This window comes from Desmodus rotundus, chromosome 7 (assembly GCF_022682495.2).
Source record: "Desmodus rotundus isolate HL8 chromosome 7, HLdesRot8A.1, whole genome shotgun sequence".
Classification (NCBI taxonomy): Eukaryota; Metazoa; Chordata; class Mammalia; order Chiroptera; family Phyllostomidae; genus Desmodus; species Desmodus rotundus.
The window spans coordinates 46,581,587-47,158,302 of record NC_071393.1 but is presented as its reverse complement, the minus strand read 5'-3'; the positions used below and the strand labels follow the sequence as shown (position 1 = coordinate 47,158,302).

The window sequence follows — 576,716 nt, the reverse complement described above, 5'->3', positions numbered from 1 at the left end:
TTCAGGTGAATCACTGATACTTTCAACAAATTTTAAACATTTTATTCTGTTTGTTTCTGGAAACTTTTATTATTTCAATTTTTCATTCCAAATTGGGTGAGACAATAAATTCCAAGGTAGAAACCTTAGATGGATTGAAGAAGAAACCAACTGTACCTTGGAAGGTAGAACACCTTTGTCAGAAAGTTTTTTTCTTGGTGATAGTTCTGAAATAAACCGCCCTAGAGAAAGAGGGCGCAGCAATGTTTCCTGGGGGTGTGGCCACAAAGAAGTACTAAGAAGAGTTTAAGGCTCATTTGATCACAAATAGCATCCGAAGTAGCATCCTGAAGATACAACAGACGGTCCCCATTCAGTATACCTGGACCATTTGTACTGCCATTAATCCAGCATCTATCCAAGAGTGATCCCATAGCTAGAGAAGACAACACCAAGCTAGTTGCAGTGGATTCCATTTTGGGCAGTTCTGAAACTTCGGGTATTCACCTGTGCTCCCATAAATAGACTCGTGTTCGACTATTTCTTATTTCAACAAATAACAATAAACAAATTCACTGTACAAAAGCATTTTATTTTATGACAATTAGAACACAGTGAACAAAGCATTTAAATAACTTTAAGATTTTTATTTAAATCGAAGCTCACTTATTGTTTCTCAGAATAATTTTCTTGCCTAATATAAATGTCCAAACTTGAAAGCGAAGAGCAGACAACATTCATTATCCTTGTAACCTGGCATCTGTGGTAAAGTCATTTGCCAGAAATTTTTCAAGGGTGTGCACTGGATATTGTCACATGGAACCGCATTGTAACGGCCACAGTGTTTGTCATAATTAAAAAGATTGGTCGCAGGTGTAAGTTGGAGGACACAAGCGAAACAGTGAAACCAGGATTTCAGTCCGTGAAGCAGCTGCATGAAGGATGGGTCTGGGGAGGGCTTGCATTGCCGAGGAAAAACACCCGCACACCTGCGTCACCCTTGGAGCCTCCTACGTACGTTTCATGCTCAATTAAATCACTCTAATTATAATTTAGGATGTCTCTCTCTAGAAAGAATATCTGAACTCTAATTATCTGTCCAGGAGTTACTACTCTGTTTTGCTTACCTATGAGCAATCATGTTTAATCATAACTCAACACACCGAATTTTAAAACTGCCTTGAAGACATTTTCTACAATAAACAAAACAGCCATGCGTGCATGTAATTTTCATCTACCTTTATTTTGTATGGGAAGCTCTCACCGTGACACATAGATACTAGTAAAACTCTCGTATCCGAGGTAAATGATGAATAGAAAAGGTGACTCACCGTTGTGGAAGTTTACATTTCACAAAAGAAAGAATTTAAACAGTGTGTTCATAAAGTTTTTTGCTATTACTTTTACATTTCGTTTGAAGCTATGAGTGATTTGCAACTTTTTAAACATTTCTTTCTAAATTGTTTTATTGTTCTAGTGCTTCAACACATGATAGTTATATAACTGTGGCTCAGTTCTTGAACTGCTGTGTCCTTGGTTTCTCTTTAATGAAATGGACATCTATTTACCAGCATAATTTAAAGGAGTAGATTAATTAATGCATGTGAATTTTCTAGAGGAATGCTTAACACACAGTAAGAGATCAATAAATGTGGCTACAGTTTTGAAGATAAAACCAAGTAATGGAAAGACTAAAATATTTATCCAAGGTACATACCAGAACACACAATTAAAAGCAATATTCAAACTAAAGTTTAAAATTTATAGATTGATTATGCTAAAACTAATTACATGGTGTTGGGTTTTTGTTTCTTAAGCATTTCCTAAATGTTTTTCTTTAAATCAGTAATTCACAAAGAGCTTCTATTAAAAAATAGATAATTTTAACTAATATAGAAAACAGACTAACATTAAAAAAGTGAAAAGTCTCATGTTACTTTTAGTTATTTGACTTGTCACTTATAGGGCTTTGGGCATTGTAATCACAGAGATTATGAAGGAGGACATTTAGGTCCAGGAAAATAAGGCACAGGAAGTCTTCCTGATAGTGCAAACTTGGATCTAGATACATATTTCTGATGTCAATCACTGTGTTTTTTTTTCAGTTAGCTACAGACTTCTCTGTTAACCTATATCTCACCCTACTAATGTCCCAACAGAAGGGTACACAGCATACAACACATGCACACACACACATACACGTGCACACACAGCACTCCCCACACACAAACCAATGTATTCTTGCATTCACACTGTTGGATTTCTATATGCATAGGTCCTGAACTACCTACTATTTCCCTTTTTTGCTAACGATGTACCCAAATTGGTGACCAAAGCAGCACCTAAATAGACTCCTCACTGTTTATCAAAATGCACTTTTAAAGTTTCTGCGTATAGTCTTCTTCCCATAAGGGAGATTAAATAAACTTCAAAGAAAAGACCTCATTTCAGGTGACAAAGACAAGTCACCTGAAGATTTATTCTGTATTCAAAATGAAAGTTCTTTTGTCACTCCAAATATTTAATTCTGTGCATCGGAGATCCTTTTTAATTTTACGCTAACTTTAAATCATGTCTTTTAAAAGACAACATCAAATCAAATTTTCCTCAATCAGATTATTTAACTTTCTCCACCATAAAATGTTGTTCCTGCTATTATGTATATCTGCTTATACCAAAGTCCTCATACTTCATTATGCTGATTTGGTCAGACATTTGTCTCCCATTCCCAGACAGCGATGTCCTTTTGTGGACTGTCTGGCTTGGTGTGTCCAGCATGCAGTCTAGAGTGTGGTACGTAAAAATATGTTTTTGAATGAAGGAATAAATTAATGAAAATGTAAGTATGATGTTAAAGAAACTACCTGATATTAAAAATTATGTTATCAAGAAATCTTTTCTGAATATGTCACATACCTATTTAACTATTTATATAACTATATGTAAAAAGATAATAGTAGTAATAGAAGTCACATATAATAGTTTCATAGAACAAAATAAATGTGTGTTTTAAAACTTTGGTAAAACGAACATTATAAAAACTAGGTTATTTTTACATCTACTTTCTATTAACCTTTTGATGGAGAGTTACTTCTAAAATACAGCTTTAATGAATTCCACTTCTTTTTGATTTCCACCAAACCCACCCTAGTCCAACTTGTTACTAACTCTAATGATTGAGTGTAAGAAGTCAGTCACAGACTATCACATTCTATTTTAGTTAAGTTGTGAATATCAGAAATTTTGGATACATAGTTCTTTCTCACTAAAAAAATACTTTTAGTCTTGTTTAGCTTCCAATCTATTCCCTCTTTTGGTGCCACTTCATATGAGTCTACAGTTAGTATTTATCAAGTAAATCAGTTTCATAACATCAAGCTGAGTTTTCTTAATCTCTTTTATAAAGTCCCCGATGTAGTCAAAAACTGGGTAATCTCTGTGTGTGTTTCCTTGGAAGATGAGTGATTAATTTATCTACCCCACTTTCTTCATTTGTACCCCTCCCCAGGGGTGAGCTTTCCTACACCCTCCAGGAAAGTTTTATACTTTGGAAGCCCTGGAGCATGCTCCCTGATGCCTGACATTGAAGACCCTTGAAAAAAATCTTCTAAGGGGAGATGAAGAATGATTTATGTAACAATATGCTCTCCATTCTGAAACCCCCAGGAATATCTAAAATACTGTAATATTGTCTCACTAAATGGATTAATTAAATTTGAAAGACTTGATTTGGTAATGATAATATTTGAATAATGCTGCTTCTATCACCTTATCTCAGGTGTTCACAAAGAATACATCACAGCTTATTCTGAGATATTTAGCAGCAATGGGGCAAATCAAAATAATTCATGCCCTTTATTTAATATTTTAAACTATGATTTTTATTTTAAAGAAAAATAGTCTTAAAACATTTAACTTAAATTATATGTATGCATACAGCCCTGGCTAGTGGGGCTCGGTGGACTGAGTGCTGGCCTGTGAACCAAAGGGTTGCCATTTGAATCCCAGTCATAGCACATGCCTGGATTTCCGGCCGAGTCCCAGGTTGGGGGTAAGTGAGAGGCAACCACACATTAATGTTTCTCTCCCTCTCTTTCTCCCTCCCTTCCCCTTTCTCTAAAAGTAAATAAATAAAATGAATTCTATGCACATATACACTATATGGTGGAATTTCTAAAAATAGATATAACTTCATTGGGCATTAATTAGCTAATTTATTGTAAGTATTTGTAATTGCTCATTAAACAAGAATGACAAATATTCAAGAACTTAACAATAAACTATTTTTTTAATATGCAGTTCTATTTGGGAAATAGATCAAATGAAACGCTTAAGGAGGTGGTTAGTGAAATTCATCTGTAGAAAAACTGACTCAGGATTTCAAGCTTCTTTATGTACACTGAAACACTTCTCTCAGTATGGGGGGAGAAAATAGTACCTGTACCTCGAGTTCATATTTCAAAAAGTACAAGATCCTCAGAGAAGAGTGGAATGTTTTAGATCATCTTTGTTTCATAATAACAAATAACAAATGAAATAACAAAATAAAAGATGAAATTTTATACTGAAAGATTAACTTCTGTTTAAAATCTTCTGAATTGGTCAATATCTTTAAGTCAAATGAGAATGGATCTCACATAAAGTGTCATAGTTTTTGTATTTTTAAAAAATATCAATATAGCAAATCTCTATGTTACTACTAAGTATGAATGAACTCTGGATAAATCTAAATTTACAGTTGAACCTAGCCCTAATTATATTTCAGCAACTCAAAATTATATTTTAAATTAACTATTTGTTAATTCGTAAGTCAAAATACAAGATTTTAATATTTCATCACTGTATGTAACACCAGCTGCTAAAAGTGAGCAAAATACAGACATAGCTATCTCATCATTTCTATTTAGTTAAGGTTATTCAAAAGGTGACATGACTACATTAAAAACTAAATCCTAAAACCTTGCTCTCTTTGCCGTTGAAAGCCCAGTAGCAATTTCTTTTGTTTTCCTTTTAGGCTTATAAAAACTTATCCTTTATCCTTTTACCTGCTTCCCTTTACACAGCCCCAACACATGCAAGCACGCAGTCACCTTCGAATCATGCCTAAATGTTCCGGACTTGTTCAATAAGGTTCAGTCATCACAATATGCATGAAATCATAATAATAAAATTTCAATGATAATAAACTAACATAACATATAAGATAATAAATGTTAAGCTCCAGGTACTATGCAAACTGCTATATTATCATCACAATTTTAATACTCATAACATCCCTATGAGCTAAATATTTGTACCCGTATTTTACAAATAAGAAGATAAGACTCAGAGAATTTGAGTAACTTACTCAAGATCACAAAACTAGTAATTGACAGATTTGGTATTCACAGCTGGTTCTGTCTTAAGATTATGCTATATTGCCTCTTTGTATGATTTGGGAGCGAAGCGCATTGCTAAACTGGAACTATAAGAACTTAGATCTTATCTGCCCACTTCATCATTGTATTTCCTGTACCCTAGAACACTTTCATGCTCAATGAACATTTGTTGAATAAATGAGAGTGTTCATCACATTGAGTCTCAAATTGTCAATCAGATGAAAAGCCGAGGTCACCATGTCCAATATAGACAAAAGTAGAAATCACGGTGTTGTGGTGTCAGTCTTTTAATTTTTTTTCATCCCCTTTAACCAATCTTAGTCCAATATAACGTGATCTCCCAAGACTTCTCCTGCCTGCATTGTCCTTTGTTCCACCTTCGAGCCGATCTGCATTGGTACATGATTCCTAAATAGCCACTCTGACCTCATTCTCTGGCATTCTATTCACAACCGGGCATCTGTAATCTTTGGCAAGTTAGTTACCACTTAGCAAGTAAAACAATATATCTCCATATTTGTAAAACATTGCGTTCACCTGAAGCAATATGGCAGTCTCTTTATTCACTGGAGAATGGATCATCAAAGTCCGTCAGCATCCACTGTCCGCAACTGAAGAACCCCGCCTGAACTCCCTCACAGGCAGGGAGAAGTAGTAAAGAAGTACTGCAGGGAACACAGCATTGTCCAACGTGGCGAGCATGCTGTGGTGGAATACAGGGATTTCGAGCACCAGTATCCTTTATAAGCATCAGAGACCTTTTCCTGAAAGTTCATTTATTTTTTATTGTTTTATTTTCTTTTCTTTCTCCTGTATGAGTAGCATTTCTTTAGCACACACATACAAAGTAAATCCATGGTAGGGAATAAAAACTTTTTTTTTCATCAAAATTCAAATATTTTCACAGTTCACTAAATGACTAAAATTCATTTAGGTTTATTTGTTAAATAACATTTAATGAAATATATCTGCCTACTGGTCAATTACATTAGTTCTATAACAATGTTCAAAATTATGTCCCAGAAGTTAACAATGATTCCTTTACCCTAGCCTCTTAATTGACTCTCCTCTCCTTTCCAAAGTACCAACTCCCACTGTGAATTCTGCTGAGTCATTTTTCCAGTCCCACCAATATTTACAACTTTACGACTTTGAGGGAAAAACCTTCACAGGTTGGACTCACTGTCTTTTGGTGCTATTGGGAAGAACAGTGCGAGTGCTGTGCAAATTCTTACCAGAATCTGTAATTTTAGAGGAAGCCTGAGCAGCACATTAAGACATCAGGCATGTGCTCGAGGCAAGACAATATCAGAACTCAGTGAGCTGAAGCCAACCCAAACTCTCTGCCCCATCTCTGGTGGAATTAGGGTGGTAATCACAGGATGGAAGGCAGGGTACCAGAAGTGCCTGATACATTTATAACAGGATTTTTAGTAAACATGCTATATGAAGTAAATTTCCTTTCTATCCTGGTTAGCCAAGAGTGATTTTCTTTATTTAAAAAATAATGATGATTTTTTGGAAAAAAGTTTTTGAAATTTTGTCTACTGATGTGGTGCATTACAAACATAGATTTTCCCATGGCATACTATGCTTGCTTTCCTAGACTAAACCAATATGTTTATGATTCACACACATAAACACAAAGTTGGACAAGGATTAATAAAATTTTAAATTTTAAAAGTTGTTTGTACACCACTATTCCAAAATTAGGTTGTGGTGGGTGAAATAATGCCCTCCCTCCCCTGAAAGATGTCCACATTCTAATCCCTAGAGAATACATTATCTCATATCAGAGGACTTTGATTAACCTAGACTGTAGAGGTGAGCTTAATCTAGTCAAACAGGTCCCGAAAAGTGGAAAAACTTTCCCAGCTCTTGTCAGAAGGAAATGGGACTATGGAGTATGGTCAGAAAGAAGCTATACGCTGGCTTTGTAAATGAAGGGGGTAGATAGGAGCCAAAATACATGGGTGACCTCTAGAAGCATGAAAAGGCAAAACGAAGGCCCAGTCTTCCCAGCAGAAGTCTCCTGGGTCGCCATGCTTAAAGAATGTGCAATAAAGTCACAGCAAGATCCAGACCATGTTTACTGTGTTGTTTGATTGGGAAGGTGTTTTCCATCAAGAATACACCCCTCCAGGACAAACAATTAGTGGAGTACTACTTCAATGTTCTTGGTTGGTTGAGAGACGCAACATGACGAAAACGGCCGCAGCTATGGGTAACTGGAAATTGGCAGCTCAACCATGACAACATGCCTCCTCATGTATCATGTCTGTGAGGAGTTTTTTGGTGAAATACTAAATCACCCAGGTGACTCAGCCCCCTTATAGCCCAGGTTTGGTGCCCTGAGACTTCTGGCTTTTCCCAAAACTAAAATCACCTTTGAAAGGGGAGAAATTTTAGACTGTCCATAAGATTCAGGGAACTATGAAGGGGCAGCTGATGGTGATTCCAGTAAAGAATTTTGCAGAGTGTTTTGAACAGTGGAAGAGATGCTGGGAGAACTGTGTGAGGTTCCAAGGTGCCTACTTTGAAGGGGACCAAGGTGTCATTGTCTTATGTACAATGTTTTTTGTATCTTCTATCTTCTTCAATAAATGTCTCTGTTTTTCATATTATGTGGTTGGATACTTTCTAGACAGACCTCATCATATATCCTACTATTTCTCAGTACAATGATAAGTACTTATGTGAGAAATTACCTACTATAATATTTCATTGATTAAAAGCAAATTAAATATCTCAGAGTTAATAGTGAAAAGGCACTCTCTGTAAAAGGTGGCCTAATATGGCAATGAAAAAATATCTTGGACATATTAGGAATAGTTTTTCCCACTCTTTTTCTTTAATGTCTCCTTTCACATCAGAAGATATAGTGTAAGTAGATGATACATTGTAAATGGCCTTCACAAATCTGGAATAATGGCTGCCTAGTACGAATTATGGCATTACGTATTACCCAATGAATAATGATCCATTTTCATGAACAGGCAGAACAAAGCTTATTTGACCCCGCCACTTCTATATGTCCTTCCAAAGGGTCACAGCACTATCTCAGTTCATTCACTCCCCATAGCTTCGTGGTCTCTGACTTACACGTCTATATCTGCAAAGCAAATAGTATATGGGAATTTCAATCCCAGTTAATAAAATTAAGTTAAATGGTAAGGCAAAGCACTAACATTTCAGTGATATTGTTTAAATTAGAACCTGATTTATCTGTATTACCAGCTACTGATGGAAAGCAAGAGTATTATCTATGTATTATCTTAACAATAACAACAAAACATGTTAAAGAAGCAAATCCATCTTAAAGTGACCACTTTCCCTAGAAGCATTTTTAAAAGTGCAAGGTAATGAGACAGACACTGAAACATTGAAACAAAATTTAATCTGTTTGAAAGACACATTATTTGTAGGATTAAATAATTAATGGACATTTGACTGTTCAACTAACTAAAACATATTTGAATGAATTGACTATAGATGGCAATTGTGGGGCCATGTAGGATTCACCATAGTCAACAATATTAATAAACTTTAAAATCATAGCAATAACGCCGTTACTTAAAAACTAGTAAAACAAGATCTGCATGTATCACATTACTTTTTATACCGTGTCCTAAATGTTAACAAACTGTATCAGCCAAATTCCATCTACATGATTTGCCTCCATAAAGTGCTAAAGGAGACTGAGGCTAACTTTACTCTCTGAAAGCAGTTAAGTTGTTTTTTTTTTTCATTTTTGCCACAATAAAGATGGATTCGTATTTCAGCTTTAACTGTCACATTGCCAATACCCAATTTTTATTGTCTCCTCTCCTATGAAGCACGTCCCCTTCTTGTCAAGCTCGAAGGGGTCCTGCGGTGCACCCTGCACTGCGCTGGCTCACGAGCATTTTCCTGCTAACGCCTATCACAATACCAGGAGAAGGTCTTCCCTCCAGTTCCCCTAATGAGGATTATTAGATGGTCATCACTTACTAGGCCCAACAGCACTGCTTAAAACTGTAATTATCAGGATATATTGGTCAAGTAATTATTTTCTAAAAGAATCCCACTTTGAAAAGCAAATCTGATGAATCTCTAAAAGTGTCAAAAAACGTGGAGGGTAAAACAAATGTGGTCAACGGCAAACCTGAAGCTAAATGTAGCTTTGTAGTTTCATAAAGCCAGTGGGATTTTGTGTCTCCAGAGGAAGCTGATTCTCTGAGTCATTTAATGGGAAAATTGATGGAGAAAAATGAAAAAAAAGGTTATGAACTAAAAATAGACCAGATGAATGAACTCCATCTGGTGGAACTATTAAAAGATACACTGTAAGGAAAATGAATGACTGGCCTACGAAACATAGTCGACTTGCCAAATGAATTCTTACGGTAAAGATATGGAAAAGTGGGTTGTGCTTTCTCCACCTCTTTTCTTTGGTGACTTGAAAATGTTCATTTTCAAAATTGGACTGACCTGGGCTCAATTTTGTGTTCTGCTGCTTCCTTACTATGTGACAATGTGACTATAATTTAGGTTACTTGTCCTTTAGTTTAATCATTCTTTAAATGATGCAAGCTTTGGTGGGTGGATTAGAGCTATTTTTACAAAGTACATAAAATCACTCCTGGTGATTTTTAATTTATTAGTGTGATAAAAATGGGCATGAAGATATTTTAAATAATATTATTAATAAGGGTGGTTTAGCAATTCCAGCCTGACTCAGAGAACCTTCTTGGATCTTAAAAGCATATCAAAACATAAACAACCATTTAGGGACACACTGTGAGGTTATCCTGGGGAAGAACTACCTAACCGAGCTACTTCCTAAATGGAAACTATTCCATCAAAGTTAGATAAAAACACCTCTTACTTTCATGCAGAAACGAATTTTTCTTTTCATGTTTATGTAGAGGTTGTGTTTTCCACATAAAAGTGAGAGCAATTTCAGCCTCCCAAAGCAAAGAGACCAATGATAACTAATAAAGAAATAATTCCCACTAAAGAAACAGGAGTTGATTTTGTCTTAAGCAACTAAAACCCAACTGAAGTAACTTTGAAATTCACTATTTCAAAATAGCCTACAGTCAGCTACCACTAAAAAGGGAGGCATGCACACTGCAGAGCCTCCTTTTTTGTTTTTGTTTGTGATCCAGTTTGTCAACCTCATATTTTAAGTTTGGACTTCTCCATAGAATTAGACCCATGCTTTCAATCAGCCCTGGGATCCATTTCTAGCAATATTTCACAGGAGAAACACCCATTTCCAGTATTAAACTCCTAGGACAGTGTCTAAAAGCCTTAAGTTAGTTGATTTGCCAACCCTGGTGCAATTATTAAAACTAGATATTTGAAACACTGGAGATGTCCTAGGCTTGAGTCATTTTACTGTGAGTGATTAGAAATCTGTGCTTTTCACCATCTAGTATAAGAAAACTTTGACCTGAAAGAGTCTCAGCTCCCAGGATGTAAAGTACTAGTACCAATGAGCAGGAGAGAATATATACTGTAACGGGAACATAAAACAGATATTATGTATACATTAGAATATATTAATATAAATATATATAATGTATATATATATCCTCTATCCTCTCTGGTTACTGTCAGTTTGTTCTTTATTTCAATGTCTCTGGTCGTATTTTGCTTGCTTGTTTGTTTTGTTGATTCGGTTCCACTTATAGTTAAGATCATATGGTATTTCTCTTTCACGTCCCATAAATGACCCCGAATAGCTGTGGAAATTTTGAGAACAAACTAGAAGGGACCACAATACCTGATATCAAACTATATTACAAGGCCATTGTAATCAAAACAGTCTGCTACTGGCATAAGAACAGACACATAGATCAATGGAATAGAATACAGAGCTCAGAAATAAACTCAAGTCTTTATGGTCAATTAATATTTGACAAAGGGGACAGGAGCATAAAATGGAGCAAAAATAGCCTCTTCAACAAATGGTGTTGGGAGATCTGGAAAGCTATATGAAAGAAAATGGAACTCGATTACCAACTTATACCATACACAAAAATAAATTCAAGGTGAATAAAATACTTGAATATAAGTTGTGACACCATAAAATTCCTACAGGAGAACATAGGCAGGAAAATCTCAGATATTCCACCCAGCAATATTTTCACCAATATATCACCTAGAGCAAGGGACATGAAAGAATAAACAAATGGGACCTCATCAAAATAAAATGCTTCTGCATGGCTAAAGAAAACAGCATTAAAATGAAAAAAGAACCAACTGTGTGGGAACACATTTGCAAATAATACCTTGGACAAGGGTTCCATCTCCAAAACATATAAAGAACTCACACAACTCCACTCCAGGAAGACAAAAGAACCAATTAAAAAATGGGCAAAGGACTTGAACAGACACTTCTCCAGGGAGGATGTACAGAGGGCCCAGAGACAAATGAAAGGGTGCTCAGCAACACTAGCCATCAGAGAGATGTAAATTAAAACCACCATGAGATACCACTTCACACCGGTGAGATATACTGTCTTTTAAATTCAAAGTGGACCTCTTTTCTAACAACTACTTTTATCTCTGCACCTTTATGTATGTATATAGTTTATAGATTATCTATATTACTTTTTCAATATATCTATATATATTACCATTAAATAAAATTTAATTCATTTGTTCCTAAAGGAAAATTTTGATATTCTTTTATTTTATTTTTAATATAATCTTTGTTATATTTTCCCATTACCATTTAGTCCCCTTTTTAAGTACCTTCTATTGATTATGCTACTACAGTTGTCCCAAGTTTTTTCCTCCCCTTTAGCTCCCTCCTCCTTGCACCCCCTCACTCTCCATCATCACCCCCACTTAGTTCATGTTCTTGGGTTATACATATAAGTTCTTTGGCTTCTCCATTACCTATGCAATTCTTAACCTTCCCTGATCTATTTTGTGCTTATCTATTATGCTTCTTATTCCCTGTACCTTTTCCCCATTCTTCTCCCCACTGATAACCCTCCAAGTGTTCTCTATTTCTGTGATTCTGTTCCTGTTCTAGTTGTTTGCTTAGTTTCTTTTTGTTTTTGTAGGTTCAGTTGTTGATAGTTGTGAGTTTGTTGTCATTTGACTGTTCATAGTTTTTAATCTATTTCTTAGATAAGTCCCTTTAACATTTCATATAATAAGGGCTTGGTGTTGATGAACTCCTTTAACTTGACCTTTCTGGGAAGTACTTTTTCTGTCCTTCCATTCTAAATGTTAGCTTTGCTGGATAGAGTAATCTTGGATGTAGCTCTTTGACTTTCATGACTTTGAATACTTCTTTCCAGCCTCTTCTTGCCTGTAAGGTTTTTTTTTTTTTTTTGAGAAATCAGCTGATAGTCTTATGGGAACTCCTTTGTAGGTAACTCTCTCCTTTCCTCTTGCTGCTTTTAAGATTTTCTCTTTATCTTTAATCTTGGGTAACTTAATTATGATGTGCTTTGGTATGTTCTTCCTTGGGTCCAATTTCTTTGGGACTCTCTGGGCTTCTGAGACTTGCTGGAAGTCTATTTCCTTTGCCAGATTGAGGAAGTTTTCCTTCATTATTTGTTCAAATAAGTTTTCAATTTCTTGCTCTTCCTCTTCTTCTGGCCTCCTTATGATTTGGATGTTGGCACTTTTGAAGTTGCCCCAGAGGTTCCTAAGCCTCTGCTCATTTTTTTGAACTCTTGTTCCTTCATTCTGTTCCAGTTGGATGTTTATTTCTTTCTTTTATTCCAAATAATTGATTTGAGTCCCAGTTTCCTTCCCTTTACTGTTGCTTCCCTGTATGTTTTCCTTTATTTCATTTTGTGTAGACTTCGTTTTTTCCTTCATTTTGCAACCAAGTTCAATCAATTCTGTGAGCATCCTGATTACCAGTGTTTTGAACTTGTCAGAAATAAGTTGTCTGTCTCCTCCTGGTTTCGTTCTTTTTCTGGAGTTTTGCTCTGTTCTTTCATTTGGGCCAAATTTCTTTGTCTCCGCACACCTGTTACATTGCAAGGGGTGGAGCCTTATGTATTCGCCGGGGTGGGGCAACGTTCTTGGCTGCATTGTGACGCTATCTGTGGGAGAGGGGTTAGAGGGGAAACAATGCCACTTGCTTGGCTCTCGTCTCACTTTCCATCACTTCCCTTGTTTCCCACAAGTGGACTGTGCCCTTTAATGTGCTGACTCACAGGTGAGTGTGTTTAGAACCCTATGGCTCTCTCCACTGAACTCTCCTGTGAGTCTAGGAGTTTCCCCCACCACAGAAACCCCCACAGATTTTTTTAAAGCCAGGGTTTTTGAGGCTTTAGTTTCTGGTGCTGAAACCCTGGGTTTCGAGGTCTGTCTTGCTCCCCTGTTTTTCCTTCTGGCTTCTCTTCGCACGAATGTGGGACCACCCGCAGGGTGCACTGCCTTGCCTCACATCCTCTTCACCCCAGCTGCCCACCTCTGCCCCTCCTACCAGTCTGGATGAATGTTTCTTTAACTCCTTGGTTATTGGAGTTCTATTCAAATTATTTTCCAGCAGTTCGGTTTGTTGTTTGTTTTTGAATTGGTTGTTATCCTTCTTCTGATTGTGCAAGGAAGCGAATTGTTTCTGCCTACCCCTTCATCTTGGCCAGAACAACATTCAGTCCCCTTATATTCCCTCCCCCAGCAATCACCACACTGTTGTCCATGTCCATGAGTACTTTTTCCTTTTTATTTTAAATAATGATTCCGTGTACAAGGGGCAGGCTCTTTGTATTACAGGCTTCCCCAGCTAGGTGAGTGTTCTAGGAACCCATCTGCATCAGTGTCCCAGCTGCCATGGTTGTGAGAGGCTGTGTTAAACTTCAGTGAATTTTTTTTGATGACTCTTTCCACACATTTGCCCACTTCATGATGGGCGATTTGCAGAGCACCCGCCCACACCTCATTGAGCATTCAGCAGTTTTTGACCAAAATCCGCATGACCCCCATGCCCCACCCTCCCTATCCACCTGATCTTACACTGAGTGACTTTCGTTTTGTTTGTTTCCCTTATGGAAAAAGTCTTCAAAGGAAAAGATTTTGCTGATGTGGAAGAGGTGAAACAAAAAGTGGCAGACACACCAAAAAGGCATCAAAATCAACAAGTTCAAGAACTTTTTTGAGCAGTGGAAAATAATATCTTGATAGGTGTATTGCATCAAATGGAGAATGATTGAAATTTAAACATGTAGGAATAAATATACAATTTTTAATAAATGAGTTCTGGACTTTTGTGGGGCCTCCCTCTTATATGCTTATTCTGAGAAGGTAAAGGATGCATTACCTAGTCCCATGCTACACTAGTAAACATTATTAATTAGTGTGTGTCCCATCACAGGGAACAGAAAACATTACAAACAGCAGCTTAGAAAAAAGGCAGCTGGTTTGTCTTATACAACACAAAGGCCGTGGGTAGATCATCCACATTGGCACAGAAGCTCACCCATGTCACCAGGCACCTGTTCCAACTTCTGTGTCCCACACACTCACCTTTGGCTTGTGAGTTTCATTCTAATGTTCACAGGATGACAGTCACACTTCTAGGTGTCCTGCTTTCATCTCAAAAAACAGAAAAAAGGATGAAGACAGAAAAAAGGAAAAGGATAAAGAGTACATGAGGAGGGAGTGAACACATTGTATCTCCTTTCATAAAAACTTTCCTGGAAGTATGACTCTAAGAATTCTTGATGTTCATTGGTCAAAACAACATCATAATTTCAGGCCACATAATTTTCTGTGGCCTGAAATTAATTTTAGATGAGAATATTTTGATGAGAATATTTCACTCAAGGAAAATTAGAGTTCTTATTAGTAGGGAGGAGAAAATGTCAATTAGAAGCTAATTATATTAAGAGTTTTCATTACATAAATATATCATTGATAATTTACACCCTGCACAGGCATTATTTACTTCTGGTGTTATAGGTCAAAACAATAATCATAGGTCATGTTCTCTACATGCATAAAAATAAGTTGCCAGTTACCATATCCAACAGAAAGCTGGTATCTAAAGAAGTTTTCAATTTGCTATGCATTCCATATGTCTTTTTTAAAATTCCATGTAACTAATTGATTATGTAAGCCCATTTCTTTTTATAGATTACAAAGCCAATCTTTATTTAATTGAAGCAATTTTCCCAAATCCCTGTTAGAAAACATCAGGGTCAAGAATTTAACCCAGAAAATGCATTTCTCTTTTTTCTCCACCATGCTTTCCTTTCCATTCATAACTTTGTGTATATTATGTGCCCTCGGTTGGCTCTGACTCCTGGCACCTCTGTGAATGAGTGACACCCACAATGTCCTGTTCTGAACAGCCCCGCTCAGCTCCTGTATGATCATGCCCATGGCTGCTGTTATAGAGTCAATCGTCTCATATTTGGTCTTCCTCTTTCCCTCCTGTCTTCTATTGTCCCCAGCATTACTGTATTTTCCAAAGACCCCCACCTTTTATGATATATCCTAAGTAAGACAGCTTCAGTTTTGTCACTTTTTGCTGCCAGTAATGTTTCAGGATTAATTTGCTCTAGAACGCACTTGGTCCTCTTTCTGGCAGTGCAGGATATTCATAGAGCTCTCCTCCAACACCATATTTCAAATGAAACAAATACTTTTCATATTAGGCTTTTTCACTCTCCAACATAGTACATAGTAATTAGGAAGATGAGGGTGTGGGTGATCTTAGCCTAGTTTCTAATAGAACACATGTTTTTGATGATTTTTCCTAATTCTCCATTCCTTCTCTCTTGAGACTCATCCTTCTCTTGATTTCATTGCTCTATCCTTCCTTTGAACTGGTGACTGAATTAAGGTAAGCAAAATCTTTGACAGTGTCAGTGTCTTCATCGTCTATGTTAAAATTGTTTATTTCTTCTGTACTCATGGTTTTTGTCCTGATGTTCAAATAGAGCTCTGCTTTGGCACTTCCTTCTTTGACTTTCCTTAGTAGTTTCAAATCATTCATTCCTTTAGGATGGAGTACTTTGTTTCCTGTTTCTCTCTCAGGTGTAGGTAGATGCTCATTTCCACTAAACCCAGACTTTTAAAGAAGTAATACAGCTTAAGAGGTCGTTAATTGTTTAGTTGATTTTAGGCTTGAAATCTTGGTAAACAAACCTGGAGGATCTTTAGCATATTGACTGTTGCTAAAAATAAGTATAAAAATAAATAATTAAATAGATTATTGATTAATTAATTAATGGGATATGTCTCTAGTGATCTAAGTGTAACATAAAAAACCCAAAAAACCTTTTTAACCATACCAACACAGGTATACCTTTAGCAATTAACTTTTTTTGAAATAGTGTTTACTACAGTGATAGAGCTACAAACATACATAACGGTCTTTGGTTAATCCTGAACAACAACAACAACAAGTGCTTCTGAATGAGAATGAAATCTTTGAAGAAGTTCTTGAAGGAAAACACAAAAGTTACTAAAGTTAATTAAAATTCAATTTTACTAAAGTTTCTAAATGTGGTTACAACTATGGAAGTTCTATAGAAATTTAAAATTGTTAATAGAATGTTTTCCATCAAAGAAATAACAAGCCAGGTCTTTTCATGACATTGCAAAATAATTAGAAAATGTTATATTTTAAAAGGAAAACAAGAAAACAGTCACTGTATTTTATTTAGCATTCACTATAATCCCTTCCTTTGCTGGGTAGTTTATAAGCAAATTATGGATGAATAATATTATTTGTACATTGTTGTCACCGACATGTACATGCATATTGTGTTTGATCCTCCCCACTGATGGGGTTGAGCAGAAATTAGTTACCAGATCAATGGCAATATATCAAGAACTGGAAGTTTGGAGATTTATCTGCTCTGCCAAAGAAATTCAGTTCAACATAGCCGCTGTACTGGGGATGTTGCCTGGTTATGTTTATTGTTGTCCTTCCTTTTTCAAGACCCATCTAGTATCTCTTGTCAAACTAAGTAATGGAAAAAAGGATAATAGGAACCACCTCTCCTACATCGTTGTGCATTTTATGGTAGCACTAATGCCTGTGTCCCTTTCTACTTTCAATGCTGTTTCTAATTACTATGTTGGCTGGGGTGGGAAAGGCCAGTCTCTAGATTCTCTTATTGACACACCCTATCTTACTTTTTTCTTCTTCCTTCCCATCGGTGTCAGAGAAACATGCCACACTACATTTTTAGTCTCATGCACCCAACTGTTTCTATCTTGGATCTTGGAAACATGCATTTAGTCTTCTGTGTAACTCTGCCAGCTTCACAATGATACCTCTGATCCTAGTTTTTGACACAGTTTGCCTTTCAAATATTTCACTGTGGCCCACAACTTTTGTAAGCTCTTAGTGCTTTGGCTGTACTGGACCCACCTTTTTATTTTTCCAAAACATCCAGGATTTACAGCAGCAGCCATTCTGATTCATAGTGTTATGATTATCAGCGCTCCGATACCTTCAGTTACCACGTCCATAGCATTCAACACTTCAGCTTCAGCCTTGCACTTGGAAACTGTCCCAACTAACTGTAAGTTAAAGCCTTGGTTACTTGATGCAACTCTATGCCAGGTATTACCACCACCTCACTTGTCACCAGAAAAAAGGTCCCACTTGCCATACTAGTAAAAAATCTGGCTCTAAATCTTATCCACGGGGGCTGCTTTCTAGGTCTAGGGTCATTCTGGTTCCGATCGTCTTTGCCTTAGTTTTCATGTCAGGAGCACACAACGTAGATTTTTCTGCTCCTACTCTATTAGGACTTGCAGTCTCAAAGAACAGAAATGAGGAAAAAAGGAAGCAAAGCAGAAAAGAGACAATATTATCGAGTTTTAGCAAGCTGGATACTGTTCAGTATCGGGTGCAACTAGTTGTTGAAATATCAAGACCGTCACCCCTTAGACGATATAAATGCTTGCTTTCCTAGACAGTCTGTTGGAGGAAGGGGTGAACAACTCTTTACCAGCTTTCATTTCCCACTGATCAATGGTTTGTTTCATAGAACAAACGTTTTCTGTTACTATGAAACTGGTAAGTTTCATCGCATCCCAGCACTTAAAATCAGTAGGAGGGCCTGGAGTAGGAGCAGGAAGTGTGTCGTAGATATGAGATGAACTGTTATTTTATTGTGCCTTCACGTAGTTATTTGGAGCACATGCAGATTTTATTACTGCAGTATTACCCAGGGATAGAACGTGTGGACCTAATGTCCTGGAAAGAGGTAAAAATCAAAAGTAGCTGAAATTGAGCATAATGATGAGTTGTGTAACACCTGGGAGGTTGTGTTGAAGCAATCAGCCAAACGAAGATGACGGCTACCTTTCAGCTTCTAGCCTTGCTTTCTTTTCACAAAGTTAATATCGACTTGTAAATTATTTTACAAAATATTAAAGAAAGAAATTTATCCTAGTAAAGTGTGAGATATTGTGATAAAGAAAATAATATGATCTATTGGACAAACACAAACTTCAAAGCCAATCAAATGATCAAATTTATAATTTTAAGCTAAAACATACTGCTCTTAACATCATTCCACATAATCTGTGATTTTTTATATATAATCTGTTTGTAAAATTTTAAGAAAGGATTAGTTGATTATTTTTTAATAAAGTGGACTTCTCCAAGAGATGTGTTACAACACTGAAGTTATTCCATAAACTACTAAGTACAGTCAGCCCTCCATATCCGCAGCTCTGCTTCCTTGTAGTCAACTAACTGTGGTGAAAGAAAAGATTTTTAAAATGTTACATTGTTGCTAACACATATTAGTTGTATCAGTAACGGATTGAATGGATTTTTTATCCTGTTTACTACACAATACAGTATAACAACTATGTACATACCCTTATATTGTAGTATATATTATAAGTAATCTACAGATGATTTAAAGTATATGGGATGATGTGGATGGGTTATATGCAAAAACTACATAGTTTCACATAAAGGGCTTAAGCATCTTTAGATTTTGTTATCCAAGAGGGTCTTGGAGCCAATCCCCTGGGGATACTGAGGGTGACTGTAATTTTATTTTAGTCATGTTCGCTTTCATATGTTGATCTTACCCTATTTGTATTTGTGTGTGTGTACATGTGCATATGCTGTTGGTCAGCCAGATCTTGTTCTTCATGGTTACATTTAAATGATACAATTTGTATCTTTATTGATTTCTTTAATGTTGCTATTACCTGCATGCATTTAATTCTCCTGTCCTTCCTCCTCCTCCTCTTCCTTCTTCTTCTTCTTTGCTTCTATTCTTTTTTTAAATTTTATTTTTATTTTTGTAACTTTTTAAAAATGTTTGTTCAAGTACAGTTGTCTCCACTTTCCCCCCACCACTCCCTCCACCCCAGCCATCCTCACTTCCCACCCTATCCTAACCCCCTTTGGTTTTGTCCATGCGCCCTTTAAACATGTTCCTGAAAACCCTTTGCACTTTTCCCCCATTATGCCCTCGCATATCCCCTCTGGTTACTGACCGTTTGTTCTTAATATCAGTGTCTCTGGTTATATTTTGTTTTTTGATTAGGTTCCACTTTAAGGTGAGATCATATGGAATTTGTCTTTTATAGCCTGGCTTATTTCACTTTGCTTCTATTCTTCATTTGATTTATCCATCTCTTTTTTCCCTCCCAGGTTTTAGATAAGCTCCTAAAGCTAGCACCATTACATGCTGTGCTAGTAATTTTCATTTTAGCTATGTTTTTATTTTTTCAGAATAATATACCATGATACATATGTTTGATAATATAATCTGTAGTAATTCTGTATGTTGATGCTCTAAAATATCCAAATTAAAGGTAAGTATGTTGTTCTTAGAGTCTTTAGCAGAAATTTTAGTTTGTTACACATCTTTAAAGAAAGTAATTAATGCTCAATAGGTAAAGATTCTGTTTATTTATTTAAACATGTGTTTCCTGTCACAACTAACAATTGAGAGTGACTAGACTATTTGTATATGCATCTGTATAGTAAAACATGAAATACATTTATTTCTCTGTCTTTACTAATCCTAACTTGGTCCTTTAAATACATTTAGATAAAGTGTGATTCAGATCATCAATATACATTTCCACAGATCTTTCAATCCCACTGTACTGCCCTTTTTTGAACCCAATTTTGCAAGTACTATTACATAATAAATAATAGTGCAAATAATTTTTATAAGATTCCATAGTATAATCACACTGCCTGATATGGGAATATGTTTTATTTTTTACATTCTTTAATATTCTTTTCTAAGGGACAATAGGGAATGGTTTTTATGTCAAGAAAAAATTCTTAATTTTCCTTGGTTGCCTCTGATGTGCCCCAACCAGGTATCAAACCCACACCCTAGGTATGTGCCTGACTGGGGATTGAACCTACAACGTTTTTGGTCTATGGGACAATGCTCCAACCAGCTGAGCCACTTACTTAGGGCTCATTCACTTAGTTTTAAAGTATTAATTGAATATAACTATGTAACTGATATTAGTTACATGGCAACTGTGCAATAACACTCCCTGAGATATGCCTTCTGACATCATCTTCTACTTCCAAGAGCCTCTGTTTGTGTTTGAATATAAAGATCACCCCGATACATCTTTGTTGCAGTAGAATGTGTTCACAGGTTTCATATCTACTTAAGCTATAATTTATTTCAAGTGAATTTGTTAATGTATGCATCTATTTATAAGCAATTCTAAAAGTGTAGAGCTGATTTTAGCTAAAGATGATAAATAATTCTGCCCTGGTAATGACAGAAACAGACTCTTTTGATGGAAAATAGTCACCCAAATTTAAATGCTTAATGATGGAGTTCACAAAGAAATAGAAAATACTTGTCAATTTCCAACAAATGGCAACATTGAAAATGATTATTTAAAAAATACTAAGATCTGATTGGCAAGTAGGGGTCTTTTTACATACAATAACTACAGCTATTTACCATCTATTACTTTGTAGAGATTTTGTGTTCTTGCTAATGAAGGATATAACTATTGACTCTTCCTTTGTGTTTGCTTTTATTTTAGGACAAAAAAAGTAAGGTTGAAGATAAAGTAACAATGAAATGAATGAACATTTTAATCCTTCCCTTCCCAAATACACCTAGCCTATTAGTTTTGTATCTCTAAAGTAGAAAACTTGGAAGAAAACATCTGAAAAACTTTGCTGAGCTGCCAGGTATCAAGGTGGTTAATTAAGACAATTAGCACAGCCCTAAGCCTTTAAGAACTTACAGTGACGGTGTGGTAAGAGGCAAAGAAAAAGAAAAGTACCACTTTTCCCACAGAACAGCCCGGGTGTGGGTCAGTTGGATGCCATGCTGTGCAGGCGTGGAGAGGTCTCACTGCGGAAGAGCCCTGAACTGAAGGTTGCTGCTGTTCTGTGGACCTGGAGAGGCTGGGGAGATCGCAAGGGAGAGGCCTAGGTGTAGACAAGTACTAAATCGGTGGATTAAATGTCTTAAGGCCTCCTAGCAAGGCGGGATTGCTGAAAAGTGCCTCGGTGAAGACCGCTAGGTAAAGAATGATTTTGAAATGAAAAGCTTGAGGTGGAAATGCATACTATGTAATAGCGTGTCTGGCCGCTGGCAGGGCGTTAGCCTGAACCCTCGGGGCAGCTCCCTTCAGAGACTGCGGTGCCTTTGCTGGGCACCAAGTCCTCTGTGGGGAGAACAGCTTTCCCTCAGGAGGCCTGTCAGGGAAGGCTTTGTAATTGCCTGAGGTCAGGTCCAAAAGAGCATAGAGAGGGCTTTGGCCTGGAGTCAGACGTGAATGTTCTGGTCATCAGATGTTATGTCATGCCCTGGGAACAATAGTTACTACACTTCAGGTTCCAGGAGACAAGTCAATCACAGACATGAAACTCATTTTTTCACCCCCTACAATCTGGCAAACTATAAAATGTAGATGGCCATAAAACTAACACCCAGAGGAACTTTATTCTTATCAAGGGCCCAAGAAAGGTGGTGCGGTGCTGCAGATTCTCATAGGAAGCCCCCCAAAGAGCAGCTAAAGAATGTGAGTGAAAATGTTCTGCATACAGGTGAGACTCTGGGAACACTTTAAAATAAATTTGGAAAAAACCCCACGTTTGTATAGTTATGTTGAGTCCAAGCATGTAGGACTCAAGAAAATGGTTTGAGTAAATAGCTCTCTATGAATTGAAGGAGCTGTTTCCAGTAACAGCTACAACACAATCCCACAAGCCACTTGGTTATGGTACATCCCTGATGGATAATTGGGGGATATGGACCCTTTTCACTTCCTACTACTTAGGCTATAAATCTATAGTTACATTTAAGCCAGTCGGTATGGAAAAGTGACCAAAGTCACTTCCTTTTAGGTCTCTTCCAGTTTAATTTATAAAAGTTTGGACCATATGGCATCAACCTTGACAAATTTATTGTTCTGATTTGGGGCTGGCAGATATTGTGGCATCTGATCTCAAAATCCCTGCCAGAACCAATGACATCAGGGTGCTTGATAAACCCAGGACAAAAGATGAGATAAACAGATTGATGAATCTTACTATGAAGATTTACGGATGGACAGAAGTTGCGGATTCTACCCTCAAGGATTCCCACCTCATCATATGCAGTTAGATAAAAGCAGAACAGATACCAAAGATTATAAAACTCTAGACACGCTCGGAAGTCCTGGGAAAGGCCTGTAATTTCTGCTGGGTGAGATGGGGGATTTGGAACACTTATGAGTCAGGATAAGCTACAAAGTATGCTGAGATAGTAAATAAAGAACCCCCAAATCCTAGTGAATTAATACAATTAATGTTTATTTTCAGTTTATGCCAAGTTGGTTGAGGAGCCGAGCAACCTTCTAGAGGAACCATTTTGTTTACAGCAACTCAGCAATGCAGGCTAAGGAAGCCCCTGCCACTCTCTAGGCTGCTCCATCTGGAACAGTTTCCCAGTCTATGTGGAAGAGAAAGGCTCCCTCTGGCAATTAAAGGTATTGGCCCTTGAATGACACATTATTTCCATTCACAAAGCCTTTGCTGATTCTAGTCACGTGATACTATCTAACTGCAATGAAAAGTCTCGGGTGAGTAGGGGAAGTCTCTGATGCACAGTATCAAGCTGTGATATTCTGTAAATAGGAGCTAATTTGTACTCAGGGTGGTAGAGCTCGGAAATAGTAACAGTAGCTGCGTCCTCAACGTTAGAAGGACTGGAGGTGGGTAGGGAAGATTCAACTACTCTCAGGCTTCTTTCTCCACCAAATAGTTTTTTTCCTCTTGTTCACATATATTAATATTTCTTACAATTTAAAATTATGCCACTAATGATTCTAATACATTATCCACTACCCTAGGAGTCATTATTCAAGCAGAAATAAAAATGTATTTTGTCTACAGCAAAGCTCTGATGGCATCTTTGACAAAAATCAGAATTAGATCCTGAATGTTAAGTCTCCCCAACCAATATAAAAATTTCTTGTGAAGTTTAGAAGATTTTTAAGTTTTAATAACTATCACTTTAACATCTAGTAAGCCAATAATCATTTTATATCTAAAATTCTTTCTATTACTCAGCTTTTTAAATTGATTTTTATTAGTACAGGGAAGGAAATCTGAACAGTAAGAGCGGCAACCAATTATGATCAGCTTAGACATGCCTGTGTCAAGAGTTTTACAGAAGGTGTATTTAATAATCGAAATGTGTCTCCTCCTAATTAGTTTCTGATATACCGTCACGTTTTCCTTTTCTGAAGGGGAAACTTCTACGAAAGTTGCTGCCGCACAGCCGTTTTGTCATCTTGCTAATATTTAGCTCCTTGTGGAATTCAATCTGTTGTTACTTTAAGCCTAGCTTTTTCACTAAGTCAGCTGCTAAATGTACTATCTAACTTACTTGTTCTGTTTTTTAAAAACTGTGAAAATACATTCCATTTGATATCAGCACAATTTATTTTTATTTTTAATGATTTTTATTTACCTGTCTTCTACCTCCCTGGAACTTCTACTCTCAGGGTGTAATAGAGTCGTTTTGTACTCTGAGGAGTTGTATTTATTTTGTGCTTGGTAATATTAAATTTCTTCCTATACCTCAGCTCTTTGTTCTTGTGTTTTAATATAGTGTGCAAACTGTATGGTAGGGAACACCCGACATGGGAGAGGGGCGGCAGGGCAGAGCAGCATAGAGTGAGTACAGCGCATCCAGGCAAAAATGGCTTGGGACATGCCTAGGCATTAAGAGGTAGACAAGCATCATCCCATCAGGCAGGAGGAAAAGAAATAACATGCTGTTTATGTTTCATCTGTATCTTCAATAGTTCAATCTTCCTCTGATTGTAATTCTTTTCTCTCTCTATAGAATATGTGTATACACACTAATGCAACATGACTAGACCCATACACACCATTCACAACCATATACATCAAACACACCCCACCAAACACACAGACACACACACACACAAAACCCACAACCACAGCATACCACACACCCACCTATCACACACACACACACACACTCACACAAACCATGCTCACATACATACTGCCTATCCCATCCTCACACACACCACTCACATTCAGAATCCTAAAATCCACAAAGTTTTACATGACCAGCACAAATATGTATAAGGCATCATGGTTTTCTAACATTCTTTTTTGTTCCACATTTGTGTTAAAAAGAAAATTTTGTTGTTTTCTAATAAAACCTATAAAATAATTTAATTTATATGTTACATGTAGTTATGCATATCTATTTTAAAAACAATTTGTCTATAGACTCTTTGCATATCCCAACAATACAATATTTGTTTATAAGATTTTATAAAGAATATTTTTTCAATAGTTTTTATTTCTCTAAAATGCAATTAATTATTTGTAATGCTAAAAGTGTTACAATGAAATAATGAAATCACTGAATCAGTTCTAAGCCTCATAAATGACTTTTACCATAATACACTTTAGTATTAAGAATAATTGCAGCAGAGAGAAAGAAGGAGATTATACCCTTTATGACAGCATGGATGGAACTGGAGAGCATTATGCTAAGTGAAATAAGCCTGGTGGTGAGGGACAAATACCATACTATCTCACCTTTAACTGGAACATAATCAACAAAAGAAAAAAGCAAACAAAATATAACCAGAGACATTGAAGTTAAGAACAATCTAACAATAACCAGAGGGGAGTGGGGAGGGGATAGTGGGGAGAGAGGTTTTCAGGAACTACTATAAAGGACACAGGGACAAAACCAAGGGGGAGGGTGGAGGCAGGGGAGAAAGGTGGGTTTGGCTGGGGTGGGGAGAAAATGCAGACAACTGTAATTGAACAACAATAAAAAAAAGAATAATTGCAAAAATAATAGTTCAGTCTTTGGAGGTTTACTGGGGAATATTACACTAGCTGGAAAGTCAACTTATAACATCTGTGCACTGGACAGATTTCTGAACTTTGCAATAGATGAGGAGAACTCAGAAAAATACAGACTAGGATCAAATTAAACCAATTTAAATACGTTTTCTTGTAATATAAGTGCAAGAAAATCAAATACAAATCACTCAGATCAGATTGTGGACTGAGCAACACTTCTCAAGCATCACACCTACAGAGTTCATTACGTCTCTCACAACTGGAACAAGGATGGAACAGCACAATTGCAGGGCCAGTAGAGCCAATTCCTCTTCTAGCTGAAATCTCTATGCAGGTTCCCAATCCACTACCAGCATTATAGGAAAAGTGGAGGAAAGAAACTGCCTTTATCTTGAATACTGAACTGAGACTGTGGGCAAAAAACAAGTGCCTATTAATTAAGCTACTGAAATATTGAAATGTATTATTTTTGTTAGTCTTAACCTCTCCTAACTACTACCTGCCATTTCACTGGGGACTTGAGGAAGGGGAATTTTTTATAGGGGTACAAGTATCTGATATAGAGAAGGTTACTGTAATTTTGTGATTTTGGTACATTTCCAGGAGCCCCATGTATTAAATATATCTCTGTATTAATCCCAGAATAAATAAATAAATATAAGCCTCATCTTTTCTTATGGCTGAAGATAAAACTTCCACATACAAAGATCGTGCAATCGAACTCAATAGGTAGAAAGGCAATGAAACAGGTAAATACAATATATTGAGGAAAGGGCTATAACAGGAAAAGTAAACCTCAGGGTAGAGATAAATTGGATATAAGGGGAAGGTGATATCAAAGATGAATCTGAAAGTGTTGTATGGAAAGGTCAATCCAGACAGTGGGTGGGACAAAAAATAAAAAAGCAAGATATTTCCTAGACACTGAAAGTAATTAAAGAACCTGAAGAATGGTATGTACTGAGGTCAGGGAGAGATCCATTAGGGTTATTATGTAAGCCAGGGACTTCATAACATGACTCAGAGTTAATATTTTTTATCTTGATGGCTGTCAGGGAAGTTGGAGAATTTTAAGCAAAGAAGTGATGTCGCTGCATTTTCTGTATAAGAAAGATCACTGGTGCCCATGAAGAAGGGAGATTAGAGGAGGAGAGATAAGATTGATGACAGGAAATGCCAATTAGGAGGTTGATGCATTAATTCAGATAAGACATAATGAGGCCTGAACTGTGCCACAGCAGCGGATGTGGGAGAGCAGCACAGTTTGGAAGGTTGTTGAGTTACTTCCAGTAATTAGATTCACCGGGTTTGAACCCCAGCAGCTTACTTTTTGTATGCTAGCTTACGTACCTGCCATCACAATCTTCCCTGAGTCATTCCTGGAGGAAAAAAACATACATGAGATGTGATATCATTTGTTGCTTAAACCCATTTCTTCTGGTTTTCAACACTAGATGATGATAAATAATTGGTTTTATTATTTTACTATGTTAGTGACCTAAAAGAAAGTTGTAGCTGGTGTTTCTAAGATACCATGTTGCCTTCAAAGAAATACAAAATAACGAAAGTGAGATTGCTCTCACAGTTAAAATATAGAATTCATTATCATAAAGTGGTAAGACAAATCAAGACTCACCAGAAGACAGAAGTGTCTCAAGCCACTATGATTTGATTGAAACCTGTTTTGTTCTGCAGCCTTCCAGGTAACAAAGAATTGTGTTTTGATTTTAAAATAAGTTGCGTGAGGCTGCTACGTCCGAATTTACTTCTGAACAGTTAATCCATTCTCAGCTGAACAGTTTGAGATAGCTTCTCTGTGGCTGCACCCAGGGTTACTTTGGGAACTGTTGCTTGTGTTCTTTGTTTAGTCTTCAAAATTGTCCACTCCTGTCATTCCAAATAAACTTAAAATCTAGGTGGATTTGGTGTTTTTGCCGTGCAAACCTCAGGTTAAAGGTAAACTCTATAGACTCCACCGTCCCCCAGAGATTGCTCCGTTAGAGTCCTTACAGCATAGCCCTGTTTCTTCTGTCAGCAACACTAACAGCCAGAATCCCTCCCTTGGGAACTTCAGTAAGATAATGACACAGCTGAGGCTCTTTAGGACACAGCCAGCTTGTCCTTCCTGTTGGTTACCATTTTCATTTGTAACCTTTTTCCCCCCACTTCTGGAATTTATTATAGTACATTTTTTATTGTTGTTCAATTACAGTTGTCTGTATTTACCCCCCACCACCACTTTCCCCACAACCCCAGACGTGCCCAACTCCTTTCCCTGCTTCCACCCTGCCTTGGTTTTCTCTATGGGACCTTTATCGTTCCTGAAAACCCTCTTCAAATGTCTACATAAGTTAATAAAAGTGAGTACTTGTTAATTCATATATTGGGAGTGTTTTATGCCTACTCCTTTCTTCCCCCTTTCACACAGGAGAGGAAGCTGGAGCAGGGAAGAGCACTGGCAGAGAACAGAGTGGTTGCTACTGCGACCCGCCCCCCCCACCATGTGTTCTTCCCACGGTGTTCCTGACATTCTGAAAAACAGGCAATACGGGGAAGTAAATTTATCTAGAGCAGGGACACCAAACTTCTGGGACACTGATTCCAGGCTCCTGAGGGAGCAATGGCTCTGCTTTAGTAAAAATGTGGAACAGAAAGAGCACTTCAATAATCCTGATTCTCATCAAGTTAGCCTTATTAGTGCTAAACACTGAACAGTGAGTTGATTTTCTTAAAATATACCTTGACTTATCAAATATAAAACAGGAAATAATGAAGAACAAACACAGCTCAAAATCTGACTGATACGAAGTTTGTAATTTTTAAAACAGCAAAGCCTATGTTATATGTAAGTCAACATCTCACTGAATGAAATAACAACAAAATAGTTCTCACTGAATAGTTCTACCAAGAAGACTGCATTAGGTTCTTATGGATGCAGTAAAAATTACCATAAATTAGTGACTTAAAACAACACAAATTGATTACCATGTGTTCTGGGGCACAGGTCTCTCCCTAGGCTAAAAGCAAACTCAGCAGGGCTATGTTCCTTGTGGAAACTCTAGGAGAAAATTAGTTTCCTCACCTTTTCCAGCTTCTCGATGCTGCCAACTTCACTTGGTTCAAGACCCCTTTTCGGCCATAACTGCATCGCTACAAACTTGGCCTCCATCACCAAATCCCTCTCTCTCATTCTCCTGCTTCTTTTCCCCATTGGAACTCTAGAAATTAGATTGGGCTCACCTAGATATTCCTGGATAAACTCCCCATCTCAAGACAATTAATACAATCATATCTGATTAGTCCCTTTGTCACACAGAGTAACATTCATAGGTGTCAGAGATAAAGACCTGGACATTTTGGGGAGGAACTTATTCAGCCTACCACAAAGAATATAAAAGTGCCCAACTACTAGAGAGTAAGAAATGGACTTTTTGTTGTTATTGTTACTATTAGATATAAAGAAATATTATTGTTTATTGTTCTGACTTCAATCACAAATGAAGGCATTTTCTATAACTATTATTATTTGTTTATATGCTTTTTTATTGTTATTAAATTGCAGCTGTCCTCATTTTTTCCACCATTACTCTCCCCTGCCTTATCCACCCCCTACCTCCCACATTTCATCCTCCCCACCCCCCACTTTGTCTTGGTACATGGGACCTTTATACGACCCTTCCCCTTCTCTCTCCCATAATCCCCCTCCTCCTTCCCCTCTGGTTATTGTCAGTTTGTTCTTTATTTCCATGTCTCTGGTTATATTTTTCTTGCTTGTTTTGTTGATTAGGTTCCACTTAGAGGTGAGATCATATGGTATCTCTCTTTCACCACCTAGTTTATTTCACTTAGCATAAAACTCTCCAGTTCCATCCACGCTGTCATGAAGGGCAGGAGTTCCTTCTTTATCTCTGCTGCTATGTAGTATTTCACTGTGTAAACCTACCACATTTCCATGATCCACTTATTTACTGATGGGTACTTAGACTATTTCCAGCACTTGGCTATTGTGAATAATGCTTCTATGAACATTGGGGTGCACAGGTTCTTTTGAACTGGTGTTTCGAGATTCTTAGGCTATAATCCCAGCAGTGGAATTAGAGGGTCAAAAGGCAGTTCCATTTTTTGGTTTCTGAGGAAATTCCATACTGTTTTCCACAGTGGCTGCACAAATCTGCATTCCCACCTACAGTGCACTAGGGTTCCCTTTTCTCCACATCCTCACCAGCACTTCTTTTTTGTTGATTTTTTTATGATGGCCATTCTGACTGGTGTGAAGTGGTATCTGATTGTGGTTTTAATTTGCATCTCTCTGTTGGCTAGTGATGCTGAGCTTCCTTTCATATGTGTATGGGCCCTGTGTATGTCCTTTTTGGAGAAGTGTCTGTTCAGGTCCCTTGCCCATTTTTTAATTGGGTTGTTTATCTCCCTGATGTGGAGTCCTGTGAGTTCTATACATTTTGAAGATTAAGCCCTTGCCTGAGGTATCATTGGCAAATATATTTTACCATATAGTTAGTTCCATTTTATTTTGCTGATGTTTTCTTTAGCTATTCAGAATCTTTTTAATTTGATGTAGTCCCATTTTTAATTATTTCCTTTATATCCCTTACTCTAGGGGTCATATTGGTGAATATATTGCTGCATGAAATATATATTTTCCTGCCTATGTTCTTCTCTAGGATTTTTATGTTTTCATAACTTATATTTAAGTCCTCTATCCATCTTTAGTTTATATTTTCTGTATGGTGTAATTTGGAGGTTGAGTTTCATTTTTTTGCATGTACCTGAACAGATCTCGCAATATCATTGTTGAAGAGCCCACTTTTACTCCATTTTATGCATCTGCCCTCTTTGCCAAATATTAATTGATCATAGAAACATGGGTTTATTTCTGGGTTCTCTATTTTGCTCCATTGATCTGTCTGTTCTTATGCCAGCACCAGACCATTTTGATTACTGTGGCCTTGTAATACAGTTTGATGTCAGTTATTGTGATCCCTCCTACTTCGTTCTTTTTTCTCAGAATTGCTGTAGCTAGTTGGGGTTGTTTATGATTCCACATAAACTTTGGAAATGTTTGTTCTATATCTGTGAAATACGTCATTGGTACTTTAATAGGGATTGCGTTGAATCTACAAATTGCTTTGGGTAGTATGGACATTTTGATGATGTTGACTCTTCCAATCCATGAGCATGGTACATGCTTCCATTTGTTTGTGTCTTCCTTAATTTCTTTCTTCAGTGTTGTGTAGTTTTCTGAGTACAGATTTTTTACCTCTTTGGTTAAGTTTATTCCAAGGTGCTTTATTTTTCTTGTTGCTATAGCAAATGGGATTTTTTCCTGCTTTCTGTTTCTGATATTTCATTGTTAGTGTACAAAAATGCCTTCAATTTCTGAATTGATGTTGTATCCCATTGTTTTGTCAAATTCACTTATTAGGTTGAATAGTTTTTTTGTGGAATCTTTGGGTTTTCTGTGTATGCGATCATGTCACCTATAAACAATGGCAGTTTTACTTCCTCCTTTTCACTTTGGATCCCTTCTATTTCTTTTTATTTTCTGCTCACTGAGGCTAGAACTTCCATTACTGTGTTGAATAAGAGTGGTGAAAGCAGAAACCCTTGCTTTGTTCCGGATGTTATAGGAAAACCTTTTAGTTTTTGCCCATTGTCATGATGTTGGCTGTAGGTTTCTCATATATGGCCTTTATTATGTTGAAATATGCTTCCTCTCTTCCCAATTTTCTGGGTATTTTTATCATACATAGGTGCTGGATTTTGTCAAATGTGTTTTCAGCATCTACTGATGTGACCACGTGATTTTTGTCTTTCCTTTTGTGTATCTGATGTATTACGTTTATTGATTTTCAAGTGTTATACCATCCTGGCATCCCTGGGATGAATCCCATTATTATGGTGTATGACCTGTTTAATATATTTCTGGATCTGGATTGCCAATATTTTGCTGAGGATTTTAGCATCTATGTTTAAGATATATTGCCCTGTAATTTTCATTCTTTGTTGTGTCTTTACCTGGTTTTGGAATTAAGGTAATTCTGGTGTTGTAAAAAGAGTTTAGGAGTCTTCCATCTTCTTGAATTTTTAAAAAGATTTTATTTTTATTTTTAGAGAGGGGGAAGGGAGGAAAAAAGAGAGGGAGAGAAACATCAATGTGTGATTGTCTCTCACCACCACCGGGGACCTGGCCCACAACCCAGGCATGTGCCCTGACTGGGAATCAAACTGGCAACCCTTTGGTTCGCAGCCCACACTCAATCCACTGCGCTACACCAGCCAGGGCTTTTTGAAATAGAGAGAAATAGTTAGAGAGAAATATTTCTTATTTGAATGGTTGGTAAAATTTGGCTGTGAAGCCATTCATTCCAGGGCTTTTGAGCCAGGAGATTTTTGTTTACCCCTTCAGTTTCGCTAGTTGTTATTGGTCTATTCCGGCTTTCTGCTTTTTCTTGGTTCAGTTTTGGAAGATCGTACGTTTCCAGAAACTGGTCTATTTCTCCCAAATTTTCCAATTTCTTGGCATATAATTGTTCATAGTAGTTTCTTACAATCCTTTGTATTTTGGTGGTATCAGTTGTAACTTCTCCTGTTTCATTTTTTATTTTATTTATTTGGGCCCTCTCCCTTTTTTTCTTGATGAGTCTGATTAAAAACTTGACAATTTTGTTTATCTTTTCAAAGACCAAGCTCCTTGACTTATTGATCCTTGGAATTGTTCTATTAGTCTCTATGTCCTTTAATTCTACTTTGATCTTGATTATTTCCTTCCTTCTATTCACTCTGGGCTTTGTTTGTTGTTGTTCTTCCAGTTCTTGTAGATGTACTATTATGTTGTTGATTTGAAATGTTTTTATCTTTTTTTGGTAGGTCTGTATTGCTATGAACTTCCCTCTCAGTACTGTCTTCACTGTGTCCCACAGGTTTTGGGCTATTGTGTTCTTTTTCATTTGTTTCCAGAAACTTTATGATTTGTTCCTTATCTCATTATGGACCAGTCCATTGTTTAATAGCATGCTATTCAGGCTCCAATTTGTTGAGGCCTGTTTTGTGTCCTATCATGTGGTCTAACTTTGAAAATGTTTCCTGTGCATTTGAAAGGAGTGTGTATTTTGCTTATTTGGGGTGAAAGTTTCTGTATATATCACTTAAAGTGCATTTGATCTGTTGTATTGTTCAGTCCCACAACATCCTTGTTGATATTTTTTTGTAAGATCTACCCATTGTTGACAGTCAGGTGTTAAAATCCCCTAGTATAAGTGTGTTGCTCTCTGTATCTTTCTTGAATTCCTCCAAGATTTTCCTGATATATTTGGGTGCTCCTAGTTTGGGTGCATATATGTTTACAATATTTATATCTTCTTCATGGATTCTTTCCATGAGTATTATGAAGTGTCCTGTGTCTCTTTTTATGGTCTTTGTTTGAAGTCTATTTTGTCTGATAAAATTATTGCTACCCCAGCTTTTTTTTTTTTCCTATCCAGTTGTTAGGAATATTTTTTTCCAACACCTTCTCTTTCAGTGTGTGTGGGTCTTTTGTTCTGAGGTGGATCTCTTGGAGGCAGCATATGTGCAGGTCATATTTTCTTATCTATTAAGCTACCCTGTGACTTTTGATTAGAGTATTTAATCCATTTACATTTAAGGTTATTATTGATAGATACTTATTCATTGCTCTTTTCCCCTTTGTACCTGTGTTCCCCTCTCTCTCACTTCTTTTCTTTATCTTCTTAAAGCAGTTCCTTTACCCTGCTTACAATGCTAGTTTGGTGAAGGTGTATTCTTTAAGCCTTCATTTGTCTGTGACACTCCTTATTTCACATTTCATTTTACGTGAGAGCCTGGCTGGGTAGAGCAGTCTTGGTTGCAGGCCTTTCTTTTCACTACTTGGAATATTTCTTGCCTTTCCCTTCTGGCTTGGAGTGTTTCCATTGAGAAGTCAGCTGCTAGCGTTATCAGAGTCCCTTGTATGTTATTTCCTATTTCTCTCTCACTGCCTTTAAGATTCTCTCTTTGTCTCAGAATTTTGCTATTTTAATTATGATTTGTCTTGGAGCAGAGCTCTTTGGGTTCCTCTTGATTGGGACTCTCTGTGCTTCCTGGACTTGTGTGACTTTTTCTCTTATCAAATTTAGAAAGTTTTCTATCGTTACTTTTTCAAACAGGTTTTCTATCCCTTGCTCTTCTTCTCCTTCTGGTATCCCTATTATACAGATATTATTGTGTTTCATGCTGTCCCACAGTTCCCTTAAGCCCTCTTCATTCTTTTTGGAGTCTTTTTTCCTTTTTTTGCTCTTTCTGGGAATTTTTTTCTACCTTGACCTCTCGCTCGCTGATTCAATCCCCTGCTTCATGTAGCCTGTTTTTGATTCCTTCTGCTGTGTTCTTCAATTCACAAATTGTATTCTCCATTTCCTCCTGGCTCTTGTTGATAGTTTGATAGTTCTGTCTTTTTTCATGCTGATGTAGTTTACAGTAAGTTCTTTGTAACTTCCTGAAGTTTCTGGTAATTCTCACTGAGCTCATTGAGCTTTTTTATAACCAGCGTTTTGAACTCAGTGTTTGATAGTTCACTTGCCTCTTTCTTGGGATTCCTCCTTTCCTTTCCATTGGTTGTTTCTTTATCTTCTCATTTTGGGGAGGCTCTTCTTTTTTGCTTCTGCTTTTTAAATTGATCTGGGTTGACTCTCTGTCTTTGTGGTGTGAACTTCTATGGTAGGAGACCTGTGGGATTCAGTGGTGCAGTCTCCTTGATCTCCTGAACTTGATGCTCTTGGGATGCCCTTTATGCCATTTATGTTGGCACTCTGGATATAATTGGGTTTTGATTGCTGTTGAGCTGTTTTTTGGTGGGTCTTTCCCTCTCTCTGGTTGAGTGAGGGTCACTCCACCCACCGTGTCTGTATGCTGTTATTCAGGTGCTGCCCAAACAAAACCACAAAGCCCAAGAAACAAACCCACACTCTCAAAAGTGACTCCCCTCAATCCCACTATCAACAGCAAATGAAACACTACTAATAAAAGTGTAAGGAGATTAACACTATTATAATAAAGAAGAGCAAATATGAAATGACCTACTGAAAGAAAAATGATGTTGAGAGAGTAGGAAGAGGAGCATTAATAAGCACAGGGAATTGGAACAATGGGAAGACAGAAAGTAAAATTTACATTATAAATAAGAAAGGGAATGAATAAAGCAGAATGCAGTATGAGAAGGGATGCATATAGAATATATTAAGTTTAAACAGAAATTAAAATAAGAAAGTGTGAGAGAGAAAGAAAGAAAAAGGGAAAAATGTAAATAAATACTAAAAATTAGGAATGAAATTGGACAGAAAGATCCACCACAGCACTATCAACAAGAATTGAGCTAAAATTAATACAGATGTGATGGGAATAAGAGGGAATAAAGAAAGAAACGTTTAAGGGATGTCTAGAGGAAAAGGAAATGATTTTGTGAAGATAGAGGGAGAGGGAATACCAAGAGTAAGGAACAAAAACCAGACTAAAATAGGGGAAAATTAAATTTGGACAAAAAAGAAAAACAGGGGAAAAAAAGCAGGATGGAAGGGGAAAAAAGGAAAACAAAAACAGGCTAAGAAAGGGCAAAATTAAAATTTGAGATGAAATAAAGGGTAGGAGACGGTAACAGTAAAATTTGAGATTTGAAATACATAATTAATGAAGATCTAGAGATAAAATTGAAAAAATGCAACAACAACTATCTAATCCACAACCATCAAGCAAAGATTGCTAAAGGCAGAGAGAGAACATGGGCACTTTAAGAGCGGAAAAAGACTGTGTGCTGACCATTGCCAAGGAACTTGGTTTTGAGAAGCTGGATGGGGGAGAAATAGTAAGTGTGTGGAATGGAAACAAGGTGTAGCAAGAGAGAAAACAAAATCTGACATGAAAGTAATGCGAGGAAAGAAGAAGGTAAAATGGGGTAAGAGAAGGGAGGATCAAAATATGTGAATTACAATACACTATAGTATAAAATCTAGTGACTTAATATGTATGAACTTGCTGGACAAGAAATGAATGTTAAAAAGCTATGCAAGGAAGAAAATATCACAAATCATGGAAAAGACCATGGCGGATTTCATATCAGTAGCATCTAATATTTACCAGTTTTTTCTTTCTGGATCCACCTCTGGTGATGTCAGATGATGATCCTGTCTGACCTTAGGCAGCCTGTTTGAGACAGTGATTTTTTGTTCTTACTTACAGGGACCTTATAGAGAATTGGCCTTGTTACTAACCTGTATCAGGAGGAATCATGTAAGAGCTTTCACTCAAGCTAAAATTATCATTTTTGGTACATGTTTTCCAAAATTTCATTGACTTATAATCAGCAAGTCTACAGAGTTAGCAAACTCATATGGGTTTCCAGTGAGTAAATATCATATTTTTGAGGGGTGAGAGATGAGTTTACTAAGGATATATTAAATATTTAGTTGGAATATCATTGGTGGTATTTTTATGACTGTGTAGAAATTGGATTTACCTGTTCTAATATATATATAATGTAATTATACTTGTCTCCATAAGGTATATTTAGCTTACAAGTAAAGATCATTCCGTAACTCCAGATTTCTTTTAAAAAGCGCTTCAGAAAAACACTACTAAGGAATTAAATGTTGGTTTTATGCCCTTCTTCATAAGGAAAAATAACAGAAGTGTTATACTCACTTTTTTTTTCATATAGGTATATATTTAAAAATACTTTCTGCTATGTTAATAATTGTTTATGAGATCATACCACCGTCAATGTACACCTGTTTTCAAGCTACTATTCTAGAAGCCTTAGTGTTCCCAGCATACTGACTCCACCCACACAAATTATGATCAACATTTAACTAACATGTATTGAAATATCACTGTATGGTAGTGAGTGTGCTAGCATTTTACCTGCATTATTATTGCACCTAATACCAGGTGTCACACACCTAACAAAGCTGTGACTGAGACACAAATCCCACTGCAATATCTCAGGCTCTTAACCAATTTTTGTGTTAATGTTTTTATTGTCAACTAAAATGTGCAGTAATGGGTTATATATAAATTCCTACATGAATGATTCTTTTCCTTTTTTGTGGAATAGGTTTTTCAAATAACAAAAATATTTTCTCATGGAAAACACCTGGACCACGCATTTCAAACTGTTGACATTTCAAAGACCAAACTAACGGGTGCTAGCTTCATGTGGACGTTGTTTAGATGTATTGCTTAGAGGGTATTCACTCTATACTAATATACGGAGTCAGGATTTCCAGGACCTCTTTTTTTTTTAATTATTATTTTTTAAAGTTTGTATTGTTGTTCAGTTACAGTTGTTACCATTTTTCCCCAATTACTTTCCCCTGCCCACCCACTCCAACTCCCTCAAATTCAATCCTTCCCCTACTGTCCTTGTCCAGGGGTCCTTTATACATGTTCCTTGACTTGCCCTTTCCCCTTTTCCCCACTTTATCACCCTCCCCACCCGCTTTGGTCACTGTCAGTTTGTTCTTTATTTCAGTGTCTCTGGTTCTGTTTTTCTTGCTTGTTTGTTTTATTGGTTAGGTTCCACTTAGAGGTGAGATCATATGGTATTTGTCTTTCACGACCTGGTTTATTTCACTTAGCATAATAGTTTCCAGTTCCATCCATGCTGTCATTAAGGGCAAGAGTTCCTTGCTTCTTTCTATGTAAAACTGATACATTGTGTAAATGTATCAGTTTTCTGTTCCACTCATTTACTGATGGGCACTTAGGCTGTTTCCAGCACTTCGCTATTGTAAGTAATGCTGCTATTAACATTGGGGTGCATAGGTTCTTTTGAATTGGTGTTTCAGGATTCTTAGGGTATAATCCCAGCAGTGGAATTTCTGGGTCAAAAGGAAGTTCCATTTTTTGTTTTTGAGGAAATCCCATACTGTTTCCACAGTGGCTGCACCAGTCTGCATTCCCACCAGCAGTGCACTAGGGTTCCCTTTTCTCCACATCCTCGCCAGCACTTGTTGTTTGTTGATTTGTTTGTGATGGCCATTCTGACTGGCGTGAAGTGGTATCTGACTGTGGTTTTAATTTGCATCTCTCTGATGGCTAGTGATGCTGAGCATCCTTTCATATGTGTATGGGCCCTCTGTATGTCCTCCTTGCAGAAGTGTCTGTTCAGGTCCCTTGCCCATTTTTTAATTGGGTTGTTTGTCTTCCTGGAGTGGAGTCATGTGAGTTCTTTATATATATTGGAGATCAAACCCTTGTCCGAGGTATCATTGGCAAAAATATTTTCCCATATGGTTGTTCCCGTTTTGTTTTGCTGATATTTTCTTTAGCCATAAGAAGTTTAAAAAAAAAAATCAAGTAACAGAGTGTTTCATGAGATTGCTAGCCAAAGATCAAGTGGAACATAGTAAATTCATAGGACTGAATAAACTGATGAGGAAAATTTTATTGGAGTGATATTTTTGAAATATACTGATGTGTTCTTAGTGCTTTTTTTTTAAACTAGATTTGTAAGAGAACCCTTTCTGTTTTTTTCTGAAACTATTATTTTCTGTAGATTCTTAGATTATAAGAATGTATACTTATTTTGCAGGTATTTGTAATTATTTTTGGAATTTCTTACTCCCGGTATATATTTCTGTTCTTTAGATTGTCCTCTGTACCATCTGTATGTAAAATATTACCAGTTCCCTTATTAATAAATATGGACATATCATCTGTGACTCTAAAGTTTGAAATCGATAAAGGTTCAGAAAATAACTGCTAAACAAGAAAGGTTATTTTTCATGTGGGCAACATTCATTGGTGAACATGAAATAACAATGGTGTTGCCTCAACATACTTTGTAGTAAATTTTTAGTTTTAAGAATTTAAAAAAAAATCTATGAAGAACCAGAGCAGCAAAAACAAAAACAAGAAAGCAATTTGTCGTTATTCTTTTCGATAAGTATAAAAGCCACAATAAAGAAGAGTGTATAATAAAAGTAACCTTCATAATAAACCTCTGGCTCTGTTATCTTTGAGAACTACCGCTACTTAACGATAGGGCATGTTTTTCAAAGTTATAGTTTGTGAACAGCAGAGCCACGATTAGCGCTTGTGTATTTCCAAAGTCTGGATAATTGACTAGTAGCTCTACAGAGTTTATGTGTGAAAATACTGAGACTCAGAAAGCCTATTGTCAGCAAATTTTTCTTTCTATTCAAGAATAAGAGATGATATCTACATATATATATATTTTAGAAAATAAACATTCCATGAAGACTTGCACAAGAAAAAAATGCTTAAGAAGTATACTTCTTTTAATCAGATACCAAATTCAACAATAGAGAAATCAGGGTACAAAAACAATGGTGATTAACAAAATGTATATTTTTATAAATCATAAGACATAGATTCAATCTAAAGTAATCATTGTTAAATTTAATATAAAATTAAAGCAACCTTTAAGAAAAATTACAGTAAAATTTTAAAAATTATTCTGCATCTAAAAATTGAGATTATATTTTAATAGGAATATAAAAGAAAAGAAGAAAAGAAGAAACTGCTAAATTTTTATGTAAAAATAATTTTATCTTTATATAGGTAGTTAGAAAATGATAGGTCTAAATATATATTTTCATTCTTAAATGTAAGTAATTATTAATAGATTAAAATAGGATGTTCCTGCAGAAGTAAAATGAGTTTGAAAGTATTCACCTCTCCATCTTCAGAAATGTAGTAGTACAAGCTCTTGGCAATCAGGGAAAACCATCGTCTCTGTGCAGTTTCTATTGAGTCCCCTCATCTCTCCTAACCTGCTTCTGTACTCAAAGACCTTTTTCTTTTTCTTTTGATTCAGAGCCCTATCAGCACTGGTTTAACTTAAATTACTATATGTCTTTTCTCCTGCAAGATGTATTTACCTTGTTTAGACACATATATGGCTTATTTTATGAAAATGTAAAATACATTAATCTAAGTACCCCATAGCAAAACTAAATACTTTTGTTATTTATTCAAAGACCAATTGTAGTTATTGATAAATTGAAAGTTTGCTTGGCAAACTTTCAAAGAGAAATATATTCATCCAACGTAAACATATTGAAGAAACTTGCTTAGAAATAGAACCTGGTAGTATTGATTATTGGCATGATTATAAGTCACTTTTTGTTTTTTTGCTTTTTATATTTTCTTCTTTTTTTTCATTTATTTTATTTTAGTGTTGTTCAAGTATAGTTGTCTTCTTTTCCTGCCCCCACCCCAGACCCTAGCCATCCCCACCTCTCTCCCCTGATTCTACCCATCTTGGTTTTGTCCACGTGTCCTTTATAGTTGTTCCTGAAAACCCTTCACACTTTTCCCCGTATTATGCTGCCCCATTTCCCCCCTGGTCACTGTCTGTTTGCTCTTAATTTCAATGTCTCTGGTTATATTTTGATTGCTTGTTTGTTTTGTTGATTAGGTTCCACTTAAAAATGAGATCATATGGTATTGTCTTACACTGCCTGGCTTATTTCACTTCGCATAATGCTCTCCAGTTCCATCCATGCTGTCACAAAGGGTAGCAGCTCCTTTTGCTGTCTAGTATTCTATTGTTTAAATGTACCAAGTTTTTTTGATCCATTCATTTACTGATGGGCACTTAGGTTGCTTCCAGCACTTGGCTATTGTAAATTGTGCTACTATGAACATTGGGGTGCATAGGTTCTTTTGGATTGGTGTTTCAGGGTTCTTAGGCTATAAATCCAAGCAGTGGAATTGCTGGGTCAAAAGGCAGTTCCGTTTTTAGTTTTCTGAGGAAATTCCATACTGTTTTCCACAGTGGCCGGACCAGTCTGCATTCCCATCAGCAATATACTAGGGTTCCTTTTTCTCTGCATCCTCTCCAACATTTGTTTGTTGATTTGTTTATGTTGGCCACTCTGACGATGGTACCTCATTGTGGTTTTAATTTGCATCTCTCTGATGGCTAGTGATACTGAGCATCTTTTCAAATGTCTCTGAGCCCTCTGTTTGTCCTTCTTGGAGAAGTGTCTGTTCAAGTCTTTTGCCCATTTTTTTAGTTGGATTGTTTGTCTTCCCAGAGTGGAGTTGTGTGAGTTCTTTACATATGTTGGAGATCAGGCCCTTGTCCAAGGTATCACTGGCAAATATGTTTTCCTGTATAGTTGGTTCTCTTTTCATTTTAATGTTGTTTTCTTTAGCCATGCAGAAACTTTTTAATTTGATGAGGTTCCATTTGTTTATTCTTTCTTTTATGTCCCTTGCTCTAGGGGCATATCAGTGAAAATATTGCTGTATCAAATGTCTGAGATTTTCCAGCTATGTTCTCCTGAAAGACTGTAAAGTCACTTTTCAATCCAAACTAGGGCCAATACCGTAAATTACCAAACGCATTGATCACCTACCATCCTCTCATTATCAGTAGGCACTGATCATTCTTAAAGTCAGTGCTCTGGATCTGACAGAAACTTATTGCTTTTCGTACTTACCCCAAGAATATATTCCACAGTGCAGGACTGATCAGGAGAATATGTAGAATTGTGAAAGTTAACCTGCACTGAAGTACATTTATACTCTGTTATTACCTGACGACCACTAAGCACCCTAATGCAGCAGTCTTCCTGGACATGCCCCTCATTAACCACAGGTCAAGAATAACTTAATGCCAGTAGTAGCTGTGAAATTTCATAGAAAATATATTCTCCACTTGTTTGGTTTTAGAAGATCAGTTATTAAAAAAACAGTAAATTTAGTGAGGTGTTACAAAAGTTACATGTGATAAACTCTTATCTACAAATCATAAAACTGTGGTTCTGTTAGTGATGATTAGGATAATATTAAATCCCTCACATGGAAATGCTGGGAAAGATGTATATGTAATGGGTGTGTGCATGTATATTATTGAAACCCATAATAAAGAACATGTCCTGGTGTGCCAAACCAATAGACCAATAGAACAAACCAATAGACCAATAGAGTAGGAGATTACCAGAAGAGGATCCAGTGGATGACCTGAGCACCAAAAATACTTCTTCCGGGCTTCATTATGAGATGGCATCTTACGTTTACTAAAGACCGGTCAATTATTTCTGACAGTGTAATAACTCCTTCCTGTGTCTTGATGGTTTGTTGCCACAGATGTTCTGTGTGAAACAGATGGAAGCTAAGACTTTAAGTTTAGTGGGATTCTTATTTCCACTCCTTGCCCTGGGGAATAATCACCCCTTTGGGACCCAGCACCGCTAGAACCAGAAGTATAAATATCAGAGACAGGAGTACAAGTCACCTATGCTGATTTTTGGAAGTGATGGTGAGTTGGAAAAATTTTACTTCCACCATCTTGTTTTTAGACCTTGTATCCTTCTTAGGGATGCACATAATGACAAAAAGTGATCATTGTTTAAGATATACACTGCATCCTGAAGGATAATGATCCATTTTCACAGGGTAAAATCTGCAAGCTGGCACATCAGGTACCTAAAAGAGGTTTGATGGTGGTTCCAGAATGGCACAGTATATGATGGAACAAGTGTCTTCCACCGCCAGAAGCCCCCTGCCACTATAGAGGAAAGCACCAGTTTCAGCTTGGATTTTTCTATTATTTCAGTACTTACTCTACTATTTGAAGAACAAATGTAAAGTCCATGCCAAGTACTAAGTATGTTCATTAATTAGTATATGTTCATTATACTATTGTGACTTGGAGAAATGACAACGGGTATGCCAAAGATAGAATGGGCCCTTTGAGATGGAGTTCTGGTAGAACTGCAAATATTATTTCACCTCCAAATATCCCAAGCCTAACTGGGGGCTATGATTATACTAGTTAAAATTGTGTCAGTATTAGCTCAGACCTTGCATCCAAATAACCTTCAAAAATCTAGGTGTTTTCTTTTCCATCTTTTCCACTTGTTCTTGATCTTTTCTGTACATATAAAGCAAACGTAGAATAAATATGCAGAACATACACATATATATTCTGTATGTACAGAAAAGATCAAGAATGGATGAGCTGAAGGCTGATGTTAGCTTTCCCTGTGTGTGTGTATATATCCATATATGTGTAATATAAAAGATCAAGCGCATATGGGTGTACATATGAATGTATTACATATATATGTATGATACTGATAGATAATATAGAGAGTTATAGAAAGATACAGGTAAGTAGAGAGGGAGATATGGATACAACTAGTTAGATTTGGTACAGATATACTGATAGGTATATACAGATATGCATACAGATAGATATAGAGAGAGACAGAGACAGAGGTAGAGATAAATATCTTTGCTGGGTGCCTGAATATCTTTTTTTTAATCCTCACCTGAGGATATTTTTTCATCGCTTTTTAGAGAGAAAGGAAGAGAGGGAGAGGGAGAGAGAGAAGCACCTATGTGAAGGTGAAAGATCAGTTGTCTGCCTTCTCATATACACCTTGATGGGGAATCAAACCTGGGACCTAGGTATGTGCCCTGACTGGGAATCAAACCTGCAACTTTTTGATCTAAAAGACAATGCTCCAACCAACTGAGCCACATTGGCCGGAGCTGCCTGTATGTCTTGCCACTATAAATACCTGATACTCTTAACCATCACAAACGATCACCTTGCTGCCTTTTTGTCCCTTGCTTCCATTCAGCCTTGCTACTTATTAAGGTTATTACACCCACATTGCTTCTAACAGTTCAGTGTTTCCACTCAGCCCCACACTTCTGGAGTACTATTACCCCTATTGTGCCTAGAAGCCAGATTTCTTAGCAGCATTTCCTACCGTCACCTTGGCCTACAGAGGATAACACATGAGTTTCTCAATAATACTCATGCCTGTCTGATCAAGGCATTCTCTACAGGAAGTGGAATATCCTCTAGCCCTTCTATGGAATATAATCAACTGCAGAGTTTTGGGTCCTATGGGGTATAACCACTCTAGCATGCTCACACTGATCCCTTTTACCTCTTTCTCTAAAGTCTACCCCTGCATTTCCAATATCATTTAATGCATGGTGTCACTTTTATAAAGCTTCCAAGATTCTTCCAAGCAATGCATGGTATTAGATGTAGATATCCACATATCTATATCTGTATACAGACTATCCTGGGTCTTTGCGGGATATAAATCCTATGTCACAGGGAAGAGCCCCATCTAAACAAACTCACAGCTTGGGAAAAAATAATATCTGGGCTTATGAACAAACTCTAGCTATCTAGTTTTTGTTTTGTTTTTTTTTTTCTATTTGATCCAGGCATCAGGCATCTCAAGACCCATTCTCAGATACTCAGGAAGCACATTCTCAGTTCCTGCCAATAGTATTAGCTAGATCCCACAGCTTCTTTAGCACATAAATCCTTTCTGCTGTTGATAGGCCCCCAAACACTCCGTTTGAATCCTGCAGAGATTTTCCCCAATTATGGGAATCTGAGGGTTCAAGGTTCTTAATTGCGTATATCTGGGATCCCTTTCCCAAATCTCACATCTGACCACTTTTCTTCTTAGGTGCCTGACTTGCCTGGGTTAATTAATAAGCCTTCTTTGAAAATCTGCCAGTCGCTAAAATTAATATTCAGCTCTGTCTGTTATCCAGATGCTGGAGAGAAGTCTCTTGCAATTCTGCCAAGGAGGCCCTCTCGTTCTCATACTTTGCATAAATATGTACAACTAAAATAATGTGGTATCATCTGATAGAATATAAGTGTACACTAAATTACTTGTAACATTTATTATTGGCACAGATGTAGGCAAAATGAGCTCATATGTATTGCTATTATAAATTATATATTGAGAATGTGAGTTGGCATATTTACATTCACTGAATAAAAACATGGGGCTAACTAATCTGATAGATTAGATTATTGCTCAGCATATATTTACTCCCCCTTCCCCTCCAACCTCCAGAGAAGGAATGTGTTCCACCCTACTTTGACATTGGGTTTGGCCAGCGATTTGCGGTAATCAATGAAAAGTTAGCAAATGTGACATGAGCAGCGGCTTCAGTTACGTTCGCCCTCTTGTAGCTGCTGCTTCAAAGAAGAGAAAAGAAATGTGGGGTGAATTTTGACTCAACCCTTAGTTTATAGTAAAGCCTGGCCAGTACAGCCTAGATGAGATGAAGAGCAACCAGCTGGTACACACATAAGTGAAAAATGAATGTCTTCTGCCATATGTCGCTGAATTCTGCAATGACTTGTTACCCATCATTATTGTGGAAATGAGTGATTAATATTATTTCTTAAATGGAAGCTGCACGTAGTCTATGACCTGAGAAGTCCATTTATATCTCTCCTAGACACACTCACACACAAGTGCATAAGGAGATATCTAAAATGATGTTGAAGGCAGCGCTGTTTGTTCTGCAGAACACGCCTCATCCACAAGTCTAACATTTTAAAAATGCTGCGTCATCTTTCGAAACACAGGAGCCAGCCAGCACTAGCTGAGGACGGTTTATCATTTTCCTAATCTTAGGTAATGTACTTGGAAATTTCTCTCACTTTCAGTCTCACAACCAGGCTCTCCACTGTACCTTTTTAAAAATTGTTTGCCATCTCATGGATTCATAAACTTAGCCACATGTCAATCTTTTCCAGGCAACTCATAATATTAGTGCCTCTGTGCAAGTCAATCAGTTACCAGGAGTATTGACTTTGATATTAGAAGTAAATTTTAGTGAGTAGGCAAATTTTCAAATACATGCTCCATAAAGAATGAAGATCAACTGAATTTAGTTTTAGTAAAATGCAGAAATATGCATAGGAATAATATTACCAAACCTTAGGATAGCGCTTATGTCTGGTTAGGGAGGAGGTAAAAAGAGTGCCTATGTGGGTCTTAGTTTCATCTTTAATATTTTGTTTTTAATAGAAAAATTATATATTTTAAACAAATATTGCACAATTTAAAATCTACATAAATTACCCCCAAGTTTTGAAATATTTGAAATGTTTCTAACTTTATATATAAAATTTTAAGTATATTTACAAATTCTCTTTGAAAAAAAACCTTCATGGGAATTGGGAATTGGGAACTGGAGCTAAGCTATCAGCCTTGGAACAGAGGGTTGATGCTTTGATATCAGCTGGTTAAGCACAAATCTGGTCAATGAAGCCATGGAGGTGCAATTCTCTACTGATTCTTGAAAGGGTCTCATACCATACATTTAGAAACCATTCAATTGCAGTAGTTTCCAAAGAATATTTTGATTGTGGACTGCTAATATCCTCAGTGTACACTGTACTCAAAAACTTAAATCTGTAGAAGCATCCTGAGAAGGCATGCAAGCAAGCTCCAATTACTGATACCATGCTTTTCACACATATCTCCCACCATCTGGACCAACTCCGAGACAGTGACCCTCTACTCCTCACAAAACACTGGCTTCTTTCCTTCCTGGATGTTCCATCCAAATAGAATGCCAGCTATTTTCCTGCTCAGGGGCACCCCAATTAGTGGTTCAATACTCTGAACGAGGAACGGGATCCCTGTAGTTACTGCTTTTCCACATAGATTACTATTATACCTTACTGTGAACACTTGCCAGAGCAACAGCTTATTTTTGATCTTTTATTCTGACCCTCCCAAACTTTGGTCACTGTGCCTAGAAATGACATTTATAGTCCAACCTGCACAAGCTCGAAACAGACGGTGGTTACTGTTAGCACTCAGAAACTGCATCGTGTTACTGCAGTGCTGAATCCGATTTTGTAGGAACGTTGCTTAGCTGGAACAGGTAGAAATGTCAAAAGGTACAAAACAGATTCTTATTTTCCTCATTTCTTCAAAGTTACATATTTACCACCTATTGCCCGACTTGTATAAACCTGTCCTGTAATAGGTTATAGATCAATAGTAATTTATGTGCAGGTCATTATGAATAAATGATTGCATAGCAAGGAATTGGCCTCAGGGGGAATCAGACCTTTTCCTGACTCTTGGAAGGTAACCTCTAAAACCTTGAGATTTCTCTAGTGATAGAAGTGTCTTTTTTCTTCATGGTGGGCCCCTCAGACCACAGCTGATGCTTTATTAATCTAGTTAGATGACTGAAGATAGGGTTGGCCACTTCTGACAGTCTCAGCATGGAGGCTGGTCATGCCAGGGTGACCCAGCATACTATTCAGGGTGGGGGCTCTGGATTTTGGGATATCACCTCACTTCTGGAGGGTGAGAGGGCTATTGATAGAGTACAATATGGGAAATTAATTGATCAATTATGCCTCGGGAATGACGCCTCAATTAAAAAGAAATTTGGACACTGAAGCTCAGTGAGCTTCCTGGGTTGACAGTGCTCTGTGTGACATCACTGAATATACAGGCACTGCATCCTGAGTCTTCACAACGCTTAGCGATTTGAGTATTCCTATACTTGGCTTTATGCATCTGTCCTTTACCTGATTTCAGCATATAGTCTTTTCTGCAATTAACACGACTGTGAGTATAATTATTTTGGGCAACTTTTGTGAATCTTTCTAGTGAATGATCAAAACTGCAGGTGGTTTTAGAAAACCCTCAGACATCTGTTTTAGGCAGAATTGGCACTCTACGGGACTGCATCCTTAGCCTCAAAGTCTGGTTAAATGGGAGAAATAATAAAAGATTATTTTCTACAAATAGATGTAATCTGAAAAGAAAACCAATAATTTGTTTTTCTAACAATTGGCAGATGAGGGCACTAGATCAGCTATTCCAAAACCAAATATATTTACATATTTTGTTACATGTTTAAAAACATTTTATAGGTCTATAAATACCACATTCTTTGGTGTACTCATATATTTCCCCAAATACATCCAGAATTGTTGTTTGAAAATAATAATGTCCCAAGTGACACACTCTCTAGATAGTTAGGCATCTTTTTTAAGGCATCATTGAGAAGACATAACTACAGGTTGACTTACTAACTGGATCCGGACAATCACAGTCCCCTCACGCCATCCCTGTCCTTGGAATATACATTCCACCCACCATTCCCACACTAGGAGATGTTTCAAGGACATAACTTTGAGGGAGTGAGATGTTGCGACCATCTGGACTGAGTACATGACTAAATCCAGTTAAAGTATCTATGTAGACTTTAAGATTCCAGGGAGCAGATAAGGAGAGCTACACCTCTTACATCTGCCCAAGACAAACCTAGTGTGTAAGTTCTCTTGCTTATTAAGCTTGCCACCTATCAACCTGAAGTAGTCTGTCCCTTTTTGCATCTCTCCTTGGCCTCTGTGGGTGTGGGGTAGCTTCAGATGTCACCCAAGGAGCCCCCAAGGTAGCAAACTAATGATAATTTATGCAGATTTTGTTTATGCTCAGATGATAGTGGATTACTTCTGACTTAAAAATCTTTCTAAGTAAAACCATTGCAAGAACTTTAGAATATCAATTGCCCATTCTTTTACAAACTGGAACAGAGTCAAAACAATTACTAAATAGAATCAAGGTCCCTTTTGTGACTGCACTAATCTCATATAAAACTAAAATAATTTCTACATTATTAACTACTTAATGTGCTGCCTTGTCTTTCTTTACAGCACGAAACAAAACAAATACTATGACAGTAACCTACTTCCACCTTGATTATTTATTCAAGTACCATTATAAAAATATAGAGCAACTCTCTCCAAGCATCTTTTAGTGAGTGTGGTTTGAGCTCAGTGACAATCAAATAAAATCTCAGTTAATGGAAACGATATTCATACCCTATGAAATGGGTCACATCTGTCTTTTGGGTATTCTAAAATATATCCTAAATTAAGCCACACCCATGAAAAATAGAACGCTATTACAAAAGCCACCCATCCTCTACTAATTATTCTTAGTAATAATTACCAAATAATTACCTAATCACCAAAAAAACAAAAGAAACACCACCAGTACCACCAAAAAAATCTTAATTTTAGCAGGATACATCATAGCCAGAAGAAATACTGCATTTTCTATCCTTTTGCCTGTAGGTGTGGCTATGTGATAGAGGTTTTCTTAGTGGTAGTCATGGAAGAATAAAACAGTTACCTTGACTTGCAGGGACTTAAGCTTGCAGTCAAAAATGGAAATAACATGGTGCCATCACACCCAAGCCTTTTTAAAAAACTTTATTTGTATTGTTCACACTGTTACAGATGCCCCCACTCCCCCTCCTTTGCTCTCTTCCACCCAGCCTTGCCCTCTTCTTCCCTCTGTCTTTCACCAAACAGCTGTCTGTGTCTATGGGTTATGCATATATGATTTTTGCTAATCCCTTCACCTTCTTTTATGCAATCCTCCCTTCCCCTCTCCCTGGGCAGCTGCCAGTCTGTTCCATGTATCCATGTGTGTGGGGGGCTCTACCCGCAGGACCCCCCGGCCACCATGGATGAGAATAAGTCTACCAAGACATGATCTGCTTGGGGAGGAAAGGTGGCTGATCTCTCAAAGGTGAAGAAGGGCCAGCAACCTGTTCCTCAATGGGCTTTTATTGGGTTTATTTGCATAAGAATAAGGGTGTGTACTTAAAGCTCATCAATCATTATCAGGCAGAAATGATCAAATAATAGATAACATTCAAAGAACTCAGGGCTTATTCTGAGTCAGGGTCAGATAGTTAAAGGTCCATAATATTTTGGGGAACAAACTCATTCCATACTTGGATCCTTATCAGACAATTGAGGGCATTCTTAGCAAAGCAGGTTTCACAGGATTTTATGCATTCTTTCTTAGGCCTAATCACCCTGGGGAACCCGCCCTTTCCAGCACAGGTACGCACCCACCTCCAGCATTGTTTCAGGCTTAAGTCAGTCAGGGGAAGTAAGGCAGCCAAGAGATTAGGAGACTTCTTGCAGACAGAATGAGGACTCAGGCTATGTCAAAGCCAAGGGGTGAGGGCCCATCACCCCCTTTTTCTATAGCCCCCCAAGTCCTTCCCTGAAGGCCTCTTCATAACCATGCCTGTCTTAGGTCGTCCCTCCCTTGAGGAATCTTACCTGTCATTGGCTAATCGGTCATGAACTGGGGGGCCAAGCAGCATGAAGTAAAGTGGGCAGAGGTGGTGCCCCTGCCAGGGAGAAAAGCTTTGTCTCCTTAGTGGCTTATGGTCCCAAGGTCTCTCACTCAGCCTTAGCCATGGGGGTTTACAGCTTCTGAAACCAGGCAGGGTGGTTCCCAACATCCATGCCCTTGTTCTGTTTTGTTCATCCGTTTATTGTGTCCATTAGATTCCACAGGTAGGTGAGATCATATGGCGTTTGTCTTTCTCTGGACAGCTTATTCCCCTTAGCATAATAACCTCCAGGTCTATCCACGCTGTCACAAAAGGTAAGAGTTCCCAAGCCTTTATCATCAGATGACTCCAGATATCTGCATTGTTTTGGTGAAGAGGAAGGACTGGGATGGAGAAATAGATAAAACACATTTAATAAGAAAAGATCATTTATTCAGACTCAAGCTTTACATCTGGGCAAGATCTTTAGCTTTGATCATGTACATGTAGTCATTAAGCTAAGTTTTCAAACAATTCCTTTGAGAGAACTAATCGTGGGCTGTAACAGACAGTAATTGTTATATCCTAGAGGTACTAAGAGTAGCAGTTGTCCTCCTATCCCCGTTCCCAGATCCCCACACATGTACTAACTTCTGGCTACAAAAGTTGTGCAGTCCTCTGCCCTGACTGCTGTAGTTCAGCTGGTTGGGAATTGTTCTACAAAATGAAGAGCCACTGGTTTGATATCTGGCCAGGGCGTATTCCTGGGTTGCAGGTTTGGTGCCTGGCTGGAGCATATAGGAGAGGCAATGGATGGATGTTTGTTTCTCTCAATCATCGATGTGTCTCTCCCTTTTTTTCTCCCTCCCTTACCCTCTCTCTGAAAATAAATAATTCATTTTTTAAAAAGTTGAGCAGTTCTCAAAAAAGATGTTCTTAACAATGTTCATTTAAGTGATGACCAAGAAAGAAATTAGTTAAAGAACTTCCCAAAGAGCTCTCTGGATAACCAAGTAGACTACACAAAGAACTTGTACTTTATTATTCATGTAAGATTTGATCATTGCTATGGACCTATAATGACTGTGTGTTTCTCAGGCTCTCTTCCCTAGCATGTGAATCTCATTGTTATTTTGTGGATAGACTAGGGTGGCAGAACTGTAGCCCACATGCCAAATCTGATTTGCTGCCTATTTTTTTAAATTATATTTTATTGATTATGCTATTACATTTGCCCTGTTTTTTCCCCCTTTGCTCCCTTCCACCAGCATCCCCCACTCCCTCAGGCAATCTCCCCACCCTTGTTCATGTCCACAGGTCATGCATGTAAGTTCTTTGGGTACTCCATTTCCTATACTGTACTTTACATCCCATGGCTATTCTGTAACTACCTATTTGTATTTCTTAATCCCCTCACCTCTCTCCCATTCTCCCACACCCTCTCCCCCCATCTCTTTATCTTTAACTTTTGACATTTTAATTATGATATGTCTTGGGGTGGGCCTCTTTGTGCCCATCTTGTTTAAGATTCTCTGTACTTCCTGGACTTGCATGTCTATTTCCTTCACTAAATTAGAGAAGGTTTTTTTCATTATTTTTTCAAATAAATTTCCAATTTCTTGCTCTTTCTCTTCTCCTTCTGGCACCCCTATGAAGCAAATGTTGGCTTGCTTAAAGTTGTTCCACAGGCTGCTTACACTATCTTTATTTTTTTGGATTTTCTTTTCTTCTTGTTGTTCTGATTGGTTGTTTTTCACTTCCTTATATTCCAAATCATTTATTTGATTCTCAGCTTCCAGAATCCTCCTATTGTTTCCCTATAAATTCTACTCTCCTGTTGTTTCCCTGTAAGCTGTTCTTTATTTCAATTAGTGCATCCTTCATCTCTGACTGGATCTTTTTATGCTGTTAAGTTCTTCATTAAGTTTTTGGAGCATCCATATAACCAGTGTTTTGAACTCTGCATCTGGTAGATTGCTTATCTCCATTTCCTGTAGCTGTTTTTCTGGTATTTTGATCTGTCCTTCCATTTGGGCCATGTTTCTTTGTCTTCTCATTTTGGCAGCCTCCCTGTGTTTGTTTCTATGTATTAGGTAGAGCTGCTTTGACTCTGTGTCTTGGTAGTGTGGCCTAGTGTAGTAGGTGTCCTGTAGGGTCCAGAGGCACAGCCACCACTTTGACCCAAGCCGGGTACTCGAGGTGCGCCCTTCATGTGAGTTGAGTACACCCCCCTCTTGTAGTTGAGCCTTGGTTGCTGCTGGCAGATCAATGGGAGGGATTTATCCAGGCCAGTCAGCTGCAAGGACTGTCTGTGACCACCGACCACCAACCTCCACCCTCCGTGGAGAAGGACTCAGCTGTGCAGGTTCAGGATGGTGGTGCTCCAACGTGGTCTGTAGCTGTCCACTGGTGCTCTGGCCCTGGGGTTTCCCCAGGTGGTTCAGGACAAGATCAGCCGCTATTGGTGTTTTTCAGGGGCCACCCTGCCTGAGCTATAAAGCAATTTGACTAAAAGCCTTCCATTTAGAAGCCAAGTGATGGCCACACATATTGAGAAAAACAATCAGAATGGTAGGTCAGAGTCTCCTAACTGGGCAAGTCAAGACTCCAGCTTCTACTGAAGAATTATAAAGAAAAGATGAAAAACAATAAAGGAAAGATGAAATAATAAAACTGTTATATAAAGGGTGATGTACATTTTAGAAACAATATATTGAGTATAAGTTTTAGAGAATTTCAATAAATTGCTTATTTCAAAAAAAAAAAATTCTGTGACCCCAGACAACCTCTGACTTGTTTTCTGGCACTTACGGATTACATTTGTCTTTTCTAAAGTTTCATGAGAATGTAATCATACAGTTTGTATAAGACTCTTTTTGTAGGCTTCTTTTGCTAAGCATAATGTTTTGAGCTTTATCTGTTTTGTTGCACATATCAGTAGTTTATTAGTGTTTATTGCTGAATAGTTTTGCAATGTATTGATACACCACAGTTTGTTTACATCACCACAACTGTTGATGGGCATTTAGGTTGTTTCTAGTTTTTGTCTATTATAAATAAAGTCATTATAAACATAAAAAAAAAAAAAAGAAATTTGAGAAGGCTGCTACATGTGCTGGGCTTGGAGATTACCAGGGGAAGCCAGTCTGTGAGTGTAGGCTGCTAGTTCCAGGCCTGGGGCTCACTGAGGTCAGCTGCTGCTTGTTTGAGAGCATTTAAGAAATTGTGTAGTAAGAGCCAAGTCCAGCCATCAATATGGAAAAGCAACTTGGGTGGGCCTAAAAGTTGGGTGGGGTGGAGTCTCTGGGAATCTCAAAGGCGGGTCGAACAGTGTTAGCCAGGTTATGGAGGCTCAGATAAGGCACCAGTCTGTGGGCTCTGTGGGGGAAGGGCCCAGAAAAGGGACAATGACCTCTGCTTACCTTGATGCCAAACACCTCATCCTCCCCCTGCATGCCACTAGTGCCCCTGAAGCCTCCTCCCTAGTGCTGGAGCTCAGAGGGAGTGAGTCTGAGTAGATGAGTCAGTGTGTGGGGGCTCTTTAAGAGGACTTGCTTGAAGCTCCAACAGTTTCTTCCACCCACTCAATCCCCTCTGGATTTGCAGCCAGAAGTTGTGAGGACTTATCTTACTCACACTGGAACCCTGGGCTGGGGAGTCTGGAACTCCTCACTCCCACAATATCCCTCCTGAATTTTTATCCATCACACATGGGTGAGTAGGATGTGCACGGAGAGTAGGGTAATAGACTGTGTCAGAGAAAACATCATTTTTCCTAGGGAAAGCAGAAACTTATACAAATATCAAAATAGCATGTTTTTTGGCCTCCTGAAAAATAGTTTTCTTTAATAACATGTTTATATTGAATATTCTTGTAAGAAATAGTTTTATGAGGTTTTTTAATTAAAAATACTTTTTAAATTAAATTTATTGAGGCCACATTGGTTAACCAAATTATATAGGTTTCAAGTGTACAATTCTATAATACATGGTTTGTTTATTGCACTGTGTGTCCACCACCCTAAGTCAAATCTCCTTCTGTCAACATGTATTTGACCCCCTTTACTCTTTACTGTCCCCATGCCCCTCTTTTCCTCTGGTAGCCACCATACTGTTGTTTGTGCCTATGAATTTTTGTTTGTTTTTCTGGTTTGTTCATTTGTTGCTGGGGAAATCATATGGTTCTTGCTTTTTTCCGTCCGACTCATTTTGCTTAGCATGATATTCTCAAGGTCCATCCATGATGCAAATGGCAATATTTCATGTCTTCCGATGGCTGAGTAGTATTCCACAGTACATATGTATCATGTCTTCTTTATCCACTGAGGGATGCTTCAGGTGCTTTCATGTCTAGGCTACCATGAATAATGCTGTAATGAACGTAAGGATGCATATATCTTTGCAAGTAAACGTTTTCAATTTGGGGGGGTAGGTACCTAGAAGAGGGGTTGCTGGGTCATATGGTAACTCTATTCTTAATTTTTTGAGAAACCTCCATACTGTTTTGCATAGTGGCTGTTCCAGTTTACATTCCCACCAGCCGTGAACGAGGGTTTCTTTTTCTCCACAGCCTCTCCAACACTTGCTATTTTGTTGTTGACAATAATTCTTCTAATAGGGGTGAGGTGGTATCCCATTGTAGTTTTATGATATTTTTAATTGAGTTTATTATAAAGATTATGTTGAGGTTGTTTATGCATTATGTCATTACTTTACTATGCAATCATTTCTCCTAACAGAAATGACCATGGCAACCTAGCGATGATACATCTAAAAAAATAAATTTGTTTTTTTCTCATGAATGAAATATATTGTGAAAATAATAAAGTTTCTCTTTTTTAAATTGATTTCTACAAATTGTGACTAATGTATGCTTTACTTATAGACTATATATCATTTTTATAAGTATCTTAATTTATTTCTAGTTTTGTTTGACTATAAACTTATTTTACTTTCTTCTTTCACTTAAGTTGTTATTTTAGGTTCCTTATGTAGCATTATAAGCACCTGAAATCTTTCAAAGCCTAGAAGACAGAAACATATGCAATGAATTAATCAAATAATAAAGCACTATCTATTTAGTTCTAAATGTAATACTTTAATTATTTACATTTTTCAAGGAAAAATACAAATTAAATAACTTGCAAAGACAACCAAAGGAAAGAATGTAGAATTTAAACATACACCTAAGTGTAAAAATCACACTTTCCCCCCTCTTTATCATGCTGTTTCACTTTGGAATAAGGGTAGTAACAGAGCAATATTATTCTGAAATCTAGATCAAATAAACTTTGAAGCCAGCTAAGGATAATTCTAAAACATTGAATTTAAAGAGTCTTTTTTTTTTTTTATGACTGATAGTGTTGAAGAGATAACATTATATGTATTGGTGTCTCTAAAAACCTTTGAGGAAACTGTGACTTTGGTAAAGAATTGATGAATTTTGAAAACTGCAAACTACTCCAAAAGCCCATGACATCTAATAATTTTTAATATTGCTGAAACTGCTGAAATATATGTCATTAGGCTGATATGAGAGATAGAGGCCCATAGCGCAATAGGAAATCAGGTCTACCATCGAGTATCCAGCTTTTAATCTTGTTTCCTTGCTCTTATATTTATATAAGCTGTAATTTGTGAAAATAAAAACTATTTTTATATGGTAAAACAGATGGAGAGAGGATGACAGCTAGTGGGGGCAGATTAGGGGGTGAAGGGATTGAGCAAAAAGGAAAAAGGACTCATGGACATGGACAACAGTATGGTGATTGGTGGAGGTAGGAGGGTATAAGGGGCTAAATGGTAATGGAAAAAAAATGCAATACAGTTTAAATTTAAAAAAAACAATGTTTTGGATATAAGTTTAAGAGAACTAAACTACTTCTTATCCAGAAAAAGAATGTTTTGAATAAAAAAGTAGAATGACAAATTCTCAAAGATTTAAGTCTGTAATTCAAAATTATTACTATATATATATATATATACACACACACTCACTCAATAAAAACAATTTCGTTTTTGAAATATATATATATTTCACCAATAAAAACAATTTTAGAGTTTTACCACCACAAATGTTACTCAGTAACAGAGGGGGGACTTCAGTGACGTTGGAGAAGTAGAGAAGTCAGGTACTTTGTCCTTTGAAATTATATAGTCCCAAGAATCATGAGACAGTTTCCAGTAATTCTTTCCAACTGTGAAAGTACAAGAGAGAAGAAAGACAGCATTAGTGTTTGTTCCTGAGGGGCGAGGGTCGGGGGGGACTCAGAAAGGGAGGGTTGTAAGCAGGAAGAGGAGTTCAATGCTGATGAAATTCACCTAGCTTTATGACAAAATGTCTATGAAAGGGGAGCAGCACCGTTAAATACAGTAAAGCACATACTTCTTCTCATATGTGATAATGTGGAATGTCTGAGCAAGGCCCACTCCACAATCATGCTAATCTCAATTCACAACACAAAAAAAGAAAGAAAAAGAAAAAAATCTCACTCTTCTGTTCAGACAGTCTATTAAAACATTTGCTTCATGACGCAATTTATTTTAACATGATTTTACATTTATATTGTACTTAAGTGGTAATTCACAAATGTGAGGTCTTTAAAAAGATTATAAGCAATTTTCCTTATGAATGTCATGATTCTACTCAGTTTTTTTTTTTTTTTTTTTTTGGCAAAGCCACTGAAATTGAAATGATCCCTAGCTACTGCCACCCTCTCCACTACCAGTCTTCAAACTGTTTCATTTAAAAAATCTAACTGAAATCCACCTGGCTCAGACTCAATTATGATAAAAATCCAAATTGTTGCTAAGTGACTAGAGAACAGAATTTGAAATTCTGACAAAGATATTTCCGCACCCTTGATTGAGGGGAGCAGAGCACAGATGGTCAAATCTAAGGATATTCTTGGGCCCTTCAAGGATTAATTTCTTCTCAAGTTTTATACAGAAATAGTGCTCTATTGACAATAAATCTCATTTGTAATATCTGATTTAAAGTGTCCATTGGTAACTCCTGTTATAATTTAGATTTTTAACTGATGCATTCACCTGTCCTCTAGTTTAGACCACGGTGTGTACCTTCGATTCTACTACAAGCGAAAATTTCTGCGGCAATTATTGTTCTTCCAGAAGACAAGAGAACTGAGCTTACGCCAGTCACACCAGTACCCCCTGCTCTGTACTGATACCGATTAAATTCTGAAAATAAAGGTTTTGGTCCTTAGCCCAAGGGCAGAAAACCCAACACAATGTAGCAATTTCAGAAACTTTATCAGGTCCAATATCACATTACTCACAGCAACTATTTGCAACAAACAGTCTGGACTATTGATCCTAAAACTGAAATGGGTGTGATTGTAGGTCAAAATACACCTTTAAAATCAATGAAATTGTGAAAATCAGTTTGAAAACTTCTATCAGTGTATTAGAGCATGTTCAAAGAACTTGGTAGCAATTTAGCAGGTTCATTCTTTCATTTATTTATCAAAACATCCTTCTTCAAGCCACAGCTTTGCTCGGGTCTGTCTCCCATTTTCAACAAGTTATTTCAGTTTTTTGAAGCCCTTTCTTCCATTAATGAATCCTTACTTCTCCACATCCTTATCTAATACTTGACTAGAAAATCATAAAATCAAGAACACCCTCTATTTCTGTCCTCCTATTCCACCCAATCTTTATGAATATAAACGAAGTGTCTGCCAATATTCACATTTGCAAATAACCACCCATTTAAAATAGTTTAAGCAATAAAGCTATTATCAGAGATATTGACTCAATTTTCTCTCCCCATCTCTGTTTCTCTCTTTTCCCTCTGTTTTCACCAAGAGAAGATGAAAACAAAACTATATAGCCATAATTGTCACTTGCAGCATATTCAAACTGAAACGAAAATAAGAATGGCAAACAAGCAGACAGAAAGAATCTTTAAGCAATCTTTAAAAGATGGCCACCTGGATCTCTGAGTGATTAGTCTGGGCAGTAGGTATCCACCTTTACTCCATATGCATCAGCCCAAGCTGATCCCACAGTGGACTTTGATAAACTATAAACAATATCTTGAGACGTTACTAGCAAAAGTATGCTGGGGCATCTCTTGGAAAGTTTTTCTTATTCTTCAACAAAGACAAAAGTGTAGGAAAGAGTGATTAATGCTTTTATCAGTGAGAATACAGTTGGAGAAAGAGAATCACACCTCTCCTTAATTTTAGAAAATCATTTCACACTGTATACAAATAGCATTGTTATATACCTGAAACTAATAAAATGTTATGCCAGTTTTGCATCAATAAAATATTTTGATGTAGTGATAGAATACCAAAAAGTGTCAAAACATTGCCCTCCTCTCAGTCTCAAAAATAAATGAACAAAGAAAAATGGACTAGCATAATTATTTTAAATCATATGCTGACTTAAAATTGGATTAGTAATAAGGTAATAGTTTACAGTGTCATCGACAAAGGACAGGTTTACAAAAACAATGACAAACCAACCCGTATCAGATTCTTCTGTAATTAGCCATTTTTATCACCCATACCAATCTCATAATGCATGAATACTAATGACCTGCTTTGTTAAGTAATCTGGAAAGGTGTACTTTTGTAGACGGTATGGTGGAAAAAGGAACATGAAAATGATATATCAAAGGCTGTTTCAGGGATACCATTAATTCTCTAAAATATGCCTATAGTAACTCATCATAAATAACATATAGTCTCAGTGAAGAGAAAACAAGATGATGATCAGAGAAACCTCCTTGCCTTTTTGTTAAGTTCCATGGACACTTATCAGTTACTTATATTGAAAATACATTTGAAAGTTCCTTTGGTATTCCCTGAGATCACAAAGTACAGTAAATATATCTGTATAAACCTATATCAAACACAGTGCCAGATAGTGCCACTTAACTTTTCCAGGGTGCAGATTATGTGGTTGTGTTTTCACTTTATCTTAGAATCTCTGATGTGTTTTAAGAATAAATGAGCAATGAAAAATAATGCTGCAAAAGTCTTTTCTTCCTTCTGTTTTCCTCCTGACACGAGGGAATGCTATGCTGAAACCTAATGTGGTGTATAAGGGATGTTAAAATAATATCCTGATTTCTGAATTCATATTATCCTCTCACCAGGGAGCCATCAGCCTCATAGATTAAATACAAATAAATAAGAGAAAGAGCTCAATCTTGTGGTTGCCAGCTGGAAATAAATTAAAAGCTGCTTCCTTTTTAACTATGGTCAATTGTCCTTCCCCGTAGGGACCATGCCTTGGAAATATAAAAGAATATATTTAGTTCTTGATGAAAGAATAATAATTTAGGAACATCTCTTAGAAATAAAGCATTAAAGCTATAGTTACACAAAATCACCTTTCTGTCCATGAATTTTTCAAATTTAAGACTCTAAAATGCTTTGGAAAAACATTATCTCAACATTCCAGTGGCACAATGTTTTAAATTTCTCGTTTAGAAGAAGGAACCAGAAAAATCTAAAGTATACATAGGCTAACAGGCTTTTCTGATCTCCAAGAAGTCAGCAGTAGAATTATGTAGGTGATCTTCCCAGCAAAACATCTTTTTCAATCAGAAATAATTTGAGGAGAGTTGAATTTATATATTCAAAAGCATAAAAAACTTTATAATTAAAATAATAAATTGGATGATCAATTTTTGTTCTCATTAAACTATATGAACTATTCTGAATTGTTTTACTATTATTAAATGTTTGTTTTAAAATAAACAAACAGGGATTTGACACATTGTTGACCCCATAAAGAGTTTCTGGTGATAAAATAAAAGAAAGGTGTGGAGGAAGCAAGTCTTATTTCTAAAAGTACTGAAGCCAAACTGTTATGTAAGTCCAGCTTTATAACTTGTATAGCCAAAATTTGTATTAAAAATTTAAATTACTTTCAGTGTAGCATTCTCTTTCTAAAACTATTGGAAAAAAGATATAGGTAGTCATCACAATATCTTTATGTAGGAACAAGGTCATCCTGTGTTCCTAAACAATGTTTCTAGATTTTGCATGGAGCCAGCCTAGGTGTTTTTTTTTCCTTTTATAAGTATTCATTTGCACTCTACAATTCCTGCATTATAAGTCTTCACATTTAATTTCAAAGCTTAAATGTTTTCATATACACCTACAATTCAGAGTGTAGCCATAGATTTGGTACAGTGCAGAGTTCATATCCATGGACTAGTTCCTTATTTTCAGCTTGAACATGGAGTTGGACAATTTTGCTTGTATTAGCAAATAAAATTACATGATCTGTTACTCAGACCTTACGTACATTCAGAAGAGGCTCACAAGCCTTCCTAAGGAATATAAACTGACCGCAGACCCCACTTTTCCCAACTCTATGGATGAACACTCATGCAGTTTGTTAAAAGGGCTATCCCTGCCATCCCCTTCACTACTGTACTGCTTACTACTTCGAAAACTTAGAGAACAAGATAGCGTACTCATCACATACACTGTAATAAACACTATTAATTAGAACTTGTTACACACTCTACATACTTAATTTCAAAGCATGACAATGACTCTGAACTGTAGGTATCATTATCTTCATTTAGAAAAATAAAAGTAAAGCTCAGAGAGTTAAAGTGGATCGACCAATGTTAAGTACCTTCTAAACAGTACATAAGGATGATGATCTAACAGTACATGCAAATGAGTTGCATGTTATTGTAAATTAATAGCTGGCTTCAATTGAAGTCAATTTTCTGATTTTCCTCTGAAAATTCCCTCTCCTCTGATGTGTCTAAATCGAAATTGCTCTACAAAGCCCTCCTCACAAAACTACCTGTGTCAACATCAAATCCATGGTGCCCTTGGATTCCAGTATAGACAATAACATATACCTAAGCTGGCTATTTTGATTTAGTAGTTTTAATGTTTCCAGTATATGTGATCCTTTAAGAAAACCTTATCAAATTCCAGATTATTTCATGTGACCACCCTACAGTTCAGAAATTAGAAATAAAAGCATTGCCAAAAAAGGTTTGCACAAAATCATTCTTATCAGCTGTCTTGGTAATGTGCACAAACTGGAACTGACCCAAGAGTCTATAAAGAGGAGAATGATTGAACAAGGGCTTTATCACCACACAATAGGATGACACTTCACATATAGAAAGAGTTGCTGATGCAGCAACAACGTGGATAAATCTCATAAAATCATGTTCAGAAGAATAACTCAGAGTATGCAGTATGACTTCCGTTATATGCCATTTAAGAAAATCCACGGTCTCCCTGACAACGATGGCTGGGGTCCTAGGAGGCGGTGCTAACTGAAACAGAGCAGGAGGGAACATCAGGGTAAGAGAAATGACTTATATCTTGAGCTTTGGATGAGGGTTACTTAAGTGTATGCATTTGCTTGAAGTTGATTAACTATGCATTTAAAATGGATGAATCTAACTATATGTTAAATATAACAATAAAAATTTCCACTTTATTTTAATAAGTAATACGCTCACATCATGGCCCTACCACTGGTCTCATCTCTAATATTTTTTGTAAATTAAAAAAGTAAAAATTCTTACTGGGTTTGAGGATTCAATTATCCCTATGACTTGTTAATAAAATAAGCCAAGAATTTTATAATTGTTAGAATAATCAGATAATGGTACTGATAAAAAATTCAAAGTGGCAAAAAATGGTATCAAGACTTCCTAAGCTTCACAATCAATTTGAGGCAGCTATGCTCATCCCCAGACCTGCCTTTGCTACTAACTTTTTGGAGTGAATGAATAGCCTGAAAACTATGGGAGCAGATTATAGAGTTCATTGATCCATGGCTCAGTTCTGAGAGGCAAATCAGAAAGCCCTCTTACAGGAGGGCAAATAATTTGACAACAATACTTACCAAATGCATTCTGATGCATCCTAGCTTAAAATCTGTGGATTGCTATGTTTCCAAGTGAAAACAAAATCACGCAGCAGAAACCTTTCCAGAGAAATAGGATCACAAAAATTATTTTTCAGAGATTGTTGACAGTTTTCAACAGGGAAAGTCAACATGGAATGAATATTTCACTAGATTATTTACATACATAGATTAAACAAAAACTAATACATGACTGTAAACAGGATTACCTGCTCTTAACAACCCACCAAAACCACATTTCGTTTGTCTATAGCTTGTAAAACATTTTATTGTATATAAATAGATAGAGAAATAGAGTGTTTTTATTACACCTCCACAATGCCATCTTGAAAAGACTGGCTAAATTTAATAAGATTTGCTGTAAAACACTTCAGTATCAAGGATTTTGTTTTTCTTTCCTACAAGAAATTGAATGAGACTGAGTAATGTGTTTCTCTTTGTTAGTTGATTACGTTAGCAAAAACTGGACATGACAACTATTAAAATTTATAAGATTGTCAGGAGTGACACAGCTGTTATTGAATTGCTTTTCACGGAATTTTGCTCCTAGCATATTTTGTTTTCTTATTGTTTCATGCTAATAGGGTTTTTGTAGCTATAGCTGGAGTTTTAAAAATTATATGATGTATACACTCACACAGACACACACACATCATAGGGAAATAAAGAATAAAGGAATCTCCCCATGCAGTCATTATGCAGATATTTAAAAAATTGAGAATGCTCCAATAAATAAGCACGCTCCAGGACATCTTATTTATTAAAGCTTTCATACCCTGCAGGTGTTAACTAATTTAATCTGACACTCTGACCGGGATATAAAAAACTGTAAAGACGATAGCAAACAACTGAATAAGAATAAAAAATAGGCATATGTGAGAAATAATTTGTCATACATCAAATTCCATGCAATTGTTATTAAAACAATTATTATTTTATATTTATTCTGCTTTTAATAATTATATTTCACCTATTTCTAAAAAAGATTTTAGTCAACTTAAAATGAAACACAGAAATAAAATTGAATTGTACACTTTAAGAGTTTATTTCATGCTTATACTTTAATTTCTCACGTTGAATCATAATTTTAGAGCAGAAAAGGATTTAAAGATCATCTGCCTTGCGATTATGCTTGTCTGTACGCAGAACAGTTAAATGTCTTGCCAGAGATTCTACAATTACTAGTAGAGCCAAGACTGGATCCCAGTTAGAAACTGTTAGTTGTGAAGATGAAGTTTGGCTTCTTTTATAAGACAGCCAGTACTTACATGTACTATAATTACAAGCTTGTTTCTCTACAAACAACTCAAAAGAATACAGCTTTAGGGTGCAGTGGTCAAGTACAATGCAAGACATTATACAGAAACGAAACCAGGAAAAATATGAGCAACAGACTTACAGCCCAGATGAGGAAACAAAGAAAGAGAAATCCCTAAGACCCTGAAATAGGACAACTGGTTTAACACAGGCATACGCTGGAAATATTATGGGTTTGATTCCAGACCCCTGCAATACAGCAAATATCACAATAAAGGGAGTCACATGAAGTTTTTCTTTCCTCGTGCATATGAAAGTTATGTGTATGCTAGTCTGTATTCAATTAAATGAGAACCAACATGTCTAAAACAGCAATGTATACACCTTAACTTAAAACTTCTTTATTGCTAACAATTGCTACTCATTGCTTCAGTCTTCTGCGAGTCAGAGCCTTTTTGCTGGAGGAGAGCCTCGCCTTGATGTTGATGAAAACACACCATCCGTCAAGCGTGATAAAGGGAAGTGCAATAAAATGAGGAATGCCTGTACTCGTTCCGCGAAGAGTAACTCTGAGCCACATGAAAAGGCAACACAAAGTGTTCTATAGAGCCATAAATAAGTTCAAAGAAGAGAGCTGACTGTGGATATCAATCCCCAGTGTCACTGGTAGTCGGTGACTTTGTTCAGAAGTACGAAGCCAGCCATGCGTATACTCGACACCCATCTGTTGCAAATACGGTTTTGCTGATGTATGTTTCAAAGAAGTAATGGAAAACCTTCTGAGACTCATAAAAACTGTGATACCATTTCTGTTGATCTACTTGGCAACAAATGACCAGAGACAAAATAGCCACAGTATGCCTTTCAAATGACTATAATTTCATATAGTAAACTGAAATTTACCCTACAAGTTCATTTTTCCTTGCAGTTGAGTATCATAAGTGGAAGGTAAATAGCAGGTTATATGAAGGTATAAAATAATCAAATTTGATTTTCTAGACAAGGGATTCTAGCAAGAAAATAAAGTGAATTATTAGAGAAAAAAATCTAGGGGAAAACATAAAATGTCCAGATAAAACTGCTTATGCAGAAAAACAAGGTCAACATAGAAAGAACTATTATAGCGACTATATGCAATTATTTTCAATATAATTTCTGTGTGCAAAGAAGTCCTGAGACAAAAAGTTAGAATTCACTGCTTTAAAAGTAATAGCAGAAAGAGAAAAGCATGATTAGCATGATAATTTTCTATTTTTCCTTTTTTTATTGCTGAAATACATACAATAAATGAAGTTCACATGTAAGACAACCCCAAAGGCATATCTTAATCATAAGCAATTTCTAACATAATTCAATATTTTATATACTTAAACACATACACATCAAAATCGATAAAAATAATACTATAATCTTGAACCCATTCATATTTATGAAAGAAGTAAACATGGCCCATTCTGCCATGTTGACCTTGATGTTTTCCAAACACTCCAAATTTTTGCCCATTTCAGGGCTTTCGAACCTCTTTCCTTTGCCTGTAACTTTACTCTCTTCCTTCATCTTTTAGGTATCTGCTTAGATATCGTTGCTTCAGATAGGCTTGCATTTTCCACCTCCATAAATCTGATAAAGCTTATTATTCTTTATAGCAGATCCTATTTGTTTTCTCTAATGTGCTTGACACAATTTGCAGTAACTGTAATTAATATTTTTTCATTATTGTCTCATTAATCTAAGAGATTCTGATTTCCATGTTAGAACTATCTCTGTCTTGATAAATATTTACCCTATAGAACATATAACTACATGCATTTGATATATAGTTTACTATGTTTAATCTTATCCATAATTATGGTATTGTTTACCTTATGACTTCTGTGTTTTTAAAATTCCTTAAATAAATGTCAACAGTAATTTGGCTATTTTAATATAATCACTATAGCACTCCTTAAGGTTACTTATTAAATTTTTATGCTATAATACTTTTTAGAATTCATTTATTTTTACCTACATCAATTTACCTGTTTCCTGTTTCATTTTATATATTTGTCTTACACTTCAACTGAATCTTCATATAAAAATTTTTACATTTGTTGTTCTTTGTTGCTATCCAATTCTTCTAATAAAAATATTACCTCTTTATTAAGAAAATTGCCTTATTTCTGTCATCTTGATTTATCTGTTATTATATACTTCCCTCCTGTTTACTTCTTTTCTTGTGTTTGGACATTTGGTTATTTAATGTCTATATAGTCAGTGCTCAGGGTTTGTTACAGATACACCAGGAGTTTAATGTTACTCTTTGCAAAAACATCGTTTAATATGCATTGTTATAAATACCATTACTCAGGGTAAAATGGTTTAATATCCTCTAAACCCCCACACACTTTACTTTATAATCTAATGTTATTTATATTCTCCTTTTCACTGAGCAGCTGTTTCAAAAATAATTTTGGAATTTGCAGGATGAAATACATGATTAATAAGCTGTTTACTAATACACAGTACAAATCTGATATACATGTGTTTTATACATAGCATTGTTTGTGTTTACCTGGCCTTCTAGCTGAAAGTCTCATAACTTCTCTTTGAAATTTTGGGCATATGATATTAAGAGACCTACTAGATGCAATGGAAATTAAACCTGTTTGTAAACATCAAGCTGAGAGAGTAACTTGGAGTCCATTCTTATCCTATGTGCTCGTGATTGTCCTTCTTCTGACATATGGTACCATATGGCCACCTCAGATCTACAGACCCATAGTATAGCAGCTCATCTTGGTCCCTTCCTACTCGGGTCGCAGCAGTGCCCCGCACCATAGTTGCTAAGTTTAAAACTGTTTTTAGTTCACATATGCCTAAGAGATGGAACTGAGATTGTAACCAAGCTCTCTGACTCTGGAAACCATGTGCTTAACCAATAGACAAAATAACCATCCAAATAAAAATCAGTCTACACTTTGTTCCAGATCTCTATAAACAAGAGAAATCATCTCTGAGTGGACTCCAGAGAGCAAAGGGTTTACTTATCCAGAGCCATACTTGGACAACTGAGAGGGCCTCAGGAGTTATCTTGGCGAGATGATAAAGGTTTACTCAAAGTCAACCTTCCCCACTTGCCTACAGAAAAATTAGTAGCACTTTTCACAGGGAACATAACAATGAAATGAGTTAAGCTGGAGTCAATGCACTTAAGTGTCCTGACTTAAAGATAAGTGTCCTTATCTGAAACTTGTTTTGCTTTATCTTTCAGGTAACTAGAAATTATGAATTTAGATTTGTAACTATGTTTCAATAGTATTAATAAAAGCAGAATAATCTTGTGACATATATTTAATGCACAGACAGACTCATGCACCCTTACAAGCTCTTGTGAAATGTTCCTTCTCCACAAGCAGAGAAAGAGGCATTTAGAAGGCATTGACATTCCAATGAGGACAGAGGATGGTAGATAGGATAGACAGATGATAGGTGATAGACACACGATGATGATAGATGGACGATAGACAGATAGATCTCAAGTGAATTCAAGGTTTCATTTTAGCCCAAATCAATACAAATCATGACTACAAATCCCCTCTTTAATGGATCTGTGTTAGACACAGCAATCTATCCATCACAAATGCCTATCCCTATAAGATTACAAGGCTATACACTTGAAAGAGTCTTATCCCTGAATCATCATGACATAGTGAAAAGCCACACACGGACAAAAAGTTCCAACACTGAACTGTTTCCTGGGACGAGATCAAATTCCATTACTTTAAAGTAAATATTTATATGGATATATTGTTATATTAGCTAGTGTAGCCTAATCGTCTTCAACTAAAATAATGCTTTATTTGTTTGCTAAATCTTTTAAGACTTTAATCTTAATAAAGAGACATGCAAATTATGTTTGTTATAGAGAGCTATATATGTTTACTAGGCTACAAAATATATTTATTATAAGAAATTAAATTTGATCCATTAAGCTGTAATTAAAACAAGCAGTCTGCTAATAATTACTACCAGAGAAGTATATGTGTGCATGTGATGTAAAGAACATTTTGGCAACTCTCTGCTACTATAGACAAATTAAAATCACCTATGACAGACCAGTTCCAACAATGCTAGGTTTGATTTTTCCCACAGTTCAGAAGGCCTTTTGAAATATTTTCCACAAGAATATTTTTCATGTTTTACAGTTTTTCAGAGTCTATATACCTAGTACTTTAAATTTGTTTATGGTGTTTTTAATCTTCAGTAGTTGTCATATATTCCATATTATTTCTTCTATATAATTTCCATGTGTTCTTAGTAAAACCTTTGCTAACCATAATTATACAAAATCGTGTGCACGTGTAAGTACAAATAGACATACAAAATTGAACATGAATATTTAATTTTAAATTTTAATTAAGTTTAAATTTGGTTTGGTATAAGGTACAAATCTACTTGGTTATATTTTTCCCCAGAGGGGAAATTTGATGTTACCATAAACAAATGAATACATCTCTCTATCTATCTGTCTGTCTGTTATGGACACCACTTTGCTGATCCAGTTGGTCTCACCTCTTTTCTCAGCTGGAATCTTGGAAGGCCTGTAAACACGCGTCCAGCATCACAAACAGCAAACTTTATTAGGGGGTGATTTGGTGAGTTAACCAGTGGATGAACATCCCAGCACAAGGAGTTTTGTTTTAAGCACTCGCAGCCATGTAGCAACTTAAAGAACGTATTACAAAGTGCTGAGACTAGCACATGAGACTAGTCATGAGACTAGCACATGACGCATACTAATTTCTCATGAATATTAGATACAATTGTTAAATCTAATTCTTACCTCATAGAAATTTGAAGGTAAACTGGAGTCTGGACTTCCTCCTTTTCCACTGCCTAGAACACAAACGTGGCAACAACCAACCTCCAAAGAGCCAAAGACAACAGCTGAGAAGTGAAGTCAGCTGCAAAATAAAAGAAGTTTGGTCTCTAGCATTTGGGAGGAGGGGAAATCTGTGCTGTAATGGTAGATGTCACAATGTGAGGACAGTATTTTAGGGTCGCTGTTACAACAGATAGTAAAAAACTTGGAGGAGGGTAATAAGAATAATAAGGCACTTTATCATAAACTTTTCTTAATGACCAAAGAAAAGAGGATGTTGAGCAGGACAGTGTAAAAATGTTCAAATATTTTAGGGAATATAATGTAGAAAAATATTATGCTTTTATTTTTTCCAAGTATCTGTAGACAGTGATGCATTATGTGCCTATAAATATACTATATTATAGAACAATTTTGTAGTAAATATTCAGTATTCAGGATTAGGTAGTTTTAATTTTGAAATAACAAAGACAGAGAAAATAATATAAAATATAGATATTCAAATTAAAAATTATTATAAAATGAGAACCTGTGTAACCACAATTCAAGTCAAGAAATAGAATATTATTCACTACCCTAGAATCCCCCTGCAAATGTCTTTATATAATGTCTTTTATATTTTAACAAAAATATTAATCTTCAAATCTGGATAACTATTACCTTTTGTCAATAAACTTACAAGACTGTGAATCATCAGATTTGAAAACCAGGCTTGCCTCCACATACAGGAAATGAAGGAAGAGACTAGACTAGTTATTTTCAAGGTTATGAAGAGCAAAAGAGATTGTTTGGTTTTTCCCCTATATGATTCATAATTGTTTTTGGTTTGTTACAGACATCAGATCAGAACGAACGACAATGATATAGGACAGAAATAACAGCTGCAGAGCATTAGTCCCGGACAAAATGTCCCTCTGCTATGACCGTAGCTGAACATATTATTGTCAAAAGCTTAACCATATCCTATACCCAGTCGAAATCTTCTGTAACTATTTCAACTAGGAGATAAATATGATCCTTTGTTCAATGAAATCTTACTCTGTTTATTTACTTCGTAAATACTAATTCAATTTCTCCCACATTCTAGTTCCAAGCACTGAGGATACAGAGGTGATTGAGATTCCTGCTCTCCTCAAGTTTACATTCAAGTGTCCACAGCAGACTGTGAGCAAACAAACAAACACATAAGCTATTTATGACTCATAACAAATGCTAGGTAGGAAATAAATTAAGATGAAAGGATAGAGAGGACAAGGAGAGAACTTTCACTTGGTAGTCAAGAAAAGCCTGTCGTAAGAGATGACATTCACAGAGAGACTGGAACTCTGAGAGAGTAAACCATACAAAGACCCAGAGAAGGAGCATTTTGGGCAGAGGAAATAGGTGATGTGAAGGCTCCAAATGAGAACAAGCTTTAAAAATGGTCAAAGGCTTCTGTGACTGAAACAAAAAGGACAACAGGGGATCTGGACACAGTGAAACTAAGGAAATAGGCAGGAGTCATATAAAGTTTTGCAAACCATATGTAGGATTTATATTTTATTTTAACTGTAATGGGAAGCAACTGGAGGGCTTTCGTAAAGTAGGGTTATAATCCGGTCATGATTTCCATAAATTCCCTCTAGCCGCTGTGTGAAGAATAAACAGGTATTGGCAAGATTTGAAGCAGAGAAAGACAGATTCTGCAGGTCCTTCTGATCAATTGTTTTTTTTTACATCAATGCATCTGTTAACATGAAATGACTTAGCAGAGAAAACAAAAGTAAGACTTTTCTACCATCAATCTAAATCAAAATGTTTTTTTTAATATTATTTCTATCATTGCCTAATTTCCTTCAGCTTTGGAGATTACTATTTGAGAACAATGTTTTTGACATTTTGGGTGATTTTAGATTCTTTTTTCCGGAAAATGCACATGCACATAAAATTTTGCAGAGTTTCAAAGGCTTCGCAAAGTGCCTAGATTACTTTTATGAAAGACCAATCGACATCGAATAAGAAACATTGCTATGAATATCTGTCATAATCCTTTGCCACACTTATCTGTCTTCCATTAGTTAAAAAATAATATTCAACTGAGTAAAATTTAAAGATTTTATTGGATTTTTTCAGCCAATAAGATTAATTAGGCAGCATCCAATCTAGAAAATAGAAAAAAAGCTGCAAAAAGCTATACGAAAAAATTGGGGGTTTTTTTAGGCAAAAAGGGAAAGGAACAAAAAGCTATATATGACAAAAATAGATTGGTTATTGCAAGGTGACTTTCCTTTTGGTGATGGTAGGTGGTTATCAGGCAGATCACCTAACTAATGCTTATTAGGTGATTCTGAATGACTAATTTCAATTCCCATATCTTGGAAAGCGAAAATTGTAATTAAGATGTTCCACTTCGTTGAGGTGAAGCTTAGCAAAAGCAACTCGATTTGAGGCCTGTTGTCTTTAAAACATTGAAGCAGCTAAAGAGTTATCTTTAACTCAATGAAAGAGTTATTCATTGAGAAGATGATAAACTGAAGAATGTGTAAATGCCTGCCAAAATAACATGATATAAAATCCAATAACAAATAATATGGTATAGTTACAAAGAAAAATGGTCTAGTTTGGAACCAGTAGTTTTTATGTTATCATCCAAATAATATAATGTGTATCTTCATATCAGAGTATTTTAAAGGAGTAATAGAATTGAGTTAAATGAATGAAAATCAAATTCTCCTCTTATACTGAAGTAATGCTGGAGCAGCTGCTATAACTGACTAATAGCCATATTTTGCTGAAGACATTTTGAGACAGGAAATAACATAATATAATCCCAATTTCTGATTTTGATGATGACCTTAGAAATAAAACACAGGTATTTATGAGCAACTCTGGAGATGAGACCATTCATGTATCACATGTTAGTATTTCCTCTAGATTTCATAAATGCCATAATGTAACTATATTGTCAAGGTTTTGTTAACAAATTATAAAATTGAACTGCCCTGAAAGGCAACATAGAAAAATTAACACTAGAAGAAAAAGAACACTCCATCTGACCATATTAGGAAATGAGCCATTATTTCTTTTTTAATATAAAAAACCCTCATTTTAAATTTTCAAGTAGATTCATTTGCATGTACTTATGTTTAATGATCATCTAGTTAAGAAAGCACCTTTTAAAAACAAGAAAAATTGATATACTTGATAGAATACAAAGAAAAGATTCAATTCAATACACACCATCGAGCAGACCTCAATCTCTCCGAGAAAAATTGAAAATTGAAAGTTCATGAACCGTAGTTATTAGGCTCTCGTGAACCCTGTAAGTGCCGTTATTGGACTGTTCTGGCATTTCTATAATATTACCAATATTGTAATTCAAAAAATAAAAGACAGATAACCCTACCCATTCCTCCTCAATATTATGTAAAGTAAAATCTAAGATTTTTCTTTGCCAAAATTCATCCATTAAAGGTTATGGTGAAATTAAAGGTCAGTAAATGGTGAAAAATATATTCATATTAACAGGTGAAAAGATCTGCTAAAAATTCACAAATAAGACTAAATTATTTCATCTTTGTACACAAAATGTGCTTTTTATACATCAAGTTTGAAAAATCAGGCACATAATTTTAGATGCATTGTAAGAGATGGCTTTATAAAATAATGCCATTGCAAATAAGCCCGTTCTCATAGCAAACTCTCTGAACCTGCCTGCTCCCACTTATAGTTTATGTCCATTCTAAGCGTAGAATATGTTTTAAAGGAAACCGAAATGACAGCACTTGCAAGACAGCAAAGGCATGACTATTCGCTCCGGCAAAAGAACTTCATAGAATTCCTTAAACCAAGAAATATTTGTTAGAAAATATTTTATTTCCAACTTTTTAAGAGTATATACTTTCTGACAAACAAAGCACATTTTATAAAACTTGAAAGTAGAACTAATTTTTTATTTCATAACATTTAGGAAATGTTTTCTTTATGTGTGACCATTAGGAACTGCTTTCGAGAGTCTCATGTTTAAGAAATTAAACTCCATGTCCAAGGGGAATTCCCCCTTGTTAAAACCCAAAGAGCTGGGACACCAGTTTTTAGCACACTTACTTAGAAACTGTAAAAATCTGCAAGCAGGCAAACTTTTTCTAAGCTTGTTTGTTGACTTGGGAACTTAGCTTGGTATCTGTCAGGGTGCAGGCTTCAAAATATAGCCAGACAGGCATGTAGTTTACAACCCATCAGCTCTAGGTATGACTGTACAGAAATGTGGGTTCCGCTCCATTTGTGGTGAGGGGCTACCAAACTGTCATTTCTGGGAGAGACTCCTCATTTTAAGAAGCTGGTAAAAGTTTCATCCCCTTGACGCCATGGAATACTTCTATACTGTCAGAAATAGTTACTGTTTGTCCTGGCTGAAACCTAACAAAATATTTTAAAAGGATTTAAAAACTCTATGATCAAAAATTTGGGAAAATTGGAAGCTGATATTCAAGATCCGATAGGAAAATGCATGCGCTGGAAAGACTCCCTTTCCTAAACAGAACCCACCATTTATTTGTCAAAATGAAATACAGATCTTTAAGTCTTCTCCAGAAACAGTAAAGGGTTAGCTGTCTGAGTGGATAAACTTATCATAACTGTTATTTGTAAACCAGTGAGTTTTGCATTATTGTACCTGCCTCATGGTTGAAATTTTAAGGCAAAGTTATTAGGTTTCTGGTTATATCTGTATATATGTTTTTATATACTCATATGTCTATATACTTTTATGTACATCTATATATGTATTATAGAACTATGGTATTTTTCTATTTCCAAGGGTATTATTAAAATTGTTTTGTAAAGACCTCTGTTTAATTGGCATAAAGGAATAAAGCATTTATATAAATTAACAAATACAATGAAAACTAACCCAAATATTTTTCAGGTGCTGGAAAAATATTTGGTTTCAAAGCTAATTTAAGATGTTGGTTTAATTTTAAAATGCATGTTTTTAATTTATCAACATTTAAAAATAGTTTTATTTTATCTAGGTTTATTCAAATAAGTTCATGTTCTCTCTGTTACAAAATTTCTCAGCAGGAAAAATAGCTTGGGATGATAATTGATTTTGATGTTGCATGAAGTTTTCATGAGTAATGTAAACATAGTTCTTTAGAACTAATCAGTTATTCATTGTTCCAGAGTCAGGTATGAGTTCTGTGGTAGGAGGAACCTTGTGAAGGACACAGACTGAAGACCCCTGTTCCACTGAGGACTGGCAAGATTTCCTGGAGAACGTAATGTTCATACTAAGTCCTGAAAAATGAATTGGCATGAACCAGGAGAAAACAGGCATTCCAGATAGAGGAAAGAAGTAGCATGTGCTAAGGCAGAAAGGAAGGAGCTGTCTGCAGAGGGCATGCAGAGAACTACGGTAAGTCATAACTTAGAAAACTTTATTATTGCACAGCAAAGGAAAACATCGACAAAATAAAAAGACAGCCCACACAATGGGAGGACATATTCATCGATACATCTGATAAGGGGTTAATATCCAAAATTTATATGTAATGTACAAAACTCAACACCAAAAAAACAAACAACCCAATTAAAAAACGGGCAAAGTATCTGAATACACACTTCTCCGAAGAAGACATATGGATGACCAACAGACATATGAAAAGATGCTCAATGTCACTAATCATCAGGGAAATGCAAATTAAAACTACAATGAGATTTCATCTCACAACTGTCAGAATGGCTGTCATCAATAACTCAACAAAAAGTGCTGGCCAGGATGTGGAGAAAGGGGAACCCGTTTGCACTGCAGGTGGAGGTGGTACTGGCAGTGCCCTTGGGTCTTTAAATGAACCACTACTGGACCCTGTGCTGGTGGAAAGCCGGCAGGGCAGTGCAGCGGGGACCAGCCGAGCCTGAAGGAAGACAGCCGCAGACTGTGGATCACAGGTAGTCCTGAACAGGCGTCCTGAAATGACAGCCTGAAGTCCGTCTAGAACACCATCTGATATCACCAGTGGCGGACCCAGAAAGAAAAGATGGGGTCAAATGCTAGACTCTGCTGAAATGAGCTCCACTTTGGTCGTCTTCATTATTTGTCTTATTTTTTCACCTGTGTCACTTTTTAACATTCATTTGTGTTTCTTCAAGTTTGTTCCCATTATTTCACTAGTTTCTTTAGTTTATTGCAAATCTCATATTTTACTCCTTCCTTCTCATACTCCATTTTGCCTTCTTTCTTCCAAATATTTGTATTTTTAATTTTACTTTTTTACTTGCTATGACTTGTTTCTCTTTTGCACACTTGCTAGTCACCCACCCCAGTCTCTCAAAACCATTTTTCTTGTCGTTAGTCATCTCACATTATTCTTCCCATTCCAAAATACCTTTATTTTCTCTCCACCTTTATTAATCTTTGCTTGCTGATTGTTGATATGGTGGTTGTTGTTGCATTTCTTCAATTTTATTTCTAGATCTTCAATATTTTTGTGTTTCAAATCTCATATTTTACTATTTCCCTCTCCTACACCATTTTGATTTCCTCCTTCACTTTATTTTTTTTTGTTTGTTTTAAATTTCACTTTTTCCCTCTCAGCCTGGTTTTTATTCCTCACTCTTACTATTTCTTCTCTATCTATCCTCTTAAAATGAGTTTTCTTTCCTTTAGACCTCTCATAAGCTATTTTTCCTTTCTTTTTTTTCCCACTTATTCCCTTTCCACCTATATTAATCTTTGCTCATTTGTCATTGATACTGTGGTGGTAGACAGTTTTCTTCAATTTGGTTCGGATTTTTTTCACCATATTTTAAATTTTTTTAAACTTCATACTATACTTTTTCCTTTTCTTACTCCATGTTGCCTTCTTCCCCTCCATTTTTATTTATGATGTAAATATTATTTTTTCTTCCCCCACCTTATTTCTATTCTCTATTCTTATTATTTCACCTCCTGCTACCCTCTCAAAATTATTTTTCTTTCAGTTACTCATCTCATTTTCATTTTTCCTTTCTTATAATAGTCTTAATCTCTTTATACCTTTATTAACAGTTTCTCATTTGTTGTTGATAGTGTAGTCGTGGGGAGGGGTTGTATTTGTGGGTGTGGGTTTGTCTCCCGGGTTGGTTTGCTTTGTTCTGGCAGCACCTATACAACAGCACACAAGACGTGCTGGGAGGTGTGACTCTCAGTCAGCCAGCTGGAGGGAAGAACCCAGCAAATATGGACCCAAAAACAACCCAAACCCAATTACAGTGAGAAAGCCTACATAAATGGCATAAGGGACACCCCAAAAGCATCCATCTTGGGCGATCAATGACACTGCATTACGGACTCCCACAAGTGTCCTACAAGTACTCTATTTGAGTTGGGCTGACAAAGATAAAGAAAATCAGATATAAGAGTGGGAATTAGTTAAGTAAAAATTAGAGAAAATGAACATATATTTTATTATTCAAAATAGAAAACTTTTGCTAGTGAAAAGAGAGTTAGACATAACTCGGGTTATTTTAGATATAGCTATAGATATAGATGACATAGATTAGGTATAGATAGATATGTATATGGATATGCATATAGATGTAGGTGATGTATAGATTAGATATAGACATGAAATTATGTATATCTCTATATATGCAATTATATATAGATATACATATAAGGAATATAGATAAGGAAACTGATATAGACAGGAAGACTCTCAAATAGTAAAGGAAACCAGAGGGGTTTAGAAAAGTCCCAGATGTTAGGAGAGACCTATACACATTTCACAGATACTCCAACTTCCATGACATAAATTCCATTGGCTTTAATAAAAACATGCTCATCTCCTGGGATTCAGGGTTAAGTAATAAGCCAACCCATGAAACAAACATGGCTGAGTGCTACAGATTTACTTTTTACATTAAGAAATTATTGACAATGAATATAACTAGGCAAACAGTTTGCTCATTTCAGGAAATGCTCTCCTTCTAATAAAACAATTTCCTCATTAAGATTCACCTCAAGAACTTTTCTTCATATGTCTTCCAATCTCAAACTATTTTATGGGGCCTCTACCAAGTCCTAATCATTTCCCTACTTTAAGAAACTCACCATAATTTTTTGAGCCTAAAATTCTAAAAAAATTAATTTGCCTAACTTCTCCTCTCTGTTGAGATACTATAGTCAAAGTGGTATTCTCCTTTGCTGCAATAAATTTACTAAAGTGTTCTTTTTTCTTTCAAATCCAGTTTTTCTTTCTTTTTGTAAAAATATGGAACACTGCATAAATTTGTGTGCCATCTTTGAGCAGGGGGCATGCTAATCTCCTGCATATCGTTCCAGTTTTAGTGAATGTCCCGCTGAAGTGAGCACTAAAGTTACTTTTTCTTGACCAACAGAGTTTTCTGGGGGCAGACTACAATAGCATCTATTTCAGCGACTCTCAACTGAGATACTTGGGAATGTCTAGAGACATTTTTTTGTTGTCACAACATGGGGAGGGTGCTGTCAGCACCTATTGGATCCAGGGGGTAGAAGCCTTGAATGTTATGAAATATCTTAACGCACCAGAGGGCCCCCTCCCCAAACCTGACACAGAATTATCTTCTCAAAACGTCAATAGTGCTGAGGATGGGAAACCCTAATCAACCCCATTAGATTGCACTGATTAAATGAGATAAAACTTTTAAAGTTTTGGCATACATCAACATTAAATATAATTTAGTCATTATTATGATGAGTATGTTTATCAGAGCATTTAAGAAGATTCTTTATAGACATCTGTTGTCTATACACATAAAATCTTTTTTTACTTCGGTAGCATAATGCTACACAAGTTCTTGTTACTGGAAACGACCAGGGTCCCAGTGGAAAGACGTGCTGTTTCCAAGACGGCAATGGCACAAACGCCCACTGTGTAGTTTCTCAGTCTGAAATGGGAACTTTCAAAATGCATGCAGCTTTGTCTGTAAAAACTGTAGAAATCCAAAAGTTTATTTTTTCCACAGATATTTAAGCATTTTCAATATGATATATATTAAGTATCATTAAATTTGGCGATGTTATTGTTCTATAGAGGCCTTCAAAACTACTTTTAATTTTCTTTTATCATACAGTTTTTCCCAAACTGGCAAAAATCAGTTTACAATTAATCACTGCATTATTTCCGAAGGGCAGCTTACTCCCTTCCATGTAGGATAGTGCTCTTTTCCAGAGTTGGGGGTATTTTTGGTTGGATTAGATCCAATGCTTGATATGTTTTGGAGAGGCTTTGGAAACCAGAATCCAAAAGTGCATTCTAATTAATTGACCATATCATCCAGAGAACAGAAGTAATGTAATGAGATCAGGAGCCCACTGATCATACCTCTATTTTCTTTCGGGCTCAATTCATCCTGAGCTACTGCCCTGCAATCACAGGGTGTTCTGGTGGAGCTGCCACCCACTGTGCCTGCAAACAAGCCTGGCAAATTCTCTCCCTCCCTAGAATTGGAAGCTCAAGCCTCATTGCAAAAGGACAGGAAGCCATTCAACATTTGTCTTTCCAAACTCAATGTGAAGGAGACTAGACATCAGATCCTGATTCTCAATCTGAGTTATCCTCATCACTACTCATCAATGGAGAGGTTTCTTAGACTATTTAAAAAAAAAGATCATTTATGATTTCTAGCCTTGATAATAAATTTATTTTAATTTAGCCTGTCGTATTCTTTTACAACCAGAGGCTTTCCACTGATACATTATTAGCATGTGTGCACCGACATATGCTCATTTCAAAAGGCTTCTATGTTCTGAATTAATTTCTGGAAAAAAAATGGGGAACACTTCCAAGCTGCATCAGCCTTAGTGAGTTGTAGCAGCAGCTGCAGACCGAAGGGTTCTCTTTAACATTCTAACTACATAGAAGCATCTGCTACAAAAGGCTTAGGGTTTTCTGCCCTACCCCGAAACCTGAAATGATAATACCAGTCACAGTATCATCGTTCAATATGAAAGGGACAATGTATTTCATTATTAATGTATTTCTCACATTTTTGCTTAATGAAAGTCTAGGACTGGAAATTTTTGTCAAAGTAAACCTCAACCTGATCAACTCCTCACCCTCTAAAGCTGCAAGCTACAATAAAATGACTGAGAATAGCTGAATCTCATCTGTGTATTCATACCACCAAGGCTATAAATATTAATTCCAGAGGTGACTACAAGGAAACTTGGCTGAAGAGAAAAAAAAAAATCTGACTAGCAACGGAGAGAAAAGAGTGTGTCTGGGAAACTGGTTAAAGAGGCTAACTACTTAATTTCTTTATTGACATGAGAAAGCACTAACAATAAAGGTTAAAGGTTTAGGCTAGTTATTCAGTAAAGATTAATATGTTTAATTCTCTTGCAGCCACTACCATCCCTAACTACTTCTATGCATAATAATGACCAGAATGTTAGCCCACACAGTTAATGTCAGTGGAAGGTGTGAGGATAAATCAGTGCTGTGGTTCACTCTATACTGCTTCCGGCTCCACAGCCTTGTGCTTTTTAAGTCCGGCCTAACTTTTTTGAAAACTTGGGGCCTCAGAGACTATACCAATTTACATAAGGATCTGGAGAAGAAACACTTCATAAAATTTCCATGTATAAATTGAAAGATTTCTGTGAAATGCACTAGTTAAAATCAGTGATAAATTCCTGTTACCAGCCATCTGGTTTAATTCTGCTGAATGGAATTTGGTGTCCGTAACGAAAAGGAATAGAAAGTACCAGAGGGGATTTTTTTTAAACTTGGAAAATATAAAAAGTTGACAGATTTTTCAGAGTTTCCTATAAAAGATCCCTTGATTTTTTTCCCTAACTGATTTGTTTATGTCAAAGTACATAAGTAATTAAATACATGAGTAAGTAACAAAATACTCAGAGATGTTATAGCTAATCTGGCTTTAATGGATAGCTGTTTCTTTAATCAGATTTGAAACGATGAATTTAGTTCTTTTTTCCCCATTTGAAAATTATTAATGAATATTATATGAAAAAAATTAAGAATAATGATATCTACCTTGCCAATGCTTAAAAAATTATAACTCATTTTTGTGTTTTCAGCATTTGACAGGCAAGTAAATGGATTATTAAATGTATATTCTCTGAATTCAAACAGAAGAATAATAAAAACTACTGAGAGCTTAAAGTCTGTGAACAAACATACAAAACAGAAAATTGTTGAGTCTTCACTATGGTAATTCACGTTAAATATCTACCTAGCAAATAAGGGTACAAGCACTTTCATCGGGAAGTGAAACCTAATCCTCCTCCCATGAGACGTAGGCTACCTTTAGTGATTCAACTTCCAAAGAAAAGAAGTCGCAGTAATGATACTGTGTAACTTCTGTGACCAGATCATAAAAGGGATTTTGACTTCTTCCTTGTCCTCTTTCTCTCGGACAATTCTTTGAGGGGAAGTCAGCTACCACTCATGGAAGAAATTCAAGAAGCTCTATGCAGTGTATGTGGCAAGGAACTGAGGCCTCCTGCCAACAGCCACGTAAATGGATTCTCCAGCCCCAGTCCAGCCTTCAGATGAACGAAACCCTTTCTGGCATATTTACTGCAACCTCACGAAAAACCCTGAAACCAGAACCACCCAGATAAGCTGCTCCTAAATTCCTGATTCTGACAAATTATGAGTTATTAAATATGCATTGTTTTAAGATGCTATATGTTGGAATAGCTTTTTATGTAGCAAAAGACAATTAATATACCATACACACACACACACATATATATCAAGCATCATCTCTTCTTTTTTATATATGTAGCAAAAGAGAATATACCATATATGTGTATGCATGTATATCTATATGTCTATATACGTGTATATGTATGCATATATGTAGCTAGATAGACAGATAGATATCAAGTATCATCTCTCTTTTACGAATTTCATGGTCAATTTGACATTACCACAAATCCCAATAGGTCAAAATAGTTTATTAATTATCAGTTCCTTTTGCTTACTTTGTTAGTGGTGCCTCCATCTAATACTACCCCTTTGGGTCTCCGTTCTATTAAGATCAGGAAATCTACCAGTGGAGTCTGGCTTCCCACAACAGCTACCGCAGAACTCACCAAAGCCCCTTCGTGATTGCATTTTATAATATCTTGGCAAAGAGTCTACATCCCGGGCCTTACCGAAGACTGAGCTGAGGGAGTACTTCGCTCATAATTCATTCCAAAATTGTCGTCTTCCTAAGTACTCACACTCCTTTGACAGCATGCCAGTGAAAGTTTGGCATTTCATGCTCATTAACTAAGTATAAAGCCACCAATAAGTCCAGGCACTAAACAATTTAGTGGATTGTTCTTAAACCGCTCCCAAATTCTCCAAATACCATGTTAATTCCTGAATCCTAGATGAATGCACCCATGAATTTGACTCCATCTTACCTGCTAATTAATTTCCTTCTTCTAATGAATCAACCATAATACCGACTTCATGTATACTGCTTGTATTAGTTTCCTAGGCTGCTGTAACAAAGTACACAAAACCGGGTGACTTAAGCTAACAGCAATATATTGTCCCACAGTTCTGGAGACTAAAGCCCCACACTGAGGTTTTCAGCAGAGTCATGCTCTCCCATAGCTTTAAAGGATGGTTTCCCTGGTCTTTCTTAGCTTCTGGCATTTGCCTGCAATTCTCCGTGTTCCGTGTCATCCTATCACCTCTCCTCTGCACACGTCTGTTTCTGTGTTCAAATTTCCTCTTTTTGAAAGGATGCCAGTCATATTTGATTAGGATCTACCCCGATGAGCCCATTTTAACTGAATTACCTCCATATAAACTCTATTTCTAAACAAGATCATAAACTGAGATACTGGGGGTGAGGATTTCAAGATATCTCTTTTTGGAGACACAAGTCAACCCATAATTCCTACCAGCCTCCTACCAACAAATACTAATTTTTAAAATCCCACACTTCACTTAGTATAGTGTTTTTGACCTGCAGCTGGGAAACTGCTTGTGTGAGGGCTAACTAGTTATATGCAGATTTTTTATTGCAAGGGCAGTCCATGCCCCTGACATTGGCCTTGTTCAGGGTCAACTGTATAGGTTATATTTTCCCTGCAATTATGGGCCTTTGTCTATGAGGAGATTTAACTCTCGTAGACCTGGAGTAGATGAAGATGGGTTTGAGGAAAATCAGCATCCACTTGTGAGACAACGACCATAGTTAAAATCTTTAAGGGAGCAACAGGGGCATGTTGCTGCTTCAAAGAGCAAGGAAGACTCAAGGGGACTTGGGATTTCAAAATTCTCAGCCTGTTCTGTGACTATATGCTTTCCCTCCCACATACTATGGACATTTACTCTCCCATCAGCAACACGTGAGAGTTCCTGTGGCTCCATTTGCTCACTAAAACTAAGCATTGTCCTTTTAAATGTGAAACAGTTCGGTAGGTTTATAGTGTTTTTACACTGTTTCAATTTTCATTTCCTCGACTGCTAATGAGGTTTACTGGCTTTTCTTATATTTATTGATCACTTGGATATCCGCTTTTATGCCTGTTTAAAGTTCTTGTCAACAATTTCTTTTGTAATTTTTTGCTTTCTGTTATCAATTTTAGAAGTTCTTAATAGGTGTTTTAATGTAATTTCCCATACTGTAGCTTAAATTTTTAATTTCTAAATGGTATCTTCTGGGATACAATCATTGGTTTTTCGATCCTAGTCCTATTTTATAGAACTTCTTATGATTAGTCCTTCTTATAAACTGCTATATAAGTTTTTACCTGTGTCAAGGTTATTAGGTATATCCTATATCATATTATAGGAAATTTTTGGGTTTTTTTTCCCTTGAAAACAACTTGTTAGGAAGATGGTGTGATGTAGGGTAGGGTTTTAATTTTTTCCACATGCCCATTGTCCCAACATCATTTAATTTCTTTATTGCCCTGCACTAGTACAAGCTTCATGAGTCAAGGGTCCAGATATACATGAGTATTTTCCAAGGCTCAGTCTTATATTCCATTCCATTAGTCTGTCTTTGCGTAAATACTGCATTGCTTACATACCAGAATTTTATAATAATGTATGTTAGCCAATAATTAAAGTTTTCCCACTTTCTTTTACTTTTTCAAAATTGCTTTGGTTCTCTGGAAAATTTCATTTTAGAGGATGCTTGCCAACACTGAAACTTCATCACAGGTTTATCTGGGATGACTATGAACATAAAGACCATTTACAGGAGAAATCACGTATTTATTTGTAACGATTGAGTCATACAAATCATGAGCATCCTATACCTATTATCAGGTCTACGTTAATATCTCTCAATTCTTTTCTGAGTTTTCTACTTAGAGAATTTCTCACAAAATTTCTTAAGTTCATTCTCACTTTTTTGCTAATGACATTGGCTGTTTGAAATACCTTATTTTTGTAAAACTTTCAGTTTCTATGTATGTTCATTTTATACGGACTTGTATTTGACCGTGTACACAAACCCGTATGCCGCAGATTTGCTGAACTCACCTTTTATGATCCCTGTTTCTGTCAGATTTATTAGAAAGCATTAGAAGGTAAGAGGAATGAGGATTTTAAGGTATTTTTAAAACTGGAAAATCCAAATTAGCCAAATATATAAATTGTAATGTGTGTTTGTATTGTTAACCACCATATATTAAACTAATTTCTTAACCAGTTTGACTACAATCTTTTTTTATTCAAGTAATATCTTAAATCATATAATTATTTTCCAATATATATTTGAAATGAAACCTGGGAGTTTGATAAAATGTATGGATACTAATATTTTTTCTCTAAAATATAATATCAGAGGCCCATCTAACCACATCTGAATGAAAATATCCTAAAATGTTATCTCTTCTTTCTGATGAACTATATTTTAAATAGCTTCTAATATATTAGAAACTTTGGAAAATAAAATTATACATTATTATACATATACAGATTTTCATATGTATATGTATAAAATTTTATAATCAGGACAATTTCTAAAAGTCAATCTCACTTACCATATTCAAAGAACTGTACAGCATATCACAATGCAGGAACAACTATTACTGCTTTGGCCATACTAAATGAGGAGCCCACTATATTTACCATGAGTGCGTCTATATTTAGGGTGAACTTACTTATTAACTCTAATACTATGTTACATCTGAATATTTTTTTACATACTTTCTATGTACATAACCATAAAACAATTAGCAGTTACACTTGTCTTGATTCTGACCTCTAAATTTTAAAACTTGAGTAACGATAATGTGTACTCTATGATTTTTGCAAATACCTTTTATATGCTGTATAAAGATACCATCTATTCCTAATTTGCAAAGAGCTGTTTTCATTAATGAATTTAAAATTGTATCGAACACTTTTTTTAACATATTGAGAAAAACATAATTTTATCTTTTATTCTGTTAATGCTTTAAAATATATTGATTTTTAAGCCTGTCTTATTTTTTTTAATTTGTTGTTCAAGTACAGTTTTCTGCCTTTTCCCATCACCCCACCCCACCATCTCAGTCCTCCCCACCTCCCTCCCCTGTTTCTGGTGAGAATGGCCATCATAACCAAAGCAACAAACAAGTGCTGGAGAGGATGCGGAGAAAAGGGAACCCTACTGCACTGTTGGTGGGAATGCAGACTGGTGCGGCCACTGTGGAAAACAGTATGGAATTTCCTCAGACAACTAAAAATGGAACTGCCTTTTGACCCAGCAATTCCACTGCTAGGATTATATCCTAAGAACCCTGAAACACCAATCCAAAGGAACTTATGCACCCCTATGTTCATAGCAGCACAATTTACAATGGCCAAGTGCTGGAAGCAACCTAAGTGCCCATCAATAAATGAGTGGATCAAAGAACTATGGTACATTTTCACAGTGGAATTCTATTTTTCTCCTTTTTAAAGGTATTGCTAGACTAACCTCATTGTTCATGTACTCAATTTTTACTTACTTATGTACTTATTATCTCAGTTACTAAGAGTGGTCTGTTAAAAATCTTTCTCATGATTATGGATTTTTCTATTTCTCTTTCTAGTCTTGTTAATTTTCACTTTATAAAATTTGAGCCTATATTATTAGCCAAACACATATTTAGAATTTTTTGTTTCCTGATAATTTGATTGTTGCAAGTGGAACAATCAGGTCTTGAGGGAAGGCGATGGGGGGTTAAGAAATAAAAAGGCAGAGTCAAAGCAGGGTCAGGTGGAGTCCCTTCTCTGGGATGCACAGGAGGAAACTGTTTATTGGTAAAGTCAGTCCGTATTCATTGAGCAAGGTTTGAAGCAGAGCGTGAGAAAGACAAAACCGCAAGGCTAGGTACATTTTATTTTTCTAAGAACTTTGCCTGCTCCTTCTTGGTACAGTGATCTAGCAAGCGGCCAAGTCATTCTTTTCTTGCAACACTCTTCTGTGGCCGAGGGCAGCTGTGCTGAACCTGAGGCCTGCATTCCAACTCCCTTGGCGCGCATTATCCTTCTTGGCTCTCCACGTTTGATTCTATTGTTATTGTGAAGCATCCTTATTGTGACTCAAAATCTACTTTGACATATAGTTATTTATTCCAGCTCTCCTTTCTTAGCTGCTTACATGGTACTTTTTTTTCACCCTTGCTTTAAAATTTTCTATACATTTGTGTTAGATGTGTCTCATGTAAGTAGCATATATCTGGGATTTTTAAAAACTCAGTCTGATAATATTTGTTTTATGTGGCCTTCTTAACCAATTTCTGTGCAATATAATCACATACAAATTTCAGTTTAAATCCAAATCTTTCTTATTTGCTTTCTTTTTGTTTCCCCTGTCTTAAGTTTCTCTCTTTTGTTGCCATATTTTGTATTAATTTTTCCTATTCCATTTTTTCCCTGTTAGCTTGGTATGTACTTTTTATGGTTTATTTTAATAATTACTTTTATATTGCCACCTCTATCCTTGACTTATCAAAATTTGATGCTAATTAATACTTTATTCTCTTCCTAGCTAATGCAAGAAACATTAAAACATGCTAATTCAATTTGTCTCCTTTTGAATTATTTGACATTATTTCCATGTGTTTATATTCTGTGACTGTTTAAACCCTTAAACTATTTTATTATTATTTATCCAATGTTCATTCAATTTTATCTGTTTTATTTCATCCCTTTCTGAACTTCTGGACTTTTATTTATGGTTATGTCCCTTCTGTCTAAAGAAAACTAATGTGTGGGTTTTTTTTGTAATATATGTCTGATGTCAACAAATATTCGACATTTTTACTAGTCTGAAATTACCTTTATACTTCAATTGCTTTCCCAGGGCTATTTTTACATTGAATAGAATTCTAGTTTGAGCTGTTTTTTTGAAGGTAGTTTGATTTTTTCCCTTTTTGGCTGTTCATACATAATTTCTCTTTGTCTTTTAAAATTTTTCTTCAACAGTTTTAGTGTGTCTGACAAGCAGAATCCTAAAATGAACCCCCATGATTCCTGGCACCTGATGTGCACATACTTCTCCCAGTCACTCAGTTAAGCACTAAAGTAGATACTCCTGTGAGGGATTGTGCAGATATAATTAAGGTCTTACAAATTAATCTCCAGGTAGGGAGTTCATCCAGATGAGCCTGATAATCACATGAACCCTTTAAAAGCAGAGAACGATCTCCAGCTAGTAGCAGAACAGGAAGCCAGGGATTGAAGTACCAGCAGGGTTGACTCGCCATTGCTTGCTTGAAAATGGAGGGGTTCACGCAGGAAGAAGTGCAGGTAGCCTCTAGAGGCAACCCCAATTTGAAATAGCAAGGAAGCAAAATCCTCAGTCTTACAAACACAACCACACACACTCACACAGACACGAGCTTGGAGGGATACCTCTTCCAGAACCCTCAAATAAAAATCCAGCCCAACTGATGCCTTCATTCCAATTGTGGATGCCCTGAGAAGTGTGGGACTTCAGACCTCCAGAACTGTGAGTCAGCAAATGGATGCTATTTAAAGCTGTTAACTTTGTGGTGATATATGTCACAAAAGAAAGTTAATACTGTGTGATGTTCCTAGGTTCAATTTCCTTCAGTTTTACTTCTTGGGTGCCGTGGAGGTTTCTGAATCTGAGATACAATGTCTTTCAATGGTTTAGGAAAATGGTGAGACATTAATTTTTTACATGTTGTGTCTCTTGTACGTTTCTCTCTTTTTCTCTTTCTCGTACCTTGAATAACATATATTAGACTTTTCCTGGCTTTGCCTATGCCTCTAATGTTTTTCCATGTAATTTTTATATTCCCCCTGCTTCTTTAAGTATGTTTTCTTCTGACTTATTTCCTTTCCATTTATTCAGTCTTTTGTTTAATCAGCTAAATTTGATTCTGGATTTCATTATGGAATTTTTCAAGTCTAGTCTTTCTATTTATTTTTGACATTTTCCAGTTTTCAGCTTCAATTCTCATTCTTGGCTTTTATTTCATTGAACATAGTAAATACCGTTGTTTTAAGTGTCTGTTAAGTGGTAGCCAATATATCTTCCCTATATAAGTCTGTTTCAATTGTTAATCATTTTCTATTTAATTTCAACTATTTTCAGACATCGGTTTTATATTGTTCCTTTTCTTCTTGATTTTTTACCTGCCCTTTGTTCTCTTTGTTGGTCTGGTAACTTGTGTATGTGAGTCCAACATTTAGTGTAAAATAGTTGTAAAAGTAAGTTTGAGAACCACAGTAGTATTTTCTTCTGTGAAGGATTTTGGTGTTCTTCCTCCAGGTTCTTATTGTCATCTATAATCTAGAATAATCTTTAAATAACTTCATAGACTTACATGTTCAAATACGAGCTGCAAGCTATGAAAAACCTACTCTGGTTAACCTTTACTCTTAAATTGCAGCTCTTTATGTTCCCAGCCTAAAGCAAGGAGGGTTCATCGGGGGGTTATCTCTGCCTGGACATCAATTTCTGTTACTTTCGTTTTTCAGTATCTTCAAAAGCTCCTCTCAGCCTCTTGCCCTCTCAATTACTCCTTTTAGTAACATCAAGAAACCCCAAATCTGGGTTATACTGTCTGGTTCTCCCTCCTTTACCCAAACCTGATCCAGTAATTCTTCACTACTTACTAGTCCTCCATTAATATCAAATGGATGACTTTACCAATTGTATTAATCGGAATTATTCAGACAACAGTAGAAGGCATATCATATTTATCAATCTATGGAAACTGCCTATTGCTTCTCCCTTATTTCATATCACTCTTGGTCCCAAGGGACATCACCCTGAAGCTCATCTTTTTATTTTTTTCAGTCTTCTTTAAGGTCTTAGATTTATCACATATATTTTAAACTATTTTATTTAATATTATGTTTCTAGTGTTCCTCCATACCGTTGCATGTATTTGATTTATTTTGTTTGCCATATATTTTCTGATACTGTTGATAAAGTACAGATAATTTATCGAGCCTCTTGTCAATGAAGATTTTACTCACACTGTCATTTTATTTTAAATATTACAGAGGTGTTACCATAATCCTCATACACATCTCTTATTATAGAACTTGCTGTATGCAGGATATTTTCTATGAGGAGTTAATGGCAAGAAGTGAATATGCTGCCCTGGCTGGTGTGGCTCAGTGGTGTGAACACCAGCCTGCAAACCAAAGGGTCACTGTTTCAATGCCCAGACAGGGCACGTGCCCGGCTTGTGGGCCAGGTTCCTAGTAGGGGGTACATGAGAGGCTACCACACATTGATGTTTCTCTCCCTCTCTTTCTCCCTCCCTTACGCTCTCTCTAAAAATAAATAAATAAAATCTTTTAAAAAAAGGAGTGAATTTGCTGAGCCTTAGTATGTATCAGTGTTTAACTTTAGGTAATGACTAATTGTTTTCAGAATGTTATTGACCTAATTCAACTCACACATAAACCAGATGAGTTCTCATTAGTTTATATCATTATCAACACCCTACCTTCAGACATTTAAGTTTTTGCCAATCTGGACCATGAAAATAGGAACCTGTTGTATTAATTTACATTGATCTAACTGCTAATAATATAAATATATTTTCATATATTCCCTAAACAGTTAATTTCTCTTCTGTGAAATCTCTTTTCATGTCTTTTGCTGATTTTTTTCTAAAGATTTATATAAATAATTTCACACTTATGAGTTATTTATAGATTCTAATGCCAAATATGTATCAATTTTACACATTGTAGATATTTTTTCCTGCTTTGTAAATCATGTTTTTTGCATCTTTGTGGTGCCCTGTGGAGAACAGCACTTTTAATTTTTTTCATATTTTACTTTATTTTATTTTTTATTTTTTAAATTATTTTACTGTTGTTCAAGTACAGTTGTCTGCATTTACCCTCCCCACTCCCCCCCTACCCCAGCCATCCCCACCTCCCTCCCTTGCTTCCACCCCACCTTAGTTTTGTACGTGTCCTTTATAGTTGTTCCAGAAAACAGTTTTCCCCCATTATCCACTCCCACCTCCCCTCCAGTTGCTATCAGATTGTTAATTTCAATGTCTCTGGTTATATTTTGATTGCTTGTTTGTTTTGCCAATTAGGTTCCACCTAAAGGTGAAATTATATGGTATTTGTCTTTCACCACCTGACTTATTTCACTTAGTTTAATGCTCTCCAGTTCCATCCATGTTGTCACAAAGGGTAGAAGCTCCTTCTTTCTTTCTGCTGCCTAATATTTCATTATGTAAATGTACTATAGTTTTTTGATCCATTCATTAACCGATGGACACTTAGGTTGCTTCCAGTACTTGGCTATTGTAAATTGTGCTGCTGTGAACACTGGGGTGCATAGGTTCCTTTGGATTGGTGTTTCAGGGTTCTTAGGATATAATCCTAGCAGTGGAATTGCTGGATCAAAAGGCAGTTCCATTTTTAGTTTTCTGAGGAAATTCTATACTGTTTTCCATAGTGGCTGCAACAATCTGCATTCCCACCAACAGTGCACTAAGGTTCCCTTTTCTCCGCATCCTCTCCAACACTTATTATATGTTGATTTGTTTATGTTGGCCATTCTGACCAGTGTGAGGTGGTATCTCATTGTGGTTTTAATTTGCATCTCTCTGATGGTTAGTGATGCTGAGCATGTTTTCATATGTCCCTGGGCCCTCTGTATGTCCTCCTTGGAGAAGTGTCCGTTCAAGTCTTTTGCCCATTTTTTAATTGGGTTTTTTGTCTTCCTGGAGTGGAGTCATGTGTGTTCTTTATATATTTTGGAGATCAACCTTGTCTGAGGTATCATTGGCAATTATGTTTTCCCATACAGTTGGTTCTCTTTTCATTTTAATGTTGTTTTCTTTAGCCATGCAGAAGCTTTTTAATTTGATGAGGTCCCATTTATTCTTTCCTTTATGTTCCTTGTTCTAACACTTTTAATTTTTAATGTGTTCTAATTTAACCACCATTGTTTTTTTTAGTAAGCACCATTTGTAATTAATGAGGTCACAAAATTATTCTTTATTGTTTTTTTCTCTTTGTTTTAATTTCCCTTTATCTCTAAGCCTTTAATAAATCTATACAAGATGTGCACTTGCATTTTTAATTAAGAAACAAATTCAGCCCTGGACAAGTGGCTCAGTTGGTTGGTGCATCATCCTGTGTACCAAAAGGTTGTGGGATTGATGCCAGGTCAGGGCACATATGGGAGGCAAGTGATTGATAATTCTCTCTCACATTGATGCCTCTGTCTCTCTCTCTCTCTCTCTCTCTGTCTCTCCCTCCCTCCCTCTTCCTCTCCCTCTCCCTCTTTCTCTTCCTCCATTTTAAAAACCAATGGACATATCCTCGGGTGAAGATTTTTTTTAAAAAAATACTCATTAAAAGTTTTAATTTTTTGATGTTTGGCTATTTTCTCAGCATCATATAAGAAACAGACTTTCCTTTCCTCAGTCACCTCCTATATCAAGATTCTCCATATGCATGGGTGCTTTGACGTCTCCATTTTGCCCAATTTGTGTTAATTGTTAATGGCTTTTATTGTAGGTTTTAATGGGTATTAACATCTGGTGATATTTGATAAAATATAGCAAATTTCTCACCTTACTCTTCTTCAGGAGTATTTTGGTTCTTCTTTGACCTTTGCTTTTCATGTGAATATTTAACGCCGGCTAATTAGGACCACTAAAGTCTTTGTGGAATATTGATCTGAAATTATAGCAGATATAGTATGTGTGCTAAATATATAGTCCATATACTTCCATTTTGGCTCTCCACAGTGGTTTGAGAGACAGCATTGGTTGATATTTCTGGGATGAAGCATTAGGAATGGAGTGATTTCTGCACATTTTCTCTCCCCTGACTTGGTGACAAGATCATGTGCAGAAGATGGAAGAGAGTCTGAATCCTTAAGGATAAGATGAGGAGAATGATTTTACTGTGTTGAAGGATAATTGTCCATTGGTCTCATGTTTCTGTGCACTGTACAAGCAGAGACACTGTCTTTATCTGGACTACCTCTAAGTGGTGACTGTATAGCAAACAACATTGGAGGACAGAGGGAGCCTCATGTTGCAAAGGGCAGACATGCTTACTCTTTAGTAGAGAATATTCAGGTTCTCCAAGCTCAGCTTTATCTCCTACAATGCAGTCTACTGAGTGTTCTAGGTAAACCGGTGCTCTTTGAATTGTCTTGTGGGAACTGGGCCGTAGGAACAAAGCCACTAGGATGTGTATGCTGCTTTGCTGCCTTGACTAATGAAGTCAATTCTCTCTGATACATCAGGCTAATTCATAGCTTGCAAGGAGGGCAAAATATTGGAGCTTTCACAGCTCTTGATTTACTGAATCCAATATTTTATAATTGAGACATAAACACTTTTTGAGTTAAGCCCCATGGATTTTGGCGTTCTTTAGTTACCTTGAAAAGCATAGGCCAATCTGATACAAAATAGCATTTAATCCTATTTTTCTTCTTTCCAATTCTTGTGGAATTTAATTTTTTTCTTGTCCTCCTATACTGGTTAGAGACTCCAGTGTGGTACTTTAAAAAGGGGGGGGGGGACAATGGGCACCCTTTGGAGAAGAGACTAGACAAAGAACATGTATAAGTGACCCATAGACATGGACAACAATGTGGGGGTTGACTGTGGGAGCACGGAGTGAGATGGACGTAGGAGGGCAAAGGGGGAAAAATTGAGACAACTGTAATAGGATAACAATAACAATGATTAAAAAATGCTTCTAAAATTTCCCCAGTAAAATGATATCTGCTTTCCAGAGTGGCTGCACCAATCTGTATTCCCACCAACATTGCATGAGGGTCCCTTTTTCTCTACATCCATGCTGACACTTGTTGTTTGTTGATTTACTGATGAAGCCAGTGGACAGGTGATATCTCATTGTGGTTTTAATTTGCATTTCTCTGATGATTTGTGATATGGAGCATCTTTCCATATGTCTATTGGTGATCTGTATGTCCTCTTTGGAGAAGGGTCTTTTCAGGTCCTTTACCCATTTTTTAATTGGATTGATTTTTTTTTGCTGTTGAGTTTTATAAATTCTTGATAAATTATGGATATTAACCCCTTATCAGATGTATCAGTGGCAAATGTATTCTCCCAGTTAGTGGGTTGTCTCTTCATGTCATTGGTGGTTTCCTTTGCTGTGCCTAAACTTTTTAGTTTAGTGTACACATTTTTTAATTTTTTTCTTTTTTTCTCTTACCTGAGGTAATATCAGAAAATAATGTTGCTATGAAAAATGTCTGAGATTTTAATGCATATGTTTTCTTCTAGGATTTTTATGGTTTCAAGTCTAACATTTAAGTCTTTAATCCATTTTGAATTTATCCTTATGTATGGTTTAACGAGTTGATCTAGTTTCATTTCTTCTGTACATATCTGTCCAATTTTCCTGACACTATTTATTGAATAGACCATCTTTACACCATTGTATATTTTTACCTTCTTTGTCAAATATTAATTGACTATAAAGGCATGGGTTTATTTCTGGGCTCTCTATTCTGTTCCATTTATCTGTAGGTCTGTTCTTATGCCAGTACCATGCTGTTTTGATTACTATAGCATTGTAGTATAGTGTGATATCAAGTAGTGTGATTCCTCCAACTTTGTTCTTCTTTCTCAATATTGTTGTTGCTATTCAAAGTCTTTTGTGGTTCCACATAAATTTTTGTGGAATATTTGCTTACTTCTGTGAAATACACCATTGGTATTTTGATAGGAATTGCACTGAATCTATAGCCTTCTTTGGGTAGTATGTACATTTTAATGATGTTACTTCTTCCCATCCATGAACATGGTATATGCCTCAAAAAAGTAAAAATGGAACTGCTTTATGACCCAGTGATTCTACATCAGGGAATATATCAGAAGAAACCTGAAGTACTAATTTGAGAGAATATATGCACCCCTGGCCAGTTTGGCTTAGTTGGTTGGAGTTCTTGGTTTCAATTTCCAATCAGGGTACATACTCGGGTTGTGGGTTTGATCCTCAATCAGGGCACATATGAGAAGGCAGTCAACTGATGTTTCTCTCTCACAACAATATTCTCTCTCTCTAAAAGCAATGAAAAAATGCCCTCAGATGAAGATAAAAAGAAAAGGATATATTCACCCCTGTTTATTGCAGCATTATTTATAATAGCCATGATTTGGAAGCAGCCCAAGTACCCATTAATAGTTGAGTGGTTTAAAAAGCTGTGATGCATTTACACAATGGAAGTACTATTCAGCCATAAAAAAGGATATCTTACCATTTTTTACAGAATGGATGGACCTGGAGAATATCATGCTATGTAATATAAGCCAGTCAGAAAAAACAAGTACCAAATGATTTCATTCATATGTGGATTCAATGAACTAAATAAACTAAACAAAAACAAAATAGAAACAGACTCATGTATAGAGATAGAGAACAGACTGACAGCTGTCAGAGGGGAGGGAGATCATGTGACTGGGTAAAAAAAAGTGAAGGAATTAAGAAAAAAAAAATCTTCATAGACACAGACAACTGTATGGTGATTACCAGAGGGAAACTGAGGTTGGGGGAAGCAGAAGAGGGTAAAGGGTAAATGGTGATGGAAGGGGATTTGACTCGTGGTGGTGAACACACAATACAATATACAGATGATGTATTGTAGAATTGTACACATGAAACCTATGTAATTTCATTAACTAGTGTCATCCCAATTAATTCAATTAAAATTAAATTTAGGTTTAATTCCACTGATGTAAAAAATGATATATGCTATAAGTTTTGATATATATTTCTTAGCAAGGGAATATATTTTGTTTTATTTTAATCATTAAAAGCATTGCATCTATCAAAAACTCTTTTAAACTCCCATTGAAATAATTATGCATGTTTTCACTTTTAATACATTATATATTTTCTAATGTTAACTGACCTTTGAATTACTAGCACAAAACCTACTAGGTCAAGATGTGCTATTGTTTTTGTACATCAGTGGATTTGTTTTGCTAATAATTTGTCTGAATTGTTTCATAAATATTCATGCGCAAAATTTGCTTGCACATAATTGTTTATTTGTCAATCTCTTGCAGAATAATTATGGCTTCTGAAGCAAAGGCCATATCTTTTTCATTTTTATATGTTCAATACTTAGTAAAATGTTTGGCATATGTGCTATGCTAATACATGTGTTTGAATAAATGCCCAATGGATTAATCATATTCTAAGAAAGAAATGAATTTATAGGTACATTTTAAGTATTTTTGACCTTAAATGTAATAACACATATTCCTCAAATTTTTGTAGTGACTTTTTCTACTGTCTCATCACTTAACCATAGATATGAAAGAGAGCTTTGACACTCACCATCACCAGACCCTGTAAATTCTACCCTAAAATGTCATTCTAATTTCTGTGTTTTGTCAGTTTTCATTCCTGCTGACATAGAACCTCTCATTATCACCACCTGGTTGGGCTATTGTTTTGTCTGCTGATTGTCTACCCTATCTTCAGCCCCCTCCCTAATCCACCTCTAATCCATTTAGCATATAGAAGTGAGAGTAAGCCACCCCCATGCTTATATCCTGCCAATTGCCTCCCATCATAGTTGGAATAACATTTTAAATACCTGCAATAGCTCCCAAGGTACTACGTATCTGGATAACCTTTTGCTTGCCTCTTCCCACACCTCTGTTGCCTAGTTCACTACCATACAGCCACATTGACCCAGTTCAACTAAAATGCACTCCAAACTTTTGCTGTAGCATTATCATACATTTTACTCTAGTCACTTCACTCTGGAGATGACATACCAAGTAAGAAACAAAATAATATAGATAGTACTACTTATAAAGATAGAATCTGTTACTAACACTCAAAAATATAGAAATATGTATGCAATCAATGCTATCTGAAATACCTGATAAATATTGCGGTCATGGGAACTACATTAAAGGACACAATGTGTTCCTACTATAATATAAATGTGGCAAATGTCTCTCTTATGAATTAAGTTTATTTGCAGCTTAATCCAGACCTTTTTGGGAATAACTAGTGCAGACCCAACATAAATTACTTAAGACTCCTGGAGAGGGAACTCAGTCTAAAAATAGAAAAAAATTATTCAGATGAACTTGACTTGATATCAAACTTTCAATCATAAGGAGGATACTGTGATTTTGAAGACGACATGGTCCTTGTTATTCAGATTCACCTCCTGGTCTCAGACACTTAAACTGATATATCAGCCCCACACTGTAATACTTGAAAATTTAAAGGGCATTTTAATTAAAAATCCAGTGTTTCTATTTAAATACTGATTTGGTTATCCTTTTGTAGAATGTACGAACAAATGAGCAATCAGTCCAGGAGAAATTAGACTGGTAGGCAGGGAGATGAGAAAGACGAGGGAAATGAAGTAGGTGGACAGGGCAGCAGAGTGAGCGCAGAATGCCCAGCAGGATTAACGGCTCTTCATTCAGGGTGGAGGCTTCGTTGTGGCTCAGACTCCCAGAGACAGGACAGTTGCATAGTTCCAGCAGAGTTAAATGGACGCACTTTTCAAGCTTTAACTTAGCACATCAAAACACTGCCTCCTACCAGCAATTTTTATGAATCGCAACTACTTAAGTACAACCTCTTTTCTGACTGCAGTTCCCATTCCCAAAATCTCTGACTTGACCAGTCGTCATTGTATCTCCAACTTTTCCCAAATTGGCAGCCGGCCACACCTCAGTGGTTCACGGACGATGTCCTCCTTTTACATGATGAAGTCACAGGTTGTTTATAACCGGATTTCGTCCAACTCAGTCACGTAAACTACACGAGAGACACACAAAAGCCACAACTGCCAGTAGAGTTATGTCACGTGCCTGTTTATTGCAGTCCCATGAAAGGAGAAGGAGGCATTCTCCTCTACTTGACAGATTTGTCTCTGGAGACCCTGAAGGTGGGAGACACAGAGCCTACTTGAAAATTTTAGTGCTGTGTGGGAAATAGTGGACCCCGACACTGTACCAGTGAGCAAGCAGGAGCCGGTGAGACAGCAATGGAGTCAGTGGTGCCCAGGGGCCATGATGACACCTGTATGTCAACGCAAAGGAGGCTGAGGAATAGGATGGAAATAAAACCCGGGTTGCCACATCATTACTGAGGAAAATTGAGCATATGTAAAACGGCCTTCAGAGAGCTCTGAAAGTTTGAGGGCTGAATGAGAGAAGCAAAATGGAAATCATAGGTTTACAGTTGTGAGCAGATGCAATATAGTTTATTTGTATTATTACTTATTCTTGTATTATATATTATTTTATTTTATTTATTATGTTTTTGTTTTGGGTGGTATAGACATTTTAATAATGTTAATTCTTCCTACTTATTCTCGTATTATATATTATCCATATGAACAACTATAAACCTACTCTTCCTCATCCATATATTTATATATACATATATAATTTTATACACATATATAAACTTACATCAACCAAAGTTATAACTGAGTGATTTAATTAGCTATAGTTTCATATAAAGTGGCTTTTATGAGGTTATGTGTATTTATTTAAATTTAATCTGCTTATATTTAATTATGTTTTAATTTCATTTATGTAGTAAGAAGTGGTTAAAACATATTGTAAATCCCCTATTACACAATTTTGAGTGAATATTTCCCCACTTTGAAGATAACAGGGAAAGCTTGTCACTGCTATTGGAAAATGAGTTAATCTGAGAGAAATATCTAAACAGCTGAGGCTACAGAGGGACTTTTTCTCAGGTGAAAGCATTGTTACTGAAAATGAGTAATAGTCTAGTGACGAGCCTGAAGGAATATTAGGAGACTGACAGTAGGTACTAGAGATGAAATATTAATGAGCCGGCCACACCGGGTTCAATCAGATAACGCATGTCTCCAAACTGGTTGCATTAAATGGAGGCTTTATCTAAAGTGAGACACAAGGGTTTGTTATAGAGGGAAAGGAACAAAGGACCGTGGCACATTTCCTATGAACAGAGTGACTGAATAAAACTTTATGAAAGTATTATGATATCCTGTCAATACCTTTACCAAATTGATCAGATTTTGTAGAGAAATATTTCAATAGTCAGAGATTACTTATTAAATTTGATAATGTTGTTCCTAACAATTTAGCAAAATAAGCACTAATTTTTATAAATTATTGTTAAAAATAAATGAAAATGATTGTATTTTGCTCCCACTACCACCTTGTTGTGCATAATTACTTAACCAGACCTCCTAATCCACGGGTTTATACTCGGACCTAATTATTGTAGCGTGGCAGTGAGCTGGAAACAGAAACAGTGCCAGAAAATGTTCACAACCCTCAGAAGTGTTTGGGACCCTATCACTAACTCCCAACAGAATTTTTTACAGAATTAATTCACTGTAATAGTATTCCATTAATAATTGAGAGAATGAGCCTTTAACTTGAAGTTCTGCCCTGAGAAGTAGTCATGGATCATAGGCTGTGTTGTGTTATCTTCCTTTCACCTGTTCCATGTATGTAACACATTTGCATAAATCATGTCAAGCCTGCCCTTTCTCCCTTTCAACACTTGCTTAAACATATGTATACGCCAAGTATAAATAGAGGTGTGTTTGATTTTTTTCAGTATTGAGAGAAGTAAACTATTTCTTTAAGATCTCCTGGTAATAAACGGTGAGAGGAAGCAGACAAGAAATATGGATAAAGATAGAAGTGTTGATAAGTCTATAAAAATGTTTCAGATAGAAATGAAATGTAGGGCTATATAAAATGCAAGGTAGAATGTATTTCTATGCCAGATCCATGTAACACATGGCAGAGTAACATGTATCTAAACTAAAATTTAGAAGTCCCAGCCAAATTTTATTTAATTAACAAATAAAATCTCCCTGTTTTAGGTAAATACAGACAGAAACAAGGACCCAAGGATGCAGTGCACATGGAAAAAGGCTTCTTTTTGTGCCCATCAGTACCGATATTCCTAAAAGATAACAAGAAAGCCTTTTCCTGAATCCTAAAATAGTATTCCTCAATTTGGGGGAGTGGCACTCCTTGAAGCTCATGCAAAACTGATCCGAAATGGTTGGGGTGCTAGCGGCACATTCACCTTACACCTCAGTTAGTGTGAGTCGGTACAAGCTCCATCCACCCAATAACCTAAACCGGAGACATTTATCAAGATATCGCTTAATCCTGCATCACTCTGTTAACAGGCATTAGGTTTCCCTAGATAGACCTTGAGCAGAGATCCCAGAAAAATTTCCGGACAGATTTAATTAAGCGTATGCTTGAACACAAGGGAGCCAGCACAGAGGAACAGTCCTCTGAGCTGGGTGGGGGGGATGGCTGTGCTGGCTATTCTTACAAGCTGAGAACAAAGTGGGCTTACACTAAAGATGGGACCTTTAATGAAAAAGATGGGCTTGCAGAATGTTCCCCATGGGGCCCGGAGAAGTAAGTGGTTGGAAGAGAGATAAAATTCTCCTTTTTTTTTTTTTTGAGCAGGGAGTGGAGAGGTTGAGGAGACATTTTCACATCAGCTTATCCGATGGGCTTATCCTGCTGGCCACTTGGTGTCCTTGGGATCAGGTGAAGGGTGAGGGGAAGGCACCAGCTCTGAGATTTTTCTTATCATTTGTCCTTGAGATCCCCGGGCCCATGTCCCTATGCTGCCTCAGCTCTTAGGGTGTTTTATAGCCTATTTTTAAGGAAATGTATGGACACAATAAAGAAGCTGTACCAGCAGGAATCTTCTAAGTACTCCATAAGGAATCTGACTAAAAAACCCTCTTCTGAAAAATGACAAGATAATACTTAATACTTTAAGCACAGCCTGCTAAATTTCCTTCCATAATTTAAAATCATTTCTTTAAAAATGTGTCTAGATGATCCATGAAATTCATTTCATGGATAATATTTTGTCTTTTTCTTTTTAATGTCACCCACTTTGCAAGCTTTGGTAAGAACACGGACTAGCCACATTGAAAAGGGTACGCATGAGACACCCCCATTTCAAATTATCTGATGCATTATAGTAAGCACTTTATGATCGTGATCTCAATTTGGTTTTCCCAAAACCACCTCTGCCCCTCAGGTTACTCAGTGTTTAAACCCCTCCCCTCGTAAAGATGGCACCATTGTTTGTGTGTGTATGCGTGTGCCCTACATACTTTATGCGGTCAGGAGCCCATAAAATAAAAATAGAATTTTAAATGTTAAGACTAAAAATAGTTATGTTAGACTTTTATCAATTAATATTTAAATTAGAGCCCTGGCTGGTGTGGCCAGTGGATTGGAGCATGTCCAGTGCACTGAAAGTTCGCAGGTTCGATTCTCCGGCAGGGCACAAACCTAGATTGAGGGTTCAGTCCCCAGTTGTGGTGCATGCAAGAGGCAACTAATCGATGTTTTTCTCCCACATTGATGTTTCTCTCCTTCTCTCTCCCTCCCTTCTCCTCTTTCTAAAATCATGGTCCAGTTGGCTAAGTGGTGTCCTGCAAGGCAAAGGGTCACTGGTTGGGCTCCTGGTCAGGGGATTACCGTATTTGCCATGTATAATGTGCACCCACACTTTTGTGTGCATTATACATGAGATTATAATACACATTACTATACCCATGGTATGTAATCATACCCATGTATAATACTCGTCCTTATTTTTCCCCTCAAAAATTTGGGCAAAAAATTGTGCATTATACATAGCAAAATACGGTATGTGGCAATGTAAAAAAAAAAAAAAATGTTCACAAGCCATTTAGAATTTGTCTGGTGTGATATTTAAACAGCAAGAAATCCTTTTCCAACATAGGTAAAGTATAAATAATAAATAAATCCATTAATAAATAATGTTCTATAACAACATATAAAAGACAGGTTCCATGTGAAAGGATTTCCTGAGGCCAAAGGAACACATAGTATCCATCATAGATAAAGGCCTTTTATGAGAAACTCATTGTTGGGATGCAGCTTCTATCTTGGCTTTGTAATCTGTTCCCACCACCTCAATACCAGAGAGAAACTTCCTGAGGAAATAAGAGGGAATAAACTCTGCAGGGAATTTCTTTACACTACAGGCCAATAATTAATGCCCACCAGTCTGAAGTTTGAACGAATCCTGAAATAAGACAGGAAGTAAGGCAGAAGGGAACCAAATAGCCTTTTTGTTACTGATAAAGAATGTGACTTTTATTTGAAGGTAATTGAGTTTCCAAATACAAATACAAAACAACAACAACAACAACAACAACAACAACAACAAAACCCAAACCAGAATTAGATTAACTTTCCCCCAAACTTGGCAGGACAGACCAGAGGTAGAGATGGTTTCCTTGCGTAGGGCCCTGCCCTGGCCATGGTTTCGAACATGAGGAAACATGCCTCGCACAGGCAGCTCATTCCGACCGAAAGGGAAGAGATTAAGTCATTCTTCCTCCCCGAGGAGGAATTAGTGAGGGGTGAGAGAGGCCAAGAGTGATAGTCTGCAGGAAGTAAATTTGGGAAGAAGTAGTCCCTTCTTAAAAACCCAGGTGGAGTTTGTGGTACAAATTCAGATGAACCACTCATGCCCCCCAAATGGGAAAGAACAGAAGGGAGCATATAGTTCATAGAGGGACCATGTAGATCTTTCCTTTCATTTTTATTAAATTGGCCTCTGAGCGCTAAACTATAAAATTAATAGGCAATTGGTCATATAAAGTACTCAATTAGCCTGAATAGGACAAAGTATGTCCCAAGAAAAGTTTCCAATGAAAAGATGTGCCATTCGCAAAGGGCTAGTCACTGATGAAACATGAAACACTGAGGAAGCAAACACTGACAAACCCCGTTCCCAAACAGCCTGGGGGTGCCTGACACTGCTTTGCTTACGGATTTAATTCCAGGACAGGTGTAACCCAACTACAAGTGAGATAAATCAGGTTATTATTGCTTAATGCAATGAAATCTTCAAATCTTCCATCTCATTTTCCTTATTCTAAACCATAATAAGCAAAGCCACATGTTGTTATTAAAGTTCGCCTTTCTAGAAATACTATGAAAAGAGAATGCTGTGATCACACTGACATGAACGCATTTGTCCTGCTCCAAATGCAGTTCTATTTCACATCGCAATTCATCAGTTTTCTGTTTCCTTCGGTGCCTCATTTCCTCATGAAATTGGTTAGTAGGCACGAGAAGGCGCATGGTGACCCTTACATCCTGGTATCACTGCCCTTGCGTAGCGACCTTCCCCTATTGACACAGAGCTGGACAAGGTGGCCAATAGAATACAGTGCAAATGAGAGCATATGGCTTCCAACACTAGGTCATAAAACATAATACATCTTTGAACCTGGACTTTTGGATTCCTGTTGCTGGGAAAAGCCAGCCTCTATGTTGTGTGGATACTCAAGCAGCACCAAAGAGAGACCTATATGGAGAGAATCTGTACCTATATGGAGTCAGCACCAACCTTCCAGTCAAGTGTATGAGTCACACTGGAAACAGACCCTTCCTTCAGCTCTATTCCCGCCTCGGGCAAGAGTAGCATCGGTTGCCACCGGCCTGGGATCTCACAAGACCCTCCAAGCCAGAATCTCTCAGTGCAGCCATTCTCAAGTTCCACAGGAACCAAGAGAAATAATAAATCAGTTTTGTTTTAAGCCATTAAATTGTAGAATAATTTTTAATGCAGCATTAGATAAGTAATATGGTGAATACACTGTCTTCTGGTATGAATCCCTCTTAGATGCAGTCAGCTATTACTTACTGCCGCTATTTAAATAGTACTATCTCTGTATAGGAAAAGTTCTACAATGTTTCAGATATATATATATACACACACATACATATATGAGTTTATATATATAAATTAGTTTATACTCATTTCATGAGTATGAACTCATTTTATATAAACTCGTTTTATATATATATATATATATAAACTCATTTAGTCCTCAAAACAAACCTAGTATGTCTGTTTTATTAATGCAGAATATGGGACACAGAAAGTAACCTGGAAAAGGTTACACAGCGAGAAATATCAGAAATCTGTATTGAAAATGTTTTCTTAACCATTAAACTGTCCTTCTCTGCCCACAAAAAGGAAGAAAGAAATCGAATTTCTGAGCCTCCTGTACAATGGAGAACTAAGTCACCATGCCGAATGCCCCCTTTCTACTATCATTGTATTTAGCTAGTTGGGCTTGCCTAGCAACGACAAGAGCATCCTGCAAATGCACATAAATTTTGATGGGACAGGACTGCAGAGGAGATACACAGTGGAGAGAGAATACTAATTATTTCTAATTATACCAGATGACTGCTGGGAGATGGACGGAAAAGGTGGAGACAAACTTTTCCTTCAGAATGTGGCAATGTGTTCTTGACACATGAAAGAGAAGGTTGTGGTACTGACTTTTATTATATCTAATTTCTGACTTTATGACTTCTATATACTTGGTCACCCAGTGCTTCAGCAAAAGATGGGCTTCTTGACATGGCTGGTTAATCCTTTCAAGCTGTATATTTTTGCATCCCATTAACAGATCTGGCATACAACCTATTAATAGTCACAACCCAGAAAACAGAGAATCTTGATTTAGTTATTTTGTAATGTTATCAGGCATAGTTGGCTACTTCGACAAAAATAAAACCTATGTTAAATAAGCAAACTGTGAAAAGAACTATGATATCAACCACTTATTGTTTTCTAAACATCTTCTTTAATGTCACATGAAACGTGAAAATGTAATTTCTTCCAAAGCAGAAAAAAAAAGTAAATGATTTTTTAAAGAAAACCAACATTAGAATTTATAATTAAAATAGGCATGTCCCCTGTGAAAGTTGAAATTCCAACTTGGTTCATTTCATTATAAGATATGAGTCAAGAACAAATAATGCACATGTTTTATGCTCTTATTTTATGCTATAAAATAAACTATCTTTGAAAGGTAATATGACTATGAAGTTTGTAAACCTAGGTTAAAAGTCCATTCTGTTACTTATTACTGTGAATTAAGTACCATGTGTAGGTATGATTGTTCACAACCAGTTGTTTTCCAGCTGTGAAAGGATTATGTTCTTAGTAGCTGCAGTGCCTGGTGTGGGAGAAGCATCAGTCAGCACCCACGGATATTAGACTTGGCCTTGTGATTTCCTTTGGTCAATGGAACATGAGAAGATATCACATTTGCAAGTCCAAATAGAAGTTTTAAAAGTCATTATGTTTCACAAGCTAACTTGCTCTTTCTCCTCTGAAATTAGAATTGTGTGTTCCAAATAGGGGCTGCTCACACCCATGATCCTGTCATCTGAAGAGAAAAATAGTTCTTACCGTAATTCACTGAGATTAGGTATTAAAACACATACAGAGATGAACTAAGAAATACATACTGCCTTATCCATCAGATATAAATAATTTAGCCTTAGAGCATCATTTCGAGTATCAAATACATGTTTAGGAAATGGTAGATTATCCACCTGAAACTTTGCATATGACCTTCAGAGAAAATATTATACTTCAAGTAAGTATAATAATATAATAATTTAAGTAAAGAATCATTCATTTGATATGAGACTATTTTTCTTTTGAAAGATAGCTTGACTTTAAAGAATTGTAACTCCGGCTCTGCCACTAAACTGTGTCATTGACCCTCTTTGTGCCTCATTGTCCCACTGATGTCGGTGAATGGCGTCAGTGAGAGGGCAGATGAGGGACTTCTGTGAGCAGTTCTGATACAGAGGAGAGGCAGGTACCTAAACAACAGTCCCCGTGAGTGTGAGTCTTGATTGCACTTTATACCGCAGTGTGAAAATAAGTACCTTACAGCATTGATGAGTCTGTTCTTCTTTTAAAGTTAACACAGAACTGATGTACCATTCGAGTGAGATATGGGATTGAGTACATATATGTGATCAAGTATACTTATCAGCTACATAACACTCCCTTCTAGCTCCTTAAAGAAAATGTTTTTGTCCTAAGGTACTCTCAGGTTACATGAGAGAGTAAGAAGGGAAAATCATTGGTTTAAAAAATATAATCCGACCCAACTCTGCCACTTTTAGTTACATGGTTTTGGAGTGTTTCTAACACTTGCGGTACATTAGATTGTCATCTGCAAATTTAGGTTAAGATAATAATATCATATAGTGCTGTTTTCATAAAAAACTCATGTATTTAAGTGCTTGGCATCTAGGGGTGCTCCTGCATTCTATAAACATAGCATCACAGAGTGGGAATCCAAGTTTGATGAAACACTTGTCCTAAGTTCAGAGGAGTACCATGTTGATAAAAATCAGAATTTAGTACTGACAGGGTATTTCTCTGATCCATCTTAAATATTATCTGCTTTCAAACCTCATTTCTATGTATTTAACATAATTTTAACTTGTATTGTTTTATCTTCCTATTCAAAAAATAAAGATGAGAGAGCAGATTAATAATACAGATTAACCTCGAAACAATGCATCGAACAAATAAAGAAGAGACATCTTTTCCAAAATTAGGCATGTCAGTAGACAATAGAGAAAGTAGTAGTCTGATTTAATTCTTGCAATGTCGATAATATGGACGTCAGTCACCCGGTACTTGTCTGCATATTGGATGCTGAGTTGTGTGTCACTGAAGTAATTATATAATTAATGCAAGCTCTGAAAAAGTCTTACTTACACTTTTGACTTATTGTCATTAAAAACATCAAAACAGCATGAGAGAATGGGACCTGATAGTCCTTATAAGCAGGAAGTTACTCTCAATATTTTTTTGCTATTTTTTACTTAGGTTAATTAGTAAAAGTGATGATATAAAAGTTAATTATAATTTATATGGACTTTTTTTTTAAAACACAATTTTGGAATAATATCCTATGTAGCTCTGAAATGAACACAAAAATAAAAAGATACACCGATCTACATATATACATGTACACACATGTATGTATGTATATGCACATATATATGCATGCATATATGTATAAATATGTAGACACGGGTATCTACATATGTGTGTGTATATACATTTATATATGTCTAATTTAAAAACATGAAGCTTTTCATTAAATACTCAGAGTTTAAAGAAAGATAAATGAGAAAAAAGGGGGACAGTATACAAACATTTATGATATTATTTACTATATTAGGATAGCTACTGAAACAAATTTATATCTTTTCAATTAATTAAGAGTATATGTCTACTAACCCTTCAATGTGTAGAGACAGTTGATTTAAAGCGATTGTATTCCACTAAGTGATCTTAGTTATAGAAAAAGTCAATAAGGGAGAAGAAGAAGAAGGAAGCCAGGGTGTTTCAAAGATACCCTAAGTCTTGCTACTTTTTTCAGTTACTGCAATTGTAGTGTACAGATAATTCTCTTCAATGAGAGCCTGATGACAAAAAATAAAAATAAAAAGGGTAACTGCTCATTCAGATTGTCAAGGTGCTTTGAACCTTATTAATATCATTATTATTTTAAAATAAAAATTTCTCTAATGTGAAACTTAAGAACATAAAACTTAAAAAAATAAAAATAAAACTTGAAAGCACCCAAATAATGTTACTTATCCATCTTATTTTAAAGTAAGTCCAGAAAATTATATAATACAGATCTACATAGTCAACAACAATTAAAAATTGGTAACATTTTGTCAGATGTGATACTTTATTAAGAAATAATGAAATAACAGGCCTTTCATGGATCCTCTCTTTGATTCTTTTGGTAAACATCTTGGTCATTGATAAATGCCAAATTGGGAATACACTGAATACAGTATTCTGCCTTTTCTAAACTAAAATGTTTCTGCAAGGGTGAAGCGGCTGTGAAAACCAGCAGCTTTGCTGACAGACAGAGCTTACTAGATCTGGCACAGAAGATGACAATCTACCCGTTGTCAGTGAGTGATCTTGGTGGGGAGCAAATGGGGAAGACTAGACAGTTAAAGGGAAACCCTGAATACGAAAGATCAGTGGAAAAGATTGGTAATCTCTCCATATACTTCCCCATTCACCTTGAGGCTACATACATTCCAAGGGATATTAAAGAGGCTCCAAACTTTCTATGGATGTCTGACTGAGCAGGAGGCTGCACCTGTGTGCAGAGGAAACACAGGAGCATCCAGCTGATAATGAAAAGCAAAGTAGATTCTGAAGGTGCATGAACTTGAAAATGTGTTCTCAACCCACTAAGGTCTATTGGTAGCGTAAAAGTCTCCAGTTTGAGGCGTTTGAAGACAACGTATGTGTATTTACCTGGTGATTACTAAGCTATGCGGAGACAAAGGCAACCCCTTAGAGGTGAAGCAACAACGATTAAAATCAGTTCATGCAAAAAAGATTGAGCATAAATGTCAGTAGCTGCAGACCAGAGGAGACACAGATTCTTTTAGTCCAAACAAGTTATTAAAACAAATTAAGCAACCATCAAATAAAAAATAAAAATGAAACCCTGGTGAAAAACTGATCCAGAATTGATACAATATATTCTCAGAAACGTGCAGATTATAAAATGTTACAAGACGTACAAGTTGATCCGGAAGGTGCCCCGCACAGTTCCCGTGCACCCAGGAGAGCTGTAGAACAAGAGTTTCTGGAGGTAGTCACCTAGAAGGAAGGGGGAGCAGTAGAGTAAGCTCAGATCTGTGAAATGCAAATACAAATTGGTACCCAAGCTTTTCTGCAATGCGAGCCATGATGTTGTTATTTTACACAGGAAGTTAAGTGGAGATTGTTGAATTAAGCAAAGACAGTACTTCCTCAAACTGGAAGAACTCACGCCCCAGGTGTCCTGCTCCCAAGCACTTCACACAGATCCTATTGCTTATGACTTCGGGTCAAACTTATTTGTGTCTTACTTGCTGAAATATAAACCTTAATAAAGCAAGGGCATTATCTTAATAATTTTTCTATTCTTGCCAGTAGTAGTGTTCAATAAATGGCAGTTATAAGAAATAACCAAAAAGCGCCCATCACAGTTCAGCCCTACTGCAGTAACCTCCACCCTGGCTCGAAAGTCGCCACTTAACAGAGGGCAGCTTGCCCCCTTAGCCCTGTGCTCTCTTCCAGAATGACTTTTTCACTCTGTTGATTTTGTTTGTAATAAAAATTAGGATTGTGTATTGAGAGGGTACATGATGATTTGACCTACGTACACACGATGAAATTATTACTACAGTTGAACTAGTTAACATAGCTCCTCCTCGCATAGTTAACATTTTGTCTTGTGACAAGAACACAAAACAAACTTTCAGTGTTCAGTACAGTAGCACTAAATGTAGTTATCATGCTATGCAAATAATCTAAAGTGGGAAGAAAACTGGCTTCCTCAATCTACAAGAAGTAAAGCTTACATGTTCCTAAAACTGGAAAACAGTATTCCTTCCAGTTCTCTATGAATCCAGCACCAAATATTTTGGGCTTAGTTCCAGCAAAATTAGCTGCTACTGACTTGGTATAATACGACAGTATATTAGATTGCTTAGGGAGTAGAAGATACTTCCAGCTTAGATGGTTAAGGAAGAGACTGCTGAATTCAGATATTCACACCCAATCTACATTCATTTCTGCCTCCCTCCCAGTCCCGTTTTAGTGCTCTTGAACCAGAAAACATCACAAATTTTGTATATTCTAAATTATAACAGAGATCAACTCCTAATTTATCTATTGTCAAATATTTTGCCTCATAATAAATTCATATAACCTATTATAGAAGTTCTCAAATCCACTTTGGCTTAATGTGCTTATAAATAATGCATTTGTATAATGAGCAATATTTATAAAAGCCAATTACCACTAACACAGACGATCTTTTGGCATCAAGTCAGCTAATAATCTTTAAAAGGTGGACTAAATTACAGAACGCTAAAACAAAACATAAGTGTAATAGAAACAATATCCCCTTGTATAAATAAAAATACACTTTTAACCCTGCAGAGGTTACAGGTGATCTTAGAGATACAAAGTCTTTTCTTAAATATTGGTGCATACATCAGGTACATAGGTTCAAGGTCATGACTAACTGCACGTTTGTATGCGACTAATGTTAAGCCATAAAGTTTAAGCCATCAGTTTGGTTATAACACATGTTTCATAAGGGTGTGTCATATTCGATAGTAAATTGTGTGTGAGAGATACCACGAACTCTGAACTCAGTGTTGGTGTAGATTTTTCTAATTTTTGTGTGTGTGTATGTGTGAACATCGAAGTCAGTGTTGTGGAGTTTTTTGTTTGTTTGTTTGTTTTTTTCATTTATCTTTGAAAATGGCTCCTTCAACAAGCAGAAAAAGAAAAAGATGTGTTAGGTGCTATGCATCCAAAAAGAGTCGCTTAGCAAAATATTTTTGCAAGTGTTCTGAAAAGTATTTATACCTTCAGCATAGCAATATGTTTGTGATGGCTGCTACACACATTTTGTAATGCCAACTATTGAAGATTCTAATTACTTAATGTTAAAACACTTTTCATTGTATTTTTTAACAATATGCATGCTTCTGTTATTTGAAAAGAAAAAAAATATTCTTTATACTTTTACATTTCTTTCTTTAATAATTTCTAGATTATAACTAAAAATAAATGAAAGTCATGTATTTTAATATATAAATATAAGTGCAAATTTGCAGTGTTTTTAAATATTTATATATACACATATGTGTGTATATACATATATATATATATATATATTGCATTTAAGCACATACTAGTAATGAATGTATCTCTCAGATACATGTGACCTGTGCTGTAATTTTTTGACCACGACCTCCTTAAAGATGTGTTAATTGGATATGTGATTTGAATTAAAAATTTCTTTTATTTCTTTTATTTTTGACTCATTCCTTGGTTTTATTTTTAAATATATATTGTTGATTATGCTGTTACAGTTGTCCCAGTTTTTCCACCTTTTTCCCCTCCAACCAGCACCCCCCATTATCTCTGGCAACCCCCCTCCCCTTAGTTCATGTCCATGGGTCATGCATATAAGTTCTTTGGCTACTCCATTTCCTATACTATTCTTAACATCTTCCTTTCTGTTTTGTACCTAATAATTTATATCTCTTAATCCCTGCACCCCATTCTCCCCCTTCCCCCTTCCAATTGATAACCCTCCAAATGATCTCCATATGGCTCTTCTGGGAACGATGTCGTTAGGTATTCACAATGGTCCAGCGTTTGACATACTGTTGGAGGCTGCCCTACAATACAGCCTCTAACAAAACTAGGCTGTTCTGAACCCCCGGCAATAGAATTGTTTACCTTTATACCAAAAAGGTCGGGAAAGCACCCAAATCTGCGTGTGACATGTGCCCAGGCTGACTTTGTGGAGTTCGTGCTGTGAGACCTAAAGTTCTAATGAGGTCGTCTAAAATGAAAAAACATGTGGGCAGGGCCTATGGTGGATCCTTGTGTACTAAACATGTCTGGGACAGGACCAAGCGTGCTTTCCTGACTGAGGAGCAGAAAATTGTTGTCAACGTATTGAAGGCACTAGCACAGAGTTAGAAAGCTAAATTAAAAAAAAAATAAGCCTCTTTTGAGTAATGAAAATAATTAAAAGGCAAATGAAAATGATCTCCATATCTATGATTTTATTCCTGTTCTGGTTGTTTACTTAATTGGTTCTTTTAGATTCAGTCTTTGATAGTTGTGAATTTATTGCGATTTTCATGTTCATAAGTTTGATCTTCTTTTTCTTAAATAAGTCCTTTTAGCATTTCATAAAATAATAGCTTAGTGATGATGAACTCCTTTAACTTTACCTTGGCTGGGAAGCACTTTATCTCTCCTTCAATTCTAAATGATAGCTTTGTTGAATAGAGTAGTCTAGGTTGTAGGTCCTTGCTTGACATCACTTTGAATACTTCTCGCAAGTTCCTTCTTGCCTACAAAGTTTCTTTTGAGAAATCAGCTGAGAGTCTTATGGGAACTCCTTTGAGGGTAACTTTGTTTCTCTTGCCGCTTTCAAGATTCTCTCTTTATCTTCAACCTTGGCATTTTAATTATGATGTGTCTTGGTGTGGTCCTCTTTGGGTCAATCTTTTTTGGGACTCTCTGTGCTTCCTGCACTTGGATGTTTATTTCCTTCACCAAGTTAGGGAAGTTTTCTTTCATTCCTTTTTTCAAATAAGTTTTCAATTTCTTGCTCTTACTCTTCTTCTGGCACCCCTATGATTTAATGTTGGTATGTTTGAAGTTGTCCCAGATGCTACTTAGCTTATCCTCATTTCTTTTTATTCTTTTATCTTCTTGCTGTTCTGATTGAATGTTTTTTCTTCCTTATATTTCAAATCATTGATTTGATTCTTGGCTTTATCCACTCCACTGTTGTTTCTCTGTAAGTATTTCTTGATTTCACTTAGGGTAACCTTCATTTCTGCCTGGGTCTTTTTTATGCTGTTGGAGTACCCAACAAGTTTCTTAAGCATCCTTATAAACAGTATTTTGAACTCTACATCTAATAGATTACTTGTCTTTATTTTGTTTAGTGCTTTTTCTGGAGTTTTTTTTTCTGTTCTTTCATTTGAGTGTTATTTCTTTGTCTCTTCATTTTGGTAGCCTCCCTGTGTACATTTCTATGTATTAGGTAGAGCTGCTTTTACTCCCTATCTTAGTAGCATGGTCTATAAAAAGTATATCAATAAGTTGGATGGGGTGGAGCCTTAGGTAATCACCAGGGTGGGGCAACTCATGTGAACAATGTTGATGGAGTCTCCAATATAATGTCTCCACTCCGTGGCCCTGTCTGGTGAGGGCTCAGAAAGAGGACAATGTCCCTGCTGGCCTCTGGAGTTTTTTCCAGGAAGAAGCTGTCCCTCAGTATGCACCCTGATGCTAGACCCTTCACTTTCTTCCTGTATGCCATGGGTACCCTTCCAGCTGCTGCCCCAATGCTGGAGCCCAGAGGTATTGAGTCTGTGTAAGTCCTAAGTCTGTTGAGGGACCTTTAAGAGGAGACATCTGAGAATCCTGCTGTTTCTTGTGCTGCCCCGACCCACACTAGTTTTTACAGCCAGGAGTTAGAAAGGGTCTTATCTTCTGGCACTGGAACCCTGTGTTGGGTGATCTGGTGTGTGGCTAGGACCCCTTGCTCCCAAGGTATCCCTCCCAGTTTTTATCTACCACACATTGCTGTGGGACTGCCTGTTCTGTGTCTCTGCACTGCCACATGTCTCTGAGTCTCTGCTGCTCCTACTCATCTAGATGAGTGTGACTTCTTTAATTCCTTGGTTGTTAGACTTCCATACAGTTTGATTTTCTGATTATTCTGGGTGACATCTGTTTTGTATTCTAGTTGTAATTTTTGCTGTGGTTGTGTGAGGATGCAAGCCATGTCTACCTACACCTCTATCTTGACCAGAAGTCTCAACATAGATTGTTTAAAGTAAAAGTTCCAAATTCATATCAAAAGGAATAAAGTAAAAGGGTATATCTATGACCTTTCCAGATAATTGGCACTGGGCCCTGGGTGACACCACTTTCCACTTACATTTCCAAGAAGATATTTTTTACTGTACTCCCTACTTGGCATCATTTGCTTTTGATTTAAGGTCCAGGGAAAGCGGTCCGATTGAGCCTAGGTCACAATATATGGCAATGCATGCTGCAGAACTAGCTGAAGTAACCAAGGTGAGACTGACTACTTTCTACTTTGCAAATCTTAGACTGGTGGCTTTGTGGTAGAAACATATCTTATAAAAGGGAGTCTAGAAACTGTCTTAAACTTTCCAGTCTCAAACTAAAAAGTAAAGTACATTACACAGGGATAGAAATGAAGTGAAGCTTTTGCAACCAGTGTGCAACATCTGTCACAGACAGTCAACAAGGTACATGGAATCTCTAGCTTCAGTGATATTTAAGTGAAGAGCTTTTGTCTTTGCAGCAGATTTCTCTCTTCCTTGGGAGTGTTCAGCTACAGTTTACAAGCTGCATGCTGATTCTTTGGCCAACAGCAGTCCACATGTACGACATTGGTCCCAGAAGAGTATAATGGAGCAGCTGAAAAATTATTGTTGCCTAATGACAAATGTCGCATTTTAAATAGAGAACATCAAAAAGGAATGCAGGAGCCTCCTTTTTATGAAATAACTTTAAATGAAATAGAATTAACTTTAACATTAAATATAATAATTCCAACATTTTTTAATATTAGCTTGCTAAAGGTCATACACAGCTTATATCCACAGCCAGCTACAATACTTTGTGGGTTTTGTTGTTTTATATGTACTTAATATTAATAATAATGATTAATAAGGTTCAATTTTTACATATCTTTTAAAATGACCATTATACAGTGTCTTCATATATTTAATTCACTGTTTTTCATATGCTATAAAACCTATTTTACCTAATGATTGTGGAACTACAGTTAACTTCATTTAAGGCACTTTCACTTCTGTATATTGCATTATAAATTGTTTATTTACAATTTCATACGATCTAATGTGGCAGCCTACCCATGATATAATAGTAGAATGGAAACACAGAACTGCTCATGTATTGTAGCAGTCAGTACTAATGCAAAACATGCTGGAATCTGATTTTTACTCCACTACTGTATTCACATCTACTGGAGTTATTCAAGAATCAAAGTTCAGTTTTCCAAAACACACATAAAAAGTTCATTTACATACCAAATCATTAATTTTCAGCATCAATGACATTACCACAGGTTTACTTTTTCCTCTCCAGTCTAACCCCAGTAAAATTCCCAAAATAAAGTTGCTAATTTTAAGTAATCCATCCCCTGAGGGATTTTTTCCCTTTATCTTTTCCTCTTTGTGATCTTCCACCCAAGTGACCAGGGCTTTCACAATTACACAGGCTCACCCCTGGCATGGGGCAGTACCTGCTATTATTTCCTCCCCTATTCATATTTCTTCTTTGTAATTTTCATTTGCTCCTAGAAAAATAACATATCTAATTTTCTCCATACTTCATTTTGTTAACAAACACTTAATGTGGCAAATTTATTGCAATAATTTAATTTTTAAAACTATGGCTATGTGCTGGCCCACTGGACGATACCTAGATGAGTTGAAATTTGATTGTCTCAAATTGATGATGGTGATGGTGAAGTTAGGCCCATCTGTTCTTGATTTAGTGATAACCATGCTCAAAAATTTTGATGTGACAATGGGTACTTTTAAAAATGATTTTAATCTGAGTCATCTGGAGAGCTCTCATAAATAAATTATCATTTATTCTTTACTCTGAAGAAGACTAAGATTTCTACAAAAAAAAGTGTAAAATAAAAAATTTCAGAATATGGTAGGAAAGTTACTTGAAAGTAACAACTAATAAAATGACAAAGAATTTTCTGATAAAATGATGAAGTATCTACATTGGAAAATAGTAAGTCCCACAAGTAAGATCAAAACTGCTCTGGACATTGAAGCCTGCACGTGTGGCTCAGACAGGGCTTACGGAGCCCATAAACGGCAAGACGACCTTATTAACAATTGCTGCTGTAAGCAGATAATATTGGTGGACATAATACTTGATAAACTCATGTAATAACCATGACCCAGTCAACTGGAAGAGGAAGGCAGAGCATGACAGTTAGTGACACACATTTGCATATACCATATGCATATATGATGACCTGGGTCTTGAGTGTTAAAGGTAGATTTTAATTTTGTCATAAGCACAGTACCTTGCCAGGAGGGATAGGGGTTTTTAGAAGAGAATTATAAAAGGGAAAAAAAATTGGGGAAGACATGCTGTCAGGCCAGTAATTAATTATTCAGATAAACAGGATTTCTTAACAGTTCTAAGTAGTGTGACATGTAAGACATCTGTGTAGTATCATACCTAATCCCTTTTTAGATTAATCTCAGCATCCTGACTTTGTAGCAAAGCACTGTTCTTATTGTCAAAAAATATTTGAAGAATATGCTGAAGAATATACTTTCTAAATTGAATCCCATATTTTGTCATGAAGAATGTGCACCCAAGTTTTCGTGGGGGTTATGCGAGGGATTATAATGCCCAATATTATACTCATGGCATGTAATCATTATACCCATGTATAATGTGCATCCTTATTTTTCCCTCAAAAATTTGGATGAAAAAGTTCACATTATACACGGCAAAATACAGCAGTAGGTGAAGATGATAGTAATTTTATTCACAAGAAACATTTATTTTTTGCTCATTTCTCAATTGTGTAACTTTTTAGATTGCTTTCTCAACTTTTTAAGCTTGAGGTCAGTAGGCTCAAAGGCTGCAGAGACAGCTAGTGTGTGACTCAAAGCCTGAAGACTATATCGTACTGTTTCAGATGGGATCAAACATCTTTAAAAACTTGCTGAGGGGAAAAAATGGGTCAAATTTTTGTTTGTGCTGTTTACAGTAAAAAAAAAACCTTCTCTATTATCTTAAACCTCTGAACATCAGTTAGTTAGCAATTCAACAAGGGTCGCTCCATAATTAAAAGCAAAACATAAGGATTATCCCACACAAAGGGAACTTTATGCATTGGTGTTAGTGAAAGCTCATAGCTAGTATGACATTAGGTTCTAAAGGCCACGCACACACCGTACCGCAAACCCCCCATAGTCCTCAAGCTCTGTCCTCATCCCTTAAAGCTCCCTCTCACCTGTACCAACACACAAAGTCTTTTTCTATATTTTTATTATGTTTAAAATTTTTATTGAAATATAACAATTTAGAAAATTTACAAGTAAACTTATCAGTAAAACACTCAATCAATTTTCACAAACTGAACACACTCTTGGAACAATATCTGGATAAAGAACAAGATATTCCAACATTCCGGGAAAGGAAAGAAAAAGACCATGCAGAGAGAGAAAAAAAAAACATTCTCCAACCTTGCTTTCATGGGTAATAAAAGTGATATTTTTGAATCTGTTACCTACTTACTATTTTTTTCCCAATTTGTTCAGATATTAGACTAGAAAGAAAGATGATTTGAGTTTGGTGGTGGGCACAAAATGCAATATACAGATCATGTTCATAGAATTGTACACTTGAAACCCATACAATTTTATTAACCAATGTCACCCCAATACATTTAATAAAAAAGGCCAATGTTCTATTTTGAGCCCCCTCAGAGACTGACATCTGCATGCAGGAAGCTCCTCAGATGCATGTGATTTCCTGCCTAGCTTGGAACTCGAGAACATGCATAACAGAGGAAACCTTAATAAACTCTGGATTGTACCAATGTCAGTTTTCTGGTATTAATATTATACTGTATTAATATTATACTGGATAAAGTATATATGGGACTTCCCAGTATATTATTTTGCAACTTCTTATAATTATTTCAAAAGAAAAATAATAACTTCAAATTCATCAATGTTATTTTTAATATGTTTTATTGATTATGCTACTACAGTTGTCCCAATTTTTCCCACTTTGCCCCCCTCCACCCTCCATCCCCCATTCTCTCTGGCATTCCCTCCCCCTTAGTTCATGTCCATGGGTCATGAGTTCATGCATGCACCATGCATATCAGTTCTCGGGCTTCTCCATTTCCTATACTGTTCTTAACATCCCCCTCTCTATTTTTTATCTACAATTTGTACTTCTTAGTCATTGCAACTTTTCCACCACTCTCCCACTTACCTTCCCAACCAATAACCCCCCAAATGATCTCCATACCTATGATTCTGTTTCTGTTCTACTTATTTGCTTACTTTGTTTTTTAGATTCAGTGACTGATAGTTGTGAATTTATTGCCAAAATAATGTTAATGAGACTGTTGGTTACTGCCTGATCATAATGACAATCCTAATGATATTTAAATAATAATAGCAGATAACAGTTGCTATGTTTACTATATACTACATATTATGCTGAGAGCTCTCCATAGATGATTTTATTTGATTCACAAACAACCCTTTAATTTGTGTCATTACAGAACTGAGATAAAGAGAAGTCGAGTAGCATCCCCAAGATTACAAACTAATCAATTGCAAAGCCTCCATTTAAACTCTTTTAGACAAACAAAGCACCATCATGTTTTAGGTAACATTTATCCCAATCACAGCTTTTTTATTTATTTTTTATTTTTTTATTTTTTTGAGCCACATCAGAGAAACAACTCTGTAGACAGGCAATGACCTCCAAAAACATTGTGGCTTCTGGATCATAGTTTTCATCTTACCCAAAGGACGGCACCTGCTGATCATAACTTAAATCTTGGTTGTAGCTTCACATGGCAGTTAATACCTATTAACATTTTAATCCTGATCTCTGTCGAGGCTTATAGCACTTTTTTCCTATTATCTCTGCTTGCAGAGAAAAATTTAAAAAGTGTAAAAAATATAGGATGGGATTAGATGAAAAACAAACTTGAGGCAACAAAATTGTGAAACAGCCCTGATCGGTGTGCAAGGTCACTGGTTCAATTTCTAGTCAAGGCACATGCCCAGTGCGAGTTTGGTCCCTGTTCAGGGCACATAAGAGTGGCAACCACTCAATGTTTTGCTCTCACGTCAATGTTTCTCTTCCTCTTTGTCCCTCCTTCCCCATCCTCTGATAAAAAAATCTTAAAAAGAAATTCTGAAGCATAAGAATACAGTAATACTAATGTTAATTTATGTGTTATTTAAAAATGCAAGCAGTGGCCCTGGCCAGTGTGGCGCAGTTGGAGCTTAGTCCCATAAACTGAAAGGTCATGTGTTTAATTCCCAGCTGGGGCACATGCCAAGGTTACAGGTTGGCTCCTGGTTGGGTGCATAGGACAGGCAACTAATTGGTTTCCCATCCCATCTCTCTCCTTCCCATCTCCCCCCTCTAAAAAAAGTCAGCCCTGGCAGGTATGGCTCAGTTGGTTGGGCATCATCCCACAGACCAAAAGTTCTCAGGTTTGACTTCACATCAGGGCACACACCTGGGATGCAGGTTTGGTCTCTGGATGGGGAGTTAGCAAGATGCAACCAATCGATGTTTCTCTCTGACATTGATGTTTTTCTGCCTCACTTTCTCCCTCCCTTACCTTCTCTTTGGAATCAATAAAAGAAAAAATATATATATCTTTTTAAAAAATCAATCAACATGTCCTCAGGTGAGGATAAAAAGAATAACAATAAAAATATAAGCAATAAATACATTTCAAAAGTATTGAATTTTCCTATAAAATCTGGTTACTCTGTATTATTCAAAATAGTCTTATTCTTTTTTAACTTGGCAGTTGTATAGACACTAATTGCAGTCATTGTTCCTGGAAGTTTATGGTAATGTAGCAAGTAATTTTTAATCTGTTAACCAAAAGTTTTTAAATGCTAAAAAATACATTGAACTGTTACATATTCAAATACATATATTTTTATTATGGGGAAAATCAAAAGTATAGTGTTCCTATCAAATTGTGTATTTTACAGAATTGAAAGATTACCAGTGATTACTATTGTATGTCTATATGTGTGTGTGTGTCTGTGCACACACTTGTGTGTGTGTATGTGTAATTTTAGAATCATGAAAATCTTGGAACACATAATTGTGTTCAGAATTTTGACCTAGCATAGTACAGGTGATGCTCAAGTACTAGGTGTTCAATAAAGATTTGAATAAAAACATGAATTACAGAAAAACAAATTGTAATAATTTGGGTCACCAGAGGAGATAAGGAACTACTATAATTTTATACCCAGTGAAAGGAACAATGTTATAAAATAAGTTTTGTTTTAAATGACTGGAGAAATAGTAACATTATAAACTTCAGGATAAAACTTGAACTACTAATTCCATTACAAGTTATATATCAGTATATTTTTCCAAAAATCACTTTACTTAGATTGCAACCGTCTTCCAGGAGTCTGAAATTCCAATTACAAATTCAATATTAGCAATTTTGGTTTATATAAAACATCCAACTAACTCATGAAATCCAGTATTTAGTTAACTCTTTCTTTCTTAAAGCAATATAATCAGTCTAAGTACCCAGTAAAGGCCACTCTTTAGAGAAGGCAATTTTGTAAAACTAATATCCAGTTTAGTGATCTAGCAATTATTTTTAAAAGATTATTTCATGAAGTGTGAATTTATATGCTGACATATAAATAAATAAATAGGTGAATAAATAAATAAATAAAGTGTCAATTATTGGGGGATGCACACATTTGTACAGTCAATATTAGAGAAAAAGCTTTACTGGCAAGCATAGACATGCAGATTACACAATGATCCAATGTGCTTTCAGTTTCACTTAAAATTTTTCTATTGATATTGCCAGTCAAGTTCTATTGTTTCTACTAATTTAAGACCCACTATTAATGCTATTTCTACCCTTTCCACAAATAATTCTTAAGACTGCTCCTCTATAGTCTATATTCTGCTTCTTTCAAATCAACCCCTTTAGTTTTTTCCATATTATTTCCATTGCACTGTTTTGGCCAAAACATTCACCCCACTGAGGATAAGTTTCTTTCTTCTTTACCCCAGAAAAATGCAGCCGAAAAGTTGGTTCATAGGTATGACGACTTATGTGCAAAGAAATGTGCCAAACAGTTATCCAAATTACTACTTACAACATTCAAATGTGGTGGGTACAGTTATTAATCTCTTTAGAAATGAGGAAATTTGGCAAGGTTAAGTAGCATGCCCGAACCTCACCAGTTCGGTGTTGTGGGGCTGGACCAAGTAAGAATTTCGTCAGCTATGAAGTCTATGTGGAGAAGCCTGAGGCCACATGGAAGAGGAGAGAAGTCCAGACATCCTCACCAAAGCAGCAGACATGTGAATAAGACCAACTTGGTTTTCTGAGACCAGAGCAGCAGCTCACCAAATCAATAAGTAACCACAGTCAATGTCGGGTGGGGATGCGTAATTTTCTAGCTGAGCCCTCCCCAAACTCCTGACTAAAAAAATTATGAGATTGAAGAAAATATAAACCCTGTAAGTTTCAATGTCAAGCCAGTTATCTAAACTAATATGCTAGACATTAGTCAGACTCAAGGCCCGTGTTCTTTATTCTGTACTTTACTCATTCAACAAGTACAACAAATGCCAGAACTGCCCGAGAGGCTAAGGATACAACAAAGGGTAGACAGAAAGTTCTGCCCCCATAGACCTTTTATTTGGGGGAACAGGGAGTGGAGTGAGAATTATATAATTAAAAATAAACCTAAGTAACAAATGGTCTTATATTTCAGTAAAATATTTCAGTATGCTGAATTATGTCTTTCTATAATTTATTCTTGGTGTGTTCTAGAGTACACAACTCTATATTTAAAATTTCAATCCGTTCTTCTTAAATGGTTTCATAACTAAGAGTACAATCTCTTTTGTCGCTATCCCTAAAAAGCACTTTGAAAATAATCTGCATTCTTTCATACTTTGAGTATCAGCACTGTATTAACTTCACTAGAGGATTCTATTATACATGGTGCTAGTCACACCACTAAAGACGTGTACGCATTAGGTGCGAACTCCCATAGCAAAATTCCTATTTAGAAGGTAAATCTCAAAAGCCACAGAAGTTTCTGGCTCCACAGACCCTCAAACTTGCACATAGTTTATTTTTTTCATTGTCTCATTACATTTATTTTCATCTTCCTTCTCCCTCAAGAAAATCTCTTATTACCCAGTTTTTTTTTTTTTTTTTAATGGTAGCTTCTCTAATTAGTGTACATAATGGTCTTAAACAGAAAACCAGAAATGATTGCTCAGCAGGAAAAGAGCAATGACAGGCATAGCACCAAGTCCTATGTACAAAGCACACAGGTGATTTCAGGGACAAAAAGAGTAACTGGAGCGTATGCAGAGATGACAGGCCGATGCCCATTTACCTTTATTTATGCCCATCACAGAACCTGAAGTAACGCTTTATGGAGTTGACTTTTTTAATTCCTGAAAAAGCATTCAAGCACCAATAATTTCCAAGTAAAATTTAATTTTTTCTGTTAATAAAAGTATTTAATTTCCTTGAACCCATTTGATATGAAGGGAAAGCTTTTCAGTTGAGAGATAGTGTTAAATAGGCTTAAGACATGGGGGTTGGAAGTTTTCTATTGATAGAACTTCCTTATCCACTAGGAGTATTAATTAATCTCCTGTTTTAGGCAATTGAAAAAATAACCATGCACATATCAATAGTTACTTATTATTCTAAATTAAAGATTAAAGAGGGTTATCTAAAACATTATTAGAGATAAGACTGACTGACAGCTAAGAGATGGACTTTGAAATCCGAATGGCTTCTGTTTTAATCCCAGCTTTGTTACTCATAGTCTATAACTTTGAACCTCAGTTTTCTCTTTGATGTCCAAATGATAACATAAAAATAGGAATCGCCATTCGTTTATTTCCACAAATATTTATCTACTAAGCACTAATTAAGTGCTAGACATTATCCTATGTGTTGCAGATACCGTAGTGAACACAGCAGACAAAACACATGGAATTTACATTCTTGTAGGGGAGACAAACAATATATACAAGGCAAGAAGTGCTATGGAGAAAAATAATCAGAGACAAAAATTTAGAGGCTTCTGGGAGTAGAGAGTATATATTGAAATTTGTGAGCACATTTAGGAAAGTCCATATTGAGAATACAACATTTGAACAATGTCTGGAGAGAGGTGAGAAAGTTTCTATTAAAAAAAATAATAATAATAAAAAATGCCACTGCATTCTAGCTGGAAAGAAGAGTAAGTATAAAAATCCAAAAGTAGGATGTGTGAGCAATTTATTGCCGAGCATGGGCATCAGGTGTATGGTTAGTAGATAAGAGGAAGACCCATGTACACTTTAGTTGTCAAGCAGGGTCCCACAGATTCATTTTATTAAAATAAATATGTCAGAGGTGCAGGGAGTTGAGGATCTAGATAAAAGAAGGTGAAGGGATTAAATACATATGTATATACATGCGCACATACACACACAGACACAGACAACAGGGCACTGATGGCCAGATGGAAAAGGGCTGGCAGTAGGGAGACGCGGGCAAGGCAGGGGAAGATGGGGTGGAAAGAGACGGCATGGGTGATGGGTGATGGTGTGGTGTACAGATGGTGTTTTATTGACTTGTACACTTGAAACCTGTACGGTTTTGTGAACCAATGTCATTTCAATAGATTCAATAATAAAAATAAATAATTGAATAAGAATAAATGATACATGGGTCTTACAAATAAATTTGGAAAAAATCGGGAATAATATCCTAAAGTTTCAGAGGAATAATATATTGTATTTTATTTCTTATACATACAATCTTAATATATTTTGGCATGTCTAAAATTGAGATTCAGGGAATAACATGTTAGGAAGTTTTCTTTAATAATTGTATTGACTTTTTAATTTTTAGTTGTATAAAAACAATTATACATCTTATAGTTGATGACTGAAGATTCTATAAAATATGATAGCTATGTAAATTACTTAATAGTGATGATAAAAATGTTAGAAAATGTTTACATTCTTAGTAGAAGGCAACAGTGCTCAATATCTAGGAACAAACAAAACAGGTAAAAGGATATAGTGGTCAGATTTAAAAAGATAATAGGATTACACATACCAAGATGAAAAGAGCGGTGAAATAGAGCAAAATGATCCCACACAAACCACATTTCTCCTCATGAATTAATGCTCCCTTGGAGATTGTAAGAATTGAATGCCTATGAAGCAGTATGAGGAAGATAAGCTTAAGAAATTTCCATTTTCCTGGAACATAGCAAAAAAAAAGAGCAAAGGGATAAGATTGACAAGTGAAAAAATGATAGGTGTGATGAGACAAAATGGATGCCTCATAATGGGAATTCCTGAGGAAAAAGCTGAGAGCAAAAGCAGTATCCAGAGATAAAACAAAATATTCTTGACCTAAAAATGCTGTAAATATATGGAACAAAATAATTTACCCTTTCTCCAGTACATACAACAAGATTTTTTTTGGAGACAACGAAAACAAAAACAACCTAAGCAAATAAGTAGAACAGGAACAGATTCACAGAACTAGAGATCGCATAGAAGGTTATCAATGGGGAGGACGAGTGGGAAGAACAGGGGAAAAGGAACAGGGAATAAGAAGCATAAATGGTAGGTACAAAATAGACCGGAGGAGGTTAAGAGTAGTATGGGAAATGGAGAAGCCAAAGAACTTATATGTATGACCTATGGACATGAACTAAGGTGGGGGGAATGCTAGAAGGAGGGGGTGTGCAGGGCAGAGGGGAAAAAGGGGGAGAAAATAATGAGACAACTATAATAGCATAATCAATAAAATATAGTTAAAATAAAAAATAAAGGGTTTTTGGAGACAAAGAGCTTTATTTAGTGGAAAAAAAAGGAAACATGGTAAAATCATATTACTGACAAATGAACACAAACCAGGACAAATTCTGTCTTTCTTTTGCATCAACAAATGCTTGAAATTAAAGCAACAGTAAATACAAAATTTGAGGAAAAACATGTTCTCCTAAGAATTTCATATTCAGCCAAATGATGTTTCCAGTGTGAAACGTATAAAACCCCTCCATTCCAGTAAGGTTATATTTGCAGTGAGCTCTCTTTCCACAAGGAAAGTCAGTCCTAGCCTCAGTGGAATAGCTACATTTGAAGACTTCCTCAGAATATAGCCAGAAACTTGCTCCTACTCAAGAAATTTCAAAAACTTTGACTATGGGAAACAAAATTTATGGAGGACTTTCTACAGGATATACTGCCATCTAATTTTGTAGACAAGTATTCTTCAAGTTGTATTCATGTGAACATAAAATATTCCCAGAATTATTACCAGAGAAATACAAAGAAAAATTTCTGTGATAAAATTTGTCAGGATCCCGATGAACTATGTTAAACAGAATTCTCTACTAAAATACTCCTCAGAGCCTGTAAGAAACTATCGTGCTTTGTAAATCTTCAAGAGTAATAGGAAGTGAAGAATATTCCAATGTATTCATTTCCACTGCATCCCCAAAACACACAGAAATCACATCATTATGTCACATTAATACTTATATCTCACTGACAATACTTTGGGAAATGTCATGTGAAATACTTTAAAAATTTATTCCTGTAAAATCAAATTTATTTTGATCTATACAGCCTGCATTAAGAGGTGTTATAAGATATTTCCATGTGAAACTTTTTTTAACTTTATTTTTACTGTGTACAGTATTACAGTTGTCTCCATTTTCCCCCCTTGGCCTTCCTCCACCCAGTCCTCACCACTCCTCCCTTCTGGCCGTCCCCACACTGTTGCCAGTTTCCATGGGTTATGCTTATATGTCCTTTGGCTCATCCTTTGCACTCTTTCATCCACACCCCTTTTCCCCCTCCCCTGTGACAGCTGTCATCCTTTCCACGTATCCCTGTCTGCATTTCTATTTTGTTCATTGGCTTATTTTGTTCATTAGATTCCACATGTAAGTGAGATCATATAATATTTTTCTTTCACTGACTGGTTTATTTCACTGAATGCTCTCATCCACACCGTCACAAACGATATGGTTGTCTTTTTTTCTACCGCTGCAGAGTATTCCATTGTGTGAATGTAGCAGAGCTTGTCTGTCTTCTCATCTACTCTTGGGCACTTGGGCTGTTTCCAGAGCTTGGCTACTGTAAATAATGCTGCTGTGAACATAGGGGTGCATATTTTCTTTTGAATAGGCATTTCGAGAGTCTTGGGATGTATTCCAAGAAGTAGGATTGCTGGGACAAAAGGCAGTTCCATTTTTAATTCTTTGAGGAAACTGCATATTATTTTCCACAGTGGCTGCACCAGTCTGCATTCCTACCAACCTCGATCATAACGACTGTGAAGCTTGATCATAACGACTACATTGCATAGCAGTGGTGTCTTTATATGAACCAAGAGAAGAAATATTTCACTGGTCTTAATACTAAGACTGGTTGTGATTCTCCTAAGAAACAATTTTTTTTTGTTTGTTACTGTGAATCTCACACTTCACTGATTTTTTTTTTTTTTTTACATTGACTGCTAACAAAATTACAGGAAAAAAATGTGGTCAATTACTCTGGAGAAATGCAAACATGAGAGGAATAGCAGCACAATTATAGGACATGGCAGCGTCTGTCCTGCCATTCAGATCTAGCCTTAACACTGAACTTCAGCCTGTAAGTCCTTCGGGAGTGTGAGCAAAAGCTTTAGAAACTGTTTTCCAAGACAGACATTGTGAGACTCTGACACAAGCAATACTACTTTGGATACAAATAAATGAATATGTAGCAGGAAACAGCATATCTCTTCCCATTTGTGCTTTCACAAACTAAAGTAGGACCTAGTTACCATTTTAGCTCTGTGGGAGTTGGGCAGTTAGAGGGACGCTGGGCATGATGCTAGGGAAAGACGCGTTCCTCCCAGAGGGGCGGTGGCAGCTAGCACAGGAGAGCATAGGTGAAGACAGCCAAGCATGAAAGCAGCCGGATAAATGAGCACCTTTTGTCAGGTATGTCCATCCTGAACAATGAGACACGTGGAACTTGTAGCAAGGCTCGAGAAGAAATTTTCAGAGAGGCGAATCTCTGCACCTCTAAGGGTGAGGACTAATTTATACCTAATGTTTGGAATTTAGGTACAAATGCTAGTGTTAGTGCATTTGTGCCCTTATGGTGGTGGGCATGGAGATTATTCAGAATTTTTATTTATTAGTTTTAATACCATCTTCAATCTCCTACTCTTCTTTTTAACCTTACTTTTTTACATTGAAAAGTTTTATATTATGATATTATATACCTCCTCTTAAGGCACTTTGAATAATTTCTTAGCCTAAGTCATTATTATGATAGAAGAAACTCAAATGGTCAATCGACACGTGATGCAAACAGGAGCTTGTGGCAGACAGAATGATGATCTCTCAAAGCCGTCCGCCACCCAACTGACAATACCTGTGCATATGTTATTTCACTTGGCAAGTGGTACTTGGCTGATGTGATTAAGTTAAGGATCTTAACATAGAAAGAGGAGTCCTTGCTGGTGTGGCTCAGTGGATTGAGTGCCGGCCTTCAAACCAAAGGGTCACCAGTTTGATTCCCAGTCAGGGCACATGCCTGGGTTGCAGGCCAGGTCCCCAGTTGAGGGTGCGCGGGAGGCAACCACACATTGATGTTTCTCTCCCTCTCTTTCTCTCTTCCTTCTCCCCTCTAAAAATAAATAAAATCTTGAAAAAAATAAAAATAAAATAGAGAGGCAATCCTGGATTAACCAGTGGGGCCCAATACAATCACAAGAGTTCTAAAAAAGTGGAAGGTGGAAGCAGACAAGTTAGAAGAAGTTGCGGAAATGCAAGCTGAGGTCAGAGTCGTGCAGGCACAAGTCGAGCAAAGTGGGTGCTAGAAAGGCAAGGGGCAGGTTCTCTCCTAAGGCCTCCAAAAAGCATAGAATTTTCGAGTTCTGACCCCCAGAACTGTGAGATAAAGATGTATGTTGTTAAGAGCTACTAAGTTTGTGGTGCTCTGTCACAGCAGCAGTGGAAAACTAATAGAAGGCTTCAGTGAGACACACTTTATGTCTACTAAATTGCCTTTTTTGATAATAACACTGAACTTGTATGAGTTTAGTAATTATTGAATTCTTATACACCACTGGTAGCATATAAATTTGGTACATATCCAGAAGGTAAGCTTTGTGGATCAATGTCGTAATCCTTTATAAAATTAACAATTTCTTTTCATTAACAGTTTTCATTTGTTTATTTTTTCTTATACAGTGGCATCAGGTGTTCAACATAGTGATTAGACATTTGTGTACCTTATGAAGTGCTCACCCAGATATGTCTAGTATCCATCTGACACCATACGTAGTGTTACAATATCATTGACTATATTCATGATGCTGTACTTTGCATCCCCATGAGGTTTTTGTAACTGGTAAATTGTACATCTTAATCCCATTCACCTTTTTCACCCATCTCGCTACCATTCCCCCATCTGATGACCATCAATTTGGTCTCTGTGTCTGTGACTTTGTTTCAGTTTTGGTTGTCCATTTGTTTGTTAGATTCCACACATAAGTGAAATCATATGGTATTTGTCTTTCTCTGGTTGACTTTTTTCACTTAGTGTAATGTCTTCTGGTCCATACATGTTGTCACAAGTAGCAAGATTCCATTCTTTATATGGCTGAATAATATTCCATTGTATATATGTATCACACGCCTTTGTCTATTGGTCTTTTGATGGATACTTAGGTTGGTTCCACACCTTGGCAAATGTACGTAATGCTGCAATGAACAAAGGGTTGCATATATCTTTTTGAACTAGTGGTTTGCATTTCTTTGGATAAATACCCGGTAGTGGAATTGCTGGGTTATACTGTAGTTCTATTTTCTATTTATTCATTTATTAGTAAACTTTATTTTTATTGTTGACTCTATTACAGATGTCCTCATCCCCCACTTTGCCCACCTTCCCCAGCCCCTCCTCCCCCATCCCTCTGGCCATCACCAGGCTGTTTTCTGTGTTTAGGTGTTATGTGTACATGTTCTTTGGCTAATCCCTGCACCTTCTTTCATTCAGTCCTCCTCTTACTCCTCCCCCTCCCCCTGTCAGTCTGTTCCCTGTGTTCATGCCTCTGTTTCTATTTTGTTCATCAGTTTATTTTGTTCATTAGATTCTGCACATAAATGAAATCATATAGTATTAGTCTTTCACTGCCTGGCTTATTTCAGTTAGCATAATAATCTCTAAGTCCATCCATGCTCTCACAAAAGGTAAGAGTACCTCCTTTTCTTTACAGCTGCATAGTATTCAATTCTTTTTAAGGAAACTTCACACTATTTTCCATAAGGGTTGCACCAAATTATGCAATGTGTATTAAAATACCAATAGCTTGTTTTTTTTTCAGAACTAGAGAAAATAATCTTAAAATTTATATGGAACCACAAAAGACCCTGAATAGCTAAAAAAAATCTTGAGCTTGACAAGGAAGAACAAAGGTGGGGGTATCATGATACCTGATATCAAACTATACTATGAAGTCTGTAGTAGTCAAAACAGCAGGTATTAAAATGAAAACAGACATATAGATTAATTGAACAGAATAGAGAGCCCAGAAATAAATCCATGCCTGTATGGTCAATTAATCTATGAAAAACAAGGCAAGGATACACAATGGGGTACAGACAGTCTTTTCAATAAACAGTGTTTTTAAAACACTAGATAGATACATGCAAACATGAAATTAGACCACTTTCTCATACCATAAGAAAACATCAAAACAATTTACTTGGATGGGGAGAAAAGGCATACAACTGTAATTGAATAACAATAAAAATTAAAAAACAAAACAATACAATTTACTTAAATGTAAGACCTGAAACCATAAAACTGCTAGAAGAAATCATAGCCAATAAACTCTTTGCCATTGGTCTTAGGACCTGGAGAGCATTATGCTAAGTGAAATAAGCCAGTCAGAGAAAGACAAATACCAAATGATCTCACTCATGTGTGCAATCTAATGAACAAACTGAACTAACAAGCAAAATAGAGACAGACTCATATAAAGAGACAGGACAACAGCAAAGTTGGGAGAAGGGTAGAGTGTTGGGAACCTCTTGCCTGGTTTCAGAAGCTGTAAACTCCCCATGGCTAAGGCTGAATCAGAGACCTTGGGACCATAAACCATTAAGGAGACAAAGCTTATCTCCCTGGCAGGGGAGCTGCCCCTGCCCACTTTACTTTACCCTGCCTGGCCCTGAGCCTGACCAGTTAGCCAATGACAGGTAAGATTCTTCAAGGGAGGGACGACCTAAGACAGTCGTGGTCACAAACAGGCCCTCAGGGAAGGACTTGGGGGCTATAGAAAAAGGCACTGATGGACCCTCACCCCTTGGCTTTGACATAGCCTGAGTCCTCATTCTGTCTGCAAGAAGTGTCCTAATCTCTTGGCTGCCTGACTTCCCCTGACTGACTTAAGCCTGAAACAATGCTGCAGGTGGGTAGGCCCTGTGCTGGAAAGGGCGGGTTCCCCAGGGTGATTAGGCCTAAGAAAGAATGCATAAAATCCTGTGAAACCTGCTTTGCTAATACCCTCCATTTAAATGATAAGGGTCCAAGCCTGAAATGAGTTTGTTTCCCAAAATCTTATAGCCCTTTAGCTAACTGACCCTGACTCAGAATAAGCCCTCAGAGTTCTTTCTGTGTTATCTATTGTTTGATCCTTACTGCCTGACAGTGATTGATGAGCTTTACCTGTATTCCTGTACAAGATGAACCCAATAAAAGCCCATTGAGGAAAAGGCTCTTGGCCCTTCTCCTTTGAGAGATCGGCCGCCTTTCCTCCCCAAGCAGATCATGTTTTGGTAGACTTATTCTCATCTGTGGCTGCGGAGGGTGGGGGTGGGGCCAGGGCCCTGTGGGCGGAGCGCCCCCACAGTAGAGGGTGGAGGGATTGAGCAAAAAGGAAAAAGGACTTATGGACATGGACAACAGTGTGGTGATTGCAGGGGGTAAAGAGGGCATAAGGGGACTAAATGGTAATAGAAAAAATACAACAAAGAAATATTTTTTGGATATATCTCCTATGGCAAAGACAACAAAGTAAAAATAAAAAAATGGGACTCATTAAAGTAAAATTCTTTGCACTGAAAAAGAAACCATCAACAAAATAAATAGGCAACCTAATGAATGAGAGAATATATTTTCAAATGATATATTTGATAGGGGATTAACATCCAAAATACATAAAGAACTCATACAGCTCAACATCCAAAAAATAATCTGCCCTGAGTAGTGTGGCTTGGTTGGGCATTGGCCTATAAAGTGAAAGGTCACTGGTTCAATTCCGGGTCAGAGTACGCGCCTGGGCTGTGGGTTTTGTTCCTGGTCAGGGTGTGTACGAGAGGCAACTGATAGATGTTTCTCTCTCACATCAATATTTCTCTCCCTTTCTTTCTCCCTCCCTTCCCTCTTTCTAAAAATAAATAAATAAAATCTTTAAAAAATAATCTGATTAAAAAAATGAGCAGTGGACATAAATAGACTTTTCTCCAAAGAGGATATACAGATGGCCAACAGACATATGAAAAGATGTTCAACATCAATCAAAACCATGATGAGATAACACCTCACACCTGTCAGAATGGCTATTATCAATATATCCATATGCAGGGGTTGGCCAGGATGTGAAGAAAATAATTTTAACATTTTGACCCAGTAACTAAACTGGAGGAGTGGATAATGAGGAAATAATCCTATAGTATGTGGAAATATTTTTTCACAGTAATGTGCATTCAAATATTATATATGCCAAAACCAATCCCACTAATATCTAATAATATGAAAATAATTTAGATAACTTTACTATATCCATAAAAATTATACAGTCATCAACTTCATACAATGTCAAGGGAAAGAAGCAAACACCAAAATTTATGTAAATTACAACCCATATTGTAAAATGTGGACACAAGTAAATATATATGCAGGGAAAAGATTAATAGTAAATATACCAAAATAACTGATTATTTTTGAATTATGAGATTTTGTGTGATTTGCATTTCTGCTTTTATACAGTCCTGAATTTTTAAATTAATTTCTCTGCTAAGTTAATGCATTACTTTTTAAAATCATAAAAATTACATATGAAATATATACTTAATATTTTATTAAGGGGAAACTCAAAAAACAAAACATACCATCACTGCTATGCCTGGTATGGAAGTGGATGTGGCAAGTCCACAGTTCTTGTTTTGGGGCCACTGTCCTGCTACTCTCTCCTTCTACCCTCTCTGTGGGACTTCCAGAGATCTCTGTTTTTTCAGAAACATGGTATCAAAATCACTGATCTAGTCCAACCCACGCACTTTGGTGGAATCCAGGAAACCTAAGTGAAAAACAGGTATGAAGCTGGAGCTAGAAGAATGGATCTGTAGCTCCTAAAGCAGTGTCCTTTTGCTTACACAAAAAATGCATTTTACAAAGTATGTGTGTCCCTTTCTCTACTGGGACATCTCAGTTAAAAAAAAAAAAAAAAGGAGGGGGCGCAATCCTGCTCATGCTTGTAAGAGGAATAAGCACTCCTCCAATAAGAGGAAAGCTTGTTCCACAAGCTCATCTGGAATCCTGAAATTCTTGGTATTTTCTCTGGGCTCTGTAATCCTTCATGGGAGAAAACAGGTAAAGTTTGTTTATCTTGAAACAGTATATCTCTTTGTTTATTTTTTAATGAGCCTCAAATACTGTAACGTTGCTCCTTTCCTCTATGTCTGTTTTGGCATTGTTGAGCTTTGTCCTAAATCGCTGTCCAGAGAAAGTGGCCAAAGCGTGTTGTCCTTGGTGCATGGTCACCTCAGTTCCTCTCAGAGTAGAATCACAATTGTCTGTGTGTCTGTGGTATGTGGGTCCCAGCCTCGTGACATCGATGCTCCTGAGGCACTCACCTGGCCGGTGTCCCCCAACAGACATTTCTCCCAACGTGGCCAGTGTCGTGACTGGGTCTGCCCTTGTGGTTCTTACTATGATTTCAGGCTGCACTTCAGCACCTTGAGGAAGCAGAGTTATTCCTCCCAAGTCCTGGAGTTTGTACAGCTTGCCCAAAGGCCACACAGCAAGGCTCGGGAGAGCAAGAGAGAGAGAGAGAGAAGAGGGAACCTGTTTTGATTAGATTCTCAGAGTGACGTGTTTAGGGTTTCCCTTGGGTTTGTTCTTTAGCGGCTAATGTAAAGCAAAAAAGAAGGAATGCAGGAATTCCTTCTGCTTGGAAAAGCAGAAGAATCAGTCAAGGGGTTAGTTGTCTAGGTTATCCAGGGTTTTCTAAAAGACGGAGCTTCAAGGATGAGTGCAACTACTCCCTTATCTGTTTCGTTTTGTTTTTTGTTTTTTTAATGGGTGCCTTGGCAACCGAACACTTAAATGTCAGCCACTTACAGTACAGTCTGATTTGTCACATCCAATCTGTGTGTCCCCAGTCCTACTCTTATTAGGGAATTTCATAGTCCTTATAACTGCTCTTCTTTCTCTATTTTTCCCCAGTCATGACAAATAAAATCAACATTTTTTCTTTTATTTTATTTTACTTATATATTTGTATATTTTATTTGTCCATTGTAGATATAGCTTTGTTACTAATTTGGTGGACATTTTTATTAATAAAATAATTTTTAATTTAAATGTATTCACAGCAAATTTTCACCTTCTTCACCAGTTCAGTATTTCTAAATGTGATGGAAGTTCACGTTTCATTGTAAAAACATTATACAGGCATCCCCTCAACTATGTTTTAAGTTATTCCAAATTTTGCACTTGGAATATCATCCATACCAGTTATTCTTTGCTCTGTAACAAACCACCTAATCTTCATGGATTAAAAAAAATTCATCTTCATGTTTATGTGGGTTGGTAATTTGTACTAAATTTAGCCAAGCAGTTCTTCTTGTCTTTCCTGGGTTCACATATGTGGCTGCAATCAGCTGGCGGCTCTGCTGGAGCCAGTCAGGATAGAGCGTCACTCTTACAACTGGCATTGGTTAGGCTATTAGATGGGTTGTCTTGCTTCTCTTCGAGGAACTTCTCTAACAAGCCAACCTGGGCTTGCTCAGCAATGATCTAGAACAAGAGCAAAAGCTACAGGCCTCTTGGAGCTCAGGCAGAAAATCACCTTTGCCATATTTTATTAATCAGAGAAAGCCACAATGCCACCACAGATTCAAGTCACAATACCACCACATAATTGTAAATGGGTCAATCCAACAAGATAATATAACAATTATAAATATCTACATACCTAACATAGGAGCACCTAAATATATAAAGCAATTCTTAATGAACATAAAGGAGAAATCTATAGTAATACAGTAATAGTAGTGGACATTAATACTTCATTCACATAGTGGAAAAATTATTCAGACAGAAAATTAATAGGAAAATAATGGCCTAAACTGTCATATTGGAAAAATCAAATTAATAGGCAATTATATAACATTTCATCCCAAATGGAATATTACCTAGGTTAGATCACATACTAGGCCATAAAACAAGCCTCAATAAATTCAAGAAGATTGAAATAATATCAAGTGTTTTGTTTTCTGACCATAATGGCAAGAAGACAACTGGAAAAAACCAAATATTAGAGACTAAACAACATTCTACTAAACAACCAATGGATCACAGAGGAAATCAAACAAAAAATCAAAAATTATCTTGAAACAAATATAAATGAAAACATGACTTTTAAAAATGTATGGGATGCAGCTAACACATTTTTAAGAGAGAAGTTCATAGCTCTACAAGCCTAACTCTAGTGAAAACATCAACGAAAACCCTGAATAAAAAATCTAACTCTATAGCTAAAGGAACTAGAAAAAGAACAAACAAAACACAAAGTTAACAGAACTAAGGAAATAGTTAAGATCAGAGTGAAAATAAACAATAGAAATGTAAATAAAACTAAGAGCTGGTTCTTTGAAAAGACTAAGTAAAATAGAAAAGTCTCTAGACAAGCTCATCAAGAAAAAAGAGAAAGAGCCCAAATTAAAAAATAATAATAATGAATGAAGGAGGAGTTAAGCCACAGAAATCCAAAGAATCATTAAAGAATACTATGAACAATTGTTTGCCAACAAATATAACAATATAAAAGAAATGGTTAAATTTCTAGGAGTATATAATCTTCCAAGACTGAACCAGGAAGAAATGCAAAATCTAAACAGACCAATTACTAGCAATGAAATTGAAGCAGGAATAAAAAAATCTGCCAATAAATAAAAGTCCTGGACCAGATGCCTTCACTGGTGAATTCTACCAACCATTCAAAGAATGACTCATACCTAACCTTCTTAAACTATTTCAAAAATTGAAGTGGTGGGAATGCTTCCAAACTCATCTTACCAAGTTACACACATACACGCAAATTACAGAACAATATCCTTGATGGCATTACAGTGGTAATTCTCTAGAAATAAAGTCAAATACAGCCGAGTAAATAACCTGAAACCACAGAATTCAGGTGAGTTAAACATAAGGGATTCTTCATATTTCTATAAAATTTTTATTTAAAACTGGATATCCCATGTGTCAGACACAGGGTTGTGCTATCCTGATCTCCCTTCAAGAGAACACATGCTGTGCGGAGTGTAATTACCTAAATGCCTCCAGTGCAGGCCTCACTGACATTTGCTGGTGCACTCAATGCCAATGCCATTTGCCTGAGGAAGGTGCCAGCCAATAACTGAGCCTATGGGGGTACTATGGCCGTTTTGGTCCAATGCAAGACTCCTCTTTGCACAATCTTTGCACCAAAACCTGTTTGGATGGCTTCACATTTCTCATAACTATTCTGTATCAGAAGCTCTTACTCCCCAATCCTTCTTCCTCCCTCCAGTTCTTTCACAGATGCCTGATCAACATCATAATCTAAAGTCTTTCTATGCTATTCCAGTACCTCTTTTTCTTTTTTTAGCATTCCCTCCAATTCATTTATTGTATCCACCTTGGTATTTGCTCTCTAGAGGTTCCAAACTGATTCACCTATCTTAGCAAAAGGTCTTCACAATTCAGGGTAAATTTAATTATGCCACAGTATTCTCACCACCATCATATCTAGAAGGGGCCTTTTAGGTTTCAGTGAGCTTGGGAAGCATTAGGACATAGAGGACTGGAAGGGGATTTGTGAAACAGCCCGTCCCTAGCTGTCATCAAATTGCCTCCTGCATATGCCGAGATGTCAAGTATCATCTGGTCTTTGAACGGAGTCCACCCTGCATGCCCGAAGGGGGGATGGAATGTTTCTTTACACTCTCTCAACTATTACTTTCTCTGCTTTGTGCTGCAGAGTCACTTCCTCATGACCGTGAGACAACTTCATATTTAGCAGTTCTTTTATAACTAATACCTGTACCTGCTAAGAGCACAGAAAATGACCACTTCACAAGTGCGTGTGGTACACATCTCGGTATGCAAGATTTGCATCTCTCATGATGTCAGAAAGGAGTCAGAAACATCTCTTTGATTATTAAAATAGTCGTACCTAAGGGCCGATGTGAGGGGGAGAATAGGCAGGACAGAAGGTCTTTTCTTATTACTCAACCCACACCAGCATCTAAATCTTTCACTGTTTGTACTACTTGCTCTTGCTGCCATAAAACTACCTCAGACAGGGTGGCTTCCATAGGAGAAGTTTATTTTCTTGGAATTCTGTCTGAGATCAAGGTGCCGATAGCATTGGTTTCTTTTGGAGGCTGGGTAGCTAAGAGCTGTCTGCTGCCAGTTCCTTCGTACAGTCTCTCGGGGCCTTTGTGCTCATCCCTTCTTATTAGGACACCAGTTAGATTAGATTAAGGCCCATCAATATGACCTCATTTTGCCTTGATTAACTTCTTTAAAGTTCTTACTATAAATACAGTCACATTCTGAGGTACTGGGGTAGGACTTCAGCATATGAATATTGGGGGTGTATGATTCAACCCATAACACTTCCCCACAGGATTGTTCTCACCCCCTCTAGCATGTGGGATCTTGTTTTAGCTAGGGAAAAGCATTTTCGTAATCATATATTTTTCTATAATTGTTCAGGCAGTAATTATAGAAAATTATAAAAAACAGAGTCTGTTTTCAAAATCAAAAGCTGAGCATTTTCTCTCTTCTCACACATGTGTTCTCTGCCACACCATTCTTTATCAGAGAACTGTCTGTTTGTTGGTGCCTTCCCTTAGTTTTTCTTTTTGAGAGAAGAGAGTTTGAAGAGTAGGAAGAAGTGATAGAAAGAAAAATCACATTAGTTAATACCTCATAATAATACCCCAATGCTGCCTTACAATATCTTAGCCATTATATATTTAAAATTTGATTGTTTTAATATGTGAATGACAATGTCAAAAATATCATAATCCAAAACTTTATCAGAATCAACATATTATTAGCCTGTTACTTACCCTTTTTGATAAAAATCATGTCTGATGGAAGCTTTTTCCAAAATTGTGTGTCTTTGTTGCTCCATGTTATAATTTGCCTTTATACTTAGTGTAGTTAGAAAGCTAGTTAACATTTCTTTAATGAACAACACCTTGTTCAGTTTTAGTATGTGTTCATCGCTATTTTTTCCTTACCATCATAATTTCTACTTTCCTAGGTGTGTACTCACAGCTATAGTGGGTAGATCTGTAATAACTCACTAGTTCCTGAAGGACCCAAAATATTCCTGGGTAGTACAAGAAGCACAGGGTCGGAAAGCAAGGAACAATCTACCAGAAGTTTTTGCAGAGGTCCTAAGGAGACTGCTAAGTATGCTTGAATGCAAGCCATACATAACTATGAATATTATTGTCATTCTGCTTTCCTTAATATGAAAAATCTCCTTTATTTAAAATGTAAACTAAGTTATCATTGTTATATACTTTAAAGGATTGAGTTAGGTGTCAAGGCTTGTGAATCATCACCTCAAGCTTGCCAGTATTTAATTGTTCGACCTTGAATTCTTTCACATAACTTTTCATGATTTCATTGTTTTTTTCATTTAGAAAGGTGTTCAACTAGATAACCCTTTCATTAGTTTATGGTTCTCAAGTGTGACTCTTGTTGATACCTAAAATATTCATGCCACTCACCCCTTCTAAATGAAGCTGCTGTTGCTATAATGTTCTTGCCTAAATCTTAAAATATTTCCCACAAATTACCCTGATCATATTGTTTTCAATTTTTTATCAGTGATGGCATGTCCTCATGTAGATTAGATAACAGTTCTTTTATTGCTTATATTCTCGAAGTCATTCGCATTCATCCTGTAACAGTCAACTATGTGCCCAGTGATATGTGGGGAATATTTTGAAATGTATAAAATTCTTTGCATTTATGTAGGTTACAATGTACTAGTTGGGGAAATTAATGTAGAAACCTCTCAATTGGAAGGTATGTTAAGCCAGTAGGTAAAATAAAACTATAAAACTATCTACCTGTTGTCAATTATATAATTACAAACAAATATAAAATTAAGTCCTATAAAATCCCTTGAATAACCATATTTTCTATCAAAATACCTGAGCCAATTTTTTAACTCTTTTCAGAATGAAAAACTGTTATGTGATATGAGACTAGCTGTCTGTAGTTTTCTTGAATTATTTAAAACTAACTGAACTAAAGAATGTACAGAGGTTATAAAGAACATCCTCAAAATCAAGTCAGAAAAATACTATTCTCATAAAAAAATGTTACTTTGATTGTAGATATCTGTTTATAGTATATTGAACAGACACTTAAACTATAATAAAAACAAAACCTTCTTCCCCACCCCAAACAAATTCATAGAGTGGTCTACACATACATACTTGAAATAGTTTTGTAGAAGGTCACAAAGAGAATACACATAAGAAAAAGTATTAAAAAATAACAAAAAATATGTGCTTGATGTTATGAGATTTTATTATAATCTCACAAAAGTATTAAATATATTAATTCTCTTTGATTACCATTATTAATCTTTGCAGAAAATTTGACATATAATAAATAAAAGGTACATAGGAGAACATTCACCTAAAATTGCTGCAAAGTTTTATATCATTGCGATCGTAACTCTAGGCTATTACATTTTTCATAGAAAGTCAACTTTCAATGAAATCTAGCAGAGAAAATATGTCTGCCCAGGGAGGAGAATATTTTTTCACTTTTACAGGCATGGAAATTGAATCTGTTTTACTCACAATCTATTGTTCATAGCTGCTGTAATAAATTTTAAAGGTTCAAGAATTCACTTTTCAAATGAAATAATAAACATTCTTCTACTGAAATTTCTCAATATATCCCCAAAGAAAACACTGCATTCTACATTTTCTACAATCATTTATGTATATACTTTTCTAGATATGTGAAACAGAGACTCTTTACCAGAGATAAATATTGCATTACTTTTTAAAGATTGAGTAGACTTTGGCTTTTCAGGGCACTGCAACATAAGAGATACAGTTTATGCCTTCAAATACAAAATAGTTGTGTGATGCTTTTAAATGCAAAGGAAGGGGAGCAAAAATTTGGACAGCAGGATATTTTACCAGAAGAAAACAAAGAATTCTCATAAAATGATGAAGCATTAAATCAGGTTTCTTTTTTATTATTGTTATCTTATTACAGGGCATCTATTTTTTCCCTTTTGTATTCCTCCACCCAGGCTGACCCATGATCCCACAGTCCATGTCCATGGGTCATGCATATCTGTTTTTTGACTAATACCTTCTCTTTTAACCATTATCTCCTTCTTCCCTTCCCTATGGCCTCTTTTTAGTCTGTTTCATGTTCCCATGTCTCTCGCTCTATTTTGATCATTAGTTTATTTTGTTTATTAGATTCCTCTCATAAGTAAGATCACATGGTATTTGTCCCTCACTGACTGGCTTATTTCACTTAGCATAATGCTCTCCAGTTCCATCCATGCTGTCACAAAAGGTAGAAGTTCCTTCTTTCTGCTGGGTAGTATTTCACTGTGTAAATGTACCACAGTTTCTCATCCACTCATCTGCTGATGGGCACTTAGGCTGTTTCCAGCCCTTGACTATTATAAATAGCACCACTATGAAAATAGGGGAGCATAAGTTCTTTTGAATTGGTGATTTGTAATTCTGAGGGTATATTCCCAGCAATGGAAATACTGGATCAAAAGGCAGTTCCATTATTAATTTTTGAGGAAGTTCCAGTTTTCTACAGTGGCTGCACCAGTCTGCATTCCCACTAACAGTGCACTAGGGTCCCCTTTTCTCCATTGCCAGCACTTATTGTTGATTTATTAATGGTGGGCAATTCGACAGGTGTGAGGTAATATCTCATTGTGTTTTTAGTTTGCTTCTCTCTGATGGCTAGTGATGTTGAGCATCTTTTCATATGTCAATGGGCCATCTGTCTGTCCTCCTTGGAGAGGTGTCTAATCAGGTCCTTTACCCATTTTTTAATTGGATTGTTTTTCCTCCTGGTATTGAATGGTATGAGTTCTTTGTATATTTTAGAGATTAAACCCTTGTCCGATGTATCATTGGCAAATGTGTTCTCCCATATAGTTTACTTTTCGTTTTAATGATGGTGTCATTAGCCATGCAGAGGCTTTTCAATGTGTTATAGTCCCATTTATTCATTTTTTCCTTTATTTCCATTGCCCTAAGAGATATATTGGCAAAATATTGTTAAGTGGGATATCTGAAATTTTACTGCCTATGTTTTCTGCTAGGACTTTTATGACATCACAACTTATATTTAAGTCTTTTATCCACCTTGCATTTATTTTCATGTATGGTGCAAGTTGGTGATTGAGTTTCATTTTTTTTGGCATGTAGCTGTCCAGATCTCCAACACCATTTGTTGAAGATATTATTTTTACTCCATTTTACACTTCTGCCTCATTTGTCAAATATTAATTGACCATAGAGACTTGGGTTTACTACTGGGCTCTCTGTTCTGTTCCATTGGTCTATGTGCCTGTTTTTATGCCAGTACCAGACTGCTTTGATGACAGTGTCATTGTAATACACTTTGATATCAGGTATTGTGATCCCTCCTAATTTGTTCTTCTTTCTCAAAACTGCTGCACCATTTGGGGTGATTTATGGTTCCATAAAAATTTTTGACATGTTTGTTCTATATCTCTGAAATATGTCATTGGTACATTAATAGGGATTGCATTGAATCTATAAAATGCTTTGTGTAGTATGGACATTTTGATAATGTTAATTCTTCCAATCCATGAACATGGTACATGTTTCCATTTGTTTGTGTCTTCCTTAATTTCTTTCTTCAGTTTGTGTAGTTTTCTGAGTATAGGTCCTTTACCTCCTTGGTTAGGTTTATTCCCAGGACTTTATTTTCCTTGTTGCTATATCGAATGGGATATTTTTCCTATTTCTGTTTCTGATATTCCATTGTTGGTATACAAAAATGCCACTGATTTCTGAATATTGACTTTGTATCCTGCTGTTTTGCCAAGTTCACTTATTAGGTCTAGTTTTTTGGTGGAGTCTATAGAGTTTTCTATGTACACTATCATTTCATCTGCAAACAGTGATAGTTTTGCTTCCTCCTTTCCAATTTGGATGCCTTTTCTTTTTGTTTTCCTTTATTTACTATTTTTTTGTCTTGTTGCTGTGGTTAGGACTTCTAGTACTATGTTGAATAGCAATGGTAAAAGCAGACATCCTTGTATTGTTCCTGATCTTTGTGGGAAATAACCTATGCACCCCAATGTTCATAGCAGCGCCATTTACAATAGCCAAGTGCTGGAAGCAACCTAAGTGCCCATCAGGAAATGAATGGAACAAGAAACTGTGATACATTTACATGATGGAATACTACACAGAAGAAAGAAAGAAGGAGCTCCTACCCTTGAGACGGCATGGATGGAACTGAAGAGAATTATACTAAGTGAAATAAGCCCAGGTGGTGAAAGACAAATATCATATGATCTCACCTATAAGTGGAACCTAATCAACAAAACAAACAAGTAAGCAAAATATAACCAGAGACATTGAAATTAAGAACAAACTGACAGTAGCCAGAGGGGAGATGGGAGGGTATAATAGGGGGAAAAGCTGGAGTGGTTGTCAGGAATATGTATAAGGGACACATGGACAAAACCAAAGGAAGGTAGGATAGAGGGTGGGAAGTGTGGATGGCTGGGGGGAGTGGAGGTATGGGGGAGGGAAAGGAGACAAGTGTACCTGAGCAACAATAAAAAATGTGGGAAAAAAACAAGTAAAAATTTACAATTATAAAAATGGTCACAAGGGTATAAAATCAGCATAATAAATATAGTCAAAAATACTATAATAACAATGTCAGAGGGTACTTTCAGGTGATCATTTCATAAAGCATGGAATGTTTAATTATTAAGTTTACACCTGAAACTGATATAGTATGGTATATCAACTGTAAGTGGAAAATAAATTAACATTTTAATGGTAGTAAACAAACAAACAAACAAACAAACAAACTGTTTTTATATACAAAAAACAAAAGAAAATGAGGACACAACAACCCAAAATCTGTGGAGCACAAGGAAAGCAGTCCTAAGAGAGAAATTCATAGCATTACAAGTGCATCTCAAAAAATCAGGAAAAGCTCAGATAAACAATCCAACTTTACACTTTAAGGTACTTGAGAAAGAACAACAAACGAAGCCTAAAGTGAATAAAAGGGAGGGAATAATAGCGATTGGAGCAGAAATAAATGAAATAAATTCTAAAACAATAAATACAAAAGATTAAGGAATCTAAGAGCTGGTCCTTTGAAAAGTTAAACAAGATTGACAAACATTTAACCAGACTCATCAAGGAAATGAAGAGAAATGACCCAAATAAATATAACCAGAAATGAAAGATGAGAAATAACAACTGACACTAAAGAAATACAAAGATTTTAAGAAAATATTGAGAAAAATTATATGTCAACAAACTGGATAAATGCCAACAAAATATATAAATTCCTAGAAACATTCAGTCTTCCAAAAATAATAAGGAAAAATCAGAGAATCTGAATAGACAGATTACACCTAATGAAATTGAAGCAATTATAAAAAGTCCCAACAAACAAAAGCCCTGGACCAGATGACTTCACAGGTGAATTTTACCAAACATTCCAATAACTAACACCTCTGCTTCTCAAACTGTTTCATAAAATTCAAGAGGTGGGGAGGTGCCCAAACTCATTTTATGAGGCCAGCATTATCCTAATTCCAAAACCAGATAAAGACACTACGATAAAAGAAAATTACAGGCCAATATCCCTGATAAGCATTGATGCTGAAATCCTCAACAAAATATTAATAAACTGAATACAGTAATGCATCACAAAGATCACACACCATGATCAAGTGGGATTTATTCCAAGAATGCAAAGTTGGTACAGCTTTTGAAAAATCAATAAATATGATTTATCACATAAACAAAATGAAGGATGAAAACCACATGATCAAATAAATCGATGCAGAAAAAGCTTTTGACAAAATCCAGCACCATTTATTGTAAAATCTCTCAGCAAAGTAGGAATAGAGGGAGCATACCTTAACATAATAAAAGCCATAAATGACAAACCCACTGCCAGCATCACACTCAACAGGATAAAACCACAAGCATTCTCCTTAACATCAGGAAAAAGACAGGGATGTCCTCTTCCTCCTCTCTTATTCAACATAGTACTGGAAGTCCTAGCCACACCAATCATACAAGAAGAAGAAATAAAAGGCATCCAAATTGGAAAGGAAGAAGTCAAATTGTCTTTATTTGCAGATGACATGATGCTGTGCACAGCAAACCCCAAAGATTCCACCAAGAAACTACTGGAAGTGATAAATGAATTCAGCAACATAGAAGGATACAAACTTAATACCCAGAAATCAGTTTCATTTTTATATGCTAATAACAAACTAACCGAAAGGGAAATTAAGAAAACAATCTCCTTCACAATTGATTCAAAAAGAAGAAAATACCTTGAATAAACCTAACCAAGGATGTAAAAGGACCATAAAATTATACTCATAAAATTATAAGACACTGAAAAAAGAAATTGAAGAGGATACAAATAAATGGAAACTCATATTATGTTCATGGATAAGAAAAACTAACATCATTAAACTCTCCATAGACCCAAAGCAATCTATAGAGTCAATGCGATTTCCATCAATTCCAATGAAGTATTTCACAGAGCTAGAAGAAATATTTCAAAAATTTATATGGAAGCACAAAAGGACCTACATAACAACAACAGCAGTCCTGAGAAAGAAAAACCAAGTTGGAGGAATCATGCTGCCTAATATCAAACTATACTACAAAGCCATAATAATCAAAACAGCATGGTACTGGCATAAAAAGAGACCCGTGTATCAATGTAACAGAATAGAAAGCCCAGTAATAAACCAACACCTTTATAGTCAATTCATATTCAGTAGAGAAAGAAAGCACATATAATGGGCTAAAAACAGTTTATTCAATAAAAGGTGTCAGATTAACTGGACAGATACTTGCAAAAAAATGAAACTAGACCACCTTCTTGCACCACACACAAGAATAAATTAAAAATGGATCGAAGACTTAAATGTTACACCCCAAACCACAAAAATCCTAGAAGAAAGCATAGGCAGCAAAATCTTGGACATTGTTCATAGCAGTTTTTTATCGGATATATCTCCCCAGGAATGGGAATGAAAGAAAAACAAAGAAATAAACAAATGGGACTGCATTAAACTAAAAAGTTTTTGCACAGCAAAGGAAATCATCAACAAAATAAAAGGATAACCCACAGAATGGGAGAACATACTTGCCAATACATCCGATAAGGGGTTAATATCCAATATTTACCAAGTACTTACAAAACTCAACACCAAAAATATCAAAACAATTTAAAAAATGGGTAAAGGCCTTGAATAGACACTTCTCCAAAGAGGACATACAAATGACCAATAGACATATGAAAAGTGCTTAATGTCACTAATCATCAGAGAGATGCAAATTATACCCACATGAGATACCATCTCACAGCTGTCAGAATGGCTATCATCAATAATTCAACGAACTTCAAGTGCTGGTAAGGATGTGGAGAAAGGGGAACACTTGTGCTGTTGGTGGGAATGCAGATTGCTGCTGCCACTGTGTGAAGCAGTATGGAGCTACCTCAAAAATTAAAAATGGATCTGTCTTTTAACCCAATGACCCCACTTCTAGGAATGTATCCAAAGGAACCGGAAACACTAATTCAAAAGAACATAAACACCCCCATGTCCATTGAACTCTTATTTACATCGCCAAGATATGGAAGCTGCCTGTGTTCATCAGTAGATGATAAAAGTTCACAAAGGGCTCCTTTGGAGATTCCCTTTCTTTCCTCTGAAGATATGCTCCTAGCAGGGTGTGCTTGAGCCTGGCCTTACTGTTCTGTGGAGCTTGCAATCCTGCAAGTGGGGGATGGGTACACTTTCTTCTTCCCAGAGGTTTGTATTCTGGTTTAGATGGCTCTACCTGGCTGCCAGGAATATCAGCTCTAGTGATATTGCTCGAGGTGTTCAGCTCTAGCCTGTCTATCTCCTGGCTCACTGCTCTTGCAGGTGTCTAGTCAATCTCTTATTTTAAGCTCTACTTCCCTTTTGAACTTGCTTTTATTTCCCTACCCTACCAGCACCAATTCCAATCTCTACTGAAAAGCTTTCCAATAATTATCTTTCAAATCATATTTGTCCATATCAGGACTGTTCAATAAGCTAGTTCCTCCACCCACCAATATGAAATCTTTAGTTAGGTTTTACATTTTTTAGTACATATTTCATCCAAATTCATTTCTCACAACTTTTCAGCATAGATATTCCATTCCAACAAAGCTTCCTTCATTGTTCCTTACCCATTTGTAGGCATTTCATTGACACTTGCAACTTGCATCTTTGTTCAGTTTTTTTCCTCAGAAGCATGTCTCCTAATTCTTCGGAATGTCTGTCTTCGTCCTTTGTACATAATCAAGTAGCACTTATCATTTAAGGCCTAAGTAACGTTCATTACACAATCTTGTAATACAATATTTCCTGGAATTGTAAATACCTCTTACATATTGACTTCCACAAAATTCAGTACATCATTATTTTCTGCTTTGATAAGTATACAACATCATAAGGCATTCTATTATGTTTGAAGTACATACACATGAAAACTCATCCAAAATATGCATGCATTACTTTTTATAAGATATTCACCCACACAAACTCATGAGATGTACTTATAGATAGTACAGGTTCTGACAGTCATAATGAAGTCAAGGTCCCCCCTCCACCTGTCCTTCTCATGTCACCCCAGTTTCGGTACTCCATGTTCACCTAACCCGTGTGTCTCAACTCTTCGTGAACCACCCTTCTGCACATTATCTTTTCTCCAACACTTTGTATGCTATTTTTAAAAATAAAAATGCAATTTCTCTTAAATGTAAGGACCAACAACAATGTTTTATATCTTAAAAATGCAACTTTGATATTTTTTATCTTTAGAACTCAACAAATTTGTAATTGGTACACTATCACAGGTGTGATGCTTAGAAATTATGTTTCTTAGAACCCATTTGCATTTTTTGTAATTGTGTCCTCCCTTTATAATAGGAGTAGCTCAAGTTTAGCTTGCATAAATTTAGTGGATGAATTCTTTATGTGAGCAAAAGAATATAGAAATTCACAAATCTGGAAAGAGTCCAGAGAATACAACCTAGAAAAAGTGTATCTTGAATATTCTAGACCACTAAACAGTTTTCAGAATAGGTATCTATCTATCTTTCGTTTCTTCATTACCCAAAAAACATAAAATAAATTCTACACAAGTGAGATAACTAATTTGGGTCAGCCTGGCAAATATTGAAGTCTAGTTGTCCATGTCTCCCATGCTTCATATCTAAATTTCTCTGTTTTGGTACTGATTATTTTCTACTCTCTGCATATCACTCTAGTTTGAGTGGCTAAGATAGAAACCAGTAGTGCACTGTAAGAGCTGCTTTCAACTTTCAGATGGACACTTCTCCGCCTGGGACTTACCGCAAGTCACTCTCCCTGAGGAACCAGCTCTCACTGTTTTGTGAAAGGTCTTCTTTCCGATAGGCCATTCACCCGAACTCTAAGGTTTCCAACACATTATTTTTTTATGCTGTACCTTGATGGCTATTGCAAAGCCTCTGAATCTTTGACAAATGCCAGCTAGACAAGGTTCTATGTGATAAATTAAAAAAAAATTAGAAAGCAGAAAAGAACACCTGTTAAAAATCCCTTTGCCTCTGTTAAGACTGATAAAGCCATATAATTGATGAATTGCTCTTGACATAAAAGAATACCACATTATCTGTTAAACTACTGCATAGAATTTTATTTTTAAGCAGAAAGTTATTTATTTTTTGATAAAGATTTACTTTTCTGCAAAATAGAGGAAAGCCCTAAATCAAAATATATAGAGAGGTTATGCCACTCAGTTAACTAATTTCCAGCTCTTTATTGAGAGTAAAATGTTGAACAGTGATGCGCTAGGTTTCTTAAACATCCAACCAATAACTCAACTGAAAAGTGTGAGATGGCAGGTTTATTTCTTATAATTTCTCTGTATTCAGTTTAATAAAGAAGAAAAATATATTCTCTGGCAATGGCATCATTTAGAAATGAAAAGCATGAAACAACTTTTATTGAGGAGTACAAAAAGCTCGTGCCTATATTTGTCTCTATCCTAATATTACACATTAATACATGACTTAAATTTCTACCAATATGAGGGGCTGTGAGACCTTATTAGCTAGACAAATTTACTCCAGTTGCTCCTTATAAAGGAAGGATTAAGGAAGATCATAAAGTAAGGGCTATATTCAGTGAAATTCATTTATCCTGCAACAAAAATGTATGGGTAGAATTTGGAATTTGTTGAATGTATAAATTAATTTTTAATTAACTATTATCTATGCCTTCTTTTCCTTCCAATGACATAATTTTTTCATGCTAAAAATCAAAATCTCTAACAAGCAGAATGTGATGTTTCTATTATGCTAGATTTTTCATGAATTATATTTTCTGAGGAAGGAATGAGGTGTTTGGATGAAGGGTAGTGTAATATCATTACTTACGATTTCTGGCAGTAGTTGGGAATAAATTTGGTAAACATATGTGTAAGTTTGAATATTGTGGTATTATTTATTTATTATATCCTATTGTTTTTCTAAAGAATATGAGAAGTGTGGCATAAAAACAGACAGATAATAAATTAATCCAAACAATTTTTAGAAATGACACAGAACAAGCGTTAAGTCACAAAACAGAAAGGACAAAATAACATGGGTCTGTGTATGTGTACCATACATATAAGCCTGTGTGAAAATACTCTCGAAAATAAAATTGTATCCTGTCAAGAGTAATATTTTCATCTTTTTTAGATGAATAAAAATCTCTTATTTCTTCTCATACTTAAAGACTACTAACTTGTGCACTAGACAGTTTGCAACAATATATGAAATGCTATTTCATGTTATCATGTGCACACTTTTAATGTAATCTTCAAATTAACCAATGGCATATAATGTTAAATCACAGCCCCAAGGAAATACCTATGGAACCTTAAAAAATAGACTCTATGTGTGGAGATTTCTGGTGGTCTGATTTGCCACAGTGGCACAAATTAGAGACTAAAGTAGTGAGTCTCAAAGTGTAATCTCTAGGTCGGCAGCATTAGTATTATGGGGAATGGGGTTAGGGTGAACTGTCAGGTCCTACTCAGTTCTATTGAATTTGAAATTCCAAAGCCATGGCAGAAAATACGCATTTCACCAAAGCCCATTAGGTGATTATGGTGCACTTTAAAGGTTGAGAACAACCGATCTGGAAGAGACATTTCTCAAAATGTATTATGTGAAACATTAGTTCTGAGAGTGACAAATAGAATTCCAAGGGCAGAGCAGAGGGAGAAAAGGGGGAGGGGATCATTGTTCTGGGAAACAAAACAAACAAACAAAAAAACCTTTAAATGAAAGTTAAACAGGTTCTTTACTATAGGATTGTCTCAGGCTAATGTGATAAACTTCCTTAATAACCAAAAATTGGTTTTACATATAATAGCTTTAGTATCACTGTTGAGCTTATTAGAAATGCATTTATCAAATTATATCTTCAACCTACTGAATTTGAATCTGCATTTTACCCAGGTAAAGTTCAAGGAACACTGTGCCAAAGTGTGTACTAGGGGATATGGCCTCATGCAGATGTGATATGTGGTCTGTTAAAAGAGACATTGGAGCCAGTTAATGGGACAACCTGGTCTGGAGATGAATGTCTAACATGTGGTTAGAAATCATTCATGTCTTGATGACCTGGATTGCAAAATCATTTCCTTATACATCATTCCTTTTCACAGTACGAGGTGGGGGGACTGGAGCTAGGCGTAGAGGAAGAGTATGACTTGCAAATAGCAGGAATACTTGTTTTCAAATATTACGTGTCTTTATCAAGATCCTGTTAGCAGTGAAACAGCAGGTACAAATCTCAATCTATGAAGATAAGAAAAAGAGAGATGTGTAAAGATAGTTTTTTATTTCCATTGGATTTAACAGAGTATGTTTAAAAATCTTTTTATTAAATGAATTGACTTTAAATGTCAAACCTTACAGTAGTTCACACTAACAGGATGGTTCCAAAGAAGGATTAAGATAGCCTAGAAATTAATTAAAATGTGAAGGGCCATCTTATAATAACATGCTCATATCCAAATGTTTCATTCATAAGACCACATAATATTTTCCTCAAGTTTCTGAGAAGGCATCAGCTGGATGATTGAAAATTATCACCATCTGTAAGTAGTTAAGGTAGTAATGCTAACATTAAGAAATCAGTGGTAAGATATAATAATGTTTTATGTTACACATATATTCACTCTAGTAATGTACAATTGAGATATAATAAATTTAGAAGCCAAAATATAAAGAAATATGGTTGATCTTATTTTTGTAAAACATCCATATGAACCCTGGCTGGTGTGGCTCAGTGGATTGAGTGCCGGACTGAGAATCAAAGGGTCTCCCGGTCGATTCCCAGTCTAGGGCACATACCTGGGTTGGGGGCCAGGTCCCCAGTAGGGGGCACACGAGAGGCAATCACACATAGATGTTTCTCTCCCTTTCTTTCTCCCTCCCCTCTCTAAAAATAAATTAATACAATCTTTTAAAAAAATGTCCATATGAGATTAAAAGTAATTGTATTTTCAAAGTTTTGCCTGCTAGGGTAAAAAAATTAGCTATAATTGCACTATAGTAAAAGTGATTCATAACTGTGAACCAAATAAAATGAAATTTTATTGAGTTATTAATTTAAGAGATAATAATTTTCTGAAAAACAAATACCTAGAGAGTGATCATTCCTTGTACTATATTAGAACATAACGATGTTGCTATCTCATACTGTAGTGTTGATATACTAAATAGTTTCAAATAGGATATTACAATAAATACATCTAATTTCTTTAATAGAAAATATTTTTCTTCTTACTGTGTTATGAAAATTAAAGCACCTAATTTTCATATATTAACTGTGTATTTAATTAAAGCTATATCAACTAATCAGAGAAAAATATAACCAATACTAGATTTGTAATACCTGGGTCCAGATAACAAATAAAAGAGAAATACTACTTTGGAAGCCAGTAAAAATTACCATCATGCTGAAATTTATTCTACATAGAAGAGCCACTTAAGAGTTACACTTTTACCATTATAAATGAATATTTATTAAACTCTTACCTTATAAAAAAAGGTATTGAAGGAAAAAACTGACATGGAAAGTTGGTGACAAGAGAAAACAGAAGTTTTGACACATGCCTGTTCTTTGCTCCCCACTTTTGGTTTGAGAATCTCTCTTATATATTCAAAGACAAAAGTTTATTTCAGCCCACTTCCAAGAATATCACTTATTTGGACCCCTACTGCCATGAGGTCCAAAAAACATCATAAACCATTGAAGATGTTTTTTTTTTTTATTCACTGAAAATCCATTTTTCTGAGATGCTTTTTTAAAAATGAATTTGGAAACTTCTAAACAATCATGGAGGGATTGTGAGGAGATTCTATATTATATATATTTATGTATTTATATTTATATATGTAATGATTTTTTAATCCCATGTGTAAACTTTTGACATGAGGGCGAGACTTGTGACTTTTTATACCCTCAGCACCTACCATGCCCCTCAGTACGAGGCCCTAATGAATGTGTTGAATGCATGAAATCCAGGTGACTACACCAGAGTGGCAAAGCAGATGGACCCTCTGCTTTATGCAACCAGAGGTACTAGAAAGTTATTTCCTCTAGTGGGATTCATGAGTCTAAATGCAATCAGTTATCTATTTAAAAGAATTATTGAACTCAGATCACTTAGTACCACAATTTCTCATTTTGGGGTCTGTGGGATATTCAGTTTAGCAGCTCTAGTATTGGAAGTATCTACATTATATTTTATGTTTCAAACAGCCTAAACATATGCACAGACTAAGTAAAATTCAAAGATTCTTTCCTTTAGCTAACTGTATAGCAAGTACGGTGCTTTTGTGGAGGCGAGTATATATGACATTAATTTTTAGTATTAATTTTAGTAGAATTTAATTTGTATATGTGTATAGAACATAAATAAAGAAAAATGAAAAGTTCTGTAAAAAAATTCAGGAATCATTTCACCAGTATTAAATGACTTGTCTAATTGATATCGCTAGTTGGTATGAAAGCAAAAATACATATTTGACTTTATAATTTAGTATGCATTTCCTGGCATAATGGGAAATTTTACTTCACTACAAAATAGGAACTACATTGAAGGAGAAAAATAACATTATCTTTCAAATTTAATAAAATAACAAAAGGGGAAATCATAAATTTATATTCCCTAAATAGTAACTAGGTTACAGAAATATGCAAGGCAATTATCTCTAATTGCTTTAGAGAAAATGAATTTATAATGAAAGAGTAGGTATAGGCCTAAGGTAAATAATTAATTCCTTTAAAAAATGACTATTTTTATTTTAGAATAATTGTAGATTTACGGAAAAATTGTGAAGATAGTTTCCATGCAGCTGCACGTCCTTCGTCATTAACAATGTGTAGTGTGATGTCACATTTGTTATGCTTAACTAGTTAACAGGTTATCATTAATTAAAATTCCACACTTTATTCAGATTTCCTTTATTTTTATACAATGTCCTTTTAATTGCTCTAGATCCCACCCATGACTCCTTTGGCCCCTCTTAGCTCTGATAACTTCTCAGACTACCTTTTGTGGAGGATTTTGACAGTTTTGAGAAGTATTGATGATGAATTCTGTAGTACGTCCCTCAATTAAGGTTTCTTATCATGATATTGTTGTTTTTATTATGATTAGACTAAGGTTATGTGTTTTGGAGGAAAAAAACTACAGAGTAAGTGCCATTTTCATCACATCATATGAAGGGTATATAGTATCAACTTTTATCGCCAGGCTAAGAGAATGTTCATCGTGTATCTCCACCTTTAAGACAGGCTTTTCCTTCCTTTCCATGCTGTACGATTTGGAATGAAGTCACTGCAAGTAACAACTAAAGCAGTGAGAAGTTATGGTCAACCTCCTTGAGGAAGGAATACATATGTAACTACATATATATAACGTTAAGCATGAATTCATGCTTTCCCCAACATTACCCCTTGGATCTTTCTAGTCCCCTCCCATTGCCTCAGAATGTGACCTTATTTGGAAACAGGGTTGTTGCAGTTAAATGCTAGTCATATTAGTATCCGTGTGCCCTAATACAATATGACTGGGATGCATATGAAAGGGGGGCATTGGACACAGATAAGCACACAAGAACATTGTTAGTTTGAAACCTCAAAAGCTTCAAACTGGAACTGGCTGCCATATACAGAGGATAAGTAGAGACCATGGAAAAAGACAGGACACTCCAGATTAGCAGGTTTAATAAGCAAGGGAACTTACATATGAGCTTTGTCTTGGGTGGTGACAAGAATGTAGATGTCCCCATCCATTCAATAGACTCTTAAAAGTTTAGGTAGCGTTCTTAACTGGGTTCAGTTATGTATGTCATTCAGATGGTTTCAACCACACCTTACTCTCTCAAGGCCGTGTCTATAAAAACTGGTTCCACTATGAGACCAGGGATGAGAATGCATATTTCAAGGACAGAGATGAAAGTGAAGAGTCTCCCATTGTCAGGAGTCAATTGGAGGTCACATACTTTTGATGTTCTCTTCCAAAAAACATTGTGTTAACACTGGAGTAAATATCCCCCTGCTATATGCCAAGGAAATACCACAATGTAAGAGACAGACCTGGAGCGCAAACTTTGCTACAGCCTTCAGAAAGAGCACAGCCCTAAATACACCTTTATCTCTGATTTTTGGTCTTCAGAACTGGAAGACAATAAGTTTCTATTGGTTCAGCTACCCAGTTTGTGCTACTTGGCATGGCGAGCCATAGAAATAAAATAAACTGTATCATAATTGTTAATCTGTACCCTAGTGGAAGATAAGTTTATCAATTAAAGGCAATGTTGTTGTAAAGTTTCTCTTGAATTTAGCGTTTCAGAATCCACTCGCTTCCAAAGTTATTAGGTCAGCAGCCTATTCTCCACCCCCTTCACTAAAGTTGCTTCGGGTGATTATTTCATCTAATTAGATTGTTTTGTCACATTCTATCATTTTATCATTCAACTTTCTAAATATGTTTTAATTTGAATAAAGTGAGGTCCACATATTGTGTTATAAAATACAAAAGGGTTTGACAAATGCATAGTGTTTTTTATTTAACATTACATTATTACACAGAAGAGTTTCATTATCTGAAATAATCTTTTGTTGTCCACCTGTTCAAACTACCCTACCCTTCCACCAGTTTAAGTCCTAGCAAATACTAATATGTCTCTTTACATTTATTTTCTCTATATTTGCCTATTAGTGAAAGTCATAGAATTGGAATCATACATTAAGTACGCTGTTCATACTGGCTTCTTTCACTAACCAATATGCATTTAAGATTCATCTGTCTGGTTGTAGGATGATAACACATTTTTTTGTCACTGAACAATATTGCATTATACAATTTAATGTATGACAGTTTGGTAATCCAGGTACCTGCTAAGACATCTTTAATTCCTTCCAGTTTTAGGAATTTTTGAATATCTCTAATATTCAAACATTTGTGTACAGGTGTTTTGTACAAAATAAGTTCTCACGTAATTTGGGTAAATACCTATATATGCGATTGCTAGATGATAACACTATTTAGCTTTGTAAGAAAGTGCTGAGCTGTCTTCCAAAGTGTCTGTACTATTTTGTATGCCCATCAGAAGTGACAGAAACGAATGAGCATTATTATTGTTCCACATACTTGCCAGCAGATAGTATTGGTTGGGGTTGGTATTTTAGTCATTCTCAAGTATACAATAGTAGCAGATTGTTATTTAAATGTTCAGTTATCTCATGATGAATGATATTGAGCAAATTTTCACATGCTCATTTTCCACCTACATATTTTTCTACATTGAGTTAATTGTTAAGATTTTTAGTCATTTTTATCAGTATTCTTATTGTTGAATTTGAAGGGTTCTTTGTATATTTTGAATATAAGTTCTTTATAAGATATGTGATTTGAATGTATTTACTTTCAACATTTGGCTTATCTTTTCATTCCCTTAACAGAAGTTCTCAATTTTAATAAAGTTCATTTTGTTAATTTTTCCTTCACATGTAATAGATTTAATATCCAAAGTATACAAAGAACACATAAAACTAAATAACAAAAAACAAACAATCCCATTAAAAATGGGCAGAGGATCAAAGCAGACTTTTTTCCAAAGAGATACAAATGGACAATAGGTCCATGAAGCTCAGTATCACTAACCATCAAGCAAATGCAAATGAAAACCATAGTGTAATATCAACTCACACACGTTAGAATGGCTGACATCTAAAGGGACAAAAGATAACAAGCACTGGAAAACACTATACAGGTTTCTCAAAAAATTAGAAATAGATTTACCATATAGTCCAGGAATGTCACTTCTAGGGGATATATTTTTGAAAAAAAATAGGGAGAGACCCAAAATTGTGGAGAAGTAAGTGGAAACTACACTAACCTCCTCCCAGGAAAAAATTAAAATTAGAACTAAATTATAGTAAAATCATCCTGAATAACCAACTGAACACTAGCTGGCGGGAAGCCTTAAAATCACGGACAGATGGAAGAAGCCACATCACCACAACGAGACTGGTAGGGAGTGAGCGGGAGACACAAGAGAGCTGGCTGGGCTCCTATGGGTGGTGCTAAAGTCCTGAAGGGATATTTCAGTGGCGATGGGGCTCCCCCTGAGAAGTGTGGGGTCTAAACCCCAAGCTGGGCTCCCCAGTCTGCAGCACCAGAGTGAGAAAGGAACCCAAATAACATACAGCTGTAAAAAGCAGTGGGGTTCCTGTCCACCAAGAAGAGATGGCAGGAGCTGCAGAGAGACTCCTATAAAGCCAGTGCACAAAATTCCATTTGCAGCCGCTTACCCTAGCCTCTGGCAAGGGAGGACAGTGGACTAGAGACATGTGAGGAGAGTCTGGGGCTGGCAGCTCTGGGGAAAGAACTGAAGGAATAGCCACCAAGATTCCTGTGCTGAGCCATCCCCAGTACTGGAGAAGCCATCTTTCCCAGGCAGAGCAATCCCCTCCAAGTTGCATCATCCTGAGGGGATGAAATAGCCCTGCCCACATGAATTACTGTGCCTCGCCCCATGGTGCTGGAGCCCTGGCGATGAGGACTACACCTGGAAGACTTTTACTCTTTAAGCCTAGTAGAATGAGTGCAGGCAGAGGCAGATCTCTGGGAGGGCTGAGACTGTAGCTGAACATCCCCCAGGCCCTGTGCTGGTAAAAGCCAGCCTTGGGGTGCAGCCTGGTTCTTTCTTCACACAAACAGGGCAAGCAGAGGAAGCCACAAGCTGTGGATGGCTGATAGCTCCAAACAGGTTGCCCATGACCAGTCATGGGCAGGGTTTGACTGGGTGTACACCAGCGTCTTGCAGATCTACCTATTACATAGAAGCAAACACCAAGAGGCGGCCAAAATGGGAAAACAATGAAACAGACCTCAAATGAAAGAACAAGAGAATTCTCCAGAAAAACAAGATGAAATGAAGACAAGCAATATTAGATAGAGATCTTAAAGCAATGATTATAAGGACAATCAACAGCATGGAAAAAAATAGAAACTCTGAGCAAAATGGTAATAGAGGGAACATACCAAACATAATAAAGGCCATAGGTAGAAAACCCTCTGCCAACATCATACGGAATGGGCAAAAACTGCAAACATATCCCTTAAACCAGAAACAAGACAGGGATGTCTGCTTTTCCCTGTCTTACTCAACATAGTACCAGAAGCTCTAGCCACAGTAATCAGAGAAAAAGTAGAAATAAAAAGCATTCAAATTGGAAAGGAAGAAGTAAAACTGTCTTTATTTGCAGATGACATGATACTGTACATAGAGAACCCAAAAGATTCCACCAAGAGACTACTGGAACTGATAAATGAATGCAGCAGTATAGAAGTATACAAACTTAATTTGCAGATAGCAGTTGCATTTTTATACGCCGTTGCAGTTGCAGTTGCAGTTGCAGTTTTATAACAAACTAACATAAAGGGAAATTTAGGAAACAACCCCATTCACAATTGCTTCAAAAAGAATAAAATACCTAGGAATAAATCTAACCATGGATGTAAAAGACCTGTACTCAGAAAATTATAAGATATTGAAGAAGACAAGTAAGTGGAAGCACATACCATGTTCATGGACAGGAAGAATTAACATCATTAAAATGTCCATACTACCCAAAGCAATCTATAGAGTCAATGCAATTCCTATCAAGATCCCAATGATGTATTTCACAGAACTAGAACAATATTTCAAAAATTTATATGGAAGCACAAAATGGCCTACATAACAATAGCAGTCCTGAGAAAGAAAAACAAAGTTGGAGGAATCATGCTACCTAATATCAAACTATACTACAAAGCCATAATAATCAAAACAGCATGGTACTGTGATGTGGATCCCGGCTAGTGGGATCTGTGTGTTGTGGCAGCAATAGACAAATTCACATGGACTACAGAAGTCCTGTGGAGAAAAAGGGACGACATGGCTAATCTCTAAGTGAGAGAGGGCATGAGGGCCAGAGAGAGCCCCAGAGAGCCCAAACTCTGCCTGGACAGGCTTTTATTGCTTTTCTGGGCATATTACAGTGAGGATGGTCCTCATTTACTATGCACAGGTTCACCGTAGGTGATTACCTTTTACAGACAGAAAAGGACAGAATGCTGCTAATTACTTCAAAGAGAAGGATGTTACAGATCAAGGGGGGAAGTGGTTGAACTGGTTACACTCCATACTTGGGAGGTTTAGCACAGACTTTAGGAAGTTAAAGATACTCAGTAAACATTTGCTGCCTCAATCCAGGGTGAAGGAGTTTTAGCAAAAGCAAGTCTCGTAGCAGCCTAGGTACAATGCAGGCCTCATTCCCCATGGGAGAACCTGTCCATGGGCGTGGGTCCTGCCTGCTGGACCTCGCACCCACTGGCTTTTCTGAGTGGGAAGCTGGGCTACATTTCCCACGCGTGGAACAGTTTCCTATAGTACTGACATAAAAACAGACCCGTATATCAATGAAACAGAGTAGAGAGCCCAGTAATAAATCCACACCTTTATAGTCAATTCATATTCAGTAGAGAAAGAAAGCACATATAATGGGCTAAAGACAGTTTATTCAATAAATGGTTTCAGATTAACAGGACAGATACTTGCAAAAAAATGAAACTAGACCACCTTCTTGCACCACACACAAGAATAAATTAAAAATGGATCGAAGACTTAAATGTTACACCCCAAAACCATAAAATCTAGAAGAAAGCATAGGCAGCAAAATCTTGGACATTGTTCATAGCAATTTTTTTATCGGATATATCTCCCCAGGAAAGGGAATGGAAAAAAAAATAAATAAACAAATGGGACTGCATTAAACTAAAAAGTTTTTGCACAGCAAAGGAAATCATCAACAAAATAGAAGGATAACCCACAGAATGGGAGAACATACTTGCCAATACATCTGAGAAGGGGTAAATATCCAATATTTACAAAACACAAAATTCAACACTGAGAAAAAAATGAATGTACTAAAAATGGACAAAAGACCTGAATAGACATTTCTGCAAAGAGGGCATAGAGATGGCCACTAGACATACAAAAAGAAGCTCAATGTCATTAATCAATGTCACAATGAGAATTGCACATTAAAGCCACAATAAGCACAATCTCACACCTGTCAGAATGACCACCATCAATAAATCAACAAACAAAAAGTGCTGGCAAGGATGTGGAGAAAGGGGAACTCTTTGGACTGTCGGTGGGAATGCAGACTGGTGCAGCCACTGTGGAAAACAGTATGGAGATAACTCAACAAATTAAAAATGGATCTGCCTTTTGACCCAGGAATTTCACTACTGGGGATATATCTGAAGGAACATAAAATACTATTTCAAAAGAACATAAGCACCCCTATGTTCATTGCAGTGTTATTTATAATTACCAGGATATGGAAGCAGCCCAAGTGTCCATCAGTAGATGAGTGGATAAATCAACTATAGGACATTTACACAATGGAATACTACTCAGCAGTAGAAAAGAAGAAATGTTACCCTTTGTGGTTGCATGGATGGACCTGGAGAACATTATGCTAAGTGGAATAAGCCAGTCTGAGAAAGGAAAACACTTGAACAAACTGATAACAAGGAAAATAGACACAGACTCATAGATAGAGAGCAGGATGACAGCTAATGAGGGGGAGGTAGGCAGAGGGTGGAGGGATTGAGCAAAAAAGAAAAAGGACTCATGGACATGGACAATAGTGTGGTGATTGTGGTGAGGGGGGCATATCAGGGGACTAAACAGTAATGGAATAATGCAATTTTAAGAAAGAAGAAAACAGAAAACCAGCTCTTGAAGAGATATTTGTACTCTCATCATTCTTACAGCGCTATTCACAATGGCCAATAGATCGAAACAATCCAAACATTCACCGATAGATAAATGGATAAATAAGATGTGGTATACATGGGCTGTCCAGAAAGATTCCAGCCATTGTTCATATAATGAGAACACTTTGCATGCCATCAATGTAACCTGGCAGTCATGAATGTGGACCAGAATGTGCAGGCGTGAATAAGGGTGACTCCACTGTACTAATCAGTGGTAGACACCATTGAGTGAGCATGTGTACTGTGTGGCTGTCGCATTCAAAATGACTAAGCCAGTAGAGCAATGAATCCACATCAAATTTGGGGTTAAACTTGAGCATTCCTCCACAGAAACTATTCAGGTGATTCAGAAGGCCACAGCCATGGGGTGATTGTTAGCTTCATCAGACAACCTGCCCACTCATGCATTGTGTCTGATGCACCTTTCTTGAGAAACATCAAATCAACCAGGTGACTCAGTGCCCCTTCAGCCCAGATTTGGTGCCCTGTGACTTCTGGCTTTTCCCAAAGCTAAAATCACCTTTGAAAGGGAAGAAATTTCAGACCATTGATGAGATTCAGGAAAATACAATAGGGTAGCTGCTGGCGGTTGGGAAAACCATGTGAGGTCCCAAGGTGCCTACTTTGAAGGGGACTGAAATGTCATTGTCCTACGTACAATATTCCTTGTATCTTGTATCTTCTTCTATAAATGTTTCTGTTTTTCACAGTACATGGCTGGATACTTTCTGGGCAAACCTTGTACACATACAATAAAATATTATTCAGCCTTAAAAATAGCTGATTACTATTTGTGACACTATTTGTATCCATTATTTGTGGGTATACCTGGAAGACATTATACTAAGAGAGTAAGTCAGTCGCAGAGAGACAAATACTATATGATTCTACTTATATGAGGTGTCTTAAATAGCCAAACGTATAGGAGCAGAAAATACAGTAGTGGGTGACCATGGTTGAGGGAGAAGGTAATGGGGGTTGTTGTTCAGTGGGTATATAGTTATTATCTAAGATGAATAAATTCTAGAGCTCTGCTTTATAACATAGTATCTGTAGCTAACAATGCAGTATTATACCCATAAAAACTTGTTAGGAGAGAAGATCTCATGTTACATGTTTCTACTACAAACAAACAACATAAAAGAGCAACCAAAATGATTCAAGGAAACTTTTGGAGGCCATAGCTACCTTTATAGCTTTGATTGTGGTGATGGTGTCACAGGAGTATGCATAAGTCCATAGGTATCAATTGATATACATTAAATATGTGAAAGTTTAAAATGTTAATTATACTTCAATAAAGGTGTTAAAAACATAAAGACATTCACAATTCCGTAACAAAAAAAGAGTCACGAATCAGGTGAATTTAAGATGGGGAGATTATCCTGTATTATTGGGATGCACCTAATGTTATTACAAGTTCTTTACAAGTGAAAGAGGGAGACTGCGGTGTCAGGTACATGCAGTGACTTAGCCACAAATTAGTGGCATTGAAAAAGGAACGAGCCATAATCCAAGAATGCAGGAGTTCTCTAGAAGCTGGAAAAGGCTGGGAAATGAATTCTGCCCTGGAGCCTTCAAAAGGAACGCATCTCTGTGGACACTTCAATCTTAGCCCAGCAAGACTCATTTGGGACTACTAATTTGCAGTACTCTAAGACAATGTACATTGTTTTTAGCCACCCAATTGTGTTAATTTCTTAAAGCAGCAAGAGAAAACTAATACAGGTAGTATGAGTCATCCAAATTTGCTCCTCTTTAGTATTGTGCTAGCTACTCTACGTATATATATATGTTTTAAGATTTTATTTATTTATTTTTAGAGAGAAGGGAAGGAAGGGACAGAGGGAGAGAAACATCAATGTGTGGTTGCATCTTGCACAGCCCCTACTGGCGACCTGCAGCCCAGGCATGTGCTCTAGACTGGGAATTGAAGCTGCTACCCTTTGGCTCACAGGCTGGCGCTCAATCCACTGAGCCCCATCAGCCAGGCCTGATCTAATAATTTCTGAAAGAGGGTTGTTGAAGCATCCAACTAGAACAGTAGCATTGGCTATTTTTCCTTTCAGATTTGTCAGCTTTTGCTTTGTGTATTCTGTCACTCTCTAGTGAGGAACGTTCATATTTAGCATTGTTTTGTATGTAGTGCCTCTATTTCTGATCAATTTTCTTGTTCTCAATTATGCTGTGTCCAAAATTAATGTTGTTTCTTCTGCTTTCTACAGTTTATTTTTAGCATGGTTTATATCTCTTTCTCTCCTTTTACTTTTTAACCTGTCAAAGTGTGACTTAAAGTAGGTTTCTTATATATAGCATATAACTGAATTTTGTTTTATTACAGATTTTGATAATATCTGTTGTTTAACTGGTATATTTAGACAACTCACATTTTAAGTGTTTATCGACAGAACAATTAATATCTACAACTTATTACTGTTTTCTATTCATTACATTGCTTCTTTGTCTCTTCCCCTACCACTTATGTTTTTGCCTTCTCTGGTTTCAATTCAGCATTTTATATAATTTCATTTATTGCATCTATTATTACATTAATTACATTTTAAAGAATCTCATAGTTGTTTCTCTAGAGTTTCCAATATATCTTTCAACTAATCTAAGTCTACCTTCAGATAATGCTAGAGTACTTCACATATAGTGCAGATAACATAACAGAATGTTCCCAATCCCTCACTCCCATCCTTTTTGACATTGCTGTCTTTCATTTCCCTTATCCAGATGTATAACCACCCAATACGTGGTTACTATTATGATTTTGAACAAAGAGATATCAATTAGATTGCTTGAAATAGAAAATAAACAATTTTATTTTGCTTTCATATATTCTTTCTTTGACATTCTTTCTTTCTTTATGTAGAAAAAAAATTCTGACCTTTGTCATTTCTCCCTGAAGAATTTTTCTTGAATGTTTCTTATAGGACTGGTCTGTTGTTAGATCCTGCAGTTTTTATTTCTTTGTCTCTTTTCTCCTTTATTGTTGAAGGACTATTTAAGTGGATATATGATCCTGTGTTGGGGAGAGGTTTTTCTTTCAATACTTCAGATATTTCACCCCGCTTTGTTCTTGCTTGCATGGCTTCTCATTATAAGTCTGCTGTAATTCTTATTGTTTCTATATTGAGAAGATGTTATATATCTCTGGCTTTTTTTAGAGATTTCCTCTTTATGTGTTTTTGCATGTAATATGTGTACATGCAGATGTTTTTTGGTATTTATTCTGCTAAGTGTTCACTTTTGGCCATTAATATCTTCATATGACTATTCTACTTCATTGTCTCTTTCTTCCATCTATCACATAGTTCTTGTGTACTATATTCTGGGTGTTTCTTAATGCTTTTATCTCTTTGTATATCAATATGGAAAGTTTCTTTTGACCCACCTGCAAGGTCACGGTTTCTTTCCTTAGTCACATCCAGCCTGATGAATCCATGTTTCTGAAATCTAGCATTTTCTTTTGATTATTTCATAGAGTTTACTTCTTCTGCTTACATTACCCATGATTTATTTCATAGCATCTGGTTTTTCCATCACATCTCTTAACCTATTAATTTTAGTTATTTTAAGTTTCCTGTCTCACAATTCAACATCTATATCATATCTCAGTCTAATTTTGATGCTTTGTCTCTTCAAATTGTGTATTTTGGTTTCCTGCCTTGTAAGACCTTCCTTTGGCATGCCCTGTAATTTTGTTGTTGCTGGAACAAAGATGCATTGGGTTATAGGGACTAAAGTAAGTAGACCATTAATATAAGGATTTATATTAACCTGGCTAGAGGTTACACTGTGTTTAATGTTTGATGTAGCTCTAGGGGCCAGAGACTTTAAATTCTGCAGTGCTCTGGTTTTTGTCTCCATTCCTGACTTTGTGCTTCTCTGTGGGTTCATTCTCAGAGAAAGTCTTTGTCTTGCAACTTTCATCTGTAATCCACCCTTTTACTGGTGCTCTGCTGATCTGGTGGGGTTATAGTGTGTGGAAGGGGAAGCTTACTATACCCTTGTGATTAGATCTCATCTTTTCATGAGTCTATATGTCTTAGCTTTGACCTTCACAGGTATTTTTCTCATGGTGTAGATTGATTTTCCCTTAGGTGAAGCAGGAAGCCTAAAGAAAGCTGAAGTGGGTGGGGAATCCTTTCTGCAGGTGAGATGAGGCCCTGGTAAAGTTTTATTTTCCCTGGAGAGTAGGCCATTATTCTATAGAACATCTTGGGTATTTTTCAACACATTTTCCCTGCCAGAGCCAAGAAGGTATCTTGGTCAGATCCTTACCGTGAGAACATTGCAGAATTTCTGAAGGCGAAGCCAATGAAAATGCGAGAGACCGTGTGTGATTGGCAGGAGATTCTCATTACTGTGCTAGTTCACACTCAGCTTCCAGCAATATGTCAAAATTACCCTTTAAGTGCTTCTACCTGTTTCTTTTTTCTCTAGGCGAGTGTATGTTGATTGTGACACTGCATATTCACCTATCTGCCCAGATACAGACAAAAGTTTGTCCTGAAACCTCAGTGCTCTGCTGGAGCCAAGAAGAGTTACTCACTTCCAGTTAGTACAGATGTTTCTCGTGGAAAGGATTAGCATGTTGGAGCTGAAAGTATGTCGCATTCCTTCTGAGTTACTCAAAAAGCTGCATCTTCATATTGCTGTTAAAACCCCTGTTCTTATTTTGATAAACTTCACCTTCACAAGGCTATTTTTTTTTTAATTTGGAAAACCCTATAATATTTCCTATTACGGTTTAGGAAAAGTCTGAGAAAAACAGCACCAATTTTAAGACCATAGTATAGACTTGAATTTACCTGATGTGACTAAACATTTATATTGTCTTTTATGCCAGTAAACATAGTACTCGTTTTATGAGAAAGTATATATTTTTTCCATTAGAAAAAGCAACTTTCATCTTAAACTCACTATGTCCTAGATTTCTTCCCTGATGCAGCAGGCAATGGTACATTCTGCTCTGCTGTCAGCAAAGTCCTCTTGCTTCAACTACTGATTTTCTTTGAATCAAACCATCCCACCAAGACACCTGTAGTCAAAAGCCAATAACCTGACCCTTGTTTTCTTTGCCTATTTCAAGAATAAACCAGGCTAAGATGGTTGTTCCTGGTTTGACTACCTAAAGCACTGGAATTCTGAATGCAGTTACAGTTATCACCATTTGTCATGGTTATATTTTACCCCTGTAAGGTCCAGTTCAGTGCCAAAAATAAAAACAAAAATGTCATTTGTTCTGTGTTTCAGTCTTCCCCACTGCCTTTCCTTCCTCCAAAACAAACTTGGGCTAATTTCTTAGCTGGTGTCTTCTTTTTATTCATGCATGACTGCTGTGATTCTCCCTGACGGATGAGCCTCTTGGAAGGTTTGCATGCCTCTCCAAGAATTCAAACCCCACTGTTGCAGCAAGGGTTTGGCTCCCAAGCTCCGTGTGTAGATGCTGTGATCCGAGAGCTTCCAGAAGGAGCCCTGTCATTATGCTACAGGAAACAGCACGTGGGTTTACCACAGTTACACTGTGCTGACGGTTAGTCTTGCCCCATTTTAATCTTAGCAATTTACCACTGAGCCTGATACAAACAGCTCTAATGCTGGGTGCTGAACGTGTCGGTGGGAGGGATCAGCCCCTCACTTAAGCCCCTTTCATTATCCACTTTGAGGAGCAGAAAGTGTTTTAAGCAATGAAGCCGTTCTGCCCAGACCACCAGGACAATCCATTTCCTACAGTACGGCAATGCTTCCTTGGTTTTGGTTGGAGATGTTGTGAACTATTAAGTGAAGAAGTCAAATACCTCTCCTGTCGAACACTGACCCACTTCAAGGTTGCTGCTTACTGTCCTGTGAACAGCTCCTATTTTTAGGACTATTCAGCCACATTCCACTCCTTCAAGTATCTTCAATTATTCAATATAAGTCTTGTTTTTCCATGGAAGTTTTTGTTATATTTCTTTGTAGGATAAAAAGAAATCTAGATAATGCCTGAGTTCTCTTCATGTTCTAAGATTTTTATAATTAATATAAATGCCTTCATAAGAATGCAGTTCCAGAGAATCTGCTCATCATCTCTCATCTTATGTAATTTTCTTATAACTCTTACATTTAACATAAATTTTCTAATTAGCGCCATACATAGAATACACTTACTTTTGTTAAGTTCTATCACCAAGAGAACTGGGATACAAGGAACTAAGGTTCTTACCATACTCCTTCTACATAGGAATTTAGTGCCATACAAAAAAATGAAGTATTGTTACATGGAAAATAAAAGCCACACAATGACATTTTTTCAGTCTTTGGATGTTAGCGCTCACACAGTCTAAGAAATATGCCGTAACTTCTTACGCATCTCCCAAGTTCAATGTTCAGTACCTCCAAAGATTGCAACAGCACTCTGGCTTTATTCATTTCTCTTTATTGTTTCTTTTATCCATTTGCACAGAAAGTAATTACTTAGGCCCTGAAGAGAAGACAGTCCCTCTCCTCATGGAGGGGATCAACAAGTGAGCAAGTGTAATTCAGTGTGTCGTGCTCTGTTAGGAAAAAGCAGACGGGGTGTATATAAAGAACATCTAAATATCCTTTGGGAGGTGTGGGCCATCAGGAAAGGCTTCTTAGAGGAAATAGATGAGCATAATACTGAAGGAGAAGTAGGAGTTGGCAATTGAACAAAAGCTTAAAAAGAAAGGATATCCCAGTAAAAAGAAGCAGCATGTACCCAGGCCTCGAGGACATATAAAGTAGAATCTGAGGAAACAAATTCTATAATCAGAACACTCATAACATAGAATAAAAAAGAATTGAGATAATATGATAGGTGTGGACAGGGGGTGTGGGGAAGCAAGAGCGTAAGTGAGAGCAATAACTAGAGCCTTCTCCTGCCCCTCTTTCTCCTGCTCTCTTTTCTAGGCAAGAAATCTAAGTCCCCTTTCCCAGAGTCTTCCAGCTTTAATGTTTTTCTACGGTAGTCTTGGTAAAGCATTTTATATTTTTATTTCAAAATCTTTTTATATTGCATTCAATTTTTTAAAATCTGGCAGTCGGGTAAATCTTCAAAGAAATAAAATGAATGAAATTATTGATCTGAAAGGAGCAAGTGAAGCTAGAGGTTGTCTCGTACGATGGAAACTACAAGATGAGACATAAAGTCCAACAGGTTACAGAAAAGAACATTACAAGGTTTTTTTTTTCTTAAATATAGGTCACTATAATATAAAATGGTGTGATTTTTTTCCCCTTCATTTTCATTCTTTGGCTTACTCTTAAGCTGTCAAGAAAGTGGGAGAGCAGGAAAAAAGCTGAGAATTTATAGTGCTAATTCCTGATACGTCCTATTTAAATGTAGATGATGATGGTAATTAAAATTTATAACATAAGAAACCCTAAACAAAACGTTGCCATTTAGCAAAACTCTTCAGATGTCTCAAATTAGATAAACTCTTATATGAATAGAAATATGGTAGCGATCACATATGGGCATATGCCAAAGCCCTTGGCACTATTAACATTTTGTGGCCAGATAAGTTTTTTGTTGTGGCAGCTGCACTGTGCAATGTACAATGTTTAGCAGCGCCACCAGCCTCTACTCTCCAGATGCCATCTCGTCCCCCATCCCCTACCAAGTCATAGTAAACAAACATGTCACCAGACATTCGTAGAAGACCCCTGTGGGGAAGCAAAATCACCTCACATTTAGAATCGCTGTGCTAGATTTTCGTAGACATTGAAATGCATAAGAAGTCACTCTTCCCCTCAAGGATCATACTCTCTTGTGGGCAAGAAAGACTTGCTAAAAGTTCACCTACTTCAAACCAGATTGTGATTATATAAGAAGAGAAATTTCAAGCGATTTTATTGGAATACACAGTAAAATAATCCAGGGGAAAAGGAAGTAGGAAGCAAATTCAGTAACTATTCTATACAGAAGTAAATGTGAGCATGCACAGAAAGACAGAAATGAAGCACAGGAGGCTGCAAAAACCAATGACACGTACAAGTGCTTGAAAACATGTAAGTAAAAAAATTGAGAATTTGTGAAAATCCATTATAGTCAGTCAATTTTAGAGTAAGTCATGGGCTAGGGGAATGAAAGATAGACTGGGGACATGTTTTGAAAGATCTTTAATGCGAAATGGGGTGCTTTTATCCATCAAACGCTAAAGAACTCATTTTTTCAGTTAGAGCACATTGGCATAATCTTTGTCGTGAACATAATTTTAATCTTTATGTTTAAATATTTTAAAAAATATATTATAAAACAATAGCTAACTGTCTATTACTTAGGTCATAAAACTAAAAGGAAGCCTAGATTTTGAAACTTCAAAGCCCTATGCTGGATTAGTGATGGTTTGTTTATCAAATTATAAGTCACACATCTCCAATGAAGTGAATAGCTTCATAAATGTTAGTGTCAGAAACGATCTACTTCCCAAACATGATTTCTACACCTCTGTTTTGCTAAAGAAAATATGACAATGTTAAACAACAAAGGCTGAAAATTAAGAGATGCTTATAACAGGTAACAAGCAAGCCAAATATAAATATACATTAAAATAAAACCTTTGATTGCACTAGACTATGTAGGAATGTTTTGGGGGTGATGGACATAGCCAACAACTAAATTCGAGTTGGCTTTTGTCCATTAACGGAGTGGAGAGTCACTTGGATCCTCCCAGCATTAAGTTCTGAACTAGCACAGGCAATATTTTGGCTGTGTGCTCTGTGCTTGAGTTTGGACAATATTTTGATAATCAATCAATAAGAAGATTTTATTCAGCACCACTCTGTTATCAGTTTTTAAAAATGCAAGGAAAACATCTTTGATAATGAATCATTATTGTTCACAAATGAGCCCAAATAAGCCACACAGCATCCAGTTGCCTCAATATTTGTGGAAGTGGTATACAAACAAAACAATGTATGCTTAAATTTAAAAAGTTGTGATAGATACAGTTATTTTTATCTGTGTTATTTATATACCTGCTTTAAAAATAACATATTTATTCTCCCTTTCTCTCTATTATATATTGTGGCCACAAAAGTTTAGATATTCTAATGAGTGGCTGTATAAAATAACCAAATTAACAACTAAATGTAGAGCATGTCCATTAGTGATAAATTGTATAAAGCAAACCAAAGAAGGGTTAAAGTTGTAGAGTGTCCTCCTCTAGGGTGGGAAGGAAGAAATGAGATGAGAAGTACTAACTGCAGCGGACACCTGAGGAGGGAAAGGAGGCTTCCAAGTAAATATATGGTGGAAGAGTGTTCCAGGAAGGACTAACGTATGCAAAGTTCATGACAATGTGTATATTAGGATTGAGGAAAAGCAAGAAGGCCAACAGAAGTGGTTTACTTCTTTGTACATAGTATCTTGAAAGTGCTGACCTCACTGTAGGAGCTCAATAAATACTGGTTGATTCTATCCAGCATTTTAGAGCATAGGGAGTGAGGGGGAGATCATAGGAAATAGAGTAGGTAAGCTCCAGAAGGTTCTCTTAAGAGAAATGGAAAGTTATCAGGAGACTTGGAGAAGGAAAGTGACATTATCTGACATATATCTTAATAGGACCCTCTGGTGTACTTTTATAGACCTAAGACAAAAAGAGAAAAAGCAATGAGAGAAATGATAGAATTTCAGCCAAGGTAGTCATTGTGGATGTTGTAGAAATGGTCAGGTTCTATAAATGTTCTGAAGATGTAAACTGTAGGATTTGTCCACAGATTTATGAGTGTGATTAAAAAAAAAAAAAAAAAAGGAAACATCAAGAAGAACCCAAGGTTGTTACCTGAGCATCAGTAAGTATTTATAAAGAGCTATACCCGCTGAATCGAAGAAGACGTTGGGAAGAAAAGATGGGGAAGAATTGTGGAATGAAGAGTTTGTTTGAGAATATTTTGAATTTGAAATGTGTATTAGACATCTGCGTGGTGTTGCGTGGACACCTGGAAATGCGATGCTGAAGTTCAGACTAGAGGTTTGCACTTAGAAGCATTGATGATACTGAAAGCCATGTGATGAGATCATCAGGAGAGCGAGGGTGTAAAGCAAGCATCAGCAGCTGAACTCCGAGACACACCGACACCCAGAAGACAGGGAAAAGAGAAAGAACCAATCAATGAGACTGAGAAGGAATGGCCAGTGAAATAGGAACAGAATAAAGAGAGAATCCTGGCACGATCATGTATTAAGAAGAAAGTGATGAAGTTAGTAGATCAATAAGATGAGACTCGTAGGACAAATAATTTGAAAACAGAAATTACCTGATAGTCATTGATGATTTTGCAAAGCAGATATGCAAAATAATGGTGGGAAGAAAAGCTTAATTGGGGAAATTTCAATACAGAATAAGAGGAGAGGAATTATAAATAGCAAATATAGACAAATCCTGGAAATTTGCTTTAAAATTAACAGAGAGTGTGTGATATCTCAAGGGATATATGTGCTGAAGGTTTTTGTTTGTTTTAACAAGGATTATATTCCATTATATGTGTATGATTGTAAGGATGACTAAGCAGAGTGGAAAACTTGATGATGCAGGGGAGAAAGGGTCACATCACTCATGCTGTTCTTGCATGGATGACACGGCATGACCAAATGAAGGGGAGTTCTTAAGGATGAATGGGCAATTATCCATAATAACACAATGAAAGGCAGAGAGAGAATATGGGTAGATTGGTAATGTGTATAAATCATTTCCTTTCTTCCCTTTTCTCAGTGAAACAGATAGGAAGATTACCTACGGGGAGTGAGAAGGAGAAAGGAGGTAATAGAGGATGAGAGGAGGCAACAATAGAAGAGGAAATGAGGAAATTACTAGATTCACCAGGCCATACTAAGGGCTCATGTGGGTTAGTGGTCATTGATTTAAAATGAGACCAGCTGACACGGTAATTTCTTTTTCCCCAGCCATGTTCAGCTCCCTGGTATGGACATGGAGAAGGTGGAGAAGTGGGTATAACCAGGACTGGTAGTAAGGATTAGTCACAAGTAAACAATATATGCCATATGATATACAGGCACATAGGAATTACTTCAAACTGGAAAAAAAAAAAAAACAGGTGCATGCACATCTGTGTAAAAAGTAACATGATCCTGCTTTGTCTACTAATCCTAATCTTAAATTTAAAAACAAATTAAATTGTCCACTTTTGTTTGGGCTACATAATCAGAAATAATCATATTTAAAATAGTATATACTTTATATCCTTATAGACACTGATATTTAAATTATTGAACTTTTAGCACAAGTATTAACTACCCCTGCCTCTCTCTCTCCTCACCTCTCTTCTCCACCACCCACGTACAAGCACTTTAATTTGTTTATCTGGGATGGAGAAATAAAGGGTGCTGAGACTCTGGTCAGGCATCGCTGTAACTGCAGCTTGAGAGAAACCCTCACATCTTCATATCTGAGAATCACAATGCTTCCTGGTGGAAGTGAGTTGTTTACTTTACCTAGAGAGCAATAAAAATAATGTACTTTTCCTTTAATGGGGGCATGGTTGCTGTTTATACAGCATTTAACATAATGTTTTTCCTAATCACATTCCATAAAAATGGCCTTTTTCACAATTGGTTCTCACTGACTGGTGGAAAAGCAATTGCATAAAGGTTTTCACTGGTTCATTTACAGTTATGTGAGCATAGTAGGAACCTTGCAAAACTCTTCTCATTTGGAATAATAATGTCTTCGAAAGAAAAACAAAATTTGCTGTTAGAAACATATTTTTGAAAGGAAATTTTAAATAGAAGGTTTTTCAAATGTACTGGAGGCAATTTGGATATTTGTGAATAGAATTCTCCATTATTATTCTCATCACAAACATCATTATAAAACAAAAAATTCAGCAATGAGCTGTGTGAAATTTTAAGTGATGTACGTAGTTCAAGTTTATGCTTTTTTTAGTACCAATCATGATTCAGGATCTACCTATATCACAAACTGATTTGAGCAATTTCAGAGAAAGAAGTATTTTATAAAAAAATGAGTCAAATAATTTATATTTCTACAACCTACATTAAAAAATGGAATTTCAAGTTTTCTTAGAGAATCAGTCAAGAAAGTTGAGATATTGTTTCAGCTTACCATTAACTGACAGTGCAAAAGAGAGAAATAAAGTGTCTGTGTCTTCACTTCACCTGAAAAATAAGAGATGCAGTCCAATGGATCTGTAGAGGAAGGGGAAAAGAAATTACATATATAAGTACTTCCCCCTCTTTTTAATAAAAATACATGTAAACCTGGATCCCTTTGTGCATTCATATCTGAATATTCATTCAGCTCTTGTACTGTAAATTATTAGGAACCCAACAGTATAACTCTCTGATTCTATAAATGGGAATAATAAACCTAGTCTGTTGATATCAATGGATTACTGCTAGAAATAAATAACACCATATACAAAAACATCTTTTGAACTATAAGGAATGACCTAAATGTGAAGTATCAATATTAATCTTTAGGACTTCTTGAATAGATAGTCTACATACAGCAAGCTTGATAAGATGGTGAAAATATTTGGGGAAATTCTTTGGGAAATAATCAGAAAAATATTTAAAATGAAAATTATACTAAACTAGCATTCTCTTGCGATTTCTGTTAATTTGAGATTATAAAATAAACCTTGGAGAAGTCATGTTGATTAGATTTAAAAATTTTTTTTATTACTTATCTATTATAGTTGTCCTAATTTTCATCCCTTTGCCCACCTCTGCCCAGCCTACCCCCTGCTTCCACAGTCAATCCCGACACCATCGTCCATGTCCATGACTGAAGGGCTATTTACTGAAGGGCTATTTTTACTCCATATATGTTCTTTGACTAGTCCCTTGTCCTTCTTTCCCCTTTATCCCTTTCTCCTTCCCTTCAGGCTTCTGTCAGTCTGTTCCATGTTTCTATGCCTCATTTTGCTCATTTTTCCTATTTTGCTCATTAGTTTATTTTGTTCATTAGATTCCTCTTATAGGAGAGATCATATGGTATTTGTTTTTCACCACCTGACTTCTTTCACTTAGCATAATATTTTCCAGTTCCATCCATGCTGTTGCAAAAGAAGGAGTTCCTTTTTTCCTGCTGCATAATATTCCATTCTGTAAATGTACCACTATTTTTTGACCACTCATTTACTGATGGGCACTTAGGCTGTTTCCAGCACTTGGCTAATGTACATAGCACTACTATGAACATAGGGTGCATGTGTCCTTTTGCATTGGTGATTTGGGATTCTTAGGATATGTTCCCAGCAATGGAATTGCTGGATCAACAGCAGTTCCATTTTTAATTTTTTGAGGAAATTTCATACTCTTTTCCAAAGTGTCTGCATCAGTCTGCATTACCACCAACAGTGCACTAGGGTTCCTTTTTTTCATCCTCTCTAGCTCTTGTTTGTTGATTTGTTAATGATGGCCATTCCAACAAGTGTGAGGTGCTATCTCATTGTGGTTTTAATTTGCATCTCACTGACCACTAGTAATGTCCAGCACCTTTTCATATGTCTATGGGCCACTTGTATGTCCTCCTTGGAGAAGCATTTATTCAGGTCCTTTACCCATTTTTTAATTGGATTGTTTGTCTTCCTGGTATTAAGTGGTATGAGTTCATTATGTATTTTGGAGGATAAACCCTTGTCTGATGTTTCACTGACAATTATGTTCTGCCATATGGTCAGTTCTCTTTTCATTTTGATGATGCTTTCTTTAGCCCTGCAGAAGCTATTTGATTTAATGTGGTCTCATTTGTTTATTTTTTCCTTTAGTTCTCTTGCCCTAGGAGATATATCAGCAAAATATTGCTACATGGGGTATCCGACATGTTACTGCCCTTGTTTTCCTCTAGAGGTTTTATGGTATCCCAACTTATGTTTAAGTCTCTTATCAATTTTGAGTTTATTCTGGTCTATGGTGTAGCTGGAGGTCTAGTTTCATTTTTTTCATGTACCAGTGCAGTTCTCCCAGTACCATGTACTAAAGGGCTATTTTTACTCCATCGTATACTCATGACCCCTTTATCAAACAGTAATTGACCATAGAGACATGGGTTTATCTCTGGTCTCTTTATTCTGTTCCATTGCTCTGTGTGTCTGTTATTTCGCCAGTACCAGACTGTTTTGATTACAATGAACTTGTAATATAGTTTTATATCATGTATTATGATCCCTCAAACTTTATTCTTCTTTCTCAACATTGTTGAGGCTCTTTGGGGTCATTTTTGGTTCCCTATAAATTTTTGGAATATTTGTTCTAGTTCTGTGAAATATACCATTGATATTTTAATAAGGATTGCATTGAATCTATAGATTGCTTTGGTAGTATGGACATTGAATGATGTTAATCCTTCCAATCTATGAACAGAGCATATGCCTCCATTTATTTGTATCTTTCTCAGTTCTTTTCTTCAGTGTTCTGTACTTCTCTAGATATAGGTCTTTTACCTCCTTGGTTAAATTTATTTCTAGGTATTTTATTTTTCTTGTTGCTACAATAAATGGGATTTTTCCCTAGTTTCTTTTTCTGATAATTCACTGTTGGTGTACAAATGCCATTGATTTCTGAATATTGACTTTCTATCCCAGTAGTTTCCCAAATTTACTTATGAGGGCAAGTAGTTTTTTATTGATTATTGGGCTTCTCGTGTACACTATCATGTTATCTGTGAATAGTAAAATTTTACTTCCTCTTTTCCAATTTGGATGCCTTTTATTTCTTTTTTTCTTGTCTGATGGCTGTGGCTAGAACTTCCAATATTATGTTGAATAAGTGGTGAAAGTGGACATCCTTTTCTTGTTCCTGATCTCAAAAGAAAAGATTTTAGTTTTTGCCCATTAAGTATGATGTTAGTAGTAGGTTTCTCATATATGGCCTTTATTATGTTGAGGTATGTTCCCTCTATTCCCACTTTGCTGAGTGTTTTATTTTTAAATGGGTACTGGATTTTAACAAATGCTTTTTCAGCATCTATTGATATTATCATGTGATTTTTGTCCTTCATTTTGTTTATGTGTTTGTTTATTGATTTGCAAATATTGTACCTTCCTTGCATCCCTGGGATGAACCCACTTAATGCTGTTGTATGATGTTCCTAATGTATTGTTGGACCTGGATTGCCAATATTTTGTCAAGGATTTTAGCATCTCTGATCATCAGAGATACTGGCCTATAGTTTTCTTTCTTTGTTGAGCCTTTACCTGATTTTGGAATTAGGATAATACCGGTTTCATTAAAAGAGTGTGGGAGCCTGTCATCTTGAATTTTTTAGATTATTTTGAGAAGGATAGGAGTTAGTGTTTCTTTGAATGTTTGGTAAAAATCACCGTGAAGCCATTCATTCCAGGGCTTCTGTGTGCCAGGAGCTGTTTTGATTAGTGCTTCAGTTTCACTAGTTGTTATCAGTCTACTCAGGCTTTTTGCTTCTTCTTGATTCAGCTTTGTAAGATTCTCTGTTCCTAGAAATGTATCCATTTCACCCAGGTTGTCTACTTTCCTGGCATATAGTTGTTTATAGTAACTTTTTACAATCCTTTGTATTTCTGTGGCATCAGTTGTTGCATCTCCTCTTTCACTTCTGATTTTATTTATTTGGGTCCTCCCTCTTTTTTTCTTAATGAGTCTAGTTAAAAATATGTCAATTTTGTTTGCCTTTCTAAAGATCCAGCTCGTGGATTCATTAATCCATTGAATTGTTTTTTTAGTCTCTATGTCATTTAATTTTGCTCTGATCTTAGTTATTTCCTTCCTTCTACTGTCTCTGAGCTTTGTTGGTTTGTTGTTGATGAGACTTGTTTTGCATCCTACCATGTGGTCTGTCATTGCAAATGTTCCATGTGTGTTTTTAAAGAATGTATATTTTGCTTTGGGGGAGTGAAATGTTCTGTAAATATCAATTAAGTATAAATTATCACAATATCCTTTTTGATTCTTTGTTTGGAAAATCTCTCCATTGTTGACAATAGGGTGTTAAAATCCACTACAATGACTGTATTGTTGTCAATCTCTTTCTTGAGGCCTGCAAAGATTTTTCTTAAATATTTAGTTGTCCCTATGTTGGGTGCATATATATTTACAAGGGTTATATCCTCTTGTTAGACTACTCTGTTAAGTATTATATATTGACCTTTTTTGTCTCAGGTCATGGCCTTTGTATTGAAGGCTATTTTGTCTTCATATAAGTATTGCTACCCCAGCTTTTCTTTTTTAAGTCCATTTGATTGGGATATTTTCCCATCCTTTCACTTTCAGCCTATGTAGACTTTTGTCTGAGGTAGTTCTCTAAGAGACAACATATATGCAGGTTGTATTTTCCGATCATTCAGCTATCCTATGTCTTTTGATTGGAACATTCAATCCATTTACATTTAAGTTTATTGCTGATAGGTACTTATTCATTGACATTTTTTTCGTTTTGTACCAGTGTTCTTTCTCAATCTTTCTCTCTCTCTCTCTCTCTCTCTCTCTCTCTCTCTCTCTCTCTCTCTCTCTCTCTATCTATCTCTAAAGCCATCCCTTTCACATCTCTTACAATCCTGGTTTGATGGAGATGGACTCTTTTGGCCTTTTATTTTTCAGTTGAGAAGCTCTTTATTTCACCTTCCACTTAAAATGAGAGACTTGCTGGATAGAGTAATCTTGGTTTCCAGTCTTTCTTTTTCATATTTGGAATATTTCATACTATTCGCTTATGGCTTTGGTGTTTCTGTTGAAAAATCAGCTGATAGCCTTATTGGAACTTTGTAGTATGTTACTAGCTATTTCTTCCTTTCTGTCTTCAAGATTCTCTCTTTGCCTTTAAATTTTGCCTTTTTAATTATGGTGTGTCTTGAAGTGGGCCTCTTTGGTTTCATCTTGATTCAGGACCTCTGTGCTTCCTGGAATTGTGTGACTTTTTCCCTCACCAAGTTTGAGAAATTTTCTGTCATTACTTTTTCAAACAGGTTTTCTATTCCTTGCTCTTTTCTTCACCTTCTATTATTCCTTTGATGTGAATATTCTTATGTTTCATGTTGTCCTGTAGCTTCCCTAAGATATCTTTGTTCTTTCTGAGTCTTTTTTAACTTTGTTGCTCTGACTGGGTATTTTTTCTACCTTATCTTCCCACTCAGTTATTTAATTATCTCTTCATCTAGCCTGCTTTTAATTCCTATCAGTGTATTATTCATTTAAGATATTGTATTCTTTATTTCCTCCTGGATCTTATTCATAGTTCCTATGACCTTTTTGATGCTTACGTAGTTCCCACTAAGTTCCCACCTTTTTGATGTTTACATAGTTCACACTAAGTTCCTTACAGCTCCCATAAGTGTTCCTTGCAGTTCTCACTGAGTTCCTTGAGCATCCTTATGACCATGATTTTGAACTCGGTGTGATAGATTGCTTGTCTTTATTTCATTTAGCACTCTTTCTGAAGTTTCATCCTTTCCTTTTGATTGGTGGCTGTCTCTTTTTCTCCCCATTTTAGGAAACTCTTTTTGTTCATTTCTGCATATTAGATTGATCTGTTTTCATCCCTGTCTTTGTTGGGGTGGCCTTCTGTGGTAGGAGTCCTGTGGGACTCAGTGGTGCAGCCTCCTTGATCTCCTGAACTTGATGCTCTTGGGATGCCCTTTATGCCATTTATGTAGGCTGTCTTGTTGTAATTGGGTTTTGGTTGTTGTTGGATCATTCTTTGTTGTGTTCTTCTGTCTGGCTGGCTCACCGAGAGTCACAACCCTATGTCATGTATGCTGTTGTACAGGTGCTGCCAGCACAAAACTAAACAACCCAGGAAACAAAAAATGACGCCAACTACAACCACCCTATAAAAAACACATGAGCAAATGTTAATAAATGTGGAGATTAAGACTATTATAACAAAGGAAAAATGCATACAAGACAACTAACCAAAAGAAAAATGATTTTGACAGGGTAGAAGAGGAGAAATAATAACAGTAGGTGACAGAAACAAATAAAGAAAAGAAAATTTACATCATAGATAAAAAAGGGAAGAAAGAAGACAAAATGGAGTAAGAAAGGGGGAGAGTATAATATGAGGTTTAAAAATTTTTTTTAGCCCTGGCTGGTGTAACTCAGTGGATTGAGTGCAGGACTGTGAACCAAAGGGTCACTGGTTCAATTCCCAGTCAGGGCACAGGCCTGGGTTGCGGGCCAGGTCCCCAGGTGTGGGAGTGTGAGAGGCAACCACACATTGATGTTTCTCTCCCTCTCATTCTCCTTCCCTTCCCCTCTCTCTTAAAATAAATAAATAAAATCTTTTAAAAATTTTTAATAGTGAAAAATAAGAACAAAATTTAAAAACAACCACCACAGCAATATCAATGACAAATAAGCCAAGATTAACAGAGGTGGAAAGAGAATAAGAAGGAAAAAATAAAGAAAAAAAGATTATGACATGTCTAAAGGAAAGAAATGTGATATTGCGAGGATAGAGGGAGAAGGAATAATAAGAATACTGAATAAAAACCAGGCTAAGAAAGGAAAAATAAAATTTCAAATGAATTAAAAAGCTGGGAAGAGGGTAAAATGGAGTAAGGGAGAAGAACAATAAAATTTGAGACTTGAAATACAAAAATAGTGAACATTTAGGAGTAAAGTTGAAGAAATGCAATAACAACCACCAGATCAACAAACAAGCAGAGATTAGTAAAGGAGGGAGAATAAGGATATTATAAGAAAGAAAAAAGGAATGTGAGATGACTAATGGCAAGAAAAATGGTTTTGTAGGCTGGAAAGAGGAGAAATAGTGAGAATGTTGAATAAAAACAAAACATGGAAAGGGAGAAAAATTTTTTAAAAAATGAGAAGAGGAAGGAAGGAGGCAAATGGAGTAAGAGAAGGGAGGGGTAAAATATATTTGAAATAAAACTAAAATAAAAAATCTAGTGAAATAATAGGAACAAACTTGAAGAAACTAATGTCAAAAAGCTACGCATGTGAAAAAATAATGGAAATGATGAAGAAGGCCATGGTGGAATTCATCTCAGCAGAGTCTAGTGTTTGCCACTGTCTTCTCTTTCTGGATCCACCCCTGACAATGTCAGATGGTGTCCTAGTATAGCCCTGGGCAGCCTGTTCCAGGCTACAAGCATTCCACAGTTGGTGGCTGTCTCCTGCATGCTTGACTAATCCCCACTCTTCTGCCCTGCTAGCTTTCTATCAGCACAAGGCCCAAGACTGGTTCATCTAACATCTAACAGCACTGCCAGTACCACCCCCACCTGCCTCCAGAGGGGGTCTCTGGTGTGACTGGGAGGGTAGAATCCCTGGTCATCCCTGGTAGGTGCTGTTCAATCTTCAGAAAAGATAGTGGGAGTGTTTCCCTGCCTCCCTTGCCCACCCACCACATGTCTTTGTCTCTTCCAGATTATTTCCAATAATACGTAGTTTCTAATGAATTAGCTATCCATTTCCTGTGAGGGGCCAATCTGTGTAAAATGGTCAGGTCTTTCCTACTTGGTGCTCATGGCAGCTCTGTAAAAGAGCCATGGCTGGGCAGGGCCCTGAATACCTCTTGTTGCAACTGTCTTTAATCTCTCTGCTCTGCTGTTTGCAGTGGATCAAGGCCTGAGGGACCAGCATAGCTCGTAGAATCTGATAGAAGTTCAGAAAGTGCCCTTTCTGAGCTTCTCCTTCTTTCCCCTGCAGATAAGCACCAAGCAGTGGGCTCCTGAGCCTGGTCCCAGTGATCTGCAGAGCCTGCAATCCCACAAGACAGGGTTGGGCACGCCTTCCTGTGCATAGACCTGCCTGGATGTAACAATTCTCAGACATTCAGCTCCTGGTCATCCAGTCCCAGGTCTGTCACTCTTGCCGGAGACTCAGACTCAATCTGTTCACTCTGTGCAGCCCTCTGCTCACCAGCGCCAGGGGGGGTCAGGCCCCACGGTCCCTTCAGTGTGACACTTTCTGTTCTTCCTGCGCAGCCAGACTCAGTGGGACCGAATTGGGCTTTCACTCTGGTTTCTTTGTTGTCAGGGCCACAGCACACATGAGCACAGGGCTCCTGCCCAGCCCCGCCTCAGCTCTCCTTTAAAAAAATTTGCTAGGTGGCACCCACACTGCAGCAAAAAGCAAAAAGCCTCTCTCAATCAGGGTTGCCCACAGCCTGCCAGTTCAACAGTTTTAGAAGAGAGGATTTCTCTCTGGAACTCTCCTACTTGGTGTTGCAGCTACGGACATGCTGCTCACTGTGTGTGCTGCCTAAATCTCCCAGACTTTGTAAATCCTTCCACGTCTCTCTCAATTGGGGTTGGGGGTTTCCCTTAGCAGGACAAGGGCCCCCATTCTGGGAGAGGAGGGAGCAACTTAGCTGCGTTTTTTGTTTGATCTCTCCTCTGCTGCAGGCACCTCACACAGGGCATTCCCCCCTGAAATCACAAAATCTCTTACTGGATAGAGCAAAGCATCCTCTGTACTCCTTGGCTTCAAAAATTCCTATCAGCCGAGATTCTGTTGATTGTACTGGTCACTTGTTGGAAAATCAGCCAGAAATCCATGCTGGGAGCACAAGCAAGTGGGCTCAGCTTCTACCTACTTGGCTGCCATCTTCTCCCCTTATTTGTTTTTAATGATAAACAATTTCTGAAAGGACTGTTAAAGTAAATGGGAAAATTTTAAAAATTTAGAAATAAAATTGAGTTTTTCTAAATGTCTTTTTTTGTTTGCTTGTTGTGTTTTAGATTTCTATTTTTTCATTTTTATTTTTTTTATCCATTAGGTACAAGAGCAGGTTTATTAGTCCCTCTGTGCTTTGGTGGATGGTTTCAATTATCTTTGTCAGATGTTATTGATCACTTATCCTCTGTCTTACATTATTTTATTAATTCTGCCTTATCCTTTCTACCTTGTAGAGCTACTGTATCATTTATTCATCTTAGAAGGAGTCCAGAGACCACACACACACACACACAGACACACACACACACGCACAGGGTCCAGCAGATGGAATATCTGCTTGAGTGTGGTCGGTAGGGTAATAATATTGACATAATAATTTATAGTTTTAATTAGAACATTTCACCTAAAATGTCATATCGTATGCTTGAGTGAGATATTGTTATGTTACAGAATTATATGCTTATGATTTTATCATAAAAGATTTTGTAATAAAAAGGGGTGTCATTTGTGCTGGAATATGTGTGTATGTGTATATATATTCCTATATAAAATATATTAAAAATATCAGAATGAAATGAACTTGGTGATCCTCATCAGGAAACCAATGCGATAAAATAAACCAAATGAAATTCGTATATTGCTTAAGTGATGGAGTGACAAGAAGCAAAGAGGGTTAGGGAGAAGTTTTTAAGTAGATAAATGGTAAAGTGAATCTCTGAAGACTGAAGGATGGACAAACAGTCTGAGGACCCACAGAACCAGCTCTGTGATCTGAGCTCAGCAATAGTGGTAATGATTATATGAGGGTTTATCATATTATACAATATTGTTCTGTTATATGGTAAATTATAGACAGGAAACAATGAGAATGTCCATAACTTCAAAGAGGCAGATTGGTCAGTGTTAGTAGGACTAACCTGCTTGTCTTACACAACAGAGTCCTTTTATTTTAATTTTATACAATAAAAAGATTTCTTTTTAAAATTTTATACAGTGAAAAGACAAATTTCTTTTTTTAAATTTTTCCTATAAAAAGACACCAACTCCGTGCATCATCTGGTAGTCAGTACAGTTACATCATTCTGTCTTCACCTGAGTCATTACAGCATTCTAAAAGCTAATTAATAATAATAATAGCTAAAAACAATCAAGTACTTACAATATTACAGGTAATATTCTTAAACACTTTAATCCATACAACAACCTATGAGGTAATTATTACCTTCCCCTATTTTATGGAGGAAGAAACTCTAGAGCAAAGAGGTTAACTAACTTATCTAAAACCGCTTAGCTAGGAAGTTTTGGAGCGGGCCCTCGCACCTGGATATCTGACTCTAAAACCCACACACTGACAGGGAAAGGAACAGTGACCACATGAGCCATCATCACTCATCAGGTCCCAGTGAAATCCGTTATGTGCTCCCACCCCGTGAGGAGCAGGAATTGCTGAAAGAATTCAAACATTTTCCCAAGAGGCCTACGATCCAGTTGAGAATTCATGAAACAAAAAATAGCAATGCACAATTTTAACTCTCCATATTTTAACCTGAAGCTTGCATTATAAAATTTAGAATAGATGGCTTTTAATTATTTTTTATTTTTTAATGTATTTTATTGATTATCCTATTACAGTTGTCCCAATTATTTTATCTCCTTTATTCCCCTCCTCCTTCACCCTACAACCTGCCAGCATTCCCTGCCTATAGTTCATGTCCACGGGTTGTACATATTAGTTCTTTGGCTTCTCCATTTCCTATACTATTCTTAACTTCACCCTATTTTGTACCTATCTATTATCCTTCTTATTCCCTGTATCTTTTGTCCCCCCCATTCTCCCACTCCCCTCCCCACTGATAACCCTCCATGTGATCTCCATTTCTGTGATTCTGTTCCTGTTCTAGTTGTTTGCTTAGTTTTTGTTTTTTAGGTTCAGTTGTTGATAGTTTGTTGTGATTTTTACTGTTCATAGTTTTTGTTCTTCTTCTATTTCTTAGATAAGTCCCTTTAACATTTCATATAATAAGGGCTTGGTGCTGATGAACTTCTTTAACTTTACTTTATCTGGGAAGCACTTTATCTGCCCTTCCATTCTAAATGATAGCTTTGCTGGATAATCTTGGATGTAGGTCCTTGCCTTTCATGACTTTGAATACTTCTTTCCAGTCCTTTCATGCTTGTAAGGTTTCTTTTGAGAAATTAGCTGATAGCCTTATGGGAACTCCTTTGTAGGTAACTCTCTCCTTTTCTCTTTCTGATTTTAAGATTCTCTCTTTATCTTTAATCTTGGGTAACTTAATGATTATGTGTCTTGGTGTGTTCCTCCTTTGGGTCCAATTTCTTTGGGACTCTCTGAGCTTCCTGGACTTCCTGTAAGTCTATTTCCTTCACCAGATTGGGAAGTTTTCCTTCATTATTTGTTCAAATAAGTTTTCAATTTCCTATTCTTCCCACTCTCCTTCTGGCACCCCTATGATTCAGATGTTGGAACATTTTAAAGTTTTCCCAGAGTTTCCTAATCCTCTCCTCATATATTTGAATTCTTGTTTCTTCATTTTGTTCCAGTTGGATGTTTCTTTCTTTCTTTTGTTCCAAATCATTGATTCGATTCCTAGTTTCCTTCCCTTCACTGTTGGTTCCCTGTACATTTTCCTTTATGTCCCTTTGTATAGCCTTCATTTTGCCACTGAGCTTTATCATTTCTGAGAGCATCCTGATTACCAGTGTTTTGAACTCTTCATTAGATAGGTTGTCTATCTTCTCATCTTTTTCTGGAATTTTGATCTGTCCTTTCATTTGAGCCAAAATTCTTTTGCTAGGCATACCTGTTATGTGGTAAGGGGTGGAGCCTTAGGTATTCGCCAGGGCACAGCAACTGTCTTTGCTGCACCGTGGCACTGTCTGTGGGAAAGGGGTGAGAAAGGGAATAATGTTGCTCACTCTGCTCTCATCCCACTTTCCATCATTTCCCTTGTTTCCCAAAGGTGGATTGTGCCCTTTCAGGTGCTGATTTGCAGGTGGGTGGGTTTGTGTACATTCTAGGAGCACATGGGCCTCTCGAACAGACTTTCCTGTGAGACTGGGAGTTTTTCCTGCTGCCACAACCCTCACAAATTTTTACAGCCTGAGGTTTTGAGCCTTTAGTTTCCCATGCTGAAACCCTGGGTTCCACGTTTGTCTCGCTCCCCAATTATTCTTCCCAGCTATTGGCATGTGAATGTTGGACCTACTGGACCGCCAGCAGCCTCCTCGCCCATGGGATCCACTAGCAGCTGCCTTGCCACATCTCCTCTCCGCCCCTCCTACCAGCCTGGATGAATGTTTCTTTAATTCCTTGGTTGTCAGACTTCCATGCCATTTGAATTTCTGGCAGTTTTGGTTGTCCTTTGTTTTTAAATTGGTTGTTATCCTACTTTTGGTTGTATGAGGAAGGGAAGTGTTTCTACCTATGCCTCCATCTTGGCCAGACACATTAATTATTTTTTTATTTTTAGAAGGCCTTATAAAGGGGGCAAACGTTTAAAAAAGAAATAAGTTTTTATAAGAGTTGAAGGGAGAGGAGAAAATGCTTCCAGTGACAATATAAATTTTACCTGCCTATTACTACTACAGTTAAGAAAAACCCCACCCTCCTGTTTTCTGGGAAACAGTTTACTTCAAAGAACTACTGTCTCCATATGACTTAGGTCATAGTCACAGATGCCTTTCTGTGCACCTAAGACGAGACCAGACACAGACTCTCCAAACTCCCATGTTTTTGCCTCACAAAAGAGCAACAGAGCTCATTCCATTGACCAATCTCAAAAAATACCCTCTAACTTGACTTGACCAAACTTTAGTTGTGTCTCTACTTCCTCCAGATTCTTACACTTTGAGTCCCCCTTAGTCTGAGCTAGCATAAGACTCCTCTTTAAGAGAACACCCCCCTGCCCAAATCAACAGACTGCAAGGAAAGATAGTCCGTAACCAACTATCTGATCATGCCTCCTACTTACCCCACTTAACTATATCCAGATCTTTCTAATTCTGTTTATCCCTCCTTATAAAAGAAAACCCTCTTCTTCATGAAACCCTTGCAGATCTCATGGTCAGAGAGTTCACTGCAATAGTTCCCTTCACCTAATTGTTATCAACCCTATCCCATTCTTGCAATAGTCTTCAAATAAAGTCTCCTTACTTAAGTCCAGATTGTTATTTGACAATAGAGAAAAGAACAATGTGAAAAAAAAAAAATCCACATGCAAAGGAAGAAGTGATGACATTGTTATTTATAGAACAGTAAGGGACTAACTTCAGCAAAGCAAAAAAGTTGAATTTGCAGAGTACAGGGAAATATTGTGTGAGCAGCCTGGACTAACATAAAACTTTGATTTGTTGTTTACCTGAATAATCATAACTAACTGCTGTAATAAAGACGTCACTCTCTGCAATGTATTGAGTAGTTACATTTTACCAAATGTTTTACATGGTTAGCTTGTTTAAGCCTCACGTGAGCCTTGAGAATAGAGACTACTCATAAAGACCAAATTGTGTCCCCGATATTCATATATTGTAGCTCTAACTTCCAATGTGACTGTTTTTGGAGATAGGATTTTTAAGGAGGTCGTAAAGATTAAATAAGGTCATAAGGATGAGGCTTTCCTCATGGGGTGGTACCCTTAGAAGGGAAAGGGACACCAAGATCTTTCTCCCTCTTCCTCTGTGGCATGTGTGCACAGAGGAGAGGCCAGGTGAGGATCAGCAAGAAGGTGGCCATGTGCAAGTCAGGAAAAGAGATACGTTCCACCAGAAACCAACCCTGACTGTACCTTGGTCTTGGGCTTCCAGCCTCCAGAACTTTGAGAAAATGAATATCTGTTGTTTCAGACCCAATCTCTGGTATTTTGTTATGGCAGCCTTAACAGACTAAGCCACTACTTTTATCATTATTTTACAAATGTGGGATTAGGGCACATAGACTAAGTCATTTAGTGGGTAAGTAACAAAGCTGGAGTAGATTTGGAACGAAGCCTGGTGAACTCCAGAATCTGTTCTCCTTGCTATTATAAAATGCTGCCCCCAGAAGGAAAAGAGGACACACTTATCCCATCTGGACCTGCACGTGGGGGTCCTGGGGCCTGTGAAAACATAAATGTCATGGTTGCTGAGTACAGGTAACGCTCTGAAAGTGCTATTTTGATCTGGAGAAAAATTGGCATTCTAAAAATGTTATATAAATGGAATAGTATGATATTGCACATAAAAGAGCCCAAGCAATAGCTATTACATGGTAGGCACTAAGTAAATATTTGTTGTGAGATTGTGTTTTATTATTTTAAAAGGTTATGCATATTTCATAGGAAACTGTTAGAAGTAGGTTTTGAATACATTTCATTAATACATCTTATTGAATACATTTCACTTCATGTACATTTTATATGGCAAACTTTATAATTCCCAAATTTTCTGCATTAAATTATAATAAATAAAAACATAAAAATCATTTAACATAAGTATTTCTAGACCCAGAAAGAATTAGTATTTCAAATTTGGGCATTGTTTAAAAAATCCTTAAGCCAAACCAAACTAAACAAAAGTCATTGAGTAGTAAACAGATTTCTCTTAATATATGTAAAGTCATGAGCAAGTCTGGGATTTAAAAATATTATTCAGTCAAACCAAGCTTTAAACGTTATCCTTCAAGAGCTTCACTGTATGTTAGATATTTTAAAAGAGAATGCAATTAATAATTTCAATTGCAGCTGAATTCTTTAAAAGAGGAGAGGGGAGATAGCATAACCCATCATAGCTTGTCCATCACGATGGGAAAATGGACTTTATACCACTGCACATACAGAAACATGACTCGAGACTTAATATAGCTGATCAGTAATATAATTACATTTGGTTTAAATGTGACTATCAGTCTGACCAAAGAGTTCCTAATATGATACCAGACATTCTCGTTTTAGAAATAGATTTCTCATAAAATCTATTTAAAGAATGTGCTCTCTCGTGCATTTTGAACACTTTATTGCAGGCACATAGAAGGTAAACACCATTGAATGATGAATAATTAGAAAGCAAGTATGGCATTGATATGATAATCTTTGCTATATAAACCAAACCATTTCTACCAGCTGACAGTCAAGAATGAGATTTTCATAAGCGTATGGAGGAAAATCTATAATTTCAAGAGAAGAAAGGATTAATATCTTCTCCTCCTAGAAACTAAACAGAGAAAAAGAGATTTCTTTATACCGTAACTCCAAAATTATTTCTCCAGAACCAGAAAAAATTTTCCGTAAACATAATCAAGAGATACTTAGTTATTTATCTGAGTTCAGTACTAAATGAATTCCCGAGAATCTGACAGTGCATTTTGCAGTGGTTGAGAACAGGGATGTCAGGGCTGAACTAGCTGGGTTCTGACCCTGGATCAGCTGTGAGCCTTCAGCATATTCCTTGGCATTCCATTCCCTCATCAGTAAAACATTACGAAAATTTTGGGTTAACGTAAGCAAAGCACCTGGGATAGTGTCTAGATCGTAGCATATACTATGTAAAAATCAGCTGTTACTGTTAGTTGTTTGATAGATAAAGATTTAGAGAATACCATGGGAAGTATTACTGCCATGTGATAAGTATTAAGATTAAGTTAACTTCAGAGCGATTTACATCTTATGGGTAGAATGCTCAGCACCATCAGGGAGGTATTTTAGTATTTACATTTCTAGGTCAAAGCATGTCTATATTAACTTCACAAAATCATACACCTCCTAGTAAATATAATTGGTTGAATTTCAATCACAAGCATTACCTGTGGAAAAACATCCTTACCACTCTTTTTCCCTTTAGCATTTTCTTCTACTTGGTTATGACTGCATTTTCCTTTTACAAAGCTCTGGAAGTTTCCACATAGGAAAGCATTAGTGGAATGTATGTGGCCATCAGTAAGCCAATTTAACAAAATGCAGCCAATTTAACAAAAGGTAAGAGCACTGGAGGTGGATACTGGAGAGTGTTAAATGTAATTACTGCTTCCGTCCAAGCGCAACCCTTTTCTAACTCTGTATGAGATCAATACTGATGGTATTTAATGTTGGACATGATATCCATAAAAGCCAAATAATCTAAATGATACTTTACAAGTTTTTATTAAGACCACAGGTTTGTTTGACACAAACTACCTCTGAGACTTCTCAGGTATCTTACTTGGCAGTGCAGGCAGTTGGATATTTAAGAGTGAGCTGGCCTCTGGATCGCTGGGCAAGTATTTGTGCAATTGCTTCTTAAGGTTTTTGTTGCTGTTTTGTTTTGTTTTGTTTTTTTTAAGGAGGGAAAGAAACGTGTATGATTGTTTCAATTAAAATACAGAAAGTATTATTTTGTAGCTTTCCATAGCTAGTGTTATTCAGGATTGTTTGGAGACTAGGTTAGCTATATGGTATATTTGAAAATCGTAAGTTAAAAATTACAAAGCACAGGTACTATTTTTGTCAAGTGTTCTCTCTCCAAACCCTTTACAATAAAACATCATTTTTTTACATTGTTATTTATCTTTCCCATTATATTGTAGCATCCTTTCTCTTAGTAATACAAGTAACTCAGGGTCTAATCCTTAGGGTCTTACATTTCAAGACTGCCCTTGGAGATTTGACATTTACCCCAAACTGGAGGATGTCTGTGTGTTGAATATAGCAAATATCTACATCCATGCAATCATGCAGTTGCAGTTAAAACCAGAAACATGACCTACAAATTCAATCGGCAAGGATTCAAACCATGTCTTGTGATAGAAAGAAGTGACTTAAAAAATTCTTAAAGAATCATATAGACTAACTAGGAAACAACTCAAGAAGCAAAAAGACATGGAGCCTTATGCTGAAGAAGCCACAGAAATGAAAGCAGATTGACTGAAATTGTAAAGATGCCTAATGAAGAGCAATTACTCAGACTGGTAAGCAGCAGCTGCTCATCGGGCTGAGGCAAAGGGAGAGATAACCTGTAAGTGAAAACAGCTCTAGAAAGGTACGTTTACTTTTATTTTATGTTGCTTTAAGTATCACCTAAGTGAGTATTCTCTGATCTTTAGAACTCTCAAAGACTTATTTCATGACAAGCCAATTCTAAATTTCTCAATATATCACTTTTAAAGGAAAAATTATAAGGTGAAAGATGTATCCAGGAATGGAATTCCAGGGATTGCATTATATTTATTCTGCAGTGAGAATCATCTCGCATAGAGTCAGAACCTGGCCACAGAAGCGTCAGGCTTACCACCAATTTGTGTCTCTCACAGAAGAAAGCTGTGAAGAATACTGGTATTTTAGGGAGGAAACTCAAGGATAACCAGAAATGTTCAACTGAGAATTGAAAAAAAAAATATTTTCTTTATGGAATCTAAATCTGAACAAATCTAAATTTGGTTGAGTGTGTGTACACATGTGTGTGTACAATTACACAATGTCAGATGTGAAATGTTTATTGTTTGGAGTCTTCTTATGTTTTCCCCAATAGATTGCTTTCATACAGTATTTCTACTAGTTCTAAGTTCACAATTCATCACACATACTTATGTATGTTTTTCCTATATGTTCTACTTACTAGGAAGAAAGATGATATTGCAGAAAGATAACATTCTTTGGAGTCAAGACAGATATTTGTTTCTCATTATTTAATTTTCTGCAAATCATCTTTATTCACTCTACATATATCACAGTGACTAAGAAGTAACTAAATATGTCAGGCACTAATATATTACTTAACCTAAATTCTTTAGCGACATTGCATTAATTGCTTTTCACAATAATTTGAAGGACAGGTTCCTGTTATTATGAGCATTTTTCAAGCAGGGACACTGAGATTACGTAACTTGCTTAAGGACTTGTCACTTAGTCAGTAAATGAAAGATCCAGAACTCATATTAAGCAAGTTGACATCAGAGGCCACGTGCTCGACCAATGTGAGATTCTTCCTTCTTGGAACTTAAGAAAAGGCTTTGGATACAAAAGTTCCCTGTGTTCTGGAGTCTTACAACCTGAATTCAAACCCCATTCTACCACACATAAATCTGTTTAATTCTTACAATGGGTCCATAAACCAGGCATTTTCCCATGTTTTTTAACAGAAAGGTAAACTGAGTCTTCAAAAAGAAACTAAGCAGCCCAAGGGAACACAACTAGTAAGTGATACAGCTGATAATTTGATATGAATTGTTTCACTCCAAAGTCTAGGCTCTTTCCAATGCGTCACACTGCTACGCATTTCATTCTTACTTAATCTTCCCAACAACACTGCCAGAGAAGTTCTAGTACCTGTCTTATTATAAATAGTGGCACAAGTTAAATGACTTGCCTGAGTTCACTTGGTTACTAAGTATTGACACTGGGGTTGTAAGGTCTGTTTGACTCAAAAGGTCATTCTCTATGATAATCCATTGTCACTCATCTGTTCTTGTGATCAAGATGCCTGTCACTTTCTCCATGGAACAGTCTTCAGTCTCTCCACCCCACTTCTGCCCCAGTCTGGCAGATGATACAAACTACTCATCAGACAAAACGGGCTAAGTGTTATCACCTCTGGGGGTGCTCCTAACCACTTTGCCTTCAGTTAGAATAAAGATTTTTAAATTTAGAAATGCAGTTATGTACACCCCCCAAATAGACATTACCAACTTGAAGTTACAGTTTTTGTGGTCTTTTATCATAACGACTTTATTGTTATTTTTTAATCAGTCTTTTCCCTTACTGGAATTGAAAGTTCATTAAGATCAGTGGTGCTGACTCAATATTTATTATATCTAGTAAAGGAGAGGGTTAAAAATTACATGTTAAATAAAAGAATGATGAGAACAACAAAATTCTATAGAGATAATTTTCTACTTTTTCCAATCTTTTGTTGGATTCCCCAACTGGCCTGGATATACCTGAATAATCATTGCTCTCACTATCATAAGAGAAGTGTATTGAAAATGTATAAAATAAATGATTGGATAACTAATAGTTATAGTGACATATTTATGACCTCATATATTGTTTTCTAACAGAAAAAATCATGCGAAATTATAGCAAATTTGGTATATTTCACTAAGGTCAGGGTTTTGTTCATAAATTTATCAGGTAACTATTCTTTCGCACTGAATTTTCTGCCTCAAAAGAATTAGATACTAAGGGATATAAATGTCCTTTATTTTTTCGGCCAAGATGAAAGAATTCTCTACTAAATTTGTCCTATGCTAAAATAAGATAAGAATTAAAACACATAAATTTGCATTTTCAATATAAAAGTTTGCATTTAAAAGTTAAAATGTGAGTTAGTCATGTCTTTTAAGTCTAAAGCTATTTAAAATTAGAAATACAGATATGGGCACTCAAAATAATAGACATTATCAATTTGAAGTTACAATTCTTTTCCACTTACAAAACTTTTTTCGTATCAAAATTTCTCTTCCCACCCTATGTTTAACAAATATAATTTTGGACTGTTTGGTTTACCAATAGAATTATATGAATGTTATGTTAATTAATCTAATGTATTTTATTGAATCCATTTTTTTCCCAACCATATGTTTTGCTAAAAGTAAAATGTGAAATACTCCTACATGTTCTTATTGTGGTTTTTCATTACTTTACTCCAAAGGAAATATTTTAGAGTAAGAAATACAGCAAACACATTTTCAATATGTTTCATGTAGTGTACAGGAGGTAAACTTTCTTGAAGATCAAGCTTTTGCAAGACATTTCAAGCAAAACAAACATGAAGAAAAAATCCTAGAAATTGTTATTACATGATTTACGGAAATCTTGTAGAGGGTTCTATTCTGAGCTTGAGTATTGAGGCCTTCTAAAAGAAGGAATCATTTTCAATGAGCACATGGCCTTTTAGAAGGCCATGAGCACACTGATAAGCCGTAGCACAGTTCAGGTAAGAGCATGCAACAGCACAAGTCGTAAAGAGACGTATGAGTGTTGGCAACTGAACTGGAAGAAGTCTCCGGTGGGGCGGGGAGGGGTATTCCTCTCAGCCACAATATATACTGCTGGGAGGAATCCAAGCTATGGCATATTCTGATGTGTTGATTTGTTTTGCTTGCAAAATTTTTTGTATTTTTTATCAAGATGAAATTGACAGCTTGTGTAAATTTAATATGTGCAGGTTGTTGATTCGATGCATTTATATAATGCAGTATGATCGCCCCTGTGGTAATAACTAATGCTTGGACCACAGAACTGAATTATATTTTTGTGTGGTTAGAACATTTAAATCAAGTCTTTTAGAAACTTTGAAGGATATAATGCTGTGTTATGATGTGTCAATCTTTGAAAAATGAAAGAAAGGTAAACCAAGCTTAATGACTTGTCCCATATCACACAGCCAGGATTGACCCATTCAGGAATAGTTACATCTCTTTACAGCCTTTTTCTCCTATAACATTGCATATTTCTATTCAGGAGGTGTTTCCTGAGCCAAATGCCTAGAGCTGAGATAGACAAGATTCCAAATTGCATAAAACACGAGGCGGATGCATACACACTTGTGTGAACAATTGCTTGAGATCCTGGAGTGGGCATGAATATGAGGGCAGAGTATAGTCAGCTGTAGAGATCCACTTTGTAGTGTCTCATTCTCTGACTCATTTTAAGTCTATTTTTGTGCCAGTGTCAATCACGATTTCACAGGCCCTCTATTTTTATAAAACATTATAAAAAGATAAATACTGAAGAATTGGGAGAAGATGATGGCCAAGTAGGTGGAAGCTGAGATCATTTGCTTGTGCTGCCAGCATGGATTTTCAGCTGATCTTCTCAAAAGGGACCTGAAAAATCAACAGAATCTTAGCTGATATGAATTTTTGAAGTCAAGGAGTACAGAGGAGGCTTTGCAAATTCTGGTAAGAGATTTTATAAGCTGAAAGGGAGGTACTCTTTGCAAGGTACTTGCAGCAGAAGAGAGAGCAGAGGAGGAAAAAATGCAGCTTAGTAGCTCCTGCCCCTCCTGGAATGGGGGGGCCCCAGGCCCACCCAGGTAACCCCCAACCCTAATTAGGACTGTTGGGGGCACCAGAAGGCTGTGACCAGACCTGACTGAAAAAGACTTTTTGCCTCTTGGGGCAGTGGAGTGCACAGAGAGCTGGGCAGTGGCTCAGAGCTGCAGTATAGGTGCCACATAGGGACTTTTTAAAGAAGGGAGAGCAGGTGTGGCTGAGCAGGGAACCCATGTATGTGAGCAGCTGCCCTGCCAGCAAAGAGGCCAGATTCAAAGTGTGGTCCACACCCACTTTACTCAGCTGGCCAGGAAGAGTGGAAGGCTACATGGCAAAGGGAGGCATGGCCCCACTCAGCACAGCTGGTGAGTGGGGAGGCTGCATGCAGAATGGAGGCTTTGGGTCTGAGCCTCCTGTGAGAGCAATGAGCTGGGAACTGGATGCTCAGGAGCTACACTCCTAAGATTCTTGACATCCCAGGCAGGGTCACTCAAACCATGGAGTATAAACCTCTGGGAAGGGGAAGGCCCGCCCATCTCCCACCTGCAGGATTGCAAACTCCCCAGAGCAGTAAAGCAAGAACCTCCTCCCAGGTGCATGTCTACAAGGAAAAGGAAGAGAATTTCCAAAACAGCCCTTTATGAACTTTTATCAGACACTATTCTGACTCCTCCTCAGGGCCTAATCCACTGAAAACAGCAGAGCAGAGAGGAGGAATTGGTGCAAGAAGAGGTACTCAGGGCTCCTCTGCCCAGCCTCGGCTCTCACACAGAGTTGCCATCAGCACCAAGCAGGAAAGAGGTGACCCTTTTACACAGATTAGGCCCTTACATGAAGCAGACAGCTAATTCATCAGAAACTATACACTAGTGGAAGTAATCTGGGACAGACCAAGGCATGTGAAGCAGGGGCAGGGAAACACACCCACCATCTTACATAAAGACTGAACAGTGCCTTTGGAGGGTGATCCAAGGATCCCACCTTCCTGATTGTACCAGACAGAGGTCCCCTTTGGAAGCAGGTGGAGGCAATACGTGTAGTGCTGGGCAAAGTTAGATGAACCACCCTGGGCCTCATGCTGATAAAAAGCCAGCAAGGGAAGAACAGCCAACCTTGAAGGACAGAGCCACAGACAGTGGATCACTTGTATCCTCTAACAAGTTGCCTAAAGCTAGACAGGGACATCAGCTGACATCAGGGACAAATCCTAAAGGAGAAGACAGTAGGCCAACAAACACTAGACTCTGTTGAGGTGAATTACACCTTGTTCTTTTTCATTATTTGTGCTGATTTTTTTCTCCTGCATAGCTTTTTAACATTGTTTCTTTTTCTTCCATTTTGTTCCTATTATTTCACTAGTTTTATTTTTTATTTTATATTTATTATTATTATTATTTTAGTTTTAATTCCAATCTCATCTTTTACTCTTCCCTTCTCTTACTCCATTTTGCCTTCATCCTTCTTTTTCTTATTTTTGTTTTAAATTTTATTTTTCCCTTTCTCAGCCTTGTTTCTATTCCTCACTCTTACTACCTTTCCTCCCACCATCCTCTCATACCCATCTTTCTTTCCATTACTCATCTCATATTCTTTCCCCTTCTTACAACATCCTTATTGGCATTCAGCCTTTATTAATATTTGCTCAGTTGTCATCAATATTGAGGTTATTATTGCATTTCTTCAATTTCATTCCTAATTGTTCACTATTTTAAATCTTGTATGTTACTGTTCCCTGTTCTATTCCTTTTCTCATTCCTCCTGCCCTGTCTTACTTTTGTTTTAAATTGTATTTTCTCCCTTTCTTAGCCTGGTTTCTAACCCTTCCACTTACTATTTCTCCTCCCTCTATCCTCCCAAATACATATTTTCTTTCCGTTAGCTATCTCACAATCATTTTTTATTTTCTTTCTTATAATATTATTACTCTCTTTCCACCTTTATTAATCTTTGCTTCTTTGTCATGGATATAGTTGCAGTGGTTGATTCATTCAATTCAGTTCCAATTTTTTTCACTATTTTTCTCCATACCTCATATTGTACTCTTCCCTTTGCTTACTCCAGTTTGCCCTATTTCCTCCTTATTACATTTACATTGTAAAGTTTACTTTCTCCTTTTCTTCACCCTGTTTCTATTCCCAACTGTTGTTAATTTCCTCCCCTATGTTCTCAAAATAATTTTTCTTTCCATTAGTCACCTGGTATCCTTTTATCTTTCATCTAACATTCTTCTTCTCTTTCCAACTTTAGAAATCATAGCTCATTTGTTATTGATATCATGGTATAGGTGGAGGGGTATTTTTGCTGGTATGAGTTTTGTTTGCTGGGTTGTTTCATTCTGGCATTTCCTGTATAACAGCAATACAAAAAGTGGTGGGTGTTGTGATTCCGTCGGCCCACCAGCAGGGAGGATCCACCAAGGAATGAGCCAAGCACAACCAAAACCCAATTACAACAAGAGAGTCCATATGAACTGCATAAAGGGCATTCTTAGAGTACCCAGCTCAGGATATTAAGGAGAGTGCACCACTAAGTCCCACAAGACTCCTACCACAGAAGGCCACCCCACCTAAGACAGTTAATACAGACCAATCTAACATGTAGAAATAAACAAGAAGGGCCACCTAACATGGAGAGACAAAGAAACAACCCTCAATCAAAAGAAAAGGAGAAATATGCAGAAAAAGTGCTAAATGAAATCAAAGCAAGTGACTTATCAGATACAGAGTTCAAAGTAATGGTTATAAGGATGCTAAAGGAACTCAGCGAGAACTTCAATGGACATACTGGGGGCTGCAGCAGCATGAAAAAGAACATAGAAATTACAAATAAGAACCAGGAGGAAATTAAGAATATCATATCTGAAATGAAGAATACATTAGAAGCAACTAGAGGCAGGCTAGATGAAGCAAAGGATCCAATCAGTGAGTTGGAAGACAAGGTAGGAAAAAACAGTTAAAACAACAAAATGAAAAAAGACTCAAAAAGAACAAAGATAGTTTAAGGGAGCTGCAGGACAACATGAATCATAATAATATTCACATCATAGGGATTCCAGAAGAAAAAGAAAAGGAGCATGGGATAGAGTACTTGTGTGAAAAAATAATGACAGAAAACTTCTATAACATGGTGAGGGAAAAAGTCACACAAGTTCAGGAAGCACAGAGGGCCCCAATCAACATGAAACCAAAGAGGTCCACTCCCAGCGACATCATAATTAAAAATGGCAACATTTAAAGGCTAGGATAGTTACTTAAAAGCAACAAGGGAGAAAGAGCTAGTAACATACAATGGAGCTCTCATAGGCAATAAGCTGATTTCTCAAAAGAAACAAAAAACCAGCAGAGACTAGCACAAAATATTCCAAATAGTGTAAAGCAAAGACCTGCAACCAAGATTACCCTGCAAGGCTCTCATTTAAAATAACAGGCAAAATAAAGAGCTTCCTGGGGCAGGGGGAGGCTAAAAGTTTACATCTCCACCAAACCAGCATTGCAAGAGATGCAAAAGGGACTGCTTTAAGAAGATGAAGAAAAAGAAAGAGAGAGAGAGAGAGAAGAACACAGACACAAAGGGGAAAAAATGACAATGAATAAATACCTATCAAAATAACCTTAAATGTAAGTGGATTAAATGCTCCAATCAAATGACATAGGATAGCTGATTGGATAAGAAAACATGACCCACATATATGCTGTCTACAAGAGATCCACCTCAGAACAAAAGACCTATACAGACTAAAAGTGAAGAGATAGCAAAAATTTTCCAAGCAATTGGAAATTAAAAAAAAAAAGCTAGGTTAGCAATATTTGTATCAGACAAGATAGATTTCAATGCAAAGGCCATGACATGAGATAAATATGCTACTACATAATATCTACAGGAGCTGTCCAAAGAGAGGATGTAACCCTTGTAAACCTATATGCACCAAATATAGGAGTACCTAAATTACATATGGAAAATTTTGGAGAACTTTATCAAGGAGATGGAGAGCAATACAGTCATAATAGGGAATTTTAAACCCCACTGTCAACAATGGAGAGGTTGTCCAAACAAAAAATTAGTAAGGATATTGTGTCATTGAATGGCAAAGGGGTGCCCAGTGGCATCTGTGGGCCACACTGGAAGAAGAAGAGTTGTCTTGGACCACACATTAAATACACAAACAATAGAAACTGATGAGCAAAAAGTTTTAAGTAAATTTCAGTAAATTTGTGTTGGGCCACATTCATAGCTATTATGGGCCAAATGAGGACTGCAGGCCATAGGTTCTACATCCCTGGAATAGACTTAATTGATATTTACAGAGCATTTCACCCCAAAGAAGCAAAATATGCACTCATTTTAAATGCACATGGATTATTTTCAAATCTAGACCACATGGTAGGACACAAAACAAGCCTCAAAAATTCAAGAAAATTGAAATCATGTCAATCTTTTTCTTGGACCACAACAGACTGAAACTAGAAACCAACATCAAGGAAAAAACTCAAATATATTCAAATGCATGGAGACTGAAACATGTTATTAAATATTGAATGGGTTAACAATGAAATCAAGGAAGAAAGCAAACAGTACCTGGAAACAAATGAAAATGAACACACAACAACCCAAAACCTACGGGACAGAGTGAAGGTAGTCCTGAGAGGGAAGTTCATAGTAATATAGGCCTGTGTAAAGATGATAGAAAAATCTCAAATAAACAACCTAAACCTATATCTAAAAGAACTGGGGGAACAACAACAAAGGCCAGAGTGAGTATAAGGAGGGAAATAATCAAGATGAGAACAGATTAAATGACATAAACTAAAAAAAAAATTAAATTAAAAAAAAACTAAAAGAATCAGTGAATCAAGGAACTGTTCTTTGAAAAGATAAACAAAATTGACAAACCTTTAAAAACACTTATCAAGAAAAAAAGAGAGAAGAACCAAATAAATAAAATCAGAAACAAAAGAGAAGTAACAACCAATATCACAGAAATACAAAGGATTGTAAGCCATTGCTATGAACAACTGCCAAATATGAATATGCCAAGAAATTGGACAACCTGGATGAAATGGACAACCTGGCTACATTTTTAGAAACAGAATTTTCCAAAACTGAAGGAGAAGCAGAAAGCCTAAATAGACCAATAACAACTACTGAAATGGAATCAGCAATAAAAAAAAAAAAAAAAATTCCTGGCACACAAAGCCTTGGACCAGATGGCTTCACAAGCAAATTTTATCAAACATTCAGCCTGCCAAGATGGAGGCATAGGTAGATACGCTTCTCTTCCTCACACAACCAAAAGAAGGATAACAACCAATTTAAAAACAAAAAACAACCATAACTGCCAGAAAATCTAACTGTATGGAAGTCCAACAACCAAGGTGTTAAAGAAGAAACATTCATCCATACTGATAGGAGGAGCAAAGATGGAAAGCTGGGGCAGAGAGGTCACTTGGCAAGGCGGCAGCTGGAAGATGGGGTGGGTGAGGCAACGGCTAGAGGACCAGCTGATCCTACATTCATGTGCAGAGAAGCCAGGAGGAACAACTGAGGAGCGAGACAGACCAGGCAACCCAGGGTTCTAGCATGGGGAAATAAAGCCTCAAAACCTCTGGCTGTAAAAACCTGTGGGGGTTGTGGTGGCAGGAGAAACTCCCATTCTCACAGGAACATCCAATGGAGGGGCTCTCAGGGTCCTAGAACATACACCAGCCCAACCACCTGGGAATCAGCACCAGGTCAGCACCTACAAGGGCACAGTCAACTTGTGGGAAGTGAGGGAGGTGACTGAAAGCACGGAGAGAGCTGAGCAAGCGGCATTGTTCCCTCTCTGATCCCTCCCCCACATATAGGGCCACAATGCAAGGAAGTGGGTTGGCCCACCTTGGTGAATACCTAAGGCTCCACCCATACAACATAACAGGTGTGCCCACAAAAACATATGGCCCAAATGAAAGAATAGATCAAAACTCCAGAAAAGAGCTAAGCTATGGAGAAGACAGTTAACCTATCTGATGCAAAGTTCAAAACACTGGCAATCAGGTTGCTCATAGAAATGATTAAGTACAGTTGCAAAATGGAGGAAGAAATGAAGACTATACAAAGTGAAATATAGAAAAATATACAGTGAACCAACAGTGAAGGGAAGAAAACTGGGACTCAAATCAATGATTTGGAACAAAAGGAATAAATAAACATCCAACTGCAATAAAATGAAGAAACAGGAATTCAAAAAAATTAGAGGCTTCAGAACGCCTGGGGCAACTTTAAACATTCCAACATCTGAATCATAGGGGTGCCCAAGGGAGAAGGGGAAGAACAAGAAATTGAAAACTTATTTGAACAAATAATGAAGGAGAACTTCCCCAATGTGTAGCCAGGAACTACACATGCAAGTCCAGGAAGCTCAGAGAGTGCTAAAGAAGTTGGATCTAGAGGGAGGTGGGTTCGGCTGGGGTAGGGTGGAGGGATGGGGAGAAAAGGCATACAACTGTAATTGAATAACAATAAAAATTAAAAAATAATAATAAAAAAGAAGTTGGATCCAAGGAGAAAATCACAAAGACACACCATAATTAAATTACCCAAGATTAAAGGTAAAGACAAAATGAGAATCTTAAAAGCAGCAATAGGAAAGGAGACACTTACCTCCAAAGGAGTGCTCATAAGGCTATCAGCTGATTTCTCAAAACAAATCATGCAGGCAAGAAGGGGCTGAGAAGAAGTATTCAAAGTCATGAAAGGCAAGACCTATATCTAAGAATGACAGCAAAGCTATCATTCAGAATGGAAGGACAGATAAAGTGCTTCCCAGATAAGGATAAGTTGAAGTTCATTATCACCCAGCCCTTATTATATGAAATGTTAAAGGGATTTATCTAAGAAATAGAAGAAGATCAAAATTATGAAAAGTAAATGACAAGAAACTCACAACTGTCAACAACTAAACCTGAAACAAAAACAATACCACACTAAGCAAACAACTAGAACAGGAACAGAATCACAGAAATAGAGATCACATGGAGGGTTATCAGTGGGGAAGGGAAGGGGGAAGAATGGGGGGAAAAGGCACATGGAATAAGAAGCATAATAGGTAGGCACAAAATAGACAGGGGGAGGTTAAGAGTAGTGTAGGAAATGGAGAAGCCAAAGAACTTATATGTGCAAATGACAGACATGAACTAAGGGGTGGGGGAATGCTGCAGAGTGGAGGACAGAGCAGAGGAGGATAAAGGTGAGAAAAAAATAGGACAACTATAATAGCATAATCAATAAAATATATTTAGAAATAGATGATTTATGTAGTTTAAATAAAAAGTTTGTGGCTACTATTATACACAAACAAGCTATTTAAATAGAGATTCTTTTTTTTATATTGGGTTGTACCTGCTATTGTCTGAGTTTTCTCATATCTGGGTTTTTCTGACATGGGCAGTGTGACATAAATGTAGGATGTGCTAAATATTTTGTTCAAGATAAGCTTATACCATAAAGTAAATATTAAAATGTTTATATTTTACTACATTTATTTGTTTATTGATAAACAATTATGTTCTTTTCTCATCAAAGTGTATAATCTCTTCTGGAAAGTATAAACATTTTTATTGTGGCTTAACTGTTAAAAAAAAAAACATTCAAAGAAGTGCTGACTCTTATCCTACTCAAACTATTCCAAAAATTCAACAAGAGAGAGGATTCTAAACACTTTTTTTTTAAATGAGGGTAGTATTATTCTAATTCCAAAACCAGGTAAAAACACCACACACACAAAAAATTATAGGCTAATATGTCTGATGAACACACATGCTAAAACCCACAACAAAACATTGACAATCCAGGTACAGCAATACATTAAAAGATCATACAACATGATAAAGTGGGATTAATCCCAGGTATGCAAGGATGGTAAAATATTAGCAAATCAATAAATGTAATACACTACATAAAAAATAAAGGACACAAACCACATGACCATATCAATAAACGTTGAAAAGGCATTTGTTAAAATCCAGTACCTATTTATGATAAAACAGTCAGCAAGGTGGGAAGTTAGGGAACATACCTCAACATAATAAAGGCCATATACAAGGAAGCTCCTACCAACATCATACTTAATGGGCAAAAACTACAGTGTTTTCCCTTAAGATTAGGAGCAAGATAAGGATGTTCACTTTCACCGTAATACTGGAAGTTCTAGCCAAAGCCATCAGACAATAAAATGAAATAAAAGGCATCCAAATTGGAAAGGAGGAAGTAAAACTTTCATTATTTGCAAATGACATGATAGTGCACATAAAAAAAACCCTACAGTCACCACCAAAAACATCTACTCAACATAATAAGTGAATTCAGCCAACTAGTGGGATACAAAGTCAATAATCAGAAATCAATGGCTTTTTGTTACATCGACAATGAACTATCAGAGAGAAAAACTAGGAAAAATTACATTCACTGTAGCAACAAGAAAAATAAATTACCTAGAACTAAATTTAACCAGTGACGTAAAAGACCCGTACTTGGAAAACTATAGAACACTGAAGAAAGGGACTGAGAAAGATACAAATAAATGGAAGCATGTACCATGTTCATGGATTGGAAGAATTAACATCATCAAAATGTCCATACTACCCAAAGCAATTTATAGATTCAATACAATCCCTATTAAACTACCAATGGCATATATCACTGATCTAGAACAAATATTCCAAAAATTTATGTGGAACCACATAGACTCAGCAAACTTAAGAAAGAAGAATAAAGTTTGAAGGATCACAATACCTAATATCAAACTATATTACTAATGTATTTTGACATTACTACTATATTACTGTATTATTACTATTATATTATTATTATAAGCTATATTACTTCTATATTACTATACTACAAGGCTACTATAACCAAAACAGTCTGGTACTGGCATAAGAACAAGACACATAGATCAGTGACACAGAATAGAGAGCCCAGAAATTAACCCATGCCTCTATGGTCAATCAGTATTTGGCAAAGGGACTATGAGCATACAATGGAGTATAAATAGACTATTCAATAAATGGGATTGGGAGAACTGGGCTGGTGCATGCAAAAATATGACACTAGACTACCAAGCTCAAAATGGATAAAAGACTTAAATATAAGTCATGGTACCACAAAAGTCCTAGCAGAAAACAGTGAGTAAAATTTCAGATATCCTGCTAAGTAATGTTTTTGTTGATATATATCCTAGGGCAAGGGAAATAAAGGAAAAAATAAACAAATGGGACTACATTAAATTTTAAAAAGTGTCTGCACAGCTAAAGAAATCTTTATCAAAATGATAAGGAAACTGACCATATGGAAAACATATTTCCAAATGATACATTGGACAAGGGTTTGATCTCCAAAGTATATTATGTAAAGAACTCATATGACTCACATAAGGAAGACAAACAATCCAATTAAAAAATGGGGAAAGAACCTCAATAAATACTTCTTCATGGAGGACATACAGAAGCCCATAGACCTATGAAAAAATGTGCAACATCACTAGCCATTAGAGAGATACAAATTAAAACTACAATGAGACATCACCTCACACTTGTCAGAATGGCCATCATTAATAAGTCAACAAACAACAACTGCTGGTAAGGATGTGGAGAAAAGGGAAATATTGTGCAGTGTTGGTGGGCATGCAGACTGGTATAGCCACTGGGGAAAACAGTAGGGAATTTCCTCAGGGAATTAAAAATGGAACTGCCTTTTGACTCAGCAACTCCAATGCTAGGAATATACCCTTAAGAGTCCCAAATCACCAGTTCAAAAGAACTTAGGCACCCCTATGCTTATTGCAGCACTATTTACAATAGCCACGTGCTGGAAATAGCCCATCAGTAGATAAATGGATCAATAAACTGTGGTACATTTATACAGTGGAATACTATGCAGCAGAAACAAAAAAGGAGCTCCTGCCTTTTGCAGCAACATGGATGGAACTGGAAAATATTATGCTTAAGGAAATAAGGCACTTGGTGAAAGACAAATACCATGTGGTCTCACTTATAAGAGGAATCTAATGAACAAAATAAACTAACAAGCAAAATAGAACCAGAGACATGGGAACTTGGAACAGACTAAAAGCAGCCAGAGGAGAAAGGGAGGGAGATAATAATGGAAAGAAGGGGAAGGGACTAGTCAAAGAACATGTATGAATGGCCCACAGACATGGACAATGGTGTGAGGATTGACTGTAGGAGTGGGGAATGGGCTCAGCAGAAGAGGGGAAAGGGGAAAAATTGGGACAACTGTAATAAAATAGAATAGAAAAAAAAATCTATGCTATATACAAAAGTTTTAACAAAAAAGATCCATTAAATGTTTGTGTTAAAAAAGATAAGTATTATTACATAATTATTTGAAGTATAATGCAAATTTTCTAAATCAAGATACTCAATTTTGCAGAAAATAAGATTCTGGTGTTTGTTTAGGTTTGAATTTTATCCCTAGGCTGAGAAAATATGGGCAAGTTATTTAGTGCCCCTCTACTTCACTTTCTCTAGTTGTTAAATGGGGATGCTAGAAGTATCTTAGCAGGTTGTTGTGACGAGCATATGAGTAAAAATATCAAAAGATTTCAAACCGTGCCTGGCACACATTAATCCTCATATGTAAATTTTGATCATCGATCATCATTTGTTTTACTATTAAATGTTATAATATAGACATTCACTTCTAAATGAGAATTAGAATGCATTTTTATTGAGCTTTTATGCAATATTTAGAATAGTCAAACTATATGTTAGCATTGTTGGAGTGCATTTATTACTCAGAAAACATTAAACAGAAAGGAATACAGTGAGATGGCAGTTAGAGTGTCCCTAGTCCAGTTCATGCTGTTAATCCTCTCACGCATTGGCTTATTAAGGGCACGACAATTGTAGAATCATGCTATTCTAAATAAGTTCAACTGGTTTTTACTTGAATCAGATGGTAATTCTGCTGGTTGATATTTTTAGTAAGATAAACCTGTGTTTATAAGGCTTATATATATATTTTTTAATGTCTATTTCAATTTCCATTACACAGTTTTAAATTCTTCCTCATTTCAAAGCCATTTCTTATTCATCCTTTTTATTGTTTTCCATCCTGCTTTCAGCTCCCACAGCCTTCCAAGTCCCAAAGTACCTGAAGGGCATTCCTTTATTCCTTGATGGATCCTATTTATGGTAAGAGAATGAAAGCAAAGAAAGCAGTACTTCAGTAGAACAATGAGAAAGGGGAGCTGACACATAAGCTATCCCTCCCCACAAAGGAATCTCATGTGTTTATTTGTTCATTCATTTGTTAATATATTCATTAACTTATTCATTTAACAAACACCTACCTAAATCTATTCTGTGCCAGGTACGGTTGGCCCTTTAACATACATTATCTCACTTTGTTCGCACAATAATACCATCAATCTGTCCATCATGGGCAGCACTGTTATTATCAGCGATCAATAATTAGCTTGTGGATAAACCTCATTAGTTATAATACTGCTACTGTGCAAAGTTGGCAGTACCATTATTATCAACTCCAATTTACACATGAAGAAACTAAGATTTGGAGGTTTTGAGTAACTTTTCCAAGGTCCCAAGATGATAACTGTTAGACACATCTTGCTGACTATTTTTTTATTATGCTTTATCAATTATGTTATTACAGTCATCCCAATTTTTCCCTCTTTGCCCCCCTCCACCCAACATCCCCATTCCCCCAGGCAAATCCCACACCATTGTTCATGTCCATGGGTCATGTGTATAAATTCTTTGGCTGCTTCATTTCCTATACTGTACTTTACACCCCCATGGCTATTCTATAGCTATCTATTTGTACTTCTTATTCCCCTTACCTCTTCAGCCATTCCCCACACCCCCTCCCGTCTGGCAGCCATCAAAACACTCTTTGTATCCATGATTCTGTCTCTGCTCTTCTTGTCTGCTGGTTTGTTTTTTAGAATCAGTTTTTGATAGATATATATTTATTGCCATTTTATTGTTCATATTTTGATCTTCTTTTCTTAAATAAATGCCTTTAACATCTCATATAATAATGGCTTGGTGATGATGACTCCTTTAGTTTTTTTCTTGTCTGGTAAGCTCTATTTGCCCTTTGATTTTAAATGACGGCTTTTCTGGGTAGAGCAATCTTGTCTGTAGGTCCCTGCTTTTCATGACTTTGAATATTTCTTCATAAGTAATAAGCTAGCCAAGTAATATTCACTCAAGAATAGAGCAGGCCATCCTTCACTTACTCGTTCACACGTGCATCCATTTGTTCGCTCTGAAAAAGATAACTGTGTGCCCAGTCTGTGTTAGGTACCAGAGGAAAGTCTGCTTTCTGGGCAAAGCTGGTGCTTTAAATATGTTTGCTCACCTAGTTTAAGAATGGGCTGGCCATAAACAAATCCACAAACAAATGTTGGAGAGGATGTGGAGAAAAAGGAACCCTAGTGCACTGTTGGTGGGAATGCAGACTGGTGAGGCCACTGTGGAAAACAGTATGGAATTTCCTCAGAAAACTAAAAATGGAAGTGCCCTTTGACCCAGCAATTCCACTGCTGGGATTATACCCTAAGAACCCTGAAACACCAATCCTAAAGAATCTGTGCACCCCAATGTTCATAGCAGCATAATTTACAATAGCCAAGTACTGGAAGCAACCTAAGTGCCCATCAGCAAATGAGTGGATCCAAAAACTATGGTATATTTACACAATGGAATTCTACGCAGCAGAGAGAAAGAAGGAGCTTATACCCTTTGCAACAGCATGGATGAAACTGGAGAGCATTATGCTAAGTGAAATAAGCCAGACGGTGAGGGACAAATACCATATGATCTCACCTTTAACTGGAACATAATCAACAAAAGAAAAAAGCAAACAAAATACAACCAGAGACATTGAGGTTGGGAACAGTCTAGCAGTGGCCAGGGGGGAGTGGGGTGGGGACAGTGGGAAGAGGGGATTGCAGGAACTATTATGAAGGACACATGGACAAAATCGGGGGGAATGGTGGAGGTGGGGGAGGGAGGTGGGTTCAGCTGGGGTGGGGGGGAGGGAAGGGGAGAAAAGGCATACAACTGTAATTGAATAACAATAAAAATTGAAAAAAAAAAAGAATGGGCTGGCAAAGCTGTTCTAACAATTTGTAGAATACTTAAATGTAGTATCCTGTTTCATTTGGGTCGGATTGCCAACATTCAGTCCTTCTTACTAATGATGCTTTTTGAATTCTTGAAAGCTTTTGATTACTTTTCAGAGTTCTGGAAAAGTTGATAATTTTGATAACTTTTGCTATTGTTTTCTTTGATGTTATTAAAGAGCAGGTTTTCAGAAGTCATTACTCCGTGGGGTTTTTTTTTTTTTTTTTTACTTTAATCTGGGAAGCTCTTTATTTCACCTTCCATTTTAAATGAGGGCCTTGCTTGATAGAGTAGTCTTGGTTGCAGGTCCTTGTTTGCATGACTTGGAATATGTCATGCTAGTCCCTTCTGGCTTGTAGTGTTTCAGTTGAGAAATCAGCTGATAGCCTTATTAGAGCTCCTTTGTGTGTTATGAGCTGTTTCTCCCTTGATACTTTTAAGATTCTTTCCTTATCTTTAAATTCTGCCATTTTAATTGTGAGGTATTTATGAGTCCTCTTTGGGTTCATCTTGATTTGAACCCGCTGTGAACTTGGAGGGATGGGGAGAAAGGGCACACAACTGTAATTGAATAACAATAAAAATTAAAATTAAAAAAAAAGAACTACATCAGCATGAAAAAGGACTTAGAAGCTATGAATAAGAACCAGGTGGAAATGAAGAATAAATATCTGAAATGAAGAACACACTAGAAGAAATTAAAAGATACATGAAGCAGAGAGTCAAATCAGTGAGTTAGAAGACAAGGTAGAAAAAACACCCAATCAGAGCAATAAAATGAAAAAGACTTAAAAAAGCAAGGATAGACTAAGGGAGCTTCAGGACAACATGTGACAATACTCCATGGTTTGAAACTTACTTCTAATTATATTTTTATCTCGTTCTTGTGATCAAGTTCACTGTCATTCTTGAGTTGCAGTGACATATCTTGGCTTTGATTTGTTTTATAGTATTTCAGTATCTCCATTGCTGAGCTAGTGGTCCCTTGTTCAATCCATCTACCTAGAATTCATCATAAATTTCAGTACTAATCTCTACTCTGCTTAAAGACTATTTTAGAAAAGTGATCCCTTTGCTACTCTTTGGATATATATATGGCATAGGATTTGAGAAAGGAATAAAATTACTCCTAATATCTGTTCATATTAGTCCTGGTATTAATCTTGTATATGATGTAACTTACATAGAAAAGAAAGGCACCTCTTTGGATTTATTCCTTGGACCTAGATTTGCAGTAGAAAAATTACCCAGGCGGAAGTGTTTAAAAGACAGCCCCTGCCCTGGTTGATGTGGCTCAGTGGACTGAGCGCCAGCCTGCAAACCAAAAGGTCACGGGTTCAATTCCCAGTCAGGGCACAGGCCTGGGTTGTGGGGCACATGAAAGGCAACCATACATTGATGTTTCTCTCCCTCTTCTCTCCCTCCCTTCCATTCTCTTAAAATAAATAATAAAATCTTAAAAATAATAATAAAAGATAGTTCCCATATGAAGGCAAGAATCTAGGCTTAAGACAAAAATGCTATACTTTTAAAACCAATTGTCTTAGTTGACAGCTACTCTCAGTTTATTTCCCTTATATTATTACGTAATACCTTAGTAAATTCCCATGTGGATATTTTAGCTTTGTCTCTAGTGTATTATGGGCATAAAATAAAAGGGTCATATTAGTTTATGTTTATGTATTAAAGGGAATACCATTAGCCCTAAGGTTAATATAGTAGAAAAATGATATAATCTGTGAGACAGCTCCAAGGTAAAAGTTTTTCTTTCAGAATAAAAGTAAGAGTAAAAGTTCCACCACTCCCCAGCTAGATAATCCTCCTGGTAATTTTGGAATATTAAAAGTTATTTTAAGGAGGCTTAGATTTCAAACATAACATTAAAGCATAACATATAGATTTTATATAGAATATAGATATTATATACTAGCTATCCTTAGCTCTGAACTTCTTGGGAGAAGCTCTCTGTGAAGATTCTAGCTCCAAACCTCTGGCAGTTAGCCATGATCTCCCTCCTCAAGAGCAGGCGAGTTAGATGTGCCCCTGCTGTGCTCCGTCCCCCCCACTCTGTGCCTCCACCACACCATATTCTGTTAGCCCTTTCTGAACCCTGTGCAACTCCAAGCATTTTGGCTTGCCTTTTACACGTCAATGTCTAAGACAGGATCTGATGTTACTAGCTGCTCAATACATTGCCTGTGAAACTTTTATTTAACACTCTTCTTGTTTGTTCAGACTCCTTACCATTACTTATTAGAACTTTCCAAAAGGAGCCTGCCAAGCTGGATTATTCATTCCAGCAGTATTTCAAATCATTGATTTTAAGACTTACTATGTTATTTTCTGTCTCCCTTTTTCCACTGGCATTTTATCTTGACCCTGCTTTTCCTGAAAAACACAACATATTGATTTTCCTTTGTTTTAATAGCAAGGCTTATATTGGGGGATTTTGACTTTCTGAAGTCATTTGATCCTCAATCATTTTCTCCTTGGTTTTCTTCCTTTAACACCACTGAAACTGTGTATTAGGTATCACAAATTCCTAGACTATAAATAGTATTTTTCCTCATCTCCCATAATTCCAAACATTGCTTTGCATTATTGATCTACTCACCTTCTTAAAGCTTGTCTCAGATTTGCAAAGCTCCTCTCATGTTTGAATATCTACCTGCTTAGTGAGTGCTCCGTTGGCACTCTCCAGAGTCCACAGGTCTTGCAAACAGCTCAGCCTCACTGGAGTGTCCTTGACATTAATAAGCTGTATTAGGAAAACTGTTTAAATCACGTTAGAGGATAGGAGGACCCTTCCCAGTGATCCTCTCACCTACTGAGATGGTTTGGATCCTGAAATGCTTTTCTGTCTCTCAACGCAAATCCCATTCCTCACCAACCACATTGTGTTATTTGATGCCTACAGTGTTACTATATAGAACATTGTTATTTTATACAATGACCATAACTCTGCCTGTGATGACTCTCTTGGTGGGGGTGCTCTACCTCTCCGGCTCAAATTCTGACAGCTTCCCCCCACAGCAGTGTGTGCAGATACTGGGGATTTTGGCTTCAGTTTTGCTGGAAGGACTCAGGAACCACACTCATCATCTTCCTCTCTCTTATTTTTCCCCCATTCTTCTGAAATTCTCCTTTTCTGTCTTCCCTCAGTCCCCTTCGTCACTCACATATCTAGCCTAGGAATGGCTCTATCCATACTCCTCCCTGGTTAATAGTCAGCGTCCCCTCATTTTTCAGTAACCCAAATCACTTTAAAATATATTTTCCTTGCTGCTTTTTCTTTTTTTATTATTTATTCTCTTACAGTTGTCCAGATTGTTTCCATTTTGACCCTTCCACTCAGCCCACCCCCTCTCTGTTGTCCAAGTCCATGGGTCATTCATACATGTTCTTTGACTAATCCCTTCCCCTTCCTTTCACCATTCCCCCCTTCTTCCTCCCGTTCTGCAGCTATCAATCTGTTCCATGTACCCATGTCTCTGATTCTATGTTTCTTGTTAGTTTATTTCGTTCATTAGATTCCAGTTATGAGTGAGGTTACATGATATTTGTCTTTCACCAACTGGCTTATTTCATTTAGCATAATACTTTCCAGTCCCATCCATGCAATTGCAAAATGTAAGAATGTCTTTTATCTTTCTGCTGTGTAGTATTCCATTGTATAAATGTACCACAGTTTTTAATCCACTCACCTACTGGTGGGCACTTGGGCTATAAAAACCCCAAAATGCTCAACATCAATAGCCATCAGAGAGATGCAAATTAAAATCACAATGAGATATCACTTCACACCTGTCAGAATAGCTATCATTAAAAAATCCACAAACAACCAGTGCTGGTGAGGACATGGAGAAAGGGAACCCTAATGCACTGTTGGTGGGAATGCAGACTGGTGCAGCCACTGTGGAAAACAGTACAGCATTTCCTCAAAAAAATTAAAAATGGAACTGCCTTATGACCCAGCAATTCCACTGCTGAGAATAAACCCTAAGAATCCTGAAGCACCAGTTCAAAAGAATGTATGCAACTGTGTGTTCACAGCAATGCTAGATCCAATAGCCACGTGTTGGAAACAGTTCTTGCTATTTTCTCCTAAAACAGTAACTGACCCAGTCATGTCATTCGAGAAACATCAGCTTCTATTAATACTTTATTCCTAGTCACTCCAAACCCCAGGAAAACCAAGGACCTAGAATTTTCTCTGACATCAGTTGTTGGTGTCGTGTAGCCCAGCTCAAGTCAAGTTGATCTAGAGCTTTTTGAAGATCCCCAATTATTGGACACATAGAGAACTGTTTACTAGCATGTGGCTATTCCACTTAAATTCCTTTCACAGCTTCTTTGGGTTTTGTGCTCATTTTTGCCTTCCAACTTTGATTTTCTCTTCCATACACAAAGCTTACCTCATCCACATATCTTCCTTACATATTCCAAGCCATAATGTTGTTTTTCTATGGTCTCCTAATGATGCTCCACTCATGTAGTCCATTGCATGTTTGCCACTGTTAGTATGGCTTTGCCCTTGAAGACCCATTCTATTATATGCTCTGAGTACACACAAATCATATACACACATACACAGGTTCATGCTCATACACCCATGAATAAAAAAAAATGTTCCTTAAGTGCAAGATAGTTAGTCAGAATCTAAGACTTTATAGCAAGTTAAATCAAAAGAAACAAAGTACAAACTTACAATTGCACCACAATAAAACGTCTCATGTTCATAAAAATTCTGCCAGTATCAGGACTGTTCATGTAGTTGTTTTGATGGTAAAATGTATTCTAAATAAAACCTCACTGCCATGCTGTGCCCTTTTATATAAGAATTGGAAAGAACTACGCAGATGTAGCACCTGTTGAGTTATACAGAAAACCTACAGGAAACCAAGAGTGTAAACGCCTGTAATTAAATACAAAAGATTAGAATAAAAATCCTAGGTGGCTATGGTTTCTGCTGTTATTTTTAACTCTCCATGCCCTTCTACATCCTATGTCATTAGTGGGCAAAAATTACATAATTACAAATTACTAGCCTTATGCTTAAAGTTCTTAGACAATGCATGTTATGTGAAGATCTATGGTTATTCTGAGCACACAAAATGAGTAAGCCACACAGAAAGGTTATCATGTTGCGTTTATGAATTTTGATAACTAGTGGCCTTGTGTTACTCATGTCTGTGACTCTGTAGAGTGGATTTGGGTTCAGTCTCGTGGCAGCTCCTGCCGAGGCTAATTGAGAGTGCTGCTGTGACTAAAACTCAAGTGGAAGCTGCAGCTGCTTGGAAGATGATTTTCATTAAAGCTGCCTGGCAGTGTCAATACAGAATCCAAACCAAATTTTAGAAACAAAGCGTGACACTTGCAAGGCGCTTGGGCATAACACTCTGAGTCCCCTAATGGTCCCCTTGCATCTTTTCACTGAGAGTGGAAACAAAACCTTTAAACAGTTATTGACATAAAATTCACCCTATACTCAACTGGCCAAATGTGATCATTTCCATAGTTCTTTCTACTAACAACTATAAGATACATGGAGATTTGGACATTACGTACACATGTCTTCAGCATATGAATTACAGTGTGGACAGAGATTAGAATATGACACTGAGTTGTGTTAAAGCAACAAAATTGTGAGTAACTTTCTTATTTTCTATTACAATTATTGTTGTGTGATCACAATGAAATAAGTGTAAAAATATTGGTAACAAATTTTTGTTCATTTAAGGACAAAAGATAATCTTGAGTTGACAATATATTGAGTTGGCTAAAAAGTTCATTTGGTGTTTTCTGTAAAATGGCTCTGGAAGTGCTTAGTTGTCTTTAACTTCATTTGAAACAATTTTGTTAGATAGTATTGTGACAGCTGTCATATCAGCATACATTAAAATATAACAACAAAATTGGTGGATTTTGTGTAACCATTTTTATATTGAAGATGGAAGAAAATAAACAATGTTTTCAGCATATTAAGCTTTATTATTTCAAGAAAGGTAAAATGCAACTGAAATGCAAAAAAAAAAGATTTGTGCAGTGTATGGAGAAGGTGCTGTGACTGATCAAACATGTCAAAAGTGGTTTGTATGAAAGTTTCGTGCTGGAGAGTTCTCACTGGACAATGCTCCACAGTCAGGTAGACCAGTTGAAGCTGATAGCAATCAAATCAAGACATTAATTCAGAATAATCAATGTTATACCATGAGGCAGATAGCCAACATACTCAAAATATACAAATCAATAAAGGTATTGGTGAAAATGAAAAATATGTCTTTTATTTTATGGAAAAAATCTAAATGGACTTTTTTACCAACCCAACATGTATAGCATTATATTTGTAATTTTATCCTTGGTTTTAAAAATGTGGCTTTAATTATGGATTTTTTTCTGGAAAGATAACAGATATTTAGGGGGAAAATATGGCTTTCATTAAAACTCTCCAATAGATATCAATCAGAATTTCCATGGCCATTAAGATATATGTTTACTGGATAGCATTATCTTGGTTATTTTAGTGTTAGTTTACAGACAAAATAATCTATTGAAAATAACATAATTCTTTGCTGAAGTGAATCTGATGTTCAGAAACCAGGTTGATAACATATAGACACAAACTATTCTTCTCCACAGAAAATAAGTAAAATCAAGAAGAGTCACATAAGCACTGTATTACAATATGGTATTTGGTTAAAGTCTAAAATAATTCCTCTATTCTCCACTGCTCTATCCCAACAAATATATTATTTCTTTAGTCAGTTTTTAGACAAGTTAAGTAAGTTAAAATTTATTTGTAAAATAGTAGGAAAAACTTCATCCAAGACTGTTTGATGCTATTTTGCCTCCAAGTACCTTACTAGCTTGTTGGACATTCCTCCTATGTCTACAAGACCAATTTATAGGATTCTACAGTAAAGACACATCTTTGACATACCCCCTGTGTTCAATGAATATTATCTTACCAAATGAATTTTTCTGATTTCTAGTACTTCATCTGAAATGATTCAACCTCTGAAACTTTACCAAGATGTGCTTCGGGTACAGAAAATCCAAATATTTGAAAGACTTCGCAGCACTGGCAGATAAAATACACACCTGAAAATTCATGATTATGGACCGGAAAAATTTAAATTGTTAACAGTGTATATTTATAATATTAGCATTTTAGATAAGTACAAGAAAGTATTTCTTGTTTGGGTCATTAGGATATAATGTGGTTATTTTTGTGAGCAATCAAAAATTTAAAAATGGGGTCAAATCAAAGAATCCATGAAAGGAAGAAGTTATTATTTTAGTAACCTCTCAAAATGCCATGAACTGAGGCTAGCTAAGGACATCAGTATCTTAGAACATATTAATACCTTCATATATTCCTCCAACACAGAAATGCACTGGTATCTATAATAAACTATCTCAAGGTAAGATAAACCCTAGAAGAGGCATTAATTTCCCAAGGAAGAAAAGAAAGAAATGGTATTGCTTGATAAGATAGAGTTTCCAAAAGGCTGTAGAATTTGCCTATTTCCAATGCATGAAGTTGATGTCTTTGCTTGCAGGTGCCAAGTGGCAATTTCTTTTTTTTTTTATCCTCTCCTGAGGACATTTTTTCATTGCTTTTAGTGAGGGAGGAAGGCAGAATGAGAGAGAAACATCAATGCAAAAAAGAGGCATCGATCGGTTGCCTTTTCATACACACCCTGCCCAGAGTTCAAACCCCTAACCTGAGTATGTGCCCTGATTGGGAATCAAACCCAAAGCCCTTCGATTCTTGGGATGATGCTCCAACCAACTGAGCCATACCAGCCAGGCCCAAGTCATAATTTCTTGATGTGCATGTGTCATTTAAATGTGCACACATCACCAGTGAATGCAAACACGTGAGTTTTAAACTATTCAATTTCCTTTGTAATAATATTGATTAACCAAATTATTAGTTGAACTCTCTAGAAAAAGGAACGTACCTCTGTCATTTAGACCGGAGTTTCCTAATTCGATACCCTATCCCTTTCTGCCCCACTAAATTCCACATTTCCTCTAGATTTTATTCCTCTTCTTTTCCTTCTAAAGATGCTAGGTTATCTTTAGGTACATAACTGTATAATATGAAACAGAATTTTGAAATAAAGTTTTATAGTTTAAAACTTCTTTCAGTTGTGACTAAGTTATGTGAGAATATCAGATACTATGACATTGCTCATACATTATCTCCCAAAATGTACCAAATATGTAGCTGCAGTTTCCAAACATCCTAAGACTGGCTCTTCATGGAAATCCACACTTAAAATGAACGTCCTTATATACAGTTTCTGTGTGTGTCCTTTCTTATATACATACATGTAAAAGGTCAACAGACTTCATAACTGTACTCAAATTGTATTTTAGACTGTATGAAAACAAGTTGTTTCTCAACTTGAATCTGTGTCAGTTTTATAGGTATTTTAATTATAAATATTTGATTAGGATTAATTATAACAAGAGCCTGTGGAATTTGTAAGAAAAAGATGGATGTCTAAGCCTCACCTCTATATAATCTGATTTAGTGTTAAGGAAGGGCCAAACTAAATGTGTAGTTTATAATGACTCACAAGGTATTAGATTTAGAAATATTGCTTTAAGATTGCTCGCTTAAGTGCACATTCATTTACCCAATTCTGCATCTCAGGATTCGTGGAGGAAATAAATAGAAGTCACATATAAACTTCAAAATTAAAATTTTCTGTTGATTTATGTTTCCACTTATTTAAAAGAAAACCAGCATATCCCATATCCTTCTCCATACACACCTTGATAGAAGTTTTAATAATCAATAAACATATGAACAGTGAGTATCAAGAGGATATTGAGAAGGCACTGGAACTGAATAAGATGATGATGCATAACACAGCAGTAGGTTAAACTAGAAAGTTTGCCATTTATCTGGAGCTGTATTCTGCTGATAACATTCAACTTGTGTACATACGGAACAGATGAAAAATTCCTTTGGCTATAATATGCTAACTTCAAATGAATTGCTTTTCCATAGACCAGATACCTAGCCATTTTTGTTGTCAGTATATTTGAACACTAATATCTGAAAAATCCACAGAAACTTTATACCACTAATTATAATAGGGTGATGAGTTCTTAACTATCAGCAAGTAAATTTTAAAAGACTAATACTAATACTGCCAAAATGCTGCAATAATGCTCCTCATTTACTCTCTCTCTCTCTCATGACAGCTGTAAAACTTTTTAAACAACCATCTAAAACAATCTAATCATTTTTACCTTAGGCGTAACATTTTTTTCTATAATAAAACTGTAGTAGTTAGACAATTCTTGCTTAATGGGCATTTAGATTGCAAAGTTTCAAGGAATTTAAAAATATGAACCATTTGTTCCTTCAAAAATAGACAAATCTTAGGTACTATACCAAATATCCCCATTTAGTAAAAAGAGTGGTATACTATATTTTATGTAGAGTTATAAACATTGCCATATAGATTATAAAGAAAACCTCCATGAATAGAATGGTGGAAAAATGGAATTTAAAAAAGGATATTAGTTAAATGTAAAAATATGTGCAAGAAATCAAATGTGCATAACTAGTAAGGCCAGTGCTTTTGCAACTGAATATAAGACCATGATTAGTATTATAAAACTTTCTTTACCTGCTGTTCAAAATTCCTTGCCTTCATTTTTCACCCAACATTTCAGTTCTCACAGCTTTATACTTGGGGTGGAGATTAGGTGATTCAAACCAACATTCTGAGCGTATCAGAATCCTGTCTACATACTTCTAATATTGACCACTGATGATGATGTAATCACGGAACTTCAGGGGTACTCTAAAGTCTCTTTTAACCCATCCCTGCTCTCACTTTACAGCATCATTGCACCTCCCCTTGATGGGAAAGAGCATGACCACAGTCGTCGCCTAAAATCCCTGTTGTGTCCATTCGCTGTGGGGCAAACAGAACATGGTAGAGGCAATTTTTCTTGGGCATTAAAATTTTCAAACAAGCAGACCTAAAAGTAATAAGGATGGAAAGCAATTTTTTGCCAATAGATCATTACATATGATAGGTCCCACCTGTATTTCTACCCCTTTGTTCTTAAACTTCTGTACTCTGATCATGAGTGTAAGTTTTATCACACTCTGCTAGGGTACACCTCAATATTGACAAGGTGCTATCTCATAACAAGTACTCTAGCAAGTGTTCAAATAGCCATACCAATTTTCTTTATGTCCAGCACCTTCTGGTTGATGAAGAACCTTATAATATCAGTGCATTCTCAGAACACTTGTCAATTCTCTTACTTTTTTCACTAAAGTGAGATTATGTGAGAAAGCAATAGTCTGTGATGTAACATAATGTTTTATAAGACAAATTCCACAGAGAATGGTTCTAGCAGAGCCATGAAAAGGAGGAAATACAGTCGAGTCCAGAATATGTCAGTTTACATAAAAGAGCAAAAGGTCAGCTCAAGGGCATGGGTCCAGTGTAAACAAACTTCCTCAGGTAGGTAGGTGGCAGTGCAGGTGCCTTCAAGGTAACATCCGATATTGCAGCTCAGTATTCCTAGAAAGGTAAGCATTTAGTTGGGCAGTAACCAAGTTATCCTTGTTGAGATAAAACATTTAGTATTGAGACCCTGAATAGCCTTTATCTTTAAGACGGCCATTTTTAGCCCTGGCTGTGGCTCACTCGGTTGGTCTTGACACCAAAAAGTTGTACATTTGATCCCTGGTAAGGGTGCATGTGGGAGGCAACCAACTGATGTTTCTCTCTCACATCAATGTTTCTCTCTCTCTCTCTCTCTTCAATAAATGTATCCTCTGGTGAAGATTTTTTAAAAGATGGTCATTTTTATTATGTTACTGAGAAAGCACTGAGTAAGCAATTTCTCATCTTATTTACTTTGGGGATCTTGGGTGTGAATATTTATATTGTGTACAAATTCTGAGCCTAAACCATATGTGAGTGGTCCATCTACATATATTTCATAAATGTTCTTCTCATTAATGTTCCTCCTAAGCCCTATGTCTTCCAATTGTCCTCAAAATAAATGTAGGTGCTAACTTCAGGCCATCTCTGCTTTAAGCAAAGTAGACAGCAAGATGCACTACTGGATATTATACCCACTGGAAAGATTTCTTTCCTGAACACCTCCTCAGGGCCACACCTCAGTGAGACTACAGTAGTGCCCTTCTGACGTGTACAAGGATATCATGCTGAACATTCTGTGCCCTGCCCTCCAATATTTTACTCTGTTAAAACATGTTACCAACAAGTCTGAGGGAACTCAGTAGGAGACCATAGTTTCCGAATAAAGAAAGAACAACATTTGCAAAATTATGCATCCTTGAAATGTGATTCAAATGAAACAAACAAACAAAAAAACAGTGAAAGTAACATTTCTCAAGTTTAAATTGTCATTCTCATGTCTTTAAACCTGAAATAGTTGCTATAGTGTGGTCAACCCAATGTGTAATCCAAGAAAAGGTGATTTTTCAGAGATATACTTAGGTAAGCAGGCAGTTGCCATGACGTTGTTTGGGTTAGCAAGCTATCCAAATAAATATCACATAGTGGAAAATGGAATTTTCAAACAAGGCATGATTTTAGATTCAAGAAATCTAGGTTAAAATTCTGGTTCCTGAGAGGGCTAATTCTGGAATGGTAGAATTATGACCTCCAAAAATATACTTCTCCATAACAGCAATAATAACTGGAAATACTTCCAAAATCAACAAATTTTGAAATCCACCTTTTTAGAACTTTTGAAATCAACTAAACTTCTGCACAAAGTGTGTGTGTTTGAAAAAAATGATCAAGTCTTCATAAAAGCAACACGCTTATATGTCATTCCCCACCTCCCCAGCTCTGTGGTAGCCTTGAAAACTAACAGCCTGGCAGCTACACATGCTACAAAAATCAGCTGCTTGGAAGCTGCCAGAAGAGACTAAACGAGATTAGAGTCCCAACCCCCAGCCCTAAGAACTGTCACTATTCAACCTGTCTGGCAGCTACTAAAAAAAGCTCCATTCTCAAGAGATGGCTGATTTAGTGCCTGCTCTGTGAAAACAGCTTTATCCTCAGGACATTTGTTAGAGACATTTAGCATTAATTGTTTGTGATCATAGCTGCCTGGGTCTAATTACATGCTGGGGCTAATTAGGGGCTGATTAAAAAACATTAAAGGAAAACTGGGGAATGACAGACATGTTCATAGGAGACTTTACAAATTTTAACATGTTCCCAGGAATCTAGAAGGCAACATCCATGGGTTATGCACATGCTAAGGAAAGACTGAGAAGGTCCTAATTTCTTACCACAAGTGGACCTTCAGGGTCAGCCCAAGTGAAAAGTGAATACTAAGGCAGAGTTGTCAACTATTTGCTAGAGCCTTTGAGGTATGTTCCAATACAAACAGAACACCACTTTGCAATGTCTGGGAGATTCACTGGTTCAGAAAACTGAAGGAAACTTCTGTTCAATCATTAGTTGACCACTAACTGAAGCAAACAGACACTTCACCAGCACATATAACAAAATTAAGTTCTCTAAGATATATGAAAGAAAGTAAACAAACAAATGGCAAAAATGGCAAGCCCTGGGGAAAAGGGAACAATCTAATTTTGAGTTGAAACATATGTTATTCAAAATGCCCAGTTTTCAACAACAATAAAAATGATATGTGCAAGAAACAGGAAAGTAGGAATCATGCATAAGAATAAAAGCCCTCAATAGATCACACCTATGAGGAATCCCAGATGTTGAATTTACTAAACAAAGACTTTAAATCAGCATTTTCAATTGGTAAAGGAACTAAAGGAAATTATGTGTGAAGAATAAAAGGAAAGTATGAGAAATATTTCTTACCAAATAAAAAATATCAATAAAAAGATAGAAATAATTAAAAAAGAATCAAACAGAAACTCTGGAGTTGAATGTACAAGAGAAATTTTAAAACACTGTTAGAGAATAGCAATAGCTGATTTGAGCAGGCAGTGTCAGTGAATGTAAAAATAGAGATTATTAATTGAGATTATCCAGTTTAAGGAACTGAGAAAAAAAAAGAGTGAAAAACAGTGAGCAGAGCCTCAGAGATATGTGGGACAGCATCAAGCATACCGGCATACGTATAATGAAAGTTCTCTAAGGAGGAGAGAGAGAGGGTATACTTAAAGAAATACGGGCTGAAATCTTCCCAAATGTAGTGAACAACATTAATAATCACACCTACGATTACTGAGCTCCAAGTAGAAGAAACTCAAAGAGATGCATGTGTAAGTATATTGTAATCAAAGTTTTGAAAGGCGAGTATGGAGAGAATTTTTTAAAGTAGCAAGAAAAAGTGACTCATCACATACAAAGGATCCTCAATAATGTTGGCAGATGACTTCTTGGGAACCATGGAGGCTGGAGGGAAGTGGGATAGTGTACTCAAACTGTTGAAAGAAAAGAGATTGCAAATCCAAGAATTCTATATTCTGCAGAATTATTCTTCAAAACCTAAGGAGAAATTATGACATTCCAAGATAAAAACTGACAATTGCTAGCAGACATGCCCTGGAAAGGAGTTCTTTAGGCTTTAATGAAAGGAAAGTAGGTATTTACTTGAATCCACATAAAATAATTTAGTGGTAAATGTCACTATATAGGAAAATAAGAGATGATATGAATGTGGATTTGTTTGTAACTCTTTTGTTCTACTATCCAATTTAAGATATATCTTCAGAAAGGAATGTTTTAAAATAGTATTAATGGGTTGTCAAGGAACATGTATAAAGGACCCATGGACAAAGCCAAAAGGGGGTAGGATTGAGGGTGGGAGGTGGGGGTGGATGGGGTGGGGGGGGAAGTGGTGGTGGGAAAATGGAGACAACTGTACTTGAACAACAATAAAAAATAGTATTAATGGGCTTACAGATGCATAAAGATGTAATTTGTATGAAAATGATTGTATAAAGAAGTAGGAGAAATGGTGCTATATTGGACAAAATTTTTTATATACCATTTAAATAACTTGATACTAGTATGATTTAAATTTCTTTGCATGAAGATGTAAACTGCAATCTTTAGGGCAAGAACTAAGAAAATGACTCAAAACACATATTAAAAGAAACAACTAGAGCATTACAATATAAATATAAAAATATGGCAATTTAAACAATCAGATTAGTAAAAACTGATTTAAAAATCAACCATAATTAACAAAACTGAAAGAATTACTATGTCAGTGTTAACTTTTCTAGTCTTTAAAAAAATGCTTACATACATTTGTACACACATTTTAATTTAACATGATATTGTACACCTTTTTAGACCTCATATTTGGATTCAAAGTATATGAAAATATACATAGCAAAATTAAAATATGTTTTTGTATGTTGTAGAATGTACTTATGTAGATGTAAACTGATATTTTATGTTATATATATACTTTTAAATATCAATGCATGATATATTCATGTATGTTAAACATATAGAATATTTTAAAATAATTTATAATACATAATTCAGCAGTAAAAGTTAAAATCAAATCCAGGGTCCTGAATATTTCCAAACTCACCTGATTTAAAGGGTTATGGGTAATGTATATGATGATATTTACCTTTTCTCTAAATAGTTGTTCTTTAATCTGAAAACAGTTTAATAGATCTTTAACCACATTTCAGGGACTTCTAGCCAAGATGGAGGCATAGGTAGACACACTGTGCCTCCTAGCACACCAAAAGAAGGACAATAACAAATTGAAAAACAAAAAACAACCAGAACTGACAAAAAATCAAACTGTATGGAAGTTCGACAACCAGGGATTTAAAGAGGAAACATCCATCCAGACCTGTAGGAGGGGCAGAGACAGGCAGCTGGGCAGAGAGGACTCGTGGTAAGGTGGCGGCTACCAGACTGGGTGGTCCCACATTTGCATCCAGATAAACCGAGAGGAACAACAAGGGAGCAAGACAGACCACACAACCCAGGGTTCCATCTTGGGGAAATAAAACGTCAAAGCCTCTGAATGAAAACACCTCTGGGGGTTGAGGCGGCAGCGGGAGAGACTCCCAGCCTCACAGAAGAGTTTGTTAAAGAGACCAACAGGATTCTAGAATGTACACAAACCCACCCACCCAGGAATCAGCACCAGAAGGGCCCAATTTGATTGTGGGTAGTGGGGGAGGTGACTGAAAACCAGCAGAGAGAGGAGCAAGTGGCACTGTTCACTCTTGGACCCCTCTTCCACATACATTGTCACAACACAGTGACCTGGTTTGCCCTACCCTGGTGAACACCTAAGGCTCCACCCCTTATATGTAACAGGTGCACTGAGACAAAAAAAAAAATGACCCAAATGAAAGAACAGTTCAAAGCTCCAGAAAAAATACAACTAAGTAACAAAGAGGTAGCCAATCTATCAGATGCACAGTTCAAAACACTGGTTATCAGGATGCTCCAGGAACTCATTGGGTACTTCAACAGCATAAAAAAGACCCAGGCAGCAATGAAGGTCACATTATGTAAAATAAAGAAAAATCTAGAGGGAACCAACAGTTACAGGAAGGAAACCAGGACTCAAATCAAAAGTTTGGAGCAGAAGGAAGAAAGAAACATTCACCCAGAACAGAATGAAGAAACAAGAATTCAAAAAAATGAAGAGAGGCTTAGGAACCTCCAGGACATCTTTAAACATTCCAACATCTGAATCATAGGGGTGCCAGAAGGAGAAGAGGAAGACCAATAAATTGAAAACTTATTTGAACAAGTAATGAAGGAGAACTTCCCCAATCTAGCAAGGAAAATAGACTTTCAGGAAGTCCAGGAAGCTCAGAGAGTCCCAAAGAAGTTGGACCCAAGGAGGAACACACCAAGGCACATCCTCATTAAGTTACCCAAGATGAAAGATAAGGAGAGAACCTTAAAAGCAGCAAGAGGAAAGGCGACAGTTACCTACAAAGGAGTTCCCATTAAACTATCAGCTGATTTCTCAAAAGAAACTTTACAGGCGAGAAGGGGCTGGAAAGAAGTATTCGAACTCATGAAAGGCAAAGACCTACATCCAAGATTACTCTATCCAGCAAAGCTATCATTTAGAATGGAAGGGCAGAAAAAGTACTTCCCAGAAAGGTCAAATTAAAGGAGTTCATCAACACCAAGCTCTTATTTTGTGAAATGTTAAAGGGACATATCTAAGAAGAAGAAGATCAAAAATATGAACAATGAAATGACAACAAACTCACAGCTATTAACAACTGAACCTAAGAAAACAAAAACAAACTAAGCAAACAACTAGAACAGGAACAGAATCATAGAAATGGAGATCACATAGAAGGTTATCAGCAGGGGAGTGGGAGGAGGAGAGAGGGGGAATAGGTAGAGAATAAGTAGCATAAATGGTAGGTAGAAAATAGACAGGGGAAGATTAAGAGTAGTATAGGAAATGTAGAAGTCAAAGAACTTATATATATGACCCATGGACATGAACTAAAGGGAGGGAATGCGGATGGGAGGAGGTGTACAGGTTGGAGGGGAATAAAGGGGGGAAAATAGGACAACTGTAGTAGCATAAACAATAAAATATATTTAAAAAATAAATAAATCTTTAACCACAAAGTTTTACAAAGTGTACTAATAAGCAAAAGTTGACACAATTTAAAACAAATTAAGAACCTATTCAAATGCTTTGATTTGTGGCCATATGGAAATTTGCTTGGAGAAGTTGTTCTCTCAGCAGTCCCTTCACGTAGGGATTTGTGTGATGTTTGTTTTCACTAAGAAAGGGAAAATAGAAAAGCTATTTCAGAACTGATTTGATTGCTTTGAAAACAAACAAAAAAATGTTTTTTCTTCTTGTGGTTTTGGGCTAATTACTCTTCCCTTCAAATCTCTGGTTTTGGGTTTTTTTTTTTTCAAGGTAGATTTAATGGCTTATGGAGAAAACTTGTTTAATTTACTTCTTTCTTATGAAAATTTTTTTCTTCCCTATCTTTTTTCATCTTACTCTCTGAAGTCTCATTTTATTCTTAGCATGTTTAGTAATTAATAATGCCTGTGACTGATTTTTTATATATTTTTCAAATTTAAGAGGTTGTACCTAACAACCTGATCCCAGAAATTATATATCCTCATTTCAATTCTGCCTCTGAGGAAAACTATTATCTCCAGAAAACCATGATATAACATTATCCATCTGTTACCAATTGTTACTTATACAACAGAAAGGTAGAAAAGTGTGTTTTAGGTGAAAGCACTTGTAGTTTTAAAAAAAGTTAAATTTACATAATTAATTTCAGTAATGTGAAAAGATAATGTAGATATGTTTATACCCTCAATTGCTGACTATAACTACAAAACTTGCTCTTGAAATATCTGTATCCAAGTGATATGCGTATTTTCTTACACAAAAATAATAGTTAACATTAATTGAACACTTATGTGCCAACACTATTCTAGGTCCTTGGCAGGTGTCTACTAATTTAAGAGTCATAACAACCTATTAAGTAGATATTATTATTAATGTACTTTATTTTATTTATTTTTTCATTTTATTCATTTATTTTTAGAGAGAAAGGAAGGAGGGGAGATGAAGAGGGAAACATTGTTGTGAGAGAGAAACATCAATCGTTTGCCTCTCGCACATGCCCCGACCAGGGTCCAAACCTGCATCCCAGGCATGTGCCCGACCTGGAATTGAACTGGAGACCTTTTGCTTTGTGGATGACGCCCAACCAACTGAACCACGCTGGTCAGGGCTATTAGTGCATTTTCTAGCAGAAGATACTGAGGTAGAGAGGGGTTAAATAACCTACCTTAGGATTTGACTTCAAGTAACCTCATGGTAGAGCCTACCATCTTAACCTCTACCTATTTTTAACTATGAAAAAGTTATGGGAGAATTTAATACAGGATCAAAAATAGCCAATACCTGTTCTAGTGCAAAAAAGATAGACATATGTGGTATTACAAATAACAATAAAGATATATACATTTACCTAAAATAATAAGATTAATGGATGGCAGAGTTCCTCTAATGATTAAAGTTCAAATCACCATAAAATAGTTAATTGGGATGAGATTTGAAAGTAGACATTTATCAAAATTATTCTTGGGCTAGGTTACCTAAAAGTAGATTCCAGGTATCTAAATCTGGATTTTGAAAATTATTTCCTTGCTGATTCAACAATGTGCAAGGAAATATAGTCTTAAACAAACAGTAATGCTTTTAAAGCCCTTAAGAAAATAGTAGTATTGATTTTCATATTTTCATGAATGAATGAAAGTCATCATTCTTTCAAATATATAATAAAATGATATTTTGGTTGTGCCAGAGACCTATCTGAATAAAATATTAATTTGTAAACTTAGAATAAATGTATAATTTTCCCTAAAGTTTGGTTGAATTAAAGCAACAATAAAACAAATGATAAACATTTGGATTGTCTTAATAGTTTTTTTAAATTTTAATGTATTTGTACATTATGCATTTATTTTATGCCAGGTGCTGTTCTATGTGTTCTACAAATACTTCCTCCTTTCATGTTTCTACCCGCTGTGTGCAGTGGCCATTTTCTTCTGAATTTTACAGATGAAGAAACTCAGAAGTTAAGAAGTTTGGGCAACTCTGGCTGCCCAAAGCGAGATATGGCAGTTGGAGTAAATAAAACTTTAGATCTGACACCTAAACTTGGGATCATAAACACTATCCTATATTGTGTCTTAGGCTTTAAAATTAATTGTTACCAGTTCTTTCTCTCTTTCTCATCACACACACACAACACACAGCACAGGGATTGTTAGAGATGGCGGTCCTGCAAGTTAGCTTGGATGACCTATTTGGTTGCACTACTCCTAAGAAAAGCACATATATTCCTTGATGAGCACTCAAATGTTTTTATTACTAAAATTATTTTCAGTAGCTTTCTTTGTATGAATTGTTAATGGAATTTTAAAAACATGGTTAAAACGGAGAAGTAATTATTCCTTTTCACCCTACACCATTCCCAGTAGACATTCCTTGTGCATTTCAGATGGAATAGCAATGAAAAGTAGTGATGTTATCTTGAAAACCTGGAGTGGACTTTCTTTACAGTGCACTCAGGGCTTACAGTTGGAACATTTAGAAACATAAGTTATACATAAATATATACATAATGATCAGCAACTTATCTGGGCCATGCGAGACCAAGAACTACCACTTTTATCACATTTTATAATTACAACTTATTTTCACATTAACTTCAAGAACCTTAAGTTACATAGGGAGGTATTTTTTATTTTCCCTATATTTATGAATAAACCTAAAATTTTTGAATTCATAGGGCACTGCGATTGCTGCTAATTAACTGGGTAAATTTAGAAAATAACTCTTCCAGACCTCAGTTTTTAACCTATAGAACAGGACTGGTAATATATACTTTTCCCACTTCCGGGTTTCCTACCAATACCGAGACAAGGCAGGAGAAAAACAGCTGCATGCTGCAGAGAGCTTTTCTTGGTCTAAGTTTTCCCATATGTACAATAGAAGCTAATGTTAAGGTTGTAGATTATTACAAAAATTCTTTCTGAAACAAAAATTCTATTATATAAATGTAAAATGTTATTAGTTTCTATGACCAGGTTCTCAACCTATTTTAGAAAGACTTTAGGTTATAATTTATGTAGTGTTATTTTTTTCTTTCCCTCAACATTGTAGAGTGGAAGATTGTGGGATTAAAATTTTCGGGCATTCTGTGTTTCTGACTTGGATTCACACAAGGTTAAGTTTGTCGTGATCTCCTCTTCTTTCTTCTTACCCTGAATGAGGATTAAGAGGCTTCCTGGATGGTCAGGGTTTTAAGGAGAAGCAGGAATGACAACAGCAGAGAATTTACTTTTAAGGAAAAGTATTTTCATGCTATTCAGATAGCCAAATTCTCATTTTTAAGCCAAATAAGTGTTATATAAAAATGGAATATTAGCCAATATATATGCATTGATGTTATAGAATTGATACCACACTATAAATATATTATTAATAAGCTAATATTTTATGGCTCTAGAAATTGAAATCCCTTTAAAGACACAATTTAATTAGACCGTACCCTCAGTTAAAGTAGCACTTACAAAAAACTGTGTCATCATTTACCACAAATTTTTTACTCAAAAGAAAACATGCAGAGGAAAAGCACTGACCGGTATTTGTGTAATGCAATAGCTCCCCCATCTTACAAAGTAAAGAATAAGAACTAGAATTCTTCTTTTGATAGTAATATTAACAACATCTGTATTTTATTTTGTTAATTCTATTTTCTTTCCTTAACTCTGGGAAGAGAGATCTTATCATTGATATAACTGTTCCAAAAGTATCCATTATTTCTATGTGAATCTGAGCACAGAAAATCCTTATAAATCACTAATAATATTCCAGAGACTAAGATATTAAAAGTTCATCTTGTAAAGATGAATAAATATTATGGGTATCCTATGCTTTTGTAGCATATTCTGGAAAAATAAAATTTTCATTGCTCTGCTTATACATTTTAGAAGTGATGTTTCCACTGCCAAAAGTCTTTTCTCTGCAAATCAGTTTGACTCATTATTTAAACAAATATTTTTGTTTAGAATCTTGCAAAATATCTTTCAAAAGTACTAAGCAAAGTACCCAGTCTCCTTAATAATGATTACACAGTAATTAAATTTAAAAACCCTAAAAATGAATTACTCAAAACAACTTAGGTGAAAAGAAATTCCTGAAAAATTGTGTCTGCAAATATATAAATTAATGTTTGTGAAATTACATTACATGTTACATATATGATTAATATTTCTCAATTTTTAAACTTTCATTGGACCCTATATAGTATTCTATATTAATTAGCATGAACCAACACACATTTTATGAGAGCCAGAGGTGAAAAAGAAAAGGACCATCACATAAAATGGTAGCAATGAATAGAATAAAGAAGAATTACATAAACTTCTCATTTTATAAAGTAGGTATTCAATATACTACTAAAGATAAAACATATTCATTTTTAAAATTATCCTTTAATATTACATCAAAGACGCAGGCCCGTGTGGGAAAGACTCCCCACCACACACCACCATCATCCAGATTTCTTGAGAGCCCTTGCAGGGAACGCATTGGTTAAAGCTATTGAATGTGTAATAATGGAGACACGTGAGGACACTTATTTTTTAAAAATTATTATTGTATTTTTCCATTACCATTTAAGCCTCTTATGCCCCCTCCTCCCTGCAGTCACCACACTGTTGTCCATGTCTATGAGAACTTTTTGCTTTATGCTCAATCCCTCCACCCCCTAAATACTCCCCACCTACCATAGCTGTCATCTGCTCTCCATCTATGAGTCTGTCTCTATTTTGCTAGTTAGTTCAATTTGTCCATTAGATCCTGCATATGAGTGAAATCATATGGTAGTTATTTTTCTCTGACAGGCATTTCCCACTTAGCATAATGTTCTCCAGGGCCATTCATGCTGTTGCAAAAATGGAACTGCCATATCTATAACTTTTAACTGGTTTCATGGATATGTTAAATAGCTGTGGCCATGCTTTGAGCCAGGGAAATGGAAGTGACTTCAACTCAGGACATAACTGGGAAGCAACTCCCCCCAGTTACAGTGCCAGCGTGATTGCTTAGAGTTGATTGACTCCACACCATGGGGCCACACCTGCCTGGACTTACTAAGGCAGCCCAGTAAAGCTGGAAGAATACGGGAATGCTGGCTGGTAAAACTGATTTTGGGAGTAGTCGGAAATTGGGCTGCAGAGGAAGTCTGGCACTGAGATTTAAATCCAGGTGCAGCAGCCATGCTGGGTTTTGGGGGGGAACGATGCAGCTTTGGGGTGCTCCCTTTTGCCAGGTGGCCGAGGAAGCAAGAGAGACCCTGCTGGGAAGGAAAGGGGTGAAAGGACTCTTGCTGGTGGGCCATGAGAAGGTGCCGCATGGTTTTGGATTGACTTGAGATTGCAGCGGTGACACAGCTGATGGTACTGGGAACCAGGGACTACCTGAGCCAGGGACTTCTACTTCGTTTCCTGAGATATGGTACCCGGCACTGGGCAGAGGGAGAAGGAAGAACTGTGTGCGTTTGCGGGTATTCTTAAAGGACCGTAGTATTTTAACGAAGACATTAAGTCATTACTCTAAGTCTGTATAACACTTTGAATAAATAATTCCTTTCCTTTTCACCAATCTCTGGCATTGAGAGACGTCTTTCCCTGCTGGCAGGCAAGGTGAACCTAGTACGGGGTGGGGGGTGGCCCAGGAGCAGAAAGGGCAGGTCCATTCAGTAGTAGTATATTGTTCACCAACCTCCAGGTCTGTTCTGTAACAATCAGAGAAAGGCAAATTAAAACCACAATGAGATACCATCTCACACATGTCAGAATGGCCATCATCCATAAATCAACAAACAAGTGCTGGCGAGGATGTGGAGAAAGGGGAACTGTTTTGCACTGTTTAGAAAGCGGACTGGTGTAGACACTGTGGAAGGCAGTATGGAAATACCTCAAAAAAAAGAAAAATGGACCGGCCTTCAGACCCAGCAATTCCACTTCTGGGAACACTTGGGTTTCTTTAAATGCAAAACACTAATTTGAAAGAACATAAACACCTCTATGTTCAGTGCAGTGTTACAGCTGTGAAGGCACTTTTAAACCCTGCGGCCACTTCTGTGCTTGGACCAGTTTGCTGTTTAGCTGAAGCCAACCGTGTGAATCTTCCCCCAAATCTGTGCTCACCAACCTCAGAGAGTAGCTTGAAATAAACCATGGAGATTGGCAAATTTTACATATCAAAACCTTCCCTCTCCCCTCCCCAAAACCTTCGTACCAAATTGCTTTTAAACCTTTACCCAGTACACTACAGCCAGTGGCGATACTAAACATATAAAATACCATCTGGCATCAAGATGTGTTTTTGCTCTGCACTCTGCAACATTTCTCAAACTGCTGAAATTCCTGTTACTGGTAATTTTCTGTCTCTATTATGTAAATACAGAAATCTAGAACTTCTATTTTTATGTATGTGCTCAGTGTCTAATATGTTACAGAATTGCATTGGATAAATGACAACCATTATCTAATATGTGAATTCTAATCTGAAAATTCCATGATTTTTTATCTTCTATACAATTAAACACTACTCCGTGTAATTTATTGCATAGATTCTGTGATCTTGTAAAATTAGTTATCAAAGAAAAGTGAGAAACATTTATTTAATGTAATAATTTACTTAAAGCTATATCAATTTTAGTTTTGAAGCAAATGTGCATTTGTGAAAATATACAGAGTATGAGAACTGTCTGCATACTTTCAGCAAATTTCTTAAAAATTAACAATTTAAGCTAAAGCACAAGTACTGACAGAGGAAAAGAGTCAAAGACAATAAGATCAAATCTGAATAAAATGTAAGTTTATAAAAGTGCTTTCCTTGCACTTTTTAAAATTCAAATATGTAGTGAAATAATTGATGTACTTCAGTATTTACATAAATATGTTTTATCACTTAAATAGAATTAATAAAAACTTTTAATATACATGAAATTAATATAAAATTAGAATATCTGTTTTGCAACAATTGCCCCTGCAGTATTTACTATGAATCATTATTAACCTTAAAAACAACAGTGCTCACAACACAGATAACAGAGAATCACCTGGAGAGCTTGTTAGATGATACCTGGGCCCCAACCCAGACTTTACAGTTTCAGGAGACTAGGGGTCAATCTGAAAATCTGCATTTCTAACAAGATGCTGGGCCAGGGACCACACAATGAGAATCACTGCTCTAAAAGGACAAGTCTTTTAAATACTGACTTCATCAAGGCTGACCACCCTGAGACTGACACTTTACCCAAATCTTTGAAATACGAATTGAGCTGTTGTCTAGTAAGTCAGCACCTTTGCGTTTAGAAGTATACTGAAAACCTTTTTGAGCTTAATATCCTGGCCCCCATATGCCAGGAGAGATGGGAGAGACAGGCCACTTCAGATGGGTAAGTGGCAAATTTTTAGAGTAAAGGAACTTATATACAAGGCTTGATTTGGGTGGACTCATGACTAGATCTCCACGCCTACCTGACAGATTTTGGAAGTTTATATAGCACCTTAAGTGGATTCAGTCATGCATTCCGTTCAAATAATTTCAACAGCATGTTAGTCTCTCAAGTCTGTGTCTTTGAAAAACTTTTCCACTGTAGAAACAGAGCGGAATGTACATCTCCGCCTCATGTACTCACCACCTTCCTAGACTGAATCATGAAAAATTAGAAAATCTAAATAGACTGATCAACAGTGTGGAGATTGAAACAATCATCAAATACCTCCCCCAAAATAAAAATCCAGGACTAGATGTCTTCATTAATGAGTTCTACCAAACATTCAAAGATTTGATACCTATCCTTCCCAAACTCTTCCAAAAATTGGAGAAGAGGCAATACTTCCTCCCACATTTTCTGAGACCAGCATAATCCTCATACCAAAACCTGGCATTGACAATAACACAAAAAGAAAATTTTAGACCAATATCTCTGATGAATACAGATGCAAAACTTCTTAACAAAATACAAGCACATTGAATACAGCAATATATTAAAAAATAGTACATCACGATCAGTGGGGTTCATTTCAGGGGGCACGAGGATAATTCAACATAAGCAAACCAAGCAATGTGATCCACCACATTAACAAAACAAAGGATAAAATCATATGATCTTATCAATAGATGCAGAAAAAGCAGTTAAGATGCAACACACATTTATGATTAAAACAATGAAATAAGTGTAGATGGAAAGTACCTCAACATAATAAAGGCCAGATACCACAAACCCACAGCTAACGGCAAACTCAATGGTGAAAAACTGAAAGCTTTTTCTCTAAGCTCAGGGACAACAGCAGGATGTGCACTCTCTCTCATGCAGCATAGTACTGGAAGCCCTAGCTGGAGCAATCGAGCAAGAGAAAGAAATGAAAGGCATTCAAACTGGGAATGAAGAACTAAAAGTGTCACTCTTTGCAGATGATATGATTCTGTATATGGAAAACCCCAAAGACTTCACCAAAAAGTATTAGAAAAAATAAATACAGTAAAGTTACAAGACACAAAATCAATATATAAGAATCCTCTGCATTCCTATATACTAACAAAACATTTTCAGAAAGAGAAATGAAAAAAACATTTCCTTTTGCAATTACAACACAAATAATAAAATACCTAGAAATAAACTTAACAAAGGATGTGAAGGAACTACATACCGAAAACTATGTAACATTATCAAAAGAGATTGAAAAAAACACCATGAAATGGAAAGGGTCTGTGTTCAAGGATTGGATAGTTAAAATGTCCATGTTACCTGAAGTAATATGCAGATTTAATACAATCCCCTTCCAAATCCCAGTGACATTTTTTTAACATTGTAAAAGTTTAATGTATTTAACATGTCAGTTTGGTATATTTATATATTACAAAATGATTACTACAATAGCATTAGCTAACACTTCCAACACACCACATTATTATTTCCATTTTGTGATAAAAAAATTTGAAATTATTCTTTGAACATTCAAGAATAAATTCTGGGTGTTTTGGGACCCTCTTGTATTTATTAGAGAAAGTGAATCAATATTAATAACCTTCCAAACAGAAAGCACCAGCCCCAGAAGGATTCACTGGTGAATTCTACCAAATATTTAAAAAAGTAATACATCAGCTCTCCACAACTTCTTACAGAAGATGGAAGTGAAAGGAATACTTCCTAACTCATCTCATGAGGCCAAGCTAATACCAAAACCAAGCAAAGACTTTACAAGAAAAATGCAGACCAATATCTCTCATGAATATAGATGCAAAAATCCTTACCAATGTTATTTTTTTAAAGAATAGAATAAAAAACATCAGAACTGCATGGAAATGCAAAAGACCCCAAATAGCCCAAGCAATCCTCAGAAAAAAGAATGAAGCTGGTGTTACAGCACGATCTGTATTCAAATTATGCTACAGAGTAACAATAATCAAAATCGCCTATTATTAGCAGAAGAAGAGACACACTGATCAATGGAACAGAACTGAGAACCCAAAAATAAAACCCTGAGTATGTGGGAAAATAATTTTTGACAAAGGAGCCTAAAACACAATGGAGAGAAGAAAGCCTCTTACATAAATGGTGCTGGGAAAATCGGAAAGCCACATGCAAAGAATGGAACTAGATTATAGCTTGTCCCCTTGTACAAAAATTAATTCAAAGTGGATCAAAGACCTAAATATAAGATCTGAAACAATACATTACATGGGAGAAAATATAGGCATTAAACTTATGTACCTTGGTCTTACAGATTTTTTTAATTTGACCTCAAAGGCAGAAGAAGTAAAGGCAAACACAACGGAATGGGGCTATTTCAAATTAAAAAGCTTCTACATAGCCAAAAAATTGCCAACAAAACCAAAAGGCAACCAACTGAATGAGAGAAGTTATGTGCAGAAAACTGCTCTGACGGGGGGTTAATATTCAGATATATATAAAGAATTCTACAACTCAACACGAAACAAACAATCCCATTTTAAAAAATGGACAGAGGACCTGGACAGCCACTTCAAATGGCCAACAGATATATGAAATGATGTTAACTAGTTATTAGGGAAATGCAAATCAAAACTACAGTAAGATACAACCTCACACCTATCAGAATGGCTATTATTAACAAAACAAGTAATAACAAGAGGTTGTGGAGAAAAAGAAACCCTCTTTTGCTACTGTACAGCCACTACAGAAAATAGTATGGAGGTTTCTAAAAAAATTAATTATAGAGTTACCATATAACTCATCAATCCATCTTCTAGGTACCATCCTGAAAAAAGTTGAAAACATTTATTCACAAAGATGTATACACTTCTATGTTTATTTTATGTTCACGTGGCCAAAACATGAAAACAACCAAATTATCCTTCAATAGAGGGTTGGAAAAGAAGATGCTATACATATGTACAATGGAATACTGCAACAACATGGAGGGACCTTGAGAATATTATGCCTCAGTTGTTCACTTTTTCCTTTATTTCCCTTGTCCTGAGAAATATGTTGGCAAAGATATTGCAACATGGGATATCTGAAATTTTACTCTCCATGTTTTCCACTAGGACTTCTATGGTGTCACAATTTATATTTAAGTCTTTTTATCCATTTTGAGTTTATTTTGCTGTCTGGTGTAAATTGGTGGTCTATTATTTACAATTTTTTTGCATATATCAGTCCAGTTCTCCCAATACCATTTATTGAAGAAACTAGTTTTACTCCATTCAATGCTTGCTCCCCCTTTGTCAAATATTAATTGACAACAGAGACATGGGTTTATTTCTGGGCTCTCTATTCTGTTCCATTGATCTATGTGTCTGTTCTTATCCCAATAATAGGCTGTTTTGATTACACTGGTCTTGTAGTACAGTTTGATAACAAGTAGTATGATCCCTCCAACTTTGTTTTTCTTTCTCAAGATTACTGTGGCTATTCAGGGTCTTTTTTTCATTCTATGTAAATTTTTGACCTGTTCTAGAGCTGTGAAATATGTCATTGGTATTTTAATAGGAATTGTTTTGAATCTAAAGATAGCTTTGGGTAGTATGAACATTTTAATGATGTCAATTCTTCCAATCCATGAACACAGTATATGCTTCCATTTATTTGTATCTTCTCCAATTTCTTCCTTCATTGTTCTACAGTTTCCTGAGTACAGGACTTTTACCTCCTTGGATAAGTTTATTCCTAGACAAGGGCTTAATTGCCAAAATACATAAAGAACTCAAATGACTTAACACCAGGAAGACAAACAATCCCTTTGAAACATGGGCAAATGACCTGAACAGACACTTCTTCAAGGAGGACATACAGAGGGCCCATAGACATATGGAAAAATGCTCACTATCATTAGCTATATAGAGATGAAAATTAAAATCACAATGAGATATCATCTCACATCTGTCAGAATGCTATCATTAGAAATCAACAAACAACAAGTACTGGTGAGAATGTGGAGAAAAGGGACCCCTAGTGCACTATTGGTGGGAATGTAGACTGGTGCAGCCACTGTGGAAAACAGTATGGAATTTCCTTAAAAAAAAATGGAACTGATTTTTGACCCAGCAATTCCATTGCTGGGACTATACCCTAAGAATCCTGAAACATCTATTCAAAAGAATTTATTCACCCTTATGTTCATAGCAGCACTATTTATAATAGCCAAGTGCTGGAAACAGAATAAGTACCCATCAGTAAATTAAGTGGATTAAAAACTGTGGTACATTTGCACAATGGAATACTATGCATCAGAAAGAAAGAAGGCAATCTCCTATCTTCGCGACAGCATGGATGGAACTGGAGAACATTATGCTACATGAAATAAGCCAGGTGGTGAAAGACAAATACCACATCATCTCACTTATAATTGAACAAAGAAACTAATCAGCAAAATAGAACTAGAGGCATGGGAACATGGAACAGACTGACAGTGGCCAGAGTGGGGGAAGGAGGGGGATAATGGTGGAAAGAAGGGGAGGGGATTAGTCAAAGAACATGTATGAAATATCCATGGACATGGACAATGGTGTGGGGATGGACTGGGGGAGCAGGCAGTGGACTGGATGGAGGCAGACAAAGGGAAAAAAATGGGACAGCTGTAATAGAATAAACAAGAATAAAAAAAAGAAAAAAATTTAAACTGAGAAGAAAAAAAAATAAAACACAAAATCTACACATGGATTTCGTGCAGTATTTATTCCTGAGGAGATCTTACATCACTAAGCTCCTAGAAGGAGTGTTCCCACTACTACTTTCAAATTACTGAAAGCTTTCCCTCTGCCAATGGATAAACCTTAAGGTGGCCAGAAAGGGGAGGGCATGCAGGGGAAGAACCACTTATTAACTGAAAAAAGACTGAGCCCAGGCACCAGCTGGAACTGAGAGAAAGGCCAATAAAAATCCCATATAAAAACAGCATAAAAGTGAGAAACTGTGTTACCCTACTAAGTGAAAAAGATGGATAAATTAGCTGCCCTGTCTTCTCATAATTCTTAAATTCTTGCGTACATTCTTTTCTTGGGATGCTGTAATATTCCTGTATAGACCTAGTAGATTATGACTGGGATACCTATGGGGCAACACAACCTATTTCTTTACAGTGAATAAATTACCCATTAGGCCATATGGATACTAACTTCTTACCAACTCTTGAATCCAATCCCCCTTCTCCAATCCATAGCCATACCCTCTTATTTCTCACATAAGCTACTGTAATTTTCCTTTACAGTGAGATTTTTTTTTATTTGTGTGGTTTTTTTTTTTATAATCACCCTCAGCCATCCCTCTATCTTCCATATTGCTACAGGACTAATCTGTCTAAAATAGAAATCCTTATTGCTTTTTCTTCTGACAAAGCCATTTAGTAGCCTTTTGCTAGCTAATACGTGAAGTCAAATCCCTTATTCAAAACATGCAAATTGTTTATGTTCACAGCATGGTCTATCTTACATTATCCTGATGGTTTACTGTCTTGTACCTTTTCATTTGGCTCGTGTCAATCTTGCTGCCTGGAAAACCCTTCTATACATGTTGCATTAATCATCCCTACCTATCCTTCCAAATTCAGCTACAGTGTCTTCATTTGTTAAGTCTTCCCTGATCAACCAAGTGCAGCTGATTATTCCCTTCTTTGGAATATGTCCACATAAAAATTTATCTACTCTATTTCATTTACTTATTTCAATGCCTTTCCTTCATTCCAGAATATAAGCTCATTATTGATGGACAACAATGTTTTGTTATTTATATAACATTTATTTATATATTTATTTAATTATAATCTGATTAAACTCAAGAAGGTGCTGATATAATCCAAAGTAGATCTGGTTTTATTTTTAATCCCAATCATCGACTACTGGTCTATGTGTTAGTCCATAATCTAATTCACTTTCTCTTCAAGAAAGAAGACAATTTTAGAATTATTATAATTCAATACTTGGCTATTGTAAATTGTGCTGCTATGAACATTGGGGTGCATAGGTTCTTTTGGATTGGTGTTTCAGGGTTCTTAGGGTATAATCTCAGCAGCGGAATTGCTGGGTCAAAGGGCAGTTCCATTTTTAGTTTTCTGAGGAAATTCCATACTGTTTTCCACAGTGGCTGCACCAGTGACCATCAGCAAATGAATGGATCAAAAAATTATGGTACATTTACACAATGGAATTCTATGCAGCAGAGAGAAAGAAGGAGTTTATACCCTTTGCAATGGCATGGATGGAACTGGAGAGCATTATGCTAAGTGAAACAAGCCAGGTGGTGAGGGACAAATACCATATGATCTCACCTTTAACTGGAACATAATCAACAGAAGAAAAAAGCAAACAAAATATAACCAGAGACATTGAAATTAAGAACATTGCAAAAATAGCCAGAGGGGAGTGGGGAGGGGATAGTGGGGAGAGGCATCTATAGGAGCTACTATAAAGGACACAAGGACAAAATCAAGGGGGAGGGGAAAGGTGGGGGAGGAAGGTGGGACTGGCTGGGGTGGGGTGGAGGGATGGGGAGAAAATGCAGACAATTGTAACTGAATAAAAATAAATAAATAAATTTTAAAAAAGAATTATTATAATTCATACAGCACCTCTCTTAAATGTCAGAGATAGTGTTAAAAAGTAAACTGAGGCTCATTAAAATGGTTAAGAGTTTATTTAATCACACATTCATTTCAATTGGGTGGCATCCAACCAAAGGTGGTAGGAGAAGTGGACCAATGGGAGTGAGGGGAGATATTTTTACAGAAAAGATGTGGAAGCAAAGCAGGGGAATCATTTGATTGAGTTGGCTTAGGCAGGCACCTTGTTTGGGAAAGCCTAACTGGGTATTTATGATTGGTTGTTCTTGTTTCATTTTCTTGGATTTGAGGACATTGACTCTGGTTTCGATTTTGGTTTGCTTGTGTTGGCTACCAAGGCACTGGAATCCTCTCACCCTAATGCCTCTTTGTTTAACTACTTTAACATTCATAAATCCCATCTTATTTAAATCAATGGTTCTCTTCACAGTATTTCAAATTGTGACAGAGGCGGCTAAGGTTCCTTTTAACCAAAATTGACCTTCCCTTATGTAAATTCCACATGTATTTTTTAAACCAATTCCTCTTACCAAATGTGACCTAGATGATTTTCTCCTTTTTACAATAAAGAGCTTTACTAATAGGACTGGAGAGTGGGAGGAGGAGGTAGTGTGATCTAGTTAATTCTAATCCTGCTTCTACTTCTCTCCTGGAAGAATGGAGCAGTTAACTAAAAACTTAAAATTAGAGGTTGAAATAGTTGATGTGTAAATTTCTTTATAATTTTAAATTTATGCTCTTGGAAAATGAAAACAATTCTAAATATTATAAGCAGAATAGCTCGGAAAGCAATAATCAATCAGTAGCAGCATACATACTTATGTTAATACTTCAAGGCAAATATCGTTTGTATGAACATAAATTGAAATATATTAATGAATTTCACCCTCCTTATGTGCAAATATCACAACACATTTTGATTATAGTAGCATACATGTAAAAGTAAAAGGGCTATATATTGAATTAGTGTAAATGCCAATTATTTGATTTTAATTTTGAGTAAATCAGAGCATATAGCACAACAAAATGCCAGATTACTTAGAAACATTACTTACTCATTTGGAGGTAACCTCTAACAGATTGTTTCATTATCCATTTGTTAGCAGCAGTGTGATACCTTGGTTCTTGAGTTTGGTGAAGAAAAAATTCAAAGCCAAGAGCTCTAACACAAGAAGTTTATTTAGTTTTCAAAATATATCATTTATTCATTTTTAGGGAGAAGTGAAAGAAGGGAGAAACATCATTATGAGAGAGAACATCGATTGGTTACCTCTCATACGTGCCCTGACCAGGGACATAACCTGCAACCCAGGCATGTATCCTGACCTGGTATCAAACCAGTGACCCTTCCGCTTGTGAGACAATCCACTCTCAACTCTCAGGGCTATACCAGTCAGGGCTATTTAGGTTTTTAGAAAGAGAGTCAAAGCAGCAAAAGATGTGAGCTGTATGGACACAGGAAACAAGTTACAGAGGCCAAAGAGGGTGCTTGGAGCTCAGGAGAGTAAAAGCAAACAATACGCACCTAAGGAAAGCAGCAGAGAAGGCACAGACAGGAGCATGAGCGCACACTGGATCCCTTGCTTTAAGAGTGTTTGCCTGTATTCTAAAGGCATGACTTTTAGGGCAGGTCTCAGGGGGAGGGTCTCAACAGAATATTCATCAGCTTTCCAGGTGTGCCCTTTCAGTCATAGTCTCTACTGATTGGTTGATGCCAGGGTAGAGGGGTCATCAGTCACTGCATCTGGTCCTGATCTCAGCGGTGGCATCACTTTGTCTGGTTTCACTGCTTTTCTGGGCCTGGAGCTGAAACATACTGAGGCCTAGATGTCATTTCTAGTGTGACCAAAGCTCTGTCTCTGTGGTCCATGGATTATGAGGCTTTGTTCCTAAGATTATTTGATATCGATCAGTGTAGGAGACCGTTCTGCGTGGCATGGGCTCAGCTCCCACTCAGAAAAGCCAGTGGGGAGTGGGGTCCAGCACACAGGACCCACACCCACTGGAATAGGTTCTCCCATGGAGAATCAGGCCTGCATTGTACCTAGGCCTCTTTGAGATTTGCTTTTGGTAAAACTCCCTCACCCTGAATTGAGGCAGCAAACATTTACTGCATATCTTTAAAGTAACTTCCTCAAATCTATGTTAAACCTTCCAAAGACTAGTGTAACCAGTTTAACCACTTTTCCCTTCACATTTGCAAATATCCTTTCTCTTTTATGTAGTTAGCAACATCCTCTCCTTTGTTTTCTGTAACCACCTAAAGCGAACCTGTGCATAGTAAGTGAGGACCATCCTCAATGTAATGTGCCCAGAAAAGCAATAAAAGCCTGTCAACCCAAGGGTCTGGATGCTCCCCTCTTGAGAGAGTGGCCATGCTGTCCCTTTTCCTTCACAGGACTCGATAGTCTGTGTGTATTTGTCTATTGCAGCCATAACACACGGATCCCACTGAGAGGCAGGATCCGAACCTCTTGTCCTCAGGCCTTCATGCTTAAGGGCGTGTGGTATACAAGGGAGGAGGCAGATGAGCCAGGGTGCCGGATAAGGCCAGTTTGCATGAGCTGTCTCAGTTGCCCCATTCCACTTGCCAAGGAATTTTCCTCACTTCTTGGTATCACACCTCAAGTTCGTGAGCTTAAAACCTGAAAAAAAAAGACTTTCAGCTTAACAATAATCCACAACTTTTGGACCAATTAAAAAAAAAGACTGTCAGAAACACAAAATAGAACATTGTCTATTACTTTTTTTTTTTACCAGGACTATTAAATATAAATGACTTCTTATTTTCATGGACAGCAGTTTGTGAAAATTTGGTATTCAGTTTCACACATTACACATTTACTAGTTTAGAAAAAAATAAAACAAAAGTACATTTTAAAAATAAATGTAATACCTTAATTGAATAGACTATTCTATGTAAATTTTATGTATATGACTCTTTTCAACTTAACAGAGGAGAAATTGAGCGTTTTAAATCACAAAATAAATGCTTTCGTAAAGCCTGACACCTTATCTTATGCATATGCACATTATCGTGCTGCAACACTGATGAGATACAGGAACAAGTACTAAATGTGAAAATACAAATGACAGAGTTTAAGGCAGTCTTTGCCATTCATTGCATTTTAAAAATGTAGTTATCACTTTGTGTAAATGTAATCTACACAGAAACAGAAACACAGAACTCACGGACTAGATCATAGCTGAACTGAAGACATATCTGGATACATTGTGGGTGATGCTCAGTCACTTTCCCTTTCAAAATTTCACACCTTTGTTCAAACCCAGAGTTTACTCTCTTGGGCTACTCGTTACTGTTGCCTTTCAGTTCCAGCACTTGCTGCTTAGAGCAAATCATTGCACAGATACATTGCACTAAAGCAAAAAATAACAAATGAACTCCAGCTGGAGAGATTTTTATACCTAAAAGTTAAAGCAAAACACAATAAAGTGACTATTCTGCGTTTATATATTTTGAAAAGCAGAAAAATGTTTCAAAGGAAAGTCAAATTAGCTTCAAAGAATATCTGCCACTTGAACTGGACATTTGCTATATTACTGTAAAATTACCTTGCATATTTACAAAGATGAGTGTTTTGCATTTACAGAAAGTAATCTAGGTAAGGCCATTCTACATATATTGTTTTTTTCTTCTTTAATATTTTAAGTTTCACTGTAAGTTCTCATTGGGTCATTTTCTGCAATATTTTCCAGAAGCCTCTTTCATAATTATTCGAAGAAGTACTCTTCTAGAATCATTCATGTGTTGCTTGGTATTGGGAAACAAGCAGACATTTCACTTATAAAATAGTATCTCTTGCCGCAGATTAATCAGAAGTGAGTAAATAACAAAAACAAGAAAGAAAAGCTAGCTGAATAGTGCAAAAGTAGACACAATAGTCAGAGATTAGTTCAGGGCATCCAGGAATCCATCTCGTAGTTCACTGGCAATTTTCTAAGTGAGTAAGTGAAGTACTGCTGAATCCAAGCACGGTCTCCCAGATGAGGTCGCTAGGAGAAGAAACTGCCTCATTCTAGTTTACTGCCTCAGACAAGCGTCTGCCTTTCAAAATAAATAATGTTTTTTGTGTTATGAGAATTTTCACAAGAAAACAAAGTTAAGAGTTAAAACATTTTGAACTCTTATTCGACAAGTAGAAAATTAAAACCTTTACTGTGTTCTAAAGATCCATTATACATGACTAGGGACATGTGCATCTTTTACACAATTCTACTTGTCTTTTTTTATCAGTCTCCCATTTATCCTCATCTTATTAAAAGTGTATAAAATAAATGTCTCATTGAGATAGTAAGCAAATACTTTTGTAAATAGAGAATTGACATTTGAACTGAAAAAAAAAACCAGAATCATTTCATAGTTCTAAATAATTATTAGCCTTACAACTTGCCCTCATTCTTTGCTTCTCTCCTTTTTTTTTCTCCTCTCAAGATATATTGCCGAAATTAGTATGAACGAAACTGGAGAACGTTACCATCTTAGTAAATGTAGTCAAGGGCCTAATCTTGAAGCATAAAGTGTATGAAGATGAATGAATGAATGAATAATAAATTCAATGCCACTGTTTGAACCTTTTTGGCTGTATTCATTAGTACAATGGAAACCCAGATAGTCTTGAAAATTTTCCACCAGAAACTGTAGCAAATCCTCAAATTCATCAAACTGTAACAGCTAACTACAATCACGCTGACTATGCTTGAAAACCATATAGAAAGACTGTAATATCATTTAATGTTTCACAGTGATTGACCACCTAACTTTTCCTTAGTTCCTAAATCCCTGTTGTTAATAAAACCAACATAAAATATCTGACATGTCTCCAAAAGGAGTGAGCTAATTGTTTAACAATATAATTTTTGCTTCATAATATTATATTCCTAGAACGTTAAAACATGCCCAACTAACACAAAATGAGACAACATTTTATGTTTTGGGCATATTCATGCAGAAATAACTGATACAAAAATGGATAGCGGTAGTTAAATTAATGTTACCAATATACAAATTCACTTTAGAGAAACTGAGGAAATACTATTGTAATATAATGCAATAAAAAGAAACAGTGGTTAAAATAATTACATTTTTTACAAACATAAATGTTAATGAGGATATTAATAAATTAGAGGGCAAATAATTTAAAATACATATTTTATCTTTATTTTAATATTGCTCAACTTATATTCTCAGCATTCTTAATTTTTCTAACTGATATAGTACTTTTTTCCTCCCCTGATGAGTTGTAGATAATTCAATAATGATCAAGAGATATTATATATATTCTAACTAGCTGAGAGCCAGGGTTAAGCAAGATAAAATTTAAGAAAGCTGCTTTGATTATATTCTTATAAGGGTAGCTCTCTTAAAGGGGAGGGTATTTAAAAAACTAGTACTAATCTTATACATTTGGGGGTGAGTAGTATCTGAAAAAAACACTTAAGTATATCAAGATTTTGCTAGGCAATATGTCATAAAAATTACAGAATATTTAATATGAAGGGAAATAAAGTTATTAGAACGTTTTATGCATCTTCCTGAAAATTTTTATCTATATTTAAGTTTTCTTGATTAAAATAGATCATTTTGAGAAATTGGATTACTTTTAATGTACTTACAGTGAAACTAATTATTTACTACAAGCTCAAAGTAGTCTAATGGCAAAGAGTAGAAATGAAGCGTAGGCAGAACCTCCTTGGACTGAGTAGCTTACACTGGCAGAGTCACCAAAGCCTCTCACCCAAGCCCACATCTAAGTCCTGGAATTTCCATTTGCATACAAGAGAGTAAAAGGTTCGGGCTAGAGTGAGATGATTTCCACAAGTCATGCAGGAAATTTTACAACCAAGATTCAAAGCCAGCTGTGCAGTATCCCAGCACTTTAAGGAATATACTGTGTTGTACCTTGTACTTTGATATAGGACGGCATCTGGATATTTCACAGGCCATCTCCCAAGACAAATGTGGGAAAACCAATCTAGAAACAAAGAACAATAGAGAAGCTATTCCTGGCATCACCAGGGGGTGATCCAGAGATCTAACGACAGAAGAATTGGGCTTCCTAGCAAGGCGTAGTTGGTGCACTAGAAGCAAGATCATATTGTAATGACCTGCTTGTTAGCTATAATCTCCACTCGATGAGAAGCCCTATTGTGCCATCGACCAAGGGAATTTTCTTCCCAGTGCTTAGTACTGGACACTGGCTAAAAGGAGGCATTGGATCATTTTCCATGGAATTGTCAAAAATGCAAGCAAAGAAAGAAAGGTAATTGTCTGGAGAATGAAGTTTGATAATAAACCAACACAAAGAGGATTTGTGTTCATTCCAGAATCACTGTCCCTGTAACTGAAAAATAAATCCAAAGGAACTTTACACCATTGTGGCTGGCAGAGAACTTGGGAGTCAGTGAAAGGACCAGGACAACCGGGGAAGTAAACTACGAGGAGAAGAACGAGAAGTAACCCCCTATCCTAAGGCCCACATCAGAGAAGAGAACTAGCGAAGACATTAGCAGAAAATTACCTAATGTCATACTTTAGGAATGTTAAGGAACAATTCTTCTAAAAGAAATTATCTGCTTTCATGTAGGTAAAACTTACCCAACATGATTTGTTTCGATAAAAATGCATCTGTCGTAGAAAAATAGAATTTAATTCTTAATTCTAAATCTTCGGTGGTTCCTGAGACAAACCCTGTGACCTGAACCACGTGAGTGTGTCACATTACTGCCCACTTGTGGCCACCAGGCGGAAATTCAGGGGCAGATTTGGGAGAAAGATAAACATTAGAAAAAGGAATCTGTAAAACTAAAGACTAAAAACAAATGCTTTGTTATGCAGTTTATCATCATGTTCCTTAGGGAAGGTGAGTCTACAGAATTTCAACAGCTGATGTCTTCCATCTAATATAAGGACAGCAGTGCAGACTTTTGTTTTTAAGATAATTATGTGAGGACTGGATCCATTTTAGAATAAAGTGTCAAGACCAAATGGAAATATTCCTGACATACTATATGGATATATAAATATAAAACTTCCTAAGTGTTTCCTTCAAAGTTAAAATTTAAGTTTTAGTAATTGTTTAATGGAAGAGTCAAAAATACAAAAAGTAAAATATAGAAAAAATACCATAGTTAACATTCAATCCTGTACGCAAATTAAAGAATGACTGAGGTGACTTTGCTTCCTATATATGTGTCACAGTGCCGGAAATTCTGCGTTTTAGATGTTAACTTGGTTTCGTATCCCTGAAGTGGATAAACTGCCAGTCACTGACACTTTACTTTGAATTAGCATGATATGATTGTTTCCTTCTTAAGATTTTAATTAGATCCATCTAATATGACTAGATGGAGGTTTTGACTAAAATTGGAAAATAAATCCCAATATTGTATCATTCTTCTCTGGGTTAGATATTCCTAGATAGGATGTTGTACTTCGGGGCTTTTGGGGAACTAAACGGAAGCACCAGACAAATATAAGGTACTTGATACCAAGATGCAAGCAAATAATAAAGAAAAAATGATGGGTGGATATTAAAGATAAAACTCACTTCTCACTTTCAATATTGCCTAAGAACTGCCATTTTTGTCCAGTGATGTTTATCTGTGAAATAACCCCTTCTCTTTGTGCCCTCCCAAAAAGTCCTTCCTGGGACACTATCTTCAAAAATCATTACATCTATGTTTAAAAAATTACGGTTCAAAAAACAATTTTCTTCATTAAATAAAGGGCCACTTTCATGTAGGAATTCATTGGGTTCTTATTGCTTGTTTCAGTGTCCATAAGGTAGCCCTTCAATCAGGTAGTACCCCATTATTGGGATCCATAAAGATTAAAAAATATCACAAAGATACAGGAAGAAAGAAAAGTAAATGTATGTTTTGCACAAGAGCAAGCAAAAACATCTTCAAACAATAAAATTTTTATTTAAAAATAAAATAACGGGAGAAATATCTTTTGTATCTCAGACAAACGCTAAGCAGGAAATAAATTTGATTTTCAGGGGGATGTCCATAATAGATAAATGAAAATCTGCTTCCTTATGGCTGAAATACGCTGGACTTTCAAGTCTAATTGCCAACACCAATTGCGCCTTAGGGCTGTCTAGTCAGGCACAACTTCAGAAACGTGTTTCTAGGAGAAGTAAGTCTCTTGTTATATTCCAGAACTATGTAGGGCACAACTGCGGCAGTAATTAAGAAAAAAAAAAAACCTTGGTATTTGGATTTCTATTTTAACTATGTTTGTTCTTAAATGTTATTTTTCCAATTCAGAAACTTGTATTTCCCTGTTGGTTCTTTATATTGTTTTCCAGTCTTGCATTAATAGAGAACTTTATATTTGGAAAAAGAATCAAAAGTTCTTTACAATAGTGGTTAGTCACCCAAGAAATCTGGAGATAATTCCATTGAAAATAAGTTTTGTAAAGTATACATTAAACAAGAAGTGAACTAAAGTTCCAATTTATCACAGACTTCAATCCACAAAAATAAGAGAATACATGGAGTAAGCAAACAAATTGTTAATTACAATTTTAAAATACCATAGATCACGTCTTTTCCATTGCCTTAGAAGAAACTTGAATGCTAAATAGTAAAATAACCAGAAATTCAAGTTATTGTTTGGTATTTATCATTTTAACTGCAAAATATTCATATTTCAATTTATTGTCTGAAATCAACAAAACACTCAACTTTTTTTTTTTTCAAATTCTGGATTATTATGGGAAAACAGTCCAACATTTATGACCATAAACAATCTGGGGTAGAGAGAAGCTGGACATAATTTTAAAGGTGTTTTGGCATAAAAATTGGATTGAGAGCTAAGAAAGTCGAGGGAGATATATTGAGAAAAGTAAAAACTAAGTTCTTGAAATAAATTTTAGTTCTTTTTAGACACTTATGTGTCAAGAGACCCTATTTACAAGGAATTCGTTTAGACTCTTGAAAGTATACAATTTCAGAGTTAGTTAATTGTAATAATAACTATATAGACGAAACAGAAATTGCCATTGTTTTCAGAAGCTATTTTTCCCCTGTGAAGGAAATAAAAATAAAAATGACCCTTTGTTAATTTCAGGAAAGATCCTTTGGGAAAGAATATCCTATCCTTGACATCTTCCGCTGACAAGCATGTAACACAAGCCCTCTCCTTCCTCTCAACTGGCAGACTCTCCTGAGCTTGCACAGGAGGGAAAGGAACCAATGCACAGTGTACCTGCGAATGAAAGGCACCTGGCTTTACCAGACAGAGTGCTTTCTAGAGATGAGACGCAATGGGAAAGCAGAGGAAAACACTTTCAAATACTACCGTTAACAATGTATAGGAAGGCTAAACAACGAAGAAAGCATGGGCTTATGAGCTTAGTATGGCTTGCAACATAAAAGAACTCCTAAAAGTTACACGTTATTACCCTCTACGTTAAGGAGCCGTGCGTTTCATCCTTCGTTAGCAAACAGCACACATCCAGAACTACGGCGGAACTTTGCCCTGCTCCCATCTCCGGACTTCTTACGACAGAACTGGTTCAGTGTCCTCCCTCCTCACCTCGATCCAGGCCCTGCGTGGGGGAAGTAAAATAAAACGGAAAAAAAAAAGTTATTTAGTCCAGCCAGGCAAGGTCTTCGGGTTTCTCATTAAACATCTCGCTACTTCGGCCCCCAGGGGAACTGCAACCCTTTCGCTCCCGGACTTCAGCGGTTGCTATCGGCCTCGCAGAGAAGGGGGAAGAGGGGCAATCCCGAAGGAAAGCGGAGCCACCCCGCGTCCCAAAGTACGTGGAAGTGCTCTCTCGCCTCTGCAGCTCCGTGCTGGTGCCACTCGGCCGCCCTGCAGTGGAGTCCCAGCGCCGCCAAGTTGCTAGAGAAACGGGGATGGAAGCCTTCCCGCTCCGGGTTCCTCCGGGAGCCCCTGGACGCAGTTCGCTGCAGGTTCTTCCCGGGGACTTATCGGAAACCACGTTGTCACCTCGGGACACTTAAAGCCACCGGGACAGCGCCGGTGGTTTCATTCTTCCCAGGACTGCAGCGGGTCCTTTTGGTTTATTTTTGTTAGGCATCGCGGCACGGTGCCCTTGCTGCGCGAATCTGACCCGTCAGCTCTCGAACTCGGCTCCGCCTGGGCCTGGCCGAGCTCCACCGAGGGCCCGGGACGCTGTGCCTCCGCCTCCTTGCAGCGAAGAGGTGCGGTGGCAGCTGCAGCCCAGAGCCGCGCTTCTTCGGAAGGACGCGGCCAGGAGGGTTGCGGGGATTCCTGGACCCGGAGCCCAGCCGGCTCAGAGGAGAAGCAGACCGGAGGGAGGAGACCGCACGAGAAGTAGCACCCCTCGGCTCGGGTTTCCTCCCGAAGGAGGCGGCTGTGTGTGGCTCCTGCTTACGTGTGGTTGCACGTGTAAGCACTTGGGTGAGCTCGTGGGTGTGCAGGACACACCCACAGCCGAGAGAGCCCTGCTGGTAGCAAAATGTGAGAGCGCCCGATCCACGGAGACCAGTAGCACGTGGCTTTACCAAGTCGGCCAGGGAGAGGCTCTCATTAGCCAGCTTCCCTCTGCACCCCCCAACTTCTCCATTCTCTTTGGATTCAGGCGGGTGTCCCGGCGGCTCGGGAGGGGTGGGAGCTGAGGGGGGTGGTGCTCTCTGGGAACGAAGACCACGTGCTGGTCAGTGAAAGGGTTTCTGGCTGCAGCAGAAAGGGACAGCGAGATGTCATTCGGGATTCCCGGGAAGCACTTGCCCGGCTGAAGGGAGTGAGAATAGGGTCGTGGGCAGTTGTGGTGTACCCCCCAAAAAGCTGACCCCTCCCGCTGGGGCCTTGTGTAGCCGTCTCCCCACCCCCACCCCCCTTCTCTTTCCTGATTCAGACCTGTTTCCTGTCCCAGTGACCTTAATGGCCAGGCCTGGCCCACGATGGCTATTGGGCTTGCTTTCTGCCCGTAATATACTAAAGTGTGGCCAACTGCAGCGTTCGTACTGTCGGAAGCCGGGCTCGGTTGATTCTCAAATACAAGCATTTTTTAGTTTCCACTTGAACTTATTTGTAAGCAAACCTACTACTATCTGATGTACTACTAAAGGGACACTGGAAGCCAGTCGCAGGTGACTGGGATCCCAAGTCAGCAGCCCCTGGTCTCAGATTTTAACGGCGTGTTATAACTAATGGCTTTTTCCACCGCCATTACCGGCTGGCTGCCCCGGTGACAATCCCCTTATACCGTAACCATGGGGCAGTGAGAGGTCAGCGAGTATCCCCTTGGAAGAGGTTGGGAACCTCCTGGAAGTTCGCCTTCTTGCTCCAGGTTTTCTGTCTTCTCCCCTCCCCCTCGTCTGCAACGCCCCCGCACCTCCCAGCCTAGGGATGCGCGGGAGGTGCGCCGGCCCTCTACGATTTGCAGGGGTAAATCGCTCATAACATCCCCAGGTTGGAGGGGCCAGGGTGGCGTGGCTGCCCGGGCGTAGGTCTCGCCTGACTCCCAGTGTCTGGGCCGCGCTGCATCTCCAGTCACTGTGGTGAGGGCCCGGCCCACGGCCACGCGCCCGCCACCGCCTCCATGCTGCAGCGCAGGGCTCAGTCTCTCTGGGCTCCTTGGTAGCTGTTACCGGAACACGCAGCCAGCCGCGCAGAGCTAGGGATCCGGACCCACCCTGGCCCCAGCCGAACTGAGCCAGGGACTCCCGCCCGCGCCGCGTACACCGGGCGCGGCGCTGTGTGCAGTGGCAGGAAGGGAGGTGGTGAGCGTGTGCGGAGCGGCCCGAATCGAGGACTCTGTGTGTGCGTGCGCGCGTGTGTGCCCGCGTTGCGCGTGTTTTTCCTTCTTCCCTGGAGATATGAAGGGTTTCGCAACTGGCTTTTGCCTTGAAATTCCTGACTTTTTGGAGATCTGGGCCTTCAGCACCACCCGCCCACATAATCCATTTTGCACGGTCGGTCCATAGCAGGAGAAAAAAGAGTAACTGGACCGGGCCGGGGCAGACAAACGGAACCTTCTGGAAACACACGCACACGCACACACTCACAGGAGAAAGGAACAATGAGAGACCAGGGAAGATTTTCATAACCTTCCGGCTGGCCTTTCCGTTTACCGGAAAAATTCTGGAGATCTTTTCATTTCAAAGTCATCTTGGCATTTTTTTTTTTTTTTTTAGTAAGCTGCTCTCCAGCAATCTGCGTGTGTGTGTGCGTGTACGCACGCGCCTGTCTGGTGCGTTTGACTGTCTTTTATCTAACTGCCCAGAAGCAAATGTGTTAACTCGGCGGTGCCCCTCCGTGCACGGGCTCTCGAAGAGGGCGGAGGACGCTCAACCCCGCGTTCCCGGCTGGATTCGGAGCCGCTGCCTGGCTGTAGCCCCCTGCGTGTGGATCACTTTACCCACAGGCTCGGACGGCGCCAGTATTAACCTGCTTTCAGGTACATTACAAGGTCAGCGGAGGGTCCTGCAGCCGTCTTGTTTCTGTGCATCCAGACCTTCCTGTCTTGGCGAGAAGGATATTTACCTTTCGGTCCACATCATTTGAAGCCAAAAGTTCAGACCTTCCAGCTTGTGCTGGTTCCTGCTCAAACAAGGTAAAAAGGATTGCTTTTAAAACTGCTTAACAAAATCCCCGACTGTTCCTCAGCCTTTTCTCGGCCGCTCTCTCCTCCCCATCGACATGCCACCAGCTCTTTGAATTACTTGGATTTGGGTTGGAGGAGAACTTGAAAGAAACGTTATCCACCAGCTATGCCAGACCACTTTCTTTGCTGCCTGTGGGCCGGTGGGCATCCCAGCCGATCGTGAGAAGGACCAGTCCCCTCCTTGTGGCCCCCTCCCCGTGTTGTGCTGGATGTGCGTGTGCAAGTGTGAATGCGAGTGCGCGCGCGCCTCGGTGCAAGTGTGTGTGTGTGCTGGAGTGTGCGTGCGCGGCCGCCCTGTCTCTGCCCGCTCCCCGGGCGCAGAAACGCGGGTTTCATGGGGCGATCGCCGCGGATTCCCCACCCAGCGCGACCTGCAGGAAGCGGCGGCAGTGGCAGAAGCCGCCTCTCGGATTCCCTAGGATGCAGGTGTTGAGCTATGGCAAAGGGCAGCAAAGTGAAGAGCCAGACCCGCGTAAGACTGTGAAAGCCACCTGGAGCCACCTTGCCGGGATTGTACCTGCGGGCAGAAAGTCCTCCTACGACCGTCTTTTCCTCCAGAGGCACCAGGTAACGAGCAAACGAGTACCCGCCTCACCCAGTTTCCTTATGATCTTGTTTCTAGTGTCTTATCTGCATTGCAGAGTACTTTACTTATTAATGTTTTGAAAATCATTAAGAGCTGAGGATCCAAGGGCGTTTTGTGATGTTGCAATATAATTCTAGTAGGTGGAATATAAATCTGTACCTGAGCACTTAATCTAGCAGTGAAAGCTAAGGGAATATGCATACACTCCACCCTAACTGATGTGTGTGGAAAGTGAGGCATGTTGAACCTGTCTAAAGACGCCAGAGATCCCCTCTTTCCTTCAGGTTATGGTTGTCATGGACCATTTGGTGTCCAGCCCTCCCCAGATTGTGGAGTGCAAGAGGGTGTTTGGTTTCCACCCATCATTTCAGGCGAGGATCATTTTTGACCCTTCTCTACCTCTGGTGCCAGGTTGTTTTCTTTTCCTTATTGTAGCCGAGCTTGCCAGATTCTTTAGTAGTTGTAAATTGCACATCTGGAGACTTAAATCCCAAATAGAGTTTTTTTTTTTTTTTTTGGAACTTGCTTTGCATGGGAGGGAATTCATTGTCATGGTGTGTGTGTGTGTGTGTGTGTGTGTGTTGAAATATGGGTTTAACTGTGAGGGTTTGCTTTTATGTAGCAAAGTAGATCCACTACAAAAGAAGTCATTTGTGTATCTGGAGGAGCCAGGCTAGAACCGGAGCCACCCCCCCCAGCACCCTCCCCAGCTGTATTGTCTCAGTTGTGGAGAGGGGCATGGAGAGGGTGCAGTGTTTTGTTTTTTTAAAATAATATGTATTTTTGAAAATTTTTGATTTACAAGGAGGGGGTGCATTTGCGACTGACTAATTAACATATTCAGTTTCCTGTTAAAATGGAGATTCCCATGGCAAGCTGAGGCAGAACAAATTTTGTGAACTTCCAAAGCCCCTTCACCCACACACCATATTTCTCATTTCTTTTTCAGTCACCTCCGTGTCCCCTACAGAAAATTTCACTCCCTTCTGGAGGGCATTAGGATTAACAAGAGAGAGCACTTCCCAAGTGGTCTGATCAATGTTTTATTCCATAGTGAAGGTGGTCTGAATAATTCAGCTGAGGAATGCTCGCTTGTCTCCTGCCATCCACAGCTGCCTGATGGCTGCACCCTGGGGAGGGGTTGGCAAGGCCCAGCACGGGGCACCCTGCTCCTAGGAGACTGGCTGGGACTGCTCCCAGGGTTTCTCTTCGCCGAATCCGCTCAGAGAAGTGTAAGGGCGCTGCCTGCTAGTTCTCTTCTCGCTGCGTGTCGATAGACATCCGTATGATGGCATTTGCAAACTGCAAGCTGGCCACTATCTTGCTGCTCTCCTTGGTGTGCCCGACTCCTCTGGAGTCTGGTTTCGGCTGCTACTGCAGCCCTCGCAGGCTGGTGGTGCTACAAGGCCATGTTTGCAGCGGGCTTGGGGGCTGGGCTCCTCCACTGCAGCTGCCAGGCCCTCGTTGACACTTTGTTGGGGCGGGGCTGGCGGAGCTCGGCGGGCCCCCTGGCAGACCACAGGCGCGCCGCGGCTGAGGCGGCCCCCTAGTTATTAGGGGAAGGAGGTAAAGAGAGATGCATGGAGGTTAGCAATGTTCTGGGCCTGCAGCTTCCCCCCACGCCTGTAAATAAGTATTCAAGAACATAGAAGGAAAGCTTGCTGCCAAAAGCCCTTGATATTCAAATACTGTAGGATTTCTCAGGATTCAAAACCTGAAACTATGTGCATTTTTCCTAGATTTCCATCTGTCCCTTTCCTCTCTTCCCTCTTGCTCTCCTGGATTCAGTCAGCTCATTTATACTTCGCCTTTACCCTCAGTTGGAATACCAGTGGAAAGACAACCACACCAGCCCCTTCACCTCATGCCCAGGGAACATTAAGAAGATAGGACTACTCTAAAGACAGATTTGCACTGGAACTCCAAACTCTAGGGAGAACCAAAAAACAGATATACAGGGTAACTCAGCTTTAACAGAAAATCAGGTCCCCACTCTACCTCCTGAAAATTCAGAAAGAAAAGGGTACTACTGCCTGCACGAAACTAAAATAGCTGGGAATTAGGGAAAAAATTAGGTGAGAATTTTTCTTTTCTTTTTTTCTCTTTTAGTAAATTTATTGGTATTTCTCCTATCACTCAGAAAATCCTAGACAAAAAATCTGACCTGTGCATTCTAAAAATCTGATGAGGACACATCTTTGTCCCCCAAATTTCTCCCAAAAATTATTACAACAAAGACTGTATCATTTGTAACATTTGTTAACAAATAGGGTATATGTGTTTAGAGGGTGCCCAAGAAACAAGGAGTGCTGATGGAGAATATAAGTACTTGGGAAAATAATGTTTTCCCTATCTCCCTTCTCGTTTCACTTCTTTTTTTTCTTTTCTGTCTTTCTTTTTTGGCCTTTTCTCAGCCAAGATTTAGTGTTTTGCAGTTTAAGTCTTGTCCTAGTACCCTCGTCTTCAGGGGTTTAGGTGAAATGTCCTAACCAAAAAGATCTGCTAGCGCTGAGTTTCACGTATAGAAGTTCCTTTCACAAATGGATATTTCTGCCCCCTGTTCTTCTCCCTCATATGGGGACACAGAGATGTGCAAACCAGTTTGGAATTGAGTCCATGGTGTTTGTTAAGCATCATACTCAGGGGTGGTCTGGCACATCAATGGGTTAAAATTGTCAGGTATCCATAGGAAATTTCCTAGCAAAATCTTCCTTTCTTGTAAGCCGTCTTATGTCACTATTAAGAGGGACAGAATAACAAAGTCAGGACACCCATAGGAACAGATGTGAGCATATATGCAGGTGAAAAAAAGTTGTCACTTGACCCCTGTCCCTAGACCATTTCTCACAGTCATTTTCCCCCTTTCTTTTTCAAGAAGGGAATGACCTTGAACAACACTAGTATGCACTGTTTTGTGCTTCACAAATGTCTTTTCCTCCCTCAATCATGTGATGTATACATATATGAACACACACACATACCTCATTTATGAAATATGAGATTTCTGTGCTTGAGTGTTTTGGTGGGGGTTATCAAGCTATATCTGATAGATTCCAGCCAGAGGTGATCTTCTTGCCTTTTTCTCAAGAGGGGATAGAACAGCTGTGATTACTTGAGGGAAAATTGCCCCACCCTTAACCCCTCTTTTGTTAATTTTGTCTCCTCTTGTCAGTATTCTTAGTGCTAAAGCAGTATCTTGTATGGTATTGTTGTTTAAATGACCACCGTATGTTATATCTGCCTTTAATCTTTTCATTAATGACCATTAGTTCCCTTGGTTCATTTAAACCAGTGTTCTGTTTCCTCCTGCTGCTTGAAGCACTTTTGGCTTCTTAGTTTTGCTGAGTTTCCTAGCTGGTGAAATTAGGATCTTGCTTTCTGCTGATACTATTGCTTTGTTGTTATGTGGTTGGGGTGAGATGCGTGCAGATACGTAACAATGTACCTGCTTCTACGTGAAACAACTACGTAATAGCTCATAAGAACTGTTATTTTAAGATATATTTATAATAAATAGATATTTGTAATAAGTTTTTTGGTGCCAATTTTGGAGTTAGAGGAAAAAGGCTACTTGAAACTTTCCAAAGGCTTACCTGGCTAATCTATTAACTAATTTCAGTGATTTTTATTTCTTCTTTCACCAGAAATGTAGTATATTGGCATTACTTTCAGAATTTTGTGTTTAATGTAATCAGTTCTAATTTTTGGGTTTCATAATTGTATAAAGATATACATTTAAGCCTTTAAATAGATGTGATTGTGACCTAGTAGGATATGTGACTAACAGAGAATTTTGCTAAATCATTGCTTTGACACATGTGCCTCGCTTTGCCTTGTTCAGTAAACCTGGAGAGTAAGACTATGCATTATGTTTCTACAGCCACATTTTTATTCCTGTGGCATCCTTTAATCATTGAGGACTATTTAAAGGCTAAGGCAGGATAATTTGTCCATTACATGGTGTGTTCACGGTGAAATAAGTATTATGTTTATAAGTATTGAAGCTATTCTGGTTAGAGGTGAACCATTTTTATTATACTCCATCAACATAAATTGTATGTAATTATGAAAACCTAAATTTTATGTAAGTACAAAAAATAAAAAATAAGAATTTAATTCAGAGATAGGATAGTTAATGCTATATTTAAGCTTTTACATCAGAGTTTTCTGAGAGGCACTATTCTGGTGGATAGAGTGATTTACTGAACTATGATATAATTTAATGCTAATAATTAAGGTAGGTAGTTAACCTGTGGTAGAATATTATAGTGGAGTTGCATGGTTACATAAATGCACTATCATTTTACTGATACCAAGTAAACCACGTGATAAGACTTTGTTATTCAAAATACAGACTAATTTTGTAAAATTCCTCAGAAATTGTCTTTGACTCTTAAGTTACAAACTTGGTCACATTGGGAGGAAAATGCCATTCGACCAATTTGAGTCTTTCTCGAAAATATAGTTTTATAGAAGAAATCCATTTAACCTTAAACCTCATGTCTTCTTTTCTTTGTGGGAGCATATATGTAATTCGTTGCTTTAAAAAATCTTCCAATGAAATATATTGAAATTGGTGTTATTAGAATCAGGGTGAAGAACAATTGTAGGATTGCCATCGAATAGTGGATCTATTTTAGATGTTATAACAAAAAGGCTCTGGAAGAAGTACAATAATAGGATACAGAAAGTTATAGGATTTTTTTCCCCAACTCTGGGAGCAATTTCTTAATTCGTAGTAAAAGAATGAAAGAAACAACTAATTAGATCAATATATACACTGAATTAGAACCACTATATTTTACCAGGGAAAGAAGCCAGAACTGCATTGTTTAAGTTACTACACACACATTTTCACTGTGCCTTGAGTGTTTCTTTTGAGGCAATAATAAAGAGCCCTGAAGGACACACTCCAGTTGCTCTCTGGATTCCATTCCCCACGCTGGCTTCCCATTTCCTGTCTTAAAGGAGGTTTTTCATGAATCTCAGTGGTGTCACTTCCACCGTTACAGGATGTTTGCCTTCAAGTGATTTCCTAGTGAAAACATATCAACTCTGGAACCATAAAAACGAACTTTCTCTCTTTCCTTTAGAAGTACAGGCTGTGGTATAGTTCTCAGTAATTAACTATTTTTGTTATTTTTCCCATGGTGTGAAAAATAGGTTATGAAATGATTTATGTGCACGTGTTTTATTACTGCTAAGGCATTTGCACAGCAACATCGAAGTGCATGCAGTTTGTGTGGCAACATTGACCACAGCACTGAGGGGCGTGGATGCTTTGTTGCACATGGACAGAGGTCATTGTATCACTAATATTTACAGATACTTTAGTTTGAAATCCCTCATTTAGTGGAAATGTGCCTACCTAGACTTTGAAAATTTGGGGTTGTTTATAGGAATTAGGGAGGGTACTTGCCACATGTTGATTGTTCTAATGTTAGGCACTTTCACAACATATAAGTAGGCACTGGATCCTGACCTCAAGGAACCTACTTTCTTAGTGACATGAAAGATATAAACAAATTCATAAGCTTGAGAGTAACTGATATATTTAATTCCATGTTGATATTTTGTGCTTTTGAGTAGGAGAGAGAGAGGAAATCAGGAAATCATAATTTTGTGTTGTGGAGGATGATATGTGCAGTAGTTAGAAGCTCAAACTTGGGGATTTCATAGACTTGTGTTTCAGGGCTGTGTAACCTTGAGCAAGTCTAATAACCTCTCTGAGACTTAGTGTCCTCACCTCTAAAATGAAGCTAATAATAAAAAAAAATACTTACCTACCATCATCATCATCATCATCATCATCATCATCATCATCATCTTAGCACTAGCTGTCATGAAAGTAAAGGAGGAAACTAAAGGACGTAGTAAATGGATGACTTAAAGGTCTATCCTTGGAGGGTCATAGACTCCCAGGGTTCCAAGGAATGCTAAAGCCAAATCAGGGGTCACCTAGTCCAGGATCTCCAGACATGAAGCAGAAGATGCAAAGCTGGAAACCTGACTGGGTCTAAGAAATCGCAGGCTCCAGGATCTCTGGTACACTGGAGAGTGCAAGACTTGTCCAAGGCATTAGATTTTAAATTCGTTTTAACCCTTGCTGGGTCTGGTGTTGTGAAACTTCGGTGTTATTCTGATATATATTCACTAAAATTTTCTCTAAAGCATTCCTGCCAATTGGTCATCTTGACTAAGCTTTAGTACCTTCAGTGATTCTAAAATCACTCCACCTAGAGGAGAATATTCCATTTTTGAATAGGCATAGTATGCAATTTCTTTCTGGTGTTGAGCCTAAAATCTGTCATCCTGTGGCTCGTAAATAATTTCCATATGGAGGGAGGGGCACACGATAAGTCTAATCTCCAATGACAGTATCTCAGACACTTAAAATGAGATACTTGAGATCGCCAACCCATGATTGCTCTGTTTTCGATGAATATAACTCTGGATCCAAAGTGGTCATGATTTCAAACCCTTATTACATTTTACACTCAATAAATTTTAGCTATATTCTCTTCATCTACACTCTCTTCTAGAGGGACTTCAGGTTTTTGCCTCACTTTTCATTGAGCTGTGGTACCTGTTCCAACAAACTCCATGGGATAACTAGTGTCGAGTTGAGCAGGGTCATTATTTCCTTGTTTTTGCAACAGAGAAAGCAGGTACGTGCTGTAACTCTCCATCGGCACTCATGTCACTATTACTACTTAATCAATTACTATTTACCTTTTGAGACTGGACATGACCTTAGAGGCCTTAACATGCCTCTGGGATGCTGCAACTCGTCAGTCCAAGTTTGGACACAAGATTAAGGGTAGTTTCCATTCTGAGTCTAAAGCACTAGTAAGGTATTGTGTAAACCAAAAGTAATTTTAGACTATAATAAAGAATAACAGGCATTTATTTGGTCAAAAATGACATACAGCCCAGGAGACACAGATTCAGGTAACAACCTAAATTAGGGAGGTCATCTTTTACAGCAGAAGTTCCTGCCCAGGTTCTCAATCAGTTTCATTTTATTTAAATGAAATTTCTCAGTTGTGCAGTTCTGACTGGACAGGGCATGTCTCAGTCTGTTGGTACAAAAACAAAATGAGTGTTTTCCTATAAAGGTTGACTCAAACTTTGTAAACAAGTGAGGCATATTGCAGGAAGCTGAGCGCAGTCTGAGGTTCTTCCTGGTATATGGGTGGAACCCCTGCCAGCAAATCACTGCTAGACTCTTACTATTCATCAAACTTGGGCTTTTGGTTGACCATGGAGAGTCCATCTTAACAGATAGATTTCTTCTCAGGGTTCACATCAAATGAATCTTCTCGAGGTTCATACCTGAGACTACTTTCTCAGTATTGACATGATGATTTGCTTATATGATGAAATTACTTAAATCTTTTCTACTAAATATTGAAAGAAAACTCACATAAATTGTAATAATGTTGTTCCTACTAAATATGAAAATGAAACAGAACAAGGTAAGATTAGTAGATTTTACCTCATCCTAAGGTGATGGGGTGCCTGCCTCATGGGCTGTCTGATCTAGATAATAATGACTCAGGCCTGTTCTTTGATTCCTTCAACAAACATTTATTCAGAATTTAACACATGCTGAAATTCTGCTCACCATTTTTCCTTTGAGGCACAAATGCCAAAAGGCATAGATGCCACTCTGAGGAAGCTGCAGCTGAGAGTGAGAAACAGATATTCTTTCCGAAGGGCAACCCTAGGCCTCAGTCAGTATCGATGACATTCTCACATCTTTGCCTTTGAATTTACTCTTAAGGCTATATGATACTTAATTTGTGTTAACTCCTCCATTTCTGGATAAAATTGACAATAACACTCAGCAGCTTCTCTAGCCTCCGTATGAAGTTGCCCCATTACTCACAAGGGGAAAAATAATTTGAATACAGAAGGAAATGACAATAAAACTCCCTTTATAGGGCATACTTTCAGAATGGGTCTTTTAGTTATCAACGTTCTTCATAATCTGGACTATTATTCTTTTTAGGCATTATGTTTAAAATGTTTTTTTTTAATTTTACTTTTAATGTAAGTGCTACATTATTAAAATTGACACACTAATTCTAAACATAGTTATCATTCTTTAATGACTTCAGGTCTTTATTGTACGTTAGTGATTACAAAATGCTCCCAGGGACCAACCCGTGACATGTTTAAGACAGTTTGTACTGAAACCAAATTTTCCCCAACTTTTCTTTCCCGTCTATCTTCTGTGTATGAGTTTCCTTTGATTTGTCCTTGTTCTGTTCTACCTAACTTTTCTTAATGGGCCTGTTTTCCTTTTTGAACTCACTAGTAGGAACTTATTAACAAAATAACAAGACTGTTAGATAGCTTGTGAAAGTAAGAGCCTGAGGATGAATAAAGTTCTACGACCTGCTCCACCAACGAAAGCGCGTGAGTTTTCCACCAAGTACTTTACGTGGAAAGCATGGGAGATGCTGATAAGTGTTCATTGAATGATGTGGAATAGATGAGGGTCAGCAGCAGCAGAATCTTCTTCATTTCCTGAGAATGTACCCTGTGCTAGGCAGGCACTGATGGTTTTCACTTTCCTCTAATCCATGGAGTAACTGTACAGCTCAGACATGCTTATCGATATTTTTAGAGGAATAAGTTGGGGCTGAGGGCAGTTAATTTACCAGTCCATAATTATATGACTAATAGAGGATAGGGCTAAAATTCAAATCCAAGTTTTTCTGATTCTAAAGAAGATGCTATGACTACCATACTTAGATTTCCCCCTTTTCCTATGTCTTGTGGCTGTTTTTTGTTGATTATTTCATAAATGTGTTTTTAACCTCCTTCAAAGTGGATGGCCATCCTCTGAATATGCACCTCATTCTTAATTTCTTTCCTCTTTATGGTACTTTATGAAATCCATGCTTTATATTTAGAAATTTATGAAAGACTTTGTGGTTATCCATTGGGGGATTCTCTAGCTGACGAGGAAGTGTTGAATCCTGATTCTGGAATATAAGAATATACTGGCTTTTGGTTGTTTTGTTTTGTTCTTGTGTTTTTGTTTTTGTTTTTTCTAAACTAGACTGTGTGATGTTCGGTGATTTACTCTAACTACCAATTCTCCTTTGCGAAAGGGGCTTGCAAGTCATTGTAAACTGGCTGATACGTCTTAGGTGATTAATAAATAAATGTTCCCTTGAGCACTTTTCCAAGTGCTTAAGGATCAGAGAATTCTTTGAATGGTAAGATTGGATGGAACTTGGAGAGCACACTCTCATTAAAACCTTTACATGTGTCTGATTGGGCTCTCTCTGTATTCCAGTCCCCTCTCACCCCCTTTGCCATGGAGTTTATGCAGGCTGATGTTGCAGCCTTACTGAGGGTTTCAGGCTTTACCCCTAGTCACCTCCTCCCTTTGGGCCAAGGCCAGAAAAAAGTCAAATAAAAACTCATATTGTCACCTCTATTTCAGATTTCTCTATTACTGTAATGACAGAGAGGCCTGACCGTTGAAATCTCATGGCTAATTCTAGACATATCTTTGCCAGAACAGACCACTTCTAGATTAATCCATGTGATGTGTTACCAGCTGTTATTTACTTTCTTACCTCCACTGGAACATTCAAAATGCCCTCAAATTCATTGAATGTCTTCTCATCCAGAGTAGGTATCTGTCTCCCTTTTCCTTGAATCAGGACTGGCTTTCTACTTGCTTTGGACAATAGGTGTGACAAGAGTAACGTGGTCTGACATCTAAGCTAAGACCACACATCCTCTGCTCTTGCCCTCCTGGAAAACGTTAACATCATGTGAAGAAGCCCAAGTTTCGCTGCTGGAGACAGTGGCCCCGCTGGCAGCCTCCACCAATGGCAGGACCTGTGCATGAGGCCACCTTCTACCATTCAGACACAATTGAGCTTCCAGCAATTATGGTCCCATGCGTGACCCCAGATTGGACCAACAGAAGAACCACCTTAAACTGATGACCCACAGATCATGAAGATATAAAAGGGTTGTTACTTTAGGCCATTAATTTATAACGTAGGAATAAGTAATTGAGATATCCCCCTTGGGTAATGGGACATAGCCACCCACGGTGCCTATTTTGGAAGACAACCCTGCCTCCATTTTAAAATATTTTCATAAAATATATGTTAAATATTTACTGTATTTAGACATGCTGCCTGTACATCCATGGATACATGGATTTTTGAAGAAGAATGTATTATTTTCTTAAACCTTTGGGAGTATTTGCTGGTTCCTCAAATGTCTCCAATTTCCTCAAAATGCTTTCTCCTAAGATATCTCCTAATATATCTGAATGTAATTTTGATTCACCTGTTTTCTTCTCTGCCCACTTATTACTGCGTTATAGAAGCTTCCCTGAGAGAGTGATTCTCTTATGCAATGGATCATGCCATTCACCTAAAGCCCAAGGAAGAATTTGTGTGTATTTTTCCCAGTTGCATTTGGGCTTGGTTTAGTTCAGAGTGATATTTTTCCATTTCAAGATTGCATTTTACTCTCTAATTACGTTTCAGTGACTCATATTTACTATTCATTTCTTCTGTAAATTAAATCTAGATTGCACAATTACTTTATTCTGGGACTTCCTGCATACCTTGTTTTATTTAATAATGTCTCATTTATATATCAAATTAATCTGTAGGAATTTGGCATACTGTTACAGGTATAATAAGGTATAGGATGTAGGCCATGGAGTAGTACAATTATAATATTTTTCTAACATTCTGATTATTATTTATTTGCAAAAAAGTACATAATTACAAAATAAATACAATCAAATTCAGTGCTTTTACTTTGAGTAAGGAAACACATTTTTGAGGGGTTTCATGGGAATGCATATCATAGAATATTTTCTACCAACATTATTTTTATGGATTTGAAAGTCTTCTTGAAATATATTGAAAATGAAGTATTTTATTTACTTTTTCTCTGGCTTCTCATAATGTAGATTTAGAGTTTAATATAAGTAAGGTAACATATATTGTGGTAGTCATTTGAAGTTTCTACTAGTGAATTCCAAAATAACCAAGTATAGATTCCAATTACTGCATGCTGCAATATACATTAACATTAATTTTCTTAGCATGAAAACTGTCAATTTTCTCATCTGAAAACTAAGTCTAATGTTGATGTCCCAATTGCCTGTTATGAGGCATAAGTGAAATAATGCTTCTCAGGACTTCACATAGTGACTGGCAAGTAATAGAATGTTAAACAGCACTAGCAAAATATATATCCTTACATTTTATATATCAGAGTGTAATAATTGGTCTGAGTAGATTGTCAGCTTGAAAATCACTTTTTACTTTACTCTGCAGAGGCCCCAAGATTGAAGAAGTCTTCTAAGACAATAGAGGGCTGAATATCAACAACACTCATTGGGAAAGAAAAGTATTTCTTTAATTTTTAAAGAAATTAATAACAAGAAAGGATCTAGAGTAACTAAATATAGGTCAACTACCTGGAGTCATATCTTAAAAGAAACATCTCAAATAATGCATGGCCTTTAGAAAATGATTAGGAAAACTGAAGATAATCATTATTAAAAAAATTATCTAATAGGTAGTTTCAATTCAGCTTGTTTAGAGTTTTAAAATTATACAGTTGGGTGGAGCTTTTGACAAAAATTAAAAATGCAGAATTAGGTGAGATGCCTTGGAAAGGGCCTGTTTGTGCACCATTAGCTTTATGGCAAATTTGCTTTTTATATGACGTTATACGTTCATCAAATTCTGGAGAAAATGAGTAACTTCCTTTTAATTCTGTCTGGAAAAATTGATTTTATAGTTCTTTAGACTAATTTGTGCCAAGAGCTCTTTTTGTACTTCATGGTAATCTCTTTAATAGTTCTAGTACTTTTTTGAATACTTTTCCAATTTGAAAATTAAAATATTTATCTAGTACCTATATGAGTATATAGCTGTTTTATTGGGATCAAAATAAATGGATGAGTCAATTTTTGTAATTAATGACCACATTTTTCTAGCGTGTGTGAGGAAATCATTTCTTCCATCTTAGGCAATATCTACAGTATTACAATTGAAAACGTGGAATAAATGATTGTTTCTAAATTATATATGTTAAAGGAAGAAAGCAGATTCAAGGGCAATTTTAAAGGAAAACGGAATTTCAGTGAAATCATGCTTCGCACAAAATGTACACTCAGGTGTTGTTTGAATATGGACGTGTACATTCGTTGACAAATACAGGTTCTGGAATGGCCTTTACAGCCCATTGAACAGAAATGTTTCACTTTCTATAGTCACTTCCTGTATATAGGTGTTTACATTATAATTTTAACATTTGGGGACTCCATGGAAAGAAAATAAAAATCATTAGGTGTGAAATATATGTAAAAGAAGCCCTTGGAAAACAGTGCAACATTATAGTGTCATTGTGAAGATTTTGCGTATCTGTCTGTCCACCTATTCTCTTTAAAAAAAGACAATCCATATTGGGAATCGGAAGTATCAACTCTTTCAAACTGATTCAAAGCCCATATTACAAAATTTTCCTGGATGGGGTAATAGGTTTTGTGAGATTCGGCACTTCTTGGGTGGGGAAAACCCATGTGAGTGAGCTGAGTTTAAACGGAGCTACTTTCTTTCTTGCTGAATTGGTGCTATCAAAAACAATGTAAAGATATGATTTACCATTGTAAGTGGAAATCGTATATTGATTATAGAGTGGCCCAAGGAAGAGTTGAGACCTGCCGTTGAATAATGTTAAAAGAGTGGGACGAATGGAGTGATGTGGTGGTCCTAAGCTTGTCTGAGTCCAGGTTGTATTACAGCATTCTGCAGCATAAGGTTTTTGGTTTTAACACCTTGGGTTAAGCCTGGAACACAGGGTTGTGTTACTTGGGACTCATTTACCTATAGGTGGAAAACCCAAACCCAAATTGGCTCAACCACAAAGGAATTTTTTAGTTCACATAGCCGATAGCATGAATCAAGCTGCAGGTAAAGCTTGATTCAGGGTTGAAGTAATTGAAAAATTGGGATCCAACTTTCAGTTGTCTTTCTCTCTGTTAATTATTTTTTTCAGAGGTGGAAGGGTAGATCACCATGGTTTCACGTGATCACACCACTAAAGCCAAAGGCAGAAGGAGAAACACAAAGAAGAGAGGGAGAATGAAAAGAGAGGGTGGGGAGAGGGGTGAACTGCTTTCTGACAGTCTGAACAAAGGTCTTTCACTGGTTCTCTTCAACCCTAGTTGTTTGGTGTTCTGTTAACATTTCTAAACATGGAACTTGGTTAGAAGGAATCAAACAGCATTTTGGTTTATTTATCTCTTCCTTCATCCTGTCCTCTTTCTATCCTTCTGTCTCTCTTTCCCTTTTTATTTCAGAATTATTTTCCATGAAAAGTCACTCTCTAGTTCTCCATGTGGAATTATAAAACCTATATAACTTTAGTGAAATTTTAATATTTTCCTTGATAATCAGTGTTTCCTGCTGTAGAGGAATAAAATAATTTTCTTTCTACCTATCTAATTTTTTGGCTGAGATCCCCACCCTTGTGATAAAAGAACAGAATAACAAAGAAAAAACAAATGGAAGCTTAATAATGCATATGTCTCTTGTATATATGGAAGATATCCAGGAAAACTGAGTAACTCCCCAAAGTGGCCCAAGCCCTCACCTTACCAGGGAGGACACAAAGAAAAACAGAATTATTTTCTGAAGGGCAGGACCCTTGTGCTAGAGGCTTTTCCCACTAGGTGAGTGTCCTAGGAACCCATCTGTATCAGTGAACCAGCTACTGTTGTTGTGAGAGGCTGCACTGGGCTTCAGTGAAATTTTTTGGAGACTCTCGATGTTTTGCACATTTTGTGATGGGTGAATAATAAGTGCACCTTCCCACACTGTGCTGAGTGTTCAGCAGTTTTTGACCAAAATGGCATGATCCCACTCCTCACTCTCCCTGTTCACTCAATCTCTCCCCAAGCAACTTTTTTTGTTTCCGCAGATGAAAAACAATCCTCAAAGGGAAATGTCTTGCCAATGTGGAAGAGGTGAAACAAAAATGGAAGAAGCACTAAATTTATCATCAAAGTCAATAAGTTTAAAAACTGTTTTGAGCAGTAGAAAAAACATGTCAATAGGTCTATTGGATTAAATGGAGAGCACTTTGAAGATGATTCAAGTTTAAGCATGTAAGAATAAATACACAATTTTTTATAAATAAATCTTGGGTTTTTTTGGTCCCCCTGGTAAATACCATGTCCAGCTAAAGACAAAAGAAGATGTGGGAGGGGAGAGGGTGAGGGAGGAATTATGGGACATAATCAAACAAAGCACTTGAATCTGGTAGTTATACAGATTTAAGTGTCTCTCCATTGTAAAGTTTCTAGACATTTCATCATCCTCTTCCTGGTACAGAGAGGAAGACATTCTTACAAATGGAAATTCTCCTAAAAATAATCAGCAGAAAGTAATCCTTAAACCAAAAGGGCATATTTTGGGGTGGTAAATTCTGCATCTTTTCACTACTTAAAGACTTCTTAAACAAATTAAAAGTGGTCCAGCCTTAGTCTTACCATAAAGTATTTGAAATGAGTAGATCTAATATAATTTAGCTACAAAGAAAAGTGTATCTGTCTCTTGGAGAAGTTAGCACCCTACCATCATTGACCTTAAACAAATAGATAACCAGATATTTGGCTAGGAAAATGGGTTTATTCAAGGACAATAAAGAATTGCAATTCAGGATATTTGCTCCACTGGCTAGTCACCTGCAAATCCAGAAAACAAAGGAGAGGAATGTTGCTTTATAGAGGAGAGGGGGAGTTCAGAGAAGTTTTTGCAAACAAAGGGGCCTTTGGAGGAAGGTGGGAGTTGGAAGTTAGTGGCTTTTCATTGGTTGGGGGGTTGCCAGGCCAGGAGAAGATCCTCATTCTTCCTGCTGGAGTAATGAGGTACAGAAACTTCTTCCTGTTGGGTATGGAGAGTACAGTCACTTCCTTTCTGGAGTGCGTGTTAGAGTTTGAGAGGCCCTCCCAACTCCAAATGAAATGAGGCTTCTCTTTATTAATCTTCACGCTGTAATAGAACAGTGAGACTATATATACAGGCGTGTCCCACTTAATTGTGCTTCACTTTATGAGCCTCACTAATACTATGTTTTGCATTTCTTGCAAATTCAGAGCAAGATCCTCTACCGAAAGAGGTTACGACTTACCAAAGGCTTTGATGATTGTTAGCATTTTTTAGCAATAAAGCATTTTTAATTAAGGTATGGACATTTTTTAGACATAATGCTATTTCACATTTAATAGACTATAGTATAGTGTAAGCATAATTTTTATTAACTGGGAAATGAAAAATTTCATGTGATTCACTTTATTGCAATATTCACTTTGTTGCTGTGGTGTAGAACCAAATGCACAGTATCTCTGAGGTATGCCTGTATATGTGTGTGTGTGTGTGTGTCTCTGTGTGTACACGTACATACATGTGTAAATATAAACATCTACATAGGTGTATTTATTTTTTAAAAAATAAAATATTTATATATAGACTATATATTATACTGTTTGTAATTATCACACTTAAAAAAGAATGAATAAATTTTAACCTAAATGGTGTAGAAAATCATTTTCTAGTCACTTGAAAATATAATGAGACAAGGCTCACCTCTTCACAAAAGCACATCAGAATTACAATTGCGATATAGAACGTCCATCGCTCAGGACCATCAGAAATCGAGTTGAATGGAAGTCTGACAACTACAGAATTAAAGAAACCACACCTATCCAGACTGGTAGGAAGGGTGCAGATGCAGAATGGGCTGGTCCCACACCCACATGTGGTGGATAATAATTCAGGAGGGATATCTCAGGAGCGAGGAGTTCCAGCTCCAGTTGGACCCCTCCAGTCGGACCCCTCCAGTCTAGTGTCCCAGTGTCAGGAAGATAAGGCTCCACAACCTCTGGCTGCAAAAACCAGAGGGGACTTAGTCAGAGGAAGAAACTTTTGGAGCCCCAAGCAGTGCATCCTAAAGAACCCACACATGGACTCACCTAATCAGACCCACTCCCTCTGAGCTCTGGTACTGGGGTGGCAGCTTGAAAGGCACCTGTGGTATACAGGCAGTAACTGAAGTGGCTGGCACGAAGGTGGGCAGAGGCCATTTCCTTTCTCTAAACCCTTCCTGCACAGAGCTGGCAAGCTGGTGCCATATCTGAGACTCTGTCAGCCTGGCTAAGATTCTTTGACCCACCTTGGAGATCCCCAGAAACTCCAACCCACCCAAGCTGCTTTTACATATGAATGACTGGTCTGGGCTCATGCTTCACAACTTCCTAAATCCTATCAAACAAGAAACAGCTAGACTCAGTGAACCTGGAACTAGCAGCAGCCAACCTAGATTCACAGATTGGCTTTGCCTGGGAATCTCCAAGCCCAGCACAAGTATCATCCATCTCAGATTGCTTTATAGCTCAGGCAGGATGGCCCAGGCAAAACACAGATGGGGCTGACATTGGCCTGTACTTCCCAGGAAGCCCCAGGGCCAGCTACAGACCACAACACAGCACCTCCACTTTGCCCCTGCACAGCTGATCCTCCAAGGAGGGTGGAGGTTGGTGGTTAGTGGCCACAGCTAATCCTTGCAGCTGACAGCTGGGTAAATCGCTCCCATTGATCTGTCAACAGCAACCAAGGCTTAAGTACAAGAGGAGTGTGTACTCAGCCCACAAAAAGGGCACACCTCCAGTACCCAGCTAGGGTGATAGGGGAGGCTGTGCCACTGGACCCTACAGGACACCTACTATATTAGAAAACATTACCAAGACACGGAGTCAAAGCAGCTCTACCTAACACATAGAAACAAACACAGGGAGGTTGCCGATATGAAGAGACAAAGAAACATGGCCCAAATGAAAGAGCAGATGAAAAACTCTAGAAAAAGAGATAAATGAAGTGGAAATATGCAATCAGATGCAGTGTTCAAAACACTGGTCATAAAGATAGTCAAGGAACTTAGTGAGGACCTCAACAACATAAAAAAAGATCCAGTCAGAAACTAAGGATACACTAATTGAAATAAAGAACAATTCACAGGGAAACAACAGTAGAGTGGATGAAGCCAGGAATCAAATCATGATATGGAACATAAGGAAGCAAAAAACAACCAATCAGAGCAAAAAAAAGAAAAAAGAATCCAAAAAAATGAGGACAGTGTAAGTAGCCTCTGGGACAATTTCAAGAGGTCCAACATTCTCATCATAAGGGTATCAGAAGGAGAAGAGAGAGAGCAAGAAATTGGAACTCTATTTGAAAAAAAATGAAAGAAAACTTCCATAATTTGGTGAAGGAAATAAACATGCAAGTCCAGGAAGCACAGAGAGTCCCAAACAAGATGGGTGCAAAGAGGCCCACTCCAAGACACATCATTATTAAAATGCCAGAGGTTAAAGAGAAAGAGAGAATCTTAAAAGGAGCAAGTGAGAAGTTAGTTACTTATAGGGGAGTTCCCACAAGACTGTCAACTGATTACTGAAAAGAAACTTTGCAGGCAAGAAGGGATTGGCAAGAAATATTCAAAGTTATGAAAAGTAGCCAAGATTGCTATACCCACCAAAGCTATCATTTAGAATTGAAGGGCAGATAAAGAGCTTCCCAGACAAGAAAAAACTAAAGGGAGTGCATCATCACCAAACCATTATTATGAAATGTTAAAGGAACTTAATTTAAGAAAAAGAAGATCAAAGCTATGAACAATAAAGTGGCAAAAAGTACAAACCTATCTACAATCGAATCTAAAAAACAAACTAAGCAAACAAGAAGAACAGAGACAGAATCATGGATACAGAGCATTATGATGGTTGCCTGGTGGGAGAGGGGTGTGGGGATGGGTGAAGAGGTGAGGGGATTAAGAAGTACAAACAGGTAGTTACAGAGTAGCCATGGGGATGTAAAGTACAGTGTAGGAAATGGAGCAGCCAAAGCACTTACATGCATGACCCATGGGCATGAACAATGGTGAGGGGATTGCCTGAGGGAGTAGGTGCTGCTGGGTGGAGGGGGGCCAAGGGGGAAAAATCAGGATGACTGTAAGAGCACAATCACTAAAATATAAATTAAAAAAGGGAAAAGAAAATGTAGTAAAGGTATAACAGATAAAAATGATAATAACTGAATTTAAAGATAATTTTTTAAAAGTCTAAGATAGCTTTCTGTCTTTTTGTTTCTACCACAGAGATCATGCAAATGCCAGAATAATTGCTGTAGCTTTTGCACTGGGTTTTTGATCATTTGAGTCTTCTCCAATATAACATTCTTCTTTAGGGTTTACCCATTTCTGGAAGCCACACTATTTTTTTTTAATTTTTATTTTTATTCAATTACAGTTGTCTGCATTTTCTCCCCATCCCTCCACCCCACCCCAGCCAAACCCACCTCCCTCCCTTGCTTCCACCCTCCCCCTTGATTTTGTCCATGTGTCCTGTATAGTAGCTCCTGTAAACCCCTCTCCCCACTATCTCCTCCCCCCTCCCCTCTGGCTATTGTTAGATTGTTCTTAACTTCAATGTCTCTGGTTATATTTTGTTTGCTTTTTTCTTCTGTTGATTATGTTCCAGTTAAAGGTGAGATCATATGGTATTTGTCCCTCACCGCCTGGCTTATTTCACTTAGCATAATGCTCTCCAGTTCCATCCATGCTGTTGCAAAGGGTATAAGCTCCTTCTTTCTCTCTGCTGTGTAGAATTCCATTGTGTAAATGTACCATAGTTTTCTGATCCATTCATTTGCTGATGGGCACTTAGGTCAGCATACTAATTTTTTGATAGGAATAAGCCTACATTTTGCTATCAACTTCTTTTCTAACTTCCTACTAGAATACAATTTTAATCTTAGAAGTGATGATAATGAACTCAGCATTAACACAGAGAGACCATTACTTCCTTCGCTGTGTTTTTCAGTTTGAGTGGGGCACTCATTGCCATTGCATGAGGCCACACAAAATCTACAAAGTTCTGTGAAGACTCACTTAATTGAGGTAACCGTGAGCTTTTTGAAGTGTAACCAGTGACAGAAGAGAGTGACATTTTGATTAAGCCGTCGTTGTATTCTGAACTAACCGTTACTCTGTATTACTGCCGGGAACCTTAATTGCAGGGTAGAGTCTTACTAAAGAAACAAGTACATCAACAAAATAAAAACCAAAGGAACAACTCAACCATGATACCTTTTAATGTCGGTTCTCTCACAGTTCACACGCACCTCTTTTGTTGCTTTGTTTAAATCAATAAAGAATGCCCCTCCTGATTCAGTTGACTAATTCCTGATAAAATATCTTAATTACAGGTTAATCAGTCACCAATTGACTTTTTAATGAAGTGATTCTAAGGTTATACTTTTTTCAAGTATTTCATTCATATTTTTCTAGGACATGTTTGCTTTACTAACTTCATCCTGATTAAATGTTGGGTATTTAGAGACACATTAATGAACCAGAGGGGACTGTATAATTACAGAGTGCTTTTCTTTATATAGCACTCTGTATTGTACTCCAACATGTTAAAGGTTAATAAGATCAAGAAATGGCTTTGAAATTTATCTCATAGTTACACAGATTAAATATATATTACAAGAAAGTTTACTGCAGTATGATTTGTAATAGCAAAATTATCTTACAAAATAGTATACAACTAAAATATTCATTAATGGTGAGCATGTTTCTTACCAGAATATTGTGTACTCTTTATATAAGTGAAATAGATCTGTTTTTGTTGAAAAAGTAGTCCAAAATATATGGTTGTATAAGAATGGAAATTAAGATGATGTAATTGTTATTCCCTGTGTAAAATATACATACATATATACATATATATATATGCAGATGCACATAAGTACATATTTATGAATTGACTTTTTTAGAAGAATACACATAAAAAAGTTAGATTGTGGTTTCCTCTTGGTGGGAGGCCTAAATGATTTTACATTTTATTCTTTTATAAACTTTGAGATTTTCTAGCTTGTACACATAATAATTGATAATGCTAAAAGCTTACATGTAAGGGTTGAATAGCCATTATAGTTATATATCAATACAGTTGTAAATGAATATTTCTCAACGATGGCAGTCAGTTATCTAGTACATATAACACTAATAAATGTTTGCATTGGGTTGGCCAAAAAGTTTGGTTTTTTTCCATAAGATGGCTTTAGTAGTGCTTAATTGTCTTTAACTTCATTTGAAACAATTTTGTTAGATTGTATTGTGAAAGCTGTCATATCAGTGTGCATTAAAAAAACCCATCAAAATTGGTGAATTTTGTGTAAGCATTTTAATATTAAAGATGGAAGAAAATATGCAACATTTTTGGCACATTATGCTTTATTATTTAAAAAAGGTAAAATCACGACTGAAAGGCAAAGGAAGACTCATGCAGTGTATGAAGAAGGTGCTGCGCTGATCGAACATGTCAAAAGTGTTTTGTGAAGTTTTGTGCTGGAGATCCTTGCTGGGTGATACCCCACAGTCTGGTAGACCAGTTGAAGCTGATGGCGATCAAACTGAGACATTAATGGAGAACAATCAATGTAACACCATGTGGGAGATAGCCGACATACTCAAAATATTCAAACCAATAAATTACTGGTGAAAATGAGAAATGAGTCTTTTATTTTATGGAAAAAACTAAATAAACTTTTCAGCCAACCCAAAAAGTCAACAGATACATCAGTGATATATGCAAATCTATTTATGTATTTATATTTAGATGGAGGGGAAGGAAAGCAGAAAGAGAGCAAGAGAAATATTAATATGGGTGAGAAACATCATCAGTTGCCACGCATACTCATACTGAACCCTCAACCCAAACTGGAATCAAACTGGCAATCAAACTGGTAATTTTTAGTTTTGCGGACGATGCCCAACCAACTGAGCCACATAGGTGAGGGCAATATTTACAAATTTACTTTCTATCAGTGAATTGAAAAAATTTAGCAACTAAGCTCATCAAAATGTCATTTTCATTGTATATAAAAAAAACAACTATATGTCTGACTTCTAAGTGGGAATTTTAAACACAGTGTGAAATCCCAAAAATGCATTTCACAGTTGCTAGGAAGTTTCTGTTCTGCCTTATATTGCACTTTTTTTGGAAAGTATTTCTTAAACCTAAATATTCAATTTAATTTAGAATGACAGGAAACTGACTTTCAAGATAAAGGGTATTTCATTCTGGGCTCTGTAAGTTCATAACTTCATGATCTTGTAAATAGTGTAGGGGAGGGAGAAAGTTCCCCTCTTCCCTCTCATAGTTCTTCTGGTTCCTCTAATAACTCAGTTGACATGAGTCAGATTTATAGGAGAAAATAACCGATTTTATTGCATATGTAGATCCAGGGGCTCTAGAAGAGTATGGGACCTGGGGACAGATTAGGCAGTTGAAGCTTACGAGCCATCTTGAGCTGAGGAGAAAGAGGGGAGGGGTTTGTAGCTTCTTGTTTGGGAGTTCAAAGGGCAGGAAAGCAATTTACAAGGGGATGAAAATAGTTAATGTTTAGTAAACAAATGCTGGGCAATCTTGAAACAATGGGATACAGACAGAACTTTAACCAAAAAGGCCTTGCTTCTTCCTGTCATGCACTAGTTCCTATTAAACTGTAGTGATCTATGATGATACCTCCCTTTCTGGAGAGGGCCACAGTCTAAATTCTTTTAGGCAGTGAGGCAGGAGGTAAAAATTTTTGCTGTGTCCTATTTCTTAGAAGTAACCAACTTAAAACAGTCAAACCCCTCAAAGGACATTTTGTGGTGCCCCACTCTGCTGCCCCTCAACAGAAGTTTTGAGTGTTTGGTGCTTTTTTTTTTTAAATTTTTTTATCAGACACCAGTGCAGTGTTTGCCGTGTACATGAGTGATTGGTCATTAAATTGAGAAAAAAAAGTGAATTCTTTTCTTTAAATTTTTTTATAATTTGAACATAAAACTTTTTAAATTTACTTCAATTTATTAAACAATGAAGCAAAACAATGATACAAGAGGCTTCGTTAACAGACCAGTGTAAAAATTAATAATGGACCAAAAGTACCACCAAATTCCACATTAACAGAGATAAAAGTTTAATTTGAATTTTGTACAGAAGAATGAAGCTAAACTTTTGAAAGCTAATGTCATACTTAACAAAACTATAACTGCACATAAGTGTGTTCCTAGAGCAAGAGAAACACTCAGATCTTCTCATCCCCTATACATATTCAAATAATATTGATCAGTAGCATAGAAGGGTACTTTTTAATTCACATTTAACTTTCATCACAGAACTCTAAGGAAGTTAATTTTTTAAATTTATTTTCCACTTTTTCTTATTGTTGTTCAAGTACAGTTGTCTCCATTTTCACCCCACCATGCCCACCCCTGCCCCAGCCATCCCCACCCCTCACCCCTGAACCTACCCCTTTATTTTCCACTTTTTACTGAGATATAATTTACACACTATATGTCACCCTTTCACGTTGTACAGTTTGTGGTGTTTAGTCTATTTGCCACTATCTATTTCTAGAACTTCTTCATTTCTCTGAAAAGAAACTCCAAACATGTTACCTACTGGCAATCACTTTCTATTCCTTCCTTCCAGGTGATTAATATTTTGGGGGCAGTGGAAAAAAAAAAACAAGGAAAAGAAAAACAAATAAAATATACAAAAAAGTAGGGCTTTGTTTTTTCAAGATACCATTTTCCCAAGGGCCTTTCTTCATGTTTTAGACAAGTAAAACAATATGTTTTGAAGCATTCTCACAGATGCTTTTGCCCATGTATAAAGAAAGTCGTTTCACCATGCCAGGTCCTCATTTGATTCTAGCAGCTACTTGACATCATTTTCATTGGCTTCATGAAATCCCAATTTTTATAAATGAAACGACAGTTCCACTTTACTGCAATATGCAATATGTTTGTGATGCAAAAGTAATGGCAAAGAAGTCGAGGGCATGATCAAAGGTCTCCCTAGACTGATCTGTCTGACCATCTGTACTGGTGTTAAGTAGAGAGAGAGACTTGAATGCGGTTAATTATATAAGTGAATAGATCATTAGTGACTACTGTCTTGTGACACTTTCTGCAGCTTTTAAAACAGGCTTGTGATTTCGGAGGCTTGATTAAAGAATATGAGGTTAAAAACCCCTTTGCACAGCACTTGAGATTTCATATATTTTTACCCGCTTCAAATACATTTCCATTTATGCAATTGGCAATTGTGAATATTGTATAATAGAAATTAATTTTACTTATTGCAGATAAGAATATTAGTATTTTCTCAGGACATATGTTTAGCATTATAGTTTCAGTGGCCCTTGACTGACACGTTATTTCAAAGTTGCCAAGTTAATGTCTGATGGTTGTACAAAAGGTTTATGTAGACTGTTCTGTCAAGGGGAAGCCTATCTGGTCTCTCAACTTGGAGTTCCTGAATTTTGACTACACTTTTAAGTTTCTTTTTACCGTCTTATTTCTTCTTAACAAGTTCTCACTTCTTTTCTCACTAAGGTGTCAGTGAAACCATTTATCCGAGTGGATACGAAAAACAAAACAATCCTCCTCTGTTTCTGCATAAGCTGGTCCTCTTTTTCTGTTGTGAAGTTCTCCGTCTTTAATTGATTCGTTCATTCAACACTTATTGATAACACTCTATATGTACCAGAAATAGTGGTAGACTCTAAAGATGGAGCATAATATCAATGGGATATGATTGTTGTCCCTGTTGCATGAGTAGAGTAGCAGGGAGATAGATACTTAGGAATTCATGGGTTCAATTTGTTGAGCACCAATTCTGTGTATGGTACCAGTATTAGCAGTAAAGCTACGGAGTTGCGTTCATACCTGAGACTGTATGACACAGAAAGCCCAGTGCACTCTGGGAACATGTTAGGTGGGATCTCATCCATCAGGCTCTTTTTCCCATGTTCCATGGATGAGTGATAATGCATGTTGGACTGGCTTGTTATATCTGGGCTGCTCTTTTGAATCTTGCACATTTTCATTTAGACTGTAACTATTACAATTCAATTGTTAAGGTAGATTCATCACCAGATGTTTTAAAAAGGTATTTACACATTTGTGTATGCATGTGCATGTATACATACATATACATAGGTGTGTATATTTATTATATAAAGATATGGAAGATATGGAAGATTATATTGTCTCCGTATTTGCAAAAAAATTTTTTTGCAGTTATTCATGAGGTCTGAGGATCTTGGTACTTTTCTTACTATTTTTCTACTTTTCCTTTCTAAAGGAACCAGATAACATGGACTGTTGTGGCTCAAGTACTGGGTTGAAAATGTACTCGAAGAGTATTTCCTGGTAATAAAAAACGTTGCTCTGTTGTTGTTTCCTGTGTTACACCATCAGATAACTTATTCAACACGAGGAGCCTGGAGTTCTACTCTTCAGTAAGCTTGGCGTTTCGCTTATTTGTGGCTTGCACTTCCGTGAGGCTTTTATAGCCTTGAAAAAATTCTCTGTTACCTATTTGTAAAATAATTCTATTGTTTTACTTCAACTTACTTTCTTCAACACATTCACATATTCAAAAGTTCGTGCACATATTGTTTAGGGTAGACAAACACCCCTTTATTTCTCTGGATGGAATTTCCTAGTTGGGAAGCCAGTACAGTAGGCACCACATCTTGTCTAAGCGTTGTAAGCTATTTGTAGTTCTTTAAATAAACATACTAAGTCATTTCATCTTTTAAAATATTAGCTTTTGTTGTTCCTTCTGCTTAAAATATTTTCTCATCATTCTTAAATTATCTATTCAGCATGATTTTCAAAATCTCCATTTAGGGAAGTCTTTTCCAATGCCCCAAATTTGAAATCATCATTACCCACCTTTGTCCCTATACTACTGTCATATCATATATATTCTGGGCATGGGGTGGCTGGCATTTCTGTGCTCCTGTGCAAAGAAGCTGCTAAGGTGTAGATTCAGTCCCAAGATCTTTGGGCAGGTGGTTTTCTAATAACTTTACTGTTCCACGTTGTGGCCATTCTGTTTCAAGCATTCTTTCATCACAGAACTTATACTTTATTTAAATCATTTGCTTATATTTCTTTGCAGGTATATTCGATTCTAATGTCTGTGAGGGCATGATATAATATATTTAACCTATTTTTAATTTTTGAAATCCAAGTGACTAGAATAGTGTTTGAAATTACTGAATTGAATTTCGGAATTGTTGAAACAAAGCACATGTTTATGTAGAAAGGGTTTCTTGAGGACATAAACATGGGCAACAGCGTCCTCAGACACCTGCCTTGTGTTTGCCGTGTACACATCTATGATACATCACCTTTGTAGAGTAATATCTGAAGACCTCTTCTCAGTGAGGAAATACTGGGAAGAACTAGGAATAACCTATATACATATATTGAATAAAATTAAAGAAAGAATTTCCTCTGAGTTAAATCAGTTTAAAGCAATGACTTTTATCAAATATATACTTAAATTCCTGAATTAGCTATTGGGTCATACAAATTTGGGAAATACTGTAAATTCTTCTAATGTCAAAATTATAATTTGAATTCTTGATTTTTTTTCTGGGGTTTCTGAAGGCTGCTTTTGAGAAAAACATGGCTCTAAGAATAGATTGTTTTTTTTTGAATTACATTCTTCCCATTTGTTTAATGAGTCCATATTATTTTCAGGACACAGAAATTCTAATTCCTTGTTGTATATTATACATAGTTTTAGTTTTCATTCGTTTTCTGCTAGTTCAGAGGCACAGTAATAACACAGTGAGGATATTCTTGTTTTTGACAGCATTACTATTTTACGTCATACACTTTTAAGATGACATTAAGTAGAAAAAGACACTTTTCTTTTAGAGTAGAATATTATAGTCACATACACGTCACCTGGCTTCAATCACTGGTCATGCATTTTTCTACCTAGGTTTTCTTTAGTCATTTAATAAGTCTTTTCTATCAGTTAGGTATTTTATTTTCTTGGGATTTTTTTTTTGATGTGTGTGTTAGTTCTTTACCATTTTGCTTCTATATCTTCTTCAGTAAAGGTCTTTCCTTTAATTCATTGGCCATAGTTGGAAAGCTTATAAATTAAAATATGAGTCATTTGTGATTTATCAAATGTTAGAGTGAATTAAGTTGGCACGTTTTTATCGTTTTTTATTGTTATTCTCTTACAGTTGTCCCAATTTTTCCCTTTGCCCTCCTCCACCCATCCCAGTCCCTGCTCCCTCAGTCAGTTTCCACACTCTGGTCCGTGTCTGTGGGTCATTCATACATGTTCTTTGACTAGTCCCTTCCCCTTCTTTCCACCATTATCCCCCTCCCCTTCCCCTCTGGTTGCTGTCAGCCTGTTCCATGTTTCCATACCTGTGGTTCTATTTTGTTCATTAGTTTATTTTGTTCATTAGATTCCTCTTATAGGTGAGATCATATGGACTTTGTCTTTCACTTCCTGGCTTATTTCACTTAGCATAATATTCTCCAGTTCCATCTGCACTGTTGCAAAAGTAGGTGCTCCTTCTTTCTTTCTGCTGTTCCATTGCATAAATCTATCACAGTTTTTTGATCCACTCTTTTGCTGATGGGCACTTAGGTTGCTTCCAACACTTGGCTATTGTAAATTGTGCTGCTATGAACATTGGGGTGCATAGATTCTTTTGAATTGGTGTTTCAGGGCTCTTAGGGTATAATCCCAGCGATGGAATTGCTGGGTCAAAAGGCAGTTCCAATTTTAATTTTTTGAGGAAATTCCATACTGTTCTCTACTGTGGTAGCAATATTTTTTTTGTCAATATACTTGTTAAGGCAAGGAAAAATAAGTAATTTTTTTAAATTACATTTTATGAGTAGTATTTTAGCAGTAGCACTCTGCTTTATTCTTTTTTATATTTTACAGTTGTTCCAATTATTTCCCCCTCCCCCCCTTATAGTGTCTAGTAAGGGTAACACCTGATACCCTTGATAGACACTATAATATGAGAACAATCTACTCCTGTGTGGAACAAGACTCTGATTTCTGTGCTTATCTCATAGAAATGAGGTAACCCTGAGGACTTTAAATCCTTGGAGTTTCTTCTTTTGTCTTTAAATTTTGTGGGAGATTACTTTTTTAAAGATTTTATGTATGTATTTTTAGAGAGAGGGGAAGGGAAGGAGAAAGAGAGGGAGAGAAACATCAATGTGTGGTTGCCTCTTGCACACCCCCTACTGGGGACCTGGCCTGCAACCCAGGCATGTGCCCTGACAGGGAATCAATCCGGGACCCTTTGGTTCGCAGTCCAGTGCTCAATCCACTGAGCCACACCAGCCAGGCTAAACCTTTGGAATTTCTACTGTGAAGACTTTATAGATGCTAATATATATTCTTGTTATACTAGATAAAATTTGTTTCTTATAATTAGCATGGTAAGGAGTTACAAGCCAAAGGTGGTCCTATCAAGAGCTGTCATGTTCTTAGAATGCAGTTGGGTGTCTGTAGGGCATTACAACCCACTCTACACTGGCAGGAGGGTGCTATTTCCAGAAATTACTGAAAGTAATCCCCCACATGTTGCTGAAATATACTTTTTATGGATTGAATAGTGAGAGCCATTTAGTGAACACATAATATACTGTGAACAACATTTCATATACTAATTGCTTTCTCTTGCTACATGAGAAAAGGACATTTAAAAATATCTCACCAGCTTCAAGTTTGCAGTTCCTATAGCATTGCGTGTCAATTATCACTACAATTTATATTCTAGGAGAGGAAGATCCTAGTTTTCAGAAGCAAATTCCAACCAATCTAAATTTTTAGAACTCAGTTTTAGAATTAAGATAACCTAAATTATATACATAGTTTTTATAACGCAAACTAAATTATATAATGTATATAAGCAAATATACATATATATTTTATGAAGCTTAGAAGTAATAATACTTAAACATGTTATCATATAATAAATATTTTTGTTAGAACCTTGAAACTTGCTTCTGAAAATACATAATCAGGAATATAATAGATGTGGTATTCAAATACAGACAAAATAGTATTAATTTATATTTGTATATCTCTCTGTTGTCTCATAGAAAGCATTTTTTTCATGTTACTTATTGTTTACAGAAAGGCTGTGAGGTAGAAAGGCTGATATCATTGTCTTTACAGCACAGATAAGGAATTTCATCAATAAAACATTCTTGTAAAGTGACAGAAATGGATCTAGAGCCTTCTGTTGAAATAATAAAATAATATTTTTTATTTTGCCTCTGTTGAAATAATAGAGTACTATTTTTCCCCTAAAGACAGAGCACATGCACCATTCTTTCAGCGTGGGGATCCGTTATGTTCCTGTCGGGACTAGGCATTTTGCTAGGCACCGGGAATGCACAGTGAGCAAGGCAGTGTGGGCCCTCAGAGGATGGATTTCTGGTAAACACATTTTTATAGACCACGTTACAGCCTAATGTGGATGCCGCTGACACAGGGAATAGATAGTCTCTTGATCCTTTAGCAAACAGTGTGATGGACTCTTATCTTTTCTCCTGCAATGTTATTAATTGAGCAAGGAGAACCTCATGAACCCAGAGCTACCTGTCTTACCCTCTGGGGCTGGCCAGATGCCCTCTGTAGAAAGGGTATACTCCCAGGAACTGGGAACCTGAGTTTTTCCTTTGCTTCTCATACTAAGTTGTCATACAACTTTAAAAATATCATTTAACCATTCCAGTCCTGCTTTTTTTTTTTATCATTTATAAAATAATAATGAAACTTAACCCACCTACCTTACAGGGTTGATGTGAGAAAAAATATACTACTTTATAGGCAATACTGAAATTGAAAAATGGGGGAAGACTGCATGAATGCAGAGTAATACTGTCTAATTCTGGTTATGATATCAAGAAATTACAAACAGATAATGTGCAGTTATGATGAACACTGCCACACAGACAACATCTGGCAGTTCTTTCATCGGCTGCCGCGGCCACAGGGAGCAGAGGTGGGAAGTAAACCTAGCTAATGGGACTTCAGGGTGAAAGCACACAATTGTCACTCTGAGGACCCCGGCATCCCAAGTACGCTTTGTCAATGTAGTCAGTCTTACAGGCCGGAGTAGCTTGGAATGCCATTTTTCCTTTGCCTTAAGCTGTTAATATAAAGGCACACTTTTTTTATATGCCAAACCCAGTGGGAATAAGTTATTGTTAGAAACAAATGATAAATCCAAACTTTCAAGACAGTCATGGACAGGAAAACACTGTATTTGTCTGCAATTATGCACTAAAGGAAAGCCAGTTAGCTTTTTTGATGAGCAAATTGAGGATGAATTTCTGGCCTCTAATTTTTTCCACGACGGCCTTTATTGTATGGCTTGTGCTTATATCTGTGCAGGAACAACACGCAGGAAGGACTAGGACACTGTGGAGACGGAGTCGTGTGGGGCACTCGTGAAAAATTAAATGCCCTTAGCATTAGCAGAAGTAGGTCATTTTATTCTTTATTAAATTTATATATCATAGTCACTGATTAACCTGTCCTTGGGCGTTATAATTAGATAAGTCTGAACTTTGTGTCAAAGCCCTTGAACAGCACTTACCATGTATCACAGATAAATAGTATCACGTTCAAAGGTTACCAAGAAGTTTCTTCCTCAGATTTCGTTGCCCTTCCTCTCATATTTCCCAGCTCTGTCTTGCACACATCTAGGATTCTCCATCTAAATGACCTATTTTTATCTTTGGTTGCTTATGTCAGCAAAAGACAAAAAATCTCAGATCTAAATAGAATACACAGGGCAATGCCTTAGGAACTATAGCTGAAATTCAAGGATGAGTATTTGAAGAAATGGCAGGAGTAATTTTATATTTTTCAAAGGTATAGTATGGCTGCATAGACAGGTTAAAAAAAAAAAAAACCCCTCACACTCCCTCAAGTGACAATTGCATGGACTATGAGCAGACATTCTCCTCCTAATAGAAAACCTCAGCACAGGAACTTGAGACATGTTTGATCATTCTTGGAGACAGGGCGATCTCTTTGGGGGCGTTTGAGAACATTATTCTGTAGGTCTGTAAAGGACATCGAGTTGGGCATATGAAATATTAACTATACATTCAGGTATTATATAAAGAATGATCTAGGAAAATAGGAATGCATTTGATTGTAGATTTCAGAAAAAGTAAATTCATATTTCTCTTTCACCATCATTAAGAAATATGATTTGTACCATTTCCAATTAGTTATTGATTGCAAATAGTGATATTTTGGTTAAATTTAATCATGAATTTTAGCTATTTTGTGACAATATTTTTCAATATTCCAAAACACTACACCATAGTAATTAGGATCACTGCTTTCTCTTTTCACATCAACATCAGTACTTTCGGCATGGAATGGCTTATCTGTGCATTTTTACATGGATATTTTTAGTTTGCTTGGGAAGAAAACATGAAGCTTAACATTCAATTGCTCTTTAAATTCCACAGATATACAGCCAGAGTGATAATTACCAGTTTCGTAGTGTCCCAAATAAGAGATTCATATGGTTCCTGTGGTTTGATAATGGCTTTATAATTTAGATTTAAAACATTTTGAAAGGTGTGGGATAATTATGCTTCCCTGAAACATCAGAAGTTGAAGATTTGAAACGTTGCTGTAGTCACATAAATCAACCAATTTCCCTTTGTTTTCATAGCGCAACATGTTTTCCCTGGTTGAACATGAGTGCATCAGCATAAAAGCCTCTTGAGCAAGAAAAATGTGTATTGATCACACTGTAAGTGCATTTCTGTAATACCCTGAAGTTATTGAAATTGACCCTCAACTGTGCGTTGTTTCTGACAATAGATTCTTTGCATGTGTTGCTACTTATTGAATGATAGCTTAATAGAGATGCAAAAATAATTTTCATTGAGAAAAACACATGTAAGACATTGTCTTACTGTTTGAATTTGTTTGTAGCGTTAGGCAAACATCAAAAGCATTCTATTCAGAATGCGTTCACAGATTGCCCACCAAAGCTCTTACAGTACTTTTGTTCTCCCACAAAGTGTTGAAATAGATATGTGTGCTGAATCATCTGCATTACCCCAAAGCACACTTGGCCAGTGAACATGTAGAGAAAATGGATTCTAGAGAGGAAGGCTATTTGTGTTACAACCTGAATTGTAGTTTTTCTCAGACTTACCGTATCATTTCTTTGCACTTCACACTTTCCATTTGGAAAACGGTGATAACGTTAGTCTTCACCTAGCTCAATGGATGTTACAGAAATAGATGAGGCAGCATATGTAAATACTTCACAGAGCTTTGAAAGAAAGTTCCTGTGCAGATTGAGGTAAAGTGTAGGTCAAAGCTGCTGGCTAAGTAAGTCAGGCGCTTCCTCGTTGATATTTAGTTTCTACGATTCTATGGTAAAAGCTGGCTGTCTGCCAAAGACACGGGGTATCACACAGAACTGGCATGGATTACAGGAATGTTAGCTCTTTCTCCCATTTCTGCATTCTGATGATTTGGATTAAGTAATGACTGTCACTATGGATTGATAGAAAGACAACTTGCTTAATGATTCATAGTCCCCCACCAACTTGCTACTTATAAACTGTCTTTTCTTTTTTCCCCCCTTAATATCTTAAACTCTGGAGTAAAAGGCTGAGGGAGATGTTCTGTTGTCTTATACAGAACTGTACAATAATAGGATGCAGGTGTTTTGAGTGCTAGATAAATATTATAGAAACATAATTAGCTGGATTAAACCACCAGTCATTTAAATGCAAATGATTTGTTATACTTGGGTGCTGTTACTGTATTGTCGCAATTCATACCAGATATCTTAGCAAAAGCAAGAGAGATGAATTAAGATAATCACTATGAGGGGTCATCTAAATGTAGTACTCAGTATGAGGTGGTCATCCAAATGTAGTACTAAAAGTACATCTTAACTAATTTATAATTCAGGACCAAAATCTAGTGCTTAGGGAAACCATAAGTATTTTTGACTCCCCAGGTGTTTTGTTGGTAAGCTAATGTAGGATTATATGAGTATGGATTTTGTAATTTCTTCATAAAATAAAGCAAGAGAAAAATATATCTATATGAATTTTTAATTCTGAATTTTGTTATATTTTTCAGAACAGTTTTGAGTAAATGCAGGTGACCAAACAGAAACTAAACAATTACAATCAGTGGAATATTTAATACATATTAGTACAATTAAAGATAGATAGAAAGATGATAGATGATAGATTGATAATGGATGGATGGATAGATAGATGGATGCAATATCCTGTAAGAACACTGAAGTAGAAAATTATTTTAGAATATGTTTCCTTTCAGGGATATTTTTGAAACTAAAATATACCTTCCCAGCTCACTCTACTGCTTCCCTCACCCCAAAACTATATATGTTAGTTTCTAAATGTTCTAGTGTATTTGAAAGGCAATCTCTTTGCATCATTGGATTAATTCAGGGTCCTGGTTCTTGCTTCAGTAGCTGCCCACTACGCACTAAGCAAAAGGTGAATTCAACAATGTTACTTTACATTTTTTCTATGTTCCCTGGGCACAATCTCTGCCTCCCCTCTCGGACACACACACACACACACACACACACACACACACACACACGTTTTTCTGCTTAAGCTAATTTATCGTTATTTCCTTATGTTCTTTACTTTTTGTATTCGCTTCACACGCTCTGGTGTTCTCATCTTTCCAGGCACAGGGAAACATACTCCCTCCAGTGCCTGTGGTCGGGTTTTCCTGGACCTGCAACCCTCCCCCTGCTCATCTGTCACTCTCAAAGTGGATTCTTCCATGAATACACCAGAACTAATCTTCTCCTTGGTACCCTGTAGCAAACCACAGTTTAGCAAATTGCCCTATGTAGCATGTGGTCATATAAAAATAAATCACTAATGTAGAAAATTGAAATGAGAAATAATTAGAATACTTGTCGTGTTTGAAGTCACTGTTGAAAATGAAAGTAGTGTGTTGTTTGTGATGCTATTCAGTTGGCTGCTTTATTTTTGCAAAGCTCCGAGAGTCTTAGAATTAACAGATACTCTGAGATCCTAAAAGTCCTATAACATGATTGCAACCAATTAGCTATTTCAGATACTTCCTACGTGGATTTCAGATTTCTAGCACACTTAAAATCATTTGTGTTTACAGCTTGCACATAGGCAGATTCCAAGTGTTGAATCCTTTTAAAATAACATATTGTTATCTCATAGCATAAAGAAATGATGAAAATCATTTATGCTGCTTTATGTTTAAATTTATCATGTAACAAGGCATATTCTCCCTTTGCATCTTCTTTTTAATTTTCTACAGGATAAGGATTTATAAAATAAAGGCTCTATTTTATAATAGATAGCTTTACATATATAATGCATGTATATAAAATACATATCTTACTACCCACAGAATGTGTCAGGAACCATATATATACATATATATACATATATATGCATATATATATGTGTGTGTATATATATACACACACGTACTATAGCAGGATGGGATAAGCGGATTGTGTGTGTGTGTATTGGTTGAGGTTAAAGTCGAGGCCACCTTTTGAACGCTGTGATGAAAGACAGAACAAAAACTTTCCTAAGCAAAATATATATGGGTATTTGCATTAGCATGTGTTTTAAGTCCTTCCCCCACTTCCTCAAACTTTCAGACATTCTGTTATTTGATAGCTTAATTCCCAAACATTGAGAACCAGAACAGATGGATATTGGAATCCTGGAAGAATTTTGGCTGAAGGCACAGGTTTATCTTCCACAAAGAACATAAGATCAGAGAATCTTAAAATGAAATGGGAAGAAATTTTGAGGATCGTCTTCACCACTCCGGATTAAAGCACAAGTTCTTTTTCGTTTTGGTCTTCTGAGAGCAGCTGGCTGGCTCCTGTAGGATAACCACAGCAAGGTGACTAGTGCAGTGGTCAAGCGCTTTGGCTGTTGTTCAGTCCCACTGGGCCTGTCTGTTCTACCTTTGCTAAGTCAGGGAGCTTAACCTTTTTATGCTTCAGTTTTTCCCCTGTAAAATGAGGTTAGTAATAATATTTACCTTACAGGGTGGTTGCAGGGACTAAAAGAGATGATGCCATAAAGTGAAGCATAATGCCTGGGAGAAAACTCCCAATGAATTTTAGCAGTTATTTTTATAAAATTACTTTGTCGAAGAGCTTGTTAAAAGTTTTTTTTTCATATGTTAAGTCCCAAACTACAATCTTGCTACTTCTATGTGTTAAAATCATTTATGCCTTCTTGAAGGTAGTCAAAAGGACTTTTTAAAGTCAGAACCATTTGAGCGCTTAAGTACAGGTAACTTATTTCTCAGGTGTTTTCCTTTGAAGCTGAAATCCTGAGTTATTTCATCTCCTCATAGCTATGATTCATCATTCTGGCTATTCTCCTTGGGGTATTGAGCATGTATGTAAATGTTTCTCTAGAAACTGAGTGACATATTCCTGGTGGGATAAAGAGGCAGAGTCGAGCAGAATTAGCACCTCCCCTTTCTTGCGTCCTTCGCTTCTGCTGCTGATGATTCTGTTTCTCTTATTATTTTGAGGCAGTTTATACTTCACTTTGAACAGGCTAAGTTTTCTTGTTACATCGAGGCAATTACATCTTACGTTTTGGGTGGTATCACTGGGATCAAGTTTGCAGTCAACTCAAAATCTGAGACAATGTTATCCCCTGTCCTTTTGATTGGATGCTTTTGTTATGTTGCCTTTGTCACGTATATTCGTCTTGTCTTTGTTTCACTAGACATTTTTAGGTCTTAGTGAAGACTGTGTATCTATTCCTATCAAAATAACTTTGGCCCCTGAGACCATCCTGGCTACTGCTGGACCGGAACAAGCACTGCCTCAGTTTCCTGGGGAAGATACCCAAAGTGGAAGGAGAAGTGGTACTCCGCAGAAAAGACAGAAGTCTCAGTGGGCAGACCCTATTTTTATATCCCATTTATTAGGAGCACTGTAACTATCTACCCCCCATAATGCTTTCTTTGGCCATGAGAAAATACTGTGGAAAGTCTGCCGACTAATTATGTCCTCATGACCTTGCAGCCTCATTTTGCTTTGGGCTAATTTTGTTTTTTTTCTTTGTCATCTTATTTCTATGTATTCATTTATGCAAAAACAATATCAGCAATATGTAATATGTGTTTGTCTTTTATGTTAGAGTGTTGTCAATTTTCTTAGAAAAACTAGTGAACATTTATTGAGCAACTATGCCGTGCAGGACAGTGCTCACTGTTATTAGGGGCATCTCTTTCCTTACCGAGCACCTTTGACACTAGCCACGGGCCCTGGACCGCTTTTGAAGCCATCTTCCAGTGGGCAAGGACAGTTGAGAGGCTTCCTGCTGGCCTTAAAGCCTAGATTGACTTGGAGTTGGTTCAAGGCAGAGTCTCTGTTAGCCCCATCTTCGGCATCTGTGCACTGATGGGAGTTCTCAGAGAACAGTAAGGAGTCTGTTGTTTTCCCAGGAATCTGCGAGGAAGGTGAAGAAATAACTGGACAGGTGCATGTGATGAAAGCTCTTTTGAAGAGTAAATGTCCATACTATGCTTTTATTGGTATACACTCATATATGCACCTCAACATTAGCTCAAAGATCATTTCAGGAATTGGCTACCACCTTCTTTGAGTCCTGTCTCACCAAGTTCTTCTGGTATTTATACTGCTGATTTTATAACCAGTATCCCTTCTCATCTTGTCATTATGATTTATACATTTGAATAACACATGGAGGTTTGGATTCTGCATATTCTAAAGTGCTTTCGATTATCACCAATCATAATGTCATAGAAACAGATGTCACATGCCAACACCTGGCCTAGGTACCTAGACTGTGGCTCATATAATAGGCCCCTGACCTTTGCTTATCTGGGTAAGCAAATTGGTCAAGTGTCAGGCAAAGGAATTCGAACATTATCCTATAAAGTTTTCTGTTACGGGAGAATATAGTCCAGAAATAACACGACCAGCAGTTTCATATATGTAGCGATACAGAGGAGGTGAGACACAGGTACGTCAGGAGACTTTTGCAGTAGACACGAGCAGAGGACGAAGAGGCCACGTGGAAGCTCAGTCTACAAGCATTGGTAAGTGAAGTAGAGAAAAGGAGGGAGAGCTTGGTTGCAGGTGATACTCTGAGTTTTTATTTGATTAAACAGTGGAAGAATTGTGACTTTAATAAGGGTAAGGAATCTGGAGGATGTGGCATGTCAGGAAGGGGTGAGTCTGTCCAATAGGTTTGCACATGGTGATTTTGAGTTGCCAGTAGAGGAAAAGCAGGGATTCAAAATTTAAAACAGAAGTAATAAGGGAAGCCAAAGCTGGACCAAAAGATTTGGGTTTATTTAAAGAAATTTTTGAAGTGATTGGATGGATGAGATTATCCACCGGGGACAAACTGAGAAGAGTGGACAGAGGTGATAGGAAGAGTGATGCCAAATTTTAAGTGACAGGAGGAGCAATGTCTGCACTCAGGTAATTCAAGAAGAGTAAAAATTATATAGGCAAATAGAATTGAATGCGATGACAATCAATAAGAATAATAACCAAGAATAATTGTGCAGTTTGATAATCTGAGATTATAATCTCTGGGTAAACCCATATTGCCATCTACATCTGTATCTTTCTATATGTTTTCATGTAATTTCATCTTTTTAAAAAATACGAGTATACTTTTGAAGGTAATATACAAGCTACACTAGCATCATGCTAAGTGGGGAATCAGCAAATCCCTTATCATTACAATTGAACAATACAATCATCATTTTTACCATCATTATTATTTAACAAGATTACAGAATGGAAATTACCATTATGGTCTAATATCGTGCTTGAAGTACTCAGGAAAAAATAGATGTCAGAAATGAAAAGTTGTGTTTATTATTTTTGCAGATTATTTTCTCAATCCAGAAATCCCCTAAATCAGTCAATATATCATAAATACTGAGAGCTCATTAATATTATCAAAATATATATATGTACAATGAAGCAGCTTACTTCTAAAAATCAGCAGTTGGAAATAAAATACGTGCGCTGTCGAATAGTAGCAGAAGCATAATATATCCAAGGATGAGTAGAACAAGACATACAAGAACATTATAAATAAAACTATAAGACATTGCCTGTTGGCCCTCCGAGCAGCACCATCGTGGTCATCAAGAACCAGCCTGTTATGAAGGGCAGAAAAAGGCAGTCGAGGAAAAAGTGGTTGATCCATTTTTCTAAGGAAGATTGGTTTGATGTGAAAGTACCAGCTATGTTCCATATAACAAGCATTGGAAACACAGCAGTGATGAGAACTCAAGGAACCCAAACCACATCTGGTGGTCTCAAGGTTGTGTTTTTGAAGTGAGCCTAGGGGATCTGCAGAGTGATGAAATGCCCTTTAGAAAGTTCAGGCTAATTACTGAGGTTGTTCACGGCAAAAAGTGCTGGCTAATTCTCCATGGCATGGATCTTACCCATGACAAAACGTGCTCCGTGATCAAAAACTGACAGAGCCTGATTAAAGCTCAAATTAATGTCAGAACTACCGCTGGTTATTTGCTTCATCTATTCTGTGTTGGTTTTTCTAAAAAACAAAAACAAAAAAACACCACAACAAGCAGATTCTTAAGACCTTGCCATTCAGCATCAACAGGTCTGCTAAAAATGGAAAATAGTGATGGAAATCATGAGCGAAAAGGGGCAGACATATGACTTGAAAGAAGTGGTCAATAAATTGATCCCAGATAGCATTGGAAAAGACAGAGAAAAGGCTATTTATCTGCTCCATGATGTCTTCATTAGAAAAGTCAAAATTCTGAAGAACCCCAAGTTTGAACTGGGGAAACTTGTGGAGCTTCCTGGTGAAGGTAGCAGTTCTGGAAAAGCTCCTGGGAATGAGACAGGTGCTCAAGTTGAATGAGCTGAAGGATATGAGACTCAGTCCAAGAATATGTTTAAAATTCAGACTTTTAATGGTGACAAAAACCTATTGTGATGTTAAATAAATAAAATATATCAAAGAGAAAAATAAAAATTAAAAATAGAACTATAAGACTTCATGAAGGAAATGTAATAAGAGGTAAATGTCATTAACAATTCTCTTGGTTGATGTGTCTCAATATTGTAAAGATGTTATTTCTTCACAGATATTTTATGTATTTATTAGAGTCCACCTATCCCCCACTCCCTAGAAAATGACATCTTTTTTTGAGGGGAACAAGTAATTCCTAATTTCATTTGAAGACTAAACCTTTACATTGAAAGAAAAAATCAGGATACTGTGATAAATAATAATAATAAACTTGCCTTGTCAAATTCTACATGTAATATAAATATTGGTAAAGTGACCAAAAAGGAATTTAATGAGAATAAATGTTATTAGCAAAATAAGTCAAAGTAAATGTGGCAATTTACTTTTGGGGCTAGAATTTTTATAATGTTGACAAAAATATAGATTAGTAAATAAAATTGAGATAATTTGAAATTTGGAAAATTGCTTAAAATATTTATTCATTATTATATATCAAAATCAGCCCTCACATATTAAATATTTAGCTGTTGAAATAATAAATTTTACTTTTGTAGTGCTCAAAGGCAAGAATAATTTGGAAAAAATACTAAAAGATTTCACTATATAAACTTTTTTTGATAAAAAGAGACAAAACACTTAATAAGTAAACAATATACTGGTGAAAGATTTGCAGTGTAGATGCGCGACAAAGGTTCGCCACACCCAGGACCAGTGATGGTTAGGTTTTATAACAGGTGAAGTGGTCAAAGTCAATGAAAGTGATGATATGACCACATACATTATCAATTAAAGATGTACCCCACGGGTACCTCTGTGAGTATATGGGAATTTACATGAGCTTTTGTTGGAGATTAAACTGATAAGACCTTTCAAAGGGCAACCTGTTAGTATGTATATAATATGAAGATTAGTGGACCTATTAGTTCAGAAAGTCATACTGAGAAATATTGCCTAAGGAAATAATTAAAGTATGGATTTATATGTGTGAAGTATATAGATTTTCTGAAGAGTACTTATGATACAAAACCAGGAAAACATTTTAAATTATATGGTAAGTTAACTTATAATAATACATTGCTATACAAAACACACACAAATGAACACATAAGAAGATGGTACCTCCATCAAATACTGAAATCAAGATGTTCATAATATGCTCTTACGTGAGTATTATAGGCTACACATATAATATAATTTCATTTAAATGAGAGAAAAGGAGAGAGATATAATTTTAATACTTAGTGGCTGGAAGGATATACACTAAAACATTTTTTTAAAGATATGGGACCTATAGATTATTTTCATTTTTTGTTACAGTTTTTATACATAAAATAAGCATATATTAACTTCTAGTTGGGAAAATACAAGGTTATATATAAACATTGTCTCATTTATTTAAGACATGAAGGCAGCAAATGTATTCTGTGCTCAGCTTATGGAAAGAGAGCAAATTGTGCAAATTATTTGCTATCACAGCACTTTCATGAATCCTCAACAACCACAACCAATTTGAGCTTCCTTAGTGGAAACTTTTAATGAGTGTTCAAGTTATGCTACAATAATGCAGAGTCACTCAGCTGACGCGAGATAGTAATTCTCTAACTCGGAGGCGTCCGTGGGAAAGTCTAAATCTCGAGAGTAGAGCACTCGAGTTCTGCTTCTGATATGTTCCCTGAGAAAATCTAGGACATGAGTTAAAAAGCCACTTTGAATGAGAATTAGCCAACTGTGATACAAAAAAATAATTGGAAGAACAAGATTAAATTTTGACATTTATACTCACACAAAGAACCTGAAATGGAAAAAAGAAAAGATGCATTAGCCTTCCACATCTTCTGGCAGACAATTCAGCTTGTAATGCTTTCATTTGTCCATGAAGGGATGTATCTGAGCAACCTGGGAAATGGTGCTAGGATACAGCATCCTTTGAGAATAAAACTCGATATCCAAGTACTAAGGTGTGTGAAGCTTAACATTTTTGTTGCAAAGTAGTTAATAAAAAAAAAAATGTAACTGAGCCTTAAATACTACTAAGCGAAGCATACGATATTAGCTAGTTTCTACTCTCAGCTGCCAGTTAGTTTGCTAGAGCTGCTATAACAAGGTACCACAGACTTGGTGACTGGAACAACGGAACTATGTTTTCTCACAGTTCTGTAGTTTGGAAGTCAGGGTTGCTTTCTTCTGACACCTCTCTCCTTGGCGTGTAGGTAGAGTCTTCAGCTCTCACACCTTCACGTGTGTGTTCATGTCCTAATCTCCTGTATGACCCATCTCCATACACAGTCACATTCTGAGGTACCAAAGCTTAGCACTTCAACACACAGATTTGGGGGAAATACACCTACACTGAAGGAATTTCAATTTATACTGACTGTAGAAATGAATGAACAAATCTTTAGTACTGTTGTAATTGTTTTGTTACAATTTATGCATTTTGTCACAATTTAATGTATTCAACTAAGAAATATGCAGAAAAATACTGAAATGCTATAAATTTTCTGAAAATGGGAAATTAAAATATTTTTCATGTCATATTTTAGTGTAGTATGTTTATAAAATTATGTCATTTATATGATATCCTTAGGGGTGCAGAAGTGTATAAAGGTAAGTAAAGATTGTAGAGCAAGACCGCATAGCTTTTATGATATGTAATTATTGTTGAATCAATGAGTCCGTTTACAAGCAATTATATTGTGGGCCAGACACCCTTCTATTTACTTTTCATAACAATAAGCAAAAGAAATAGAGGTCTTACTTTCAGAGCATTCACATTCAAATGGGAAAGAGAATAAATAAATGTGCAAGCCAATAATTAAAATAAGTTTAGGAATTTTATATGCCACCAGGAGAGAATAAGGTAGGAAAATATGGCAGGAAGTGGTGGGCTGGTATCCACTAGGGCCAGGGAAGGCCTCTGCTGAGATGACATTTGCGTTATTACCTTACTGATAAGAAGTGCTCTCTAAACAAAGGAACAATACAAGCAAATTCCATTTGAATAAAATGATCTGCATGGGTTTAAAGGGCAGAAGTTGGTGATTTTGACTAAAATAAAGAGACCAAAGTGGAGGAGAGGACTGTGGTGAGGGAGAGAGACCTTCAGATTATAGAGAGATTTAGGGATTGCAGTAAAAAGTTTAGATTTTAAGTATAATTGCATTCCTTGGAAGATTTGAGTCAGGAGAGTAAGTTGGCCTCACAAACACTTAAGAAAGATCATTCTTGCTCAGAAGAGAGGCAGGAAGGGGAGGATGGAGACCAGTAGAATAGCTGCTACAGTGGTACAGGCAAGAGGGGAAGGTGGACTTGAGAAGGGCTGGGGAAGTAGAAATGGGCAGAAGTCATCAAATTTGGGAAATCAGATTTTGGAGATACAGATGACAGGAGTGAAGGCTGGATTGGGTGTGTAGCGTAACAAGGAACAAGTAATTCAAGATGAATCTTAACTTTTGTTTTGTCAGGGTTTTTTGTTAGTTTGTTTCTATTACTGTGTGAAAGGTGGTATGTTTACTGGATGACTTTTTGAGGGGCATATTTGGAGGAAAAATGGCAAGTTCTCTCTTGTCGAGGGAAATCTGAAATGGAGAGGATAATAGACAATGGGAGATGAGTCTTCTTCTCAGGAAAGGGTTCCCTCTAGGTCAGTCATTTAAGTTTGAGAGTTTTCAGTGTGTAGTTGGTATTTGAAGCCTTGGGGAGCTGGATGAGGTTAGACAGGTTGAATACAGAGAGAGAAAAGAAGGTATTCTAGGACAGTGTTACATAGATTTCTCAGGTTTAGAGGAGATGGAGGTCCTAGTAAAAAATAATAGTTCACAAAGTAAAAGAAATTCAAGAGTATAGAGTCTGGGGGACCTAGATATGTTTTCAAGAAGGAATAATCCATTTTGTCCAATGCTACTGAATAGTTGAATAAGGTGAGAATAGATAATTTATCATTTGCTTTGGTAAAATATAAATTTTTGGTGTTCTCACTAAAAGTCATTTAATTGGATTGATGGTAATTAAAGCACTATTTGAGTACATTTAATGAAAAATAAGAGATGAAGAAATAGATATGAAGGGTCAAAAAGTAAGCAGAAAAATATGAAATTAAAAAATATTAAAACTTTAGAAAAGATTACATCATATCATTATGCCCTTGTGGGAAGAAGTTTTTTTTTTCATGAAGACATAAAAAAAAAAACACTGATAAATTTGACTCTAATTACAATAAAAAGAAAATAAAAACAATAACAAAAACATTTTTAGTCATTAGGAAAATTTAGATCAAAATTACAATGAAATACTGTCTACACCCAATTATACAAAATATCCATAACATAAAAAGCCCCAAGTTAATAACAGCCTTATCAACTGAATGTCTATCAACTGAAGAATAAATGTAAAGGAAAAAAAGCATATAATCACATAGACAATCAAAATGCACCACATTCCAATCATCTTTAGTAACTAATAAAGGGTTGGTATTGATTTAAACAGACAGTTGAACAATCCAGTAATATTTTCACAGAGTAGCACTAACTTTCTCATATTTTGGACTAACTTTATAATGTTTTTGTCTCACTGACTTAACAGGTGTCTGTATTTTAAAGGATACATCTATTGAGTGAGTGAGAATACTACTTATTCGTCAATTCTAAACCTTTGTCAGGCCAATTCTCCTCTATAGAGGTAGTATTGTAAGTGGGTTTTAATTTAGTCTCATAATACATTTGAACAACTACCTCTGTAAAGTCATAAATATTATTAGCTTCTCCAAGATTAAATTTACCTACGATTTTTGTATTATATCATATAGTAGTGTCATGGATACACAGTACACTATAAATTAGATGTAATGACAAATTTGTCCTTTTTAACAAAATCTACGTTTTCTTATAGAAATATGGGTTAGTGACCATTTCTCTATTATTTCAAGATTTCACACTTCTTAAAAACACAGCCAAATTCTTTTTCTTTTGTTTCATGGTTTGAGAGATAGTTTCCCAGTGAGATGTGTCCCGTAACTGGATCCATCTGTTCTCCATGGGGAGCCCTCTAGTCCTATTTAAAGTTTTAGTTCTATTTAGGGTTCCAGCCAAGATGGAGACATAGGTAGAGATGCTTCGCTGTCTCAAGAAAGCAAAAGAGAATAACAACCAATTTAAATACAAAAAACATCCAGAACTGTCAGGAAATTAAACTGCTTGGAAGTTGGACATCCAAGGAGTTAAAGAGGAAATACTCATCGAGCCTGGTAGGAGGGGCAGAGATGGGAAGGCAGGGCAAAGAGGATGCATGGCCAGGCAGTGAACCTGGTGGGTGAGGGTGGCAGCTGGCAGCCAGGATTTCCCACATTTGCAATAAGATAAGCCTGGAGGAACAATGGGGGAGGGAGACAAATTGCGCAACTCAGGGTTTCAGTGTGGGAAACTAAAGCCTCAAAACCTCTGGTTGTGAAAATCTGTGGGGGTTATAGCACCAGGAGAAACTCCCAGTCTCACAAGAGAATCCATTTGAGAGGCCTACGGTATCCTAGAACATACACAAGGACACCCACCTGAGAATCACACCTGAAAGGGCACAATCCACTTGTGGGAAACCAAGAAAGTGATGGAAAGTGGGGCAAGAGCTGAATAAGTGGCATTGTTCCCTCTCTGACCCCTCCCCCACAGATAGCACCACAATGCAGCGCAGTGAGTTGCCCCACCCTGGTGAACACCCAGAGTTCCATCCCTTACAACATAACAGGTGCGCTGAAACAAACAAAAAAATATGGCCCAAATGAAAGAACAGATCACAACTCCCCCCAAAAAGAACTAAGTGATGAGGAGGTAGCCAGCCTATCAGATGCAGAATTCAAAACACTGGTAATCAGGATGCTCACAGAAATGATTGGGTATGATTGCAAAATAAATGAACAAGTGAAGGGTATACAGAGTGAAATAAAGGAAGATATACAGAGAACCAACAGTGAAGGGAAGTAAACTGGGACTCAGATCAACAATTTGGAACAAAAAGAAGAAATAAAGATTCAACTAGAACACAATGAAGAAACAAGAATTCCAAAAAATGAGGAGAGACTTAGGAACCTCTGGGACAACTTTAAATATTCCAACATCTGAATCACAGGGGTTCCAGAAGGAGAAGAGAAAGTGCAAGAAATTGAAAACTTATTTGAACAAATAATGATGGAAAACTTCCCCAACCTAGTGAAGGACCTAGACATGCAAGTCCAAGATGCTCAGAGAGTCCCAAAGAAGTTGGATCCAAGAAGAAACATGCCAAGACACATCATAATTAAGTTATCCAAGATTAAAGACAAGGAGAGAATCTTAAATGCAGCAAGTTAAAAGGAGACAGTTACCTACAAAGGAGTGCCAAGAAGACTATCAGCTGATTTCTCAAAAGAAATATTACAGGCAAGAAGAGGCTGGAAAGAAGTATTCAAAGTCATGAAATGCAAAGACCTACATCCAAGGTTATTCTATCCAGCAAAGCTATAATTTAGAATTGAAGGGCAGATAAAGTGCTTCCCAGGTAAGGTAAAGCTAAAGGAGTTCATCATCACCAAGCACTTATTACATGAAATGTTAAAGGTACTTATCTAAGAAAAAGAAGATCAAAAACTATGATCAGTAAGATGACAAGAAACTCATAACTATCAACAACTGAACCTAAAAACAAAAGCAAACTAAGCAAACAACTAGAACAGGAACAGAAGCACAGAAATGGGGATCGCGTGGAGGGTTATCATTGGGGAGAGGGTACGGGAGAATGGGGGAAAAGGTACAGGGAATGAGAAGCATAACAAGTAGGCACAAAATAGGGTGAGGTTAAGAATAGTATAGGAAATGGAGAAGCTAAAGAACTTATGTGTACAACCCATGGACATGAGTTAAGGGGGTGGGAAATGCTGGAGGTTTCAGTGTTGCAGGGTGGAGGGGCATGAAGGGAAGAAAAAAATTGGGGCAACTGTAACAGTGTAATCAATAAAATATACTTAACAAATAAAGTTTTAGTCCTATATAAAGCTTGTCCAATACCCACAAGTTACGTTATAGAAAAGGAATGGTTGGCTCTCAATCATGGCATTGATAAAAAGCCATTGGTCTGATGGCACATAAATTACTATTTACATCCATTTAATGATAAACCTCCTTCACCCCCAAAAAGAAAAATGGAAGGTGAAGAAGCAGATAAAACATGGCAGACACCTTGGAAGAATTTAACTACAGTAGAGAAATGGGAATCCACTAGAAGCACATGTGGATCCCTGAGAATTTATGCTTACAGGTGTTTTTGTAGATGTTGCTTAAATTAGATGATATTAGTTGGTTTGGTGAAATGAATTATTTAGTAAAGAAGAAACTGATAGTGCAGCAAGACAGGAACACCTCAGGAAATAATCCCTGGAGTACTTAAGAGGAGATGAGATCTAGGACATGCGAGAGAGGTTGCCCTTGGATAGACAGGTTATGGAGCTACTGATTGGGGGTGAATTGGAAGAATTGGTGGTGAGCAATAATCCTTATGCATTATGCAATGAAATAATCCTTATTTTATGCATTTGTTCTCTTTATGCATTGTTAGTGCTGTCATCAGCTGAGTATGATGGAATGACAATGTCTAGGGAACTTGAGGAACACATTGTGAAATAGTCATCTGGAAGAGGGGTACGTAAATTTACTAGGGGAGTGCTGTAGTATGTAAGGCAGTCTGGCACTGTTAAAGGGTTCCTAGAATTGAGTTGTGAACTTGTGATTGGTACTGCTGCATGAACCAGTAATGTTCAGCTGTTGAGCTCAGCGTTTTTTAATTATTGAGGTGTAACTAACATAACACTATATTAATTTCAGATATATAATGTAATGATTTGACATTATATAATGCCATATATATATGATTGCCATATATGTAATGTCATATATATAATTGACATTATATAATGATTTGACTTGCATATATTGCAAAATGATCACCACAATAAGTGCAGTTAACATCCATTGGATACAGGTATAGTTTTTTGCTGGGGTTGAGAACTTTCAAGATCCACTTTCCTAGCTACTTTCAAATATGAACACGGTATTATTAACTATAGTCATCATGCTGTACCTTATTTCCCATGACTTATTCATTTTGTTACTGAAAATTTGTACCTTTTGACCCCCTTTACTTGTTTCACCCACCCCCCACACACTGCCTCAGGCAACCAGCAATCTGTTCTCTGTATCTGAGCTCAGCTTGTTTGGTTTTGTTTTTTGTTTTTTAAGATTATACTTATACGTGAGATCATAAGTACTTATCTTTTTTTCCCTCTGACTTATTTCACATAGCATAATTCCATTACGTTCCTTCACTTTGTCACAAATGGCAAAATTTATTCTGTTTTTTGGCTGAATTTTATACACACGGTCATACAGGGTGGGGCAAGTGTAGGTGTACAGTTGTGAGTATGCAAAACACAGTCTATTCTTATCTTGTATTAATTATTTGCCACGGGAACAACTGTAAACCTACTTTTGCCCCACCATATATATATGTATCTGTATGTATATATGTATATGTGTGTATATAGATGTATGTATATGTGTGTGTATATGTGTATATATATTTCATTTTCTTTATCCACTCATCTACTGATGGACACTTAGGTTGCTTCCATGTCTTGCCTATTATAATTAATGCTGCAGTGAACATGGGGGTTTGGGTAACTTTTCTAGATACTAACTTTATTTCCTTTGGGTAAATACCCAGCACTGGAATCACCAGATGATGTAGCAATTCTGTTTTGAATTTTTTGAGGAATGTCCGTACTGTTCTTCATAATGGCTGCACCAATTTGCATTTCCACGAGGGTTCCCTTTCCTCCACATCCTGGCCAACACCTGTTATTTCTTATCTATTTGGTAATAACCATTGTAACAGGTGTGAGGTGATACCTCATTGTGGTTTGGATTTCCGGTTTCCTGATGATTAGTGATGTTGAGCATCTTTTCATGAGTCTGTTGCCCATCTGTGTGTCCTCAGAAAAATGCCTACTCAATCCTTCGCCCATTTTATAATCCAATTTTTTGCCATTGAGTTGTATGAGTTCTTTATGTATTTTAGATATGAACTCTTTATCAGATATGTGATTTGCAAATATTTTCTTCTATTTGACAGATTGTTTTTCATTTCATTGATGGTTTTCTTTGCTGTGCAGAAGCTTTTTGTTTTGATGTAGTCCCACTTGTTTAATTTTGCTTTTGTTGCCTTTGCTTTTGGTGTCAAATCCAAAAAATCTTGCCAAGAGTGATGTCAAGGATCTTCTTGCACATGTTTTCTTATGGAATTTTATAGTTTGAGGTCTTGCATTGAAGTCACTAATATATTTTGAGATAAATTTGTGTATGTTGTAACTTAGTGGTCCAGTGTCATTCTTTTCGTGTGGCTGTTGGGTTGAATTTTTGTAAGGAAAATACAGTAACAAAGAAAGCCAAGATACGTGCAGGCAAGTAGTACCACTGAACTGTTGAATACTGGCTGAGCAAGAAGAATATGAATATATGAATGTGGTGATAAGTAGCGAAGATCTGATGTGGTAGAGAGGAGGCCTCAGTGATATCAGAAAATTGTTGGAATTTTAGAATAAGTGGCCTGGAAGGATTAGATGTGATACTCAGACAGGAGGTGCAGTTGTCAGTGATAACAGGGCCTACTGTAGAACCACGTGCACCCGTGACTAAGATAAGGTGGGAAAAAAGGTCATTGAACCAAAGGGTATCAAGGAGATGAGAGGCCATATTCTTGATTTATTTTTTTTTTATGTAGCTAAGAATGATGAGAGCATCTGTTGTGAATTGGGAGACAGAGAACTAGGAACCAAAGTCATCACTCCAAATGAGGGATGCATTGGGAATGTCAGAAGGTTCAGTAAGGACAGTGAGGAAGGAGATGGAGTAGAGAAGTTGGATGACACGCATTTCAAAGGAGGTGGCATTTGAAAGAGGAGAGAGAGAGTTCAAAAACTTCAAGGAAGAGCAAAGAGGGTGCTTATACACTTACCTTACGTGGTTTTCTTCCTCTGCTTTGACATGTGGGAGGAAACAAAAACAACCTCTTCTTAAGAATGTGAAAGGAGAAGCATGCCTTCAAGAAGACCTAGGTGTCAGATAATAAGTAGGTAGGTAATAAGTTGAATGAGTTTCAGAGAAAACTTAGGATATCAGAGAGCAAGTTTTACAGGGAATATTAATAAGGCTTGTGAGGGAAGGGCTGGAGCATTCTTGAATATAAGTGTTAGTGTTTTTATGATGGATAATCTGGCAGACTGGGATTTCTGATGGTGACTGAGATGAACGTGGAACAGTTGTAAGGCAAACTGGTAATATTTCTGGTCCTTAGGGCTGGATATTATTTAAGGTGCCAAACCATCAGGGGAGTTGGTTGTAATCTTAGGAGAATTAATACCTAGAAAAGGAGGTGATTGAAGAAGGGCTAGAATCTGAGAGGAGAAGCTGGAAGTACGAGGGCTCTGGACTTTTCACTTGCTGGAGGTGTTTTAAGATCATTGTAAATATAGGCCAGTCAAGGTGTCTGTGATATCCTGGACTGTTGCGCTCAGTCAGAGTCTATGGCAGCCTCTCTCTAGTGAGCCTTCCTGTCCTACAAAGGTTGAAGACTAAGACCTACATTACCTAGGCAGATTTCAACATGATTTCTGTATTTGTTTTAGATTCTGTCAGTAAGATGGGTTTAGGTGAGATGAATTTGAACTGAGTTATGGGGAGAAAGGTGCAGGGAATAAGAACATCGTAACCCTGCTGGTACAGATGGTGACAGGACAGAATGGTTTGGGGGCTGGCAGTTCTAACCCTGAGTGGTGGGTTTCTCAATAAGTAACGGAGTGTCAGTTCCCTTGGTGCTTGAGTATAAGGCATTATTTTTGAAAGCTTAGACTGGACTCTACCTCTTGAGCCCTCCCAGTGATTCTGTAAGTCATTTTAAATCCTATAATAAATGTCCTTTCCCAAACTACCAGAGTATTTGATTTCTTCCACAACTTACACCAAACCTTTGTAATCCGAAAGTTACCCCTACCCAACCTCAGGTTGGGCACCCAATCTAATACATATTTTGTCTTTGGAGGATAAAACTTGTTAACTAGAATCATCAAATTTTTGTCTTAGAATTTTATTTTATTTCATTATGTTTTAAGAAATAAGATAAGAACCAGTTGATCAGGAGAAGTCATGGATGTTACTGTTAGAAGGGAAGCCTCATTATTCACTGGGTTGAATTGGGAGAACAGAGTTACAGGTATACCTGATTTATTGTTCTTCACTTCATTGTACCTCACAGATGTGAGTTTTACACATTGAAGGCAAGACCCCCACCCACAAAAGGATTAGACTTACTTTATTGCAGTGGTCTCAAACTGAACCCACAATATCTTTGAGTTGGATCTGTAATCTTGAGCTGGTTTGTAGTGTGTGCATGTCTGTGTGTGTGCATATGTATCAGAAATATTACTGGGTAGCTTAGAAATGTTATTAAATGACTCGATATGACACTGTTTTCCTAGAATCAGAAATTACCTCACCAACAGACCATTGATTACTTCCTCTTATTCTCCTTTCTGTTCTCAAGTAGGCAAAAATGGTACTTGAGATAATAGTCACTCATTAATTTCTGAGATATTATTATATGCCTGTGTATGTCAGCCACTCAGCTATGTTTTGGGAATCCAGGTAAGGAAAAACTAGCATAAATCTTACAGTTAACTGCAAAGGGTGGATGGAAACAAAAAAAATACCAATTGAATATGATGAGCATTATAATTGAAAGGGAAGACTTGGGGTTAGGAAGCAAATCTAGCAGGGCAACCTAAGCTAGTGTAGGTAGGTTGTGCTTCTCAGGGAAGTTTGCTATCAACTGATTTCTGCATGTACTGGTGGACTTAACAATACATGCATGTGGTAACAAACGCAAATCTCAAAAGTTTAACGTGACATAAGTGTATCTCTTTCTCTCATAAAGTCAAAGGGGTGTTTATTGGGGGCTGGCTTCTCCTCAGTGTTGACCCACATTTCCTCTCCTCCCTCTGGCTGCTCCTTAGTTCTCTAGGGTCTCCTCAGATTTCCCTGCTGCATTGACAACATTCAGCTGCCGAAAGAACAGAGCCAGTTTGAGGAGGATTGTGTATCTGATACTCAATTATTTCATCCTGGAAGGCATTGCTCACATGCCGTAGAGAACAGTCAGATGGATCCACCAAGATACGAGAGCGGGGTGGAAGGAGACGGGTGTGGGAAGTATAGTCCTTGACACGAGAGGTGCTTCCCAGCAACAGTTCTGTATTCCGCAAGAGAAGGAGAAATTTCCTGGGAGAGTAGCTAGTTGTCTCTGCCGCATGAAGAGAAAGAGACACACTTGCATTTTTGAGACAACTAACATCATATAAAACTGACTTAGAGAAAAATATGACTGCAAAATAAACTGTTACTATCACTAATTTTAGTATCTTTGGGGGGATGTTGGGCCCAAGTAGATATTTTTCATATAATACATGGAAATTATGACTTTAAATTGGGTCATTAAATGAAAATGAGCTCTAGCTAGGATGCACATTGAGACCTAATGATAGTGTTCTGTGGAAGGAATCTATCCTAGAATTTAAACCTGTGACCCATTCACAAACTTGAAATATTTAGAATGCTAGCTAGAAAATGTTGATTTGACACAAATTCTACGTTCAGTGTAACCATTGTTATTGATAGTTTTTGTATGGAATCAATATAAACAATGGAGACAAGCTACATAATTTGCATTATAATGGAAGATTTATGGGGGGCCAAAAAACTCCTGAACTAACACCAATGGACTTGTGACAACAAATTATTTTTACTTTTAAAAGTTAAATATTTCAATATTTCTTTTTTTACTTTCAAAAATTAAAAAAAAAATTAGTTATTCAATTACAGTTGTCTGCATTTTCTCCCCATCCCTCCACCCCAAATATTTCAATATTTCTAATGTTTTAGAAACTAGCCTGTGATATTGTGATTTATAATAAGTACATATTTGACCTTGGTCCCCACTTCTGGCATTTGAGGTCTTAAAACCCTTGGAATTTCCCAAGTGATGAGAGGCACAAAGGAATCTCATATTATCTTAATGAGGTGACTATTTTAATTGAAGTATAACTGGCCTATAGCATTATATTAGTTTCAGATATGGTGACTTGATATTTGCATACACTGTGCAATGATCACCATAAGAAGTCTAGTTACCATCTGTCCCTGTACAAAGTTAATGCAATGTTACTGACTGTATTCCCCACGCTGATCCCCTTCACCTGTTTCCTCCTGCCTCATCCTCCCCTCTGTCAATTACTAATCTGTTTTCTGTGTCACTGAATCTGGTCATGTTTTGTTTGTTTTGTTTTTTATATTCCACATATAAGTGAAATTATGTGGGATTTTTTTTTCTGTCTGACTTATTTCACTCAGCACGATACCCTCTAGGTCCATCCATGATGCTGCAGATGGCAGGATTTCATTTTTTTATGGCTGAGTCATATTCCATTGCATATATGTTCTACATCTTCATCCGTTCATCCATTTACAGACACAGGTTGTTTCCCTATCTTAGCTATTGTTAACAATGCTGCTTTGAACATAGGGGTGGATATATGTGTGTGTGTATGTATGTATGTATATGTGTGTGTGTGTGTGTGTATATATATATATATATATCCTTTTGAGTTAGTGTTTTCATTTGTTTCAAGTAGATACCCAGAAGTGGAATTACTGGATCATATGGTGGTTTTATTTTTTAATTTGGGGGTATTATGAGATGACTTTTTGACTCCACCTAAGGATGAGGACTAATCGCCAGGAGAGCCAACCATGTGATTACTGGGTTGGAACTTTAGGTCCCACACCTGCCTTCAGGGAAGGGGACAGGGTCTGGAGGTTGAATCATTTTTGAAATGCTAATGATGTAATCAGTCATGGCTCTTTAATGAAGCTCCCATAAAAACCCCAAACGACAGGATGGGGAGAGCTTCCAGGTCGTTGAGCACGTGGAGTTGCTGGGAGAGTGGTGCCTGGGGAGGGCGCGGAAGCTTCCGTCCTTTCCCCCTGCCTTAACCTATGCATCTCTTGCATCTGGCTGTTCCTGAATTATATCCTTTATAATTAACTGGTGATGTAGTAAGTAAAATGTTTCTCTGAGTTCTGTGGGCTGCTTTAGCAAATTATTTAAACACAAGGAGGAGGTTGTGAGAACCTCTGACTTAGAGCCGGTTGGTCAGAAATATAGGTGGCAACCTGGGCTTGTGGCTGGTCTCTGCAGTCTAAGGAGGGATTCGGGGAACCTCCGTCTGTAGCCAGCTGGTGAGAAGCACAGGTAGCAGTTTGGGATTGCGATTGACCTGTTAAGTAGCGGGTGGAGCGGGTGCGGTCTTGCAGGCCTGAACAATGTCTTTACCTGCAGAGCCTGATGCTGTCTCTGGGTAGACTGTGTCAGACTTGAGCTGAGTTGTAGGACATCCAGATGGTATCTGAGAAGTACTTGTTTGTGTTGGGAAGCCTCCATACATACACACATTGGAATTGGGTCCAGGAACCCCAAAGCTGGCCTTTTACACAATTAATTTTGAAAACAATTAACAGAGAAATTAAATAAATTCCCAATAAATTTTTACATAGATTACTGATTACTAATATTTTGTCACATTTATTTTCTCTCTCTCTTTCTTTCTTAATAAGATGAAGAACTAGCTAGCTATAGGTACCGGTTGTTTTGTTTTTTTGTTTATTTTGCAGACTCAACTGAGATACTGCCATCATCATGACAGAAGACCCCTAAATACTTACGCATGGCCCTCCTAAGAGGAAGCACTTTCTCTTATATAAAAATAATACAGTTTGCAATGTGCAAAATGTAACACAATATAGTACTCTTATCTAAAATATGATGTATATTCAGAGTTCTTCAATTGTCTAATAATGTTTTTTATAACTATTTTTTAATTTAATTGAGGATCCAAGCAGGGATTGTGCATTGCATTTAGTTTTCGGTATCACTTAAGTTTTTAAATAGCATTGAACATTTTTGAAGAATTCAAGATAGTGTTTTAAAAGCTATTTCTGAGCTTAGAATTGTCTCATCATTTCCTCATGATTAGATTCAAGTTGAGCATTTGTCATGGAGTATTGCATTAGGACACCTGTGATATTAGTTTCTCTCATTGTTGGTGATGTCACTTCATTGCAGAGTTACTGTGGCGTCTGATTTCTCCTCTGGAAAGCTATGTTTTCCTCTTTGTTATTAATAATTTAGCAGTGAGGTAATGTCTTAGGAATGTGTGAAAATCCCGTTTTCTAACAACTTTTTATCCTGTTGATGAACCTTGCCTGGAATAAGTAGTAAAAGTGTGTGGCAAAATGTATATTTTATTTTATTTTATGTATTATTTTTATTCTCACTGAGGACATTTTTTTTTCATTGTTTTTAGAGAATGAGAAAGGGAGGGAGGAAGGGAGAGAGAGAAAAATCAGTGTGAGAGGGAAGCATTGACTGGCTGCCTCTAGCACTTGCCTGGTCTGGGGATCTTACCTGCTCAGATCAAGGATCTAACCCAGAGTCCAGGTGTGTGCCCTGACCGGGAATCAAACTTGCAGTCTTTCAGTTACAGGATAATGCTCCAACCAACTGAGCCACACTGGCCAGGGCAAAGTGTTTATTTTTTATTTTTATTTTTCCTATGTCACTTTGTCCCTACACACAACCCCCTTTCCTCTTCCTCTTCCTTCTTGTTCTTCTTAGTTTTCCCTCCTCTCTTCCTCCTTCTCTACCCCTCCATTCCCCTTCATCCCCCTTTCCTTTCCTCCCTCTCCTTTTTCCTTCCTCCTTTCTTTCTTTTGTTTACCTCTTCCCCATCCTTTTATGATTACCATTGTTGACTCATGGACTCAATGGGTGGTGATACCTACCATGATCCCAGTTTCCTTTTCTGTAAATCCACTGGGGAAAGACTGTCTGGTAGCATCTACTGCTTATCAGACACATTGCTACATGCAGAGCTGATAAGAAGAGAGCACAGAAAATGCCCTGTGCTCGATAGCTACTAAGTACATATGACCTTCAGACAGAGCTTCATGAGTTTTCTAAAATTTCCTTGCTTTCTGGCATGCGAAGACCCACTTTATCCTCTCCCAGTCTCAGTCTTGTTATCAGCTATGTCTCTAGAAGCTCCAGTTCTTTTTAATAGGAACTGTGTAGAAACAAAATTCTGAGCATTAGGTTTAATGGAATATTTTTAAAAAATGGCCTTAGGATGGAGCATTACTCCAGTACTACTCTTGTCAGCGCAGACATTTTTAGGTCACTGGAACTTATTTAGAGATCAGTGTGGTTCAGTGACGAGGAGCCTTCATTGTGCAACCACACTGCACAGGTTTTCTCTAAGCTCTGCCCACTCTACCTTTGTGACTTACAGTAAGTTGTTTTGTCTGTGTATACCTCTTTGCTTCTGCCTTGTCATCTATAAAAGGGGTGTAATAGCCCTGGCTGCTGTCACTCAGTGGATTGAGCACTGGCCCATGAACCAAAGGGTCGCTGGTTCAATTCCCAGTCAAGGCACATACCTGAGTTGCAGGCCAGGTCCCCAGTAGGGGGCCGGTGAGAAGCAACCACACATTGATGTTTCTCTCCCTCTCTTTCTGTCTCTCTTCCCCTCTGTCTAAACATAAATAAATAAAATCTTTAAAACAGATAAAAGGGGTATAATAGAGGACCTTCCTTATTGAATTGCTAACTTATTCTTTGGTTCGACATATCGTTATTGAGTACCTAGTATGTGACAGACAGACACTCTTCTAGGGGGTACAAGACAGACAAGAATCTCTGTCTCTGGCTTTCCTTGTCATGTGGGAGGTAGATTCTCCACCCCTCCAGAAATCTCAGAGAAGCAAATAAAATATATGTTCAAATGGTCATCCCAGACACAATATTTTTGTTCTGGTGGGAAAGGGGGTAGTGGTTACCTCTTGTAGGGAATGCCCCGAGCCCTTTCTCTGAAATGGCTTTTATTAGGGTCAGAATGTGCAGGGGATTACAGCACACATGCATAGCTTATCAATCAGTGTCAAAAGCTATAGTCATACAAAAACAGGTATTATCTATAGATAACAATTGAAGGAACACAGAGATCTGTCATAGGTCAGGGTCTGTTAGTCATGCTGACCCCAGATGGTCTTTAAGACACGTTTCATGAGTTAAGGAGTTTGCTCCTTATGCCTTGAACTTAAACATCCGGTTTATATCGACAGGCTGTTGCCAGGCAGAGCAGGCTTCAAAGGATAAAATGTACATTTCAGGCCTGATTCCCACGGGCACCTTCGGTGTTAGAGTTGGGTTGTGCCTGTCACCTGTGTTACCTGGTTTACCAGGGAGACTTACTAGCCCCTTTCAGGGCTTTCTGTTGTGAGACTACAATCTCTGGAACCACACAGAGAGGTCCCCAACAATACAAGGGACAGCTAGTACAGGACCCCTTAGAAAGGCGAGGGCTATACTGAGGGCTATAGCAGGATCCGGGACGAGCAGCCAGGTGAGTGTGGCTACAACAGCAGAGACATGCTTAAGTGGTGGCAGAGTCCAGATCATGAGGCCTTTTAGTACTTTATAAAGAGTTGTATGTATGAGGGGAATATGAGAAACTTTAGAAAGTTGTGACAAGAATGATGACACCGTCTGACTTACGATTTAAAGAGATAATTCTGGCTATTGGGTTACGTTAAAGATTGAAGTGGGCCCAATTAGAAAAAGACAGGTGCATTATGAGGCTATAGCAGTGATCCTGAAGGTAGGATAGGGCAAGTGGTGGTAGGTGGTCAAATTCTAGATATACAGAGGTCTGTCTGGAAAAAGTCCAGCCATTATTAATTTAATAAGAACAGTTTGCGCAACATGGATGTAACCTGGCAGCCAAGGAGAGTGGACTGCAGTGCGCATGTATGAACGATGACGACTTCACTGTACTAGTCAGTGGGGGTGGTAAACACAGTTGATTAAGCAAGTGTACGGTGTGGCCATCACATTCAAAATGACTAGAGCAAAGTGAGTAGAGCAATGAATCTGCATCAAATTTTGTGTTAAGCTTGGATATTCTTCCATTGAGACTGTTCAGATGATTCAGAGGGCCACAGCTATGTGCAACTGGTGATTGGAAACTTCATCACGACAGCTCACCCGTTCGTGCATCACATACCACACAGAATTTTTTTTCGAAACACCAAATCACGCAGGTGACTCAGCACCCTCCTCAGCCCAGATTTGGCACCCTGCAACTTCTGTTTTTTCCCATAACTAAAATCACCTTTGAAAGGGAAGAGATTTCAGACCATTGATGAGATTCAAGAAAAGAGGATGGGGCAGCTGATGGTGATTGGGAGAACTGTGAGGTCCCAAGGTGCCTACTCTGAAGGGGACTGAGGCGTCAGTGTCCCATGTACCATGTTTCTTGTGTTTTGTATCTTCTTCAATAAATGTCTGTTTTTCATAGGACATGGCTGGATACCTGTGGGCAGACCTTGTATGTTGAAGTGGAAGACCGTAGGATTTGTGGATGGGTAACGTGTGGAGTGTAGGACAATGAAATAAAGAGTGACCTCACACTTTTGACCATTTATTTGCAGGCTATGACAAGGATCACATAATTTATTCACATAAAATATTTAGAGTAGTACCTCACATCTGATAAGCAATCAGTAAATATTAGTTTATAATTATTTTTAATGCCTCAGTTATTTTCCGTTTTTTACTTTATCCTTTCATGTTGTTTTCATGTTTTTCTAGATTTTAACTTGGCCGTCACCTTCGTGCTATTTTTCAAGCACTGCTAGCCATCTAACCATATAAATTTTAGGAATGCAGTAATCTTAGTACCAATGCCCAAGACTGAAATCAGCATATAGTTCACTTACTGTGTAGCTGTGGGCAAATTACTGATCTCTCAATTTCATCTCCTATGAAATGAGAATAATGATATTTACTTCCCAAGGCTATGATGAAAATTAAAGAATATCCAGATTCAAAAATGAAAGTCCCTACAAAGTATGAGTTATTGCAGTTTTTATTGTTGCCTACACTCTAAGAAGGCTTTTTATGCTAATCCTAGCCACTTAAAGGCATGAAAGAAATGAATTTGAGCACATTAGTCATTCACACTGAGTTTTATTCTTGTTTGGTAATATTTGAATGTTTTTATTGGTGAAATTCGTTTTTTATATTTCACAGTTTGGGATTTATTGAGACCTGAACAGCTCTATTGAACCACTTTTAGGAAGATATAATGAACTCAAATCTTCCATTCAGGATGAACATTGAGCCCAGGAAGGGAATGTGGCAGGGGGCAGTTTAGCATATATGTCTTAGGTCATTCAATTTGAGGGAGCTCCATACCTTAGTGCATATTAAATACTTCCAGGATACAGCTATCGAATGCAACAGTTATGATTTTAATGCTCAGCAAATCAACGGCCTAATAATTACTGAAATTTAAATAGCATTTCTATTTGGGAGTGAAATTTTAAAGCCCTGACCACTTATGCAAAAATTGAGGAAAGAACACCAAGGGATTGAGTGTGGCTTTTTATCATTTTATTTTAATTGTTAGGACATTGCCGAGACTGAATGTGGTAAAGAATCCTGATGCTTTTCCAAAGGCAGGGAAGGATACATACCACTACCATTGTTCATCATGTTATATTATGTTACTACTCACAGATAGTTCTCCGTGTATTCATTTTAACTAAAAAGTCCTTATTCTGACTCAACTGAGTTTTGTTTCTTAGGCAGATGTTATTGTTCCTAATTAATAGAAAAAGAACTGAAGCGAAGGAAGACTAAATCACAGGGTCATTTGCTTAATAAGTGAGAGAGGAATACAACCTCATTTCCAGTCTCTCATCTATGTTGCAGACCTACATTGTTTTGCATTGTGAAATATTGATCATTAAGGCACCAGAATTGTCCTAGTTAGCATGAGAAAAAGGATGGTATTTGAGCTTTTGCATTTCTTTATGCGTTTAATACATAAAAGTTTTTACATTTAAATGTTTTGTGGAGAAAAGAGATTATAATCCAATTTTAGACACAAATCAGATACAAAATAATTTCACAATCGTGTACAGGAAGATACCTGTATAATCTTGTTCTGCGAGCATGTGCGCTATTTCATTTTTACCTTAACTGATACAAAAGCAAGTGGACAATTCCTGTGGTTGTCACCGGAAGTAGTGCTCTGGTCTGACCCATTTCAGAAGGACATCCAAAATGCAGCATTTAAAAATTGATCTCTATAAAAAATCCTTATTACATTTGGTCAGAAGCTCATCAGGTAATTTGAAAAATTCTTTGGTAACTAAGATACAAATGACTTTTAACCCTTTGATATTTAAGGCACTTACAAAATATGCAAGAAGCATTTAAAGCCATTACTTTGGCTTTAAATGCTTAAGTACTATACTTAAGTACTATACTTAAGTACTATAACTTGCTGGGTGATTTTATAAGCATATGATGAAACAAAATTTATATATATACCTATAGTCATTTTAAAAGGCTTGAAATAGTTATGAAATAATAAGCCTTTTTCCCAATTTCTTCCTTTTGTCAAAGTCAGTCTGTGAATTTTTTGATGAATCTTAAATATTTTTTGTCATCAGGAATATTTTTGCTTTCTCTCACATAGAGAATAGAAATAGGAATTGTTTTGGTAAGGTGAAAGACTGTTGAAAACCAGATTTTGGGGAGGGGGAAACTCTAACATCCACATTTTAAAACCCTTTTTATTACATATATGTATAGTCTATTTGTTTACAAAGCTGTAAATAATCAAAATTTTAAAACTACTTCATTGTTAATTGGAGGAACAAAAAAAGGTTTTTTTAAATATCATAGATAAGAATAAATCATTATTTTGGGGGGTTATGTGCTGAAAGAGTAAGTCATATTTCAGGGATCTATAAATCACTTTGGGCTCAATGCAGACAATAGATGTTTGTATTTATTATTTTAAAAAGATACTGGACATACGTTAGTTAGAGAAGTTTAACCTTGAGAAAATAAGAGATTAATTTTCCAATCAACAAAGACAGGCATTTTTACTAATAGAATTATTCATAGGATTATAAAGGGAAAATATTAAACTATAATTTTACTTGATGCATTTCTTGTAAGTGTATGATGGGCACTTACGTCATTTTTTGAAACCATGACTTAATATCCAGCAAATCGATGCTTTAGTCATTCCCTTCCTACTCTTTCCAAAGTAACCTCTGTGAACTTATATTTTTCAAATCATTTTTTTCAATCTGTAGCATGGAATTCATTTTTTTCTTTTTCTTTTTATATTTTTTATTGTTGTTCTATTATATTTGTCCCAGTTTTCCCCCTGTTGCTCTACTCTGCCCTGCCCATCCCCCCGCTCTCTCAGTCAGTCCCCCACTGCTGTCCATGAGTCCTTTATACATGTTCCTTGACTAGACCCTTCACTTTCTTTCCCCCATTTTCCATCTCCCCCATTCCCTATGATCAGTGTCAGTTTGCTTCTTATTTCCATGTCTCATGGTTCTATATTGCTTATTTCTCTTTCTTTGTTCATTAGACTCCATGTATAGGTGAGATCATATGGTATTTGTTTTTCACTATCTGGCTTATTTCATTTTGCATGTCACTCTCCACTTCCATCCATGCTGTCATGAAGGGCAGGAGTTCCCTTGTTCTTTCTGTTGTGTGGTATTCCATTGTGTAAATGTACTTCTGTTTTTTGATCCACTCAATTACTGATGGGCACTTAGGCTGCTTCCAGCACTTGGCTATTGTAAATTGTGCTGCTATGAACATTGGGGTTCACAGGTTCTTTTGAATTGATGTTTCAGGGTTCTGAGGGTATAATCCAAGCAGTGGAATTGCTGGGTCAAAAGGCAGTTCCATTTTTAGTGGTTTTTTTTTTTTTTTTTTGAGGAAATTCCATACTGTTTTCCACAGTGGCTGCATCAGTCTGCTTTCCCACCAACAGGGGGCAGGATTCCCTTTTCTCCACGTCCTCATCAGCACTTATTGCTTGAGGATTTGTTAATGATGGCAATTCTGATGGGTGTGAAGTGGTATCTCACTGTGGTTTTAATTTTCATGTCTCTGATTGCTAGTGATGTTGAGCATTTTTTCATAGGTCTATGGGCCCTCTCCATGTTCTTGTTGGAGAAGTGTCTGTTGAGGTCCTTTGCACATTTTTTAATTGGATTATTTGTCTTCCTGATGTTGAGTTGTATGAGTTCTTTATATATTTTGGAGATCAAACCTTTGTCTGAGGTATCATTGGAAAATGTGTTTTCCCATACAGTTGATTCCGTTTTCATTTTGCTGATGTTTTCTTTAGCCATGTAGAAGCATCTTAATTTGAGATAGTCTCATTTGTTTATTTTTTCCTTTATATCCCTTGCCCTAGGAGATGTATCAGCCAAGATATTGCTGCCTGGGATATCTGACATTTTACTGCTTCTGTTTTCCTCTAGGACTTATATGGTGTCATGTCTTATATTTAAGTCTTTTATCCAGTTTAAGTTTATTGTAGTGTATGTTGTAAGTTGGTGATTGAGTATCACTGGCATTCATTTCTAATGTATCAATATTTTCTCATGTAAATATGAATAAATTATAATAGACTTTATCAAAGCTGTACATATGTAGCCAATTCTATGCATTTTACTATGAAAGGATTGAATTCCATCTTTGTCAAATGAACTCAAAAAGTGTATGAAGGCTTTAGCTAGAAATAAATGATAAAGATTTATTCAAGGGTCATAGGGTTTGCAAACTGAAATACAACTCCCTGATACCCAGAGTGTCTTAAAGGAGAAGAAAGAAAAACTGAGGGTTCTCATACTAAAAAGTACATTTTTGAGAAGAATCAATCCTTCATTCTTAGCCTCCAGACTGGTCCAAGATTGTCATCCTGTTGGAGCCTGGTGGCTTGATAATGGATGTCTGGTTGTCTGGATACATGAACATTCTATCCTGAGTCATTCAGGGGCAAATCGGAGAGTTATCTGGGATTTGGATGTATAGCCAGAGTTTGACCCAGTACTGAAAAGTTCAAAAGTTTAAGTTCGTAGGCTAGTTAAAATGAGAATAGAAAAGTTGTCTTATACCTCTCTCTACTTGATTTTAGTAATTTAGCAACTTGTTTATAGTGACTCCATTCTGTCTCTTCTCTCTATTCCACATACACCCTTTTGAAATTTTTAGAGTAATTTTTTTCAGATCTTAATGCCTTGTAAAAATTTTCCTATTGCTTGTATTTTTTCTTTAAAAGGAGAATGATGTTTATTTACTATTGGTTTAATATCATCTTTGCCCTTGGATATCACATATCAAGAGTCATTACATTTTAATACATGTACTTTTTATATATTAACTAATTAGATGATTTATAATCATAGCTTTTTAGGATCAAATGCAGTTTCTCTAATTCAGCAACCCTATGGTTTTAATTACTTAACACATTATCTCATTCCTTAATTGTTCTCTTCTTCTACCTCTAAATATTATCATTTTTTCTTTTTTTTTTTAGCTTGTAAAGTCTTCTTCAGCTCTTTTATGGACATCCCTTACATCCTGTTCTGTGCTTTTCTTTCTACTCAGAACCATGCTGGATCAAATGTTTGAACATTTGCAAGGCAGTAGTTTTATGCTGGATTACAGTTCTATCCTGGCCCACAGCCACAAAACTCCCACTTTTAAATTCAGTAAATTTGCTGTTTTAGTCCACAAAACTGTGCAAGTAATTTCTGTGCATGTTCAGAAGACTGGCTTACATAAGATCTTAAAAGACTTATCCTTTTATTTTAGACATTAAAGCAATTTGTTTTTTATGCATGCATACCTCAGGTGAACTACTCAGATTATGGATTTCAGTAGTATTCAAATGGTAGGTGAATAAGTCACCCGTAGTGTTTGTAATGATATTTATTGTTGGTCAGACTCTCTGATTTATTAGGTATTGGGTGTGACTCCAGAAACTACAGTATTAAGCAGAGCCCTAAGTAATTCTGTTGGTGGTGAAATGGTACCAGGTGTTAGACCAGTGGAGTCAGACTGGACCTTGCTTCAGCAACTTCAGTTCTTGAGTTCAGGCTAAGAAAGAATTCAGAGACAATACTCAAACAATAAGAGAAAGTTTATTTAGAAAGTCACAGAGGTAGAAGAAGTGAGCCGTAGAAGAAATGGGCTCAGGAAACAAGTTACAGAGGCAAGGAAAACAAGCATGGGGGGAGAGGGTAGAGAAAGGCACTTGAGTGCTTTATAAAGAGACCTGTGCTGGGTTTTCCACCTTGAGGATGTTTATCTGGAAGTTTTCAGGGGGGATTCCAACAGTATACTGCTCAGCTTTCCAGGTGTGTCTTTTCAGGGCCATGGTCTCTACTGATTTATTGGCACCAGCGCAGAAGGTCATTAGTCAATGCATCTGATCCTGATGTCAGCTATGGTGTCACTTGTCTGGCTTTGCTGTTTTTCTGGGCCTGGAGCTGAAATACAACTGAGGCCTAGATGTATTTGATTCAGGTCAGAATCTCCTTTTCCTGGGAGCTTAATGCTTAAGAGTTATTCTCCAGTCTCCTTGTCTGTTCCTCCTCTAACAGGTTCTAATCCCTTTGACTATGCCCGGGGAGGAAAGTCAGCTAGGATTGGAACTCCATGACCAGTGATATGAAAGGTCAGGGCATCTACACCACATGACCAGCAATATGCTGGGGACGAAGTCCTTGTTTTCTCAGTTTTGCTCTTTGCTAGGTGCCTGGAACTTTCTGCCCTTGTGGCCTTCTGTACCTGGACTGCTTTCCTTGCTCTGCTCATGTCTGTCTAACTGCCTACCACATTCCCCCTCAAACATTTTTGGCTCTGAATTCTTTAAGGGAAAAGGGGCATAGAATCTCTTCTGGAGCAGCTTCCTCCTGAAGATGGATGATGTTTTCCTTCAGAGCCAAGAGATCTTTGCTCTTGTCAGAGGGATGGTGAGGCCAGGGCACTCAGAAGGAGGTTGTGATGGGTCTAGGGGTGGTATTCCCTGAGTGTGAGTAGGATTTATAACTTGTGGGAGACAAACTGTTACAAATCTCAATATTATTGGGGCAAAAGAAAAAAATGACAAGAATTATGAAAAAATGGTCTAACAGAAGGAAAAAAAAGTTTAGTTCTCAATAATTCCAAGTCAAAAGATGAAGAAAAATGGAACATTAATTTGGGGGATTGTAGCCAAATATTTAAGAAAACTAGAAAATTCAGAGTCTGGTTCAGTTTATAGGTGAAAAATAAAACTTTGAAGACAATTAACTGAACTAGGGTTTAATAGCCACAACAATGTATTATAGATCCTTGAAACCTGATTTCTTCCCTTAAAGTCACCTTCATTTTTTATCAAAGAGCCAAATTAAGACCAACTTATTTACCACAGTAAGTTCAGTTTCAATTTGACCTGATTGTTTGTCTAAGCGCAACAAGAATAGTAACTGATCATATAGGCTCTCTCAAACCTGCTTTGCTGGACTCTCCGTACTGAGCTTTAATTCGTCTTTCTGGGTGAGGAAGCCAAGCCACATAGTTGTCATAAGACTTTGCCTCTAATCCCTACAGGTTTGGGTGAATTCCTCAAGTTGTTCAGGTCCCCAAATGTCTTGAGGTTCTTCCTTTGACATCTCCCAGGAAAGCAACCTTTTCTCCTTCTCTGGAACAACTGCCCTGACCCGTGTGAATAAGCAAGATATCAAGCCCTTTCTCCAAGGGGCTTTTATCAGCTTCCAAAGTCAATTTGAATTTCTTAAAACTTTCCAGTGACATCCAGAGTCTAGGCATGTCTTTCTCAAACATGACATTCCAGTCAAAGTCCCAATTAATCAAACCACAATTGGAGACTGGTTTTCTGTGTCCTATTATATAGAGGTCAGATTCTTAGTGGATTTATGCAAACATATTGCGATGAAAATAATACTTACTCACTAACAATTTCCAAATTCTGGAGGGATAAGGGAGAGAGAAAAATACATATGTTTTAATATTGCTTATGAAGATTTAATTTACCAAATTTCTTTAAGAAAAGAGTACATTTACAAGAAAATCTTTGTCCCTTTAACAGAGTGGAAAAGAACTAAATTTGAACTCTGTATTAGCTTAATTTTGATATTTAAATGTATTTACTTAACTAAATTCATTATTCATCTTAACCATATAATTTTCTTATAAGATTTCTCTTCACAAACCATCTACAACCTTCCTAGTTGGTGTTAGTTTGCTTTTTTTATCCATTCAAAAATAATCAGCTTTAGAACAACTCACTTTCTTCCTTTCCATTCAAAAAGTATCTCCACACCTTATACCTTCTACTACACAATTTCTTTCCAACTTAATTAGAATTCTTAATTCATAGAGACCTTCATTTGTTTTAGTGACAACTAAAAATTAAGCAATTATCATTCTTTAGATTGGCAAACACATTTTAAAACTTCTGCAGTTATAGGCTCCTCCATTGGCAAATACACTCAACACTTTTAAGAAACATACTTTTAATAAAGTACAAGACATTCATTAACAGCTCCAAATCTACTTTCCATCTTTTCTATAATGAACAGTCAAATATATATTTGTAATTGTTACTATATATATATATATAGTATATATATATATATAGTAACAATTACAGAGAGATCTAGTTATGGGTAGTACATAGCTCATGGCCATCCCTGAGAGCCATAAAGGTTTGGATGTATGGAACCTTCATCCACTCCCCTTAGGAATGGCATAACAGGTCTACCCGCAAGATTGTATAGAAATTAATGGTGTCTGAAATTAAATGGCAGACCTCTTCATTGCCCACTTTATTGTGCAACCAGGCAGTGTGGCAAACAAAATTTAGTCTCTTTCTCTTGAGGGACCCAGGGTCAAATTTTTCCTGGTTAAGGAGTGTACACCCCAGAAAGGGTCTCTCAAGGCACAGTGGGCTAGTTTCACTTTTACCAAGTTATATAACAAGCCAAGAGCTAGAGGCAACTCTGCAAGCCTTTGGGTCATTGTGGGCACCCAGTGCCCCATCCACAGGCACCCTATACCCTGACATTCAGGAGCTACCCAGCATGTGATGTATTACCCCATTTTCTGAGGGCAGCCTTAAAAGCAGTCACAGTGGTGGCTGGGCACTCTGACATTGGACTCACTCTGCTCAAGAAGGTGGTCCTAACTCCATATAGACAATAAGTATGGCCTATACCTCAAGCAAGGAGTCCCTCAATTGACATAGCCTGTCTACTGGAGACACCCCCACTTTATCTCTCTGTGCAAGGAACACCTAGTTCCTCCATCACCGTGAATAGAACACTTTTTCTATATATAATTCTCATCTTTAGTAGTATGGCTAGTGACCTGCCTTCCGTGATCCCCAAAACCCTGGTCCTCTGCCTAGTAGGGAGAGGGCAGCTGCTGCTTGAAGGGAAGGGAGAGTTCCCGTTAAGCCATCCCTGAGGTTCTTGTGGAGGGTTGCCTCTTTTTCTGGTTTCAGGGACCTCAGGGAGCATGTAGAAAAGATCTTTTAAAAGACAGGGGACCTGGGTGGGATCAAATGTGGGGGAGCTCCACATGTAGAGCCCCCCCACCCCCACCCAGCCACCATGGATGAGAATAAGTCTACCAAGACATGATCTGCTTGGGGAGGAAAGGTGGCTGATCTCTCAAAGGAGAAGGGCCAGGAGCCTTTTCCTCAGTGGTCTTTTATTGGGTTTATTTGCACAGGAATACAGGGTGTAAAGCTCATCAGTCATTGTCAGGCAGTAAGGATCAAACAATAGATAACATTCAAAGAACTCTGAAGGCTTATTTTGAGTCAGGGTCAGATAGCTAAAGGGACATACAATTGGGGAAACAAACTCATTTCATGCTTGGACCCTTATCATTTAAGTTGAAAGTATTAGCAAAGCAGGTTTCACAGGATTTTATGCATTCTTTCTTAGGCCTATGGCCCTAGGGAACCCACCCTTTCCAGCACAGGGCTGCACCCACCTCCAGCATTGTTTCAGGCTTAAGTCAAGCAGGGGAAGTAAGGCAGCCAAGAGATTAGGAAACTTCTTGTGGACTGAATGAGGACTCAGGCTATGTCAAAGCCGAGGGGCGAGGGTCCATCACCCCCTTTTTTTGTAGCCCCTAAGTCCTTCCCTGAGAGCCCCTTCGCAACTGTGCCTGTCTTAGGTTGTCCCTCCCTTGAGGAATCTTACCTGTCATTGGCTAACCAGTCATTGGCTCATGGCCAAGCAGGGTAAAGTAAAGGGGTCAGAGGTGGCACCCCTGCCAGGGAGATAAGCTTTGTCTCCTTAGTGGCTTATGGTCTCAAGGTCTGTTTACTCAGCATTAGCCATGAGGGGTTGTTACAGCTTCTGAAACCAGTCAGGGCAGTTCCCAGAACTCAAAGAAGATCCCCAGTGACCTTCAGCTAGGCTGGCCAGACAGAGAGAACATCTTGGGCCCTAAGAGCAAGTCCTGGAAGCCTTTTCTAGGAAGATTATAAATTTCTGGGTACCTCTGGATATGAGAGGATGCAGGAGTCATAAGAAAAATGAACAAATGTTCAGTCAGTCTCAAGATTACTTTTTTCTTGTGGAGGTTGCTTTAAAATCATTATTTTTCCAGTTGGTTCAGTATCTGATTTTCTTGTAAATATATTTCGCCCTCCTGGGAAAAGGATATGTGAGCATCACTGATTTCAAGTAAATCTCATTTTAGCAGGTGATATTGTTCCATAACATTCTCCAGTTGTAAGTGAACAGGTTCTAATTTACAGACATCAGCTGATTAGATATCTCTGCCATTTGTACAGAAGCTTTACTTGGAGGGAGAAGGCAATTTGGTTGTGGTTAAGAAGAGATAAAGCAGGCCCGGTATCTATAAGGGCCTTAGCGGCTTCCCCTTTTATGATAATTTCAATTGCTCCTAAACTGTTAGTAAGGAGAAGAGGAAACACCCTCTTATAGTTCTTGGAGGTCTGTGCTTACTTCTATTTCTTTTCTTTCTAAATCCCTTTTCCGTTTTCTGTAACCCTTCTTAGGGTGACCTGGCTTTCTACACTAAAAAACAGACTTCCCTGCAGGAGTTTCCCAGGAGACCCTATTTAGTAATTCTGCTGCTTTGCTCCCAGAAACCCGTAGGTATAGTAATTGAGTAAGTCACAATGGCCAGGATCACATGTCTAACAGGTAAATTTACTTGTAAACCCATCAGGGTTCTGTAAAAAGCTGAGGAAATCTGTGGCTAGATTCCTCAAATCTGTTCTCATTCAAGGAATGCGTCCGATTGGTTTCCCCTTTGCCTGAGAGTGGCCTTTCTGGTTTTCCATTCTGGGTGCAATTTACCTGTGCTCTTCCCAGAAGCTTCTAATTTCAAATCAAGAGCTTGTCACTCATTCAGTTTATTTTAGAGCCGCTTTTGCTGATTTTGCATGCAAAAGAAATTAACTTAGACATCCAAAAGAGCAACATTTTTGCCATCTTAAGTTGATACCACTTCTAGTTAAAGCTTCCCATTTCTGTAAGTACTTGCAAGTAAAGGCTTCCTATTAATTGTATATCTGCAGGAACATTAATGGGGGCTGGGGGCTGGGAGTTTCTGGACTTGGAGGCATGATTTCCCATATTGATTTTAGTTTTATTTTGCAATCTGTAGATTCTGAACAAATTTCTAGGGATATTTTGTAGTGAGTCAAAGTGAGCTGCTTGTGGGTTGAGCTGCAAGGGGTTGTCACCTCCCAAATCATCTCAAACCTTCTTACGTGTCTTGGTTTCCCTCCCTGACTTCTAATACAACTGTGAGGACTCAGAGGACTAGGTAACCAAATTTTAGGTACGCGTCTCTGGATGAGTCAATTATTTAATTACAGTAGAGTTGGAATTCCTTATGGGGTTTTTGCATGTCATGAGAGATACCTCTAACTCTTCCACAAAGATTGTTAGTTGCCTAAGAATACCTGAGATTTGAGCTGGAGGGAGTAAGTGCCCCTTCTCATCAGAGCTGAATATTTATCTCATTTATCTAGCAAAAAGTTTCTTTCAGACCCTCAGAAAGCAGTTCCAATTAAGAAGCTGAAGTTAAAGGGTAGCCACTTAATTTCTCTCCTGACCTTAGTTATCTTGATGCTTATCTTTGGCCTAGGCTCTCTCAATGCTTAACCTTTAGCTCCACCTTGAGGTTTTTAAAGAAACAGTTCAAACAAAGTCAGCCTCTTACCTTAAAACAAGGAGGTCTGGAATTCCAGGGAAAACTCATCCAACTCCACTCGAAGCAAAGGGAGAAGTCGGTGGGGCACAAGGGGCCTCTGCTGGTACCTAGCATGGGTCCAAGCCTGCAAGGTGGTGCTGGGCAGGCTTCTCTGAACCTGCCAACTTCGCCCCAGTAAGACAATCTGAGTTACAGCCCGAGGCACAGCACCAATTCTGGTTCACGTGGGCTGAGGATTATACTCTTAGAAATATCAGTAATACTTCTCTTTATATGAACTACTTGGGTTGAAAAATTAAAGAAATTAGAAAAATTTGACCAAGTCTGCACATGCATTACTGTTCTTCTCTATCTAATTACAACAATAAGAATAGTTGTACCTTCAATCTTGGATTCATCGCACTTAGATTTTTCAAATCCTCGTTAAATTCTGAAATTGTTGTTATGCGTTAATTTCTGTGAGGTACAAAAGACAGATACCAATTTCAGGTGGATGAGAAGAAATTTTAAATGCAAGTATACTACTAGTTCTTCCAACTTATGAAAACTAAAAAAAAATTAGAAATTGTAGAGACACTGTAGATAATTTATTCTAATACCATGTTCTAAAGGAAATCAAAATTTATTCTTCTTACAGGATTTGTTCTTGAAGTAGGAGCTAGTTATTGGTATTGTTGCTGGTGGAAGACAGGTCTCTTCAATCTCAGTAAGAACCCTGCCCCCTCAAGCAATAGTTTTCAAATTTTATTATTTATGAGAATCCCCTAATGTTCTTATGCTAATGAATATTGCTGGGCTCAACCTCAGAGATACTGCTATAGTAAGCAAGGAGCATCTGCGACTATCTTTTTAACAGTCATTGAGGGTGACGTGTATATACGTTGTCCAATAACTGTGTCTTGTGAAACAGTGTACAATTTCCTACTAGGAAGGTTGAAGAGTTAAATAAATAAGGATAACGAGTTTTAGTTAATTATGAAAAAAATGCTTCAGCCAGGCTTGATGAGACTGTCTCTGGGCTAATACAGCTCCTACCATTCGAGAAGCCCACTGGTTAGAGGTGGTGACACAGGCAAATCAACCGTTGTAGTATGTAGGCGATAGGGAGCACAGGAAAAGAGCACCCAGCAGGGGAGGGTGTCAATAAGACCATCAGGAAAAGCATGCCTGAGCAAGTGACCCATGTGGTAGGAGTGGAATGCAGTGATTAGCAGCTTAGACGGGGAAACCCTAAGCAACCAACAGCTGCGAAGAGGGCAACCCCGTGGTGGGAGCTTTACAGGAGATAATGTGTGTGGTTAGCACCTGTCATAAACATTCAGGAAGGACTCATCATTATTTGTTTTATTTAATTTTTTTACTCTATAGTACTTTATTTCTGAGTTTTCCTAAGATTTTATTTGAGGCCAAATGGAGACACATGCCCGGGAGCAAGATCTCAAATGCTCAGGAGAATAACGTTTTGCAACTTCCTTTATACATTTGAGATTAAGAAGGAAATTTAAGGGAGTTTACGTGGAGGTGGGAGAAAGAAAAGTGGGGCTTGGAAGACAGGGTAGTTAACAAGACTCCGTGCCCTCTCAAGGGTGGTGGTTGTGGCATATTTCCTGACTGTGTTAACCAGAGGCACAGAAACGATGGACAGGGCTAACTGAGCAGGTCAAGTAACTCACCAGGCATTCTGTACCGAAGGCTCATCTTTGCCTTAAAACTTGTTATTTATTTTAATGGCGGGCTAAGACTATACAAAATGGGAATGGGAAGAAAATCACATGAAAGATAATAATAAGGGAAGCCCTGGGGCCACTGATCTTTTAGACCAAACAGTGAGCAAAGACGGAGGGTAGACGAGGTTATGTGTAGCTCACTTTACTGAATTCATTGAATCCACAAATCACTTGAGAACCATTGAACAATAGATATATATTTCAGTATGTGGTAGGGACACAACCAACTTCAAATCTTTAGTGTAAAGAGGAAAGGAAGTGGAGATAAAACAAGTGTAGGCAAATTTTATTATGAAAGCTAGACAGGAAATAGGATAACTAGGAAGATAATTAGGACAAGGAAGGATTTTTTTAAATATGTTTTGTGTGAATTGACAGGACATTCATGGGAAACTTAAGTATGGTATATTCTGATTGGAAAATCATAAAATAGTCTGGATCTTATTCTCAGTTAACAATAACTCCTTTGAGTTTTGAGGCTGTAAGTTTGTACTGATTTGTTAGTACAATGATCTAATTTAAGAATCTGTAATATTTCAAGCTCATCCTCAAGAAAAGACTACGAAAAAAGACATCTGAGCTGCCTATTTAGGAGTAAAACTTACCCATTGAAGCGTATGATTGACACAGTAATAATTGAGTACTTTCCCTGAATCGTTGCACTTTTACAAACAAGTATTATTATTGAAGATGAGTGGTATCTCCAAGTAAGAGATGAACAGAAATGATCTCCACACGGTCAAGTGGATTGTTGAATGTGACGGAGCTGGGGCAGAACTGCATTTTTAAGTGGGTCATGTCATTCATTTTAGTGAAAAGCTTTTACGTTCTCATTTAAAGGTGGTTTCACACACAGTTTTTAAGCTTTTATGACATGCTATATATTTATAATACTAGTGTAATTTTTATGCCAGCTAGTATTACCCTTTAAACTATATCCTATACTAGATACCTAATAATGACTATTATAGCAACCACACACATGTTAGGAGAAGCAGTTTTAATGTCAAATATCTGAGCCCTTAAGTCACACTTAATACTATAAATATTTGACCTTATGCAATTGGTGGAGGGGCTTGGGAAGTAAAATTCTGGAAGGAGATTTGGAGAAGTCACTGAGCACCCAATCTGAGAAGCCAACTGCATTAACAGTTGTTTTTAAGTGGGACTAAAAATGGCACACTTATGGGGAAGTCTCTGTGTAACTCCCGTGTCAGTAGGTTCACAGCCCAGAAATGCTGTGATCCTGGAGCTGCAGTTGGTCCTAAGGGGCCATCAATTAGGAAAAGGAGCTGCACCTAGAGAACGGGCGTGTAAACTGCCCGGAACCCGCAGGACATCTTTGCATCTGTCTGTCACGTATCTGTAAAAACACTGTCAGGGAGCTGTGGCAATTGCTTCCCGTCTACTTTTTCAGTCTTGCGGAAGTTTAACTTTTAGCCAAGTCTAACCTGGACAACATCAGGGATAGAATTCTGGGAAACAGAGTCTCCAGCTTAACCCAGTTACCACGGCAGAATCAACCCATAACTTAACATTGCTAACTGCCTTCTTTACTCTGCCTTTAGGAGTTAGAGTGGTTCCACATTCGGGGTGAAGTTGTGTCTTGCCGAGAACATAAGGAATGGCGCATGCGTCAGAATGGCAGTTTACTACACCCACTCCCACTCCAAGCATAAATAGTCAGCATTTATCAACTTCTGATGATATCCATGAACTTTGGAAATCGTTTACACACAGTTTGATCTAATTTTGTCTTCTTAGAAGCAGAGCTATGAGTAATACTGTCTTCCAACAGATGAGAGATTTGACTTTAATAGATGTTGAGTTACTTCCCCAACTTATAAGATCTTTCTATTAAAAAAAGTTATTGACTAGCTTGTTAGGCTAAGGGGTGTAGTCAAACCACTGTGCTATTGAAAGACAAACCAGGATTTCATTATTCACCTAAATAATGGTGAGAATGTTTGGAGCCCTGGGAAGTGTTTGTACTTCTTCCTGTTCAAAGAGGACATGTTTGCACCCCTTGATGTGTATAAGCAGAGGTTGACAAGGCCACCAGAAGGTCACCGCACACCAAGGAAAGAAGACTGGGAGGTAAAGTGCAGAGCCTCACAGGAGTGCAAGACCTGACAATCAGTAAATTGTTTGCATCGGTATTTACAGAGGAAAAACAAGGCTTTGAATTCTGTGTCCATTGCGAACCTTTTGTGTAAGTACAGACAAAGAAGAGGACTAGTGAGTTCTAATTATCAGATAAAAAATAAGAATAAAGAAGAATCACCTTGAATGGAACCTAATTTTTCCTTCTGAGAACACTGCTTATATATAAAGCAACAGCTTCTAAGTATTGTCTTATTGTATATTTTCCAGCGTAAGCTGGCAGCTCATCTTAGCTGTGGATTGGTAGTCCAGTGAGAATCTGGTGGGGGATTTGTTCTTAATCACTTTGTAAGCTGGTCTCTGCACACAACGTGGAGCGTGGGGCCATGGACTTGGACTTCGAGAACGTGGCCAGAGTTGCTAGTTTCAGCGGTGATATAGGTAAATAATACCTGTCCAGCCTAGTTTATACAGGGATTATATTTAAATATTAAGGTGAACTAAGAAAAATCAAATTATTCTCTGTAAATGAAAATAGTTCTCATGGAAGGTATATAACTTGATCAATACACATTAACACCAAAAATAGGTTTAATTTGGGTTGGAATTTTTAATGTGTTCATAGTAGGAATCATAATGATTTCTGTTTCTTTTTCCTGCATCCTCTTTTCTCACCCCTCTCTCCCTTCCCCACCACATGATAGTCTGGAGTGGTAGAAACACCTTGAAAACATCCTCCTTCATCTCAGCCTCCCTCATGTCCAGAAACATGGCTACAAAAGTAAGCTCTCCTTGCAAGTGTTTGCAAATTATGTGTAGGTGAGACACGAGGGAGTTAAAGTTACAATGAAATTCTCGCTCACAGGAAGTTGCTAAGTTTTATGTGGGATATAGTATACCTTTAGCCTAATTTTAAAATGACATCAAAAGATCTAAGAAACTAAATTTTAAAATGTGAAACTCGTGCTATTTCGTTAACTATAAAGGTAACAAATCTGTAATTTTTGGTTGTCTTGTGCCATCATTTTGAATCTTTTCTCCTAGTGTCAATTTTTCTTGAAGGTATATAATACTAAGATTAATAAGTTTTAATGTCACAAGTTTGAGAGCTAACTAAAGAAGTTCTTAATTTACTTGGGATGTTTGAGCACTCAAACATTCTGGAATTTTTTCTCTAACCCAGCGCCATTGAAAAAAAGTCTTAGGAATAATTATACAAGGTACATTGAATCACAAAATAATTGCTTTTTTGTTTTAAATTTGTGAGGTAGTCTTTTAAAAATTATTTCTGATTGAATAGTGTCTCCTAGTGTGTCAGTATTGACTGAACTGAGATAGGGTCCACACAAATCACATGTGGTGAGATAAGTCGTGTGAGCTGACAGTCATTCCGTCTGCAAGGGGACAGGCGAGGTCTGGGCACCAACGGCTAGATTTCAGCTCGCTGGTCAGCGCATAACAATTTGTCAGTGAACAATATTGCTGTCCTTGGCTTATAAAATACTTATTTTTTAAATATACATTTTACTTACTATATCAATATCATATTATTATATATGTTATATATGCATACATACATTTACATGTATGTAGTATATATGTACACATATACACACGATGACCAGAAAGCTTGAAAAGCACATTCTTAAATGTGACGTGTGACTTCTTCTTCTTCTTCTTCTTCTTCTTCTTTTTTTAGAGAAGGATGTTGCCAGAATCTTCATGCTGTCTGGCTTCCAGTACTGTTTCAAGCAGAAATGTGCTTGTGGTCAGGTGTAAGACAGTGATACACTACCGCACCTACTTTAATGTGCTCTAATAGGGAAGCAAAGTGAAGAGCAGTAGATGACATTAGGAATTTTTGTAAAGGGCTAACAAAAGAGAGATAAGAGATACCATTCTAAGAACCATGTAATTGGGTGGGACTTAGAAATCGCTAATCTATCCTCCATGCTGGGCTGGAAACCCAGCGAGGCAGTTCCTCCCAGTATTTACTCATTTCTTGGATTGAAGCATTAATTAGCAGACATTGGAATACACTGTGCATGGATGAGAAATGATAAACATCATAGTTATAAGGAAAGCATCCCTCAAGGAAGGTATACTTGGGATTTTCAGCCCAAGGGCCAGTAAACTTTACTCTTATGATCCTGCTTAGTTTCTTGACTCTTTTAGCTCTGAAATTTTTACTATAAACATACAATTTATATTTTTAGAAACTGGTAATGAGAAGAAGCTGAAGCTCCCTTTATGGAAAACAGTACCTTTAAAAGTGCCTACTTCAGTTTTAATGGCTAGAACTCATACTTACTATTTACTTAAATTGAAAAATAAATTTTTTAGGTACCATGTTCAATTTATTTTTACATCTCCTTTACCTTCCCATCTGACTGAATATTTTATAAAATTGAAGTTACCAGCTTTATTATCAAGGTACGTTTTGTGTTGGTATTAAGTATGTTTACTCATTCATGGTTATTTTATTTTAAACAGGGAGGATTCTTCAGAGACCATTTCTCCAAACATAACCAGCATTCTGTTTTGCTCACATAAGAAAACTTTGTATTAATCAAAAGAATCTAAGAAGTCACAGAGGTCACATATTCCAAGGGTTTTAAAATTATTTTATCCAAATGTTGCTTGGTGCCTTTGAAAGAAAAGTGACCAGTGATGTGTTTAATTTGTGCTTTCTCTTTTCTTCATTTTGTTGAAGTCCTGAATAGTAATTGGGGTTACAAGATATTAAAGATCACTTAGAAGAGTTGCACGTTTTTAAAAATCTCAACATCCTGTTCTTTGTATAATTAGATTGTGTTGTTTTAGTTTCAGTGTTGTGACTTAGGAATTACCTTGCAAAGGGAAACAAAATGACCAGGGAAAAATTCTTGCTTCTGTTAATACCTTTCCATGGGGTAGGAGGCACTTTGAAAGGGCTCCTCAGCCGGTACTCACGGAGCTCGAGGATAGACAGGATCAAGGTAAACAAAATATGACGGGCTGTTGGTTTAGAGAAGGGTGGTGATGTGGCTTCAATTTGCAATGTAGGCTGTCAACCACTTCTTTCTTTGTTTTTCTGACTCTACGTTCCTAAATTTAATGGTTACGCATACTGCACAAATTAGGATTGGAGTCAATTCTTCTTAAAATTTGAGGTAAAACAATAGTAAATTGTGACATTTGTCAAAAACAAAGTTACCTTGTATTTAACAAAGAGGATTTTTTGGTAAAGTTGTTGTATTCTGTCTTCACTGTCTAAGATAATAGCCACAGCTACATATACTATTCAGCACTTGAAATGTGGCTAGTTTAATGGAGGAACTGAATTTTCAATTTTCTTCAATTTTAGTTCACTTAAATTTACATTACTACGTGTGGCTAGCGACACCAAACTGGACAAAGATGTGTGCAGCTCCGGAGTTCAAACGTGGCTGTTAGAGGTCCGTGCCCCTCCCCCTTTCCCCACTCCGTGGCGTGCTGGTTCTTCGTTAGCGGCCGTCAAGCCCTGCCTCATTCACAAGTCTCAGTATTCATTTTTCCCTAGTGTGGGTCCAGCTTGAAAATCTGAATATCTATCTATGACACTCTGTGGTTCGTCAGTATCTCCTATTCATCCTCAAAGTTTGGACCTCTGGTGGCCTGTCTGCTCTCTCTGATTGTTTATTTATTTTTCTTATTTCTTTATAAAAAATTTTGAAGTAGTTTATTTTTTATTTTATTTTTCCCATTACCATTTTCCCCCTTATCCCCTTCTCTACCTCCACGCACCCCATCCCCTACACAATCACCACACTATTGTCCACATCCATTGGTTCCTGTTTTCTTTTGCTCAATCCCTGCACCCTCCACGCTCACCCCCCACCAGAGCCATCAGCCTGCTCTCTATCTATGAGTCTGTTTCTATGTGTCTTGTTATTTCAGCGTGTTCATTAGGTTCCACATATGAGTGAAAACATGCAGTATTTGTCTTTTGTCTGACCGGCTTATTTCACTCAGCATAATGTTCTCCAGGTCCATTCACGCTATTGTGAAGGGTAAAATTTCCTTCCTTTTTATGGCCTAGTAGTATTCCATTGTGCAAATGTACCACAACTTTTTGATCCACTCATCTACTGATGGGCACATGGGCTGCTTCCAAATCTTGGCTACTGTAAATAATGCTGCAATAAACATAGGGGTGCATATATTCTTTCAAATTAGTTTTTTGGGTTTCCTCAGATAAATTCACAGAATTGGAATCACTGGGTTTAAGGCAGTTCTATTTTTAATTTTTTGAGCTAACTCCATACTGCTTTCCACAGTGGCTGAACCAATTTGCATTCATACCAACCATGCACGAGGGTCCCCTTCCTCCACATCCTCGACAACATTTGTCACTTGTTAATTTATTGTTGATAGCCATTCTGACAGGTGTGAGGCGATATCTTATTGTGGTTCTAATTTGCATCTCTCTGATGATTAGTGATGTTGAGCATCTTTTCATATGTCTATTGTTTATCTGTATATCCTCTTTGGAGAAGTGTCTACTCAAAATCCTAGCAAAAGACATAGGCAATAAAATCTTGGACACTGCTTGTAGCAATATTTTTTTCTGATATATATCAGGCGAGGAAAACAAAAGAAAACATTCACAAATGTGAATACATCAAACTAAAAAGATTTTGCACAGCAAAGAAAACCATCAACAAAATAAAAAGACAATCCATTGAATGGGAGAACATATTCACCAATACATCTGATAAGAGGTTAATATCCAAAATTTATAAAGAACATATAAAACTCAACACCAAAACAAATGATCCAATTAAAAAGTGGGTAAAAGACTTGAATAAACACTTTTATCTCATTTTTCAGTTGGCCCTGGATTCTGTTCCTTCCAATTCTGACTTACACTGACAACTACTTAGCATGACTTCTAACCATTCTAGTCATTCACAGTTGGTGACATGTGATTCTTGAGCGTAGCAGTTCCTCTCAATAATGTATAATGGGCGTCTTGGCTGTGCTAATTAGGGCTCTACAGACAGCTTCTGTAGCCCATCCTAGATTCCTCCATGCCAGACCAGGTGATGAAGCTGTCGTTTTTCCTTTCGTTACTGCACAGCTGGATTATCATTGGCTGTAGAACCTTGGCAAGCTATTTAATTCCCTAGGCTCTAGCTTTCTCACTTATGAAATAGGGGCAGTGATGTTGTCTAGCTCATTTGGTTGTTGGTAAATGAGTTAATACAAGAGAGGTGTTTTGAATGGTGCTTGGAATATAGGAATGACTGCTGTAACAATAGCCATTATTAACAATAGTTCAGAAGTTTGTATCAGATGACCTGATTAAAACTTATTTTATTCCACTTAGCTTTTCATTTTCATTATATGTCAGAGAATATATACACACACACGTATATATGTATATATATACATACAGATATACATATATATGTATATATAGATTTAGAAGACTAAATATATTGATTATATATTTGTATATAACATTTATATATAAATATACATACATACATATATTTATATATGCATATATATAAACATATATATATGCATATATTTGGAATTCAAATCTTGTCATGGAGACTTAATCACTACTCTATGACCTTGGGCAATTAAGTGTGTATGTATTTGCTTTTTCTCTCTTTACTTCAGGTTGTACCACCCCTCCTATCCCCCATTATCACCTACTTTAATAACAAATCCTGGGTCAATAAGAACTTCTTAGAAAGAACTCTTACAGCGTCTATTATTAATTATATGATTAATTATATGCCATTTTGGGTTTTACTACTATCCTAAAAGGCTTTAGAATTTTTCTACACAGAATACTAAGCCCAAAAGAGCTTTCAAATAATTGCTTATAAAATAATGATTTTTCATGTAATTACACTTTAAATTAAAATTATTGTCTCTCAGGTTTGAATGTAATTTATTATTGATGTCTGTACCAGATCCCAAGCAAAGTTTGTATAAGGATTGGATTTCCTGAAGAATAACCAAGCCAGAGACACCACGCTCTTATCTGCAGTCAATACTCTTGACTTTACCTGTTGACCTTAGATCTGGCTTCTATTCTTTTAAACATTCTATTTATATATAAATATAAACATATCTGCATATCTGCATACATATATATTTTGGTAGCTGCTTATTTTTTCAAGGAGTTATCCTTTGTATTCAGAAGAGAAAAAAGAGTGGAAAATCAGGATGAATAGTCTTGGCAGCTAGGTAATAGAAATGTAATTTTGTTTGCAGAGCCAAATGACTCTGTGAGAAATGGGTAGTCAATTAACAAGCAAAAAAAAAAAACTGAATCCATATTTCAAACCATATACCAAGATGAATAGTTAAAATATTTATATGTAATATATGAAATCTATAATATAAGAAGAAAACCTGAATAAATTTATAATCTTAAAATGGAGTAGTCTTTTATTATTATAACTCCTTACCTGGAACCAAAATAAGAAAAGGTAATTACATTAGAAAATCAGTTATATTAGAATAAAAGCTATAGCAAAAATATTAAAATCAAATACAAATACAGGGAAAACTAGTTGCATCTCATATCACAGAAATGTGATAATATTTTTAAGGTATTGTGGAAATCAAGAGCAAGACAACATTCAACCCATACAAAAAAAGCAGAAATCTAATAAAAGAAGATGATAAAATGGTTCTTAAATGTAGGAATTATCCCTAAGAATCTTAACATATATTCAAATTAAAGCAACAATGAGAGAGTATTTTTTGGTTTTTTAATAATTTTTTATTGTTATTCTATTACAGTTGTCCCAATTTTTCCCCCTTTGCCCTGCTGTGCCCACCCTCACCTCCCCACTTTCCACAGTTTATTCCCCACACTGTTACCCATTTGACAAACATCTTTAAGTTTGTAAAACCCACATTACTGGTATGGTAGCCAAATAACACTCTCATTTGTGAGGTTGTAAACAGCATATCTCACATGTTGGATGATTTTGCAAGAGCTATAAATATTAAAACTGTATGCACACTTTCTTCTCCAAGGAATTTTTTAGTCCTAGAATTGCATTCAGATGGAATAAACTTTGTACAAAACTTTTCAGTCAACAATCCAATTAAAAAATGGTCAAAGGATCTGAATAGACAATTCTCCTAAAAGGATATACAAATCAACAGTAGATATATGAAAAAATGCTTAACATCACTAATCATGCAAATTAGAGAAATGCAAATTAGAACCACAATGAGATATCACCTCACACCTGTCAGAATGGCTGTCATCAATACACCAACAAACAACAAGTGCTGGTGAGGATGTGGAGAAAAGGGAACCCTAGTGCATTATTGGTAGGAATGCAGACTGGTGCAGCCACTGTGGATAGCAGAATGGAGTTACCTCAAAAAATTAAAAATAGAGCCACCTTTAACCCAGCGATTCTGATTCTGTGAACTTAATTGAAGAAACCTGAAACACTAATTTGAAAGAATATATGCACCCCTGTGTTTATTGCAACATTATTTACAGTAGCCAAAATTTGGAAGCACACCATGCACCCCTGAGTGGATCAAAAAGTTGTGTACATTTGCATAATGGAATACTACTTGTCCATAAAAAGAAGGGCATCTTACCTTTTGGTGACAGCATGGGTGGATTTGGAGAGTGTCAAGCTAAGTGAAATAAGCCAATTAGAGAAAGACAAGTACCATATGATTTCACTTATATGTGGAATCTGAGAACAAAATAAACTAACAAAACAAAATAGAAACAGACTCATACATACAGAGAACAGACTGACAGCTGTCAGAAGGGAGGGGATGTTGGGTGGCTAAGTAAAAAAGATGAAGAGATTAAGCAAAACAACAGCAACAAAACCTCATAGACACAGACAACAGTGGGGTGATTCCAGAGGGAAAGGAGGATGGGGTGAGGTAGGGGAGGGTAAAAGTGATAAATGGTGATGGAAGGAGACTTGACTTGTGGTGATGAACTCACAGTAAAATATGCAGGCAATGTATTAGAGACTGATACACCTGAAACATATATAATTTTATGAGGCAGTATCATTGGTTCATATTTAATAAAAATATAAAAAACACTTTCTCAAGAAGAAAAAAACCCCTTTTTACTCTAGCATTATTGTAATAGCAGAAACAACTTAAATTGTTAGTGTTTGATGGCTAAGTGAATTAAGGTGTGGCCATACAGTAGAAAGCTGTTCAACTCCAAAAATTAAAGAAAAATAAGGAAGTTTTCTAATCAGAGATGTCAAAGACAACCACGGTATTTTAAGTTAAAAAATCAAGTTGCTGTACTATACGTAACACACATTTGAAAAAAAGCGAAAATGCAGTCCCATAAGATTCTACAGTATATTCTTATATTCACATTTATATATGTAAAGAACTTTAGAATACACATTATTGGGCTTTCATGTGGGAAATGGGGGTATGAGCATAGGGATTTGAAGAAAACTTTCCATGTTTAATGTTGCGTATGTTTTTGATTTATGAATGGGATATAAATGCATTATTTATTAAAATAAATTGAATTATAAAAATGGTTAATTAGGAAATGTATTCTTTTGAGAAATTCAAAATAAAAAATATTTTTATAATTTACATTTCAAACAATCTGTAACAATATTAATTTCATTTGTTACTTTGACACAGTGGACCATTGGGCCTCTGAAGTTTATTATTTTGAATTTCATCTTTGGTTATGTTAGTATTTGGTTATGTTAGTAGTTAGAATCCGAATCGCTGGGTTAAAGGCAGCTCTATTTTTAATTTTTTGAGGTAACTCCATTCTGCTATCCACAGTGGCTGCACCAATTTGCATTCCCACCAACAGTGCACTAGGGTTCCCTTTTCTCCACATCCTCACCAGCACTTGTTGTTTGTTAGGAGTTATGTAAAAATCATAACGCCTCACTGAAATAGGCCCACAATTTTCCCATCATTTTAACTTTAGCAGATAACAAAATAAGACCCAGGAAGATTAAAGTTGCATAATGTCAGAAAGCCATGCAGTGGGAAACAGAATAAAATTTCTATTTTCTAACTTTCAGCTAGGATTTCTCTAATTATGGTAAATTATATTATAATGTAGTATCGTTTTTAATGTTCTATTTTAGTTTTAAAGTCTTCTATTTTATTATTGTGTAAAAACCCTGAACTGCCTCTTTCTCAAGGGCAAAAACATTAGCAAAATTGATCATGAGAATTTCAAACAAAGAAATATTAATATTTACTTTTCTTTTCATTTATTATTAGTTTATAATGCTCCAAAGAGAATTAATTTTCCAATGAGAATAATTTTAAAATAAAATGTCTGTAATAGTTGATGAAGTCATGAAAGGAGATTACTATTAAGAAATTTTATACATTTTACAATTTACATTGAAATGAAGGTCTTAGTATAATTGTCTAAGATAAGACTATGAACTTTCTTTCTGAAGTCTACAGTTAAGTTAATGAGAAACATAATCATTTTAGCCTATAAATGAAAAGCAACTTACTAGCATTTTTCTCTTTAAAACATTTCTTTTTTCCTCACTCCTAAAAATTTGTTTGCTGCACTTACATCCTAGATATCAGCTTGTTCAGCTCATCATCTTTATTTGTTCATTCTAGTCTCTCTTTAAGCAATTAATCCTTTTTTCTGTCACTCCAGTACCACTTTCAACAATCTGCCTCTCTTCAAGCAAGATTGTTAAATTTGTCTAAAACATTACTAAATGATAACCACTTCCAAGCCCAAGAAGCTCCAATATCTCACAATATGTTCAGGAAAGATCAATACTGAAGAGCTAAATCTTGATTCAAAACTTATTTATTTAGCATCTAGCCATATGCGGAGTCTACCCTCTTTCCTCTCCTGCTCTTTTCTAAAGCCAGAGTTTCAATTCACTTTTAAATTCTGGCTTTACTAGGTGACTTAGAGCAAGTACTTATTTTATAGTTGCCACAGTTTCCTTATTTGTAAAACTGGGACAATGAGTTTACTTATCGTACTAGATGTTGCTAGAATTAAATGATGTTAACACATGTAAGACGCTTTAGAAATAGGTTTGGCATATAGTAAGCACTCTGCAAATATTACCAATTTTTATTCCCTTCTTCCTTCAAGTGTCAAGGCAGTTGTGTTTGATTCCTCCCTTAGGTTCATCTGTGTCTCATGTGAAAGATTCTATTTCTTGTCCTCTCCATTTATTCTTTTTCCTTCAGATCACAGTTTAAGTGCCTTCTTTCTGCCACAGACATATTTGTGCACTTGAACCAGACACCTAATAGCACTGGACTGCAAATTTCACTTAGCTCTTAACCAAACACTTCTCAGGTGTAGAGATCGCGTTTTAGTTATTGGATTCCATCTAATGACTGAGTGTTCAGTCTTCCCTTAGAAATAGACAATTAGACTTAATAAAGCAACACATTTCTGACATATTATGTATCCATCTTATGGAAACAACTGAAAAAATTATAGCCTTCAATCTTTTCGTCACGCTGGCAATGCAAATGTGTTTCTACTTTTACATGATATTTATTGTCTATTCCTTGAATAAAAGAATCCTTTCATTGGGTTGTGGATGGGCTTCAGGAGGACCTCTACAATTTTCCAGAAAATCAACATCTCAAAAATGTGTTGATTTTAATAATTTTCTTAGTGAGTTCTCTGGCCTCATTTTCTGCATTATTGATTTCCTGGAAAAATATAGAGGCTGGGGGAAAATTAAACAAATTTTGTACATAATGGGGATAGTTGTAATTTTTTAAACTTTTTCCCCCTTTTTATTGAGCTATTGACATACAGTACTGTATGAGTTTAAGTTACACAGCAAAAATGACTTGAAATACATGTATTATGGAATGATTACCACAATAAGTTTAGAATATCCATCATCTCATATACATACAGAAATTAAAGTTTTTCCTTATAATGAGGACTTTTAGGATATATTCTTTGAACAACTTTCAAATACATTATAGAATAGTGTTAACTGTAGTTATCATGTTTTACATTATATCCTTAGTACGTATTTATCTTATAACTGGAATTTTGTACCTTTCGACCAGTTCATGTGATTTCTCACCCCATACATTCTGCTTCTGGTAACCACGAATCTGATCTCTTTTTGTGAGTTTGGTTATTAAATTTCTTTTTAGATTTCATGTGTAAGTGATTTTGTACAGTATTTGTCTTTCTCCGACTTATCTCTCTTAGCAGAGTGCTCTCAGTTCTATCCACGTCGTCACAAATGGCAAGATTTCCTTCTTTTTTTTTTTAAGGCTGAATTATTTCATGGTATACGTAAATGTTTTATTTGAAAAAAAAGTGGACTACAGATTTACAGTTAAGTGATGGACACATTTAAGAAATGTATAAAGGAAGAGAAACCTATGAAAAATAAATGGAAGAATGCTGAGAAGTTATAGGAGAACCTGAATAGTTAACATTCTGAAAACTCTTCCTTTTAGACTTAGGTGATTAATATTGCTGAATGCTGTCGGACCTTTTTATTTAAGTGTGGTCCTGGAATTAGCAGGATTAGATTCATCTAGGAGCTTGACCAGATTCTGCATTTAAACGAACTGCGAAGTAGTTTTTCTGCACATTGAATGTGAACATGTGTGGAGCAGTGGTTCTCAACATCGCCTGTGTGGTAGTATCGCTTGGGGAGCCTGTAGGAACCCCACAGAACAGGCTCCTTTGCAGACCAAATCAGAGCCTGGAGATCTGAGTCTCAGGAAACAGTGTTTGAAAGCTCTCAGGTGGCTCTTTTTTGCAGCTGAGGTTTGGGATCCAGTGCTATCGGACATGGAAGAGAACAAGAACTGAACTCGACAATTAAGAGCAAGGAGAGCAGGGGAGGACATCAGAGGCTGCATTCCATCCTTGTTCTGCATCTGAGAGTCATTCATTCACTGTAAAAGCAGCTTGATTTTTGTATTTTTTTCTTTTATTCAGTAAATATTTATGAAGAGCATACTTTGTGCTAGAAAGTACAAGGGGAGTTTATTAATGATCTCCAAACCCCTTTCAATTTAAAATTTGTTTGATGTTACTGTCTATGACTTATAAATTAAGAACTAATGGGCAGCATGTAACAGACAGGTGGTAATCACCTGTATAGGATCAACGTGTGAATGGGTGGTTAAAAGTTTGCTGATTAAAACTGCTAAGTAGGTGAGTGTATGCTACTCATCAGATCTATTGTATCAAAAATGGGGAAAAAAGCAAAGTTTGTTTGTAGAAATAAAACTGGACACGCTGATAAGTTTTAATCATGTGTAAGTTGAGAAGAGTTTGAAAAAAAGACAAAACAAGAAAAAGTAAATGACAGACTTGCAGAATTTTTCTTTTCTTTTTCTTTTTTTTTTCCATTTTTACCACCAGAGAAGTGAGGAGAATTAGATCAGTGCATTTCAAACAATGTATACAGGAATCACCTGGGGGGTTTTGTTGAAATGAAGATTCTGACCTAGTAAGTCTCTACAGTAGGGCGTTTAGTTCTGCTTTTCAAATAGGTGTTTATGTGATGAAATGCTGCTGGTATGCGGACCATGTATTTACACAGTAAGGAGCTGGATCTCAGCTGTATGATACAGGTAGAGCAAGGGTTGTGCGAAAAACTGACCTGCTCAATACACCTCTTTCTCAGTTGCCTTGGAAACTGCTCCTCATCAAGGTAAGGATATTTTCTTAATCCACATGAAAATGAGATAAACTCTAGTAAAAAATAGAACAACGTGTCAAAATAATATGAGGGAGGAGTTTTGCAAGAGGTTTTGTAGTTCACAAAGATAATGTTATTTCAGGAAGAACTTGGCACATCTTTAAAAGTTAAGACATTTTATGAAATTAGGAACTTATAGGGTACAGCAGGGCTGTTTTATTTTCAGCTGACTTTGATTGTAGTCAGTGTGAAACTCACATAGTTCCTGAATGTGCTTCCTTACCTGTCTGTGTGACGTTAACATTGTATGGAAGAGACCCTACAAAGAATAGAGTCACCACCAGATAACATTCAGGAAATGGTGTGCACTTCTTTTGTAGGCACAGCCAATAGTGAAATTAGAATGGCGGGGGGGGAGGGGGCGGAGATATTACAGAGAGCACTGAGAGAAATAAAAACATTAAAGGTAGGAGTAAGGCATGAAAAAAGAAAAAGACACACTTTCGTCTGTTTCAAGGATGAAAAACTAAACAGAAGATGGAAAGTGTATCAGTAGACTTTTCATATTAGGAGAAGAGGAAGAGAGACAATCTGTCAAGAAAGAGAAAAGGGAGAGGATTTACAGATCAGGAAAGGGTCATCAGTAAGGTGTTACAAAAGAAATTTTAAAGCAATAATAAGATTTTATTTGCTCTCGGGTTCAATCTTTTGGTGGAATAGATGCATGGTGTTATGCTTTTTCCATCTATGCTCTGCACCCCAGTGAAGGCAGTGGGGAAGTAGATGAGTGTGTTTAGAGAGGGGACCACATGGTGGATGTAGGTTTTATCCATATAACAACCCTTCAAGGTAATTAGTATAACATGGGATACCTAATCTTCTATTACACTATTCCCTACTACTAAAGTGAGACCGGGATTATACTGTGAACTTATTGGGCAGCTCCTTACAGAAGATAATTTATAAGGAAGATTCAGGATTCTCCTAGGAGAGAATGTCCCCTAAAACAAAGATGCCAGGCTAAGGTGGGATCATCAAAGAACATTAGTTATCAAGTGAGAGTTTCTGATTTCGTAGATGCAAGGATCTATGTGTGTCCTATTTTCAGAGAAAAAGGCTGTTGCAATAAATGATGTAAATTTTAGGGAGGGAAGTAACAGCGTGATGGAGACTTAAATACCCTCAACTTTTTTGAATCAGATCACCAAAACCATTCATTATGGAAAAGGTGCAGGGTGGTGGTGATGGCATCATAGACGTGAGAGGGAAAAGTAGGGTTTAACACAATGACTGAAAGTCTGCGACCCCTCAGATTTGGCCCATGGACCAGCAGTATCAACATCATCTGGGAGCATTTTAGGAAAGCAAAGCCTCAAGCCCTACCCCATATCTACTCTTCCAGAAATTTCATTTTATCAAGGTCTCCACCTTACATTAGGTGATGCCTGGCCAAACAGTTAATTGCAGTAGAACCTAGCAGAATGCAGTAATGCAATGTAAGCGAGATGTAAGGCTTTTTTTTTTCTTTTCTGATTTTTCTCCAGCTTTAATGAGATATAATTGACATATAACCTTTAAGGTGTACAATATAATTACTACAATAGGTCAGTTAATATCCTTCACCTCACATAGTTGCCTTTTGTGTGTGGTGAGAACTTTTAAGATCTACTCTCTTCGCAACTTTCAAGTATGCAGTACAGCATTATTAACTGTAGTCACCATGCTGTACCTTGGATCCCCAGAACTTTTTCATTTTATAACTGGAAATTTTTACCATTCAATCCCCTTTACCCATTTGCCACACTCGCTCTACCCCTAGCTACCACAATTCCACTGTTTCTGTGTATTTGGCTTTATTTTTTTAAGATTCCACATAGGAGTGAGATAATTCAGTAAGTGTCCTTATCTGTCTGAATTATTTTGCTTAACACAATGCCTTCAAGTTTCATCTGTGTTGTTGCAAATGGCAGGATTTCCTTCTTTTTATAGACGAGTAGTTCTCCATTGTATATGTACCTCATCTTCGTTACCATTCATCTGTTGGCGGACCCTTAACCTGTTGTCATGTCTTGACTCTTGTGAACATAGGGGTGCATATATCTCTTCAGGGGCGCATGTATCTTTTATTTTATTGGGTTAAATACCCCGAAGTGGGATTGCTGGATCATATGATAGTCTTATTCTGAAGGTTCCGTATTGATTTGGTAGATGGATAAAGATGCCATATGCACAAAGAAAGGGGAATTTAAGTGAAATCTTGGTAATTATTATTAATAGGACTCCATCTATAAACACAAGTAGGTAAAGCCTAGAAAGTTTGGGGTTTTTTTTTTTCTATTTTACAAATGAAGACACCGCAGCTTAGAGAAGTTCGTTTGCTCGGGGTGTCACAAGGAGTCTGTTCTTTCCATCTCCTGCCAAAATTTTAAATGAGAAGTGACCTGGCTAACAAGAAGCAACCCTCACCACTTTCTCCCCCATATGAGCCAGGAGAGACCATATGAGCACTTGGAAAAGATGGCTGTTGATATTTAGGAAGCTCTAGGTTTCTGCTAAAGCAAAAAAGTAGAGAAGGAAGTGATAAAAGTTTGGTGATAGAAAGGACTTAGTTGATTTTCAGTATCACCAAAAGAGAGTGAGTTGGTTCAAATGAGAATTAGCATAGTAAGAGTTTCTGTTGTAGCTCACAAGAATGATAGCAAAGAATCAGTGGAGAGTGCTATTTACAATAGCCAAGGGCTGGAAGCAACCTAATACCCACCAGTAAATGAGTGCATAAAAAAATCTGTGGTACATTTACACAATGGAATACTACACAGCAGAGAGAAAGAAGGAGCTCCTACCCTTTACGACAGCATGGATACAACTGGAGAGCATTATGCTAAGTGAAATAAGCCAGGTGGTGAAAGACAAATACCATATGATCTCACCTATAAGTGGAACCTAATCAACAAAACAAACAAGCAAGAAAAATATAACCAGAGACATTGAAATTAAGGACAAACTGACAGGAATCAGAGGGGTGGGGTAGTAGGGATAATGGGGGGAAATAAGGGAAGGCCCATCAAGGAACATATATAAAGGAAACATGGACAAAGCCAAAGGGGGTAGGTTTGAGGGTAGGAGGTGGGGGTGGGTGGGAGGGGCCATGGTGGGGTGAAAATGGAGATAACTGTACTTGAACAACAATAAAAAAATAAATATAAATATTAAAATAAAAAAAGAATCAGTGGAGAGAGTAGAAGCACCCAGTAGTGAAGGGTGCAAAATAATGAGAGACTAAGGAGGATTAAGACGGAGGTGGGAAGGAGGACTGGTAGGAGAATGATTAAAGGATAAATCAGATACCTCACATACAGTCACACTTTTAATTGAAACTGGCACAATACATATATACTTACTAGAATTCTGCTTATAAATAGGCCAGCTTCTATTCAAGGACTTGATGTGGTTTATAAACACAATTATATTAATTTTCATAGTACTCCCTGGAAACACGTAGATATAATACTACTTAAGTGTGTACATTTTCTATCCTCATTTGTAAGGGAAGAATGACTTGGTGAAACAGCCCCCTTTTCCCATACGGAAATAGTGCAAAGTATGTTTTCATAGACTCTAAGTAAGCCAACTATCTTTTCATATCACAGTACTCTGTACCACTATCAAATTCCAGTGTGTGATTTAGGTATTGGAAGATCCTTTTAGATATCCTGGAAAGATTTAAAGAAGAAAGAATGAAAATCCAGATTTAAAAATTAAAAACATTTAAGACTGCTGTGTCGCTATACAAGGCTAATGATGATATCTATATGTATCTGCAAATGGAATATAGTTGTTAATTAATTAGCAACTAAAAATTAAATTATTTCAATTAATTTCTTCCAATATTTTATTTTTCATTATTTATTATTTTCATTCTATTTTATTGAATTTGTTGAGGTGACACTGATTAATAAAATTTTATAGGCTTCAAGTGTACAATTCTATAATACCTCATCTATATATTGTATTGTGTGTTCATACCCCTAGTCAAGTCTCCCCTACCATAACCATTTATACCAACTTTACCCTCTTCTTCCTCCCCCTCCTCCTTTTCCTCGGGTAATCACCATACTGTTGTCTGTGTCTATGAGTTTTTTTTTCTTTGCCTAATCACTTCACCTTTTTCACCCAGCTGCCCTATCTCCTTCCCCTGTGACAGCTGTCAATGTCCGTTCTCTGAATCTATGCCAATATTTATAGTGTGATAATGTATAGTGATATTTGATGACTAGTTATTCTTTATACATCATGGGATTGTATTGTGATAAGAAATTTAATATAATTAATGGTTGCCTCAAAAATGGCTCCTTCTTGGAACAAAACTTTTCTATAAACTACTATTGAACTTAACACACTTTTTTTTCATCTTGAATCATCAAATTATTCTCCAGGTCCATGCAATGAAAACATTTTGTATGTTTATTTGAAAAAAATGCATTATGTAAAGTCTGTATGACCAGTTTTCATTTTTAGTACATTTCTTCCATTAGACAGAACGGTCTTCAGAGCAGCGACAGGAAGACGTGTCCTTTGAACACTGCTAAATCCAGCGGAACTGTTTTCTTTTGTAAAAGATTTGCAACACACAGCAGTTTTGCTGTTTGTTTTTCCTCTGAGAAAATGACTACTTATAAATACTTGTCTCAAATACCGTATACATTTCTCCAGATTTGATGATCATTTCATGGCAAAACCCTTTGGAAATCAACACATGTCCTTCTTCAATGGTGATACTGCCAGGTGGTACAATAAATGTCAAAGTGTTTTATCAGCATTACGATCACTGTTCTTTTTATATAACACTATGATAGTGTAGGTTTTATTCCTTCAGAGGAATTTGACCTTCATATATTTTGGTTTCTTAATTGAAATGGGGGGTACTAATTCTCTACCTTGCAATAAAAGCTGTAAACAGTATCTAAGTCCTTCTTTGATTTTTCAGAATACTCAACTCTTACCTGAATTAAAGCTCAGTGTAACAATGTAGAGTGTCCTTCACTTTGAGGTGCGGTATTCTCTGTTCAATTCCAAGTCTTCTCTCTGAAGTAGGAGAAAAGGAGGACCACTAAATTGAGACTGTTAACTCCCTTTTGCCTACCCCTGAATTGTTTAAGTGTAGGTGATGGGTACTAATCTAGTCTCTGGGGTCAGAAAGAATGTACACATTTTTAACATTTCAATATATGAGAACTGCCACATTTTTAAATTTGATTTTCCTTAGGAAAAAATATTTCATCATGTCTTCCCCTTTCTTTGTTTTGCTACATTTATAGGTAGCCCAAGTGTTCACGATGACATTTCTTCCTTCTCCAGGGTCATAAGGGGTTGATTATCCTTTTCATCTTTTATTATATGTGGGAAGTGAGGAGTTTGCAAATTTAACTCTCCTCAGAATATTTATTTTTATATTTTAATATTTATTCATTGTCCTTCTGAAACTAGATGGCTCCCACAATAATGAATTTCCTGGAATTAAGAACAACTTATATCGTTTTAAAGATCTTCATTGTTGCCCAGGCTGGGTAACTTTATTGGCTGGAGGACTGTCCCATACACCAAAAGGTTGAAGGTTTGATCTCCAGTCAGGGCACAGCTGGGTTTCCGGTTCAATCTCCAGTCTGGCCGCGTACCAGAGGCAACTAATCAATGTTTCTCTGATGTTTCTCTCTCTCTCTCTCTTTCTTTCTCTCCTCCTCCCTCCCTCCATTCTCTCTTCATAAAATTAGTAAGCATATCTTCTGGTGAGGATTAAAAAGTATTTATTGTTTTCAGGTGAAAGAGGTGACTCTTCTTATGAATCTTATATATGGGTTGGCCAAAAAGTCCCTTCAAAAGATACCTTTTTCATTTACACCAATAACTTCATTGACCTGAATATTTTGAGTATGTCAGCTATCTCCTGCTATTGTCTTCTAGTGGGTAGAGGCCATGAGTACTGCTAAACATCTTTCAATGCATAAGACAGCCCCACAGCAAGGAATTATTTGGCCAAAATGTCAATGGTACCAAAAAACTTCACAAACCACTTTTGACACATTCAATCAATCACACCACCTTCTCCATACACTGCACAAATCTTTTTGATTTTTTGGTTTTTGCATTTCAGTTTTGTTTTTACCTTTCTTGAAATAATAAAGCATAATATGCCAAAAATTTGTATATTTTCTTCCATCTTCAACATTAAAATGGGTATACAAAAATTCAACAATTTTGATAAGGTTTTTTCCACATTTTTTATTGTTATTTAAGTACAGTTGTCTCCATTTCCCCTTTCCACTCTCCCCCCCACCCCAGCCAACCCCACTTCCCACCCTTGATCCTACCCATCTTTGGTTTTGTCCATGTGTCCTTTACACATGTTCTTGACAATGCTTCCCTCTTTTCCCCCATTATCCCATCCTACCTCCCCTCTGTTACTCAGTTTGTTCTTAATTTCAATGTCTCTGGTTATATTTTTCTTGCTTGTTTGTTTTGCTGATTAGGTTCCACTTACAGGTGAGATCATATGGTATTTGTCTTTCACCGCCTGGCTTATTTCACTTAGCATAATGCTCTTGGAGTCCAGTTGCATCCATGCTGTTGTGGAAGGTAAGAGTTCCTTCTTTCTTTCTGCTGCGTAGTATTCTATTGTGTAAATGCACAACAGTTGTTTGATCCACTCATTTACTGATGGGCACTTAGGTTGCTTCCAGCACTTGGCTGTTGTAAATTGTGCTGCATAGGGGTACATAGCTCCTTTTGAATTGGTGTTTCATGATTCTTAGGGTATAGTACCAATAGTGGAATTTCCAGGTCAAAAGGCAGTTCCATTTTTAGTTTTCCAAGGAAATTCCATACTGTTTTCCACAGTGGCTGCACCAGTCTTCATTCCCACCAACAATGCACTAAGGTTTCCTTCTCTCCACAACCTCCCCAGCACTACTTGTTTGTTGATTTGTTAATGACGGCCATTCTGACCCATGTGAAGTAGTATCTCATTGTGGTTTTAATTTGCATCTCTCTGATGACTAGTGTTGCTGAGCATACTTTCATATGTCTCTGGGCCCTCTGTATGTCCTCCTTGGAGAAGTGTCTGCTGAGGTCCTTTTTCCATTTTTAATTGGGTGGTTTGTCTTCCTAGAGTGGAGTCATGTGAGTTCTTTATATATTTTAGAGATGAAACCCTTGTCTGAGGTGTCATTTGAGAATATATTTTCTCATACAGTCCATTCCCTTTTTATTTCACTGATTTTTTTTAGCTGTGCAGCAGCTTTTTAATTTGATGAGGTCCCATTTGTTTATTCTTTTCTTTATGTCCCTTGCTCTAGGTGATGTATTGGTGAAAATAATCATGCATGGGATATCTGAGATTTTCTTGCCTATGTTCTCCTCTAGGACTTCTACAGTGTTGCAACTTATTAAGTCTTTTATCCATCTTGAGTTTATTTTTGTGTGTGGTGTAAGTTGGTGGTTGAGTTTCATTTTTTTGCATGTAGTTGTTCAGATCTCCTAACATCATTTATTGAAGAGGCTATTTTTACTCCATTTTATGCTTCTGCCCCCTTTGTCAGATATTAATTAACTGTAGATACATGGGTTTATTTCTTGGCTCTCTATTCTGTTCTCTGTCTGTTCTTATGCCAGTACCAGACTGTTTTGATTACAGTGGCCTTGTAATATAATTTGATAACAGGTATTGTGATCTATCCTACTTTGTTCTTCTTTCTCAAAATTGTTGAGGCCATTCCAGGTTGTTTATGGTTCCATATAAATTTTTGAAATGTTTTTTCTCTATCTGTGAAATATGTCATTGATATTTTAATAGAGCTTGTGTTGAATCTATAATTGCTTTGGGTACTATGAACATTTTGATGTTAATTCTTCCAATCCACAAACATTGTATATGCTTCCATTTGTTTGTGTCTTCCTTAATTTCTTTCTTCAGTGTTGTGTAGTTTTCTGAGTACAGGTCTTTCACCTCCTTGGTTAGGTTTATTCCTAGGTACTTTATTTTCCTTTTTGCTATAGCAAATAGGGTTTTTTCCCCCTATTTCTCATTCTGATCTCTCATTGTTGATGTATAAAAATGCCTTTGATTTCTAGATATTGACTTTGAATCCTGCTCTTTTACCAAAGTAATTTACTAGGTCAAGAAGTTTTTTGGTGGAACCTATAGGGTTTTCTATGTCCACTACCATGTCATCTTCAATGACCCTTTTACTTCCTCCTTTTCAATTTGGATGTCTTTTATTTCTTTTTCTTGTCTGATTGCTGTGGCTAGGACTTCCAATACTATGTTGAATAGAAGTGGTGAAAGTGGACATCCTTGTCTTGTTCCTGATCTTAGGGGGAAAACTTTTAGCTTTTGCCCATTCGGTATGATGTTGGCTATAGGTGTCTCATATATGGCCTTTATTATGTTAATTGATGCTCCCTCTACTCCCACTTTCCTGAGTGTTTTTATCATAAATGGGTGCTGTAACTAATCAAATGCTTTCTCTGCATCTATTGATATGATCATGCGATTTTTGTCTTTCATTTTGTTTATGTGATGTATTACATTTATTGATTTGCAAATATTGTACCATCCTTGCATCCCTGGGATGAATCCCACTTGATCATGGTGTATGATCTTTTTAACGTATTGCTGGATGGGGTTTGCCAATATTTTGTTGAGGATTTTAACATCTATCTTCATCAGTGATATTGGTCTATAGTTTTCTTGCTTTGTTGTGTCTTTATCTGGTTTTGGAGTTAGGATGATGCTGGCCTCATAAAAAGAGTTTAGGAGTCTTCTCTCTTCTTAGATTTTTTGGAATAGTCTGAAAAAGATAAGGGTTAACTCTTCCTTAAATGTCTTGTAAAATTCTCCTGTGAAACCATCCAGTCCAGGGCTTTTGTGTTCCAGGAGTTTTGTGATTACTGCTTTGATTTCACTAGCTCTTATCAGTCTATTCAGGCTTTCTGCTTCTTTTTCATTCAGTTTTGGGAGATTATATTTTTCTAGTAAATTTGTCCATTTCACCCAGGTTTTCAAATGTCTTGGTATATAGTTCTTTGTAGTAATTTCTTACAATCCTTTGTATTTCTGTGGTATCAGTTGTAATCTCTCCTCTTTCATTTCTGATTTTATTTATTTGGGCCCTCTCTCTTTTTTTTCTTGATGAGTCTGCTTAAAAGCTTGTTGATTTTGTTTATCTTTTCAAAGAACCAGCTCCTGGATTTATTGATCCTTTGGATTGATCTTTTAGTCTCTATGTCATTTAATTCTGCTCTGATCTTAGGTTATTTCTGAAGGACAATAAATTTTTAAAAGGAAGTCTGTGGGCCAATAGTGGACAAAATAGTTCTTTCCAAATGCCTATTGGATTGTGTTTCTCTGAATTTAAATGGAGAGTGTTGTTTTATTCGCTTTATATGAAGGCCATCTTTAGATGTCAGCAACCATAGCTGTAGTTTGGGGAGTCATTTACAACTTCAAGAGTAGCCTCTTGATTTTCCTCTTCCATTGTCTCATGTTGGTGCTTTGTATCTGGTACCATGTTGCTTGTATCTGGCCTCCAATGAGAATTTCTAGACTCAGTTTTCTAGACTTGTTGTTATACTTGACATCATTTTCTTTATCTTCTTGTCCAAAACATAGTGTCACCTATTGTATCAGTTGCTAGGGGAATTTCTTATCTTTTTACTTTTTTTAAAGGAATTATTTATGAATTTTTTAAACTTGTTTCCCGCGTTGGCAAATTGTCAATATTTAAGGCAAGTTTCCTCCTAACAACTCACTTCCTTGGCTGATTTTTAAATATCGTAGCCACCAAATCCAGTAGTGTGAAGGAACATGAACTTTCTTATTCTTTGGTTAATAATTAGGTTTCTGACTCCTGTCTGCTCATGATTCAAGTGCTCTTGAAAAAGATGTGAGACATACCTTGTCGAAGTGATATATTCAGGGCAGTCAGCTATATGTGTCACCCATTAATTATAAGGATAAGTTATTATGCAGTTTGACTGGTTCACTTGTTTTTTTCTACATTAGTTCATGTTAAGAAATATGTTTAGTAATCATTCTGAAATAGCTATTAGTATTTTGGTGATTATTTCTTCTTCACTTTCACACACATACTCACACACCTATACACAGACATAGCAATGGTAGATAAGCCATTGTACACACTTTTTCCTGAGTAGTGTAATACATTTTTTTCTTCTTTGCTTAGCTCTACTCACATCAGACTTTTTCTATACTGCAGGTAATCATGGCACTATGCTTATATTTGCATATTTCTCCTTATGCTCATATATCTCAGATATAATTATATAGGTTTACATATTTATACTAAATGATATTTGTACAGTCTATACATACATCATTTTTCTGTGTTGTGCAAGACAAATTTTTCATATCTATTAAACATACCCAAAACACACACACACACACACACACACTTTTTAAAGGTACCTGTGGAAATCTTGTCATGTCAACTATTGTACCTCCAATTTACTTCTTAAATTCCTTTACAATAAATCTGATAATAATATATTCCATATACTCATTGATATCATATACATTGTTTCCATTGATTTTTATCACTATAAATGTACCATAACACAGAAACTATATTTAACCCTTACATCTTTAAATTGTTTTTTTTTTAATGGGATAGCTCCCCTGGAAGGACTTTTTGGGTCAAAGTTTTTTTTAATGTTATCCATTTGGTTTCTAAAAAGTCTTTCAAAAATCACAGTCCTCTGGCATTATGTGAGTGTCCCCTCATGTCCAGGCCATCTGCTGTTATTATCAATTGTTTAAATTTTTATCAGTCTGATGTGTATTATCTAACATGTTATTATTGATTTCAGTTTGACAATCTTTTTGTGTATCTATTGGCTGTTAATTTTGTTTTCGTGGGATTCATTTTCTTACTGTTGATTGGAATTAGATTTGGCTGCATAAAATAAAACATTTAAATAATACTACATCAACCCATATAGAAGGTTGATTCTATTTGTTATAAGAGAGATACAGCAGTAGGCATGGCAGATATTGGCAGCTTTCTGCTGTGACCTGGGTTCTGGGCCCACTGTGTACTCTGCCATCCTACTATATTCTACTCTGGGCACTATCACGGGCTGGAGTTTTAGTCATTAGTTACCAGACACCTAGAAGCAGAAAGAAGAGGAGTTCAGTGCTCCCTTCCTTTACAATAAATAAATCATCCCTAAATGCACATATTCATTTTTCCTGCCTATGTTACACTGGCTAGAAGGTAGATACTGCTGCATACAGTTACGTATAGTTTGTTAAATAGTATTTTTGGTAGAATGTCTGACTTAACAACAGGTATCTGTTACTAACAAACAAGGCAAGAATATGTTAGGAGGGCACAGTCACTCACTGCCCTCCTTTCCGATATTGCTACTGGATTGTCCTTTCTGTGAAATTTTATGTACTTCCTGTTACCTACATTGCAAATATTAGTCCCAGTGTATCATTTGTCTATTCACTTTGTTTATGAAATATTTTACTGCATAAAAGTTGTGATTTTTATTTAGCCAAAGACATCCTTTTCCTGTAAACATTCTGTGTTTATTAGAAACGCTTCCAAAATCACTGGATGAACATGATTATATGAAGTATTTTTAAGACTCTTATTGCTTTATTCTGTGTATTTAAATATTTAACCAATCTGTATATACTTTTGTAAATAATGTGGTTAAGGGCCTAATTACCTTTTTTCTTAATGGATATTAGACATACTGACATTATTAATTAAAAATAAAATTTATCATTCTTTTCTCATTAAATCAAAATACCACCCTTCTATTCTATTTTCATACATACTGACATTCAACTCCTGGACTTCCTCTTCTTATCTATTTCCTGTTCTTTTGTCAACACCATTTATTGATTTGCAGTAATAGTTTTAGGTGGTGGCAAACCCTACTGCGTGGGCCAAATCCAGCCCACTCCTTGTTGTTGTAAAACCAGTTTTATCAGAACGTGGTCCTGCCCATTCATTTGTGCATCATCTCCGGCTGCTTTTGTGCTATGTTAGAAGAGTTGAGTAGTTGTGACAGAGATTGTACTGCCAGAAAACCTAAAATATAACTATCTATCCCTCTGCAGAAGAGTTTTCTGGCTCTTGAATGATTAATTGGGTGGCTCTTCACCAAATTTGTAGGTATTAAAAAACTAAATACCTGCTGAAATTTAAACATCACATGGATTAACTATTTAGAATAATAGATAAGATGTCCTATGTAAGAACCAATATTAATTATAGAGTTAACAAATTATCAAAACCAGTTTTGACATAAAAATGGCTGTCAGTTTAGTACAGTAAAGAATTACATATTTGTACTTGTTTTTCACTGTTAGTAAAGTTGTTATTTTAGGGGTAAACATCCCTAATGGGACTCATATTGCACTACATTTTAAATAATGTATATTTATTACAGGAAATTTCAAACATACATTTCATAAAATAGAAAGAACAGTATAATAAATCCTAAATACGCATTACCCACCTTCAATAATTATCACCAAATTGGCAAATCTTTTTTCACTGATTTGCTTCATCACTTTCTAGTACCACACGTTATTTTAAAAGACCCTCAACATCATATTATTTGATCTGTAAGTGTTTGGGCATGCATTTTTGAACGGTAAAGACTTTTTGTTTTAACAAATCACATTACTATTATCACTCCTAAAAACAGCATTACATTCTTTATATATTAAATATCCAATCAGTAGTCACATTTCCATATTTGCTTTATAAAGTACTTCTCATGATTATTTTTTTTCTAAACAAGATCTTCTATTCAGTGATTTTTTTATTATTATGGAGATTCATTATATCGTTAGGGTTTACAAAGAGATGATATTCCAGGTTTATCATTCTTTATCTCTTCGCAGAAAGTAAAAGTTACTCTCATCAGCTATCTTTTACACTTTATTATGGGGGGCAAAAGGAGGTTTACAGTTGTAGTACAAATAAAGAATGCACTAATTAATAAACAACAATACAAAAATAAGCTGGTTTACATACTGAGGACTGTAAACCTACTATGTATTGCCTACTCCTGTAGTTCTTGTGGGGGGACAGCAGGATAGGTGTTGGGATCTTTTTATTTATTTACACTCTTCTAAATATTTCAGTTTCCCGGTAACCTCAACACCTAATAATGGGTGTGTTTTTTATTGGTTGAACTGATTGCTTGTTGAGTAACACTATGCTTATTACCCCACATTTGGGGAGAATAAATTCCTTTAGTTGCTTCTGAAGTGCTTTCAATTAGATCTCAGTCGTCTTCTTTGCTCATTTGTTAAATTAGATGATTCAGGTTCGTCTTGTATATTTTTAGACCCAGACCTGGAATCCCACAGGGGTTTCTGAGGCCTATAATTTGAAATAACTTTTCATTCTTCATATAGTTATGAAGTAATATGTAGTAATAGGAAATAGTAATATATGTAGTAATAGGAAAACACTTCATATATTGAATTTGCCACTTATGAATTCCATTTCTCATATTTTGCTTTAGATAGTTCCCAAAATGTGGAAAAGAGGTGCTTTGTGCTTATTAAAGATCTCATCTATTAGTGTTTTTATAGCCTTTACCATGGTATTGAATTTCTTTTTGTATGTGAAAAATGTCACTGTATGTCATCCATCTTCATTTTATATTTGTTTGGAATTTTTTAGTTAAAACTAAAAATATTTTATTGCATTTTAATTGTAGTGATCCCTGTGTAATATACCTTAACTTCAGTAAACCAGAAAAATATTCTTTTCTTAAATTATTTTTTTATTGTTGTTCAGTTACAGTTATCCCACTTTTCCCTCCATTGCTCTTGCCTGTCCCTCCTACCCCCTCACCCCCACAGTCAATCCCCACCCCATTGACCATGCCCATAGGTCTCTCATACATGTTCCTTGACTTGCCCCTTCCCCTTCTTTCCCCACCATCCTCCTCTACCTTCCCCTCTGGTCACTGTCAGTTTCTTCTTTATTTCTAAGTCTCTGATTCTATTTTGGTCATTTGTTTGTTTTGTTGATTAGTTTACACTTATAGGTGAAATCATATGGTATTTGTCTTTCACTGCCTGGCTTATTTCACTTGATATATTACTCTCATGTCTCAAAGGGTAGGAGCTCCTTCTTTCATCTACATAGTATTCCATTCTGTAAATGTACTACAGGTTTTTTATCCACTCATTTACTTATGGTCATTTAGGCTTTTTTAGGTACTTGGCTATTATGAGTAATGCTGCTATGAACATTGCGGTGCATAGGTTCTTTTGAATAAGTGTTTCAGGATTCTTAGGGTATAGTCCCAGCAGTGGAATTGCTGGGTCAAAAGGCAGTTCCATTTTTAGTTTTCTGAGGAAATTCCATACTGTTTTCCACAGTAGCTACACCAGTCTGCATTCCCACCAACAGTGCACTAAGGTTTCCTCCTCTCCACAACCTCCCCAGCACTACTTGTTTGTTGATTTGTTTATGATGGCCATTCTGACTGGCGTGAAGTGGTATCTGATTGTGGTTTTAATTTGCATCTCTCTGATGGCTAGTGATGCTGAGCATCCTTTCATATGTCTCTGGGCCCTCTGTATGTCCTCCTTGGAGAAATGTCTGTTCTGGTCCTTTTCCCATTTTTTAACTGGATTGTTTGTCTTCCTCATGTCGAGTCATGTGAGTTCTTTATATATTTTGGAGATCAAACCCTTGTTCAAAGGTATCATTGACCACCAACTTATGCCACACATCAAAATAAACTCAAGGTGGATAAAAGATTTAAATATAAGTGTGACACCATATAAGTTCTAGAAGAGAACATAGGCAGGAAAATTTCAGATATCCCCCCCAGAAATATTTTCTCTGATACATCCCCTAAGGAAAGGGATACAAAGGAAATAATAAACAAATGGGACTATATCAAATGTAAAAGCTTCTGCAAGGCTATAGAAAATTCCAACAACATGAAAAAGGAACCAATGGTATGGGAAAACATATTTGCCAGTGATATTGTTTGGAATTTAATTATCATGTTAAAAATAAGAATCCATCATACTCGATATAATGGGAAAGTTAAAGGAGTATAAAAGCTTATTTTAACTTTATATTAGAAATATTAAGTACATTTGTCTCAATTTAGTCTAAATATAAGGTCTGTCCAGACTAAATCCAGCCATTTTTAATATAATAAGAATTGTTTGCATGACATCGATGTAACCTGGCAGCCAAGGAGAGTGGACTGGAATGTACATGCATGAGCAATGACGACTTTACTGTACCAGTCATTGGGGGCAGTAGACACCACTGAGTGAGCATCCATACTCTGTGGCCATCACATTCAAAATGACAGTGAATAGAGCAATGGATCTGCATGAAATTTTGCAGTAAGCTTGAACATTCCTCTGTGGAAGCTATTCAGATAATTCAGAAGACTTTTAGGGATGATGCAATGATTGCAACTCAAATAAAAATGTAGCACAAATGCTTCAGATGCTGTTGAGAATTTCTTGAAAGTGATCCACGTTCTGAAAGACCTGTGCCAAGCAGAACACCTGAGAATATTGAACGTGTATGGGCTGCAGTCAACTAAGATTGGCGACTGATAGTGAGAGAACTAGAAGTTGATCTGGGGATTCCAAAAACTACTGCGTCCAAGGTTTTGACACAGGACCTTGGCATGAAACATGTCATGGCAAAATTCATTCCACAGCTTCTGCTACCAGAGCAGAAGGAGCACTGTACAGCATTTGCTAATGACTTGATTCAAACAGCTACCAGTGAACCAGATTTCCTCATGAAGGTCATAAGTGGACATGAATTGTCAGTCTGTGGCTATGATCCGCAAATTAAATCCCAGTTGTCCCAATGCAAGTTGCCTGGTTCTCCATGCCCCAAAAAGGCACAGCAGTCTCAGCAAGATCAGGACCAAGCTAACTGGTTTTGTTGTTGTTGTTGTTGGGAAGGTGCTATTCCTCATAAGTATGCCCCTTCAGGCCAAACAATTCATACAGAGTACTACCTCAATGCCCTTCGTTGGCTGAGAGACGCAGTATAACGAAAATGACCACATCCATGGGCAACTAATGGTGGGCAGCTTCATCAACAACATGCCTGTTCATGCAACTGTGTGTAGTGCAGAGATTTTTGGCGAAACATCAAATCACCCAGGTGACTCAGCACCCATTACAGCCCAAATTTGGTGCCCTGGGACTTCTGGCTTTTCCCAAAACTAAAATCATTGTTGAAAGGGAAGAAATTTCAGACCTTCTATGAGATTCAGGAAAATAAGATGGGGCAGCTGATGGCGATCCAAAAAAGGATTTTGCAGAGTGTTTTGAACAGTGGAAGAGATGCTGGGAGAATTGTGTGAGGTCCCCAGGTACCTACTCTGAAGGAGACTGGGGCTTCATTATCCTATGTATAATGTTTCTTGTATCTTCAATAAATGTCTTTATTTTTCACTTTACATGGCTAGATACTTTCTGGACAGGCTGAGCTGTATAAAATGTAAAATTTAGCCCAATATAAAGATGTAAAGGAACATATAATATATTCTAATCTAGTAAGTGACTTTATCACTACCTATAAGTATATCTGAATAAACAAATAACAACCATCAAAACAACAAAAAGTGAAATAAAACAGATATACTGTAATATTGAGAGCCAGGATCTGAGTTCAGATTTCTCCCTCTGGGAAAGAGTAACTGAGATGTTACATATAAATTATTATCTATTCTAAGCTTAAAGTAATGATACAATAAAGTTGTTCTTTAAGAGATAATATGTTGTATGATTTGTAACTTTCAAAGGCTGCAGATCCAGATTGTTTTAGCAAGATATTGTTAAAGCAATGACATAAATACATTAGATGAGTACCTTCTGTCTTTGAAACTACATGGAAGTATTAATACAATACATTAGTGTTGACATTATTGTGAAACAATTCCAGACCTTGACCTACAGCCTTAGTTCAGAAACATTTTGAGAGGACCTCATATAAGTATAATTTCATTAATGACATATTCCTGAATCACGGGTTATGAAAATTATCTCAGAACCAATTATCTTAGAAAGCATCTAGTACACATTTTCTGAAACTTTTTTGAAATAGCTTGTGTGGTTGTATACAGTTGTGTACAGTTGTATACAACTGTAATTGAATAACAATAAAAATTTTAAAAAAAGAAATAGCTTGTGTGGTTGTATTCTGTCAAATATGTACTCAGCAGGCAGTTTCCTTTAATGCAAATGTGGTTAGAGTAACAACATAAGACACCGCTTTATGAAGGTAACAGCAGTTCACTTTGATATAACTATCAGGAAAGAAGTATGACATAAAACACACTTTATTTGACATTTACATTTATCTAATGGTGTAGACTTTAATAACTCTTGATTATTAAAATCAGTCAAAAATAACAATTTGGAAATTTCGATTATGAGTTTCTCTCTGTCAGAAAGGAAGACTGGATATCCTGAACAAATTTTTACTGTAAATAAGAAAAAGTTCTAAATCTCAATCTCTCTCTCTTCTGTCTCTGTCTGTCTGTCTGTCTCTCTCTCTCACGCACACACACACACAGACACTTAAAAGGAAACTAATGGATATTAATTAAAGCAAAACATGAAGTGAGAATAGGAATGTATACATAAGCAAATTATAAACTTGTCATTTGCTTTTGGAGAGATTTTCAGATTTCATTTTTTGAATGAATGCATATGGTGCAGGAGAAAGGAGAAAAAAACAAGGGCGTATGTAAAAGCGGGTGACTCACAGGAGATGCCTATTTAAAGCCGAAGTCCTGGAGAGTGACCCACTCGGTGGATGAGAGAAGGAAAGAGGCTCTGCACACAGGGAAAAACAAGCAAGCTTCTCTGCACGGATTTAGCACCGGGGCTAGGGGAGGTCTACCTGGGTAGGTGCATAGTCTCCTGAGAATCCAAAACCTCAAATTGATATATGGATTAGATTTGTGACCTGAATTTTATCATACTTTTGGTTCCAAACAATCTTAATGTGTAAATTGTTTTTAAATTAGTTCCTGATTTCTAGTTCTTGCAGACAGCTGGCAGAAGCAATCGTAGTCTCTCTCTAAAGAAATTCTCCTTTGCTTCTGAGGTCAGAGGAGGCTGGGTGCCCTCAGAGTGGTATGGCCTTAAGAAACTCTCCTTTAACACACAATTCAAAGAAATTTTACAGATCAGATTTCATTAATATAAACTCACAACATCGGAAAATATGAAGAAAAAAGCACTATAATGGGACAATAAGCCCAAGAAGATGTGATGGAAAACAAAGTTAGACTCTCCGTGTTTCCAGATTTAGAAGAATGTCAGAAATGGAAAACCAGTATGTGTGTGAGTGTTTGTATATATCTGTGCTCGTGTGATTCAAAAGAAGTCTTAGGAAGAAGAGATTATGAAAGGTTTCCAAACAAATTAAGACATGAATCAAATGAAACTTCAAAGAATGAAAAATAACATTGAAATTAATGATACATTTAACATCAGATTAGACACAATAAAAAAAGTTAAGGGAGAATTGAAGAAAATACACAAAAGACAATGGAACCAAATATAGGGAACATGCAGAATATATTGAGGACATGAAGGGGGCTTGAGAGAATATTGGTGAAAGCAGTCTGATCTATAAGCCAGGGACATCTCCATTTTTTGTATATTATCTAATGTCTTTCAAGAAGGTATTAAACATTTCCCCAAAGATTATAATCTTATTCAAGAAAATATTTTGTATTTTGTGTTAGTTTTACTCCTAGATACCTTCTTCTAAAATTGATCTGTAGATTAAATGTCATTCCAAACAAAATGATAACCTTTGCTATGAAACTTGACATTTACAAAATTAATATAAAACAAAATAAAAAGGATCAAGAAGAGCCAAAACACATTTAAAAAATAAACAGGTTAAGGCCTTGGCCAAATTAAATAATAACTGTCATGTAACTTTAGCAATGAACACAATGCGGCCTGTGCACTGAGGTAGTCAGGAAAGAGTCCAGTGAAAGAAAATAGAGGGTTACAAACAAATCCACATAAATATCAGAGCTACGTGTGATGGGGGTGTATTTGCAGACCAGTGGGAGAAAGAATGGGTCACTAATAATGCTTTAGGAACACTTGATAATCCTTTTCAAACTATTTGGAATGTGTGACCATAGTAATCTGAAATCAGTTCCAGTTGGAGTAAAGATTTGTGTGCAAAAATAAATCTTAACATGTTTGAAGTAAATAACGGGGGAATCTGTATGATATAAGGAAAATAGGTAAGCAATACATGAACAATAAGCAGTAAAGAGAAAATGTGCAAGCCATGTAGAATAATATTGAGGAATTTGACTCTGGGAAATTAAGATTTTATTCATTGTAAACATTTCATAAAGCTGTCTTCATTAATGCAAACTTGAGGAGAGATGTAAAACATATAACTGACAAAGGATTAGTATGACAGATTTGTGAAAAATATCCTATACACAAACTAAAATCTCCAGAGTTACCCTGTAAAATGATTCCAGGAAAGGAAATAAGAACAGTTAATAAATCTATCAAAATGTATGAAATATCACTGGTATTCAGGGAAATACAAATTCAACACAAATGATAATACTGTTTCAAATCTACTGTGTTGGTAAACCCCCAAATATCTATAAATCAAGTTTTTAGAGCATGTAAAATAAAATTTGTAATGCTGCGTGCTGGTAAGAGGTAAATTGGTATATTCTCTTTGTGAAACAATTCATCATTACCCTGTAGATTTGATATGCTCATACCTTATAACCTGATAATCTTGGCTATAAGATAAAATTGCTGAGAAGCTCTTCCGAATGTGGATGAAGAGACAAGTATTCATGGTTACATTTCTTGTATTAGCAAAAAGTCAGAAATCATCCAAATATACACTGACAGAACAATAAATATGTAAGTTGAAGTATATTTGTGCAGGGGAATACTATGTAGCAGTGAACATGAACTATAACTAATTGCATAAACATGCACAATGAATGATATGGAAATGGAAAACATAGGCTCGAGAACATTGTCATTGCTCTGTGGATGGGATACGGGACAGGGAGGAACAGAGGCTTGAGAGTCATTACTACCATTCTTATTAGGTAGTAGGTACATAGGTGCTTGTTTCTTCTTCTGTTTTGGGGACCCACATATTTGGTTTTCCTCTCCTTGATGATTTACATTAACTCCTCAACTTTACCAGGACAGTATCAGCATATTAATTGGTTTACCTGCAGAGCCCCAAACATGATACTGGGCACATAGTTATCCTGCAAAAAAAATGGCTGCTGAATTATTAGTCTTTATTTTTTCTAAACTAGTCCTAGTTAGCAGTTTCAGATTAAATTTCCCTCCTTGCCATGGGGAATTGCTGATGCTTTACTCTAAGGGGAATTTACTTGCACAGACTGCTGTTAATTTCTAATATGCAGAGGTCAGTGGTATTTTAATTTTTTGTTAGATATGCAAAACCTCATGATTACTTTCCAGAACATTTTACTTCATTATCCTCCTATATTCTTCAGACCTTTCAAAACTTAGAAAATTAATGGACTTATATGAATTATTGGTGGGGAAAGATATATTGAGGCAGAAAGATTTCCAGGATCCTCATAGTCGTGGGTCGCATATCCATGAAGTGAAGAAAATTGTATATTAAAGAAATGTAAGAAATTGGGAAAAAATGAAAAATAAATGAGTTGGAAAACATCCCCCCAAATCTAGGGCCTCCTCAAATAAAGGGCTCCTCATGACCATTTTGCAATGATTTGCTTAAAAAAAAATCAAAAAGCAATTCTTCTAAGACCAGATCTTTGACTTTTAAAATTTTTTTACTAGCGTCCTTCCTCTGTGTTGAGCCATCTGAATATTATATTCTGATCCAATCATGTGGAAATGTTTAAGTTACTTAATCTTCGCTTTTAAATTCAGTTTATAATGTAGGAATCAGAATTCCAGCTCTGCCTCTCCGGTCTTTATTAACTTCCTCCCTTAACAAAAGCACCTCACGTCATATCACATTTGGTCTTAACTTGCAGGTGGACACTGTTCTTCCAGAAACAAGAGAGTTTATAATTCTCCCATGTTCCTCTTTTGTTTTCTAACTTCTCTCCTTCAAGTCATAGCTCTTAAAGGAATCTTTTGTGTGGTGAAATTACTCTTCCAAGTTTTATATTCTCCCTCATTCTCGGAAACTTTGTGTATTGTCAAACCAGTTTATTTCCTAAATCATACCATCTTTTACTTTGTATTTATTGTTCTGAAAAAATACAATCTCAAGATATCAGTGATCACTTTCTAACACTTTTCTGAATCTGTATCTTGAGCTTACAGCTTAGTGTTTTAAGGTTTCCATGTTTATAAATAAAGAAAGATGAAAATGGGGTTGGTACTAATCAGAGGTTCTAGACACTGTGACTGCCCTCCCCGCTCCACACCCACTTCCACTCGGCTCCATCTGCTTATCTTCAGCTAAACACATTTGAGCCACAGGAATGGCTCGCAGTAGGCTTTGTTGGGTCAGTGCGTCTTGAGGACAGACTTGCTGGGCACATTTGGGACAGAATATTTTTGTATTTAAGAGAGAATTATAATGCTCACTTTGGCAGCATTTACACTATAATTAGGACGATGCAGAGAAGATGAGTGTGGCCCCTGTGCAAGGATGATTCGCAACATTGTGAAACATTCAATATTAAAAAAACAAAAGAGATAACTGTTCAAGCTGTATTTTTCTTTCTCTGACTAGATGTGAACCTCAAAGCATGTAGCTTTAAACTCACTGGCGTCGGCATGGTGAGGGGGACAAAGTTCAGAGTAAAACACTGCACACGTGAGGAGTCAGGAGTCGAGTCTGTGACGACACCTCTGAGCTCTGCTGAAGCCCCTCTTCACCACAGCTTCCTCTTCTGTCGACTAATACTGGTTCATATTCTTTTAAGCCAGTTTAAGTCAGAATTTCCATTACGTGCAGTTGGATTCATGCTAAGGGTTACATTAGCCTCCATTAAGTGTCCCTTCTCTGTCAAATCCTGAGGTTGACATTTTACATATTTTATAGCTCTAAGCGGTCTTGCTTAAAAGGAGCTTCTCTCTACCTCAGCAGCATTGATTTTGGGGCCAAGTAATTACGTGTTGTGGGAGACTCTCCTGTGAATTGCAATATGTTTAGCAACATCCCCAACCCTTTCCTGCTAGATGCCAGTAACACCTTCCAGTTGCAAAAACTAAAAATGTCTCCTGATGGTGCCAAATAGATTCTGTGAGACAAAATCATATTTGACTTGAGAAAAACTATGTTAAAGGAAAGCATATTTATATTATTTGTACATAAAGAAGCTGAGAATGAAAAAGCCGAAGTGTGAATGGATCCAAGACTGAACAACTGGAACATGTAAGAAGCAAGACTTTGACCCAAGCCTTGGTAATCTCCTAAACACTAATTCTTTAACTTGACCACTCCGTGCAAAAGGAAGTCCAGTTACTACGTATATACCAATGGAAAAGTAATTTATTCAAATACAGGGTGATGGTTGTTGTTAGTATGTGGGTGCATGGTGCCAGTAGGTCGAAAGCACAGGGCTCACCGGCTGCACTCAGAAAGCAACTATTCCTGCCCACAGGGGGCTGTGTTATCCTGTTCTTTGGGCAGATCTCTGCAAGCCCCACAACCTCTTTGGTCACTGTTAGATAATATAAATTATTTTATAATCTTTTACTTATAACAACAGTCTAATTTCAGAAATTAAATGGCTATTCCAATGTAATTTTACAATTCCTTATTTTTCTGTTAATTTTCTTCTCTCCTGCAATTCAGTCTTCTTTCAGGCTAGAAACTGCAGTGAGGCCAAGGGGGGATTGTGTTCACCTTTCTCTCTTTCCCCACTTCCTTCTCCTCTTGCCCTGTTGCCTTGCACTGTTGCAAGGTTTCTGGTCTGAGGCTACAGTTGGTAAAAAGGAGAGAGTTGAAGACGAGGAAGAACTTTCCTTGCTTGACTCTGATATTCTCTGTTGGTGTTCCCTGAGCTTGTTGGGTGTTCTAAGCTGATTTTCTTTTGAGAAACTTTGGAAGTTGATCAAAGATATTAGTTTCTCTCATTATTACAGAGGTGATGCACGTCCTTGGGGATGCCATGCATGACTCCTGTTTCAACCCCCAAACATTACCTATATATGGATAAACTAAATTAAACTCTTCTGATCGGCTGGAAATAGGAACCCTTGACTCATCATTGTTAGAAGTATAACCCTCTTTACTTTGCCTGTCTCTAACCAGAATGCCAGCTAAACAGCCTCTTACCTTTCGAATTTTCCAAGGTGCGGTCCAGTTTCAGTCTCAACTTCTCCTATGACCTTTAAGTGGCACAGGTCAGTCCGTAGGAGAAGTCCCTCTGATGATTCTCACTTAACTTGAGAGTGAGGTAATCACACCCCTTTTCTCTCATATGAGATAGCAGAGGGGAAGTGCCACAGCATTCCCACAAAGTTCTCTGAAAAGTCTCTCTGCTTGTTTCTCCACATCCAGCCTCTTACCCTAGAACAGAATGATAGGCCAAAAGTCACTAAGTAGGTTTAGATCACTAATTCACAAGTCTGGCATTCATGGCCCATCTCTTCCCTGTGGAATGGGGGGACACTTGTCACTTTTGCATTGTTTTCAGCTTTCGTGACCTCTCCCAAAACTGAGACAGAAAGTGCCCGCTTTTAGTATCTCGTTAGGCACAGATAAAATGTGGTCGTGTTACAATGCATATAGTGAAAGATAATTGGACTTACAATAAGGGAACTGGCTATGGCCTTGCATCTATGTCTTAACTCAGTCACTTTGGGGAAGTAACTTGGCCTTTTAAAGCCACGATCTCCTTGTCTGTCAGAAGGAAACACCATACATACTTCATTGGACTTAATTGCCTGACAAATAGTAGGTTCACAATAAGATGGTTATGGGATGCAATTATATACTATGTACTTCTCTGCTTTGTGATTTGAAGTATCACTAATCTAAGTGACATTGAGCTTAACAAAATTAGTCAACCATAGCACCAAATGTCAAGTTATGTATCTCCTTTGATTTCTGAGACATGGAGTAGAAAGGTCAGAGAAATACGTGTTTTGCTAAAACAGGCAAAAGTGCTGGTCAATATAACCATTTTAAGCCTACATATCTGGAATTCAAAGAGTTTCTATTACTTGTGTTTTGTGCCACATCGGTATGGGAAGAGTGCCCTGGTCAGCTGAAGTAGACATTGTAGTTAATTTCCTCAAATCCATCTCACCTCTTCCTAAATGTACAGGCAATTGGGCAAAACTCCACATCCTAGCCGTGGTCAATTTAAGCCAATCATAGTAATCCCACCTGTCTGGTAGCTACTGGCTCAGAAACCTAGCTCTAAGCACATTTTTGATTGACACTCCACTACTACTTCCTGAGTGAACAGGTGACATGTGTTGGGCTATTAAAAGTGGTGGGAGGATTTTGTTATTTTCTGTTTGCTTGTTTGTTTGTTTTACAATTAGAGAGAGGCTCTTGCCACTTCTCTTGCAGCAGGCCAAATTGGGGAAGCAATGGCTACCAGAAGCCCTCCTCCAACTTCAGGAAGAAGCAGCATCCTTAGGATGAAACTGAACACTGGACCACAGTTTTAGACGCAAAGAGCCAGGGTCTTCAGGGACTTTCCTGAACTGCTTGTCCTCTGGACTTCCAGAATCATGAACTAGTAGAATCTTTCGTCTTTAACCATCATACAAAAAGCAAAAAGAAGAGCATTTCTAGAAATGTGGCTTTTTTTCCCAAGTTTTATTTTTATCCTGTCTTTGGGCAAATCATTTAAAAGTGGCCTGTGCATTTATTTATTGAAATATGTTATCTTATTTCTTCTATTTAAGCCATTCCATTTCAGCAAAAGTCAATTTTTAGTGAATGCTTTACTACTTTAAGCTAACTTTTTAAATATTTGTTTTTAAAAATATGAAAGGGCCCCAAGATTATAGCATCATTTTATAGTAATAGGGTGTGATATTTTTACATCTATAATACATGTGTGTATTTTAAGAAATTACTGTTCAGATTATCCTATTATTATAAGAGCTATTATTCCAAGTCACCCACATACAACCTTTATTTCTAAATGCTGTTTTTATCACGGCAACACTTAGCCCACGTAGTCATCTTATAACCTTCAGTTTACCTCTAATTCCAATCCACCATATTCTCCTACATTCTCTCTAAGCACACCTGGTCATTTCTGCAAAAGCTAAATATTGCTTAGATCATTTTACCCTTTTCATCCTTACGATTTTACTGTAGATTACTATCTACAGTAAATCTATAATCTATCTACAGTAATCTATTTACTATCTACAGTAAAATCTATCTACAGTAATCTATAATCTATATTGTGAAGAGAATATATAAAATATCTTTTAAAATACATATATTTAATATTTCAATAGAAAGCAAAAGACAGATAAACCTAACAAAAAAAACAAAAATAAATAAACAAAAATTTTTGCTAAAAGTTTGTAGTAAAATTCAGCATAAAAAGTGGCAGATTCTGCTTGAGGACATTATGCGAAGTAAAATAAGCCAGTCACAGAAGAAGACTACATACTGTGTGATTTCACTTATGTAATGTGTCCAAAACAGTCATATTTGTGGAAACAAAGAATAGAAGGGTGGGCATGAAGGTTTGGGGGTAGGTGCACACTGGGTGTAAGATTCCATTAGGCAAGATGAATGAGCGTTAGAGATGTACTGTACCACGCTGTGCCTACAGATAACACTGTATTCTCACTGAAAAATATGGTCAGGGGCAGATCCCATGTTAAGTGTCCTTGCAACAGTACAATAAAAAGGACACAATCGATGACGATTTCTGTTAAAAGAAAAAACAATATTGCTTTTATTATCTTATTAAAATGATTAAAAACATTGAAAGAAATGCCTAATTTGTCATATTTAGCAAGATTAAAATAAATTTTTAAGTTGGTCACATGCTTTTTGAGACCACCATGTTGCAAACTAAAAACCTTTGAAATGAATTAAGACATTTCTATTTCAATTAGCTAGCACCTTTAGCTGGAATGTATTCTAATATGCTACACTGAAGGCAGAAATCATTTACATTGGCATCCATAAATTTACTTATGCTTATTAAAAGTATAAGGACATATGAAATTATCATATGTTTAAAGTAGCAAAATAACCAATATAATCAGGTTTTTATTTTTGTATAATAGATATGTTTAGAACATTATATAGAACATTTTATAGAATATTATAAAGTTGTTCTTGCTGAATATATATATATATAAAATACAGGTAAACATAGTTAAGAAATTTAAAATTATAAACATATTTTAAGGAGTATATTGTCATTAATGTACAATATAATGTAATAAATTAAACTTAGGAATTTATTGTGATTGATGATTATTAATTTTCATCTTTACACATGATTTGTTTACCCACATTTTATTATCATATCAGTTCTTAATTTCTCCTCTCCCCACAGTCTCAATAAAAGCCTTATTCAGTTTTCCTACTCTTTTTATTTACATCTCAGTAATCAGTTACCCCCTTGTAAATGGTCTAGCACCATATTCTTCTCTTTTTTTGCATTCATTCTCTCATTTCACTTTTATGACCAGTTAAAAAAGGTGCCTAAAATTAGTCTTCACATTTTAGGGGTAAAAAACTGGAGGTTTGAAGATACTAAAATTCCCCAGGTGGCAGTGTTATTAAGAGGCCGAGTGAGCATAAGAAGCCAGGGCTCTCTGACTTTGGAAGCCAGTGAACTCTGACTCAGATGCTTTTAGCTTCCCATTCACTTGCACGGCTTCATCTGTTATGTTTGGAGAGTTCTGACATTTGGTTGCCTGATAACTTACAAGTTTATTCCTACACATCATATGACAGTGAAGTCAGGCCTAGAAGGATGTCTCCCTGTCTCTTCTGACACTTCCCATCTCAAAAATAAAAACATCCTTAATTTATTTATCAGGTGTTGGTAAATATTTGCCAGGATTACTATAAAATGTCAAATCTGTGTAATTATTTCAGAGAGTTTCTTGTTAAATAAATAACTCTCAGTCTTCATAGAACTATATTATTGTACTTTTTAAAATCTGTGAAAAGCTTCCAGGAAACGTTGATCTATTTCTTAGGGTAACTGGGCCTCTGTCTCCTGCAGAAACTTTTCTTCCCTGGAATAACCACCATTTACTCTTACATCCCTGCTTTTATATTTTTTTTTTCTGTTTTCTCTTATTATTGGCTAAAAAACAATCTGGAAAGTATTATTGTTTAAAGTGTTAGCCTCTTATGTCCTTCATAGAAATTGTGATGTAATTAGTTGAATTTTCTCATAAGTTATTTATTTGGTAGTGCTTTTTATCTAGTTATTTAAAAAAAAAAGTGCTTACTCTTAAAAACCCAAGATGTCAATAATAAGATTGGTGATCATATTATATTAGTTAGATAAAATGAGAACACAGTACTTAAATAGGGTGGTTTGCTATTGGCTGTAGGAATGTGCCTTCCTCTAAAGTAGGATACATAGTTTTTGCTACCCTCACTCATTGTATTTCCTATAAAGGAACATCATTTTTCCTTCCTGATTCCTGCCAGTCAGATCTTTTTCCTAAGTGAAATATGCAAGTGTATATAAGAAATATAAGAAATACAGTATATATAAGAAATATACTATGTGAAATATAACTTTTGCTAATGTGCATTGGAGCATATAACACACAGGCATCTTTTCAGAAACATTCTAGAAATAACAACTAGGATACCTATAATGCATGCATTTCCTGGGTCATTATGATGTTGAAGTTACGGCCTCGTGTATTCCTGTAATTGTATATGAACAGTAGCCTACTTTACTTAGTCATACTTTTTCCATAATGTACATAAAGGTTTGCTCTTTTTTTTTCTACTCTTTTGATTTCTAATGGCCATCATGGGCATCAGCTACTCACTTTTCCAAGGCTCATTAGATTTGACTTACCCCCTTTTCCTCTGTCAAATTATTATATCAACCTTCCTCCTTTACATGAGGTTCAAAAGTATGAAGCATATAATGCATTATAGCTAAATGTTAAACTGTATAAATATACATATATAGTGGTCTTGGTGATATTTTCATAGACAGTTGATAGAATTTCAGTAAAAGACTAAGTCAACATCTTTGACACATATATAGATATATGCGTATATGGCTGTACACATATTCAATAGCTGTGTGTAGATATATACATATGTGTATATATGCATGTATATAGCTCTGTATATCTTTGTGTGTGTGTGTGTGTGGATAGATACGTATATACACACATTTTATATAAAATTATTTATTTGGCTTTTAAGCTCTTGGGTTTTTTTTCTTTTTCCATATCTTAACCTGAACTGAGTGTTGTTGCAGGACAGGGATGTAGTATTTTGACATTCCATGAAACCTCTGCAACGTGTGGTTATTAACAGCTTGCACACAGGCAAGGCGATTCCAATTGGAACGGAACTTCCATTGGCCTTTCAGTAACTTTATGTCATTTGTTTGAGGCTGACTTCGCACATGCCTGGAGGACTTCTCATAGTCTTAATGTTGGAAGTTAATTGAAAAGTCATTCTTAAGTTAAAATGATAGATAGCTTATTGGTAACAGCTTGTATTAAATAACACTTAATATTGAGGTGTTTTATAAATTTCAAATCAGTAATTGAGGAAAACAGCTGAAGTCAAGCAACATGATGTAAGAAAAGGAAATAGAATTAAATTTAAAACAACACCATCAAGAACAATTTTTTTTATATTTCATTGATTATGATATTACAGGTGTCCCATTTTTCCCCCCTTTATTCCCCTCTGCCCTGTACCTGCCCTCCCATCAGCATTCCTCCACCTTAGTTCATGTCCATGGGTCAAACATATAAATTTGAAAAAGTATTCAGACTTTGGGTCTGAAAGTGTGGATCTTATTACTGGCAATGCATTGGGCTGTATATGTGGCTTTGAGCCAAAGTGTGTTTTTTCTCTGTATGCCTAAAATATTCCACCTGTGCAAGCTGTGTGAGTGTTGGAAAGTGGGAGTGGTGGGGTACAGAGGTCCAAATAATCTTCAGTACAATTGCTCTGTCTCGCTGTGGGAAGGCAGTTGCACATAGATGGGGCTGAGTCTGATTCCAAGGTAGCATAGAAATATTTAGCCATCTGGGGCTACTGGGAAAGCATACGGAAAAGGGGAAGGTGGCTGGCTGAAAGAGGAGGAGCAAACAAAAATCACCCTGTTTACATCTTTGCTTAGGAGTTGATTATTCGGTGCTGTCTCTGAGGCACCCAAACTAGCTCTATTGTTTAAGATCTCTGGGTTAAGAAACCTTCAGACCTTTTTCCTGAGTGCTTTGGAAGGTGCTGCATAGCATTCAGGGTTTATTAAGAATATTATAAGTCTGTTGGCAGAAATTCTAAATTCATTTTGGCCTTTCGGCAATTCTGCCCATGATCTGTTCTCAGCCCCACCAACAGCAAAAACAAAAAAACACTTTTGTTTCTTCTCAAACTCTTCTTTAGAAATTTCTTCTAGCTTTAATCACACAAAATTACATTAGAACATTCCTAAGGAGTATTTTATTTATTTGTTTGTTTGTTTATTTATTTATTTATTTGCATTTCAGGCAAAGTGTCTGCTTCCTTTTCATGACACTGCAGGAATAGCAGCCCATCCTTACTGTCGGGTCAGTTCTCTCTTAATGGGAAGGTTCTGGTGGTGATGTTGGCAGTATCTCTCCTCTGTGCGTGGTTTTTACAAAACCTGAAAGGCTGCACCTCACCTGGGCAGTCTGCCATCACTCACATTTATCCGGGAAACTTGCAGGGTCAGCAATCACTGAGAGGACATGCAGACAAAATTAGTTGGTGTTACGTGCCTTCTTTTTGAAGAAAACACAAATAAAATGGCTGTAACTACCTCTTTGAGAGTTCATGCTAACAACTTAAAAAATCTATAGTTCAGAGGAAAATAAAAGACAATAGATTCACTCAGCAAAAACATCTAATGGTGTCTGAGCCCCATATAGATAGTCTTAATGAAGTCGAAGACTCTCAAAGAGGGAAAAACACACCCCTGTGTATCACTTTCAAAAAGTGACATGAAAAGTTCAACTATAAAAATAAAACAAATTGAAACCCATGTTTTCTCTATTTCTTTTTAGTAAGGCAGGAGTGAATGATACTGTATTATCCTTACAATTTTCTAAGTCCTTTTAAAATTAACTCTCAGATTTCCTTTAACACTAAGAATTATACTCTTTTTTAGACTTCTAACATTTGTTCTTGATTCTTCATCATAAGAAAATCCATCAAGTCTACTGCGTAAGATTGGAAAAGTTTCCAGATTTTATAGCTGTCTTTTATCTTGAAGCCAAAACATTTTATGAGTCTCTTGGTTCTAGTGTTCTTAACTCAGCTGAACGTCTGAGCATTTTAGATGAGAGACGTTTTTATCACTTTGACAAAAATGGCAACTTTAATTTTAATGACTCCATCAAAAATTGATCAAGTATGTTGTTTCTGAGAGGTCTTTTAGAAAATGAACTTACGTGCACACTTTCTGTCCTGGGAGCACACTGTGTCTTTCCCTTGCACACAGCTTGCAAGGGAAAGTGTGTGCAAGGGAAACACTTTCTGAGTTACCTTGGCCTTTCTCTCTCCTAAGCTCCAAGGGCCCAATTTTCGCTTCTGTAACCTGTTTCCTGAATCCACACAGTCCATCTGGCTCATTTCTACTACCTTTGTAACTTTCTTAATAAATGTTGTCTTGTAATTTGAAAAAAAAAGAACTTACAAACCAAGAATTCTAAGGATCCATCCATTTTGGGCTTAAAAACTTCCCTTCAGCTCAATACATGAATTAGCCATTCATTCACACATGGCCTCCTTTAAAAATGAATCTGAATTGCAGTTATAAGTCCAGAACAAAGGTTTTCAACAGTAAGCTCACTTTTTGCAATTAATTAATCATTCGATCAAACTATCAAAAGCTGTATCCTCATTCTCATTTTTTTTTTTTTTGGCAATGCTAGTTTCCTCTTACATGCAGGAAAGAATATTAATTTGAATGAAAATAATTTTGTAAGTTCAGTAATCTCTTACATTCATTAAATAATGCTTGAACATCTCTTGATATTTTAAAGAGTTTTATGGAAGGGATTTTTTTATTGAAGATTTTTAAAATTTTATTTTGCATCCCAGTTTTATTTTCATTAAATTTATTGGGATGCCATTGGTCAATAAGATCATATAAGCTTCAAGTTCGTATTTCCATAATACACGATCTGCAAATTGCATTGTGCACTCACCGCCCAAAGTCAATTGTCTTTCCTCACCATCCATTTGACCCTCTTTACCCTCTACCTCCCCTCCCGCCCCCTTCTCTCTGGTAACCACCGCACTATTGTTGGTGTCTATGAGTTTTTGTTTGTTCCATTTTCCCAGTTTTGAACTGAATGGCTTTAACTTAAATTATTTTTTATGAAAAATGTCCATTTTTATACAGTTTTAGAAGTGATTTTAGAGTATTAAGTATTTTAAAACATCTTTGATTATCAGATTTGGTCTCAGGTAAGAGCACGGCCAATGCCTCTCGCTCATATCAATGTCTCCCTCTCTCCCCCCTTCCTCTCTTTCAAAAATCAATAAAAAATATATCCTCAAGTAAGGATAAAAATAAAAAAGAAGTACAGTTACTGACACATATTGAAAAATCAGCTTACATTTTAATGAAATAATCTTTAAAATGGTAACTTCAAGCCAACATCAATAGGAATATATGCACATTTTAAAACTCTGTAACTTTTATTTTCATATGACAATATATTTTCTGTTCAGCTTATTCATTTTTGATATATTGAGATAAATTGACACATATATTGGCCTTAGCTCCAAAATAAATGGAAAAAGTTTACATAAATGATTTACCAATTTTACTCCTATGAATTAAATTTCCATTTTATTTCTTATTGCTCAGATCTTTTATAGCGCCATCAATTTTCTTCTTTATTGACATGACTTGGTTGAAGTTTCTTGTGCCCGAGTAACTTTTTCTATAAATGTGAAAAGTGGAATTGAGTTGAAAGAGACTTACAAGAAATCACAGATTCTAGAGTGTCTTCTTTTAGCTTCTACCCCAATAGTGGCCCGGCCTTATGCAAGGAACTTCTTATATCCAGGCCTGAGAGATGCGACCAGTAATGGTGCTCCCTGCTTTGTAAGAATATTTTGAAGGTAACATTGACTTAGTTGTATGGAAAAGCTTTGACAATTTTAAAGTACCAGAAGAAAATATTAAAATTGGCTCTGTTTTATTCTGATCTCTGTTATACCTGCGCAGAACCATTTGCCTAATGCATTAATCACTCTAAACAAAGTTAAATTATGCTCTTCCTCAAAGATTTAGAGCTTACAGAGCTAATATGCACTTACAGTAAAATTCAAAAGTGCACATTTTTAGTTGTTAGTGCAATCAAAATTACAGACTAGAATATGTTGAAAAAATAATTAAAACTATGTCCCCCTCACATTCATGGGCATTGGAGTAGGAATATATTGCTTATACAATAGATAATGTCCTAGGAGTTGAGGTAAATTTTCTCATTTATATTTAGTCTTATATTTATCATTATAAATTCAGTGACGATAACTACACGGGTCTATTGATCTCAGCACTTTGGAAGAGGCCTCTCTAAGCACAGCCCCACTCTGAGGGTGCTAGAAAGTCAGTTCACTTTTGAAGAAGGGCCTTCCTGAACCTGGCTGTCTAGTTAGACTCTAATAACTAGAGGCAGTCCTGTAAGTGCTCTTTGATTCCCACATAGAATAAATGTCCCAGGGAACAACAAACTGAGTGCCTCCAGCCGGTCCTAATATGGGACTATTCAAATAGCATGTTCTCAATGCAAAATCCCCGTGCGACTCGTGCCCTTTATTCCAAATCATGCTCTCTGATTTTCACACCCCCTCTCCCTTCCCCTTAAAAGGATATCTGAAGATATCTTCCCTGTATCTTATCTCTTTCCCAAGGTAGAATTTCCAGCTTTATTTTTCAGCCATTTGTCTTTTGCAGTGGTTGGGGGTTGGCTGTACTTCTCCTGGACATCTGTCTTTTAGGCATGTCCCACCAGAATTCAGAACGGGACGCACTGTATTCCAGATGTGGTTCAATAAGGACCAAATAATTCACTGAAACTATGAAACTTATTGTTCTTGATGGTTCTTTTCTATTAGTAAATGTTGAATTTGAAACCCTGGAACTGTTGACGCTTAGGATCATGGGCACTATTATTACAATACCTTAAGTGTATTTCATGTAAACTGCCTTGAAAGGTGTATCATTCAGCCTATCCTTCAAAAGCGTAGTTTCTGAATCTAAGCATCTTTAGCTTTGGCCCTATTACATTTCATTTAGACAGTCTTGGCCCATCCATTAAACCTATGGAAACATTTTTAAATCCCAGTTTCATGTCAGCTGCAGACTAATAAGCACTGTTTCTTCTGTCCTCTTGCTGAACAAGAAAAGACCAAGGACAGAAGGGTTACTGTCTAATGAAATAATGTATCTGAAAGTGTTTTGCAAATGCTATTTTATGTCAATCTTTGGCTCTCTGTCCTTCCTTCTGTCTCTTTTTAAAGATTTTATTTATTTATTTACTTTTAGAGAGAGGGGAAGGGAGGGAGAAAGTGAGAGAGAGAAAACTGATGTGAGAGAGAAACATTGATCAGTTGCCTCTCGCACATGCTCCGACTGGGGACCAAACCCACAACCCAGGCATGTGCCCGCACTGGAAATTGAACTAGTGACCCTTTGCTTTGAAGGACGATGCCCAACCAACTGAACAATACTGGACAGGGCCCCCCTGTCTCATACATACCACTTTACGATCTGAACTTATAGGGAATTCTTCCTGTTCAGTCTTCATGTTTTCCTTGACTTTTTTCCCAAAAACCTCTTTGTCATCAAAATCATTTCTAATTGCATCATATGGATTTTACTTTTAGAACATCTCCTTTAGAAGCTTCTTTTCTTTTAGAAACCTTTTACTAAACAGGTAACTTCTCTGAGTTTTTTAGTATATGATTTTCCTTGATTTGCTGTTTAAAATATTGAACTTGTTATTTCTTGAGTGTCTGTGAGATGTAGCTGAGTGTGCTTCATACTGCAGGGCATAGTTACCCACAGGATGTTGTCGGTCCTCACAGCTCTTAGAGGCCGATACGAGAGCTAAGGCACATGATACCCCATTAGTAATACATTGCACATGTGATGCCTCTCAATCCGTTCTCTTAGATCTTCCCTGTGGTTGTGAGTGTGACTTTAAATATTACCTCTCTCACAAAAGAAGTAACCCTGTGCTTTTAGATTTCCTACACCTATATCGCCTATTGGCAGTGGTTCCGGTTCCCAATCTCCATGTGATCCTTGTTTGTCTAAAATTGCTCCAAAATATCCTTTTAACCCACTGTGAATACAACTAACAATTGCTCAACAGTTGCCCAGGGCCCACAGCCTAGTGTTTAACTCACTGACTAATAATATATAAGATCTAATGTTCTTAGAGTGGCCATTGTAAACCACGCTCTCTCCCTCCCTCTCTGAATGGATGGCTAGATGGCTTGATCTGTAGATATACTTATTTATACAACGTTCTCATATGTACTCATGTGGGTATGGACATTAGGAATGTCTGCTTATACATATCTGCATAAAGTAGATGTTGCTAATGTACTATGTGTGTATATATACATAAAATATAACTATTTCTAATATACTATATGTAGTATGCCTGTGTGAGTTCAATTGATGTACACCGTACACTTATTTGTTTGGACTTAATGCATTTCAAGTAAATTTAATTTTAATATAATATATTGAGCATTTTTATCAGAATTTAAAATAATGCATTAAAAACAAAGCAGCCACCACCACGTCCAAAACACAGAAGGATTCCTGTCCACACTACTGCGCATTTTTCTCCCACTCTTTTAATCCACCTCATTCTGCAAGCATCAGATAATACTCATTTTCTTTTAACATTTTGTGTAAAAAAAGGAGAATTGACAGTGAAGAGCAGGCGAAGATTCTGCTCCACCTCAGCACGGCAGGGCTCATAGCAATTCATAATTTACCCCCCCGTGTTTTTGGTCAGAAACCTAATTCCTGTCCTTCATGTTAATGCCACCGATGCCCAAACTGAGCAGCAAGTCAGTCTTTTTCATTGACTGATGCATTTAGGCTTTTTCCTAGTTTTTCTGTGAGGCACACTATAGTTCAGCTATAGTTTGATAATAACCAAATAACTCATTGGAAATGTAAAATTTGATGTTCTGAACATTCCTTTTCTATTAATGAATGTTGAGATGGTAGCCCTGGAACTGTTGACCCTCAAGAGTCGCCTTAAGGCACACGATGTTCCATTCCGTAGATTCGCTGCAGTTGTGAGAAATAATGCAGACATCCCCCTTTACTCCACACCTGGTTTCTTCCGGTGGTAACTTCCAGCATACCTGTAGCACAGCATCGCACGTCACAATCAGGAACCTGACACTGATACGATCCACCGACATTATTTGGATTTTACCAGTTTTACGTATATTTGTGTGTGTTACTATTTAGTTTTCTAAATTCGATCACATATGTAGGCATATAGGAAAGTCAAATACAGGACAGTTCTCTCAGCATGACACCTCCTGCTACACCTTTGTGCCTGCAACAACCTCATTACTCCAGCCATTATATATAACTTTAAAAGAAGACATGTACTCATGTATTACTTGCATAATGAATATTAATAAACAAGTGATACACACACTTTCTCATATGCATATTAAAAATTTGATCTGGCCTATATAAATTTATGCATGAATCAGAACTCTGAAAGTATGTAATATACCTGTATTAAAATTGTATTTAATAGGTTTAAGATGTGCTTATGTTTAGAGAACGTACAGCCGAATGGTTTCTATAGGAAAGCATTTCTAATTTCACCTGCAAGAGGTGAAGTTGTGGAGGAAAGGAAGGAAGAGAGGGGACAGGAGAGAGAAGACAAGAGGCAGAGAAAAGGGAGGGAGAAAGGGACAAAATGGGGGAACAGGAAAGAAAGAGCCAGGGAGGAAGGAAAGAAATGCTGTATGTGGATACATGTGGTTAAAATGAACATGCATTAGTAAGAATTTGTTGGTACTGTCTTTTAAATGAAAAAGGTTATTACTGAGTTGGCACACTGACGTGCAGATTTGAGTGACCATAGTAACCGTCTCAACTCTTTCCACACCGCTGAGATTAACAGGGATGCTGCACTGAACTTTTTCCCTGCATTCAAAGGAGCAGAGCAGGACTGACGGACTGTCAGAGCAGACCAAGAGCTAGAACGGCGAGAAAGTAAAGGGACAATTCTCTCACTTCACCAGGGGATGGAAATCTGGAAGGACCCAGCAAGGTCCAAAGTGAGCAAGCAAGCCCGGGATGGAAAGATGTGCAGGAGCGTAGAAATCTGCTGCGCTGGGTCCTTTAGCAGCAAACCCGCAGATCAACTAGAGTGGATGGTGCAGCTTCACGGGGCTCCTGTGGTGAAGGAGCCTACGGCATTCACCCTCGGCGAGGGTGCTCATCCAGTTGTGGTCGTGCAGCCAGATCCTAGGCAGAGGACAGAGGACGGTGGCTTCCATGTGACTGGGCAAGTGTGTGAGGTACCTGTGGTGACCTGAGAGTGGGTATTGGACAATGTTGCCCTCTGCCAGTGCCAGGAGCTGGACACTCACCTGACAACCCAGCTTCCCTGGAGCTGTCTACGTTTCCTGCCAACCATACATATAGTGTGTATAGACCCTTCTCCATAGCACCCCACAAATGAGCTTAAGAAATGGCCTTTTTTCCAGGCCTGGGAGCTCTTTTTTAGTCCTTCCACAGTCCTGGTTACTAAATATTTTATGTACATCACCCAGAAAAAGAACTTCTGGCTGTGAAAGGGTCCCTCGAAGACTTGCTGCTTCAGGACTCCCTTTGAAACCTGCCCTGAGTACTAAATTGTGGTAATTTTTCAACTGAAAAGAATTTTAAGTGCCACCAATTGAGCAAAACGCAGATTCATTATTTATCAGCCCTACTGTTTGGACTGGGTTGTCAGCTTAGGGCTGGGGACACAGAGTAGCTGGGCCCGGGATAATAGATGGTTTTTCTGAGTTTGTTTCTGTAAAACTCGGCCTGTGTTCACATAGGCCAAGAGTCAGCCCTTATAGGGGAGGCGAATATTCAGGGATTTATGATGTGACTTAAAGTCACAACAGTCCGTGGGCAGCTCTCCAGTTTTGGAATGGAGCATTGGGAAGGGAAATCAGAGGAAGGTAACTGGTGTAAATGTGAAACCTGAGGGTTCATTAGAGAGGGGGGTCATGCTGAGCTCTTGTCCAAAAGTGTGGGCAAGAACTGGTGTCCAACGAAGAGTCTTCTTTTTCCCTGTTGGTTATAAATAAAATGTTTACTGTTGTAGCTCTCATACGTAACCCCTTCCTGTTGACATATAAGATCACTAACATGAATATTTCATGTCTGTAAAATGATGGATCCCACCAGGAAGGAAGCTTTCTTTGAGGTCACTCTTTTCCTTTTGCTCCCTATTGCTGAAAGGTGCCGCTTCATAAATAATTTTGTTTGCCAAAGGAAGAGAAAGTGTTTTCATGACCTCATTATCTGGGACTGTTTATAGCGGCTGGGGGGACTAGGTCTTCCTGAGCCCCCAGCGTGGAGAGGAGTGCAGACTTGGTTGTGCCAGACGTGTTGTGTAAATGGTGTGCTGTTCACCTGCAAATAAACTTTGTAGCAAACGCTTCCCCCCAAAAAAAGTGCCAAACTTGTCTTTTGAAAGAAAAACACGTTGCCTGAACTTTGAAAGTCAAAGGAATTTCAAGAAAATTTTAGCAGAGTAAACTTATCTAGTGAATGATTTATGTATTGAATCATTGCTATTTCTATTATTTTGATTGTCATTTAACAAAATATTAGTTATGCAAAGAAAATACTTATTAGCTCCAAATTTCTTCAGTTAGGCCTTACTTTACATTTATTTAATTTATTTTTTTGTATTAGAATTTTGCAACCACAACTTAGTAAATAGGATTTTTTGTAATTAGAGTCAAATTATGATAATACATTTTGTTTCTTCACCAAATCAGTTACTAATTTAGTCTCTCTTTTGTTATAATGACAACTCCATTATGTGGAATACTACTCAGCTGTAAAAAAGGAAGAAAATTTTACTCTTTGTGACAGTATGGATGAACCTGGAGAGCATTATGCTAAGTGAAATAAGCCAATTAAAGAAAAATAAATACCATTGATCTCACTCATATGTGAAATCTAATGAACAAACTGAACTAACAAGCAAAATAGAGACAGACTCTCAGATGGAGAGCAGATGACAGCTCTGGAGGGAGGTTGCAGGGGTGGAGGGGTCGAGCAAAGAGCAAAAGGGCTCATGGACATGACCACAGAGTGGTGATTGTGGGAGGTGGCGAGTGGGTGGAGCTGAAAGAGGGTATAATGGAGATAAATGGTATTGGAAAAAAATACAATAATTTTTTTTAAAAAGAGACCTGAACTAATTCTAAAAGAAAAGTTACCCTATTTCTTGGACCATAAGACGCACCCTGGTTTCAGAGGAGGAAAATAGGAAAAAAAATTTTGAAGCAAAAAATGTGCTAAAATATTTAATAACATAAATAACATAATATTTCACCAATGTAAATGTAAGTTACATTTGCACTATAAGACGCACCCCCATTTTCTGCCCAAATTTGGGGGGGGGTGCATCTTATAGTCTGAAAAATATGGTAAGCAGAACATACATTATTGTCACATAATAAATTATGTTGTTTCTTAATATAAAATAAAAGTACATTTATTTGCATAAAGTGAAAAATCCATTATTTTAAATCATCGTTATAAAATTTAGTGGATGCATTAGTTCCTTAAGAGACATTAAAATAAAGAACAAACTGACAGGAACCACAGGGGGAAGGGAGAAGGGTAATGGGGGATAGTAGGGGAAGGGCCATCAAGGAACATGTATAAAGGACACATGGACAAAGCCAAATCAGGTAGGAGGGGTGGCAGGGTGTGGTGGGGTGAAAATGGAGATTACTGTACTTGAACAACAACGACAACAAAAAAAGCAAACATTTTAGTCCTGGCTGGTGTGGATCATGGATTGAGTGCTGGCCTGTGAACCAATGGGTCACTGGTTCAATTCCCAGTCAGGGCACATGCCTGGGTTGCAGGCCAGGTCCCCAGTAGGGGGCACACAAGAGGCAACCACACATTGATGTTTCTCTCCTCCAATTCCTCCCTTCCCCTGTATCAATAAATAAATAAATAGATAGATGATAGATAGATAGATAGATAGATAGATAGATAGATAGATAAAATAGTTCAGCCCTGGCCAGGTGGCTCAGTTGATTGGAGCATTGTCCAGTACACGAAAAGATTGCGGGTTCCATCCTGGTCAGGGAGCATATCTAGGTTGGATGTCTAATTCCCAGTCTCTCTCTCTCTGTTTTCCCCTCTTATTCCTCTCTGTAAAACAAATGAAAATGACCTTGGGTGAGATTTTAAAAAATAAAATATTCAAAGTCAACATTACCTACACCTATGTTCTGCCCCTCTCCAAAAAGCCCTTCACCTTGGGTTGTACCTTATTGAATATATCCATCACTTAAAGTTATTTTCTTGAGGTGTTAATGGGAAATTGCAAATACAGTTATAACAATTTTTAGGTCACCAAGATTTATGTTTTGTTTAAGTGCTGAACTCTTGCTATTAGAGGAAAGGATGATTAGTTGGTCTCAATTTACAATGTGACATTTATATTAAGCAATAAATGACCTACTGGTGCATTAATTTATCTATCATATGATCCTGGAATTATATAATAATTTATAAATCTTTTCCTTTAGCTGAGTATGTAATTCTACACTTGTATTCAATAACACAGCTTCATTTCCATATTCAATCACATGAATCCCTCTGAATATTTGTGCACCTGAAAAACTCATTAAAGTGAAATAATTGTCAATTTTATTCTATACTCCTTGTCCAAATTTTTAAATTCTTCTTAATAAAATAACATTTCTTATATTATACCTTCATTTTTCAAGTGGCCCACTAAAGATGATGGCCATATTATACCAAACGTTGTATTATTCTATGATCATTAAATAAGTGAATGAATTGCTGCGAAACCAGATGATTCGTTCACTCAGATCGCTCAAAACAGTTGGCTTTTTGCATCACGTAGAGCAACACCTGGATGACCAAATGTTTAATTTCTAATCATTTCATGCGAGGTAAATATAAAGACCAATGTAGAACACCTCTCTCATATGATTCATTGTGTGCCGGTAGAGATAAGATGGAGAGAGTTCAATAATAATGCCGCTTGGTGGATTCATAATTGTTCGGACTCTGTGAATCTTTAAATTTAAGGAAATACTTAAAATTATGTGACTGTTATCTTCAAATATTTCAAGGGTTTCCTTAGCATTCAGTGGGTTAAAACTCAGGGCAACCTTGAAAAATCATCTTGAGGGAAACATAATGATTACATGCCTACAATGAATAAAACACCATGATTGGTACTTGCAGATATTATGCCTTGAAATAATTACAGATTTTGTAATATTGTTTCTTTTTTATTAAAAAAATGAATGATATGGTCATTGCTATGATTCTACCAAGGTTTATAAGACTTTAAAGTCCTGCCTTTGCTGATAGTGAAATTGGAATCAAAGTACAGATGGTCCCTGACTTAGGATATTAGACTTACAATTTTTCAATTTTATGATGGTATGAAAATGATACCATTCAGTAGAAAATATACTTCGAATTTTGAATTTTGACCTTTTCCTGTGCCGGTGGTGTGTGTGGTGTGATGCTCTCTCGTGGCGCTGGGCACAGGGGCACAGGCAGCGAGCCACAGCTCCCAGTCAGCCTGGCAACCACGAGGGTGAACGATCAATACTCTCCAGTGGTTTCCTCGGTTAGGTGATCTTGCCCAGCTCTTGGCTAAAGGAAGTGTTCTGAGCATATTGAAGGTAGGCTAGGCTAAACTGATGTTCGGGAGGTTGGGTGTATTAAATGGATTTTCAACTGAAATAATGTGATTTTTGGGACATGCCCCCATTGCAAGTGGAGGAGCATCTGTAAGTGTTCAGACAACTGATGAGCCCTTAGCAAGGACATAGAGGGGAAGAAAGTACTATTAGGAGCTACATGGGGCCATGATTCTCGATTTTATAAAGGATCTTCTGTAATAACTTCCAGGGTTTTGCCCATGTTTCCTGAGTTCTTTCAGAGTTCAGTATTGGCTTTCAAGATAATCATTACAGAGAGAACCATATTTCTTTTTTTTAATTATTATTTTTTATTGTTGTTCAAGTACAGTTGTCTCCAGTTGTCTACAGTTGTCTTCCTGCAGAAAGAACCATATTTCTTGTGCATAAACAATTGTATATTTACATGAACAATAACTATTGCCAAATTTTCCAAGACTGCGGATGAAGGCCAACATATCAACAACTTGGAACTAAGGAACTGATCATAATTTCTTAAGAGATGTTTTATTTCTGCATACTATCAAGAAGAAAAAATCTTTAGAAGATCATATTGAAAACTTGCATTGTTACACTCCCAGTAAAAATGATTTCGGCATTGCACTAGTCAAAATATATGGACAAAAAAGCACCATATTTACTTTTGTTTACTGTAGAATCTTGTAACGGTTTTCTGAAATCTTACATCATGAGATATAAGAGCATTGATTTGCAGTGGGATAGCCCTAGGTGATAGGCCCAGCTTTGCCAACTACTATCTCTAGTTCCCTGCCAAAGGTTAGTTGAAGTATTTCCATCCCTGCCTCTTATACCAGCATAAAGGCAAGTGTGAGTTAGCTCACTTTATTCTTGGGAGAATTGATTTAGATAATACATGTTTTTGGTAGCTGGCACATAGTAAGTGCTTAATAAAAGATATTGTAATGAGAAGGAAAATGTTGCTATCATTGATAAATAATGTAACCATACATGAAAAAGAATTTTCTTAGAGAAATTAGAATTTAGATAGGATTATAACAGTTACTGTGCTCTTTAAGATAAACTGAATATACGTAAATACTATTGGTTATTAATCCTTTTTTGTTGTTAGGATCTATAAGAGGTATTTATATTTTGACATCATAATGCAATAATACAAAATATAATTACAAATTCAAGTTTGCTCTTGCTTTATACTACCTCTTTACTATAGAGATAGGAGCATAATAAGAGTTTCAAAAACAATGTGGCTTCTTGTTTTAAACAGTTTACTTCTAAGAATTTATTATATGTGTGTTTACTCATGTGTGCATAGATACACGCATGCTGATATCGGTTATACTATTTTAGAATAACGCGTCTCAACACTTTAATTTTCAGTTGGAACACATGAGTAGATATGTTGCATGCATGTGAGAGATATTTACTGATAGAATGGATGGGGTTAATGATAGAACGCAGAAATGGAATTAACTCTGTGATGTGTTAAATGAAAAGCATAGGACAAGCGGGATAATTATATAAGTATAAAACTCTGTATAGACGTACTCATATATGCATGAAATATTTCTGAGAGGATTTTCTGATATGTGAAATTGGCTTTTTCTGAAAAGAATGGGTCTTGCTTTGGAGAGAGATTTACCTTCAGATTTCTTGTATTTTTATCATGCATTTAAAAATGGGAAAATCAGTTTCAAATATGCATGGAAAGAAATTAAGGAAAATGCAAGCAACAGCTGACTCAGGGTGGTTAGTGCATGTAGGATTGATTTATGCGTGTGTGTAATATGAGTTATTCTATAATTTGATAATAAACATCTTTTATAGTATACATTTAAAAAGGGACATTGGTTGACATATTTTAGAAGGTAACTTGAAATAAACTATAACTTTCTCTTTTTTAACTTCATCATTAATCTATGCACTGATTTTTAGCATCTCTGAGTAATTTCAGTATAAACTTAGGCAATAGCTTAAATTTGTTTTAAAATTCAGACCTAATTATTAGGTATCTCAGGACATTACAATCACCCTCTTAAATTTTGACTCTGTAAGATCATTCACTAATCTTTATAAACCAAAACAGCAGGAACAATAAACTTAACCTGAGTTATCTTTGTATCATCTCATGTATTTTTTATTGTTACACTTTTGCTTCTGCAGATAAAATGTCATAGCCTAATTAAAATTGTTATGCTTTTATTCATTTCAAGAACACTTTTTATAAATTCAGCCTATTTCTGCATTAGGAAAGATAGTGGTTGAATAGCAATTGGTACTATTATAAAGATCTTAGGGGAAAAAAGTTACATATTGTGCCTCAAATAGCTAGGTCTCATATTACTTAGATTGACATGGAACCTTCAGAAACACGTAGAAATAAGCAGTCTTCTGACATAAAGTTAAATACAAATGGCATGCCTGTGTATTTCCTTCACAGACATATGTGTTGAAATAAATAGATTTTCTCTGTTGAAGAACATACAGGCAACACAACATAAGACTATCAGCCCCAGGAGGGCAGGGTTCAAGAGCTGCATTTCACTGTTGTATCTCTGGTACCACGTACCTGGTGCATGCACAGTAGGTGATGATTATTTGTTTGTTGACTTAGGCAGTTTTTTAACATTAGCTTGCAAGTTGAATGAATGGAAATCCTATAACTAACATTGAATTACATGTCTTTTGATTGTTTAAACTATCTTCAATTATGAGATAAGAAGACTCCTCCCCAAAATGAAAAACAGAATGCCGACGTATCTATTGGAATCAGAGCATGTCGCACATTCCACTGGCAAGCCTTACTATGCGCATCTATTTAAATCCTATTTAGTGGGATTCCTGATCTAGGTTGAGGATGATCACACAGTTAACAGCAACTATAGTTATCAAAGATACTTCCTGAGCATATTTTGATACACTTTTTTTTGTGCTTGTCTCCTTTGAAGAGTCCCTGTAACCATTCAGCCAGGTGTTGGGAAGACATGTAGTAGCTGAGCACCCTTACTTCTGACACCATCCTCAGACTGAGTTTTGGAGATGCTTTCACCCCGTCCATGTTCTGCAGCAGCCAGGCAGAGTGCTGACTCCTCCACAGCAGTGAGCACCTCTTCAGGCTCCAGAAGTAAGTCGATTGCCTTCAGTTTGACAATTGCCAATAGGTTGAAAAACACTAAACACCTTGCAAATTAATACACAACTTAAAATGAGCATTATTCATTGATTATTTTGTTTCTTTTTTGAGTCATCATTCTGAAGTACAAAACCTACAACTTTTTATGTTGGTGGCCTATATCTTTATGGAATTTTCTGACTTTTTAGGGTTGTTTCACAATGCATTGTCATAATTCATGTTTGCAGCCTTAAGGAATAGACAAGGGAGAGATTAAAATAATAATGTTTGCACATGAATAAACAAACAGATGCACAATGACCAAGAATTTTATCAAAGTAGCTCAACTAATGATTTGTGAAGATGAAATAAAACCCCTGGTCTTTTGATTCTTAAAAATCTAGTACTCTGTTTATGACTTTCATCTCCAGTGCTGTATGGACGTAAGGGGGGTTGAGCTAGAATAATGCTTTTCCTCATCGGTTGGATTATTGAATGGCATGTTCTCTGATGGGAGGAGAGTTTGTGGCTGCCTATAAATATGAATGCTGAAAAACTGAAGAAAAGGGAAATAACATACAGGAAAATGAATTGAAATCAGGAGACAAATTCCCAGCTACAAATTTATTTTGGGGGCTTTCCAAATGCGGGATAAATCAGATAAATGCATCAACTACATGGTTATTCATGTTCAGAGGATTTGAAAAGTCAAGACAATTTCTGTGAAAAAGTCCTTCCTTTTTTAGGCCATGCTTATGATTCTATGTTTTGTCATTTTTCTAGTTTACTTAGTTTAAATATGACATATTTCTTTTTATCCTTTCTTCTCCAAAACATTTAATATAGGCATCCCTTGCTGCTCTTAGAGATATATTTGTATCAAAATGTCAGCACAGAAAATGATTATGGGTCCATTTTTGCCAAGAGCACGGTTTCTTATAGCTGAGCTTGTCTTTTGGCAATTAGGTGCTTAGCGATGGGAATTTCCTAGAAGAGAAAGGGTGGAAGACACTTAATAACCTCAATGTATTTTGCAACATATTCAGCATGCCAGCAACAGAAATATCTATGTACTTTGGAGAGCATAGAGACTGTTGTTAAAAATTTGTTTCTGAATCACAGTGCTATGGACTACGTAAGATTTAAAACAGGCAGCCAGTGTGTCGTTACTAGTGTGCTCACAATAATGTAGGACTTCTCTGAACAGATAAACAAAAAGGATATTAGGGTATATTTAGGTTAATTTATTATAACTGTAACTGTAGCATAAAATGAGTCTAAGGATACAGAAGACAGATTAGAAGTCATTTTAGCGTAGGTTTCTTCTATGTATATTTTATTACCTTGTACTCCTTTGGAACATGATTTATTCATTTATCTTAAGAACTGCTTTTGTTGCTTAGGTCCTTGAGCTTTTTATTAAATAAAGACACTCGAGGAAGGTATTCTACATTTTCTATCTTTTACTTTTCTTAAAGAAACAGAGGACCCTGTCTAAGCCTGAGGTGATTTCTCACATTTTGAAGATAAAGACATGGATAGAGTTTGTTTCTTAAAGGCAGCCACACAAAAAACTCCAGAGATTTTATCTGCCCAAATAATTAAGTAGTTAATGAATTTTTGTTTTCCATAAATAAGGCTGACTTTTTCTAAATAAAACATCTGATTTTATGAGAGCTGTTAGCAAAGGAAATATATTTACTGATACAGATTCCCTAGTGTAAATCACAAAACTTAGTGAATTCAAACACATTTTCATTTACTAATGGTGATGAGGCCAAAAGATTTACTTAATTACCCTGGCAATAGAAGGCTAAACAGAAATAATTTATATATTGAAACTGTCTCTTCTGAGTTAATGCTTAATTCAATTTTTTAATTACCAGTCCATTAGTCCATAGAAGTAGAATCTCCTTTTCCCTTTCTATTTTTTCTTTGGAGTAACATTAGGTTGAAAGTCTTGCACAGAATTAATCACCCTGAAAAAAAAAAGAAAGTAAATACATTCCTAATTACGTTCCCCAAATTTCAAAAAGCTCATTGAAAATTCATACCACATCCATTAAATCCCTTTAAAAATAAATGGAATACTGGGGACCTTCTTAGAGGAAATAATGAATGGAGAAGTAGTACAATAATGAGGCAATGTTATATCCATTAGTTATTAGTGCAGAATGGTTGAGGAGGTGGTGATTGTTATGATGGTTATTTTTCTCACTGTGGCATTTCCAATTAGTCTTGGCCAGTAAAATTGTACTTTTGTCTGTTTCTGCTGCTGTTTCTTGTTTATCTAAATCACTGATGAATTTAAACAATAAATAATAATGTCTGAACAGTAGATATGTATGCCTGTGATATGCATATATCTAAAGATAACTTACTATGTACATAATAGCGATGATAATCACTATGCAACTAATATCTTTTATATGTAAGGTATGCTTAATGCCATTTAATACAAAAAATTAAAAATACTTATATTTTTCTGCAACAAATTCCCTGATGTTTGAGTTATTAATTATCAACTCTGATAATATTAGTTGATAGTGATTTAATCGCTTATCATAATAATGCCAAACATAATATTTGACACTTTCTAGTACTTTTTAATAAACATTAGTTTTTTATTCTTATACTACCTCACCCAGATAGATTTTTTTATGCTTCATATCTTTAGGTATGTATTTACGTACTTGAACTCATACCAGACACTTGAGCCAACAAAACCACAGTTAAAAATTAGGGTTATCATAATATGCAACCAGGAATACTAAGGTGGCTATATGAATTTGGTTTAATAACCCTAATCTTGAAAAGAAATACAAAAAGGAAACATTTATTCTATGCAGTGCTCATTCTGAAAAGAAGAAAGAGTTAAAAATTCTCAAAGAAAGCAAACTCGATGCCTCTCAGGAATGTGTGTATTCATTGCCGGTCACATCAATTTGATACATCTAATTACCTGAGGGCCTTAAATTTAATGTGTTGCAAACTAAGCAGGTGGTTCTCTCTCCAAATATACTCTCCTGTTATTTTTGAGCTGACTTCACAATAAACCAGGAAAAAAAAAAGAAAAAGAAAAGAAAAACAGAAATCATCCCATCGCCTTTCTCCTTCCTTCCACAAATTCTGTCACCTAATCTGGTCATATTTACTTACAAAAAATCTTCTGGAATTCATCCACTTCTGCCCATTGGGTACCATTGGTACCCTGGTACTAAAGAACATAATCTCTCCCCTAGCTCCTTCCTAAATTATTACTTATATCCACAGAGGCATCTATTCTGTCTATTCTCCGTAGGCAGCCAAGGAGAGCTTTACAAAATACAAAATTGAGATGTTATGCCTCTCTAAAGAGAAATATAGACAGCGTTTCTTATAGCACTTCCCTGAGTGCCCCCACCTCAGCCCACAAGATGTTCTCTTCCCTGTCCTCAATCCAGGCCCAGGGGCCCTTAGGTTCTTCCCTGGTGTAGGACATCCCACCTAGGTCTTTCCACGAGGTTGTTTCTCCCTGCGGGGATCACCTCTCACCACCCCCAACTTCTCTTTGCCTTGTGTCTCAAAGGGATAGCCACCTCCTGAAGGAAACTTTTCTTGCTCTGCCTGACCAGATTATCTTCTCTTCCATAGTCTCATAGCACCATAGAACTGTAAGTTGTTGCAGTTTTATGCCTCTGCATGCAGTGATCTGATAATGTTGACTTTCCTTGCAGATTGTAAGCACTATAACCGTTTTGTTCATCATTGAAACCCCTCTTGTATACTGTTGGCTCGATGAACACAGGCATAGAATCTCCTTCCCTCCCTCTCTCTCTCTCTCTCAATCTGTGTGTGTGTGTGTGTTTTAAGAGACAGAAAATTTATGAGATCTGAAAAAAATAGGAGCATCAGGGAGAGAAAATGATAACAAACAGAAAATGTTGGCACTGGAAAAATCACTGTTTAAGTTTTGTTTTTCAGCCATTTCTCCCCCTTTTCTTTAGGGACTGACTGGGGTAGTTTTCCTTACGAGTGTCATGACTTTGTTAGGAAGTTCCTGAAACTGTGGTTCTACTAAAAAGGGCCAGACCTCGCTATTTCTAGAACGAAGAGCAAGTAGTGGCATGAAATTATTTTACTTCTGTATTGATAATGGGAAGTGTTCAATAAGAATGTTCAAATGTTTAAATATGGCTGTCCAACCCAAGGCACCGATGTGTAAAAAAGAGGAAGCTTTTCTCTATCATGTGAAATATGTGCATTCTTTTGACTTTATCTTAGAAAAGGAAGGTTCCAAGGATATTCACTGGAATGAGATTTTTCATCATTGACTATGAGATGTTTTCATTTTTGTGTTTGCATTTTCCTGTTGTCAGAGTTTGAACCTGTCTGCTACTGGCACATCATTCACGGTGGGTGTGGATTCAGTGCCCTAACCCTGCTATTCTTTCCTCTCCTTCATCATGGCACCATTTTGGGGGGAACATGTTTTCAGATAAGTGATGGATCAAGACCCCGTCCTTGCTGTTTTGAAGCAGATACAAATGAATCCAACCGGAATGTTTGTCCAAAGAAATAATTATATATCAGTAAGATAGGCGAGAGTAGTACAGCTCAGAAAGAGCTACCATGAGAAGAATAATGATAAAAAGCTGAAAATTGTCATGGGAGTTCAGTGGAAAAAGAGGTTACTTCCATCTGAAATTATGCAAATATGCTTCCTGATAGAAATATAATTTTCTGGACACAGAGACAGGTTTCTGGATGCAGAGACAGGTTTCAACATTGGGCTGTTGTTGTTAATGTGCTGATGTCTTGTCTCATTTGGGTAAAAATTCCAGAAGGTGGAGAGATAATGCACAGTTCTCCCAAAAGCCCTTAAGTACTGACACCAAAACTAAAAATGACTTAGCTGGCAGTACTTGTAGAAAGGCCTCCACGCTCTCTGCCTACTGTTAGTGGGTTGCAAATACTGCAATTCTTACCGTGAAGTGCCCTGGGAAGAAGTCTGAATAAATGCTTTTCCTTAGGAGATAATGATTACATTCAGGCCCAGGAGAGATTGATGTCATGGGGAGAGCACTCCTGGCAACTGACATCAGACGCATGGCAACAATCTTAATTGCAAAGCATTGGCTACGAGATGCATTGGGGGAAAAAGCCTTCTTGTACAGATCCAGTCTCAGTTATTATCCCAGTGATTGTGATGAGCGACCCGTTCCACTGACTGAGCAGTTAACCCTCCTTATACCACTGTGAGTGTCCCTAAGGCTATTGTAACATATGTCGGATTTAGAATTCTCTGGGTAAACTGAAGCATCTCTCATCAGTATGAAACCAAACGTGGGAGGTTTTGCAGCAAGGAAAACCTTGGCAATCCAAAGGCTTCTCAAAGAAAACCCATGACTTGCCATGTGAGGAAACTAACATACTGGAAGAATCCATGTGCATTGATCCTACACACTAGCTTAGTATCACCAATGACATAATTTGAAGGGGAGAGACACAATAAAATTTGTGGTTATCACTACATGGAAAGGTGTGTGAACAAATCAGGTGCTTTGTAGGTATATGCTTACTAGCTGAAAACAATATAAGAAACCCTAGAGATGTGATTTGGAAAAGCGCTTAGATGATACACTTAACTTAGAAAATAGAATTTTGGTACAGAAGTATTTAGTGGCTAGAAGGCTGGAGAATTTTAATGGTGTTGAAGATATTTTCTCATTGAGAAGGGCTAAACACAAAGCACACCGTTGGGCATACTGACAAACAGGAGTTGAGTGAGGAGTTGGTCTCCAATGGTAACCTCTTTGTCATGCTTGATTGCATAGGTGAAGCTGGATGATAACTGTGACCTTGCAGGATGGTAGCTTGATCTCATTTGTCTAATTAACCTTATCTTTGACATAAAACACATTCTCCTTCCATTTATACAATAAACCATTGGGCAGATAAGATTTGTCCACTGAGGGGAAAGCTTTGTTTGTGAAACAACTTTGTTTTTTAAATGGCTTTTCTTGGTGTCAGGCAGTTCTAAACCCATAATAAGACCTTGGCTTTGTTTTGATCACTTGCATGCAAATATGGATTACCATGCTAAATCCTAGCGCCTTAACATACTTTTTAATATCTGGAAAACAAATAACCTTTTAAAACCTGCTTACTTATTTATATCTTGCAGAGAGAGTTCCATTACAGGCAAATGAGCACCTCTTAGACTATTTCAGTGCCCACTACAGTAATGATTCCAACAGAGACATAATCCACAATTGAAAGCCTGCATTTATTATTTATAAAGAAACGGGAAGGTAGAGTAAGCTTTTTTATAACAAGAATTCTTTACTTAAAGGGGAGAACTGAAAAGGAAATACTGACAAAAAATATATGTATTTTTAATATAATATCATCATTTTATCCAGGTTATTTCATGAAGCATTTTGCAATATATCTTATATGCATGTTGAAATAAAACTATAGAATCTTAGAATTTTAGGTCAGTATAATTAAAGAATGACTCAATGTATAAATAACAGTTATAGAGATTGTAAGAGTGGAGCTGTGGCGTTCGCGGATTTCAGTGACGTAGTTATATGTGAGCACTCTAGCCTGGAAAATAGTATCCAGGAATGAGTCCCATAATGCTGAATCCAGAAGATACGCAACATCTGAATTTCTTTTTATGTTTGTTTTCTATTCGTCATAACATACCAATAACTCTCATTAAGGGTATGGAAAGATTTTTAAATTTTTTCAACAATTCTTTACTATATTTTGGAGACAGTACCACAGAAATCAGTATCACTGTTTTCTAAGTATTTTGAGACAAAATCCATTGATATGACCCCATATGCAGTTGTACAAGGGTATCCATGTAAAGGTATCTATTACATCCCATTATGAAAAGTCATATAAATAAGGAAGATACTGAAAAAAATTCAAGAACTTGGCAATTATCAAGTCTAAGTAGAGCTCATCCTTATCCAATCTTGGCAATTTCCTTATAATTTATTTTTACCACATGGTTCCCGTGAAAACAAGTAAGTATTTTGTTCTCATATATTTTAGACCTCCAAAATTATCAAGTTCGTCCTCTAGACATAGAGTAGGTGTTATACCAAATATATTTTTCATGCTTTTATTTCTCAGAATACTTTTGGAGTCACTTTTGGAATAATTACAGGCAGTAATAAAATAGTGACTTCAGTTATAAGATGGAGTTCTCTATGAGAAACTCTAATTTAGACTACTCCAAATAACGAAAATCATTGATTTACACATTTGCAATGTATTTTTATGCAAAATGCCCAGCTTAGAAACAACAAACAAATATGAGGGAATACTTTAAAAGTGCATATTATCAAATATGTTAGAAATAACAAGAATGGCATCTCCAAGGCACTGAACGTCCTTATGAGGAATGGTTAGTTACAGAGAGTTGTCTCTTCCTTATCTTTTCAGTATTAGTTAGGTACATTTTGACGTGCTGAAATTCCTTCCAAATTAGCAATCTACATTTAGGATATGTAGGGATTTTCACTTCACTAGAATGTAAATTAACCAACATTCTATAACCATTCTGAGTAATTATGAGTTCAGTACAAATTTAAAGCAAGAATATCAAAATGTTTGATTAAAATTATACAAAATTATTATCTTGTATCACAAACCCAAATGTCCTATTTTTATATCATCCAAAAAATTGTAACTTCTGAAGCTTATCAAAGGATCATGCAAGGAAAACATAGAACAGTATAAATATAATCTAAATAAATAGATATTTGTGTTCGTGGAGAGGAGGGCTCAGTGTTGTCAAGATGTCACTTTTGCCTGCCTATCTATAGATTCAGTGATTCCCAATCCAATTTCAGCATGTTATCTTTTGGATATCAACAAGTTGATTCTACAGATTTCGTGGAAAGGCAAAAGACCGAGCATAGCCAATAGTGAAGCAGAACAAAGTTTGTGGACTATCGCTCTTTGACTTCACTGTAGAGCCACAGTGTTCAGGCTGGTGTGGCATTAAGAAAGAGTAGGCAAACCGATCAGTGGAACAGGGTAGAAATTCCAGAAACAGACTCTTGTAAATATAGGGAACTAATTGTTGACAGAGGAACAGTGACAATACAATGGAGCAAAGATAGTGTGTTCAATAAATGGTATTGGCACAACTGGGCATCCGCATACAAGAAGAAAGATCAAGATGCAGACTTTATACCCTTCACAAAATTAAATCACAGTGGAGTAGAAATCTAAATGTAAAATGCAAAACTATGAAACTCTTAGAAAATAATACAAAAGAAACCCTAGATGACTTTTGGTATGACGGTGCCTTTTTACATACGACACCTAAGTCATGGTCCATGATACAAGTAATCGGTGCTGGACATCATTGCAATTAAAAACTTTGTTTTAAAAAAACAATGTGAAGAGAATGAGAAGACGGTTGCATACCATGATCAAATATTTACAAAAGACCTACCTGATAAATGAGGATTACCCAAAATATACAAAGAAAAACATCAACAATGAAAACCAAGCAATATGTTTAAAAAATGGGCCAACTCCCAAAACCTTAAGACAATGCACCAAAGAAGAAACACAGATGGAAAATAAGCATAAGAAAATATGGTGCACTTCGTATGTCATCAGGGAAAGGTGAATTGAAACAATACTGCGACACCACATCTACCTATTAGAATGGACAGAATCTGGCAGATTGACCACGCCAAATTCTGGTGAGGATATGGAGCAAGAGGAACTCTCATGCCTTGGTGGTGGAAATGTAAAATGGTACAGACATTTGGGAAATTTGCCTGTTGCTGACAAAACTAAATATGCTTACAAAATTAAATACACTCTTTATGTATCAACCAGCAATCATGCTCCTTCGTATAACCCAAAGGAGTTAATATTTTATGTCTGTGTAAAACCTGCCCACAAGTATGTGTAGCAACTTTATAAATAATTGCTCAAACTTGGAAGAAAACAAAATGTTCTTCAGTAATTCAGTGGATAAGTAAACTGTGGTACATTCAAACAATAGAATATTATTCGGAACTAAAAAGAAATGAGCTATTAAGCCATGAAAAGATATGGGAGGACCTTGAATGCTCAGTACTAAAAGAAATAAACCAATCTGAAAAGGATGTATATGGTATGATTCCAACCGTATGATATTCTGGAAAAGGCAAAACTATGAAGACATTATGAAGGTCGTGGGTTGCCAGGAATTTGGGTGGGGATGGGGTGGTGATGACAGATGACTAGACAGAGAACAAAATGTTTTTAAGGAAGTGAACATATTCTGTTATATTATCGTTATCTAATTGAATGGGTTAGGAGCTCTGTTATAATAGTAAATGCAAATGGAGACCATGGGCATTCTTACATTTTTCTCTCCTTTCAAGGAACTTTTATAATGGTATGAACACTGAAAGTAGAGGCAGAAATTATCAAATTGAATATAAAAGCAAGGCTCAGTAATATTTCCCTTAAAAGACAACCACTTTAAATTTAAAAATGCAAGTAATAGCAAACAAGGTGAAAATATACATCATGTAAATACTCTTCAAAATAAAGACAGTCTGTGTTAATATTATCCAGAGTAGACTTGAGAGGCCCTGGCCAGTAGCTCAGTCAGTCGGAGCATTGTCCTGATACACCAAGGTTGCAGGTACGAACCCTGGGAAAGGCATATGCAAGAAACAAGCAATGAATGCATAAGTAAGTGGCACAAAAAATCGATTTTTTCTCTTTCTCTTCCTCCCCGTTCTCTTTCTAAAACCAATAAATTTAAAGAAAAAGTTTTAAAATAGATTTGAGAACAAACAATATAACAGAGATTGAAGGATATTTCATAATAATCAAGGTATAGGTTTCTTCCAGGTATGTGGAGACATTGAATGCACATTCAAATATTGAGAACTTTGCACGTGGAGGAAAATGAAGACAAAAAGAAAAGATTTTTAACAAAACAATATCTTTCAGAAGCCTACCTTCATAAAGGAAATACTGAAAGGGGGCCTTTAGAGAAAGAAAAGAAAGATGTGACAAAAAATACAGGGATAAAGGAAGATAAAAAGAACAGGATGAATACGAAGATAAAGTTCATTACTTTAAGTTGAAGGACTACTGTGTTTATAATAAAACATAGCCATGAAATCCAGGAATATTTTTAAAAATATCCTCACCAAAATGTTGGAAGATTGGCAGTATCAGATATCATAGCTTATTATAAAGCTACATAATTATGATAGTGTGGTACAAGATAGAGCCAAACAACGTGACAGAAAATACAGAGTGTCCCCAAACATTTGTCATTTCACTCTTACACTGTGCCATACCTGTTATAGGTTATGTCGAAGTGTTCATGATTTTTAAGAAAAATGGCAGAATAGAGCAATTGGGTAAAGAAAAATATTATTGCTGTGTAAAATAATTATTAACCTAAGAAAAAATTGAATCTAAATCCTACCTTACACCATACATAAATACCAATACACAATGGACCATAAATGTGACTTGTCAAAGGTAAAATAAGGAAGCTTCTAGGAAATAGCATAAGACAGTTTATTCATGATTTGGAGACCATAGAAGTTTTTCTACACAATGCAAAAATCATTAAATAAAATTAGGGAAAGACTGATAAATTATACTACATTATGAAATTTAAGAAGGCAAAGCTCAAAATGAGACATGATATTCGTCACTGTAATTGAAAAAGGACATATCCCGTTACATAAAGTGCTATAAATCAATGAAAAATGCTCGATTAAAAGCAAACAAACAAAACCCAACCAATCAACCATGGGAAAAGTTTTAAAAAGACAGTGCATTACAAAACATCTAAAAGGAAAGTAAACAGACAGAAAGCTGCTGGTCATTGTCAAAAAGCAAATTTAGCGTTCTCAAACACCAACTGGAACGGCTGCATTTTAAAAGATTGACAATGAAAGATAAATACTGTACGATTTCACTAATACGTGGAATCTAAAACCTTTGAACTGACAGAAACAGAGAGGAGAATGTTGGTTGCCAGGCGCTGAGGGTGGAGGGAATGGAAGGATGTTGGTCAGGGGCACAGACTTTCCGTCATCAGATGAATAAATTCCAGGAGGCTCATCTGCAGCATCGCGACTACAGTTAGCAATTCTGTATTGTATACTTAAACACTGCTATGGAACTAGAACTTTAGTGTTTTCATCATTAACATGAACAGTACAACGATCATTACGTGAGGTGAAGGATATGCTAATTAAGTTTTTTTGGTACACATTTCACAATATATATGTGCATCAAATCATATTGAACACCTTTAAATTTATACACTGTTATACATCAATTATGTATCAAAAGCTGGGTAATAAAAGAAAAAAAACACTGATAAACTTGCAGATAACAGATAAAGAACTTGGAAATTGTCACTACAGTACTTATATAAGAGATAAACAGAAGTATCAGGGCTTCTTGTATTACGTATAATGAATACATTGTATGTTCATGGTTGGATTTTAATTTCTCTGTTTTTCTCATGTCATTGGTTCATTTTATGCCTTTTCTTCCCACCTTTTAGAATAATTAAGTATTTTTATAATTTTATTTTCCTTATTGGATTATATAGTTGCAACCATATGCTTTTTAGAGTTTGCCGTGGTATTGAAAATATACATCTTTAACTTATCAGAGTTACCTTTAAACGGCATTGTGTCCGATCACATAGAGTACAAGAACCTTACAATGATTTATGTCCGTGTGTGGGAGCTCATCTTTGGGTCATTACTGTCATATCTTACTTATAGATACATTACAAACCCTTCAGCGAATGGTTGTTATTTTTTACTTTAAACTGTCAACTATATGTTAAACAGATAAACACTGTGAAAATACTTTTATTTTGCACACATTTGCCACTTATGTCCCTTCATACTATTTAGTATCATTTTCCTTTTATCTAAAGAAGTTTCTTTAATATTTATCAGTGTTAAGTACACAGTTAATGAATTTATCAGCTTTTGTTTGTTCCAAAATATTTAGTTATTCATTTTTAAGTTATTTTGTATACCTAAATTATACACATTTTTTTCTTTTAGCGCTTTTAAGATGTCTTTTTACTGCCATCATCTTTACATAGTTTCTGAACAAGTATATTCTTTTTGCCTATGTTTTACTGTCTATAATGTGTGTTTTTTAAATCTATGTTGGAGTTTTTTCTCTTTATCAGTGCTTTGCAGAAAATTGGCTCAATTATGTCTTGGTGTAGTTTTTTAGACTTATTTTACTTGGGGTTTGCTGTGCATTTTCCATCTGTCAGTTTGTGACTTTTTAAAGCACCTTTGGAAACATGTCAGTGAAAGTCGGATTTTCGTTATGGCTTAGATTCCAACTGCACATATGTCAGACTGCGTGATAGTTTCACAGCTCACTTATGCTCTCTGTATATACTTGTCATTTCTATTTTTCTTTATCTCATTTCTGGTTTCGGTTAGTATTTTTATGCCCTTTGAATATTTACCCCTTATCACATGTATTGGCAAATATGTTCTCCCATTCAGTGGGTTGTCTTTTTACTTTGTTGATGATTTCTTTTTCTGTGCAAATTTTTTTTTGATGTAGTCCAATTTGTTTAAATATTCTTTGTTTCCCTTGCCTGAGGAGATATATCAGAAAAAAATATTGCCATGGGCAATGTCCAAGGTTTTATTGCCTGTTTTCTTCTATGATTTTATGGTTTGGGGTCGAATGTTTAAGTCTCAATTGATTTTGAATTTATCCTTGTGTGTGGCATCAGAAGGTGATATAGTTTCATTTTTCTGCACATATCTGTCCAATTTTCCCAACACCTTTTATTGAATAAACTATCTATAGCCATTGTGTGTGCTCCCTTCCTTTGTCAAATATAAATTGATTATATAGGCATGAGTTTATTTCTAGACTCCCGGTTCGGTTCCATTGATTATGTGTCTGTTTTTATGCCAGTACCATGCTGTTTTGATTACTATGGCCGTGTAGTATAGTTTTATATTAGGTAGCATGATTCCTCCACCCTTATTCTTCTTTCTCAATATCTCTGTTGGTATTCAGGACCTTTGTTGCTCCATATAAATCTTTGAAATATTCTAGTTCTGTGAAATATGCAGTTGGTATCTTGATAGGAATTACATTGAATCTATAGATTGCTTTGGTTGTATAGATTGCTCTGAAGATATCTAAGTCTATGTGATCTAGTGTGTCATTTAAGGCTTCTCTCTCCATGTTAATTTTCAGTCTGGGTGATCTATCCATGGAAGTCAATGGGGTGTTAAAATTCCTACTATGACTGTATTTCTGTCCATCTTTCCTTTATGTCCATCAAGATTTGCTTTACTTATTTAAGTGTTCCTATGCTGGGTGCATAAATGTGTACTAGGGTCATATCCTGTTGTTGGATTTTTCCCTTTATTGTTATGTAGTGTCCTTTTTTGTCATTTTGTAGACTTGGTTTTAAATTCTATTTTGTTGGATATAAGCATTGCTTCCTCCGCTTTTTTTTCTTTTCTGTGAAATATCTTCTTCCATCCCTTTACTATTTGTCTGTAAGTATCTTTCATTCTGAAGTAAGTCTTTTTGGAGACAGCACATAGAGTTTTCTTATCCATCCAGCTACCTTATGTCTTTTGATTGGAGCATTTAAGCCATTTACATTTAAAGTGATTATTCATAGATATATATTTATTGCTATTTTGGTTTACCTATTTCCCTCTTCTCCTTTTCCTTCTCCCTCTCCTCCCCTTTTCTTCTCCCCTCCCCCTCCCCTTCTCCTCTTTCTCCTTCTTCTTCCAGAAAGCCCTGTAACATTTGTTGCAAGACTGTTTTGTTGTTCATTCACTCCTTTAGCTTTTTATTTTCCAGGAAGCTCTTTATTTCTCCTTCAGTTTTAGATGATAGCCTTGCTGGATAAAGTAGCCTTGGTTGTTGTAGGTCCTCGCTTTTCATCACCTTGATTATTCCATGCCTATCCCTTCTGGCCGGAAATATTTCTGATGAGAAATCAGACGACAGCCTAATGGGAACTAATTGTTTTTCTCTTGCAGCTTTTAAGATTCTCTTCTTGTCTTTAAGCTTTGCCATTCTAATTTTGATGTGTCTTGGTGTGGGCCTCTTTGGGTCCATCTTGTTTGGGACTGTCTATAGTTCTGGTACTTCAGTGCTTTTCCTTCACCAGGTTAGGGAAGATTTTGGTCATAGAATATGTTCCTAATGCCTTGCTCACTCCCTTCTCCTCTAGTATCCCCATGATGTAGATGTTGTTTTGCTTCATATTGTCCTGAAGTCTTCTCAACTGTCCTCAATTTTTTTAAATTATTTTTTCTTTTTGCTGCTCTGCTTGGCTGTTTTTCCTACCTTATCTTCCAATTTGCTGATTCAGTCTTCTACTGCATCTTAAGTACTGTTTATTCCTTACAATGTATTTTTTATTTTATATATTGCATTTTTTATTTCTGACTGATCCTACATTATGGTTTCTATGTCTTTTTCATGTTATTGAACATCCTTATAATCATTACTCTAAACTCCATATCTGATCAATTACTTGCCTCCATTTAATGTAGTTTTTCATCTGGAGAATTCTCTTATTCTTTCATTTGGGTCTGTTTCTTTGATTTCCCATTTTGGCTGTGTTTCTATATGTATTAGGTAGATCCGCAGGGCCTGGTGAACACCAATTTTGACGCTGCCTGTGACTGGCCCTGGGCACCCTGTTTGGAGCTATCAGCAATCCACAGCTTGTGGCTCCCTCTGCTGGGCCTGAGTCTGTGCTGAAAGAACGAAGCTGTGCAGCAAGTCTGGCTTTTACCAGCACCAGGGCTGGGTTGGGGAGAGAAATAATGTTTCAAAGCTCCCAGAGATCTACCTTCACCTGCAGACTTTCTGTTAGGCTTAATCAATGAAATTGCCTTCAGCTGTACTCCTCAGCAGCCAGGCTTAAGCTGCACCGGGTGGAGTGAGAGGGATTCCTGAAGATGGTGCTGTTGCTTTACCCCAGGCTGATGCCCCATGTGGAGGAGTGCTCTGCCCAAGAAATACGGTTTTTGCAGTATGGGGGATGACTGAGCTCAGAGGTCCTGGTGGCTGACCCTTCAGCTCTCTTCCCAGAGCCACCAGCCCCGGACTTTGCTCACATGGCTGTAGTCTGCTCTGCCCTCCCTCTGCCAGAGCCCAGGATAAGTAGCTGCAAACAAAATTTTGTGTTGGCCCTTTGAGAGGCTCTGTTTCTCTAGACTTCTCTCATTGATGGAGGGAAACTCCACTGCTTTTCACAGCCAGATGTTATTTGGGTTCCTTTCCCGGTTCTTGGGCTCTAGGCTGGGAAGCCCAGCTTATGGTTTAGACATGCACACTTCTCAGGGGGATCCCCGTGGGCTCTGAAACATTCCTAGAACTTCAGCTGCTGCCTAGGGGACCCCAGAAAGCTCTTTCATGCTTCTGCACTTCTTAGTCTTGATGTGGTCATTTGGTTTCTTCTGTAAATCCTTGGTTATAAGGCTTCTCTCTCCAGCTAGTGTTTCGTTGGTTATTTAGGATGATTTTTTTTATCATTAGTTATATCCAGCCTGGTCCTGAGAGGAGATTAGTGTAGCTTCCACCTACTCTACCACCATCTTGGACTGCTCACCACTATGTCTTTTTAAATTAAATTTATTGGGGTGATATCAATTAATAACATTGCATAGGTTTCAAGAATACAATTCTATAGTACATCATCTGTATATTGCATTTTGTGCCCACCATCCAAAGTCAAATTTTTTTCTTTTCATTCCCTAAATCTTTCTTCCGTAGTGTCTAACCTGTTATAAATATAACCTTGTGTCTTTCATTTTTGATATTTTATTTTTCATATCTAGTATTTGCTCCTGGTATGTTTTGTGTATCTTCCATTTTTCTCCTCCTCATGGCCATGTTATCCTCTATTTGAGCTTATTGAACATCTTTATTGTAGCAGGTCTATTTATTTATTGATTTGTTTTGCTATTTTTATTACCTCTTTCTGTTCTATATCTTTTTATGGATGAGCTTTCCTGGTTTTAGGGGTCATATGTTCCTCTTTGCATTTCTGGTCATTTTTCACTGGTTGCCTGACACAGCGAATTTTACATTGGAGGCTGCTGGATTCAAGGGGATTCTCATGCAGGTGTCTGGAGCTCTCCTTATGCATCTCCCTTCCTTCTGATATCTGCATAGATGCTCTAGACCTTTGACCTTCCTGACTCTGCTCTCCACATACGCACAAACACTGCTGGGTTTCATTAGGGTCACCCCTCCCTGTGACATAACCTGCAAACTGCCTCCAGGCAGAAAGTGAAGGCAATTTTAGGACTACTCTCATTGCTATTTTTCTTCCAGGAATTATATTTCTCTGCTACCTGTTAACCAACATACAAAAAATTATATCAGGTTTTTTTTTTTCCATTTTTGTAGTCATTTAAAAGGTGGGCGGGTATATCAGTCCTGTTAATCATAGCTGGAAGTAGAAATTCCCAACTTTTATTTAATTTTTAAAATAAAGTTTGCTGGGCATAGTATCATAAATTTGTGGATATTTCATTGAATTCAATTATTTTCTAGTTTCCATTGTTTCTTTTCTTTATTTGAGGGAATGTATGTTTTTTTCTTATTGCTTTTTAGATATTCTTCCTGAGCTTGTTTCATATTGGTTTTATGATGCAACAGAGTGTTATGGACGAAGTACAGGTGCCCCCCAAACCATCATTGTTGAAGCCCTAATTCCCAGTGTAGTGATATTTGGAGATGAGGCCTCTGGAAGGTAGAAAGTATTAGATTGAAACCGGAGAAGACACCGGGAGTTCGGGCTGCCTGTCACTACCAAACCCAATAAGCAATGACAGCGATTGAATCTTTATGGGAGCTTTATTCGGATGACCAGCGATCTGAGAAGATGGTGGGTTCATACCCTAACAGACCATCTTGCCTTCTGTTTCCAGGCCAGACTTTTTATAACAGGGAATAGACAAGGTGCACTGAGGACTTTGAGATTCGGGGAGGATTAGGTGAAAGAAGCTGCAACATTCCTGTCCTGGGCAGTTAGCTGTTCCCAGGGGTGGGTGGTGTCCGTGTCTCCCTGGAACACAAAGGTCTGGATGCCTCCAACTTGTCCCCAGGCGGTAATCTTTAGCAGTGCCCCAGGAGGCCAGCTGCTTTCCCAGGAGCCAGGACAGGCCTTATCTGTAGTTTCTGAAACAAAAGCTTTAACATATACATTACTTGCTAGACTTATAACTTTTTACCTTAAGCTAAAATTGTCCAACTCTTGAGTCCCCTATCAAGATGAGGTCAGGAGCATTGGGCCCCATGGTGGGAAAATTGACCTTATGTGAAGACACACTCAGAATTTGGAAGAGCTCCCATCCAGAATCTGATCATGTACCCTCATTTCAGACTTCCCTCCTACAGAATCGTGGGTCAATTAATTTCTGAGTCATAGAAAAAGGGATCAGACCTGTGGTTATCAGAGACAGAGAGTTGGTAGAGGGGGAATTGGAAGAAGGTGGTCAAAAGGTACAAATTTCCAGTTATAAAAGGTGCACTAGGGATACAATGTACAAGACTGTAGTTAACACTGCGCAAGGAGAATCTTTTTTCTTAATCTTTTATTGCTGTTCTATCTATATAAGATGATGGGTGTTAGCTGAACCTACTGTGGTGATCATTTCACAACATAGGGAAATCCAACCATCCTGCCGTATGCCTTAAACTTATGTACTGATGAATGTTAGTCATTTAAAAGTAACACTGGAAAGTATTTTCTGTTGTTTAAGCCAGCCAGTCCTTCAAATTTTGTTATGGCAGCCTGAATGAAGTAAGACAGTGGGTTATACTTTTTACTTATCATATTAGTGTTCATGGGTTTTTTGTTTTTTGTTTTTTTTTTTGACTCTCAGTATCTTCTTAAGATCTGTGTCTGGTAACTGATAAATTGAATATTTTATGCCCTTTGAATTTATTGCAATTGTATCTTTTTCCCCCCTTTGAAGTAAAACATTACCTTTTTTTAGCTGCTTATTTTTTTAAAAAAAATTTCCCCAAGTATTGGATATAAAAATGTGTGAAAATAATTTGAGTATATGGATGATATCTCAGTAGATGAGATCACATGAAGGATTCACTTTGCTGAAAAAAGGCAAGAGGAGGGCAATTCACTTCAATGCAATCAGGGTTTCACTTTAGTACGTCTAAGGATTTATCTATTGTAAGTCAAATTTATTCTAAGATTTTAGCCATGCATGACCCCAGGTAAAATTCTGGGGTGTTTACTAAAGCCATTTCTATGGAAAGTCCCAAATCCTGTTCTTTTGGTTGTTGTTCTTTAAACCTAGGACTCACAAAAGCTGTACTCTGTTGCTTAGCCTCTCACTCACTTCTGTTTCAGAAATTGCCCTTAGGGTTACAGTAGCCCAAATGTCTGACTCACTTGTTTTTGAAGAAGGATCCTCCCTTTTTTTTCTGGATATTTGCCACAGACTTTACTACCCTGGTCACTTTCAAACAGACACACACAGAGGCGCAGTGTGTTTCAGGAAGACTGGTCCATTACAAAGGAACCTTTTTCAAAAAGAGAATGCGCAATAGTTTTCCATTTTGATTGCATCCAGCAAATTCACTGAACTTTCCTCTTTAATACTATACCTGTAGATTTTATTATTTTTTAACCTTAGTAATTAGTGTATATCATCCATCATTTCTCTTCTGTATCTAGTAAGATGAACTGATGATTTTCTGTTAGTTAAGTAGCTTTACATCCCTGGGATAAAACTCTATTCGTTATGCCCTAGCTGGTGTGGCTCAGTGGATTGAACACTGGCCTACAAACCGAAGGGTCACTGGTTCGATTCCTGGTCTTGGGCACATGCCTGGGTTGTGGGCCAGGTCCCAGTAGGGGGACTGCAAGAGGCAACCACGCATTGATGTTTCTCTCCCTCTGTGTCTCCCTGACTTCCCCTTTCTAAAAATAAATAAATAAGATCTTAAAAAAATTCTATTAGTCATGATATGTTATGCTTTTTATGTTTTATTGAATTTGGTCTGGTAGTATGTTATGTTATTCTTTTCTGTTTTCATGAGTGAGATGTTCTAATCATTCTTTCTCATATTCTCAAAGTCAATGCTCCTTCAGAAAATGCTTTGGAGTGTTTACCCTCTTTTTCTATTTTCTAGAAATATGTATATAAGCTTGAAATTATTTCTTCTTTGAAAGGTTTGTAGAACTTAACAGTGAAGATGTATAAACCTGGAATTCATTGTGGGAAGATTTGAAATGACAGATCCTACTTCTTTAGTGTTTATAGGACTATTTATGTTTGCAATTTTTAATTAAATTAGTCTGTATATTTTCTAATCTGTATATATGTAACAGAACCCCTGTGGGTCTATTGCTGTGGGTTCTTTTGCCCACAGCCAGTTGGAACTGTGGCTCTTAATGCCAGAGTTTGGTACAAAGGAAAAGAATTATTTAATTAAAAGTTACACAGGTTTAGAGCAATGGTGGAATTTTGCAGTTAAGCCTCACTCCCTTTGAACGCCCACAAACACACACAGTTGTACCCTCCCCCTTTGCCCAGTCAGGCCAGACTCAGAGCATGCCTGTCAGATGTACAGCCTTTCAGGAAAAGAAAGAGAAGTCCCTGGCTCACTTCTCCCTGTTCCTCCCAGTAATCCACACGCAGCTGGGCAGGCCTTCTGCAGTTCCCAACATGATCAGCCCGGTAGCCACAACCTCCAGTTCTTAATCCAAAACCATGTGGCCCCTCCTCATGGCCAGGGGCCTGTGAGTGTCCTTCCACCCTCTTCTGAGCCACGAGGTCCTGAATAGTCCTGTCGCACATGGCTGGCTGCCTGCCTTTTTGTTTAAATCCCTGCCTGGATCCTCCTCTGTAACCCCATTTCCAACTCCTGCCACAGTTGGCTGCACCTGGTAGCACTCCTGTTTTTTCCACTTCTCTTGGTTGCCATTGTTAGTCCAGGCAGGTGTGGCCCCCTGGTGTGGAGCACACCATTTCCAAGATCTCATGCAAGCCACTGTAACCCTGGGAGCCACCTCCCAGGCACAGGATGAATCAAAGTCACACCCATCTCCCTGGCCCAGGCAATCTACTCAGCATTACAATGAAGCTCCCTGCTATTATTGATATGCAAAATAACTCAATGGTCTTACTTGTCTTCCACCCCCCAGCCAAGCTTACTGGGGATATCCTATATTCCTGGAAACCCCAAGTTCTGGACCTCATTCCACATCAGTTATAGGAACTTACGCCTTTAAATTAAGTTAAAAATATATTGCTGTTTTTTACATAATATGCTTTTTAAAATTTATTATTTTAATATTTGTGTCTTTTCTTTTTGATACCTGGTCTTAGTTATATGTGCCTCTATCTTTTCTTCTTCTTAATTTTACCATAGATCTGACAGTACTTTGTGTATTTTGTCTTCTGAAGGTGTAACATTTGGTTTTGTTGATATTTCCCTTGATTATGTTTATTTTCTATTCAATTAATTTCAACTTTTATCACAAATATTTCCTTCTTGCTACTCTTCTTGATTTATGTTTTAAATTTTTAAATTTTTTTTTATTGTTATTCAATTACAGTTGTCTGCATTTTCTCCCCATCCCTCCACCCCATCCCAGCTGAACCCACCTCCCTCCCCCACCTCCACCCTCTCCCTTGATTTTGTCCATGTGTCCTTTGTAGTAGTTCCTGTAATTCCCTCTCCTCACTGTCCCCTCCCCACTCCCCTCTGGCTATTGTTAGATTGTTCTTAACTTCAATGTCTCTGGTTATATTTTGTTTGCTTTTTTCTCATGATTTATTTTTATGTATTTTTCTAGCTATTTGAAATGGATTTTTTGCTAATTAACTTTCAGCCTTGGTTTTTAAATAATATAAAACATAAGAGTAATTTTTGAAGAACTAATTTAGTCACTATACATATTATCAACATTCAGTTCAAAATATTTTCATATTTATATTTTATTATATCAGTTAACTCTTTAGGAAGTATTTTTATTTTATAACAGTTTCGAGTGATTTAAAGCTTAATTCATTCTGGTCAGCAGCCATAGCCTATGATTCTAGATTGAAATGTGTTAAGACCTTGATGTTTAAATGGTCTCTTGAGTTCATGATATGACCGTGAATCTTTAATTGTTGGGTGTTATGTACTCTATGTAATCACTGAATTCACCTGTTTGTTATATAATTAAATCTATATATTTTATATTTTTCTTTTTATGCTATTACTAACAAGAAAAACGTGTTTAAATCCCCAGGTGTTGTTTTTGGATTATCTGTTTTTCCACAAAAATTGGCAAAGTTTTGATATGTATCTTGAGGTTATGCTGTTTGGTACAAATTGATTTGTTTGTTGGCTTCTAGGGGAATTGAAAATGTGAGCATTATGAGCCAATTCATTATCTGTATAATGATTTTGCCTTAAAGTGATCATTTGATTACCAATTTTTAAAAATGTCTTTTGGGAAACATTCTAACTTTATTGAAATTATAGTTTAGATCAGTAAACCACTGCTTAGAAAATACCTCAATAATATTTGGGAAGTGAGGTGATAACGGACGGATCTCTTATACATCATTTTTCTGTAGAAATGCAGATAATCAGTTTATATCAGGAGAAAAGTTCAGATGTAATTACTACCAGTTCATGTGCGTAATAAATTCACTTGCTTCTAAGGATTGGCCAGTCATGTTCAATATAAAGTGAAATCAGTAGGTAATAATGGTTCATCTACTTTCATATGCTCTTTTGTCATATTAAATCGACATTTACTTCATTTAATTTTGCCCCAATATTTACTCAGCTCAGATATGGAAAGTAAAGTTTCAAGGCTAATTAATTCTTAGATTGGTAGTTTTTGCCACACTCTCATTTTAAAAATATTCCCTGTTAACAGTGTCTTTGAATACCTGTCTTGGGTTTATTACTGCTAAAACTGCCTTTGGCAATACTGTGATTCCATTAAGAGGTTTATTTCATCTCAATTTCCAGGTCACATTGCTGCAAGATATGAGATATCACCTGTGGGCCATTCTTTACTCAAAGTTGAGGCTATCCAGAAAATTTATGCTAGGCGAGCCTCCTGAATAATACTTACCAACTAAGAAGTGATTACTACTGAGTCTTAGAATTCAAGACATCATAAAAAGGAATATATAATGTCTTTGTCTTTGGTTATCCAATATTGTAGAACGACAAATTATTATGCCTTTGCATCTAATATGGCAGATGTAAATGCTCTCCGAATTCATATGTACAGCGCAGGAAACACACAGCTTGATACGAGTCAAATGCTGTCTGTGCACAAGGGTACGCAAAAACCCCATGCATCATAATGAATGTATAGTCTATTCTTGAAATAGCTACCTCCCAATAAAATTTTATAATATTATATATTTTGGAATATGATTTACTAGGAAAGATTTTATTTGCCCACATAATGGTCTAATTTATTGTTGTTTGTAATTCTTGAATATTTTTTAAGGATCTATATATTTATTTGCCATAACACAGGACCACTGGCTTCTGGTAGGGTGACATTACGGTTTATTGACCAAGAGGGACACTTTTATCTGGACAAATGTTAGTCCGAACAGTATGCAGAGGCAATGGACATCGACTGGAATTCACCCAGACAGAACCATAAAACACATTTATCCTACTCCTGAGGATTAGATAGAGCTAGGTGATGGCACTGCCGAAGAACGATCCTGCCAATGAGAAAGGAAGATTGCTAATGAATGACTCTCCACCCAAAGATTCTTAAAATTAAATTCCTATCCTGGATATTCAAGATTCTTTTATTGTTTTTGTTTTGTTGCTTGCCTATCACCTGAACGTCCCAAATGCTCCTCAAATTCAGTGTATCTGGAACTGAGTTCATCTTTGAAAATTTACTGCCTTTACATTCCTTTGCCATGTCCAGAAACAGGGGAGTGATTATGGATTCCTCTTCTTATCCACTTGTGTAATGTATCTGTTACCAACTTCATGGATTGGACTCATCCTTTTTATTCTCTCTTCCCCTGCCTTGGCTCTGCCATATCACTTCCTATATTTCTAAACGTGGCCCCCTCCTGAATAGTATTCTGGCTTGTAGTCTACCCCTGTAACATTTTGCCAGAGTTTATTTCTAACGTGACAATTTATTCAAGTCATGACCTTGCCAAAAGAACATGACAGCTCCCTGGCGCTTTCAAGGAATTTCTAAGTCGGCGTTCCAGGGTGTGTGGTTCACCCATCACTCTGTACTTCACTCACGCCCGCACCTCTGCCCATTTCGGCTTCCTGTGCACGTGCCTTGTTTAATAACACTGAGGTGTTCGTAATCCATGCCTGTCACATGATATTTCAACAGAAGACGGGTACTGCAATTTTCTCTGATTGTTATAGTCATGTGTGATTATTGTTCAAAATGCACAAAATTATAAGGAAAATATAAATGACTGCATTTATAAACACTACTCAGGTATTACAACTGTTAACACGTTGCTGCCATGGCAGTCCAATATACTGTATTTTAACAAGTTCAGTGAATGCGAATATGTATGGTAGATAAATAAGTAAATAAACTGATAAAGTTTCAGATTTTCAATTTTAGTTAGTCTATCCTGAGCATTGTGTCTGTTATTTAATATTATTTAAAATGATGCTTTTCAAAACATTGTGTAATATTTTGTTTTTTTGTACATACGTTAGGAAATTTAAAACTTCTTAAAAGATTTTTATTTATATATTTTTAGAGAGATGGGTAGAGAAGGAGAAAGAGAGGGAGAGAAACATCAATGTGTGGTTGCCTCTCGTGCGCCCCCTACTGGGGACCTGGCCCACAACCCAGGCATGTGCCCTGACTGGGAATCGAACCAGCCACCCTTTGCTTCACATTCCGGTGCTCAATCCACTGAGCCACACCAGCCAGGGAAGAAATTTAAACTTTGTTATATTTGTTATAGTTTTTCTTATGAATATTTTAATATATCATAGAAATTTTTATTTACACCTCTAATCTAGGTTTTACTATATCAAAATACAGGGTGTGGCATAAGTAGGTTTATAGTTGTAAGAACACACAAAAGTTTATTCTTATATTATTTATTATTTTATTATTTTCCATACAAACAACTGCAAACCTACTTTTACCCCACCTTGTGTATCAATTTTACTATATTATATGATAGAATTTCACACGACCTTCTCTGCTTATATTGCATTGGAACATATGCCTGACTGTTCCCTTTCTTGCTTTAAGTCTGTTCCTGAATAGACAGACATTTCCAAATATCTTTTAACTGGAGATAGAAAATAATAATTTCTTAGTATTTTTCTATGGCATCAATCATTATAGATTTTGAACATAATTCTAATATATCTTTTTTTTATGTTTGTATCTTTTACTTATTTAAAATTTGATTTTCTTTACATTGATTAGGAATGGTACCTTGTCTTGAATACTTGGTCCAAATATTTTCCCACGTGGTTACCAATATTCTTTCTGAAGGTTTTTAATATACTGGATTTTAAGTACAAATTCAAGCACATGTACCATGCATTTTGGTGATTTTTTAATATCTCATGCATAGGAATTTCTTGTTCATTATGAGATTGAACAGTCAGCTGTGCTTCCTCTCAAATTGCTTAATGTTTTTAATATCATTTATGTATTTGGCCATTTAAGAGCTAATTTTGTTGAATGCCATGAAATAGGATATCCTACTGAATTATTTTTTATATTAAAAAGTTCCCAAATTTGTTTGTTAATGAATATTATACCTATCCATTTTGTGATGATTCACAAATTTTATATTCAGATTTTAATCATTGGAATATATTTTTATTTATTAATGTGTTGAATCTTATAGCATTGTTCTCTATTAAATACATATAACTTGATGATATTTCTTAATATGTCACTGGAAAAGTGTTATGTCATTACACTTCTTTTTATCAATGTTTCTTATATATAAATGAAATTATTTATTCTTATCTATTAGAATTTGTTAAATTTCCCTCCAAAAGTAAGTTTTGGATTTTACAAATTTAAATGTCAATATATAAATCATTCAGACTTTATATATCTTTGAGAAAATTAACATAGCAGTTTTATTCATTAGTCTCATTCAAACTATGTTTTTATTTTTTAAATACTTCATATATATATATACACACACACACACATACATATACATACACACACACATATGAAGGTATGTCCAGAAAAGTCCAGCCATTATTAATATAATGAGAACAGTTTGCACAACATCAATGTAACCTGGCAGCTAAGGAGAGTGGACTGGAATGCTCATGTGTGAACAATGAATGACAACTTCATTATACTAGTCAGTGGGAGCAGTAGACACCATTGAGTGAGAATGGTACTGTGTGGCTGTTGCATTCAAAATGACTAAACAAGTAGAGCAATGAATCTGCATCTCATTTCATGTTAAGCTTGAATATTCCTCTGCGGAAAGTGTTCAGATGATTCAGAAGGCTTTCAGAGATGATGCAATAAGTGCCGTGCAAATAAAAGTGTGGCACAAACTCTTCAAAGATGGTCAAGATTCTGTTGAAAGTCATTCACGTTCTGGAAGGCCTGCAACCAGTGGAACAGCTGATAATGTTGAATGTGTATGGGCTGCCATCAGCAAAGACCTGTGAGGTCCCAATGTGCCTACTTTGAAGAGAACTGAGTGTCATTGCCCTATGTACAATGTTGCTTGTATCTTGTATCTTCTTCAATAAATGTCTCTATTTTTCATTCTACATGGCTGGATACTTCATGGGCAGACCTCATATAAATACATAAAACATTTTTAAATTTATTTTTAGAGAGAGGGGAAGGGAAGGAGGAAAAGAGGAAGCCAAACATCGATGTGAAAGAGAAAGATCAATCAGTTGCCTCTCAGACACGCACCAACTGGTGACTGAATCCACAACCCAGGCATGTGCCCCAAACCAGCAACCTTTCATTTTGCTGACGACACCAAACCAACTGAGCCACACCAGCCAGGGCCATTTTTAAATACTTCTTACAAAAAAACCCCAAAACTATAGTTTACTTGATATACCATTCACATATTGCTTGTCAATTTTAATATTTGATATGTTTTTGTTTCCTATTTTTTTTAAAACTTCTTGCTTTTCTTCATCTTTTTTTCCCCTTTTATTGATTCTAGAGAGAGAGGAAGGGATGGAGAAAGTGAGGAGAAAAACATGGATGTCAGAGAGAAACATCTATTGGTTGCCTCTCATATGCGCCCGAACTGGGGACCAAACCCACAACTCAGGCACACGCTCTGACTGGAAAGCAAACTCGTGACCTTTTGGTTTGTGGAACAACTCCCAACCAACTGAACCACACTGGCCAGGGCCCTCATCTTTCAAGTTACATATATATTTTATCATTCTTTAGTTTTTCACATCTTTAAATTGTTTCTGATTATCAAAAATTTTTTACAGATGATTTCCTTTTGGACCTATCCTTTCTCCTGCTTCATCCTGAATTTAGAGCTCTCTAGGCCTGCTATGAAGTATAATCTGGTTACCTCCCTTAACTACTCATGTGGTTAGAACAATGCATCAGCTTGTTGGACCATAGGTTTTAGTTTTACTCTTTCTTGGTTTACTCACTGTATCCTAGCAGTTTTCAAATATTTCCTCAGACATTGTTTCACTTCTTGCTAGCACCAGTATTGCTGATTAGAGTCTAATACCTATATAGCATCTCTTCTGTTTTCCTCTCTAGAAGCTTTAATAACTTTAATTTATTCATTCACCTAATAAATAATTTCTAAGTGCTGACTATGTTCCATTTTTATACTCAAGAGACGGCAGTGAGCGAAGCAGACAAAATTCCTGTTCTCACACAGTTTAATCACAGAGGTGAGTGAGAGAGAAAGACTAGCAATTTTCCAATGATTAGGCCTAGGAACATATCTTTTTTACACGCATTGTATTGGGCATTCAGCAGACGTTGTTAATCAGAAATGTGACCTTAAGCCACAGGAATTCTTGTATATTAACTTAACGATTTGATTCACTATTTTTCCCTTTCTGAAACTGTCTTGTTAAAGGTAAAAAAACATGTTAATCTCTTGCGACACTGACAACTTTGATCATACTGTCTTTTCCTTTATTTTGTTTTAACTTTGCATCAGTTTATTGACTCTATCACATAATCTCATTGATTTTTTATTTATTTGAACATATTTTATATGCTCTTTTCTCTATTCATTTGTCATCTATCATATTAATTTATATCCATGTAATATCTGTTCTGAGGTTTCTAATTGGGGTTTTCTTTTGATTTATGGCCTTTTTTTAATACAGTTACAGTTTGTTCCTGCTTTCTGTTTCCTTTTTTTAACTTGGCCTGTGATTTTTCTTAGACACCCTGGGAAACCTCGTTGTAAGTTCACATTTTGAAATGAGTGCCGAGCCACTTGGGAGCATTGCACATGGTCCAAGCGTGTTGACTACTGAACGTAGCCGGAGGGTGAACAGATTGCCGGCTGCTGCACTGAGTCAAGGGAACACTAAACCTCAGAATACGGGGATCTTTCGTGTGGAGTGCAAACAACCAAAAACAACTGTTCTGACCTCGCAAGAGAATTCACTCCGTGTGTGCGTGTGTGCGTGTGTGTGTGTGAAAATCCTTTCGGCGTTTTGACTGGACTGTTGGGGGTGGATTGCTGCCAGGTGCTGTGTGCACAGCAGTGCCTGTGTGTACGAGGGGAGGGGGCACATCACTGAACCCGGTAAACGTGCACAATTAATCCCTTTGTTTTCTTTTTCAATTTTATTAAATTTAGTGGGGTGATGTTGGTTTATAAAGTTATACAGGTTTCAGGTGTACACTTCTACAATACATCATTGTGTGCTCACCACCCAAAGTCAAGTCTCCTTCCTTCATCATATATTTGACCCCATGTACCCTTTCGTACCTCCCCGCACTCCCTTGTCTCTGATTACCACTGTAATGTTCTCTGTATATATGACCGTTGCTCCTTTGGTCACTTAGTGCTTTCAGTTTTATAGCATACTGATGAGTGAAATCATATGGTTCTTGTTTGTTTTTGTCTGACTCATTTTACTTAGCATGATAGTCTCTAGATCCATCGATGTTGTTGGAAATGGCAGTATTTCATCTTTTCTTACGGATGACTAGTCTTCCACTGTGTGCATGTACCACATCGGTATCCGATCACCCATCAAAGGACATTTATGTTGTTCCCATGTCTTGGCTATAGTGAATAATGCTGCCGTGAACACACAGTGCATATATCTTTGTAAATAAATGTTTTCCAATTTTTTGCAGGGACTCCATGTTTTCTAAAGTGGCTGTGCCAGTTTACATTCCCACCAGCGGTGGATTTCACTCCTCTTTTCCATTGTACTTAGATATCGCTAGTGCAGCGTCTTTTTCCAGAGAGCTGAAGGATTGCTTGCTGCCACCTTCAATTACTACACTCACTCTCTTCTGCAATGTCTACAACCCTGACTCAGACATTACGTCTCCTTCATCCACTCTTTTTGCCTGATAGTTTAAAATATCTTATTTTGCTAATGGCTTCAGACCTGTTTTCTTCGTGACTGTGCATACATTTCATTCTAAACTAATTCACTGTCTGTTTTCTGGTGGGGAAGGTGAGATTAGTCTGTCTGTCTCTGGAATGGGACGTTGGGAAAGTATGGCTCTGCTACTGTTTCTACCATTTTCATTTCTAATTTTTAAGTGATGGGTAATATCTGTGGGCTAAACATCCTTCTTAAAGAAAAATTGTAATTGATGGAAGTGAGACCCTCAGGCTATGAATTTCAGTCAATGAAAAAGAAAGAAATAAAACATTGATACATTTTTAATTATTTGTTAGATACTGGACAAAGCATTTCACTTAATACTAATAGCAACACTGTGATATTACCTATTATTGTGAGCAGCTACAACTTCTAAAAGACACTTCTGAAATCTGACACCTTGACTGTGTGCCATGTGACTCATTAAAAATTTCAAATCATATCACACCTATAATTTGTCTATATCCTTCCATCTCTCCCTACCCAGCTGCTACTGAATTAGAGGGTTCTGAAGGGCAGGACTTATATGTGATTAACAATATTTCACCAAAATATTGATCACAGCAAGCAGCAAAAATATTCTCAGTGAATGTCCTTAAATAAAATATAATTAATAATTAAGTATTTTGTCCCCATAATACTGAACTCTGTGAAGTATAAGTAAGACACATAGAAGTGAAGAGTTTGCAACCCTATATAGGTTACCTAGTTTTATAGTTACTTTTTTAAAAAATAGTACATTCTGAATATGATTTATCAATATAGCTACTAATAATTGAATTAATATATTCAATAATTAAGCAAAAATGCATAAACAACTTTTATATACCACTATATAATTAGACATAGAGATAGAGGCAAAACAAATAATATCACCACCCTGATTTAGTGTGAGTTTAAATGTACTCTCTTTAAACATGTGATGCAAACTAACATCTCTAAGTCATTAACAAATGGAATAATATTTTTAAATTTCTAAGGATAAGAATACATGGTAGAGGAAAATATATAAAATAAAAATGAATACAAATTTAGGTGCTATGTACCTCCTAATTCATAAAGGAGTCCCCTGGGGAAAGGACTAAAATGCCAATTCAGAGAAAATTGTGGAAAAATCAGTGGTTCTGCCGAAGTGCTATGATAGGAGGGGCAGGTTTCTACTTTTAAAAATGTTAGTTCTACAGTGGGCTATACATAGTTTATTCAATAAATGGTGTTCAGAAAATTGGACAGATAAGTACAGTTTTGAAACTAGACCACCTTCTTACACCACACACAAAAATAAATTCAAAATGGGTTAAACTTAAATGTTAGACCCCAAACCATAAAAATCCTAGAAAAAAAAATAGGCAGTAAAATCCCAGACATTGACCATGCAATATTTTTTTCTGATATGTCTCCTCAGGCAAGGGAAACACAAGAAAAAATAAGCAAATGGGACTATATCAAAATAAAGTGTTTTGCACAGCAAAGGAAACCATCAACAAAATAAAGACAGCCCACACAGTGGAAAAACATATTCACCAAACATCTGATGAAGAGTTAATATTCAGAACTTAAAAATAATTTATAAAACTCAACACCAAATACCAAACAATCCAATTAAGAAATGGGGAAAGGATCTGAATAGACTTTCCCTAAAGAAGGCATGCAGATGGCCAATAGACATGGAAAGATGCTCAACATCATTAGTCATCAGAGAGATGTAAATTAAAACCACAATGAGATACACCTCACATCTGTCAGAATGACTATCACTGATAAATCAAAAAACCACAAGTGCTGGTGAGGATGTGGAGAAAGGGGAACCCTTTTGCACTGTTGGTGGGAATACAGATTGGTGCAGCTATTGTGGAAAACCTTATGGAGACCAAAAAATTAAGAATAGATCTGCCTTTTGACCCAGCAATCCCACCTCTGGGAATTACCAAAGAAGCCCAAAAACTAATTAGAAAAAACATAAGCACCCCCATGTTCATTGCAGCATTATTTACAGTCTCCAAGATCTGGAAGCAGCCCCAGTGTCCATCAGCAGATGAGTGAATAGAACAACTATGGGCCATTTACACAATGGAATACTACTCCACCACAAAAAAAGAAGAAAATTTTACCCTTTGCGACAGCATGGATGGATCTGGAGACTATTATGCTAAGTGAAATAAGCCAGCCAGAGAAAGACAAATACCACATGATTTCACTCATATGTGGAAACTAATGAACAAACTGAACAAGCAAAATACAGACAGACTCAGATGGAAAGCAGGCTGACAGCTATGGGGGTGGGTTAGGTGTGGAGAGATTGAGCAAAAAGGAAAAAGGACACATAGACATGGACGACAGTGTGGTGACTGCAGGGGTTGGGGAGAAGAGTATAAGAAGAAAAAATGTTAATGGAAAAAATACAATAAAAATGAAAAATAAATAAATTAGTGAATATTTTTTAAAATGCTGGTTCTAAACAGCAAGACCATGAAAAAAAATGGTAAGGTTCAACCACTCCTTTTCTGTGAGTCAAATATAAGGGCTGGATAAACATATGTATATATATATATATAGTCTTTAAATTTTTCAATATACTACATCAAAGTTCATATGGCACTTTTGTGTTGATCTATAATGGCATTATCTGACTATATTCAATAACATTGGTCACATATGAATATGAAAAAGGTAAAGGAATTAAGCAAAGAAAAATAAAAATCTCATAGACCCAGATAAGAGTCTGGTGATTCGTAGAGGGAAAGGGGAGTGAGGGGAGCAGAAAAGGATAAAGGGGGTGGGTGGTGGTGGAAGGAGACTTGACTTGGGCTGGTGAACGCACAGTGCAGTATACAGATGATGCGTTGTATTGTTGTACACCTGACACCTGCATAATTGGATTAACCAATGCAACCCCGATACATTCCATGATAATTTAAAAAAAGAACACTCGACTTATTAGAATTTGTTAATACTGCTGTGTAGGTACAGATGTTGGTTACATAGTTCCTTATTCTACTCTGTACACTTGAATATTTCCTAATAAAAAAGTAAAGGAATTGACTCATGAAAAAAGAAGTAGGAAATAATTGCCCCAGAGAATAGAAGAAAGAATATACTATAAATTGTAGTTGAATTACAGGAAATATTATGAGAAATATTATTATGAAATTTTATTGTATTATGACTATAAGATCTCTGGTCGAAATTATAAAATGAGACCAGTTAGCACATTGGTGATTTTTTTAACCTAAAATCAGTTATGTGCAAGCACAGAGAAAGTGGAGGACTGGGTTTACTCAGTGTTGGGATTTTGGCTGTATATATATAATGAAAGGAGAGAGGGTTGTATTATTTCTGAGGGCTGCTGCAAAAATGTTACCACAAACTTGATGGCTTAAAACAACCAAAATCCATTCTCTCCCAGTTCAGTAAGCCGGAAGTCTGAAATCAAGGTGTCAGAATGATTGGTTTCTTCCAGAGGCTTCCAGGAACAAATTGTCCCGTGCTTGCCTCCACCCTCTGGAGGTTTCCCAGCAATGCTTGACATTCCTTGGCTTGTGGCAGCATCAGTCCCTCACCGCCTCCATCCTCACAGGGCCTTCTTCCCTGTGTCTTTGTCACTGTGTGTCCTTCTTCTGTTCTTATTAGCATGCCAGCCAATGGATGTAGGGTCTCATCTGAACTATTGTGTCTGCAAAAACCTGATTTCCAAACGAGGTCATATGCTAAGGCTGAGTGGACGTGAATTTTGGAGAGACACTATTGAACTCACTATAGGGGGCGAGAGTGGGGCAAAGAAGTGATCATTTTTTAAAAAAGAGAAAAATAAATATGAAATAATGTTCATGTGGGAAGATTGGGGGTGAAGCAGGAAAAAAATGACTGATTTTGAAACTAATACAATTTAAATTTGGTCTCCGGCAGTCAACCATAAATGCTATTTAAATTTGTCCAAAAGTATTTGGCTACTCAATATCGATGTAGACATGAAAAATGAGACAGCAATGTCTTAAAAATTGTTGTGAGGTTTATGTACGTGTATGTTTGTAAAGCTTTTAATATAAGTACCTGATTAATGATTGAGATGCATGCAGTTAGTGGTAATTAAAATCTTTCAAAGATACTGTTTTTTCCTTAGAACTTACCCTGAAATTAATATTTACTAATATAATATAGAAATTTTGGTCATCACACACATCTACAGGAAAACAAGCCACATAAATCTTAAATGTTAAGAGTCCCTGTTCTTTTACGCAAACTATACTTTTCCCTGACCATTGACAGTCACCCCGGAATTAAGGTTTTCTGTGCTCCATCAGTGTTCTTTCGCTTCTCTAGTTTTCTCCCACACCTGTTTTCTTCTGTATGCCATGGTTCCTCGAAGACCTTAAAGCTCACGACATGCGCTTGTCATCCTGGATGCTGGGACACTTGAGGCACCAGACAGAGGGTACTGGAGTTGGAAGTAGGCTCGATGTCACCATGCCAACTTTCAGTGATTGGTAGAGACTAATCATTGCAGAAATTGCTCTCCTGAGAATGGAGGAATGCTCTCCACTCTGCAGTTGGAAAGCAGCAGTTGGCACGGAGTGGGAAGGAGGCGTATCTTCTAACTTGCCAGGTCCTTAATATCCCCACAAGGCAATGTCTGCTGTGAACCAGTGGCGAAGCAAGGAAATGGGAAGGACGTCACTAAGAGTTCAGAAGCAGAGTGAGAATGGAGACTAACTCCCCAGGATACAGAAACTGTGGGAGTCCTGTGGTAGAGAAACGAGGTGAGATAAAATGGGGCGAAGATGGGAACATTTTGAAACCGATTTTATGCATCACTCTGCCCCCTTTGAGTCATCCCTAAGCCATGTGAAATTGCTAACAGTCACTCTTAACCATAATATCATTTAACAGGCTAGGACACTATTTTCTTAGCCTTGAATTTTCAAGTCCTTAAGTTCTAATTGCAAAATGAGAATCTTTGCTTTCAGTTAAGAAAAATTTAGGCTGAAGCTGCAGTGAAGGTGATATTCAAAAACAGCAATGCCTTTGTTTTATTTTTTCTCCTTTGCCTGTAACCTAAGGCTTCAGAAACATCATCTGCTCTAAGTTGTTTCATGTAGTGCATGCAGGGGGAAGACAGTGTCTGAGAAGGGTTGAGAATCACTTGGCACTGAGATGGGAAAGAAAACAAAGGAAGAATCGATTGTTATTACAGACACATTTTAATGCCACTTAATTTGGGTACATAATTCTTTTCTATTTATGTTCTTCTTGGTATATAAAATGTGCATTTTAATAAGCGTATTTTACGTCCTCTCTTAATAATACAAATGTACCTTAGCATTGGTATCAAGACACGGTGAAGCTTTTAAGTTACACCTCCTGCCCCAAAATAACATAAACAAATAAAAAACAGTACAGTAGCTTCCACTTATCCACAGTTTTGCTTTCTGTGGTTTTAGTTACCCCTAGTCAACCTCAGTCCAAAATTATTAAAGGGCAAATTCCAGTAATGAACAATTGATAAGTTTTAACCTGCACGCCATTCTGAGCAGCGCCGTGAAATCCTGCACCGTCTGTGCCGTCCTGCCTGGGACGTGAATCACCCCTCTGTCCCGAGTATCCAAGCAGTCTGTGTTACCGCCTGCCTGTTAGTTTCTGAGTAACCGTCTCAGTTATCAGAGAGACCACATTCCCGTGACTTTTATTACAGTATACTGTTAGAATTGTTCTATTTTATTACTAGTTGTTGATTTGTTACTGTATCTAACTCATGAATTATGCTTTATCATAGGCACGTAAGTATAGGAAAAAAACATAGTATGTATTGGGTTTGGTACTATTCCCAGTTTCAAGCATCCACTAGGGGTCTTGGAATGTGTTCCCTTAGTATGGGGGGGTGCTACTCTATGGGAAAGAAATTAGTGGCTTCCAAATAACATGCCTTTCTTTGTATGTAAAATCAGTTTACTTAACTAATATATTATTACAGATATTAATTATTACCAAAACAGAAAATATCTTTAACTGTTTTTCACTGTTTTTGTGATAGCTAATATGTATATTATTTTCAAAACTGTCAATAGTTATATAAAATAATAGGGTTACAAACCTGATTGACCTCATTGATTAGAGGATTTTTATACATAAACTTTTAATTATGCTGTTGTTTTACAATACCATTTTTATAGTGCTATGCTTATAATGTCTGAAACATAACAGGTTATCAAAGCATCTTTGTTAAATGAATGAATGCCTTATTTTTTTAATTAGTTATTCAATTTCTTAATTACTTCATAATGATCTGAACAGAAATTGACATTATCTCTAAAACAAATAAGCATTCATAATAGAGAAATTTATTTTTTGAAATGTCAGTTTATTCTAGAAATGATTATTATATTAGCTATTACTTGTATTAAAAATATCTTAATACAAGTAATTAGTGGTAGTGATGGTTTCCCTGCTGATGGAGGGAGGAGGAAAGATCAATGTGAATTAAGAAGGACATGGAGGATAAAGTTACTAAGATTAGCTACAGAAGAAAAGCAATAAATAGCATCTGTATTTTCAATAAATAAAAATTGGATTAAGGCACATTTCTGTGCCTGCTTTGTCCCTGAAGCAAGACTTTAGCTGTCAGCAAACTTCTGAGCCTTCTGTATAGGAAGAAATGTTGGACAGATTGATAATGGTGGAATTAAAAAACAGATCGAAAAGATTAGATTACAGTTATTATATATTATAAACATACAGTAAAATACGTGAGGGAAACTGTGTCAGTTACAGAGGTTCGCATCATCGAATGTTCTCACAAGACTCCTCGGGATGTACAGTGGCTTCATTCAGGAAGATCCGCACACTCAGGACAAAATGCAGGCACATAATAAGAGTCGAGTGGCTTCCTGGTGCAGTTCCTCTCAGCGATGTTTTTGTTGCTGTTGCACAGCATGACTTTTTCTTCAGATCATGAATCACCATGATATCAGTGAGGGACCTTGCTTTCAGGGAGCTCGGATGAAAGTTTTATTGAGGTATTTGATAGACTACTGACCTTGAAGCCAGGCCAGACTGTGTAGCTGGGTAAACTAGGTGTAAACCGTCTATTTATAGACCCCTAAACAATAAATACAAGTAAATACTTCACTGAATTTATTCATCAGTTCTAGTAGTTTTTTTGGTGGAATATTTAGAGACTCCATTTATAGTATCCTGTTATCTGCAAATAATGTTTTTACTTCTTCCTTTCCAATTTGAATGTCCTTTATTTCTCATCTGATTGCTACACCCATAATGAACTATCAGAAAGGGAAACTAAGAAAATAAACCCGTTCACAATTACTTCAAAAAGAATAAAATGCCCAGGAAAAAATTCAACCAAGGATGTAAATGGCCTGTACTTGGAAAATTATAAGAAACTAAAAAAAGAAAAAAGAAAAAGAAATTGAAGAAGAAACAAATAAGTGAAAACATATACTGTGTCCATTACAATGTCCATACCATCCAAAGCAATCTATAGATCCAATGCAGTTCCTATGAAGATTCCAATGATGTATTTCATAGAACAAGAGCAAATATTAAAAAATTATATAGAACAACAAAAGAACACAAATAGCTACAGCAATCTTGAGAAAGAAGGACAAAGTTGGAGAAATCATGCTACCTGATATCAAATTATAATACAAGGCCATAGTGATCAAACCAGCATGGCACTGGCATAAAAACAGAGATATAGATCAATGGAACAAAATAGAGCCCAGAAATAAATCCATACTTTTATAGTAAATTAATATTTGACAGAGGAGTCGAAGACATATAATGATGTAAATATAGTGTAGTCAATAAATAGTGTTGGGAAAATTGAACAAATAAATGCAAAAATAAAAAATAAAAGTGAAACCAGACCACCTTCTTTCACCATACACAAGAAAAAACTCAAAATGGATTAGAGAATTAACTTAGACTTGAAACCATAAAAATACTAGAAGAAAATATATGCTGTAAATAGACATTTCTCATAGGAATATTTTTGCCAATTTATCTCTTAGGGCAAGGGAAACTAAAGAAAAATAAACAAATGGGCTACATCAAAATTAAAAGCTTTTGCATAACAAAGTAGACAATCAACAAAATGAAGAGACAACCCATTGAATGGGAGGACATATTTGCCCAAATATCTGATAAGGACTTAATATCTAAAATGTATAAAGAACGTATAAAATTCAACACCAAAAAAACAATCCAATTAAGAAATGGTCAAAAGACCTGAACAGATACTTCTGCAAAGAGGACGAACAGATGGCCAATAGATACGTGAAAACATGCTCAACGTCACTAATCATCAGAAAAATGTAAATTAAAACCACAATGAGATACCACCTCACACCTGTCAGAATGGCCATCATCAGTAAATCAACAAACAAATGCTGATGAGGACGTGCAAAAGGGGGCCCTCATGCAGTGTTGGGGGGAATGAAGTTTGGTGCAGTCACTGTAGAAAACACTCTGGAGTTTCCTCAAAAATATTAAAAGTGGAACCTCCTTATGAACCAGGGAAAATATCAAAGAGACCCCAAAACACAAATTTGAAGACCCAAAACACAAATTTGAAGAATACATGCACCCCCATATTCATTAGAGCCTTATTTACAATGGCCAATATTTGGAGGCAGCCCAGATGTGCATTAGTAAATCAGTGCATAAAAAGTTGTGGTACATTTGTACAATGGAATCTGCTCACTTGTATAAAAAAAAAGGAATTCTTACCTTTTGGGACAGCATGGGTTGACCTGGAGAGTATTATACTAAGTGAAATAAGCCAACCAGGGAAAGACAAGTACTACATGATTTCAGTGATATGTGGATCTAATGAACAAGGTAAACTAACAAAGAAAATAGAAGCAGACTCATAGAGACAGAGAACAGACTGGCAGAGGGGAAGGTGGTTGAGGGCTGGATGAAAAAGTGGAGGGATTAAGGAAAAAACAATGTCATATGCACAGACAACAATATGAAGATTACGAGAGGGAAAAGGGTGTGGGAAAAGGCAAAAGTGAATAATGGGGGGATAAATGATGACTGAAGAAGACTCGGGGTGGTAAGAACACAATACAATATACAGATGATATAGAATTGTATACCTGAAACCTAAATAATTTTATTTACCAATGTTACCCCCAATAAATCCAATTGGAAAATAAAATAAAAAGTTAATACTGGGTGCTAAGGTGAGAGTATCATACTCTAAACAGCACATTACAAAGCACTAATTGGTCATTTTGGCCTTATTTTGACTAACGGTGTATACTAGATTTCCAGGAGTTCCAGAATTAAGCACAATGATACCCCAGTTGCGCTGTGAGATAACCTCACACAGAAACATCGCACAATCAGACAGGTATATGCCTGGATTACCCTAAGTAAATTGAATACCTCTGAACTTGACCACCTTCATTGCATTCAGGACGTACAGACGTAAAAGCAATCTGCCCAGCCAAAGAGTTTACTGCTTTGTTAGGGGGAAACACCAAATATATAAAATAGAAAACTGTAGAAGATAATCAATTGCTATTTTCTGGTACTTTTAGTACTAGCATAAGCCAAAAGGTATCCTTACATGTGATAGCACTTAAGATGGACCTTGAACACCAGGATGGAACTCGAAAGTTGATCCTTTAAACAGTGGTCCTTTGTACTGTAAAGTGATCCCAGTTACTTGACAGACAATGAGAATGGAGGACAGTATGATTGATACTTGTCTGTGGATTGAGACTGGGATTTACTTAAGAGGACCTGAATTCTAGAGGTAAATTCAAGAAGCTTGATATCTACAGGGCTGGTTGATATATAGGTTTGATTTCTAGGAAACTGAGTTTTCATTACCAGGTCTTCCTGAGAACCTCTGCTGTATTCAGACCTGGAGAAGACCCCTGATCTCAGTAATGAAGATGTTCTCAGTGGACTGTAATCCAGGAAATCTCCTCTTTTGTGGAGATGGAACCTCCACAGTGACAACTGCAGAAGCCTGATAATCCAGAGCTCTTCCGAAGCCCCATCCGTAGACCATTAAATCGAGTGGTCCAAGCCCAACAGCTCATTTGCGCCTGTAGAGGAGCACCTGCTTACTTTTTACTTGCTCATCCAACACTTTCCTGAAAATATTCAAAGTCTAAATTGTAGAATTCAGGGAATTCATACCATTTAGTAGGTCAAAGGAATCCATGAGAAGTAATGAAACAAGACATATAATGTAAGTGGAATGAGTGATCTTAACATCTGGAATAATTTGTTGTTATTTTAGGCAGAATCCAGAGATGAAAGTGTGCCTACAGACTTGCTTTTCTGCCTGTTGAGTAAATATGACCTGATTAGATTTGCTAGTCAGTCAAACAAAAACACTTGGTTCAAAATAGTGCTGTGACTTTGTAGGTATTTATTGATTAGAGGATATTAAATAATAGAAATCACTTTCAAAACACGTTAAATATTGGGCAAAATAATTGTTAATGATGTTTATCAGAATTATGGTACCCATATTTTAACAGAATTTTTTAAACAGAAGAAAAATACATCTAGAATTATCTTGGTCATTTTAAAACTATGTAAAACATATGAAAATCAATTCAACAAACATTTACTGAGTCTATAGCATCTACTAGGAACTAGCAATGGAATAAATAAAAACTAAATTTTGCTTCAAGAAATTCTCAGTACTAATGCCAGAGCTGGGAGGCACAGACATGCATGTGAACTGAGGAAATGATGAGATGTCTTTCGGTGTATTTTTAGGTTAATGTGAAGTCTGTCCATAAAGTATCCAGTCATGGAATATGAAAATAGAGGCATTTATTGAAGAAGATTTGAGATACGAGAAACATTGTACACAGGACAATGACGCTTCAGTTCCCTTCAAAGTAGGCACCTTGGGACCTCACACAGTTCTGCCAATGACCATCAGCTGCCCTATTGCATTTTCCTGAATCTCATCGACAGTCTGAAATCTCTTCCCTTTCAAAGGTGATTTTAGTTTTGGGAAAAGCCAGAATTCTCAGGGCACCAAATCTGGGCTGTTGAGGGGCTGAGTCACCTGGGTGATTTGATGTTTCACCGAAAAACTCTGCATGAGATGTAACACGTGAGCAGGCATGTTGTTGTGATGAAGCTGCCAATCACCAGCTGCCCATAGCTGCAGCTTCTGAATCATCTAAGTAGTTTCCTCAGAGGAATGTTCAAGCTTAATTCAAAATTTGATGCAGATTCATTGCTTTGCTCACTCAGTCATTTTGAATGCGATGACCACATGATACACATGCTCACTCAGTGGTATCTACCGCCCCACTGACTAGTACAGTGTAGTTGTCATTGTTCACCTATGCACATTCCAGTCCATTCTCTTGGCTGCCAGGTAACATCCATGTTGTGCAAACCATTCTTGTTATATTAACAGTAGCTGGACTTTTTCCAGACAGTCCTCGTATATGCGCATAGGAATAGCATGTGATGCAAGTATCATAAAGGCAGAAACATGTTATTAGAGATTTGAAGGTCTTGCTACATAGCTTTGAATGAAGGAAGAAATAACCAGGAAAAATCTTTTTTTCTTTTGTTTTCTTTTGTTTGTTTGTTTGTTTGTTTTTGCTCAGTCCATGGGTATAGGAATGTAAGGAAGTTGGAAGAAGTTTCAAGTCAAGTTTGCAGACTATGATAGGCCTTCTGTAGTGAAAAATTTGGGACAATAGAAGTTGGAAGGGTAAAAATAACTTTGAGAATAATGTGTAATTTCTGGAGATTCTACATATCAGGATCTCATTGTGGAAGTTTATAATGGCAAAGAGCTATATTTCCTGGTTTCTCTAAACTATGATTACAATGTAGTAAGTAGACTCTTTTTTATTTGTATTGTTGACACTATTACAGATGTCCCTATTTCCCTCACTCTGCCCACATCCACCCAGCCCTTGCCCCCTTCCCTCTGGCCATCATCGCACTGGTGCCTGTGTCTATGGATTATGCATATATGTTCTTTGGCTGATCCCTTCACTTTAATTCTTCCAGTCTTCCTCCCCATCTCCCCTCAGACTGCTATCAGTCTGTTGAATGTATCCATGCCTCTGTTTCAATTTTGTTCTCAGTTTATTTTGTTAGTGAGATTCCACATATAAGTGAGATCATATGGTATTTATCTTTCTCTGACTGGCTTATTTCACTTAGTTTAATGATCTCCATGGTATCACAAAAGGTTAGATCTCCTTTTTATGGCTGTGTAGTATTCCACTTTGTAAATGTACCACAGCTTCTTTGATCCAGTTAACTACTGATGAACACATGGACTTTCTCCAGACCTTGGCAATTGTAAATAATGCTGCAGTGAAGATAGGGATGCTTATATTCTTTTGAATTGGTGTTTTGGGACCCAGAAGTGGGATTGCTGGGTTATATGGAAGTTCTCTTTTTAGTTTTTTGAGGAAACTCCATACTGTTTTCCACAGTGGCTGCATCAGTCTGCATTCCCATTGACCATGCACAACAGTTCCCATTTTTCCACATCCTTACTGGTACTTATTGTTTATTGATTATCAATGATAAGCATTCTGGCAGGTGTGAGGTGATATCTCATTGTGGTTTTAATTTGCATCTCTCTGATGATTACTGATGTTGAACATTTTTTCATATGTCTATTGACCATCTGTGTGTCCTCTTTAGAGAAGTGTCTATTCAGGTTCTTTGCCCATTTTTTTAATTGGTGTTGAGTTGTATAAGTTCTTTATATGCTTTGGAAATTAACCCCTCATCAGATATATCATTGATGAACATGTTCTCCCATACAGTGGATTCCCTTTTCATTTTGTTAGTGGTTTCTTTCACTGTGCAGAAGCTTTGTTATTTACAATAGTCAAGATATGGAAGCAATCTAGGTATCCATTGATAGGTAAATGGATAAATATGATATAGAATGCAATATTATACAGCAATAAAATATGCACTGGAGTGTTATTTCGCAATAAAACTAAAAAAAATCTTGTCATTCGTGACCTCATAGGTGGATCTATATGGTATTATGCTAAATGAAATAAATCAGTCAGAGAGGCAAATATCATGTGGTTTCACTTATAATTGTAATATAAAAAGGAAAACAAAACAAGGCAAACACAACAAAAAGGACTCATAGAAGTAAAGACCCAACGGATGGCTACCGGAAGGGCAGGGGCGGAGGGATACATGTGGTGAACCCACGATACAGTGTATAGATGATGTATTAGAGAATGGTGCACCTGAAACCTGTATAATTTTGTTAACCCGTGTCCCAGTAAATTCAGTAAAAGAGAAAAAATGTAATAAGTAGACCGGTTGCACTCTGTCAACTGACATTTTAGTAAAGACTCAACTATTAGTGAAAATGAATGACCTGCACTGTAGGATGTTAAGACAAAGTCTGTATCATTTCAACCTCTACAATTCTATGCCTCGCAGTGCTTAGAATTCAAAAGAAAGGAAGAGAGAGAAGATAGAGATAGAGAGGCTGAGAGAAGAAGGGAGGGTGAAAGGTAGGGAAGAAAATAAAAAGGAGTAAACCAAAGAGATTAGCTCCAGAAAAGGTGCCACCAATTGTGACTGGTTCTGACAATCCTGGTTCAAGCAGATGTTTAGAAAAGTGTTGAGAATTCACATGATGTCAGCAGAAGTCAAATTCTCTCTAATTTTTCAATAGTGCATTATGCATGTGGTAATATAACATGTTGCTAGTCAATGTACGCTAAGAGTAATGCAAGTTCTGGGCTTTGAGCATCAGTGGATTGCTTATTAGGTCAGGGAAATCCAATTCCCTACCACCATTCTGCATTGTGCATTTGATTATAATATTTTGTGCCACAGAACAGCCTTCTTGGACATATTCTCAGATAGGAAGTACTGCATTTATCTGGTATTTTAACTAGCATCAAGCTTTAACAGAAAATATACGTGCTGGTGAATTGTAGTTATCCCAAGCAGGAGGAATTTTTTTTTCTTCTGACATGTGTTCCTTCCTACTGCAACCTACCATATGGCTGTGGATATCTGCACTTTTACTCTAATGAAGCGCAGGCAGATATTCCGGTTTATGAACTCCCATTTAAATACTTCATGCAACTAGGTCGTGTGCATTACTAGGATAGTGATTAAACAAATTAGGGGATAGTTATGAAATGAAAATAAAAGACGCCCATTAAAAATGGCAGTCTATTGATACAGGAGTAGCAAAGCGATCATCACATTTTCCAAGCAACGAAGCTGGAATGTGAACTGAAAAACTAGAATGATTTTGCATTTTATGCTTTTAAATGTTAAACTATATTAGATACTGAAATATATCTCCAATATATTTGTTAAAATACATAAACCATTTAAGGATATCTGTTAAAATATGAACAGTAGTTACCAGTAGATGATAGATTATGGTTTAGATTTATATTCCTTAATTTTTCTTAATATTTTAATATTTTCTAAGTGTTTGCAGCAAACATTCATTTTTAAAATGGGAAGATAAAATATTTAAATAATACTCAACAAAACGATCACATCTAGATTTATAGGAGATAGGTGTATAGAGTCATACCTGTCATTGATTGTTAAAGTTGGATCATTAACAAAGTAAATTGTGTTCATCAGGAAACAGCAACAAAATCAAGACATCGGTGACATTTTAAAACAAATAGCCAAGTGTGCTGTGGTCTGTTCACATGGCTCTGGGTTGTCCTTCGTAGTCGAAAGTTCCTTTCTAGCACGCAGCTGGTAGGAAAGCCTCCAGGCAAACATGAGCAAAAGAAGAAACTACTTGTTAACCATAAGATTTAATGGCTGTAGTTAATTTTTATTAAAATACCATGTATTTGAATAAAGGAGAGTGAAGTTCTATATTAGATTAAAATACGGTATTATTTCCTAAGAACATTATCTGTGTTTTCCCTGAGGATGAGGGTAAATTGGCAGGAAGACAAGTAACAAATCTTTATAGGCTTCCAGGAAGTGTATAGCTTCTAAAATATTTATGTCCATATAGTTCACCATTACCAATCGCTAAGGAAGACTGAACTCCTTCTATGCAGTTCCTACAGCAGTGTTGAGCTAGTGAAAAAGTTTAGTAAGTCTAACAACTGAATAATGAAAAAACAAGTATCTAATTTTTACACGTGCAAAAATCTGAAGAGCTATTTCTCCAAAGAAGGTATGCAAACAGCCAATAAGCATATGAAATGTTCGACTTCATTGGTCATTAGGGATATGCAACTTATAACCACCACAAAATACTATTAATACTTCATACCCACTGGAGTAGTTATAGTAAAAACAATAGGTAGTAACAAATATTGACAAGCATGTGAAGAAATTAAAGTCCTTATACTTTGATGATGGCAATGTAAAATATTTCAGCTGTTTTGAAATAAAGTTTGGTAATTTCTCAAAATGGTAAAAACATAATTAAATGTGACCCAGTAATCACATGCCTAACTATATATATACCCAGAGATATGAAAATATATATCCATATAAGCACTTCTACAAAAATGTTTATAGCTACATTATTTATAATATCCAAAGAGTAGAAACAACACAGATGCCCACCAACCGATGAACGCCTATATAAAACGTAGTGTATCCATACAATGACATGTTATTCAGCAATAAAAAGAGATAAAGTAATGCTATGTGCTACAAAATAGATGAACCTTTATCCTTCATCATGCTAAGTGAAAGAAGCCAGGCAAAATAGACTACATATTATAGGATTGCATGTTATGAAATGTCCAAAAGAGATAACTCCACAGAGAAAGAGAGTAGGTTAGTGGTTGTCTAGGGCTCTGAGTGGCAGGGCTTTGGAGAATTGGGGAGTAAGTGTTGATGGGTATGGGGTTTATCTTTGGGGTGATAAAGATGTTCTAAAATGGATTATGGTGATGGTTTCACAGCTATGTTAACATATTAGAAAACTTTGCATTGTACACTTTAAAAGGATAAATTGTATGATAAACGATTTCTATTTCAATAAATCTGTTAAAATAATAAAAATAGAGTATAAGAGAACTAAAAATTATTTTTATAGTAAGACTTCTTTTAAAATATGCATTAATTTTTTTAAAAAATTAGGCTTGATTTTGGGAAGGAAGTGTCAAAATTTGCCTTGTAGAGAAAAGATTGTTCACTGATTAAATAGGTATGTGGTGAAATGGGATAGTTTCATCATGGAAACAATTAAAGTGTCAGTACCATATTTCTAAAAAGCATAGGAGAAGATATCTCAATTTTAAGAAATCTTAATTCTTTCAGAAATGAGGAAGTTTTGTTGCTTGTCATCTGTCTTGTTAAAAAAGAAAAAACAAAATAGAACTGAAATAATTTGAACATCTAATTGGCTTTATGAAATGATAATGAATTGGGCAGCATCACAACTTGCAACTGAAGGGCTATACCAAATGGAAATCTCTTTTATAGGAAGAAAGGTAGGGCAAGGGATGCAGTAACCAAAGAAAAGAAAGGATTATTTTAGGCCAGGAAATCCTTTGGGGGAAAGGAATGGAATGGGTTTTTATCACACAGATTGCATCTTCCATATATGAAGGCTGGAGAGAACCCAGTGAAAGATTAACTTACTGGTGTTGGTCCAGAAAATTCCAACTGGTTGATTAAGATTATATTTGTGAGAGAGATTGAAAATGCAGTTTTATCAGGTTTGGGATCATGTGCCTTTAGGATAAATGACACCATTTGGAATGTGTGATTTGGTCTTTAATAGTCTTACTAATCAAACCATGACAAAGTCAGCACAAAGCACAAAAATATTCTGTGAATATGGAATATCTACCCTCTGGAACAGAGTGTACAGAAGGATGCCTTATTATACGCTAGCTGAGTACTCCAAACCAATTTGTCATTTAGCAGAAATAAAAATCAAATGTGTACTGTCCACAAATATATGCAAACTTGTATTATTTCACAATGGCATAAGAGAAAGAATATGTATCTGATTTGGAAACAGAATTATCAAGACAATTGGATCTGTGACAGACTTTATTTCACTAAAGGAATTTGGATTATTATATAAAGTGCTTCTTAATTAGGAAATTCTGTGAGAGTATTTTATTTTCTAAGAAGACTACCACATTATAATTATTACCATTTTTAGTTTTTCTATTTTCTAGGAATTATAAGAATATTAGTTTCTATAATCTAATTGGAACAGCTCTTTTATTTTAAGAAGTTTATTTCTAATTTTTTTAATATCCTCTGGAAGTATGAAAACATTTTACGCTCAAGCAGTGACATACATTCTTCTCAATGACATACCTACAGGCAAACAGAAGACTTGCAGCTTTATTTCTATTACTGCAGCTGTATGTCCCAGGTAGACACAAATACATACAGAAATTATCCAGCTAAAATCCAAAAAGATCTAATCTCCTTCCCAGAAGGCACAAAGTATTTTTTAAATAATTTATGTTTTCAAAAAGACACACAAACCAAAAGAATATCACAAATATTGTGTTATTTGTGCTCTGTTGTTTAGCAGAGACTAGATTCAGTCATCCTGAAAGAGATAACCAAGGGGTTACATCATCACGCCCAGTTTTCTGACAGTGCTGATACCAGTGGAGAATCGTGTTTCATCCGTGGACAGATCAGACTCAAAGTACCCAGAGACCACTCTGCCCAGTATACAGTCATGCTGGTGTTTAGGTATTGGACATATTAGTCCTTGAGCCTGGTTGTAGTATGGGAAATAGGCCAACCCACAAGTTAATCAAGGTATAGATGAACCAACAGAGTTACCTAAGAACAAGAAATAAAGTTAAAAAAAAAGTAAAATGGAGTGGGGTAGGAAAAGAAGATTCAACAAAAGGAAATTTCTGTTGCCATTGGGATTCACTTCAAGAAACAAGAATATATGTACCTAGGCTAGAGCAACCAATGAGTCAAACTTCTCAAGCAACATAGTATAATTGGTCCCAGACACCATCAAAACTATTGAAGTATTATTTTTACAAGTGGGCATGTATCAAAATTTATTCAACCCATTAACGGGGGACACAGCAGGATTGTAAAACTGGTTACTATGCTTCATTCAGTGTTTCTCAGTAAGCCATTCATTTTCATGTCCTATGTAGTGATCTTCACATTTCCTTTTCCTGGAATTATCTTCCCTATTTTTCTCAATTTAATATATTGTCACTTGTCTTTTTTGAATTAACTTTATTGGGGTAACATTGATTAATAACGTTCTATAACTTCAGATTACAATTCTATAATACATGGTCTACGTATTTCATTGTGTGCTCACCATCTGAAGTCCAGTCTCCTTCTGTCATCCTACACTTGACCCCTTTATCCTCCTCACCCTCCCTCCAGTCCCGTTCCCCTCCAGTAACTGCCGTACTACTGTTGGTGATTAGGAAGTTGCTTGGTTTGTTTGTCATGTGTCTTTGAAGGTATAAGAGTCTCTCACCTACTTTTAATCAAAGTCACTGTTTTAATCAAAGTCCTCATCTTATTAAGCATTTTCCCAGAATGCGTAACTGTCATTTATACTTTATGAGAGTTATTGCACCCTAAAGAAGGTCTCTAATTTCTGTACTGTTGTATTTTTTTACGGATATTATATTTTACTTTATATTTTACCTTTTGTGTTTGAACAAAATTGTTTTAATACTCTGAGTAGTCAGACAAATTTGTCAAATAAAATTGGTGTAATGAAGTGGAATTTTAAACAATTACTTTCTGAGCCATGTTCCACTTCATACAGATCAATATACAGTCAGGCACCACACAAGGATGCTTGGTTCAAGGATGGACTACATATACAAAAGTGATCCCATGAGGTTCTAATGGAACTGAAACTTTTCTATTACCTAGTCAAGCTGTCATTAGGTCATAGTGTAAGGCATCGCACAATTACATTGCATTATAATTCTCTCCAGTATTCATTACAGTAGCATGCTGTACAGGATTGTAGCCTAGGAGCTGGAGGGGAGCAGAATTTGTCACACCAAAGGATGTCTATTTGGCATAAGGGTTATTTTAGGCTGTTTAATTTTAAGAAATACCAGATATAATAGAAGTTCAAAAACCAAGAAGTTACCCCGTGTAAAAGACATTTTACATATTTAAGGAGAATCTCAAGCCGTTAAAGTTATCTCCTTTCCTATACCGGGAAGAGGGAGATGACTTTATCTCTAGAAACTCTTATTAATGAAGAAAACTAGGACTTATGTCTGCATAAGAAGTTTACCCTTCTTTATTTTGCTTTTCCTGGTAACCTGCCATAACTGACTTACCTCATCACTAACATCATCTTTGTCTTTAGCCGAAGATGGTGTTTACTGGTGGCTTCAGCTCTTTCAAGTTACTTAGTTTCTCTGGATCTCTCCCATGTACAGGAGGAATACATGTTATTAAACTTTTGTTAGTTTTTCTCCCATTAATCTATCTTTTATTACGGGGATGTCTCAGGCAAGAAACCAAAAGGATAAAGAAAAAATTATTCTCCCTTCCCTACAGAGCAATAGGTTGGACCGTATGGTGTAGGTGTGTGGTAACCTACGTGGTGTGCATTTGTGTAAGGGCACACTCTATGATGTTCATGCAGGGACAAAATCACCTAAAGATGCGTTTCTCAGAACTATCACCATCGTTAAGCAGGGCATGGCTGCAGTTTCTAAAGAGAATATAGAAGTTAAAGTAGCGATGAAAGGTTTCCTGATGGCAATTGTACTGACCTAAATCTAGGAAGGGGAAATGAAAGACAGGGACCACATTCCAGACTACGATAAGGATATAACCAGATACTTGGGAACTGAGGAAACCAAATGGAGGGTGGAATGGAACAGAGAATATATGTTGAAAGTGATAAGAAATAATGTAGAACAGCTGTTTCTATTTCTTAGAAATGATTGTATTCCTATTGCTGGTCACATATGCAAATGCTATTTGAGGGTGACTTTGCATATTAAACTATACTGTTCACCTTTTCCACCCAAATTGATTGTCAATTTAAAGAAGAAAGCAATTATTTTAGCACTCTTTGATTGTGGACATGATTCAGAAAGCCAATACTTAGTCATTTTTATGTTTTTCTTATTAGGATCTCATTAGTCAGGTCCAGAAAGGGCTATCCTTCATATATAGAGTATTTTTACAGACAATCAAAGAGCATTAATTGAACAATACCAATAGATTTGAATTAAATGGCCTGAAGGGTAAACAGGGTATAAAACAGAGTCCTGAGCGTAAAATAACCTATGATGCAGTTGGGGGGATAATGAATGCACCCAGGGAGCCTTGCGTCATCATATTTATAGGACCTACTTAAATGATAGCTTCTGTTGTGCAAACTCAAGTCACTGTAGAAAGTCAGCAGCGGCAAAATAAATCAATAGGGATCTAAATAGACCAGGAAAGACGATCCTCCTATGAACCAGGTATTGAGATTCATATTTGCCTGCATCACAAAATCGAATCTCTCAGAAATCCCAGGAGCCCAATTATTCCTGTTTTTCAGGTGATGAAATTGACTATCAGTTTTAGCTCTATTGATATTGCTCAAGTATATGTGACAGACAAAACAAAATCTAGAATTTTTGACTCTATATTCCAAGCTGCCCTACTTTGCCTCTATTTGAAGGCTCTTCATAACTTAAAAACCACGAGAAGCTAATAGTTTTTGATGTGCAGTAGACAGTAGTAGTAGTATTTGAGCAGAGAAAGAATGTCGCAAAGAGGGCATTGAGACAACCTGAAGGTGTATCTCGATCACAGACTCTCCTTTCTGTCCCATATAAGAGAAATCCATGCGATGGTCTCATAGACTCAAGAAGTTTTTATCAAGCCTGTAATTCCTTCTGCCAAATAATCCAGGGGGATCGACAAAGTCTTCCCTCAATCCCCAACATTATCAGAAGCTGGACCACCTTCAGTCCCAAACATCACCGCCCATTAAACTCTGAAGGTGGATGGGGAAGTTCTTTGGATGAAGACATAACAGGGTAGTACAAAGTTGGAAGATCTTAGTTTACTCCTCAGTCCTGTCTGTGCTTCTTCCTGGGTCTTTCCCCACCTGGTGTTCATCTCTATCCTTCTCAATGGACAGATCACAGGTCACTTGATAGTAGGTTCTTCCTTGTGTCATACAAAGCATGCTGTTTTAGGGGAACTTAAGTAAAGCCCTGCTCAAAGATCTTTACTATTTCTTTTGGGTCTTCAGTGTTGTGAGGGCTGAATTATTATATCATTCCATTTTACAAATGAGAAGATGACACAAATTTATTAATCCTTGTGCAATACTTCTTACCTCCTATCACTATGTTCTAACTCTTAACTCAGCCACCTAATATGGATCCTCCTCAGTTCTTACAAATGCAAAGGGGAGTTCTGATACTCTGGGTTGAGCAGGAATGTGGCATGTGCTTTGACTCCATCCAGTCTGTCCTACATAGAAAGATTGGTAGTCCCCAAGAATTTTCTCAATTTCTTACCTTGGAGAGATACTATATTTTGCTGTGTATAATGCACACCCATGGTTTTGTGTACATTACACATGGGATTATAATACCCATGGTAAGGAATCATTACGCCCGTGTATAATGCACACCCTTATTTTTCCTTCAAAAATTTGGGGGAAAATGTATGCATTGTACATGGCAAAATACAGTAATTTTCTTCCTAAAACCACATGGTTTAGTTACACTTCAAAAAACATCACTCATCCTATTTTTTTTAATTTTTTATTGTTATTCAATTACAGTTGTGTGCCTTTTCTCCCCATCCCTCCACCCCACCCCAGCCGAATCCCCCTCCCTCCCCCACCTCCACCCTCCCCCTTGATTTGGTCCATGTGTCCTTTAAAGTAGTTCCTGTCACTCATCCTATTAATATACTGTTTTCTTTAGTCTTTGGGTACTAGCCCTGGCCTTGTCATGTTAAGAGAAAATTTCTCTATCTCCTGAGCTTTAACAACTCAGTGGCTGATTGCACCTAAGTCACAGATCACAAGTGTTTCTCACAGTAGCGGGGCACAGTTTCTCAGGACACAGCAGGAGGCAGGAAGCTTATGCTTAGATTTAATAGTGGACTGAATTGAAAATATGAAAGTGTTTTTCAAGTGATATTTGCAAGGTGTTGTGGAAGCAGCATTGGAGAATCTGAAAAAATAGGCTAAGAATTAAAACGATATTTGAGTTGTTCGTCAAACCAGAAAACTATGAGATATCTCTTAAATTTCCCCTTTTTTATCACTTTTTTATGTATTTTTCTGTTTATGTTTAATCTATCACCAAGTATTATGAATTATGTTTCCCAAATACATCTAAGTGTCCAAAATTAATTTCCTTACATACTTCCATTAACTAATTCAAATAGCTAGTATCTCTTCCATACATAATTTCAATAACCTTCTAGTTAGCCCTAATGTCATCAAGTGTTACATGGGAATCACAGGAAGTAAACACAGAAAACCCCATTCATGTATACAATAAACACCCAATAAATGTTATAAATATTTTTTCTTCCATTTAATTCTTCATATAGAATTCAGAGCAATCACTTTCATGTTTAATTAATTTTAATTTTTATTAATGTAAATTTACCAGAGAGGTACTGGGCCCGGACTGGGTCTGCCTCAGGCTGGCCTGTAGTGTGTGGGTTCTTGACTCTGTATAATAGGAGAGATTTCATAACAGGAGTTCAGGTGACTTTGAGAGTACGTTTATTACGGCTGCAACAGCAAATCACAGGAAAGACAGGGTAGAAGAAGCCACAGGAGGGAGTCTACGTGGTGCCCTGCTTTGGTTCCCCAGACACGAAATAGGAAAGACGAGAGCCAGGGAAGGCTCGCTTCTGGTTCCCCCACCCCCATCTGGTCACTGTCAGTTTGTACTTTATTTCACTGTCTGCTTCACTAACTATATTTGAAGAAGATGATAATACCCTTCCAAACTTAAAATTTAAAACCATTTGCTGTGACAATACTTTATTTGTGTATAATAATTTTCTGAAGTATCTACAAATTTTATTACTTATGATTTTCTAAGTTTAGGAGCTAGCTCTACTACTTTACTTTTGCAGTGGAAGAAAACATAACCCTCCTTTTCTTCCTTCCTTCTTCTTTCAGTATATTTTTTTTCTCAAAATTTCCAAAATCACCCTTTAAATTTGCAAAGTTTCAAGGTTATGCTTAATGTTCAGTGTTTGGTTCATGTCACAAGAGGATGACATATGTTCCATAAAAAGAAGTGAATATTGTTTTATCATGAAACTAATCTAATTCAAAGGAAATTATTTGGGTTAACTTTTCCTAGTCATAAGCTTTACGTCAGTACAACAGACTATATACCTTTTAGCTTTTAGATATGGAGAAAATCTTTCAGATTTAATGTGGTTTCCTCCATTTATTTGACTTAAATACAGAGCATCTTGCTTTGCCTTTCCCTGTTATTCTAGAATATTAATTAATCCAATAAGATGTGTTTGTATGAAGACATAATTATAACTTAGCTTTTGAAATTTGAACACATTATCTATTTTGTAGGTGCCAGATTAGCTTGAGAGGACACTAATGCTAACATATTCCAATTTATTTTCATCTCCACAACTTCTAATCTAAAGCCTACTGATCAGGTTGGAGGAAGAAATGTTACATTTAAGGCTCTGGTTATCTTTTGCCAAATAAAGCAACAATCCCTTAACTTTGACCCTCATAACCTCTCTCTGCCTTTTCTTCTCTAGCTGAGACATATGTTTGAGTCTTTTTTTTTTAATCCTCATCCCAGAACATTTTTTTTCATTGCTTTTAGAGAAAGAGGAATGGAGAGAGAGAAAGGTTGCCCCCCATATGGGACCCGGGGATCATATGCACCTAGATTAGGGACCCAACCCACAACCTAGGAATGTGCCCTGACTGAGAATTGAACCTGCAATCTTTCAGTTATGGGACAGATGATCCAACCAACTAGGCCACACAGACCAGGGCTACTGTTGAGGTTTTTTAATCATTATGTTATCCTTTTTTTGAGCTTGGCATAACGATGTTCAGCAGAATTTTTCTGAACATTAATAAAGTAAGAACCCCTTGCTCCATATCCAATCAATATTTCTTTAACAGGGACACCCAAAATCAACATGACCTCTGTTGAACTCATGATCTTTGTTCTGAAACCTACTTTCTCTTTCACTTTTCCCAATACATGATTTCAGTTTCTCAAGTCAGAAACACAGAAATAACTCATGTCAACCTTCTATTTCCTTACCCATTCAAATTTAATAAGTCAATAAGTCTTACTGATCCTTCTTCTTATTTCCCACGTCTGTCCACTTAATCTCAATCTTCACTGTTAACATCGTGATAGTCAGGACCTTACTGTTTCTCACCTAGAATATTGCAATATCATGCATACACCAATCTCACATTAACTACTGCATCATTTTTCTTAAAGTGGAAAATGCTAGCCATGGACTTCATTTTATGGCCTCTCTATACCTCTTTTTAACTCTCTAGCCTCATTTCATGTAATCCCCTTACAACAAGTACTAGATTAATAACCTTTTGCAGTTGTAAAACTCTAAGCATTTTCTGGTACAGGGTCTTACCTGTAATATCCTTTCTTTATAATACTCTCTCCTCTCTGCTCACTCATCTCTCACGTTTTATGATTCAATCATTACTCATTCATCAAAATTTAGCTTAAATTTCACTTCCTGCCAGTGGAATGCTCTTTTTCAAAGGCAACTGTGATTATAGTTTCCACTCAGACTCCTTCAGTTAATTGCCAAATGCCAAAGTCTTCAACACTACCTACCTCACTAGCCTTTTTTTAATTCCCCTTTCCCCACATGGGAACTTTTCATATATTGTCTCTTTAGCAACATTAACAACATTTAGAAGTTACTTCCTTGGGGATTTTTTTCTTGACCTCTAGACGAAGTCTGGTTCCTTGTTTTATTCACTCATAGCATGTGCTAGAAATTTTCACATTTATAATTTTACATTTATTGGTGTGTTTTTAAAATTACCTTTTCCTGTGGTAAATAACAACCATGTTTTTTTTTTTTCAGAATACTTTTTTCTGTTCTAAAGAACAATTTAAATGGCATTAATTTATTTTACCTTTTAGAAGTTAAAAAGAGTATGTAAGTATATTTTTAAAAGCCAGTCTTCTTAATAAGAGGCAAATTATTAACAGGATTTTTCATTTCTATTAATGATTATTTGTCTGTTGAATTTTCTTCTATATTTTTGAACTAATTTCATAATTACTATCTTCCTAATGAAAAATATATTTATTACTGACCTCAAATGCATCATTATTTATATTTTAAATTCCCTTTGAGTGATTGTAGCCCTTTGCTCATTTAAAATAGTATGTATTTGTGCATATATGTCTGTGTGTGCTTTTTCATTGATTAGACTAGGGCTCAAAAGGTGTTCTTTTCTTTTTTTTTCTCTGAAACAACTACTTCTTGAATTTTCTGATTTTATATCTTTCTGGTAATTTTCAATTCATCCTCTAATATTTATAAAATCTTTCATAAATTATTTTCTGTGGGTCATTTAAAACTGTATATAGTTGAATGCTTAGTTTCACTCTACTTTATTCATTATTATGCATGAAACTATTTCAGCTTTAGATTTATTGCTAATAATATCTCTGATTATACAAATTAGCTTTTGAGTAATGATCCTATTATATTTATTATAAATATTTTGTAAACAGATATTTTATTTTTGTTTAGATAAAAGAGTTATTTTTACTACTATTAACTTACAGATGTTTGGTTTATATGTTTTGGTATTTCTGCCTGACCTTTTTGGATTGCATTGGAGTTATGTGACCCACGCATTTTGTTGTTTGTTTGTTTTGATGTGGAAAAATTTTCCCTCAGGCTTATTCTATGAGCAATATATATAATGACACTTATACACTTTAATTTCTAATTTAGTTTGAATAAAGAAGATCATCAAAAATCAAAGCCAAAAATGCTAAAGAATTTTAAGATTTTAAAAAGATTTTCTTTCCCATCCTCTTTGTCTTCTGTCAATACTGTTACTTGGTATATAGGATATTGTGAAACTTTTATCTTTGTTGTAGCTTATAAATGTAACTTTCTATACCAGTCGGTATTTGATCAATAAGCAGATTTACTACGAGTACTTTGGCATAAAGAGTACTCGCAGTTCTATTCTAGGAGGTGAAATGGAGAAGTGGCACTCACAGAGGCAGAGGGCGGCCACTAACTCGCTCTCCTCCCGCTCTGGCACAGACAGATGAATGTGAGCTGTAGGCTGCTGAGCCTATGGGCCTGCGGTCCTGTGGGAGGGAAACGCAGGGAAGGTGGTGGGGAAATCTGCGGGAGGCTATTGGCACTCCTTCTGCTGTGGGCCTCTAGGTCAGCCCTGCCAGCAGCTGGGAAGAAGAGTTGGACGTGAAGGGGCAGAAACCAAGACAATCTGGGACTCACCAGCACCCCTGACTTGTCTCTGCCCCCATTTCACCCCAGTCCCTTTCTGAGAGTGAGCGCTGCCACTTCATTGCTTCTTTCCCAGTCTCACACAATTTTCTCTTCCGACCACCTCTGCATTTTATCTATGCCAGGAATTCTAGGAAATGTAGTTCCCGCTTACAGATGTCTGCCTTTTAACACCACCATTGTTTACCCTTGAAAACTTGGCACTTATGTTTCGCTTTTTAAATTATATAATTCTTCTGAGTAAAGTGATAGTATAATCATGCAACTATCTCACGTAAAAGAGGATATAAGTCACTTTATCTATCCTTGAATAACAGACAATCCTTTTCTAGCTTAGTCATACTCATTCTTTGATAGTTTGTAACTTAAATAGTGAGAAAGAAGTTAATCGCCTTATAAGTTTTATGAATAGGGGAATGAGTGAAGGAAAACAACTGTGTGTATGAATATGTACTTATATGCCTACATGTATACACATACTGTGAGCACACTGAACACACATATATACATAATATGCATGATATGTAAATGCACAACATCTGCAAAACGCATTATATGTATGATCTGCACGTATACGCATGCATGTGCACATACTACACATGTGTTTGTGTATGCATATGTGCACACACATATCAGCTTGGACTGCCCATACAACTAATTACAGAAAAAATGACTGTGCACCTAGCCTGTGAATATTTCTTTCCTACATTGAATACACACACACACATTTTTTTTCAATTTTATATAATATGACTACAGCAAGTCCTTTCCTTCTGTAACTGGTATATGGTCCAAGGTGGCATTTGCATCTCCCTTCTTACCCGATAGATCATATGTTCTCTTTGCTATAAGCTGTAGTTGCCATAATAAAATACCAAAGTAGACTGGGTGGCTTAAACAACAGGTATTTGTACCTCACAGTTTTGGAGCTTACAGAGTTCAAAATCAAGGTGCTGGCCCCAAGGGGAGAATCCATTTTTTGGCTTGCAGACCACAGCCTTCTGGTTGTTTCATCATAGAGTGGAGAGTGAGCAATTGCAATCTTGCTTTCTCCTTCTCCTCTTAGGAATTCACCAGTCCCATAAAGGCCCCTGTCTTATAACTCATCCAACCCTGCTTACTCCCCACAAGCCCCATCTCCAAACACCATCCCATTAGAGGTTACAGCTTTAATATATGACTTTCTGGAGGACACAATTAAATCTATAGTAGCCCTCAACAAGCAAGTCAGCTAGTAAAAGAATCTTGCCCGGTTAGATGAACCAGACCTTTTTACTTGAACAAACCTTTAATCCTGATGAACTATGGCTTTGCTAGTCTTGCCCATATTGGATTGTTACAGTTTTCACTGACTCATCACGGGATGTGAAGCATTAAGAGGTGCCCAGTAGAGAGCCTCCATTCCAGATACACTCCTTTTTACCTCTACTATTAGCATCTCCAATTTCCCCTTAATAATCAGGGTGATCAGCTTCTTTTGCACATGTTGAGTCACTGACATGAGGACCCCCACCTGACCAGGTGGCGTTTTCATTTTCCAGTTTAATGGAACCACTGTTGTGACCTTGGGTATAAATATTCCTTCCTTCAAAATTAAGATTCTTAGACTGGCAGAGCTCAGAGTGCTGTTTTGAAAAGCAAAATTTTCACTAGAGGCTCATTACTGGGTATAATAAAGGGAGCTATTCACATTAGCACAGCCTGACTCCTGGACTTGTTAATCCTGGATATGGGAAAAACAGCACCATGCAAGGTCTGTCCAGAAAGTATATCCAGCCATGCAATAAGAAAAATAAAGACATTTATTCAAGAAGATACTAGATACAAGAAACATTGCATGTAGGAAAATGACACCTCAGTCCTCTTCGAAGCAGCCACCTTGGGACCTCACACAGTTCTGCCAATGACCATCAGCTGCCCTATTGCATTTTCCTGAATCTCATCGACAGTCAGAAATCTCTTCCCTTTCACAGGTGATTTTAGTTTGGGGGAAAGCCAGAAGTCTCAGGGCACCAAATCTGGGCTGTAGAGGGCTGAGTCACCTGCGTTATTAGATGTTTTGACAAAAAACTCTGCAGTAGATGTGAAGCATGAGCAGGCATGTTGTTGTGATGAAGCTGCCAATCACCAGGTGCCCACAGTTGCAGCCATTCTCATATTGCATCTCTCAACCTACAAAGAACATTGAGGTAGCACTCCTCACTAATTGTTTGGCCTGGAGGGGTGTACTGGAGAGGGACAAAACCTTCCCGGTCAAAACCCGCAATTAACATGGTGTCGATCTTGCTGCCACTTTGTGGTGCCTTCTTCGGGTGTGGAGAACCAGGTGACTTCTCTTGGGATGACTGAGCCTTCATTTCTGGATCACAGCTGTAGACCCATGATTCATCTCCAGTTATGACTGTCTTAAGGAAAACTGGTTCATTGGTAGCAGTTTGAATCAAGTCATTAGCAACTGCAACACCATGTTCCTTCTGCCCTGGCAACAGAAGCCACAGAATGAATTTTGCCACAACACGTTTCATGAAAAGATCTTGTGTCAAATCTTGGACACAGCAGTTTTTGAAATCTCCAGATCAGCTTCCTGTAGTTCCCTCACTGTCAGTCGCTGATCTTTGATGATTGCAGCCTGTACATATTCAACAATCTCAGGTGTTCTGCTTGTTGCAGGCCTTCCAGAATGCGGATCACTTTCAAAAGATTCTCGACAATCTTTGAAATATTTGTGCCACACTTTTATTTGCACTGCACTCATTGCATCATCCCCAAAAGCCTTCTGAGTCATCTCAATAGTTTTCGTGGAGGAATGTTCAAGCTTAACACAAAATTTGATGCATATTTGTTGCTCTACTTGCTCAGTCATTTTGAATGTGGCCACACAGGACACATGCTCACTCAGTGGTGTTTACCACACCCACTGACTAGTACAGTGAAGTTGTCATTGTTCACACATGTGCATCGATGTCACACCAACTGTTCTCATTATATTAACAAAGGCTGGACTATTCGGGACAGACCTTGTCGTACAGTGGTCATTTAGTCAGAGCATATCTCTTATCCTGGAAGATGTTGCCACAGCCATACAGTATGGTACCACACACGGAGCACCATAATTGAGTCTTCAGAATCCCGTTCCATTTTTCCACAGCATCAGGTGGTTTATGTTGATAGCAGACATGGTCATATTAGTAAATTCCAAAAGGGTGAGCCACACATTTTTTTATGTAAAGTGAAATATTAACTTTAACAGAAACATCACAGGTAGTTTAAGGCAAGTCTACATTCAGAATAAATACCCACTTCTGTGAGAACAACATGCTGCCTCTTCTGTTTTAGAAGTGGTCCTTTTAATCAACCTGCCACTGGAGGGCTAGCTGTCCCCTCCCAGGGGCTCATGTAATATCAGGAGCTCAGTATTCGTTTCTGCTGCTGATAAATTGATGATTCAGCCAGTGTCTCTAGCCAAACAATCTTCGATAAGTACAAAGTCACTTTCATAAGCAAGTACATTACAGTATCATAACACTATAACTTTCTTTTCCACAAGAGTGGAAGCAACTGGGAAAAGAGGCTACCTCCACAGGAAGTGCATCTTATTCACAGGATTAAGATACTCTGTTGAGGTTGCTCTGTCCTGAGCATTCACGGGGGACACAAATTTCTTCATTCTCTGGACATTCAGAGAGATCTACCTATAAACCACTTCCAAAGAATCTCTCGTTACTGATTTTTGAATTGTATTTCTCAATCCTTAACCATCCAGCCAAAATGTTAGCCACTGCCCATAAGTTAGAGAAACTCATACCTCTGTTCATCTCTTTCCTGGTAAACTTACACCCAGGTGCACTGTTCAAAGTCTCGCCCACTGAGGAGATGTCCCTTCACCACTGCCTGTCAAGTTCACACTGAGTGTTATGTTGATGGTAGAGCAGCTGCTGTCCACATTTCTGATTTTCAATCAAGAGCAAAGAAAATCTGAGGCATCTCTTTGAACAGACTCTGTATAGTCAATTATTGGCTTTTGTATAGTCAATCATTCACTTTTTCGACTTTCTTAATTAACTTTGTCAAGTTGATTTTTTTCATATGACAACTAGCTCCTAGTTTCTCCCTTCCTGGGCATAAATATTTTTGTGGGGAGAGCATTGCTTAGATTATCTATTTTGAATTACTGACTCTTTGAGCAGCCTTAACAGGATGAAGCTGTGTCTGTATTTGCTTATTACTGGGCATCTGACAGCTGACGGATATTCTTTGTCAACAAAATATACCCCAGATGTTATGCAAGAGGATAGTGTTTTGTGTATGTTTTTATATTTGTGTGTTACTTTAGCACAGTATTGTCCTGCTCTCCAGTTGGAGCAGGTGAACTCAAGAGGAACATTTATATTTATACCTCATCACGGCCGCCCTTGCTTCCAAGAGTGACACTGTGAGCTAAGGATGTCAGTGGGAGTCCAGTGGAGGGATGCTCTGTTCTTCCCTTAAGTTATTTTGCTTTCAGGTGCCTCAGTGTAATTAGGTCTCAGTATGGTCTCACTTTGCACAATAACTAGCCAAATATCTTACATATTTCTTGCAAAGTTTTCCTTTTTTCTGCTGTTTTCTAGTTTTTAACCATTATATGTATATTTATTGGCTTGTTTAATTATTAAATGACTCATGTATTGATTTACACTTGGTTTGGTTATTTCATTGGGTATTTCAGAACTGAAGGAGTTAAAAGCAGGGGATCAATCGGCACGTTGAATGCGATCTACATCTGCCTTTGGAACTCAGCTGAAGGGAAGACATTTAACCTGTTAGCCCTGGCCAGGCATCCCAGTCTGCCAAGACCCTCTGTATGCTAAGGACACAATGTATTGTATTTACATTTTTAGTCCACCTTACCATGTAATAAGTCCACCTTCTAGATCTTTGTTTCATTACTTTATGATCATGTTAAATAATATAATGGACTTGATATCCAAATGCGGGTTTCCAATGGATTTCAGAAGAAGAAATTTGAAACGAGTGTTGGATAGAAGAAAATCTATCCAATACTAATTTGATGAAAACCAGTTTTTCATCATGATTTATTGTTATGTCTTTAATATTGTGGCTTAAAAGGGAACTGAGACAAAAGTATTGATTTAAGAAAGAATTTATGTGGCAGTTTCAGTCTTCAAATGCCCTATTGAGAAGGAAAACAGAGGTGAGGCCAGAACAGCTACACAGTTAAAGCACCATTTTTGCAAACAAGCAGGGATGGCAGTGGTAAATACGTACCCACCCCTGCATTTTCCTAGTTCCTCATGCTGTGACTATGGGCTATAATGTGGAGTGCTCCCTCTTTTGTGTAAGAACACAAAATTTTGCAGTAAACAAGCAGCTCAAATAAACCTCTAGCCTGAGCGATTTAAGCGAATGCTTATGTTTGGAAATAGAACACCTGTCAAGTACCTTGGAGTTAAATAGACCTCATGAGTTTAAATAGGGGCAAAAGTAGTCAAGGGAACATTAAAAACTAATGGGTGAATAAATGAGGTGGAGAGAAAAAGATTTGGGAAATCTAGTTGAAAATCACTGGTTTTCATATTAAAGTAATGAATCTAGATGGAACTAATGGGTCATTCATAAATAGTTTCTAATCAAAAATAATTTTAATCAGATTTAAAAAGCTTTTTTAACCTTTGAAAATGTGGCTTTCAGATGTCCTCCAAATTCACGGACTTTTACCACCCTGTAAAGATTTAAATCTCAAGAGGAGCTAAGAAATTATATAATCTTCCATCTTAAAACATCACAAAAAATATAAAAGGCTCCTATGAATAAAACCAGTTTACTTGGATTAGATGGAAAGGGGACTGGTACACATTTCTGTGAACTCAAACTTTGATTTTTTGCACTTTTAAGTGTGAATTGTTATGCTCCCATTGTTACTAGGACATAAATATCTCTGGAAAAAAAATGGGATGGTGTTGGTTGACAGGTTTATAATATAGCCTGTCAGCAAAGAGACGCTCTTGTCCTTGGCGATCTCAGCAAATAAAGATTGTATACATCTACCAGGAAAGCAAACACATTTGGAATGTGTGAAGTGAAAGGGAACACACACATGTGTGTACAAATGTACATTTATAGATATAACATCTGCATGTGCATTTATATCTATGGATATGCATGTAAATGTTTGTAATAAGGTATGCATGTGGACATTTGTTAAAGGGTATTAAAAGGAATCATTTTTTGTTCCCTCTGATTTGGGGACTGGGGCCCAAAGCTTGGAAACAAACTAGTTCATATTCTGAAGCGAACCAGCCACAACTAGGACGAGATCTTACTCATATCACTAATACACAGAACCTTTGTCCCTGTGGGACTGTAGTGCTTACTCTGGGAGACAGTTCCTTGCCTCCGTAGGAGTGAGATACTACACCCAAATGAACTCACTCATAGCAGCGGAGATGTTTCCAGAGGAGCATTTCCCCTTCTTTTGTAGTGAATGTGTATGTGTGTGCATGTATATATACACACACACACATACACATTCACTGTGTTTATATATGTGTATATATATATATGTACACACATATATACACATATATATGTATAATTGAGATATAATTGACAGTTAACATTGTACAAGTTCAGGGTGTACAGCATGATGATTTGACACACTTATATATTTAATTTAAATATTTCTTTTCACTTCTTTAACAACACTTTCCCTCCTTGTTACATAGCTGTTCAGCCTGTGCCTTCCTAAGGAGGGAGGAAGACCAGGGCAGCAGGAATAGAGAGAAATGAGCGAGGAGCAAAGGGCAGCTTCCTATTGATAGGGCTAGGGTGGGTGAATTTTCTCTAAGCCTAGTGCTTACTTGGAAGCTGTCTAGACTTGACTGATTTCTCCAGTGTCCCACCCCAGAGGACTGCTCTGAGGAAAGAAAACCCAAGCTGAATACTATGGGGAATGGGAAGGTATAAGCATTTAATTCCACTTGGTTTCCCAAGTTAGGGAACTAGGAAGGGGAGAGTCCCTAAAGGGTCTTTGAAGGTTTCACACACACACACACACACACACACACACACACACACACACACTCCACAAAAGAGCCAGCATTTGAAAAAAGAAAAATCTCACAACAGCCTTAACAGTCAAGTTATTGTCAGAGAAGACTCCATAGCCTGCAGTTAAGGCAAATCTGCACTTGGTTCCAGCCCGCTCCCCTATCTAGCAGTGAAATGCTTGGGCTAAGAAGAGGGCGCCTTGGAAGGACACACAAAAACCAAATGTACTCCCATCTGCATTTTAGTCCCTTGACCTGATCCTGAGATGGCCAATGGGAGAGCTTGGAATCAGAAATGAGATTAAAGCATTAGAACAACCAAATATTATTAACTGGAAGCAACCTGAAAGTTATAGAGTCTGGCCAAAGTAACAACCCACTTTAAATCTATCTGCAATAGGAAACAGTGAACGATATTTGCTGAGTAAAGATAAAAGGGTAGGTCAGAAAAAAGGCAGTAAGGATCTTTTTTCAATTATTGTGCCAGAGGCACATTTTAAAATTTTATTCCCTGCATGTGCAACCTTTTCTGTCATACAGATGCATTATGATGTTTAAAGAGTTGCTCCTTTAAAGAGCTACAATTATTTACCTGGGAGTTTATAAAACGATATTCAGCATTGAAACTAGTAATTCAGCCCAAAGAAAACTAAAAAAAAAACTAAGGAACCTAATGAACAAACTTATTTCTGTCCTAGGAACCAGTTTTTCACAAATGTATTCAATGTTGAACATGCAGGAACTGTGTGTGCCTGTGGATGGGCATGCATACAACATTGGCATACACACAGAGAATTGTATTTCATATTGGGGAAAATACTTTGCATCCTCTGAAAAGGTATAAGACCCAATAGATAAGATTTTTACATTCTAAAACTCATCAAAATGTTGAAAAAGGGAAAACATTGGTGGATGTGTTCTTATCCTTAGTGCACTTACTGTGAAATAATGTATTTTTTAATATTCCATAAAACACTGATATGAACGATGTTAATTTATTTTGTATTATTTAAGAACAAAACAGAGGAAAACTTGAATGTCATATTTTTCTACTTTGAAACTATATCAACTCTTGTGACATTTTCATGTTATTCATTTCATCGTGGAGAACATAGATTATGGCATAGAGGATATCCACTACCTCTTACCAAGAGAGAGATGCTTCAATGGGCCAAAAACTACGGAAATGGCACCTTGGGGGCTGCACATCCAGGGAGAAAGGTCTTTATTCTGTTCTTTCCCTCAGCGCCCTATGCATACCGGCCAGCTCTATATAACCCCACTGTGAACTGCTTCCCAGTTTCTGCATTAAGAGCTATGAACAAAGCTAAAATAAACAATTTAAGTAAAATTAAAAGAACGTAAAATAAAACAATTTAAGTGAAAGTAAAAAGAGTAGGAGCAATAATGCTTATCACCTTGTTGTCATATGTATTCTGTGTCTCTTCTGTGTTCTGTTCCTTGGGATTTCTGGAAAACAACAACGACAACAAACTAATAGCGGGGTGGAGGAAGTAAAGAAATAAAGATAAGAAAATAAGATTACACTAAATTATGTATCAGTATAAATAACATGGCCCTCTTTTGAAAAGGCCAAAAGAGTGCTTTACAAATGAATGAATATTTAATGTCTATAATGCAAGTAAGATTAACTTGTGTTAGACTGATGTGGAAAATGTTGACTACTAAAGATAACATTTAAAATATTGGTGACCACGCATGCATGGACTTTTTTTGGCTTATATCACTAAATATATGACCACAACCCTTCTTTGTTTTCAGGAGAGTAAAAGTTTCCAAAATATTATATCCTCTTTCCCCCCCTTATGAGAACCAGGCTGTTGGAGACTATTATTTGTTCTTGTTTATTTTATATCTTTTTTCCTGTATCTGTAGGTTGCAATGTTTAATTATATCAATCTCCTCTGAATATCCTTGGTAGCTTTAAATCATTTATTTTATGTACTACAAAACAGAGTTTTAATTTCATAAGTTAGTCAGAATGTCATATTCCCATAATTTTCATTTTCTCAGACTACTTCATTAATTAACACCTTTTCCCCCTTTCATATATAAAGAAAAGACTTTGAATGTACAGCAAAGTGGTGAATTTACTGAGCATCTGAACAGTTGTGATATACTAGACGAGTTTCTTTTGATTTTACCATTTGTGACAGTATGGATGGACCTGGAGAACATTATGCTAAGTAAAATAAGCCAGTCAGAGAAAGATAAATACTATATGCTTTCACTTTTACTGGAATCTAATGAACAAACTGAACTAACAAAGAAAATGGGGACAGACTCATAGATAGAGAGCAGGATGGCAGCTGGGTGTGGGGTTGGTGTGGAGAGGATTGAGCAAAATGGAAAAGGACTCATGGATATGGGCAATAGTGTGGTGATTGCTGGGGGGAAGGAGGCATAAATGGGGGGAAGGGGACTAAATGGTTATGGGAAAAATACAATAAAAATTAAATTAAAAAATAGTGTTTTAAGATTGTATTTATTTATTTTTAGAGAGAGGAGAAGAGAGAGAGAAAGAGAGGGAACAAAAGATCGATGTGTGGTTGCCTGGTGCATACCCCCACCTGGGGACCTGGCCCACCGCCCAGGCATGTGCCATGACTGGGATCAAACCAGCACCATTTTGGTTCACAGGCGAGCACTCAATCCACTGAGCCACACCAGTAAGGGCTAAAAGCTAACAGTTTAAAGAACAGCAGTATTTTCAAAGGTTTTTTTGTACTAAACAAAATGTATTTCTTAAGATAATGCAACAACAAAAACTTCTGAAGCAAAGGCTGTGTTATCCGTATAGTATCTCTTTCCTTTTGCATTCATCTATTATGGTGATTACTCATCCTTGCAACCAGGTGGTAACCATCTTGCTTTTTCTCTGGTGAAGCTATACCATGCCCTTCATTCAGGCAAGGTCAAATCTTTTTCTTAAGGCATATACATTTTGGGAGGAAGGACTACACGCTCAGGCTAAATATAAAACAAATGTTTTACTTTATAACAACAATAGCTGTAGAATTTGTGGGGAAAAGTTCAACTCACCTTAGCTATTTGTGTGGAGGAAACTTAACAAGGATCAGCGTTTTTCTTCCTTATCTAAATGCCTTGTGAACCTATTGCTATATACACAGTTGCTGAGGTCTTCCGATTGAACTCCCTTGGCTTTAGCTAATTCAATTCCTAACCAGCAGGTATTGCTAAAGCATGCTGTGTATACATACTACCCAGCTTGATAATACAGACAGGGATAAGCAAAGAATCGCCAAATCAAGGTCTGCATGCTGTTCTTGCTATAAATACTCTCACTATCCTGGCATTCTCTTTCTTCTTAATTATTCTCGTCTTTCATTCATCCGCATAATCCCAATCTGTAATTTTTATTTCAGGATAACTTGGAAGGGTAATTAAGGCATGAGCATTAACTATGGAAGACAACTTGGAAATGTGCATTAACTGTAAGAGATCACTCTTGCTAGAAATAAATATCCAGTAACCTATTAAATGATCCATGATGCCCTAAAAGATAAAGACAAAAATGGATCAATTTGGTAGGCTGAGTGCATAGGCCTAAATAAGTTACAAAATATTTATATGGCTTTTATTCTTACCAGTGTAAAAGTACTGATGTTACTAAAGAATTCAAACAACACGTACGTAAGTTAATGACAGAATCTCTAAGTCTTTGTTCTCTTATAAAATAAGTTGATTATATATATATATATATATATATATATATATATATATACTATTAGCTAAATTTCTTTTGTGATTATTTTCAAACAAGCTATTCCAGAAAAACATTCAGGCAATGGTATCATGGAATAAAGTCTGTGATCATTTAATCATTCCTATTGAGTATTTCAGTATAATAATATGCACAACACATTAAAACAGATATAGAATATAAAATCCTTTATTGGTGCTGAAGTGCAATTTAAAATAGCCTTGAAAGAACTCTGGTATGGTGCTCGCAGGCCTAAGTATTTTCTGAATCCATCAATAATGAATATCCTTCTCCCCTTCATCCATTAAGTAGGAAAAGTTGTAACCTTGCCAATGCATTATTTTATAGGCTACTTGAGTGAGCCAAAAAAATCATATTCTGCAGAGAGCTGGAAAGCAACTAAAATAATTCTAAGTGAACAGTATACTTATTTAATTTTTACACAATTAATTCTGATGGGTATTAAATATTTTAATAATGTCTGATTCATTCAGTGTTAAAAGCCTGGATTAGAATTATTTTTTGATTCAGTTAAAATAAGAATCTACTCAGTGAAGAAAAGTATTTCATTTTTATTTTAAGTAATACAAGCATGCAACATAAATGTGTGAATTACTTGTTTTATTGATCAGAATTAAATTTTTCCAAAATATTAATATTTGAGAGATCCATATGTATTTCAGAAACTCAAAGCAATTGTAGTATATATTTATATGGTAATATAAAATGAATTTTTCCTCCACAGTAGCAAATACATAACTATATAAGTGATATATAAATATAGAGCTAAATAAATATAGAACTAAAAATAATAACTCTTTAATGATACTTTGATATTTTTTACAGGCTACTATAGAAATAACAAGGATGTTATCTCTTACAAATAAATATGTCCTACTTGCAAAACCCGAGTATGAAAAGGGAGTACCTGGAAGCAGATTTTATAACAAAGAAGTTAAAGAGCTTTACTGGATGGAGACAGCTAGTTCTAAAGCTGGGGCTCTGGGACACATTGCCTTGTTTCTCCTTTCTAGCAAGTTCATAGATCTGACTGGTTTCAGTGTGTTTGTCTGTTGTGTAGCGATGGGGGAAAGGGAGTGCTGTGCATGCATATTCATGTATGGCTTTTGGTAGTTTGTATAATTTTGTGTCTGTTCTTTCTATTCAGTAACATATTTTAGAGATTCATTTACGTTTTGCAGATATCAGCAGTTGATGATTTGTATAGCTGTATAGTATCTCACCGAGTGAATATATAACAATTTCTTGAATACTCCTTTAGTGGTCCTTTGAGGTTTTTTTCCAGCTTAGGATTATTATGAATAAAGCTACTGTGAATGTTCTTGTACAGTAACACATTATCTATGTTACTGAGGTTATTTATACCTTTTATGTGTTTGGTAGAAAATCTGTATTAAGATGTTCTGTTGTGCATATTTTTCCAACTCTGCATTCAGTCATATATTGAATATGAAATCAGACATAATGGGAATATTTATACTCACAGAATTTGGTAACTATTACAAATTAGTGCTGGAGTTACTGTTTTTTTGCTTGTCTAGACCTCAGAATCTTATGGAGAAAATATTACTTATGCAGATTAAACTGAAAAAATGTGTTGCATATATAGACATTGCATTGTTATTATTACATAACCTTGGACAAATATTCTTCAGTTATTCCAGTATAATTATGTGAGTCAGCAAATAAGTTGCATAAATCAATGATGAAATAGCAACATACATCTTTGTTGTTTCACATATATCTTGCTAGTAAATGTGAATAAAAACATTAACAAATATTTATTATTTGTACATTGAATGCTACACATAATCTATATCAGCAGAAATTATAATAAATTTATGTATGAACTTATATGTATACATTTATTTTTTCAGAAGACCGGTTGTTAAGCATTTATAAACTAGAAACTTAAAAAAGTTAATTAGAAACTAACTGCTAAGTAAATAAGCAAAAATAAACAATATGGGCTATTTTTGTTCCACCCTGTAATGAAAAGTTAAATTATATGGAATGGGAAAAATATTTACAAGTCACATATCTGATAAGGTGTTAATAATAGCCAAAATACATAAAGAACTTATACAACTCAATAGAAAAGAAATTGTATTTAAAAATGGGACAAGGGTCTGAATAGACATTATTCAAAGAAAATATACATTTTCGTGAAAAGGTGCTTCACATCACTAATCATCAGGGAAATACAAGTCAAAACTTCAGTGAGATACCACCTTTATCACTGATAAAATGGCTGTTATCAAAAAGCCAAAAAAAAAATACAAAGATTGACGAGAATGAACCATTCTGCACTGTTGGTGGAAACATAAAGTGATATAACCACTGTGGGCAACAGTATGGAGCCTCAAAAAAATTAAAAATAGAACTATCAGTAAATGAGTGGATCAAAAATCTCTGGTACACTTACACAATGGAATACTGTGCAGCAGAAAGAAAGAAGGAGCTCCTACCCTTTGCATCAGCATGGATGGAACTGGAGAGCATTATGCTAAGTGAAATAAGCCAGGCGGTGAGGGACAAATACCATATTATCTCACCTATAAGTGGAACCTAATCAACAAAACAAACAAGCAAGCAAAATATAACCAGAGACACTGAAGTAAAGAACAAACTGACAGTAACCAGAGGGGAGGGGGGAAAGGGATAATGAAGGAAAGAAAGGGAAGAATCATCAAGGAACATGTATAAAGGACACATGGACAAAGCCAAAGTGGGGAAGGATTGAGGTTGGGAGGAGGGGGTGGGTAGGGTGGGGGAGAGTGGTGGGGGGAAATGGAGACAACTGTACTAGAACAATAAAAATAATATTAAAAAAAATAAATAAAAATAGAACTACCATATGATCCAGCAATTTTTTGGCAAAATGGGTAAAAATGATTAAAAAGTACAAACTTCCAGTTATATGATAGGTAAGTAATGTACAGCATAGTAACTATAATTAATAATATTGTTTTGTATATTTGTATGTTGCTAAGAGAGTAAATCTTAAAAGTTCCCATCACAAGAAAAATGGGCAGAAGATTTGAATAGAAATTATCCAAAGAAAATACAAATGGCCAACAGGTATGTGAAAAGGTGCCTAATATCACTAATCATCAGACATAGGTAAAAAAGATATATGGTGATTGATGCTACCTACATTTATTGTGGTAATTAGTTTACTTTATATCCATATATCAAATCATTGTGTTGCATGCCCCAAACTAACACAATGTTATATGTCAATTAGATTTCAATAAAAATTAATTGATTAGTTGGAAAATCAGATGTAGAAAGACATTTGCAATAAGTGGAAAATATAGATGAATTTTCAATAGTCTCTTTTACTTTGGTACAAATAGCTTTTGAAAGTAATAAAAGACACTAAGAGGTCAAAAGCTTAAAAAGCAATGGAGGTGAATTAATAACTCAGAAGGAAAATGTGACCAATTCATGAACAATGTTTGGTCATGCTAATTATTAGGAAATACAAACTATAATAATATCACAATTCAACTTTCAAATTAATTAATATTTTCAAAATATATAATTATTTTATTGTTTGTATTTCCATTGATGGTACAATGGGATTCTTATAGATTCACTAATTCAAATAGGTGTTCCTATTTTGCTCACCTCCATGGGTAGAGGAGACCTTTGAGTTGTCATCATTCATCCTGATGGAGACTATAATTAATTACAGGATGGTGCTAAGTGCTTATATACATTATTTTTCAGCTTTATTAAGGTATAATTGACAAGTCAAATTGCACTACATTTAAAATGTACAATGTGATGATTTGATACACCCTAAGAAAGAATTCCCCCAATCAAGTTAATTAGCACATCCATCAGCTCACATATTACCTCACATATAATGTAATTGTAAATTTCGAGGTTACTGCATGCAACTAGCAATAAATATTTCATCAGTTATCAACAATAAAAAATGAAAAATACAAAACAGTAAAATGTATAAAAATAACTCATATTCATACATAGCAAACTATTATTAATACACTCCCTTAAGTTATATATTCTACTAACATCCATTTTTGTTATATCTGTTTATTTGAATAAAGAAGATGTGTATACAAATTTATGTATTTTTATATGAAATCAAAATATTTAGTGACTCTTATTACTACCTACTTCTTCAAATTACCATTGGTTTATGAAAAAGAGGGAGATTGTCTCTGTATCAGGAGGTGAAACTAGTAGGAAAGCTTGCATCTCAAGGGCGTCACATGTGTTAAAGGGTTTGATTCAGAAACATAACCAACAGTACTTGGAAGTCATTTCGGAGCCCCGTCTATAATTGTTATAAGATTAGTACTGTGAAGATGACTGCATGTCTATACTGCATGGCGCTCAGTGTTCGCCAACTGTGCAATTATGCAGTCTTGAAACCTGGCAAGGTCAAAATTATATTCATGCACTTCCGCATAAATTGGTTCAACAATGTTGGGAAACTACATGTCAGTATTTACTAAAGATGTGTGTGTACACACACTCACACACGTCGTGATTCAGCAATTTCACTCCTCGATATGAATTTTGCTAATTTTTACATATATTCAAAATGAAAAGTATAAGAATATCCATAATATCAATATTTGAAACCACCAAAATCTAGAAAAAGTGCCCAGCAGCAGTAGAGCACATAAGTAAACTGAGCTATATCCATATAATGTGATATTGTATAGCGATGAGAATGAAAGGAAGCAACGTGGATGAATCTCACAAATGCAATATTGTGTTATGGCACCAAAGAATACACACTGTATCATTCCATATATATCAAAATTGAAACCAGGCAAGACTATTGTGTTAGAATTCAGGGGAGTGGTATAACTGGATGGAGTGGTACTCTGTTTCTTGACCTGGATTCTGGTTACATGGATATGTTTATTGTGTGGAAATGTATCAAGTGGCACATTTCCCCTCCCCTTTTCTATATGTGTGTTTACATAGGTCAGAAGGCTGACCAGGTGAAAAAAAAAAAAAAAAAGCTATACTCCTTTCCAGAGGATCTGGGGAGAATCCATTTCCTTTTTTATTTAGACTGTTACCAAAATTCAGTTTCTTAAGGTTGTAGGACCATTTTCTTTTTTTGTGTGTTTTTAAAATTTTTTCAACTACAGTTGCTGTACAGTATTACATTAGTTTCAGATGAACAACCTAGTGATTAGACATTATGTAACTTACTAATTGATCACCCTGGTAAATTCCGTATCCATTGGACATCACACATAGTTATTACAATATTATTGACTATGTTCCTATGCTGTAGCTTACATACCCATGACCACACTGTAAATACCAATTCGTTCTTCTTAATTCCTTCACCTTTTTACACATCCCCCCAAGTCCACTCCAGTCTGGCAACTATCAAAATGTTCCCTGTATCTGTGAGTCCTTCTTTTCTCTTTGTTCATTTATTTTGTCTTTTAGATTCCACATATAAGTGAAATCATGTGGCATTTGTCTTCCTCTTGCTGACTTACTTCACACAACAAAATACCCTCAAGGTCCATCCATGGTGTTGCAGACAGCAAGATTTCACTCCGTTTCACAGCTGAGACATATTCCAATGTATATATGCAGCTCTTCTTCTTTATCCATTCATTTATTGATGGACACTAAGTCCCTTCTATATCTTGGCCATTGTAAATAATGTTACAATGAACATAGGTCTTTTTTTTTATCTTAGTGTTTTGGACTTCTTATGATACATACTCAGAGGTGGAATTGAGGGATCTTTCCTTGTCTCTTGTTATATAGCCTTTGTTTCAAATTCTGTTTTGTTTGGTGTAAGTATTGGTACCCCAGGTGTGTGTTTGTTTGTTTCCACTTTCATGAAACACCCTTTTTCATCCCTTTACTTTCAGTCAATGTGCGTCTTTCAGTCTGAGTTGAGTGTCTTGTAGGCAGCATTTGCATGGGTCATGTTTGGTTTTCCATTCAGTCTCCATGCATCTTTTGACTGGAGCATTTAATCCATTTGCATTTAAAGTAATTTTTGATAGATATGTATTTATTGCCATTGTATTCATATTTTATCTTTCTTCTTCTTGTTGTTCCTCTTCTTCTTCTCCTTGCTTCTTCTTCTTAGAAGGCCCTTTAACAATTTCTTGTAATACTGGTTTGGTGGAGATGAATTCCTTTAGCTTTTTCTTGTTTGTGAAGCTCTTAATCTGTCCTTTGATTCTAAATGACAGCTCTACTAGGTAGAGTAATATTAGTTGTAGGTCCTTGCTTTTCACCACTTTGAATATGTCTTGCCAATCCCTTCCGTTCCGTAAAGTTTCTGTTGAGAAATCAGCTTCCATAAGACTACGGGAGCTCCCTTGTATTGAATAGATAACTAATTTTCTCTTGTTGCTTTTAAGATTCTCTTTTTGTCTTTAATATTTGACATTTTAAATATGAATGTGTCTTCGTATGGGCCTTTTGGGGTTCATCTAGTTTGGGACTCTCTGTGCCTCCTGGACTTTTTTTTTTCATTCCCTTCACCAGGTTAGGAAGTTTTTCATCATTATGTTTTCACATAGAGTTTCAATTTCTTGCTCTCTCTCTTCATCTGGCACCCCCATTGTGTGAATATTAATATGCTTGAAGTTGTCCCACAGGCTCCTTATACAAGCCTCATTGTTTTTTGGATTTTTTTGGCTGTTCTCCACTGTCAATTCCTTGTAACATATTCTTTATTTCATTTAGTTTGTGCTTTATTTATGACTCATTCTATTTTATGGTTTTAATCTGATTTTATGTTTCCTAACTATTTGTTAAAGTTTTCACTAAGTACATCTACTTTTCCCCTAAGTTCAGTGAGCATTCTTATAACAAGTATTTTTTTCCAACATTTTTTATTATTATTTTATTGTTGTTCAATTACAGTTGTCTGCATTTTCTCCCCACCCCTCCCGCCCACCCCATCCAAACCCACCTCCCTTCCCTGCTTCCACCCTCCCCCTTGGTTTTGTCCTTGTGTCCTTTATAGTAGTTTCTGAAAACCATTCTCCCCACAGTTCCCTCCCTGCTCCCCTCTGGCTATTGTTAGATTGTTCTTAACTTCAATGACTCTGCTTATATTTTGTTTGCTTTTTTCTTTTGTTGATTATGTTCCAGTTAAAGGTGAGATCATAGGGTATTTGTCCCTCACCGCCTGGCTTATTTCACTTAGCATAATGCTCTCCAGTTCCATCCGTGATGTTGCAAAATGGAATTCTATGCAGCAGAGAGATAACAAGTGTTTTGAACTCTGCATCTAATAGATTCTTTGTTTCCATTTTTCCGGAGTTTTGTTTTGTTCTTCCACTTGGGACATGTTTCTTTGTCTTCTCATTTTGGCTGCCTCCCTGTGTTTGTTCTATGCACTAGACAGAGCTGCTACATCTCGTGGGTTTGGTAGAGTGACCGTATGTAGTAGGTGTCCTGTAGTGTCTAGTGGCACAGGCTCTCTGATCATCCCAGCCAGCATGCCACGTGTGCCCCGCCTACCCTCTTGGAGACCGTGTACACGCTCCTTTGTAGTTTATACTTGATTGCTGTTAGCACATCAATGGGAGGGATTTACCCAGTAGGCTACTCAGCTGTGGAAATTGGCTGTGACCACTGTGGAGGATCAGCTATGCAGAGGCTGACTCCAGCGAGCTGGACTTACTTCAGCAGGGCCCTGGTGCCTGCTGAGTTTGTCTCTTGAGTGTTCCCTTGGGGAGAAGGTTAGGTGGTGCTTTGACTTGCTCTGAAGCTGTCTACTGGATGTGCTGGCTTTGAGGCCTCCCAAAAGTTACAGGCCAAGCTATGTCCTGTCCAGGGCTACCTGACGTGATCTCAAAGCAGTTCGCAGATGGCTGCCACTTGTGCCAGGCTTGGAGGTGCCCAGGAGAGGCCAAGCTGGGAACTGAAGGGGGCTGCCTGGAGTGTTGGGTCGAAGGCCACTTAGCAAGAGCCATGGGGCTCATGGAAGTCAGATCAACTTGATTAAGAGATTTTAGGAAAGTCTAAATTATGTGCCAAGACAAGCTGTTTGTATGGAAAAGCCACTGCAAATGGCTTGGGTGTGCCCAAATTTGGGTGGGGCAAGGCTCAGGGGATCACCAGGGCAGAGCTAACAGTGTTAACCAGGTTAATGGAAACTCAGATATGGCACCTGCCTGCCAGCTCTGTGCAGGGAAGGCTCATCCAGGGAATAGTGGCCTTTGCCAGCACTTCTGTCCGATAGAAAGTTGTCCCTTAAGCTCTTGCTCTGATTTGAGACAATTCAACTTTACCCTTTATGTTCCTGGTGCCCGAGTGCTGGAACTCAGAGTGAGTGAGTGCATGTAAGTCCATGTACAAGCCCCTTAAGAGGAATGCCTGGGACTCCAGGAGCCCTGTGTCTCACTCAACCACAATCCCTGCTGATTTTCACAGCCAGAAGTTATGAAGACTTCTCTCCCAGCACTGGAACCCTAGGCTGGAAGGCCTGGTGTGGGGCTGGGGCTCCTCACTCCTCAGGGTGGACCTCTGCAGCCCAAATATTCCTTCTAATTTTTATCTGCCACATGTGGATGTGAAACCAGCCCGTTCTGTGTCTCTATCCTTCCTACCAGACTCAGTGTAGCTTCTTAAATATCCTCAGTTGTAGGTCTTCTGTTTGCTAGGCTTTGGGTGATTATGAAAGATGATTATTCTGTAGTTTAGTTGCAATTTTGATGTGACTGTGGGAGCATTCAAGTACCACATTTACATCACCAGTATCCTGTAGTTTATGGCCCCTTTCCTCCATCTTCCAAAGCCAACAGCAGCAGATGGAATCCCTCTCATGCTTTTCTCATGTAGCTATAGCTCTCTCTGATCTCCCTCTCTTTCTGCCTTCTGCTTCTAAGGGCCCAAGTAGTTATATGGGGCTCACCCAAATAATCAAGGATAATCTGCCTGTTTTAAGGTCCATAACTTTGCTTCCATCTGCAAAGTTCCTTTTGCCCTGTAAAGTAACACACTCATGGGTTCCAGGGATGAAGCCTTACACATCATTGGGGCTGCCGTTCATCTGCTTACCACAATATTACACTTCAATTAAAACTGTTCACAAAAAATGTCTTGAAAACCATATCCAGACAAGAGCAATTTAAGATGAATCAATCTTCCTTAGAGCTGTACTGTTTGTTGAGGCCTGTACCATTTTCCTTTGAACTCCCTGAGGTTCATCAACTACCAGGGATTATTCCAGATGTTCTGTTAAAAAAATGTTTAATTAAGCTTGGGAAACCCTGGCTGCTATCTCCCCTCGATGGAAGTCATGATATGCATTAATATAGGAAGGTTCTGCAACATTCCACAGCAAAAAAATGTACTTAGCTGTGTTAGCGCAAATATATTTGAACATGGAACTGAAAAACCATTACCTTGTAAAAGCTTTTAACATCACTCAAAGGAAATGATTTTCCTTGATCTAAATATTGAACACAGCTCTTGAATATCTCTCAAATTATTTTTTGTTATATCACCGCTATTATTGTCTTGCTTTCTCTTGCCTTATTAAAAACACTGATGATGCTTTTACTCTATTTTAATTGTTTATATGTGTTATTTCTTCAGAATTATTATCTCTTTCACAGATGAGAAATCCAAGGTGAAGTAATGCTCCCAAATTTCCACAGCTAGTAATTGGCAGAGTACTTTTACCCATGTCCAGGTCTCTATTTTTACCTTTCCCCAAACATCTTCTGTTTTATGGTGAAAATTTCCTTTTAAAATACTTGGTTTGACTTTTCTGCTTAAAACATTTCCAACAAATCCTTGTAACCTATAATTTATACACACACACACACACCAGATATAGTCAGTGTGGTAACGAAGGCCCTTCTCAGATATTTCCAGATGCTGCTGTACAACCACAGGTGTCTCTTCCTTGTGAATCTCGGTTCACTCACCCTCTTCTTATTATCTTCCTGTGTTTCTAATGTCCTGCACTGCTCTGTTCCAAGTGACACACTCCTGTTCATTTTTCCAGAAACTCCTCGAACATCACCATCTCTGTGAAGGCGTCCCTCTCCCTTCTAGATACAAATATGTGCTGTTTAGTGTGTGTGTGTTGATGTGGATGTATTTTGTTTGTGTGCTGGCCCATAGAGAGGTAATATACCCTGATGAATTGTGAAGTAGTTTCCCACCCATCTTCACTCCCTAATTTCTAAATTACTTTATTTATTTACCATTGAGGAGTGAATATTATAATCCATTTGTTTAATTACGGGCCTTGAGAATTTGATGTTTGGTAGAGTGATTAGTCAACTTTGTTGAAAGAAGACTTTATAAATAGTTAACACTTTGTTTCTCATGCTAAATGCACAATCAGTGCTGTATGACTGTACCCCCAGATTAGACGGTGAGCTGCTCAAGGGGGAGGGCTGAAACAATGACTTATCTTTTCATCTTCAGCTCCTGATCTTTCAATTACTGTGTATGACACGTGTATATTATGTGCTCATTAAAGGTATGATTAGTGAATGATTAATAAATATGATGGGTAGAACGAGGATTGAGTAGGTAAATTAGTCACATAAATTTGCTTCACAACTAAATAAATTGTGTTCTTGTTCAAAGACACTTGTGTCTTTCAAAAGTTCTGCACTTAAGTCTCAATGTTGAAACCTCTCACTTAATATCACTACTAGATCACATTAAAATCTCTTAGAGCTGTCGACGTTATGGGATTAGATACCACACAAATGTTTACCTGAGTGGAAACACAAAGAGACATAGAATTAAGCAGCATATTAAAACACTTAATTTCTCAGTAATACGGCGGATCCTTTATTTCCTTGTTCACTGGATTCATTTCAGTCATTTTCATATTCCCTCAGTCTGTTGTGGGATCATCAGTTGGCCATTATTTTTATAGTCCACCATTATGGGACAGTCTTCTGGTGTGGACAGGGTCCCCTATCCGTATCTGAGCCCACTTCTTGAAAGTTACACCTAGGAATAACAGCACATGACTATTATTCTATGTTATTTTATTGTTTCAGGAACAGTAATTCTTCCTGAAGTGTTACTGGATGAAACATCTAAAATGCCCTGACAGCCAACAAGTGGGTGGGGCATGAGGACCTACTTGGAAGAGGGGAGGAAAGTGTCCCTAATTTTTGCCAGTGGACTTAGTAATGATCCACTGCTGGACATAGTGTGTGATAACAGCTTGCTTTTCTTGCACAAATACAATTAACATACATCTAGAAAATGATGAACTACATAACAACACTTTGATACGCCATACTTCTCACTCCAAGGAAAAGTTCTAATACTGTAGCTACTATGGTGCACCTACTGCTTAAAATCAAGCTGTGAAAACGAACCTGTATACATATGCTGTCTGTATAAATTACATAAAACAACAAAACTAGAAAACAATTCCTATCAGAGTTTTAATAGCAACTTCAGAATCCTAACATAAGAATTACACTCTGAAAAATATACTGCTCAGCTTATATGCAAAGTATTATAAATATGACAGCAGATATATCATAAATATACTAATTCTAAACCAAATCTTTCTTCAGATATAAGATCCAAGGAGTAAAAAAGCTGAGCATTTGATTATGTTTAGACTTTTGCATAAAACTCTTATACAAAGATTCCCCAATATGGAGACATAATTTTGTGAAAAATTAAAAAAGGTATAAAGGTAATGTTTTACATAAATGAATTTAAATTGAACAGATACATCTGTTTAACATGAAAAGTTATGGTAATTGTTTTATTTTGTGAAGCTATCACAACTGGGGTTGTTTAATAAAATGATGTAAATGTAGTTGTTATTTTAATTTTCATAGACTGGGTAGCTTACCAAATGCCACAGTGAAGCAGATTAAGCAACATCAATTTACATTACATTGGGCAGTTTATTAGAATTTCAAATTTGGGTCCAAGTGTTTGACAGTCTCAGACCATTTTACATACTAATAAACCAAAATGGATGGGTCTGTTGCACTTAAGGAAAGTTAGAAACTTGGAAGTTTTATTTACGATTGAGTTCTAGCATAAAACCAAGGCCTAACTGGATCCCCATTCTCTAGGGGCGGTAGTTCTTGTCGGCCTTGCTAGAACTTGATGTGGGAAGGGAAGAGAGCCTCTGTGGAAACCGTAACATCCTGTCTTTCCAGCTTCGTTCACATTACAGTTTATTTTCAAGCAAGTCGTGGTTACAGTTGTACTCGCCTAAAGTGCCATTTACTAGAATTTGTAATGATCAATATGCAATTTCAACCTTCTCCTTATTTATTATTTTTAATGCAGTCCTCTTTGAAAGTACCCCCCTCTATAGGCAAGATGAAATTGTTAGTTCACTCCCAGAAATTCATAAATGGTAACATAATCAAAGGAATCTCTTCCATAGTTTTACATTCCGAATCACAGGCACCTATTTAAATGAAGAAAACTGTCTAATTCAACCCTGCCATCAACATGAATGCAAAATTGCAAATGAATTTTCAGCATGTCATGTAAATTTACCTTTCATGTGTTGATTTCTTTTTAGTAGTTCCTAATTAAATTTCTTTCCTAAGCTGAAACAACTGAAAAACATGCATAACTAATTTTGCAAAGCATCCAGACTCTCAGATACCATGAACTGACATCAAATTTTCTTTCTCCCATTTCCCCTACCCCTCTTCCTTTTGACATCCTTTTATGTGAGTTTATTACTTGAGGGAGTGGCCCAGGCCCAGTCACAGGTGAGCCAGTGCTCGAAGTTCTTGCTCCCGATGGCTTCCAGGGGATAGGTTATATAGAAGGGAAAGCATTAATCATGGTGAGTAAGGGAGTTGGGGTGGTAATCAGGGTTGTGGCCTCTACTGATTGGTTGGTGCTAAGGAAGGAGGGTAGTTAATCATTGCATGTGGTCCTGATGTCAGCTATGGCATCATTTAGTCTGGTGTCACCACTTCTCTGGACCTGGAGCTAAAATACAAATGAGGTCTAGACGATAACTTTAGTTTGACTGAATCTCTGTCTCTGTGGTCAACAGACCGGAGGCTTTGAGGGCCTAAAGATTAAGGGAGTGTCGAACAAGGGAGAGGGAGGCAGGTGGGTTGGGGTGCTGGATAAGGCCAGTTTTAGTTAAAAGGAAAAAAAGAAGAAAAGGTCACATTTGAAAAACGAAGCTTCTGTGAGGTTATACTTAGAGGAACTACTTTCATGCCAGTTTAGTGTTAGTCTTAGAAAAACAGTGTGGAGTTAACATGGATAAAAAAGTTGATTTATTTAGAGAACCAATATCATAGCATTCTTGAATTCACTATCTCCCAATTTGAGAATGGATTTAAGTAAATATTTTAAAAAATCAAACAGAATTATTTTAAAGTTTTCAAATAACTTTTGAAAGGTGGGAAGGAGGCACTTTTTATTCATTAATTCATGTAACAAGTACTAACTTTAAAGTTAAATGTGCTCAGCTCTATTCTAGGTACAATGAAAGGAGTGTCAATCTAGATAACAAAGAGCCTGGTTAGTAGTAAATGATAAGTTTTCAATCAAATCATAATGGCAACTTGGTCTAGGAAAGTGACCATAGATATGAAGATAAGTGTATGGATTTAAAATATATTTGCTGAATATTATTAAGATTTACCCATGAATTGGATGTTGGGGCTTAAGAAAGGTAATAATACAATAATGACTCTTAAATGAATTTCTTAGCACCTAAAATAGGGAAAATGAGGTTGTTGGGTTAAATCTGGCTTCCATTTTGGATATGTAATATTTGAACTACTTATTAAATAGCTAAATGTGCATATCAGGAGGCAGGAAGGTATAAGGGACTGGAACTCAGAAGGGAAGTCAGGTGTGGAGATATATTTGACTGAATAATAACCTTACAGAAATTATTTAAAATAACATGTATCTTTGAGTGAGAATGTACATAAAGCAGTATAGACGCTCATAGGAGCTTCTGGAAACTGGAGTAACAGCAGGGTTTAGATGTCACATAGAGGAATGTCAGAGAGAATAACTATGGTAACAGTGACGACAAGGGTAACAGCAACAACTGTGATTTATTGTGTGCTTATTCTGAACCAATTAGTATTCTAAGCATTTTACACTATTTTAGAACACCTATTTAATCCTCATGACAACCATATGCTGTATGTATCATTATCATCTACATTTTGCATGAGGGGAACCAAGTAACATACCAAGGAGTAAAGTGACTTGTCCAGGATGAAGTGAGGGTTTTGTTTTTTTTTTTTCAATAAGGGGCACTAGAACCCATGACCTGTGATCTATCAGAGAGAAACATTGCCAATGTAATGAAGATGATTCAGTACTAAAATTGTGTCCTTGGGAAGGCAGGAGGAAAGAAAACCCATAATCCAGGACTCAGGAAGTTGGTCTTTGAGGAAATGAGTGTAACTGGAAGGAAGAAACAAGGAATAAATGTAGGTTCTGAGTAAATCGTGGGTGTGTAGCTTATGTATGGGAAGATGAGGTAGTTCCTTTTTGATTGCTTCTGTTCTTTTGATGTTATTTTAATAAATATTCAAAGGGAGGAGGTTTGTGGAAGTGAGCCTGATTATCATGCAGCTTTTACATTCAATGCCCTTAGAATCTTATGTCTCTTCCATAAAGCACCCTTTCACATTTCGCAGGTACTCACTAAGTATCTGTCATATGAACTGTCGGCTGTGAGGATCCTTGACTCTAGACGTGCATTAATTAAATGCTCCAGGTGAAAGACAGATAAAATTTTCTTCAACCCTCCAAACTGTGCATTTAAACCCAGTGATCTTGAAAGGTTCATACAGGAAAACACTTCAGCTGACACTCTTAGAATTAATAGGATTTTGATGGGCAAAATTTTGAGAAAAGAATATTCCAGATGGAATAGGCAGGGTGATCAAAGGCATGACAAGAAGCTGATTTAGCTTAAATGTAGGGCAAGTAAAGTTAGATAGCAGGATGTAATTCAACAAAATATTATGGACAGATTGTGAAGGCCTTGGATATCATGCTGAGTATAGATTTATTCTGTAATAAACCGGGAGACAGGGGAGGTTTTTGAACAGTAGAGTGATGAAACAATATATTTGGAAATAGATAATGAGCCCTACTGTTTGGAGATTTGGAATGTATGATATTTTAATACCACTAAACTTATCTAGCTACACTTTAGTTTGAAATAATTTTTCCTTATATTATCCTTCTATTCCAAGCCTAGGGCAACACTTGAAGACAATTCTCTTTTGTACAACTGGGCAAGGATGTCCTAGATACAGGGGTATGTTTTTGGCCTGTTAAAATACAGCCAAATATTTAACCACTAGCAGCCCATGCATATCTCCACCCTGAAAAAATGTAACTGCAAATGATTTCGGGTCCACTAAGAAAGTTCTTGATGACAACTGTTAGCTAGCGGATCAAACGTTTCTATAAATGTTTAATTAGACCTACTGGCGAAACTAAATTTTTGATTTACCTATAACAACCCAAACAAAGTTTAGTAAAACAGATGTTTTCACACAAAAAATGTTCTCTTGGGATATAACAAAAAATGTTATTTTTTGAAATTATGTGTCAGTGTAACTTTTTCTTAGTGGATAGAAATCTCATATACACAGCTTTGAAAATCCTCAGCTATTTTCTTTGGGCAATATTTCAGTAACCTGTAACCCTTCATCTCTCCACCTTTATTATCCAGATATCTTTTCCTTTCCACACAGTTAATTTTGTGCTATGAAGGGTGTTGCCCTTCATTAAGATATTTGACTGGATTGTTATATTAACACAGAAATTGAAAATTTTATTTAACATCATTGAAAAGTGGTCTTGTCTAGAGAGAGATGTGGCATGTTAGGGTTAAGGCGCTCTCCCTTTTCCTTGGTTTTTCTTGTAGCAAACAGAGCTAATTGTCTTTGTGAAACTACTGACCATAGGTAGGGGTCTAGTTAACAAGCAGAGAGAATCATTTTTTGTAAATATATAAAACAGGTTAGAGCCACATTTGAAGAAAGTTTACCTTTATCTTGTAAATACAGATTTGCAAATATTTTTTTGTTGAGAGAGTCATGGTGAGGTTTGTTGCAAACTTTGCTGCGTCCTTATTAACCCAGCTGTTGCCCAGGCAGAGCTCTGGCTCACCAACCTCAGGAGTTATTCTGAACCTTTCCCACTCTCCAAGCGGCCTCCAATCCATGCCCCGCTGGACAAAGTCAGCACACATGTCAGCTCTTCTTCCGGAAAAAGGCCATTATACTCGTTCAACTTCCAGATTCCAAACCATTAATGTGATTCTGCATCCTTTAGGTCCTGTCCCCTGATTAGATTATGCTCTGGACTTCCTCTCTTCTTGGCCTAAGAGAGACCTTGATCTCTAATAGATACTTTTTCTGTCATAGATTCATTCTTTCTCTTTTGGATCTTTTCCTTAGCTTAGTATGAGTTTGGACTATTCTAAAAACAAAATGAAACAAAACAAGAAAGTAAAAATCCTTCCTTTGATTTTACGTGGTTCTATAATCTTTCCCCTTTCAGTCTCCTCTTCAAAGCCAGACTTTTCAGAGTACTGCAAAGAAACCCACATTTATACTTTTTATCCTCCCACATTGTCTTCAACCCACTGCAAACTTTTTCTGTCAACCGCTACACAATTTAATGAAGTGGTAACCTTGAACTTCCACGGATATTTGTCAATCGCAGACTGTGGGCGCGCCAGGCATTTCACAGGGTTTCCTCTTCTTCCTACTTCCCACTTCTCACCTCCCTAACATTGCACTTCCTAGTTTTCCGTCTGTGTCTCCTGAATTCTTTCCTAGAGTAATGAACCATGTGATCTTCATGATTATATAAAGTAAGACAAAGACCATTTATCTGGCAGGAGTTTAAACTACAGCAAATGTGTAATAGCTTGCTGTCAGCTGGGGGAGAAGTCCCAATCCGTAGCATTTGTGAATTTCCGTAATATAATTATTCCTACCAAAGTTGATTTCAAGGTACCATATGAGAACTACCTCAGAAAATTCCTGAAAATTTAACAAGAGCGTCTCTCACGAGTTAGGGAGAGCCATTCCAGCATACTGTCGGATTAGGCAACCATCAGCTATAAGTCGTGGGAAATCAGATTATATTTGCAACTAACTTGATACAGTGGTTCCAAATGATTTTGTTAGCGCCAAAGTTGTATTTTCTTTCCAAGTATCCTTCCATCAAATTTAATTCCCTCCAAATACACTCTATAGGTAAAACCACATCCATTTACAACCATTTGAGAGAGAGCAGTGTTTAATAGAAGTAACCTCAGGACGAAAGTCCACTATTAACCCAACAATTGGTGCGGTCATATTTCCAACTTTAATATCATAAGTAGACAGTGGCCAAACTCCTTCCTGCCTCAGGCCAAACATCACAAATGCATATTGTGTTTCCAGAAACGGACGTATTTTCAGCAGGCACTGTGCCTACCTACAGCCATGTTTAGGGAGTGCTGTTAAATGCTGGAAAACAGAACAACTCTTCAAACTCAAGAAAGTAGATATGAAAGCATTATTCAAATATGTAAACATTTGAGACCATCCTGTCATAAATTATTTAAATGAAAAGGAACAGTTTTAACATTTCTGTCTGAGTTTAACTCTGGTAATATTTTTAGTAAATATTACATGATTTTATTTTTATTACTCTTAAACTTTAACACTCCCTCGCTGCCTTCGTCATATCAAAAGCGTATTTTTCCTATTTACGCCAAGTCTCTTTTATGTTATCACTAAGCAGTTATCACATCAGTCACCCTACCCTATCTTCTAGAGTGGATCTTGGAGCCATCTTACTGTGGTTCACTCTGGCAGAGATACATGGACTTTGCACCAGGATGGTGTAGCCATAATGCATTCTTCTGGTTGAACTTTCCAAGTGTTCCAGAACTGACTCCAAGAACTATGAGTCCAGATAGCTTATACTGCCAGCGTCTCCTTAACACGCTGCCAGATAATCTAGAAAGAAAGATAAAGCCCAGAATCCCTACTATTGGCCAAAAGACAAACAAAACAGAAACATAAAAACCCTAGGAAAGTTGAAGGCATAATAAGGCACCTAACATTTACAGAAAAATACTTGCATGCTTTATACAGATAGTAATGAACAACAAAAATGCTTGCTTTCATTGTATTTATTTATAAAATAATTATAAATATCAAATACTACAGAGTTTTAGAAAGTAAAAGTGTGATTTTTTCTTTCTTTTCCAATCTTAGCAGTTTTGTTTTATATTTATATTCTTTTAGACTATCCCTATATATAAACACAAATAAATAAACCCACATGGATAATATTTATTGTAAATTGATTCAGCAAGGTTTTTCTGAACCTAATTATTCTTCATTTAAAATTGTATCATGGACATTTGTCTAGAGTATACATCGTGATTTACATTTTTTCCTTCTAACTCATACCATACTTTTTCTAAGTATATATTGATTTATTTATTTGGTAAAAATTCTGGAAACCAGGGACATGTGAAACCAGAGAATGGAGGGACTAAAGCAATCTTCACTTCTTCCTTCCATGTTTGTTTAGGGCTCATGCTATTTTCAGTGAGTTTCTAAGCTTTAACATGGAAGAGCTTCTCATAGTCCAGTAACTTTTTTTCTTTTTTCTCCCAGGGTTATTGAAAGGATTTATTGAGATAATATTTGTAAGGTACATAAAACAGTACCTGACACATGGTAAATGCTTAATAAATACTAGATATTATTATTGTTGCTGCTGTTTTATTATAATTAAATTCACTTAGAGAAATAAGTGAACTCTTTTTGTTTTCTTCTTTTATTTGTTTTCTGTTATATTTAACCAAATTGCTGAAATGGTTCTTTAAAGATTAAAGGAGGGAAAGGAGAGATTTCTTTCCATTTTCATCTAACGTTGGATAATAAAAGCAAATGAGGCAGATTTGACTAGTTTGACTTATTTGCCTACCAGTCAGTGTTTAGGGCTGGCAGGCAGAGTACTACTGTAACTAGTCATTTCCCCAGAACCACCCAGAGAGACAGGGGCCATTCTCAGGTACATGCAGGACATTTTTTGTTCTTGTTCTTTTGTCTTGTTTTTTTGTTTTTGTTTTTTACCAGGTAAAGGAAGACAGAATGCTTGGCAAAAAATAAATAAATAAAAACCAAATATAATGCAGAATCAATAAATGCAGAAAAAGCATTTGATAAAGTACAGCAGCCATTTATGATAGAAACACTCAGCAAAGTAGAAAGAAAGGGAGCATTCCTCAACATAAATACAGGCTATATATGAGAAACCTACAGCCAACATCATACCCAATGGGCAAAAACTAAAAGCTTTCCCTTAAGTGGACACAAGAGTGTCCACTTTCACCACTTCTATTCAACATAGTATTGGAGGGTCTAGACACAGTGATCAGACAAGAAAAAGAAATAAAAGGCATCCACATTGGAAAAGAGGAAGTAAAACTGTCATTGTTTGACATGATGGTGTACATAGAAAACCCTATAGACTCCACCAAAAAAACCCTACTCAACGTAATAAGTGAGTTGGGCAAAATAGCAGGATACAAAGTCAATATTCAAAAATTGAAGGCATTTCTGTACACCAACAATGAAACTTCTGAAACAGAAATTAGGAGAAATACTCCATTTGCTATCGCCACAAGAAAAGTAAAGTACCTAGGAATAAACCTAACCATGGAAGTAAAAGAACTATATTCAGAAAACCACACAACACTGAAGAAAGAAATTAAGGAAGACACAAATAAGTGGAAGCATATGCTGTGTTCGTGGATTGGAAGAATTAACACCATCAAAATGTCCGTACTACCCAAAGTGATTTATATATTCAATGCAATCCCTAATAAAATACCAATGACATATTTCACAATAAAGAGCACACATTTCAAAAATTTATATGGAACCATAAATGACCCAGAATAGCCACAGCAATTTTGTGAAAGAAGAACAAAGTAAGGTAGATCACAATATCTGATATAAAACTACATTACAAGGCCATCGTAACCAAAACAGTCTTCCACTGGCATAAGAACAGGCACATAGATCAATGGAACAGAACAGAGAATCCAGAAATGAACCCATGACTCTATGGTCAATTAGTATTTGATAAAGAAGGCAGAAGCATAAAATGGAGTAAAAATAACCTGTTCAACAAGTGGCCTTGGGAGATCTGGACAGCTACATGCAAAAAAATGATACTTGACCACCAACTAATACCATACACAAAAATAAAGTCTAGATGGATAAAAGATTTAAATATAAGTTACAACACCACAAAGTCCTAGAGGAGAACATAGGCAGGAAAATTTCTGATATTCCATGCAACAATATTTTTACCTATATGTCCCCAGGAGCAAGGGACATAAAAGAAAGAATAAACAAGTGGGACCTCATCAAAATAAAAAGCTTCTGTATGACTAAAGAAAACACCAGCAAAATGATAATGGAACCAACCATATGGGAAATATATATTTGCCAATGATACCTTGGACAAGGGTTTTATCTCCAAAATGTATAAAGAATTCACACAACTCTGCTCCAGAAGACAAAAACCCAATTAAAAAATGGAGAAAAGACTTGAACAGACACTTCTCCAAGGAGGACATACAGAAGGCCCAGAGACATATGAAAGGATGTTCAGCATCACTAGCCATCAGAGAGCTGCAAATTAAAACCATAATGAGATACCACCTCACACCGTTCAGAATGGCCATCATAAACAAATCAACAAACAACAAGTGCTGGAGAGGATGTGGAGAAAAGGGAACCCTAGTGCACTGTTGGTGGGAATGCAGACTGGTGCAGCCACTACGGAAAACAGTATGGAATTTCCTCAAAAAAATAAAAATGGCACTGCCTTTTTGACCTAGCAATTCCACTGCTGGGATTATAGGCTAAGAATCCTGAATCACCAATTCAAAAGAACCTATGCACCCCAATGTTCATAGCAGCACAATTTACAACAGCCAAGTGCTAGAAGCAACCTAAGTGTCCAACAGTAAATCAGTGGATCAAAAAACTATGGTACGTTTATACACTGGCATACTACGCAGCAGAAAGAACGAAGGAGCACCTACCCTTCACGACAGCATGGATGGAACTGGAGAGCATTATGCTAAGTGAAATAAGCCAGGCGGTGAAGGATAAATACCATATGACCTCACCTATAAGTGGAACTTAATCAATAAAACAAACAAGCTACCAAAATACAACCACAGACATTGAAATAAAGAACAAATTGACAGTAACCGGAGGGGATGTGTGAGAAGAATAACGGGGGGAAGGAAGGGGAAGGGTCATCAAGAAACATGTATAAAGGACCCATGGACAAACCAAAGGGGTGTAGGATTGAGGGTGGGGGATGTGGTCAGTGGGGAGGGGAGGGAGGTGGGGGGAAATTTGGATAACTGTACTTGAACATCAAAAAAACATTTAAAAAACAAAACAAAAGAAAGAATTCACTTTTAAAGAGGGGTTAAAGTCAACTATCGTGTAATTGTCCTTTATAGAAAAAAAATTATGGTTCAGGATCCCATCTGTATTGCATTTAGTTTTCCAATCTGTAATCTCTTTTAACTTACAACGGTTTTGCAAAATGATGTTGATTTTATAAATGTTTAATATGTTGCCTGACAGGCTTCTTTTCTATAAAGTTATTACATATCTCTTTTAAGTTAGCATTTTTTTATAAAGAACTATTTTGAGACTACAGAATATTGCTATTTTTCATCAAACTTTCACCCACTATTTTAATACCTATTAATGATTATAATCCTGGATCAATTATTACCATGATGTTTGCCCAGTGGTGATTTTTCTAGCTCTGTTATTGTTACTACATTGATCATTTCCACTTCTGTTATTATAAAAACATTGTTTCCTTCTTGCCCGCTTATTTACATATTTATTTTTAGTAGTATTATCAGCATTGACTCCTGGACCCCTATTTCATCCACTGATTATAATCCATTGCTATGTTTTGATGTTCAAATTAGACATAACACTCTTTGAGCAGCAAGATTCTAACTAGCTTTATTTTAGCAAACCCTGCACTACATTTTAAATCAATGTTTGTATATTTGTATGTTTTTCACTTTTACTGGCACTCTTGGGAAGAGGAACTTCATTTCATTAATCTCTGTATTTCCAATGTCTGACAGAATGCTCAGATTGTACTAGTCATCAACACTTCTTGGATGAATAAAGGCTACAATAGCTCTCATGTGAATTACTTTCATTTTAACGACTTACTGAAAGAAATACAATAACCAAAAGAGGACAAAAAGTAAATGTATGGTTCAATTATTTGTGTAAACACTACCTTGTTAAGGAAAAGACCATTGCTGACACTCCAGAATCTCCCCTCATGCCCTGCCCTGCAAGTAACCCATCCTTTCTCTTCAAAGGTAATCACTACGGTGACTTCCACATCATGAGTTATTTTGCCTGGTTTTGTATTTCATGTGGGAGAATGATGCAGCACTTTTGTGTGTGGTCTTTTCCTGCCCAACTTTATGCTTGTGGGATTCTTTCACATTTTGTGTCTTATAAGTGCTTCAATTCATTTTCTTTCTTGTGTAGTGTTGAATTATATAAACACCCACAATTTATGGACATTTGAATTCCTTCTGGTTTTTTACTATTGCATATAATACTTATATGAACATTACAACATGTAGGTCTTAGTGCCTATCAGCATACATTGGTGTTGGATATATGCCATGTGTGCAAAGGCTGAGACATAGTATATATACAGGTATGTTCAAGATTAAAGAGAAAATCCATACTGTGATTGAGCAATTTACCAACAGGGTATGAGGGCGTCATTGCTCTACATTCTCATCATGCTTAGAATTGTCAGTACCACTTTTTTGGTTATTGGTAGATATATAGATATATAGTCATAACACATTGCAGTTTTATTTTGCATTTCCTTGATGACTAATAATGTAATAGAATTATGCTTTATATGTGTATTGGCCTTCTATGAATTATCTCTAGTAAAATATTTATTCAAATATTTTACATATTTTATTTTTTATTTTTCTTACTAATTTATAGGTATTATTTACATAATTGAATATGAACTATTTATTATCATATTTGTAGTAAATACCTTCTAGACAGTTGCTTCTATACTTTATGGTACACAATGTCATACTGTTTTAAATATTGGAGTTTTGCAGTATGTCATGCTTTGTGGTAGAAAAAATCTACACATCTTGTGATTTGGGTTGGTATTTTAGTCAAGGGAATTTTTAGACTATTGAATCTTCTAGTGTTTGTATTTAGCTTATTTTTTATTCAGTATTTTATTTTATCTATTTATTTTATTACATTGTTTTCACTAAGTGTAATTCTGGGGTATATTTTCAAAGGTTATATTTTTATCTGTAGGTTTAACTTTTCTTTGCATACTATTAGCTTACAAGTACTAACAGTTTTATTTGTTCCTTTCCATTATTTATACCTTTTATTTATGTTCTTGTTTGTCTCACTGTCTAGAACATCCAGTGCGTTGTTAAATAAAAGTGATGACATTGGACACCTTCATTCTGTTACTTTCTCAGACAGAAAGCATTAAATATTTAAGCATGAAGAGTAATATTTTTAGGATACCATCTCTCAGGTTAAGTATTGTTTATTCTATTTCCAGTCTAAAATAGTTTTGTTTTGTTTTGTTTTTAAGTCTGAAGAAGTGTTGAATTTTATTGAAGTCTTTTACTCTTTGTATTGAAATGATCACAGGTTGTTTTTGTTTTTGTTTTCTTCCTGTACTCTGCTAAAGAATTACTCTGACTGATTTGGAAAGGTTAAAAATAATCCTTGAAATTCATTCAGGTTCATTATTATGTATTTTGATTTTATATATGACTATACTCAAGTTAATAATAATGTATGAGGAAAGCTTATGCTTTTGTTCCATACCAAGATCAGTTCCTAATTTTCTTCTTAGAGAATTCTCATCAGTATTTAGTAGTAATGTTATGTTGACTTCATAATATAAATTGGGGGTGTCTTATCTGTTTTATTTTCTGGAAGGGTTGTAAGATTGCTATTCTTCTTTCTTTACTTGTTTAGAAGTATTAATCAGTGAAACCATCTGTGCCTGAAGATTTCCTTGTAAGAGGATTATAATTATGGGTTGTACTTTATTAATAGTGATAGGAATATTCAAATTTATACTTTTTCTGGTGCCAGACTTGGTAATTATACTTTCATAAACATTTGCCTATATCATGTAAATTTTCAAATGTGTTGCCTGGATTATTGTAATATCTTCATTTTTTTTAAATGCCTTTACTGCATCCAATGACGTCCTTTTTCCTTGCCATTATTAGTGTTGATAGTGTGTAATTACTTTTAATAGTTATTTTAAATAACATTTTTGGTTTCTTGGTCTTATTTATTATATATTTAATTCCTATTTTCAATAATTTCTGCCTTTGTCATTATTTTTTAAAAATTTTCCTCAGGCTAAATTTGTTGTTCCTTTTAAAACATCTTATTCTTTTATGTGATGTCAATGGTTAATGTGATGATTAGTCATTGCTTTTTAGTTTTCTTTCTTTCCAAAATATTTTCATCTTTTAAGCATTTACCTCTTTATGATTTTAGCTATATTCCACAATATTTAATATGTGGAGTTTTCATTATCATTTAATTTTCAGTACTTTCTGATTGACATTAGTAGTTTTCTCTGACCCACGTGATAGAGTGTGCTGGTCAATTTCCATACAGATGCATATTTTATAGATATTTGTTTAGTATTAACCTTTAGCTTAATTATGCACTGCAGTCCACAAATTTTTCTAAATAAGTCCTATCCTTTGAAATTTCTAGGCATTTAATTCAAAGAATGTATGATATTAAAAATATTTTCTGTGTATTTTGCAGGTGATGCACACACTGTAATGTATGTGTTTGTGTTTGATGTTTATTAGAGAAACTACTGTATTTGCCATGTACAATGCACACATTTTACCCAAACTTCTGAGGGAAAAATAAGGATCAATTATACATGGGTAGTACCTGAAATCCCTTGTATCAGTTGTGTTTTGTAATTATTTGTTACATAAAATTTCTTGTACCATAATATGTTCAAAAATAAATGCTAAAATCCCTTTATAATATGAAAAAAAGTATCTAAATAAAAATTGAACTAAAAAATTTTAAAACGATTTTTTTCCTCAAAGTTTGGGCCAAAAACATGAGTGCATTATGCACAGCAAAATGCAGTATTTAGCCATGGATTCCACTATCCGATATTATTGCTGATTACTTTCTGCAGTTATTCCATCATAGACGAGGGTAGAGTTTATATTCTACCTGATTATTATTACTATATCTATGTTTTCTCCATACATTAGGAAGCTTTATTGGTAAATAAAAAATCATACAATTTTATAATTTGTATATTTTGTAACTTGTATTTTTTCCTCTAGTAATGCTAATTGACAAAAAATTTGCTTTCTAATGTAAATATAGCTATACTTGCTTTCTTTTTATCATTTGCATATGAAAAGGGATTTTTTATCTTCTCCTTTCAATATTTATGTGTATATACTGAATATGTGTCCCCTGTAAGCAAGATAAAGTTAAATTTTTTAAATCTAGTTTAACAATCTTTTAGTTTTAACTACAGTATGTATTTGTTTGCTAGGGCTTCTGTGACAAAGTACTTAACTACTGCCATAAACTGGGTAGCTTAAATAACAGAAATTCATTCTCTCCCAGTTCTGAAGGCCCCAAGTCTGAGATCACGGTGCAGGCAGGGTTGTTCTGTCTGAGGTCTCTGAGGGAGAGTTCAATGCCTCTTGCTTAGCTTCTGTTGGTTTTCTGGCAATCTCTGATGTTCTCTGGCTTGGAAAAACAGCTTTATCTTCATCTAGTGTTCTTGCTTGTATCTGTTTCCAGATTCCCCCTGTTTATACAGGCATCAGTTATTTTGGATTTGGAGCCCCATTGACTGCAGAATTACCTCATTTTATCTGTATCTGCAATGCCCCTAATACCTAAATAAGGTCACATTTAGAGGAATGGAGGTTAGGACTTCAACCTATGAATTCTGGGCAACAAAATTCAACCCATAACAAAGTATTTACTCCACTTAAACTTCATGCAAATACAGATAGATTTTGGATTAAATATACTATATTAGTATTTGTTTCCTCTTTCTCTAGTATATATATATATATATTTTTTTTCTTTTTATCTCTTGTCTCCTTTCTGGTTGAATACTTGTCCCTTGAGATAATTAAGAGGTTTTAAATGGTTCATTTTTTTTTCTCCCTGGTATTAGCTTTCTGTTTCCCCTTATTTTATTTTCTAATATAGCAATATTCTTAATTTATTGTAACAACACTAAATTAGTTATTTTGCCACTTTTTTAAGCAACAAACCATACTGCATTTAAACATGTTTTTTTCTGTTTGGCAGAATTTTACTTTTCTATTTATTATTATTTTCCTTCCTTTTGTTTTTGTTATAGCATGTTTGCTTAATTTACAGTAAGTAGAAAACAAGCGGGGTCTTATTTTGATCCAAACATTGATGTTTTCAAGGTTGCACACAATATTAGTTAAAAAGAACATATAGAAATACCTTTTTAGAAGCTTCTAGAAGAAGCTACAAAATTTAACACCACAACTTTCCTCTTTACTAGAACTGCAAACTACTGCTACAGTTTTAAATAGACTTTTTGTTGTTTAAACTATACATCTAGAAAAATCTAAAACAATGAAAGAAACGTGCCTATAACTGATTGCACAGCCAAACATGTACATTAACTGCAAAACGGTGAAGGAATGAAGGTTAGAGATTATATTTGACAGTTGTCACAGGCCATACAACTCACCCACTTAACATAATTCCTTAAATGAAGGTCACAAAGACTTACCTGTGTGTTTCTATTTAAGAGTTTGATCGTTTTAGGTCTTACATTTAGGTCTTTGAGTTATTATTTGTGTACAGTGTAAGGACGAAGTTTCAGTCCCCACTGTTCATCTTTCTGACTGGGAAGTCTGACAACTATGGATTACATGGGCAGGCTCTCTCATGCTGTAGCTGCCTAGAGCAGTAACACCTTTGAAAGAATTGCTCACCTTTTACAGGCCCAGGGGAGATGTGGCTGAGGACCACGCCCAGGCTGCCAGTGCAGGGTTGCGGAGTGAGCCGCCGTTATTAAATGCCCAACTCATGGCTTTCTCTTGGGGAAGGTGGTTCACCCCAAGTCATCGTATATCTAAACTTAACCCCAGAATTTCCAGGAGATGCCAGTGAACTCTGTGAGCAGGCTGGTTCTCATGGTACCTTGTGGGGAACCGTTCCAAGCGTGGGAAATGTGGCTCAGCCCCCCACTCGGAAAAGCCAGTGGGGAGCGAGGTTGGTGGGCAGGACCCACGTCCATGGATAGGTTCTTCCGTGGGAAAATGAGGCCTGCATTGTACAGAGACTGCTACGAGACTTGCTCTTGCTAAAACTCCCTCACCCTGAGGCAGCAAATGTTTACTGAGTATCTTTATCCTCCCAAAATCTGAGCTAGACCTTCCAGGTATGGAGCATAGCCTGTTTCGACCACTTCCCCCTTTACATTGCAAATATCCTCCTTTGATATATTCAGCGACACCCTCTCCTTTATCTGCAAAACATAACCACCCAAAACAAACCTTTGCATAGTAAAGGAGGACCTTCTTTGATGTAAGGGGCCTAGAAAAACAATAAAAGCCTGTCAAGGCGGGGGTCAGGGCACTCTCCTCTTGAGGTAGTGGCCAAGGCGCTCAGAGGCGCTCTCCTCTTGAGAGAGTGGCCACGCTGTCCCTTTTCCTCCACAGGATTTCTGTGTGGTGTGTGTGTGTGTGTGTGTGTGTGTGTGTGTATTGCGGCCACAACAGCAGATCCTGTGAGCTGGGATCTGCGTCATCGGCGCATCCGCGTCAGTACCTCTTCTTTTTGCTGGACTGCCTCTTCTTCAATCCACCTTGATAAATACATGTGGAATTTCTTATTACTTTTAAGAAAAAAGAAAAAAAAAGTCCAGCATTTTATTACTTCTCTCATTATATTATTGATTATATAGAAAAACCAGTATAAAATGGAAAAGTTCCCTTACAGAGAATATCACATAATTTAAAATCATCATATGATTAGCAAGTTACACTTAAGTGATAAACGGTGAAAGTACAAGATGTTAACCTGTTACTGACTTACTCTCTAAGAACACTAACGGAGACAACTACCCATGTTGCCCTTCGAATATTTATGAGCAATCTCAATTAATAAATAAAGAATATGCCTTAGATCATATTCTTAAATAATATTAGATTGTGTTGTTATATGATCCAGGAGCTCTTATGTATGTTGTTATAATTGTATTTGGAATTGCACCTGTACTTTTTAATAATACTGTCACTCTGGATGATTTACGTAAATCTTTCTGTCTCTTACTTTAAAAATAATTATAATAATACCTACATTATAAATCATTGTGAATATTATTTGCTATAAAGAGTTAAATTTATGTTTTATATACATCAAAGCTCTTCCTTTAAATCTGTGTTTTAATCTAATTCCATCTCACTTTTTTACTCCTTTCCAGTGCTTTCTCCAGAGTGCCAACTAAGTTTTATATCACGATAAGGGGGCAAGTCTTCAATATTAGCCCACACTGGCATTGGAGTTTACTGATACATCATCCCACTTGATGCCCACCTAGTAGCAAATCTCCATATTTGTATCTGCTTCCATGTTATATTCCCATCCCATCTCTGTCATTTTGTCTGATGATGAATCTTCTCATCTATACCCTTTATATCTGTCACTCTCCCTTTCTCTCTCCCTCTCTTCCTCCCCTTCTCCCTCCCTCCACCCCCACCCCTTAGGTTCTTTTATACTACTTAGTTACATTACTTGATCTCTTTTTTATCTCTGATGCATAACCATTTTATGCCTCCCATGTGATGATTGCTAACCAAAATTTTACAAAGAAAAAATGTCCCCCAGAGATCCAGACAAAAGGTGTGGGACAGTGCTTCACAACTCCTACACATTATGGAGTGCTTACCTACTGTTTTCCCTGTTTTCACCCTGGAGGTGCTGTCTCTATGCATACATTTGTCTTTATCTTCTCTCCCTCAGGCAGAAATCCTTTTTCTCCACTATGATTGGAAAAAAAAAAAAGCAAAACAAAATGCAACAATAATTTAGGGGTGATAGGATAGCTTAACTTTTTTTTCAAGAGATGGGTCTTTGAAAATTCATAAGGTAGGAATTAACTTCTTTCTTTTTCTTTGCATTTTTTTAATGTTCTGTCTACCCCTTGAATAGTAGATGACAAGGTTATAAGTAAGTGGCCAGAGGATAGAAGCAGTAGTAGGAGACAGGTATAAAAGGGTTAGGGATTGTATGAAAATAAAATAGCTCATTGGCTAATATTTATTATGTTCCCACAAACTTAGCCAAAATTTTGACACAGAGAAAGCAATCAATATATGGTAGTCGGAGCATCAATGATCCTAATTTTAGTAGTGGTAATAGTGGTATTGTCATTCACTCATGTAACAAAACCCGAATCAGTTCTTAAACCTCTGCTTCCGCAAAGGGCACGTTAAATGAACTTCGAGTGCCCGCGGGCTCACCATCGGAGGCAGCAGGCGACGAGTGGAGAGCACTAAACTTGGACTGTGTCTTTCAAGCTCACCCTCCACTCCTGTGATGTGTCTGTTGCCTTAGTTCTGCCCCATATGGCCTAAAGGGACAGTACTTGAATAAAGGCCATTGTTAATCACAGGACTACTTTTTAATAGTTTAAGCGTTTTTAAATAATTTCTTATGAAATAGATCATTCATACTGAAAAATGAGTAGCAAATGCGTGTGCAGAGAATGAGTAACTATAAAATGGATGCTTCTTATTTAAGAAATTGAACATGGCAATAATCCCAGACCTCTGTGTCACATGGAGACCACATTCTCCTCATCCTTTCAAAAATAAACATACTACATAAATATAGGTTAATGACTAATAGGTATTATGCATAGTTGGATCATGCATAATATGGACATGCAAATATGGATTGTGCATAAACACAATAAAAATAAAACTTGTTAATAACTTGCTTGCATTTCTTTGTGGCTTTATCACTTGAATACATCCCTGTTTTTTTTTCAGTTTGTACAGAAAGTCCATTGTGTTGACTAACATGTGGCTTTCTTTTGCCAATATTACACTTGTAAACAGTATGTTGCTCCCTGCTGCAGCAGTCATATTTTAAAACCAAAATGTTTAATCCTCACTCGAGGATATGTTTATTGATTTTAGAGAGAGAGGAAGGGAAAGAGAATGAGGAACATCTGTGCGAGAGAGAAACACCTATCGGTTGCCTCCCATAGTACTCTGGCAGGGCTCAAACCCACAACCTAGGTTTAAGTGTCCTGACCAGGAATCGAACCTACAATCATTGGGTGCATCGAATGACGCTTCAACCAACTGAGCCACCTGACCAGGGCAGTAATCATTTATTTTCACAGTTTTACAGTGTTCCCTTATTAAAATATACTTCAATTAATTTTTTGTTTTACTGTGGCTGAACAACGGGGTGGTTTTCCACTTGGAGTTACCACACGTGACACTAGTGCAAACACCACTCTGCAGGTCTTCCGAGCACATGTGCAGCGAACACCGCAAGGCTGTTAGAAAGTCTCCGTTTTCATGATTGGAAAAAACTCCCAGGACAACACTGTTCTTCACAAATAGGCTTATCTCTGTGGGATCTTATGTTTCCTAAAGTTTAATCGGGTAAACTTCACTGGCTTTGTGAACTTTATGGAGATTTTTTAAAGAGCTTTTCATTAGCATTTCATTCTGCTTTTTAAACTATCCTCAGTGAAAGGCACTATATTATTTAGCCCAAGTTATTGGAATCAGAATTCTATGAAGCGTTATTTATAGTTTTAGTTCATTTTTTTAAAAGACCACATATTATATAATTGCAGTTAATGGAATATTCAGAATAGGCAAATCTACGAAGACAGAGGTAAAACAGTGGTTGCTTAAGGTGGGGGTGGTGGGACTGTGGCAAAACTGGGGAGTGATGATAAATAGGTATGGGATTTTTTTGGGGGGGGTGAAGAAAATGTTCTAAAATGTATTGTGGCGATGCTTGTATAACTGTGTAAATATATTAAAAACCATTGAATTATATATGTTAAGTGAATGAATTTTGTGATGTGTGAGTTATATCTCAATAAAACTGTTATAAAAATGATTACAATTGCAGATGAGAATAACATGTAAACTTTTAAAAAATTTGTATTCTACTTTTTCCCATTATCATTTAGCTCCCTTATAACCCCATTCCCCCCATAATCACCACACTGTGGTCCATGTCCACAAGTCCTTTTCCCATTTTGCTCCCTCCCTCCACCCTCTCAGCCCCCCAGAGCTGTCAGCCTGCTCTCTATGAACCTGTCCCCATTCTCCTTGTTAGTTCACTTCATTAGATTCCACATATGAGTGAGATCATGTGGTTTTTGTCTTTCTATGACTGGCTTATTTCTCTTAGCATTATAGTTTCCAGCCCCATCCATGCTGCCATGAAAGGTAGAAATTCCTTCTTTTTGCTGTATAATTTTTAAAACAATTCTGATCATAGTGCACATCCAATGTTATTACCCACTTTTAATCTAAATATATTATATTAATTTTCTATTGTGATATCACCATAATCTTGATGGCTTAAAACAATATATTATCTTACAGTTTCCATGTTTATTCTGACACATCCTACCTGGATCTTCTGCTGGTTTCATAAAGCTACAATAAAATTGTTGGCTGTGTTGAGTTCTCATGTGGAGACTTAAGCAGGGGAGATCCACTTTCAAGCTCCCTCAGGTTGCTGGTAAAATGCATTTTCTCACTGCTATAGAATCCAGACAATTTGTTTCTTCAAAGCCAGCAATGATGAAATTGTATTCTACTTAGGGCGTCTAACTTGGAGGACAGCTTGGACTGTTTTTTAGGTCATAATCCCAGAATTTTAAGTCATTGCCTCTTTCTATTAAGTCAAAGTCAAATAATTAGGCATCTCAACCTACACAAAGTCTTTTTAACTTTTGTCACATGCTATTGGTTAAAAGTAAGTTATAAGGTTTTTTTTCTTCTAAGATTTTATTTATTTTTAGAGAGAGGGGGAGGGAGGGAGAAAGAGAGGAAGAGAAACATTCAGTTAGTTTTAGTTAGTTGCCTCTCACATACACTCTGGCTGGGGACCAAACCTGCAACACAGGCATGTGCCCTGACTGGAATCGAACCTGTGACCTTTTGCTTTATGGAATGACACCCAACCATCTGAGCCACACTGGTCAGGGTGTAAATTACAAGGTTTAACTGAACTCAAGGGGAGGTTTAAATAAGAGTGTGGAGTGAGAATAGGGGGCATCTAAGAATTCTCCCTGTCATATATTATAACAATTTTCTGTTATTTTTTATTTTATATTTTATTGTTTATGCTCTTACAGTTGTCCCAATTTTTCCCCCTTTGTTCCCTCCACCCAGCCTATCCCCCACTTCCATAATCAGTCCCCTCACCATTGTCCTTATCCATGGGTCTTTCATATGTGTTGACTAATCCCTTCACCTTCTTTCAACCATCCCCTACCTCCCCTCTCCCCTGTTTTCACCCCTGTTACAGCTTTCGGTCTGTTCCGTGATTCTCTGCATCTGGTTCTCTTTTGCTCATTAGTTTATTTTGTTCATTGGATTCCTCTTATAAGGGAGATCATATGGTATTTGTCTTTCACCAACTGCCTTATTTAACTCTAGGTTTCTTCATGATGATTATATTCAAACATGGAATATTTTATAATTGCCTTGAACACTAGATTATCAGGACATAATTATGTTATATGCTTAGTTTTGAAGGTTTGAAAAACTCTAATCATATCCTAAAAATAATTGGGTGTCACTTTTTGCAGACGTAAATAGGTCGTCCTTACGAAATGGGAAAAAAGAAGGAAAGGTACATTATCTAAAAACTACTTAGTGTCTAGTTCTTTTTTCAAAACCCTGAAGGCAAATACTAGACATTAGATTCATCTCATTAAAAAATGTTAGTGTCAGAAGCTTTGGCAAGTGGCACTTGAAAAATAATTATGAATCAAAAGTAATCATTATTTTATAAAATAATAAATAACCATGAAAATGCTCCTAAATTTAGACAGTAGAATGCTGTCAAGATATTTAAAACAACTCATTTCCATTGCCAGCAAACCAGCCGTACCCATCATATCCTTCAGGAATTGTACACTCACAGATTTTAACACTAATATTTGGGTCATTTTAAAGTCTATTCAGCCTAATTGGAATAGCATATATACCTTCAAAGACAAATTATTCCAAACCAACTCATTATCTCTCATCACATTTCTACCGCTTTTCTTCCTTATGTTCTGTATTCTAATTCATGTCACCCTATGCTCTCAGTTCCCCGAGCCAAAATGGAGAAGTAAGTCAGTGCTGGCATTTACCTCACACAATCAATGACCAAGTCAGAAATCTATTTTTACATCACATTTTCATAGAGAATACCTGCAGTTGACCCAATGCCTCATTTTAATAAAATTTTCCTTGGTTAGCTTGGAATAATTCATGAACTTTTCTAACTTACTGTCAAACAACGCTTCAGGGATTAAATGACTAGCATCTGCCTGCTAATAGGACAGTTTTATGATAAATGTGTTTAATAAATTTGATCATCATGAAATGACTATGTTTAACAATTTTGTGGGGTGTGTTATAGCCCATAGCAATACTTGTCAAAAATCTCTCAATTAATAAACAATTTTTATAGTGTTCTTGTTACTAACACTTATGAATTAGTATTAAAGGAATCCAGGTTAGTTGTAACTTTTGTTTATTTTACCGAAAATACATGCTCATTTTATATAATGTTTTAAAAATATTTGATATATCTGAATTTTGCAATTCTGAAATAGATATATAGACTTGAATGCCCATTTTTCTAGTCACTTGTAGCATATTCACATGTGGTACTTTAATGTTTTTAAAATCACACTATAACAAGTTGAAATTGGTTTGGCTGTGGGTAGCAGGGACTTTTCACTAAACAACTGTTTAACTTCTACTTCTTTATGATTCAGACACATTTTAATGGCTTGATTCAAAATTCACCAAGTTAATATACTTCATTTTGGAGTTGCTAACAGGCTTTTCTACATGGTTATTATTTCTGCTGCTTGCTAGCGTGCTGCCGGGACTACCGCTGCTGCTCCTGCTTCTATTCCTGGAGCAAGTGCCGTGAGTCAGTCGTTGTGTTGAAGAGTTCAGACATATCTTTGGAGAATAAAATTGGTTCTTGGGCTTCTGCTGAAGCATGGGCTAGCATAGTGTAGCATTTGAGGGAAACACAAACCCCAAACCCAGAAGCATTTACAAATCATGAAAATTTTACTTCAGGTTTTCTTCAGAAGTAGAAGAGGAGATGGCACTGCTGCAAATATAATAAAACATCCTATAATGTTCTTAATCCATCACTTCCTAACTCAAGGCTGCTGAATTAATGACTTTGCGCCCTTGTAAAAAAAAAAAAAAAAACCCTGCCAGTATTGGGCTTTTCCCTTATTCTCTCATTCTATACTTATTCTATTCTCCAAACTTCAGGATCTTTTTTAATGTTAGAGGCCATATCATTTTAAATTTCACTGCCTATAGCAATTGTGAGACTCTCCTTGTATTCTCATCAGCACTGATATTACAATTAAAAATAATTATTTTACAAAATAGTGTTTTTAATTCACATTTTATTTTTAAGTATATTTTATTGATTATGCTATTACAGTTGTCCCAACTTTTCTCCCCTTCATCTGCCTCTGCCCTGCACCCCTCCACCCTCCAGCATTTCCCCCACTCCTAAGTTCATGTCCATGGGTTGTACATATAAGTTCTTTGGCTTCTCCATTTCCTATACTATTCTTAACCTCCCCCTGTCTATTCTGTGCCTACCAACTATGCTTCTTATTCCCTGTACCTTTTTCCCCCATTCTACCCCTCCCCCTCCCCACTGATAACTCTCCATGTGATCACCATTTCTGTGATTCTGTTCCTGTTCTAGTTGTTTGCTTAGTTTTTGTTTTTGTTTTTTAGGTTCAGTTGTTGATAGTTGTGAGTTTGTTGTCATTTTACTGTTCATAGTTTTTGATCTTCTTTTTCTTCGATAAGTCCCTTTAACATTTCATATAATAAGGGCTTGGTGATGGTGAACTCCTTTAACTTGACCTTATCAGGGCACTTTAAATGCCCTGCCATTCTAAATGATAGCTTTTCTGGACAGAGTAATCTTGGATGTAGGTCCTTGCCAATCATGAATGTCAATAATTCTTTCCAGACCCTTCCTGCCTGTAAGGTTTCTTTTGAGAAATCAGCTGATAGGCTATGGGAACTCCTTTGTAGGTAACTGCCTCCTTTTCTCTTGCTGCTTTTAAGACTCTCTCCTTATCTTTAATCTTGGGTAACTTAATTATGATGTGTCTTGGTGTGTTTCTCCTTGGATCGAACTTCTTTGAGAGTCTTTGAGGGTCATGGATTTTCATGTCTAGTTCCTTCACCAGATAGGATGTTTTCCTTCATTATTTGTTCAAATAAGTTTTCAATTCCTTGCTCTTCCTCTTCTCCTTCTGAAACTCCTATGATTCCGATGTTGGAACATTTACAGTTGTCCCAGAGGTTCCTCAGCCTCTCCTTATTTTTTTGAATTCTTGTTTCTCCATTCCATTCCGATTGAATGTTTATTTCTTCCTTTTCTTCCAGATCATTAATTTGAGTCCCAGTTTCCTTCCCTTCACTCTTGGTTCCCTGTATATTTTCCTTTATTTCACTTTGTATAGCCTCATTTCTTCCTTCATTTTGTGGCCAAGCTTAATCATTTCTGTGAGCATCTTGATTACCAGTGTTTTAAACTCTGCATGTGATAGGTTGGCTATCTCCTCATTGCTTAGTTCTTTTTCTGGAGTTTTGATCTGTTCTTTCAGTTGGGTCATATTTCTTTATTTTGGCATACCGGTCTGGATGAATATTTCTTCTTTAATTCCTTGGTTGTCAAGCTTCCATGCAGTTTGATTTTCTGGCAGATTTGCTTGGTTTTTTTATTTTTAAATTTGTTGTTATCCTTCTTTTGGTTGTGTGAGGAAGTGAAGTGTCTCTATCTATGCCTCCATCTTAGCCAGAACTCACTTTATTCACATTTTAATGACTAAAACTTGTAAAACTTTTTCAGACACTTGCTAAAAGTTGAATTTCCATCTTTATTCATTCAACAAACATTCATTGAGAACTGTTTTTATGCCAGGCCTTCCTCTAGTGTTAAGGATACAATGATAAACAAAAGAGGAAAATCCATTCCCTCACAGAACTTTAATTTTATTTGGTATAGTTAAAAAAACAAACAAGGAAACAAAATGTGTAGAAGGTGAGTTGATAGTAATTGTTATGGGGAAAAATAAAGGACTGGTGGGTGAGGGTTACAATATAAATAAGGTACAATGTAAAAAACCTACTATGAAGATGACATTTAAATAAAGACTAGCTGGAATTAAAGGATTAAACTGGGCCCATGCATAAGGATGGGTGGTGATATCCAGTGGGAAAAAGTGAAAGAGAGTGCAAAGTCTTTAGCAATAGTTTGCCCAATGTGTTTGGCAAAGAGCCAAGAGGCCCATGTGATAAAAGTAGAGTTATCACTGAAATCAAAGAGCAGTGTAGCTAGATCATGCAGGAACTTGCTATTGTAAGGATGTGAGCATTCTCTCCAAGTGAGATGGGAAGTCAGTAAGAAGGTTTTGGTTCCCTCTAAGGTTTAACAAGACCACTGTGGCTGCCTTGTGGAGAACAGACTGAAGGGCACAACGTCTGAAACAGGGTGACTAGTTAGGAGGCTGTTCCTACATTCCAGGTGAAAGATGATGAAAAGTCATAGCAGTACATACGATCTCATTATGTCTACATAATAGTCTATAAGACTATCACGAACAAGAAAGGGAATAGCAGTGAACAATTCCAAGGTTTTGGGTCTGGGCTTTGAAAAGAATGAAGTCGACCTATACTTAGAGGGAAATGTTATGTGAGATGTAAAGCAGATGTGAGAGACAACATTAGGAGCTCAGTTGTAGATGTGTTTTGAGATTAGAGATCAAAATGGAGTCAATAAGTGGGCAGTTCAGTACAGAAAGGTGCTTCAGGCTTCTGTGACTCACCTGTTTGCATCCTTTACTCAGCTACCTCTTAAATTTATAATTCATTAATATAAGTGATTATGGATTTTTTAATTTTGTGATAGCACTTTTTGAAATATGTATAACATCACATTGAAGTGATCATTATGTTGTAAAAGCTTAAATTCTGTCAATAAAAAACTATGAGAATCTACTTAATAACACTGGGTAGGGAGAGTGTGTTAGGGGGAGGGTAAAGGAGAAAATGAGAGAGAGAGAGGAAAAAAACATTGCTTTCAGTGGTATAAAAGCTTCCATATGGTGTTAGTTTGTCAAAATATTTCAGTAGGAGTACTGCCGGAACTTTTCACCCACACACATATTTAGTATTTAAACCCTCAGTAGTAAATTCACTTCCTTTGTACGTGTGTATGTGTTTCTTTGTTCTCCTGTTGCCTCAGCTTTTCCTGTAGATTTTCTGTTGGTAAGAAGTGGCTGCCTCAATGTAGAGAACGATATCAAGCAGAAGTCTAAACCATATTTTTTTCTGAAGTATGCAGATTCCTAGATGCCTGAATTGTGTCAAAGTATCTGTGCTGATCATCCCATCCACGTTGCTCTGCAACTGTGCCTCTTTAATTGCTATGGCAACAGCACACCAGAGCCAATATAGCCACAAAGATTCATTACGTGAAATGTTAAACACCATCCTGCGATTGAAACATAATGGACACATAACATTTCAAAGGCTCAGAGACTCACCTTTCAGAATTTAAAAAAATAAAATAAAGTAAAAATAAATCCTGGCTGGTGTAGCTCAGTGGATTGAGCACTGGCCTGGGAACCAAAGGGTTGCCTGTTTGATTCCCAGTCAGGGCACATGCCTGGGTTGTGGGCCAGGTCCCCAGTAGGGGGTGCGTGAGAGGCAACCACACAATGCTGCTCCTCTCCCTCTCTTTCTCCCTCCCTTCCCCTCTCTCTAAAAATAAATAAATAAAATCTTAAAAAAATAAAAATGATAAAGTACAAAGTCATTTACTTGATTTTAAACACCGATTAATGATATTCGTATTTGTATTATTGCCCTTTTTCTGCCCGTTCAAATTGTCATAAAATCAAGGTGAATTCTGATGGGGAAGCTTCTGCATTCTTGGAAAATAAAACAGGGGCCATCTATGCTGCATAGGTGGGATAGTCATTTCCATGCATTTCACATTTGTGATGTTTCATGTCCCGCGCCTTCCCCTCTACCTTGTGTTCACTGAAACCTGATTACACTGCAAAGAGCTCCAGTAGAAGGAGAAATGGGCACCTTAAATCCAGATTAGAGTTTCAGCAGGCCTTCACTGGGATTCGATTTCCTCCTCATTCAAGACCAGCCCAGACACGGAGCACAGCTTTTTTTCCCGTGATGTTTCCCAGACGGCCTGGATTTGAGGGGGCACACATCTTAGGTAAAATTTGATGAGGCACAACCATGCAGTAATACCCCGGCAAACAGGTTACTCTTTATCTGAGAAGTTATTCTACTTACCTATGACTGTTTATATGACGGCCCCGTGCCTATCACTGTTTTACCTAGGATAGCCTCCCTGTTTGAGCTTCCCTCAGTCCTCTCTCCTCTCTTCTCTTCTCTACAGTGAACCTTAATTTATTAAACATGGAATTTAGCTATCCCTTGTTTCATTGCCCCTTCAAGATCCATACCTTGGGTACTCACTACTCACACACAAGTGGGTTATTAAATTATTTTGCTAAATAAATAACCGTCTACTCTCCAGAATAATTAAAACTATTCCTAAGAGGCATTGTTGTCTTACTTAGTTGAGTTTTTAAATATAAATTATCTTGTACTTTTATACACACATCAACCCTCCCCCTTCCCAAATATTTTCCACATAAGACTATACTTTCAGGGACCATTTCTATAGTTCGTTACCAAATATTTTCCACATATATCTGAACATCCGCAAGGAGGGCTCACAAGCAACACAAAGCTATTTTAGGAAACCACTTGCCACCTGTGCCCGCCGACCCAATTCCAAACTATAGCCATTCAGCCCCGTGGGGAAGCTTCCCAGCCTCTCAGCCCTGGGCTGTGCTAGGCTGCTTTCTCCCTCCTATGGGATTACTGACAGTGCTGACTCTCAGTATCCATGGCCCCTCAACGGCGTTGTGGTATCTGCAGTCTTCCAAGTTGTCGAGAGTGGGGACAACTCAGCCTGTATCAGGAGAGAACACTGAAACCTCTTACACACAGAAATCACTCTTCTGCCTGTGAGGTAGAGTTTATACTCTTCTAAAGAATACGTAGTTTTATGGACTTAAGCGTTTGGGTAGCTTCAGTCATGTCTTGGGACACCAAAGAAAAATACCTGGCAGTGGTTAGTATGTCGTTTGGGTTGTCATTCAGCGTGCTCTTAAGTCTCTGCCACAGTAATGTGCTAGCACCTTTTAGGTGTAATTTGATTATAAAGAGACCAGGAGAGTAAGTGAGTATATCACTGGATGACTTTAAGGAGTCATTGTTGGAATCAACAACTTTTTCTGTCCAAAGGATACCTATTCAGAAAGACACAATACAAATAATATTTTTAAGCATCATTTTATCTTAGGAAGAGCATAGGTTCTTGATATCGATATATCTTCACCTTACACCTGTTTGTTTATTTTCTATATGACCTTGGGGGATTGCTTAATATTTCTTAAATTTTATTTTATTACATAAAGTGGGAATAAAAACAACTATTTTTATGGGTTGTGCAGGGATTAAATGGATTTGGTATGATAAGTATATTGTATAAAAAGTCCATCTTGCTTTCTAATGTAAGCTAACAAAATTATTATTAAAAACATTTTATAAAAGAAATAAAACATCTATATAGCTCTTATCTTAATTTTAAAAAGCAAAGTAGTGATGAAATATTTTCACATCTACTAGTTAGATATTTGCACATTTACTAAATGGCAAATATTTATTTAGTAAACTGGTTTAATTTAAAAGTTACCGGTATCTCAATCTAATTTTCTACTCTATAAAATAATGAGACTGTTACTTCCTTCATGTTCACCCAAGCTCAATGAATGGTAACTATTATTCTTTTAAATTTGGGTTGTTCTAGTAATTGACCTCCTCTCTGTAGTTCAGTAGTGTAAATAATATATGTTTTGTATACATATGTCATGTTAAATAAAGAAAACATATGTATATACACATGTTGAGAATAAAAGTTACAGGATGCTGTATTAACTCACAGAGCCATTTGTACTGTGTTAATTTAAACATGGAAATATATGTTAAGTTAAAACTTTTCACTGTCTGCCTTCTTTTATAATTGAGTATGTATTTTTACTAAACTTGGTACATTCTAGCAATCACCTGTCTGTGGTGCAGATACTAAGTAAATCTTAATGAAGAAATTAATAAAATAATGAGTGAATAGATGCAAGGGTGAATTTAAAAGGTAATTGTTTGTAGGTTTTATTTGTCATATTTTGAGGCTTGGATGTAACAGTTTCAATGGTCATATCCTCAGTACGTATTTTAATAGAAAATGAAGTTTTAATGGTATCATTTATAGTCCACCTTAGAAAATAATTGGGCAGAAATCTAAAATACTTGTATTTTCAATGTGTCACATTGTTTCATTATCTACACTATATTATAAAAGAGCTGTTAGAAAACTATCTATTTTTGACACATCCCAAAACAACTCATCAGCACCAACAGACAGCATCGCCTGTCCCTGAGCATCAGCCTGAGCAGAGGGGAAGGAGTTGGTAGAGCTCTGCTGAGTGATGACAGCTCCCAAAGAGCCCGATAGCTTTTCTTTCTTTTTTTTTCCTTTTCGTATTGTTATTCTATTACCATTGCCCCAAGTTTCCCCCATACCTCTCCCCTGCCATGACCACCCCTGTTCTCACAGTCAATCCCCACTCTCTTCTCCATGTCAGTTGGTCAATTATACCTGTTCCCTGAGTAGACCCTCCCCCTCCATTCTGCCTTTATTCCCCTCCCCCCTCCACTCTGGTTGCTGTCAGTCTGTTCCTGGTTTCCATGTCTCTGGTTCTATTTTACTCACCTATTTGTTTTGCTGATTAGGTTCCAGTTAAAGGTGAGATCATATGGTATTTGTCTTTCACCTCCTGGCTTATTTCACTTAGCATAATGCTCTCCAGTTCCATCCATGCTGTCACCAAAGGTAGGAGCTCCGTCTTTCTTTCTGCTGCGTAGTATTCCATTGTGTAAATGTACCATAGTTGTTTGATCCACTCATTTACTGATGGACACTTAGGCTGTTTCTAGCATTTGGTTATTTTAAATAGCACTGCTATGAACATAGGTGATGAAGATGTTCTTTTGGATTGTGTTTCAGGATTTTTACGGTATAATGCCAGCAGTGGAATCACTGGGTCAAAAGGCAGTTGAATTTTTAGTTTTCTGAGGAAATTCCATATTGTTTTCCACAGTGGCCGCACCAGTCTGCATTCCCACCAGCAGTGCACTAGGGTTCCCTTTTCTCCACATCCTCACCAGCATTTGTTGTTTTTGATTTGTTAATGATGGCCATTCTTTTTTTCTTTTATTTTTCTTTTTATTGTTGTTCAAGCACAGTTGTGTCCACGTTCCCCCACCCACCTCTACCTCCCACTCTCAATCCTACCCACCTTAGGCTTTGTCCATGGGTCCTTTATACATGTTTCTTGAAAACCTTTCCCCTTCTTTCCCACATTATCCCCCTCCCCCCTCCTCTGGTCACTGTCAGTTTGTTCTTTATTTCAATGTCTCTGGTTCTATTTTGCTTGCTTGCTTGTTTTGTTGATTAGGTTCCACTCATAGGTGAGATCATAGTGGGATCTCACCTATGCATAAGTGGGATGCATAGGTTCTCTTCAATTGGTGTTTTAGGATTCTTTGGGTATATTCCCAACAGTGGGGTCACTGTATCAGAAGGCAGTTCCATCTTTAGTATGGAGGAAATTCCATACTCTTTTCCACAGTGACTGCACCAGTCTGCATTCCCACCAACAGTGTACTAGGGTTCCCTTTTCTGACTGGTGTGAGGTGGTATCTCATTGTGGTTTTAATTTGCATCTCTCTGATGGCTAGTGATGCTGAGCATCCTTTCATAAACCTATTGGCCTTGCATGTGTTCTCCTTGGAAAAGTGTCTGTTCAGGTCCTTTGACCATTTTTTTACTTGGATTGTATGTCTTCTTGGTGTTGAGTTGGATGAGTTCTTTATTTTGGAGATCAAACCCTTGTGTAATATATCATTGACAAGTGATGTTTTCCTGTGCAGTTGGTTCCCTTTTCGTTTTGCTGATGTTTTCTTTAGCCATGCAAAATTTTTTTAACTTGATGTAGGCCTATTTGCTTACTCTTTCCTTTATTTACCTTGCCCTAAAGGATATATCAGTGAACATCTTATTGCATGGGATATATGAAATTTTACTGCCTGTGTTCCCCTCTAGGACTTTTTAGGTGTCACAGCTTATATTTAAGTCTTTTATCCACCTTGAGTTTATTTTTGTGTATGATGTAAACTGATGGTCTAGTTTCATTTTTTTGCATGTACCTTTCCAGATCTCCCTCCACCATTGCTGAAGAGACTATTTTTACTCCTTTGTAAGCTTCTGCCCCCTCAAGTCAAATATTAATTGTCCACAGAGACACAGGTCTATTTCTACACTCCCTATTCTGTCCCAATGATCTGTGTGTCTCTTCTTCTGCCAGTACCAGACTGTTCTGACTGCAGTGGTCTTGTATAGTTTGATGTCAGGTATTGTGGTCCCTCCTACTTTGTTCCTCTTTTGCAAGATTGCTGAGGCAATTTGGGGGCATTTTTGCTCCTATGTGAATTTTTGAAATATTTGTTTCAAAATAAATCTGTGAAGTATGTCATTGGTATTTTAATACGGATTGCATTGAATCTCTAAATTGCTTTGGGTAGTATGGACATTTTAATGATGTTACTTCTTTCAGTCCATGAACATGGTATGTGCTTCCATTTATTTATGTCTTCCTGAATTTCTTTCTTTACTGTTCTGTAGTTTTATGAGTACAGATTTTTTACCTCCTTGGTTAGATCTATTCCTAAGTACTTTATTTTTCTTGTTGCTAAAGCAAAGGGTATTTTGTTCCTAGTTTCTATTTCTGATATTTCACTGTTGGTATATAAAAATGCCTTAGATTTGTGAATATTGACTTTGTATGCTGCTATTTTGCCAAACTTACTTATTAGGTTGAGTAGTTCTTGGGTGGAGCCTATAGGGCAGGTGTGTCCAACCTGCATCCCAAAGGCTGCATGCAGTCCAGGATGGCTGTGAATGCAGCCCTACACAAAATCATAAATTTACTTAAAACATTATGAGATTTTTTTTGTGATTACATGTCACAGCGTATTTAATGTGTGGCCCAAGACAACACTTCTTCTAGTGTAGCATAGAGATGCCAAATGTTTCAACACCCCTGCTAGGGTTTTCTATGTACACTATCATGCAATCTGCAAATAATGACAGTTTTACTTCCACCTTTCCCATTTACCTGTGTCCCCCCACCCCAGCCCCACCCCCCGCTCCCTCCTTCTCTTCCTCCCTCTTTCTTCATCTTCTTAAAGCAGTCAATTTAACATTTCTTACAATGCTGCTTTGGTGTAAATATATCCCTTTAGCTTTTTTAGCCTGGGAAGCTCCTTATTTAGCCTCCCATTTTAAATGAGAACCTTGCTGGGTAGAATAGTCTTGGTTTCAGGCCTTTGCTTTTCATTAATTTGAATATTTCTTGACATTCCATCTGTTTTGCAGTGTTTCTACTGAGAAGTCAAATGTTAGCCTTATCGGAGCTCCCTTGTATGTTACTAGCTCTTTCTCCCTTGCTGCCTTTAACCTTCTCTCTCTGTCTTTAAATGTAGCCATTTTAATAATGATGTGTCTTGGAGTGGGCCTCTTTGGGTTCATCTTGATTGGACCCTCTGTGCTTCCTGCATTTGCATGACTTTCCTTCACCAAGTTAGGTAACTTTTCTGTCATTACTTTCTCAAACAGGTTTTCTATTCCTTGCTCCTCTTCTTCCTTCTGGTATCCTTATGATACAAATATGATTATGTTTCATGTGGTCCTGCAGCTCCCTTGAAGCCTCTTTGTTCTTTTTGAGTCTTTTTCATTTTGTAGCTCTGTCTGGGAATTTTTTCTACCTTCTCCTCCAGCTCACTGATACGATCCTCTGCTTCATCTTGCTTAACTTTAAATCCTTCTGTATTCTTCGTTTCAGATATTGTGTTCTTCATTCACTCCTGGCTCTCATTGATAATTTCTATGTCCTTTCCCATGCTAATATAATTCCCATTAAGTTTCTTGTAGCTTCCACAAAGTTCCTTGTAGTCTCACTGAGCTCCTTCAGTGTCCTTATAACCATTATTTTGAACTCAGTTTCTGATAATTTGCATCCCTCAATTTCATGTAGCATTCTTTCTGAGCATTCCTCCTTTCCTTTTGTTGGGGATGGTTTCTTCATCTCCAAACTTTAGGTGACCCTTCTTGTTTGTTTCTGCTTCTTAGATTGATCTGCTTTGACTTCCTATCTTTGTGGTACAACCTTCTGTGGTAGGAGACCTGTGGCACTTGTGCAGTCTCTGATTTCCTGAGCTTGATGTTCTTGGAATACCCTTTATGCCATTTATGAGCTCTCTGATTGTAATTAGGTTTTGGTTGTTTTGGGGTCATTCTTTGGTGGGTCCTTATTTCTGGCTGGCTGACTGAGAGTCTCTCCACCCACCATGTCTTATAGGCTGTTGTACAGGTGCTCCCAAAACAAAACCAAACAGCCCAGGAAACAAACTCATACCAACAATATTAACCCTCACTCACACTCACACTATCAACAGCAAATGAGCCAGTATTAATAAAGTTGTAAAGAGATTAAGATTATTATAAGAAAAGAAAAACAAATATGAGAAGCTTAACTGAAAGAGAAATAATTTTGTGAGGGTAACGGGAGAAACAATAATAAAAGTAGGGAGTAGGGACAAGGCAAAGAGAGAAAGAAAAAAAATTGCATCATAAATAAAGAAAGGAATGAAGAATGTGGAATGAAATAAGAGAAAGGAAGTGAATAGTGTTAGGCTTAAACGGAATTTTAAAAAATAAATGAATAAAAAATACAGAGAGAGAGAAAAAAAAAAGGAACCAAATTGGAGAAAAAGATCCACCACAGTGCTATCAACAAAGATGAGCGAAGATTAATGTAGGTGGGAGGGAAATAAGAAGGAAAAAAAGAAAGAAAGAAAAGGTTAAGAGATGTCTAGAGGGAAGAAAAGTGATTTTGAGATAATAGAGGGAGAGGGAATACTAGGGATGAGGAATTAAAACCAGGCTATGACAGGAAAAAAATAAAATTTAAAACAAAAAAATAGAGGGCTACAGCAAAATGAAGTAGGAGAGGGGAACGGTAGAATTTAAGATTTGAAATACAAAAATAGTGACAATCTAGAAATATAATTGGAGAAATGCAACAACAACCACCAAATGCACAGCCAGTGAGCAAAGACTGATAAAGGTAGAAAGAGAATAAGGGTATTTTAAGAATTCAAAAAAGAACATGAGATGACTAATGACAAGAAAAATAGTTTTGTGAGGCTGGAAGGGGGAGTAAGAGTGTAGAATGGAAACAAGTCATGGCAAGAGAGAAAACAAAATTTAAAACTAAAATAAGGAGGAAAGAAGAAAGTAAAATGGAGTAAGAAGGGAGGAAAAAATATGAGATTTGAAGTAAGCTATAATATAAAAAATAGTGATATGCACAAACTTGAAGGACAAGAAATTAATGTTAAAAAGCTATGTAGGAGAGAAAATAATGCAAATCATGAGGAAGACTGCAGTGGAATTTGTCTCAGTATAATCTAGTGTTACCACAGTCTTCTCTTTCTGCATCTACCCCTGGTGATGTCAGATGGGATTCCAGTCTGGCCCTAGGCAGCCTGTTTGAGGCTACCAGTGATTCACAGTCTGTGGATGTCTGCTTCAGTTGTTAATCTAGTCACTCTGTAATCAGCAGTCAGGCTTAAGCTCCACAGGGTGGGGCAGAGTAATTCCTGAGGGCAGAGCTGTTGCTTCCCCTCAGGCTGGTGCCATTCAGAGAAGACTGCTCTGCCTGAGCAGGATGGCTCCTGCCGTATGGGGTATCAGCACAGGGATCCTGATGGTTCCCTCAGTCCTCTCCACAAAGCCACCATCCCCAGACTCTCCTCCATCATCTCTAGTCCACTCTGCCCCCACGCCCCCTTTGCTGGATCCCAGGGTAAGTGGCTACAAACAAAAGTTTATGTGTTGGCCCTTTAAAAATCTCTCTATGACTCCAACCATCTCTCCCTGCCAGACAGAAACCCTGCTGCTTTTCACAGCTGGATGTTATCTGGGTTCCTTTCTCGCTCTGGTGCTGTAGGCTGGGGAGCCCCTCTTGGGGTTTAGACCCCATACTTCTCAGAGGGAGCCCCCTGGCCACTGAATTTTCCTTCAGCACTTCAGCTGCTGGGTGTGGGAGCCCAAGCAGCCCTTTTGCATCTTTTCTGCACCAGCTACCAGTCACTGTGTGGTGAAGTGGTTTCTTCTGTTTGTCCTTGGTTGTAAAGGCTTTTCTCCAGAGAGTGTTCAGTGTTATTCAGGATGATTTCTGCAAGGAGGTTAGTGTAGCTTCTACTTACCCCTCTGCCATCTTGGATTCTCCAATACTATATATTTTTTTTAACCAACATATAAATTGGTAATATATTGGTTTCTGCAGAGAATAAGTTATACTCCCAGTTCACTGTAAAATCTAAATTTGCTTTTATATTCCATTCTAGTTTGCAAATAAATACTGATTCTCTCAAGCATATTTTATATAATAGCCATGATTGAAAGAATACAGTATGGACATTTTCCCATTTATGTGTGATTGACTCTTTTTGCCTTTAATGTGTCACTTTGTGTCTGATTTAATTAGCTTGGAAGAATACATAGGATAGAGATGTGTAAATAGTATCTTAAGAGCTGCAACTGCATGACTACTTACCGAGTTATACCCCACTAAACTATTATCATTAAAAACCCATTGGCATTGTTAGAGGATTCACCTACTTAGAGAAAAAATAGACAAATCATGATTTATATCAGTTTCACTTAACTGGATAAGAATGTGAATAGTGTCTTTGATGACCTTTATAAATTTTTAATTCATGAGTTCCAGCAAAGTATGATAATTATTCTGCTCTACCATTCACATTCATTTTTTTTCAAGTGGTCATACATTAACCTAAGGAGTATAAGGCTTCTATCTTTGTTTCTCTCAGAAACAGACCTGCCTTTCTCCTGACCCGTTTTCCCTCCTGACTGGTCTGACCCACCCTCCCTGCAAACACCCACAACCTAGTTTTAACAAGACTGATGGGCAGGCATGGACCTGACAGCTAGATAGGACGGGACCCTGGAATACAGTTTAGTTTCTGAACTTGTAGGAATTAAAATCTCTGTTTCTTTACAGGATTCCTTATCTCCTATCTTTCAGGAATTTAGAAATTCCCACCGTGTCCTTAGATAACATGGCAAATCTCACTTAAACAACAACAAAAAATAAATAGAGTTACGGACATGATCCATGTTTCTTCTAAACTTACCCTTACTTTCTAAGTCACCACATCGGCATTGAGGCCATATTATCCCAGGCAGTGTCTATGTCGCCTGGTGAAGTGTACCTGATTATGAAATAAGGTGCATAATTGGTGTTAGATTGAAATGACATCTTGGAAGATATATGACAGAGTTAAGAAAAATATGACTAAGTTCTAATTAACTACCAATAACGGGTCATTTTGTAAATTCTTTTTCTTTGGAACCAATACTTGAAAATATAATGGAAAACCTAGATTTCTTTTATAAAACTTATCAACTAGATTGAGGTATATTTGGCATAAATAAAACACACCAGTTTTAAGTGTATAGTCAATGAAATGTGATGAATGTATACATCTGTATACTACTGTCCCAAATAAGGTATAGAAAATTTGCATGACCCCCCAAATTTCCTTAAATCTACTGCCTTCCAACTATACAACCACTGACTTAATTTCTGTCACCAAAGATCGGTTTGTTCTAAATGCACATACAGGGTGTGGCTAATGTAGTTTTACTGTTGTGAGAACACAAAACACAGGGTTTATTCTTGTATTATTGTTTATTAATTATTGTATTTTTTTTCATACCAACAACTGTGAACCTACTTTGCCCCACCCTGTATACTTGGAAGCTTACAATATGTATTGATATATATCTGCAATTCTTCTGTTTAGGGAAATGTTTTAGAGACATGTATTAGTTTGTCAATGCTGCCCTAGCAACGTACTACAAACTTGGTGTCTTAAACTGAAATGTATTGTTCCACAATTCTGGAAGCTAGAAGTCAGAATTAAGGTATCTGGCATGATTGCTTCTCTCTTGAGAGCTCTGAGGGGAAACTTCTTTCTTTCTCCTAGATTCCAGTATACTTAAGCCCTCCTTGGTTTATGGATAACATTCTCACTGTGCTTCATGTTGTCTTCCCTCTGTGAATTTGTCTTTGTGTCCAAACTTTTGCATTAAGAACAAACTGACAGTAACCAGTGGCATGGGGGGCGGGGAGGGCGGGGAGGGAGGGCAGGGATAACAGGGGAAAGAAGGGAAAGGGCCCTCAAAAAACATGTATAAAGGACCCATGGACAAAGCCAAAGGGGAGTAGGACTGAGGGTGGGAGGTGGGGGTGGGTGGGGCAGGGGAAAGTGGTGGTGGGAAAATAGAGACAACTGTATTCTAACATTAATAAAAAAAAATTTGTATTAAGCTTAAACATTCCTCTGTGGAAACTATTGGGGTGATTCAGGAGGCCACAGCTATGGGCAACAGGTGATTGGCAGCTTCATCACAACACGCCCTCTCACGCATCACATCTCCTGCAGAGTTTTTTGGCAAAACATGAAATCACCCAGGTGACTCAGCCCCATACAACCCAGATTTGGTGTCCTGTGACTTCTGGATTTTCGCAAAACTAAAACCACCTTTGAAAAGGAAGAGATTTCAGACTGTCCATGAGATTCAGGAAAAATACAGCAGGGCAGCTGATGGCAATTGGGAGAACTGTGTGAGGTCTTAAGGTGCCTGCTTTGAAGGGAACTGAGTGTCATTGTCCTATGTACAATGTTTCTTGTATCTTGTATCTTCTGCAATAAATGCCTCTATTTTTCATAGTGCATGGATGGATCTCATATAGTTCATTTAAGTTTATTTGCATCCTCAGTGTTATGATGTTATTTTTAAAAGCATATATGATTTGTAGCTTATCCAGCTTATTTAATGGTTAGGGTAAGAATGATGGTCTTTGTAACTTTTTATATCTCTACCAGAAGTACTGTTTATAAATATTAAAACACAGTAAAAATATGTTATACTGATCCACATATATACAATTTCTGTTGCTTTTCGTACATTGATAAAGATTCAAGATTCCATCGGATAAATTTTCTTTCTGAGGAGAATTCCTTTATATTTTCTTATAGTACCATTCTACTTGTGATGAATTTTTCAGTTTGTTTCTCTCAGATATATTTATTTTACTTTTATCTTTTATGAATGTATAAAACCCAAGTTGACAGACTTTCCTTTTTCGTGAAGCTCTTTAGAGATATTTTTATTGTCTTCCATCTTGCCTTACTTTCAAAAGGAAGTCAGTAAGAGGTCAGGGGTGGGGTGGAGAGATGGGGAGAAAAGGCAAACAACTGTAATTGAATAACAGTAAATTTTTTTTAAGTCAGGCATTATTTTTATTTTGTTCACCTATCTTCTTATAATGTGTCTTATTTATGTGACTGCTTTTAAGTTTATTTTTTCTTTTCCTATGGTTATTTTCAATATAATTATAATGTGTGTTGCTGTGGTTTTTCTAATGTTGAGCTTAGGTTAATGGGTTGCTGGGGCTTTTTATCACCAATTTGAAAAAAATTACCATTATTTTTCAAATACATTTTTACCTTATAGCCTTCTTCTGATATTGCAGTTTCATGTATGTTTGGCTTCTTCATATTTTTTCCACAGGTCACTGAGTTTTTGTTCAAATTTATTTCCATCTTTTGCCTATTTAATCAGTGTTTCATAATGGTTAGTGTTCATTCCCCTGTTTCTGCCTGGAGATTACTGGAGTTCTGGTTACTCACCTTTTTCATTCTCTGCCTCATACATTCAGGCCACCCTACTCTGCACTCCCATCTCTTGTCTCTTCAATACATGAGACCGTGGATGCTTTGCCCTGCTTTCCCTTTTGTGCTGGAGAATAGAAGGTGTCTCCAGCAGCAATGATAGGGTTCATTTTTTTTAAATTCAGTTTTCTCAAGGATCACAGTTCTGTGCTTCCTTTTTTCTGATGTCTGAAAACTAGTTTTATATCTTTTTGTATTTTTTGCCACTTATTTTGGAAAAGCTACTTTAGTACGAATCATTCCATCATGAACAGAGGGTACAACGCTACTTCATTTGTCAAAATGGCAATTCTTATTCATTAAAACCACATTTAACATGGCATAAAATAGGCATAAAGTAAATTGAGCCTATAAAAATGTGTTTTATTTAGAAAACTAGGTGCATTATTGCTAGAATAACTCCATATTTCCTATTTGTTCAATTAAAAATTGAATAATTTATCCAGCTACTTTTCCTTTTGGCATTTAAAACTAAATGTAACTTATATGAAGTTTTAATCATATGGGTAAGTATTTTTATTTTTGAGCATTAATTTCAAGAACAAATATTTAAGATAAAACTGGAAAATGAAGCTGTCAGCCTTTTCAAATTAAATCTGGATAAATGGAATGCAGTAAGATTTTAAGAAAAAGAAAATTTAATATATATCTTTTTGGACTCACTGTTAAGTTATAACTACTTTCCATAAATTATCTTAAAAAACCCATGTTTATATCAAATAAAATTTTTAATGCTGAGAGCATTTGTAGTAAAGTTTCAGCATTTTTATTTCTGAGAATATGATTCTGTATTAATGCTAGGATGTGAAGGTTGTTCTATGTTCAAGAGAATTTGCAATGATGAATAAAAATGTAATCAAAAATTAATTACTTTCAAATATAATGCCACAGGTTTAACAATTTCAAATATTGTCTCTTATGTACTACCCAGGCAAGTAAATTGAAATAGTTGCAAATTCTTAAATATATCTTTAAGCTTTTGAACTTATGCTTGGGGTTTATGAGAAGTTTTCCAGAACTCTAATACTCCATTATGGGCTAAATATCTCTTTTTTTGTGTGCACCTGTGGAGTTCCCCAGCCATATTTCAGAAATAGCGCTGAATTTACAGAACTATAATAATCTATTGTCTACTTTTCCCTGTTTGATTTTACAGCCTACAAAGCCATGAATGGTGTATTTTTCATCCTAGTGTCCACTATACCCTCCAGTCCAGAGTAGATATTCTATACTTGTTAAATAAACAAATGGATAAATCGCTTCTGTATTTCACTTTGAATTGAAAAAGGCTACTCTACTAGGAATATGAACTTTGGTCAAATGATTGAACATTAACTCTACATTTCGTGTCTTTTCTTACAGGCTCTTAAATCTGATCTACAATGGAAAAATTCCTTTTTTATCTGTTTTTCATTGGCATAGCAGTGAGAGCTCAGATCTGTCCAAAGCGTTGTGTCTGTCAGATTTTGTCTCCTAATCTTGCAACCCTTTGTGCCAAGAAAGGGCTTTTATTTGTTCCTCCAAACATTGACAGAAGAACTGTGGAACTGCGGTTGGCAGACAATTTTGTTACAAACATCAAAAGGAAAGATTTCGCCAATATGACCAGCTTGGTGGACCTGACTCTGTCCAGGAATACAATAAGTTTTATTACACCTCATGCTTTTGCTGACTTACGAAATTTGAGGGCATTGCATCTGAACAGCAACAGATTGACTAAAATTACAAATGATATGTTCAGTGGGCTTTCCAACCTCCATCATTTGATACTGAACAACAATCAGCTGACTTTAATTTCATCTACAGCATTTGATGATGTCTTTGCCCTTGAGGAGCTGGATCTGTCCTATAATAATTTAGAAACCATCCCTTGGGATGCTGTTGAGAAGATGGTTAGCTTGCACACCCTTAGTCTGGACCACAATATGATCGATAATATTCCTAAGGGGACTTTCTCCCACTTGCATAAGATGACTCGGCTCGATGTAACATCCAATAAGTTGCAGAAGTTGCCACCTGACCCTCTCTTTCAGCGAGCTCAGGTACTAGTGACCTCAGGAATCATAAACCCATCTACTTTTGCATTAAGTTTTGGTGGAAACCCTTTGCATTGCAATTGTGAATTGTTGTGGTTGAGGCGTCTGTCCAGAGAAGATGACCTGGAGACCTGTGCTTCTCCGGCACTTTTAACTGGTCGCTATTTTTGGTCAATTCCTGAGGAAGAGTTTTTGTGTGAGCCTCCTCTCATCACTCGTCATACACACGAGATGAGAGTCCTGGAGGGTCAAAGGGCAACCCTGAGGTGCAAAGCCAGGGGAGACCCTGAACCTGCAATTCACTGGATTTCTCCTGAAGGGAAGCTGATTTCAAATGCAACGAGATCTCTGGTGTATGATAATGGAACACTTGACATTGTTATAACAACTGTAAAGGATACAGGTGCTTTTACCTGCATTGCTTCCAACCCTGCAGGGGAAGCAACACAAACAGTGGATCTTCATATAATCAAGCTCCCTCACTTGCTCAACAGTACAAACCACATCCACGAGCCTGATCCTGGTTCTTCAGATATCTCAACTTCTACCAAGTCAGGCTCTAATGCAAGCAGCAGTAACGGTGATACTAAAATGAGTCAAGATAAGATTGTGGTGGCAGAAGCAACATCATCTACGGCATTACTTAAATTTAATTTTCAAAGAAATATCCCTGGAATACGTATGTTTCAAATCCAGTACAATGGTACTTATGATGACACCCTCGTTTACAGGTAAGAAAAATTAAACAAATCTCTAGACTTACCATGTATTGTAGTGTAGGGCTTGTTAAGGCGCTCTGATACATTAATTTTTCATTGCAGCGCTCCTCTGTATCGTAATGATAGTATTCCATGTTTTAAGCATACAATGTAAGCCTTGTGAAAGATGAATACATGTGGGGAACTATTCTGAGTGGTGTTATTTTTAGAGTTCCAATTTATATTTAATTTCATGCTTACTCCCTCCCCCCCTCATCTAAGAGATGTGACTATCAGAGAGCAAGATTGATTTATTTTGAAAATTCAAAAACATACCAGAACTTACACATCCATGTGAGTGTTCTTTCCTTCGAGGAAGCCACGTTGGGAGACTATACCATTATCCCAATGATGCTGCCATTGCTCAAAATGCTTTTGGAATTATCTTTAGAACCTTCGTCATACTATTTTGAATATCCTCAGTGGTGGCAAATCATCGTCTTTTGAGGGTGAATTTGAATTTTGGAAACAAGCAAAAGCCATTTGGAGCCAAGTCTTGTGAATAAGGTGGGTGATCAAGATGGGTATTACCAGTTTTGGTCAAAGATATGATGTAACTATAAAATAATGAGACTGATGTTTTGAGTGATTGACTTCTGTACGTGTGTGTTGTCTCATATACACTGGTTCTTAAGGCAGTTCCGAAGGGAAACTTTATAAATATTTTGAGCAGTGAGAGTATCACTGGAATTAAATATGGAATCTCCTGTAAAGACATTGATGGAGAGAATTTACATCTGACTAAAGAATTTCTGGTATGTTTTTCTAAAGTTCAGCCTCATTGATTTATAGTCACATCTTGTCCAATTTCAGTTGGAAATATAACTTTCTACCCCTCCATATAATTTTGTTGATGATAGATTCTTATTAATCCTAGGAAGCAATGCAAAATCAGGGCTTTGAAATATATATATATATTTGTCTTTTCTAAAATTAGGTTAACTCAGTTCTTATATACCTGTGAGAGTTCTTGAAGATAATTTAATTTTCACTCATGTGTAGAAATGAGATAAATTTTGCACATGAGCCTGAGCTGGTAGAAAAAAACAAAACTGTCCCAGCTAGCCACGTGATCAATCCTGGGCAAGGTTCGACCTGGCTGAGTTTTAATTTCCTCATCTTTAAAAGGAAGAGATTAAAGTAAATGGTCTTTAATATCTCTCTTATTACTAAAAGTATGGGATGTAGACTGTGATGCATGTATATTAGCATAAAATAGTTTTGATCTTGTTATACTCATCTCTTCACCTGGGCAATGGGTTATTTACCACCGTGAAAGACAAGTATCCCCCTCTCGCCCCTCACCTTCTGGTAGCTGCTACACATTCTACATATTTTAAACGTTGATTCTGTGAAATAGGTTAGTTTCCATTTTCTAAATTCTAAGACATTAATTATTCTATGACAAGTAAATTCGATGTAACTTTGAGGAAATAGCTTGAATTCCAGATCCTAATGCTTGTCATGTATAACATTTTGATAATGCTTATCTCTCGCAGTCACTGGAAAAACTAAATTATAGTGTTTATGCAATGCTTAGTAATGCCTGGCATTTATCATCACTCAGTAAGTGGTAGTGATCTCAATCACCAATACATACTCTGACTTCTGAGCGTCCCGGTATTGTTCAGGTTGTATAACAGATTAGCACTGCCAAGTTTTTGAAAAACTCTCTTTCAGGGTAAAAATACAGTTTCAAGCCTTTTTCCAAAATAGTTATTAGTTTAGGTCATAGTTTAATTTGCTACTGAAAAAAAAAAAGGTAGTGGAAAAATACTCTTCCACAGAAACTTTTGTGATATAATAGATTCAGAGACATCTCTAAACTCATCAAATTTTAGAAGCTATTTTGAAAGTAAATCCATCATCCCACAGTGGGGAGGACAAGGGATGTGTGGTCTCTCTGGTCAACAGCTTTGCCTTGTTCATGTTTATAGGATAACATTACTCATATATTTTCATCAAACTCATTTAGATAAAAAATACACAGGAAACCCAGCGTTGAAGGTTCAAGAGGGGGTGGACATCAAGAAATAAAGTACTTTAATCTTAGCAATTATCTTAGTTTTTAAAGATGGTTTTACCGGGTTCCATTCTGGTTTCTGATGTGATTGTCAGTGTTTTCCCTTCCTTCGAATCGGCTTTTAGTAGCAGAGGTGTTGGAAGTGCTAAATGGATTTGTTTAGTAGTGAGATAATGTCATAGTCACACCTTTCAAAAGCAATATGTCATAAATGATTTTTTAGAAGTGGCTTTTATTAGGAGTTCTGCTTTGCCAAGCAATGTAATTAGTAAGCTTGTCAAAGGCATGGTGTAGGCACCCTTAATAGAATCCAACACTAACTGTTTGCCATTTTTACTGGGGAAATATACAATTCGAACGTTTTCCCATATTTTATACCTGTTATCGGGCTTGTCTGAATGAATACTGAAGTGAAACAGAACTGAAGTCATAATGATTCTTGTGTATACATGTTTGGCCTTGTTTCGAATATTAACACACTTCCATTGTCCCTCAGAATGATACCTCCTACGAGCAAAACTTTTCTTGTCAATAACCTGGCTGCTGGAACCATGTATGACTTGTGTGTCTTGGCAATATACGACGATGGCATCACCTCCCTCACTGCCACAAGAGTCGTGGGGTGCATCCAGTTTACTACGGAACAGGATTACGTGCGATGCCATTTCATGCAGTCCCAGTTTTTGGGAGGCACCATGATTATTATTATTGGTGGAATCATTGTAGCGTCCGTGCTGGTTTTCATCATCATTCTCATGATCCGGTACAAGGTTTGCAACAATAATGGGCAACACAAGGTCACCAAGGTCAGCAATGTCTACTCTCAAACTAATGGGGCCCAGATGCAAGGCTGCAGTGTAACGCTGCCCCAGTCCCTGTCCAAACAAGCTGTGGGACATGAAGACAATACTCAGTGTTGTAAAGTCGCCAGTGACAGTGTGATGCAGTCTTCAGAAACCTGTTCGAGTCAGGACTCCTCTACCACTACCTCTGCTTTGCCTCCTACCTGGACTTCAAGCACGTCTGTGTCCCAAAAGCAGAAAAGAAAGACAGGCACAAAGCCAGGTACCGAACCGCAGAACGAAGCCGTCACAAACGTTGAGTCCCAAAACACTAACAGGAACAACTCAACTGCATTGCAGTTAGCTAGTCGACCTCCTGATTCTGTCACAGAGGGGCCCACATCTAAAAGAGCACATTCAAAGCCAAGTAAGTTTCTCACTTTGCCTGCTGAGAGACCCAGAGCAAGGCACAGGTACTCCCTGAACGGAGAATTAAAGCAATACTATCGTTCTGTTAACTCACTGAGCACCTGTGGACTGTTTTCTAAAAGAAGCCTGTCTATGAATGGGATGTTAATTCAGTCCCACTGTTCTGATGGGTATAGTGGAAAAGCAACTCTTTCAAATTCTGAGTGTATATTGGAAAGCCCTATGTAACCTATTACTTTTTAATGAAAAAAATTTTTGAAAACTCATATAAGAAGTTGGAATTTGAAATTTCAGTCCTTTCTCTCTGACACGTGGCAATAGAGCCAAGGTGTATAAACCTCTAGGATACAGTTACTTCTATATAAATTTAATACATTTATATGTGTATATACATATATATATATAAAAGCAGGACATGGTGGCGGTGCCTTTCCCAGAAAGAACTGGCTTTCAGGTTCTGTGGCAGCAGATCGCAAAATGAAAGTTGTCATAGTGGAAGTAAAGTCCCGCATAAACAATGATATTTCTCCACCTTACAAAGGACCGCCTATGAATAATTGGTACTTTTCATGAATGGATTGCCTATTTCTTTCAATGACAGTGGTGTTTATTTTTAGGCAAATAGTGTAGAGAATGAGTTTGTGTTGTTATGTTACTTAAAATAAAATATTGAATTAGTACATCCAGACAAGTGTTAAAATAAGTACCCTTCTAAACAATGGTTTTGGTTCTGGTGCCTTAATGGTTCTGTGATACTTCTCATTTAGGACACAGCTTTTTCCGTGGGAAGCAGAAGAAAATGAAATTGATTTTGCATTTATCAATAAAAATAAATTCAAGTTCAGTTTTAAGTTACAGGCCACAATTTTATATGCATCTACCTTGGCACATAAAAGTGTTTTTATTCATTTAATATTAATTTAATACATTTAATAATATATTTGTTGAATGAATGCTTTATTTTTTCTTAATGCATGTTACAAAAGGGAGACAACATTACAAGATTGCCTTTATCAAAGGGATGTTTATTCTCATCACTAAGTAATTTAAAAAGACTTCTAATGAATTTATTACCTTTACAAGAATATAAAGGCATTGCTCATTAGGTAGTGGTAGTGGTTTCATTTTTCCCTTTTGCACTGTAATTCTGAATTCACTGTTTATTTTTTAGAGTAAATTTATTTATTATTTCAACTAAAACCAGTGGTAAAATCGAGTTATAAATCATGCAGCTTTTGAAAAAAGAATTTTAACTTAAGTCAAGCAATGTTACTGCTCCTTGTTGAAGTGGCGTTTTTGGATATTCGCTGAACTCAAGGTCTACAGATAAATGTTTCTATCTACTTGTAGAAAATCTAACAGTATTGTACACTAACATGATGGTGTTTTATTAAAGATTGGTAAGTAAGGGTTAACGTTAACTTTTTTGTTGTAGTTGTTGTTTTGTTTTGAGAATAAGGCTACTGTGGTAATCTTGTAGAAAAAAATTAGCCACATATAATAAGCATTCATTAACTCAGATCACTTGAAATGCCATTTAAAACACAATTGAGGAATGTCAATCATTCGTTCAATTTCCTCCTGTTAGAGGCACATATAAAAATTTCAGTTAATTTTAACTTTCTAGAGGTACTTCTTATTACGCATGATGCATTATGATGCCATTAAAAGGAAGGCAAGAGTAAAGCAATTAGAGATTTCTTTCAATGCCAGTCTTGAAACTAATTGTCTGATGGGCTTTTATTACCTTAGGTGTTTCCTAAGTGCCTTCCTTGCCCGGCTTTCCTTTTCTGAAGTTTGCCTTTCACATTTTTAAATCTAATGAGCATTCATGGGTCAGGTACACCGTTCTTGGGAGGAATAAATGAGATCACGTGTGGTAGTATTTTATAAAGTAAAAAATGTTATAAATGTATTTTCAACACTATTTCTGTAATAATGCTTTAATGCGAATTAAATACTTTTATTTATTTTTAACTTCAAAAGTTGATACACAATTTCTTTATTTTCTTTTTTTTAATTGGTGTACGATTGACATACAACATTATATTACTTTCAGGTATAGAACATAATGACTCGGTATCTGTATACATTGTGACATTATCACCACGACAAGTCTATCACCACACGTAGTTACTGAGTTTGTTTTCTTGTGGCGAGTACATCTGAATTATGCTGTTAGCAATTTTCAAATATACATACAGCATTATTAACTGTCTTATAAAGCTGTACCTTATATTCCTATGACTTATTTACTTTATAATTACAAGTTGGTACCTCTTGGCTTCCTTCACCCATTTTGCCCTCCCTCCCCTCCCCTGTCTCTGAAAACCACCAATTCATTCTCTGTGCTGATGAACTTGGGTTTTGCTTTGTTTTGTTTTTTAGATTCCACACACAAGTGAGACCATATGGTATTTTTCTCTCTGTAATAATGCTCTAATCCCAATTAAACATTGTAAATTATTATTAATTACTTAATTCTTCATGGGGTGCTGATTGACAAAAGTATATTATTTTTCCCCTCTCTAGTTTTTTACCTACATAATATTTTAAAATCCTGAATATAGAAAAACTTTTGAAATGTAAATAAATGAATCCCCTAAGAAGGTATCTCTGGGATTAGGGAGACTGGACAAGTGGGCTATAAAATCATGCAACGTAGACGGCAGCTTAGCACATTCACGCCAAGCCACTGACCCATGTGTTTATTTTCCACTTGCAGGTGTTTTTAAAAGTCCATTTCCTGCTTATGTTTCTAATGAAACTTTAATTAAATATTTTTTATTTCTCATAAACATTTGGAACTCTTTAATATCTAACTATGGGAAATTTATTCTGTTTGACTAAAGCCATTGAAACCATTTAAATTTGTATTACTTTTCAAGGTGTGTTAACCAAAGGCTTGAACACTTTGTTCTTAGCAATGGTAAGAACTCCTGTGTTCCTGTCTTTCAAAATGTTTGTATTTTGAGAGATCGACAAAAGATTGGCCTGTCAAGAGGGAAACATAGTTTTGGTTTTGGTTTTATAAGTGTATGAAAAAATTTTTGCTCGGGGTAGTTTCAGTGCAAAGTGGATGAAAAATAAATCTATGGAAAGGTTGGGGTTGATTAGACATACCTGGTATAATGTCCAAAACACAATATGACTCAGGTGAATGAATGAGTGAATGGGTAGATAAATACGTAAATGAATAGGGCCAGGGAGGACAGTGTAGTAATAAGAACTTTTGTTAATGAGCACAGTGTAGAGATTTGTGGTCCATGTATTTTATTACTAGAAGCAAGAAATTCTTTGTCTCTTTCTTGTTGTTTTTCTTTGTCATTTCTTGCATTCCTCATTTAACCAACCCTTCTATGTATGTACGTGTATGTGGTGTGTATATATATATATATACATATATATATGTATATATATGTATATATACTCTGTGTATATATATGCATATATATTCTATATATATATATATGACCCAAAGCATATAGTTTGCTATTTGTTGTTGTTCACTATGTATAAGCTATATATGTTTTTGCTTCTTTATTCATAAATATTTGCTTCCTTGTTCATAAATATTTTCTTTGATTTTTAACAATTTTATACTATGAATTCAGCTTGTTCAATGGTAAAACATCTTAACAGACAATATATTTAGAGATTTACTCTAAACATTTTTTAATTATATGTGTTTCTTTGTTGCTTTTTGTTTCTTTTGGATAATTGTCTCCAATGTAAAAATGTCGAACTCCTATTAAAGTGGACCTTTTAATATATATATATATATAATATCTGAGAGTCATAAAGGGATAATAAAGCATCCAAGAAAGCAATGCTCATTTTTGTTAGACAGAATGAAGACTGACTCTCTTTGCCGTGTAAAGCCTTCCCTTGAGTCCTAGGAAGGGTCCAGTGTTTCTACAAGTGTTATGTGGATGCCCGTGTGAAGTGCGTGCTAGGTGTTTTGGGAAAAGGACTTCACTATAGATGCAGATTAGATGGGAAAACATATTTTTCTTATCCTCCTCAGTGGACGACGATGATGATACTAATAATCTAAATTATAATGCTTCTGAGTTAAATATTAGTTGAGTAAATTTATGGATAAGAAACATCTCATTTTTAAAATTTCAAGGAGGATACTCTTCAGATCATATAAATCTTTTGCCTTTGACTAAAATTTCATGGAGGAAAGAGGGAGTAATCAAAATGAATGACTAGAATTTTAAAATAGTTTCAGAACTCTGTCTCTTAGATGACTCGATTCTTTCACTTCCATACTACATTAATGCATGCTGGGATTACAAATACAATTAGTTTTGTCATTTTGCTTGTTTGAGGGGGTTTTTTTGGCAATAGAAACTACTGTTTTTGTTGTAGCAGTACAGGTGATCACTTAATCCATGAAGAATGGTAAACATATTAGTGCAACTGAGGCATCCTAAAAATGCAGTGTTATGCGAAGTGGGGCATAGAAAGTAGCAGTTTTTTACTGGGAGTATGTTCGGCTATTTAACGTCAAAATTTAGGGTTTGAAGTTACCATCAGATAAAATACATACACTTACATATTCCTATACTCTATATAGATAGATAGATACATTTTGTATGTATATTTATAAAATGAATCAGTTAAAATCATAATTCTTGGTCCTATAAAATGGACTGTAATTAATGTAACGAAGTTAGATTTAAGTGGGCTGGCTACCAGAGAACTTCCCCAAGAACAGCTGTATAAACTATACCTGCTATTCATCAGATTACAGTGGAATATAAACTCTAGTACAAATTAATTTTTCTGAACATCTTAATGATAAGCACCTCTGCAACTTGTCTACCTTCATCTATTCTCTTCAAATACATGACTATTTTGTTCCTGAATTTTAAAAGCAAAATAATTTTCAAATATATTCAGGTGAAAGCTATGAAGTCCCTTTATTTTGTATTTGGAAGTGGATATACATTTAATCTTGCCTCAAACATGAGCTAGAGAGATACTGTAATTCTACCCCCAAATATGACTAGTACATAATTATTTCAGTAACATGAAGGGACTTACCTAACGTATTACTATATGGGCTCTGGCATAATGCAAGCTCCTAATTATTTTCTTCGGTATAATGTGCACATGTCTTTTTATAGCTTTCAGCAATCTAGGGATTTCAAACCTAATCTCCAGAGGCCTTTGTACAGGTATATGGATATTTGTGCTGGAGTTTTGAAGGAGTGTTTTGTACTTTTCTCATCACGCTCACTGATGCTTCTTGAGAGTGACTTTTTCTTAAGATGCCTATTTTTTTCTTCTCACTGTGTCACATGTTAATGACCAGTAGACGTATTTGCTTTAAAAGAGGACATTTTGGAGAGAAATAGAATGCATGCTGTGCAGGGCTGCATAATGGTATTAAACGTTTATAGATGCCTGGAATCACATATGGATATTTGAGGGCACAATATTTGCATTTAGAACATTACTGTTTTATGTAAGGATAAATGGGTACTTGGTAAAACATGTTCTTGTTTGCAGGGTTATTGAATAATGGCTTGTGTTGCAAGTGATTATTTTACACTCTGTGTGGTAAATATGGTAAAACTACGTTTTCTTCTTTGGATTTTTTTTCCTTGATGTATTTTCTCATATTAATCAAGTGCAACTCTCTATTTGAGATGTTGATTTTGAGCAGAGAAAATGAAGAGATGCCTTATTGTCCTGCTAAAGTTCTTGCAGGAAAAGTGCACTCCATATGGATAATTGCTCATTTTAGTCATTAGAATAATACCCTAAAAATCCCAGTGTCTAGTATTATGAATCGAGAAGTAACCATAGAGAACTATAAAGTATTATGTAAGTCAGTTGCAATTAACCCAAGAACTGGTAAGTTAAAAAAAAAAGTCTAGGTAAATCTTTGTTAGAGAAATCATCTCAAGATTTCAGTGTTTTCGGGTCTGTTTCTTAAAAACATTAATTGTTTATGATACTGAAATTTTATCCCCAGATGCTTTGCTGTCTAATGTTGACCAGATTGTCCAGGAAACACAGGTGAGATTCTTGTTCTCTGTTACATACTTTAGCACTTTAGATGACATAGTCTTTGATAAGCATTTTTTACATTTTTGTTTTGCTACCTTGTGTAATTTATTGAAATTTTTCATTAAAACTTAAAGTCAACAGTAAAGAATGAAATTCAGTAGAGTTAAGAGAATTTCTGATTCTTAAATTTTGACATGTTTCTGGTTAAGTGAACATTTCTCATTCATTCCATAAGAATAAAGGAACACTGATATGACTGGAGTCACTCTCGGAAGCATACATAATATGATGTGCAGTTGAGAAGTGTTTCCCAATGGGAAGAAAGTAGATTAATAAAATCTATTCACTCCTATCCTTGACCTCCGCATCCTAATAGGAGCTGAGACGACACATTATATTTTACTGAAAGTGGCGGAGCAGAAGTGTTTCACTGTTATCTAAAGTGAATGAAGCTGCTATAAAATGCAGCGAAAGACGACCCATGAAATATTCATGGTGTTCCTTTTGTCAGCAAGAAATTACTCTTCTTGGTGTTTTTTTTTAAGTTTCAAATGAGTATTTGATTCCTGCATTTTAATTTGATCAGAAAGTGTGTTCCAGAGCAAAATAGCACTTTAGCAATCTGTTCAAACAGCTGGAATCATCAGCCATTTGCTTGAAGTTTGGCACAGAAAAAAACACCCTGCTTTTAAAAGTTCTGTAAGAGGCCATTGATTTATGTCTTGGTAATAAAAATAAGATTTTTTTAAACATTTTGTGTTTAAAAGAAGACGAGGACTTGGACAATCATTCACAGTTGGGATTAAACTGTGAATGTAACTGTAACTGCAAATGTAATTTAGTAAATTCCATCCAAAATCAAACAAAATGTTTTTCATGCATTATTTCTTTACTGAATTTAGGATTCCACTCTCATGTTGCAAAAAATAAAGAGAACCTGAGGCAAATATTATGCTAAGTGAAATAAGCCAGTCGGTGAAAGACAAATACCATATGATCTCACATATAGGAGGAATCTAATGAACAAAGTAAACTAACAAACAAAATAGAACCAGAGACATGGAAACATGGAAGAGACTGACAATGACCAAAGGGGATGGGGGAGGGGGATAATGGAGGAAAGAAAGGGAAGGGACTAGACCAAGAACAAGCATGAGCCATGGACATGGACAACAGTGTGGGAACTGACTGTGGGAGCACGGGGTGAGATGGGCAGAGGGGGAAACATCAGGACAACTGTAATAGAATAAGAATAAAAAATGATTTAGAGAGAGAGAGGACAACTCACAGGAGACAATCCATAGCACAGGGTCCAGCACATGCTTTATATTCCATTTTGGGTGCTGATCCGACCTGCTTGAAGGTGCACTCTGTCACCTTCCCCCATTTTCCTTTCTCAGTCTTAACTTCTCTCTCTGTCTCCCTTCTTTCCTCTTGCCTTCCTTTCCTCCCTCTCCTTCTTTGATTTTAAAAAACTTCTTTTATCACACAACTTTGGACATCTAGCTGGTCTGAAAGTTAGGGTATGTTTGGAAAGTATAAGGAAGCAAATGATTCATCTATTGGAAGCACAGTCCAGAATGATGCTAAATATTCTATCATGACTGGAAGCAAGAAGGTCGATCTGAATCATTTTTCAATTACCAATTAAAATAAGTTTGCAAACTTTCATATTTCATGGGACATGTTACATACTATAGGATATATTTATTTATTTTACCACATCGTTAGAAGTTAAATTTACAGAAAGGTAACCTCCCTGGGAGTTCGTATACTACCAGAGATGACCCAGGGTTTGCCAACATGAAAAGCACGTAAGATTTTGACTGGTGACTTCCTTTGTCCTAAGGTAACAAGTATTAATTACAGCAACTTCAAAAAGTATAATTAAATATAAAAAAAGTAAATATAAGTCCTTCATAATCCAACACCTAGACACAAATACTAAGAATCTGGTGTATAATCTTTTAGTGATTTGTCACTTGTACATGCAGTAAATTCACATGTATATATGTGTGTTTTGTACTAAATTCACATAGTGAAACTGTATATGTGAAATATGTCACCTTTGTAAAAAATTTTGTTGAGTCTCTCTTTAGTTCCTTTTATAAAACAATGATTATGTCATCATGTCATGAAAGATTTCCTTCCATGTTCTGGCTAATTCTACCTTTTTGCTCTAAGACTTTGCAAGAAAAATAAATTCACAAGCAAAGGATAATTTTAACAAAATTTAGTGGCAACACATCATTCACTTGTGTTGTATCTCCTTGCTGCATTTCTATTGTCAGATATGAATCACCACAGGACCTCAGAATAACTGCTCCTGCTACGTAGTGAATGCTGGCTGGTATAGCTGTCCTGTTGTTTGTACAACTGTCAGGTCAGCCAGACAGTGATGCCTCTGTGGTGACCGTGACCTTTGCGCTCTGAGTCTCCTCGTGACCTTTCGCATGTCAGCAATACTTTGCTGTGTGTGAGTGACGTGGTGAGGAGGACAGCTGACAGCGGTTCCGGTGCTCATAGCTGCTCCACTCTTTTTAGGGAGGGGGGTACAAAAGTTAATTTTATTTTTTAAATATTTTATTTATTTATTTTGGACAGAGGGGAAGGGAGGGAGAAAGAGAGGGAGAGAGACCTCAATGTGTGGTTGCCTCTCACACATGCCCCACTGGGGACCTGAGCTCTCCCTCAACCCAGGCATGTGCCCAAACTGGGAATCGAACCAGCAACCCTTTGCTTTATAGGCCAGCACTTAATCCACTAAACCACACCAACCAGGGCCAAAAGTTAATTTTAAGTTTATATTTTCTTCAGCATGGTGACAGATACCTTTCTCTACCAAGAAACAAATGTATTTTCCAGAAATTGGGCACTGTCCATTGCATTAAATTTAAATTAAAATGTTCTCTATGCATATAGAGGGTAGAAGTAAACAAAAAATGCAAGATGTCCCTTTCTTTAAGATTTTATTTATTTTATTTTTAGAGGTGGGGAGGGAGGGAGAAACAGAGGGATAGAAACATCAATGTGTGGTTGCCTCTTGAGCACCCCCTTCTGGGATCCTGGCCCACAACCCAGGCATGTGACCTGACCGGGAATCCACCAGTGACCCTTTGGTTCCCAGGCTGGCACTCAATCCACTGAGCTACACCAGCCAGGGCAACATGTTCCTTTTTTAATAGATAAAAATGTTTCCAAAGCAACAATGTTAAATTGATTTTACCACAGTCCTTAACAGAACATCAAGCTCCCATGGGTAGGTACAGAAAGGGCAGAAAGGTTTCATCCACTTAGGGGTTAGGTGTTCGTTTTCATACACTGTTATCCGCTAAGATAATTTTTTTCCCCGAGGGTAAAATGTTAATATACACTTATTTTATTTCCATTAGTCAGAATATGCCCTATGTCAGTTTTCTTCCCCAAGACCTTTTCTGTATGAAATACACCAAGTTTAGTTTACTGTATCACATACAATATTCTTCTAAAATGAAATTATAAGACCCTAATCACACTAAGATGAATTGAGAGCAACAGGGAGAGAAATCATTGATAAAATTAGTGAAAATTACTCTACAAGTAAACCGGCACAGACACGTAAATTAACCTTATCTTTGAAAGACTTTTATGCTTAAAATGAACCTGATAAAACAGTTGATATTCTACATCTGAAAAATTAAGAAGTTGACTAGTTTGTATCTATACTGAACATACCTTAAGTAAAATTTCTTAAAATGCGTCTGCTGTGTTCAGACCAATAAAATACGTGCACCTCGCGTGTCTGTGTGTAAGCGTGCACGTGAAATACTGCTTCTTCTGTGATTGCTCGCACCAGCCTTAAAACAGTTGATTCCTGATTTTAATAAATTTGATTACTGATTATTTTGTTTAGCACTAATCAAGGCATTTAATTTTTTTTTAATTTTTGTCAGAAAAACTACTAAAGGTGCAATAACCATGAAAAAAGTGCAGTTCTTTCAGGGAAACTAGTAGTATGTAAATGAATAAAAAGTAGTGTTGAGTATAAATAACATTTATTTAGTTAAATAACATTTATTTAGTTAAGCAGCATTTAAATAACTTTGGGGAAACACAGGAAAATATATGAAATAAGTGAAAATATATGAAATATGCTAAAGAGCAAAGCAAATACATCTATATGATCCACATATCTCTCCAATATTTTTTCCCAAGGAAGAATGATCTACATACAACATTTTGTTCTGTTTTTTAATGATATTCCTTTCAAATGAATTTAAAAAATAAGAGTAATAAAATAGGCCCATATGTAGAAAATATTTTATAATAATTACAGTACAATTTTAACATATTTACTTAAACATTACAGAAAATCAGAAAAAAAATTTAACCCTATTGTCAACCCTGACCTTTAGAAATCATTTCCTTCTTTTTTAGATACTCTTTTTTTGAGTTTTCTATTTATTTCATTTCATTTCATTATTTTAAATGGTTTATGCTATTGCAGTTCCCACTTTTCTCCCCTTCTCTACCTCCACCCATACCCTCTCCCTGCCCTGTATTGTCTGTGTCCATGAGTCATGTGTACAGGTCCTTCCAATAATCCCTTCAGCATCTTTCATTCCATCTCCAGCCCCCCTCCATCAGCTGTCAGACTGATGTCATCCATCTAAGCTTCTGCTTCTATTTTGTTTGTTAGTTTATTGTGTTCATTAGATTCCACATTTAAGTGTGATTATATGGCACTTGTTTTTCACTGACTGGTTTAATTCCCTCAGCAGAATATTTTCCAGGACCATCCATCCTGTCACAAAATGTAAGAGTTCTTCTTTTTTACTGCTGCTTGGTATTCATTTGTGTAAATGCACCACAGCATTTTTATCCACTCATCTACCAGTGGGCACTTAGGCTGTTTCCAGATCTTGGCTATTATAAGTAGCACTGGTATGAACATAGGGATGCATATTCTTTTTTGTATTGGTGTCCTTGGATGTATTCCCAGAAGTGGAATTGCTGGGTCAAAAGGATTTCCATTTTTACTATTTTAAGGATACTCAACATTTTCCACAGTGGCTGCACCAGACTGTATTCCCACCAATAGTGCACTAGGGTTCCCTTTTCTCCACATCCTCACCAACACTTGTTGTTTGTTGACTGACTGATGATGCCCATTCTGAGAGTTGTAAGGTAATATCTCATTGTGGTTTTAGTTTTCATTTCTCTGGTGATTAGTGATATTAAGCATTTTTCATATGTCTATGGGCCATCTGTATATCCTCTTCAGAAAAGTGTCTATTCAGGTCTTTTGCCCATTTCTTAGTTGGGTTATTTGTCTTCCTGGTATTGAATTGTATTAGTTGTTTTTATATTTTGGAGATTAAAGCTTCATCAGATGTATCACTGGCAAATATGTTTTCCCATACAGTGGGTTTCCTTTTTATTTGATGATGGATTCTTTAGCTGTGCAAAAGCCTTTTATTTTGATGTAGTCCTATTTGTTTATTTTCTCCTTTGTTTCCAGTGCCTTAGGAGATATACCAGCAAATATATTGCTATGTGAGATATCTGAGATTTTACTGCCTATGTTTTCTTCGAGGATTTTCATGGTTTGGTGGCTTACATTTAAGTTTTCTATCCGTTTTGAGTTTATTCTTTTGTATGGTGTAAGTTGGTGGTCTAGTTTCATTTTTTTCCCACGTGCCAATCCAGTTTTCCCAGCACCATTTATTAAAGAGACTGTCTTTGCTCCATTGTATGCTTCACCTTTGTCAAATACCTATTGATCATAAAGGCATTGGTTTATTCCTGGGTTCTCTGTTCTCTTCCATTGATCTATGTCTTCAGACTATGTAAGATAAAACTCTTTCAGCTCTGGCTGCTGTGGTGCAGTTGGTTGGAGCATCTCCTGTAACAGAAGGTCTGTGTGTTCAATGCTCAACCTGAGCACATAAGGAGACAACACATACCTCTCTCTCACATCAATGTTTCTCTCCTTCCCCCTATCTCTGAAAGCAAGGAAAAAAGGTCCTCGGGTGAGGATTAAAAGGAAAAAAAAAAACTTTTATAGCTCTTTTTAAAAAATTCTTACTTGAGGATATGTTTATTAAGTTTAGAAAGGAGGAGGGAGAGAGAAAATGTGACAGAGAAACATGGATCAGTTCCTTCCTGTGCACACCCCAAACGGGGATTGAACTCGCAACATTTTGGTGTACAGACAACGTTCCCACCAACTCAACTACCCTGCTAGGGCTTTTTGATCATTCTTAATCACATTCTGATTAAGAATCACATTCTGGGCAGCAACAGCTTTTTCCCACATCTATTTAACATCAGGACATTGTTCCTTCTCTTGATGCTGGGGTATCTTTAATTTGCTCCTTTCTTTGTAGTACTGTCAGTAAGGCTGTCCACAGTGTTTTCTGTTATACCCTTTAACTGTTATGTGAAGACCATTACCAAAACATCCTGAACCTACCCCAAATTAATAATTTTTGGTTCCTGTAAAATTTTGGCATAATTGGTACAGTCTTTTGTTTATTTCTTTGTGATGCTATTATAATTTTGGGTTACTTGTTTAGATGTTTACGGAATCATTGTAAGAGTATGTCTATTGATAAGTCAAGTAAAACATGTTATTTTAAATATCCTATGTATACAAGTTTTATTAGGCTTTATATTATGTCATCATTTCAATGGTAGTAACATCAGGGCAGACAAATTTATACCGTGATATACAAAACTTACTGCTCTATCTTAATTTTCAAATTAACAGATTTTATATAAACCATAATTCCAAAGTTTAATAATATTATATAACATGAAATTATATGATACTAAAAGTTCTTTAATATATGTCATCTTGTAGAATCCTCAATTTGATATTAAAATAAGATGTGTTATTATGAAAGAATTAATTTCAAAAATCAAACTAATTACGCTATCCACTATATTTTCCTTCTGTGTATATTTAGTGTTTTCAACATTACTACTTCCTGAAACTTGACCTTTGATTGGTGCAATTATATATATTTTTTATTTAAGGGAACATATTATTAGATATAAACAAAAACTTGATATTCAATTTCATCAGAATAAGCTATGCTATAAACCCAATAGAGAGGAATTTAGATATATCCCACTGTAATTTAGTGATTTTTTAATTTTTAAAGAATATTCCAGATAAAATATATAGTGATATCTGTATTTCTGTTGTTTCCAGGGTATTTATTTTTACAAATAGGATACATATCTCTTATCTATTAACAATCATCAACATTGTATAAATGTCTTATTCAATAATTCTAAAATATTAGTTTGTGCCCAAAATAATTCCACTTATTTAGATTATTGTTTTTGAAATATATTTTTAAACATATTTCAGTATTTTGCCTACCTTTATCAAAAAGTAATCTAAATTATCATAATATACTTTAACGATTTTGTCACCAAGTTATCCAAATATGTTCTACATCAGCATTTTGACATAGAATATTCAGTAAAGTAAGAAGGTGTATTTCATGATTCACTTGTGCCATACACTTTATAGCCCCTAAATTGTAAATATGTAGTTGGTTTCGAATGCAAAGGAGAATAATTACTTATATTTCATATGTATGGAATTGTATGGTTTTCCATCTTCATCAAGCATAGACTTTATAGGCATAAATGTTAAGTACTCAGAACATATTAGAGGGAAAACATTTATAATTTATCATTCTTATGATTTAATTACAGAAGTATCTATTATATGTGATACAGTAATATATTTAGATATTTTTATAATGCTTTTTATATTGCTCCTTTCAAAATCATGTTAATTATGGAATGCTTTTGTTTGTGAGTTATTGTTAGTTTTCACTTTTATTTGTTTGGTTGGTGAGAAACTAGATATTGAAGATGAATAATTATCTTCACTATTATTCAATGCATAATTAAATTTTATAAAATTTAAATATTATGTAAAACTCCCAGCAGAATGTATTTAAAAAGTAGAGATCGCTAAGGTTTTACATGTGAGAACAAATTCTATCTAATAGGTTCATATTTTAAAAACCAGTGTGAATATTTGTTAAAACATAGATGCTATGCATTAATGAATAAAATCATTATATATTTTTTCTTTTAATATTTTATTTATTTATTTTTAGGGAGAGGGGAAAAGAAAGAGAAAGAGAGGGAGACAAACATCAATGTGTGGTTGCCTTTTGCACACCCCCTACTGGGGGCTGGACCTGGCCTGCAACCCAGGCATGTGCCCTGACTGGGAATCAAACCGGCGACCCTTTGGTTGGCAGGCCATCACTGAATCCACTGACCCACACCAGCCAGGGAAAATCATTATATTTTTTATCTGGAGAGTGTAAATGTGAAACACTAAAGCAGGAAAAAATTCCATTTCGCAATTTGGCTTTGATATGCTTAACTATTTCAGCTTAACACATTTAAATTCTTTTTAAAATAAAATTCTTTTTTATATCCACCAGTTTGAAATTACTAAGCCATATCTTCAGTACTAATGTGTGTGTTGAGGCTGCTTCTAGAGGCGTGTTTTGTATCTTATAGCAAGAAGCTCCTGTGTGTGTGCTTACCGTTCAGTAACTTCCAGATTTCTAGCACAACGGTCTTACAAGCTATGTGTTTCTTTCTTTCTCTCTCTTTTTTCCTTTCATTTCAGAGGCTGGAGTTAATCTGAAGAGCACCACTTCTCTCTCTCCTGAAAAAAGTTGCCACTGATATTTTTAATGGATAAAATTCAAAAATGTTTCACATCACAATGGCTAATTGTTGAACTGGTGTCCTAGAAGAAATTGTTCACAGGACCCGAAACAGATGTCTCTGGTTGTTGGTGGAACTGGCTCACGTTTCATCCCCTTTTAAAGCCAAATTGTTTTTTCTTCTGGCCCACAGTATTTTTTTTAAAGAACAAAAGAAAAAAGCCTACATTGGCATCGAGTTCTGTATCAACCCATGTTACATTGCCATCCATGATTTAAGACTGTAGAACCTTGAATAATCTATATCACTTTAACAAATAAATGTTTTACTATGACAGAATTTGTACACTGCCTGATTTGTGGAACTACCACCTGCTTCGAGTGTGAGTGGTGAAATTATGATTGCAAGAGCTAATAATACCATTTTACATTTATGTAGTGCAAAAACCTTAAGGGATAACAAATTGCTGTATAATACTGGGACTATTTCTTCCATGACTGAAGTCCACCCACCTCTATGGGAGAGCAATGCAGCTATTTAAACAGCATTATAGAAATTTTATGCCTCAGTGTAAGACAGAAAGTGAGGAGGAATCTCTTTTCCCAGTGGGACTTCAGAAAGCATCAAGGTAGGCATGTTGTAATTAATATAAATTTATTCATTGCTTTTCTAGAGAACCAAGGCAATGATGTTTTAATAATTTTAGGCCTTATGTTTCATTTTAAGTGCCCATTTCTCCAATTTTGCACAATTCAAGGCTAAATAAAGAATGTATACCTGATTTAACACCAGCATAAATAGGAGTAAGATATCTTTGATGGCTAATAAATGGCAATATGGTCATATTTAAGCATCATCCAAGCATAGCATTGAAGAGCTGGTCCTGGTGTCAAACAGGCCTGAGTTCAAATTCTACAGCTAAGTGATTTGTCCATATCCAACCTACATGTCCTTGGTCTTACAGGAAAAATACATTGCAAAATTTGTTAACACACTCAAATTAATCACTGCACTAGGTATAAGCAGGAAATTCATTTAGAAATATTAGTAGCATTGTTATTAACAATTGAAGCCAGATTATTTAAAACATTAGAGATTTTGCTTGTTACTTGAAAATTCTGGCAGGTATCAATTATTAAAAGTAATATGTAGTTTAATTTTTTTAATGGTTAAAACTAAAAAAGCCAGAAAGTATTGCGTTTTAAGAAATTTCAATTAATCTGCTCAGCATTTCACACCTCTTAGACTCTTATATATATTCAACCATCCAAAGAGAGGTTACAGAATGCCAGCCGTTAAGATGGCACTTAGCATCTGTGCTCAGGAGCCAACTACACTAGACAGCAATTCCAACACATGTGCACACACAACACACACACTCACACACTTGCTCCCAGACACACACGATGCACGGCTGAAACAAACAACAGGTTTGAGTTGAAATATTGTGGTTGATTTGTGACCTTGGGCAACTGTCTTCATCATGTTTCTTGACAACTCTAATGCCCTAGAGCCATCCTGTTTACATATGTGTAAATGTGTATATGTATGAATAAATGTTTGTGGTGACAAAGGGACAAAATGAACAATATTTTATATACGTGGAATCATAAAATATTTGTCTTTTTGTATCTGGCTTACCCCATTTACCATAATAGTCCAAGGTTCATTCATATTGAAGCATGTGTGAGAGCTTTATTATTTCTTTTTATAGTTGAATAATATTCCTTTGGATACCTATGGTGCATTTAGTTTATCCATTCATCCTCTAATAACACTTGAATTGTTTCCACCTTGTAGGTACAGCGAGCAAATAACGCTAAAGTGAACATCCTTATACACGTACATGTATTTGTTTGTTTTCAATTCTTTGGCTATAGACCTAGCAATGGAATTTCTGGGTCATATCACATTTTTTTTCTGTTGTTTGAGGAACTGTCAAACTGTTTTTGCTGTGGTTACAACACTTCACATTCACTCAGTGTGTAAGTGTGCAAGGGTTCCCGTTAGACCACATGTGTAATTTTTTAAATAGTCATCCTAGTAGGTATGAATTATCTCGTTGTGGAATCGATTGCAGCTTCTTAATCACTACATATTGATCTTCTTTTCATGTACTTATTGGCCATTTGTATGTCTCCTTTGGAGAAATGTTAACTCAAGTCCTTACCCGTTTTTAAATTGGATCATCTTTTGTTATTGACTTTGTGTTCTCTATATATTCTAGCTATTAAACTCTTCTCGTATATATCATTTGCAAGTATTTTCTCCCATTCTGTAGGTTACTTTTTCACTTTCTTGATATTATACTTTCATGAACAAAAATGTTTACTTTTCATAAAGTCCAATTGTGTAATTTTATCTTGAGTTTTTTCTTTCAGCTTTATATCTAAGAATGTATTGCTCAAAACAAGGTCATCAAGATTTACCCCTATATTGTCACTTAAAAGTTTTATGGTTTTGGCTCTTATATTTAAGCAATTGATCCATTTTGAGTAGATTGTTGTATACAATTTGAGGTAAAGCTCCAAATTTATTCTTTTAGATGTGAAAATCCAGTTGTCCCAACACCATCTGTTGAAAACTTCTTTCCCCATTGAATAGATTTGACAGTTTGTAAAAAAAAAAAAAAATAGTTGACTATAGTTATATGGGTTTATTCCTACACCCTATATTATACTCCATTGGTTTCTATGGGTTTATTTCTGGACCCTATATTATATTCTATTGGTCTCTATGTCTCTATGATGCAAGTATCACAATATTTTGGTCACTGTAGCTTTGTAAGCTTTTGAAACCAGGAAGTGTGAATCCTCCAACTTTATTCTTGATGGTTTGGCTAGTATGAATCCCTCTCAAATGCATGTGAATTTGAGGGATGGTTTTTCCACTTCTGCACAACAGTAGTTGGCATTTTGATAGGGATGGCATTGAACCTGCAGCATTGATATTTGAACAATATTAAGCCTTTCGATCCATGGACACAGTGTGTCTTTCCATTTACTGTGACTTTATAATTTCTTTCAACAATGCTTCTAGTTTTCAGTGCACTAGTCTTTCACCTCCTTGGATAAATTTATTCTTAGTATTTTTTATTCTATTATAATAGGAATTGCTTTCTTAATTTCCTTTGTGCATGCTTTATTTTAGCCATATTTTGAAAAACAACTGATTTATGTGTGTTAACCTTATACTCTGAAATGTGGCTTAATTTATTAGCTCTAATAGCTTTCTTGTGAGTTCTTAGGGAGTTCTACAGGTAGAATTATGCCATTTGTTAACAGAGATAGTTTACTTCTTTTCACATTTGGTTACTTTTTATTTCCTTTTCTTGTCTAATTACTCTGGCTAGAAATTCCAGTATAATATTAAATGGCAGGGGTGAAAGTGGGTTTCCTTTGTTTTGTTTTTTGATCTTAGAGAAGAGCTTTTAATCTTTCAATATGGAGGCTGTAGATTTAAAAAAATTGGCCTTTATTTTGTTGAGTTTCCTTCTGTTCTTAATTTCCTGGTGTTTTTATCATGAAAAGGTATTGAATTCTTTTCAAAGGCACTTGTATGTCAATTGTGAAGATAATGTGTGATTTATTTGTTAATTATGCTGTTTTAATGCATATTTTTATTAATATAGTACATTACATTATTGGAATTTCTTCATTTCTGTGATAAATCCCACATGGTCGTGGTGTATAATCCTTCTAATATGATATTGCATTTGTTTTTATCACATTTTGTTAAGAATATAAATTAGATACTGGTGTATAGTTTTATTTTCTTTGATGGTTTTATCTAGCTCTGGTATTAGGTAATAATGGTCTCTTAGGATTAGTTAGGAAGTGTTTTCTCCTCACATTTTTTCTGAAGAGTTTTAAAAAAATTGCATGAATTCTTACTTTAGTGTTTGGTAGAATTTGCCAGTGAATCCAGCTGGTTTGTTTGTTGGGAAGTTTTGGCTTATTAATTCAATTTCTTTATTTTATGTCTGTTGAGATTTTCTATTTTCTGTTGAATTTGTTTAGGTAATTTGAGTGATTCTAAAGACTTGTCAGTTTCATATAAGCTATCTAGTCTGTTGGTATACAATTGTTTCTAGCATTTTCCTATAATTTTTGTTTAAAGTCAGTTCTATACATTATTGAACGTAGTTTAAGTCTCCAACTATTATTGAAGAATGGTCTATTTCTGTCTTCCAATCTTTCAGTATTTGCTTCTTTTATTTTGGGACATTATTTGCTGATATATATGTTATAATTGTTATACTCTTGACAATGTGATTGGTTTTAGAATGTTTTTTCTTGTCAGTATGATAAATCTGGTTATTATCATTGTTAACTGAATGAATTTATTTTGAGTTCATTAGGCTGATTTGGTAGGTTTAAACTTGTCATACATGTTTCACTTGCTTCTTCCAACCCAAACTATCATTGGCTTCTCTTCTTAAATAATTTACTAACCCTAATCTCTCCTTTTTTCCTTCCAACTGCAATCTCATTTTAAGGCCTCACACCCATCACCTACCTGGTTCCTGTCAACTAACCCATATGCCAGGCCCTCTGTCATTAACATATTAACACCCTTTAGGAGCCTGCTTTCACAAACCAGCATTCCCAAATGCCACCTAATCAAATCACCAGCAAATAGTCTTTTTCTATCTATAGATTAGTAAAGTGGGTAATAAATAACTCTCTATCTACCCTTGATATGAGTACCAAATTAAAAAAGGCCACAAAAAAAAAAATAAAACTGGGGGTGGGGTGGAGGGATGGGGAGAAAAGGCATACAACTGTAATCTAATAACGATTTAAATAAATAAATAAACAAACAAATAAAAATAAAACTGTTTTTCAAAAGAATGCATAATTTATCTATATGCATAAATCACTTTACAACCATAGCATGTGAATACATGTCAAAGTGGACAATAAGTACTTTAAGTAGATTACTGCATACATGCAGGTAAACTGTTGCTGTCTTTTGTTGTCGTTGCTGTTCCTTTACAAGGATAAGGAGTCTCAGGGGAACTTATAAAGATAAGGCATCATATAGAATTTCGTGACTCCTAGAGAGGATGAAATGTGCAATGGTGTAGAATAAGAACACAATAAAGTGGGTAAAAGTTATTTTTCCAACTTGAGTTAAGAAAATAACATTGATGCATTATTATATTTGATAATTTAGATATAACAATATAATTGAATGTAATTAGAAATATTTTATTTGAATTAATTTCTGATTGGCTTGGCTTTAAAACTGTGCACAGGGATTCTATAAACACTAAAAGCCCTCTATTTTATTTCAAAGGGAAGATTTCAAATTTTCCAGCCCCCAATTTTGTTCAATTCTATAACCACTGGGAATATAGAAATATATGGTTTAGGGGGCCTCTCAGCTGTTCATATTTAGGTGGTAGGTAGATACTGTGTTAGTTCTCTCAAGCTGTCCTAACAAAAATACTGAAGGTTGGGTGATTTATAAACAGCAGAAATCTATTATTCATAGTACTAGAAGCAAGGAAGTTCAAGATCAAGTTGCCAATTTGCGTGTATTCTGGTAAAGGCCTTCTTCCTGCTTCTTGGCTGCTGTCTTACCCCTGCATTCTCATGTGGTGAAAGGAGCTAGAGATCTCTTTAAAGCTTTTTTTGTAAGGCATTAATCCCACTCATGTGGGTTCTGCTCGCAAGACCTAAGCACCTGCCAAAGCCTACTGCCCCCTTTTAATCTTGGGATTTCAATCTACGAACTTTGGGTCAAATATTGAGGCCACAGCATACATGGTTAGATGGGAATTGATGTTAGGGATTTAGGACTGCAACTGTGTGGGAGCAGAATGCAAACCAACAAAGTAACTATGAATGAGAGGGATGCAAAAGAAACTATCACAATGGTGCTACTTACGATGAATAAGATTTGATAGTTTCCCCAAATCATAATTCTCATTATGGAACCACAAGACCATATGGAACCACTTTGAAACTACCCTCGATACTTTACCACATCAACTCAGACCATCTTCTCCAAGCCCTGAATTTTATGTCTGCGTTTTGTTTTTATTAAAATGCGTGATTTCTTCTTCAGACTGAACATTTCTTTGATGCATTTTCTATTCAATTTTGGATCTCCTACAATGCTCAGGATTCTGCTTTGAATGTACAAGATATGCCATATGTACATGTTTATAACATAAATATGTTTCAACAGTAGCTTTGTATAGAACAAATTGAGGAATGGCAAGTTTGGAATCAGGTATGAGGATGTGGAAGTCTTCTCTGATGAGATTGGGGTAATAGCTAACAATGAGAAGTTGAAACAAGATGCAAAAAGGTAACAGGCAGCCTACATTTATTTATAAACATATTTGTATTTAATACATTTGTTAGAATTACATACTACTGAGAGAGTAGAAAAGAAGTGACCTTTGACCATCTATGCTGTTTGGATCAAATCAGTCTACTAACTTTCACAGGAAACTTAATTCCTGGGCTAGAAGAGCTCATTTTAACAGGAGTAAATAGAAGTATACACAGCAATTTTACCGTTCATAGTTTTTGATATTCTATTTCTTAGATAAGTCCCTTTAACATTTCATGTGATATGGGCTTGGTATGAACAGTAAAATGAAAACAAACTCACAACTATCAACATCTAAACCTAAAAAACAAAAACTAAGCGAACAACTAGAACAGGAGCAGAATCACAGAAGTGGAAATCACATGGAGGGTTATTAGTGGCAGGGGGAGGGATGAGGGGGAAGGAAAGGGATAAGAAGCATAAATGATAGGCATGAAATAGACAGGAGAAGGTTAAGAATAGTATAGAAAATAGAGAAGCCAAAGAACTTATATGTACAACCCATGGACATGAACTAAGTTGGGGGGGGTGAGTGCTGGAGGGGGTGGGGGCAGGGTGGAGGATGGATAAAAGGGAGAAAAAAGTTGGGACAACTGTAATAGCATAATTAATAAAATATACTTAAAAACAGCAAGTTTTAAAACAAGTATAATATATGTGCTATGAGCATAATAGATACACTGTGAGAAACAGAGAAATAAATGATTATAAATAATTATGAGGTTTATAATGTAATTATTTTGCTATCTGAAAGTATGGTGATTAACTTGTAGACAATATGAGTGGTAAAATGTGCTATTTCCACTTTAACATGTGTTATGTTATGATTTATAGTAAGAAATGTTTATCTGTTCTTTGTACCTGGTTATGACACAAAGCTCCTAAAACCCTCGGAGTTCCCTACGTGAGGAGAGTAATAAAGATGTCTTTTGTTATGTTAATAAGGTGGTTTCTGGACCTCACTGGGGTAGGTCTGGTGGCCAGGAGAACTAATCTTTTGACTACAGGGTTACAACTTTGTCCTCCTCCCTCCCCTGCACCTGCAGGGAGGGGAGAGGGACTGAAGGTCAAATCTATGGACAATGACCAGTAATTTAATTAAGCATGACTTGATAATGAAACCTCCAAAAAGACTCAGAAAGATCGGGTCCTGAAAGCTTCCAAGTTGATGAACATGGACATGTGGGGAGAATGGCACTCTGGGAAAGAGCATGGAAGTGCCAAGCCCTTTCCCCATGCTTTATGCTTCTCTTCTACCTGACTGTTCCTCAGTTATATCCTTTTATAATAAACCAGCCATCTGGAGATTAAATGGGTTTCCTGAGTTATGTGAACTGCTCTAGCAGAATAATCAAACCAAAAGACAAGGGGTATGGGCACATCTTATCTATAGATTATCAGTCAGAACGGATTTGCCATCCTGAGTTGCAAGGGGTCATTGGAATCTCCAACTTGTAGATGACTGGTCAGAGGCACAGGTGATAACCTAGGCTTGAGACTACAGTTGGGAGGAGAGAGAATGCAGTCTTACAGGGCTGACCCCTTAACCTGTGGGATCTGACACTATCTCCAGGTAGATAGGAAGTTAGAATTGAAATGAATTGTCCAACTGGTGCCTGGAGATTGGTAACCAGAAGCTTTTAACATGATACATTTTTGTTTGATAACAATAGTAATAAGACTTTAGAGTTTGAGGTTGAAGATATATATTAACCATATTTTGTTGTGTATAATGTACACTTTTCACCCAAATTTTTGAGGGAAAAATAATGGGGTGCATTATACATGAGTAGCACTAATTCTGTATCTATATGGATGTCGTGGATGCAGTCAGCTGGTAATGGTTTAACACCTACAGGCCGGAGCAAGAAGGCGTCCATTGCGCAGGTTTGTGATTGGATCCTACGATCCTGGAACGTTGCCAAGAAGGAAGTGGTTGCAAAATCGTTTAAAAAATGCAGTATCAGCGATGCTATGGATGGAGCTGAGGACAATGAAATTTACCAGGATGAGGAATGACTCTTCAGAAGACACCGGTAATGTAGACATTGAAGGAGATGATACTTCTGATATTGACAGTGATGAAGAGTTCTTGGCCTTTTATGATGCACAAATACTGTAAATTTGTTACTGGTACATAAAAATTCTTGTACCTTGTATTTGTTCTTGTGTTTTGTAATTATTTATTACATAAAAACTCTTGTACCATAATATGTTCAAAAATAAATGCTAAAATTCCTTTATAACAAAAAAAAACAAATATCTAAATATAAATAAATAAAAATTGAATTAAAAAATTAAAACAAAATGTTTTTCCTGATTGTTTGGCCAAAAACGTGGGTGCACATTATACATGGCAAAATATGGTAACTATATGTTATACACATTAAATTTTAAACACCATGCTTGGGTAGCTAACCACCCTTCTCTTTCTCTTCTCTAGGGGGAAAAAAAAAGTTTTTTGTCTTGAACTCATAGTCTTCACACAATATTAGTATATGTTATCCACTCAAAAATTATTTTAACTCACTCAAATTAATTCCTAGATTTACCTTTCAAAAACTTCTTAACTCTCTTCCCAATGGTGGCTACCTTGACTGAACTAAAGGTTTTGAGTCAAGTGAATTAATCCATACACCCTTGGAAAATGTGAATAGCCAAAACTTTTGTCAGGTATTTTATATTATTTTTACTTACTGTTTTTATTAGCACTAATTTGTATTTTACTTTAATAAATTAGAAAAGACATAAATTGCTATTGTAAAAAGTAAGTAAATCTAAGCTCATTTTACCATAATTTCCTGAAGAATAGGAATTTTTCCCAATAATTTCATGATAGTGCCCTTTTAGAGCTATTATTTTCTTCTATTGACTCACTGGTAAATGCTTGACTAAATACCACTCAAATACTAGAATAATAATTTATTTTATTTATTTTTATTTTTAAAATACAGTTGTTAATAGTATGGGAAATTAAAATGCACAATGATTATTATTTGGATGCAAATATTCTATCATTTATATATGTGATCTTCTGATCCAAAAAATCACTTGTTTACATGGTAAATGAAATCTGTAATAACTAATCACAAATAATATAACCCTGCTTTGGGCAGATTATTTGAAACAATGCAACTTGATCTTCTAAATTCTAGTTCTATGGTCCAATTATGTTATCACTCTACCTACTATATTTATTCAAGAATGAATATTACAGTGTGGACAAACCCTTCTTTCAAAGGAGCGTTTCAACATTTGTTTAATAACACCAAATGGCACCTACGACATTTCTCAAACTAGAATTACTGCAGAAACAAGTCAGTGCTTGGCTTTCAATCCTGCTTCAGGAAACCTGTGTGGAGCCAGGGTGTCTCAATAGTTTCCATCTTCCAGTCATCACTTACAAGCGGTTTTAAAGCAGGTGATCAGAGAACAAGATTCTGAGGAAGACTGGCTTATAGGACGTCACAAAATCTGGAAATTGCAAAATACACTTAACATGATTTGGTGTCCATCAGGAGTGATTTTTAAAATCATCTTCACCATTTGGGTTAATTGATATTATGTAGATGCAGTCTTTATATGACATTAATATTTCATTAAAATTATTAATTTCTGACAAAATCAGCTAAAAGTTTCTTGTCTTTATCAACTAAGAAGTTTAACATTTACCTTAAAAAGTGTTTGGATTATTTTTTTAAGATTTTATTTATTTATTTATTTATTTATTTATAATTACAGTTGATACACAACATTAGTTTGAGGTTTACAATATAGTATTAGACATTTATACATCCTATGAAGTGATCACCCTGATAAATCTAGTACCAATATGATACCATACATAGTTTCTAAAATATTATTGACTATATTCCCTATGCTGTACTTTACATCCCCGTGACTATATTGTAACTATCAGTTTGTACATTTTTTTAAAATATATTTATTGATTATGCTACTACAGTTGTCCCATTTCCCCCCCTTCACTCCACTCCATCCTGCCCATCAACTCCCTCCCACATTCCCCCCCTATAGTTCATGTCCATGGGTCATACATATAAGTTCTTTGGCTTCTACATTTCCTATACTATTCTTACCTTCCCCCTATTTTCTACCTACCATTTATGCTACTTATTTTCTGTACCTTTCCCCCCTCTCTCCCCCTCCCATTCCCCTGTGGATAACCCTCCATGTGATCTCCATTTCAGTGGTTCTGTTCCTGTTCTAGTTGTTTGCTTTGATTGCTTTTGTTTGTGTTTTAGGTGTGGATTTTAATAACTGTGAGCTTGCTGTCATTTTTACTGTTCGTATTTTTTATCTTCTTTTTCTTAGATAAATCCCTTTAACATTTCACATAGTAAGGGGTTGGTGATGATGAACTCCTTTAACTTGACCTTATCTGAGAAGCACTTTATCTGCCCTTCCATTCTAAATGATAGCTTTGCTGGATAGAGCAATCTTGGATAGAGGTCCTTGCCTTTCATGACTTGGAATACTTCTTGCCAGCCCCTTCTTGCCTGCAAGGTTTCTTTGGAGAAATCAGCTGACAGTCTTATGGGAACTCCTTTGTAGGTAACTGTCTCCTTTTCTCTTGCTGCTTCTAAGATTCTCTCCTGTTTAATCTTAGGTAATGGAATTATGATGTGCCTTGGTGTGTTCCTCCTTGGGTCCAGCTTCTTTGGGACTCTCTGAGCTTCCTGGACTTCCTGGAAGTCTATTTCCTTTGCCAGATGAGGGAAGTTCTCCTTCATTCTTTGTTCAAATAAGCTTTCAATTTTTGTTCTTCCTCTTCTCCTTCTGGTACCCCTATAATTCGGATGTTGGAACGTTTCAAGATGTCCTGGAGATTCCTAAGCCTCTCCTCATTTTTCTGAAGTCTTCTTTCTTCATTCTTTTCTGGTTGTATGTCTCTTTCTTCCTTCTGGTCCACACCATTGATTTGAGTCCCAGTTTCCTTCCCATCACTATTGGTTCCCTGTACACTTTCCTTTGTTTCTCTTAGCACAGCCCTCATTTTTTCATCTAATTTTCGACCAAATTCAACCAATTCTGTGAGCTTCCTGATTACCAGTGTTTTGAACTGTGCATCTGATAGGTTGGCTATCTCTTCATTGCTTAGTTGTATTTTTTCTGGAGCTTCGATCTGTTCTTTCATTTGGGCCATTTTTTTTTTCTTGGCGCGCCTGTTAGGTAAAGGGGCAGAGTCTTAGGTGTACCACTGGGGCAGGGTAATGCTGGTTGCTGCGCTGTGACGCTGTATGTGGAGGAGGGGGCTGAGAGGGAGCAATAGTGCTTGCTCCACTCTCTGCCAGATTTCAGTCACTTCCCCCACTACCCACATGCAAATTGGACCCCTCTGGCGCTGATTCCCAAGTGGGTGGACTTGTGCACGCTCTAGGCCCCTGTGGGTCTCTCCAAGGAACTCTCCTGTGAGGCTGGGAGTTTCTCCTGCCGCTGCCTCAACCCCCATAGGTGTTTTCAATCAGAGGTTTGAGGCTTTATTTCCCTGAGCTGGTTTGTGCGATCTGCTTTGCTTCCCCACAGTTCCTCCTGGTTTATCCATGCGAGAATGTGGGGCCGCAGGGTCCACCAGCCACCACCTTGTGGGGCCGCAGGGTCCATCTTCTGCCAGCTGCAGCCTGGCCTGCCCTGTTCCACAATCTGCCACCTCACTGGGTCCACCAGCCGCCACCTTGCCCAAGTCCTCTCCGCCCAGCTGCCTGTTTCCACCCCTCCTACTGGTCTGGGTGAGTGTTTCTTCTTTAACTCCTTGGTTGTCAGACTTCCATACATTGGATTTTCTGTCAGTTCTGGTTGTTTTTTGTTTTTAAATTTGTTGTTGTCCTTCTTTTGCTTGTGCAAAGAGGCACAGTTTGTCTACCTATGCCTCCATCTTGGCCAGAAGCCCTGTGTTTGGATTATTAAAAATGAAATTTTTGTTTCTAAGTTAATGGGAAACTACTTTTATTAAATTACACTACTTTTAATGATGCCATATGACATCCTATATTAAGTCATAGTTTGGAGGTCTTTTCTACACTAAAAAAAATTGTCTTCTAAAATGAATCTGCCAAATTGTTTTGGGCATAAAATTTCAACTGCCTATCAAATAACAGTTAATTCTTTTATGCAAGATTATGAAATAATTAGTTGCAATATTTAATTATATAAATTTAATATTCTAATAAATTAAACTTCAAAAATATTAAATTATTTGGTCCCTAAAGATGTTTATTATAGTGCCTTTATCATTATTCTGAGCATTAGCTCACAAGAGAAGAATATGGAGGTAGCACTAAAATTTTCCAAAGGAAAAAAAATCAACTTAGTTACTATTCCTTAGAATTTCAAATTTCCTCAGCCTCAGATCTCATAATGTGGCCAAAATTGTGACTAATATAAGACAAAAGAGAGAGCAAATCAACATTAGTAATTAAGAAAACATTTTAATGGTAGTAATGGCCATTCACTTCATTAAAGTGGTTAAATTGTTATAATGTTTTATTTTAAATCAGTAAGAAAGTATGTCTCTAAATCAATAATACTTTTATTAGATAACATTTTATTGCTCCAAATATTTATAACCATGAAATCTTTCCCGAAAGTTTATATTCTATAGCATCATCTAGATGTTAGATTATTCAACATTTTAAAAAAAAATTATTTTATCGTTCAAGTACAGTCGTCTGCATTTATCCCCCACAACACACCCCCCACCCCAGCCATCCCAACCTCCCTCCCCTGCTCCTACCCCCACTTAGTTTTGTCCATGTGTCCTTTATAGTTGTTCCTGAAAACTCTTTAATAAATCGAGTATATTTGGAATACGTGTATATATTTAATTGCATCAATGGTAATCTAAAAGTTGGGGTTTTTTTTTCCAGAGAATCTTTGAAGTTGGAGGCAAGATAAAATAGTGGATAATTAGTCAATGTCTAGTTATTTTAGTTCAATAAGTAAGATAGACTTCTTATTTTTCTCCGGAGTATTACATATTTAAATTCTGAGGAATATCTTATTTGTGTACTAATATTTTATTCTTTTCCATCTTTTCAACTTTTATTCTGCTTCTATTCCATGTATAGATTTTGATGTGACATTTCATACTTTTATTTTTTACCCTAAAGTCTATGAAATTATCTTCAAATTGTACTATTTACTCTATGTATGGATTATAATTTATATATTCAACTATATTTTCATATCTTTGTATTTTGAGGTATTTTATATTGACCAAGTTATCTGTTATTTAATTCTTTGTTTCTTCTCTTAGTTGGCTATAGGATTCTTTCTTGGTGTTGACTCTTTTGTAACTGTATTAGTGTTATATTGCTTATAATTATTTTGTTATTGGTAATACTTCTAATTTAACAATATCCCAGAAAGTAGGCATAATAGAAATATTAAAGGTACTAAATATCAGAGATGAAAAAAATTACATTTACAAAGATATGCAAAAGTCATCTAGATGTGGTAAATGAAAGTAAATTTTTTTGTCCTATAAAATAAATTAAACCAGAAGAAAAGCCCTAGACAGGGAGAATAGGTAGGGAATTAGCTCTGTGAATTTATGTATATAAATTTAAGGGCCAAGGCAGTGGGTATGCATAGGAAGAGAAAGGTATAGTACAGAAAATAATAGAACACTGAATCTGTAGTATGAATTTGCTAATTTTTTGTGAAATCTGAGGGCAAGTGTAGAGTAGAAAATTGTCAAAAGTTCTTAAATAATAAAGTTGGGGGTTAAGAAAAAGCCTGATAATGAAGATATGAGGTATATTTCTAGACACAAGGCAAATTTCAGTATATAAATTACATTACACTTTTAAGTTGATACAAGAGATCCATTTTGAATTTCTAGAGGCTGTACTCCATATGAAAGAACATAAAGAAAGAGGTATAATTTCCAAAGAACAACAACATAATAGTACAACATAATAGTTATCGTGACGTGGATACGGTAAATGAAGAGCATGCTAAAAGTGAAGTGGTGATGACTTTCACATTATTTCTGAGTATCCTAGATTTTTTCCTCATGCTCAATTATATAACAATAGATATTTTCTACTTGTGAATTCTCTTTAATTTACCCACACTTCCTTTCCTGAATTTGTCAAATCGTGGTGCTCTAGAATGAAGCAGATTAAAGTTAAGGTAATTAAATTTATCCACTGGTTGTTTAGTTGATTTTCCAGTGTAAAATAAAAAGAATTAATCTCATAATGAGAAATACAATTCAAGATAAGATATATGACTCCTTTTTCATTATAATTAAGAAAAAATACAATATTTTTTAAATCCCTGAGAATAAAAATTGAAAATTCTGTATTTTACTAAAAAAAAAAAAAGAAAGATTTATGACTCTTGAATGTAACCACTAAACCATATGATGATGACATTTTTATGGCGCCATAGAAATAATTTATAAAGTTTTGAAAACATTGGTCTACCATTTTGGATTTGGAGCCAGAAATCAAATATATTAGAGAGTAGCTATTGCATCCAACAAATAGAAATTGATTTTAGTTTTCAGTGTGATCTAATTCACTTAGCTTAAATTATTTAAGCATCACTTATAAATGTATTCAATACTAAATTACAGTTAGAACATTTGTCTTCCAAAATAGAACATTTAATTTTATAAGAGATGGAAATCATAGGTTCACCAGAAGGAGCTGATGCAATATTATCTTCCCTAGCTTGGTTGTAAAGCTTGATTCAGTATTCCGGAGCTGACGTATTTTAGAGGACAGATATTCAAAGTTCTATAATCCCTATCATAATTTTCTAGTATTTTATGTCCTTTATTTGGTAATAATACATTTATATAGTTTTGATGTGCTGTGTTGAGCCTTATTCTCATTGGTACTAACGGCTCTTGGCAAAAACGCTGAGTAAGCAAGTTTATCTGAAATGCCTTCTCATTGCCTTAGGATGACCTCTGGAGTGGCAGCTCTGTAAGGTTCATGCCAACGCTCTGTGGAAACTCCAAAAATTATCTGTGTGATGATATATGATGGGGAGACCTGAAAAAATCTCAAATTATCTTCTGGAGGGTGGGCCCCGTGTAGTACAGGCTTCTCCCCACTAGGTGAGTGTTCTAGGAACCCATCTGTATCAGTGCACCAGCTGGTGGTGTTGTGAGAGGCTGCATTTGGCTTCAGTGAATTTTTTTGAAGACTACTTCAAGGTGTTTGCCCATTTCAGGATGGGTGATTTATGAGCTCACCTGCCCACAACCGTGCTGAGTGTTCAGCAGCTTTTGACCAAAAATGGCATGATCCCTGTGTTCCACCCTCTCTATTCACTTGATCTCACCCCAAGTGACATTTTTTTATTGTTTTCCTGGATGAAAAACAGTCCTCAAAGGGAAACATTTTGCCAATATGGAAGAGGTGAACAAAAAATGGCAGAAGCACTAGAAGGCATCAAAATCGATGAATTCAAAAACTGATTTGAGCAGTGGAAAAAAGTCTCAGTTGGTGTATTGCATCAAATGGACAGTACTTTGAAGGTGACAAGTTTATATGTGTAAAAATAAATACACAATTTTTATTAATAAATTCCATTTTGGGGTCCTTCCTTATATAATGGCTACAATGTATTTAAAGCACAGATGTGAAGCTGTGTTTTTCATAACACTTGACATAATATTGAGAGAGTTTTCATTGTCTATGTCCAAGAATGGGGATGGAGTTAATGGAGTTCAAGCCATCCTTCTGTTGCCCCTGCTCTCTGTTAAGAAAACGAAGCCCTCTCAGGAGACAAGAGATGGCATTGAGCGGTCCAGCACTAACAAGTGCAAGGTTGGCCTTTGGGATATGAAACTGCTTGGCAAATTTAGAAAAAGTTTGAGTCAAACTCCCACATCCTTATAAAAACTGCTTTTAATTAGACCATACACCACTTGTATATAGATTATATCCTAGTTGTTGGTGGAATTGAACTTACCCATTCATTAGTCACCAACTATTAACCAATTAACTCAGGCAAACAGTTTAATTTAGAAGCATTAAACTCCCTATACTTAGCCATAGACTGAATGTTTGGGGGTAAGTGGACATGCATGTCAGCACTCTTTCTGGACACTTTTAAAGAATGTTTTTAACATTGAATAGACAATTCAAAATCCAAGCCAAAAATCTCACTATGAAAGTGTCAGAAGGGTTTCCAAATTCAAAGTTGCTAACTTAAAAGCTAAGAAGAAATGAAAAGCTTAGTGCTTAATTACTCAGTCTTCATCGTTGTATATATAAATGAAATCATTCAATTCTATTGAAACCCAGGTGCAAATATAAGAATGCACCAAGTCTGTTTCCTAAGCACCAGCATCCTTTTACTACTGCAGTTGGTAAAACAGAATTACTCTGAAACTTATAAAGTAATCTACAAGAGAAAAAAGAGATACCATCACCCAAAGGTGATCACTATATTATCAGAATGAGACAGTACTACTATTTCTTGCTGAAGGAAGAATTCCACACCTGGGACCTTCGCTAACCTGTGGCACCTGCATGCCACAGTCTAAGTGCCACCGTGATGCCTTCCCGGACATTGGAAGGAAGGCCACAGGGGCCCTTATGTCTCTAAACCAGCTCTGCTCTCTAGTTCTATACTCTCTCTTCCTGATACTGTGAGAAGAACAGGATAAAATATCATTCTCAAAAGTAACATAAAATAATATGTATTATATCTATAATATATATATATATATATATATATATATATATATATACTATCTACGCAAAGTATGTTTTCCTTTTACTGTGCGAAATATAGTGCCCTGCTCACCTTGCTTTATGAATCAGTGAATCATGAAGTATTTATTTCCCTGTGTTATCAAATGCTGTTTGAAAAGATGATACAAAATACTGCATAATAATCATTTTTAAAATAAATTGATTAGAAGTAATCAAACCATACTCCCATCTACAGTATTAAGGTATTTTCTCTTTTCGTGTGGTATAAATACAAGTATGAGAAGTACTTACTACTATTTGTAACCTGCAGTCAAAGGATATTCTCATTCTGAAGATTCTTGATGCCTAGGACCAAAATGGCGTTCGGAAGGGTGGGACTACATTTCCTCCCATCGACAGTACCTGGTGTTGCCTGTCTTACCAAAACTTCACTAACATGTGAATTATGATTAAAGAAAAGAAAGTCTTTGATCTAATTCTAGTCTTGAAAGTATATTGTAATTATAGGGCTAAATCCTTAACTAATAATGAATTTGGTCATTTTTTACATGTTTGTTGATCTATAATATTCCCACAATTCTATTGGAACATTGATTTTCTTAGATTTATTTATATGAACTATTAAGAATAACATCAATAATTTATTGTCATGCTTATTGACATATTCTGAGATTGTCATTTGCCTTATACTTTTATATGATATTATACAAATATTGCACTTTTATTGTATATGTATTTAAATATAAATTATTTTCTGGATAGTTATTTTGTTTGTCTTTATGCTCAGAAATTCCTCACTGTTGATAATGACTATTCACCAATGTTTTCTTTAAATTGCTGTCTTGTTTAGAACTTTTTTTAACTTTGTTTTTTCTGAAATATATACTATGTGTGTTCTATAGAATATACACAGCAGTATATTTTTAATTTTTCAATTGAAATTTTTTAATTTGCACCATTTTTCAAATAATACCGCCATATACCACTGAATTTTTTATTATGTTTTAGAAACCAAATACCATATATAGGAGGTCTGTCCAGAAAGTATCCATCCATGTACTAAGAAAAATAGAGACATTTATTGAAGAAGATACAAGATACAAAAAACATTGTACATAGGACAATGATGCCTCAGTCCCCTTCAAAGTAGGCACCTTGGGACCTCACACAGTTCTCCCAATGCCATCAGCTGCCCCATCATATTTTCCTGAATTTCATCAATGGTCTGAAATCACTTCTCTCTCAAAGGTGATTCTAGTTTTGGGAAAAGCCAGAAGTCACGGTACACCAAATCTGGGCTGTAGGATGGCTGAGTCACCTGGATGATTTGATGTTTCACAAAAAAACTCTTCATGAGACATGATGTGTGAGCAGGCACTTTGTTGTGATGAATAGCTACCAATCACCAGTTACCCATAGCTGTGACCTTCTGAATCATTCGAATAGTTTCCTCAGAAGGAATGTTCAAGCTTAATGCAAAATATTATGCAGATTCATTTCTCTACTCGCTCAGTCATTTTGAATGTGATGGCCACACAGTATACATACTCACTCAGCAGCATCTACTTCCCTGACTGACTAGTACAGGAAAGTTGTCATTGTTTATGCATGCACATTCCAGTCCACTCTCTTTTGTTGCCAGATTATATCGATGATACACAAACCATTCTCATTATACTAACAAAGGTTGGACTTTTTCCAGACAGACCCTGTATGTATACACACATGCTCTGTTTCTACACATTCAATTAGTATAATAATTTGACTAATACCATAATGATTTTTTATTCATGGGGCACATTATTTAACTTTAAACTATATGATTAAATGCAAGTTTTTCGAGAGCTCTTTTTATTTTCATACTTATTAACTGGAATTATTTTGCATTTTTCTTAATTACTTAATAAAAGAGTTGGGGGAGAAATAACATCTTTGTACATTTGAGTCTTTCAATGGAGTAATATAATAAGAATTCTTCAAAGCTTCTATTTTGTCTTTAAGATTTACAGTTTTGGGTTGTGACTGTACACTTCTGTCATTAAATTTAAGGGTCACCTTCAAAAGTGAAAGGAATATTAGTTTTAGTTTTTTCCGTGTTCTCTGTAACTTGACATTTCAACCAAATTGCAAGGTAATTTCTACAAGTACCTCTCTCAGTTCCATGGCATTGAGTGTTGGAGCAATTCCGTACAGCTTTTAAGATGATGTTTCTGAAATCCAACACGTCTGAATTTGCAAACAAATCTTAACACTTGTTGCCTGTGTGACTTTGGGAAAAATATTCACACTATTTTTACCTCTACTTCCTCACCTATACCTTACCTAGAGTTATGAGCAGAGAAATGTCCATAGGTTTCTTATGAAATAAAACTAAGTTAATAATGACAGAATGCTTATACAGTGCCACTGTAGAATGTGTCACCTGTAAAATCTCTATTTTTAATGTGCTCAAATGTAAGATGTTAGCTATTACTGGTAGTACTATATCTTTCTACAGATAGATAATGAGAGTGCGGATATAATTGGTAAGTTAGTATGATGAAATGGAGCAGTGGTACAGTCAAAGTTTTTGCTCAAAGTAATTAACTGAATCATCTAGACATCAGACACAGGGAGCCATCAAAGTTTTATCATTCCTGTGAAAGCAAGGAACAGGATCATTTGATTCTGGAGAAAAGAACAGTGAGAACTGAAGAGCATAAATTTTAGTTTACTTGATAAGGTTATAATGAATGTCTCGCTATTATTATATGTCATAAAGGAAGGACCAGAAAATATCTGCCCATTAGTATAGATAGAAGACTAAGAAACTTCTTTCAGTCAGGTCTGGGGGGGGTGCAATTGATGGGGTTTAGGGATGGGAGAATTTCCCCTAAGAAACTGAAACTGTCAGTTTCATTCAGAATCTTTGTGGTTGAAGAATCTTTAAGCCAAGGAAACAGTATTAAAAATGGTCCCAGAAAGGTATCGTCAGGTGAGCTCTTGGCAGAAGTAACCAGAAAAACTCCAGGGAAGGACAGAATGAGTCCAAAGAAAGATTCAGAAAGAAATGAATAAAGTAATCTCTTTACATAGTTAGTGAAACTATAGAATAATAATGAGAGATATAATATTCATGAAAAAATAAGAGAAAAAAATACCAGTTTTTCAACAAAGGAACAATCATTGGTCTTAAATGTAGGAATTGTTACCTCAGACATAGGTAAAAGACAATAGAATGATATCATCAAAATTATCAATAAAAATAATGGTGAGACTATATGTCTGTACCTCATTTAGTTAACATGTCAGCTCAATATAAGGGTAGAAACTTTTTTATTCAGGAAAAATATTCTGTCAGTTATACACTCATTGAAAAGTGAAATTAAATCCAGATGACCAAGGGGAATGTTTTAAGTAATGCTTCTGAAATTAACTGGTAAGTGCATGAGTAAATTTGAATAATGATAAACTGTAAAAACCAGTAATGATAATAATTATCAATTTGGGAGTAGATAGATATAATAACAAGATAAGGTAGGTTGATTAAAATTAAAGCATTCAAGTTTTATGTTATTCATAAAGAGAGTAGTAGAGATGGTGATTAAGTTGAGAAAATTCTTAAGTAAAAAATAATTGTGAAAATGAACATACTTGTTACAAATATAAATATACAAAGTTTATATTATTTCCTCCATTGGCCAAGCCAATGCTAAGCCAATGGAGGAGATAATATAAAAAGACACATACATGACAAATAAAATAGTACACAAAAAAGAAATGAAAATGTATATCAAATTCAAAAGTCAATCTAAGATGCTAGAAATTCTTGTGCATAAGCATAATACATGCTATTTTTAATTTATTAGATAATCATAATATGTAGCAGTATATCTTATTTATTCAATTAGAAACAAATTACACAATAGAAATAAAAATATTAAATACATAAAACTATATATGTATATCTATATATATTTGTGTGTCCTTGGTTTGTGTGCATATACACTAGTATACATTTATATGTGTGTGTACTTATTGGTGATAAAGAGAATTATTAGTCTGATTCCTTCTCATTGCACAGAAAAATAAAATTATTCTGAACCTGTATACATCTAAAAGAACATTTTGATATCATAAAACAAACATTTCAAGTTGACAAGGGGAAATTTAAAACTTCACAGTCCCATTTTGGGGTTTTAATAGATACTATCCATGCTGGATAAAATTGACAAAAATGATATAAACTATTTTTTCTAAAGACTTATTTATTTTCCAACAGAAGTAAAGGGAGGGAGAAGAAAAGGAGGGCAACATCGATGTGTGAGAGAAACACCTATCTGTTGCCTCTAGCAAGCTCCCAACTGGGGACCTGCCCTGCATCCCAGGCATGTGCCCTGACCAGGAATCAAACCTGTGACCTTTGGGTTGCAACACAATGCCCAATCCACTGAGCCACACCAGTCAGGGCACACACTATTTCAGTAATATAATTAACAAACCTTTTCTAAAGAACATATGTAGAACATATATGGAATCTTGGTCTATAAACAAGGCAAGGACTGTTCTTTAATCATGTATGGAATAGTCAGGAACATTGACCATGTATTCAGCCACACTAAAAAAACCTCAGCACAGAAGAACTGAATGAGCTTACACAGAACAGGATATCTCATCTCAATGGAATTATTATAACTCACTAATGAAGAGACAAGACAATGTGTTACTTTTAGAAATGTAAATAATTTATTGAAGAAAAATTCATTGTGAAAAATTTAGACAAGTGGATACCCAAACATGGCATTGCAGTACTTTTAGGGGGAATCTAAAATAGCATTTAGGAGGAAACTTGTAAATATAGATTCATATATTAGAAAGGAAGAAGGATTGAATATTAATGTACAACTCAAGTTGCAAAAAGAATAAAGTTGTAAATTGATATAATGGGAGAAGATTAATACATATATTTGATTGTTGAACTTTAAGTAAAAAGTAAGTAAAATAAAAAAATAGGTAACAAGAACACCAAAATTTTTTCTTTATAAATGAAATTCAAGAGAAAAATCTCTTCTAGGATGATTGACCAAGGAAGATGAGAAAAGTTATAAACTCTATATTGAATATTAGATATTTAAAATAAGTACTGTTATAAACCAATTTATATGATACTAAGTTGAAACCATATTATATGTCAATTATGTCTCAATTTTAAAAAACGAAAAGGTTGAAAATCTTAAAGGAAGGACAATATCTGCAGAAAAATAAAATTATCTAAAAGTTAACAAGTTATCCACTTGATAATAAAAAGAAAAACAGACATAAGTATTCACACACATTAACTGCACATGGTTTTTTAAATGGATTCTACCAAACTTTCTAGAAACAGACAATTTATATGATGTAAATTGTTCCAAATGATGGAACAAGAGTGAACTCACTCACTTATTTGATAACAAGAATGTTAGTGGCAAAGTCAGAGAAGGAGAAGAAAACTGAATGAGTAGAAACTGTCAACCATTTTCAATTATGGAGAGTCCCATCACAAAACACTGAAGCGGGTATCATCCTTAAACCAAAAGTCCATGCACAAGCACACAGAAATTCACAGACACTTTTGTAAGAAATGATGTTCTAGTTCAAGCTAGTGCCCCAATCCAAGAAAAATAAGTATAATAACGGCAAAAACAGCACTTTCCTTGTTAACAGACATGTTGTCCACTTAGAAAATCAACATGTGTTATAGGTGCATTATTTCTTCTGATAATAATGTTCACCTAGTAATGATAAGAAAAATGTTTCACCTAATAATAAGAAAAAGTTTGCTGCTTATAAAAAAGCAAAAAAGCAAAAAAAAAAAAAAAGCATTACAAAAAAAGCAAAAGTGATCAAATACACTCAAACAAGAAGATCATGTTGTCATTGCCTGTATCTTTGTGTTATAAAAATGCCCAGTAAGGATTCTGTAGTTGTTCTTTAATCTTTAAATAAAGTATGAGTCATTAAAATTTTTTCTTATATCTTTCATTATTTGTAACATTATTAGTCCTGCTTAGATTATAATGCTCTTATTTACTGAACAAAATATTCCATGTTTAATGTCATGGAAAATAAAACTCAAACTAATTTAGATTGTATATTTTTTAAGTAAAATATGAAAACAGGCAAATTTGTCACTTATTCTGTACCAAATATACTCATACTTATTAATTTTCCCAAGATAATGTTATAATTTTTTTAAGCACACCAATAATAGTCCTGAGCTAGGATTTGTTTCTTAATTTTACATATCTTAGATTTTTACATTGTTTCCATCTTTAAAATCAATTAGAAAACATTGAAATCTCATTAATCTCTTTATTGTGGTAAAAATGCATAACATAAAATGTGCCATCCTAACCATTGTTAAGTGCACAGAGTTGTGGTAAGTGGACGCATATTGTTATGGACAAAATCTCGTCAGTTTTAAACAACATCTTGTTTTACAGCAGAAATCGCTAACATGCTATATACCACAGGTGAGTTTATGTTTCAATTGAACTTGTGAGCTGGATTCTTAATGTCTTGTAGATATATTCTTTGAGTCTACTTTTTCCCTAATTGAATTAAAGGTTTTATGGCTATAAGGAAATCACCTTAATATTTTTCATTCAATATGCCTCTTTCCTGATGTATTTGTTAAGAAATGATGTGAAGACTACTTTCTCTTCATTTTGCCAGTAAAACTGATAAACTGAAAAATATAGAGATAAATAATACAATATTTAAAATATCTCACCTACATATGTCAATCAATTCAACAGCCCTATATAAAGAAATGCGTCATGCCAGTAAATGATCAATAAAAATGAGAAACTGTTGAGAGAGGTCATTGGGAACGCATAACAGCCAGTTAACCCTAGAGTCGGACCTGGTTAGTTGGAGGCTCCCTCCCCCTCCCCCCATTCTTGGAATGTGCATTCTGCTTGCCTTTCTCTTGCTCATAAGTTGTCCCAGGACACAGCCTTGAGATGGAAAAGTGGTATCGTGCCCATCTGGACCATATGTGACTGAACCCAGTTAAGGTCTCTATATAAATTTTTAATATTTGGTGGGCAGAGTGTGAAGGGCTACTTATCTTGCAGCCTCTCAAGACAAACCTCATAAGTATGCTCACTTGCTTACAAAACCTGCCGCCTACCAATGTGGAGTGGTCTGCTCTTTCTTTGTCATTCCCTGCTTTCTGCAAATGGAGGAGACTGGTTTCAGATTTTATCCAGGAAGCTCCTGAGAACATTGCAAACCAGCAAAGGAATATTGCCCCAGAAATAAGACTGACTGTACAGGTTACAAAATACAATGTATTTAGATTCGGGAGAATACTGTTCATCATACCTACATAGGTTTATATTAACATTTACATTTTTATATCAGTAATAAAAACTAAAAATCAGTATTGATTTTTTTTCTGGCCAGGTCATTTAATGTTTATTGGTTCCCATAAAAGTAACTATTATATTCTGCAAAAAAATGTCTTAATTTCATCATGCAACACATAAATCATTCCAAACACATCTTTTCTAGGAGATTGTACAACATCCTTGGCCTTTTGGCTACATATACCTGTCCTTACAGATATGAAAACTAAGCTCTAAAGTAGTCTCTGAATTTCCATATTTTCAAGATAGCACAGGTCAACTCAGACCTCTAGGGAAAGAACAAGACGTGTTTCTACACCTGTTCTTGCAGGTAATTCCAGCATCAAGGAAGAAAGCCAAAAACACTTCTTTCTATGGTCGCTAAACTAACCTCAGTGCCTGGGGGCCTACTGAGCTGGTATCTCTGTGCTAGCGTTGGTCGTGGGTAGAAAGTGCTTATGCAGTGCTGTTATCTATTCTTACTGGATTGATGGTGGCTGTGATAACTGGTACTCACTTCCTGTGCCATGCAGACAATCTTCCCCTCTCATTGTTTGGAAATACGGTCTGGCTGACTGGGAAGATGCGATACTGGGGTTGGAGAACATAGCACTGAAACTCTAGGACTGGTATTTGGTACTTTGATTCCATGTGTTTTGACAAGTAATTTAAACTCTGAACCCTACTTGGTTATAGTAAACTACAAATAATACTGTCTACTTTCTAAGATTATTATATGGACTAAATACATTAATGTATAAAGCTATTGTGTGCTGTTAACATGGAAGCATGTTTGTAAGTACTAAAAACTCTTTATACTACTTGATTCCCAAAATAGAGATGGAGAGCCACACTCAGGAGGAAGTAAAATAGTATGTCAATTCTTTTTATTTTAGTTACATAAAATATTCCTAGATGTAGTTTTTTAGTTTCCGAGCATGATTTTTTGCATTCCTATGTTCACCAAGAACTAGACAAACCACCCCAGCTGGTGTGGCTCAGTGGATTGAGCACTGACCTGTGAGCCAAAAGGTCACCAGTTCAATTCCCAGTAGGGGCACATGCCTGGCTTATGGGCCAGGTTCCCCAGTGTGGGGCATGTGAGAGGCAACCAAACTTTGATGTTTCTCTCCTTGTCTTTCTCCCTCCCTTTCCCTCTGTCTAAAAATAAATAAATAAAATGTTTAAAAAAGAAAAGAATTACACAAACCAAGGTAATGATTGGCAGAAATAACATCTCATTAAAAATAAGTATTCCACAATTTCTAACTTTTAAACAATTCAAATATAAACAGCTCATGTGTATAAATGGTGTGTGTGTATTAACTTGATTTTGTGTTTTCATGTCTAATTTTATACAGTCTATGATATTAATATGGAAATGGTTAAAGCTCAAAAATAGGGAAATTTGTTGAAAACATGGTTATAAAATGAATGTTATAAAATTCAATTTTTACTGTAGTTTTACTGCTGGGTTAAATGGCAAAATTATAATTTAAAAATAACTAGATGATGCCTGGAATGTGGAGAAAAATAATTATCATGACATTATATCCTCACTCCAAAGTTTTTGAAATATACAGCCATTTTTTGGTTTGAAATGATTTTATTTACCTTTAGGTGATGGTGCATATCTCAAAAAATGTTGCCAAGAGCATTAACTCTTTGTTTCCTCATGTTTTTCTGAAATTTTTTTATTGAAAGAAAATTGGCAAAAGGGAGCATGTTTATATGGCAATTTTTAGCCTGTGAGGCACATAAAAATAAAAGTGAGGTAAATAAATTTCCAAGGAAATTATTTGGAACTGAATTTTTCTATATTAAATGTGGCAGTGAATTATGTAATGATGTCCATTAGTGATCAGCTGATTATTACATCGTTCCCATAATGACAGTTCTCTAATCAGTAGCGTATCTAGTGTCAGCATTTGTTAAGTCTGGGAACAAAAAGGAAGCAAGCAGCCACTTTCATCTTTTCAGGATCAACAGGCATTTGACAGGCTTTACACCATGTTAGTGATACAACAGCTATCTTTTAATTGAATGAACCCTTATTATAAACTAGGACAGAATCTCCGATTTAGATACATCCTAGAGCTTTCCAGATGGCTGGTAGACCTTTTAGTATATGCTATGTACAAGAAAGCTGCGGTTTAATGAAGGAGATAAGGAAAAGTTATTAAAAATAGGAAAAATAAGGTTTAGCCAAAGGACATATATGCAGAACCCACAGACACAGACAACAGAGCGGGGATGGCCAGAGGGAAAGGAGGGTGCAGGGGCTTGGAAATCTGTAATAGTATAAACAATAAATATAAAGTAAAAAGTGTGGTAGTGCTTATTTCAAGAGTCTCTGCATTATAGAGGGTGGGGCAAAAGTAGGTTTACAGTTTCTCATTTGGAAAATAATACAATAATTAATAATAATACAAGAATAAACTGTGTTTTGTGTGCTCAGAACTGTAAACCTACTTTTGCTCAAGCCTGTATATTAACTGTTATTCATGCACTTTATTCTGAGCCTGTTTCTCAACATGTATCATATTTTAAAAGGTGAAAATAACTCATGGAAAGCTACTTGAATTGATCAGATAAATATAAGTAGTTGCCTAGTGAAATGCTCTACACTAAACACATGTTAACCAATGATAGTGGTATCTTCCTAAAAATTGCCGTTTTTATCCTCTCCATTCATTCATTCACTCATTCACTTGTTTGTCCACTTGCTAGTTTGTTTCTGAGCCATAGAATGACATGTACTTAAATATGGTTCTTTAAGGTGCAAGGTATAAAAATTGCTCTTACAAACAGAAGAGAGCAGAGAAATGGCGGTATATGAAGCCCTTAGCATACAATACCATGCAACAGTGAATCTTTGCCTGGCCTGAAACAAAAGGTTTCATATTGGTGAGATCTCTGGCTCAGATTTTAGAGTTCAAGTTTTCGCCTTATAGGTTTTCCTATGTAGTTAGCTTTTTGCATATAAGCTTTGAATTATTTGTCAAATAAAGAGAAAAGTATTTGTCAGACATTGTCCTCCACGGTAAAATACTGATCCTATGGGTAATATTATCAGCTTAATTATGATATTAGAAAAACTAAATATAACTGGTATAATACTCCTATTACAATACTGTCCCATTATATTAATAAATAGAACTGTATTCTATTAGTTAAAAAGAGAAAAAAATTGAAACAAAATTAAAAGACAAATTACCTCATTCACTGAATGGAAGCAATAGACAAAGAACATCTAAAGTCTCCTTTCTTTGTGGTTCTTAGAATTTTCCTCTTGAGCTTTTTATTCACTATGAACATCATGTCTGTGGGATTTTGATTTGCTTTGTATCTCTCAAGAGCATGTCTTTTTTAAAAATGAAATTAATTGTCACTGCATTATAGGAGCACAAATCAGTTTTTGGAGGGAAAGGTCAAGAAAAGGATTATATTTGCTTAAACTGGCATATAAGTAGTGCTAAAAAACAGCTTGTTTGTAAAACTGGAAAAACCAGTGCAGCAATTGTAAGATGTATTGATTAGTCCTATTCGGAACAATGATCATTAGTAAATGCTTTGGCCCAGAAATTCAAATGATAATGCTTGGTGCTCAGCAATCAGGCATGATTTACTGAGGAAGGCAACAGGGCATAAGGTTTTCAACAGTATGGCAGATGGAAATTGGAAAACCATTACAGTCAAGAAATGCAAAACCGTGGTTTCTTATGATAATCATAACTTGCCCACAGCTCTACGCTGATAATGATGATAATTTCATGATTATTGCCTCTAAGTTTTTTAAACAACTGTTTTCTTTCTATAAAACTTTCTATCTATATTCACTCATGTGAATATACACATACCCAAGAAATCTGTATGTCTATACATACCCATGTATATAATGTAGCAAATTTAAGGTTTTTAAAAATTTATTACTAAACAAAGTTTCATGTTTGTTGTAATAACAAAGTCATTTGTTATTAGCAATTCAACATGTGAAATTGAAAATGTCACATGTAAATATCTTTTCATGAGTCATTTTTATTCTTTTATCATTAGAAGGAACACACGTTGTTACTACTGCTGAACTATTACCAATTACACCAACAATAAGAGATACAAATAGAACAGATATTGATCTCCCAAAAGATAGACTATGAGACTATTCCTTCCATTATCCATAAAAATAAAATTTAAAAATAACTGTGAAAAGTGATTATGTAAACAAAGTGACGTTAATTATAGTTGCTAATGTGCTGTTATTATATGTAGCTTTTAAATCATTGAGACAAGGCAAATCTAATGGTATTATAAGCACTGTGAGACTTATATTACATTTATATATACAATTGAAACAAGTATAGATGAAAGGTATTTTATGATTGAGCTCAGAATAAGTGATCTATTGGTTACTTTGGAAGACAGAAAATACAATAATTAATAACTATGGTCACATTTCTTAAAAAGTTAATTGCTTACTTTCCCCAAACTGGTTTATTATCATCTTCTAGGTTATTTGAACCATCATTTTAAGAAAATGGACCATAAGAAATAATCATAACTATACTAACAGTAATTTTTCTTTTTTAAATTTTTGGTTCATATATGTGGTTAGCAAATGTCCCTAAAAATTCTAACAACCATTTTTTAATCTTTATTTCTAAGAAATTTACATATATGAAGATATAATACAAAGTCCTGAAGTAGTTCTGAAATGCCACTTAGTATGTGTTATTTGTAATTCTGGGCCACTTCGATTACTTCTTCTATATAAAGAACAATTCCAACTTTGACCTGTATTTTTAATTAAAAAACAGAAAGCTATAATCTTCCAAACATTATTCTTAATTCATCCTATCTCGGTCAGCAGCCACTGGCTGTTGGCAGTACCCAGCACGACTCATCATGGGATGATGGTCTTCCCCTCGTCACCGTAGATAAGCATACCTCTCATTTAATGAATAAATTAATCATTGCAAAACGAGCAACTTATTTTAATCTTATACCCATGGTATTTTTTTTTAGGTTTGGGTGGTTGAATAGTCTGATAAACATCCTATTAGTATCAGAAAGGACTAAATACGCACATATGTTATGAGATGGGATCTCTCCTGTATTATAAGCAGGTGTAAGTATATTCTATTTTGAGATACAAATTGTGGCTCCTCAAAATGAAAGCATTTTGAAACATTGCAGATAAAACTAAATGCATTTAACATACATCTGTACTTTTTTTTATATACTTTGTGTTAGTCTCATATACCCTGAATGATGCTGAGTGTCTACCTGAAGACATGATGAAGTAGATGCAAAACTAAGGCCTTCCTGGTGCTCAGAAGGGTCACAGAGTGTAACGTGTGTGTGATTGTGAACCTGAACGTGAACTCCATGATGAGAAAGGTAGAATCCCGGAGATCCTGGAGTGCTAGTAAAGCTGTGTAGTAGAAATCCAAGTATAGGAGTAAAGTGTATACATACCTCAGCCTAAAGCTGATATTGTTTGTTTTGTATTTTGTACAACAAAGAGACATACTCTTTTCCCTCATCTTGCTTTTTAGCTCTTTTGATTATCACCACAGGCTCTCAGATCTCTGGAATTCTCTGCAAGAAACCTGGAGGCATCCATCAAATTCCTAGCATAACGTATGTTATATCAGTGCAGAGCAGCTTGTTTGGTCCTGATTACATCTCACGAAGTCCCCGCTTGTGTAGCTTTTACTCACACGATGGTCCGTGGCTTAAGACTGCTGAGGAGAAGAAGCAAGTGTGCGCGTAGGAGACTTGTAAACAATAACCCCAACCCGGAAGGTTAGACAACTTGTGCCATAGCATCTATAAATAGAGACACAATAGTCTTTTTTTTAATTAAAAGGGTATCTTAGAAACATGTGCTGGAAAATATATAATTTTCAGTAGTGAGAGAAAGAAAATTAATAGATGTTGAGTCTGTGCAATGTGGTTGTGAAATAACAAGAGAAAATGTATTACAGGAGAATCAGCTTCTCTCAGTCTTCGATCAGTTTTATCAGGACCATGGAGGATGTATTCCATCTAAATATTCCTTTTAAAAAAAAGGCTTTCTTGTTTTCTTACACAGTCTAAGGTAACTCGAAAATGTCACTATTTTTTAAAGATTGGATGGAAGAATAGAGCATCTGATCTCTAAATGAGAGAAGCTGGCAAAGTGTGTGAAATTGCTGAAAGGAAAGTTTCTAGAAATCATATTTTTAATGGTGAATAGTATTTGCCTAATTAGGTCATAGGAATAAAATGGGAAAACATTGCTTGCTTCATTTAGTCCATAGCATGACAAATAAATTACTTAATATATTACGTATTATTTACTTCTAATTTCCCCTTTTTCCCTGCAAGCCAAATGCTTGCAAAAATCACATTAAGGAAGATAGGAATTTGCATATAACCAGGAGAGTTTCTCCATATAGCATTAAAATAGTAAAGTTAAGGCAACTCAGACTCTAGGTATTATCCATTACCTGATACACAGAGGCACTTTATTGCAATTCACAGATGTTGCATTTTTTTCGATATAGGAAAGGCAAGACCCACAACCAGCAAAATGACTATGACTGGCTTTATTGCGCTGATCTGGAACTGAAGCTGCAATATCTCTGTAGTGTGACAACTCAACTGAGAACTTCATGGCGTAATTCTCATCTTACTAAAATCACTTATTGTACACTAAAGATTTTCAACCAGTTATTGTAAGTTGATTGAGTCGATCCACTCTGGGAGCCACAAGTAACTTGATATAACCATTCCTTACAGTGTTACTCACTGACAATATAATTTAGAACCTAAATAGCTAGACAATTTTTGATATCACATTTATATCCATAAAATTTGTTTTCTTTCACTTACAAGTAATCATTACTATACATGAGAAAATAATGTATTAAGATATTTGAGCCAATGAGTACAGAGACATACAAAGAAAGAGGTATAGAAGTAGAATTAAGAAGGAGATAAATTCAGGTATCAGGTTTTACTAACCTGAAAAATAAACAGGCAGTGAAATAATTATCCAACAATGATATATCACTCTGACTTTCTACAAACATTTTGTGTTCAGGAGAGAAGGCATTTCTTCTTTTCTTGAGAAGGGCCATAGTTCCTCTAAAAAAAATCTAATGGAGTTATGATTCTCCCCAGGGGAGACTATCCTAGATATTATCCTTAAAAATAAACTGTATTTAAATAATTATGAAAGGGTCTATAAATTGCCTCCATAAAAGTATCAAAGAAGAAAATTAAATTGTAAAATATCATCTCAAAACTAGAGAATACATGTAACTGTGATCATAAGTAGAAAATGGATTTCTTTAACTTGGGGTGTTTGAGAAGTGGAATCACCTGATACATGGGGAATAGAGATTTCTTTTCTCAGTGAGAGAGAAGAGTAAATTGGCTTAAACCCCACATAGAGAAGTTTGACTTCACATGAATAACAGAGTATTTTGGCTGAATAGCCATTAAGCACTACAAAGTAATGATCAAGGGAACTCAAATTTTCTTTAAATAAATTTTAAAAGTTGTCTATTCCATGTATGCTCTTATAAGGTAAAATTGTTGAACAAATTGAGTCAAATAACTATGTATACCCTGAGTGGATTAAATACATCATTTTTTATGCCCACTCTCATTACTATGAATATAGAACCGTATAAACATTTCATAGTTTAATTATACATTAATATGCAAGGATGGGCAAAAGTAGGTTAACATTAATTAATACAATAATTAATAAATAATAATATGAGAATAAACTCTGGCCCTGGCCACCTGGCCCAGTTGGTTGCAGTGTCATCCCATACACCCAGGTTATGAGTTAGATCCCCAGTCAGGGCGCATAAAACAGGCAGATGACCAATGTTTCGTTCTCTCTTTCTCTCTCTTTGTCTCTCTGTAAATCAATAGACATATCCTCAAATGGAGATTAAAAAATAATAAATGAACAGTGTGTTTCACATACTTACAACTGTAAACCTACATTTTCCCTACTCTGTATATTTAATTCATGCACACATAAGCAAATCTACAACAGGGGTGTGTATCCTAGAGGTGAAATCCCTCATTAAATAAAACTATACATTTCTAACAGTGTCATGCCAGACCCTGTACACTAAAAAATTGGGACTATCCTTTTAGAAAACATTTAAGAATGTTTTGGTTAATACAAATACACATAAACAGGACTTTGAAATAATAAATGGGCAACTAACAAGAAAGTGAATTTATTGTTGAAAATTATGTTTTAATTAGTGTTTATATTTATTTTTTCAGTTTAGAATTTTGAATCCATTTAAATCAATTACCAGTATAAATAATCATTGTGCTGTGGTTATTCAATAAATTGGCTCACTAACTTCCTTATTTAATGTTGAAAATGTATGCATTCACTGACTGAAGTGCAGAAGAAACTTGGAATAAGGCGTAAATTTAAAAAGATACACCAATTTCTGATAAAAACACTCAGCAAAGAGGGAGTAGAGGGAGCATACCTCAGCATAATAAAGGCCATATATGACAGACCTACAGCCAACACCATACTCAACAAAAACTAAAATCTTTCCCACTAAGATCAGGAACAAGAATAGGTGTCCGCTTTCACCACTTCTATTCAACATAGTATTGGAAGTTCTAGCTACAGCAAGCAGACAAGAAAAAGAAATAAAAGGCATCCAAATTGGAAAGGAAAAAGTAAAACTGTCGTTGTTTGCAGATGACAAGATAGTAGATGTAGAAAACCCTGTAGACTCCACCAAAAAACTATTTGACCTAATAAGTGAATTCGGCAAAACAGCAGAATACAAAGTCAATATTCAGAAATCAAAGGCATTTTTGTACAACAACAACAAAATATCAGAAACAGAAATTAGAAAAAAAAATCCCATTTGCTAATACAACAAGAAAAATGAAATACCTAGGAATAAACCTAACCAAGGATGTAAACGACCTGTACTCAGAAAACTACAGAACACTGAAGAAAGAAATGAAGGAAGACAGTAAATGGAAGCATACACCATGTTCATGGATTGGAAGAATTAACATCATCAAAATATCCATACTACCCAAAGCAATTTATAGATTCAATGCAATCCCTATTAACATACCAATGACAAATTTTACAGATATAGAACAAACATTTCAAAAATTTATATGGGACTATAAATGTCACCCTCAGTAATTCTGAGAAAGAAGAACAAAGTAGGAGGGGTCACAATACCTGACGATAAACTGTATTACAAGGTCACTGTAATCAAAACAGTCTGGTACTGGCATAAGAACAGAAGCACAGATTAATGGAATAGAATAGAGAGCCCAGAAATAAACCCATGTCTCTATGGTCAATTACTATTTGAAAAAGGGGGCAGGAATATACAATGGAGTAAAAGTAGCCTCTTCAACAAATGGAGTTGGTAGCTCTGGACAGCTAGCTACATGCAAAAATATGAAATTCGACCACCAACTTATGCCACACACAAAAATAAACTCAAGATGGACAAAAGACTTATATATAAGTGGTGACTCCATAAAAGTCCTAGAGGAGAACATAGGCAAGAAAATTTCATATATGCCACACAGCAATATTTTCACTGACATGTCCCCTAGAGCAAAGGATATAAAGGAAAGAATAAACAAATGGGACTTAATCAAATTAAAAAGCTTCTGCATGGCTAAAGAAAACATTAGTGAAATGAAAAGGGAACCAACTGTATGGGAAAACATATTTGCCAATGATACCTTGGACAAAGGTTTGATCTCCAAAATATATAAAGAACTCACACAACCCCACCCCAGGAAGATAAACAATCCAATTTAAAAATGGGCAAGGGACCTGAACAGACACTTCTCCAAAGAGGAGATAAAGATGGCCCATACACATATGAAAGGATGCTCAGCATCACTAGCCATCAGAGAGATGCAAATTAAAACCACAATCAGATACCACTTCACACCAGTCAGAATGGTCATCGTAAAAAAAATCAACAAAAAAGAAGTGCTGGCGAGGTTGTGGAGAAAAAGGAACCCCAGTGCACTGTTGGTGGGAATGCAGATTTGTGCAACCACTATGGAAAACAGTTCGGAATTTCCTCAAAAAACTAAAAATGGAACTGCCTTTTGACCCAGAAATTCCACTGCTGGAATTGTACCCCAAGAATCCTGAATCACCAATTCAAAGGAACCTATGCACCCCAGTGTTCATAGCAGAGATATTTACAATAGCCAAGTGCTTGAATCTGTCTAAGTAACCATCAGTAAATGAGTGGATCAAAGAAATATCCCACATTTACACATGGAATACTACACAGCAGAAAGAAAGAAGGAACATCTATAGTTCAATACAGCATGGATGGAACTGGAGAGTTATTATGCTAAGTGAAATAAGTGAGGCAGTAAAAGACAAATACCATATGATCTCACCTATAAGGGGAACCTGATCAACCAAACAAACAAGCAAGCAAAATAGAATCAGAGACATGGAAATAAAGAAAAAACTGACAGTGCCAGAGGGAAGGGGGATAATGAGGGAAAGAAGGGGAAGGGTCAAGTCAAGGAACATACATAAAGGACCCTTGGACAAAAACAACAGGGGGAAGGATTGAAAGTGGACAGGGTGGGTGTGGGTAGGGGAGGGGAGAAAAATGGGGGGGGAATGAGGCAACTGTAATTGAACAATAAAAACATTTTTTAAAAAGACAAATTTGACTTAGAGAAATAACATCTTCGCCCTTTTCTTTGAGATTTTATGAAAATTAACCACATGTCCGTGGAACAGCGTCATGGTTTTTCAAGGGCAGTCTTAATGATAGGGAGTGTTTGAATTCCAGCTCAGCTCTTCATCTTCCACTCATCTCTTCTTTTGCTATACTGAGTGTTTATGACATTCATGCAACTACTAGAAGGTATGGAAGGGTATATTTAACATTAAAACTAAATTTTCTCTAGAACTATATTTAGTTAAATGTCTAACCACACTCTCCCAATCTCTTTTTTAATCATTTTTCCCCTTTTTTGGACTTTATTAGGGTGACATTGGTTAACAAAATTATATAGGTTTCAGGTGCACAATTCCACAACTAGTCATCTGTACACTGTACTGTGTGTTCACCGCCCCAAGTCAAGCCTCCATCCATCACCATTTACCCCACCTCTACCCTCCCCTGCCTTCTTCTACCCTCTCTCCCTGATAATTATCACACTGTTGTCCATATCCATGAGTTTTTTTTTATGTTTTTATTGCTCAATCTCTCCGCCCCCTCACCCAACCCCTCAATAACCCCCCACAGCTTTTAGCCTGCTCTTTATCTATTAGTCTGTCTACATTTTCCATGTTCGTTCAATCTCTTCATTCCATTCCACATATGAATGGGATCATATGATACGTGGTTTTCTCTGACTGGTTTATTTTACTTAGCACAATGTTCTCCAGGTTCATCTGTGCTGTGTCAAATGGAAAGATTTTTTTTTTTACAGCCAAGTAGTGTTCCTCTGTGTAAATGTACCCAAGCTTTTTATCCAATATCTATTGATGGACACTTAGGCTGCTTCCAAATCTTGGCTACTGCAAACAATTCTGCAATAAACTTAGGGGTGCATGTATTGTTTCAAATCAGTGTTTTTTGTTTTTTTCAAAAAGATTCCCAGAAGTAGAATTGTTGGGTCAAATTTTTTGAAGTAACTTTATACTGCTTTTCATAGGGGCTGCACCAGTCTGCATTCCCACCAACAGTGCACTAGGGTTCCCTTTCTCCACATCCTCACCAGCAGTTGTTTGTTGGTTTACGGATGATAGTCATTCTGACAGGTGTGAGGTGATATCTCATTGTGGTTTTAATTTGCATTTCTCTTCCCAACTCTTAATTCTTTTTAACTAAGACATTCAACTTACATACTTGTTGGTGTTTCTGATGGCAGTTCTAGTTCTTTAATGACTATATACAGGGTCCGGCAGAGATAATGCCTGCATGGGTGTGGTTGGTAGGGTAATAATATGGGTGTATTAATTTATAGTTTTAATTTCAGCATTTCACCTAAAATATCAGATGGTATATCTCAGTATGATATTGTTATGTTATAGAATTACATGCTTATGATTTTGTAATAAAAGATTTTGTAATAACAAAGGGGCATTATTTGTGCCGGACCCTGTATATAAAATATGACCTAACATTTAAAAAACTAAATGAAGTGACAAGAGTTACAAAGATTTCTTGAATTTCTATATTAATGTATTGCAAGTCATTTTGTATTATAATTAATATAATTTATAAGTACTAAGAATAGAAATAGTACATAAATCTGAGCAATTTTTAAGCAAGATACAACTGTGAAAGGAATGCCCTCATAGCCATCAACCTGAAACGAAGCATTTCAAGTCGGCAGATTTACACTTTAGAATTCTCTTTTGCATGGCACAGTATTTACTCTGTGGTCATGGAGTCACGGCTGATATCCAGGATCCTCAGCCTTGATGCAGCAAGACTGTTCCATATGACAAAATTCAATAGCAGCCTTTTCAAATGAGTTGTGGCACAATTGCTTTTATTTATTTATAATTCCTAGGTTATGGCTTTGTAATTTTAGTAGCTAAAAGATATTTTTTTTCATTTTGAAGCAAAGTAATAATACAACTATGATAAAACAGTGCATGAGTTGTTTCTACTTCTGCAGCTTGAGTGAATCAATATGTCACAGGCCATACTGCTCACTGGAGACTGCAGGGCACATAGTGCAAGCATCGTGTGGTGTTTCAGCACGGCCGTTTCCACTAATGCTGACGGAAGTCGTACTGCTGAAATTTCCAAGTGTGATTTAAAAGTGTACCTACAGACAGTGTATGTTAAAGAGAAGGAAAGCCACACAGAAAAAACTGTCAGCTTTTTGTAACAGTTTAATAAACCATTGTGTGGCATCCCATCTAGTAAACTTTTATTTTAATTTATTTTTCTAGCTCAAAAGCTCAGTGGATAGTGACAATGAAGTGTGCACAATAAACAGTGGGTGGTCAGCACCTACGAATTTGTGCTAAAAACAATTCCTCGTTAAAATTACTGGGAAGTATGTCTTATCTGACTTCTAATTTTGAATACAAAAATAGAAATGGCAGATATGGCTTAAACTAACAAATTCAGGTACCTCATCTTAACTGTTACTTAATGTGCTTCCTTAATTTTTTGAATGTTATGGAGGAAACAACATGGTTAAATTAAGCACAGTGTGGACTATATACTGTTTATAAGGTATGGAAATAGGTATCATGTTTGTGGCAATATGAAGTAATTGACAACTATCACTAGGATGATATACTCTTAACTTTATTTTTTAAATTTTTTATTGTATTTTTTCCATTACCCTTTATTTCCCCTATACCCTTTTCGACCCCTACCTGCCCTCCACCCCCCTGCAGTCACCACACTATTGTCCATGAGTTCTTTAGTTCATCATCACTGTTCCTAAAATCTTTCCATTATCAGCCAGTTATGCAACAACTCGGGATTGGTCTCTATTCACCTTGAAGTCCTCATTCTATGCTCAGCTAAAGATATGGAGCCAGATTGTTCACTTTAATGTAGGCATTGGTATCAGAATGCAAGAGTTTATATCCAAAATCTGATACTGTGTAACTAACTCTGTAACATTGAGCAAGTTGCTTATTATTTCTGTCAAAGTTTTCTTATTTAGAAAATGTAATCTTAGTTCCTGCAGTCCAGGTAGACAATTACATGAGTTAATACACGTGATGTGGTTAAAAAAGGGCCTGGGTGATTGTAAGTGCTAAATAAATATTAATTATTATTATCTGTGTTATATTATTACTATTGCATTACCTCTCCCTCCAGTTGCTCTTCCTGCTGCTACTACAGACTACACAAAGATGTGTAGTAATGGGCTTAGTGACACTGAAAGTTTAGTTTTTAAAATAATATCTTGTAATTGATATTTGTCATCTTTTTTGGTCACTCCGGGTAGATAATAAAATGCTAGATATGAGATTACTTCCAATGGAGTTAAGCTTATGCAAAATTTTCCAAGGCCAGTGTCTCAAAATGCTACTGAAATATTAATATGCAAGCTTTTAACAAAAGAACATATTTATTGTAATTATGGATGCAAACTATGTATCAACCCTCTTAGTTTTATTCATGATGGGATTATCTTTGGTTGGACTGTTACCAGGAACAGACAACTTTATGATTCTGAAGCCACTTAGAGTAGCATGATGTCTAACATTCCGGTATCTATCACAGATAGATAGTGCTTGCTGCTCCACTGGGATATTATCTTTTATTTTCCAATGATTTAAATGGGTATAACATTAAAGAGTCTGGTCATGAAGCTCAGGGGAAAAAAAGAATGATATTGGACTTGGAAGCCCTTCTGGTGTTTTTTACCTGATCTTACCTGAGCTGTAGATCGAGTCAGAGGTTACTAGGTCAGCTACCTTAAGTAGAGCTATTCCCAAGGTCAGAAATCTGTCAGCAATGACCGTACAATTCTCAAATAATCAAGCTTACCCAAGCTTTTGTAAAAGAACTGACTAGCATTCAAATCATCAGCCCTTTCTTTGACTTCTCTCCGTGCAAACAACGTGGAAGTATCACCTGTGCATAGAACCAAGTTACATTTCTTAGGTGACTCTTGGTTGTTCTCTTTGTCATTATAAACTGGCCCTAAGTATTACAATTGAGAAAATAACACTGTGTTACTTAGTGGCCTTAGACACCAGAGATGTTTGTGCAGAAGACATTTCTACTGCTCTGAAATGTGCATATTACCATTCTTTTCTACACTTCATTATTGTCCTAAGCTTAAGTCATTGGGGTTCACTTTGCTTATCCAAGAGACTCTGCCCCTTTGATTCCCTGGATTTCTAAATAAATCTCCTTAATTACCTCAGTAGACAGACAGTTGCTTAATATTCTTTTTGGCCTCAACCATAGCTTTGAGTGCAAGAGAGATATGTCTCTATGTTGCAATGATTTCAATACAATTACAGTAGGGGACTTCATTCCTTTTGTAAAACACATGTGGTTATCACAGCAGAAAAGTAATAATTGGGACCAATTTCAGATAAAACTCATTCTCACCTTATCCGTTTTTCCTTGTCTGATTTCTAATCGGATACAGAACTGCTTAATTCTGAGCACTGGCAATGCGGGCACTCTCTACAGGAAAGTGAGTTTAGATGCCTGATCCTCAGTTAAGCCAACTCAATGCTAAGCATTGGATAAACTCAATCCCTTTAGAGAAGGGATTGAGTGAAATCTGTTAAATGAAGAGAGTATCTTTGGGGGAAAAAAAATACACATTAGCAATACAATGCCAAACATTAATAAAGCAGCATATATTCTTTTCAAACAGCCTCAGAGAGAATAAACTAGAACAGCCTTTTTCCACAACCAAACCTAGAAAATAATGGTGCAAAACATTTCACTCTCGGATGAGACATCTTTCTCCCAACAGTATACTTTGGAGACGTGTATCATTCAACCAAAGATCCTCTGAGCAGTTTTAATGCTTCAAAGAATTGGTACAATTGCGTTTCTCCCAAGGTGGGTTGCTTAGTCTTGTACCATATGATGTTACTTTGATTTGCCAGTGGAGGTCATAAAAGAGATTGATTTCTATCCTTGGCTGTTTTTACCTTCCTTGCCATATGTAGGGCTGTGTAGCATGAGCTCTTTCCTTGGTGGATAGTCTGATATATTACTAGTTGCAGGGCTCCAGAGACCTGGAAAACTAAATTGCTCCCGTAGCAAGCACCCTGCAATTACTCAGCCTGTAACTACATAGACCTAACAAACCCCATCGCTCCCCAGGTGCCCTTACTCTCTGCAGCTAGGCCTTTTGCTGCTCCAGGGATCTGGGAGATTGAGCGTGAACCTTTCCAGAGTCATCTGATCTTTGCAAAGCTGAATTATATTCAGTGTGTATCCAGAGAAATGGGTGTCAAAATTTAAGTATTTCAAGAAACTGAGTGTATGTTTTCACTGTCAATGAATGTGTCAATGAACACTGGGTTTCTACAAAGAAAGAGCCAATATCTAGTAGAAACAGATATTTATCAAAGAGATGTCTAATTTCAGTTTGTAAATGTTCAAAGAAAACAGGTATTTTTAAATGAAAAATTAGTATGGTTTTATATTTTTAAAATTAAAAGCAATTTTGGCTTGTGGTTTGCTCACTCTTTTCTGATGTTTCTTGAACTATGGAATTAAACAAGTCCTTGTGCAATCATTTGGTATTGTCCTTTTCACAAAGTTATTCTGCACAGATAATAGCAAATATAAGGTTTTTCTCAATGAGTGTGATTTTGATATCTAAATATACCATTTGACAATTATGGCAAGCTATAGTTAAAAGTTATAATTAAAGCTGAGTAATTGTGCATTTTTTTAACCTGAACTTTTCTCCTTCTTTCCTTTTGATTCAAACTGGCCTTGTCTAGCCTAGGAGTACCATGACTCACTCGAATCCCTCTTCCTTGGACATCCGCTGCCTTAATCATTGCTGTCTCAGGACAATGAGGTTCTGTGAAGCACCGAATGACCTTAGGAACAGAGCCTCAGGTCTGTTGACCACAGAGACAGAGTTATAGTCAAACTAAAGATAACATCTAGGCCCCATTTGCGTTTCAGCTTCGGAAAAGTGGGAGGACTCCACCAACCATACCTTTGGCAAAACCAGACAAGGGCACACCCTGGTTGACCCCAGCATCAGATGCAATGATCAACTATGTCATAGAGCCAACCAGTCAACACAGACCATGACCCTAACTCCACCATAATTAATGATTTCTCCCTTATAGAACTCATCCCCTAGAAACCTTTGTGGGGTGTCCAAACTTTTGGCATCCCTGCACCACAGTGGAAGAAGAGTTGTCTTGGGTCACACATTAAATGCAACGCATAAGCACAAAAAAATCTCATAATACTTTAAGTAAATTTATGACTTTGTGTTGGGCCACATTCACAGCCATCCTGGGCTGCATGTGGCCTGCCTGCCTCAGGTTGGACACCCCTGCTTTAGAGAGCCAGGCCTTTGAGTATCAGCGTACCTGTTACTCCAGGTTTGGTATCATTTCCTTAAAATAAACCTTTACCTTCTTGGCTACAAACTCCTGTTCACTTTTGATTGGGTTCCGATGCACACAGTCGAATGCACACTTTTAGTTAGGGAACAGCTGCAGCAAATTTTGATGTACTCTATTAAAGTGCTATATAACTGCATAGAAGAAGCTCTTTTGAGAATAAAATCCATATAATTGTAAGCCAGTTTATGTAAGGAATGAAAATATTAGTAAACAGGAGACTATATATGAGGTATTCATTAATTACCTATGAGCCTAATTCTTATGCCATGGTTAAATTATCTTCTGTTTAAACCCCTGTTCCTGCAACGTTCTATGCAACGTAAATATGCAAACTCAAAGGTGGAGAGCAAGGACCACGTTTGAATGGCTCATGGTAATTACAAGCCATAACAAAATATATTTATCAGTACAATTAAGCACCTTTAAAAAATGGAACTATCATGAAAATATGGTAACCATTCAAGAGGTCATAAAATGACGACTGAGAGGTCATAAAATGACGACTGAGATGCAACAGTAACCCACTGATCTTGTCAGTCATGGGTTCAGAGAGCGAAGCTGATGGTTAAGCTGGGGAAAAGGCAGTGTTTGACAGAAAACAGTGTTTGGCAATCAGAGTAAATATTGGGTTGGCCAAAAAGTTCATTTCACTTTTTCCCTAGGATGACTCTAGTAGTGCTCAGTCATCTTTAACTTCATTTGAAACAATGTAGTTAGGCTGCATTGTGACAGCTGTTATATTAGCATGCATTTAAACCAAACGTCGAAATTGGTGAACTTTTTGCAGTCATTTTAATATTGAAGATGGAAGAATATACACAATGTTTTTGGCGTATTATGTTTTATTACCTCAAGGGAGGTAAAAATGCAACTGAAATGCAAAAAAAAAAAAAATTGTGCCGTGTATGGAAAAAGTGCTGGAACTGATCAAACATGTCAAAAGCAGTTTGCAAAGTTTCCTAATACTATTGACATTTTGGCCAAATAATTCTTTGCTGTGGTGCTGTCTTATGCATTGGAAGATGTTTAGCAGCAACCCTGACCTCTACCCACTAGAAGCCTAGTGAATTTTTATTGTCTTTTATGATATTATCATTAAAAGTTATTTCTATTTGCTTGCTACTGGAGTTCAGACTTCATCAGTTAATATCACCCTAAGTATTAAATTGTTAAACCTTACAATTTCTTTTCCCAGTTGAAGAGCAGTTTCTATTCATTGAATACTAGAAAATAATGGAGTACTTTCTGCTGATCATCCTGTATCTTTAAAGCTGACAATTTTCCTCAGTATTGTGTGAGCCACTTAACATTGTAACATTTGAGATGATAAAAATAATACTACTTCAACTACTTACTTTAACTTTAATACTACTTAATTCAACCAATAATTTTTACTTAGGTGAATAAGAGACTAATTATGTTTAGATTATTTAGAGACAAAATTAACTGTATAATGTACCTTTAAATTCTATAAAACAAAAGCATTTCTTCTGTAAGTCTCCTAGCATAAACTCAGAACAATTAATCAACTTATAAAGTCTAATAGAGAAGGACAGTCTGTTGAATAGCCCCTCCTCACTTTTTGACTTCAGCTGGGTGCTTACTGGAAATGAGTACTTAATTGGTTAATTATGTTCTCCACACTTAATCTGGTGGATGGGTCTCAGGCTAATGTTTTCTACTCTGAAAAAAGTGTGAACCATTCTTACTTTAATTGAAGCATTTTTCTTGAAATGAATTAAATGATAGAAGTTGTGACCTTTTAGCTCTACTTTTGAATTTGCACTTATCCAAAAATATGGCTGTTCCTTCTGTTATGAGCCAATGTGAAAACAATTTGAGCAAATAATGAGGATTCTTTAGATTCTTAGAAGCTCTGCTCCTTTGAATATGCAAAGAATGAGACTTACCAGGTATGGCTGCTTGCGTTATCTTTTAGGTATCACTGTGGTTCCTCTGATATTTTAATTAAAACCCATAACATTTCCTAACGGTCAAAATAATTAGTTTTGGGGGGGGGTATAGACACCTTTTGAAAAATAGCATTTTAACATTATTTTAAAACAGGTTTCCACACACATAAAATAAATGTTTTTTAAAAAGTGAATATAAGTAGATAAATAGAGCTTTCTACCATTAAGACTGTTACAACAGAAGCAATATTGCCCACGGACCTTTCATAGAGGAACCAAGGAACACACACTTGACTTCTTTCCCCACAATTCTTAGCTTAACCTGTCATCACTGAAAAAGAGGTTAGAAGGTGAATACAGTTGACCCTCAAACAACATGGGTTTGAACTGCGTGGGTCCATTTATATGAGGCTCGTTTTTAATAAGTACGGTAGGCCCTTTGTTCCTCAGGTTTGAATCTGCAGGATTCAACCGACTGCCATCGAAACAGTGTTTTCACATTTCCAGCTGTGTTTTTCCAACTGAAGATTACCTACCAACTGTGGACTGAAAAAAACCTGTTTTTAATCTACAGCTGTTTGAATATGTGGATGGAAAGAGTTTTAAGGGAATTTTTGAACGCTTTGGTCTCATCGCCCCTAACACGCAACGTTTTTCAAGGGTCAACTGCAATTCAGTACAAAGGATTATCCGAATTGAAGGGAAGATGATGACGATAATGTGAGGTGCATTGAAGAGAGGGTGGGACCAACTATATGTTCTTTAAATTTCTTTTACATAATGTCTCCTTGACAAAGAAAGATGGCTCAAGGAAAGGAGTGAGGCAAATATTTTAACATATAACTATGTATCGCTGTTTAAAATGAGAAACTACTCTTTTTGATATTTGCTGTAGCTGTTGCCAGTGTTTTCTGTTTCTGTGCCCTGTGGAAGTACTTAGTAGAGATGGCAGTGTAACAGGAACTCCTTAAGGCAAGAACAAAGGCAACAGGGGAACATAGCTGCCAAAACACTGTTATCACATCCAATATGTTGTAACTCAAAGAACCATTTGCAGTTTTGTAAAGGGAAGCAAAAAAGAAGGTTCAGAACTTGGTTGCCTGTGCGGCTGACTCTGAGTGGAAGTTATGTAGATCTATTCCGGAGGTCTCTTGAGAGGACCATTGAAAGAGAAGGAAAGGAAGCAGGATTTGGCTGAGGAAGAACCTTCAATTTAGTCTAAAGAAAGCCCCAGTTGTCAAGGGTGGTCAGAAGATGGCCTGACCCTTCAGAGATCTCCCCAGTTGAGGCAAGAAGACGCAGGCTAGCCTGGGAGGGTGGTGTGATGTTTGGCCTGGTGGTTGCCTCTCACTGAAGGAATCCCCAAAGGGGTCAGACAATTTTGTGTTGTTTGCTGGCAGTGGTCCTACAGGGTGGGGAAATATGTCCTTCTTTCCTCACGGGGCAGTACATCACATTGTCAAAAGTATTTGAATTTTTCCTGAAAACGGGCTTTCCTCTCTCTGCCTCTTCCAATCCATCCTGCATTTTGCTGCCAAACACATCTTGAGTTGCTTATGAAACTACAAGTTCTCTAGATGGCATTTTGAACCAAATTTTACTATTTAAACTCCATTATCTCTTTTTGTCTGCTGTTTCCCTTATTATATAAAAAAAATCTCTTCATTGCTATTTCCTCTAAAAGACGTTTATAAAGTGAATGCCTGTGCTCACTATTCTTGGAGTACCGATACTGTAGACTCTCCCTCCTGGCACATGCCCTTGAGTTTCCCTCCCAGCAGTGCCTTCCCTTGTTTTTCCAACCTCACATTGGGTTGCATTTCTCCCATGAAATATTTCCTGCTCAGCCCCACTGGTCTCTCTCTCCCTAGCCCTGCACACTTACTTTCTGCACTGCAGTCTTTCTCTAGGTGACTGTAGACTAATCACGGAGGGCAGTCACTGTGTTGATCTTTTTGTTTTGTTTTCTATCACAGTTACTAGCACATTATGGGGCCACAGAGGATACTTAATAATACCTGTTCCTTATAACATTGAATTGTGTTCCTTATTTTTCAAGGCAACCAATAATGGCTTTGATATGTTGCGGTACATTTGCCCTTCCACCGAAGTTCCAGACCTCTGTGTCATTTCTCTTTTGACAATATAAACATTTATCTTCTAGTTCTTTGCACACATGTATTATTTCTCTTACTATTTTGTAAGCAATTCTAAGGTGAAGCCATTGCTTACCCCCCACCTTTTTTTGAACCCCAAAAGTCTAGTTCAGTGATTTACAGGTATGTGCTCACAGAATGTTATAATGTTAAGTAATGCCAATAAGATTTAAAACTGGGTATTGAGGCTAGAAAAAAGTGTATTTACTGGGGGAATTGGAAGATGATTCACTATAATGAGCTTGTGGCTTTAACTAACCAAATGTTGCTCTATTGGAGGAAAATATACTGTCGTCATCAGGATGCATGTTCTGTGAAGTGCAGAGTTCCCAGATTAATGCCAATGATTTGTCTTAACACTGCCTTAACTATTTGCATAGACAAAGACCATATCTTCATCCGACTCTTAATTATACCACTTTGTACGTTTAGTAACTGACAGCCTGTGTGATATACCATTTCCCTTGTTTTGTTGAAATTTCTTAAGTGATATAAAACTTTTTCTGTCCATAGATTAAAAAATAATACTCTATTATTTTTTATTTTTGTAAATAGTGAAATTACTGTGGTATCCACAAATAAATATGAAATGTTATCTTCTTCCAGGAATTTCCTTGCAAACGAATTTTTTTTTGTTAACATCACCATTTAGCCACAAATTTGTTATGTTTTACACTGCTAATATGTTATAACAATGAATATATCTGAGGACAGAGAAGATAAGATAAAACTTTTTAAAATTTTTTATTGTTATTCAATTACAGTTGTCTGCATTTTCTCCCCATCCCTCCACCCCACCCCATCCGAACCCACCTCCCTCCCCCGCCTCCACCCTCCCCCTTGGCTTTGTCCATGTGTCCTTTATAGTAGTTCCTGTAAACCCCTCTCACCACTGTCCCCTTCCCACTCCCCTCTGGCTATTGATAGATTGTTCTTAACTTCAACAATAAAATATTTATTTTAAGAAATTCACTTAGGGAAAGGAAGATTTAGGTTCAGTGTTAAACTCAGTTTCATCCTTTGATTCTTTTCCCATGTGTTTTTCTATCTATTATAGCTGCAATACATACTCTTTATATTAATAGAAAAATAGGGAAAATCACCATAAATCTAATAGGAAGGTATGAAATATGTCAGATATAAAGAGCAGAAAGAATAGTCAGATTGATCCTAGGCCCTATCTGCACTGTGACATATTTTTTCCTCTTTTCTAAGCATAGTAGTATGTATTTAAATTACCCTATTTATTGAATTGTATAGCTTGGAAATTCTTCATTCTGTATGAAGTGAAGTTTATTTGTTTATTTATTTATTTTTTTACTGAGATAAGAACATTCAGGAAAGGGTCACTTTTGATTCAAAGCTGTTAAAAACGTGTCTAAGGTAAACAGCTAGGCAAACTATTTCATTGTGCTGTAAAAATAACAAGGAAAAACAATGAAATTCTGTATACACCTCTGGTAGATGGCAAAAATGGACCCAATTACGATTTTTCACTCCTCTTTGTAACCACGACCTTTGGGATGTAACTTTATAGTGCTCTCTCTATATGGGGCTTGGTCATTTGAACGACAAGCTTTGGCTAATGAAATGAGGTGGAAGTGCTGCTATTCTGCCAATTACAAGCCAGGATCTCAAGGGCCTTGATCATTTCTACTTGCCCTCTTGTATTTCTCTTGATGCCGTAAGGGATGCCTGGCTGGCTACTGGAAGATGAGACACAGAACAGAGATGAGTGCCCCACTTTTCCCAGCAGATACTCAGGTACAATGGCACCTCAGCCAAAACCCAATGGACTTCCCATCCATGCCTATAATTAATTGCTAACCACCAGACACATGAGCTAAATAAATGCTTGTACATGTGTATCACAGAGCTTTTGTGAATATTATACAACATTGCCATGGAAAACACATTCTTTCAGTACTGCCAAGAAAAATTTGTGTCATTCATTGCCATTCTAGGGGATGTGATTTACTTCCCACAAAAATGACTTAACGTGGAAAGTTTACAATGAAATATTAGAATATGTTGTTTTAAAACTTGTTGTATTCCACGTCTTTCAAGCATACATGCTCAGCTTAGAAAGTAAAGATTAACTTATAAGATTTTGCTGTAGGTTCACAGTAACCTGTTCTCTCAGAGCTTAAATTCTATCATGGTAGCCTTCTCTAGAAGGCACTTTTAAGTCCTCAGATTTGTTACCACATACGTAGGAAATAATTTGGGAAAGCTATGTATGTCATTTCGCACTTTAGGTTCATGTCTAAGAGTTGGTTTTTTTAATCCTAAAGGGAAGTATGTATATTTCCCACTATTAAGAGAAAAAGAAAATATTCATTTTATTTTAAAATGTGAAAAAACTTGAAAATCCTTTTAAAAATTAGTAGATATTTATTTAAAGTTGGTCTTAACTACGTAATTGAATAAAACATTTTAAAAAATCAATGTTTGTGGTCTAATAAAATTTTGTGAAATTTTGTGGTCCTACAAAATATATAAAATACTAATACTTTACAAAAGAGCATTAGTAACTTATGCATTGGCCATTCTGAATGCAGTCTTTAGACAAAAGGCAAAATATCCATTTCTGATATAAAACTCTTAGTGTGTATTTGTATTGATATTGTGTACTGTGTATATATAAAGAGAAGATAGATTTAGAGGTTTAAGACAACTTTGATCAGTAATTAAAGGAGAATTTCCCAATAGCCAGTATTTAAATGCAATCCTTTTTTAACATTTTAGAGTTTTTTAAGCCTTAGGCAAATCTACCATATGAAAAGGGTAAGAGAAGGGCATGCCTGTAATAATACAAAGTGGGACCAGAGTATGTGCACATATATTTGTTCTCAGATCACTTTTAAGAAGGACATACAAGAATAGGAGAATCTAGAAAGTAATCCCATTGAAACTGTGTATGACAATCCCTTATAAAGTCTTTATATACCCCGGGACTCTGGGTTGAAGACCTCTGGTTGAGAAAAGACAAAAATAATGTCACCATTGTTCCTTAAACAATGGAGATGATCCATTCTTTGCCAGATTGAGTCTGTCTGCACACTATTAATAGGGACGAAGAGGTAGATGATTAGGTGCTAAAATAAGCACTTACTGCTAAGGGATTCAGAGAAAGGAGATAAAAACATGTAGAGCTGTCAAATTAAAAAACAGTTTTGCATGCCAAAAATCTGTGAATGCATTTCTAAGTGTTCAATATTTATGAACATCTTTGAGATTGCAAGCGGCTTCACAGTAAAAGATCTCTGTTACTCATCTGTGTAGCCTCCTTCCCAGAAGAGCACTAGTCCCCAAACCCCCTATTTTTTTCAATTTGAATCAATCTAATCCAATGAAAAGTCAGTAAACCCAGTTGTTAAAAGCCTGAGCACCAAACAGGATTGCCAGGGTCTGAATCTCAGCCCTTTCATTCAGTATACGTGTAACTGTGGGCAAGTTGGTTAATTTATTTGCACCTCAGTTTCTTATCTGTGAAATGGAGAACATAATGCTTCTCACTTTACTCAGTTGATGTGGGGTTAATGTAAATCACAGGAAATAGTGCCTGGCACATACTGAAGACTTTACGAATGTTAGCTACTTTAGTCAATTAATCTGCCTTTCTTGAAATAACAAATATAAATTTTACCTGCAGAGGTAGGGCAATTTTTATTTCCCTTCCCTACTGTTTGAGTGTTATCTAATTAATGTCCACACTCCAGGTGCTTTTCTCTGTTTACTGAATGAGACACAATGAGAATTGATGTGTTTTGGGAATATTTATGCATATTTTAGCAAATCTGTGACAGGGATTGAGAATCTTCTTAATAAAAGTTCCAAATAAATTGGTAAGTTTTTTTATTTATGTTTTTCCAATGAAGACTGAAGTTCTGATATCTATAATATAGTATTTTGAGAGTGTTTAAAACAAAATAGATTAGTAGGAAAAATAAGAAAACTTTTCTCATAATAATCAAAGATAAGGAAACTGGTTATTCTGTAGACATTTAAAAACTTACCATTATCACTACCACCAATAACAACCAACATGCTGAGCATTGTTCTGTTTTGAGATGACCATGAAAATTATGGATATATTTTTAATACTTCTGGCTAATAGAGTTTATTCCTTGGAAGTAAATAATTCTAAGTAAACACAATTAAATATCATTTTATGGTAACCTACAAAATTTTGTTAAATATTGTAAAATTTAAAAATCATAACAATTATCTAAATAGTTAATGTTTTACGTCAAATCTTCAACACACATATGAAAAAATTGAAGTGCTTAATATTTTCTTTTGTATCTATTTTTTTAGGAGATGCATGTGTAAAAGACATATATGTGCTTTGTGTAAGATCTGGAGACTGTTTTTACTGTTGAATTTGTTGCAGAAGATTGCACTACATTATCCTGTATTGAGTGGTTTTATAATATACACTATTTTCTGGTCAATGATATAATCACGCCGTTTTTCTTCAGGAAATATGATCAAATTTATAAAGCTCTGCTTTACGTGAATACATTTTATAATGTGATTTATAAATGAAAACACCAATATTTGAAGAGCACTTTGTGAAATTTACATAATTAACTTGCACTTTCCTGGCCTCATTTAAACTACAATGTAAAGAGAAGCCTGAAAGTGCCATAATTAATAATAATCCACTTTCATAGCATTTATGCTTAGAACATTGTGAAACTGCATCATTTCAAAATTAATTCTAACCCTGGAAGCTGCCTCCCCCTCCCGCAGCACAGCTGGCAGTGTGGTTTCACGCTCCTCTAAGAACGTACGTGGGCTAGATTGTGGCCTATCTACGGCGGAACACTGCGGAAAGTAATCTTTGCATTTCATCTGGTTAACCTTAGATTTGTTTCTGCATAATCCGTTCACCGAGGAGAAACGGAAAATGTTATTTGCTCATTCAGTTACTTATTCATCAAATATTCATTTATTGAGTCTGGACACTGAGTTCCATGGGGTCCTTCTTTTCATGGAGCTTATGTTGTAATGGTGAATATCAATACACAAAATCAGGCACAATACAGTCTAATACAAGCCATTATTTGAAAGAGCGCCCTTTTTATTTAACAAGAAGAAATTCTGTCTCCCATCCCTTAGCATTGGCATTGCCTTTAGTCTTAATTACCATTAACATCAAAATTCCTGTTCCCTGAACTTCCAGATCAATTACGCAGCCACTAGAGGAATGTCACACCAGACAACTGTAGACAACTTTGCAGTTTTCTCTAAAGCACTCACCCTACATCAACCACTAAAATGCAAATCAACTGCAAATCTATTCTTTTTCTGTCAGAACAATATTTTCCTGAGATTATTATATCTCCATTTCAACATTTCACAAGTAGCTGAAATCATGTTGCATCTCTAATTAACTTCCAAAATCTTATACCCTGCAAAGAATAACTTGCCTATGGTAATACTGAGAATAGTGTCAAGTTCATGAGCTGGAGCATACAAATGTAACTTTCAAGTTAAATTTCACATTAGGAGGTAGTTGGGAAATGTGTTGCTATGCAATCCAAATGTATCAAATTATATTAGCAGCTAACTTTCTATGTTACTAGGGAGGAAATGTTTTCCAATCCTACCTGTAAACCAGAGCATGCAATCCATATTCTGTACACTAACAGAATACAGACTTTTGTGCCAAGAGGGAATGGCAATCGGTATGCTGCTGACATTTGGCCTATGATACGAGGTTGTTTTAGACTTCCCGAATGTCTGTGCCACTGCTGGATTTGACAGAATCAAATCTCATAGTTTTTACTTAGACAAAATGTAAAATAGTGTTCCTATTCTATGTTAGATGATATTCAATGCTAAGAAAATTGTATTTGAGACGTTTCTCTTTAAGTAGAGATTTTATATATATTTTAATTTTATTATGATTGTTACAAATATCTTTGTTCAGTTAGTGGCTTGTATCTTCATTTTCTTCATGGCGTCTATTAGTTGAGAGGAGTTCTTAACTTGGTAGTGTCAAATGTTCAATGTTTGCTTCCTATGGACATGCTAAGATAGCCTACTTGTTCCCAAAATCGAGCAGAACATCTTTATTACTTTAAAAAATCCATTCTAATTAATAAACGTACATATTGACATAAAATTTTATGAGTAGCATTTTTATTTATATTTTTACATCAATAATCATTTGTTTCATCATAATTTACTAAATAATCCATCCTCTCTCCAAAGGCCCATAGTGGCCCCTCTGAACAATATCAAGATTTTATATATGCATGGGAGTTTTTCTTACCTTCCTATTCTGTGCAATTTATTTATTTTCCATTATTGTATCACTATTGTACCACATAATGTCTTAATGTCTGCATTTTGTGAGATCTTTATTTGCACTGGGTCAAATATATATAGTCACCCAATTTTTTTGCCATCAATATATTGAATAGTCTTTGGTCTTAGACTTCCATATAAGTTTTTTTAATTTTTTATTTTCTTTTCCATTACCATCTAGTCTCCTTATAGCTCCTCCCCCAGTATTCACTATGCTGTTGTCCATGTCCATGAGTCCATGAGTTTTTTCTTTTTTGCTTGATTCCTCCACCCCCTAACCTCCCCCCTGCCAAACTGGGGACAGACCCATATAAGTTTTAGTTTAATTTGTCAAGTCAATGAAAATTTGTTTGGATGATGGTTTGAATTATAATGACTCTTCATAGAAAATGAGATGGGAAGCATTGACTTCTTCATAAATTAGTACAATATTTATAAAATATAATAGTTTAGTACTTCCTTACTATCTTTTAATTACAAGTTTTATAATTTTGTTCTTTGTTTTGCAAATTTATTCCTGTGGAAGTACTTTATTTTTCTTGTTTGAATTTTAAATGATTATATATAATACTACTTTAAATGCTAGAAATTGCATTTTTTAATCACTAGTACAAATGTAAAATATATTTTGTTTTATGATCTTACAGATAAAAAACACTAGTCATATCGATTTATTCTGATATTTTTATACATTTTTTAGAGATTTCTAAATAGATAAATTTACCAGAAAATAATAACAATGTTGTTTTTCCCATTCTAAATTTTATTTTTTATTTATTTTACTTGTCAAGTTGTGCTAGCTAGGACTTCAGGTATATGTTAAATAGAAGTGATAATAGTGTGATTTTAATAAAATTATACCTGCTTTGCTTTTGTTTTTGTTTTTTCAATGAACATCTATGCTTTCAACTGAAAAGATTGATGTATTTACATTCTTTTGGGTTTCTTACATAGTTGTATTTATTCCTGTTGTACAATTTGGGGGTTATCTTTTTTAGCTTTTTACTTTTTTAAAAAATATGTTATTGTTATTCTATTACAGTTGTCCCAATTTTTCCCCCTTTTCTCTCCTCCACCCAGCCCACCCCCTGCTCCCAAAGTCATTCCCCACCCTGGTGTTCATGTCCATGGGTCGTTTATACGTGTTCCTTGATTAGGCACGTGTTCTCTTTTTCCTTAGATAACAAGTAAACAAATGACAACAGTCAACACAAGAGCTGTCTGATGTGAATGAATCAAAATCATACCTATTTTTTGTCAGATCAGCAAAAAATAAATTTTTTGTGCTGCAAAATTTTACTAATTATTTTATGTGTGCCATGAGATGAAAAATGTTGAAAATCAGTCTTCTATTGAATTGACTTTGGATATTTGCCCAACATCAGTTTACTATATTCATATGAATCTATTTTTGTTACTCAATTCCCTTCCATTTATCTATGTGCTATTCCTTTTTCATTACTACATCTTTTTGATTACTAGATTTATAGTAGGCTACAGTAAGCTTTATAGGGAGTCTTGAAATTTGTGAGTGTCAAAACTCTAGCTTACTTTTCCTTCAGTATTCTGTGGACTATTTTAGGTCCTTGCTTTCCAATGTACGTTTCTGAAATCAGTATGCATATTAATATAAAATATCTTACTGGAATTTTTAATTGGAAGTTTATTGACTTTTCTGAAAGTTAGGAATAATTGACATTTATAGAAGTTAGGAATAATTGACATTCTAAAAATATTGAATCTTCTAATCCATAAATATGGCATATCTTCTATTTATTTTGATCTTCCATGATTTATTTAATTAGCATTTTGTAGCTTTCCATATATAGATCTTGTACATAGTTTGTTAGATTTATATCTCAGTATTTCAGTATTTTAATGCTATCATAAATGGTATTTAAAAAATTTTTAAATTCCAAAATTTTCATAGTTTTCTTTTTTAATTTTTACTTTTTAAATATTTTTATTGATTATGCTATTACAGTTTTCCCAATTTTCCCCATTTATCCCCCCTCTGCTCTGCCCCCCAACCCTCCAGCATTCACACCCCCCCTTAGTTCATGTCCATGGGTTGTACATATAAGGTCTTTGAGTCCTCTGTTTCCTATACCATTTTTATCTCTCTGTCTATTTATGCCTACCAATTATGCTTCTTCTTCCCTGTACATTTCCCCTGCTATTCCTCCCTTTCCCCTCCCCACTGAAATCCCTCTGTGTGATGTCCATTTCTCTGATTCTGTTCCTGTTATGGTTGTTTGCTTAGTTTTTGTTTTCATTGTTTTTCTTTTCTTTTAGGTTCATTTGTTAATAGTCATGAGTTGTCATTTTGATAGTTTTCTTGTAACTCGTTATCTGATTTTGCTATTAGGGTAATAATGGTCTCATAAAATGAGTTCTGAAATGTTCTCCATTCTAGAAGATTGTAAAGATTTGGTATTATTTATTCCTTAAATATTTGTTAGATATCCCTAGTGAAACCACCTATGCCTGGTGCCTATATTTTGGAGTGATTTTAATTAATGATTCAATTTCTTGTAAATACAGGATTATACAGATTTTCTATTTCTCATTTTGTGACTGTTGGTACCCTGTTCCTTTGACAGAATTGGTCCATTTTAATCTGTGCTACAGTTATTTATTATATTCTCTTATATCCCTAATGTCCTGTATTAATGGTTGTTTCATTTTTTATATGGAAAATAATGTGTAATCTCTCTTTTTCTTTTTGGTTAGCCTGACTAGATATTTGTGTTTTATTAAGGTTTTATATAGGCCAGCTTCTGTTTTTCTATTTTGTTTCTCTATTATTTCCCTGTTTTGATTTTATGTTAGTTTTCTATGGGTGCTATAAGAAATTACAAAAAGAAAAAATATGGTTTAGAACAATGCAAATGTATTCTCCTACATTTCTGGAGACCAAGACACTGAAATCAGTTTCACTGAGCTGAAGTCCAGGTGTCAGCAAGCTTGTCCATTTTGAATAACCTAGGGGAGAATAGGTTTCTTTATTATCGTTATCACTATTATTATTGTTATTATTTTTGCTTTTGAGAAAAGCTCACAGTCCTTAGTGCACAATCCCTTCCTTGCTTCCCTTACTCCAATTTCCTGCTTTAAGATTCACATTTCAAATCTTCCTCTGCCTTTCTCTTCTGGGCCACTGATGATTTCATTTAAGGCCAACAAGGTAGTCCAGGGTCATTTCTCTCCTTCAGATCCACAAATTAACCACTTGTCCAAAGTCCCACTTGCTTTATAAGGTAACATTTATAGGTTCCAAAAATTAGGACCTGAATTTCTGGGGCTGAGGGTCATTATTCAACCTACCACACAATTTAATTGATTTATCCTCAGGTTCATGTTTTTTCCCTTTTTGTGTGTACTTTAGGCTTAATTTGCTCTTCTTTGTCTAGTTTCCAAGAGGGAAAACTCAAGTTATTGGTTTTAAATCTTTCCTTTCTAACATGTGCTTTTTAATGATATAAATTTACCTCTGAACACTGTTTTCACTGCATCACACAAATTTTAATCATTTTCATTTAGTTCAACTTTTAAAATCTCTCTGGACACTTCTCCTTTGATTTATATGTTACTTAGAAATGTGTGTTTTTGAAATTTCAAACAACCTCTCTGCTATTGATTTCTAGTTTAATTCCATTTCCATCTGAGGGTGTACTTATACTTACACTTTTCATGTAACTGACCTTAAAAGAATGCGTTTTGTGTTATTGTTGAATAAAATAATCTACAAATGTCAATTAGGTCAAATTGATTGGTTCTGTTATTTAGGTATTCTTATTGATTTCTTTCTGTGTGATCTACCAAATACTGATGGAGAGGATGGATCCTCCAATTTTAATAGTAAATTCCACTAATTCTCCTTTGTGTTATGTCGTATATTTTGACTTTTTTGTTGTTATGTGATATTAGGACATATTTAGGATTACTTTTTTTTTTGAATAATTGACACATTTATCATTATCTAATGCTTCTGTTCATCTCTGGCAGTGTTCCTTTTTTGAAGTCTGCTCTGCTTATCTATGTAAAAGTTTCATTATTTATTTCGTGTATTTTTATTATTTCTTTCTTTTAAGACTTCTCTGGTTTTCACTGAGCATTTTACACGATTACGTTTTGTTATGTCTTTTAGTGTATCAATTATACTTTCTGTTTAATGCTCGGCTACACATTACAGCACACATTTTCACTCTCCACATTTTCAAACTTCCACCTCCGCATTCACTCTTCCAACCTTTTATCCAAGTTAGAAGGTGGAAAAACATAGATATTCTTCAGGATGTTTTTTTCTGAGGTGTCAAGGGAATATTGACTCACCCATTCTGCTGCTGAAGGTTGCAGGTTCTGTTTGGAGTGCTGCTGAGTCTCGCTCATCTTCTTCAGAACCGTTTCTTTGTTTCTTTTGCAGCTGTCTTATAAAATTTTTGAATGAAGATTTTTATCAACTTTCTTGCTTGATTTCTTATTTTAAAATTATTGCCAGTATTTATAGTGTTCCTTCTTTTTGTTATGTATTAATGGGACATGACTTTATGATATGACTTAATTTTGTTATCCTTACTTTAAAATCTACAAGGAGGAAATTTTACTGAATTGATTATATAGTAAAAAGAATTTCAGTCCCTAGTTTTTAGAGAACTGTTTAGTTGATTATCCTGCAACTTGTACAAATTCACATAATTTTCTTATTTTTATCTTAAAGGTAGAATTACAAGGCTACACACATATTGCCTTTGTGTCTGCCATATGTTAAGTAGCAGTGCAGCAGTCAACCTCCTTTATTTGGATTACAACCCTTGTAATCATTCACTACGTTTCATCTAAATCACCCTTGTGTTTTAAGCAATAACCATATCTACAGTTGCAACGTGTCTCATACAAGGGACCACAAAAAACACCAGAATTATCTTCTGGAGGGCAAGCCCCTTGTAGTACAGGCTTCCCTACTAGGTGAGTATTCCAGGAACCCGTCTATATCAGTGTACCAGCTGGTGTTGTTGTGAGAGGCTGTGTTTGGCTGCAGTGAATTTTTTTTAAGCCAATACATGTGCCCATTTCATGATAGGTGACTTACAAGCTCACTTGCCCACACTGCGCTGTGTGTTCAGCAGTTTTTGACCCAAAACAGCATGACCCATATGCTCTGCCTTCTTATTCACTGGATCTCTCCCTGCCTGACTTTCATTATTTTCTCCTGGATGAAAAAAAGTCCTCAAAGGGAGAAAAGTTTTACCAGTGTGGAAGAGGTAAAACAAAAATCAGCAGAAGCACCAAAAGGCATCATTATCAACCATTTCAAAAACTGTTTTGAGAGGTGGAAAAAACAAATGGAGAGTATGTTGAAGGTGACTGAAGTTTATATCTGTAAGAATAAATGCACAATTTTTTATAAATAAGTTCTGGGGTTTTTTTGGTCCCCCCTCATATTTCTTCTCCCTTTCAGTTGCATTGCTGCCACTCTAAGCCGGACCCCCAGTTTTTCTTTAACTTCTGTAAAGTGCTCTACTAAAGTGAAGGGTGGCAGAATATGCCACCTCAAAATATGGCATAAGGATTATTTTGAGCTAAAATCACTTGAAAAACAGCAGGTATAAGACAAGTGTTCAGACTTCTTTTCTTCCAGAAAGTGGAAGGTAAACTCCCTTGTGAAAGCCTCCCTGTGATACGAGGATGAGAGAAACGTTTTATACCAGAGATGGGGGAATAGGAGCCAAGAGAATTCTGTACAAACAGGTCTCATTAAAAATGACTCTTACCTCCCTTTAGCCTCCCCATATATTTCAGTTACTTTTCACAATTGCCTTCCTTTGTTCAACCCAATGTAAAAGCATTTAGGTTTTTCCTTAAAAAAAAAAACCCCAAAAACCTGCATTTCCTTGTAAAGCCTCTTGTGTCACAAAAATGAATATATATTTTTTAATTCCTTGTTAATTTGTTTTGTGTCAATTTAATTCTCTGGCCCAGCTAAAGCACTTAAGAGAGTAATAACATTTTGCCTACCCCACAAAGGTAAGGGTTTCCGAAGGAATCCTGCTTTTATATCTCTGCTACATCTCCAGGCCTTCCTTGGACAGACAGATGGCAGGGAATTTTATTTCTTAAAAAATATATTACTCTCAAATCTTCTTTATCTGTACAGTTAAATTCAAATGAATTGTAATGACTTATAAACTTTTTAAAATGTTAAGATTCACTGACTGAAACTGTCTGCATATCCAGTTATATCGTATATGTATTTATTCCCAAACATCCAATCATTAATCTATATCTCTATGGGCTTCCTCTTACCCACATCTTTTCACCTGTGTTCCCTTCTAGTCTATAATAGCGCTTCCCATTGAGATATGAAAATACCCTTCCAACTGATCTTTGTATTTTAGTCTTAATTGTATCTGATCAAATGAAAGATTAATGAATGAAGGGTTAACAATGTTAAAAAAAAGTTTCCATTGCCAATGGTGTAATATAGCAAATAGGCATTATCTTAGCTTTTCACTGTATACTTGGATTTTACTTTATAGTGCTTTAATAAAGGATGAAAAAGGAAAATTGAGTGGAACCTCATGAAATAGATTCATAAGGATGAATAAGGACACTAAAAACTGACATTAAATACATTTATGTCTTTGCACAAGAACAAATACCGAGATGTAACTTCATCACAGTTATAATGGAACTAATACAGTTTAATAAGTGTATAAAATGTTGAATTTGTTACAAAGGTACACATATGCGAATACATGAAGGAAAAAACTAAATTAACTTCATGGAAAAATGTATTTGAGATATAAAGAAAATGTTTTGAGAGTATCACTTCTCAAGTAAGTTTTTCCTCTGAAGAGATATAAAATAAGATCTTAAAAGAAGACAAACAGGTGGTTTAATTCTAATTTTATTGGTGAGTAGGATTAATAAGTGACAATTTGAGGGTTTTTCCACCTCTATGGACATTTGCTAAACATTATTTTATTGTGATCTTTGATGATGCTTGTAAACATTCGAAGTATAAGACAACAACTAAAAACGTGTGTGTGTGTGTGTGTGTATACACACTATTGGCAAGTCTACTTGAACTAATTATAAACTCTAAATAAGCCAAAAAATATTATTCTTAGAAATAAGAAAGGGATATTCCTTAATTCTGGTAAAAGATCAATTGGGTGTATTTAATTTCATAATATTTTACTACTGGAATCTCATAGCACCCCTTTGTAAAGGATAAATATCAGATGAAGACATTTTCAAGGCAACAGGAAGTGTAAATAATCACTTGCAGTATCTGGAATCCCCATGATAGCTTTGTATCCCACATTCTCGGTTCAGTTTTCTGCTCTGGGCAGAAGCTCCATGGCAAAGGAGAATGTAAAACCCACAAACATGAAAAGTCAATTAAGCCACCTGGATTTCTAAAGCAGTTTACATGACTAAAGCACTTATATTTTATAGAATACATATTTTCAATTCTTTAGAGGAATGATGCCATGTTCTGCATTAAGGTAAATTATGATAAAGATTTGACTGGGAGAATCTTCATAGGTTTAATCAGCTATGTGGTCCTCACCTATGGCCTAAGAGTTGGATAATACCCTGGACCTAATATGACTTAGAGAGTGAAAAATTCAAAAAGATTTTTGAGCTCTAGTCTATGCAAGTCTCCCATGTCTTCATTTTCATTCCAAGTGTATCTGAGTCATGTGAGGCACATAGAATACAGGAATAGCAGAAGTGTTCCATTTGCAAGACAATGATTAATTTTGATAATGAACTTTTCTTTCTTTTTTCTTTCTTTCTTTCCTTCGTTGTTTCTTTTTCTTTCTCTCTTCCTTTCTCTTTCTTCCATTTCCTTCCTTCCTTCCTTCCTTCCTTCCTTCCTTCCTTCCTTCCTTCCTTCCTTCCTTCCTTTCTTTCCTTCTTTCTTTCTTTCTCTTTTTCTTTCTTTCTTCTTTTTTTCTTTTTCTTCACACCTTATTAGTTAAAGAAATAATTCTTTAAAAACAAAACACATCTTCACTGCAGACTTCAGACACAGTCCCAGAATCACAATTTAAACATGGCTATGAAGGTGAAAATAAAGCATGCACCTTTATTCTATCTGAAGTAAAAATGTGTATTCTTCAAGGTGTTAGAGGATTCAATATGTCTATTAAAACCTTAATTCTCTGACATTTCTGTGTGACCACACATCACATAAATGTCAAGGGTACAAAAAAAAAAAAGTAAACCAGGAACTCTAGAGACAAAAAGGCAGTATTTCAAGATTTAAAATGCTGGCAGCACACTCTACTTCATGATTTAAAAGCTTTTTTTAAACAAATTTTTGAATATATAAAATTAAGAACAGTAATAGAGGAAATTCATATTAGGAAAAGGTGAATTGATTTGCCTAAGGTATCTTAGGTTCAGAAAAAGTAATGAAGTCTCCAAACAACCAATCTCATGCTTAATTCAATCTACTATGTTGGAGGAACTCAGGGTCACTGACACTTTCAGAGTAGTTGTCTTATGAAACACTTTTAATGAAATGAGCTTTTCCAGTACACTCATATGTATGATAGCATTTTCTTTTGATCTTTAATTCATTTAATTCACTTTCTCCTGAGTTGGTTTAAAGTAGAACTTTAATAGTTAGTTGCAGATTCTTTCAGATAACTATTCATTACCTAATTTTGTATTCTCTGGAGCATATGTCTTTGCCTAAGAAGGAGCATATGTAAGTAGGGATGTAGATGAAATTTGATCGGCCCTGCAATAACTGCAGAACTGATTGTAACTATAAATGATTTATGATTCACTTTTAATAATATTAAAAGAGAATTCTAAGAATAAGAATGCTAATCAAGTTACATATATATCTCGTATGAGCATAGATGCTTCATGTGTAGAGAAGAAACTATTGTCCACTCTCTGATTACACCACACTACTTTCACTAAGATTAACCAAATTTCCTTCATTTCAATTTTTCTATTCTTCTGGTAATATTTTATAATACAAAGTGATAGTAATATATAAAATATTATTATACAATGTAATAATATTTTACTGAGGGAAGTAAAGGGGGGAAATGGGACAACTATAATAGCATAATCAATGAAATATATTTAAAAAATAAAATTTAAATGAAAAAAGAATTTGAAGGCTCTGGGACTTACCAACTCAAGCCCAAGTGCTTGATTTTCTATGGCCATATGGTCTGGCCCCAGTACAAACTAGGTGATCAGGGGGTCTGGCCCATGAACAGGTTATTAACAATTATACTGTCCTTCAACTTGACCTGTACTATTGCCATCTTAAGAAAAGTTCTGAGGTTCCCTACTTTCAGGCCTTTTTCAAACTTTCTCATCATCTGGATCTCTGTGCCTCCTGTTACATGCTCTGACACCCACTTCCCTTCAAAAAATATTATTATACAGTATATATGTTATTCTATATTATAGCATGCATTACATAGGATGAATAAATATTTTTTAAAAAATTGTTATGTAAGAAAATTATTGTGTATTAAGATAATTCACTTAGCTGTTGTACCTTATTTAAATTTCAAATGGCTATTGATTTTGAAAATAGTTTTTTTAAATTTATGAGGGCTAAGCTTATGAGGATGTTAATTCCATCCAAACATTCAGTATAAAGTTTTGTAGAATAGAAAGGAAGATAAGGTCTCAGAGAGTCCCTAAATCCATAATATGTTTGGGTAAACAACAATAAAGACTTGTAAATAAAAAGTAAAATTATCAGGTAAATATGTAGTTACCACTAATATAAACACCAATTTTAATGACAAAGGAATGATAATAAATCTAAAAAATGAATATAGAGAAATAAGTCCTAAGAATGTAATGCTAACGTAACTGTCTTTTATTGTGTATAGGTCTCTATCTTCCAGTTTTGTTCTAATAGGAAGAATAAAAATAATAATTATTAATATATTGCTGCAAGCTTAGCAATTCAGTTTAAGATACTGCAATTAGATTTTTGTTTGGTAAACATAATATGTTGTATGAAAATGTGTAATCTTTAGAATAAAAGGGATTAGCCAAAGAACATATATACATAACCCATAGACAGAGACAACAGTGTGATGATGGCCACAGGGAAGGGGTGAGGGTAGGGAGGAGGTGAGCAAAAGGGGAAAAATGGGGACAACTGCAATGGTGTGAACAAAAAAATTAAGTTAAACAATAAAAAAATACTTCATTCTAGTTTTCCCTTGTCTAGTAGGTAATGTGAAAGAGAAATGCAAGTTTATGGGGTTAAAAATTTGCATGAGTGTCCCCCACTGGGTTCTACCAGCCTACATTTTCTTTCACCTCCTTTAAGCAAAACATTTCCTCAGAACCAAAATGAAGGAAAATAATGAATGGTGTCATGTACTTGACAGACCACTGCTTTGAAAGTTAGAAAATAGAGATATTCATCTGGCTTATTCTAGTAACTAGTCATGAGAGCCATATTTTGCTCAAGAGGTTCTTATATTTTCTTGAGGTTTACATATGTTCTTGGTTCTCATTACTCCTTTGTGTGAAGCACCATATTTAAAGACATGAAAAAAAATCTAATGGTTCCCTTGTGACCTGCTTGGCCTCTTCAATTCAAAGTGAGGCAATTCTCCAGTCAAGGTGGAGGTGTAGGTAAACATGGCTCACTTCCTCCCACAGCCACAGCAAAAATTACAACGGAACTACAAAACAACTATCACCCAGAATCATCAGAAAAATCAAGATGTATGGAAGTCTGACAACAAAGAATTTAAAGAAGTCACATTCATTCAGATGGGTAGCAGGGGCAGAGATGTGGAACAGGAAGTCCCACACCCACATGTAGTGGATAATAATCAGGAGGGATATTCTGCAAGCAAGAGATCCCAGCCCCACACCAGACAACCCAGCCCAGGGTTCCAGTGTCAAATAGGTAAGTCCCCATAATTTCTGGCTGTAAAAACCAGTGGAGTTTGGGGTTGTGGAGTAAACTGCAGGATTCATAGGCATCTCCTCTTAAAGGGCCCACAATGATTTTAGGATTTATACAGACTCAGTCCCTCTGGACTCCGGCACCAGGGCAGCAGCTTGAAGGGCATCAGTGGCATGAAGGGAAAAACTGAAGTGTCTGTCATCATGGTGAGTGCCTGGGGACAGCTTGCTACTGGACAAAACTCCAGAGGCCGGCCAGTGACCACTGTCCCTTTTCTGAGCCACCCCCCCACCCCGCACAAACACAAATAGAGCCACAAAGTAGCACCCTATCTGAGATTCCATGAACCTGGTTCACGTGTGTTGCCCCACCTAGGAGATTAACTAAGACTCCACCCCATCCAATTTACAGTGCACTTTTCTACATTAGGCTAAGCTATAAGACAGGGAGTCAAAGCAGCTCTAAACAAACACAGGGAAGTTCCTAAAATGAGGAGATAAAGAAATATGACCCAAATGAAAGAACAGATCAGCACTCCAGAAAAAGAACTAAACAAAGTGGAGATAAGCAATCAATTAGTTGCAGAGTTCAAAACACTGGTTATTAGGATGCTAAAGGAAATCATTAGCTACTTAAACGGAATAAAAAAACACCTAGGCAGATAAAGGTAACATTAAGTGAAATAAAGAAAAAAATCACAGGGAATCAACAGCGGAGTGGATAAAGCCGGGTATCAGATCAATGACTTGGAACACAAGAAAGAAAAAATTCAATCAGAAAAACAAGAAGAAAAAATAATTAAAAAAAAATAAGGATAGGGTAAGCAACTTCTGGGACAACTTCAAACATTCTAACATTAGAGTCATAGGGTTGCTGGAAGGAGAAAAGACACAGCAAGAAATTGAAAACTTATTTGAAAAAATAATAAAAGTAAACTTCCCTAATTTGGTGAAGGAAATAGACATACAAGTCCAGGAAGCACAGAGAATCCCAAACAAGATAGACCCAAAGAGGACTACAGCAAGACACATTATAATTGTCAAAGGTTAAAGATAAAGAGAGAATCTTAAAAGTAGCAAGAGAAAAGCAGATAGTAACCTACAGTGGAGTTCCCATAAGACTGTCAGCTTATTTCTCAAAAAAGATTTTGCAGGAAAGAAGGGCAGAAAGTATTGAAAGTAATTAAAAGCAAGGACCTACAACCTAGATTACTCTATCCAGCAAAGCTATAGCTTGGAATGGAATGGCAGATAAAGTGCTTCCCAGACAAGGTAAAGCTAAAGGAGTTCATCATCCATTATTATGTGAAATGTTAAAGGGACTTATTTAAGAAAAAGATCGAAACTATCAACATTAAAATGGCAATAAATTTACAACTATCAACAATTGAATCTAAAAAATAAACTAAGCTAACAAGTAGAACAGAATCAGAATCATAGATATGACAATCATTTGGATGTTTACCAGTTGGGAGGGGGAAGGGGGAGAATGGGGGGAAAGTACAGGCATTAAGTAGCACAAATTGGTAGGTACAGAATAGACAAAGGTGTGTTAAGGACTCTATGGGAAATGGAGTAGCCAAAGAAATTATGTGCATGACCCATGGACATGAACTAAGGGGGGGATTGCCAGTAGGGGTACTGGGTGAAGGGGGGCAAAGGGGAAAATTGGGACAACTGTAATAGCATAATCAATAAAAGTATTTTTTAAAAAGTGAGGTAATTCTATCCCACTAGAACAATATTCTTTTCTTAGGTGGCTTCTCATTCTGGCCCTCTTAAAACTTTTTTTTTTGACCAACACCATTTTTATCAGTGCTGTCAAATTGCTCTTACTCTCCCTTGCCTTCTGCTAGAGTGTTTCCCTGCTGCATTATTTTCACAGTCAATAAATAACCACATGGGGATCAAGTTTCTGTTTCTAACTTCATGGATTTTTAAGTTGATGAGGAGTTTTTGGCAATGATATTTTTAGAGGCCTCATTATCATTCTTCCAAAACTCTGAATATCCATGTATGTTAGTGAGATTCTAACCAATAAAGATCCTGAAATCTGTCTCTAAATGCTTATTGTTGCTCCTTCAGCCTCAGAGGCTGCTATTGTGGCAGTATTGTCTCTCACTGAACCTAGTCTGGAACCTTACTGTATTGTCTGAACCTTACTGGAATCACGGATATACACAAGTCTCTAGTACTGAGAGGAGAGTCACTGATCACTAATTCTCCTGTTACTGTTGATGTTGTATCTGCCACAACTTATGGGTGTCTTCATTCAAGGTTACTGTTACTCATACTGTTGCAGTCACTCTTTGATGGAGTCATTGTTAATGAAAGCCAGAGTTTTTTCTTCCTTTTGGCCAGTAAAGGGCATGCATTCCAATCATCCTATTCTGTAGACTAATTTGAACCATCTGAACCTAGAAAGTTTGATATGTCTATGAATTTTTTGAGGTTAAAATTTACTTTTGATAGAAATGCAACCAGAACTCTAACAGGGCTGTCTGAAATCACTGTTGGCTTTAATGGTAACCCTCCCCTCTCCAGGACCCTGGTGGCAGATAGATTCTATTACTAGACATAATCCCTTAATAATGAGTTCCACTTTTGCTAATTTTATGGTAGATTCTTTTTTAAAATATATTTATTGAT

General features: G+C 36.4%; 1 protein-coding gene, 1 long non-coding RNA gene, 2 other non-coding genes and 2 pseudogenes across 7 annotated transcripts; 4 read left to right on the top strand and 2 right to left on the bottom strand.

Annotated features, from left to right (window-relative positions):
• Window positions 1–75,816: 75,816 nt before the first annotated feature.
• Window positions 75,817–75,920, bottom strand: LOC112296621 (U6 spliceosomal RNA). Its single transcript, XR_002973946.1, has one exon. It is a non-coding gene; the product is annotated as a U6 spliceosomal RNA (small nuclear RNA).
• A 32,179-nt stretch (window positions 75,921–108,099) lies between these two features.
• On the top strand, window positions 108,100–108,465 carry LOC112296553 (large ribosomal subunit protein eL34-like; annotated as a pseudogene).
• Window positions 108,466–232,750: 124,285 nt separating this feature from the next.
• On the bottom strand, window positions 232,751–242,207 carry LOC139441037 (uncharacterized). Its single transcript, XR_011651425.1, has 3 exons — window positions 241,536–242,207; window positions 241,154–241,300; window positions 232,751–234,367 (listed from the first exon to the last, which is right to left on the bottom strand). It is a non-coding gene; the product is annotated as an uncharacterized lncRNA (long non-coding RNA).
• Window positions 242,208–243,395: 1,188 nt separating this feature from the next.
• On the top strand, window positions 243,396–511,553 carry LRFN5 (leucine rich repeat and fibronectin type III domain containing 5). Of its 4 annotated transcripts, XM_024551376.3 has the most exons (6): window positions 243,396–244,918; window positions 373,919–374,094; window positions 491,831–493,235; window positions 495,782–496,494; window positions 502,489–502,532; window positions 511,177–511,553. In XM_024551376.3, the coding sequence occupies exons 3-6, from the start codon at window positions 491,851–491,853 to the stop codon at window positions 511,192–511,194; spliced, it is 2,160 nt and encodes a 719-aa protein (XP_024407144.2). In that variant the 5' UTR covers window positions 243,396–244,918; window positions 373,919–374,094; window positions 491,831–491,850; the 3' UTR covers window positions 511,195–511,553. The 4 variants fall into 4 exon arrangements, with proteins under 4 accessions (XP_024407144.2, XP_071078031.1, XP_045043817.2 ...); XM_071221930.1 differs by lacking the exon at window positions 495,782–496,494; XM_045187882.3 differs by lacking the exon at window positions 502,489–502,532 and having other exon boundaries at window positions 243,498–244,918.
• LOC112296552 (small ribosomal subunit protein eS1 pseudogene) lies at window positions 251,685–292,948 on the top strand (annotated as a pseudogene).
• Window positions 351,429–351,535, top strand: LOC112296618 (U6 spliceosomal RNA). The gene has a single exon (XR_002973945.1). It is a non-coding gene; the product is annotated as a U6 spliceosomal RNA (small nuclear RNA).
• Window positions 511,554–576,716: the final 65,163 nt, after the last annotated feature.

What these genes read in the sequence shown, in the direction of transcription:
- LRFN5 (XM_045187870.3), top strand. Translation starts at nt 491,851, where the DNA reads ATGGAAAAATTCCTTTTTTATCTGTTTTTCATTGGCATAGCAGTGAGA. An exon ending in GATGACACCCTCGTTTACAG is followed by an intron (nt 493,236 to 495,781) that starts GTAAGAAAAATT and finishes ATTGTCCCTCAG; the next exon opens with AATGATACCTCCTACGAGCA.